The sequence below is a fragment of the Pelophylax lessonae genome (assembly GCF_965119305.1).
Source record: "Pelophylax lessonae genome assembly, chromosome: 2".
NCBI classification, from domain to species: Eukaryota; Metazoa; Chordata; class Amphibia; order Anura; family Ranidae; genus Pelophylax; species Pelophylax lessonae.
Window position 1 is genome coordinate 263,984,054 of NC_138769.1, and position 576,716 is coordinate 264,560,769.

Here is a 576,716-nt window from a genome sequence, read left to right on the forward strand (position 1 = left end):
AGGCAGTATGAATTATGGGCCCCTCCATACATGGTCAGTATATATCTGACACTAAAAGTCCCCCTTGTAAATACAGTATGTGTTTGTGGGAAGTGGACTTGGTTTGAGAGCTAACACTCTACCCAGCAGACTGTAGCATTACAGCAGACATAGGAGGTATAATCCTACCTTATTTGTAGTGTATCTCCTGTAGATCTATCAATCGCCACTCAGCAGAGATGCAGGTGGATGTGCTGGGAAAAACGTTTTCGGCGGTCCGCCGCCATTTTGCCGTAGACCAGGTGCATGCATGTCCTCAGGTCACGCCGGCCGCCATGTTTTTGGAGTCTAATGTCTCCTATATGGGGGCGGCCATGTTTCATGAGCCCAGCTACCTCGTGGAGAGCTGGGAACGCCGGAAGGCGTACACAGGGGGCAGAGCCACTTCCTTCTACCCGGGAAAAAGCAACAGCTCCTTCCAGTCTGTAAAGACAGACGCTGACTGCAGTTGGTTGGAAACTTCACTGCATCGGTTGGTGAGCCTTGGGGGTCCCTCTCTCTCTCTGTGGGATCGAGAAGCAGGTACTCTGAGGGGCGCTATTGCGCTAGGGGGAGACACATAAAAAAAATTAAAAAAAAAAAAAAAGAGGTATTTTTTATTTAAAAAAAAAAAAGTTTTTTTGTGTTTTCTGGCAAAGGTGTCCTGAATTATCATGGACCCTGCCACTCATGTATCTCCTCCGGATCCCCTCGAGGGGTCTGCGGGATCCTCCAGCACCCCACTGACGATTAAATCATTGTCCGCTATTATGGAAGCTTGTGTCCCGGGTGGAAGTGGCTTGTCAGGGACAGGGCGCAAGTAAGCGACCCCCGCCTAACCCCTTATTATCTGAAACCTCGGATTCAGACTCTGAGCCTATTTCTGCAGTTGCAGGTACTTCATCTGGTATTGGTGTCTCGTGTACTGTCTTTTCAGACAGTGAGGAGGATGTTTCGGCATCAGCCATAGCCAGAGAGGAAGCATTGGTAAACGCACTCATGGTATCTGTTCAAGAGACCTTAAGATTACAGGGTATTCCGTCAGAAATAGCTGAAACTGAAATCCCTTTTGGGACTAAAAACGCATCTAGTGGCGAAGGTTTTTTCCATTGCCCAAATGTTTTGGCAATCCAATCAAAGAAGAATGGAGTCTGCCAAAACGCATTTCTACTATTTCTAAACGCATTAACAGGCGTTATCCGTTTGAGGAAACCCTCATTAAGAAATGGACAGAACCACCTGTGGTGGATTCACCAATTGCTAGATTGAATAAAGCCACGGTTATTCCTCTAGAAGACGCTCCGTCTTTTAAAGATCCAGTGGATCGCAAGATAGAAGCTATGTCTCGCACCATGTTTACCTTGATTAGATCAGCTTTCAGACCAATAATTGCTATTGGTCTGGTTTCGCAGGCTGTAACTGTATGGACCAAGTGGTTACGCCGGGACCTAGAAGAGGTCCCTCAGGCGGTATCAGATTTGTTGGAACAGATGATACAGGGGTTACAGTTTGTGTGTGATGCGGCGTTAGACGCCACTTCATTATTGGCGCGAGCATCTGTCTCAGCGGTGGTTCTCAAGCGTACACTGTGGCTAAAAGGTTGGTTAGCCGACCAAGGTTCCAAAAAAGCATTGGCTAATTTCCCCTTTTTAGGAGAGCGTCTATTTGGAGCCAACTTAGATGAGATCATTAAGGATCTCACGGGTGGAAAGAGCACCTTTTTACCGCAAAATTTTAAAGGTAAAGGAACTCGTCAAAGACGAGGGCCTTCTTTTTCTGCTCACAAGAGGTTTTTTTCGTCCCGCGGGTGAAAAAATTAAGTCCTCCAAAGCTCCTGCAGGAGGCGTCAGGGGTCGTTGGTCGGGCAAGCAAAAGCCCGCCCCCTCTAGACCTGAAGATAAACCGTCCAAAGCCTGAAGGTGCGCCCCCCACCCATAACTGGGGTGGGGGGACGTCTTCGCCGGTTCCCGGATCCATGGCTTTCCAGAATCCCGAACAGATGGGTTTGCGAAGTCATAAGGTCAGGGTACAAGATCGAGCTTCAATCTCTCCCACCGGCGCGATTCTTCCCTTCCAATAGCCGACTATCCCCGGATCGTTTAGACGATCTGTGGAGAGCAGTCACAGATTTACTACAACAAGGAGTGGTAGTCCACGTTCCTTGGACAGAACGCTTTCAGGGGTTTTTATTCAAACCTATTTACAATACTCAGGAAAGAGGGCAAAGTGCGTCCAATTCTGGACTTAAGGGCACTCAATTCTTTTGTCTACATAAGAAGATTCGGAATGGAGTCCATTCGCACAGTAGCAGCCTTTCTGCATCCAGGGGATGTCCTAGCGTCCATAGACATCTAGGACGCATATCTTCACATTCCCATTTTCGCAGGACATCAGCGGTTTCTACGTTTTTCCGTAGAAGAGAACCACTATCAGTTTGTGGCGTTACCTCTCGGTCTCGCCACGGCTCCGCGGGTCTTCACGAAGGTGTTGGCCCCAATGTTGGCACTTCTGCGCCAAAGAGGCATATCGATTCTAGGTTACCTAGACGATCTTCTGCTTCATGCAGAGTCTCCTCAGACCTTGCTACAAAACATAGAAATTACTATGATTTCTTTACAGGAATTCGGGTGGCTGGTGAACCAGCAAAAGTCATTTCTGGTTCCCACCCAGAGGCTCGAATATCTGGGTCTAATTCTAGACACAGTCAGGACAAGAGTTTTTTCTTCCGGTAGGGAAACTCCGAAAGATTCAATCAGCAGTCCACCAACAGCTGGTCTTCCCTTCGGACTTGCATGAGGGGTCTGGGGTTGATGGTGGCTTCCTTCGAAGCAGTCCCATTTGCCCAGTCCCATACCCGAATTCTTCAGCAAGAGATTCCTCTCAGATGGAATCGGAATCCGGAATCCCTGGACAATCAGATCCGATTGAGCAAACAGACCAGAGAGTCTCTGGTCTGGTGGCTTCGGTCTCCGATGCTCAGCCAGGGAAAGTCATTTCTGCCAATATATTGGACGACAGTGACCACGGATGCCAGTCTATCCGGATGGGGAGGAATTCTCGGTCAGTTATCTGTCCAGGGACTTTGGTCCCCGGAAGAATCCAGGTTACCGATAAATGTATTGGAACTGAGAGCGATCAGACTTTGTCTGATTCACTGGACCGAGCAGCTCCAGGGCAGCCCGGTTCGGATCCAGTCGGACAACGCCACGGCCGTGGCTTATGTCAATCACCAGGGGGGCACCAAGAGTGTCCGAGCGGCCAAAGAAGTGGCTTGCATTCTTCGCTGGGCGGAACGATTTGTTCCAGCAATCTCTGCGGTGTTCATTCCGGGGGTGGAGAATTGGCAGGCAGATTATCTCAGCCGTCAGACTCTGGATCAGGGGGAATGGTCCCTCCATCCAGACGTTTTCCACCAGTTGTGCCTACGATGGGGCACCCCGGATATGGATCTGTTGGCATCTCGATTCAACAGGAAAGTTCAGAGATTCGTGGCTCGCTCCCGCGATCCTCTAGCAGAAACCGCAGACGCACTGATCGCCCCGTGGGGGCAATACCAGCTAATGTATGCCTTCCCTCCTCTTGGGTTACTGCCAAGACTTCTTCGCAAGATAGAGGAGGAAGGAATTCCAGTAATCCTGGCAGCTCCGGACTGGCCTCGTCGAGCTTGTTACGCCGACTTGGTCAGACTGATGGCGGACGTCCCGTGGAGACTTCCTCTCAGGGAGGATCTACTGTCTCAGGGACCGATCTTCCATCCTGCTTTACGATCGCTGGTTTTAAACGGCCTGGTTATTGAGACCCAGGTGCTGAAGGACAAGGGATTGTCAGCTTCAGTTATTCCTACTCTAGTTAAAACAAGGAAAGCGACTTCCAGAAAGATTATCATCGTACATGGAAGTCTTATATTGTGTGATGTGAATCCCTTGGGTTCCATCTACATCTTTATTCGGTAGTCCGAATATTGGCTTTCTGCAACAGGGAGTTGAGCAGAAGCTGGCCTTGAGTGTTATCAAGGGTCTGGTTTCAGCATTTGCTATCTTCTTTCAGAAGCTTTTGTCTACTCATTCCTTGGTGCGGAATTTCATCCAGGGGGTGCGACACCTGGCTCTGCCAGTGCACGCGCCGTTACCATCCTGGGATCTTAATTTGGTGCTGTCGGTTCTTCAGACACCTCCCTTTGAAAATATCAGGGAGATTCCCTTGCCTACTTTATCCCAGAAGGTGGTCTTCTTGGTGGCTATCACTTCTGCACGCAGGGCGTCAGAACTGGCTGCATTATACTGTTGTTCCCCAGATCTGGTGGTTCATAGGGATAAGGTTGTTCTTCATCCGAATCCATCCTTCCTTCTAAGGTGGTTTCAAAGTTTCATTGAATAAGGACAGTGTATTGTCCTTCCTATGTCCTTAGCCCAATCATCCTCGAGAATTTGCATGGCATTCCTTGGATGTAGTTCGGGCGATCAGGATATACTTGAATACTACGGATTCAATTTGTAAGACGGATTCACTGTTTGTGATCACGGATGGCCCTAAGAAGGGGTTGCCTGTTCTGCTGCGACCATCTTTAGATGGATCAGACAGACGGTGGTATAGGCTTATTTTATCTAAGGGTCGGGATCCCCCGTTCCCTGTTAAGGCGCATTCTACTCGGGCGCTTAGAGTTTCCTGGACCTTCCGCCATCAGGCGTCAGTGGTTCAGGTTTTCAAGGCGACTGTTTAGTAGTCGGTTCATACCTTTACAATATTGTATAAGGTTTATGTGATGGCATCGTCAGATGCCTCTTCTGGCTGCAAGGTTCCTGCAGGCCACTGTTTGAGGAGACTGTTGGTCTACCTCGAGGATTTGTGGGGTAGGTCTCATCTGTTTACTCGATGAGTCCTTTGATACTTCTGGTTGGCTCCGGTTGGGCCTTCTAGATTGGATTTTGATTCTGTCAATCCCACACCTCATTTTGTGGCACTGCTTCTGGATGTCCCAGCTCTTGAGAATCAAGAAGACTACGTCTGTCAATGAGCGATAGAGAAAAATGGATTTTTGTAAGATCTTACCGTAAAATCCTTTTCTCTTAAGCTCATTGACAGACGTAGTACCCGCCCCTCTATCATTGAGTTGGGTTGGGTTAAATTCTCTGTACTGCTTTAAAACAGAACTGATTCCCTGTAGCAGAGAGAGGGAGGATATACCCTCAGGGACTGCCCCTAAGGTGGAGCCAGAACGTTTTGTCTTTCTGCCTAGTCCTACTCCTGCGGAGACAACATAACCCAGCTCTTGAGAATCAAGAAGACTACGTCTGTCAATGAGCTTAAGAGAAAAGGATTTTACGGTAAGATCTTACAAAAATCCATTTTCTCTTACGTCCTCCGACAGTCGCCGCCTCTTCATATTCGTCACATATGGGGCATTAGACTTTGCTCCGAAGGAGTAGCTAGGCAACAGAATATGTTAACAATAAAGCTTTAACATATCCCACCCTCAAGGGGTGGTCCCCTCAGTCAATACCCTCCTACTTCCTGCAACCATATCTCAGTTTTAATGTCTAGCTTGTCAGGAGTGGCTGGCTCTCTCTGTGCTGGGACTTTTTGTCCCAGACTCTTTCTTCTTTTTAATATTTTGTTTGAGTTTTTTCTCTACCTTTACTTAGCTGTTATTTTTGTCAGCATTAGTTAGTTCTTCGGACGAAGAGGATCATGCGGACTGGGTCTCGGGCTGATCCCCCTGATCGCAGGTCGTGGGTCAGTGGCTTCCCAGTCTGCCATCGAGCGTTCAGCCAGGTAACGCTCCTGGCACAGTGAACGACCCATCCCTGTTCGGTGCAGGGATGATTGGTGAGGTGGCTACCTCACCGGACGCTGTGCGGTTTCTTAACCGCCATTGTGTGCGTCTTGAATTGCGACTCTCCCTGCCTCATGTGCAGCGGCTTGTTCGCCTGTGCGGGTTCCCCACGCCATGTGAGGTAAGTGTATCTATGTGGGGACCTGTCTGTCTGGGGGGGGTCTCAGTCTGGGACTGTGTAACCTGCCTTTAATCACACTGCTTGTCTCCCTATCTCTCGGCTGCATGCTGTGGGCTGCAAGGGGGGGGGGGAGCTGTATGACACTGAGTATGTCAGGCTGGGCAGTGTGAGGAGCTGTGTGCTGTGGGGCATGTTTTTAATGGCATGTTGGGGCATATACAGCGATCGCTGCGGCGATCTAACATGTATCCATATAATGGGTTAATATTGTGTGTGATTTTATGCACTGTGGAGCGGCGATTTCGGCGCCAAACGACGCCATTTTACCGGCGCCCGCTCCGGCCGCATGGTTTACATGCACGGCGGCCATTTTCTTGTAGCCTCCATAGGCTTACATAGAGCGCCCTGGCAGCATCACTTCCTCTCTCCTGGAAGCACCGATCGAGGCAGCAGCAGCAGCGGAGTCTCCTCAGGTTTTATCCTTCTATTCCTGTGTTCCATTGCCTGTATTCAGTCTGTATATTCCCTGTGGGGGTCTCATTGTGCCTGAGTGTGGTGCGGTGGGCTGCGCTTGCCGCGCTTGCTGTAAGGGGGCAGTTAACCCTTGGTTGTCTGGCATACAGGGGCAATGGATTCTCAGGAGGGCAAGTTTCCCACAGTATTGGTGGAAAGCCAGGGGACCGCTGTTTCCCCCCCAGGGGGGGATTTAGCCACTATTGTGGCTGGCCTTGCTGCACAGGTGCAAATGCTGGTGGCTGCTCAATCTACTAAACGGCCCAGAGTTGCTCTGTCCTCTGATTCTGAGGGTGAAGGTGATGGGGCTGTTCTGGCGGGGACCTCCCTATCGGGGTCCCGCTCCTCTCTTGATCTAGTGGGGTCTGAGGTAGAGGCTGAAGTTGAGGGGGTTGATAATTCTCCCCCTGGCTCGCCTGAAGAGCTTGCAATCATGGATGAGTTGATTGCTTCCATTAAGCAGACGCTACGTTTGCAGGACGAGGTGTGTCCCCCAGCTGCCTTGGCGGCTTATGGGACGCAGAGAAAACGCAGGACGCCGCAGGTTTTTCCCTGCAATGCTGATTTTCAGCGCGCTGTTAAGGACCAATGGCGCGATTTGCGCAAGCCTTTTGCGGTGCCAAGTAAATTTAAGCTGCGTTATCCTTTCTCGCCTGCCACTGATGAACGGTGGTGTGTGCCTCCGCCGGTGGATCATGCTATTGCGGTTTTGAACAAAGCCACTGCGATCCCTGCAGAGGGATCCCCTGTTTTCCGTGATGCCACGGATAGGAGACTGGAGTCTCTTGCCCGTCATACTTATTCTGTTACGGGTTCTATGCTTAAGGCTCTGTTTGCTTCTCTCATGGCGGCCCAGGCGATCGCAAGTTGGACGCAGATGCTTAGGCGCGTCCTAGTGGCCGATTCGGCCTCGGCGGCGACCCTGGATATGGTGGATCAGATCCACCAGGGTGTCATGTATCTGTGTGATGCGGACCTGGACCTGATTCCGTTGGCCGCGCGTGTGCACAGCGTGGCGGTGTTGTCTCGCCGCCTGGTTTGGTTGAAATGTTGGTCGGTGGACCAATCTTCACGTAAAACCTTAGCCAATCTGCCTTATGATGGGTCTCGCCTTTTTGGGGAGTCCCTGGATGTGTTGATTAAGGGGATTACCGGGGGTAAGAGCACTCTCTTGCCCCATTTCCCCAAGGCTAAGGGGGCTTCTGGGAAGAAGCATGCTCAGTTTCGGCCCCCTCAGGGGTCCTTTCGTGCCTTTCGGCCGCACTACAAGGGCAAACCGTTCAAGGGCCAAGGCTCTCAGAAGAAGCCCTGGTCTGGGAAACAGAAGTCCGGTCAATCCGGACCTGCGGCCCATAACAGTTCGGCCTGAAGGGGCGCCCTCACCCAGTTTTGGGGTGGGGGGACGCTTGCTCGGTTTTCTTCAGCCCTGGTTGGCCCGTGTGAGGGACAGATGGGTTCTGGAAATCGTTCGATCTGGTTACAAGATCGAGTTTCTCTCTCGGCCGGAGAGCAGATTTTTTCCCTCAAATCTTCAACTGTCTCCAGAGCGCCTGCGGGATCTGCACCTGGCGGTGCGGGACCTGAGGGCTCAGGGAGTGGTGGTTCCGGTGCCTCATCGGGACAGATTTCGGGGGTTTTATTCCAATCTGTTCACCGTGCCCAGAAAGGAGGGCAAGGTTCGTCCGATTCTGGACTTGAAAGCTCTGAACCGCTCTGTGCGAGTTCGCAAGTTCCGCATGGAATCCCTGCGCTCGGTGGTGGCTGCCCTGGTTCCGGGGGAATTCATGGCCTCCATCGATTTGAAGGATGCGTACCTTCACATCCCCATATTCGAGGGTCATCAGAAGTACCTTCGATTTGCCATTGCGGAGGATCACTACCAGTTTGTGGCGTTGCCCTTTGGGCTCGCCTCGGCTCCGCGGGTCTTCACCAAGGTGCTTGCACCGGTTCTGGCATTATTGAGAGCCCAGGGCATTTCTGTCCTGGGGTATCTGGACGACATTCTGGTTCGGTCTGCGACCAGACAGGGTCTGGAGAAGGACCTGTCTGTCACAATGCAAACTCTGCAGGAGTTCGGTTGGACGATAAATGTTCCAAAGTCGACACTGAGTCCGTCGGTTCGTCTCCCCTATCTGGGGATGATACTGGACTCGGTGCAGGCGAAGGTCTTCCTGCCGGAAGACAAACTCAGGACTCTTCAGGAGGAAGTCAGGTCCCTCAGGGACGTTCCACACTCGTCTCTGCGGACGGGTATGAGATGTCTGGGATTGATGGTCTCGGCCTTCGAGGCGATTCCTTTCGCGCAGTTTCACACGCGGGGTCTCCAAGCGGAGATCCTGTCCAGGTGGGACGGGCGACCTCAATCTCTGGATCTTCAGATCTCGTTGAGTCATCGCACCAGGGAAAACCTTCTGTGGTGGCTCCAGTCCCCGTTGGTGTCCGGGGGCAAGTCTTTTCGTCCGATCTCGTGGACGATAATCACCACGGATGCCAGCCTGTCGGGCTGGGGTGGTGTTCTGGGCGTTCTGTCCGCCCAGGGGACCTGGTCGGAGGGGGAGTCTTCCCTTCCGATCAACATTCTGGAATTGCGTGCGATAAGGCTCTGTCTTCATCGCTGGACGGACCGGCTGCAGGGCTGCCCGGTTCGGGTGCAGACGGACAATGCCACGGCGGTGGCCTACATCAACCACCAAGGGGGCACCAGGAGTGCCCGAGCGGCTCGAGAAGTGGCCGACATTCTGTCCTGGGCCGAGACTCATGTCCCGGCGATAACGGCGGTTCACATTCCGGGAGTGGAGAACTGGCAGGCGGACTATCTGAGTCGCCAGACCCTGGATCAGGGGGAATGGTCTCTCCACCCGGCTGTCTTCCAGATGTTGTGCGCGAAGTGGGGTCTTCCAGATGTGGACCTGTTCGCGTCTCGCCTCAACTACAAGGTGAAGAGGTTCGTGGCAAGGACGCGCGACCCTCGGGCAGACGCGTCGGACGCGTTAGTAGCCCCGTGGCATCAGTACAGGCTGATGTACGCGTTTCCACCGATTCAGTTGCTGTCCAGGTTCCTTCGCAGGTTGCACTCGGAACGCAGCACGGTGATTCTTGTGGCACCGGACTGGCCTCGCCGGTCCTGGTACGCAGACCTCGTGAATCTGGCGGTCGACGCTCCTTGGCGTCTGCCTCTTCGAGACGATCTACTGTCTCAAGGACCGATTTACCATCCTGCTTTACAGTCGCTGGCTTTGACGGCCTGGCTGTTGAGACCGAGGTCCTGAAGGAGAAGGGTCTCTCTCCAGAGGTCGTTCATACTTTGATCAACGCGAGGAAGTCTTCCTCGGGGAAGGTTTATTACCGTACTTGGAAGGCCTATTTTGCCTGGTGTGAGTCCAGGGGGTTTTCACCCCGCACGTACTCGGTTTCCCGTGTGCTGTCTTTCCTTCAGACGGGTGTCGATCAGCGTTTGGCGCTGGCTACGATTAAGGGTCAGGTGTCGGCGCTGGCCGTTCTATTTCAACGTCCCGTGGCTTCCAACTCCTTGGTTGGCACTTTTATTCAGGGTGTGCGGCATCTGGTTCCTCCTAGGAGGGATCCTTTGCCCCCTTGGGACTTGAATCTAGTTCTGTCTGTGTTACAACGTGCTCCTTTTGAACAGATCAGGGAGATCTCGTTGTCTATGTTGTCCAAAAAGGTCGCCTTTTTGGTGGCGATCACTTCGGCTCGCAGAGTGTCGGAACTGGCGGCTTTGTCCTGCAAGTCTCCGTACCTGGTTGTTCATTTGGATAAGGTGGTCTTGCGACCTAATCCTTCTTTTCTGCCGAAACGAGTTTCGGAATTCCATCTTAACGAGGATATTGTTTTGCCTTCGTTGTGCACGAAGCCTAAACATCCAAAGGAGGTGAGATTGCACTCTCTGGATGTTGTTCGGGCGATAAGGGTTTACCTTAAATCGACTGAGTCTTTTCGTAAGACTGACTCCTTGTTTGTTCTTCCAGAGGGTCCTCGGAAGGGCATGGCGGCTTCCGCCTCTACCATTGCCAAATGGATCAGGCAGACCATTGAACAGGCCTATGCCTTGCAGGGGAAGGTTCCCCCTGTGCCTGTGAAGGCGCACTCTACTAGATCACTGAGTGCGTCCTGGGCCTGCCGTCATGGGGCTTCTGTAGCCCAGGTGTGTAAGGCGGCGACTTGGTCGACCGTACACACTTTCACAAAATTCTACAAAGTAGATGTTCAGGCATCGGCGGATGCTTCCTTTGGCCGCAAGGTTCTTAGTGCGGCTGTTCCATAGGGTCCCTTATTGGGGACTCCTGGCTGTTGGGATAGCTTTTTTGTATCCCCTGGTTTTTTTGTCTTTTCCTGGGTTGTTGCTCCTGTTGAGCACTTATTTTTGCTGTTGCCCAGCTGGTTTCCTTCCTTTGGTAAGGTTCCTTTCTTTGATGTGGAGACTGCGTTGCCTTTCGGCGCGGATGCGTTTCCCACCCCTCATGTTTGCACTGCTTTGGGACGTCCCCATATGTGACGAATATGAAGAGGCGGCGACTGTCGGAGGACGTAAGAGAAAACGGAATTTTTGTAAAATCTTACCTGTAAAATTCCTTTCTCTGAGTCCTCCGACAGTCGCCGCCCCCGCCCCTCTTTTGGGGTTTGAATGTATACTCTACTGCTATTCCACTAAAACTGAGATATGGTTGCAGGAAGTAGGAGGGTATTGACTGAGGGGACCACCCCTTGAGGGTGGGATATGTTAAAGCTTTATTGTTAACATATTCTGTTGCCTAGCTACTCCTTCGGAGCAAAGTCTAATGCCCCATATGTGACGAATATGAAGAGGCGGCGACTGTCGGAGGACTCAGAGAAAGGAATTTTACAGGTAAGATTTTACAAAAATTCCGTTTTTTTCTGCCTAGACGGGAGTAAGGACCCAAGTTCCTTGCTGGGATCTCTGGTCCTGGCATGCTTTTTTAGATCTTTTTTAGTTAGCTTTTTCTCTCCAGTTTTTGTTCCTGTGAGATCTTCAAGCAATTATGCTGGAGCTGGGCGACAGGCTGGATGTTGAGATCCAGTGGTCACCCCAGCCAGCCTACGAGCGCGTGTAGGCCCTAGCTCCGCGCTGGGTCGGCCGCGACATAGTCCCACTGGACGGGGACTGGCCCCGCGAGTTAAACGTCTCGCCAGGTCGCCTACAACCAGTCAGGAAACTGAGTCGCGGCGTCCGTATTGGTCGACAGCCCCCCCACCTCGGTGGAGAGGGGTTCTGTTAGGAGTGGGTGCCCTCCTGTTTCCGGTATGGTGAGTAGAATGTTCCCCCCCCCCTCTCCCCCTGTCGGGATTTGGGAATAGATGCGGGCCCCTCTGTGGATGGTCGGACCCTCATGATCCGGGTTCCCCTCCATCCAGTGACACACTTCACAGATCTCCCCCTTGCTAGTGTGAGTGGTGAGTAAGGTATACCATTCCAGGAGGCTTGGTTTGGGAGCTGACAATCTGAGTCTGTCACTGCAAGGAAAGTCTGCATTGTAAAAACAGCATTCCAGGTGGCTCAGCAAGTAGAGTCATTGGCAGGGGACTAAGGATCCATGACTGATGCTGTCAGGGATGGAGACAGGGCGCCGCTGGCGTTACTGTTAAAACAGTCGTGCAGAGGGGTGATACTCTCAGGCACCTACCTATCGCACGGGAGTCCTCTAATAGCGATGCAGCTGTATCACGGAGCCGCCATACTGCCGCAGGCCGCGCGGGCCGCCATTTTGGCGTAGCCCAATGTCTCCTGCATGGCGGCGGCCATCTTGGACACCCAGCTACCTCGAGGAGTAGCGGTGGGAGTGCTGGAAGGCGTGTAAAGGGGCGGAGCCGCCTCCTTTACCCGGGTAAATCGATCCACAAGACTTCCTGTTCTGTAAGGACAGCGCTGAGAGCAGTTCGGTAGAAGCTTCTGTGCATCAGGTGGTGAGCCCTAGGGGTCTCTCTCTCTCTGTGGGGGTCCGAAGCAGGTGGCACTGAGGGGCACTGTTGCGCTGGGGGATTGCATACAAAAAAAAAAAAAAAGTTTTTTTTCTTTTTGCAATCCTTGTTTGCTGGCAAGTGTTCCTGGATTTGTCATGGACCCTGCCACACATGTATCCCCACCTGATCCCCTCGAGGTGGCCGCAGGACCCTCCAGTTCTCCACTTACTATTGATGCATTGTCAGCGGTTTTGGAGTCTTTTGTATCCCGGGTGGAGGTGGCCTGTCAGACGGGGGGCTAAAAAGGCGACCCCCGCCTACCCCTATTTCGTCTGACACTTCAGATACAGATTCTGAGCCTGTCGCGGCGGCTGCAGGTCCCTCTTCTGGGGCTAGTGCCTCGTATCCCATATACTCGGATAGCGAGGAAGACATTTCTCCCTCCGTTATAGCGCAAAATGAAGCGCTGGTAGATGCACTGATTGTGTCTGTGCGGGAAACTTTAAGACTTGAGCTTATACCTACGGAAGCAGTTGATACTGAAATTGCTTTTGGTACTCGCAAGCCTACCAAGATGGCAAAGGTGTTTCCTTTGCCCAAATGTTTTCAAGATCTAATTAAGGAAGAATGGGTCCGTCCAAAACGAACCCCTGGTATTTCCAAACGGATTGCTAGACGCTATCCGTTTGAAGAATCCCTCCTTAATAAATGGACGGTACCACCGTAGGTGGATTCACCGATTTCCAGATTAAATAAAGCTACTGTTATCCCGGTGGAGGACGCTCCATCTTTTCGGGATCCGGTGGACCGTAAAGCGGAATCTATATCCCGCTCTATATTTTCCCTGATAGGGTCAGCCTTAAGGCCAGTGTTCACCATTGCTCTGGTTGCGCAAACATTGACAGAGTGGACCAAGTTGTTACGCCGAGATCTGGAGGGGAGAAGTCTCCCCCCGGCAGTATCGGACTTGCTGGAGCAGATGGTACAAGCGCTACAGTTTGTCTGTGACGCCGCCCTGGACGCCGCTCCATTAATGGGGCGCGTATCAATCTCGGCTGTGGTTAAAATGCTGGTTGGCGGATCAAGCTTCCAAAAAAGCTTTGACTAATCTCCCCTTTCAAGGGGATCGCCTGTTTGGTGCCACCTTGGATGAGATCATCAAGGGTATCACTGGTGGCAAGAGCACCTTTTTACCACAGACTACTAAGGGGAAAGGACCTCGTCGCAGACGGGGACCTTCCTTTTCCGCTCATAAGAAGTTTTTTCGCTCCTCTGGGGCGGGCGATAAGGCGAAGTCCTCCAAAGCCCCCCCAGGGGGTTTCAAAGGGCGCTGGTCGAGTAAACAAAGGTCTGGCCCTGCCAGACCTGAAGATAAGACCAATACAGCCTGAAGGTGCGCCACCACCCATATCTGGGGTGGGGGGACGTCTTCACCGGTTTCCGGACCCATGGCTCTCCAGGATTCCAGACAAATGGGTTCAAGAGGTCATACGGTCGGGATACAAGATCGAATTTCGATCACTTCCACCGGTGCGGTTCTTCCCTTCCAATATCCGACTATCCCCGGACCGCTTAGAAGCTTTGCGGGGGGCAGTGACGGATTTAATGCAACAAGGAGTGGTGGTCCACGTTCCTTGGACAGAACGTTTTCAGGGGTTCTATTTGAACCTATTCACAATACCCAGAAAAGAGGGCAAGGTGCGTCCAAATTCTGGACTTGAGAGCACTCAATCATTTTGTCCAGGTGCAAAAATTCAAGATGGAGTCCATTCGCACAGTAGTGGCCTCCCTGCATCAGGGGGATTTTCTGGCGTCCATAGACATCAAGGATGCCTATCTTCACATTCCCATTTACGCAGGACATCAGCGTTTTCTTCGCTTTTCCGTGGGAGAGAACCATTATCAGTTTGCGGCGTTACCCTTTGGTCTCGCCTCTGCTCCCCGGGTCTTCACAAAGGTCTTGGCCCCAGTTTTGGCACTGTTGCGACAGCGGGGCATTTCGGTTCTAGGCTACCTAGACGACCTTCTACTCCGTGCAGAGTCTCCACAGGCTCGGTTACTAAACTTGGAGATCACTATGATCTCTTTGGAAAAGTTTGGGTGGCTGGTGAACCGGCAGAAATCATCCCTGGTCCCCACCAGGAGACTGAACTATCTGGGCCTAACTCTGGATACATCCTTGGCAAAAGCGTTTCTCCCGCCGGAGAAACTCCGGAAGATTCAGTCGACGACTCAGTTATTATTAACCGCCAACTGGCCTTCCCTGCGAACTTGCATGAGGGTTCTGGGACTGATGGTGGCCTCCTTCGAGGCAGTACTGTTTGCCCAGTCTCATACCCGGATTCTTCAAAAGGAGATTCTTCTCAAATGGAACCGGAATCCAGATTCCCTGGACAATCGGATCCGGCTGAGCGAACGGACCAAGGAATCTCTGGTTTGGTGGCTTCGGTCACCAATGCTCAGTCAGGGGAAGTAATATCTTCCAATCTATTGGATGATTGTCACCACGGATGCCAGTCTATCCGGGTGGGGTGGGGTTCTCGGCAGACTATCTGCTCAGGGGCTCTGGTCCCTGGAAGAATCCAGGTTACCGATAAATGTATTGGAACTGAGAGCGATCAGACTTTGTCTGATTCACTGGACCGAGCAGCTCCGGGTCAGCTCGGTGCGGATCCAGTCGGACAATGCCACGGCCGTGGCTTACGTCAATCACCAGGGGGGCACCAAGAGTGTCCTGGCGGCCATGGAAGTGGCCAGCATCCTTCGTTGGGCGGAGCGATTTGTTCCAGCCCTCTCCGCGGTATTCATTCCGGGGGTGGAGAATTGGCAGGCAGATTTTCTCAGCCGTCAAGATTCTGGATCAAGGGGAATGGTCTCTTCATCCAGAGGTATTTCACCAACTGTGCCTTCGTTGGGGCACCCCGGATGTGGATCTGTTGGCATCTCGACTCAACAGGAAGGTGCGGAGGTTTGTAGCCCGCTCCCGCGATCCTCTAGTGGACGCCGCAGACGCGCTGGTCGCCCCGTGGGGGCAGTATCAGCTACTGTATGCTTTTCCTCCTCTCAAATTGCTGCCGAAACTTCTTCGCAGGATAGAGGTGGAGGGAATTCCAGTGATCCTGGTGGCTCCGGACTGGCCTCGTCGGGCTTGGTACGCCGACCTGGTCAGGCTGGTCACAGACGCTCCTTGGCGACTTCCTCTCAGGGAGCATCTGCCGTCTCAGGACCGATCTTCCTTCCTGCTTTACGATCGCTGGCTTTAACGGCCTGGCTGTTGAGACTCAGGTGCTGAAGGACAAGGGGTTGTCAGCTTCAGTTATTCCTACTCTTATTAAAGCGAGGAAAGCGACTTCCAGAAACGTCTATCATCGCACATGAAAGTCTTATATCGCGTGGTGTGAATCCCTTGGGTTTCCTCCACGTTCTTACTCGGTGACCCGAATATTGGCTTTTCTGCAACAAGGGGTTGAGCAGAAACTGGCCTTGAGCACTATCAAGGGTCAGGTTTCAGCATTAGCAATCTTCTTTCAGAAGCCTCTGGCTACTCATTCCTTGGTAAGGAATTTCATCCAGGGGGTGCGACACCTGGCTCCGCCGGTGCGCGCGCTTTTGCCGCCCTGAGATCTTAATTTGGTGTTGTCGGTTCTTCAGAAACCTCCCTTTGAAAATATTAGGGAGATTCCCTTGCTTACTTTATCCCAGAAGGTGGCCTTTCTGGTGGCTATCACTTCTGCACGCAGGGTGTCAGAACTGGCCGCATTGTCCTGTCGTTCCCCATATCTGGTGGTTCATAGGGATAAGGTGGTTCTTCGTCCAAATCCATCCTTCCTTCCTAAGGTGGTTTCAAGATTTCCATCTAAATGAGGATATTGTGCTACCTTCCCTGTGTCCTAAGTCCAGTCATCCTCGGGAGTTTGCGTTACACTCCTTGGATGTGGTTCGGGCGATCAGGGTGTACTTGACTACTACGAAATCTTTCAGTCAGACGGATTCACTGTTTGTGATCACGGGTGGCCCTAGAAAGGGGTTGCCTGCATCTGCCCCGACTATCTCCAGATGGATCAGACAGACGGTGGTGCAGGCTTATTCTATTAAGGGTCGGGTTCCTCCGTTCCCTGTTAAGGCGCACTCCACTCGGGCGCTTAGTGCTTCCTGGGCCTTCCGCCATCAGGCGTCAGTGGTTCAGGTTTGCAAGGCGGCTACCTGGTCATCGGTTCATACCTTTACAAAATTTTACAAAGTTGATGTGCTGGCATCGGCGGATGCCTCTTTTGGCCGCAAGGTTCTGCAGGCCGCTGTTTGAGGAGACCGGTGGTCTACCTCGAGGGTTTTTTTCTGTTGGGTTTTCAGTTGAGTCTCATCCTTTTGTCTGATGAGCCTTTAAGACTTCTGGTTGGCACCGGTTGGGCCTTCTGGATTGGATTTTGATTTCCGTTATCCCACCCCTCATTTGTGGCACTGCTTTGGGACGTCCCTACTGATATTAATCAAAGAGGACTGCGTCTGTCAATGAGCGACAGAGAAAATTGGATTTTTGACTTACCGTAAAATCCTTTTCTCTTAAAGCGGAGTTCCGGGCAGAGAAACAATTTTTTTCTGAACATACCCCCGGGACAGTCAGGGCTAGCACATTCCACAAAGGCTAGCCTCTGATCTGTCCCGGTTCGCACTTACCTGTAAGAAGAAATATTTACTTAGAAATTTTCTTCCACAGCGTTTCCATCTCGGTTGTGGGCAGCTGAAGCCGGCGCGGTCCTCTTCTCTGTCTTCTTCCGCGTCTTCGTGTCCCAGAATGCACTGCACCGGCCCCTCTCGTCACTTCCGGTGCGGCGCCGCATTCCTAAACAGCTTCTGGGCATGCCCAGAAGCTGTTTAGCAGGGGAATGCGGCGTCGCCCGGAAATGACGAGCGGGGCCGGTGCGGCGCATTGATTCCTGGGAGCTATGACGTTTAGCTCCCAGGAATCATCGCGAGGCAGGAAGTGACGGGGTGAGCCTCGGCGCTGGAGGAGGAAGCTGTCATAGGTGAGTATTTACGATCTTCAATAAAAAGGTGAGTAAACAAAAAAAAAAAAAATAACCATCCAATTCCTTTTCAGGTGAGGCATACCTAGCGGAGGGGCACAAAAAAAAAAAATATTTTTTGTGCCCGGAACTCCGCTTTAAGCTCATTGACAGACGCAGTACCCGCCCCTCTGTTTTGAGTTGGGTTAAATTCTCTGACACTGCTTTGTGACATAACTGACATCCTGTAGCAGGGAGAGAGAGGATATACCCTCTGGGACTGCCCCTAAGGTGTGGCCAGAACATTTTTCCTGCCTAGTGTCCTATTCCTGTAGGGGGCAGTATAACCCTACTGATATTAATCAAAGAGGACTGCGTCTGTCAATGAGCTTAAGAGAAAAGGATTTTACGGTAAGTCAAAAATCCAATTATTATACTCGTGTGGTATGGTGCGTGTTCCAATGAGTTGGCTGAGGCTCCTCTGACTCCTGGGTGAGACCTCCTGTCTCTTGACTCCCCTGAACCCTGGATGAGCATTTGTCTTCCATACTGGAAGCTGTCTCCAACCTGGGAGCCCTGAGCTACACTCAGGCTTGACCCTGCTCTCCTGTGTACTCAGACTGCAGGCACCTGGTAAAATCTGGACACAGGATTGAAGGCGCCATCCCACCCAGTATACCTTTCAGCGGTGGCTGTAAGGTTTGTTCTCCATCCCAAACCCTGGTGTCAGTTGGTGCCATATTAGCCCCCAGCACCGGTATCCATACTGTTAACTCTCTCCATACACATTTGCATGTCAATAGGGCCAAAAATGGGGGATTGGGATACGGACTTTACTGGTACCAGACTGGAATAAGATGCTGTATACTAATATAATAAAACATCAAAATTTAATACAAATTACATAGAAAATTGTCAAACAATGCATCCGAATAGTCACAAAATACAGATACGCGATATATATGTGTGTGTATGTGTGTGTGTATATATATATATATATATATATATATATATATATATATATATATATATATATATATATATATATCAAAAAATAAAGAAGTGATGCGCCAGATAAACACAAATTAATATTGCTAAGTGTCCATAAAAACAGTCCAAATAATGCCGTGTTCAAGTGTCCATAGTGTTGGTAAAGGAACCGTAATCCCGTGAGAAATGCTATCAAACACCATATGTGTCAAATCCCTCCACCAGGAAGATTAGCCTCTCACCTCAACATGGGACCCAGACGGGCCAGCATTAGCCTGTATGCAAAAGACACCAAGGGGATAACTCTCCAGCCTCTCACCTCCGGAGAACACAGGGACATATAGTGGAGATATATAAAGAGAAAATCTAGTGCTCTCTGTTTTAAATTGTTGCAAGCTTTATTAGAAGATACAAGTGTTACTCACATTCTTCAGGCACTCAGCCGTGCCTGCTTGTATGGCATAAGCGTGAAAGCGGTACCCGGAAGACAGTCGGCGTCAGGCGCGCAGGCTCCGCCCCCTATACGCGTTACGTCAGAGCGTTCAGCTAAGTTGACTTCTTCGGTAGGGGTGGAGTCTGCGTGTCAAGCCTAGCCTTATAACACCTCTACTAACTGTGTTTAACTGTCTAGGCAATTCGCCTGATATACCACCAACATATTTTATGGTGCGCACTCCACATCTTGCACCTATTACCTGACCATCGTTGCTGAGTCTGCTCAGTTTATGTAAATTATGTTATTGGTATTGAACAATGGCCTTAGCATGTAAATGTACATAATCTATCAACCTATTTGGTCCTACTGTGGAACTTAATCTTCTCTTTATATGAATAGGATTTCTCTCTTAAACCAAGATTAAAGGTCCTGAGGAAGCAAATATGTGCGAAACCCGACGACCTCTTGTATGTTTATATTGAGAGATTCATATATTTCGCGTAGCTGTATTTTGTGACTATTATGATTCATGGTTTTTAACAGTTTTCTATATAATTTGTAATAAAATTTGATTTATTAGTATACGGTGTCTTCTTCCAATCTGGTACCAGTAAAGTCTGTATCCCTTTCCCCCCCCCCCCCTTTTTTTTTTTTTTGTCCCTACTTGTGTTTGAGCCAATCGAGAATGTGGTACCATTTTATTGTTTATGGGTGACATGTCAATAGCAGTCAAATTTAACTACCCCCTTCCTGCATTGGTGGTCAGTAGAGGTCCCCCTCTACCCAGGCCAGGACTTGTACTGTGGGAGAACTCCACCTACAGTACAGTCTCTCCAGTGCTGGGCGCTGCAATACAGAGCATTCCAGTGCTCTGCATCCTGATGCCACTTGCCTAACCATATGGACCTTGTGTTGAGTATACAGAAATGCACACTGTACACCCCAGGTACCTGGTACTCAAGTCCTTTGTTGTAAAAAAACTTGTGATCAGTGCTGTGCAGCAACTCATTTAAAGTGATTCTAAACCCTCTGTCACACCAGTACGACTTAAGGCACGACTTACGATTTACAAATATTACCTGAAGTAGCATCTAATGCAGGGTTCGACAATCCCCGTGCGCCAGGTCGCATTTGCGACTAGAATTAGCAACCTGGCACCTGGGGTTCCCTGCAGGAGATGTCCTGTCGCTTTGCGCCCCCCCCCCGAGCGCTCGAACTACGGCATCATCCAAAAATTGAGGCCCCCGGCTTTTGGGCCTTCTTCACAGAGATGCTGCCAATGGGGAACTGGCAGCCTCTTGTGGTGGCCGGGAGTATTACAACACGCAGTAACTAGCAATGCAAGGAATTTCTACTGTTGGTTTTCAATGCCTGCCCTTCTCCTTCCCAAGAGGTGGAGAGACGGAAGTTTTTGCAGTCTTCATCTGGCGCCCTTTTGTTAAAGGTAAGTGTGCAGGGAGTGTGGTTATTTGATTTTATTTTTAAATCCCATTTTACACCGCTCTCTCCTGGAAGTTGAAGGATAATGTGTTTTACATATTTATGCACTTCTGCAAAAGAGTGTTGGGGCTCTTTCACACGGGCGTTCCGATCAGATCCCTGTCAGTTTTTTAGGCGGATCTGATCGGATGCCCCATTCAGCCCTATGGAGCAGCGGATGTCAGCGGTAACATGTCCGCTGACACCCGCTGCCATCCGCATCCGATCCTGTCCGTGAAATCCGGACAGATGGAAACCTATTTTCCATCCGTCCTGGGGATCGGATTGGGTGGGATCGGATGAGAGCGGACAGGCAGTCCGCTCTCACCCGATTCCCCATAGAGAGCAGCGGGGCTCTGACACCTCCCTCTCCGCACACAGGGCGGAGACGGAGCTGTCATCCGCCGGCTCAGTGGGGATCGGCGGATCGATCCCCGCTGAGCAGAGCACTGTCCGCAACGGAATGCGGACTGTGTGAAAGGGGCCTTACTTTAAAAATTGCATTTTGTAATCTCCTTGCAATGTGTTGATCTTTTTGTTTTGCATTAAAATCCCTTATTCACAATAAGAATCTTTTATGGAAAAAAATAAAATAAATTATTATTTTTCATCATCTCCCTGCCCTGCCATGCCACACAGCCGATGGCCCCTTTCACACTGGCTTTCTGATCAGGTCCGCCTGTCAGTTTTTCAGGCGGACCTGATCGGACCCTTCAGTCTCTATAGAGTGGCAAGCCATCCGATCCTGTCCACCAAAAACAGACGGATGGTGGTTCTATTTACCATCCGTCCAGTGAATCGGATTGGATGGCATCAGATGGAAACAGACGGTCCGTTTCCATCTGATTGCCCCATAGAGGAGAATAGGCTGCGTCTGCATAGCAGAGCGGACAGGACCTGTCATCCGCCTGCTCAGCGGCGATCAGCAGAGAGATCCCCACTGAGCATGCGGATTCTGCTTAGCGTAGGCACCCGTGTGAAAGGGGCCTAAGGTGGCATATGTTACTCTTGGTCACTGGATCTCCTATCGCCCCAACCTTGTGGCACTGTTTAAATTTAAGATCGGTTATTTTCGTCATTAAAAATAAAGCTTTGTTGTTAAAAAAAAAAAAAAACTGGCTCCTAACTTTTTTAGCTGGCTCCTAGATTCCAAACAAATTTGTCAAGCCCTGATCTAATGTGTTTCTATACAATTTCAAGTAGTACGATTTGAGAAGTAGTTTGTGTATTACTTTTTTAGGACTTCAGCATGATTTCACTGCCATAGACTATAATGTAAATCGTGCTGCAAATCTTACCTGTGTGTAAATCAGCACTACTTGAGCCCTGAAAGCAGTTAAATATGAACCCTGCTAGTTAAACTTTTGTTCATAACATTACTGTTTCTCAATGTGACATGGACAGCCCCTTCTATCAAAGTAGCACTGTAGTCTTATCGTACCCGGTGTGACCGTAGGCTAAAGGCAGAAGGTTTTTTTTTTTTTTTTATCATTCTATACGTTAAGTTAAACCTGTGTGCAGCAGCCCCCCTAATACTTTCCTAAGCTTCATCTCGATCCAGTGATGTTGCACGAGAGACTCGGCTGTTTGGGACTCTCTCGCTTGATTGGCTAATATACACAGCGGGCGCCATTGGCTCCCACTGCTATCAATCAGTAAGCCAATAAAGAGAGGGTACCGGGCTAAGCTGCAGCTCCGTGTCTGAATGGACACACAGCAGAGATTCTGCTCGGGTGCCCCCATAGCAAGCTGCGTGCTGTGGGGGCACTTAAGCAGAAGGGAGGGGCCAAGAGCACCAGCTAGGGATTGGAGAAGAGGAGGATTCAAGCTGCTTTGTGCAAAACGATTACACAGAGTGGGTAAGTATAACATGTTTGTTCTTTTTTGACAAAAAAATGTAAGGCTTTAAAATCACCTTAATTAGTTCTTTCTCTCTTTCGTGGTTGTATAAATTTGCACTCCTTATCGGTATGTAGTGCAACTCCCCATATGTAAACCTTTTCCTCCTAGTAACTGAAACTAGAAGTGCACTTCCTAACTAATAAAGGCCTGTAAAATATGCATAATGACTATTCCATCCCTCATTACTATATTAAGGGTTATGGCCATCTGCAATTCACTCATTGGGGCATTTGTTATCGATGACCCTTTCACTTTTATTCATAAGCTGGATCATAATTAGAAACCAAAGTCAATTATGTCCTAATGACCTAATGCTGCCATCAAGTCAGTAGCAAGGGACCAGTTTAGGCTCGCATTTTGTTGTTCAGGTAAGTAAGCACTGACCCTAATAATTTTATTTTTTTTGAGTGGTCTGACAGAGCATGAGCCATTGACAACCAATGTAAAGGGAATTTCTCTTACGTCCTCCGACAGTCGCCGCCGCCTCCAAGTCATCACTGTTGGGTATTGACTTCCGCTCCGCAGGAGTAACTAGGCATAAAGACTTAGTCAAAAGAACAAAGGCATTTGCATATACACACCTATGGGGGCTGTCCCATCTGGTCAATACCCCCCTGCAGTGACCACTCCCAACTCAGTTTCATTCTGCCTAGCGTCAGGAGTAGTTAGGATTCCCTGTGCTGGGGCTACAGTCTCAGCCTAACTAATCTTTTTATTTGATTTTCTTTGAAAATTTCATTTTTTTTCTGATTTTACTAGCTGTTTATTTTGTCAGCTTTAGTTTTTAGTCGACTCTTCGGATGAAGATGGATCATGCAGTGCTGGGATTCGGACTGGCCGCCCCTGTTCTCCAGGGCAGAGGGTCAGATGGACCCCCAGCCCGCCATCGAGCGTTCAGCCGTGGTTCGTCCTGGCACTATGAACGACCCATCCCTGCTCGCAGCAGGGATGCAGCTGTGAGGTGGCTACCTCCACAGGATACATCTGCGATGCTGCAGTGTCATGTCCCTGGCTAACGGCACTCCCTGTCAGATGAGGACAGTGGCTTTCCGTTCATAGAGGCACCCCACGCCATCTGGTACAGGTAAGTACTTCTGTGTGGGGCCTCTGTCTGGGGTGGCAGTCCTGTGTTGCTGTGTGTCCCCCCATGTCTGTGCCTGTGTGACTCCCTGATGCGGTCCCCGCGTGGATCGCTTGTGCATGCGCTGCGGTGCTGTATGTTTTTTGGGGGTCCCCTTCCCTGTGTCACTTCGGTGCTTGTCGGGGGTGCAGACTGTGTGGCGGCCGCAGCGGGGTAAATCCCTGCGGTCTGCCATTTTAGGTATGGGCAGGCATGTTTGGCTTCTCTATGGGCAATACTACATGCTGTTTTGGCGCCATCCGCCGCCATTTTACGGTAGCAGAACGATCTTTCCGACCGCATGTCCGGCGGCCATTTTGGCGGAGCCTTCCATGCAATCCTATGGGGCAGCCATTTTCCCTGAGTCATGCAGCCTATAAGTTCAGCCTACTCTAGCAGCACTTCCTTTTCCTCTGAAGCAGGACATCGGTGGCAACACTCTGCGGGGCTCTGCAGGTTATCGCTCTCAATATCTTTCTGTATTGTCGCTTCTGGCTCAGTTTTTTCTTCTCCTCCTGTTTGGGGGTCTTTGTCACTGTAGCTGTAGCTGTGGGCTGCGCACTCCGCAGCGGTCTTGAGGGGCAGTACAAACTTTCTTGCACTGTTGTTTTGTAACCTTGAGCAATGGATTCTCAGGACAGCAAATTCCCCCCAGCTCTGGTGGGGGACCCCAGTTCTCCTGTGGCCCCTCTGAGACCTGATTTGGCTGTTGTAGTGGCAACTTTGGTGTCAAATATGGAAATGCTGATGGCTGAACGTGCTGCTAAAAAGAGGCCCAGATTGTCTCTCTCCTCTGATTCAGATGGTGATATGGCTGCTGCTGCTGCTGCGAGCGTGGCCTTTTCAGGGTCTCGCTCATCCTTAGACCTGCTGGGGTCTGAGGGGGAGGCAGAGGTGGAAGGGGTTGATACCTCCTCCCCGGGGCCGCCTGAAGAGCGGGCGACCATGGATGAGTTAATTGTTTCTGTTAAGGAAACACTACTTTTGGAGGATGAGCCCAGTCCTCCGGGCGTTGTGTCCTCGTTTGGGACACACAGGACCCGCAAGTCGGCGCAGGTTTTTCCCTGCCCAGCTGAATTTCATTACACTGTTAATGAAATGTGGCACACATTAAAACGTCAATTTCTGGTACCTAGCTGGTTCAAGTTGCTTTATCCCTTTGCGCCGGCTACGGAATCACGATGGTGTGTGCCTCCACAGGTGGATCACACTGTGGCCGTGTTAAACAAGGCTACCTTGGTTCCTTCTGAGGATACCCCGGTTTTCCGGGATCCCACGGACCGGCGGTTGGAGTCTCTAGCCCGCCATTCCTATTCGGTGGCGGGCTCGTTGCTCAAACCTGTTTTCACGTCCGTTTTGGTGGCTCAGGCCGTGGCTGATTTGGACTAAGGTGCTTAGGTGCAACCTCGTGTCTGATGATGTTCCGCCTGCCCGGCTGGAAATGGTGGATCAAATTCACCAAGGAATCATGTATTTGTGTGATGCGGCCTTGAATGAGGCCCCTTTTAGTAGCACGCCTGTCTAGTGTCTCGGTACTTAACCGACGACTGATCTGGCTGAAGAGCTGGTCAGCAGACCAGTCCTCGTGGAAAACAGTTGCTGATTTTCCCTATGCTGGCTCTCGCCTTTTTGGCGAGGCGTTGCATACCCTGGTGAAAGGCGTCACGGGGGGCAAGAGCACTTTGCTGCCCCAGAACCCGAAGAACAAGTCCTTTCGAGGCAAGCGGGGTTCTGCGCCTAGATCAACTCAGGGGTCCTTTCGAGCCTTTCGGAACCAATCCAAGGGCAAGCCCTTAAAGGCCCAGGGCAACCAGAAGAAGCCCTGGGCGGGTAAGCAGAAGTCAAGCAATGCCGGCTCGGTGGGTCAGTCCGCCTCTGCCTGAAGGGGCGCCCTCACCCATTTCAGGGGTGGGGGGACGTTTGCGCGGTTTCCTCCAACCTTGGCTGCTCCGGATTTCGGACAGGTGGGTTCTGGAAATCATTCGTTCGGGGTACAAGATCGAATTCCTTTCCCAGCCGGCGGACAGATTCTTTCCCTCAAATCTTCATTTGCCTCCGGGGCGTCTGCAGGACCTGCACCTAGCGGTACAGGACCTTCTTGCTCAGGGGGTGATTGTCCCGGTGCCTCATCGGGACAGGTTTCGGGGGTTTTATTCAAATCTGTTCACTGTGCCCAGAAAGGAGGGCAAATTGCGTCCTATTCTGGACCTGAAAGCGCTGAACCGCTTCGTGCACGTTCAGAAGTTCCGTATGGAGTCTCTCCGTTCGGCGGTGGCCTCCCTGAGTCCAGTGGAATTCCTGGCCTCGATAGATCTAAAAGATGCATACCTGCACATCCCCATTTTCGAGGGTCATCAGCGGTACCTTCGGTTTGCTATCGCAGAGGACCACCTACCAGTTTGTGGCATTACCTTTTGGTCTCGCTTCAGGACCAAGGGTTTTTACCAAGGTGTTGGCGCCGGTTCTGGGCCTGCTAAGGGCACAGGGCATTGCGGTCTTGGGTTACCTGGACGATCTACTTCTGAGATCACGTGCCAGCAGAGATGTATAGTAACGAAGTAGAAATACTTAAGTACTGTACTTAAGTACCGAAATGCGGTATCTGTACTTTCCTAGAGTAGAATTTTTTTCTCCTACTTCTACTTTTACTTCACTACATTTTTTCGATGATTTCAATACTTCTACTCAAGTATTTTTTTTTTTGTGCTGCATAGTTACTCGTTACTTTTAAAAAAATTACCACTGCCAGAACAGTAGATGGCAGGTTGCATAAAGCTCAAAAAAATGTGTATAATGTCATTTGTAAATCAGCGCATACGAAAATAAAGGCTGTGTATAATAAAAGCTGCTATACCAAATCTTTCCAATAAAAAGAAAATATGAAACAAACAAATAAATGGTGCTACAGCGCTTAAAGTGCATCAAGAAACTACTAACAAACACAGGTTAATCATTTGAATAAATCATTTGAAATAATAAAAAACAATATGATGTTCAAACTTTTGACTTCTTTCTTTAATAACTACATAACACAGTACTTGTACTTCTACTTTCAGTACTTGAGTAGAATTTTTTTTTTCAAAACTACTGGTACTTTTTACTTTTAGTACTTAAGTAGCAAATTTTTTGAAAAAACTACTTGCAATACTTAAGTAAAAAAAATGTTGAATACTTTAGTACTTCTACTTAAGTAACTTTTTCTGCGAGCACTTCCACTTCTACTCAAGTCACTTTTTGATTGAGTACTTTTACTCAAGTAGAAATTTTGAGTACTTTATACAAGTCTGCGTGCCAGCCAGGACCTTGTGCGCTATCTGTCCACCACGGTACAGACGCTCCAGGAGTTCGGATGGACCATCAACGTTCAGAAATCGGCGTTGTCTCCATCGGTTCGTCTTCCCTATCTGGGAATGATTCTGGACTCTGCTCAGGCAAAGGTGTTCTTGCCAGAGAACAAGCTCCGGACCTTGCAGGACGAGCTCAGTTACCTCAGGGACACCCCAGTTCTCGTCACTCAGGACCTTCCGTCCGTTGGTGTGGACGGTGATTACAACGGATGCCAGCCTGTCGGGCTGGGGTGGAGTCCTGGGCAACTTGTCTGCCCAGGGCACTTGTTTTGGAGGAGGAGTCCTCCCTCCCGATAAATGTGCTGGAATTGCGTGCGATAAAACTGTCTCTTCCAGTGGTCGGACCGTCTGCGGGGCCACCCTGTCCGGGTACAGACGGACAATGCTACCACGGTGGCTTACATCAGCCACCAAGGGGGCACCAGGAGTGCTCGGGCGGCCCGGGAGGTGACCGACATTCTGTCTTGGGCCGAGACTCATGTCCTGGCGATCTCAGCAGTTCACATTCCGGGTGTGGAGAATTGGCAGGCCGACTATCTGAGCCGCCAGACCCTGGACCAGGGGGAATGGTCCCTACACCCGAAGGTCTTCCAAATGCTGTGTGCGAAGTGGGGATCCCCGGACGTGGCTCTGTTTGCATCTCGGCTAAATCGAAAGGTGGAAAGAATGCGCGATCCGCTGGCGGATGCCTCGGATGCGTTAGTGGCCCCATGGCATCAGTATCGTCTGATTGTATGCCTTTCCTCCGATTCAGTTGCTATCCAGGTTCCTCCGCAGGTTAGCCTCGGAACCGCACCTGGTGATTCTGGTGGCTCCGGACTGGCCACCCCGGTCCTGGTACGCCGACATTGTTCACCTGGCAGTGGCGCCTCCGTGGCGACTGCCTCTGCTGGAAGATCTCCTGTCTCAGGGTCCGATCTTCCATCCTCCTTTACAGCCGCTGGCTTTAACGGCCTGGCTGTTGAGACCAAGGTCCTGAGGGACAGGGGTTTCTCCTCTGAGGTCATTCCTACCCTTGTCAAGGCTAGGAAAACCTCCTCTGGTAAAATCTATTACCGTACCTGGAAGGCTTATTTCGCCTGGTGTGAGTCCAGGGGGTTCTCCCCTCACTCGTACTCGGTGTCGAGAGTGTTGGCCTTCCTCCAGTCTGGTGTGTACCAGCGCCTAGCGCTGGCCATGATCCGCACTGGCTATCCCGTAGAAGGAACGGGTTCCACCCTTCCCTGTTAAGGCGCACTCTACCAGATCTGTGAGTGTGTCCTGGGCCTATCGGCATCGGGCCTCGGTGGCCCAGGTGTGCAAGGCTGCGACTTGGTCGTCGGTGCACACTTTTTCCAAGTTCTACAAAGTAGATGTTCTGGCATCAGCTGATGCTTCCTTTGGCCGCAAGGTTCTCAGTGCGGCAGTGCCATGAAGGACCCTTGTTTTTTTATGGGTCCCTGGCTGTTGGTATTTGCTTTCCTGGGCTGTTGCTCCTGTTGAGCATTGTTTTTTCTGTTGCCCAGAAGGTTCTCTTACGGTGCATGTAAGATTCCTTTCTCTGCTGTGGGTACTGCGTTGCCTTCTCTACGGTTGCGTCTCCCACCCCTCATGTCTATACTGCTTTGGGACATCCCAACAGTGATAACTTGGAGGCGGCAGCGACTGTCGGAGGCGACTGTCGGGGGACGTAAGGGAAAACGTAATTTTTGTAAAATCTTTGCTTGGAAGAAATGTATACGAAGTAACACATCGCGTGGAATTTCTTGCGGGAGGATGGACGGTTTGGGGATACGGTGTATCCTGTCTATAGTGAGGTCTGCTGCCGATAGGTCTGGGACGGCTTTCTTAAATAAGTCGCGGGCATAGTGCGGCAGTTGATTTGGGGTCACAGATTCAGGGACGCCTCTGAGCTTTAAGTTGTTACGACGGGATCTGTCCTCTAAGTCTGCCAGTTTGGATTGCACACGGTGCATGTCTTCTTGGTATAGAGCGTGTGAATCAACCAATGCATTATATGATGTAGTGAATTCGCCCATCTTGTCTTCGACAGTACTGACCCGTTCTCCCAAGTCTGCAATTTCCCCCTGGCATCGAGCCATAGCTGTGATAATGTTAGCCTGGAGGGAGGCATGCAAAGTGTTAAGCATACTTTTGATGGCTGTGTCCGACACTGGTTGCCCTGTAGTGTGGAATGAGGCAAAAACGTCCGGACAGGGAGACTGAGAGGGCTGTGTGTGCTGGTCAGAACTAACCTCCATGCTTGTAGCCTGTGCCAGGAGCTTGGGATCCATCCTTGGTCGGATTTGACAGGGCTCTGTGATGAGGGCGTAGGAGGTGAGGATGCTCCAGAGCTGTATGTGGGAGTTCCAGGGCCTGCTTGCAGAGCGCACAGCGGTGAGAGAGCGTGCGTCCCTTCCCCCCGAATGTCCGGAGTGCTGGCCGCAAGAGGATGCCTTGCCGATCCTTGCAGCTTGTCCCCGCCGCCATTTTGGCGGAGCCCGACGGCCACCGTCGGGAAGAAATCTTGCATTTTTTTAAGTGATGCCGTGTTGTTCCGCCTCCGCTGCTGGGGCATAGCACGGGCGAGGGGTTCCGACGTCTGGTCCGTGGTGGAGAGCCGGTCAGAGGGCGCTGTGATGGGCAGAAGAAGACTGTCGAGCCGGGACCTCACAGGAGCTCTCAAATCAAGCGGCCATTAGCTTCGGCGGTCGCCACCCCCCCCCCCAATTTTTGTAAAATCTTACCTGTAAAATTCCTTTCTGAGTCCTCCGACAGTCGCCGCCCCCGCCCCTCTTTTGGGGTTGTGTTCTTATTACCTACTGCTATGCTACCAAACTGAGTTGGGAGTGGTCACTGCAGGGGGGTATTGACCAGATGGGACAGCCCCCATGGGTGTGTATATGCAAATGCCTTTGTTCTTTTGACTAAGTCTTTATGCCTAGCTACTCCTGCGGAGTGGAAGTCAATACCCAACAGTGATGACTTGGAGGCGGCAGCGACTGTCGGAGGACTCAGAGAAAGGAATTTTACAGATAAGATTTTACAAAAATTCAGTTTTTTTCCAATGACCCAATGAAACATGCCACTCTTTTTACTTTATAAAAGTGTAAGGTGACCTGTAAGTAGATCCTCCTTCCACTGACCACCAATGTAAGGGGGCATTACACAGTACCCACCAATGTAAGAAGGTACCTTTTTTATACTGTCCACCATTGAAAGTGCTGTCTCTTAGGATCCGTGGAAATAATTTTAGATATTTAAAGCTGATTACTGGGCTCCCATCCACTACCCCCCCCCCCCCCCCAACCCACCCGCTAACTGATTACTGGCATTACAACGAAAAAGAAAAAAAAAGCCTGAAGATGAGCTTTAACATTTCTGTGATCACCTTTTTTTGAAGATTAGAAGTTTGATTTTTGACAAATGCTAGCATATCAGAATTTCTTGTCTGAAACAAGAGCCCTACGGTTTCATTAAATTTGGTGTTAGACTTGGGAGCGATTTCTAGGTCTGACAAGCAGGGCAGCAAGTCATTGAGCACCAACTGTTGCCAAGCAACTACAGATTTTTAACTTGCAGCAAGACAGGTGTCAGGATCCATTGAACATTTTTCTGCAAATTATCTCTCTGTCTTGCAGATTAGCTAACATAATCAGAACCTGTTTATCATCTGTAGTTTTTAGAATTAAGGGAATCTTTTTGTTTTAATAAGACTACACAATAGAAGGTTACTTTTATAATGCACACAGGCATAAGGTCCTTTATTTTAGGAGCTCACAGAGGAAAATACAAGGAGGCAGCGGTGGCTTTGTGTCTGGAGCGCCTGGCGCCCGGGGGGGGGGGGGGGGGGTGACATGGTACCTTGGGCTTGCTGGTCCCTGTTGGGGTTCCTGAGGCCTTCATGTGTCTGTTTCTGGCCGCATGGCTTGCGTGGGCACTGCCATATTAAGTGTGGGCAATGTGATCTTTTCCCCATAGAACTTCTATGGGGCAGCCATTTTTCCCTGAGGCTTTCTATTGATATGTATAGGCATCCATCTTTGTGTAGCCCCTGGGCTATGCTGAGCAGCGTGACCTTCCCCAGGCGACATCACTTCCTGTGCTTTTTGTTTCTTGCTGCTAGCCGAGGTCACTTCCTGCCTTCTCTCCATGCTGCTGGAAGAATCAGGAGGATGGTTTGTCTGAGGTGGTACAGTACTTCGGGGTCCCTGCGGGCATATTCCTGCACATTCTGCTGTCAGTTTAGCTTAAAGGGGTTCCCTGCAGACCATTACGATTAGTGGTGGGTGCCGTGATTGGCACTCTTAAGCGACAGTACTCTGGTTTTTGCTACTTGCAATATGGAGTCCCAAACTGTGCAATCGCCCTCAGATCCACTCTGTGTGATTCCCGGACAGTCTGGATTGCAGGCGCTGGCCACAATTTCAGCAGCCCTGGAAAGCCTAGCGACTAAAGTTGATTTACTTATGCAAAAGGTCGATGGCTGAAAACGGCCGCTGCCTTCTCCATCTATGGAGGTGTCCTCAGACTGATGTGGTCGCCCTGGTACGTTTCCCCTACCTGAGGGGTCTCTGTCCTCGCAGTCAGATGGGGAAGAGGACCTGCCCTCTTCAGCTGCAACGCGGGAACGTGCTTTAGTGGAAGCCCTGATTATTTCAGTACGGGACACTTTAAAATTGGCTAACGAGCCCACGCCAGCAGGAAGCGGGTGACTTTTGGCTCCCAGAGGTCTCCAAAGACTGACAGGGATTTCCATTGTCCCGACACTTTTCACAATATTGTGAATGACCAATGGCAGTGTGTTAAGCACGTGTTAGTGGTGCCAAAACGCTTTAAACGCCGGTACACCTTTTCTGAAAAGGTTTACAACCGTTGGACTGTGCCACCTAAAGTGGACCATCCTGTTTCCAGATTAAACAAATCTACCCTTGTGCCTGTGGAGGATTCCACGGTCTTTACGGATCCAGTGGACAGGCGGATGGAATTCCTTTCCCGCCATCTTCACGTACTTTTGAGAATATTAGGGAGATTTCCCTTTCTTTGTCGCAGAAGGTTGCCTTCCTAGTGGCTATCACTTCTGCCCGCAGAGTCTGAGTTGGCGGCGTTGTCCTGTCCGCTGCCTTATTTGGTGGTCCACAGGGATAAAGTTGTCCTCCGACCTAATCCATCTTTTCTTCCTAAGGTGTTGTCGGATTTTCACCTGAATGAAGACATTGTGTTGCCTTCCTTATGTCCTAAGCCTAAACATCACAAATAAGTTGCCTTGCACTCTCTGGATGTGGTTCGGGCGATAAGCGTTTATCTGACGGTTACGGAGTCCTTCAGGAAGTCGGACTCTCCCTTTGTCCTTCCGGACGGTCCTCGCAAAGGTCTGGCTGCGTCCACTGCGACCATTTCGAGATGGATCCGGCAGACGATAGAGAAAATACGATTTTTGTAAGATCTGTCCGTAGAATCTTTCTTTTTCTCTGATGTCCGTCGACAGATGCAGCACCCGCCCCTCTGTTTGGGGTTGGTTCTTTTGTCTTCACTGCTTTTAAACTAAACTGATGTGCTGGATTGTGCAGTAGAGGTTTTTGCCTAGAGGGATAACCCCCCTGGGCGTGTGTTTTTTCAAATTTTACTGCTTAGACTACTGATGGGAGGAGCATAAACGCACTCAGCTCATGGAGAGGAGTCTGTGTCTGTCGACAGACATCAGAGAAAAAGATTTTACGAAAGATCTTGCAAAAATCATATTTTACGGTAAGGGATCTTTCACACGGGCGTTCCGTATGTCCGTATATCACCCATCCGTTTGCGGGTGATATACGGACAAAATGCATGTCAATGGGATTGCGGATGTCAGCGGATGACCATCCGCTGACATCCGATTTGTGTCCTTTCAGTTCTGTTCCGTTTTTTGGACCCTATTTTTCTTCCGTTAAAAAAACGGAACGGATGCAAAATCGGATGACAGCGGTGTCATCCGCAATCCCCCTAGACATACATTATGTCCGTATATCATCCGCAAACGGATGGGACGATATGCGGACATATGGAGCGGATGACACAAGTGTCATCCGTGTCCGTGAAAAAAAAAAAAGGTGCCGCAGCGGAATAAAAAAATTGGAGCGGCCGTGTGAAAGAGCCCTAAGACAAAAATCCAGTTTTTGTTTTTTGTTTTTTCCAAATGATCAGTATTTTTTGTTTATAGTGCAAAAAATAACCGCAGAGGTAATTAAATATCACCAAAAGACAGCTCTATTTGTGGGGAAAAAAGGACATTCGTTTTTGTTTAGGTACAGCGTTGCGCTACCACGCAATTTTCAAAGTAACTCAGTGCCATATTGCTAAAAATCGCTTGGTCATGAAGGGGGGTAAACCTTCTGGAGCTGAAGTGGTTAAAGCTAATAATGGATATGAGACTGTAATTGGAAAACAGCATTGCAGAATAATCATTCTGAATAAAAGTCTTGATCGAAACAGGCATAGTAATTTTAGCCAACTATTGGCTATGGACATACATTTTTTTTTTTTTTCTGGCCAAATGGAGCGAATACCCTTTTTATGTGAGTGTCAATTGCCTTACAAATTAAAGTGTTAAAATCTAAATTTCTCCCTTAATTCTATTAATATTTTAGTGTTTGTGCTAATTAGTGATTTGTTCTTCTGCCTGGCTGATTCCTTTTTAACACCGATATTTCTTTTCTCAGCTCTTGTCACTTGGAGGCTTCTAGAAAAACAGACTGAAGATGGACATAAGAAGTTTGAGCAATACTGAGCTTAAAGAACAGTTGCTGAAGCACGGGGTCAATCCAGGACCCATTTTACGTATGCATATCATATTTTACAGAACCGTTGTGTGGGTAGTGTCAGATAAATCAGGTGTAAGATAAGTCAGGCAATAAGCACGGATGATCTTTCATAAGTGTAACATTTTAAAGTGTAGTTATACCTAAAAAAAAAAAAAAAAAAAAAAAATATAATGTATACAAATAAGTCTATCTAAACCCAAGAAGAAAAAGTAATACATTAGGCTTGATTCACACCAAGTTAAGTCTTTAAAAAAAAAAAAAAAAAAACGGTATGGCTGATGTAAAGCGTTGTAAATTTTTTTTTTTTTTTAATTTCTTTTCCACCTGGTGATACTGCCAGTAACCCTTGTATCATCAACCTAAGGAGAAGGTGTTGTGTAGGTTTAGAGATTAACTAGGCTGGGCTGATGAGACTCTACGGGAAATCAGTTCAGCAGCGGCACTTTGCTGTCAGCTTATCGGAATTTAGGAGCTTTTAATTGTACATTTATCAAACCAGCAGGGAACCAATAGGATTAGTTTATGGTTAAGGCTACCCTGATGCTGGTGGACTTAACTGCGCATCTTCCTGTGTGCGCACCCTCTTTGTTCACTGTGCCCCTCAGACACAGTAGATCACAGATCAGGGTGCAGGGCTAATGAACAGACCAATCTCACATGTAGACAAAGGCTGCAGGCTTTGTGCCGTCCCTCAGTGATAAGCAGTGAGAGGCTGACTGCTTACTACAGCCATCTGGTCTAGTAGGTCAGAGTGTAAAGATTTTTATATATATATATATTATTATATACAGTGGTGATCAAAAGTTTGGGCACCCCAGGTAAAAATTTGTATTCATGTGCATAAAGAAGCCAAGGAAAGATGTAAAAATCTCCAAAAGGCATCCCATTACAGATTAGACATTCTTATAATATGCCAAAAAAAGTTAGATTTTATTTCCATCATTGACACTTTCAAAATTACAGAAAACAAAAAAATGGGCATTTAAAACCTTTGAGATTGACATTACCTGGTCTTCCCAGACGATGATTAAGAACAATCCATGACACTGGCAGGTCTCAGCCTTGCAAAGGGGGCAGTGCATGCTATAAATTCTGCAGGGTGCCCAAACTTTTGCAGACGCCATTTTTTTTGTTTTCTGTAATTTTGAAAGTGTCAATGATGGAAATAAAATCTAACTTTTGTTGACATATTATAAGAATGTCTAATCTGTAATTTGATGCCTTTTGCAGATTTTTCCATCTTCCTTGGCTTCTTTATGCACATTAACCGGTTGCCGACCGCCGCAAGTACATATACTGCGGCGGTCAGCCCCGGCCAGGCAAAGTGACGTATGGGTACGTCACTAGCCTGTCACTTGCTTGTGAGCCAATAGCGGGCGAGCGCGCACGCGCCCCGGCTCGTTCCCTAACAAGTCAGTGCGTGTGACCGGTGGACCCGATGTCCGCCGGTCACTCGCGATCGTTCGCCGTGAAGGGAGAAAGGCAGGCGGCTAATGTAAACAAAGCCGCCTGTCATTCTCCCCTGTGTAAAAATGGAGATCACACGGTTCTACTATGTAGGACCTTTGATCTCTGTTCTCACACCAGTAGCCATGTCCAATCAGTTAGAAACACGCCCCTAGGGACATACTTAACCCCTCATTCCCCAATAAAGTTAACCCCTTCCCTGCCAGTGTCATTATTACAGTAACAGTGCATATTTATAGCACTGATTACTGTAGTAATGTCACTGGTAGCCCCAAAAGTGTCAATGTCAGTCAAGGGTCTGATCTGTCTGCCGCAATGTTGCAGTCCCGCAAAAAAAAATCGCAGATCGCCGCCATTACTCGTTAAAAAAAAAAAAATTACAATCTTTCCATTAGTTAGTAAACGCAATAACTTTTGCGCAAACCAATCAAAATACGCTTATTGTGATTTTTTTTTTTTTTTTACCAAGCATATGTAGCAGAAAACAAATTGGCCAAAAATGTTAAAATATGATTTTTACATTTTTTTTTTTGGGGAATTTTATATAAAAAAAAATGTGAAAAATATTGTTTTTGCAAAATTGTCGCTCTTTTTTTGATTATAGCACATGATCAAAAAATCGCACAGGTGATCAAATACCACCAAAAGAAAGCTCTATTTGTGGGAAAAAAAGGACGTCAAATTCGTTTAGGTACAGCATCGCACAACCGTGCAATTAATTGTCCGTTAAAAATCACGCAGTGCCGAATCGCAAAAAAAACCCTGGTCAGGAACAACTTTTCTATCACTCATGGTTAGTGTTTGGCTGAAGCCATTTATTATCAATCAACTGTGTTTACTCTTTTTAAATTGTAATGACAACAGAAACTACCCAAATGACCCTGAGCAAAAGTTTACATACCCTGGTGATTTTGGCCTGATAACAAGGGGTTTGAATGGCTATTAAAGGTCACCATCCTCACCTGTGATCTGTTTGCTGATAATAAGTGTTTGTGTGTAAAAGGTCAATGAGTTTCTGGACTCCTGACAGACCATTGCATGTTTCATCCAGTGCTGCACTGACATCTCTGGATTCTGAGTCATGGGGAAAGCAAAAGAATTGTCAAAGGATCTGCGGGAAAAGGTAGTTGAACTGAAAAAAACAGGAAAGGGATATAAAAAGATATCCAAGGAATTGAGAATGCCAATCAGCAGTGTTCAAACTCTAATCAAGAAGTTAAAAATAAGGGGTTCTGTTGAAAACAAGCCATGGTCAGGTAGACCAACTAAAATTTCAGCCACAACTGCCAGGAAAATTGTTCAGGATGCAAGGAAAAACACACAAATAACTTCAGGTGAAATGCAGGACTCTGAAAATGTGGTGTGGCGGTTTCAGGATGCACAATAAGGAGGCAATTGAAGAAAGATGGGCTGCATGGTCGTCGCCAGAAGAAAGCCATTACTATGCAAATGCCACAAAGTATCCTGTTAAATATGCCAGACAGCACAGAGACAAGCCTCAAACCTTCTGGCAAAAGTAATTTGGAGTGATGAGACCAAGATTGAGCTTTTTAGCCACAACCATAAACGCTACATTTGGAGAGGAGTCAACAAGGCCTATGATGAAAGGTACATCATTCCGACTGTGAAACACTGAGGTAGATCGCTGATGTTTTGGGGACGTGTGAGCTACAAAGGCACAGGAAATTTGGTCAGAATTGATGGCAAGGTGAATGCAGTATGTTATCAAGGAAAGGAAATCGAGGAAAACTTGCATTCATCAGCCCGGAAGCTGTGCATGGGACGTACTTGGACATTCCAACATGACAATGATCCTAAACACAAGGCCAAGTTGACCTGTCATTGGCTACAGCAGAATAAAGTGAAGGTTCTGAAGTGGCCATCTCAGTCTCTGTCTCCTGACCTCAATATCATTGAGCTACTCTGGGGAGATCTCAAACGTGCAGTTCATGCAAGACACCCCAGGAATTTACAGGAACTGGAGGCTTTTTGCCAGGTAGAATGGGCAGCTTTACCATCTGAGAAGATAAAGAGCCTCATCCACAAATCACAAAAGACTAAAAGCTGTCATTGATGTTAAAGGGGGCAATACACGGTATTAAGAACTGGGGTATGTAAACTTTTGATCAGGGTCATTTGGGTAGTTTCTGTTGTCATTATGATTTTAAAAAGAGTAAACACAGCTGAGTGATAATAAATGGCTTTAGTCAAACACTAACCATAAGTGAAAGAAAAGTTGTGTTATCATTCATATTCTTGGAAAAATTTCATATTCTCTAAAAAAAAAATGGCCAAGAAATCATAAATTCTGCCAGGGTATGTAAACTTATCAGCACAACTGTGTGTGTTTATATTTATCTCTATTGTCCATTGATAGATGCAATGCTTCTTTACCCTTGGCTTTTGCGCCATCTACAGGAGTAGACTAGGCAGTGAAAAAAATTCACTGACACGCCAATAGGGGGCTGTCCTTCTAGGCATAACCCCCCACACATTGCTCTCAAATCAGTTCCTTGCTGCCTAGTAAAGGAGTATGACCTAGGTTTCCTGCTGGGACTTCGGTCTCAGTTTTTTATTCTTTTAAGAATGTTTAAATATTTATTTCTTTACTCACTATCGCTAGCTACTGTCAGGGGGATATCCTCCTGGTGAACTACAAGCGACAGCCGGCTGTGGTTTCGCACTGGATAATCTAGATCCTTACGGTCTCCCAGACTGGCCAACGAGGGTGAGCAGGTTATGGTCTGACTAGGCCTTGCCACGACGGAGCCCCTGTGGATGGGGACGAGCCTACGAGCAGATGTCATGCTGGGACGCATCGACCTGGAATGCCCTGAGTCGCAGCGTACCCCTTGGTTGGCAGCACCCCCACTCAGGGTGGGAGGCTGTCTGCCCAGAACGGAGCCCACCCGGTCCATGGTATGGGGAGCAATATAAACCCTCATGTCCCTAGCGGCCTCTGGGGGGGTGATGTGGGCCCACTCCTGGGGATAACAGGACTCTGTCTTTTCCTGAAAGATCCCCCAGGCCTGTCAGGACCTGCTCCTGCATGGGGGAGCTATATTCGGGGGGGGGGGGGGCTTTACAATGTTACCTTGTCCTGTGGGGTCTTTTTAAGTAGATCCCTCTGCTGGCCTCATGTCTGTCTGGGTCCTGAACGCATGGCACCGTTTTCAGCCACCATCTTAAAGCGGTTGTAAACTCTATAAAAAAAAAAATAAAAAAAAAAAACCTGCAAGACAAAGGCATAATGAGCTAGTATGCATCGCATACTAGCCCATTATGTGTAACTTACCTTAAAACGAAGCCCCGACACGGACCCCCGGACATCGCTGCGGGCGCTGCCATGGTCCCTCGTCGTCTCTTCCAGGTTCGGCGGCTCCGGCGCGCTGATTGGCCGGAAGAGACGGCTCCGGTGCGATGATTGGCCGGAGCCGCGATGACGTCACTCCCGCGCATACGCGCGGGAGTGATTTTTCCGGAAAGCTCCCGGCAACTTAATTGAAGGTCCCCCGGACCTTCAGAGCGCATGCGCCGCTCGCGCGAGCGGCTGCATGCACTGTAAATATCTCCTAAACCGTGCCGGTTTAGGAGATATTATTTGTACCTACAGGTAAGCCTTATTATAGGCTTACCTGTAGGTAAAAGTGTCAAAAAGCGGGATACTACCGCTTTAAGTGTGGGCACGGTTCTCTGTGTGTAAGGTACAGTGGCCATTTTCTGTCTGGTCGACAAAGGAGTCCTCTTTACCGATTTAAATGTACTGGAACTCGGAGCAATCAAGCTTTGCATGCTCCACTAGACGAAATGGCTACAAGGTTCCCTGGTTCGGATTCAATCTGACAATGCCATGGCTGTGGCCTACATCAATCACCAAGGGGGCACAAGGAGTGCCCCGGCGGCCCAGGAGGTGGCCGATATTCTGACTTGGGCCGAGGAACATTTTCCGGCTCTTTCAGCAGTTCACATTCCAGGAGTGGAGAACTGGCAGGGGTATTACCTGAGTCCCCAAGTTCTGGACCAAGGGGAATGGCCCCTGCATCCAGAGATATTTAATCTCCTGTATGTCTGGTGGGCCACCCTGGAGGTCGACTTGTTCGTGTCTCGTCTGACCAAGAATGTACGAAGGTTCGTGGCCAGGGCTTGAGACCCTCTGGCCGACTTCAGATGCATCGGTGGCTCCTTGGAGCCAGTATCGGCTGCTTTACGCCTTTCCTCCGATACAGCTGTTGTTGATACAGCTGTCCTCCTCAGATTGGCGGTGAAAAAGGTGCCAGTAATTCTGGTGGCGCCAGACTGACCTCGCCAGTCTTGGTATACAGACCTGGTAAAGATGGTCGTCGAGCCTCCCTGTCGGCTGCTTCTGAGGGATGACCTGCTTGCTTTCTCAGATGCCGATCTTCCATCCTGCTTTACGGTCGCTGGCTTTAACGGCATGGCTGTTGAAGGCCAGGTGCTGAGAGACAGGGGTCTCTCTGATTCTGTGATCCCTACCCTGCTGAGGGCTAGGAAAGAGACTTCCAGAAAAATGTATCATCGTACTTGGAAGATGTAGATTTCCTAATGTGAATCGCAAAACTTGCACCCTCACTTGTTTTCGGTTTCTAGGGTCTTGGCTTTCTAGCAGAAAGGAGTTGAGCAATGGTTGGCCTTGGGCACGATTAAGGGCCATGTGTCGGCTTTAGCTATTTACTTCCAACGCCCGTTGACAACTAATTCCTTGATCTGCACCTTTATTCAAGGGGTGCGTCATCTGGCTCCTCCGAGAAGATCCCCTTTGCCTCTGTGGGATCTAAATTTGGTTTTGTCTGTCCTTCTTCAAAAGCCTCCTTTTGAGAATATTGGGGACATAGATTTGCCTTTATCTCAGAAGGTTGCCTTTCTGGTGGCTATTACTTCTGCCCGCAGAGTGTCTGAATTGGCGGCGCATTCCTGTCGTTCGCCTTACTTGGTTGTTCATAGAGATAAAGTGGTTCTTCGACTTAATCAGTTCTTTCTTCCTAAGTTGGTGTCTGATTTCCATTTTAAATGAAGACATTGTTTTGCCTTCACTCTGTCCCACGCCTAAGCATCCTAGGGAAATTGCCTTGCATTCTCTGGATGTGGTTCGGGCGATGGTGGTTTACCTGTTGGCCATGGAGCCTTTTAGAACTTCAGATTCTCTTTTTGTCCTTACTGAGGGATCTTGTAAGGGTTTGGCTGCGTCTGCTGCAATCATATCCAGATGGATTAGGCAGACGGTTGTTCAGGCTTATTCATTGAAGGGTCAGGCACCTCCTTTCCCTGTGAGTGCATTCTACTAGAACGCTGAGTGCCTCTTGGACCTTTCATCATCAGGCTTCTGTTGTTTAAGTGTGTAAGGCGGCGACTTGGTCGTCCGTGCATACTTTTTTACAGAATTCTACAAGATTGGTTTATTGGTATCTTTTGACCGCAAGGTTTTCCAGGCTGCTATGTAAAGAGACTTGATTTTTTCTCTTTGTGGGTCAAACTTTGTTCGTGGGTAAGCTCCTGTTACTGGTTGAGCTTTTTCTTACCCATTTGGCTACGTTTTTAGCCTTGGAAATACATTAACTGTTCACACCCCTCATGCCTATACTGCTTTGGAACAGCTCTAAAGAAGCATTGCTGATGCAACTGTCAATGGACGATAGAGAACTGGATTTTTGTAACAACTTACTGTAAAATCTTTTCTCTGAAGTCCATTGACAGACGCAGGACCCGCCCTTCTATTATGGGGATGGTTTGTGTCTTCTTTTCACTGCATGCTACAAAACTGATTTTAGAGCTCAGTGAGTGGGGGTTATGCCAAGAAGGACAGCCCCTATAGGCCCATCAGTGAATTTTTCACTGCCTAGTCTACTCCTGTAGATGGCGCATATCCCAAGGGTAAAGAAGCATTGCTGCTGCATCTGTCAATGGGCTTCAGAGAAAAGGCTTTTACGGTAAGTTCTTACAAATATCCAGTTATATATAATATACAGTGCCCTAAATCATACCCCTTGACATTTTCCACATTTTGTCATGTTACAACCAAAAACATAAATGTATTAATTTGGATTTTATGTGATAAACCCAACACAAAGTGGCACAGAATTGTGTGAAGTTGAAGGAAAATGATAAATGGTTTTCAACATTTTTTTTTTTTTTTTTTTTTTTTTATGGATACCTGAAAAATGTGGCATGCATTTGTATTCAACCCCCTTTACTCAGATACCCCTTACTAAAATATAGTGGAACCAATTCAGAAGCCACCGAATTAGTAAATGGAGTTCACCTGTGTGTAATTTAATCTCCGTATAAATACGGCTGTTCTGTGAAGCACTCCGAGATTTGTTAGAGAACCTTAGCGCACAAATGGCATAATGAAGGCCAAGAACACACCACACAGGTCAGGGATTAAGTTGTGGAGAAGTTTAAAGCAGGGTTAGGTTATAAGGGTTAGGTTATAAAAAAAAAAAAAAAAAAATCCCAAGCTTTGAACATCTCGTGGAGCACTGTTCAAACCATCATCTAAAAATGGAAAGAACCTGGCACAACTGCAAGCCTACCAAGACATGGTTATCCAACTAAACTGACACACCGGGCAAGGAGAGCATTACTGTAATCATAGAAGCAGCCAGGAGGCCCACGGTAACTCTGGAGGAGCTGCAGAGCTCCACAGCTCAGGTGGGAGAATCTGTCCACAGGACAACTACTAGTTGTGCACTCCACAAATCTGGCCTTTAAGGAAGAGTGGCAAGACAAAACCCATTTTTAAAACAAAGCCATAAGAAGTCCTGTTTGAAGTTTGCGAAGAAGGCGCACTAGTCAGATGAGACCAAAATGGAACTTTGTGGCCTAAAAGCAAAACGCTATGTGTGGCGGAAAACCAACACTGCACGTCAGAGGCGTACCTAGGGTCTCCAGCGTCCTTGGCGAGGAGCTGTATCAGCTCCCCCCCCCCCCCGGAGGGGGGCGTCCGATGTCTGGCGTGCTGTGTCATGCTTAATAGTCACATGACACCCGGTGCTCCCCCTGTGTACTGTGCAGGGCTGGTGCACGGATTTTTGACACCCTAGGCCAAACCTCATTTTGCCACCCCCCCCCTTCCCCCCCCAATTGGCCTCACCCCGGACTCCACTACCTTTGCCCTGCCCATGTATACAGTGGAGACTACACAGACCTACCTGGTTCCCACTTTCACCTACCTAACCATTACACTGACCTACCTAACCACTACACTAAACTGTATAACCACTACACTAATCTTCCTAACCACTACACTGACCACTACACTAACCTACCTGACCACTACACTAACCTACCTAACCACTACACTGACCTACCTAACCACTACACTGACCACTACACTAACCACTACAGTGACCACCCTAACCACTACCCTGACCACTACACTGGCCAGCCTAACCACTACACTGGCCAGGCTAACCACTACACTGACCACTACAGTGACCACAAACCACCCACTACACCGACTACTATACAAACAGACCTCACACACAACATTCCCCCCTCCCTTCCCTAGTACAATGCACTTCAATGGATCCTCCTTACCAGTGGCGGCTGGTGCTCAAAATTTTTTTTGGAGGGGGGCGCAAACAGAAAAATGTAATAGGCATTGCTTTGCAGCAAAAAACGCTGTAAATTGCGTGAACCTAAGGTCACGAAAGTGTGAAAGGGGCCTTAAGTAATCAAGGTATAGTGTGCCCCTTTCAATGCAGAGTGACCAGCGTGCCCCCTTTCAATGCAGAGTGACCAGCGTGCCCCCTTTCAGTGCAGACAGACCAGCGTGCCCCCTTTCAGTGCAGACAGACCAGCGTGCCCCCTTTCAGTGCAGACAGACCAGCGTGCCCCCTTTCAGTGCAGACAGACCAGCGTGCCCCCTTTCAGTGCAGACAGACCAGCGTGTGCCCCCTTTCAGTGCAGACAGACCAGCGTGTGCCCCCTTTCAGTGCAGACAGACCAGCGTGTGCCCCCTTTCAGTGCAGACAGACCAGCGTGTGCCCCCTTTCAGTGCAGACAGACCAGCGTGTGCCCCCTTTCAGTGCAGACAGACCAGCGTGTGCCCCCTTTCAGTGCAGACAGACCAGCGTGTGCCCCCTTTCAGTGCAGACAGACCAGCGTGTGCCCCCTTTCAGTGCAGAATGACCAGCGTGTGCCCCCTTTCAATGCAGTGAGATCGTACCCCCTTTAAATGCAGTGAGATCGTGCCCCCTTTCAATGCAGTGAGATCGTGCTCTCTTTCAATGCAAAATGACCAGCGTGTGCTCCCTTTCAATGCTGTGAGATCATCATGCCCCCTTTCAATGCAGAATGACCAGCGTGTGCCCCCTTTCAATGCAGAATGACCAGCGTGTGCCCTATTTCAATGCAGAATGACCAGCGTGTGCCCCATTTCAATGCAGAGAGATCAGTGTGCTCCCTTTCATTGCAGGCAGACCAGCGTAGTGTGCCGTCCCCCCCCCCCCCCCCCGAGACCAGTGCACTTACCTGCATGGATGGGGGGTGGCGCCCTGGCCTGCGCCCCCAACGCACCGGCCGCCACTGCTCCTTACCTGTCCATGGCTTCCAGGCTCCATCTTCGGGCTCCTCCAGCCACCCAGCCGCTCCACAGCCGCTGTATCTTCAGTGCACTCGCACCATGCAACGCCCCTCCCCTTCCCTTCCACCCTCTGCACTTGAGAGTTGCCGGGCAGTGGAAGGACCAATAGGCTGCTGCGGAGGGGCGGACCTTATAGGAAGGGGAGCAAAAACTGCCAACTGTTAACACATTGATTTTGCGCCCCCCTCTCGGCCTGCGCCCCTGGCGGGGGCCATTCTCGCCAAGCCCATGGTACGCCCCTGCTGCACGTCACCCTGAACACACCATCCCCACTGTGCAACATAATGGTGGCAGCATCATGTTGTGGGGATGCTTTTCTTCAGCAGGGACAGGGAAGCTGGTCAGAGTTGATGGGAAGATGGATGGAGCCAAATACCGGGCAATCTTAGAAGAAAACCTGTTAGCCTGCAAAAAACTTGAGGGGGTTGAGCTTCACCTTCCAGCAGGTTAATGACCCTAAACATACAGGCAGAGCTACTATGGAATGATTTAGGTCAGGGGTCTCCAATCATTCAAAACAAAGGGCCAGTTTACTGTCCTGACCTTAGGGGGGCCAGACTGTGGCCATCGGGAGTAGAAAAGGTCCTGACATCGGGGAAAAAAACAATGCCCCATTTTTAATGCCAGTGGGAGGAATTGTGTGCCATCGTTGGTGTAATTTGGCCCCATTGTTGGTGTCGTTGTGAGAGATTGTGTCCCATTATTGGTGTCATTGGGTGGAATTGTTTCCCATCGGTCTCAGTGGGGGAAATTGTGCCCCTTTACTGGTGTCAGTGGGGGGAACTATGCCCCATTGTTAGTATCGGTGGATGAAATAGTGCTCCAAGGGCCAGTTAAAAGCAAGCAAAGGGCTGCATCTGGCCCCCGTGCTGCAGTTTGGAGACTCCTGGTATAGATCAAAGCATATTTGTGTGTTAGAATGGCTCCGTTAAAGTGCAGACTTACTGTAAATCCAATTCAGAATCTGTGGCAAGACTTGAAAATTGTTCACAGATATCTCCAATCTGACAGAGCTTGATCTATAGTTTGCAAAGAATAATGGGTACAAATTTCATTCTCTAGATGTGCAAAGCTGGCAGAGACATACCCAAAAAGACTTTCAGCTGTAATTGTAGTGAAAGGTGGTTATATAAAGTATTGGCTCAGGGGGGCTGAATACAAATGCACTCCACACTTTTCAGATATTTATTGGTAAACATTTTTGAAAACCATTTATCATTTTCCCTCCACTTCAAAATTAAGTGCCACTTTTGGGTTGGTCTAATCCTAATAAAATACATTTACGTTCTTGTAGATGACAGATTTGAGAGGCGCTGATATAAAAACTGTTATATAACTTTACTGTAAAAATATATACTTAAAAAAAATTACGTGTATATGATAAAACGGTGTTACATATAAGCATAATGCGGATACAGTGCTACATATAAACATGAATCGGATAAACATCAATATCAAAAAATGAATTCATGTGCAATTGTGCAATATGTGCAAATGACTCAATAAATATATAAATTGTATACAAGACTAATAAAGTGCTGTGGTGTGACACTAATAGTCAAAAAAATTATGACACAAAGTGTGAATCACTCAAAAGTGATGGTTAACTGTGCAAATAATGTGCTCTTATGAACAATGGTAAAGTCCATATAGTGGTATTAAAGGTGGACAAGAAGTGTCTTGTAAAGTGAACTAAAATCATCCAGGTGTACTCAATCTGTGATTCAGTGATCCAGTGAGCAAGGAGTGGATAGTATAATGCGCTCACCAGAAAGATGTGGGTCTCACAGACCCTGCAGGCATTTGGATTTATATACAGTAAATCGCTCTTTAATCCTCCTCCATCAATCCCTTTCAATAGGAGGTACGTTCATCACCAGATATTCACCAGGGGGATATGGTATTCACCAGGGGTTCACCAGGCTTCAAGGAATACACTGCTCCACTTATCTCCCAGCAATACTAATCCAGAAAACCAATGGGGGGATGCAGGAGACAGGAAGCCAGGGATAGTGTGATACCGTTTTAATGACATAAAATCACAAATAAAATAGAATGGGTGCTTACATTGTAAGGTGCCTTCCCAGCACCAGAAAGAAAGCTCTTAGGGGTTCTGAAACGCCGCTGTTCCTGTCTTCCGGCAGGTGAGTTCAAGGCTGACAGGAGTGGATTGCGGTGATGGCGTGTGTTCCGCCGTGCGTTCCACCGCTAGGAAGTGACGTGTGAAGGTCAATAGTTCGGCTTTAGACCACAATGCATTTCGCAATCTGTCTTCAGGATGCACAGATTGCGAAATGGAACGCACAGCATCACCGCAATCCATTATAGAGATATAGAGATAGATATATAGAGATAGATATACAGGTCCTTCTCAAAAAATTAGCATATTGTGATAAAGTTCATTATTTTCTGTAATGTACTGATAAACATTAGACTTTCATATATTTTAGATTCATTACACACAACTGAAGTAGTGCAAGCCTTTTATTGTTTTAATATTGATAATTTTGGCGTACAGCTCATGAAAAAACAAAATTCCTATCTCAAAAAATTTGCATATTTCATCCGACCAATAAAAGAAAAGTGTTTTTAATACAAAAAAAGTCAACCTTCAAAAAATTATGTTCAGTTATGCACTCAATACTTGGTCGGCAATCCTTTTGCAGAAATGACTGCTTCAATGCGGCGTGGCATGGAGGCAATCGGCCTGTGGCACTGCTGAGGTGTTATGGAGGCCCAGGATGCTTCGATAGCGGCCTTGAGCTCATCCAGAGTGTTGGGTCTTGCGTCTCTCAACTTTCTCTTCACAACATCCCACAGATTCTCTATGGGGTTCAGGTCAGGAGAGTTGGCAGGCCAATTGAGCACAGTAATACCATGGTCAGTAAACCATTTACCAGTGGTTGTGAGCAGGTGCCAGGTCGTGCTGAAAAATGAAATCTTCATCTCCATAAAGCTTTTCAGCAGATGGAAGCATGAAGTGCTCCAAAATCTCCTGATAGCTAGCTGCATTGACCCTGCCCTTGATAAAACACAGTGGACCAACACCACCAGCTGACATGGCACCCCAGACCATCACTGACTGTGGGTACTTGACACTGGACTTCAGGCATTTTGGCATTTCCCTCTCCCCAGTCTTCCTCCAGACTCTGGCACCTTGATTTCCGAATGACATGCAAAATTTGCTTTTATCAGAAAAAAGTACTTTGGACCACTGAGCAACAGTCCAGTGCTGCTTCTCTGTAGCCCAGGTCAGGCGCTTCTGCCGCTGTTTCTGGTTCAAAAGTGGCTTGACCTGGGGAATGCGGCACCTGTAGCCCATTTCCTGAACACGCCTGTACACGGTGGCTCTAGATGTTTCTACTCCAGACTCAGTCCACTGCTTCCGCAGGTCCCCCAAGGTCTGGAATCGGTCCTTCTCCACAATCTTCCTCAGGGTCCGGTCACCTCTTCTCGTTGTGCAGCGTTTTCTGCCACACTTTTTCCTTCCCACAGACTTCCCACTGAGGTGCCTTGATACAGCACTCTGGGAACAGCCTATTCATTCAGAAATTTCTTTGTGTCTTACCCTCTTGCTTGAGGGTGTCAATGATGGCCTTCTGGACAGCAGTCAGGTCGGCAGTCTTACCCATGATTGCGGTTTTGAGTAATGAACCAGGCTGGGAGTTTTTAAAAGCCTCAGGAATCTTTTGCAGGTGTTTAGAGTTAATTAGTTGATTCAGATGATTAGGTTAATAGCTCGTTTAGAGAACCTTTTCATGATATGCTAATTTTTTGAGATAGGAATTTTGGTTTTTCATGAGCTGTATGCCAAAATCATCAATATTAAAACAATAAAAGGCTTGCACTACCTCAGTTGTGTGTAATGAATCTAAAATATATGAAAGTCTGTTTATCAGCACATTACAGAAAATAATGAACTTTATCACAATATGCTAATTTTTTGAGAAGGACCTGTATAGAGATAGATCTATAGATCTATAGATATATAGATATAGATAGAGGGTTTCCATACGTCTGGATTTCACAGATCGGATTGGATAGCAGCCGGTGTCAGTGGACAGGTCACCGCTGACATCTACTGCTCCATAGAGGTGCATGGAGCATCTGATCAGGTCCGCCTAAAAAAAACTGACAGGCAGACAATTGATACTGGTTTGAAGCCAGGGTAGTCCTACCAAATTTTTCTCCTGTCTACAACTTTGCACAGTACTATTAGAAATATATTTTATATATATATATATATATACACACCATCCGTCTGGAGGATCGGCTAGGATGGGATGAAAATAAGACAGGCGGTCCGTTTTCATCCGATCTCCCATTAAGGAGAGTGGGGATCTGACAGGTCTGTCTCTGCAAAGTAAGCAGGGACAGACCAGTCACCGTGCCTGCTCAGCGGGGATCGGTGGATCGATCCTGACTGAGCAAAACGGAGTCCGCCGGGCCGAAAGCCCGTGTGAAAGGACACTTATGCCAAGCAGGTGCTAACAATCAATTTCATATGTAGGTTGAAGCACAGTCATTAACTAAAACAGCTGTGTAGAATGCTTAAAACTGGGTAAGGAAGAGCCAAACTCTGCTACGAAGGTGAGGTTGTATATGACCGTTTTATGTCACAGGCAAGACGGAGCACCACAAACAGATACAGGGTAGTTATAATATACTTCATCACTAAGGTCTCTCCGAGGCAAAGATTTCAAAGCACTCTGGGATTTCAAGATGTGCTGTTTAAGCTCTTTTAAAGCACAAAGAAACAGGCAACATTGACGACCACAGACACAGCGGCCAAAAAAAGATTGATGGATTGTAAAGGAAAATGTTTTATTCAAAAAAACAAAACAAACATGTCATACCTGCTCTTTGCAATGATTTTGAACAGAGCAGCCCTGATCCTCCTCTTGTCGGGTCCCCCACCAGCCCTCTGATCACTTTATAAATCATTTATAGATCACTTTTTTTAACATTCCTTGCAATTGAAAAAAGCAGGACAGGACCTCTTTAACCACTTGAGCACCGAAAAGTTTTACCCCCTTAATGATCAGGCCATTTTTTGCAATTCGGCACTGTTTTTATTTGACAATTGCACGGTTGTGCGATGCCTTACCCAAATACAATTGATGTCCTTTTTTCCCTAAAACGTCTTTCAGGACAGCACCTTAGAGAGATGGCTCCTCCCTCTCCTCATCAGGAAAAACCCATCCACCAGATTTTAAAAGGAGGCTTCTCCCACCATTCATCAGTTTTTGTGTTTCCTCCGGCCGAGGAACACCTCTGTGGGGAGCTGGGCTCTTAAGGTGCTATCCTGAGAGACCGGGCTTCCTACGTCCACCTACCCTTTTTTGGAGACGATTGCTTCTCCCATTCACGCGACCGACTGCATTGCATGGGCTCCTTCTTCCTCTTCAGTGCTCTAGGCTGAGTCAAGACCCCGCAGAGCACAGCCCTGGGAAGGCATCTTGGAGGAGCGGAACGATTTTTCTTAGGTCCGCCGCCTTTTTTTCAAATTTGCCGCCATTTCTCCGGATCGAGTGACGCTCGTCCGGACCGGAAGTGAGGTTCCGGAAAGGGCAGCGTTCTGCAGGGGGCGTATGGCGTCATTTCCGCCGGACGCAGAGGAAGAAGGGAGGAGCAAGCTGGTGCCTTATTCCGGATCCGGTCCAGTGCAGGTGCGCTTTGGTCTCCGGAACCGGTACCGAAGCCACGGGTGATACCGCTGCCAAGCGATGGAAGCTTCTTCAGCGAGTGGGACAGGCACAGGCACCAGTAAGGCCCAGGTAAGGGGTATCTTTATATGGCCTATCTTACTGTGGGGTCTCTCTCCATCCCTTTTATCTTTCCCCCCGGTGGCTGGGGGCCTGTCAGGGCACATGGGACTTCCCTTTAAATGTCTTTCTGTGCACCTTTGGTGGCCCTGAGAATCAGGCTGACTTTTAAGAAGCATGTGTATGTTTTCCCATTCATGTCTTCCAGGCTAAAAGCTCTGAAACTGTTTTCAAGAGAAAGTGTCCTTCATGCAAAGCAAAGTTGTCGGAAAGTTGGAAAAAGACACTTTGCCAGGGATGTATTGATGCTCTAGTAAAGGAAGAAGCATCTACAGTTTGTGGCGATTTAGTCGCATCTGTAAGGAAGGAATTGGATGCTACCATCCAATCTTTTCGGTCATCCCTACAGGACCCTGCCCTGAGTCAGCCATCAGCCTCACTGTCCTCTCAGGGTTCACAATTGCTTCCTTCGGTGGGGACAGAAGGGGTTCCTTCCACCCAAGGAGATAATTCCCCCTCACATTCCAAGGAGGATTCAGAGGAAGAAGAGGAGGGAGGGGCACAAAGCAGGCCCACTAAATACAAACTATCCTTAGAGCAAGTGGATGGTCTCCTGAGGGCAGTTTACATCACCCTGGGTCTAGAGGAGGAAAAGAAGGAACTGTCCCTACATGACAAAATGTATGCAGGCTTGGAAGAGCCTAAGGGCCGTATCTTCCCAGTGCATCAGACCATCTCAGATGCAATTAAACATGAGTGGACTGATCCGGAAAAGAAAACCTTCTTCCCTAAAGCCTTTAAAAGGCGATTTCCTTTTGATGAGGACCCAGGAGCTCCCTGGAATAAGATGCCAAAGATTGATGCAGCCTTCTCCCAGGTTTCTAGGTCAACAGACCTAGCATTTGAAGACATGGGAATACTGAGGGATCCCATGGATAAGAAGATGGACCAGCAACTTAAGAGATCCTGGCAATCCATCATGGGGAGTCTGAAACCTGCCATGGCAGTAACCTGTGTGTCCAGGAATTTGGAATACTGGCTTAGCCAGCTAAAAGCACACATCACAGCAGACTCACCTAAACAGGAAATTTTGGATTCCTTTTCCACGCTCTCCACGGCCATAGCCTTCATTGCTGACGCTTCAGCAGAGTCAGTGAAGATGACAGCAAGATCTGCAGCTTTATCCAACTCAGCCAGAAGGGCTCTTTGGTTAAAGACATGGCCTGGAGATACAGCTTCTAAAAATAAGCTGTGTGGACTTCCTTTTCAAGGGGATCTACTATTCGGGCCTGGGCTAGACTCTGTTCTAGATAGAACAGCAGACAAAAAGAAGTCTTTTCCTGTGAAGAAGAAACAGGCAGCAAAGAAGCTTTTTCGACCTCAAAAAGCTCAGCAAAATAGCAGACCCCAGGAGAAGAGAAGAAACTGGTCGACACAAAAACCCAAAGGGAAAGGAGGTGTTCTCTTCCATCCTCCTGTGTCAACCAACAAAACACAATGACAAGACATTGCCGGTGGGAGGAAGATTGAGGGAATTCCTCCCCTATTGGGCAGCCATAACAGAAAATCAATACATTCTGGGTATGCTGTCCCAAGGCTACAACATAGAGTTTTCAGAGACGCCACCCGAAAGGTTCTTTGTCACAAACCTCCCAAGAGATGCAGAAAAAGCCCTGGCTATGATGGACCTGTTAAAGGACCTGAGGCGACAGGGAGTTGTCTGTCCAGTTCCAGTGGAGGAACAACATCAGGGATTTTATTCCCACATATTTTTGATAAAGAAACCATCGGGGGATTTTCGTCTTATACTGAATCTGAAACCATTAAACAGGTCAGTTCTGTACAAAAAGTTTCGAATGGACTCAATTCTTACAGTCAGAACCCTGTTAACAAAAGGATGCTTCATGGCATCAATCGACTTAAGGGATGCTTACCTACATATCCCTATTGCCCCTCACTCACAGAGATTCCTAAGGTTGGCAGTAAATCTGGGAAAGGAAATGCTCCATATCCAATTCAAAGCACTCCCTTTCGGGCTATCATCCTTCCCTCGTATTTTTACGAAGGTAATGGCAGAGTGTCTAGCTCCCTTCCGCCTTCAGGGAATCTCTGTGGTGCCTTACCTGGACGACCTGCTTTTCTTTGCCCCGTCAAAGGAAAAACTTCAAGAGGACCTGCACAAGGCAAGAGGTCATCTAGAAGCTCTGGGATGGATAGTGAACATCAAGAAATCGAATCTCACACCGGCTCAGCGGGTTCAGTTCCTAGGGTTTCAGTTATGCTCTGTGGAACAAAGAATCTTCCTACCAGAAGACAAACAGGTCAAAATACAGAATTTGGTAGCAAGGCTACAAATAAATCAGTGGTGGTCGATCAGAGAGATCATGTCAGTCCTTGGAAACCTGACTGCATCAATTCCAGCTGTCCAATGGGCAAGGCTGCATTTTCGACCACTCCAATATTTCCTCCTCAGAATCTGGGATCACAATCCAGAGACTTTGGACTTAAAGGTAAAAATCCCCACCAAGGTCAAGAGGTCCCTTTGGTGGTGGAGAAATCGGATAACCTTGTCTCAGGGTTTGGCCTGGTCCTTCCCGGCAGACCAGAGGTTAACAACGGATGCCAGCAGGTGGGGGTGGGGAGCCCACTGGAACCAAAACCTGGCACAGGGGGTTTGGTCTCAGACCGAGACAAGAAAATCCTCAAATTGGAAGGAATTAAAGGCAGTCGGCCTAGCCCTAACTGCCTTTTCTCAAAATCTTCAGGGGACTCATGTTCAAGTCCTTTCAGACAACGCCACTACAGTGGCATATCTAAACAAGCAAGGGGGCACAAGAAGCAAAACCCTACAGCTTTTGGCAACGGAAATTCTGCAATGGGCGGAAAGGCAGTTACTTTCCTTGTCGGCAATCCACCTAAAAGGTACACTAAACAGTGTGGCGGATTATTTAAGCAGGCAGAAGATCCGAGAAGCAGAATGGAGCTTGAACCCAGAAGTCTTCATGTTGATAACCAAGACTTGGGGAAAGCCAGAGGTGGATCTGTTTGCAACGAAAGAAAACGCAAAACTTCCACTTTACTTCTCACTCCACAGAAACGACAACTCTCTGGGAGTAGATTCCCTGGCACATCCCTGGAGGTTCAGGTTGGGGTATGCCTTCCCCCCCCTTCCAGCTCATTCCGTTGGTATTGAGAAAAATCCAAATGGAAAGAGCCTCAGTGATCCTGATCACACCTTATTGGCCCAAAAGGGTTTGGTTTTCGACTGTCCTTCAACTATCAGTCAAACCTGCTTTTCAGCTCCCTCTTCGTCAAGACCTACTGCTTCAAGGTCCAGTCTATCATCCAGAAGTGGAAAAGCTAAAGCTCACCGCCTGGTATCTGAGGAGCAACTGCTGAAAAGGAAAGGATTTTCAGACGCATTAATTGCTACTCTACTTTCCAGTAGGAAAAAAGTCACAAGGAATATATATGCAAAAGTTTGGAAGACATATAATACCTGGTGTGAATCGAAAGATCAAAAATTGAACAGTATTACTTCAATTTTGGAGTTCCTACAGGAGGGCGCAGGAAAAGGTTTGGCAGTAAGTACCCTCAAGGTACAAGTTACAGCCCTGGGGGTATTCTTGGAAAGGCCCATTTCTTCAGAATCTTTAATCATCAGATTCTTCAGGGCCCTTACCCGCTCCAGACCAGTGCCTGTCAGAAGCTTCCCCAAATGGGACTTGTCGGTGGTCCTTCAGGCCTTCACAAAGGAACCTTTTGAACCACTAGAAACGGTTACACTAAAAAACCTTACCCTCAAGACGGTCTTCTTGGTGGCAATAACATCAGCAAGAAGAATCAGTGAATTACATGCTTTATCAGCTATCGAACCTTTCTTGTCCATATATCCAGACAGGATAATTCTCAAGACGGATCCAGGGTTTCTCCCAAAAGTAGCTTCAACGAGAAACCGCTCACAAGAAATTGTGTTACCTACCTTCTGCCCTAATCCATCAGGAGATGAGGAAGAAAGCTTTCACTACCTAGATGTAAGAAGGGTTCTTATACACTACTTGGAGGTTACTAAAGAGTTTAGATCATCAAACTCTCTTTTTGTTCTTTTCTCTGGCAACAAAAAAGGTCTCCAGGCATCAAAAGGATCAATAGCCAGATGGCTCAGATCCGCCATTTCAGAGGCTTACTCCCAAATGAAATTGTCTCCCCCACAGGGGATCAGAGCTCACTCTACTAGAGCGTTAGCCACTACATGGGCAGAGAAAGCCGGTGCCACTCCAGATCAGATCTGCAAAGCGGCTACGTGGTCAAGCTACTTTACATTTGCAAGACACTATAGGTTGGACCTTTTGGCAGCTGAAGATCAGGCTTTTGGCAGAAAGGTCCTGCAAGCTGTGGTCCCTCCCTAAATTGAGTAAGTCTCGATAATCCTCTCTAAGGTGCTGTCCTGAAAGACGTTTTAGGGAAAATTCAAGTTAGACTTACCGGTAACTTGTTTTCCAATAGTCTTTCAGGACAGCAGGAGGATCCCGCCCTATTGTATAAAATGTATTGCTGTGATTAACCATATCTGTTTATGTGTTCCAGCATGGGCCGGAGGTACTCTTCTACAAACTGATGAATGGTGGGAGAAGCCTCCTTTTAAAATCTGGTGGATGGGGTGTTTCCTGATGAGGAGAGGGAGGAGCCATCTCTCTAAGGTGCTGTCCTGAAAGACTATTGGAAAACAAGTTACCGGTAAGTCTAACTTGAATTTTCTCACAAATAGAGCTTTCTTTTGGTGGTATTTGATCACCTCTGCGATTTTTACATTTTGCACTATAAACAAAAAAAGAGCAACAATTTTGAAAAAAACACAATATTTTATACTTTCTGCTGTAACACATTACCAATTAAAAATTTAAAAAATCTATTTTTTTTTAGCATTTTAGGCCAATTTTGTATTCTGCTACATATTTTTAGTAAAAAAAATCGCAAGAAGCGTATATTAACCACTTTACCGCTGAGTACCGTAGTACTACTGCGGCAAAGTGGCTCTTGTAGGTCTGACGACGTAGACCTACGTCGCCAGACTCCTCCCCCTGTAGGCGGCGCTCGCGCGCCGCCGGAGGCGCGCTTCCGCTGTTTTCATTCACAGCGGGAGTCGGGCCATGGGAGGAGCAGCGGCGATCACCGCTGTTCTGCCCCGATCGTCGGGGAATCCAGTTTGGAGATCCGCCCGCCTGTGTAAACAGAGCGGGCGGATCTCCTCAGTGACAGGGAGTGACAGATCGGAGTGTTCAGCATAGCTGGACATCCGATCTGTCCCTGTCTCACACAGTCACCTCCCCCCCACACGTCAGTAAGCACCAGGCATACATTAACCCCTCCCTCTCCAATAAAATTAACCCCTTCCCTGCCAGTGTCATTTTTACAGTAACAGTGCATATTTATAGCACTGATTACTGCAGTAATGTCACTGGTACCCCCAAAAGTGTCAAAAATGTCAGTCAAGGGTCAGATCTGTCCGCCGCAATGTCGCAGTCCCGCAAAAAAAATCGCAGATCGCCGCTATTACTCGTTAAAAAAAAGAAAAACACCAAAAATGACATGAATCTTTCCCTTTGTTAGTAAACGCAATAACTTTTGCGCAAACCAATCAAAATACGCTTATTGCGATTTTTTTTTTTTTTTTTTTTTTTTTTTTTTTTTTTTTTTTTTTTTAACCAAACATGGGTAGCAGAAAACAAATTGGCCAAAAATTTTTTAAAAAATTGGTTTTTACATCTTTTTTGGGGGGAATTTCATATAAAAAAAAATGTTAAAAATATTGTTATTTTTTCAAAATAAACGCTTTTTTTGTTTATAGCGCAAAAAGTAAAAATCGCACAGGTGATCAAATACCACCAAAAGAAAGCTCTGTTTGTGGGAAAAAAAGGACGTAAATTTTGTTTGGGTATGGCGTCGCATGACCGCGCAATTGTCAAAGTCGCACAGGGCCGAATCGCAAAAAGTGGCCTGGACGTAAGACAGCAAAATGCTCTAGTGGTAAAGTGGTTAACCACTTCCTGTCTGCGCTATAGCTGAAAGATGGCTACAAGACGAAAGATGGACCTTAATTGCCGGGAGGGCGTCCATGTACGTCCTCCCATGCAAGAGCTGCCTGTGTGCTCCCTGCAAGAGCGCGCAAGGCTCGCTCTGTGATCAGCGAGTCCGTGAGACTCAGCTGATCACAGATCAGAGTAAGGGGCCCGGTCCCTTACCACATGATCAGCTGTCAGTTAATGACAGCTGATCATGTGATGCAAACAGCAGCCAACAATCATCTTTTCTTTTCTCCTCACGCTGTCGGTGTGAGGAGAAAAAAAAGTCTAATGCCGCTGCTGTTGGAGGGACATCGGCCCCGAAGAAGAGGGGCATCTGTCCCCACCAGTGCAGCCTACCACTGCCCACTAGTGCCACCTATCAGTGCCCATGAGCACCACCTACCTGTGCCATCTATCAGTGCCCACCAGTGCCACCTATCAGTGCCCCATCATGAGGGCTGCCCATAAGTGTCACCTACCAGTGCCTATTATTGCCGATCAGTGCCACCTATCAATGCCACATATTATTGGCCATCAGTGCCCATGAATGCTGCCTATTCGTGCCCTTCAGCGCCACCTACCAGTGCCCTTCGGTGCCACCCATCAGTGCCGCCTTATCAGTGACCCCCCCCCCCCCCCCATCAGCGCATGTCAATGAAGGAGAAAAATGACCTGTTTGCAAAATTTTATAACCAACTATAAAAAACTTTTTTTTTTTTTTTTTTTTTTTTTTTTTTTTAATTTTTGGTCTCTTTTAAGCAAAAAAAAAAAAACCCAATAGTGATTAAATACTACCAAAAGAAAGCTCTATTTGTTTTAAAAAAAAAAATGATAAAAATTTAATTTGGGTACAGCGTTGCATAACCGTGCAATTGCCAAAGTGCAAACAGCACTGAAAGCTGAGAATTGGCCTGGGCAGGAAGGGGGTTTGAGTGCCCAGTAGGCAAGTGGTTAATTGGTTTGCACAAAAGTTATGTCGTTTTACAAACTAAGGGATAGATTTATGGACTTTTTATTTATTAATAATGGCGGCGATCAGCGATTTTTTTTTTTTTTTTTTTTCGGGACTGCGACATTGCAGTGGACAGATCGGACACCTATTTGACATTTTTTGGGGACCAGTGAAATTAATACAGTAATCAGTGCTAAATATGCACGGTTACTGTATAAATGACACTGGCAGGGAAGGGGTTAACACTGGAGATGATCAAGGGGTTAAATATGTTCCCTTTTGTGTTTACTGTGTGGGGGGATGGGTTGGACAGAGGCAGAGAGAGATCGGTGATTCAACCTAGCAGAACAGAAAAGCCGTCTGCTTTGTTTGCAAGTGGCTCTTCTGTCATTTTAGCCGAAGGTCTGGCTCCCGCTGTGTCTAATCACAGCGGGAGCGCGGCTCTGCTGAATCCATGTGCACCTAATCGCGTAGATCTACGTGATTATGCGCAGCCGAGCCGCCCTGCTGCAGTAAATCTGCGTGGAGCGATCGGCAAGTGGTTAATGTGAAATCTGGGGTCAAAAAGACTTCAGATCTCACATTTACACACAAAAAAAGGAATTTTTTTTTTTTTTTTTTGTAACCAAGAAAAAAAAATGGACCCTTAATGGCCAGAGAGCGGAAGTGACGTTTGACGTTGCTCCAGTCCTCCAAGGGCATAGTCGAGTGGGGGGCCATCTTGCCCCCACTCGACTTTCCATCTGTACACGGGATCAGATAGTTTCTACCGCTCCTGATCTCTCCAATAAGCAGTGGGAGGGGCACCTCTCCTGCCGTTAATAAAGTGATCCCGCGGCAAGTCCGCCCCTGGGACCACTTTTATGCTAAAGTGAACCTCACACCTTTTTAACCGCCTCCTTCCCAAGCCTATTCTGACACTATGCTCCTACATGTCTCCTTCCCAAGCCTATTCTGACACTATGCTCCTACATGTAAAAATCGACTTGCTCTTTCTCTTTCGTTCATTGACGGACACAGCTCCTGATCTTCTTGACCATTGGGTTACACTGCCACCTGAGTAGGACACTAGGCAGAAAAAGACTGACTATGCCTATGGGCAGTCCCAGGAGGTATACTCCCCCCCCCCCCCCCTCTCTGCTATAGGTACTCAGTTTTTTTTCTTCCTAGGCAGAAGTAAGGACCTAGTTCTTTGCTGGGATCTTTGGTCCTGGCATTTTTTTCCCTATTTAGATGGATTTTTCAATTTTATTCCTGCAAGATCTACAATCAACTGCCAGACTGGGCGACTGGCTGAATAATCTAGATCCAGTGGTCACCCCAGTCTGGCCAGTGAGCACTTGCAGACCTTAGCTCCGTGCTAGGTCGGCAGCGACATAGCCCTACTGGACGGGGGCTGGCCTGCAAGTTTAAACGCCTCACGATGTCGTATACGACAGGGTCTTAGCCTGCGTTGCAGCGTTCCTTCTGGCCTACAGCCCCCCATTTCGATGGAGAGGAGGTTCTGCCTGGAGCAGTGCTCGTCCAGTTTCTGGTATGGTGAGTAGCTGCCCCCCTCTCCCCCTGGAGGCTTTTGGGGTGAACGTGGGCACCTACATGGGATGGTTGGACTCCTGGGTTCCCCTCCTTCCTTTTAGGCACCCACGCCCCCTTCTGGGTCCCTGTGGATCATTTAGCCCCCCTCATAAGCCTTCCCACCCCTCTCCCTCTATACTTGGGGTAGTGTGGTGGTCTGGTCTGCCTCCTGGGGCTATTGCAGGGTGCTGTGCTGGCAATGGGGCCGGGGGGATGCGCCGATGGGGGGATGCTACCTCCTGAGTCCCAGAGAGCCTCGTGTTGTGGCCTGTATTCTGTAATACGTGACGGCCATGCTTGTGTAGTCCGGCGGCCATTGTGTGTTAGTCCAGCATTGCAATAGTTGCGGCCATGACAGTGGAACCTTTCTGGGTGGTGATTTTGGCTGTGGGAGTCCCTCCTTTATCCCCTGGTGCTGACCCCTTGGTCTCTTTTTTTTTTTTTTTTCTTTTTCTTCCCTGGACGCCGCACGTGGAGTGCAGCTTACCCTGCTTCTGCCGATTGCCTCTTCTGTAGGGTGGTGAGTCTTGTGGGGTCCTCTCTCTCTGCTGTAGGATTGAGGGGTGCTCTGTTGCTGGTGACCGGGTGGTGTGGCCAGCAAGGTGGGGGTGTCCCTTGGCAGTGTTGTGCACTTTTTTTTGGGGTCCCACTATTTGCTCATGGAGTCCTTGGCGCACGTTTCCTCACCTGACCACCCTCTGAGGCTGCAGTGCCCTCAGGGTCCCAACCATCCATTGATGCTCTGACTGCAGTTCTGGAGTCCTTTGTGTCCTGGGTGGAGGTAGCTTTTGGGTGGCTGGCTAGCAAAAAGCACCCCCCGCCTTCCCCTGCCTCATCGGTCTCCTCAGATCCTGAATCTGATTCGGACGCTGTGGCTCACCATGCGGGGTCTGCAACCGCGCTCCCTGAATTTTTAGATAGTGAGGCTGATTCCTGCACTCCAGTAACCGCGCACAAAAAGGCCTGGTGGACGCATTGATTGTGTCTGTGTGTGGGACTTCAAAAATGGAGGACACAGCTGAAGTTGTGGCGGAGTCACCAGTTCCCTTTGGCACTCACAATCCGTCTAGAGCGGTGAAGTTGTTCCCCTTCCCCTCCTATTTTGACAGGATTGACGCAAAAGAGTGGGGATGTCCAAAACATTTCCCTGGGGTCCATAAGCGATTTGCAATGTGGTACCCCTTTGAAGAGTCCTGTGATATTACTCACTGTCACTGGGAATGAAAGACAGAAAATTATGCTAATATCAGCTCAAGCACCTGTCTTCCAGACATCGTTGAATATGCTGATGTACTCGCCTGTTATCTACAATAGATTCTGTATTTACACCTATTGATTGTGTATTGTATTGCAGGAGCTCGAGGATGGCCGTCTGCTACTTAATTGGCTCAGGTTGATTGAATAATTGTCATCTATTAGTTGCTGAGTGGAAATATACTGTTTGTGTTGGTTGTTCTTTGATATGTTAATTCTATTTCTGTACACAATTTCATCTGCATAGGATAATGTAGTCCGGCAACCCCTGACCCGTGTGTAGTAATTTGATCAGGAGGGGGATGTGATCATGTGTGTATAAATTGAGTGTAAAACTGTTCAATAAAGGAGAAGGTTCCTTAACTTGTACAAGCTAAGTTGTCGACTAGCTTTGTATGGGGGCGGTGGGATTTGATATCTATGTTCACGACTGCAAGGAAGCCATATACTGACGGAAGTCCACAAGTACAGTGTGGGTTGCGGTTCCGTTACAAGTCCCTTTTCAAAAAGTGGTGGACCCCCCGGTTTCCAGATTGAACAAGGCAACCATGATTCTGGTTGAGTCTCCGGCCTTTTAAGGATCCAGCTGACAGGAAGGCGGAAGCTGTGGCCTGCAATATGTTCACGGTTGCTGGTTCGGCACTTGGGCCGGTATCCACCATTGCCCTGGTGTCGCAAACTCTGATCGAGTGGGTTAAACTTTTACGCCGTGACTTGGAGGGAGAGCAGCTCCCCCCTGGCCTTGCTGAGCTGGCAAACCCAGTTGCTTCAGGGGCTACAGTTTTTCTGTGATGCCTCTTTGGGTGCTGCTCCCCTGATTGCCAGACTGTCTTTCGGCAGTGGTCCTTAGGCATGTTTTTTTGGCTCAAATGTTTGTATGTGGACCAGACTTCTAAAAAGGTCTTAACTGATCTTAACTGATCTCCCTTTTCAAGGAGATCATCTGTTTGAAGCTACCCTGGATGACATCATTAAGGGTCTCACAGGGGGGAAGAGTACCTTGCTTCTGCAGCCTAGTAAGGGTAAGGATTCTCATTGTAGACGTGATTTACAGAGTAATGAGCCTTCAGATAGCAGCAATCTGGGCCATTATACGTAGCACCTGGAGGTGCCCCTATCCTTAATTAAATCATTGACAAATAGAAGGGTTGGGAGACAAGGATTTCGGGCACTAAAATTTGTAAAAATAATTTTTTATTAAACAAAAAATCATTAAAAACGTCTATTGTTGCAAGCAGATAAATGATCTACATTGAAAATAGGACCAATGCATTGGTCAACAACGTAAGATACAATAACTCAAGAGGTATTGGACCTCAATATAGCATAGAAACATACATGTACAAGACAGTTTTACAATTTACATAGATCCATTAGAATTGCTTCAACACAGGAGAATCCTGCCGACGGATACCTCAATAATCAAGGTGCCGGTCAACAGGGTCAGCTGAGATTTATAGTAAATATGTATCGTACATTACTTTTGCAATTTGCTCAACATGTTTCGCTTTTCTGTTGAAAGCTTCGTCTGGAGCGTACTATTTGGCTTGTCTGTATAAAAATATAAGTATATTCAAAAAAACAGTATATAACTTTTATACACATTCCATAATTGAAAACATTGTTTATGGATATACATGGTATGGATAAAGTTGTATGTAGCATATAGTATCAATGTAGAAAAAACATTCCAATATTTATATTACTTCTGAAGCCCTAGGGGGTTCGTGGGAGCGCAAGGGGGCAGCCACTAGGAATGCATGTGGGGACCCAAGCCGTATATTCAGGTAGCAGGGCATTATGAAGATATGCATAAATCAACATAAAAGAATATATATAATGTATATGCATACCTGTACATCATATATTTCGAACTTCTCTGATAGTATAACGAGGAGGACTGTGAAGTGATCGCAGAGCTCATATGTTGGGAAACCAGTATTCATGTAGGTGTGAGGGTAGTCACAACCTAGGTTTATGTCTGAGTAGGATGTAGAGAGTACATAGATTATATTATGTTTACTATTTATCCGTTATGATTAGCGTCTATAAGCACCCAATGTGTGTTAAGGTAAAAGGTGGGTAAGCATAGCTTTTTGTGACGAAGACACCCTTCATTAGATTGTATTGTAGAGGGAGACAAAAAAGGTTGAGAAAGCCACTAACCCAAAAGGTTAGGTATACATAGATTGGTACCGCTAGGGGACAAGATGTTTTTGTATGCATCTATACCACACTACATAGATATGTGTGTTAATAGACATATGAGTATCAGGACGTTCACCACGTGTGCAGTAACTATATCTCCATACGAGGATATACAGGGTAGTTCACTCCCCATATATTAAATTGCCATGCAAACGCCTTGGATTCAATCGTATGTTTAAATCATATTTTCCAAAAAGAAAGTGTATGTGTACATTGTAGACGTGGCCTGTCTTTCTCGGCTCACAAGAAGTTTTTTCATCCCTCAGGGTCAGCCAACAAGTGATCAAAGCGACCTTGGTCAGGCAAGTCGAGAGCGGGATTCTCCAGACCCACGGACAAGGCTCCTTCAGCATGAAGGTGCGCCCTCACCTGTACCTGGGGTGGGGGGATGTCTTTGGTTCCTGGACCCGTAGACTTCCTTGGTGCGAGACAAGTGGGTCTACTAAGTCATACGGTTTGGTTACTTGGAGGGTGAGAAAGTAGAGATAGGAAGCTAGAAAACAGCCACACAGGATAGACTTAAATTACTGAATCCCAATTAGATTAGATTAGTAGGTACAATGCCCGGCGGGTGTGGAGATGCGAATCGGTGTACATCTTGTGGTATGTATAATTTCCTTGATCATGCGATCAAGGGCGAATTCAGATGCACAAAATGTAAGCGCGTTGCTTCCCTGGAAGCTCAGGTCCTGAATCTAGGGAAGCAGCTGGCAGCACTGAGACGAATGTCCAAACCGAAGGAGAGCTGGGATCGTACCCAACAGGTGCAGGCCGGGGCCTGCACAGAGATGGGCGGAGAAACGGAGGTGCAGGCATCAGAGCAGAGTAGATGGGTAACAGTTAGGAAGGGTAGAAGGGAAAAAGGCAAGGAGGCCGCTCCTGGGCTGGCGCACCCCAATAAATACGCCCCGTTGCGTGATGGGGAAACCAGTCAGGGACCAGCATTGCTGGAGCAGAGCGACGCCCCTAGCTGCCAGGGGAAGAACTCCTCCAGTGAGGCCGGGAGAAAGGGAAAGGAAAGACAGTGCTGGTGGTAGGGGACTCAATCATTAGAAGGACAGACAGTGCAATCTGTCACAAAGACCGTGAGCGCCGAACAGTCTGTTTACCGGGTTCGGCACATCACGGATCGGGTGGACAGATTACTCTGCGGGGCTGGGGAAGACCCAGCTGTCATGGTACATGTGGGTACCAATGACATAGGCAGAGGAAGATGGAGAGTCCTAAACGATTTCAGGGACTTAGGCGCTAAGTTGAGGAATAGGACCTCCAAGGTAGTATTTTCAAAAATACTACCTGTACCTCGAGCCACACCAGAGAGACAGCGGGAGATTAGGGAAGTTAACAAGTGGCTGAGGAGCTGGTGTAGTAAGGAGAGTTTTGGGTTCCTGGAGAACTGGGCCGACTTCTCAGTTGGCCAACGGCTCTTTGGTAGGGACGGATTGCACCTAAATGGGGAGGGTGCAGCCGTACTGGGTGAGAGGATGGCCATAAAGTTAGAGGGGATTTTTAAACTAGGTGATGGGTGGAGGGTAAAGATGTAGAATTAGCTAGCGGGGAGCAAGATTCAGAGGGCACAAAGGGGGACATTAGCGGTAGGGTGTTCGGAGCCCCTAACCGAATTGGGTATGGGGAAAAATCACAAGAGCAGCCTAAATACAACCTCAAACGAGGATATATGCAACTGGTCAAAATTACGAGGTTTGTATACCAATGCCAGAAGCCTGGCCAACAAGATGGGAGAGCTGGAGCTACTGATGTTTGAGGAGGACTTAGATTTTGTGGGGATAACAGAGACTTGGTTCGACAGCTCTCATGATTGGATGGTGACCATTCAGGGGTATTCCCTTTATCGCAGGGATAGAGAAGGTAAAAAAGGGGGAGGAGTATGTCTGTATATTAAGAACAGTGTACAGGTAAATATGAGGGATGATATTAATAATGGAGCTATGGACTAGGCAGAATCCCTATGGGTAGAACTTAAAAGGGAAGGCACTATAGGGAAGGTAATATTGGGTGTATGCTATAGGCCCCCCAACCAGAGTGAGGAGGGGGAGGCAGGCCTCCTTTTTACAGATGGGATTTGCAGCAAGGATGGGAAATGTCATTATAATGGGGGACTTTAATTATCCAGAATTAATTTAAAATTAAACTAGAGAAACTTAACATTAATAAATCACCGGGACCGGATGGCTTGCACCCGAGGGTTCTTAAAGAGCTCAGCCAGGTGATTGCCAGATCATTATTCCTGATCTTTAAGGATAGTCTACAGACGGGTATGGTGCCAGCTGATTGGAAAAAAGCCAACGTGGTACCAATATTTAAAAAAGGGCCAAGATATATCCCGGGTAACTATAGGCCGGTCAGCCTAACATCAGTAGTCTGCAAGATTTTGGAGGGGATGTTAAGGGACCATATACAAGACTTTAGTAATGAAAACGGTATTATTAGTAGTAATCAGCATGGATTCATGAAAAATCGTTCTTGCCAAACCAATCTATTAACCTTCTACGATGAAGTGAGCTGCCACCTAGATAAAGGTAAGCCTGTGGATGTGGTGTATCTGGACCTTGCAAAGGCCTTTGACACTGTTCCCCAAAAATGCTTGCTGTACAAACTAAGGAATGTAGGTATGGACCATAGGTTGAGTACCTGGATAGAGAACTTGCTCAAAGGGAGAGTCCAGAGGGTGGTGATTAATGGGGGAGTACTCGGATTGGGCGGGTGTGGAAAGTGGGGTCCCCCAAGGTTCTGTCTTGGGACCAGTCTTGTTTAATTTATTCATAAATGATCTAGAGGAGGAAATATCTAGCACAATCTCAGTATTTGCGGATGATACTAAACTAAGCATGCCAAGATCTTCTATGCAGGATGTGGAAATCTTGCAAGCGGACCTGAACAAAATAATGGGGTGGGCAACTACATGGCAGATGAGGTTTAATGCTGAAAAATGTAAAGTAATGCTCTTGGGCATCAGAAACACGAAAGTAAACTACTCACTAGGGGGAAACCTCTGGGTGAATCTAAGATGGAAAAGGACCTGGGGATCCTAGTGGATAACAGGCTTGGCGGTGGCATGCAATGCCAAGCCGCTCCAAGCAAAGCCAACAGAATACTAGCATGTATAAAAAAGGCGGATTCATGCCAGAAATAAAGAGATTATTCTCCCACTCTACAAGACTCTGGTCCGGCCACATCTGGATTATGCTGTCCAGTTCTGGGCACCGGTCCTCAGGAAGGATGTGCTGGAACTGGAGAGAGTCCAGAGAAGGGCAACAAAAATAATTAGGGGAATGAAGGGCATCGGCTATGAGGAAAGACTACAAGCATTGAACTTATTCTCTCTGGAGAAGAGACGCTTGCGGGGGGATATGATATCAATGTACAAATACTGTACTGGTGAGGACCCTAGCATAAGGAACAAACTTTTTAGAGAATGGGAATACAATAAGACACGTGGCCACTCACTAAAACTAGAGGAAAAACGGTTTAACCTTAACATACGTAAGGGGTTCTTCACGGTCTGAGCAGTAAGGATGTGGAATTCGCTTCCACAAGCAGTCGTATCAGCAGTGAGCATCGATAGTTTCAAAAAACTATTAGATGGGCACCTTAAAGACCACAACATACAGGGGCATACAATGTACTAACACACACACACACACACACACACGCATCATAGGTTGAACTGGATGGACTGATGTCTTTTTTCAACCTCAAACTATGTAACAAGATCGAGTTTCGTTCTTGCCCTCTGGAAAGGTTCTTTCTTTCCAACGTTCGCCTGTCCCCGGACCGCTTACAGGTTTTTCCTTGGGGCGGTCAAAGACCTGGTATTTCAAGGTGTTCCAACCTCGGAATGTTTTCAGAGGTTTTATTCAAACCTGTATACAGTCCCCAAGAAAGAGTGCAAGGTGTAGCCAATCCTGGACCTCAAGGCACTGAATTGCTTTGTGTGTGAACAGAGGTTCAGAATGGAGTCCATTCGCACGGTGGTGGCATCCCTTCATCAGGGAAAATTCCTTGCCTCTATCGACATCAAGGACGCTTACATACACAATTCAATGTCTGACGGTCACCAGCGATTCCTCTGCTTTGCTGTGGGAAAGGAGCATTATCAGTTTTTGGCGTTACTCTTTGGTCTCGCCTCCGCTCCTCTTCAGAAAAAATGTTGACCCCGGTGCTAGCATTGTTACGTCAGCGGGCGATCGCAGTATTGGGCTACCTGGATGACCTCCTGCGTGCGGTGTCATCTGCTGCTCTGGTGGACAACATGAACATCCCTATACTGAGGGAGTTCGGCTGGCTTCTTAATTATCAGAAGTCTGCTCTGGTTCCTTCCACAAAGCTGGACTATCTGGGTTTGACTCTGGACTCCGCTCTAGCCACAGTGTTCCTTCCTATGGACAAACTCCAGTCCAGCATGTGGTCATCCCTCCGAACTTGCATGGTGGGTGCTGGGCCTGATGGTTTCTACCTTTTGAGGCGGTCCCGTTTGTGCAGTTCTATACAAGGTCCCTGCAAAGGGAGATCTTGGCCTAATGGGACAAGTATCCGAAGTCTCTGGACAATTAGATCTGGCTGAGTGGGGACACAAAAGGGTCCCTTGTCTGGTGGCTTTGCTCTCCTGCTCTTCGCCAGGGCAAATCCTTTCTCCCCTTGTATTGGACATTGGTCACCACAGATGCCAGCCTGTACAGGTGGGGAGCTGTCCTGGGCCAGAGCACCGCTCAGGGTGTCTGGACACTACCGATAAATGTCCTGGAACTCAGAGCAATCAGGCTGTGCCTGAAGCATTGGACAGATCGTCTTCAGGGGTATCCAGTGCAGATTCAATCGGACAACGCCACGGCTGTGGCTTATGTCAATCACCAGGGGGACACAACAGGGGTATTTACAGCTCTGGAAGTAACAGGCATTCTGCGGTAGGCAGAATGCTTCGTTCTGGCCCTCCTCGCCATACACATTCCAGGGGTGGAAAATTGGCAGGTGGATTATCTAAGTCAGTAGGCATTGGACCAAGGGGAGTGGTCCCTTCATCCGGATGTTACATCAGTTGTCTTCGGTGGGGCACCCCCGAGGTGGATCTTTTGGCATCTCGACTCAACAGAAAGGTGCAGAGGTTTGTGGTAGTGATCGACCAATATCGGTTTTCAGTTGCCGATACCTATTTCTCTTACGTCCTCCGACAGTCGCCGCCTCTTCATATTCGTCACAATGGGGTATTAGACTTTGCTCCGAAATAGTAGCTAGGCAACAGAATATGTTAACATTAAAGCTTTTAACATATCCCACCCTCAAGGGGTGGTCCCCTCAGTCAATACCCTCCTACTCCCTGCAACCATATCTCAGTTTCAATGTCTAGCTTGTCAGGAGTAGCTGGTTCTCTCTGTGCTGGGGCTTTGTGCCCCAGCCTCTTTCTTCTTTTTTGATTTTTTTGTTTTGAGTTTTTTCTCTATCTTTACCTAGCTGTTCTTTTTTGTCAGCATTAGTTAGTTCTTCTGACGAAGAGGATTATGCGGGCTGGGTCTCGGGCTGATCCCCCTGGTCGTGGGTCAGTGACTTCCCAGCCTGCCATCGAGCGTTCAGCCAGGTAACGCTCCTGGCACAGTGAACGACCCATCCCTGTTCGGTGCAGGGATGATTGGTGAGGTGGCTACCTCACTGGACGCTGTGCGGTTTCTTAACCCCCATTTTGTGCGTCTTGTATGCGACTCTCCCTGCCTCATGTGCAGCGGCTTGTTCGCCTGTACGGGTCCCCCACGCCATTGAGAGGTAAGTGTATCTATGTGGGGACCTGTCTGTCTGGGGGGGGTGTCAGTCTGGGACTGTGTAACCTGCCTCTGTTCTCACTGTTTGTCTCCCTATCATTCTGCTGCATGCTGCGGGCTGCAAGGGGGGGGGGAGAGCTGTGTGACACTGTCTGTGTCAGCCTTGTCAGTGTGAGAAGTTGTGTGCTGTGGGGCATGTTTTGTGGCATGTTTGGGCACTATACAGCGATCGCTGCGGCGATCTACCATGCTTTTTATGTGGATGGTGTTATGTGCATTACTGTACTGAGGAGCGGCGGTTTCGGCGCCAAATGGCGCCATTTTGCCTACACTCGCTCCGGCCGCATGTTCTACATGCATGGCGGCCATTTTCTTGTAGCCTCCCATAGGCTTTAATAGAGCGCCCTGGTCTCATCATTTCCTCTTCTCCTGGGTACACAGATCGAGGCAGCAGCAGCGGCGAGGGTCTCCTCAGGTTCTATCCTTCTGTTCTTGCTATATCCATTGCCTGTGTCAGTTTATTGTCCCTGTGGGGGTCTCATTGTGCTTGTGTGTGGTGCGGTGGGCTGCGCTCGCCACGCTTGTTAAAGGGGCAGTTAACCCTTTATTCTCCGGCATATCATATTGGGGCAATGGATTCTCAGGAGGGCAAATTTCCTGCCACCTTGGTGGAAAGCCAGGGGACCGCTGTTTCCCCCCCAGGGGGGGATTTGGCCACTATTGTGGCTGGCCTTGCTGCTCAGGTGCAGATGCTGGTGGCTGCTCAATCTACTAAAAGACCCAGAGTTTCTATTTCCTCTGATTCTGAGGGTGAAGGTGATGGGGCTGTTATGGCGGGGGTCTCCTTATCGGGGTCCCGCTCCTCCCTGGATCTAGTGGGGTCCGAGGTGGAGGCTGAAGTTGAAGGGGTGGATAATTCTCCCCCTGGCTCGCCTGAAGAGTTTGCAATCATGGATGACTTGATTGCTTCCATAAAACAAACGCTGCGTTTGCAGGATGAAGTGTGTCCCCCCGCTGCCTTGGCGGCTTATGGGACGCAGAGAAAACGCAGGACGCCGCAGGTTTTTCCCTGCAATGATGATTTTCAGCGCGCTGTTAAGGAACAATGGCGCAATTTACGCAAACCTTTTGCTGTGCCAAGTAGGTTCAAGCTGCGTTATCCTTTTTCGCCTTCCACTGATGAACGGTGGTGTGTACCACCCCCGGTGGATCACGCAATTGCGGTTTTGAACAAATCCACTGCGATTCCTGCAGAGGATTCCCCGATGTTCCGTGATGCCACGGATAGAAGAATGGAGTCTCTTGCCCGTCATACTTATTCTGTTACGGGTTCTATGCTTAAGGCTCTGTTTGCCTCTCTCATGGCGGCCCAGGCTGTCGCAAGTTGGACGCAGATGCTTAGGCGCGTCCTAGTGGCCGATTCGGCCTCGCCGGCGACCCTGGATATGGTGGATCAGATCCACCAGGGTGTCATGTATCTGTGTGATGCGGACTTGGACTTAGTCCCGTTGGCTACACGTGTGCACAGCGTGGCGGTGTTGTCTCGCCGCCTGGTTTGGTTGAAGTGTTGGTCGGTGGACCAATCTTCACGTAAGACCTTAGCCAATCTGCCTTATGATGGGTCTCGCCTTTTTGGGGAGTCCTTGGATGTGTTAAGGGGATCACCGGAGGTAAGGGCACTCTCTTGCGCCATTTCCCCAAGGCTAAGGGGGCTTCTGGGAAGAAGCATGCTAATTTTCGGCCCCCTCAGGGGTCCTTTCGTGCCTTTCGGTCGCACTACAAGGGCAAACCGTTCAAAGGACAAGGCTCTCAAAAGAAGCCCTGGTCTGGTAAACAGAAGTCCGGTCAGTCCGGACCCGCTGCCCATAAGTGCGGCCTGAAGGGGCGCCCTCACCCAGTTTTGGGGTGGGGGGACGCTTGCTCGGTTTTCTTCAACCCTGGTTGGCCAGCGTGCGGGACAGGTGGGTTCAGGAGATGGTTCGATCTGGTTACAAGATCGAGTTTCTCTCTCGGCCGGAGAGCAGATTTTTTCCCTCAAATCTTCAACTGTCTCCAGAGCGTTTACGGGACCTGCACCTGGCGGTGGGAGACCTGAGGGCTCAGGGAGTGGTGGTTCCGGGGCCTCATCGGGACAGATTTCGGGGGTTTTATTCCAATCTGTTCACCGTGACCTGTCTGTCACGATGCAAACTCTGCAGGAGTTTGGTTGGACGATAAATTTTCCAAAGTCGACACTGAGTCCGTCGGTTCGACTTCCCTCCCTGGGAATGATCCTGGACTCGGTTCAGGCGAAGGTCTTCCTGCCGGGAGACAAACTCAGAACTCTTCAGGAGGAAGTCGGGTCCCTCAGGGACGTTCCACACTCGTCTCTGCGGACGTGCATGAGATGTCTGGGATTGATGGTCTCGGCCTTCGAGGCGATTCCCTTCGCCCAGTTTCACACGCGGGGTCTCCAAGCGGAGATCCTGTCTAGGTGGGACGGGCGACCTCAATCTCTGGATCTTCAAATCTCGTTGGGCCATCGCACCAGAAGAGACCTTCTGTGGTGGCTCCAGTCCCCGATGGTGTCGGGGGGCAAGTTGTTTCGTCCTATCTCGTGGACGGTAATCACCACGGATGCCAGCCTGTCGGGCTGGGGTGGTGTTCTGGGCGTTCTGTCCGCCCAGGGGACTTGGTCGGAGGAGGAGTCCTCCCTTCCGATCAACATTCTGGAATTGCGTGCGATAAATCTCTGTCTTCATTGTTGGACGGACCGGCTGCAGGGCTGCCCGGTTCGGGTGCAGACGGACAGTGCCACGGCGGTGGCCTACATCAACCACCAAGGGGGCACCAGGAGTGCCCGAGCGGCTCGGGAAGTGGCCGACATTCTGTCCTGGGCCGAGACTCATGTCCCGGCGATAACGGCGGTTCACATTCCGGGGGTGGAGAACTGGCAGGCGGACTATCTGAGTCGCCAGACCCTGGATCAGGGGGAATGGTCTCTCCACCCGGCTGTCTTCCAGATGTTGTGTGCGAAGTGGGGTCTTCCAGATGTGGACCTGTTCGCGTCTCGTCTAAACAACAAGGTGAGACGGTTCGTGGCAAGGGCGCGCGACCCTCGGGCAGACGCGTCGGACGCGTTAGTGGCCCCGTGGCATCAGTACAAGCTGATGTACGCGTTTCCACCGATTCAGTTGCTGTCCAGGTTCCTTCGCAGGTTACACTCGGAACGCAGCACGGTGATTCTTGTGGCGCCGGATTGGTCACGCCGGTCCTGGTACGCAGACCTCGTGAATCTGGCGGTCGACGCCCCGTGGCGTCTGCCTCTTCGAGACGATCTCCTGTCTCAAGGGCCTATATACCATCCTGCTTTACAGTCGCTGGCTTTGACAGCCTGGCTGTTGAGACCGAGGTCCTGAAGGAGAGGGGTCTCTCCCCTGCGGTCGTTCATACCTTGATCAACGCGAGGAAGTCTTCCTCGGGGAAGGTTTACTACCGTACTTGGAAGGCCTATTTTGCCTGGTGTGAGTCCAGGGGGTTTTCACCCCGCACGTACTCGGTTTCCCGAGTGTTGTCCTTCCTTCAAACAGGTGTCGATCAGCGTTTGGCGCTGGCTACGATAAAGGGTCAGGTGTCTGCGCTGGCCGTTCTTTTTCAACGTCCCGTGGCTTCCAACTCCTTGGTTGGCACTTTTGTTCAGGGAGTGCGGCATCTGGTTCCTCCTAGGAGGGATCCTCTGCCCCCTTGGGACTTGAATCTCGTTCTATCTGTGTTACAACGTGCTCCTTTTGAACAGATCAGGGAGATCTCGTTGTCTATGTTGTCCAAAAAGGTCGCCTTTTTGGTTGCGATCACTTCGGCTCGCAGAGTGTCGGAGCTGGCGGCTTTGTCCTGCAAGTCTCCGTATCTGGTTATTCACTTGGATAAGGTGGTCTTGCGACCTAATCCTTCTTTTCTTCCGAAGCGGGTTTCGGAATTCCATCTCAATGAGGATATTGTCTTGCCTTCGCTGTGCGCGAAGCCTAAACATCCGAAAGAGGTGAGACTACATTCTTTGGATGTTGTTCGGGCGATAAGGGTTTACCTTAAATCGACTGAGTCTTTTCGGAAGACGGATTCCTTGTTTGTTCTTCCAGAGGGTCCTCGGAAGGGCATGGCGGCGTCGGCCTCTACCATCGCCAAATGGATCAGGCAGACCATTGAACAGGCCTATGCTTTGCAGGGGAAGGTTCCCCCTGTGCTTGTGAAGGCGCACTCTACTAGATCTCTGAGTACGTCTTGGGCCTGTCGTCATAGGGCTTCTGTAGCCCAGGTGTGTAAGGCGGCGACCTGGTCGACCGTACACACTTTCACAAAATTCTACAAGGTAGATGTTCAGGCATCGGCGGATGCTTCCTTTGGCCGCAAGGTTCTTAGTGCGGCTGTTCCCTAGGATCACCTGTTGGGATCCCTGGCTGTTGGGATATGTCTTTTATCCCCTGGTTATTTGTTTTTCCTGGGTTGTTGCTCCTGTTGAGCAAGTTTTTTCCTTTTGCCCAGCTGGTTTCTTTCCTTTGGTAAGGTTCCTTTCTTTGATGCGGAGACTGCGTTGCCTTACGGCGCGGATGCGTTTCCCACCCCTCATGTTTGCACTGCTTTGGGACGTCCCCATTGCGACGAATATGAAGAGGCGGCGACTGTCGGAGGACGTAAGAGAAAACTGAATTTTTGTAAAATCTTACCTGTAAAATTCCTTTCTCTGAGTCCTCCGACAGTCGCCGCCCCCGCCCCTCTTTTGGGGTTTTGGTTATATACTCTACTGCTATTCCACTGAAACTGAGATATGGTTGCAGGAAGTAGGAGGGTATTGACTGAGGGGACCACCCCTTGAGGGTGGAATATGTTAAAAGCTTTAATGTTAACATATTCTGTTGCCTAGCTACTCCTTCGGAGCAAAGTCTAATACCCCATTGTGACGAATATGAAGAGGCGGCGACTGTTGGAGGACTCAGAGAAAGGAATTTTACAGGTAAGGTTTTACAAAAATTCCGTTATTTTGGCCAAAGCATATCGGTATCGGCCGATATGCGCCGATATTTTTGTACATTTAAAACCCCTCCTCTGCACTTAAAAGCATTCAAAACGCCAAGTTTGACTTTTTTGAATGCTGTCATTTTTTTAAATCTGTAGTCAGTACCCAGCAGTGTTGTCTTGACATCACTTCTGGGTTTTTGCATGGAGACCCAATTAGAGCTGAATGTGGCTTTGATCGGGTCTTCGGCGGCCGTGCAGGCTGGTTTTCCCGGGTCTCCCGCATCGGTTGTCATTACAAGACAGCCGACCCTCAGGTATGGACGCTGGTACCCAGGGTGATGCGTCTAGCTATAGGCATCACTCCTAGACAAGCACTTCCCTTAATATCGGCAATATCGGTAACCTTCGGGGGCCAATTCCCATATATCGGGGGAAAGTGCATATCGACCCTCGATATATCAGCTTTGCTGATAATCGGTCGATCCCTAGTTTGTGGCACGGTCACGGGATCCACTGGTGGACGCCACAGATGCGCTGGTGGCACTGTGGAGCCAGTATCGTCAGATTTACTCCTTCCCACATCTCAAGCTTCTGCCAAGACTCTTGCGCAGGATAGAGGCAAAAGGGATTCCGGGCATTTTAGTGGCTCTGGACTGGCCTCGCCGGTCTTGGTACCCCGACCTGGTGAGGCTGCTCACCGTTGTCTCTTGGAGACTGCTTCTCAGGGAGGATCTGTTGTCCCAAGGGTCAATCCTCCATCCTGCTTTTTAAAGTCGCTGACTTTGACGGCTTGGCAGTTTAAAGCCTGGTGCTGAAGGATAGAGGTTTGTCTGACTCTGTCATTCCAACGCTGTTGAAAGCCAGGAAGTCTTCCTCTAGGAAGATCTACCATCATAAGTGGAAAACATACATTTCATTGTGTGAGTCTCTTGTTTTTCACCTTCGCTCTTTTTCGGTGGTTCAGGTCTTGACCTTCTTTCAGCGAGGGTTGAGCAGAAATTTACTTTGAGTACCATCAAGGGCCAGGTGTCGGCCTTTGCAGTTTTCTTTCAATCACCTTTGGCCACGCACTCCCTGGTGCATACCTTTCTTCAGGGGATTCAACACTTGGCTCCTCCAGTGCGGTGTCCATTAGCGATTTTGGATCTCAACTTGGTGCTGTGTTCTCCAGAAGCCTCTCAGAAGGTGGTCTTTTTGGTGGCAATCACCTCTGCGCACAGGGTGTCGGAAGTGGCAACTTAATCTTGTCGTTCACCTTACTTGGTGATCCACAGAGATAAGGTGATTCTTTGCCCCGGTCTGTCATTCCTTCCAAAGGTTGTCTGATTTTCATTTGAATGAACACATTGTTTCCTTCCCTGTGTCCCAGGCTGGAACATCCTAGAGAAGTGGCGTTGCATGCCCTGGATGTGGTTCGGGCAATCTGGGTGTACCTGACAGCTACATGGTCTTTTAGGAAGTCAGACTCAGTATTTTTGCTCACGGATGGGCCTCGGAAAGGACTGTCTGTTCTGGGACCATTTTCAGATAGATCAGACAAACGGCGACTCATGCCTATTCCATCAAGGGTCAGGTTCCTCCTTTCCCTGTCAAGGTGCACTTTACTCAGGAGCTCAGTGCTTCTTGGGCCTTCATCATCCGATGCTAGTGACGCAGGTTTGCAAGGCGGCCACCTGGTTGTCGGTGCACACTTTCACAAAATTCTATGAAGTGGATGTGTTGGCATCTGCGGATGCTTCTTTTGGCTGCAAGATTTTGCAGGCTGCTGTTTAGAGGACCTGTTCCCTCTTTGGGGGTGTAAAGTTTGTTTCAGGTGGGCTCCTGTTACCTGGTTGGCTACGGTTTAGCCTTGGAAATTTCTTTCTTGCTGTTCCCACCCCTCATGTTTTACTCTGCTTTGGGGCGTCCCAATGGTTAAGATCAGGAGATGTGTCTGTCAATGAACAAAAGGGAGAATGGGATTTTTGACTTACCGTAAAATCCATTTCTCTGATGTTCGACCGACACAGCACCCACCCCTCTGTGGAGCTGTAATTCTTCGGACACTGCTTGTAACAAAACAAAGTACCTATAGCAGAGGGGAGTATACCTCCTGGGACTTCCCTTAGGCGTAGTCAGACTTTTTTTTTTTTCTGCCTTGCGTCCTACTCCTCCAGGTGGCGGTATGACTCAATGGGTAAGAAGATTGGGAGCTGTGTCTGTCAAACAACATCAGAGAAATGGATTTTACGGTATGTCAAAAATCCCATTTCTCTTTGTTCACGGACGGGACACAGCTCCATGCCTTAGACCCTTGGGTTTATGCTGCTCTCTCTTCAGGAGTAAAACTAGGACGAAACAATTTTGGCTATGCCCCTGAGGCAGTCCCAGGGGTTATACCATCACTTCTGCTATAGAACTTCAGTTTTTTTCTGTCTAGTCAGGAGTAAGGACCTGCCTCCCTGCTGGGATCTACTGTCCTGGCACTTTTTCCTTTTTGAATGGAATTTTTCCTTTCTCTTTATTTTCTGTTCCTGTGTGAAATACAATCAATATCTGGACTGGGCAACGCACTGGATATTATAGATCCCTATGGCCTTCCCAGTCTGGCCTGCGAGTGCGACTCGACCATTAGCTCTGCACTAGGTTGGCCGCGACATAGCCCCACTGGACGGGGGGCTGGCCGGCGAGTAAAACAACTTGCAAGGTTGCATAGCCTTGGTCACAACGGTCACGATCAGAGTTTGTGTATCTCTAGCCCCCCCCCATTCCAAGATGGTGCAATGGACTGCCGGGAGTGGTGCACATCTAATGACAAGGTGTGGCGAGTAGTTTCCCCACCTCCTTTTCTCTGTGAATTGCTGGGGTGGTTGCGGGCCCTTCCTGGGGATGGCAGGCCCCCCTGTGTCCTTCCTCCCCTCATGGTTCCCCCCCTCTCCCTAGCGGGGTTCTCCCCCTCTCCCTAGCGGGGTTCTCCCTGCATTGGTCACCCTCACCTGCCCCCAGCCCTCTCCTCTAGGCCCCCTTTGGGGTGCACGGGTGTTCTGGGTGGGGGTGTTAAATTGGTGCTGGGCCAGGGCGGTGGGAGTGTGTCCCGTCCCGGGTCTCACCATTTTGCCGTGGATGGTTTTTTTCAGTCTCGGCGGCCAGGTTTGTGTAGCCCGGCAGCCATGTTTTAGGTTTCCCATTGTAGTCAGTGTGGCAACCATTTTCTTGAGGTCCAGTGCGGTGTCGTGCTGCGGGGGGCCTCTACTCTTTGATCGCAGAGTGGCAGGCTGTTTAGCGCTCTGGATCCAGCTCTGGGTGCATGGTGGTGAGTCCCTGTGGATATAGTCTTTCCTCTGCTGTATACAGCGCTGCGGGTGCGCTGATCCTTGTGGTGCTCTGGAAACTTTTTTCTTTTGGGCACAGTGCGGCTCCGATTTAACCACGGAGTCCCTGGAATGTGTATCACCACCTGACTCACTCCTTGAAGCTGCAGGACCCTCTGGGTCTCTGTCTGCTCTGGCAGCCATGACGGCGGCCCTGCAGTCACTTGTGTCAAAGGTTGATATGGCCCTGCAAAGGAGGCCTAGCAAGAAGCACCCTCCCCCCCGCCTTCACCTGTATCCTCTGCCTCCTCAGAGTCTGAGGTGAATCTGGCCTCTGCGGATGCGAGTCAGTCCACTGGGTCTGCGTCCAGGCACCCTGAGGGCTCTAACAGTGAGGATCAATGAAAAGGCGCTAGTGGAGGCATTGATTGCGTCAGTGCGGGAAACTTTAAAGTTGAGCGGGCAATGCCGGTGCAGTTTGGCACCCGCAGATCTTCCAAGGTGACTAAGGGTTTTCCCCTTTCCTGCTTTTTTTGACGAAATTGTCGCTAGTCAGTGGGGATCCCTGAAACGCACGGTTTGAATACCTAAGCGTTTCGCTAGGAGATATCCTTTTGAGGAGTCTCTCCTCAAACTGACGGTTCCACCGTAGGTGGACTCTCGGGTTCCCAGACTAAATAAGATGACAATTTTTCCGGTGGAGGATTCTCCATCCTTTAAGGATCCTGTGGACAAGAGAGCTGAGGCTCTGGTCCGTTACCTTTTCACCATGCCAGGTTCAATATTAAGGCTGGTGTTTTGCTATCACCTTGGTATCCCAGTTTTTAACGGAATGGGCTAAAACTTTACGCCAGGATCTGGAAGGGGATCAACGTCCTGAGCTGGAGGATCAGTTGATCCAGGGGCTACAGTACATTTGTGTTGCATCTTTGGATGCGGCCCCTTTGGCTGGCAGAGTATCTGTGACGGTGACCCTTCGCCACATGATTTGGTGGAAGTACTAGTCGGCTGACCAGGCTTCTAAAAAGGTGCTGACTGATCTACCTTTTGTAGGTGACCGTTTGTTTGGTGCCTCTATGGAGGAAATCATTTAGGGCCTTATGGGAGGTAAGAGTACCTTACTTCCACAGGTTGCTAGGGGCAAGGAACCTCGTCGTAAACGTCTTTCTCTCTATCGTCCATTGACAGACGCAGCCTCATCTTCATGAGCTGTGTGGGTTATGCTGCCATCTACAGGAGTAGTCTAGGCAGTACATTAGTACAAAGTTTTACATATACACGCCCAGGGGGCTGTCCCTTCAGACATAACCCTCACAGACACAGCCCAGCACACCAGTTTTTCTGCCTAGAGAAGGAGTAGGAAAAGGTTTTCCAACCATTGGATGGTGCCTCCTAAAGTGGACCATCCTGTCTCCAGATTAAACATATCTACCCTTGTGCGTGTGGAAGAGTCTCCGGTCTTTACTGATCCGGTGGACAAGCGGGTGGAATCCCTTTCCCACTATCTTCACATGCTGGCGGGTTTGATTTTGAAACCGGTGTTTGTGTTTGTTTTAGTCTCACAGACAGTGACGGAATGCATTAGGGGTTTGCGTGGACTTTGGACCCTGCAACTGTTCCCCCAGAAAAGCTGGAAGTTTTGGACCAGGTAATCCAGGCCCTGGTGTTCCTGTGTGATGCATCTATGGATGCGGCTCCCCTGGTGGCCAGGGTTTCGGCTGTGGGATTTGCCATGAGACGCATGGTTCGGTTGTAGAGCTGGTCGGCTGACCAGGCTTCTAAGAAAGGCCTGGCAGATCTCCCTTTTCTGGGAGAGCGTTTGTTTGGCGACTCATCGGATGAGTGGATCTAGGGCTTGACTGGCGGGAAGTGTACTCTTCTTCCTCAATCCTCAAAAGGTAAGACATCCCTCCTTTCTCTTACTTCCTCTGACAGTCGCCGCCCCTCATATAGTCTTCACCAATGGGTATTGACCTTTTATCCACAGGAGCAAGCTAGGCATAAGACTTGTTAAAAACAAAAAATTTGCATAGACACACCTGTAGGGGGCTGTCCCACTGGTCCAATACCTCCCTGCTATCAGCATTCCCAACTCAGTTTGTCTTTGGCCTAGTTAGGAGTAAGATAGGCTTTCCTGTGCTGGGGCTACAGTCTCAGCCTTTTCTTACATTTTATTTTGTGCTGAGTGTGTTTTCCTTGCACTGTTAGCTTTTTATTTGTTTCCTGCGCTAGTTAGTCAGAACTTCGGAAGACTACAGTGTTTGCGGAGCTGGGAGTCGGACTGGTTGTACTAGAGCCTTACGGAATCCCAGCCCGCCATCGAGCGCCATCGAGCGTTTAGCAGGCTAGGCGTACACCCTAGCCTCGCAAATGACCTGTCCCTGTCCTCAGGGACAAAGCCCGCGAAGTGGCCACTTCGCTAGATGTCTCAACTGCGTTCTCCCGCGTGTTGCTAGAATCCTGTTTTGGCTGATGGCACCCCCACCACCAGGGGTGGGAGGCTTCCCGTCGCAGAGAGGCACCCACGCCTTCGTTGAATCGGTAAGTACCATGCTACCACCTCTGTCTGTGACATTGTTTGTCCGGGGGTGTATGTGGGGCCTCTGTCAGGGGGATGGCAGTCTGCTGGGGTCTGTGGCATCCCCCTCATGTCTGTGTGTCTGGGCCCCGCATTTCCTCCCGGTCCCTGCGGGGGCGCTATTGCAGCTGGACCGTGCTTGTGGGGGGTTGTGGGGGTCCTTGAACCCTTCGGCACTGTTTAGTGTGACTTTGGGGGTGCAGACATGCGTGTGGGGGCCGCTGCGGTGTAAATCCGCGGGGCTGCCATTTTGTGTGTGGGCAGGCTGTTCTGGCTTCAGTAAGGGCATTCAGCAGCCATTTTCTTTGTAGTGTATTACGCCCTTTCGGACACCATCTTAAGTGTGGCAAGGTTTTTTGTACATGTGTTCGGCTGCCATTTTCCCGGAGCCTCCCCATTACTTTCTATTGGCAACCATTTTTCCTTGGCCCGAGTCCTCTGTAGCCTCTATAGCGGTGTGACATCACTTCCTTTCTTCATGCAGCCAGATCGTTCAGCAAGCGTGGTAACTGTATAGCTACACTTCTGGGGGACTTTTTATGCTGTTTTAAGGAGATATTTCTTTGCTATCGGTTATATTCCTCACTGTGGAGTATCTCAGGCTAGTCCTCATTGCTGTGCATTGCGGTGGGTTTCGCCGCTATCGTGGTTTTAAAGGGCCAGCGCTATAAGTTTTTATGGAGTCCCAGGACAGCAAATTCCCCCCAGCTCTGGTGGAAGATTCAGGTACGCCTGAATCGTGTGTGATTACTGCTGCACTTGCGACTTTAGCGTCCAAAGTGGATCTTTTGATGTCTGAACGGGCTTATAGAAAAAGGCCTAGGCTTTCTCACTCTTCTGATTTTGAGTCTGATATGGTTGCCATGGACAGTGTACCCCCTGAAGGGTCTCAGTCCTCTCAGTCGGAAGGGGAGGCGGAGGATGAGGTCGTGGAGCCTCCCTGGCGGCTCCCGTTACGAGACGATCTGCTGTCTCAGGGGCCGATCTTCCATCCTGCTTTACAGTCGCTGGCTTTAATGGCGTGGCTGTTGAAAGCCAGGTCCTGAGAGATCGGGGTCTCTCGTCGGCGGTCATTCCTACCCTGCTCAAGGCTAGGAAGGCCTCGTCCGGTAAAATCCATTACCGTACCTGGAAGGCTTATTTTGCCTGGTGTGAATCCAGGGGCATCCATCCTCGCTCTTTATCTGTGGCGAGGTTGTTAGCCTTCCTGCAATCTGGTGTGGATCAGCGTCTTGCGCTGACCACGATTAAGGGTCAGTTGTCTGAACTGGCAATCCTTTTTCAGCGCCCCTTGGCATCAAACTCTTTGATACACACCTTTATTCAAGGGGTGCGTCATTTGGCTCCTCCTCGGAAAGCGCCTTTACCTCCTTGGGACTTGAATTTGGTCCTGTCCATTTTGCAATGTCCTCCCTTTGAGAACATCAGGGAGATTCCTCTTCCTGTGCTGTCGCGGAAGGTTGCCTTTCTGGTGGCGATCACATCTGCCCGCAGAGTGTCGGAGTTGGCGGCCCGGTCTTGCCGCTCTCCTTACCTGGTTGTTCATAAGGATAAGGTGTTCTTGCGACCTCACCAATCTTTTCTTCCTAAGGTGGTATCTGATTTTCACCTTAACGAGGATATTGGCTTACCTTCGCTGTGTGCGAATCCTAAACATCCTAAAGAGTTTGCCTTGCATTCCTTGGATGTGGTCCGGGCGATCAGGGTAAATCTGTCGTCTACTGAATCCTTTGGATTGGGTTCGCAAACTGATTTGTTCTGGGTACAAGATCGAATTCTGGTCCCAGTCAGGGGACAGGTTTTTTCATTCGAATCTTCACCTCCAGAGCGTTTGAAGGATCTACAGGAGGCTGTGCAAGATGATCTGGCTCAAGGGGTGATTGTGCCAGTTCCTCTGCAGGAACACTCTTGAGGTTTCTATTCAAACCTGTTCACAGTGCCCAGAAAGGAGGGCAAGGTGCGTCCATTCCGGGACCTCAAGGCTTTGTACCGCTTTATGCGGGTGCAGAAGTTTTGAATGCAGTCCATTCGGTCAGTGGTGGCATCCTTGAATCAAGGGTTTTCTGGCCTCCATCGATATCAAAGATGCAAATCTCCACGTCCCCATTTTCCAATGAACATCAGCATTTCCTTCGCTTTGCGGTGGCTGAGGAGCATTTTCAATTTGTGGCGTTGACCTTTGGTCTCGCCTCCGCTACCAGAGTTTTTACCAAGATCCTAGCCCGTGCTGGCCTTGTTACGTCAGCGGGGTATCTCGATTGTGGGATATCTGGACAATCTCCTGTTGCAAGCAGTTTCCCACTTGGATCTGCTGGGCAACGTCTCTATCACGATTCGACCATACAAGAGTTTGGGTGGACGATCAATTTAAAAAAATCTGCTCTGACACCATCTGTGCTGTGGGGGGCTGTGTCTGTGAAGGTTATGTCTGGAGGGACAGCCCCATGGGCGTGTATATGTAAAATTTTGTACTTGTGTACTGCCTAGACTACTCCTGCAGGTGGCAGCATAACCCACACAGCTTATGAAGATGAGGCTGCGTCTTTCAATGGATATCGGAGAAAAAGATTTTACGGTAAGATCTTACAAAAATTTTATTTTTTCTCGGCTCACAAGCGGTCTTTTCGTCCGACTGGATTGCAGGAAAAGGGTTCAAGAATGATCCACCCATAACTTTGCAGGCATGTCCAAGAGACCCTGTAATGGTAAGTTAAAAGCTACTGGTTCCAAGAACAAGCCTTCCCCAGCACAAAGTGTCACCCTCACCCGTATCTGGGGTGGGGGGATGTCTTCACTTCTTTCCGGACCCGTGGACCTTGTTCATTCAGGATAAATGGGTCCACTAGTTGATTCGGTTTGGCTACAAGATTGAGTTTCGGTCCTTGCCTCTGGCAAGGTTTTTTCCTTCCAATTCACGCCTGTCTCACTATCGGCTGCAGGGCCTTTACGGGGCAGTGCAGGACCTGTTAGCACAAGGAGTCATTGTGCTGTTCCAGACTCAGGATGTTTTCAATGCTTTTATTCAAACCTGTTTACCGTTCCCAGGAAGGAAGGCAAGGTCCACTCAATCTCGGACTTCAAGGCTCTGAACCACTTTGTGCGGGTTTAGAAATTTTGAATGGAGTCCACTCGCACAGTCATGGCTTTCCTTCTTTAAGGGGATCTTTTGGCTTCTATCGATCTCAAGGACGCTTAACTTCATATTCCAGTATATGTTGGGCACCAGCGTTTTCTTAGTTTTGCTGTGGGCGAGGAGCACTATCAATCTGTGTCTCGCCTGTTGGAGCTTCTTCACACTTTTGTGCAGGGAGTTCGCCATCTGGCTCCTCCGGCGTGATCCCTGGTACCTCCATGGGATTTCAATTTGGTACCGTCAGTACTTCAAAAGCCTTCTTTTGAAAACATGTGTGCACTTCCTTTGCTTACTCTGTTGCAGAAGGTGGCCTTTTTGGTCGCTATTACTTCTGTGCATAGGGTGTCAGAGTTGGTTGCATTGTCCTGTCGGTCACCTTACCTGGTGGTTTACAGGGACAAAGTGGTGTTACGACCCTGTCAGGCCTTCTTTCCTAAGGTTGTCTCGGTTTAAATTGAATGAAGATATTGTGTTGCCATCCTTATGTCCTAAGCCCAAACATCCTAAAGAAATTGCTCTACATTCCCTGGACGTAATCTGGGCAATTCGGGTGTACCTGGCGGTGACTGAGTTGATTCAGAAATCCGATTCTTTGTTACGGATGGTCCTAGTAAGGGGCAGGCTGCATCTGCTGCAACCATTTTCAGATGGATCAGGCAGACGGTGGTGCAGGCCTATTCTATCCTCCTTTACCTGTTAAGGGTGCTCAGTGCCTCCTGGGCCTTTTCAACATCAGGCGTGAGTGGTTCCGGTGTGCAAAGCGGCTACGAGGTTGTCTGTACTACATATACAGTTTGTATATGTGCCTCCCACTTTTTAAGGGACCAAAATCCTTTGCAGTCAATTACAGCCTGAAGTCTGGAACGCATAGACATCACCAAACGCTGGGTTTCATCCCTGGTGATGCTCTGCCAGTCCTCTTCTGCAACTGTCTTCAGTTCCTGCTTGCTCTTGGGGCATTTTCCCCTTTGTCTTCAGCAAGTGAAATGCATGCTCAATCGGATTCAGGTCAGCTGATTGGCTTGGCCATTGCATAACATTACACTTCTTTCCCTTAAAAAAAATCGTTGGTTGCTTTCGCAGTATGCTTCGGGTCATTATCCATCTGCACTGTGAAGCGCCGTCCAATGAGTTCTGAAGCATTTGGCTGAATATGAGCAGATAATATTGCCCGAAACACTTCAGAATTCATCCTGCTGCTTTTGTCAGCAGTCACAACATCAATAAATAGAAGAGAACCAGTTCCATTGGCAGCCATACATGCCCACGCCATGACACTACCACCACCATGCTTCACTGATGAGGTGGTATGCTTTGGATCATGAGCAATTCCTTTCCTTCTCCATACTCTTCTCTTTCCATCACTATGGTACAAGTTGATCTTAGTCTCATCTGTCCATAGGATGTTGTTCCAGAACTGTGAAGGCTTTTTTAAATGTTTGGCAAATTCTAATCTGGCCTTCCTGTTTTTGAGGCTCACCAATGGTTTACATCTGGTGGTGAACCCTTAGTATTCACTATGGTGAAGTCTTCTCTTGATTGTTAACTTTGACACACATACACCTACCTCCTGGAGAGTGTTCTTGATCTGGGCAACTGTTGTGAAGGGTGTTTAATTCACCAGGGAAAGAATTCTGGTCTACCGGGACTTTTGGTGTTGCTGAGCTCACCGCTGCGTTCTTTCTTTTTAAGGATGTTCCAAACAGTTGATTTGGCCACACCTAATGTTTTTGCTATCTCTCTGATGCGTTTGTTTTGTTTTTTTTTTCAGCCTAATGATGGCTTGCACTACCAAATGCAAATAGCACACTTGAAATTAACTGTGGACCTTTTATCTGCTCCGTGTAAATGGGATAATGAGGGAATAACGCACACCTGGCCATGCAACAGCTGAGCAGCCAATTCACATTACTTTTTGGTCCCTTTAAAAAGTGGGAGGCACGTATACAAACTGTTGTAATTCCTACACCTTTCACCTGATTTGGATGTAAATACCTCAAATTAAAGTTGAAAGTCTGCAGTTAAAGCACATCTTGTTTGTTTCATTTCAAATCCATTGTGGTGTATAGAGCCAAAAAGATTAGAATTGTGTCGATGTCCCAATATTTATGGACCTGACTGTATGTATTCTTCTGACACTGCTTGTTACAAACTGAAGTACTATAGTAGGAAGTGATGGTATACCCCCTGGGACTGCCTCAGGGGCGTAGCCAAAATTGTTTCCGCCTAGTCCTACTCCTGAAGAGAGAGCAGCATAAGCCCAAGGGTCTAAGAAGACAAGAAGCTGTGTCCGTCAGTGAACCCCAGAGAAAAGGATTTTACGGTAAGACAAAAATCCATTTTTTTTTTTGGCTAGAAAATTACTTAGATCCCCCAATCATTATATATATATATATATATATATATATATATAATTTTTTTTTTAGCTGAGACCCTATAGAACAAAATGATGTGTGTTGCAATTTTTTATATAATAGAATGGAGACGCGCTAAAAAATGAATATAAAACTGTATTGTCACAGCAGCAACCATGAATATAACTGTAAGTCCCCTCTCAGTTGTAGTTCAGCCTCAGTTCATATACAGTTCATGATGAAAAATTAGATATCAAATTTCCACCCTGTTGCTTGGTAAAACGGACAGCTTGTGAATCCCTCCACCACATAGAGCCTCTTACCAGAGAGGAATGGAAGACGCACAGTAAGTAGTTATAGGACTACTTTGCCTGTTCCCAGCAAATCAGCTCCAGTAAGATCCAGCCATACAGTATACACCAAGGTAGATAGATACACAGCCACTTGGACAGGAACCACTCTCAGGGGGTAGATGTATAGATAGATGGAAAAAGAAGGCAAGACAGGCCCATAGCGTGATATTGTTTCAGTAAGCAATTTATTCAAAAAGCCACATCAAACTCACCGAGTATACAAACAAGTATAGCCTGTAGCCACAGCATGGACACCGAAGCGGAGCAGGGCACTTCCGATTTCCGGGTGTGACGGATGACGCAAGTTCAGCTCCTCCCCGAAGCTTTTCGTCAATAGGACGTTCTCAAGGGGGCGTGAACAAGCGTCGGCGTCACACCCAATATATGTAATGGTAAAAATCAAGCCAATAGCGTGCAGCTGGAACTCCTGGCGTGCCCCCGCACAGGAAATGACCTAAGCTCTTCATCATGAAGCGCAAATAGCACGCTATGCCCGGAAGTAAGAGCTGTTAATGGCCACAGAGGACTACAACAGCTGAAAATTCTAAACCGGAACTCGTACGGGCTACAAATAGTAACCAGGGAAACCGGGATGAAAGGATCATAGCATCACACCCGAAAACAGGAGAGCCCTCCCCGATCAGTGTGGCATAGCAGGCTACAGGACAAAAACACATTTATGCATATACATACAATTAAATGAGCAAAATATGGTAAAATAGAATATGATAAAAACCAAGTATATAATAAATATAAAAAATATAAAACCACAATGAAAGATAAAATACAAAATACTATGCAGCAAATAGAGGACAGGCACATAAAACACCCAAATAAGGGAAACCTAGCCAAGGGACAGAAAAATAGTAGGCAATATGAACAAGTATGGCCTAGCTGTTATTCAAAAAGGCATTGACGTCCCACTCAATGTTTAGGCCAAAAGGCCTATATACCTTGAGCAGGTAAATCCATTTCGTTTCAAGCCGAGACACCTCCCTCCTGGTATGACAACCCCTCCAACGGGGTTGTAGTATGCCAATAACCATGAAAGAGGTGCCACTGGGGTCCCTCCCATGTTTCAAATCAAAGTGCTTTGAAAGGGAATGTTTAGGGAAACCCTTTCTAATGTTAGCCACATGCTCGTTCATTCGTACATGAAAAGGTCGAATGGTGCGGCCACCATAATGGAGTCCGCACGAGCATGTGATTAGGTATACCACCTTCTTGGTTGTACATGTGGCAAAATGTTCAACCTCATAGGTTCTACCAGTAACATTAGAAGAAAAATTTGTGTATTTTCTACACTTCAAGGAGTTTATTTTACAGATGGAGGGGTAAAAACCCTTCATCTGGAAAAAGGGAATTGGTCTCTTTGGAGGATCCACAATATTAGGTGCAATAGATAACCTCAAAGGGGGTAAACCCCTATAGGTAATCACCGGCACTTCAGGTAATAAAGGCCCCAGGACCCTATCACTTCTAAGAACACTCCAATGTTTCCTCAAGAGTTTTTTTTACCAAGTAATGCTGTGAGGAATAGCTGGTAAAAAATGTGAATTTAGGGGGGGCCCTGGAAGTCCCAGAAGGCTCGGCCGGAACCAGAGGTCTAGATGCTGGGTCCAGGATATGCTCCCGTTCCATAGACCCAATATCCCTAGCGATGGAATCCAATTCATCAGGGTTATAGCCCTTAGAGACGAACCGTTCCTTCAAGATGTTAACCTCCTCCCAATAGTCACACAGCCTGGAACAGTTCCGCCTAATACGCCTGAACTGGCTTTTAGGCACTCCATTGAGCCACGGGCGATGGTGGCAACTTTCCAGGCTAATGTAACCATTACGGTCGGTATCTTTAAAGTGTGTAGAAGTAATCAGATGGTTCCCTTCCACTCTAATGCGAAGATCCAAAAAGCTGATCTCCAACTCACTGGCCTCGTATGTGAGCTCTATTCCCCTGGCATTGGCATTTAGGGTAAGCATGAACTGGTCCAGAGATGGAAGGTCACCCTTCCAAAGGAGGATGATGTCTATGTAGCGCCTCCACAGAAGAAGCTCCGGGACACCACTTGAATAGATGACATCATCCTCCCATTTGGCCATAAATAAGTTAGCCATGGATGGAGCAAATTTAGCCCCCATGGCAACTCCTCTGTTGGAGGTAATACTGACCTCCGTACCAAAAATAGTTATGCCTATCAGTGGCCTGGATTCTGTGACCTCCAGAGTGGGGAGATATGTGGACAACTTCCTTCAGCCACTGGTGTTTAGTATGCCTTCATATTTGAAGGATACGACACAGGTGATTAACATCTTGAAGGATGCCTTTAGTGACAGCTGACGTCACCTCCCTTTACACAGTCATCTCCCACTCTGATGGTATGGAAGCGGTAGAATATTTTCTGTCCAGGGATTCTTTATTACCTAGGAGGCAGCAGGATTTTATTCTTTCTTTGCTTAGTTTTGCTATGAAGCATAACTATTTTTGGTACGGAGGTCAGTATTACCTCCAACAAAGAGGAGTTGCCATGGGGGCTAAATTTGCTCCATCCATGGCTAACTTATTCATGGCCAAATGGGAGGATGATGTCGTCTATTCAAGTGGTGTCCCGGAGCTTCTTCTGTGGAGGCGCTACATAGACGACATCATCCTCCTTTTGGAAGGGTGACCTTCCATCTCTGGACCAGTTCATGCTTACCCTAAATGCCAATGCCAGGGGAATAGAGCTCAAATACGAGGCCAGTGAGTTGGAGATCAGCTTTTTGGATCTTCGTATTAGAGTGGAAGGGAACCATCTGATTACTTCTACACACTTTAAAGATACCGACCGTAATGGTTACATTAGCCTGGAAAGTTGCCACCATCGCCCGTGGCTCAATGGAGTGCCTAAAAGCCAGTTCAGGCGTATTAGGCGGAACTGTTCCAGGCTGTGTGACTATTGGGAGGAGGTTAACATCTTGAAGGAACGGTTCGTCTCTAAGGGCTATAACCCTGATGAATTGGATTCCATCGCTAGGGATATTGGGTCTATGGAACGGGAGCATATCCTGGACCCAGCATCTAGACCTCTGGTTCCGGCCGAGCCTTCTGGGACTTCCAGGGCCCCCCCTAAATTCACATTTTTTTACCAGCTATTCCTCACAGCATTACTTGGTAAAAAAACTCTTGAGGAAACATTGGAGTGTTCTTAGAAGTGATAGGGTCCTGGGGCCTTTATTACCTGAAGTGCCGGCGATTACCTATAGGGGTTTACCCCCTTTGAGGTTATCTATTGCACCTAATATTGTGGATCCTCCAAAGAGACCAATTCCCTTTTTCCAGATGAAGGGTTTTTACCCCTGCAGGCGTTGCTCCATCTGTAAAATAAACTCCTTGAAGTGTAGAAAATACACAAATTTTTCTTCTAATGTTACTGGTAGAACCTATGAGGTTGAACATTTTGCCACATGTACAACCAAGAAGGTGGTATACCTAATCACATGCTCGTGCGGTGCGGACTCCATTATGTTGGCCGCACCATTCGACCATTCGTACATGAAAAGAACGAGCATGTGGCTAACATTAGAAAGGGTTTCCCTAAACATTCCCTTTCAAAGCACTTTGATTTGAAACATGGGAGGGACCCTAGTGGCACCTCTTTCATGGTTATTGACGTACTACAACCCCATTGGAGGGGTTGTCATACCAGGAGGGAGGTGTCATGGCTTGAAACTAAATGGATTTACCTGCTCAAGGTATATAGGCCTTTTGGCCTAAACATTGAGTGGGACGTCAATGCCTTTTTGAATAACAGCTAGGCCATACTTGTTCATATTGCCTACTATTTTTCTGTCCCTTGGCTATGTTTCCCTTATTTGGGTGTTTTTATGTGCCTGTCCTCTATTTGCTGCATAGTATTTTGTATTTTATCTTTCATTGTGGTTTTATATTTTTTATATTTATTATATACTTGGTTTTTATCATATTCTATTTTACCATATTTTGCTCATTTAATTGTATGTATATGCATGAATGTGTTTTTGTCCTGTAGCCTGCTATGCCACACTGATCGGGGAGGGCTCTCCTGTTTTCGGGTGTGATGCTATGATCCTTTCATCCCGGTTTCCCTGGTTACTATTTGTAGCCAGTATGAGTTCCGGTTTTGAATTTTCAGCTGTTGTAGTCCTCTGTGGCCATTAACAGCTCTTACTTCCGGGCATAGCATGCTATTTGCGCTTCATGATGAAGCGCTTAGGTCATTTCCTGTGCGGGGGCACGCCAGGAGTTCCAGCTGCACGCTATTGGCTTGATTTTTACCATTACATATATTGGGTGTGACGCAGACGCTTGTTCACGCCCCCTTGAGAACGTCCTATCGACGAAAAGCTTCGGGGAGAAGCTGAACTTGCGTCATCCGTCACACCCGGAAATCGGAAGTGCCTTGCTCCGCTTCGGTGTCCACGCTGTGGCTACAGGCTATACTTGTTTGTATACTCGGTGAGTTTGATGTGGCTTTTTGAATAAATTGCTTACTGAAACAATATCACGCTATGGGCCTGTCTTGCCTTCTTTTTCCATCTATCTATACATCTACCCCCTGAGAGTGGTTCCTGTCCAAGTGGCTGTGTATCTATCTACCTTGGTGTATACTGTATGGCCGGATCTTACTGGAGCTGATTTGCTGGGAACAGGCAAAGTAGTCCTATAACTACTTACTGTGCGTCTTCCATTCCTCTCTGGTAAGAGGCTCTATGTGGTGGAGGGATTCACAAGCTGTCCGTTTTACCAAGCACCAGGGTGGAAATTTGATATCTAATTTTTCATCATGAACTGTATATGAACTGAGGCTGAACTACAACTGAGAGGGGACTTACAGTTATATTCATGGTTGCTGCACTATGTGACAATACAGTTTTATATTCATCTTTTAGCGCGACTCCATTCTATTATATACTTATTTTACATTCCAGGTGTATGAGTTCGCTGCTCATAAGGGCGCGGGTTTTATTGTATTTTATCATCTTTGCAATTTTTTATGTCACACAGTATTTGCGCATTTTTTTGGGAAATTTTTTTTTCATGAATTTAAAAAAAACACAGTAAAGTTAGCCCAATTTTCTTGTATAATGTGAAAGATGGATGTGCACAGAATTATTGCTCTCGCTCTGACATTTGGGACAATACCTCACTATGCGTGTGGGAGTAACGTATGCGTTTGCATTTGTGCGTAAACAGTGGGGGGGCGCACGTTACATTTTAATTTATTTTATAAAGAACATATATATATATATATATTTTTTCTTTGTTATAACTTTATTGCTGTCACAAGGGATGAAAAACATCCCCCAAATCTGTCTTCTGGCCCCCCATGCAGCTGATTAGAGATGAGATTGGTTCAATTGACTGCTTCTCTGGCCAAAGTGGTGTAAACAAAGGGGTAAAACTGGACGTGACAAATATTCGTTGCTCCCGGTTTCCAGGGTTACAGAGAGAGGGGAACGACGTCCATTCCTTTCTCTCTGTACCAGGCAGCCATTGCCGCTGGCCGCATTGCTCTCGGCCTCTGCCTGGAAGAGGCGGCGGCGGGATGGGGGTGCCACTCCCTTCCGCTGCCCGCAGAAGTGATAGAGTGGCAAATTAGCCACTCAGATCACTTCTGCCAAAAAGAGAATCGCTGCAGAAAGTGATACCGGGATAATGCCTGTAGGTGCAGGCATCTTCCCGGTAATACCACTGAACCCCAAGGATGTACAGGTATGTCCATTTGGGGAAAGTGGTTAAAAATATACCAGGGTTACGGCAGCTATCTGCTGCCATAACCCCTTAATTTAACCTCAAAGTAGCTATATATATATATATATATATATATATATATATATATATATATATATATATATATATATATATATATATATATATATATATATATATATATATATATATATATATAAATATATATATAAATATATATATATAAATATATATAAATATATATATATAAATATATATATATATATATAAATATAAATATAAATATAAATATAAATTTATTTGGTGTTTTGGGTGGTCCGGAAGTGGTTAGGAAATAATTTTCAGTGTAAAGAAGAGCAAGGAGTCTTGGAAGTGAATGTCCTGGACTGCTCTTAACATCTAGACTGTCTGGGATTACATGTAGAAATAAACGGATTTGAGGCGTGGCTTGGCCTAGAATGACATGGTGTGAGGAGCACAGGTCGGGAGCTCAGCTTCAGAATGATCCTTTTTCTATAATCCTATGGCTCTCCTGCTTCTCTTCTACACACCATGCACTACTGGCTGGCGCGTCATGTCTCCGCAGAAAAAGACGACAGATACCATTGCAAAGCCTCCATGCCTGTTACCAGTGATCCAGCTGGCGCTGATGTCGCGAAGATTCTGGAGGCAATATCGAACTGTCAGAGCACCCTGACTAGCAAAATAGAGGAGCCTTAGATCGATATCTCCCTCGTTAGGCAGGACCTTCAGAAACTGAGGGCGAGTTAGAGGCAGAGACCTGGATCAGCCACGTGGAGGATGACCTGCCGCCATTGCAGGTTACCACAGAGAGGTTCCAACATAGACTACATGCCATGCAGCAAAAACAGGATGACATGGAGATGAGTAAAACCTTGGAGAGAGGGGTGGCTGTGGATGTAGTATACTTGGGATTTTGCAAAAGCGTTTGACACAGTTCCCCACACGCGGCTAATGTGTAAGGTAAAGTCTACAGGCTTGGAAAGATCAGTTTGTAAATGGGTTGAAAATTGGCTAAAAGATAGAATTCAGAGAGTAGTGGTTAATGTCTTACTCTGAATGGTCTAAAGTTATCAGTGGTGTACCCCAAGGTTCAGTGTTTGGACCCTTACTTTTTAATATTGTTATAAATGATATAGGGTCAGGGATTAAAAGTACCATTTCAGTCTTTGCAGATGACACCAAGCTTTACAGTGGAATAACTTTTTTACAGGTTGACGCCAACTTACAAGCCAAATTTGAATGCACTGTTTCATTGGGCAACTATGTGGCAAATGAGGTTTAATGTTGATAAATGTAAAGTTATGCACTTGGGGGCTAAGAATATGCATGCATCGTACATACGTGGGGGGAGTAAAACTGGGGAAATCCATAGTGAAGAAGGATCTTCACTTCTGATCACTTATGATCTAGATCATAAGCTTAATAATAGCATGCAATGCCAAGCTGCGGTTTCCAAAGCAAGCAAAGTCCTTTCTTGTATTAAGAGGTATGGGCTCCAGAGAGATTGGTAGTATTTTGCCCATGTACAAATCCTTAGTAAGACCTCATCTGGAATATGCAGTTCAGTTTTGGGCACCAGTTCTCAAAAAGGATATCGATTAACTAGAGAGAGTGCAGAGAAGGGCAACTAAACCGATAAGAGGCATGGAGGAGTTCAGCTATGAGGAAAGATTAGAGGAACTGAATTTATTCTCTCTTGAGAAGAGGAGATTAAGGGGGGATATGATCAACATATATAAATTACATAAGGGGTCCATATAGTGAACTTGGTGTTGAGTTATTCACTTTAAGGTCAACACAGAGGACAAAGGGGCACTCTTTAGAGGAAAAGAGATTTTGTCTCCAAATAAGGAAAGGTTTCTTCACTGTAAGAGCTGTGAAAATGTGAAATAGACTCCCTCCAGAGGTGGTTCTGGCCAGCTCACTAGATTGCTTTAAAAAATGCCTGGTTTCTTTCCTAGGTGTACATAATATATATGGGTACTAATATTTATAGGTAAAGTTGATCTAGGGAATATCGGATTGCCTCTCCGGGTATCAGGAAGGAATTTTTCCCCTGCTGTAGCAAATTGGATCATGCTTTGCTGGGGGTTTTTCGCCTTCCTCTGGATGAACTGCGAGTAAAGGATTGTATATATGGGATTGTATGGTTGGGTTTTCTTTAATGTTTGTTGTTTTTTATTGGTTGAGCCAGATGAACTTGTCTTTTTCAACCTGACTATGTAACACAGGCTGTGGCGCTGTAACCTCAGATTCGTGGGGCTGCTGGGAGGTGCAGAATGATGGGTTCCCCTACCTTTTTTGGGCAACTTGCTTACCACCACATTTGACAGGCCTGAATTCTAACAAACATTTGTGGTGGAGCGGGCCCACCGCTTGGCAGCCAGAGTGCCACCACAAGGTGCACCCCCTCCAACCAAGTTCCTTAATTACAAAGACAGGGACACCATCTTGCGCCTTACCAGAGAAAAAGCAATATCCCCTTTAACAACAGCAAAATAATGGTGTTTCCAGACTTCTCTGCAGAAGTACAGAAAAGACTGGAGGCTAATAGTCAACTCTGGATACGGCACATTTCTTAAGCTTTGCTGTTCCCAGCTAGACTCTGGGTCATGGGAAGCTAATTTTACGAGGATCCTGAAGCTGTCTTTACCTGGTCGGAGCATTGTGAGGCGCCCGGTTTCTGCTTGAACAGTTACACCTCCCTGGATATACCTTGCCGCGACTGGTCCAATTTTTATGAATACGTGGCCTGCTCCTTGGGTAGCCCCCTCAACATCTTAAGCACTGGCTGGTGTTCGTGAGTTAACTCCTTTCACAAAACTGTTCCTCCATTCCTCCTGAGTTTCAAAGGCCCCTTTCCCTTTATATTTCTCTCCCTCTTTTATTATTCAGGCATATGTGCTGCATTTTCTCCATAACCTCACCCTCTCCCCCCTGATCCAAATGGTAGGCGCGAGACTAACATTGATTTTTGATCCTTTAATGCTGCTTTGGTACTTTGTGCATCTCAGGACTCCCCACATCCCCGTTTGATGTCTGGTGAATGTTTGCACCTTTCTCCCCCTCTTCATCCCTCCTTCCTGTTACATGTCATACTCCATATTGGAGATCAAGTACCTCGCACTCGCACCATTACACCATTTTCAATGCATGTTCGCTTCCCTAATTTTTGGAGTTCCCATGGACTCCATTTTTTTTTTTTTTTTTTGTCTTTGTTCTTTTTGTTTGGTTCTCTTTTTTGTAACTCAAGAACAGTTTCCCTGGCCAGTCTGTGTGTACCTGAATGCTACTGGGCAATATCCCTTTCAGCTTCTTCCCAGCTTGGCCAGTGTGTGTACAAGCCTACATAATGTTTAGTTCTTAGTTAATTGAAACATATTTTAGGGATTTGCTAGAGAAGAGTAATTATGAGGTCATTACCACTAATGATATATGTATGTATAATTTTATATATGCTACGGTTATGTGCAATTTTATTGCTATCGCAGTCTATAATTGTTTTTTATGTAATTACCAAATATGAATAGTCATTTGCTGTCCACTGTTTGAGCTGTGGTGCTTTGAGTCTACCTTGTTACTTGCCACTGTGGATCGGTCTTGGTGTCTTTACTGTGATTCCTCATGGCTACCCCAAACTTTTTGATGTAGAATGTCCGAGGCATATGGGCAAAACCTATCTTACGGGTCAACTACGGTTGACCCTTATTAAACCCTAGGTGGGCTGGGTATATCAGGAACCTCACACTTCCAACTCCAGGGGAGTTGCTATACAGATTGCCAAAACTGCACAGTTTTCTCTTCTGACTCTGCAGTCTGATCCACAGGGCAGGTTTCTTCATGTTATGGTAAATGGGGTGGAATTATTTATGGCGTATTATGTCCCGCCTCCGTTTCAATTTAGTGTATGGACAGAGGGCCTGGCCTTTATGACACAATATCCCACTGTCTGTACTATGTGGCTGGGAGACTTTTTTAATACTGAGTCTCGATAAACTTGGCCCTGATTTGCTAGATACCAACCCCACATAACGAGATTCGGAAAACTTCTGGCTGAGATTGCAATGGTGGATACCTGGAGACCTATGCATCCTGACGATAAGGCTTTCTCCTGTTTTTCCACTACGCACAACACTATGTCCCGCATTGGTTTTATCCTCGTTTCCAAATCCTTACCGCCCAATTTAAGCAATGCAGGTTTTAGTCCCGGAGTACTAGCTGACCATGCGCCTTACTGGCTCATGCTGCAGTTGCGCTCCCCTTCTCCCTTGCATATGTGGAGACTCAACCCCTTTTGATTGAATGTCATCCCAAATCTGGCAGAAGTGTGAGATGAGTGGGAATTCTTCTTTAGTGTGAATCAGGACTCTTCCCTATTCAAGATAGTCTGGGACTCCTTCAAATCTTATGCCCGCACAGTTCTTTAGCACCAAGAATGCATGGTGGAAGTGAAACTCTCCTTACAAATTAATCCTTCCCTGGTTACAATGCAGGCCTGACTAGTCAATAACCTCCACTTTGAAAAAGCGGAACACATTTTATAGGAAGCCGAGAATGTATGAACATGGAGAGCGGGCTTGGCAATTACTTGCTTACTTGGCCCATCAGGACCACAAACCCCTGACAGTAGTTTCCTTACTTGCAGCGTCAGGTCAACTCCTTAGTGACCCTGACTTAGTAGCTGGAGAATTTTGTTCATTTTTGCATCTTATGGATTACAAGGGGAGTTGTATACATCCCTGATATTTATTGTGGGAGTAGTGTGAAGTCATTACAACAACTTTTGGACTACCCAACTCAATGATTTTCCACTACCTCCAGCTCCGCCAGGCTCTACTGGCTCAATTCGGCAGCTCTTCCCCAAACCTGGAGCAGTTGCATCTTCGGGATGTAATATTGGGGCCAGAGTCTAAAAAGCTCCACATTTTAGAATAGCCTTCTTTTGCTGTCTTCCACAACCTCTGCATATCGGTTGAAGGAGTGCTGAGTGGTGGATGTGGTGAAGCTAGAAAATGCGGGGGGAGGAGGCGTTGGATTCCTGCAAAACTGTTTCCCCTAAATTATCTGACGGCTGTCCCCAGCTGTATATATTGCTTAGAGCATATCTGACCCCTATACGTGTGGCCAAATATTGTGCTAATTCTAGCCCACTCTGTCCCAGATGTGGGGAGTCCAGTGGTACCTTTTTCCACTTTCTCTGGTCCTGCCCCATTTCCAGGGATATTGGTCCTAAGTGATGAAATTCCTGCATGATGAAATGGGATCTCCTCTTAATGCTTGCCCCAAGCAATGTATCCTGGGTATATTCCTGGACCCTGATGGAGATAAATGTCATCACATTTGTTTGCAAGAGTGGCCAGACTGCTAAGTGTCTGGGTGGCTCAGGGCTTTGCCCCCCCCCCCCCCCCCACTGTCCAGGACTGGATGGCTGCAGTTAATGCAGCGTTACCCTACAAGAAAGTGTTGTATTCCCATAGAGGCTGCCCTGACAAATATGGTAACATATGAGATAACTGGCTGGAAATTTCCTCTACGTGTGACAATGTCAATATTTGAAAGTACTTATGCATGCCCGATAATACCACATTGTTCTCCAATACCATATTTAGGACTGATTCTACTCATAAGGGCACTTAGAGGTTTTCTTCATATACAGCTTGTCTTGTGGCTGCTATACTGACCTTGCTTAGGCAATGCAATGTTGATGTACATAACCTACAAATTCTTCTCACAAGTTGTTGCTCTTAGCCTACAGCTATGTAATCATTTATCATGTTGGTTCTTTTAGTTGTATTTTTTTCTATGTTGAATATGGAAATTGTTACTATCCCCTTTTGTTTCATTTAAATGCATATACAGTACCTCGTCTACCTGCCAAGCTCCTTCAAAAACTGTGTGCCTAGAAGAATTATTGCTGTTTTGAAGGCATAGGGAGGTCACACCAAATATTGATTTGATTTGGATTCCTCTTCTGTTCTTTAATTTCCATTTTGTTAATTGATAAATAGAACCATTTTGTTAATTGATAAATAGAAACTATCACTATCACTTTTATCACTATCACTTCTATTTCTGAAAGCCTTCTTAACTTACAGCATTTTTTCACACTTGCCTAAAATGTTTTACGTATATGTGTGTGCAGAGGCATAACTAGAACCTTCAGGGCCCTGGTGCAAAAAAACATGAAGGGCCCCCTAACCCCCCTCCCCCTTCCATTCGAGCTCCGGGCTTCCAATTCTGAGAGGGCTTCCAAGGACATCCTCCCACGTGCCCCCTGGGGTGCCCATCCAGCATGCTCTGTGACTGCTGTGTCCTTTAGACAATCAGTGACCATTTACCATGTGATCAGATGATCACATGTAAACAGAGTTGTGGGTTATCGGCACTCCTTTCATCCCACGCTGTGTCTGTGTGGGGAAAGGAGAGCTGTTAACCATGAAGACTGTTAGTACATTGTGTACACTGATAATCAGGGCCCTGATAATCAGTGTCCTGATTATCAGTGCAGCCTCATCAGTGCTGCCTATCAGTGCAGCCTCATCACTGCTGCCTATCAGTGCCCATGAATGCCGCCTATCGGTGCTTAGCAATGCCACCTATCAGTGCTGCCTATTAGTGCATCTTATTGCTCATCTATGCCGCCTATCTTAATAATAAAATAACTTGCGCTGTGTGTTAAAAATATACAGCTAAACACAAATGTGATATACCAAACCAGCATAAAACCTATATAAAACAAAAAAGTGTAGTGCACTAGCAGCAATAACTGTCTATAAATAAATCTCATAAAAATTGAAGTCCAAAACGACAATCCTAAATGTCAAATCAGTTCATGAAGCTGCAACAATAGATCACTCGTGAAACACCACCACCACCAGAGAGATTGAAAACTCACCAGATGTTGCTACCATTACAGTAGCATATGAGCCTTAAATGTGATATGCCAGGATCAACTCTGGATGCTGGAATACTTCCCCTCCTCTGTAAAAGCTGCCATGCGGTTTCAGGTGGTCGACCTGAAAGCCTGAGTGTTAGAGAGAAGCTGAATCCAGAGGTCCTGCAGAACTGACTGGAAGGGAGACACTGGAAAGGATCTGATTCTGCCTACAATGAGTACAGATATGTGTCCTGTTCTGAGGGTCACCCCTTCTGCTAGAAGAGTCAGTGGACGGGTGTCAGTCAAGGGGATGCTAGAGAGTGTCCAAAAGATAATGTAGTTGCATCAAGTCTGCTGTTAGAGAGCAAGAAAACTTTTCTTCCACACAAGTGACTGTATAGTCTAAGAAGTGTCTGCTTCCACAAATAACCTGTTGAAGCCAGGTTGCCACTGGAGTCCTCTCTTCATGACGACATCACGGAGCTGGTGGATGTTAGAGACCTTACACTCCTCCACCTTCCGTTTTGAGGATGCCCCACAAATGCCTAATAGGGTTTAGGTCTGGAGACATGCTTGGCCAGTTAATCCTCTTTACCCTCAGCTTCTTTAGCAAGGCAGTGGTCGTCTTGGAGGTGTGTTTGGTGTCGTTATCATATTGGAATACTGCCCTGTGGCCCTGTCTCCTAAGGGAGAGGATCATGCTCTGCTTCAGTATTTCACAGTACATGTTAGTATTGATGGTTCCCTCAATGAACTGTAGCCCCTGAGTGATGGCAGCACTCATGCAGCCCCAGACCATGACACTCCCACCACCACGCTTGATTGTAGGCAAGACACACTTGTCTTTGTACTCCTTGTAACAAAACCGCGACCCACACTGTGTTCGTGGGCTTCCAACAGTATACGGCTTCCTTCAGTCTTGAACATGGATATCAGATTTTCAACTCACACAGAATATATACAGCATGGACACCCCCCCCCCCGATCAGATTACCCGATCAGGTCAGCAGTTGCCTGATTGCATTATCATATGCAGATAAAATTTGTATACAGAAATGAAATTAACCTGACCTAATTATCTAGCCATCTGGACAGGAACATGTGAGTTCATTGGCAATTAACAATGGGACAGACAGACTTAACAGAATACACATCACACGTTAATACACAGACAATAGGAAGATACCACCAGTGACAGACTGTCCATCTCTGACATTGAAGAACAATACACATTATCAGAAGTGTAAACACAGAACCTATTGTAGATAACAGGGGAGTATATTAGCATATTCAACTATGTGTGAAAGACAGGTGGTTGAGCTGATATTAGCATCTGCTATGAGTTTTTCTGTCTTGGGGAGACATGGACTTGAATCCAAAGTAACATTACTCCAAGGGCCGCACATATAGTGTCTGAATTTCATTCCCAGTGACTGAATACAGTCGCATATCTTCCCCCAAAAAGGTAGACTAACCAGGTACCAGACCTCCAATCGGTCTGTGTCTGAGTCGGGTAACAAGTCCCAAGAGTCAATCCATCCTGGCAGCCTCCTTGACAAAGTTCCACAAAGTTTGTAAGTTTGTCCCGGCAGGGCGCATGGAGCTCTCATAGCTGATCAGTCTGTGGAAGTCTGGTTTGGGCAGGCCAGACTTGGCTTCTCGGTCACCCGGTGTCCCTAACCGACACAGGGTGACTTACACATAAGAGGGGCCTAGGGGGATGAGAGAGGGATTTTCCAACCTCTCTAAGGTAAGCTGTGTTCCACGGGCCCCCCAACCAAAGTGACTCCCGTCGCATCTAACACAGGAGGGGACCCCAAACGGGTTGACTTTGAAGTTAGTCTGTAGGTCCAGTCCCCCAATGTCTTTTCCCCACACAGTACCCCAAAAAAATTGTCCCGACCCGAGCATTACTCACCCAGCCAACCTCTGCGTTTCTTGTAGAACATACCCGCTGCGGGGGAATAAGTGTGGACTGGCCCTTCTCCCTGGAGTCCTTTCAGACGTTGGAGAAAAGACAGGGTGGCTGGGCTCACTCCCTCAGGCTGTTGGGGACCTGGGCCGACTGCCCAGCATCCCTGGGATATAGAGGTGAAGACCACAGTCCCATCCACTACCACAGGAACTCCTTCTTTTGTTAGTTGAGGGCAGAGGCCAGCCGCACTCTGCTCTGTTGCCAGCTCTTCTGCTTTGTTGGTGTCCTCATTCTGGGGCACCGTCTGCTGCTGGGAAGGAGAGTTGGCTGTTCCATCTTCCTTACCCTCATCTGGCTGTTGGGACAACCTTTCTCTGATACCGTCTTCCAGGTGCACAGACCCTGGCTGGGGAGGGAAGACAGTTTCCTCCACTCTGACTGACTGTTGGGGAGGGAGGACAACAACCTCCTCTCCTTTCTCACCCTGGGCCTCCGGAACTGCCACATGTGTGGGGCAGAGATCTTGGAGCCTGTGTCCATTTGTTAGCGCTTCAGCTAGAGAAGTTGCTTGCCAGATGCTTTTGGTAGGCAATCCCATTTCCCTGTCAGTGGTATAGCAGAAAGGTCAGCTGCCTCTTCTCTCAAGGAGGCTTGAGCTGCTGTTGGTGTTGGGCAGAGCTCAGTAGTGATAGGCCCTGATGCCAGCTGTTCCACAGGGAAGTAAACTGAAAAGTCAGTGGCCTTGCACACATCTTCCTGGGTCACCAATTGTTGCAGACAGAGGTCAGCAGCGCTAGGCCTAGATGCCCTCTCTTCTGCTGAAGGTTTACTGGGTGGTTGTTCCTCAGCAAAGAAAATTATTAAATCCCCAGTCTCTGAAATTGCTGAAAGTCCAGGGCACGGGCTGATGGCCCTTGGGCTCAGTGCCAATACTTTGGCAGGTGACTTTTCATCCATAACATCCTCTGATAAAAAGTCAATTAAATCTGTGATCAATGGTTGGGGAATGAAGATGGCTTCCTCTTCTCCCATACCTTTTAAACTGCAGCTGGGAAGATGAGCTGGCTGCTTCATCTCCTTTACCTTTATCCAGCTTGCTGGATAGATGTCATCACTTGCTGCATCCGCCATAAGACCTCCGCATCCCAAACCGTGGGTGCAGGTAAGCAAAGCACACTATTACTGTGGCACATTGCCAACTCTTCAGCCAGAGTCTCCGGACAATCAACTGGTACTTCTGGATATTCCCAGACAAGGGGAGCCTAGCCCTGGCGCTGAGCAGAGTCTAGCAGCCGTCTGTAAGCGATCTCCAGCTCCCATTCCTGAACGGCCAGGAATTCCATATCTTCCAGTGCCCAGAACACTCCTGAGATGTTCATGATCTCTTCTCTGTAATCCATAATTTCCTCTAACCGCCACTCCAAATCGTTCCCAAAGTCGAGGTCCTTGGACAGCCTCTCCAATAACAGCCCCGGGCTGCTGTAGCAAAAGACTTCCGTTGGGCTGTCGTCCGCTGTCCATGGGCTCACTTGGGTTACATACCAGCGGAGGGCTCTGTAGCTCTCGTCCAACCGCATCTCCACCTGGAGCAGCCTGCTTAACTCTGCTTTCCATTCCTTGTGCAGTTGTCTTCCCAAAAACACCTTTCGAACTTCATACTGCGGCCAGTACCTTTCCTGGAAGGAGGGGAGGATTTTTTCCTGGTGTCGCTGCTCACTGGCTAGCTCTTCCTCCCAGCATTCCAAGCGGATTGAATCATACCATCCTAGCAGGACCTTCTCTGACACTGGTCCCCTGGGCTGTAACCGCTTCTCTCGCAACCTCCTTCCGAATTCCTCTTCCATGGCGGCTATCTGTACCGACACTCCTCACCTGGTTGCCGCCACACACGTTTGACACCATCTGAACCAAATAAGTTTATCTTGGTCTCATCAGACCACAGAACATGGTTCCAGTATTCCATGTCCTTAGTCTGCTTGTCTTCAGTAGGATAGTTACTGCATGTTTAGTTTAGTTCCAGGTGGCGACTTTTTTTTTTTGGCCAGGCAGTGTGTATAGGTGTATGTATATGTGTGTGTGTGTAGTACATTTATTTTAGTACATCATGGGACACAGAGCCATAAATCATAACAAATAGGTTATATAGCCACCTACAGGTGAAGGACACTGGCAACCAATCAAAAAGGATGTCCCCCTATAAGACCTATATGGTCCTGAAGAAGCTCACAGTAACGTGAGCGAAATGCATTTACCTCCTCAGTCATGTGACCCGACTCTACTTAACCTACAGGTGTTTCCTCATATGGCTTGTCCATCAGCTGTTATGCCCAGCCCTAGGGGATATGTCAGCACTGCACACTGCTTCAGATGAGAAGTCACGGCATAAGCTCAAGCAGAAGTCCAGCTACCGATTCATCCAATTCTGATGGATGGATGACTGGGAGGTTCAGTAAAGCGGATATTCGTATTCATTCTGTGGGTGAGCTCTATCAGCAGGATGCTGTTCAATTACACATACACACCAACCGTCCTAAATCTGAATAGCAGTATCTTGGTATGTGTTGCACAGACTTATCTGCTTCCCCTCCCCCTGTCTGCTCTTGCTGTGCATTTGGTTGCTTTGTGCTTTATTTGACTTTCTTATCCCACCTTCCGATGTATGTACAGCTTCTACTACTGTAGGAATGTCTATGCAATTGGAATCTACCAATGTCATCCTCATAATTCATGGTGGATGGTACGCAATTACGGAGTCAACTTTCATGTCGGATTTCATTTGGCCAATTTTGTGATTTGGGCTCTTGTGTGCATGGAGAGATGGTTGAGTACCCGGGTTGTTTTGATACCTAATCTCGGACAACGTTGACATAGATATTTTTAATGTTTGGTTTAATGAAAGCTTTTGTCACATTTATTATTATGTAATAAAGCTTTTTTAATTTCTTAAAAGCTGCAGTGTGTTTCTATGCGGAGCCTCTGTTTGCACACTAGGTTCTTTACCTGTGTCCCTTTTTTGAATTTTATACTTTACTCTTTGGCTCTTGAAACCCCACCAATACTTTATATGGCGAGTCAGCACTAAACTAATTTACTGCAAGTTGAGTGATGTCTTTTTTTCCCTTTTCTATATTTGAATGTTCCCCCCTATAGAACCCCTCCCACACAGGAAGTACCACCAGCAAGATGGCCCCACCACAGGAAGTGGACAAGTGGCCATCTTGGATATGGGCAAAATGCAGAAAATAACCAAGGGGGATGCCCTTTCTTCGAGGGGCGGGTCCCAATCGCAATCTGGTGCGAATTTTAAACATAAGGCACCATAGACGCAGCAGCGCGGTTATCACTTCAGACCTTGAAGTGACCCCCCTCCAGGACGGTCGGAGGACTGGACAAAACTGCCAGAGACTGTGGAACTTAACTCCAGCTCTCTCACAGTAAGGAGGCAGGGGGGGGATGGATGGGATGCCCAGCATACGGCTTACCCTCACTCTTTATATGGGGAAAGAAAAAAAAAAAGGGCATGGGGGGAGAGGTGTTCAAGGGTTGTAACTAACTCTCTCTTCCCCCCCTCCCCCCACCTTCCTCTGTTTTGTCACTCACTATCCTCTCTACCAGCTACCCTGGGCTCTGTGATTTCTCTCTTAGCCCAAAAGCCAGGAAATGGCGGAAGCCACATATTATTATGCAGTGCAAAAATGACACCGGAAAGTGACAAACTGTTATGTAAAAAATGCATTAAAAAGATAATAGAGGAAGAAAGTAAACCCTTAGCGAAAGATTTCATGGACTTCAAAAAAGAAATGTCTACGCTACAGAGTTTACAATCAACTATCAACGCGATGAAGGGACAGGACAGAGCAACCACTTCATCCCAGGGAAAACCCCCTAAAACAAAGGGAAAACCCAGGGCCCAACATTGCAAATACATGCGTTGCTAGAAATGTCGCTTTTTGGGTGGAGCAGCTCAAAGATCATCTGAGCAAAATTTCAGGAACCGAAGAAGCTCTGGATTCCCTAGTCCTCTTAGAAAAAGGGGTGGCCTATATGGCAGATGCCTCAGCAGAAGCAATAAGATTTTCCGCCCGCAACACAGGTCTTATCAACGCAGCCAGAAGAGCCTCATGGTTGAAGACCTGGGAGGGGGATTATGCCTCCAAAAATAAATTATGCAACATCCCATTTGACGGTAACCTGCTGTTTGGGGCGGAACTCGAAAAAGTTCTAGAAAGATCAGCAGACCGAATGAAAGGATTTCCGTTAAAACAAAACAAAAAGGACGTTTTTTCATCACCCAAGACGTGAAACACAGACGAAAAACGAGAGACCTCAGACACAACGCAGATGGACCTTCAACAGGAACAAAGCTAAACCCAATGTCCTGTTCCAAAATACGGCTTCTTCCAGCAAGACACAATGACTCCAGCCAGGCTGTGAGAGGCAGACTGCGTCATTTTCTTCCGCAGTGGAAAGCATTCTGCTCAAACAACTTCATTCTACAAACAATACCCCTACAAAATAGAATTTGATTCAAAGCCATCAAACCAGGTTCAGGGCTGCGAAAGTACAAGCCGGATCAGACCACAAAAAGATCATGAAATCCGCAATCAGGAAGCTACTAAGGGAAGAAGTAATAACGGAAATAAACCCATCCCTCTTCTCCCAGGTGCATTACTCACACATCTTTCTCAGAGTAAAACCCTCCGGCAAACCCCGATTGATTCTGAACCTAAAGAATTTGAACAAATCGATAACCTACAGAAAATTCAAAATGGAAACGATTTTTTCAATTCGAACGATCCTCCCGAAGGCAGCACTTTTAGTAACGCTCGACCTGAAGGACGCCTACTTACATGTACCGATACACCCAAACCACCAAAAATTCCTGAGGTTTGCCATCCAGGAGGGGTCAAGGACGCGACCCTTTCAGTATCAAGCCCTCCCCTTCGGCATCTCTTCAGCCCCGCGCATATTTACAAAAATTATAGCGGAGGCAATACAGGAACTCAGATTAAGAGGGGTCCAGATTATCCCTTATCTGGACGACTTCCTAATATATGGAGCCTCCCAAGAAGAGGCCATGGCTGGTCTACAGGAGTCCGAACTATTTCTCACCCACATAGGTTGGAAAATCAACTTCAAAAAATCAATCCGGATCCCTTCCCAGGAAATCTTATTTTTTGGCTACATCAACTCAACAAAGCAAAAGATCCTCCTACCAGAGGAAAAAACAGCGAAGTTAAGCAACAGAGCAAGCTAGCTGAAGACAGCAAGACGGGACCAGGAGAGCTGTCATGTCTCTCTTAGGACGCATGTCCGCAGCCATACCAACGGTCAAGTGGAGCCAACTACACATGAGGGCACTACAACACCACTTATTAGATGGAGAGAAACCCTAACCTGGTGGACGCACAAGACCATTCTCAGGGAAGGCAAACCCTGGTTACCACAGACACAAGTCCGGGTCACCACGGACGCAAGTGCATCCGGATGGGGTGCGCACATCGGACAGCAGGTCAGGCAAGGGACATGGGACCCCACTCTGACAAAAGCATCTTCCAACCTAAGGGAACTAACAGCTGTATGGAGGGCTCTACTAGCGTTCCAAGAAACAGTAACGGGAAAACATGTGCAGATACTGTCAGACAACGTGACGCCAGTAGCATACATCAATCGACAGGGAGGTACAAGATCAAAGACCCTTATGAGGACAGCACATGCACTCCTCTCCTGGGCAGAAACGCACATTCAATCCCTATCAGCGATACATATAAAAGGTTCTCTCAATACACTAGCGGACACACTGAGCAGAAAACCGCTAGATCCAACAGAATGGCAACTGAACGACCAAATCTTTGCCAAAATCGTCAGGAAATGGGGAGTCCCGGAGGTGGATCTCTTCGCCTCGGCGAACACCAAGAAGGTGGAGAAATACTTCTCTCTGAAGAGGGAAAAAGACTCCCTAGGGATAGACTCCCTAGGGTTCCCATGGCCATTCAGGCTGGGGTACGCTTTCCCACCCATACAATTACTCCCCAGAACAATCAGGAAGGTTCGGACAGAAAAAGCAAGAGTGATTCTCATAGCACCACTCTGGGCAAAAAGATCCTGGTTCTCTGCCCTGAGGAAAATGACAGAGGCAGAACCCTGGACCTTGCCACTACAGAACGACCTTCACCAGTCAGGAGCCCATCACCCTCAACTTCAAACCCTAAAATTAACAGTGTGGATGTTGAACGGGGCATTCTACGAAGAAAAGGCCTCACTGCAAGAGTGATAGAAACCCTTTTAAATAGCAGAAAACCCGTTACACAGAAAATATACGGGAAAATCTGGAATAGGTACTCGGCAAACATGCGCCAGAAAAACAGAAACCTGCAAGACATAGCAACAGTGCTGGAGTTTTTACTGGACGGAGCAGAAGCAGGGTTGACAGTAAGCACCCTCAAGGTACACACTGCTGCACTTTCTGTCTTTCTGGATACCCAGCTTAGTGCAAACCCGCTAATTCCTCGGTTTTTCAAATCTATAGCGAGATCACGCCCAATCGAGACCATGAATGTGGCACCATGGAACCTCTCCTTGGTACTCAAGGCTTTGACTCAAACACCTTTTGAGCCAATCTCAGAAGCCTCTGTAGAAAACCTGACACTCAAGACGGCTTTTTTGATAGCAATTACTTCAGCCAGAAGGGTCAGTGAACTCCAAGCACTCTCAATAAAGAGCCTTTCCTCACCGTCTTTCCAGACAAAATCATACTCAGGACTGACCCACTGTTTCTTCCTAATAACTCATCAGAGTTTCACAGATCTCAGGAAATCATCTTGCCATCCTTTTGCCAAAATTCGGCTAACCAAGGAGAGGCTATGTTCGCAACCCTGGACGTTGGAAGGTGCACCCTAACCTATTTGGAAACCACCAAACAATTCAGAAAAGCCCCGAATTCGTACTGTTCGGAGGGATACATAAAGGAAAACCAGCGTCCAAAAACTCCATTGCCAGATGGATAAAAAACGCAATAAAAAATGGCTTACGACAATCAAAAACAAGCTGTACCAACACACGTGAAGGCACACTCTACACGCTCCATAGCCACGTCCTGGGCAGAGAGAGCTGGGGCCTCCATTCAGCAAATTTGTCGAGCAGCCATCTGGTCCATTGATTCTACTTTTGCAAAGCATTACTGGATCGACTTGGTCTCCGCCCAAGATCTGACCTTTGGTCGAAAGGTCCTGCAGGCGGTAGTCCCACCCTAGGTATAAATCTTTGGGGTCTCATGTGACCGTCCTGGAGGATGACTAGGGAAAGCTAGAGTTATTACCTTTTTCCAGGAATTCTCCAGGATGGTAGACCCCCCACCCTCATTGATATAAGATACTAAGTCAGTATGTCAGCACACTCGTGTTTGAAGACAAGGCAATCTTTGTACAACTGAGGGGGCAGCCTAGGGCGGCCTGTTTTAAACTTGTGTGCTTATGTTTCCTGCAGTAGGTGGAGCCTATCTCTCATGTGACCGTCCTGGAGGATTCCTGGAAAAGGAGTTATCCGGTAATAACTCTAGCTTTTTCGCCAGTGTCTAAAGGTGATAGTCACGGTGGAGAGTCTAACCCTTTTCTCTTCAAAGAAGAATATGCTATATACCCCGATCAAAGATCACTGTATCTAAGGGGTTAGCTATCAGATCCATCTAAAACAATCAATGGACTAAAAAGATGGTATCTGAGCCTTGGAAAGCAGATACAAGTTTTTGCTTGTAATGTTGTCCTTTTAGGCACTGGACCCTGGGATCTGGACCCTTGCAATACCAAACCCCAAAGGCGTTCCCTGCAGGATGCTCTACAGGTCCAAGGCCGTGGCCCCTCTAAAACAAGGGGACCCAGTTATTGAAGGTCGCCAAGACAAAGCTCACTGTGATGGGTGAAGATTGGATTCCTGTTTCAAACAGAATCCTTCGGCAGGACTGGTGAATCCAATTTAAAATATTTACACATACAGCAAACCTAGAAAATAAAAATTGCTGGCATGATTGCAGATTGTAAATTTTATGCACTGCTCCCTTTAAAAGATAAGAGACAAAGTGCCATGTGAGTCTCTGCATGAGACTATGGATGATAAGCCTAGGCAAAATACATCTTAAGCATTATTTCTTTGCTTGTTTTTCTGACACACTGTTTTCACCCTGTGCTAATCACCTGAAAGATATCAACTGTGACAAACAAAATTCAGCCTAAGCTGCTCTCACCCAATGTGATTGCTGCTTTCGCCTTGGTGCTTAAGCGCCCGCATGTTCGTCTCCTTCCTTGATAGCGTGTCTGTGGCTAAGGCCCATTCGCGTGCGCCTTTTAAAACAGGCAAACGCCTGTTTGAACACGATTGGCTTGCACATGGATGCCACGTAGAACGCTGCGCATGCGCAATACAGCATAAATGGGCGCGATTTAGAAGGAACTGTTTCCAACGCGCTAGCCTATGACAGAGGCTGAAGGGGACACAGAGCAGCAGCAGCTGGGTTGCGTGAGTCACTGTTGGTGTATGTTTCTGGCACTAACAGGTCCTGTATCTTGGAATAATCAGTGCTGTGTGTGATAAGCTGTAAATGCTTGGCACAAGCTTTGAGTACACTTAAGTTAGTACCTCAAGTTTGTCTTGCTATAAAGCAATGTCTGCCCGAAAAAGGGCTGGGGGGGGTACAGTTTGAAGAGGCACTGTGATGCCACCGTCAGGCCTTGAAGGTCCTAGCTGTGATTCCTCTGTGTCTACTCACCCTGAAGAGCCAGAGGCAACTAGCCAATCTGAGCCATTATGGTTGTCAGGCATAGTAGCTACTCCAAGTACTTCTGCCGCTACCTATGTCACTAGGGACGATTTGGCATCAGCATTAGCCAGTTTTGAGGGTAGGATTGTTGGCATTATTGCAATATGACAAGAAGAGAGGAAATGTGATAGATCCCCCTCACCTGAGCCACCCCCTGAAACCGTTCAGGATTGGGCAGTGGTTGTAGAAGTAGCTGATGATGACCCTATGGAAGATCAAGCTGAGGTTTCCACTTCTGGGAAGTCAGGGTCAGAGTAGTCTCTATCAGCCTCTCAAACCCAGAGATTGTTCAGTCTCTTACTGAAATGGTCCGGTCTGGATACAAATTTCCTCCCTTAGAGATGGCTGAATCCTCTCTAGGCTTGTTACACCCTCCTCATAGTCCTCTGACGTTTTCCATACCATCCTGATAAGATTTTTTGTTCCTCATAAAAGGTTTTCACTATTGTATCCTATGGAGGAAAAGTTTACTAAGAAATGGAATATACCCACTGTATATGCTGTGATTTCTTCGGTTAACGAGTTTAACCTGTCTTGTGGATAATGCCCAGGTTTTTAAAGATCCAGCAGATAAGAAGTTGGCATCTTTATTGAAAGCTCCCTTTGCAGTTGCAAGATCTGCAATACAACCAGCAGTTGCAGCCATAGGGGTTTGTCAGTCTTTAAAAGACCGTATGAATCAGGTGTCCAAGACAGTTCCTTCTTGAGGAGAGTCTGTGGAAGATCTGTCAGATCTACCTAGCACTTTGTTTCGCAGTGGATGCTCTTACGGACTCCATAAGGCAAATGTCGCGAGTTGCTCTGATGACAGTGCATATGTGCAGAATCCTTTAAGAGCTGATCTGCGGAATTACCATGTAAAAGGTTACTGGCTGGCTTCCCTTTTCAGGGAGAACACCTTTTTGGTGGTGATCTGGATAAGTATATCCAAAAAATCTGGGGGGAAGAGTACGTTCAACCTGTGAAAAGGAAGAGCAAGCATCCTCTTTTTAAGATCCCCAGCACTCATACTACCAGTGCTTCTTATTCCAGACAGTGAATACGGCCTCAACCATCTGGGTCCGGAGCCAAACCTTCAGGGCAGAGTCAGAAAAAACCCTGGGCCCAGAGATCAGCCAAGTCTTCCTCTAAGCCTACTCTGTGTAGGGGTGCCCCCACTCACTTGGGTGGGGGGGAAGGCTGCTTTGGTTATCAAAGGTTTGGGTGCAAACAATCCAAGACAACTGGGTTATCTTCACCATTTCACAGGGGTACAAAGTGGAATTTCGGTAGTTACCACATCCTTGGTTTATAAAGTCAAGTATACCGACAGATCTCCTAAAATGGTCTCTTTCTGGCGTTGGACCAGCTCAGGGCCCAAAGAGTGATATTGGAGGTTTCCGGAGAATGAAGGGTTTAGGGCAGTGGTTCTTAACCTGGGTTTGATCGAACCCCAGGGGTTCGGTGGGTCAGTCTCGAGGGTTCGGCACACCCTCTGCTAGTACCACTTCGCTGTCAGGGACTATTTTTCCAGTTTCAGGCATGTCCTTCCGCTCCCGCTCCGTGCCGTCATCATGGAAATACATAACATCGCACATAGCATAACATAGCACCGCAGTGTCATGTCACTCACTCTGTCATGATAGGCTGGCCACCACCGCCCGCTGAGTCTGCTCGCACTCGCAGCTCTCTGCCCCTGGCTCACTCTCACTGCTGGCTGTGCAGCTCGGCTCCCGGCCGAATCCGATCCAGTCGGAGCCGGCGTCGCCCACTGTGGAGTGGTGGGGGGGGGGGGGAGACAGGCCAGGCGTGCGGTGCGGAGAGGGACTGTCTGGGGGAGGGACTAACCCATGCAGCGGCCGCCCAGTGTGGCGCGGGAGAGAACCAGCAGGCCAGGCAGCCGCAGCAGCAGAAGAAGCCGGCAGGTGAGAGGCCAGAGAGCCAGTGGTGACAGTGGTGCTGCAGCCTGCAGGAGGAAAACCTAGCCTGTGATCGGGAGTCGGGACAAAGGTGAAAAAAAGGTAGGACTGGAGTAGTACTGGCTGTACTAGTCTAGTGACTGACTGTCTGACTGACTGTGTGAGAACACTGAGAAGACTATGTAAAGGGGATCTATTTTATGGGAAACCTGGCCTGCTGTAAGGGGGGAGATCTAAATGGGGGACGGGAACTCACCTCACCCTGGCCTGCTGTAAGGGGGATCTATATGGGGGACATGATCCCCCATATAGATCCCCCCTTACAGTAGGCCAGGGTGAGGAGAGGTCCCCCATATAGATCCCCCCCCCTACAGCAGGCCAGGGTGAGGTGAGGTCCCCATCCCCCATATAGATCTCCCCCCTTACAGCAGGCCAGGGTGAGGTGAGGTCCCATCCCCCATATAGATCCCCCCTTACAGCAGGCCAGGGTGAGGTGACATGAGACATAATGACATGAGTGGCACTTGCCAAGATAAAGCCGCGCATTTCTGAACTGGTCTCTGAAAGACAACAGCAGAAGTCACACTAATTTGCAGTAAATATTCATTATTATGTTTTTGTGTGAAAATCATGTTTTAATGTTTTTTTTTTCTTTGTTTAATGGTTTTGTTCATTTTGTGCACCTATGTATAAATATATACCTAAAATAATATATACCTATGTTGTGAATTTGAAAAAATCATATTTTATTTTTCCAATTAAGAAGGGTTCGGTGAATGCGCATATGAAACTGGTGGGGTTCAGTACCTCCAACAAGGTTAAGAACCACTGTTTTAGGGGTTTTTACTCAAACCTGTTCATAATCCCCAAACCCAGCTGGGATCTGAGACCTATTCTGGATCTCAAAGCTCTAAACCAGTTTCTGAACGTCTGTACTTTCCGTATGGAGTCAATTTGTTCAGTCATAGACTTCCTACAGAGAGAGGAATTTCTAGCATCCATAGACATCAAGGATGCATATATTCACGTGCCTATATTCCAGTCTCATCAAAGGTTTCTACGCTTTGCAACAGAAAACCATAATTTTCAGTTTGTGGCCCTGCCCTTTGGGTTATCCACAGCTCCAAGATTGTTCACAAATATCCTAGCTCCAGTATTGACTGTTCTAAGGTCCCGTAATAGGATATCTGGATGATCTATTACTAATAGATCGATCGGCTTCGGCTCCAAGCCTAAATGTCCTCCAGACAGTACAGTTCCTAGAAAGTCTGGGTTGGATACTGAACTTGACAAACATTACAGCTGGTCCAGCGTCTGGAACATCTGGGTGGCCTTGTGGAAGGCAAAATATTCTTGCCAACAAAGGTCACAGACCTGAAGGATCTGCTTTGGTCCGTAGTAAGGCTGAGATATTCTATACGTCTTTGCATGATGTTACTGGGGAAGATGGTGTCTGCATTCGATGCAATTCCCTATGCTCAATTCCATGACAGACCCTTACAGAACAACATTCTGTCTACATGGACCATAAGGGTTCAGTCTCTGGACTGGTCTGTCTCTGGTACCAAGAGTATGTCAGAGTCTGAATTGGTGGTTGGTGATCAGAAATCTGAAGGAGAAATCCTTTCTTCCAGTAACCTGGAAGATGGTGACTACAGATACCAGCCTCTCCAGCTGGGAAACAGTTGTGGAAGCCACTGTCCAGGGGAAATTGTGTTTGGTAAAGAGAGGTCTCCCTATCAACATTCTGGAAATCCGAGCAGTCATTCGGGCTCTGAAATACTGGATGCCAATACTTCGGGGTCACCCTGTCGGTGCAATCCGACAATGCCACGGCTGTGGCTTATATCAAGGAGGCACAAAGTGTCAGCCTTTCATTTGAATCAGGACATTATACTACCTTCTTTTTTTTTTTTTTTCCAGATCCTCACTCAGAGGAGGAAAAGTTATTACATTCTCTTGATTTAATGCATGCACTTAAGTTTTACTTGGAGAGATCAGCTCGGATTCGTAGGGCCGAGAGCTTGTTTGTGTTGCCAGAAGGGCCCAGGACGGTGTTGGCAGCATCTAAGTTTACGATTTCTCATTAGATTTGCCAGGTTATTACACAGGCTTATGATTTAGAAGGGAAGGTTCCACCTTTTCCTGTAAGGCACATTCTACAAAAGTAGTAGGTGCCTCTTGGGCACATTGCCAGCAAGCCTCTATGGCTCAGATTTGCAAGGCCACGACCTGGTCGTCGGTTCATATGTTTGCTCATTTCTATCGAGTGGAAGTTGGGACCCAGGAGGAATCTGCATTTGGCCGCAGTGTTTTGCAGGCAGCGGTGTAATCCTTTTTGTGGTCGGATGGTGGTATTTTTTTGGTGTCCCCCCCCCCCCCCCCCTATCAGATGCATTGCTTTTGGACATCCCATATGTTATGATTTATGGCGTGTCCCATGATGTATGAAAAGAAAAATAGATTTTTTAATACAGACTTACCTGTAAAATCAATTTCTTGAAGTACATCACGAGACGGAGGTCCCTCTCCTCTTCTATGGGGCTACAAAACTGAGGTACTTCCTATGTGGGAGGGGTTATATAAGTGGACAACTTTTCTGATTGGTTGCCAGTGTCCTTCACCTCTAGGTGGCTATATAACCCATGTGTTATGATTTATGGCTCTGTGTCCCGTGATGTACTTAAAGAAATGGCTGTTACAGGTAAGTCTCAATAATAAATATATATATATATATATATATATTTTTTTTTTTTTTTTTTTCTTTTTTTTTCTTTCCACAAACTCACCATAGCAAGCATAACATACTATCATTAAGGTGACATTGTACTGCTTTGGGAGTGATCTTAGACAATGACTAAATACCTTGGACTACTTTCCAAAAAGGGTCACATTTTGAGTATTTGTACTGTCCTGCCATTTTAGGGTCTCAAGAAGTTTTGATCTCACCCTTTATTTGGTGCTGCAAGCGTCCTCACTTGAAATACGGCCTTTTTGTCAGAACACTTGCCTTTCTTCCTGATCCTGGTTTGCCTGCGAGGCATTTGTCTCTGAAGCAGCTTGCATGGCCAGCAAAACCGATGAGGCTTCCATCTTGGTCCCATGCAGCCAGCCTTTGGGATACCTCCTCTCCTACCTCATCAATTCCTTTAAAGCAAGGGTCTTCAAACTATGGCCCTCCACCTGTTTAGGAACTACAATTCTCATCATGCCTAGTCATGTCTATGAATGTCAGTTTTACAATGCCTCATGGGATGTGCAGTTCCGCAGCAGCTTGAGGGCTGTAGTTTGAGGATCCCTGCATAAGGGATTGATATTTTCTCTGGATATGGACTTGTATACCTCTATTGCTACAAATATAGCTTGGACTCTTCAAAATCCACATGGATGGCTAAGTACATTTTAATTTCCCTTGAGTGTTAAATGGCTTTTTGTTAAATTATACTGATGGCTCCTACACTGGGAAATGACAAACTACACACTATACTGTTGGACAGATTTTCCTGTGTGAGTAATTTGCCAACAAAGGGCGGACAGTAGATACCTTGCTAACAAACTACAAGAGTACTACATGTGATAACAAGGACATCCCTCGCTAGGAGTTTTCCAGTTACATGTGATGCCTACTATATAAGCCATTATTGCACTCTCATCCTGAGCTATATATAAGGAACAATCCTATATGGAATACCCCTATGGACCTTACAGGCTACTAACCACATGTAGTTGTAGTAGCCTATTATATCACCCTCAGGGTAGACCTTGCACTACAGCATAAAGAATCTATTACATTGCTGGCCACACGAGGGCGACATTGTCCATGTGTGGTCTGGACTTTTGCAAATCCATGAAAATATCTCTTAATGGCCTTTGTACAACATCTAACTTCAAATCTGCTTTTGAATATAATTCACCAGCGGATTCTTTTTTTAAGGAAACTTTAATAAGATTCAGCCATGAGGCATACATTACTATTTTACAACATGGAGGAAGCAATATTGAGCCATACATTACTATTTTACAACTCAGAGCGAGCAATATTGTGTTTTTTTTTTTTTAAACTAGTTGATATACAGTAAATTGCTCCCCCAATTGGGGCACATACATTTATAAACACATGCTAATTTTTTTGTTTCTGTTTTTTTGGAAGAGGAGGTTATTCATCCAACTTCCCTGCAGCTGCCATGATTGTGTGTGTGTTTTTAATAATTGGCCAGTTATGATTTTACAAGATAGTGGGTTTTGTATTGTTCAGATATCTGTGTCTAACAAAGCTAATTTCCATATACAGTGCCTTGCGAAAGTATTCGGCCCCTTGAACTTTTCGACCTTTTGCCACATTTCAGGCTTCAAATATAAAGATATAAAACTGTAATTTTTTGTGAAGAATCAACAAGTGGGACACAATCATGAAGTGGAACTGAATTTATTGGATATTTCAAACTTTTTTAACAAATAAACTGAAAAATTGGGCGTGCAAAATTATTCAGCCCCCTTAAGTTAATACTTTGTAGCGCCACCTTTTGCTGCGATTACAGCTGTAAGTCGCTTGGGGTATGTCTCTTATCAGTTTTGCACATCGAGAGACTGAACTTTTTGCCCATTCCTCCTTGCAAAACAGCTCGAGCTCAGTGAGGTTGGATGGAGAGCGTTTGTGAACAGCAGTTTTCAGTTCTTTTCACAGATTCTCGATTTGATTCAGGTCTGGACTTTGACTTGGCCATTCTAACACCTGGATATGTTTATTTGTGAACCATTCCGTTGTAGATTTTGCTTTATGTTTTGGATCATTGTCTTGTTGGAAGACAAATCACCATCCCAGTCTCAGGTCTTTTGCAGACTCCATCAGGTTTTCTTCCAGAATGGTCCTGTATTTGGCTCCATCCATCTTCCCATCAATTTTAACCATCTTCCCTGTCCCTGCTGAAGAAAAGCAGGCCCAAACCATGATGCTACCACCACCATGTTTGACAGTGGGGATGGTGTGTTCAGGGTGATGAGCTGTGTTGCTTTTACGCCAAACATAACGTTTTGCATTGTTGCCAAAAAGTTTGATTTTGGTTTCATCTGACCAGATCACCTTCTTCCACATGTTTGGTGTGTCTCCCAGGTGGCTTGTGGCAAACTTTAAACAACACTTTTTATGGATATCTTTAAGAAATGGCTTTCTTCTTGCCACTCTTCCATAAAGGCCAGATTTGTACAGTATACGACTGATTGTTGTCCTATGGACAGAGTCTCCCACCTCAGCTTTAGATCTCTGCAGTTCATCCAGAGTGATCATGGGCCTCTTGGCTGCATCTCTGATCAGTCTTCTCATTGTATGAGCTGAAAGTTTAGAGGGATGGCCAGGTCTTCTCAGTGGTCTGATACTCCTGCCATTTCTATATTATCGCTTGCACAGTGCTCCTTGGGATGTTTACAACTTGGGAAATCTTTTTGTATCCAAATCCAGCTTTAAACTTCTCCACAACAGTATCTCGGACCTGCCTGGTGTGTTCCTTGTTCTTCATGATGCTCTCTGCGCTTTAAACAGACTTCTGAGACTATCACAGTGCAGGTGCATTTATACGGAGATTTGATTACACACAGGTGGATTCTATTTATCATCATTAGTCATTTAGGTCAACATTGGATCATTAAGAGATCCTCACTGAACTTCTGGAGAGAGTTTGCTGCACTGAAAGTAAAGGGGCTGAATAATTTTGCATGCCCAATTTTTCAGTTTTTTTATTTAACAAAGTTGGAAAAATCCAATAAATTTCATTCCACTAAATGATTGTGTCCCACTTGTTGATTCTTCACAAAAAATTACAGTTTTATATCTTTGTTTGAAGCCTGAAATGTGGCAAAAGGTTGAAAAGTTCAAGGGGGCCGAATACGTTCGCAAGGCACTGTATGTGTCAGATCAGAGGGTCTTGTTACATACACTTACAGCACATAGTGGGTACAATTGAGGTTGAGCTCAGTCAGGTGTTTTTTTTTTTTTCTATGTTTCTCCTAAATAAACCGCTCCCTCTTAGAACTTGTCGAAGTTCACCTTTTTTTTAATTTATTTTCTTTTTTTCCCCGTTCTAAAATGTTATTTTTTTCACATTTTAAAAGTTGTTTCAATAACTGCATGCTTGCATAACTGTGTAAATGCATAGCTGCATGCTTGCATACCTGCATGTCTGTATACTTGCATATCTGCATACCTGAATAACTGCATACCTGTGTACTTGCATAACTGCATACCTCCACACCTGCATATCTGTATAACTACATACTTGCATTATTGCATACCTGCAAAGCTACATAATGGGGAATTGGCAGCAAAGTTAGCTAAAACATTTTAAAGAAAGGGCTTCCAGAAGGAGGGGGAGGGGGGGGGGGGGGAGTACAGCCTAGAGGGGCACAAGTGCACTGTCGAGAAGCCAAGAGGACTTCAGTCATAATCCACATGTTCTCTTCTCCCAATAGACCAGAAGCATCAGGTGTATCTGAAACTGTTTCTCAGGCATTGTACCTACCCATAGCAGATCAGTCTTAGCATATGTCACTAGGTATGACTTGGGTGCTGCATTGACAGGCCTGGAATTGCAGGGGTGATTGCTTCCTGGCACAGAAGTTGCTAGTATGGTTCTGTCTGGTGCACTTACTTTAGGTTGCCTCCATCGGAAACCTTAAGACAGATGTTATATGTTGGAGAAATTTTTTAAAGGAGGGCTGTATGCCTACAGTGGATGCAGTGATCTCCCATCTTAGTCAACATCTAACTTATCTAGATTTTATGGACCCAGATGACAGGACGCCAGAATCTATTCTGAAAGCTTCTTTATCCTTTGCTGGCTCTGCTATGCAACCCGCTGTGACAGCCTTTGACGTTTTGTCAAAGCCTAAGGAGGAAAAAAGGAGGAAAACTGTATGTGGAGGAATTTATGGAATCACCTAAGGCTGTATGGTTCGTGGCTCTAGCCAGAAGATTTTGCATTAGGATCTGCCTCAGTACAGGGATCTTGGTCATCCCAGGAAAGTAATTTTGCTCACCGCTATTCTGGAGCTTTGGGCTGTTTGGTTTATACTGGATCACTGGACGAACCAGTTGCAGGGTTTTCCAGTAACTGTCCAGTCTGACAATGCCGCAATGGTGGTCAGGGCTGGCCACCTATAGGCAGGGTAGGCGCCGGCCTAGAGCGCACACCTGTCGGGGGCGCCGCCAGGACCAAAAGTAGGCCCTTCTGCCTCTGTGGGGGGACGCCTGCTGTCCATTCCGCCACTGTGGGATGAGGGGGCGTCTGCTGCCTGGTCGTTTGCCTCTGGGGAAGCTGAGCACTATCACTGCCTTTTCTCTCCAGAAAGAAGCCATGTAGCCTGTACGAAGCCGGAAACTGAAGGACAAAGTCAGCTGACAACCAATAGAGGTAAGGGGGAGGAGCTCTGCAAGGAGTCCCCATGTCGTCAGTCAGCACTGGAGGCATGTGAAGATAAATCCATCGACTGGAAATGGAGTAATTGCCTATTCCCTCGTCCCCCCCCCACCACAGGTCTCCTCGCTATCCCCTCCTGCTGTAGAGGTGATGATTGGGGGGGGGTCGTCTAGGGCCACTCATCCCATCCCTGCTGCCACTCATCCCATCCCTGCTGCCACCCATCCCATCCCTGCTGCCACTCATGCCATCCCTGCTGCCACCCATTCCATCCCTGCTGCCACCCACCCCACCCCATCCCTGCTGCCGCTTATCCCATCCCTGCTGCCGCTTATCCCATCCCTGCTGCCGCTTATCCCATCCCTGCTGCCGCTTATCCCATCCCTGCTGCCGCTCATCCCATCCCTGCTGCCGCTCATCCCATCCCTGCTGCCGCTCATCCCATCCCATCCCTGCTGCCACTCATCCCATCCCTACTGCCACTCACCCCTTTAACACCACTGATTCCATTCCCCCCTACCCCATCCCTGCTGCCACTCATCCCATACCTGCTGCCACTCATCCCATTCCATCCCTGCTGCCACCCATCCCATCCCTACTTCCACCCATCCCATGCCACCCCTGCTGCCACTCATCCCCATCCCATCTTTGCTGCCGCTCATCCCCATCCCATCTTTCCTGCCGCTCATCCCCATCTCATCTTTGCTGCTGCTCATCCCCATCCCATCTTTGCTGCCGCTCATTCCCATACCATCCCTGCTACCAGTCATCTCATCCCATCCCTGCTACCAGTCATCTCATCCCTTCCCTGCTGCCACCCATCCCTTCCCTACTGCCACCCATCCCTTCCCTACTGCCACCCATTCCTTCCCTACTGCCACCCATCCCATCCCTGCTGCCGCTCACCTCATCCCATCCCGGCTGCCGCTCACCTCATCCCATCCCGGCTGCCGCTCACCTCATCCCATCCCGGCTGCCGCTCACCTCATCCCATCCCGGCTGCCGCTCACCTCATCCCATCCGGGCTGCCGCTCACCTCATCCCATCCGGGCTGCCGCTCACCTCATCCCATCCCTGATGCCACTTATCCAATCCCATCCATGCTGCCGCTCACCTCATGGTATCTCTGCTGCTGTCACTCATCCCATCCTATCCCTGCTGCCACTCATCCCATCTCTGCTGACACTCACCCCATTACATCCCATCCCTGTTGCCTCCCATCCCTACTGCCAATCACCCCATCTCCTCCCATCCCTGCTGCCGCTCATAGTCACATAGTTACATAGTCACATAGTTAGTGAGGTTGAAAAAAGACATCAGTCCATCCAGTTCAACCTATGATGTGTGTGTGTGTGTGTCCACTTTTAACCGTACATTGTATACCCCTGTATGTTGTGGTCTTTAAGGTGTCCATCTAATAGTTTTTTGAAACTATCAATGCTCCCTGCTGATACGACTGCTTGTGGAAGAGAATTCCACATCCTTACCGCTCTTACAGTGAAGAACCCCTTACGCACTTTAAGGTTAAACCGCCTTTCCTCTAGTTTTAGTGAGTGGCCACGTGTCTTATTGTATCTCCTTTCTCTGAATAGTTTGTTCCTTATGCTAGGGTCACCAGTACAGTATTTGTACATTGATATCATATCCCCCCTCAATCGTCTCTTCTCCAGAGAGAATAAGTTCAGTGCTTGTAGTCTTTCCTCATAGCTGATGTCCTCCCTTCCCCTAATTATTTTTGTTGCCCTTCTCTGGACTTTCTCCAGTTCCAGCACATCCTTCCTGAGGACAGGTGCCCAGAACTGGACAGCATACTCCAGATGTGGCCGGACCAGAGTCTTGTAGAGTGGGAGAATAATCTCTTTATTTCTGGAGTGAATCCCCTTTTTTATACATCCCAGTATTCTGTTGGCTTTGCTTGCAGCGGCTTGGCATTGCATGCCACTGCCAAGCTTGTTGTCTACCAGTACTCCCAAGTCCTTTTCCATCCTAGACTCACCCAGAGGTTCCCCCCCTAGGGAGTAGCTTGCTTTCTGGTTTCTGGCCCCCAAGTGCATTACTTTACATTTTTCAACATTAAATCTCATCTGCCATGTAGTTGCCCACCCCGTTATTTTGTTCAGGTCCGCTTGTAAGGTTTCCACATCCTGCATAGAAGATATTGGCATGCTTAGTTTAGTATCGTCCGCAAATACTGAGATTGTACTAGATATCCCCTCCTCTAGATCATTTATGAATAAATTAAACAGGATTGGTCCCAGGACAGAACCCTGGGGTACCCCACTTTCCACCCCCGCCCAATCCGAGTACTCCCCATTAATCACCACCCTCTGTACTCTCCCCTGGAGCCAGTTCTCTATCCAGGTACTCACCTTATGGTCCATATCTACCTTCCTTAGTTTGTACAGTAAGCGTTTGTGGGCAACGTGTCAAAGGCCTTTGCAAAGTCCAGATACACCACATCCACAGGCTTTCCTTTATCTAGGTGGCAGCTCACTTCATCGTAGAAGGTTAATAGATTGGTTTGGCACGAACGATTTTTCATGAATCCATGCTGATTACTACTAATATCATTTTCATTACTAAAGTCTTGTATGTGGTCGCTTAACATCCCCTCCAAAATTTTGCATTCTACTGAAGTTAGGCTGACCGGCCTATAGTTACCCGGGATATATCTCGGCCCCTTTTTAAATATTGGTACCACGTTGGCTTTTTTCCAATCAGCTGGCACCATACCCGTCTGTAAACTATCCTTAAAGATCAAGAATAATGGTCTGGCAATCACCTGGCTGAGCTCATTAAGAACCCTCGGGTGCAAGCCATCCGGTCCCGGGGATTTATTTATGTTAAGTTTCTCTAGTTTAGCTCTAAGTCTATCTTCTGTTAGCCATGGCGGCACTTCCTGGGGTGTATTATTTAGTTCGGCCTTACAAGCTGGGTTAGTGTAGCCCCCCGATTCTTTTGTGAAGACTGAAGAGAAGAAATTATTTAACACTTCCGCCTTTTCTCTGTCCTCAGTGGCCATATTTCCTTTATCATCCCATCCCACCCCTGCTGCCTCTCATCCCATCCCACCCCTGCTGCCTCTCATCCCATCCCACCCCTGCTGCCTCTCATCCCATCCCACCCCTGCTGCCGCTCATCTCATCCCATCCCACCCCTGCTGTCGCCGCCAATCCCATCCCATCCCTGCTGCCGCTCATCCCATCCCTGCTGCCACTCATCCCATGCTATCCCTGCTGCTGCCACTCATCCAATCCCTGCTGCCACTTGAAGGGGCGCGGCGTGTGCCCCGCCATTTTGTATGGCATGTGCCCCGCCATTTTGTAACATCACTGAATTCATTTTGTGATGTACTCTGCTAAGCTGCTTTAGTTTCAGACAGGACAGATAATATTGCAGTATTTTACAGTTAACACGTTTCCTAAATATAGATCAATAGCAAATTATAGGAAGGCGCCTGGCTCTTTTTAAAGATATATCTGAACCTGCTGCCCTTTTAATTGTGAAAACAATATAAAATATGGGACGTAGATGAAAAAGGCGCTGGTGATCTTTTATATTTACTGGAATAAAACTTGTTCAGGGTAGCACGTGTATTAAATATGTATTAAAAGTGCTTATTAGTGAATAAATTATTAAAGGTAATAGATATATTTTAAAGTGCACAACTCAAAATTAAAAATATTTCTGTTGCTTATTGGTAAATAAATATATAAATAGTTATATATAAATAAATAAATAAATATATTGTACATGCAACAAGCAAATCAATTATATAAATATATAATATTCCGTGCAGCAAGCAAATAAAAGTGCTTAATAGTGCGTGCATAAAAAACTCATCAAATATAAACAGATATATTCGTGCTCTCCAGTGCAAAATAATTATATAGCAAGTGTCTCTGCAATTCGTGCAAAAAATATGCTCCTTAAAGTGCTTCAGGTGGTGGGGTGTGACACACGTGGCCTCTTACCAGCTTCCAATGAGTCACAATGACTCCCAACGCCTGTGATCCCTTTAATTGGGTGGATCAGACCTCTCCTCGATATCTTTTGGGATGGATATCTGCTCCTACATTAGGCATGTATGGACCATATAGTCCGCATAAAGATAAACAAAAAAAGCCTCCAATAGTGAAATATTGTATGCTTTATTTGAAAAAAAAGGTATACAGTTGGTCCCTTACTATTAGTTGTGCCCTCCTGGCACTGGGCAATTCAGCAGTACACAAAATCTTTCAGTAGTGGGGAATCGTATCCGAGGATCTGCAGCTTCCTCTTAGTTTTCCTCTCACTGTGCTGTGTGCGGCGGTCGGCGAGCGTCCCTGCCTCTGCTACGAATGCCTGTGTGTTTTGCTTCCGGGTTTGTCAGTAACCACAATGCATTTCGCATCTGTGCGTCATCAGGCGGCTTTTCAAATAAAGCATACAATATTTCACTATTGGAGGCTTTTTTTGTTTATCTTTATGCGGACTATATGGTCCATACATGCCTAATGTAGGAGCAGATATCCATCCCAAAAGATATCGAGGAGAGGTCTGATCCACCCAATTAAAGGGATCACAGGCGTTGGGAGTCATTGTGACTCATTGGAAGCTGGTAAGAGGCCACGTGTGTCACACCCCACCACCTGAAGCACTTTAAGGAGCATATTTTTTGCACGAATTGCAGAGACACTTGCTATATAATTATTTTGCACTGGAGAGCACGAATATATCTGTTTATATTTGATGAGTTTTTTATGCACGCACTATTAAGCACTTTTATTTGCTTGCTGCACGGAATATTATATATTTATATAATTGATTTGCTTGTTGCATGTACAATATATTTATTTATTTATTTATATATAACTATTTATATATTTATTTACCAATAAGCAACAGAAATATTTTTAATTTTGAGTTGTGCACTTTAAAATATATCTATTACCTTTAATAATTTATTCACTAATAAGCACTTTTAATACATATTTAATACACGTGCTACCCTGAACAAGTTTTATTCCAGTAAATATAAAAGATCACCAGCGCCTTTTTCATCTACGTCCCATATCCTAAATATAGATATATGCTTCCTGTAGATGCACCTCTTGTTCCTCTTTCTTAGTAGTTGAAAGCAGTATTGCTAAACTTTCTTTTTGTTTTAACTGATAGATTTTACATTATTAAGTGACCACCATTTATGGTCTCTGGAAGTCTTAACCAATTATAATCGCACACATAACCTACCCTAGACACCCCCCCCCCCCCTTTACTGTGTATCCTGTATTTGTTGTATAAGATCTCTTGATATGTATTAAACAGACGAGAAGTCCTTTGATCTACACGGACTTCTTGATTTTATTCCAGTGGCAAAGGGTTCTCCCGGAGGCTCCGCTCTTACACAGAACCGATTAGATTTGACTTTAGTCAGGGACTATTAAGAGGTGGGATTGACCCAATCACCTACACCACTCATCCCATCCCTTCTGCCAGTCATCTCGTGCTATCCCTGCTGCTGTCACTCATCCCATGCTATCCCTGCTGCCACTTATCTCATCCCATCCCTGCTGCCACTTATCCCATCCCTACTGCCGCTCATCTCATCCCATCCCTGCTGCCGCTCATCTCATCCCATCCCTGCTGCCGCTCATCTCATCCCATCCCTGCTGCCGCTCATCTCATCCCATCCCTGCTGCCGCTCATCTCTTCCTATCCCTTCTGTCATTCATCTCATCTCTTCCTATACCTTCTGCCATTCATCTCATCTCTTCCTATCCCTTCTGCCATTCATCTCATCCCTGCTGCCGCTCACCTCATCCAATCCCTGCTGCCGTTCATCTCATCCCACCCCCTCCATCCTAAAAGCAGATGCTCAGCCACTGGCCTATCATTGGTAGAGTGGCTCTTTATAGCCACTTTCACCTATGGCCACACACACTGCTGAAGCCCTGGATTGTCAGGTTGCCAGTTGGGCAATCTTCATCTGACTGCAGGTCCTTCAAGAGCCTGTACTGGGACATCCTTTCTTAATGAGCCTAGGTATCTCCAGAATTGGTGAACGGGCAGAAGCCCACCCTTGATATTACATTTAGAGACACTGCATGCAGACACCCTTACCCCACTCTTTCCTTAATCAAAGGGCTTTTCGCTAGGTAGCACCTTGCTTATCCTATCCATTGTTGCTGGTCGCTATCGCATCACTTAGTGCATGAGGCTATCATTGGTATGGACTTCCTTACATTTTGGTAACACTGGGATCGTCCCGACTCGGTCACAGTAACTGAATCAGTGGCGGAGCCAGAACTCCTGGCCAGCACTGACAATGTGGGTTCAGGGGGCTCCTCTCAGGGTTCCCCAGGTATTCCTTTCTTGGTTATGGCAGGAGAACTGGAGGAGCCTGAGGGAGTTCCCACAGCTGAAGGTGGACAGCCTTCTGCTCACCCTGAGGCTACATTAGGGTTTACTGACCTTAACCACTTCAGTCCCGGAAGGTTTTACCCCCTTAATGACCAGGCCATTTTTTATGATACGGCACTGCGTTGTTTTAACTGACAATTGCTTGGTCGTTTGATGCTGTACCCAAATAAAATTGATGTCAATTTTTCCCCCACAAATAGCGCTTTCTTTTGGTGGTATTTGATCTTCTCTGCAGTTTTTATTTTTTGTGCTATAAACATAAAAAGACAATTTGGAAAAAAATATATATTTTTTACTTTCTGCTATAAAACACATCCAGTAAAAACAATTTAAAAAATCAAGTTTCTTAATCCCTTTAATCAATACAGACCCCTTTAATCAGTACAGACTCCTCCATCAGTACAGAGCCCTCTATCAGAATGGACCTCTCCTCTTACAGACCCCCCTTAGTACAGACCCCTCATCCATCAGTACACACCCCACTTAGTACAGACCCCCCTTAGTACAGACCCCTCCATCAGTACAGCCCCCCCTCAGGATAGACCCCACCCCCCAGTATAGACCCCCCTCAGTACAGACCCCTCCACCAGTACAGACCCCCCCCCCCTCAGTACAGACCAGTCCATCAGTACAGACCCCCCTCAGTACAGATCCCCCTTAGTAAAGACCCCTCCATCAGTAAAGACCCCTCCATCAGTACAGACCCCCCCTCAGTACAGATCCCCCTCAGTACAGACCCCACCATTAGTACAGACCCCCCCCCCATCAATACAGACTCCTCCATCAGTACAGACCCCTCCATCTGAATAGACCCCTCCTCTTACAGACCCTCCTTAGTACAGACCCCTCCTCCATCAGTACAGATCCCTCCATCAGTACAGCCCCCCCCTCAGTACAGACCCCCTCTTATTACAGAGCCCCCCCTCTCATTAGAGCCCACCTCTCATTACAGAGCCCCCCCTCTCATTACAGAGCCCCCCTTTCAGTACAGACCCCCTTCTCAATACAGAGCCCCCCCTCAGTACAGACCCCCTCTCATTACAGAGCCCCCCCACTCAGTACAGACCCCCACTCAGTACAGACCCCCCCCGCTCAGTACAGATCCCCCCCCGCTCAGTACAGATCCCCCCCCGCTCAGTACAGACCCCCCCCCGCTCAGTACAGACCCCCCCCGCTCAGTACAGACCCCCCCCCGCTCAGTACAGACCCCCCCGCTCAGTACAGACCCCCCCTATTGCAACTGGGCGGTGGGCGGGGGAGGATTCAGTGTGCAGCCGCTGCCTGGAGAGTTTTTTTGCTCTGTCAATCTCCGGGCAGGAGGCAGCCACAGCGAGAGTGAGACTGAGGAGTCTCATTCAGGGCTAGCGTGGCGCTGTCATGTTTCGGCTGATTCCCGGACCCTTGGCTGCCCTTGGGATGGTTTCACCTTTTCACCCGGGTGTGAGCCACAACCCACCCCCATACCGTCCGCACCCCCACTGCTCCCGTCCTAGTCCTCCGGCCGCTCTTGCCTGATGTTTGAGTGAAGGTTGGAGAAGAAATCCAGGCTCTGGGACTCGAGGCATCGCCGCCCCCACTGCTGCTCACCTCCCATGCCAAGCTCTCAGGCCTAGCTTCCCCTCACTGTTTGCCTTCTCTGCAGTCTCCATCTCCGGGGCCATCCGCTCACACGTTGGGACAGACGCTTACTCCATGAGAATGCCGCTGTTTGCTCAATGCTTCCACCACCCCTGAACCTCCATGACAACCAGCGGCCGGGGCTGCGCCCTAGGCAGCAGTGCGCCCTAGTCGGCTGCCTAGTTCGCCTAGTGGTAATGCTGGCCCTGCGTCCCAGTTTTCCAAAAAGAACTTCAAATTTTGATTTGTCTGACCACAGAACAGTTTTCCACTTTGCCTAAGTCCATTTTAAACGAGCCTTGGCCCAGAGAAAATGCCTGCGTTTCTGGATCATGTTTAGATATGGCTTATTTTTTGGCCTATAGAGTTTCAGCCAGCAACGGTGAATGGCACGGTGGATTGTGTTCACCGACAATGTTTTCTGGAAGTATTTCTGAGCCCATGTTGTGATTTCCATTACAGTAGCATTCCTGTATGTGACGCAGTGCCGTCTAAGGGCCCGAATATCAAGGGGCATCCAGTATGGTTTTTCGGCCTTGACCCTTACGCACAGCGATTGTTCCAGATTCTCTGAATCTTTGGATGATGATATGCACTGTAGATGATGATCACTTCAAACTCTTTACAATTTTTCTCTGACAAACTCCTTTCTGATAGTGCTGCCCTATTTTTCGCCGCAGCATTGGGGGAATTGGTGATCCTCTGCCCATCTTGACTTCTGAGAGACACTGCAACTCTAAGAGGCTCTCTTTATACCCAATCATGTTGCCAATTGACCTAATAAGTTGCAAATTGGTCCTCCAGCTGTTCCTTATATGTACATTTAACTTTTCCGGCCTCTTATTGCTACCTGTCCCAGCTCTTTTGGAATTTGTAGCTCTCATGAAATCAATAATGAGCCAATATTTGGCATGAAATTTCAAAATGTCTCACTTTCAACATTTGATATGTTATGTATATTATATTGTGAATAAAATATAATTTTATGAGATTTGTTAATTTGTCTATTAATTTTTTACTCACAATTTGTACAGTGTCTCTACTTTTTTGGAATTGTGATTATTTTCAAAATGCCGAAATCGGCATTTTTGAATACTGTCACTTTTTTAAATTTGGCGCCTTTAGCAGCCAAGTAACCCGGGCACTTCCGAGTTACTACATTGAAGACCCATTCAAAGCCAAATTTCGGCTTTGAGTGGGACTCCAACCAGCCGGCGGACGTGTCAGCTGGTTGCTCGGGTGTCCTGGTGGAACGGGAGACCTGGGTAGAGCCGCAGGAGAGGGAGGGGCTCCCGAGCCGCATCGGCCATTACCACCTGAAAGCCAACTGCTGGCTCTAAAAAATGGTAACGGGATGATGCCTCTAGCTGCAGTCATCACCCGATACAACCACTTCTCCAAGCCGACGTAGAGCTACGTCGGTTTGCGGGAAGTGGTTAATGTTCACAAGGAAGATTTTGGTACCGAGCAAAGACCCTACCCTTGCCAGGGCCTGGGAAAATCTAGTAGTAATTAATGATTTACCTGTAGAACCAGGGGACAGGCCCATTTTTCCTTTTTTCAGCAGCAATGAGGATTTATTGTATCGTGTATATAAAAAAAAAAAGATTAAATTGAACAGTTGTTGGTCCCTAAGCCCTACAGACGAGTGGTGCTGGAACTTGTCCATGGACACTTGCTAGGAGGTCATTTAGGGGTTGAGAAAACCACTTAAAGTGTTATGCAGGTTTTACTGGCCCAGAATACAGAAAGATATTGACAATTATCGTATGTCCTGTGTCTCAAATGTGAGCCCCACTAGCCTGCTTCTGAAGTCTTTAAGTGCCCTTACCTATTATTGAGGTGCCCTTTGGGAGGATTGCCATGGACCTAGTGGGTCCACTCCCAAATGTGTCTGAGGTCATTAGCACATTCTTGTAATCATGGATTTTGCTACCCGTTACCCCGAGGCAGTTCCCTTTTATGCACCGCATCTGCTAAGAACATTGCCAAAGTGTTCATAGTGTTTGGTCCGTTGGGATCCCTAGGGAGGTACTTGCAGACCAGGGCACCCGATTTATGTCACCAATAACTAGAAAGTTATTTAAGGTGACGCAGTTACGAACCCTAATGTACCATGCCAAAACTGATGGCTTGGTGGAACTCTTCAATAAAACATGTATGTTAAAAAAGCTTGTTGATAAGGATGGAAAAAACTGGAACTTCCTGATTCCGTACTTGATGTTTGCCATCAGGGAGGTACCCCAGTCCTCTGATAATGCCTATGGTAAAAGAACACTTACAGGCCCAATCAGCCCAACAGAGAATATACAACAGAGAGGCCCGACTCCATGTTTTCTCATCTGGTGACAGGGTCCTGGTGTTCCGACTGGAGAGCAAGTTACTGGCTAAATGGCAAGGTCCCTTCCAAGTATTTAAAAGAGTTGGAGAGGTCAATTACAAAGTGGATCAACCAGGTAAAGGGAAGCCTGAGCAGGTATACCATAATAAACCTGTTAAATAACTGGAAGGAAAGGCTGGCATTGACTGCGAGGTCCATCCCTGTAACGCCTAGAGGTACTGAGTCCCCTCTGGTCCCTGAGGTCATGGTTCCAGACACCCTATCTTTTTCCCAAAAACAAGAAGCTAGAGAGTTCCTGATATTGAATAGAGAGAAATTTTCGAAGTTACCTGGTACGAACTCGGTGGTTAAGCATGATATTGTTACTGAACCTGGGGTCTGTGTCAAGCTCAAACTGTTCTGCATTCCCAAAGTGAGGAGAAAGGACATAAATGAAAAGGATGCTGGAGCTAGATGTCATTGAGGAATCCAGTAGTGACTGGTCTAGCCCCAGAACCGGATGTTACTTGAAGGTTTTGGAACGACTTCAGAAAGATTAATGCAGTGACAAAGTTTGACACCCAATAACCAGGGTGGATGAACTTCTAGACCGACTTGGCAAGGCACGCTATCTGACCACTTTGGACTTGACCAAAGGATGTTTGCAAATACCCCTGACTGGTAGCGCCAAAAAGAAGACTGTTTGTGACCCCAGAGGTTTTGGTTTCAAAATGCCTTTTGGGTTGCAAAATGCCCCTGTGACGTTTCAGAGGGCCATGGACAGGACCCTAAGACCTCATCGACAGTATGCAGCAGCCTATCTGGAGGATATAGTTGTACATAGCACTGACTGGGAGTCTCACTTGCCCGTGTCTAGGCTGTTCTGGATTCCCTCTTCAAGGAAGGTTTTACAGCGAAACCAAAAAATTGTGGCATTGGATTAGAGAAAGCCAGGTATTTGGGCGACACTATTGGGCCGTGGAGTCCTAAAACCTCAGTTGAACAAAGAAACCATCCAAGAATGGCCACATCCCACAAACAAGAAGCGGGTCAGAGCCTTTCTTGGAAATCTAGGTTACTATAGAAGGTTTACCTGAATTTTGCAACTCTAGATACCCCCTGACTGACCTTACGAAATCGAAAGACTCAGTAGTGAGGGAGTTTTTCCAGGTCTTGAAGGCTTTGTGTGCTCAGGCAGTACTCCCCCCCTCGATTTCTCCATGGATTGTTTGGTTCAGACGGATGAGTCTGTAAGTATGTACTTGAGCAGAAAGTTTAATGAACATGAGAAAAAGTATGCAGTCATTGAGAAGGAATGTTTAGCCAAAAATTTGGCCTTTGATGCACTAAGGTACTATTTGGTATGGCGCCAGTTTGATTTAATAACTGGCCATGGTCCCCTGAAATGGATTGCTTAAAAGGAGACGACTAATAGACAGGTGAACCTGTGGTTTTTGGCTCTACGGGATTATTCCTTCACATAAAAACACAGGCCAGGTGTTGAGATGGGGCATGCAGATGCCCTGTCCCTTGTTCACTCCTGCTGGGCCACAAGTGTTCCAACCCTGGGGCTGCAAGATGGAGTGGTGGACTGCTGGGAGGGGCTCTCCTGTGCCCTCCTGTGCCCTTCCTCCCCCTTGTTTCACCCTTCCCCTTTTACAGGGTTCTACACCTGAGTAGGTGCCCTCATCTGTCCCCTGTCCCACCCCGGCCTCTTGTGGGGGCATTGGTGAATTTGGGTAGGGGGGCTGCATGGTGCTGGGCCAGAGGAGTGATGGGTGATGCCGCTGTCGGCCCTCCGGTAGGGGTGTCCGTACCTGGGTGCTGCAGGTGGTGGTCCCCTCCTGGGGTCACGTGCAGCGTGGATTCTGTATTTTCTGCTTCGGTGGCCATGTTTGTGTAGTCCAGTGGCTATGTTTTTGGGTTCCCCATCGTATCAATGGCAGCCATTTTCCTGTAGTTTGAAGCAGTGCTGAAGCTGTGGAAGCCTCTGTCAGGTCAGCATTTCCTCTTCCTCTTTTCAGCAGTGTGACAGACTGTTTTGGCGCTCTCCAGCTCGGGTGGTGAGTCTCTGGGGGTATCTATCCTTCCTCTGCTGTATACAGCGCCGTGGGTGCGCTGATTCTTGTGGTGCCCCAGCGGTGCACAGGGGGAGGGGCCTCCCCTTTTATTTTTTTAAAAAAAGGGTTCTGTTTAACCCTTTATGATCATGGAGCCTTTGGAACTTGTTTCACCACCCGATCCACTCCTGAAAGCTGTGGGACCCTCTCTGGGTCTGTTTTCCCTAGCGGCCATCACAGCAGCCCTGCAGTCACTAGTAGGCAAAGTAGATATGGCCCTGCAAAGGAGGCCTGGCAAAAAAATTGCCCCCCCACCTTCACCTGCATCCTCTGCTTTTGAAGTGGATTTGGCCGCCATGGATGAGAGTCGGCCCACTGGGTTCACGCACCTTGAGTGCTTTCATAGTGAGGATGAGTCATCGCCTGCAGCCGCGCATGTAAAAGCACTGGTGGTGGCCCAGATTGTGTTGGTGTGGTAAACTTAAAAGTTTTAAAGACTCAGCTGCAGCTGAGTAAGCGACGCTGGGGCAGTTTGGCACCCGCAAATCTTTCAAGGGTTACAGTGTAGTTGTGATGTATCCCTGGATGCGGCCCCTTGGGCGGCAGGGTTTCGATAACGGCGGTGATCCTTCACCACATGATCTGGCTGAAGTACTGGTCAGCTGACCAGGCTTCTAAAAAGGTGCTGACTGATCTTTCTTTTGTAGATGACCGTCTATTCTGTGCCTCTATGGAAGAGATCATTAAGGGCCTTATGGGAGGCTAGAGTACATTGCTTCAGCAGGTTGCTAAGGTCAAGAAACCTCGCCGTAAGCGGGGTCCCTTCTTTTCGGCTCACAGGCAGCCTTTTTTTTGTCTGTCTGGATGGCAGGAAAGGGGCTCGAGATCCACCTGGAACTTTGCAGGAGGCTCCAAGAGACCCTGGAATGATGGGTCCAAAGCGCGCACTTCTGGTTCCGCAGACAAGCCTTTCCCAGCTGAAGGTGCGCCCGTCTTCGCTTCTTTTGGATCCGTGGATCATTCAGGACAAATGGGTCCACAAATTGATTTGGTTCGGTTACAAAATCGAGTTTCGGTCCTTGCCTCTGGCAAGGTTCTTTCCTTTCAACTTGCACCTGTCTCCAGAGCAGCTACAGGGCCTTTATGGAGCAGTGCAGGACCGGTTAGCACATGGAGTTATTGTGCCGGTTCCAGAGTTGGAACGTTTCCAAAGTCTTTATTCAAATCTGTTCACAGTTCCTAGGAAGGCAAGGTAAGGTTTGTCCGATTTTGGATCTCAAGGCTCTGAACCACTTTGGGGGGGGGGGGTTCAGAAATTTCAGATGGAGTCCATCCGCACAGTAGTAGCTTTCCTTCATCAAGGAGATCTGCTGGCTTCTATTAATCGCTTACCTTCATATTCCAATATATGTCGAGCATCAGCGGTTACTTTGTTTTGCCGTGGGTGAGGAGCACTTTCAATTCATTGAGCTACCTTTTTGGTCTCGCCTACGCTCCTCGGGTGTTCACAAAGGTTTTGTCTCCTGTGTTGGCCTTGTTACAGCAGAAGAGGTTTGCGGTACTAGGTTACCTGGATTATCTGCTTCTGCATGCAAAGTTTTCCTTGGCTCTAGAAGCCGACTTGGACGTTATGGTGTGAACTTTGCAGGAGCTCGGATGGATACTGAATTTTAAGAAATTGGCAAGGCCTCCATCCACAAAGCTGGACTACTTGTGTCTGACGCTGGACTTCAGCGTCAACCCAGGTGTTTCTTCCTCAGACAAAACTTCTGAAGCTACAGGATGCGGTTCAGCTCCTGTTGTCCAGCCATCGGTGATCACTCATGTCTTGCATGCAAGTGCTAGGTCTGATGGTCCCCAACTTCAAGGCGGTTCTGTTTGCGCAGTTCCACTCCAGACCCTTGCAAAGGGAGATTCTGATCAAATGGAACAAGGATCCGATGTCATTGTAAGAAGAGGCTTGCTGTTCAGAGTTGTTTCTGTTCAATCCCGCCAGGACTTGGCGAATGCGCGAACGTACGCAAGCACGCAACATGACAGATGCTGGCGCCAAATAGGCTATTTAAACTCAGCCTTTGCTCAGCTCCAGTGCTGCTTTGTCTTCAGCCTTGTTGACCTGAACCTGCTACCTGTATCCTGTTTACCAGTACCAGACCCGGCTTGTCCTGACTATCCTCTGCTCTCCGCCTGCACCGACCTCGGCTTGTCCCTTGACCTCCGCTCCAGTCTGCTCCTTCTGGCTCCTGAATGACCGTTTGGCTTCTGACCCGGCTTGTCTCACTACGCTCCTGCCACCAGCACCTGTTGCCTGCATACCTGCTCTGGACTTACCCGGCTATCCCTGTCTGTGGACTTCAGCCTGCTTCCAGCTACATCAGGCACTCGTGCTACTCTATACTCAGCACCTCCTGTCTGCACTATCAGGGGTCCCGAGTCAGAGGCGTAAGAGAGGCCTTCCTCACCGTTCAGGCTCACCTTCAGGTACGTGATAGTCATTGGACAATCTTATCCTGCTGAGTCTGAGCTCGAGGGAGTCTCTCCTATGGTGGCTCCACTTTCCGGGCCCTACGTCTGGAAAAATCTTTTCTTCCCTTGTATTGGACTAATTATTTTATTGAAAAATAACTGCTGCCATCATACAACTTGCAAACATGAAAATAACAATTCCATCACATAATCAGAAGTAAATCCATACAAACCCTTCAAAAAAACATAACATGCCCATAGTAATACTGGGCTTAAAATTTTGGCCTTACATAAGGCCCAACTGCCTCAATAGTCACTATATTATACTCAAAGTAAAACTACCCCGACAAACCAAAAAACTTTACATATCCCACTCCAAGCCAAACAACCCTTAACCACCCGCAACCCGCATCTCAACTTACCCTTAGCAGGATGGAGCATCCAGGCTTACCAGATCTTTGCAGCCTTACCCTAAAAAATATTAGAAATACACAAAATCGAGCGCTAGAGGATAGTACACCCACCACCACCAAGGAACAAGGCTGGCCTCAAGGCTCCCCTCCATAAACGGGCACACCTTTCCGGCCCAACCCTGCCCCTTTCAAGATTCCTCACCTTCACCAGCTTACCAAGGATTTCTCCAACCACCACACCAGACAGGCAGGGTTTTGCCCCTAGTGGACACCAAACACCTAGCGTGCCATGTGTGATACAAAACACCAGTATGAACTAAAGGGTGGACAACTCAAAGCCCCTCCTCACCCTGAAGTCACCAGACAACCACCCAGAAAGGGCGAAGGATGAGAGGCGAGGGTACAGTCTCTCAAAGACCGAGGCTTCAAAAAGTCTGAGGTCATGACCCTATAATACAACTTACGCCAGCCAGTGGACCCAACCTCAAGAGCAGTTATCCGCCACTGCCTCAATACCTTTAACGCTTGTGGGACTTAGAATGGGAGGTACTCATGCGATCTCCTCAGATCCCTAGGTCTCCCATCCCCCACTCCCTCAGGAAGAGAAAAAGCCAGTTCTGACAAGAACGTACCCACAGAGACGGGCCATCCCAAAAAATGGACTGCGGATAAAATTTAATAAAAATGGTAGTGTAGAACACTACCGGATGGACCATGTCCAACTCCCCTAACCGTCTCTGCCGGTACGTGACTTCTTTCTTAATCGGGTTCAGTCTGTTTCCCCACAACAGCAGGAAAAATAGACCACAAACCCGCGCATAAAGAGATGCTGACAGAGAAACTCAGGCAACAGGTACGTTTTAATCAGACTAACCCTTTCCCTCAACGACAGCTTCCAGCCTTTCCAGGCTGCCACTTTCTGGTTGGCACCCGACAGTCCACTTTCCCAATTTTGCTTGGGATAATCCCCCTGGCCAAAAATGATGCCTAGCACTTTGATTTCCAATTGGGGCACAGGGAAGGGAGGGGAAACTGTTCGCCCTCCTTACCCATCCAGAAAACTTCACTCTTGCCACAGTTCACGAGTGAACTGGACGCCTTGGCATAGTCCCCAATCTGTTTTTCCACAAATCGGCCCTCCTCCCCACTTGAAACTACAATCGAGACGGTATCTGCATAGGTGATCACCTTCACCGCTGGACCCCGGCCACTGCCTGGCTCTACCGAAACCCCTCAGGTGCCTGTAATCTAGCCTTCGGATGAAGGGGTCGATGGACAGCCCTGCCTGACACCAGCACCCACAGCTCTCAGCCCCTCCTATAAAGCACACAAAGCCAATTGATCACCCATCCCCTGGAAGACCATACCTTTCCAGAAGAAGCCAGAGGTACTTGTGGCTAACTCGATCAAAAGCCTTGGCCTGATCCAATGCCAACAAATACTGTACACCAGTCAGCCCTACACCTCTCCACAGCCTCCCGGATGCACTAAAGGTGCTGTGGCCCAGAATTGCAGAGTGCTGTGATTCCCACCAGCTACTGCTGACAGACGCAAGAAAAGGACCTCTGCCAACAGCTTTCTATCTGTGTTGAGAAGGGCGAAAGGGCACCAATTCTCCACTACAGACGGGTCCTTCCCCTTTGATAGGGCTGACAGAGTCAATGGCCTTGTCTACCTCAGCCACTGATATGTCCTCAGTCAAAGGGACCTCAGAGAAGTCAAACTCCTCCCCTAACGGAGACTCATTTAAGAATCTCCTGCTTTCTCATCTAAACGCTGCAGCCCCAGGATGCTGGGAAAGTGGTTCCTCACGACACCCAGAATCCCTGATCTGGACCGGGACCATGCATCCTGAGGTGTCCTTCAGGCCATGTATGGTCTTCAACTGACTGCCATCCCACAACTCCTGTAAGGATCTGCGGAGCAAAACCTCCTGTAATCTCTTTCAAGGGTCAGGGAGGCAAGATGATCATACTGGCACTCCCTCAGCTGCTGTTTCAGATCAGAGATATCCCCCTGAGAACCACCAGAGGATAAGAGGCGGTCAAGTCGCCTATGGAAACCCAGGTATGTTTGGTATTTAGAGACCGTCCTGAACCTCGAGATCTTCCGGAAGAAGCCCTTCGACCTCTTCTTCATTGCTTTCCGACACTCAAGGCGAGAGCAGCCACTCTCATAGGCTTCCCTAAAAGAAGAGTCCTCAAGCAGCGTCCCATTCAGATGCCAGATTCCACGCCCTTTCTGGGGAGTCTCAGCCACGTTCAAGGCTACAGACACCATACAGTGATCAGAGAACTCTACCACTTGCAGCTCTGGAGCCGCAAAGACAGAGTCTCCCTTAAAAAAAAAAAAAAAAAAACAATCTGATCTACTTTTACAATTGCCTCGGGCACAAGTGAAACCAGTGAGAATGGGGAAGAGACTAATGTGCACATCCACCAATCCAGATTCCCTAGCTTTACTATTTAAAAATATACTATCATACCCCAGCGGGCTTCCGGCACTTGTCCTGTCTTTAGGCCTTGTAACAGTCACCGCCGAAAACCACTTGCTGGGATGAAAAAAGATAAGGCTTGACCGCCGTAAGAAGGCTCTTCCTTGCCCACTTGGTCTGCGGACCAGAGAAATTTATAAGGCGAAGGGACAGCCCCCTCACGACAGCGTCTGCCACCAAACATCTACCCACCTCCACCTCAATCACTTGTCTGCAGCCTACTGAATCAGTGTTAAATAGGACCTCGACTACACTACAAGGTTCGGCTGCAAGGGACCAGATGCTAGCCAAGTCTCCTGCAAAAATAAAATGTCAGCTTCAACCCGGCTGAGAAAATCAAAGGCCGTATAATGAGCACCTGTAAAGACCAAATGCTTTAATTAATGGTTGCAAGCTGGATTGGAGCCAGCACAGCCATTCTTAATGATTAAAGCAGTGATGCTTCCTCCTACTATACCTTTAACGTTTCCTTCCCCAAGGACCTCTTCATCCTCCCCTTCAGACTTTGATGAGGAGAGGACCCCGTACATGTTGTTGGAGAGGGAAAAACCCTCCGTGGCCCCCTACCTGCCCATCAGGCACCTGAGGCACACCTCTCCTCAGAGACTTACTCTTCCTCTTTCCATGCTTTTCCCACGCCACTTTATCGCTACCCACCTCCCCAGCGCTTTCTTCACTGGAGGGACCACTAACCACCCCAGACAACCTCCCCCTCAGACGCTTATGCGCCCCAAGATTGGAGCCATCACGACCCTTCCCACCAAAAATAGCACTCTGACCTCCTGGGTCAGGGAGATCCGGAGGCTGTAATCCTGCCACTTCCCTCCGATCCATGCCGCCTGACCGGCAGCAGGGGTGGAAGGGAGGAGGGGGAAGTGAAGGCTGAACACCCAGAGAGACAGGGACAAAGGGGGAAGGACAAGTCACCAGGCCAGGAGGGGAGCAAGAGGCTGTCAAGCCTCCAGCCGCCTCCTGCACCCTACCACCAGATGACTTGACCCTAGACGACACAGGAACTTTTGTCCCAGAGCATCTGGGTGCCGTATTCACATGCTCCTCCTCATGACCCGCAGCCTGCACAGCCCCCCCGCCACACCATAAGCTCTTCTGGAGGTACCTGCCTGCCCCTTCCTCCTTTTTTCCGCCCGCCTTACCTGGGAGGCTGTTTTCCTCCTCACTGCGGGACCTTCCCCCAGAGAAACCGCACCAGGCACAACATTCACTATTACCACTTCTGACCTAGACTCACCTGCCTTCCTCAGACCTACCCCCTTGTGCCCTATCCCCTTCTGCCCTATCCCCTTACCTACCTTCGCTTACCCCTTCTCCCGTCCGAGCCTCACTAGCCCCTGAGGTGTAACCCCTAAAAGCTTTGGGGTATCTACTAAAGGGTTGCCCCATTTCTCCAGAGGTTGCACATGATCAGCGCGCACTCATCGGCCAGGTGACCCGGGCCGCTACACCAGACACACCTCAGTACAGCACAATCCGCACTGAAGTGCGTCGGGCTTCCGCATTTAAAACACAGCTTCGGCTGACCTGGGTAAAAGGCAAGAATGCTGTCCCTGCCGATAAAAGCAGTAGCAGGGATGTGCGCAACTGTCAGGCCCCTCCTGTGGAAATTAACATGGGCCGACCATACCCCAGTCCAGATCCCCTGCTTATCCAAGTTCTTCCGGAGGAGGGCTAATAGCTGACCATACCTCCCCAGCCAGGTCATGATATCTTCAGGGGCAGAGACTAATTTCTGACAAGAATGGTGACATTTTTAACCTCCTCCTGTCTGGAGAGGGCGATCAGACGGAAGTTCTTCCAGGACTCATGGCCCTTGACCAGCTCATACTTGATCAGGAAAAGCTCCATGGCTACAGGGGACATAAACTGATATCCTATTCGGCTGAGTTGTGGGGGTAGATGACAGCAAACAAATCTGCCACCCTAAACCCCAGGACCAAATCAATCATGTGCCCCCTGCTTGGGCTGGAACCAGAGCCATGGAACCTCATCTGAACCACGTTCCTGCGTCTCCTCTCTGGCCCCCCTACCCCCTAGACCAGACCCCCGCACCTACCCCGCCAGGGGGTTCCTGAAAAACCTGGGATTTGACAGTATAAATGGTCAATCCTGGCGGGCACACCAACAATGTTTGCAAAGGTGCGTTGTTCTTGCAGAGCAGAGAGGAGCCTACCTTCCTGAGAAGGGCCCAAAAGTCTGGAAGGCCCCTCACCTACAGGGGACCACCTCCCAGTGCCCCAGAACCTGCCCCTATTGTCCTCCCAGCAGGTCTCCCATACCCCCCCCCCTCCACCATTGCCACAATGTTCACATCCTCTTTGTCAACCCCAACCTCAATCTCACCTCAACCGTGCTCCGCCCTTAGCCTCGATCGGCTGCCTCATCAATCAGGGACCCTGCATTTTCAGCTAGGGCCCCCCAGTCTGCAGGCCAACAGAGGCGGCGACAACCTTGCACACAGCAGGTGTCCCTTCACCCACTGACACCTGCGGCTCTTACAGCTGCCTAATAAAGTCCGGAGCCAGACAGTTAGTCTGGAGGGCCCCCATAGCACAGGCCCCCAATTGTCAGTCACTTGGCCAGGCTGGAGGGACACATTCCCTGATATCACAGCATCTCTGGCCCCATCCGTGCCTTTCACAATCCTGTCCAGACTTTCCACAGAACTTTCCAGTCCTCCAGACGTCTGTGACCTTTCCTGGCGTGACTTCCGATCCGGACCAGAAGTGCGGTTCCTGGAAGTGGTCGGCACACAGAATGTTGTCTTCAGCCACGGCCGCCATTTTAGGATCCTCCCCACTGCACTGAGCAGCAGCAACTGAGCCCAGCGGCCGTTTCAACCAACAGGGTGTTGGGTACACTTTTATACCAGGGGTCACCACAGAACCCACTACCACAGGGACCTCCACGGGAACCTGCACCATCCCAGCTGCAACAACTTCAGACGCATTGCCAGCCGAGGATGAGGCAATGACTGTCCCCTAAATAGGTAAAGAGGTTTCATCCGCTGCACTGCAGGCCTGCTCACCCTGGGTTACCATCATCTCAGCCTCCGGGAACACTCCCGGCCCTCAGTTTGTCAGCACCACTAACCTCGCTGCAGATGGGACTTACCTCCACATTAGCTGCTTGTGATGCAAGCTGGGACCTCCTCACGGACTGGCTGCCCTCGGCACTGGCCCTCTGCAACCTTTTAGATATGGCTGATAGGAAATCCTTCTCACCAGGGCCACCACGGGATAGGTCACCAACAAGATTCCACAGTCCCTGGCATTCGTCCTTCAGGACTGTGATGTCCTTACTGAGTCCGGCCCTCTTGCTTCTCCCTGATCTGTCCCTCAGATTCTGGAGAGCACTCAGCTGGGCCATTTTTCCTTCAAAAATACTGGCAGTTTTGCACATTAGGACTGGGATTCTCCTTCTCCTTGCCTCCTTGGCCTGATTTTCACCCAGCAGGGCCCAAGACAAATCCAGGAGCTCCTTCTGGGTGTCTAGAAAGAGCCGGTCCTCCGAGAAGAGCTCCAGGTGGCTAGGGGCCATTTCCTCTGAACAAGGCAGAAGAACCCCCCCCCTCTGGTCTGTGCTTGGTCAGGCCATCACAGGCCTGGGATGGAGTGCTCTGGATCTTTCCGGGAGCTCCTGCTGCACACAACCTCTCTCCTCAAAGGTTGGACTGTAATCACCAAGGATGTCAGTCTGTCCGGATGGGAAGGTGTCTTGGCAGTGTGTTCGGCCCAAGTTGTCTGGACTTGGGAGAAGTCCAGGTTGCCGATCAACATCCTGGAAATTTGGGCGATCGGACTTTGTCTCAATGGACAGATCGTCTGCTGGGACGCCCTGTGCGGATACAATCAGAAAATGCTACGGCTAAGCATATGTCAATCTTTGAAGGGGTCACAAAGAGTGCCCTGGGGGCTCGGGAAGTGGCCGGCATCTTGAGGTCCTCCCTCTCTGCTGTGCATATTCCGGGGGTAGAGAATTGGCAAGTGGACTATCTCAGTCGGCAGACGTTGGATCCGGGAGAATGGTCTCTTCACCCTGAGGTATTTCATCAACTGTGTCTTCGGTGGGGGACCCCTGATGTGGACCTGCTGGCTTCCTGTCTCAACAGGAAGGTGCAGAGGCTCGTGTCAAGGTCTTGGGATTCTCGGATGCTCTGGTGGCTCCTTGGGGTCAGTATCGTCTGATTTATGCTTTTCCTCCAATACAACTTCTGTGAAGACTGCTACGCAGAATCGAGGTAGAAGGGATCCCAATCATTCTGGTGGCACCAGACTGGCCTCACCAGTCTTGGCACGCAGGCCTGGTAAGGCTGGTGGCAGACGTCCCTTGGAAACTTCCTCTCAGAGAAGATCTTCTGTCTCGGGGACCAATTTTCCATCCTGCTTTACGGTCGCTGGCTTTAACATCCTGGCAATTGAAAGCCAGGTGTTGAAGGACAGAGGGCTGTTAGAGTCGGTGATTCCTATGCTGTTGAAAGCTAGGAAATCTACTTCCAGGAAAGTTTATCATAGAGTTTGGAGGAGGATTTTTTCCAAAGGCCGTTGGCGGCGAAGTCCTTGGTTCACACTTTTGTGCAGGGAGTTTGCCATCTGGCTCCTCTGGTGCGATTCCCTGGTATCTCCGTGGGATCTGTTTGCTCCTGTCAGTGCTTCAAAAGCCTCCTTTTGAAAATATTCGAGAAATTCCTCTGCTCACTCTCTCAGAAGGTGGCTTTCATAGTAGCTATTACTTCCGCACGTCATGTGTCGGAGTTGGCTGCGTTTGTCCTGTCGGTCACCTTACTTGGTGATTCATAGGGACAAAGTGGTGATGCGACCCTGTCAGGCGTTCCTTCCTAAGGTTGTCTCTGGGTTTTATTTGAATGAAGACATTGTGTTACTGTCCCTATGTCCTAAGCCGAAACATCCTAAGGAAATTGCCTCACATTCCTTGGATGTGGTAAGGGCGATTCGGGTGTACCTGACGGTGACTAAACTGATTATAAAATCAGATTTGTTCTTACGGATAGACCTCGGATGGACTTCGTAAGGGGCAGGCTGCATCTGCTGGGACCATTTCTAAGTGGATCAGGCAGATGGTGCAGCCTACTCCATGAAGTGTCAGGTTCCTCCTTTCCCTGTTAAAGCACATTCTACGAGGGTGCTTAGTGCCTCCTGGACCTTCATCAGGCATCAGTGGTTCAGGTGTGCAAGGTGGCTACGTGATCGTCTGTACACACATTCACAAAATCTTATAAGGTGGATGTACTTGCATCTTCGGATGCAGTGTTTGGATGCAGAGTTTTGCAGGCTGCGGTTGCAGAGACTTCCGCTTCTTGAGGGTGAATATTTTTCCTGGTGGTGAGCTCCAGTTGTTCCCCATTTGAGCTCCTGTTGTTACCTGGTTGGCTATGTTTTGCCTTGTTGGGAATGCTGCGTTTGCTGTGTTTTTTTTCCACCACTCAGGTTGACACTGCTTTGGGACATCCCAATGGTCTGAAGACTTGAAGCTGTGTCTGTCAGTGAACGAAAGGGAAAACTGAATTCTTCTTACCGTAAAATCCTTTTCTCTGAGGTCCACTGACGGACACAGCACCCACTCCTCTTTGGGGTTGAGTTATATGTTCTTCTGACACTGCTTATTACAAACTGGAGTCCTACAGCAGGAAGTGAATTCTCTTTGAAATATATCGGAACCCAAGGTGTCAGAGGTGTCGGGAGGCTTGCAAGGTCAGGGTAACCTCTGGGGACAGTCTTCTTCCAGGGGCCCCTACGGGGGGTGGCGCTACACTTTGTTTATCCGGCCCGCAGGCTCTGGAAAGGGTTGTCCTGCGTCCCATTTCACCATTTCTTTGTGGTTATCACCAATTCTCACGTCTTAGAGACCCCAAGCCTTATTTCTTCCTATAAAAGGTTCCCTTCTCCACCTTAATTAGGATGTTGTCCTTCTTTCTTATTGCATTGCTCCAAAGCACCCCAAAGAGAGAGATCTACATTGATACCAAATAGATATAGTATCAAAAATGCCAATTTAGTTTGTTTTACTAGGTGTTTATACAAGCCTTTGCTGATGCCAGCTTTGGCTGTGTAAGGTGCTTCAAACGGCTCTTTAAGTTGTGAACCAGGTTCCTTGCTTTGAACCTTTTTGCTTTGTTTGCTGCGTTGCTCATCCCTCATTTGTATTGCTTGGGGACATCCCATAGTGAGGATTGAAAGCAGCCTGTGTCCTGTACTGTACACTGTATGCACAATTATTAGTCAAGTTGTACTTTTGAGGATTAATTTCATTATTGATCAACTACAGTGCTCTTGGTCAATCCAAAATGTTAAAAAACTCAAACCTTAATGTTTGAGAAAGTAAAAGTGAGATTTTGGCTTTCTTAGGAGAATGTGTGCACAATTATTATGCAACTAAATTAAAATTTCTCTTACGTCCTCTGACAGTCGCCGCCCACTCATACAGTCTTCACCAATGGGTATTGACCTTGTATCCATAGGAGCAAGCTAGGCATAAGACTTGTTAAAAACAAAGTAATTTACATAGACACACCTATGGGGGCTGTCCCACTGGTCCAATACCCCCTGCTATCAGCCATCCCAACTCAGTTTGTTTTCTGCCTAGTTAGGGGTGAGATAGGCTCTTCCTGTGCTGGGGGCTACAGTCTCAGCCTTTTCTTCTGTTTTTCTGATTTTATTTCTGAAAAATTTGTTTTTTCTTTGCATTACTAGCTGTTTATTTTATCGGCGTTTAGTTATGTCACTTCTTCAAGGTGATGACGGAGTAGCGGAGCTGGGAGTCGCACTGGTCGTCCTGGTGTTCCAGGACAGAGGGCCACTTTGGAATTCCAGCCCGCCATTGAGCGTTTAGCGGGCTATGGTTCGCCCTGACTTCGCAAACGACCCATCCCTGTCCTCAGGGATGCAGCCTGCGATGTTGCTACCTCGCCTGGACGCCTCATCCACGGTTCTCCGTGCACTGCTAGCGTCCTGCGTTTTTGGCTGACGGCACCCCTGCCATCTGAGGGTGGGAGGTTTCCCGTCGATGAGGCACCCCACGCCATCGGGTACGGTAAGTACACACTGTGTGGCCTCTGTCTGGGGCTGGCAGTCCTGTGTGTTTGTGTTATCCCCTCATGTCTGTGCGTTTTCTGGGCTCCCTGATCCCGGTCCCTGCGGGGGCTCTCTCACAGCTGGTGCGCTATGTGGGTTTGTGGGGATCCCTCTCCTATGTCACTTTATGGTACTTTTGAAGGTGCAGACATGTGCGGCGACCGCTGCGGGGTTAAAAACCGCCGGTCCGCCATTTTAGGTGTGGGCAGCGTGCTGGCCTCACTGTGGGCACTTCTACAGCAGTGTATGTAGTGTGTTTTGGCGCCTTGCGGTGCCATCTTGTGTGTGGCAGTGTGTTTTGTTCTGAGCACATGTCGGCAGCCATTTTCCCGAAGCCTCCCATTACGGTCTATGGGCAACCATTTTTCCTTGGTCTAAAGTTCCTAGTTCAGCATATTGCGGTGACATCACTTCCTCATTCTGCACGGCAGGCGTGTAGGTAACACTTGGGTCTGTCTTGCTGTCTTTTTTGTGGGATACCTCTGGCTGTCAGCTTATTCCTGCTTGGGGGTCGCTTTGCATAGTCCCTCATAGCGGTGTACTGCGGGGGATCGCGGTGTGCTTAAGGGGCCAGTACCTTACAAAACAAACAAAAGTTTTTATTATGGAATCCCAGGACAGCAAATTCCCCCAGCTTTGTTGGATGGTTCAGGGTCTTCTGAATCCTCTGCTCTGACTACTGTGTCTGCTGCACTTGCGACTTTGTCGTCAAAGGTGGATTTTCTGATGTCCGCACAGGGTGCTAGAAAAAGGCCTAGGCTTTCTCCGGTGTTTAGGGATCCTACGGATAGGAGGCTGGAATCTCTTGCTCGCCATGCTTACATGGTGGCGGGTTCCATGCTGAAACCTATTTTCGCCTCTGTCATGGTGGCTCAAGCGGTGGCCGATTGGACCAAGGGGCTCAGCCGCACCCTCGTGGCTGATTCTGCTCCCCCTACTACACTGGAGATGGTGGACCAGATTTATCAAGGGGTCATGTATTTGTGCGATGTGGCCTTGAATGAGGCCCCATTAGCTGCGCGCTTATCTAGTGTCGCAGTACTTAATCGCCGCTTGATTTGGTTGAAAAACTAGTCGGCTGACCAGACTTCCAGGAAGACTGTGTCTGACATCCCTTATGCTGGGTTTCGTCTTTTTGGAGAATCCCTGGATGAATTGGTTAAAGGTGTCACTTTGGGCAAGAGCACTCTGTTGCCCCAGAATCCTAGGGGTAAGTCTTTCCGCGGTAAGGGGGGCCCCTCCTTTAAACCGAATCAAGGGTCCTTTCGTGCCTTCAAGGCGCAGGACAAGGAGAAACCTTTCAAGGGCCAGGGTGGCCAGAGAAAGTCCTGGGCGGGCAAGCCAAAAGCCGCCCAGGCTGGTGCGGCGACATAGTCCGCCACTGCCTGAAGGGGCGCCCTCACCCGTTTCAGGGGTGGGGGGACGTCTGCGTGGTTTCCTCCAACCTTGGCTGTTCCGGATTCCGGACAAGTGGGTTCAGGAAATCGTTCGATCAGGTTACAAGATCGAATTCATTTCACGACCAGGGGACCGATTCTTTCCCCCATCTTCATTTGACCCCAGATCGGCTGCAAGATCTTCATCGGGCGGTTCAGGATCTACTCGCCCAGGGGGTAATCGTCCCAGTGCCACATCGGGACAGATTTTGGGGGTTTTACTCAAATCTGTTCACTGTGCCCAGAAAGGAGGGCAAGGTGCGTCCAATTCTGAACTTGAAAGCTCTGAACCGCTTTGTGCGCATTCAAAAATTCTGCATGGAATCGCTCCGCTCGGTGGTGGCCTCCTTGAGTCCGGGAGATTTCCTGGCTTCTATCGACCTAATGGATGCGTATTTACACATCCCCCATATTCGAGGGTCATCAGAGGTTCCTCCGATTCGCTATCGCGGAGGAACACTATCAGTTTGTGGCGTTACCTTTCGGTCTCGCTTCGGCTCCAAGGGTGTTTACCAAAGTGCTGGCTCCTGTTCTGGGCCTATTACGGGCACAGGGCATTGCGGTCTTGGGATATCTGGATGATCTCCTGTTAAGATCGAGTGCCAGTCAGGGCCTGTTGCGCGATCTGTCCACTACGGTTCAGACGCTCCAGGAGTTCGGATGGACCATCAACGTTCAGAAGTTGACTTTGTCTCCTTCGGTTCATCTCCCATACTTGGGAATGGTTCTGGACTCCTCCCAAGCGAAGTCTCTCCAAGCGGAGATACTGGCCAGGTGGGACAGGCTCCCTCAGTCCTTGGACTTGAGGGTGTCTGAGTCGCCAGACCAGATTGGATCTTTTATGGTGGCTTCAGTCTCCGGCCGTAGCGAAAGGGAAATCCTTCCGGCCGTTGCTGTGGACAGTGATTACCATGGATGCCAGCCTGTCGAGCTGGGGTGGCGTCCTGGGCAACCTGTCTGCCCAGGACACTTGGTCGGTGGAGGAGTCCTCTCTTCCGATCAACTTCTTGGAATTGAGGGCGATCAGGCTGTGCCTGCTCCATTGATCAGATCGTTTTCAGGGCTGCCCTGTACGGGTGCAGACGCCCTGCCCTGTACGGGTGCAGGTGCACTGCGGTGGCTTACATCAACCACCAAGGGGGCATCAGGAGTGCCCGGGCGGCCCAGGAAGTGACCAGCGTTCTGTCTTGGGCGATCTCGGCAGTTCACATTCCGGGTGTGGAAAATTGTCAGGCCGATTATCTGAGCCGCCAGACCCAGGATCAGGGAGAATGGTCCCTACACCCAGAGGTGTTTCAAATGCTGTATGCGAAATGGAGATCCCTGGATGTGGATCCGTTCGCGTCCCGGTTAAACAACAAGGTGGGAAGGTTCGTGGTAAGAACGCGCGATCCGCTGGCTGACGCCTCGGATGCGCTGGTGGTGCCTTGGCACCGATATCGTCTGGTGTATGCCTTTCCTCCGATTCAGTTGTTGTCCAGGTTCCTTCGCAGGTTGGTCTTGGAACCAACATTGGTGATTCTGGTCGCACCGTACTGGCCACGCCCTTCTTGGTACACAGACATCATTCAACTAGGCGTCCAGCCTCCATGGCGGCTCCCGTTACGGGACGATCTTCTGTCTCAGGGGCCGATATTCCATCCTGCTTTACAGTCTCTGGCTTTAACGGCGTGGCTGTTGAAAGCCGGGTCCTGAGAGACAGGGGTCTCTCCTCAGGGGTCATTCCTACCTTACTCACAGCACGAAAGGCCTCATCTGGTAAGATTTATTACCGTACCTGGAAGGCTTATTTTACCTGGTGTGAGGCCAGTGGCTTCCATTCTCGTTCCGACTCGGTGGCGAGGGTGTTGGCCTTCCTACAATCTGGAGTGGACCAGCATCTTGCGTTGACCACGATTAAGGGCCAGGTATCTGCTCTGGCCATCCTTTCCAACGCCCCGTGGCGTCTAACTCGTTGATTCGCACCTTTTATTCAAGGTGTGCGTCATTTGGCCCCTCCTCGGAGGGCTCCTCTACCTCCATGGGACTTGAACTTGGTTCTGTCCGTTCTACGACCTTCTCCTTTTGAAAACATCAGGAACATTTCTTTGTCTCTGCTGTCTACGAAGGTTGCCTTGTTGGTGGCGATCACTTCTGCCCGCAGAGTGTCGGAGTTGGCGGCTTTGTCCTGCCGCTCCCCTTACCTGGTGGTTCATAAGGATAAGGTGGTCTTGCGACCAAACCAGTCTTTCCTTTCAAAGGTGGTTTCTGACTTTCACCTTAATGAGGACATTGTTCTGCCTTTTATCTGTGCGAATCCCAAACATCCTAAGGAGTTTGCTTTGCATTCCTTGGATGTTGTCAGGGCAATCAGGGTTTACCTATCGTCCACTGAATCCTTTCGGAAGTCGGATTCTCTTTTTGTCCTTCCTAAGGTACCTCGGAAGGGTATGGCTGCGTCTGCGGCGACCATTTCAAAATGGGTCAGACAGACAATTGAACAGGCCTATTCGATTAAGTGTCGGAGTTGGCGGCTTTGTCCTGCCGCTCCCCTTACCTGGTGGTTCATAAGGATAAGGTGGTCTTGCGACCAAACCTGTCTTTCCTTTCAAAGGTTTCTGACTTTCACCTTAATGAGGACATTGTTCTGCCTTTGCTCTGTGCGAATCCCAAACATCCTAAGGAGTTTGCTTTGCATTCCTTGGATGTTGTCAGGGCAATCAGGGTTTACCTATCGTCCACTGAATCCTTTCGGAAGTCAGATTCTCTTTTTGTCCTTCCTAAGGTACCTCGGAAGGGTATGGCTGCGTCTGCGGCGACCATTTCAAAATGGGTCAGACAGACAATTGAACAGGCCTATTCGATTAAGGAGCGGGTTCCACCCTTCCCTGTCAAGGCTCACTCTACCAGAGCGGTGAGTGCGTCCTGGGCCCTCCGGCATCAGGCTTCAGTGGCCCAGGTGTGCAAGGCTGCGACTTGGTCGTCTGTGCACACCTTTTCAAAGTTCTATAAACTTGATGTTCTGGCATCAGCAGATGCCTCTTTTGGCCGCAAAGTTCTGTGTGCGGCAGTGCCTTAAGGGGGCCCTAGTTTTGCAGGGCCCTGCCTGTTGGGGGTGTTTTCCCCCTTGTTTGTTTGATTTCCTGGGTTGTTGCTCCAGTGAGCCATTTATGTTAATGCAGGATACCTTTCTGATCATGTAAGGTTCCTTTCTCTGATGTGGGTGCTGCGTTGCCTATCTGACGGTTGCGTTTTTGCCACCCCTCATGTCTACACTGCTTTGGGACATCCCATTGGTGAAGACTGTATGAGTGGGCGGCGACTGTCAGACGTAAAAACTGAATTTTTGTAAAATCTTACCGTAAAATTTCTTTCTCTGAGTCCTCTGACAGTTGCCACCCCGCCCCTCTTTTTGGGGTTTTTTGGGTTCTTAACTGCTTGCTACCAAACTGAGTTGGGATGGCTGATAGCAGGGGGGTATTGGATCAGTGGGACAGCCCCATAGGTGTGTCTATGTAAATTACTTTGTTTTTAACAAGTCTTATGCCTAGCTTGCTCCTGTGGATAAGAGGTCAATACCCATTGGTGAAGACTGTATGAGTGGGCGGCGACTGTCAGAGAACGGTAAGATTTTACAAAAATTCAGTTTTTCCCATCATTTTTTTATTTTCATCTGTTAAAGTCAGAATAATAAACCAACAACTCAAAATTTACAAATAAACATTTCTGACATCTCAAAAAAAAAAAAAAATCAGTGGCCAATATAGCCACCCTTCTTTCAATACGTCATAAGCCTTCCATTCATGTAGTCTGTCAGTTTCTTGGTCTGTTGACTATCAACTTTTTGTGCAGCAGCAACCACAGCCTCCCACTGTTCAGAGAAGTGTACGGTTTTCCTTCACTGTAAATTTCCAGTTTAAGAAGGGCCCACAAGTTTTCAATAGGATTTAGGTCCGCTGAGGAACGGGGCCATGTCATTTCCTTATTCTTTTAACCACTTTAGCCCCGGAGGATTTGGCTGCTCAAAGACCAGGCCCTATTTTGCGGTTCAGCACTGCGTGACTTTAAAGGACAATTGCGCGGTCGTGCGACGCTGTACCCAAATGAAATTGAAGTCCTTTTTGTCCACAAACAGAGCTTTCTTTTGATGGTACTTAATCACCTGTGCGATTTTTTTATTTTTTTTTTTTATTTTTTGTGCTATAAACAAAAAGCGACAATTTTGAAAAAATATTTTTCACATTTTTTTCATATGAAATTCTCAAAAAAAATGTAAAAATCAAAATTTAACATTTTAGGCCATTTTGTTTTCTGCTACATATTTTTGGTAAAAAAAATCACAATAAGCATATTTGGTTTGGCTTGCGCAAAAGTTATTGCGTTAACTAACTACGGGAAAGCTTTGTAATTTTTCATTTGTTTTTCTTTTTTAACTAGTAATGGCGGCGATCTGCGTTTTTTTTTTTGCGTGACTGCGACATTGTGGCAGACAGATCGGACCCCTGACTGACATTTTTGACACTTTTAGGGGGAACCAGTGACATTACTACAGTAAACAGTGCTATAAATATGCACTGTTACTGTAAAAATGGCACGGGCAGGGAAGGGGTTAACTTTATTAGTGATCAAGGGGTTAAGTGTGTCCCTAGGGGTGTGATTTGAACTGTTAGGGGGCGTGGCTAGTGAAGTAATCACAGAGAAATACGATCCTACATAGCAGGATCGCATAGCCTCTGTCATTACTTCAGGGAGAATGACAGACTGTGTTTACATCAGCTGTCTTTTTCCCTCCTGTGGGAGATCGCGAGTTGCTGGCAGGCATTGGAGCCGCCGGTCACACGCGCTGGGTAGGCAGGGATGAGGGGGGGGCGTGCCGCCGGCGGCGCGCGCTCGCCCCCTACAGGGTCGTGGGCGAGCGACTTAGTACTACGTCACTTTGCCCAGGAGAGGCTGACTGCCGCAGTAAATAGTTGTGCGGCAGTCAGCAAGTGGTTAAGGCCTTTACTGGCTAGCAACGCAGTGGAGCACTTAAATGCATGCAATGCAGCTTTGTCCTGCGTAAATATCATGGGCTTCTTGAAAGTTGCAGACTTTTTTCTGTACTAATGCTTAAAGAAAGTGTCTTTTAAAAACTGGCAGTAGGTTTGGGAGTTGATTTTGAGTCCATCTTCAACCCAAAAAGGTCCAACTAGCTCATATTTATTAATAGCAGCCTATGCCAGTACCCCACCTCCACCTTGCTGGAATTGAAGTGAAGCTCTGTGCCCGATACTGATCCAGCTACAGACTCATTCATCTGATCCGTCAAGAGTCACTCATATCATCAGTCAGTATAACCTTTGAAAAATCGGTCTTCAGATATTCCTTGGCATTTCAATTTACACTGTCTGCCTTGTCCAGTGGTGGTCGGGTTTCAGCCTTCCTTACCTTGGCCATGTATGTGAGCAATGAATACCTTGTACTTCTGGGCACTCCAGGTAGGTTGTAGTTCTTGAAATGACAGCACTGGAGAATAATGGGTTCCTGTAAGTTCACATTTGATTCTTCTCAAATCTTTGGCAGTTAATTTGTGTTTCTTTTCCGCAACACGTTTCTTGCGACCCTGTTGACTATTTACAACAAAACGTTTGATGATTCTGTGATCATTCCCCAATATGTCAAGAGTGCTACATCCCTCTGAAATACTTAACATTTTTGACTTTTCAGGGTCAGTTTAAATATTTTTGTTGCCCATTTTGCCTGAGGAAAAGAAGCTATCTAATAATTATGCACACCTTGATATAGGACATTGATCCCCTTAGGCCACACCCTCCCTCATTACAGAAATACACATTACCTGATATGCCTAAATCCAATAAGCAGTCTATATAGCTTGGAATTGGACAATATGCATACAATTGATTTGCTCAAAATACTCACTTGCCTAATAATTGTGCATACAGTGTATAATTAACTACTTGCCGCCCGCCGTCAATTGACGGCGGAGCGGTGCGACCATTATCCTGGGAAGACGTCATATGACGTGATCCCAGGAATGCAGGGCAGGCACGCGCCGCCCTGCACTGCCGGTGTCGGGGTGTCCCCGGGACACCCCCCGTCACCGGCAGGGGGGAAACAGCCAATGGGCGTGGCTGTTTCCCACGTGATCGGCTGTGTTCCAATGACACAGCCGATCACAATGGAGGCGCCCGGGAGATGACCGCGCATGCGCGATCGGGAGTGCGCAGCGCGGTCATGTCGGTGGCACTGTGTTCCGTAGGAACACAGCTGTCACCGGCAGTAGTAAACAGTCACTGACAGTGACTGTTTACTATGTGATCGGCTGTGAATCCATTCACAGCTGATCACAAAATGTAAACAAAGAGCAGTAACTCACTGTTACTAGCTCTTCTCATACTGGAAACTGTATGAGGGGAGGAGAGCAGAGCTAGAAATAGTGAGTTACTGCTCTGTACACCTGTAAAATGTAAAAGCACAGTAAAATCACACTAATAAAGGTCCCCACACAGTCCTCAGCCCCCCCCCCCAAATGTCACCTGTCACCCAACAGTCACCTCATCAGTGCCCAGAAATTGACACCCATAACGTTCACATGTGAGCGCAGCGATCGCGGGCAGAATCGCCGAGATTCTGCCCGCGATCCGGAAATCATTGCAAATTGCGGGACGCCTGTGCGTTGCCCGTTTTTTGCAATAGCACCCCAAACGCTGTGCGATGTTGCCGCCATTTCCGCCTGCCGAATTGCGGTAACATCGCGCAAACATCGCATGACGCCCAAAAAAGGTACAAGAGCTTCTTTGGGGCGTCATGCGTTGTTTGCGTGATGTTACCTCGATTCGGCAGGCGGAAATCGCAGCAACATCGCACAGCATTTGGGGTGCTATTGCAAATCACGGGTGTTACGGAACAGGGCACCCCTGAGCAGGTACCTCCGTTGACAGATGCTCCTAGTGCTTCCCGGGGGCTCCAAGCACTCCACCAGACACCGTAAGCACTTCAGACTCCACAAACTGGTTAGGGTCTTGGCATCTCCTACCCACCCTGGACCAACGACAAGGCCCCAGGTTCCTGTGGGTGAACCTCTCTTACCCCAGAGAGTGCAGCACAAACAAGCTCTTACACAAGCTCTTACAAGAGCTTAGTGATTCTCTAAGGGAGTATGGAAGACCATAGCAATCCCTGCAGCAGATTCCCCCAATAACGAGACAAAGCTCCGAGATGAGGGTAAAACAGGAACAACATTTATTGGAAGAACAGAGCACACTTTTATACAGAAATTGGAACATCCTTCCCCCAACAACCGCTTTCCCATTGGTCAATTTTAAAGTACTTGCAGTTCTCACAAAGGTCCTCTCCAGCATATGCAAATGAGGGCTTGAAAATGAGTCAACAGGGATTGGTCAGATAGTTTTGACCAATGCAAGGAGACAGAAGCCCCAGGGGGCAATCAATGTACACAATAGTCAGACACAGAACAATGGTTCCCTAACGAGCCCTCAATACACATTACTCTGAGTGTCAATAGACCGCCCGTCTCCTCAGAACTTCCTGTAATGCCCATATTAGGAGTTGGCTTCCTGTTCCTTACAGTTTACAGGAATACGTTTTAGCTTCCAGGAGAGAGGCAAGGCTCCATTAGCCACATGTTTAAAGAAACACAAAAAGACTCAAAAATGCATAACTCCCAGTCTACTGAACAGAACCCCTACATTCAACCCATCCCCAGATAGCCTGGATCTGAGCGCTCAACATATCCAAACAGCGCTCAGATGCCACAAACACAGTCAAATTGCCATGGGGTTTACGTTTAGCCTGGGCTGATGAGAGGGTCCATAGTCCCATTGCAGGAGGTGAGCAACCAGGCTTCTCCAACGCCCAGTGGCGAGATTGGTCTCGTCACAACGGGCATCGCACAGGCGTCCCGCGATTTGCAATGATTTCTGGATCGCGGGCAGAATCGCAGTGATTCTGCCCGCGTTCGCTACGCTCACATGTGGACATAGCCTAAAGTTCACCGGTCACCAGAGACTGCCATCAGTACCGCCGTGCACCATCGCCCGTCACCTGTCACCCATCAGTGACCATCGCCCGTCACCTGTCACCCCATCAATCACCGTCACCTGTCACCCCATCAATCACCGTCACCTGTCACCCCATCAGTCATCGTCACCTGTCACCCCATCAGTCATCGTCATCTGTCACCCTATCAATCATCGTCACTTGACACCCTATCAATCATCGTCACTTGACACCCCATCAGTGATCGTCACGTATTTATTTATTCATAAATGATCTAGAGGAGGGGATATCTAGTACAATCTCAGTATTTGCGGATGATACTAAATTAGGCATGCCAATATCTTCTATGCAGGATGTGGAAACCTTGCAAGCGGACCTGAACAAAATAACGGAGTGGGCAACTACATGGCAGATGAGATTTAATGTTGAAAAATGTAAAGTAATGCACTTGGGGGCCAGAAACCAGAAAGCAAGCTACTCGCTAGGGGGGGAACCTCTGGGTGAGTCTAGGATGGAAAAGGACTTAGGGGTACTGGTAGACAACAGGCTTGGCAGTGGCATGCAATGCCAGGCCGCAGCAAGCAAAGCCAACAGAATACTGGGATGTATAAAAAAGGGGATTCACTCCAGAAATAAAGAGATTATTCTCCCGCTCTACAAGACTCTGGTCCGGCCACATCTGGAGTATGCTGTCCAGTTCTGGGCATCGGTCCTCAGGAAGGATGTGCTGGAACTGGAGAAAGTCCAGAGAAGGGCAACAAAAATAATTAGGGGGATGGAGGACATCAGCTATGAAGAAAGACTACAAGCCCTGAACTTATTCTCTCTGGAGAAGAGACGATTGAGGGGGGATATGATATCAATGTACAAATACTGTACTGGCGACCCGAGCATAAGGAACAAACTATTCAGAGAAAGGAGATACAATAAGACTCGTGGCCACTCACTAAAACTAGAGGAAAGGCGGTTTAACCTTAAAGTGCGTAAGGGGTTCTTCACTGTAAGAGCGGTAAGGATGTGGAATTCTCTTCCACAAGCAGTCGTATCAGCAGGGAGCATTGATAGTTTCAAAAAACTGTTAGATGGACACCTTAAAGACCACAACATACAGGGGTATACAATGTACGGCTAAAAGCAAACACACACACACATCATAGGTTTAACTGGATGGACTGATGTCTTTTTTCAACCTCACTAACTATGTAACTATGTCACTTGTCACCCCATCAATCATCGTCACATGTCACCCGTCAGTGATTGTCATCTGTCACCCGTCAGTGATTGTCATCTGTCACCCCATCAATCATCGTCACTTGTCACCTCATCAATCATCGTCACCTGTCACCCCATCAGTCATTGTCACCTGTCACCCCATCAGTCATTGTCACCTGTCACCCCATCAGTCATTGTCACCTGTCACCCCATCAGTCATTGTCACCTGTCACCCCATCAGTCATCGTCACCTGTCACCCCATCAGTCATCGTCACCTGTCACCCCATCAGTCATCGTCACCTGTTTGCCATATACATGCAATCACTTTCAGATAAGGGTGGTCCCAGTGGCGAATTCGCCGCGGAATTACCCTTACGGTGCAGGGAAAGAGGTGCCCCCCCCCCTTCCTGCCGCGTCCCAGACGTTTTCCATAGCTTACCGTACCCGCCGGCAGCGGGGAAAACTATCCGGTCCCGGATCCTCAGAGACAGGAAGTCGAGTAAGGGCAAGATGGCCCTCACTCGACTCTATGGTCTTGGAGGACCGGAGCTACGTCAAAAGACGTTGCCTAGCAACCGGTTTAAAGGGCCGCTTTTTTTTTTTTTTTTTCCCTCCAACAATTTTTTTTTTTTTTTTTTTTTTTTTAGTGTAGTTGTGAGGTGTGAGGTCTTTTTGACCCCAGATCTCACAATAAAGAGGACCTATCATGCCTATTTCTATTACAAGGGATGTTGTAAAAAAAAAAAAAAAAAATGAAAGCGCCCTGTCCCCGTTAGTTTGCGCGCAGAAGCAAACGCATACGCAAGTCCCGCCCACATATGTAAACGGTGTTCAAACCATACATGTGAGGTATCGCCGCGATCGTTCGAGCGAGAGCAATAATTTGAGCTCTAGACCTCCTCTGTAACTCTAAGCTAGTAACCTGCAGAAATTTTTAAAATGTTGCCTATGGGGATTTTTAAGTACCAATGTTTGGCGCCATTCTGTGAGCATGCGCAATTTTGAAGCATGACATGTTGGGTATCTAATTACTCGGCGTAACATTATCTTTCACATTATGGAAAAAAATTGGGCTAAATTTACTTTTTTCTTATTTTTTAGTTCAAAAAAAGTGAATTTTTTTTCAAAAAAATCGCATTTGGAAGACTGCTGCGCAAATATGGTGTGATAAAAAATATTGCAACAATCTCCATTTTATTCTCTAGGGTCTCTGCTTAAAAAAAATATATATTGTTTGGGGGTTCCAAGTAGTTTTCTAGCAAAAAAAATGATTTTAGCTTGTAAACACCAAGTGTCAAAAATAGGCCCAGTCTTAAAGTGGATAAATGGACAACTTTGTGAAAAGGGCTACTTGGATGTTAGGCGTCTGTATGTGGCCAGGCTGTGAAAAAGTGTTACATGTGGTATCGCCATACTCAGGAGGAATAGCAGAATGTATTTTGGGGTGCAATTTTTGCTATTTACATGCTATGTGTTAGAAATATTGCATAAATGGACAGCTTTGTGTAAAAAAAGTGTTTTAATTTTCTTTCCACTTTTCCAAAAACTTGTGGAAAAAAATGACATGTTCAAAAGACTCATTATGCCTCAAAAATTATACGTTGGGCTGTTTGCTTTCCAAAATGGGGTCATTTTATGGGGGTTTCCATTGTCCTGGTGCTCCAGGGCCTTCAAAAGTGCGATAGGTTGTCAGGAAATTATATGTGTAATTTATGCTCCTAGAATGCCGGACGCTGCTACTTGGATGTTAGGCCTCTGTATGTGGCTAGGCTGTGAAAAAGTCTCACACGTGGTATCGCCATACTCAGGAGGAGTAGTAGAATGTGTTTTGGGGTGTAGTTGCAAGTATACATGTGCTGTGTAAGAGAAATCTCCTGTTAATACGGCAATTTGTAAAAAAAAAAAAAAAAAAAATCTTCATTTTGCAAAGCATTGTGGGAAAAAATTACAACTTCAAAAAACTCACCATGCCCCTTATTAAATACCTTGGAATGTCTACTTTCCAAAAAGGGGTCATTTGGGGGGTATTTGTACTTTCCTGACTTTTTAGTGTCTCAAGAAATGAGATGGGCCTTCAGTACATCAGGTGTGGTTAAGTGTGATCAATTTTCAATGATTCGCACCATAGCTTGTGGACTCTATAACTTTCACAAAGACCAAATAATATACACTTGGGTTATTTTTACCAAAGATAAGTAGCAGTATAAATTTTGGCCAAAATTTGTGAAGAAAAATGACTAATTTGCAAAATGTTATGACCGAAACAAAGAAAAATGCGTTTTTTCACGATATTTTCAGTCTTTTTTTATTTATAGCACAAAAAATAAAAAACCCAGTATTGATCAAATACCATCAAAAGAAAGCTCTATTTGTGTGAAAAAAAGGACACAATTTTTGTATGGGTACAGTGTTGCATGACTGAGTAATTCTCAGTCAAAGTGTGAGAGCGCTGAAAGCTGAAAATCGGTCTGGGCAGGAAGGGGGTGAAAGTGCACTGTAGGCAAGTGGTTAAAGGGGTATTAACAAAGTTTTACTAAACCCAGATCCTGCATTCAATATTTCTGGTCTCCTACAGTACATGGAAATGCAATTATTTTAGTAAATATAAACTGATAAATACCTTTTTTCTCTTATGTCCTCTGACAGTCGCCGCCCACTCATACAGTCTTCACCAATGGGTATTGACCTCTTATCCACAGGAGTTTTATTTTCTGCTAAGTGTGTTTTTTTCTTTGCACTAATAACTTTTTATTTGTTCCTGCGCTTAGTTAGTCAGACTTTGGAAGACTACAGAGTTGCAGAGCTGGGAATCGGACTGGTTGTCCTGGTGTCCCAGGACAGAGAACTTTATGGAATCCCAGCCTGCCATCGAGCGTTTAGCAGGCTATGCGTACGCCCTGGCCTCGCAAATGACCTGTCCCTGTCCTCAGGGACAAAGCCCGCGAAGTGGCCACTTCGCTAGGATGCCTCTACTGGGGTACGCCGTGTGTAGCTAGCGTCCTGTTCGGCTGACGGTACCCCCACCCGGGGTGGGAGGCTTCCCGTCTCACGGCGGCACCCACGCTATCGCTGGTCGGTGAGTAACCCCTCTATTTGTGGGGTGTTTGTGGGACCTCTGTGTTGGGAATGGCAGTCTGTCTTTGATGTCTGTGTTATTCCCCTCCTGTCTGTCAGTGTGCTTCCCAGTCTCTCCCTGTCCCTGAGGGCACTATAGTGGTTATGCCGCGCTGTGGGGGGGGGGGTCGCGGGGGGTCCCTCTCCCCGATGTGTGCTTTTTGGGTACAATTTGGGGTACCAGACATGTACGTGCGGCTCGCTGCGAAAATTCGTGGGGCTGCCATTTTTGGTGTGGGCATGCATTTCAGCTTCATGTATGGGCTTCTGCACTCCTCCCTGCAGCAAACTCGCGCCTTTCGGTGCCATCTTGGATGTGGCACGGTCCTCTTCACAATGTGTTCGGCGGCCATTTTCCTGTAGCCTCCTCATTATTTTACATGGGCAGCCATTTTCCCTTAGTCTGTGTCCTCTAGCTGATGACATCACTTCCTTTCCTCAGACTGCAGATCGTTCAAGCTAGCATAGTAGTCTGTAGGTATGCACTTCTGGGGGTCTTTTCACTTCTCCTGGGTCGTTTTTCATGCTGGCAGTCACTTTCCTGCGGTTTGCCTGTAGCACTATTTCATTTCTATTGCGAAACCGCGCGTTGCGGTCCGCAGCTGTTGCTTCTTAAAGGGCCAGTGCCTTCAAAACCATCTGTTTTGATATGGATTCCCAGGACAGCAAATTCCCCCAGCTCTGGTGGAGGATTCAGGTATGCTTGGGTCCTCTGAGCAGAGCTCTTTTAGTGCTGCACTTGCGACTTTAGCATCAAAGGTGGATCTGGTGATGTCTGAGCGGTCTTTTAGAAAAAGGTCCAGCCTTCGCCTTCTTATGATTCAGATTCTGATATGGTTGTCATGGACAGGTACCCCCCTGAGGGGTCTCAGTTCTCTGTCGGAGGGGGAAGTGGAGCAGGGGGAAGTTTCCCCCATCAGGGCTGCCAGAGATCGCGCTGCTATGGCTGCGCTCATTAGTTCTGTCAAAGAAACGCTGCATTTGGAGGTTGAGCCCCACCAGCAGGGTACGTGGTCATCCTTTGGGACCCGCAGAACCCAGAGATCAGTTCAGGTTTTTTCCTGTCACGCCGACTTTCATGCAATGGTGAATGAACAATGGCGCAATCTGAAGCGCAACTTTGTGGTACCTAGGCGGTTGAGTACCGTTATCCCTTCGCGTCTCCAACGGATTCGCACTGGATTGTGGCCCCTAAGGTGGACCACACGGTATCCAGATTACACAAGGCCACTCTGATGCCCATGGAGGCTTATCCGGTGCTTAGAGACCCGGCGGATAGGCGGGTGGAATCTCTTGCCCGCCACTCCTAATGTGGTGGCAGGTTCCTTGCTGAAGCCCGTGTTCGCCTCAGTAATGGTCTCTCAGGCTGTGGTGGACTGGACTAAGGTGCTGACACGCACCCTTGTGGCTGATTCCGCCCCTCCTGCTACTTTAGAGATGGTGGACCAAATTGTTCAGGCGGTTTTATGCCTGTGTGATGCGGCCTTGGATGAGGCCCCTTTAGCCTTACGCTTCTCTGCTGTTGCAGTGATAATCCGTCGCCTTGTGTGGCTGTAGAGCTGGTCGGCGACCAGACTTCCCGGAAGAAGGTGTCTGACACCCCTTATGCAGGGAATTGCCTTTTTGGGGACTCCCTGGATGAGTTGAAGGGGGTCACTGGGGGAAAAAGCACTCTGCTGCCCCATGTGTCCAAGGGTACGTTTCCTCCGCGGTAAGCGAGGCCCTTCCTTTAATCCTAACCAGGGGTCCTTTCGTGCCTTTAAGGCACATGACAAGGGCGAATCCTTCAAGGCCTCTGGTGGCCAGAAGAAGCCTTGGGCGGGCAAATCTATAGCCGCCCACTCTGGCATGGCGGCCCTGTCTGCCATTCAGGACAGATGGGTTCAGGAACTCATTCGGTCGGGGTGCAAGATCGAATTTCGATCGCGCCCAGCAGACATTCTTTCCCTAAAATCTTCATTGACCCCAGATTGCTTTCACAATCTTCAACGGGCGGTTCAGGATCTCCTCGCCCAGGGGGCGATTGTCCCGGTGTCACATCGGGGCATGTTTTCGGGGGTTTTTTACTCTAATCTGTTCACGGTGCCCTGAAAGTAGGGCAAGGTGCGTCCAATTCTTGACCTGAAGTTTCTAAACCGCTATGTGCTGGTTCAAAAATTCTGTATGGAATCCCTCTGATTGGTGGCGGCCTCTCTGAGCCCGGGAGATTCCTGGCTTTAATCGACCTCAAGGATGCGTTTGTACACATCCTTGTATTCGAGGGTCATCAGAGGTACCTCCCGATTCGCAATCGCGGAGGAGCACTATCAGTTTCTGGTGTTACCTTTCGGTCTGGCTTCGGCTCCAAGGATATTTACCAAAGCTTTGGCTCCTGTTCTGGCCCTGTTGCGGGCGCTGGGGATCGCAATCCTTGGATAGCTGGACGATCTCCTGTTAAAGTCGAGTTCCAGTTTAACTCTGTTGCGCGATCTGTCAACCACGGTTCAGACGCTCCAGGAGTTTGGGTGGGCCATCAACTTTCAGAAGTAGACATTGCTCCCTTCTGTTCGTCTCCTTTATCTGGGAATGGTCCTGGACTCCGCCCAATGCGGGAGTTTTTCCTGCCGGAGGACATGCTCCGGACTCTGTTGACCGAGGTCAGGTCCCTCAGGGACAACAAATCCTCATCACTCGGGACCTGCATGCGGTCCCTAGAATTGATGGTGTCAGCCTTCGAGGCGATGCCGTTTGCACGGTTCCACACGCGATCTCTGCAAGCGGAGATCCTAGCCAGGTGGGACAGGCATCCTCAGTCCTTGGACAGGAGGATATCTTTGAGTCACTGGGTCAGAGCGGACCTTCTGTGGTTGCTCCAGTCGCCGAATCTGCAGAAGGGGAATCTTTCCGGCCGTTGTTGAAGGTGCTCACCACGGACGCCAGCCTGTCGGGCTGGGGTGGCGTTCTGGGTAAAATTTTCTGCCCAGGGCACTTGGTTGGAGGAGGAATCCTCCCTACCGATACATGCCTTGGAACTGAGAACGATCAGACTCTGTTTGCTCCGTTGGTTGGATCATCTTCAGGGCCACCCTGTACGGGTGCAGGCGGACAACACCACTGCGGTGGCGTACATCAATCACCAAAGGGGCACCAGTAGTGCCCGGCAGCCAAGGAAGTGGCCGAGGTTTTGCCTTGGGCCGAGACGCGGGTCTTGACGCTTTCGGCAGTTCACATTCCGGGTATGGAACACTGGCAGGCCGACAATCGGATTCGCCAGACCAGGGGAATGGCCCCTACACCCGGAAGTGTTTCAGATGGTGTGTGCGCGATGGCGTGCCGCCTCTAAACATCAAGGTGGGAAGGCTCGTGGCAAGTACACTCGATCCTCTGGCAGCCGCCTCGGACGCGCGGGTGGTGCCTTGAGTCAGTATCACCTGATTTATGCCTTCCCCACGATCCAGTTGTTGTCACGGTTCCTTCGCAGGTTGGTCTCGGAACCAAGGTTGGTGGTCCTGGGGGCCCGGACTGGCCGCACCGGTCTTGATACGCAGACGTCATGCAATTGGTCGTCGAGCCTCCCTGGCGGCTCCCCTTACGAGACGGATCTGTTGTTTCAGGGGCTGTTCTTCCATCCTGCTTTAGTCGCTAGCCTTGACGGCGTGACTGTTAAAAGCCAGATCTTGAGAGATCGGGGTCTCTCGTCGGAGGTCACTCCTACCTTGCTTAGAGCTAGGGAGGCCTCGTACGGTAAGTTTTCTTATCGTACCTGGAAGGCTTGCTTCGCCTGGTGCGAATCGCAGGGTTTCCATCCTCGCTACTTTTCGGTGGCAAGGGTGTTGGCCTTCCTGCAATCCGGTGTGGACCTACGCCTTGCGCTGTTGAGGGTCAGTTTTCTGCGCTGGCCATTCTTTCCAGCGCCCTTTGGCGTAGAATTCCTTGATCCGCACCTTTATTCAAGGGGTGCGTCATTTGGCCCCCTCGGTGGGCGCCCTTAACCCCTTGGGTCTTGAATTTGGTTCTGGCGTTTTGCAACATCCTCCCTTTGAGAACATCCAGGAGATTCATCTGCTTGCACTGTCACAGAAAGTTGCCTTTCTGGTGGCTATCACATCTGCTTGCAGTGTGTCGGAGTTGGCGGTCTTATCTTGCCGCTCCCCCTACCTGGTGGTTCATAGGGATAAGGTGGTCTTGCGACCTCATCAGTCCTTCCCTCCGAAGGTGGTGTCTGATGTCCATCTCCGTGAGGACATTGTTTTGCTTTCGCTGTGTGCGAATCCTACGCATCCTACGGAGTTTTGCCTTGCATTCCTTGGATGTTGTCAGGGCGATCAGGGTTACCTGTCGTCTACTGAATCCTTCAGAAGGTCGGATTCTCTTTTTTTTGTCCTTCCTGAGGGCCTCGGAAGGGTATGGCTGCGTCTGCGGCAACCGTTCCTGTCTGTTTCAGACGGATGATTGTGCAGGCTTATTCGCCTAGGGATCGGGTTCCGCCCTTCCCTGTCATGGCGCACTCTTCTGAGCTGAGGGTGCGTTTTGGGCCTTTCGCCATCAGGCGTTGGTGTCCCGGATGTGCAATGCGGCGACCTGGTCGTCCCTGCACACCTTTACAGGGTTTACTAACTTGATGTTTTCGGCATCGGCAGATGCCTCCTTTGGCCGCAGAGTTCTGAGTGCGGCAGTACTTTGAGGCAGACATGGCGTTTTTAGCCTGTCCCCTCCTGTGGGGTTTTTTTCCCCCTTGGTTATTTTACCTTCCTGGGTTTGTTCGCTCCTGTTGAGCTTTCCTGTTACCCAGTGGGTTACCTTCCTGGTTCAGATAAGGTTCTTTTATCTGACCTTGGGTGCTTCGTTACCTTGAGACGGTTGCGTTTCCCACCCCTCATGTCTACACTGCTTTGGGACATCCCATTGGTGAAGACTGTGTGAGTGGGCGGCGACTGTCAGAGAACATAAGAGAATACTGAATTTTTGTAAAATCATACCATAAAATTCCTTTCTCCTAGTCCTCTGACAGTCGCTGCCCCCTCCCCTCTTTTTGGGGTTCATGGACTATCTACTGCTTGCTACCAAACTGAATTGGGAATGAGGCTAGCCGGGGGTATTGGACCAGAGGGACAGCCCCCTGTAGGTGTGTCTATGCAAAGTTTTGTGTTTTTAACAAAATCTTCTGCCTAGCATACTCCTGTGGATAAGAGGTCAATGCCCATTGGTGAAGACTGCATGAGTGGGCGGCGACTGTCAGAGGACTCAGAGAAAGGAATTTTACGGTAAGATTTTACAAAAATTCAGTTTTTTTCATCAGCTGTATTTAACAATTGGAGTAATCTTGTTACTTGTATCAGTGAGTGTTGGTAGTTTATAGCAGGAGATTTAATTTCTCCTCAATTGTCCTATTAGGCTTCAAGACCCCTAAGTCTCTGTCTGAATATGTCTGGACAGTGCTGATTGGCCATGTGCTGATCACAAAACAAAACAAAAAAAAAAAAAAAAAACCTCCATTAATCAAGATGTGACATTCCACCCTCTGTGTTCTTTTTTAGTAACTGGGCATGGAGGAGGGAGGGACTGGGCTGTCATTTAGGATCTGTATACACGCCCAAATGTGTGATGTTTATACCATGTGACCTGAATAGCTCAGCTAAAACCAGGAAGTGTTCTCTGAGCAATAGAGACCAAACTGAGCATGTGCAGCTGAACTACACTTACTGTGTTGCTTATCTGGACTTGTGCAGAGTGATTTTGCAGAAGGGGGACGATCTGTGCATACTGGATCACAGCCTTTTTACACAATGCAAAGGATTAATCGCTTAAAGCGGAGTTCCGGACACAAAATCGACATAACTGATTTTGTGGCCATCCGCTTGCTTTTCCTCACCTGAAACAGAAATGGATAGTTAGGATTTTTTTTTTTTTTACTTACCTTGTAATTGTAGAAAGATATACTCACCTTTCTTCCACTTCCTCCCTCGGCGGCCGCGGCCCGTGCCGTCACTTCCGGTTTGCAATGATTCCTGGGAGCTGAACGCCATCGCTCCCAGGAATCAATGCAAAGACCCCGGCCCCACTCGTCACTTCCGGTGCGACACCGCATTCCTTGCTGAACAGCTTCTGGGCATGCGGCGCTGCACCGGAAGTGACGAGAGGGGCCGGTGCAGGCGCATTCCGGGAGAAGAAGACACGGAAGAGGACGCAGAAGAGGATCGCGCCGGCATCAGCTGCCCACAACCGAGATGGCAACGCTGGAGAAGAAATTTTAAAAGTGAGTATTTCTTCTTGCAGGTAAGTGCGAACCGGGACAGATCAGAGGCTAGCCATTGTGGAATGTACTAGCCCTGACTGTCCCGGGGGTATTTTAATTGAAAACATTTTTTTGTGCCCGGAACTCCACTTTAAGTTACACAGTGAGTATAACCAGCATAGTATTCTGCATCTATAGACATCTATAGACACTTTAACAGCAAGCATTTTATTATATTGCAGCTTAGCAATTCTTAGATGTGATGTCTTCATTTGTTTTCTTTTTTGAATTTCTTTAGTTTTTCACCTGGCGATATTGCCAGTAAGTCTTTTTTTATTTTTCAAAGGATGAAGCTGTCTTGCAGATGTAACGGTTAACAGGGAAGACAAACCTTTTACCATCCCTGACAGGGGTGCTTACAATCAGCTTTTATTAATTTATGCAAAATCTTTATCTCAAAAGGGAAAAAAACTGTTGCTGTAACTGCTTATAAAGCGTTAGCTGGAGTTCAGCTTGTTAGTTTGTCTAAATCTGCTAGTACATCTCACACTCCACACCCCCAGTTAACAGTGCTGCTGTCCAAAGGTGCCCCTGTGCTCTTTCATCCATAGTGGGGGGACACTCTAAGGTTAGGTTCCCACCAATGCATGTGGCTGCTGGTGCGAGGATTGCAGCAATACCTGCAGTTCATTCTGAATGGTACCCCAACGCATGTAAAATTGCAGTGCGGATGAAGGAACTGCAGAAAAATCCCATGCAATTTCCCTGCGGTCCACGTTTTGAAGAAGGTGCATGCACCATTTTCTGTGGGAAATGCAGGCACGGCAGTCCATTGAAATGAATGGGCTGTCATGCCAGCGCAAACGTGGCCCATGGAATCGCATATATGTAAACCTAGGGTAATGCAGGAGGTGTGTTACTGGCCAGATCACCTGGTAAACATTGGAGGGGAGGGAAGCCTAAAGAACTAACTAATGCAGCCACCACATCTAATGATTGGTAAGCTGGTATATATTACACTTATGGATTTGGGTTTATTACCACTTTAAGAAGCCCTTTTCATGTAGTACAGGACACTCTTTTCTTTCCTGCTGTTTTTCTCTAATTTGCTTGCAAAAAAATTAAAGATTGCTGGGAGTGGGACAAGATCTTTGGGCTGTCCTTTATTTTTGCCAAGCAAGGTTTAAAGGAGCCTGTGTCCTGTAGGATGAAACCTTTTGTGGTGCGATTTAAGCCATTACAAAATAAATGGGCTTAAATCGCATTGCAAAGAATTGCATGGGTTTTGAACAGGAATGTTGTGAGATTCCTGTTTGAATTGCACGCGGTTCCCCGTACTGCTCCTGTGTGAACCCAGTATAGAAAGACTGAGAGGTGCCATCTAAGTGCAGCAATAAGCAAACCGCTTATTAAAAAAATGTTATAACAACTGACATGCTAACCACTTGCGGACCGCCATCCATACATATACTGCGGCAGGGTGGCCGCTCTGTGCCATATCACGTACCTTGTACATAATCTGACACTTTTGGGTCGGGGGGCGCACACCAGCTTGTTCCTGCTGTGATTATCCAAAGTGGAAGCTGATCAGCAGGTATGGCAGACTTGATGTCCGCCGGCACCTGCCAATGCAAACCAGGCAGATTGCTGTTCTATCGACACAGAAGGCATGGATCCTTTGTTCCTGTAAATCAGAAAAATGGCCTGATTATCAAGGGGGTTAAACCTTCTGGAGGTCAAGTGGTTAAAAGTACATATCTGTAATATGTCACATTCAAATCTACGCGGTCATAGTGCCTGCCAATGATGGAAAACCATGGCCACTTACAGTGCTCACAGGGCAGAAGGAGATTTATAGGATTCTGCCCCTAGCTGACATCACTAACGCCCTATACCCACATGTGCGCTCGAAGCTAGCTTTACAGGGGTCCCAGAACTTCCTACATCTTCTCCAGCTGGTGAAACCCTACTTGTAAGTAATCAACATAAGTTGGGACAACTGCAGGAATTGTTAGCATAAACTTTCAAGGCCTAATTTTTATTTTGAAAAACCTTTTTATGTTTTTTGCAAGGTACACATACCATACAGGGGGGGAGGGCCACGCAAAAAGAGGCTCAAAGTAAAATAAACAAACTTGACAAGTTAGCAGAAAACACAATCGAACCCCAATGAGCAATGGGAGAGCAGTGCAGGAGTTTTAAGGCTCATACAGCATGTAGAGGTTTAGATCATGAGTAACAAATCATTTTAACCCTAAGTAATGCATTGTAACAGTTCCTGAGACTCTAATGTACATCATCCATCACCATTACGGCTATGGAGGTATCATCAAACCAACAAGACAAGATTTTCTGGAATTTACAGGGGCACCCCTTATTAGTATAGGTAGCTCTATAGGGGCAAATTGGAGTTAATCAACCTCATCCAAAGGGACAGTGTGGGAGGGAAGGTTAGCTTCCAGCACATGGTAACTGCTATATGGGCGTAAAACAGGAGGTTAAAAAGGATTCTCTTTGCCATTGTCATAGCCAGTGGTTCCACTAATTCAAACAGGCGATATTGTGGTTCAAGAGGTGGTGTTATCTGTGTTGAGCGACCGATTTCTCAATATATATATCTTGCCAATATTGGACAAGTCCAAAGGATGTGAAAAGTCACCTGATTGATGCGAGCAGCACCAACGTGAAAGTGAAGCAATCATCTTGTGGAGCCTGTGCAGGGTATAATATAGGCTTGATGTAAGATTTTAAATTGGATCATTTTGTCTCTGGCTGAAGCGAAATGAGAGAAGGCGGAAGTCTCAAATCTCCATCCAGTCTTCATAATCCAGTCCAGGGATATCCACAGTCCATTTATTGGCACAGAGAGAGCTCAGAAATGACAGCCACCAACAGATAACCATACAGTTCAGAAGTGGGCTTTTCCAGGTCTGGTGTTTGGAGAATAGCCTCCAACTCAAGTATGAAAGAGCTATTGGGTGACCTAAGAATTGGCAAATGAAGGCATGTGAAACCTAAAGGTACCTAAAATAATAATGAGAAGGTAGATTAAATTTAGATCTGAGAGTATGGAAAGGGAGCAAACCAGAGCTCCCTGCAATATGCTCCAGATTCTTAATTTTGTATTTTGCCCAGGCTTGGGGGTCTGGTATTGTATTAAAGTGCGGAAAAGTGGAATTCAACCATAAAGAGGTATGTGGAGATAGGATAGTAGAGGGAGGAGATTTCAGGGCTATTCCCACTTTTCAGGCCCAAGGTTAGGTACACATAGGAGGGGTAAGGCCATAGGGGGTTTTAGGACCTCTGAACACCAAAGACTGTAGGGCTTCAAGAGATTGAACTATTGCCACCTCCAATACAACAGAGGTGTTGGTTAAATTGGGTTGTAGCCGCCAGTAGGCCGCTATTTGTGATGCTAGAAAGTATTTAAAGCAGTCTGGCATAGCAAGGCCCCCCCTCTGTCAACTGGTCTGGTAAGGGTAGTATATTTGTATCTGGGTCGTTTGGATCCCCCTGTGAACGAGAGAAATAAATGTTTTAACTTCATGAAAAAAGGCTTTTTTTTTTTTTTTTTCAAATGTACATTATTTTTCAATTTTTGTTAACTGATTAACTTGCAATGCATGTATGTGTGTCTAAACTTTTTGTTTATTTCGGGGGTTTTTAAGCCACTTTTTTTGTTACACTGAAATGTACAATGTATTTTACGTGAAGCATAGTTTTTTATTTTTTAGATGAAGTAGTCTCTCTTGCATAGTGGTTGCTCTGACCTTAAATGCTATAATTTGGGGGGGGGGGGGGTTAAAGTTCAACTTACTGTGTCCCTTTTAATTTTACTGTTGCATCTTCTGTTTTTAGCCAGTACTAGAAGAGTTTATGAAAAGAAGCTGCAGCAGCTGTTGGAAAAAGTGAGAGTCCAAGAAAATGGAGATGCGCATGATGATCAGTATTCAGACAGTGACGATGAAGGTTGGTGCAGACTGCTACAAATCAAAACCTTCTTTGTCCAGTCCAAATTGTCTCTAGTTCTGTGTGTGTGTGTATGTATAAATATATTAGGGATAGACCGATATGTTTTTTTCAGGGCCAATACCGATATTTTGGTCACAACGTATCGGTATTGGCCGATATGGGCTGCTATTTTGTACATTTATAGTTTTGAAAAATAAAGACAATTTTTGACACAAATCTGGTACTGAACATGTTAATTTTTGTATAATGCTTAATGTCTGGCTTGCTGGCACCCTGTTGTGGGTGGGTGGCTGGCTGGCACCCTGTTGTGGGTGGGTGGCTGGCTGGCACCCTGTTGTGGGTGGGTGGCTGGCTGGCACCCTGTGGTGGGTGGGTGGCTGGCTGGCACCCTGTGGTGGGTGGGTGTCTGGCTGGCTGGCACCCTGTGGTGGGTGGCTGGCTGGCTGGCACCCTGTAGTGGGTGGCTGGCTGGCTGGCACCCTGTGGTGGGTGGGTGGCTGGTTGGCCCCCTTCGGCTGGTACAGGGCCTGTGGGCAGCTGGATGGTACAGGGCCTGTGGCTGGCTGGCTGTCTGGCACCCTGTGGTGGGTGGCTGGCTGGTACATGGCCTGTGGGTGGGTGGCTGGCTCGCTGGTACATTGCCTGTGGCTAGCTGGTAAAGGGCCTGTAAATGTGGGTGGCTGGCTGGCACCGGGCTGCTGTGGGTGGGTGGCTGTGATACACTCCAGCGAGACTAGTCCCGACTTCAGGGGAGGCTGTCCAAGGTGAGGGAGACGACCTAAGAAGGCAGAATGTCACAAAAATATCGTCCATATCGGCCAGTTCCAGGGCCGATACCGATATATCGGGGAAAGTGCATATCGGCCCTGCCAAAAATCGGTCTATCCCTAATAAATAAATAAATAAATATATATATATATAAAATGTATTTTGTATTTAAAAGATGGGAGGAATACAAAGGACATAAATGTCACAGACAGACATAGATCTCTATAACACAGCAAAATAAGGAGACAAATAAGACAGGGGTGACACAGAATCAAAATGTAGGTTCAGACAGATATACATTAGGACCATACAGTGCAAGCAAACACAAAAGGCTCCAACAATAATACATACTAAAGCTGAACTCCAGGATATATGCTAAAGACATGTGCAATGCATATACGGGAACGGCTTTACCTGCGAAAGGGTTTGTATTTCTTTCCATCCAGTTCTAAAATGTACAAAGCTTAGCTACACAGCACAGCCTTCTCTTGCAGGTCACAAGACCTGATTTCTTCATCGTCGGGTTATATGATCTGCCCACAGAGAGTTTGGAAACTGGCAAACAGAAAAACAATATTGAAGGTTAACCTCTGTGTATTCTTGCTTCTAGGACCTTAGAATAACCAGAATGGACACAAATCTTGCCAGCAACCAGGCTTGCTTTCACCACAACGGTTTTGCAGGCATAGAAGTTTAATAATGGAGGAACTTAAGGACCTTGGTTCATTTAGACAAATTGTCTAAAGGAGGGGTCTGCTAAGACGAGTAGAGCAACATCTAAGCTTGATGAGACATTATTTAATAACCACTTGCCGACCGCTCACTCGAGCTCTACTGCGGCAAAGTGGTTAGTTCCCGTCCAGCGATGTAGACCTACGTCGCTGGACTCCTCCCCTTGTGGGCTCCCGCTGTATTCAGTCACAGCGGGAGTCGGGCCAGGGGAGGAGCGGCGGCGATCGCCGCTGCTCTTCCCCGATCGTCGGGGAATCGAGTTTGGAGATCCGCCCGCTTGTGTAAACAAAGCGGGCGGATCTCCTAAGTGACAGACAGTGACAGATTGCAGGGTTCAGCATAGCTGAACCTGCGATCTGTCTCTGTGTCACTGTCACCTCCCCCCCCACACACGTTAGTAAGCACCAGGCATACATTAACCCCTCCCTCTCCAATAAAATTAACCCTTCCCTGCCAGTGTCATTTTTACAGTAATAGTGCATATTTATAGCACTGATTACTGTAGTAATGTCACTGGTACCCCCAAAAGTGTCAAAAATGTCAGTCAAGGGTCCGATCTGTCCGCCGCAATGTCGCAGTCCCGCAAAAAAAATCGCAGATCGCCGCCATTACTCGTTTAAAAAAAAAACACCAAAGATTACAGAAATCTTTCCCTTAGTTAGTAAACGCAATAACTTTTGCGCAAACCAATCAAAATAAGCTTATTGTGATTTTTTTTTTTTTTACCAAGCATATGTAGCAGAAAACAAATTGGCCAAAAATTTTAAAAAATTTTTGATTTTTACATTTTTTTGGGGGGAATTTCATATAAAAAATGTGAAAAATATTGTTATTTTTTCAAAATTTACGCTCTTTTTTTTGTTTATAGCGTAAAAAGTAAAAATCACACAGGTGATCAAATACCACCAAAAGAAAGCTCTGTTTGTGGGAAAAAAGGACGTAACTTTAGTTTGGGTACGGCGTTGCACGACCGCGCAATTGTCAGTTAAAGTCGCACAGTGCCGAATCGCAAAAAGTGGCCTGGACGTAAGACAGCAAAATCCTCCGGTGGTAAAGTGGTTAACACAGAGGTATACTCCTGCCAGGAGACCCAATTTGTGTCGGAGCAGTCTCTCGTGTCCTTGCAGTTTGCAATTCCACTCTTCGGCTTGCATTATCTTGGTTACTTTCCTTATCCAGTCCTCGTGACTAGGAACATTCGCTCTCTTCCAATGGATCGGTATGAGGCGTTTGGCTAAAGTAAATAGATGGGTACAGAACGCTATACTTGTAATGGCCAAGTGCAAGAGTTGCAACCTGGAGCAGGAAGTGTAATAGATATAAGGAGAGTTCAAGCTTAAAGCGTTTGTTACCCCAACACTTCATACTCCTGATATGTGCCCTCTGTACCATGTACTTGTATGAGAAAGTATCTTGTTCTTTGTATTACTTCCTTTGTGTTAAATCCCTGGTGTTCCTGCCAGTCCCTCTGCTTTCCTAGTAGAAACTGACCACACTAAGCAGGAGAGCACACCATGGTCAATTCTCTAGCTATGCTGGGGACTCAGTATACTCTCCTGCAATAATCAGACCTGTCCTGACATGCCCCTGCTGCACAGCCACTTATAAAAACGGGGGAAAAAAGATGTATATAATGTTGTTGTTTTTTTTTTTTAGATCTATACAAAAATGTTGCTTTTCATTTCTGTTTTAAACTGAATGGCTTGTTTTACAAGGTGATTGTTTACAATCATAAAACAAAAAACTATCAGTGCAAACCAAAAAGACTCAGTGACTATATGTGTCAAAAAGCTCCAGTGTCACAAATAAAATCATATAGTGCAAAAATATAAATATATATAGTGAAATATAGACCGGAAGCATACACTAAATCGTGTCCACACCTCACAATCAAAGCAATCAATAATATAGAGAAAGTGATGCACCAGATAAATGTGCAATAATATTAATAAAGCAATATGCTTGCACATACAATAAAGAAAAAAGTGTCCATCAAAAAGTCCATATACTGAACAGTGCTCGGTGTCTACAGTGTAGAAAAAAAACAATGGTCACATAGGATATCCCAAACACCTCTGTGTATAAATCCCGTCACCAAGAGAATTGGCCTCTCACCTTAGCACAGGACCCAAACGGGTCAGCATCAGCTTATGATCCAGATATGCAGGACCGGGGGAGCTCTGTCCAGCTTCTTACCTTCGGATATAGGACATAGATTTGTTCTTTATTTCCCCATATACATTATATGTCCTGTACGGTGAAATGGGGTGGTAATTTTTGAGGCAAGGTATAATCCTTTTCCTCTATTGGGAGATCCCTAATGTGCACTAAAAGAGCTTCCTGCACAATCTAGCTACCAGTGGCAAGTAAATGAGCGTATTTACATATAGGCATGAGGAACAATGGTAGAAACTTCAAGTAGTACCCCTTTGTGTAGCTGGCAGGGCTTTTACCATTAGGTAGAGATTTTACAGTAGCTGCCAGTTTGGGTGAAGGGGAGTTCTAGCTAGGCCTTTTGTTCGGGAGTAACGAAAGGGTATTCAGAGGAGGAAAGGTTAGTCCTCTACAGTACAGTGGGAAAATTATAATTTGATCCCTTGCAGATTTTGTAAGTTTAGCCACTTACAAAGAAATGAAGATCTATGTTTTTTTTTTTTTTTTTTTTTGTCATCATGGGTGTATTTTAAATGATAGAGACAGAATATCAACCAAAAATCCAGAAAAAAATACATGATGCAAATGTTATTGAGTTGCATTTCAGTGAGTAAAATATTTAGTATTTGAGCCCCTACCAACCAATTATAATTCTGGCTCTCACAGACTGTCTACAATATGTGCTCATATAGTACACAGATTAGTCCTATCAATTTAAGAAGGTGCTCTTAATGATTGACAACTCATTATGTGTATAAAAGAAACCTGCCCACAGAATCTTCCTTCCATTCAAACCTGGCTATCGTGGGCAAAACCAAAGAGCTGTCAAAGGACTTCAGGGACAAGATTGTAGACCTGCACAAGGCTGTCATGGGCTACATGACCATCAGCAAGAAGCTTGGTGAGAAGGAGGCAACTGATAGAGCGATTATTCACAAATGAAAGAAATACAAAATAATCATCAATCACCCTTAGTTGGGAGGCAAATGATCTCAAGGCAGTTGGGACCACAATCCCCAAACAAACCATTGGTAAAACAATACGCCACCATAGATTGAAATCCTGCAGCACCCACATGGTTCCCCCTCCTCAAGAAGGCACACGTACAGGTCCATATGAAGTTTGCCAATGAACATCTAAATTATTCATAGAAGGATTGGGAGAATGTGCTGTGGTCAGATGAGACCAAAATTGAGCTCTTTGGCATTGCCTCGACGCGCCGTGTTTAGAGGAAGAAATCTGCTGACTATGACCTTAAGAACACCATCCCTACAGTCAAGCATTGCGGTAGAAACAATGCTTTGGGGCCTTTTCTCTCCTAAAGGTACATTCCGACTTTGCTCGTGTGTTGAATTTATTCGTGTGTTTGCACCTTAAAAGTCCCATAACAAATTTCTAGAGGGTCTTCCAGCATGACAATGACCCAAAACATGCCACCAAGGCAACAATGGAGTGGCTCAAGAGGAAGCACATTAGGTTCATGTGACCTTAATCCTATAGAAAATTTATGAAAGGAGCTGAAACTTCAAGCTGCCAAGCGACAGCCAAGAAGCCTTAAGGATTTAGAGAAGATCTGTAAAGAAGAGTGGACTAGAATCCCTCCTGAGATGTGTGCAAATCTGATAACCAACTTCAAGAAAAGTCTTACCTCTATGCTTGTCAACAAGGGTTTCTCCATAAAGTACGACGTTTCCTTATCCCTCCTATTTTGACAGATTTGTCACTGTGGGAGCATTCTAAAGCCCCTTCGTGGTTCCTAAATGCTTTGCGGTAAGGTATCCCTTTGAGGAGTCCCTCTTCAAGAAGTGGACTGTTGAACAATGCAACCATGATTCCGGTAGAGGAATCTCCGGCTTTAAAGATCTGGTGGACAGGAAGGCGGAGTCATAGTTACATAGTCTGGATCTAAAAAAGTCCATCTGGCTCAACCAATATAAGTCAGTAGTCTGTAGCCCTATTATGTGTTCACTGTTGCTGGTTCGGCACTTAGGCCAGTCTTGACCATTGCCCTGGTGTCACAAACTCTGACCGAGTGGGCTGTGCTCTGTCCTAGAGGGTGAGCACTTCCCCCTGTCCTTGCTGAATTGGCAGATCAGTTAGTCCAGGGGCTGCAGTTTGTCTTCTTCTGTTTTGGCAGTGATGCTTAGGCGTGTATTTTGGCTCAAGTGTTTGTCTGCGGACCAGGCTTCTAAAAAAAACTCTGACTAATTTACCTTTTCAGGGCGATCACCTGTTTGGGGCTACCCTGTATAAAATCATTAGTAGGCTCACAGGGGGGAAGAGTACTTTTCTTCCACAGTCTGGGAAGGGTAAAGAACCTCATCGCAGATGTGGCCCATCTTTGGCTCTCAAGAATTTTTTTCAATCCTCGGGATCCGCTGCCCAGGGCTCAAAACCTTTCAATTCCTCCTTGGGAGGCTCCAAGCTGCCTTGGCCTGGCAAGCCGAGAGTGGGATTCTCTAGACCCGTGGACAAGGCTCCTTCACCATGAAGGTGGGTCCTCACCCATGCCTGGTTTTCGCAGGTTTCCGGGCTCGTGGACCTTCTTGGTAAACAGGTGGGTCCATGAAGTGTATCCTGTCCGGTTACAAGATAGTTTTGTTCTTGCCTTCTGGAAAGGTTTTTGCCTTCCAATGTGCGTCTGTCCCCAGACTGATTGCAAGCTCTCTTTGGGGCGGTACAAGACCTGCTGCTTCAGGGTGCAATTGTCCCAGTTCCGGTATTGGAACAGTTTCAGGGTTTTTATTCAAACTTGTCTAGGGTCCCAAAGGAGGAGGGCAAGGTATGTCCAATTCTGGACCTCAAGGCCCTAGACTGCTTTGTGTGAGTACAGAAGTTCAGAATGGAGTCTATTTGCACTTTGGTGGCATCCCTACATCAGGGGGATTTTCTTGCCTCTATTGAGATCAAGGATGCTGCACATTCCAATATGTGCCCGACACCAGCGCTTCTTCCGTTTTGCTGTAGAAGAGCATTATCAGTTCGTGGCATTACCCTTTTGGTTTATTCTCCGCTCCTTGGGTCTTCACAAAAGTGTTGTCCCCAGTTCTGGCATTGCTACATCATTGGTGGATTGCGGTAGTGGACTATCTAAACGACCTCTTGCGAGCGGATTGCTCTGCTGCCTTGATGGATGACGTGGAGATCAGTATACAGACCCTGAAGGAGTTCAGTTGGCTTCTAAATTACCAGAAGTCTACTCTGATTCCATCCATAAAATTGGATTATCTGGGTCTGACTCTGGATTCAGCTCTAGGGTCTGATGGTATTTACCTTCAACGTGGTTCTATTTGCACAGTTCCATACAAGGTCCCTTTAAAAAGAGATCCTGATAAAATGGAACAACTGTCAGAAGTCTCTGGACTCTCTGATCTGATGGTTTCCCTCTCTGGCTCTTGGGCAGGGCAAATCCTTTCTCCCCTTTTATTGGACTGTGGTCACCACGGATGCCAGTCTATCTGGGTGGGGCAGTGTCCTTGGACTGAGCTTCACTCAGGGTTGTTGGACACTGTAGGAGCCTAGGCTACCAATAAAGGATTTCGAACTTCGGGTGATCAGGCTGTGCCTGGGTCACTAAGCAGATCAACTACGTGGGCTTCCGGTGTGGATTCAGTCGGACAGTGCCGCAGCGGTGGCTTATGTCAGGGCTTGACAAATTTGCCTGAAATCTAGGAGCCAGCTAAAGTTACGAGCCAGTTTTTTTTTTTTTTTTTTTTTTTTTTTAACAACCAAGCTTTGGGCTACGTTCACATGTAGGCGTTTTGGGGGCGTTTTTCTGCTCTATGATCAGCTCTCAAAACGCCCAACAAGACAAATCCTATTCATTTCAATGGCCACTGTTCACATATGAGCGTTTTGACGCCGTGAGCAAAACGCCCAATGCTCCAAAAAGTACATGAGCTTCTTTTTGGGCAGATTACAGGCGTTTTCCATTGGTCTCTAGTCAATCTAAAAACACCTGCACAAAAAACGCCTGTAAAACGCCTGAAAAAACGCCCATAAAAACGCCTGTAATAGCAACGCCAGGATGTGAACGTAGCCTTTTTTTCCAAAAAAATAACATACTAAATTTACACATAAAGATAACTAGAACCCCACTCTCCTCTATAGGGCAATCTGATGGAAACAGACGGTCTGTCTGTTTCCATCCGATGCCATCTGATCCGATCCACAGGATGGATAGAAAATAGAACCACCATCCGTCTGTTTTTGGCGGACAGGATCAGTTGTTTTGCTGTGGCATGGCGATGAGGGGAAAAAAAAAAAAAATATATATATATATATATATATATATATATATATATATATATATATATATATATATATATAATAATAATTGAAAGAATTTTTTTTTTAATAATTTAAAAAATAAATAACCACACTCCCTGTCCACTTACCTTTAAGCAAAGGTAAGTGGACAGGGAGATTAAGCCTGCAAAAACTTCAGTCTCATCTCCTCTTGGGAAGGAGATTGGCAGGCATTGAGGACAGGCAGGAGAAACAGATTTTAGTGACTGCTTGTCAAACTCCCGGCCACCACAAGAGCATGCCAGTTCCCTGTTCTCCCACTGAAGAAGGCTGAAAAGCCGCAGCCTCAATTATCAGATGGCGCGGTAGTCCGTGCACTCAGGGAGTGGGTGGGGGGCGCAAAAGGAACAGGACACCGCCTGCAGTGCACCCCAGGAGCTAGGTCGCTAATTCTAGTTGCCAATGCGACCCTGGCTTATATCTATCACCAGGATAGAACAAAGAGTGTGTTGGCAGCCCTGGAAGTAGCCAGCATTCCCTGATGGGCAGAATGTTTAGTTCCTCTCATTCTAGTGGCCCTAGACTGGCCTCGTCAGTTTTGGTATGCTGACCTGGTGCAGCTGGTCGCCGACGTCCCTTGGAGACTACCTTTCAGGAAGGATCTACTGTCCCAAGGGCCGATCTTCCATCCTGCTTTACAGTTTGGCTGTTGAAAGCCAGGTGCTGAAGGATAGAGATTTGCCTGGATCGGTGATTCCAACACTGCTGAAGGCTAGGTAGTCTACCTCTAGGAAGATCTACAATCGTACATGAAAATCATATACTTCGTAGTGTGAGCCGATCAGAGTTCACCCTCGTTCTTTCTTTGTGGCTTGGATTCTGACCTTTCTTCAACAAGGTGTTGAGAAGAAATTTGCCTTGAGTACTATCAAGGGCCAGGTGTCAGCCTTGGAGGTCTTCTTTCAGCAGTCCCTGGTGCGTACCTTTTTATTCAAGGGGTACAACATCTGACTCCACCGGTGCGGTCTCCTCTACCGCCGTGGGATCTGAACTTGGTGCTTTCAGTTCTCCAGAAGCATCCCTTTGAAAATATTTGGGAGATTCCCCTGCCTACACTGTCCCAGAAGTTGGCCGTTTGGTGGCCCTAACTTCTGCTCGCTGGGTGTCTGAGCTGATGGCGTTTGCTTGTCATACCCCCTATTTGGTGGTCCACAAAGATAAGGTAGTTCTTCACCCATGTCCGACGTTCCTTCCAAAGGTAGTCTCTGATTTCCATTTGAATGAAGACATTGTGTTGCCTTCACTGTGTCCCAGGCCAAAGCATCCTAAGGAATTTGCTTTGCATGCCTTGGATGTGGTTTGGGCGATTCAGGTGTATTTGACATTCCCTGAGTCTCAGATTCACTGTTTGTGATCACAGACGGGCCACGAAAAGGGCTGTCTGCTTCTTCTGCGACCATTTTTCAGATGGATCAGACAGATGTTGACTCAGGCCTATTCTATCAGGGGTCAGGTTCCTCCTTTCACTGTAATTGCACACTGTACTTGGGCGCTTAGTGCTTCTTGGGACTTCCGTCATCGGGCGTCAACGGCGCAGGTTTGCAAGGCGGCCATTTAGTCGCTGGTGCACATTTGCACTAAATATTACAAAGTGGATGTATTGGCATCTGCAAATGCTTCCTTTGGCCGCAAAGATTTTCAGGCTGCTGTTTAGATGGTCTGTTTCCTCTTTGCGGTGTATTGTTAAGGTTGGGCTTCAGTTTTTTTGTTGACCTTCTGTTTACCTGGCTGGCTATTGTGTTTAGCCTTGAGATTTTTTTGTTGTCCCACCCCTCATGTTTGGCACTGCTTGGTGTCCATCAATGAACGAAAGGGAAAATGGGTTTTTGACCTTCCATAAAATCCATTTCCCTGAGTTCATTGACTAACACAGCCTCCACCCCTCTATGGAGTTGTAATACTTTTGATACGGCTTATAACAAAACTGAGTACCTAGAGCAGAGAGGGGGGAGTATACCACCTAGGACTGCCCATAGACCAAGCCAAGTCTTTTTTCTGTTGTCCTTCTCCTGTAGGGGGCAATATAACCCTATGGTTCAGAATACTGGATAGCTGTGTCCGTCAATGAAATGGAATTTTGAAATGGATTTTACAGCAAGTCAAAAATGCCATTTCTCTTACGTCCTCTGACAGTCGCCGTCCACTCATACAATGGGTATTGACCTCTTATCCATAGGAGCAAGCTAGGCATAAGACTTGTTAAAAACAAAGTAATTTACATACACACCTATGGGGGCTGTCCCACTGGTCCAATACCCCTCTGCTATCAGCCATCCCAACTCAGTTTGTCTTCTGCCTAGTTAGGAGTGAGATAGGCTCTCCCTGTGCTGGGGCTACAGTCTCAGCCTTTTCTTCTGTTTTTCTGATTTTATTTCTGAAAAATGTGTTTTTTCTTTGCATTAGGTTTATTTTATCAGCGTTTAGTTAGTAACTTTTTCAAGATGATGATGGAGTAGTGGAGCTGGGAGTCGCACTGGTCATCCTGGTGTTCCAGGACAGAGGGCCTTATGGAATCCCAGCCCGACATCGAGCGTTTAGCAGGCTATGTGTTCGCCCTGGCTTCGCAAACGACCCATCCCTGTCTTCAGGGATGCAGTCTGCGAGGTGGCTACCTTCGCCTGGACGCCTCATCCACGGTTCTCCGTGCACTGCTAGCGTCCTGCGTTTTTGGATGACGGCACCCCCGCCATCTGAGGGTGGGAGGTTTCCCGTCGATGAGAGGCACCCCACGCCATCGGGTATGGTACGTACACTCTGTGTGGGGCCTCTGTCTGGGGCTGGCAGTCCTGTGTGTCTTGTGTTATCCCCTCATGTCTGTGCGTTTTTGGGCTTCCTGATCCCGGTCCCTGCGGGGGCTCTCTCACAGCTGGCACGCTATGTAGGTTTGTGGGGGTCCCTCTCCTATGTCACTTTATGGTGCTTTTTGGAGGTGCAGACATGTGCGGCGACCGATGCGGGGTTAAAAACCGACAGTCCGCCATTTTAGGTGTGGGCAGCATGCTGGCCTCACTGTGGGCGCTTACACAGCAGTGTATGTAGTGTGTTTGTGGCGCCATCTTGTGTATGGCAATGTGTTTTGTTCTGAGCACATGTCGGCGGCCATTTTCCCGAAGCCTCCCATTACTGTCTATGGGCAACCATTTTTCCTTAGTCTAAAGTTCCTAGTTCAGCCTATTGCGGTGACATCACTTCCTCTTTCTGCACAGAGGACATCGGCAGGCGTGTAGGTAACACTTGTGGGGTCTGTCTTGCTGTCTTTTTTGTGGGATACCTCTGGCTGTCAGCATTATTCCTGCTTGAGGGTCGCTTTGCATAGTCCCTCATAGCGGTGTACTGCGGGGGATCGAGGTGCGCTTTAAGGGCCAGTACACCTTGAACAAAAAAAAAAAGTTGTTTTTTTTTTATTATGGAATCCCAGGACAGCAAATTCCCCCCCAGCTTTGTTGGATGGTTCAGGGTCTTCTGAATCCTCTACTCTGACTACTCTGTCTACTGCACTTGCGACTTTGTCGTCAAAGGTGGATTTTCTGATGTCCGCGCAGGGTACTAGAAAAAGGCCTAGGCTCTTTTTCTTCTGATTCTGAGTCTGACATGGTTGCCATAGGTAGCGTGCCCCTTGAAGGGTCTCGTTCTTCTCAGTCTGAAGGGGAGGCGGAGGTTGTGGGGATGGATGATTCCCCCCCTGGGACGGCCGAAGACCATGCAGCTATGGATGCGCTGATCCTTTCCGTTAAGGAAACACTACATTTAGAGGATGAGCCCAATCCTCCGGGGATAGTGTCCTCTTTTGGTACACACAGATCCCCTAAGGCAGCGCGGGCTTTTCCTTGCCCCGCTGAGTTTCATGCCACTGTGAACAATGGCGTAACTTAAAGCGCACTTTTGTGGTGCACAAAAAGTTTCAACTTCTTTACCCCTTTGCGTCTCCTATGGATTCGTGCTGGTGTGTGGCTCCTACTGTGGAACACACTGTGGCCAGGTTAAACAAGGCCACTCTGGTACCCACCGAGGATTCTCCGGTGTTTAGGGATCCTACGGATAGGAGGCTGGAATCTCTTGCTCGCCATGCTTACATGGTGGCGGGTTCCATGCTGAAACCTATTTTCGCCTCTGTCATGGTGGCTCAAGCGGTGGCGGATTGGACCAAGGTGCTCAGACGCACCCTTGTGGCTGATTCTGCTCCCCCTACTACGCCGGAGATGGTGGACCAGATTTATCAAGGGGTCATGTACTTGTGCGATGCGGCCTTGAATAAGGCCCCGTTAGCTGCGCGTCTATCCAGTGTCGCAGTGCTTAACAGTCGCATGATTTGGCTGAAAAGTTGGTCGGCTGACCAGACTTCTAGGAAAACGGTGTCCGACATCCCATATCCCGGGTCTCGCCTCTTTGGGGAATCCCTGGATGAGTTGGTTAAGGGTGTCACTGGAGGCAAAAGCACACTGTTGCCCCAGAATCCTAGGGTTAAGTCCTTCTGCGGTAAGCGGGGTCCCTCCTTTAAACCAAATCAGCGGTCCTTTCGTGCCTTCAAGGGCCAGGGTGGCCAGAGAAAACCCTGGGCGGGAACACCAAAAGCCGCCCAGGCTGGTGCGGCGGCCCAGTTGGCCACTGCCTGAAGGGGCGCCCTCACCGGCTCCTGGGGTGGGGGGACGTCTGCGTGGTTTCCTTCAACCTTGGCTGCTCCGCATTCCGGACAGGTGGGTTCAGGAAATCATTCGATCAGGGGTGCCCAGAAAGGAGGGCAAGGTGCGTCCGATTCTGGACTTGAAAGCTCTGAACTGCTTCGTGCGTGTTCAAAAGTTCCGCACGGAATCGCTCCGCTCAGTGGTGGCCTCATTGAGTCTGGGAGATTAACTGGCCTCCATCGACCTGAAGGATGCGTATTTACACATCCCCATATTCGAGGGTCATCAGAGGTACCTCAGATTCGCTATCGCGGAGGAACACTATCAGTTCGTGGCGTTACCTTTCGGTCTCGCTTCGGCTCCAAGGGTCTTTACCAAAGTGCTGGCTCCTGTTCTGGGCCTGTTACTGGCACAGGGCATTGCGGTCTTGGGATATCTGGACGATCTCCTGTTAAGATCGAGTGCCAGTCAGAATCTGATGAGCGATCTGTCCACCACGGTTCAGGAGTTCGGATGGACCATCAACGTTCAGAAGTCGACTTTGTCTCCTTCGGTTCGTCTCCCATACTTGGCAATTGTTCTGGACTCTGCCCAAGCGAAGGTGTTTCTGCCGGAGGACAAGCTCCGGACCCTGCAGAACGAGGTCAGGTCCCTCAGGGACAACGACTCCTCATCACTCAGGACCTGTATGCGGTCCCTGGGATTGATGGTGTCTGCCTTCGAGGCGATACCGTTTGCCCAGTTTCACACGCACCGGACTGGCCGCGCTGGTCTTAGTACGCAGACATCATTCAACTAGTTGTCGAGCCTCCATGGTGGCTCCCGTTACGGGACGATCTTCTTTCTCAGGGACCAATTTTCCATCCTGCTTTACAGTCGCTGGCTTTAATGGCGTGGCTGTTGAAAGCCAGATCCTGAGAGACAGGGGTCTCTCCTCATAGGTCATTCCTACCTTGCTCAAAGCAAGGAAGGCCTCGTCTGGTAAGATTTATTACCGTACCTGGAAGGCTTATTTTGCCTGGTGTGAGGCCAGGGGCTTCCCTCCTCGTTATTACTGGGTGGCGAGGGTGTTGGCCTTCCTACAATCTGGAGTGGACCAGCGCCTTGCGTTGACCACGACTAAGGGCCAGGTATCTGCTATGGCCGTCCTTTTCCAGTGCCCCGTGGCGTCTAACTCGTTGATTCGCACCTTTATTCAAGGTGTGTCAAAACGAGAAAATTGGCCCGCGGGACTTTGTGTGAGGTACGTGCTCAGTGGCTGGAAATAAATGACATGCACAGTATGTGAATAAAACAATATTTGATTTTATTGCATTATATACATAAAAATGGCAACATATGCTCAATGGCACATAGTATAGCTCAATAGCTCAAATACAGATGACATGTAACATGAATAATATAATATCACATTTTAGGTAGACATCTTGGTGTAACCTCTTGGTTTCAAAAATAACATAAATGATATAATGAGATAACAATAATATATATTGTGAGCTGACGCGTTTCGGGAGCATAATCTCCCTTCAGAGATCAATGTGTTCAAGGTATCTCTATAAAAAGACAATATATTACAGTATGCAGTAGGGATGGAATTTGAATGAAAAAAGGTTCAGTCAAATAATGAGAACTCAGAGTACTAAATACTCACAGATCAATGAAACTCAAATGGCAAAAATGAACTCCTATATGGCAGCGGTGCGTCGTGTCTAAAACGGGAGCTGAAGGGTCCCAATGTGACAGCAACCAGAGAGGGGGGTCCATGGCAGGCAAGTGTGTGTGTGTGTGTGTGTGTGTGTGTGTGTGTGTGTGTGTGTGTGTGTGTGAAAGAGAACCTTCCAGACCTGTTTTGTATATATAAGTAACATAATAGTAAAAATGTAGCATGTATGCTACCAATGGTAATAAACATATGTGATTTTATACCAGGTGGGAAGGGCTGGTGTGATGAGAATGTGGGGTTCCCAAAAAGGGTAAATGAAAAGGGAAGGGGGAGGGAAGGGGGAAAAGAGGAGGGGGGAGCCCAAAAGCCAAAAGATGATTGGGGAAGAGTGGCAGTGTGCAGTGAAAAAATGATGTAGGGGGTGAAAGAAGTGAAAAAGGAAGTGAGGTGCTAACCTGAGGAAAGTAAGTGTGAAGAGAGGATGAGACCATGAAGAGAAAGGTGGGAAATGTCCCAGTGACTGACCTGTCAGGTTGCTCCGTGGCTGGCAGCAAGAAAGGGACCCTAGCGTCATGCAGCGGGTGAGAACAGATCAAACGGAGCCGAGGCATCTGTGATCTCGTGAAGGATACGCAGATATGACGGCACGCAGTAGTGCAGGTACGTCAGTGGAGACACTGACGCACAGCGCTGAAGGTGCAACATGACGCCGATGTACAGGTGGACCCACTTATCCCAAAACAGGGGAGGGGCGGGGACAGCAAGGGGGGCGGATCCTCCCTCTTCGTACATCGCAGCTCCCGGGATAAAGACCAAAACACCACCTAGCACAAGGAGCCACTATGTCATAAAAAAATATATTAATTATAGGGGAGGACTCTGTATAAGTTAGATACTGCATACTGTAAAGAAAGGAAAAAAATGATAAATGGAAAATAGACAAAAAAGAGGGGGGGGCACCAAGGTTCTTGCTGCCAGCCACGGAGCAACCTGACAGGTCAGTCACTGGGACATTTCCCACCTTTCTCTTCACGGTCTCATCCTCTCTTCACACTTACTTTCCTCAGGTTAGCACCTCACTCACTCCCTATTTCACTTTTTTCACCCCCTACATAATTTTTTCACTACACACTGCCACTCTTCCCCAATCATCTTTTGGCTTTTGGGCTCCCCCTCCTCTTTTCCCCCTTCCCTCCCTATCCCCCCCCCTGCTTTCCTTTTCTCACTTTTCCTTTACCCTTTTTGGGAACCCCACATTCTCATCACACCAGCCCTTCCCACCTGGTATAAAATCACATATGTTTATTACCATTGGTAGCATACATGCTACATTTTTACTATTATGTTACTTATATATACACAACAGGTCTGGAAGGTTCTCTTTCACACACACACACACACACACACACACACACACTTGCCTGCCATGGACCCCCCTCTCTGGTTGCTGTCACATTGGGACCCTTCAGCTCCCGGGTTAGACACGATGCACCGCTGCCATATAGGAGTTCGTTTTTGCCATTTGAGTTTCATTGATCTGTGAGTATTTAGTACTCTTTGAGTTCTCATTATTTGACTGAACCTTTTTTCATTCAAATTCCATCCCTACTGCATACTGTAATATATTGTCTTTTTATAGAGATACCTTGAACACATTGATCTCTGAAGAAGGGAGATTATGCTCCCGAAACGCGTCAGCTCACAATATATATTCTACTGCCACGTTATCTCATTATATCATTCATGTTATTTTTGAAACCAAGAGGTTACACCGGTGGCCCAGGTGTGCAAGGCTGCGACTTGGTCGTCTGTGCACGCCTTTTCAAAGTTCTATAAACTTGATGTTCTGGCATCAGCAGATGCCTCTTTTGGCCGCAAAGTTCTGTGTGCGGCAGTGCCGTAAGGGGGCCCTAGTTTTGCAGGGCCCTGACTGTTGGGGGTATTTTCCCCCTTGTTTATTTGCTTTCCTGGGTTGTTGCTCCAGTTGAGCCATTTAGGTTACCGGAGGATACCTTTCTGATCATTTAAGGTTCCTTTCTCTGATGTGGGTGCTGCGTTGCCTTTCTGCCTTTTTCCCACCCCTCATGTCTACACTGCTTTGGGACATCCCATTGGTGAAGACTGTATGAGTGGGCGGCGACTGTCAGAGGACGTAAGAGAAAACTGAATTTTTGTAAAATCTTACCGTAAAATTCCTTTCTCTGAGTCCTCTGACAGTCGCCGCCCCCGCCCCTCTATTTGGGGTTCTTTGGACTTTAACTGCTTGCTACCAAGCTGAGTTGGGATAGCTAATAGCAGGGGGGTATTGGAATGTATGTAAATTACTTTGTTTTTATCAAGTCTTATGCCTAGCTTGCTCCTATGGCTAAGAGGTCAATACCCATTGGTGAAGACTGTATGAGTGGGTGGCGGCTGTCAGAGGACTCAGAGAAAGGAATTTTACGGTAAGATTTTAAAAAAATTCCGTTATTTCTATATGGAGATATTGCTGACAAATATGAAGCAATCCAAACCATTACTTATCTGTCCTTAAATTCCAGTGACGGTGAATACTGTCACAAGGTCTACTGCTAGAATTACTGCCCTCGATCTGACATTGGCGGTGATACCTCACATGCATGGTGCAATTGCGGTTTGCATACGATGTAGGGGGGCACAGGGGTGCTTTCTTATTTTTTTTTTTTTGCCCTATTTTTTTTTTTACACTATCCCTTTAATTTTTCTTAATCACTTTTATTATCACACAAAATGTAAATATCCCTGATAACAGGTGGGGGCGGGGGGGGGGGGCCATGTCCCAGTGCTCGTAAAAGCAGTCTAGCGGTTAATTAGCTGCTAGGATTGCTTTCACATAAAAGCCAACTGCCGGCTGAAAAAAACAATACCAAGATGATGCCTGAACCTGCAGGCATCAACCCGCTTTACCCACTCAAAGTCCAGCGACGTAACAGTAAATTGATGATCCTTGTTAGGCATAGATTGTATTGTTGTGTTTTTTTTTTCATGCAGCCTGTGGGCTGAACGAAGAAAGAGAACCTAACCGATTCCTCCATTCACATTGATCAATGTGGATGAAGAAAGCGCTGCAAGAAAGTGTGTGGTATGCCCACCATTAGACCTCCCAGCATCCACCCACTTCTAATAATGGGCATACATGCAATGTTGTTTTTTTTTTTTTTCGTTCTGCCCATGGGCTCAATCGACATGGATTAGGAAATTACTGCCATTAAAAGGTTAAAAAAATATATGGCGAAACATAGGGGATGGGGTGGACGCAGAGGGCGCATCTGCCCTATGCTTCGCCATGTATTTTTTTTACACTTTTTATGGCAGAGATTTCTTTATCCACATCAATCGAGCCAAATTCCCCTTATATGGTCTTTTTTTTTAACTGCGGTGGTGAAATCCCCTCCTACAGCGCTGCAATCAATGGTTTACGTAAATGCTGAAAGCAAGCGATGTTGCTGCCAGAATAAACAGATCAGTGCTGCAGCTGATGGGCGTACCTGCAAAGCAAACAATGGTTATCAATAAAACAAAGTAAGAATGCAATATAATAGTATCCAGTACAGTAAAACAGTAGAATGGCGGTATCTGCAAACTATGGTTAACAATGAAAAACAGTAACAAAACATTATAGTATAGTAGTATATTCTAAAGTACAGTAAAACGGTAACAACTGAAAATTTACTCAAACTATTTTTGGCTTTATTTTTTTGTCTGTTTTTTTTACACTTTTTTTTGTAACTGTAAAAAACTTTAAACTGTAACAAAGGTGTTTCTGCACTGTATGCAAAACAAAAGGCAGCTGACACAAGAGTTGTACCCAACCTGCTTAAAACATACAAAAATCAAAAAGCGTGGCACACTTTAATAATGTCCATACAACTTGGTATCCAAAATGTAGATCATAAAGGTAATAGCCCTCATTTAAAGGTGCAGTACTTGTATATCAGTCATGAGTCACCGCCATCACCAGAAAGATTGAGCAATCCCCAAATAATGTGGCTACCATTACAGTAGCTAGAAAGCCTCAAACGTATATGACCCAGGATCACTCTGGAAGGAAGGCCTCCGCTGAATCACCATAAATGAATCCAACTAGGAAATTAAGCAGCTCAGCCAGAGCCCAAAGGTAAAATGATTGTTCAGTACGTTTTATTGAGACAGACAAATTAACAAGGACAATACAGCAAAATGCATGTGACTCACAAAGGATGTTGCTGGCAACCCATAATCTCACAGCAGTGGGACGTCAATGCCAAAACGTCTCACTGACGTGTTTCATCCTAATGGACACAGAGTCAATTGGCACCGAAATGAATGCACATATTTATACTGGTGTCCCCCAATCTGCAGGTTTGAATAATTTACACGAAAATGCAGCGACAGGAAGTAGCGGCGCGGCCAATCTGCCGAAGAACCGGAAATGGTCAATAGGTCATATTTGCTTAGTCTCAGGAAGTTGGTTTTCGGCCACAACAGGAAGAACAGAAACAGCCATCTTAGAAAAGAGAACAAAGCAAAAATTGCAATACAGATAATTGTGAAATATCTTTAATGAACCTAAGCGTGTGGTTCATCCAGTTAGGCATATAAAACACAGTTCTAATTTAAAAATCAAAACTAATACAAAATAAAAATATAATGTGCAAATTTAAACCTGCAAAGAAAGGGGGAGTCACCATACAGATTACCATAACTTTAGATGTAAATATATAAAGACAAAAAACTCCATAAAAATGTAGACCCCCAAAACATAAGCCAAAATATATAAAAAAATAAAATAAAAAAAACATTTTTTTTTCTTTTTTTCCTGCACCAACTTTCTAAGGGATAATAATGCATCAATATATAAAACAGAAAAATAAAAAATATGCTGTCCATACAGCGCTATTTAGTATCAATAAAACAACTTATGTCCCAGTCAACATTTAAGCCATAGGGGGCATAAGTATGCAACTCATAAACCTATTTCATTTCCAATTTGGATATTTTCCTAGTTTTATTACATTCTCTCCAATGGGGTTCAAGTTTATCAATACCAACAAATGAAATATCGTTAGGCTTTTTGTTATGTACATTCCTAAAATGAGCTGAAATGCTATGATCTTTATAGCCCCGTCTAATGTTAGAAACCTGTTCCCTGAGACGATCACACAAACGTCTTAGTTCTCCCAACATACTGGATCCCCCACGTACATTGGAGGGGATAATTCACATGTGTGGTATTGCATGAGATAAAGGAATCCACATCATAGGATTTATTAGTATTAGTTGAATAAAAACAGTGTCTGTTTTTGCAGTTATTACCCTGAACTCCACATTTACCGCACTTATTGCATGGAAAAAAACTTTCATAGCTGAGAAAAATGTTGGTCATCAAAGAGAGGTTCACTACATTAGGGGCTAACCTATCACGTAAATTAGTTGCCTTTCTGAAAATTACTTTAGGTTTATCAGGTAAAGAAAATGAGTTATATGTTATATACAGTATTATTACACTTCAAGCAGGCTCTCTCTCCCTGTCTAAGTCAAGCATCTACAAGACATTGGGGGAAGACACAGCGATAAGGTCGCACGGCGCCACATGCGCCAATTCCAGAATCAAAAAGGTGACTAAAAGGTGGCATTGTCCATATAGAAATGGTATCCCTTTCCGAATAATGGTGACACCAAGTCCCAAACAATCTTGCTGCTGCTCCCTATGTAGTCTGGGCAGTCGGGGGCTCCACTCTATCTTTTCCCTCGTATATCCGGAAACAACATGTATAGCTTGTTGCCCTGACACAGAGCTTATACATCTTGACCCCATATCCGGTACGCTTGCTGGGGAGATACTGTTTGAAAACAAGGCGGATAGAAAACTTAATCATGGACTCCTCAGCAAAGACCGCTTGTTGGGGCGTAAACAAAGGTGCAAATTTTTGGTTAAAGTGCTTTACGAGGGGCCGAATTTTGTGGAGCCGGTCATGTCCAGGGGTCACACCAAGGACGACAGAGTTCATTGTCATTGAAATGCATGTGCTGCAAGATTTTCTCATATCTAGCCATGGCAGCATAGAACACGGGCATATGATGAATTGGGCCAGTGGACAAATATAACCACAACTCACTAGTTTTAGTAATGCCCATGATGAGGGATAGGCCCAGAAAGGTTCTAAATTCGGAAACAGTGATATGTTTCCATGCAAATTCTCTGGCAAGGGTCAAATTTGGGTTGAAAAATTGCTTTGGTCCACAATAGATCTGTACAGATCTTCTGTGAAAAATATCATAAAACCAAGGGAAGTAAAATCCGCTATTTCCACCTGAATTCCAGGCTGGCCAGTGAATGGGGGAAATACGGGCGCTGCAGAAGTGGTGGGCTCCCAGTCTGGATTTGCAAGCACATCAGAAAGGACACTATGGGCTCTACGGGCCTGTCTTTCAATTCTTGGTAGCTGCGGGACACTACTTGTTCTAGCCACTGCACCAGCTTGAACTGCACTTATGGGACTCGCCACGTCACCAAGTGTTACTGCAGTGCTGGTTTGTACTAGGCTGCTGGTGCTCGCCAGTTCACAAGAAGGTTGAGCGGCACTAGAATGGACACTCAGCTGCGTACGAGAACCTTGCAATTGTTGCACCTCAACAACCTGGGAACAGAGTCGGGTACGCCTGACCTAAGCATGGACCACTACTCCATCGTCAGTGCTATCTGTCAGGGTGCTTCTGCTCTTTACAGGTTCAAATACTGAGCCCGATTCTGACAATGAGTCTTTACCATCACTCTTATCTATCATGCTCAATATCGTGTAGGCCTCTTCGCTAGTGTACCTCTGTTTGGACATTTTGGCCAATAAATGTATAGGTACCTAGTGTGACTCACAGGTAAAAAAGTACCTGGTTGTCAGGAACTGTTTGAACAGCTACCAAAAAATGGATCTGCTAGCTTTCGTAGAGATCAGGCCTGACTCTGCGAACGCTGCGGTTTTGTGTATTGTGTATCAGAAGTGACAGTGATCTACAGATACTGCACTTTTTGGGGGCTGGGCGCAGGGGGTAACTGCAGGTGCTGGTGCGTATCGGGGCTGATCCTGCTAACGTTGCCTTTTGGGAACACTATTCTGTACTATTGGGGATGCTAGCCTAGTTCTGATCAAAGATATTGATCCGTTCAGACACTATACTATACTAGTAATGGAAGTGTTTAGTGTGTGCATGTGTGTCACTGGCAATCAAAGGGTTACAATTTATTAGTGAATATGCCGCAGGAAATCACACTATCCTGGGTTGACGCTAACTGACGTCACCCGTGACACTAATACAGTGATCAGAAAAATGATCTGTACACTGTACTAAAGACACTGTGAAAGGGCAGTGAAGGGGTTAGCTGGGGGGCATCAGGGGATTAAACCTGTCTGGGACTGACGCTAACTGCTGCTGACACTAAAACAGTAATCCGTAAAATATCTGTACATTGTATATAGCGAAGCTGTGACAGGGCGTGAAAGGGTTTATGGGGGGAGGGGGCGATCAAGAGGTTAAATGTGCCTGTGTACTGGTGTCAGTGTAGTGCTTGTACTTACTAGCTGATGTGATCTCCTCTCACGCTGGGACCGAAAATTGCTCCAGGAGAGGTGATCACATAATTTCCTGTGCCTGTGTTTATATTACACAGCCACAGGACATTCTGGGATTCGTCAGAACCTATCAGCAGGTCCAGGCCATAAATCATTGGCCTGGACCTGTAGATTGATCGGTTCTGGAACTAATCTGATCGCCGCCGAGCGGGCACATGTGCCCCCTACCCGCAGGTGCGAGCAATGTACAGGTAATATACAGGTAAAATATGCGGCGGGTGGTCGACAACCGATTAGGTGGCCTGTAGGTTTTTCCAGGTGCATTATATACCGGTCATCTATTTCCCATTCTGCAAGGAAACATATGGATATCTCTCTGGATCAGGCCGCACATGCAGCAGCCTAGTACATCTCCAATTCGGTTTCATAAGTGAATTCCTTAGTAAAGTAAAAAGGGACCATCTAGTGCTCTTTGTACAACAATTTTATTAAAAAACTGCCAGTAAAATGCACTCACAGTAAAATAGCAAATGCTTCCAATGTAAAACAGCAGTTCAACAATGCTCACCTTACAGCCTAAGCCAGTGAGACAGAAATCCCCATTCTCCCGGCGGCACAGATCCACTCCGATAGGGTGATGTCGTCCCAGGTAAACTCCACCTAAAGCATAAAATAAACAAATACAAATGGGGATCTCTGGATGAATTCTAGGTTATTTATGGTTGACTAAACGTACACAGAGTTTAAAAGGAACAGGATGATTTGTGAAATAAAGCAGGGTCTCTGCTTTCAGAAAATACGCTTTTTCTTTGTTTTTGTTTTTTTGGGGGGGGGGGGGGTACAGTAATTTCTATAAAAAAAAAAAATGCAGATTTTAAATGCATGCAAAAAAAAAAAATAGAAAATTGCACTGGTAGACAAGTGATTAGAGGAGAGGTATAGTATGATTTTCATATAGATCAGTTCTGCACACCTGTGACCTGTTTTCAGCTAAAGCGTGGTGTTAACTGATGTCACAGACCAAGCTTTAAAAAGATCCCTCCCAGAAGTCTGGACTGGCAACTGGCTCAGCCTCTCAGCAATCCACGAAGAGCCTGAGCCAGCCGCTTCTGCCCCCTCCACAGCCCTGTGCTCCAGTAAGCACTGGAGGGGCAGAGCAGAGAGTCCGTGACTGACAGTCACCAGCTCTCTGCAGACTGAGGCCCGAGAGCTGCGCAATCAGTGGTGTTTGATTGTAGTTCTCAGTCTTAGAGGCAGCAGGGAACAGCTGCAGCCTTCTAGGTGAGTGAATTTTTTATTTTTCTAAAAAGCCATACTTTTCTTTTGAAGCTTTCATGCACATATTTGAAACCTGGGGAGAGTAATGAAGTTTAGCAACTTGATCCTTTGTAGCAGTTGATTATTGCAGTTGCATATGTGCACAATAATATGAACTGTATTCAAAGTGTAACTAAACCCAGACACAAAAATGTATTCTATATTGTATCTTACTAATCATTGGATTTGGTGGCTGCATTTGTTTTCCATTTTTTTCCAAGCTTTTACTACTTTGGTTTATCTGGTGATTGGAAAGTAACACAACTCCTGTATTAGGGTGATTACATTAATTCCTGCACTATATCAATGCAGGAGTACCCTTGGACAGTGATATTGTCAATCAGTGGAGAGGGTAGTGTTAAAGTGATTGTAAACACAATTTCTTGAAATGCCAATCAGGTTTTTACTTACCTGTTCTGTGGTCAGCCCTGATGCTCCTCTTCTTGAATCTACACTGGCACTTAATGGCTCTTCCTTTTCTCCCTGTGATACCATAGGAAGCAGCCTCCTACCATGACACACCTGTAGGCTCGATCCTAAGCCACGCTGCCTGTGTCCATAGACTGCGCGCCTCGCTCCCGAGACACACAAAGCGTGGCTCTACCTTTACCCCTCTCCGTCCTTACTGGCTGCGATTGACAGCTGCTGTTCCTGTGCATGTTGCTGGATTAAGATTGGGCTCAAGTAAGTATAAGGCGGGGGGACTGCACTCAGGTTTTTTTTTTTTTTTTACCCTAATGCAGAGAATGCATTAAGGTAAAAAAACCTCCAGCCTTTAGAATGACTTTAGGGTAAAAAATGTTTAGGCTTTAGAACCACTTTAAATAGATTTAGATAGACTATACATATGCAACTAACTAACACTTATTAAGCAGTATTTTTTTTTCTTCTTTTGGGATAAATGTTTTACATTAATAAAACATGACCATTGCAACCCCCCCCGTCAGTGTTAAATGCTTGGTCTCAACCCTTTTAACAGTCACTTTTGCTGGATAGTTTGAGCTGTTAAAGAAACTTGAAAAACAAAAAAAAATATTTCTCTTACGTCCTCCGACAGTCGCCGCCTCTTCATATTCGTCACATATGGGTATTAGACTTTGCTCCGAAGGAGTAGCTAGGCAACAGAATATGTTAACATTAAAGCTTTTAACATATCCCACCCTCAAGGGGTGGTCCCCTCAGTCAATACCCTCCTACTTCCTGCAACCATATCTCAGTTTTAATGTCTAGCTTGTCAGGAGTGGCTGGCTCTCTCTGTGCTGGGGCTTTGTGCCCCAGACTCTTTCTTCTTTTTTGATTTTTTGTTTGAGTTTTCTCTCTACCTTTACTTAGCTGTTCTTTTTGTCAGCTTTAGTTAGTTCTTCGGATGAAGAGGATCATGCGGGCTGGGTCTCGGGCTGATCCCCCTGGTCGCAGGTCGTGGGTCAGTGGCTTCCCAGCCTGCCATCGAGCGTTCAGCCAGGTAACGCTCCTGGCACAGTGAACGACCCATCCCTGTTCAGTGCAGGGATGATTGGTGAGGTGGCTACCTCACTGGACGCTGTGCGGTTTCTTAACCCCCATTCTGTGCGTCTTGTATGCGACTCTCCCTGCCTCATGTGCAGCGGCTTGTTCGCCTGTGCGGGTCCCCCACGCCATTGTGAGGTAAGTGTATTTATGTGGGGACCTGTCTGTCTGGGGGGGTGTCAGTCTGGGACTGTGTAACCTGCCTCTATTCACACTGTTTGTCTCCCTATCTCTCGGCTGCATGCTGTGGGCTGCAAGGGGGGGGGGAGCTGTGTGACACTGTGTGTGTCAGCCTTGTCAGTGTGTGAAGCTGTGTGCTGTGGGGCATGTTTTGTGGCATGTTTGGGCATTATACAGCGATCGCTGCGGCGATCTGACATGTTTTTTTATATACAGACATGTGTGCATTACTGTACTGTGGAGCGGCGGTTTCGGCGCCAAACGGCGCCATTTTGCCTACACTCGCTCCGGCCGCATGTTCTACATGCATGGCGGCCATTTTCTTGTAGCCTCCCATAGGCTTTCATAGAGCGCCCTGGCAGCATCACTTCCTCTTCTCCAGGAACACCGATCGAGGCGGCAGCAGCAGCGGCGAGGGTCTCCTCAGGTTATATCCTCCCTATCCATTGCCTGTGTCAGTTTTATTGTCCCTGTGGGGGTCTCATTGTGCTTGTGTGTGGTGCGGTGGGCTGCGCTCGCCGCGCGTGTTAAAGGGGCAGTTAACCCTTTATTATCCGGCATTTGTTATAGGGGCAATGGATTCTCAGGAGGGCAAATTTCCTACCGCCTTGGTGGAAAGCCAGGGGACCGCTGTTTCCCCCCCAGGGGGGGATTTAGCCACTATTGTGGCTGGCCTTGCTGCTCAGGTGCAGATGCTGGTGGCTGCTCAATCTACTAAAAGACCCAGAGTTGTTCTTTCCTCTGTTTCTGAGGGTGAAGGTGATGGGGTTGTTATGGCGGGGGCCTCCTTATCGGGGTCCCGCTCCTCCCTGGATCTAGTGGGGTCCGAGGTGGAGGCTGAAGTTGAAGGGGTTAATTCTCCCCCTGGCTCGCCTGAAGAGCTTGCAATCATGGATGAATTGATTGCTTCCATAAAACAAACGCTGCGTTTGCAGGATGAAGTGTGTCCCCCCGCTGCCTTGGCGGCTTATGGGACGCAGAGAAAACGCAGGGCGCCGCAGGTTTTTCCCTGCAATGATGATTTTCAGCGCGCTGTTAAGGAACAATGGCGCAATCTGCGCAAACCTTTTGCTGTACCAAGTAGGTTCAAGCTGCGTTATCCTTTCTCGCCTTCCACTGATGAAAGGTGGTGTGTGCCACCCCCAGTGGATCACGCAATTGCGGTTTTAAACAAATCCACTGCGATTCCTGCAGAGGATTCCCCTGTGTTCCGTGATGCCACAGATAGGAGATTGGAGTCTCTTGCCCGTCATACTTATTCTGTTACGGGTTCTATGCTTAAGGCTCTGTTTGCCTCTCTCATGGCGGCCCAGGCGGTCGCAAGTTGGACGCAGATGCTTAGGCGCGTCCTAGTGGCCGATTCGGCCTCGCCGGCGACCCTGGATATGGTGGATCAAATCCACCAGGGTGTCATGTATCTGTGTGATGCGGACTTGGACCTAGTCCCGTTGGCTGCACGTGTGCACAGCGTGGCGGTGTTGTCTCGCCGCCTGGTTTGGTTGAAATGTTGGTCGGTGGACCAGTCTTCACGTAAGACCTTAGCCAATCTGCCTTATGATGGGTCTCGCCTTTTTGGGGAGTCCTTGGATGTGTTGATTAAGGGGATCACCGGAGGTAAGAGCACTCTCTTGCCCCATTTCCCCAAGGCTAAGGGGGCTTCTGGGAAGAAGCATGCTAATTTTCGGCCCCCTCAGGGGTCCTTTCGTGCCTTTCGGTCGCACTACAAGGGCAAACCGTTCAAAGGTCAAGGCTCTCAGAAGAAGCCCTGGTCTGGAAAACAGAAGTCCGGTCAATCCGGATCCGCAGCCCATAACAGTGCGGCCTGAAGGGGCGCCCTCACCCAGTTTTGGGGTGGGGGACGCTTGCTCGGTTTTCTTCAGCCCTGGTTGGCCCGCGTGCGGGACAGATGGGTTCAGGAGATCGTTCGATCTGGTTACAAGATCGAGTTTCTCTCTCGGCCGGAGAGCAGATTTTTTCCCTCAAATCTTCAACTGTCTCCAGAGCGTTTACGGGACCTGCACCTGGCGGTGCGGGACCTGAGGGCTCAGGGAGTGGTAGTTCCGGTGCCTCATCGGGACAGATTTCGGGGGTTTTATTCCTATCTGTTCACCGTGCCCAGAAAGGAGGGCAAGGTTCGTCCAATTCTGGACTTGAAGGCTCTGAACCGCTCTGTGCGGGTTCGCAAGTTTCGCATGGAATCCCTGCGGTCGGTGGTGGCTGCCCTGGTTCCGGGGGAATTCATGGCCTCCATCGATTTGAAGGATGCGTATCTTCACATCCCCATTTTCGAGGGTCACCAGAGGTACCTTCGATTTGCCATTGCGGAGGATCACTACCAGTTCGTGGCGTTGCCTTTTGGTGCTTGTACCGGTTCTGGCATTATTGAGGGCCCAGGGCATTTCTGTCCTGGGGTATCTGGACGACATTCTGGTTCGGTCTGCGACCAGCCAGGGTCTGGAGAAGGACCTGTCTGTCACGATGCAAACTCTGCAGGAGTTTGGTTGGACGATAAATTTTCCAAAGTCGACACTGAGTCCGTCGGTTCGTCTTCCCTACCTGGGAATGATTCTGGACTCGGTGCAGGCGAAGGTCTTCCTGCCGGAAGACAAGCTCAGTACTCTTCAGGAGGAAGTCAGGTCCCTCAGGGACGTTCCGCACTCGTCTCTGCGGACGTGCATGAGATGTCTGGGATTGATGGTCTCGGCCTTCGAGGCGATTCCCTTCGCCCAGTTTCACACGCGGGGTCTCCAAGCGGAGATCCTGTCCAGGTGGGACGGGCGACCTCAATCTCTGGATCTTCAAATCTCGTTGAGTCATCGCACCAGAAGAGACCTTCTGTGGTGGCTCCAGTCCCCGATGGTGTCCGGGGGCAAGTCGTTTCGTCCTGTCTCGTGGACGGTGATCACCACGGATGCCAGCCTGTCGGGCTGGGGTGGTGTTCTGGGCGTTCTGTCCGCCCAGGGAACTTGGTCGGAGGGGGAGTCTTCCCTTCCGATCAACATTCTGGAATTGCGTGCGATAAGTCTCTGTCTTCATCGCTGGACGGACCGGCTGCAGGGCTGCCCGGTTCGGGTGCAGACGGACAATGCCACGGCGGTGGCCTACATCAACCACCAAGGGGGCACCAGGAGTGCCCGAGCGGCTCGAGAAGTGGCCGACATTCTGTCTTGGGCCGAGACTCATGTCCCGGCGATAACGGCGGTTCACATTCCGGGGGTGGAGAACTGGCAGGCGGACTATCTGAGTCGCCAGACCCTGGATCAGGGGGAATGGTCTCTCCACCCGGCTGTCTTCCAGATGTTGTGCGCGAAGTGGGGTCTTCCAGATGTGGACCTGTTCGCGTCTCGTCTCAACAACAAGGTGAGAAGGTTCGTGGCAAGGACGCGCGACCCTCGGGCAGACGCGTCGGACGCGTTAGTGGCCCCGTGGCATCAGTACAGGCTGATGTACGCGTTTCCACCGATTCAGTTGCTGTCCAGGTTCCTTCGCAGGTTACACTCGGAACGCAGCACGGTGATTCTTGTGGCACCGGACTGGCCTCGCCGGTCCTGGTACGCAGACCTCGTGAATCTGGCGGTCGACGCCCCGTGGCGTCTGCCTCTTCGAGACGATCTCCTGTCTCAAGGACCGATATTCCATCCTGCTTTACAGTCGCTGGCTTTGACGGCCTGGCTGTTGAGACCGAGGTCCTGAAGGAGAAGGGTCTCTCCCCAGAGGTCGTTCATACTTTGATCAACGCGAGAAAGTCTTCCTCGGGGAAGGTTTATTACCGTACTTGGAAGGCCTATTTTGCCTGGTGTGAGTCCAGGGGGTTTTCACCCCGCACTTACTCGGTTTCCCGAGTGCTGTCCTTCCTTCAAACGGGTGTCGATCAGCGTTTGGCGCTGGCTACAATAAAGGGTCAGGTGTCTGCACTGGCCGTTCTGTTTCAATGTCCCGTGGCTTCCAACTCCTTGGTTGGCACTTTTGTTCAGGGTGTGCGGCATCTGGTTCCTCCTAGGAGGGATCCTTTGCCCCCTTGGGACTTGAATCTCGTTCTGTCTGTGTTGCAACGTGCTCCTTTTGAACAGATCAGGGAGATCTCGTTGTCTATGTTGTCCAAAAAGGTCGCCTTTTTGGTGGCGATCACTTCGGCTCGCAGAGTGTCGGAGCTGGCAGCTTTGTCCTGCAAGTCTCCGTATCTGGTTGTTCATTTGGATAAGGTGGTCTTGCGACCTAATCCTTCTTTTCTTCCGAAACGAGTTTCGGAATTCCATCTTAATGAGGATATTGTCTTGCCTTCGCTGTGCGCGAAGCCTAAACATCCAAAGGAGGTGAGATTACATTCTCTGGATGTTGTTCGGGCGGTAAGGGTTTACCTTAAATCGACTGAGTCTTTTCGAAAGACGGATTCCTTGTTTGTTCTTCCAGAGGGTCCTCGGAAGGGCATGGCGGCGTCGGCCTCTACCATCGCCAAATGGATCAGGCAGACCATTGAATAGGCCTATGCTTTGCAGGGGAAGGTTCCCCCTGTGCCTGTGAAGGCGCACTCTACTAGATCTCTGAGTACGTCTTGGGCCTGTCGTCATGGGGCTTCTGTGGCCCAGGTGTGCAAGGCGGCGACTTGGTCGACCGTGCACACTTTCACAAAATTCTACAAAGTAGATGTTCAGGCATCTGCGGATGCTTCCTTTGGCCGCAAGGTTCTTAGTGCGGCGGTTCCCTAGGGTCCCTTGTGGGGACCGCTGGCTGTTGGGATAAGTTTTTTATCCCCTGGTTATTTGTTTTTTCCTGGGTTGTTGCTCCTGTTGAGCACCTGTTTTTTCCTGTTGCCCAGCTGGGTTCCTTCCTTTGGTAAGGTTCCTTTCTTTGATGCGGAGACTGCGTTGCCTTTTCGGCGCGGATGCGTTTCCCACCCCTCATGTTTGCACTGCTTTGGGACGTCCCCATATGTGACGAATATGAAGAGGCGGCGACTGTCGGAGGACGTAAGAGAAAACGGAATTTTTGTAAAATCTTACCTGTAAAATTCCTTTCTCTGAGCCCTCCGACAGTCGCCGCCCCCGCCCCTCTTTTGGGGTTTGGTTGTATACTCTACTGCTATTCCACTAAAACTGAGATATGGTTGCAGGAAGTAGGAGGGTATTGACTGAGGGGACCACCCCTTGAGGGTGGGATATGTTAAAAGCTTTAATGTTAACATATTCTGTTGCCTAGCTACTCCTTCGGAGCAAAGTCTAATACCCATATGTGACGAATATGAAGAGGCGGCGACTGTCGGAGGACTCAGAGAAAGGAATTTTACAGGTAAGATTTTACAAAAATTCCGTTTTTTTGTAATTTTCGTCAGCTGCATGTTTTTTTAGTAATGAAAACTAAAGGAAAATAAAATTCAAATTCAGTCAATATATGAAAACTATGATAAAAAATCTATTCAAATTTTTGTCAACAAATGAAAACGGAATGACAATGTGTAGGAGGGACGTTTACCCACCTGAACCTCTGTTAAAGTCCTAGCCCGCTGACAAGCCGTATTGGTGAGTGACACTGGCTCCCTCTGGATCCCTCTGTCTGCCTGGTGCCTGGGAATTCTGGAACAATGCCCTGCAAACCACGTGGTGAGTGTCTCCCCTCCCAGTCAGGTAGCAGTTCTTGGCACTGTATAAAAAAACAACCTCCCCTGATCAGTTCTTTGCCCTGTGCACTCCCTCACTACCATTTACTTCTCCACCCCCACTACATGCTATTAGATTTTTACTCCAGGAGTATATAACCAGTTTGGAAGTTCTAGAGAAATGCCTAAATACGCTACAATTTAACTAAATCCATTCGATTTTAGTCGAATAAAATATACTGAAAATTTTAGACCACTAAAATACAAATACTTAAATTCAGATTACTAAAATATAACTAAAACTAAAATGGCATTTACGTCAAAGGACTATGCCTAAAACTAAATCTAAATTTGATGTCAAAATTTAGACGGTTGTGTTAATCCTAGTGACAGACTGTATCATATGTAATTTTTCATTTTGGCCATAGTGTCACTTTTAATTAACAATAACTGGATACTTGCACAACTTTATCAATTCTATTGGTTGCTGTTAACACAAATGGACATTTGTACATTTTAAATTATACTGGTCATTGCCGGTTATCATGGAAGGACTAGTGGATTGCTATATATGATCTTTTGGATTTTGTACCTTGACATATTTTATTAGGTTGCACACAGGAGCGCTTCTTTACATATACATATCATTATTTTCTTGATTTCTATTACTATCATATATCCAGTAAGATTTTCTGATTTTGATTTTTATTCACACAAATCATTTTGACCTGCATTTGGGTGCAGTCAGTTTAGCTGTGTTTAAAGAAAATAGAATTGTGTGTCCAGGATCTGATTAAAACTCTAAACCCAGGTAAAAGCAAGAAAAGGTGATCCAGGAAGCATAAAAGTTGTTTATACCTTCTAAATGATTACTCCTGTGTTTAGAAAGCTAAACAGAGTACCAGTATGAATGAGGCCTAAAGGACACAAGTTCCCCACCCTTCTGTGTTTGAGATCTACTCGTATTACTGCTTTTCTACTAAACTAATACATGATGGGAGAGGGAGGTTATGCTTGCTTGTTTGCCAGTATCCAATTTAATTCTCATTTAGGCAGTAGTATAACCCAATTGTCTCTAATTTTACTTCTGAGCATGTCAATTAATGAATGCTAAGACATAGATTTTACGGTAAGTACACAAATCCTGTTTGGTTATTCAGCCTGTCTGTAATGTTACTGCATTGCTTTTTGTTTTTTTTTTTTTTCTTCTACAGGCGCTCAGTTTAAAGGCATGGCTGGATTGGGAAATGAGGTCCGTTGTGATGGTGAAGATGGTGCCATTTTGAAAAACTACAGCCGCACCAATGTAAGTCTCTTGTAGAATTGTTTAATATCCACAGGATAGTGTCATGTTTTTAAAAAATTTGCAAAGGGAAGCTATAACATATATTTCTCTTGCGTCCTCCGACAGTCGCCGCCCACTCATACAGTCTTCACTTATGGGGTATTGACTTCCTCTCCTTAGGAGTAGCTAGGCAAAAGACTTGTTAAAACAAAAGCATTTACATACACACCCATGGGGGCTGTCCCACTGGTCCAATACCCCTCCTGCAATAGCCATCCCAGCTCAGTTTGTCTTCTGCCTAGTTCAGGAGTAGTCAGGCTTCCCTGTGCTGAGGCTACAGTCTCAGCCTTTTTTTCTTCTATTTTATGATTTTATTTTCTGAAAATGTAATTTTTTCTTTGCATTACTAGCTGTTTATTTTGTCAGCATTAGTCGGATCTTCGGATGAAGACGGCGTTTGCGGAGCTGGGAATCAGACTGGCCGTCCTGGTTCTCCAGGACAGAGGGCCTGATGGAATCCCAGCCCGCCATCGAGCGTTTAATAGGCTATGCGTTCGCCCTGGCCTCACAAACGACCCATCCCTGTCCTCTGGGATGCAGCCTTGTGAGGTGGCTACCTCACCGGACACATGCACGGTTCGCCCGTGCACTCCTGGTGTCCTGCGTTTTTGGCTGACGGCACTCCCCTGCCATCTGTGGGTGGGCGGTTTCCCGTTTGATATGAGGCACCCCACGCCATCGGGTACAGGTAAGTACACTGTGTGGGGCCTCTGTCTGCGGTCGGCAGTCCTGTGTGTCTGTGGTGTCCCCTATGTCTGTGCGTTTTGTGCCCCTGATCCCGGTCCCTGCATGGGTTTTTTTTCACAGCCAGCGCTGTGTGGGGTTTTGGGGGATCCCTCTCCTGTGTCACTTGAGGGTGCTTGGAGTTACAGACACGTGAGGCGACCGCTGCAGGGTTAAAAACCGCCGGTCCGATATGGTCCGATATGGGGACGTGGTCTGAGAGAGGTGGAGATGTGAGGACGTGTGTCTGGTGAGCTCCCGACCTCTCCCTCGCCGGCCCGACCCAGCACGCCAGAGACCATACCGGCATGCAGGCAGGAAACCGGGCAAAGACTAGACCTACAACCCGCTCCACTACTGACGTGAACGAGGACAAACTACGAGGAAGTCAGGGGATATCCAGCAATTTTTCCCCCAACTGCAGACACGTACTGCCGAATCAAAGATGGCGGCGACACATGGAGGACCGCAAAACAAACACAGAAAGCGCAGAGAAATCGATGAAGCCAAAAACAATCATTGTATCAAGAGGTGAAAACGGAGCAGAAATAGACCAAGGCACCAAGGAAAGCCCTGAGATTAAGGAGCTGTTAAAAGCACTGCCTACCAGAGTAGAAATAGAAGCCTTGATAATGCGGCTGGAGGAAGCACACTCATGGGATATACAGGAGGTCCGAGCTGAGATGGCACAATTGTCAGATAAGGTAACGGCAGGGGAAACAAATCTGGCAACTACAGTGGACTGGGTTACAAGAATAGAGCAATCTACAGATATACTCTTTGACACAACAACTAGCCTGCAGCTTCATATTGAAGATCTGGAAGACAGGAGCCGCAGAGGTTATTTGAAAATTAGAGGGCTACCCGAATCGGAGGGGGGGGGGGGGGGGAGAGATCTACAAGATAAGGTGAGAGGAATCTTTTATAAAGTACTAGGTCTTACCGCCCCCCCCCGGCAGTCCCTCTGGATATAGACAGAGTTCACAGAGTGACAAATACCAGATATATTGACTCAAATAGACCCAGAGACATTATTTGAAAGGTGCATTATTACACACAGAAGGAGGAAATTCTTCGGAAAGCCTGGGACATGGGAACAATTGAATCAGAAGGTTCTAGGGTGAAGATTCTACCAGACTTATCCAGAGCCACCTTATACCGGAGATCCCTGTTACGACTGGTATTAGAGGTGGCCAAACGATATGGCTATAGGTACCGATGGGGATACCCACTGGCTGTGACTTAATAAAGATAGGGATACATATACCCTTCGTACACCTTCAGATTTACCTGGACTGTTCAAATTTTTTAAAACAGAGCCTATAAAAGTTGATAACTGGTTGACAAATTTGCCCAAGGTATCAGGCCGTTTAAACTGGAGGATGAAAGATGGCCCTGAGAGGGAGGGAGTTTGAATAATTCTGTAATACGACCAATTTTTTTTTTTTTATGCTGAGAAAGAGTGGAAAAGATAACTACTTGGGCTACATAAGATGGCTGGGAAACTAGATGAAACCATCAAGATATATTTTTTTTTTCCCTTTGTTTTTTTTTGTATTTTTGGGAAGAATTATGAATGGACATATTGAGAATGAGACTTCTCTACCTTCCTTCTACCACATTTTTATGTTTATTTTTCTGGTGAAAGATTTTGAAATTGGAGACTGTAAAGTCTAAATGTACTGCACAATATTTTTGCATGCTGTATATTGTATACTGTGTGAATGTCACAAGGGGAGAAGAGATGGGGAAAAGGGTATTATTGCCCTTCTCTTTCTCTTTTCTCCCCTATTCTTTTGGTTTGTGGTTTGAGTATATCACTTACACGGAACAAGGTTTTTTCTTTTTTACATATACTGGGAAGCTAAGTAAGGTTCCCCTTATGAGGGGTCTTAAAATTTTTTATTGTTTTAGAGAGGAAGGAGGGGCAGAGAACTATTTAGATGAAGAGTCCTAATTAAACGAATTGGGAATTGGATGGGGATAACTGAGGCCCCTTTTTTCTTTTTTTGTTATGTATATACCCTGACCCGGAAGATACGCCGGGAATATGAAACTGTTTGGCCAATGAATCCACCCAATTATGTGAACATGGAAAGAATTTCTGTGAGGATAAGAGTGGGAAGAGGGGAGGAGGGGAAATCCTACCTCATATTATTAGAGGGGGGGGGGGGTTCTGGAATCCCTCCCTTCTCCCTTTCCTTTCCTTTTTTTTTTTTTCTTTCTCCCTGGGCAAAACAGCTTAACAGGCAGTTATTGGGTGGATTTGGGTTTTTTTTTTTTCTTCTTCCTAGTTCTCTTCCCTGTTGAGCTTAGAAACTATAATTACATGATTATGAGGTAACTTTAGAGTAGTCAGGAGTCTGCAAACACATAGGACAGAGAGAGGAGCCAAATCTGAGATCAGAACGATGGCAATGACCGATAGTGCTCCATTACCGATGCCATGAGCGGACATTGTCATAAGATACAGAATGCACACACCCAGGGCCGTTTAAAGGTTCAGAGACCAGGCAGTCATAAATCATAGCTCAGACTCTACACCTCCTTGCACCAACAATAGAACAAGATTATCACGATATGTTAGGGTTTTTTTCTATTTTTATTAAAGTTTTGGATAGTGTTGAGACAGGTTATTACTGATATCCAGGGCTCAGTTTGAGAGATACGCCGTCACTTCCTGTCCTGCTGACAATGGTTTGGCCGGACGGGAGATGGGGGAAAATCTGTAATGGGGACACAGATGGAAATCAAAATGTGATGGGGGTTTTAGCCTTCCCCTACTTTACTAAAGAAAAGTTTTTTTTTTTTTTTTCTCTCTGGCCCTGTTGTTGCTGGAGAGTTCCCCTCATTTCTGTTTGGCGAGGGGTTGCCAGAGGGACAGGAAATAGGAGGGGATATCTCTAGGTGATTAGAGTAGTGTGTCTAACAGAGTGGATATGATTACCATTCATCTCCACAAGTAGATCATATAAAATTGCTAGAGTGTTTTAACACAAGGGGAGAGGGCAGGAAACTCCTAAGAAGGTGCTGGGACATTCTAATTATTAAGGCTATATAACAAAATAGATCACTATCTCTATCCTATGTACCTTGTATTATGGACTTGTTGATATATAGAATAAGGTGACTGTTTCTATATCAATAATCTGTGATCTGGTCAGGATTAACCGCCTATATAGGGGGTAAGAATAAGAAACTGATATGTTAATGTAACTAAGAACTGAGACCTTTGGGACCAGTTTAAATATTTTACAAATGACTGACCACATGGCTATATGACCAAGAGGACGGGGTTTTTTTTTTTTTTTTTCAGTCAGCCTTAATGTGCAGAAACATCAAGTAGGGATCTGTGCAATCATTAATAAGATTGGTAAGAACCCCCATTATCATGAGGCTCCCGCATTTGCCCCTTAAAACCATTTAATCATGGTGTGGATAACGAATGAAGGAAGGGGGGTGGGAGTTACAAAAGTTGGGAAATTAAGGTACTGGGGCTTTGAGTAGGAATAAACATAATACATATGGAACTGAATAAGTATATATGCCGGTGGATTATAGATTATAGATAGATGTATGGGGATGGGGGGGGGGGGGGGGGTTCAGTTCTCCATTTTTAACTCAACCACAACACCACATAGGAATATGCTCAAATACCAATGTTAATTGGGTGAGCAAGTTAGCAAAGCTAATTAGTGACCTCTCACTAGTAGAGGGGTCAAAGAGGGGAGGTTTTTTGTTGTTGGGTTTTTTTTTTTTTTTTTATATATTTTTTAATATTTATTTTTTTTGAGATGGAGGCCATATGAATTTTATCAATAAATGCAAAAAGGCTCAATGTCCCAGAAAAAAGGTTTTACTGAATGACCTAAAGAGACTTAAAATAGACATTGCTATGATACAGGAGACACACTTCCGAGAGGATAAATTACCTAGATTAGGAAATGCTTTTTTTCCGATAGCATATCATTCCACTAATCCAGAATCAAAATCGAAAGGTGTATCCATCCTTCTCAAGGAATTTACCATGGAAATGTTTACAGATTTTGAGACCCAAATGGGCGTTATTTGTATATAAAAGGGACTATTCGAGAAACTTTAATAACATTAGCTAATCTATATGACCCTAACTCACAACAAGGTGGTTTTATTGAGAGGAGTTTGGATAAACTTAATGAATTCAGAGAAGGGCAGCTAATAGTGGGTGGTGACTTGAATATCCCCTTAATTCCAGCGGAAGATAAGTCTCGGGGTATATCTTCAATACCACCGAAAGTACAAAAACAGTTTTCAAAAGCATTGCACAAAGGACAATTGATAGATATATGGCGTCTGATGCATTCAGGAGAACGGGATTACACGTTTTACTCTGCTTTACATCAACAATATTCCCGTATAGACTACTTTTTAATCCCTCACGGTCAATTGCATGCAATAAAAGATACTGTGATAGGTTCAATAACTTGGTCAGATTATGCCCCAATTATTTTAACCTATGGGCTACCTAACAAGAGGCAAAAGGGGGGGACGACCTGGAGACTAAATGAAAATCTCCTACAGGATCAAGAGACTATGTCAGAGGTTGAAACAGAAATTGAATTTTTTTTCCAGACTAATACCACGGTGGACTCGGACCCCGGTATTATATGGGAAACACATAAAGCAGTTATACGGGGTATTCTTATTAAACATGGGGCAAGGATCAAAAAACAACGGACAAAACAATTAGATTCCTTATTACAATCCCTGTATGAACTAGAAGCAAAACATAAACATGCACCATCAACTGAAGGGAGGTCAGAACTTGAAATTGAGGAACAGTATTAATGAACTCCTATTCTTTAAAGCTAAAGCAATTATACAAAAAAACAAAATAATTTTCTATGAAGCAGGGAATAAATGTGGGAAATTATTAGCCAAATCTTTAAGGGATCAAGTACTGACTACATATATACCACATATAATAACAAATATGGGCCAGAAAGTTACCTATCCAAAACAAATAGTACAGGAATTCAAAAAATATTATTAATCTCTATATAACTTGCAAACCCCTAGAGTATCACAATCTCAAATGGAAGATTATTTACATACCTCCCAAATGCCTCAATTAACAGAAGAAGAGAGGAACATTCTAGAGTCGGCAATTACACCTATAGAAGTATTGGAAGCTATAAAAAAGACTAAAGTAGGGAAAGCTCCGGGACCGGATGGATTTACCATTCAAAATTATTAATACCACTAGACATTAAGCCCGTTAAATTAACGAGCGCTAGAACATATGGCTGACTGAGCGGCTCTCGCTTATCTCTTTTTTTTTTTTTCTAACAACGCGAGAGCCGCATGACATAGCCAGCTCTGCACATAGCGTCACTGTTGCCCTAGCAACAGAGACGCGCGCAGAGCTGACCAAGCGGCTCTCGCGTGCGAGCGCGTACCCGCCACGTGCCCGTGCACACCCGCCGCTTCAAGAGTTTTGGCCGGCCGCCCGACTGGGGTGTATGTAGGATATCTATTCTATATTAATAATATGCAAGTGTCTCTGCGTCCGTCCCTGTGTCTGTGGGATTGCTCTACTGCGTATGTGCCCCACGGACAGCCGTTGGGACTGGGGGCGGGCACCATGTCAGGGGCCCTAGAAGTAAGTCACACTGACCTGTGTAGGATGGGGAGCTCCTCGGTGTCGGAGGCCGGGTGTTGGGGGTTACCCTGATAATGTTGCTCTTCAGGGAAGTTCCTCTGAGCAGGCGGCTCCGGACCAGATCCATATTCCCCGGAGAGTCTACACTCACCTGCATGCTGGAGCCGGCAGGAGCACCCCGTCATGGGTCAGGAGAAGAGGCAGGCGCCGGGGGATCTGGATAGAGCCGCTAGAGGCCATGACCGGCCACACACACAATCCGCACACCGACCGACCAAACTCACTGACAACGCCGAGTCCGGGCAAAGAGCAGCAAGACTACAACTACGGAGAGCGGCCGGAGACAAATCATCTCTGCCTGAGGAAACCACCGCCATCTTGTGATATCCTACATACACCCCAATATAATCACCTCATCATATACTATACACCCCAATATAATCACCTCATCATATACTATACACCCCAGTATCATCACCTCATCAGATATCCTGATTATATTGGGGTGTATAGTATGTAGGATATCACAATATATGATGAGGTTGATTTCTGTCCTCAGCCCTGTGAGGTGAATTCCCAGTTGTAATACTTAGTTGGCCAGTAGATGCCGGTGGTTTCCTCAGGCGGAGATGATTTGTCTCCGGACGCTCTCTGTAGTTGTAGTCTTGCTGCTCTTTGCCCGGACTCGGAGCAGTCAGTGAGTTTGGTCGGTCCGTGTGCGGATTGTGTGTGTGGCCAGTCATGGCCTCTGGCGGCTCTATCCAGATCCCCCCGCGCCTGCCTCTTCTCCTGACCCATGACGGGGTGCTCCTGCCCGGCTCCAGCATGCGGGTGAGTGTAGACTCTCCGGCAGGGCCGGAGTGCGACTCATTTTCAGCCCTGGAGTTTCATGCCTTAGACTTTAGTTCACGACTGACTATATTAAAATAATGTAATTAAAACCTCAGAATATAAGTTTGCAATGGCTGTGGGCATGGTACAGGAGAATGCGGGGCTGCACGCATGGTACAGGAGAATGCGGGGCTGCACGCATGGTACAGGAGAATGCGGGGCTGCACGCATGGTACAGGAGAATGCGGGGCTGCGCGCATGGTACAGGGGAATGCGGGGCTGCGCGCATGGTACAGGGGAATGCGGGGCTGCGCGCATGGTACAAGGGAATGCGGGGCTGTGGGCATACTACAGGAGATGCAGTGCTGCGGGCATGGTACAGGAGTACCATGCCTGCAGCACTGCATCTCTTGTAGTATGCCTGCAGCCCCGCATAATGGCAGGCAGTGCGGCAGTGGAGGAGTCTCACTTACCTGTTCCTGATATGTGCTGGGGAGGATGGGGGAGCTCCTCTGTGTCAGAGGCCGGGTCCCAGGTGTTGGGGGTCACCCCCGATAATGGTGCGGTGTGAGGGCCGTTCTGAATTGGTATGTGCTGGGGGCGGGCACTGACCTGTGTAGGCTTGGGGAGCTCCTCTGTGTCGGAGGCCGGGTGTTGGGGGTCACCCCCGATAATGGTGTGGTGTGAGGGCTGTTGTACTGCCGATAGTTTCAGTAGCCACCGTTCTGAATTTGTATGTGCTGGGGAGGCGAGAGGCGGAGTTCCGGTCAGTTGCCTTAGATTTAAAAATGGCGCCACCCGGCGCCAATACGTCATTGCGTATGCGCCGCCGCTCGGGAAAGCTCGAGTACGTTCGGCAATTCCCGGAAAAAGCCGAACGTGTACGCCTTTTACCGAGCAGCAGCGCATGCGCAGTGACATGTTGGCGCCGGGTGGCGCCATTTTTAAATCTAAGGCAACTGATCGGAACTCCGCCTCCCCAGCACATGCGAATTCAGAACGGTGGCTACTGAAACTATCGGCAGTACAACGGCCCTCACACCGCACCATTATCGGGGGTGACCCCCCAACACCCGGCCTCCGACACCGAAGAGCTCCCCCAGCCTACACAGGTCAGTGCCCGCCCCAACCCGCCCCCAGTCCCAACGGCTGTCCTGTGGCACAGGCGCAGTAGCACATTTCCACGGACACAGGGAATCTGGAATGTGGACGCAGGGACACATGGGTTTTATTAATATAGATACTTGAAAAACTTTATGGTAGAAATGTTTAATGCGTGGGGTATGGGGAATAGAATTCCTAAAGAAACCATATAAGCACATATATCAGTTATTCCTAAAGAAGGGAAGGATCCCACCTCGTGCAAAAGTTATAGACCAATTTCATTATTAACCTCCCCCCATCCGCGCTACAGCCTATATACGGCTGCAGCGCGGACTTGAATTTTCGGGAGGCCGTTTTTAAACGGCCTCCCAGTGACACGCCCCCCGCGCGCTCCCGCGAGCGCGCAGCAGGGAAAATCTGTGTCGGCCGTGTCCCTTGGACACGGCCGATCACAGATCGTGGTGAATGGCCAATCACAGCGGCCATTCACCACGTGATCGGGCCGTCCAATGAGCGATGATCTCATATGTAAACATATGAGATCATCTCTCATCGCCGGCGCTCCTTCCTCACACAGAGCCTGCAGTGTGAGGAAGGAGGGGGAGCCTCACAGCGCCGGGGACACAGAGACATGTAATCAGGGCACTGATCACCAGTGCCCTGATTACTAAAAGGTAAAAACATACACACAGTGCCCCCCCATCAGTGCCCACAGTGCCCGCCATCAGTGCCCCCCATCAATGCCCACAATCAGTGCCCATAGTGCTGCTAGTCAGTGCCCATCAGTGCCTGCTCATCTAGGCACTGATGAGCACTGACTGGCAGCACTATGGGCACTGAGTGTGGGCACTGGTGCTGCAAATCAGTGCCGCTCATCAGTGCCATCCGTCAGTGTCCAGTGCCCAGCAGTGCCACCTCTCAGTGCCCAGCAGTGCCACCTCTCAGTGCCCAGCAGTGCCGCCTATCAGTGCTCATCAGTGCCGCCTATCAGTGCCGCCTATCAGTGCTCATCAGTGCGGCATATTAGTTCCTCCTCATCAGTGCCCATAAGTGCCACCTCATCAGTGCCCATAAGTGCCACCTCATCAGTGCCCATAGGTGCCATCTCATCAGTGCCCATAAGTGCCACCTCATCAGTGCCCATCAGTGCCGCCTCATCAGCGCACATCAGTGAAGGAGAAAAATTTATTTTCAAAATTTACTCGCAGAAAATAAGAAAAAATTGTTTTTTTTTTCAAAATTTTCTGTCTTTATTCTTTTTTTTTTGTAAAAAATAAAAAACCCAGAGGTGATTACATACCACCAAAAGAAAGCTCTATTTGTGTGAAAAAAATGATAAAAATTTCATATGGGTACAGTGTAGCATGACTGCGCAATTGTCATTCAAAGTGTGACAGCGCTGAAAGCTGAAAATTGGCCTGGATGGGAAGGGGGTTTAAGTGCACAGTAGGCAAGTGGTTAAATATTGATTTCAAAATCTTTACAAAGATATTAGCAATAAGACTCCCAGAGATACTTGACGAAATTGATCCATTTGGATCAGGTGGGATTTGTCCCAACCCATGAAGCGCGGGATAACACGACAAAGTCATTAAACCTATTACATATGGTACACCAAAATCAAACTCCATGTATATTTCTTAATACTGACGCCAAAAAGGCATTCGATCCGGTCAGATGGGAATATATATTTGCAGTACTCCGCCATATTGGAATAGGAGAGAAAATGTTAAACTGGATAGCACAGAGTTATTCAACCCCCACAGCAAAGGTAAGGGTGAATGGAATATTATCAGAGGATTTTCCAATTACAAACGGAACAAGACAGGGATGTCCCCTATCACCCCTTTTGTTTGTAGTATAACTCGAACCCTTCTTGTGCAGAGTACAAATTAATCCAGATATCTTGGGTATCAAAGTGGGGAGGAACCAGTAAAAACTATCTGCGTACGCAGATGACGTATTATTTTCAATTACGAACCCAATAGTATCGTTACCTAATCTGTTACATGAATTAAAAGTATATGGGACTCAATCTAATATGAAAATACATTTTACCAAGTCTGAAACAATGAGAGTAGAGATACCAGCATTATCTTTACAATACTTAAGAGCAAATTTTAAACTGAACTGGACAGAATCAGCCTTGAAATATCTGGGAACGTTGATTACACCTAAACTGTCTCAATTATTTGCATATAATTTCAATCCCTTAATTAAATCAATGCACCTATTTTTTCAGAAATGGAAAGGAGGAACACATTCATGGATCGGAAGATGAAATATAGTTAAAATGAGTATATTACTAAAATTTTTATACCTTTCAAGCGCTTCCTATATCTATTCCATCCCAGTACTTTAAGCAGATCGATACTTTGATAATGAATTTCATTTGAGAGTCCAAACACCCGAGGTTGGGGGAAAAATATCTTACTAATCTTAAAACAAATGGAGGTCTAGCCGTCCCAGACATGCGTAAATATTATCAAGCGGTGCAATTGGGAAGATTGATTGGTGTTGCCATGAGAAAAATAAGCTTTGGCCAAACCTAGAACAGGCACAATATGAGATCCCTCTTAAAAGAGCCCCTTGGTGCTATGAGGTAATACCAACATCTATTAAAAAACATCCCATCATAGGAAATACAATTAAAATATGCGCGAAAGTACTTGAACAGAATGGACTAAGAAAAAAAAAAAACTCTTTACTATGTCCGGTGCTGGGAAATCCCAATTTTGCTACGGGGTACCAAGATAAAAGTTTAAAAATTTGCTAGAGATGGGAATCTTTCAGGTATCGGATTTTTTTTATCAGAGGCAAGATAGAGGAACTAATAGATACCTCAGGCCCTTTTTGCTTAGACCTATGGAGAGCATTTCAATTGCCCCATTTTCTAGGAACACTACAGCTTCCCACACAAGAAGATCAAGAGCTAACACCTTATGAAAAATGATGTACACAAAACCGACCAGTGGACCATGTAATATCCAAATTATACTCCTTGTTAAAAACAATGGGAGAATGTGGCCAACTCCCTTTCCTGAGGGAATGGGAAAAAGAAATGGGTATTACCCTGTCTCTGGAATGGGAAAATCGTATAATCAAATCAATATTTTCAACTTCAGTTTGTACTAAAATACAAGAATTGAATTATAAAATATTGACCAGATGGTACTATACCCCAGCAAGAATGAACAAAGTCTCTGCAGCAAATACCGATCGGTGCTGGAAGTGTGGAACAGAGAGGGGGACAAGGTTTCATATTTTTTGGTCATGCTCTAAGTTAGAAATATTCTGGGAGCAGATCTGGAATACGATTTCGAGAATTACAAAATATCAAATCCCTAAAGAAGCCCTTTTTCTGTTGCACGCCTCCAGTACACCAATTCAAAATTATAAACAATCTATCATCCCACATCTGATAAATGCAGCCAAAATATGTATTCCTCTTAACTGGAGACGTAGATCCACCCAAGATAAATTTATGGATAAAAAAGGTTGAAGAAATGAATAAATTAGAGAACTTAGTACTGTCTGCTCGTCAACAGTTAGATAAATATAACAAGAAATGTAAACAATGGAATGATTATGTTAACTCGGAGGAGTGTCAATCCTTAATCATAGAATAAGAAATATGATTAATATAGTGGTGATGTTCGTATGGCCTCCATGATTTAGGGGGAAGGGGTTTTTTCCTGTTTTTTTGGTGTTTGATTTGCTGTTTAGTTGGGAAGAAAATGAGGAGGAAAAAGGAGATTTGGGATCAATTATAGTAAGATAGCTGTAGAGCGAAGTAATAAGTGTTCTTTTTTGCTTTGTTTATGACTTTGGGAAAAAATGAAAAAGGAATGAAAAAGTTAATAATGGATTGGAATGTATAAACTGTATATGTAACTGAACTAAATAAATAAAGATAAAATTTGAAAAAAAAAAGGGTCCGCCATTTTAGGTGTGGGCAAGCATGTCTGGCTTCACTTTGGGCGCTTGTATAGCATTGAATGTAGTGTCTTTTGGCACCTTGCGGCGCCATCTTGTGTGTGGCAACGATCGTTCCGAGCATATGTCGGCGGCCATTTTGCCGAAGCCTCCCATTGCTTTGCATAGGCATCCATGTTTCCTTGGCCTGCAGCCTCAGTTCAGTCTCTGCGGTGACATCACTTCCTTCCTTTTACTCAGGAGCGACCGAAGGAGCTGGTAACACTCTTGTGGGCTCTGTCCTGCTGTCCTTTCTTTTCCTCCATTGTGCAGTCTTCCTGGCTTCAGGTTGTCCCTGCGGGGGGTCTGTATTCCACAGTATTGTAGCGGTGTGCTGCGGTGTCCGCGACGCTCTTAAAGGGCCAGTACCATATAAAAAAAATATATATATATTTTTGCAATGGACTCCCAGGACAGAAAATTCCCTCCAGCTTTGGTGGGGGGATTCAAGTTCCTCTGAATCCTCTACCCTGACTAATTTGGCTGCTGTAGTGGCGTCCAAAATTTTTGGTGTCCAAAATGGATGTGCTGATGTCTGAACGTGCTGCTAGAAAAAGGCCTAGGATTTATTTTTCTTCTGATTCTGAATGTGACATGGTTGCTGTAGGTAGCGTACCCCTTTCAGGGTCTCGCTCTTCTCAGGACCCGCAAGAGTCTGAGGGGGAGGCGGAGGTTACAGGGGGTGGATGATTCCCCCCCCTGGGACGCCGGAGGAACGCGCAGCTATGGACGCGCTGATCTCTGCCATTAAAGAAGCACTACATTTAGAGGATGAGCCAAATCCCCCGGGCATTGTGTCCTCTTTTGGCACACACAGAACCCGCAAGACGGCGCAGGTTTTTCCCTGTCCCGCTGAGTTTCATCACACTGTGGATGAGCAATGGCGCAATTTAAAACACACCTTCACGGTTTCAAAAAGGTTTCAACTGCTTTATCCTTTTGCGTCTACTACGGTTGCACGCTGGTGTGTGGCTTCTCAAGTGGATCACACTGTAGCCAGATTAAACAAGGCTACTCTGGTTCCTACCAAGGATTCTCCGGTATTTAGGGATCCTACGGATAGGAGACTGGAATCACTTGCCCGCCACTCCTATGTGGTGGCGGGTTCCATGCTAAAACCTATTTCTCTTATGTCCTCCGACAGTCGCCGCCCCTCTTAAGTCATCACTATTGGGTATTCCGCTCCGCAGGAGTAGCTAGGCATAAGACTTAGTCAAAAGAAAAAAAGCATTTAGCATAGACACACCCATGGGGGCTTTCCCACTGCTCAATACCCCCTGCAGTGATCCCTCCCAACTCAGTTTGTCTCTGCCTAGCGTCAGGAGTAGTCAGGCTTCCCTGTGCTGGGGCTTCAGTCTCAGCCTTTCTAATCTTTTCTTTGATTTTTATTTGCAAAATGTCAGTATTTTCTTTGCTTTACTAGCTGTTTATTTTGTCAGCTTTAGTTTAGTCGGATCTTCGGATGAAGATGGATCATGCGGAGCTGGGAATCGGACTGGCTGCCCTGGCTTTCCAGGGCAGAGGGTCAGATGAATCCCCAGCCCGCCATCGAGCGTTCAGCTATGGTTCGCCCTGGCGCTATGAACGACCCATCCCTGCTCGCAGCAGGGATGCAGCCTGTGAGGTGGCTACCTCACTGGACACATCTGCGGTGCTGTGCTGCAGTGTCCTGCGTTTTTTGGCTGACGGCATTCCCTGTCATCTGAGGACAGAGGCTTTCCGTTTATAGAGGCACCCCATGCCATCCGGTACAGGTAAGTACTTTTCTGTGTGGGGCCTCTGTCTGGGGGTGGCAGTCCTGTGTTGCTGTGTGTCCCCTCATGTCTTTGCGTTTGTGGGGCTCCCTGATGCGATCCCTGCGGGGGTCTTATTTAATACACTACTGGCACTGTGTGGTGTGGGGGCCCCTCTCCTGTGTCACTTTTTGGTGTTTAGGAGGTGCAGACTGTATGTGAGGTGGCCACTGCGGCTGAAAACCGTGCGGTCCGCCATTTTGAATGTGGGGAGCTTGTCTGGCTTCACTGTGGGCTTTTCCTATAGCTTGCTGTGTAGTGTTTTGGCGCCATCTTGTGTGTGGCAGAACGATCGCTCCGAGCACATGTCGGCGGCCATCTTGCCGAAGCCTTCCATTCATTACTATGGGCAGCCATTTTCTCTGGGCCTTGCAGCATATAGTTCAGCTTCTGGTGACCTCACTTCCTTTTCCTCTGGAGCAGCGATCGGTGTGGTAACACTCTGTGGGGCTCTGCAGACTGTCTCTCTGTTTTTATCTTTCCTGGCTCAGTTTTGTCCCTTTTTGGGGGGTCTGTGTACACAGCATATATAGCGGTGGGCTGCGCAATCCGCAGCGCTTTTAAAGGGCCAGTACATTCACAATTATTTTTTGGCAATGGATTCTCAGGACAGCAAATTCCCCCCAGTCTTGGTGGGGGACCCCAGTTCTGCTGAACCCCCAGTTATGCCAAATTTGGCCGCTGTGGTGGCGTCTTTGGTGTCAAAAATGGAGGTGCTGATGGGTGAACGTGCTGCTAAGAAAAGGCCCAGATTATCCTTCTCCTCTGATTCAGATGATGATGTGGCTGCTGTAGCTGGCATGCCCTTTTCAGGGTCTCGCTCATTCCTGGACCCACTGGGGTCTGAGGGGGAGGCGGAGGGGGTTGATGAATCTTCCCCGGGGTCGCCTGAACGTGCACACATGGATGATTTGATTTCTTCTGTGAAAGAAACCCTACATTTGGAGGATGAGCCCACTCCTCCGGGCGTTGTGTCCTCATTTGGTACACATAGGACCCGCAAATCGGCGCAGATTTTCCCCTGCCCCGCTGAGTTTCATCACACAATGAATGAAGAGCTACTAAACTAGTACATGGATTGCAGGAAAAAACTTGCCAGGAAAGGTTAAAGGACCTTAACATGTATAGCTTGGAAGAAAGAAGAGACAGAGGGGATATGATAGAAACTTTTAAATACATAAAGGGAATCAACTCGGTAAAGGAGGAGAGCATATTTAAAAGAAGAAAAACTACCACAAGAGGACACAGTTTTAAATTAGAGGGGCAAAGGTTTAAAAGTAATATGAGGAAGTATTACTTTACTGAGAGAGTAGTGGATGCATGGAATAACCTTCCTGCAGAAGTGGTAGCTGCAAATACAGTGAAGGAGTTTAAGCATGCATGGGATAGGCATAAGGCTATCCTTCATATAAGATGGGGCCTGGGACTATTCATAGGATTCAGATATATTGGGCAGACTAGATGGGCCAAATGGTTCTGATCTGCCGACACATTCTATGTTTCAGTTTGAAACGTCCCTTTACGGTGCCTAGTCGGTTTAAACTGCTGTACCCCTTTGCGCCTTCTACGGATGCACGCTGGTGCGTGGCTCCCAAGGTGGATCACGCTGTGGCCGTGTTGAACAAGGCTACTCTGGTTCCCGCTGAGGATACCCCGGTGTTCCGGGATCCTACGGACAGGAGTTTGGAGTCTCTTGCCCGCCATGCCTATACGGTGGCGAGTTCAATGCTCAAACCTATCTTCGCTTCTGTCATGGTGGCGGACTGGACTAAGGTGCTTAGAAGCACACTAGTGGCTGATTCTGCTACGCTGGAAATGGTGGACCAGATTCATCAGGGGGTCATGTTTTGTGCAATACCGCCTTAAATGAGGCCCCTTTGGCTGCATGCCTGTCTAGTGTCGCGGTGCTTAACCGTCGACTGATCTGGCCATCAGGTCATCAGATAGTTGGCCCATGACTTCAAAAAAGGTGTCCAAAGTGTTGATGACAGGACTTTTTTGTTCCAACAGGTGATGAGCCCAGGACTGCGGTTCATCAGAGAGCAGAGAGATGACAAATCCCACTTTAACTGTTTCCAGGGAGAAGGTCCTTGGTTGCAGAGCCAGGTAGAGAGAACAGGCATTCTTAAAGGCCCTGAACTTCCTCCGATTGCCCGAAAAACGCTCTGGAGTGGGCACCCTGGGTTCAGGAGGAGGAGCCATCATCATAGGAGTGGGTGAGTGACGCTCCGGAGTCAGTCAGTGAGGCTGAGGCAAGACCTGCAGAAGGAGGAGCTGTAGTTGCGGAAGATACTGCCAAGTTCTGTAAACGACCCTCCAACTTGAAGTACCCGTCCTGTAGGTTGGTCACTGCTTGAGTGAGGGCTGCAACTTGCTGGCACAGAGCCTCGAACTGGGAAGCACCTCTGTCGGCCTCTGACATATTGTGGCTGGATGATACTATCGCGTACCTGATCAGAGGCCGAGGTGCTGAGAGGGCTTTCCTTGTGGCTAAGTGCAAGGCACCCCTGGAGTTGAAGACAGGGAATGCTGTGCCCAAAGGAACAGGGGTCGCCAGCTGCGGCAAGCTCCGGTGAAGAGGTGACTGCTGTGGTAGTAGACACGTAGTGCGTGCTGAAATGCAGGATACCTTGAAGGTGACTGGAGGAGGTAGCCAGGCGTGCGACAAGAGCGAGGTCAAGCCAAGGGGTCAAACACAGTTCATCAAGCAGTAGAGGAGTCCGTAGGAGCAAGCCGGCGTCATACACGGGAACAGCAGACTGGAGCAGAGTAGGTAAAACAAGCCGATGGTCAGAGCCAGGAGGGGAGACAAGACAGGTGAGACAAGCCGGGTCGGTAACAGGTAATCCAAGTAAACAGGAACACAGGAAGCTGAAGATCATCCAGCAGCTAATGGCTGGAGCAGGCTGGTTTAAATAGGCCACTAGGCATTGCTGCATTAGTGTGGGCGGAAGATTCAGCTCTCTTGTGGGAAGTTCCCTGACAGATGGCTATTGCAGGAGGGGTATTGGACCAGTGGGGCAGCCCCCATGGGTGTGTCTGTAAATGCTTTTGTTTTAACAAGTTTTGCCTAGCTACTCCTAAGGAGAGGAAGTCAATACCCCATAAGTGAAGACTGTATGAGTGGGCGGCGACTGTCGGAGGACTCAGAGAAAGGAATTTTATGGTAAGATTTTACAAAAATTCAGTTTTTTAGTAGGTATGTACTTTTAGTTGTTTTTGTTTTCACCTGTTTACTATAACATACACTATATTGTCAAAAGTATTAGGACGCCTGCCTTTACACGTACATAACCTTTAATGGCATCCCAGTCTTACTCCATACTGTTCAATATTGAGTTAGCCCACCCTTTGCAGCTATAACATGTTCAACTCTTTTGTGAAGGCTTTCCACAAGGTTTGGGAGTGTGTCTATGGGAATGTTTGACCATTCTTCCAGAAGTGCATTTGTGAGGTCAGGCACTGATGTTGGACAAGAAGGCCTGGCTCAGTCTGTGCTCTAATTCATCCCAAAGGTGTTATATCGGGTTGAGGTCAAGTTCCTCCACCCCAAACTCACTCATCCAAGCCTTTATGGACCTTGCTTCGTGCACTGGTCAACAGTCATGTTGAAACAGGAAGGGGGAGCATGAAATTGTTCAAAATGTCTTAGTATGCTGACTCACTGGAACTAAGGGCCAAACCCAACGCCTGAGAAAAAAAACCCCACACCAAAATCCCCACCCCCCCCCTCCACCAAATGATTTGGACCAGTGCACAAAGCAAGGTCAATGAAGACATGGATAAGCGAGTTTGGGGTGGAGGAACCTGGCTGGCCTGCACAGAGTCCTGACCTCAACCCGATAGAACACCTTTGGGATGAACTAGAGTGGAGACTGTGAGTCAGGCCTTCTCGTCCACATCAGTGCCCAGCCTCACAAATGCGCTCCTGGAAGAATGGTCAAATATACCTAATGACACTCTCCTAAACCTTGTGGAAGAGTTGAAGCTGTAATAGCTGCAAAGGGTGGGGCAACTCAATAGTGATATTTTCATTTAATACAGTCCCCCACAAACGCTTTAGCTACAAACTGAGGTCAGTGGGTGTGGACCAGAGGGTTTGTTCTTGGATAAAAAAAACTGGCTGTGGGGTTGATTCCAAAGGGTGGTGATTGTAATGGATCGAAACCTCAATCAGGCTCAAAATTAGATTTCTGCTGCTGGTACTAATTAGGTATTTTTGGTGCATGCACAAGAAGGAACACAGGCTGAGAAATGTTCAAATTAGGGATACTTCTGTTTATTTCAACAGCATACGTGGGTTATATATTGTGAGTAGTTTCTGTCGTCATAACCATATTATTTGATTGCTTGCAGCTTTCTGGTTGGTTATTTTCATTATAAGGTAAACTCCCTCCAAATTATGAATGTTGTCTTCGGGGGAGTGGTCCGTACAGAAGTGCCATCTTCCTCATACAGATTCCATCTCGGTGGGAGGGGGTATCTTGTAACGGAATAAGAAATACAAAAACATTTTCATATAATAAAAAAATAGACTAAGGAAAATAGACATTTTGCCTAATTCATCACAGTGTTCATTACATTCCTTCACAGTCCCCCCTAAAATGGCGATTTTTCTTTTCTGTCCCTCATACTAAAGTGCCTACTTTTTTGAGGCTGTATATAGAGAAGAGCAGTAACTTGCTCACTACCCTCGATACAGCTTGGAGAGGGCAGTCAGGTGCTACCTATCACTATAACCCTATAGAACTAAAATTATGGACAGGGAGTGACTGTAGAGGGGTGAACGGTTTGTCCTCTTCCATCATAAGGCGGTCTTCTTCTTGGTGAAGAAATGTAGGTGTGCTATTGTCTTCAGCCTTACTCATTTACTTCTGTACAAATGGTAGAATACAGCATACAATCAGGGCTAAAAGAACTAGGATTATTAGTACTGTTACCCCCACCTGGGCGAGCACCTTCTGCCACCCACTCATCCAGCTAAAATTTTGATCCCAAGGGTCTGTAATACCGGAGTTATTCTTCAACTCAAACGACAGATCTTCCAATTTCTTTATAGCTAGAGTTACCTTACCATTTTTGGACCAGTGTTGTCAGGAATGTATGTGCAACAGGTTCCCGTTTTTTCTATCATTTTACAGACACTTCCTTTCTCAGCTAACACCATGTCTAAGGCTATCCGGTTCTGGAATGTCATATAGGAAGTGGGGGCTAACTGGTCAGCAATTCCCTGGAGGGCATCCCTAGTGTAATTCACAAATCTGTTGGTTATAAGATATGTAGTTAATCCAATCTACATTCTTGTTGACAGTTATTATGGGGAACAAAGACTCAAAAGCAGCTTTTACCTGATCCCTGGCTTTGAATTCATCAGGGACTCCCCTTGGGACCCCCTATGGCATCTATCTACACATGAGGATCAAAGCTTCCAGAGGGAGCTGCTCGATTCCTACTGTGGCTGGGCGCTGAGTCACTGTATTTATCAGGGGTATCGTCTGTTAGGATATGGAGAGTTATAATGACCGATGCAAGGGCACATTCACCAGTCCAAGTTCCCTCTAATCTCATCCTAATTTTTTGGTCCCCGCAGATCCAGTATATGTCACCAAGGGACTGGATCTGGTTTTGTGTTAACTTCGCTGACACACTACTATAGGTAGAGCAGTATCCTTCGGTGAAGTTACCCAGGAACCTTTCCTTACACTGGTAATTAGAATAACAAGTGTAGTTCCCGGGATATATTGTGATGCCCTCTCCAGGTTTCGGGATTTTGGTAGCTATAGGATACTCCTTTTTCCACGTTTCGCATGCAGAGGGATCGGTGGATGTATTAGTGAACAGGCTGAGGAAACATGCCTCACTGTCTTGTGGGCTATGAAGAGGGACTGTCCCTAAATGTGGCCTGGCACAGACATAGCAGTTACTTCTGTTAGGTTTGTTTGCATTGAATCTCATCCACTCTAGCCACAGATTAGTGTCGGAGAACCCAGTTTCAGCTGCCATTGTCTCTTCAAAGGTTGGCTTTGCCATTGCTATCATAGATTTTATAGTAGTGATGGAAGGTTTAAGGGGATTTGATATTGGTTCTGATGTGTCATACATGTCTTTCAGGTAAACTTTTTCTATAGGTAGACCCTTCGATGGGTACCTATCTAACCAATAAAGTCCTGCATCATGTTTAAGACAAGTCTTTCTCCATTATTACTGCACCCTGACTTCCAGATGGTCATACGCTTACGGAGAGGCTTCCCCATGTGATCTTTCCTATTCATGGCACTCTGTGGTTCATGTCCCCAGCCTCCTCCGGTACTCCACCCCACTGTCCCCAATACTTATCTGTTATACATATGTATATTTGATCCGAGTAGCTTGGCATCATGCAAGCCCGCAGTGCCCAACCTGGGTTATACCAGTTGCAATATTTGGGTGTGCTGAATGAATTGTACCAAAAATGTAGTGACACCATTTGTCTTGGTGATGGCCTCCTGTTGAGTACCTGTTTTGGGGATAATCACCTGCTGAGCTTTTATCAAACTTATAAGAAAAAGGATATACAGCACGATGATCATTGTGCTGCCAGCAGAATCTTGTCTTCAGGAGATTGGGTTTTCTTGCAGTGGGGGGGGGGGGGCGTTTATCCAGGTGCTTTTCCCTTCTAGCTTGACTGATGTAGCTGTAGTCAGCAGCACCTAAAATGGCCCTTCGTATCAGGGATCAAGTGAGTTTTTCCTCGTGAATTTCTTCACTAACACCCAGTCTCCTGGCTGAAGACTGTGGGTTCCCCCGAGTCTGTTTCTGAATCTGGAATTGAGGAAAATACTAGAGTATGGATATTAGTTAATGGATATTAGTTAATAAACGTGTAACATAACTAGTTAACACATCAGATTGTATCTGCAAATGCTGTGGGAAGTAACAGCCAAGTCTGGGGGCTGAACCAAACAAAATTTCATAAGGAGACAGGGCATGTTTCCCCTGGGGGTGTGTGTATGACACTGAACAGGGCAATGGACAAACTGCCTGGCCAACTCATGTTAGTCTCTTGGGCCATCTTTAACATCCTGTTCTTTAAAGTCCCATTCATCCTTTCTACCTTCCCACTACTTTAAGGGTGGAATGGGGTGTGTAAAGCCAACTGAACTCCCAGTGCTGCCCAAATCTCTTTTGTAAGCGTTGCTGTGAAAGTTGGGGCCTGATCACTCTCTATCACCTCTGGGACCCCAAATCTACATGCTATCTCACCGAGTAGTTTCTTGGCTGTGGTCTTGGCTGTCATGTTTGTATCGGCGTAGGCTTCTGGCCAACCGGAGAACATGTCCACTACCACTAGGGCTTATTTATATCGGCCGCTTTTTGGCATCTGTATATGATCAATTTGTATCCTCTGGGATGGATATAGGGGTTTCGCCAAATGTTTCGGCGGTGTCTTTTCTGTCCTCCCCTGATTGCATTTTGCACATACTGCACATGAGGCGCAGTAGTTTCTGGTTAAGGTGGTTATTCCTGGGGCCCAGTAATATTTGCTGATCAGTTAATTCATTAAGTTGTTAGAGAGATGTGCAGGTCCATGCGCCCATTGGACGATTGTTGGATACATATATTTTGGTAAACAGGTTTTCCCTTTCATCCGATACAAATCTCATTCATGGTCTGCTCCTTTGTCGATCTATTCTAGCTTTTCTTCTGTGTGAGCCTCCCATTGCATAGAGGCTAGGTATAGTCTGTCAGATGGCACATGCACTGCCAAAGGCATCTGCACTGGGGATTCACTCTCCTCTTCAGCCACTTTGGCTGTTTTTCGTTGGTTTGTTGCCAAGTGGTTCCCTCTGGCTTCACGAGAATTCAGTTTGCCATGTGCTTTAACCGTCAAGACAGCCACTTGTTCAGGCAGGAGTAGTGCATCCATTAAATCCTTGATGGCTATGCCATGTTTCACCGGTGTTTTCTGGCCGCTGTCAGGAACCCTCTAGCCCTCCAGATGATACCGAAGTCATGAGCTACTTCAAGGGCATACCTTAAATCTGTGTAAATGTTGGCTCTTTATCCTTCTGCTATCTTGCACACTGCAGTGAGGGCTTGAAGCTCTGCTTCCTAAGCAGATACAGTTGGTGGTAATGCTCCTGCTTGTAGGATTTCAAATTCAGAGGTCACAGCATAACCTAGGTGGTACTTGCCTCCTTCGTCTGCATATCTGGAGCCGTCCACAAAAAGTGTGTAGTCAGGGTTTTCCAGAGGCATTTTACTCACTGTAGGGAGATATGTGGTTTCCAAGCGCATAATTTCAAGGCAGTCATGTGGAGTATTATAGGGGTCTCCTTCACTTTCTCCTCTCCCCCCCCCCCCCCTCGGAAAATGCTAGAAGGGTGGCCAGGGTGAGAGTGAGACACCTTTTGGAGGGTCACATTGGCAGGAAGAAAGAGGGAGATTTGCAACCGTAGATGTCTGGCCGTGGTCAGGTGTCCGGGGTTGCACCTGGTTCAGGATGGCAGCAATGTCATGCGGTGCCAGAAGAAGCAGGGGGTGTGCTAAAACAAGGTCTGAAGTTTTGTCCAGCAGTGCTTGGGCAGCAATGACAGCTCTTAGACAGGAAGGGCCACCCCTAGCCACGGGGTCCAAGCGGCAAGAGTAGTACCCGATGGGTCTAGTCAGGCCTCCATGTTCCTGAGCCAGGAACCCTGTGGCATGGCACTTCTTCTCTGACACATACAGTTTGAAGAGTTTCCCATGATCTGGAAGGCCCAAAGCAGGAGTGGTGGATATTGCTTGCTTCAGCAGAATAAAATTGTCCAGGGCCTCGTTTGACAGGGTAAATGGCACAGACTTGAGAGCATTATAGAGTGGTTGCATGAGGATTGATGCATCAGGGATCCACGCCCTGCAATAAGATATGAGTCCAAGAAAGGCATGCAGTTGTTGAGCTGCTTTTGGTTGAAGAATATTCTGGATTGCAGCTGCTCGATCGGATGTTACATAGTTACATAGTTAGGTTGAAAAAAGACAACAGTCCATCCAGTTCAACCTATGATGTGTGTGTGTTTGCTTTTAACCGTACATTGTATATCCCTGTATGTTGTGGTCTCTAAGGTGAATATGTGATATGTCTTGGAAATGCAGTGGCCCAAAAAGGTTACTGTCTTGGAACCAGTGTTGCCAACCGCCCGTAGATTTACGGGCAGCCCGTAAGAAAGATGGCGGAACGGCCGCCACGCAACTGCGCATGCGCCGTTCCGAAGCCTGTCGGGCTCGGAAAGCTCTCCTATTTCCGGCTGGGCGGGCGCATGCGCAGTGACATACTGGCGACGGTTGGCGCCATTTTTAAAATACAGTGACATGGTCTTGCTGGCGCTGGCCGCGCTGCGGCGAGTTGTGACCCTGGGCCTGAGTAGATCTGTCACATGTCAGGGAAAGTAGCCCGCATATGTGTTCAGGACGGTATTGCGAAGGTAAGACACAGGAAGACACAGGCACACACAGTCACATTCATGGGGGGGGGGGGGGATAAAAGCAAGGACTGAACTCTTACAGAATGAGAGAGAAGATGAAAGAAGGCACAGAATATTGTTTCACTTCAGAAAACACAAACAGGTGCAGCCTGTCTCTAATTATCTGAGAAGGAGGGGGGAAGTATGCGGAGACAGGTGAGCTGAGTCAGTGACGCTGGGTGCAAAACAGATCTGTAAGTACTTCCTGTGGTATTGAACTTGTAGTTGTCGCTTCATGAAGTGTCATCATGAGAGGCAGAGAACCCAAGGCAGATGAGTCTTCTAAGGATAGGGGAGTATGTAGTTTCACTCCTCCTCCAGGCGTGAAAATGTTTGAGGCCTGTAGACTGGACAGCACATCAGCTCCTAGCAGATTCAAGGGGCATGTAGAAGACACCACAAATCTGGCAAGCAAGTCAGGGTATGTTCCCACTTGGAGTGGCTCAGTAAAGGGACTGGAGTGGGGCACCTCATCCACACAAGAAACATCAATAGTGGAAAGGATAGTATTAGCAGGTAGGTCCTCAGCCCTCAACACGCTTCTGGCTGCACCCGTGTCTATGACGAAGGTGGTAGGTTTTCCCTGTATAGGTAACGTGACCTTTGCAAGGGGTCCCCCATTCCCATTTGAGGACACTGTCATAAGGGGTGACACGGGTTTGCCCGTTTCCTAGCAGGAGTTGGGGCGTGGTGGTAGTTGTTGTCCATCACGGGGATCCTTGTCTTGTCTGGGAAGTCTTGGGTCTCTGCATTCTCTTCTAAAGTGTCCTTGTTTCCCACAGTTATAGCAGGTGATCCTTTCCCTGGTACTGGGCAGTGGTGGTGGTCGAGTGTAGGTGTGATCTTTGTCATGGGCTACCATGAGGGGCATTGGCTTTTTCCCTTTTTCGTTTTCTATACCTCCGGCCACCAACAGTAGATCGGACATCTTCATAGAGCGGTATTCAGGGCGGGCTATCATCAGACCTTTTCTCATATCCTCTCTGATCCCTGAGACAAAAGCAGTAGGTAACATATGTGTGTGTCTTTTCATAGTGAGAAAAGCCCAGATCATCAAAGGCCTGTGTGAGTCTGGCATGATACTTCTCCACAGACTCCCCTTTATCTTGGATTATATCTTGAATTGTGGTAGTCTGATCTGCCAATTTCTCCTTTGCTCAGTCGTGGAGTTGGGTGCAGAACTCCACACCTGAGGAATAGGAAGTAGTACTTGTCAGGCAGGCATCATCGAAGGCCGTCTGCATGACCAGCCAAAAGACATGTCCTGGTTTAATTTGGCATAGGCTGATTAGGTCTTTCCAGACAGCTGAGTAAGTTTGTTGTATCTGCACTCTCCTGCGGTAGAAGGGCATTGGCTGTTTTTCTGGGTCAGGCAAACTTGGTACTAAGGTCGCTGCTTGTGATGGGGTAAAAGCGACATACATCATTGATGCCCCTTCTGGTAACCGGGACTGGTGTTGGGGCGAGAGCTGACGAAGCCCTCGGAACTGTGAGTCCGGGGCCAGATTGGGGGTTAAATCAGCGGGTGCCCTTGTCGCCTGCGGTTGGTTTTCCCAGTCGGATGTGTCTCCATCACTAGTATATTGGACCTGTAATCCAGGAAGGATGGGAGTGTGGTAGGAACCATCCTGGTTTAGAACAGGCAGAACTGGATATAGGCCTTTGTTAGGCCTTCCTGGTGTACCAAGATAGCTGTCTGCAGGAAGTGTACTGGACTGGGAAGGAAGTGGAGGCATGGCTGCACTAAGAGGGCTGCCATAGGAAGTTGTCACAGTGGGTTGTGCTTGGGTAGGATTGGTGTGAGGAGAGTGGGCATGAGATGGAGGGCAAGGCTGTCCCTCCCCTTTAACATTCCAGACGCCATCATAGGGTGGGGGTGGGACACTTTATTATTGGCTTTACAATCAACTTTATGATACACATACATCATGCAATTTCCAACTTTGATAGTCTGCCCGCTCTATCCTTCAGCATGAAAAGCTCTTGCAGTTCTGTACCAGGCTGCCGCTACATTTAGCAAACCCTTATCACACAAAATTCCTTTGTAATCTCTGATTAGTACATGCCATAATTTTGGTTGAAGCCTTTCAACAGAGTCTTTTAATTTACAGACTTTCTTGCAGCCTTGGACAAATGTTTAACTGCTTCACTCCTCTCTCTACGTTTTACAATATTATATGCAAGCAACCCCTTCTCCGGTTTGCTAATATGCTGACCCATATTTCTCTCCCTCCTGCAGGACACCCAGCTCAAATCCAAGGTCTTACTCTCTTCTGTTCTGCTGCTGCCGCCGTTTCATCTGACGGCCGGAGGGGGCAGTACTGGCAACTAATGGGTTGATTTCCCTCTTCTTTTGCTTTCTGTTCAATCTTCTCAAGGGTTAACCCAAATGTACGTTTAATCTCGCAACACACCGTTCAGGAGTGCTGGGGAGCAGCGGCTTGTGGCCCAATTGATCCTTCAAATAGCCGCCTTCCCTTGATTTTCACACACACAATCCGAACAAGACATCACAACTCCTGACGTCCCTTATGTAGCAAAGTCTCAACAGCTGAGCTAAACCCTCAGGGGTCTCCCACACAGTCAACCCCGAGTCATCATCGTCCAGAGACGTTCGTTGTAAGGTCTGTCTTCTCAGGGGCCAGCAGCTCACCTGAGTCCGGAAACTCAGTATAACTATACTTTCAGTCTGTTGAGACAACACACACACACTTCACTGGAGACGATAGACACTGAACAAATATACAGCCAGCAGAAACCCTAATGGCCGGTAAAAAAAAACAGCCCCAGGCGAGGAATAAAAGATTACCTGCCTCTAAAACGACCTCCGGAAGCTGACAAGATCGGCGGCAAGACATGACAGAAACGAGTCGTACAGTTGTAAGAGTAAATGTACCTACCGTACTCTCAGGGTTGCACTGGCCCTCTTGATCTGTCTCATCCAGTCACTAAATGTCCTTTGTGGACTTCCTTCGGGCAAAAACCTGGGGGCCCACGTTGGGACGCCAGCTGTAATGGATCAGAACCTTAATCAGGCTCAAAATGGATTTCTGCTGCTGGTTCTAATTAAGTATTTTTGATGCATGCACAAGAAGGAACACACACTAAAACATGTTCAGATAAGTGTTTATTTCTACAGCATACGTGGGTTATATATTGTGAGTATTTTCAGTCGTCATAAGCATAATATTATTTAATTGCTTGCAGCTTTCTGTTTGGTTATTTCCATTATAAGGTAAACTCCCTCCAAACTATAAATGTTATCTTTGGGGGAGTGGTCCGTACAGAGGCGCCATCTTCCTCATACGGATTTCATCTCGGCGGGAGGGGGTATCTTGTAACGTCCATTTTGAGTAAGGAATACTAAAACATTATTTACATATATAAAAAAATAGACATAGGAAAATAGACATTTTGCCTAATCCATCGCGTTGTTCATTACATTCCTTCACTGTGATAAATAACGTGTACTCAGAATGGTTAATGGGTAGCCCAAGGCTATGTTCTAGGACCAATTCTGTTTAACTTATTTATAAATGATATAGAGGATGGGATAAATAGCTTGATCTAAGTGTTTGCCGAGACCCAAAAATATGTAGGGCAATAACCTCACAGCAGTATATAGAAACGTTACAGGAGGACCTGAATACATTAATGGAGTGGGCTACTAGTTGGCAAATAAAGTTTAACATTGGTAAATGTAAGGTAATGCACTTGGGGTTACATAGTAGGTGAGGTTGAATAAAGACAATAGTCCATCCAGTTCAACCTGTGTAGGTGTGTGTGGCTGTAATCATCTCACATACCCCTGAATGTTCTGATCCTTGAGATGTAAGTCTAAGAGTCTTTTGAAAGCCACCATACTACCCGCAGAAACCACCTCTTGTGGTAGAGAATTCCACAATCCTGTAGCCCTAACAGTAAAGAACCCCCTGCGTTGCCTGAGGTTAAAGCGCTTCTCCTCTAATCGCATTGTATGCCCTAGAGTCCTCATGCAATCCCTTCGAATGAACAGCTTTTTTTCTAAGCTGGGATCCCCATTAAGATATTTATAAATTACTATCATGTCCCCCCTCAGATGTCTCTCATCCAGGGAGAATAAATCGAGCGATTGCAGACGCTCTTCATAGTCAAGGTCCTCCAATCCCCTAATTAGTTTAGTTGCCCTTCTCTGGACTCTCTCCAGCTCCAACACATCCCTCCTGAGGACTGGCGACCAGAACTGGACAGAATACTCCAGATGCGGTCGGACCAGAGTTTTATAAAGTGGAAGGATTATAGTCTTATCTCTGGAATACATCCCTTTCTTTATGCATGCTAATATTCTGCTGGCCTTGGCAGCTGCCGCTTGACATTGCATGCTGTTGCCTAATCTATCATCAACCAAGACTCCCAGATCCTTCTCCATTTTTGATTCCCCCAAGGGTTCCCCTCCTAACGTGTATTGTTTTTATGTTTTTAGTCCCCAAGTGCAAAACCTTACATTTCTCCACGTTAAACCTCATTTGCCATGTCGTTGCCCACTCAGTTATTTTGTCCAGGTCATTCTGTAGGATATCTGCTTCATGCTGTGCAGTTATTGCCCTGGCCAATTTTGTGTCATCTGCAAAAACTGATCACGCACTACTGATCCCATCCTCAATGTTGTTTATGAATAAATTGAACAAGGTTGGTCCCAGGACTGAGCCCTGGGGCACCCCGCTTACAACCTCAGACCAGTCTGAGTATGCGCTGTTTATTACCACCCTTTGGACACGGCCTTTAAGCCAGTTCCGTATCCAAGAGCAAACCCTGCTGTCGATACCTGCAGACCTTATTTTATAAATTAAGCGCTTGTGGGGAACTGTATCAAACGCCTTAGCGAAATCCAAGTACACCACATCCACTGGTCTCCCCCTATGTAGCTCACAGCTCACCCCCTCGTAGAATGTTAAGAGATTGGTTTGACAAGAACGCCCATTTGTAAACCCATGCTGATTACTGCTGATGTTGTTGTCTTTAGCAAACTCTACGATATAGTCCCTTATCATCCCCTCCAGAAGTTTATATACTATTGATGTCAAACTGACAGGCCTATAATTTCCCGGGATATGCCTCTGGCCCTTTTTGAATATCGGAATCACGTTGGCTTTCCTCCAATCTCCTGGTACATCTCCTGTCCTAATACTGTCAGCAAAGATCAGGAACAGTGGTCTGGATATAACCTTACTGAGTTCCTTGAGTACTCTCGGATGTACGCCATCCGGGCCTGGTGATTTGTTTGTGTTAAGTTTATCCAGCCTTTCCCTGATTTCACCCTCTGTTAGCCATAGTGGCAAGTCCTGTGTATTACTACTAACCATACAGTCATAGTCAGTGTACCCCTCCTTTTCCTGTGTAAAGACTGACGAGAAAAAAGCATTCAGCACGGTTGCTTTTTCAGTGTCCTCTGTAACCATCCTCCCATCATTGTTAATTATGTGTGCAATATGCTCTGCCTTAGTTTTTTTTGCTGTTGATATATTTAAAGAATTTCTTTGGGTTTTTTTTACTATCCTCCGCTATTTGTCTCTCAAAGTTGATTTTAGCCATCTTGATTTCGTGTTTACTTTTCTTATTTGCCTCCTTGTATTGCTCGAAAGCCGATACTGTGCCCTCTGATTTATACTTCTTAAAGGCCAATTTTTTTCCCCTAATAAGTTTTTTGACGCTACGGTTTAGCCAGCCAGGTTTGGCTTTGTCTCTTCTAAATTTATTTCCCATAGGAATGCACTGCCTTTGCTTAATATGTTCCTAAAGCATTCCCATTTATCCTCTGTGGTCAGGGATCCCAGGGTCTGGTCCCAGTTTACCCTTTCCATCAATGAGTACAATTTTGGAAAGTTTGCCCTTCTGAAGTTTAGGGTTCTTATGTTCCCCACTTGCCTTGTTATATTGTTATTTATACTAAATGTGATCATCCTGTGATCGCTAGAGCCCAGGTTGTCCTGGACTCCTACCTCCAAGATTATGTCTGGGTCATTAGTGATCAATAGATCCAGGACTGCGTTTTCTCTGGTAGGGGAATCCACCAACTGTGACATGTAATTATCCAGTAAGGTTTCCGTGAATAGACGGGCCTTCTGTGAGTGTGTAGTCCCCTCATCCCAGTCAATGTCGGGATAATTGTAGTCCCCCAATATGATGACTGATCCCAATTTTGCCACTTTACCCATTAGTGCTAAGAATTCCAGCTCTACCTCCTCCCCTTGGTTAGGTGGCCTATAGCAAACCCCCACAATTACTTTCCCCTTTTCTCCTTCCGTATGGAGTTCAACCCACACAGATTCTAAATCAATGCTCATCCCATCCGTAATGTCACTCCTTTCTATCACCTTTATATTGTTCTTGACATAGAGACATACCCCTCCCCCTCTTTTTCCTACCCTGTCCTTCCGGTACACTGAATACCCTTGGATATTGGCCAGCCAGTCATGTGAGGGGTCGAACCAAGTCTCTGTTATTAATATAAACGCAAGTTACTCATTGGGGGGAGAACCCCTAGGGGATTCCAGGATGGAGAAGGATCTAAGGGTCCTAGTAAAAGGCAGACTGAGCAATGGCATGCAATGTCAAGCTGTTGCTACAAAATCCGGCAGAATATTAGCATGCAATAAAACGGGAATTTACTCCAGGGATAAAACTATTATCCTGACACTTTATTAAACTCTGGTTCGGCCGCAATAGGATTATTCCCTCTAGTTATGGTTACGGTTACCAATCATCAAAGGATGTGCTGGAGAAAGCCCAGAGAAGGGCAACTAAAATAATATGGGAATTAGAGGACCTCCATTATGAGGAACAACTTTTGAGACAAACAATGCTTGAGAGGCGATATGATAGCAATATAAAAATATCTTAACGGTGATCCTAGTGTAAGTATGAAACTTTTCAGTCCCAGGGAGTGTAAGAGGACACTGGGCCACACAATGAGACTGGAAGAGAAGTGGTTTAACCATAAGCTACGTAGGGGGTTTTTCACCGTCAGGGCCGTAAGGATGTGGAACACTCTCCCACAATCAGTGGTGTTGGCAGGAAGTATGGATAGTTTTAAAAGACTCTTGGATGTGCATCTTAGCGAAAACCATATACACACACCAACACCGGTTGAACTGGATGGACTATTGTCTTTATTCAACCTTACCAACTATGTAACTGAACCCACGGACTAAGACTGGGACGCCATTAAAGTTCATGGGCAATTGTGCATATACAGTAAAGGCAAGCGTCCCAATAAAAGAAGTGCTCACTCGGCCTGCCTCAATAAAAGAGAACAACCCCAAGCGCTTTAGGACAACCCAACTGCCAATCCCCGTGCTGCAACTTAAAATATAAATATATAAAAACGGCGACAAAGCAATATGTAATAACATACACATGTGACCAGTAGCGCAAAAAGTAGTAATGACCTCACACCGCCCAGGTGTGGGCCACCGAAGTCATCTGTGCACACCTTTTCAAAATTCTACAAACTTGATGTTCTGGCATCGGCGGATGCCTCCTTTGGCCGCAAAGTTCTGTGTGCGGCAGTGCCTTAAGGGGACCCTAGTTTTGCGGGTCCCTGGCTGTTGGGGTTGTTTTCCCCCTTGGTTATTTGCTTTCCTGGGTGTTTGCTCCAGTTGAGCCTTTCCAGTTGCCCAGAGGATACCTTTCTGTTCATGTAGGGTTCCTTTCTCTGACGTGGGTGCTTCGTTGCCTTTATGACGGTTACAATTCCCACCCCTCATGTCTACACTGCTTTGGGACATCCCATTGGTGAAGACTGAATGAGTGGGCGGCAACTGTCAGAGGACGTAAGAGAAAACGGAATTTTTGTAAAATCTTACCGTAAAATTCCTTTCTCTGAGTCCTCTGACAGTCGCCACCCCCGCCCCTCTATTTGGGGTTCTTTGGACTTTAACTGCTTGCTACCAAACTGAATTGGGAAGGCTGATAGCAGGGGGGTATTGGACCAGTGGGACAGCCCCCATAGGTGTGTCTATGTAAATTACTTTGTTTTTAACAAGTCTTATGCCTAGCTTGCTCCTATGGATAAGAGGTCAATACCCATTGGTGAAGACTGAATGAGTGGGCGGCGACTGTCAGAGGACTCGGAGAGAGGAATTTTACGGTAAGATTTTACAAAAATTCAGTTTTTCACATGTACAGTATGTATGTAAGCAAGACAAGAGATAATAGTTTTCCTTTACAACTCTTTACACAGAAACCAGTATCACCTGCTGTGTACCCCTGAAAATGATAGTGTTGCTCAACACACTGGGGTCTATTTACTAAAGGCAAATCTACTGTGCACTTCCAGTGAACTTGGGAGTGCAGTCGCTGTAGATCTGAGGGGGACATTCAAGGAAAATAAACAGCATTTTCTCTGTCGCTCATTGACAGACGCAGTCCTCTTGATTAATATCAACTTGGGTTATACTGCCCTCTACAGGAGTAGGACACTAGGCAGAAGGAAAACGTTCTGGCCACACCTTAGGGGCAGTCCCAGAGGGTATATCCTCTCTCTCTCTGCTACAGGAAGTCAGTTTTTTTCTGTCTAGTTAGGGGTAAGGACCTAAGTTCCTTGCTGGGATCTTTGGTCCTGGCAAGATTTTTTAGAAAAACTTTTTTTAGGCCGCTTTTTTTCTCCAGTTGTTCCTGTGAGATCTTCAAGCAAGTACGCTGAAACTGGGCGACGGGCTGGATGTTGAGATCTAGTGGTCACCCCAGTCAGCCTACGAGCGCGTGCAGGCCCTAGCTCCGCGCTCGGTCGGCCGCGACATAGTCCCACTGGACGGGGTCTGACCCTGCGAGTTAAACGTCTCGCCTGGACGCCGACGACCAGTTGGAAACTGAGTCACGGCGTCCGTATTGGTCGACAGCCCCCCCACCTCGGTGGAGAGGGGTTCTGTCAGGAGTGGCGCCTGCCGGTTCCGGTATGGTGAGTAAGATGTTCCCCCTCTCCCACTGACGGATTTGTTGGTGTCCGCTATCCGTTTGAGGAATCCATCATTAAGAAATGGACGGTACCACCAGTGGTGGATCCACCTATTTCCAGGCTGAATAAAGCCACGGTTATCCCAGTGGAGGACACTTCGTCCTTTAAGGATCCGGTGGATCGAAAGATGGAAGCAGAGTCCCGCACCATCTTCTCTCTGATAGGGTCAGCATTTAGACCAGTAATTGTTATTGGTCTAGTTTCCCAGACACTTACGGAATGGGCGAAAATGGTACGCCAAGACCTTAGGGGAAAAGATATTCCCCAGGAGACATCTGATTTGATGGAACAGATTATACAAGGGCTACAGTTTATCTGTGACGCAGCCTTGGACACTACTCCCTTAGTAGGGCATGCATCTATGTCAGCGGTGATCCTCAGACGTGTGCTGTGGTTAAAATGCTGGTCAGCTGACCTAGGTTCCAAGAAGACCTTGACAAATCTCCCCTTTCAGGGGAATCGTCTATTTGGGGCCAACCTAGATGAAATCATTAAGGATGCCACTGGGGGCAAGAGCACTTTTTTGCCACAGGCTGCTAAAGCTAAGGGACCTCGCAACAAGCGAGGACCTTTCTTTACCGCCCATAAAGGGCGCCCGGCTGGTACTAGCGGGAAAGGCAAGACTCCTCCAGGAGGGTTCAAGAAGGGCTGGTCGGACAAGCAGAGGACCAACCCAGCCAAACCCGAAGCTAAGGAGTACACAGCCTGAAGGTGCGCCCCCACCCGGTTTCAGGGTGGGGGGACGTTTTCACCGGTATTCAGGACATTAGATCAAGCATCAACCACTACTACCGGTGCGATTCTTCCCTTCCAACATTTAAGTACTACAGGAAGCGGTAGTTACCGTTCCCTGTATAGATCTTTTCCTTTACCTTTTCCTAAGATTAGTCCCTATACCTCACAAGTATCGGATCTGGTTGACCAGATAGGCCAAGTAGCCTCTAGTCGGGTGACTTCGGTCCCTGAGGTTCAACCAGAAAAGATCACCCTTCCTGATAACAATCAGGTATCTGATAAATGTGTGGGAACAGAAAACGACCAGACTTTCTCGGATGGTCGGGGCCAGATACCTCTAGGGACGCCTGGTTCAGATTCTATCAGCGCCAGTGGTCCTAGAAATTCTAGGCTGGTCTCCTCAAGCCCGCCTGGCCGACTTGAACATGCTAGTCGCAGACGTTCCGTGGGAACTTCGTCTCAGGGAGTGTCTGTGGTCTCAAGGACCAATTTACCATCATGCTTTACAGTCGCTGGGTTTAATGGCTTGGCCATTGAGACCCAAGTACTGAAGGACAGAGGTTTGTCAGCTTCAGTCATTCCTACCCTTATCAAAGCAAGGAAAGCGACTTCCAGCAAGGTCTATTATCACACATGGAAGACTTATATTGCGTGGTGCGAATCTTTAGGATTTCCTCCACGTACCTATTCGGTGACTCGAATATTGGCCTTTTTGCAACAAGGGGTTGAGCAGAAGCTAGCCTTGAGCACCATCAAGGGTCAAGTTTCAGCATTAGCAATCTTCTTTCAGAAACCTTTAGCTACCAAGTCCTTGGTGCGGAATTTCATCCAGGGGGTGCGGCACCTGGCTCCTCCAGTCCGCGCGCCCTTACCGCCCTGGGATCTTAATTTGGTTTTGTCGGTTCTACAGAAACCTCCCTTTGAAAACATCAGGGAGATTCCCTTGCTTACTTTATCCCAGAAGGTGGCCTTCCTGGTGGCTATTACTTCTACTCGCAGGGTGTCAGAACTGGCTGCATTATCATGCCAGTCCCCATACCTAGTGATTCATAGGGATAAGGTAGTACTTCATCCTAAGCCAGCCTTTCTTCCTAAGGTGGTTTCAGATTTTCATCTGAATGAAGATATTGTACTACCTTCCTTGTGTCCTCAGCCCAAGCATCATCGGGAACATGCGTTGCATTCCTTAGATGTGGTTCGGGCAATCAGGGTATACCTGAAAGCTACGGAATCATTCCGTAAGACGGATTCACTTTTTGTGATCACGGATGGCCCCAGAAAGGGTTTGCCTGCATCTGCCGCGACCATTGCCAAATGGATTAGACAGACGGTGGTACAGGCTTATTCTATTAAGGGTCAGAGTCCTCCGTTCCCTGTTAGGGCGCACTCCACTCGAGCGCTCAGTACTTCCTGGGCCTTTCGCCATCAGGCGTCAGTGGTCCAGGTATGTAAGGCGGCCACCTGGTCGTCGGTACATACCTTTACAAAATTTTATAAAATTGATGTCATGGCATCGGCGGATGCCTCATTTGGCCGCAAGGTTTTGCAGGCCGCAATTTGAGGAGACCGGTGGTCTACCTCGAGGGTTTTTTTCTGTTTGAAAAAAAAAAAAAAAATTTTTTTTCTCTTTTTTGTTGAGTCTCATCATTAAGGATGAGCATTGTAAACTTCTAGTTGGCGCCGGTTGGGCCTTCTAGATTGGGATTTGATTTCATTTTCCCACCCCTCAGTTGTGATACTGCTCTGGGACGTCCCGAAGGTGGTGTATCACCGAGGACTACGTCTGTCAATGAGCGCTAGAGAAAAATGGATTTTTGTAAAATCTTACCGTAAAATCCTTTTCTCTTAGCTCATTGACAGACGTAGTCCCCGCCCCTCTGTTTTTTGAGTTGGGTTAAAAATCTCTAAAGACTGCTTTTTCACATAACTGATTTGCTGAGGCAGAGAGAGAGAGGATATACCCTCTGGGACTGCCCCTAGGGTGTGGCCAGAGCTTTTTAATTTCCTGTCTAGTCCTGCTCCTGTGGAGGCAACATAACCCGAAGGTGGTGTATCACCGAGGACTACGTCTGTCAATGAGCTAAGAGAAAAGGATTTTACGGTAAGATTTTACAAAAATCCATTTTTTGTTTGCGGGCAAGTGTCTTGAATAATCATGGACCCTGCCACACATGTATCCCCACCTGATCCCCTCGAGGTGGCCGCAGGACCCTCCAGTGCCCCACTTATGATTGATGCTTTATCAGCAGTTTTGGAGTCTTTGGTATCCCGGGTGGAGGTGGCCTGTCAGGGAAGGGGGTCAAGAAAGCGACCCCCCCCCCCCCCCACCCCTATTTCATCTGACACTTCAGATACGGATTCTGAGCTGGTCACTGAAGCTGCAGGTCCCTCTTCTGGGGCTGCTGTCTCAGGAACGGTCTCCTCAGACAGTGAGGAGGACGTTTCTGCCTCCGCCATAGCACAAGAAGAAGCGTTGGTGGACGCACTAGTTGTGTCTGTCCGGGAAACCTTAAGACTTGAGGTTACACCGGCAGAGGTAGCTGAGACTGAAATTCCTTTTGGTACTAGCAAGCCTACCAAGATGGCGAAGGTTTTTCCCTTGCCCAAGTGTTTTGGTAATAAAATTTAAAGAGGAATGGGATCGTCCGAAACGAACCCTTGCTATTTCCAAACGCATTGCTAGGCGCTATCCGTTTGAGGAATCCCTCCTTAAAAAATGGACGATACCACCAGTGGCACCGATTTCCAGACTAAATAAAGCCACTGTTATCTTATTGGAGGACGCTCCGTCCTTTAGGGATCCGGTGGATCGAAAAGTGGAAGCGGAATCCCGCTCCATTTTTTTCCTGATAGGGTCAACCTTTAGGCCAGTGGTTGCCATTGGTTTAGTTTCACAAACATTGACAGAATGGGGATCGCCTGTTTGGGTGAGATTATAAAGGATCTCACTGGGGGCAAGAGCACTTTCTTGCCACAGACTGCTAAGGGTAAAGGACCTTGTAACAGACGAGGACCTTCCTTTTCTGCTCATAAAAAGTTTTCGTTCCGCTTGGGCGGGCGATAAGGCGAAGCCCTCCAAAGCCCCTTCAGGGGGTTTCAAAGGGCGCTGGTCGGGTAAACAAAAGTCCGGCTCAGCCAAGCCTGAAGATAAGTCCAATACAGCCTGAAGGTGCGCCCCCACCCATCTCTGGACGTGGGGGGACGTCTTCACCGGTTTCCGGATCCATGGCTTTACAGAATCCTGGACAAAGGGGTTCACGAGGTCATACGGTCGGGATACAAGATTGAGTTTCGATAACTTCCACCGGCGCGATTCTTCCCTTCCAATATTCGATTATCCCCGGATCGCTTAAAAGCTTTGCGGGGGGCAGTAATGGACTTGATGCAACAAGGAGGGGTAGTTCCCGTTCCTTGGACATTTTCAGGGGTTCTATTCGAACCTGTTCACAATGCCCAGGAAAGAGGGCAAGGTGCGTCCAATTCTGGACTTGGGAGAGATGGAGTCCATCCGAACAGTGGTGGCCTCTCTGCATCAGGGGGATTTCCTGGCGTCCATAGACATTTAGGATGCCTGTCTTCATATCCCCATCTTCGCAGGACATCAGCGTTTTCTTCGCTTTTCCCAAAGATCATCCCTGGTTCCCACCAGGAGACTGAACTATCTGGGCCTAATTTTGGATACATCCTTGGCAAGAGTGTTTCTCCTTGCGGAGAAACTCCAGAAGATTCAGTCAACGATTCGGATGTTGCTGTCCGTCAACTGGCTGGGATTGATGGTGGCCTCCTTAGAGGCAGTACCGTTCGCCCAGTCTCATACCCGAATTCTCCAAGAGGAGTTTCTTCTCAAATGGAATCGGAATCCCGATTCCCTGGACAATCGGATCCGGTTAAGCGAGCGGACCAGGGAGTCTCTGGTCTGGTGGCTTCGGTCTCCGATACTCAGCCAGGGGAAGTCATTTCTTCTGATAAACTCCAGGTTACCGATAAATGTGTTGGAACTGAGAGCGATCAGACTTTGTCTGATTTACTGAACCGAGCAGCTCCAGGGCAGCCCGGTTCGGATCCAATCAAGCAATGCCACGGTCGTGGCTTATGTCAATTCTCCAAGGGGCACCAAGAGTGCCCTGGCGGCCATAGAAGTGGCCAGCATTCTTCATTGGGCGGAACAGTTTGTTCCAGCTCTCTCCGCGGTATTCATTCCGGGGGTGGAAAATTGGCAGGCAGATTATCTCAGCCTTCAGATTCTGGATCAAGAGGAATAGTCTCTTCATCCAGAGGTATTTCACCAGCTGTGCCTTCATTGGGGCACCCTAGATGTGGATCTGTTGGCATCTCAGCTCAACAGGAAGATGCGGAGGTTTGTAGCTCGCGCCCGCGATCCTCTAGCGGACGCAGCAGACGCGCTGATCGCCCTGTGGGGGCAGTATCGGCTACTGTATGCCTTCCATCCTCTCAAGTTACTGCCGAAACTTCTTCGCAGGATAGAGGTGGAGGGAATTCCAGTTATCCTGGTAACTCCGGACTGACCTCGTCGAGCCTGGTACGCCGACTTGGTGAGGCTGGTCGCGGACGCTCCTTGGAGATTTTCTCTCAAGTAGGATCTGCTGTCTCACGGACCGATCTTCCATCTTGCTTTACAATCGCTGGCTTTAACGGCCTGGCCATTGAGACCCAGGTGCTGAAGGACAAGGGATTGTCAACTTCAGTTATTCCTACTCTAATTAAAGCAAGGAAAGCGACTTCCAGCAAAGTCTATTATCGCACATGGAAGGCTTATATTGCGTGGTGTGAATCTCTTAGATTTCCTCCACGTACCTATTCGGTGACCCGAATCTTGGCCTTTCTGCAACAGGGGGTTGAGCAGAAACTGTCCTTGAGCTCTATCAAGGGTCAGGTTTCAGCGTTAGCAATCTTCTTTCAGAAACCTTTGGCTACTAATTCCTTGGTGCGGAAGTTCATCCAGGGGGTGCGACACCTGGCTCCGCCAGTGCGCGCACCCTTACCGCCCTGGGAACTTAATTTAGTGTTGTCGGTTCTTCAGAAACCTCCCTTTGAAGATGATAGGGAGATTCCCTTGCTTACGTTATCCCAGAAGGTGGCCTTCTTGGTGGCTATCACTTCTGCACGCAGGGTGTCAGAACTGGCCGCATTATCTTGTCGTTCCCCATATCTGGTGGTTCATAGGGATAAGGTGGTTCTTCGTCCGAATCCATCCTTCCTTCCTAAAGTGGTTTCAGAGTTTCATCTGAATGAGGATATTGTATTAACTTCCCTGTGTCCTAAGCCCAGTCATCCTCGGGAGTTTGCGTTGCATTCCTTGGATGTGGTTCGGGCAATCAGGGTATACCTGAAAACTACGGACTCGTTTCGTAAAACGGATTCACTTTTTGTGATCACGGATGGCCCCAAAAAGGGGTTGCCTGCATCTGCCGCGGCTATCTCCAAATGGATCAGACAGATGGTGGTACAGGCTTATTCTATTAAGGGTCGGAATCCTCCGTTCCCTGTTAAGGCGCACTCCAATCGGGCGCTTAGTGCTTCCTGGGCCTTCCGCCATCAGGCGTCAGTGGTCCAGGTTTGCAAGGCGGCAACCTGGTCGTCGGTTCATACCTTTACAAAATTTTATAAAGTTGATGTGATGGCATCGGCGGATGCCTCTTTTGGCCGCAAGGTTCTGCAGGCCACAATTTGAGGAGACCGTTGGTGTACCTCGAGGGTTTTCCTGTTGGGAGTCTCATCCATTTGACTGATGAGCCTTTAAGACTTCTAGTCGGCACCAGTTGGGCCTTCTAGATTGGTTTTTGATTTCTGCTATCCCACCCCTCATTTGTGGCACTGCTTTGGGACGTCCCAAGTTAATATTAATCAAGATGACTGCGTCTGTCAATGAGCGACAGAGAAAAATGGATTTTTGTAAAATCTTACCGTAAAATCCTTTTCAGCTCATTGACAGACGCAGTACCTGCCCCTCTACTTTTGAGTTGGGTTGGGTTAAAGAGGTTGTACACCGAGAATTTTTTTTTTTCTCTTCTTTAAATCCTGAAAGAGAAACCCATAATGAGCTAGTATGCATCGCATACTAGCTCATTATGAAATACTTACCTTAGAACGAGCCCCCGCCGTGCCGTCCGCTTACCTGTATGACGGGCGACATGTATAGTCGCCCGTCTTCCGGGATCGCGGCATCCGGCCATCTGATTGGCCGGAGCCGCGGTGACGTCACTCCCGCGCACGCGCGCGGGAGCCGACGGTCACGGCACGGGGCTCTGAAGGAACGGCACGATCTGCCGTTCCTTCAGAGCGCATGCGCCAGTGACGTCACTGGCTGCATTAAAGGTAAATATCTCCTAAACGGTACATGTTTAGGAGATATTTACAGTACCTATAGGTAAGCCTTAATATAGGCTTACCTATAGGTACAACTTCCTGAGGAGGGTTTACTTCCTCTTTAAATTCTCTAAACACTGCTTTGTGACATAACTGACTTCCTGTAGCAGAGAGAGAGAGGATATACCCTCTGGGACTGCCCCTAAGGTGTGGCCAGAACGTTTTCCTTCTGCCTAGTGTCCTACTCCTGTAGAGGGCAGTATAACCCAAGTTGATATTAATCAAGAGGACTGCGTCTGTCAATGAGCTTAAGAGAAAAGGATTTTACGGTAAGATTTTACAAAAATCAATTTTTTTTGTTTGCACATGATTGGATGATGGAAGTCAGCAGAACTTCCCCCTCATTTCAGATCTACAGCGACTGCACTTCCAAGTGCACTTGTAGTGCACCAGTGGATTTTCCTATAGTAAATCAACCCCGTTGTTTCTATAGTATAATTCAAGGAAATTAACCATAGCCATTGGTCAAGAGAAACTGCTCTTGCAATGAAGATTAAAAAAAGTAAGAGGGGACTTGGCTAAGCGATGGCGGCGTGAGGACTTGGAGAAGGAACTCCGTATCCACCTCACCAAATTTAGGGATTCTGCCAATCCTATACCTGTTTTCTCCATGTCCAAACGCTATCCACCTTAAGGGGGGGGGGGAGGGGGTGTCAGACAAGTGTCAGCCGACATCCAAAGATTTTTTTCCTACTTCCCCGACTTAACAACTGCAGGTAAGGATTCCGCCCCGCTTAGATGTTCCTGTCAGGGAATGCTCTCCTCCTGTCGCTCTCCTCCTGTCGCTAGCCTATCTGGTGTTCCAGCACTTCTGAGGGATGAGCTGCCTGCTAGCCCTACACCTCCAAGTGAGTCTGCCATGCTCTGAGTATGGAGCACCGCCAACTCCTGCCATGTGCTCTATACTTTTCCCCACCAGAAATGTTGGTCATCCTGGTCTCTCTCCCCACCAGGCAGGACATGGATGCAATAACTGCCAGGATTTAATCGTCTCTGAGGCAGGACCCTACTGAAACAATCTGTGCAGGACCTGGAACAGACTGTTACTACTCTGTACACAGACAGAGACTCTATTCTACAGATATTGCAGACACTTGAAACCCTCCATTAGCAACAAACAACCACCTTAACTCTCATTCGCTTGCAACAGGATGACTTAGAAAATCACCATAGGCGGAACAACATCAAGAGCCACAGTCTTCCTAAAGCTGTGGGATCGGCAGAATTGCTTGACACCATGATTGGTATATTCAATGATCTCCTGGGCAAACCAGCATCCTCCCCCATAGAGATTGACAGGGTTCACTGAGTTAATGTTGCCAGTGGGACAACGCACACTCATCCCGGAGATGTGCTCTGCTGAGTGCATTTCTTTACTATAAAAGAGGCAATCCAGTAACGAGCCTGGAATAGGGGGCCAATGCAATTTGATGGAGCCCCTATCCAGCTTCTGCCATTTTTACCCCCAAAGACCCTTTTTAATCGGTGCCAAATATGGCCCCTTTTGGATAAAATCAGAGAATGTGGTGGCATATACAGCTGGAGTTATCCATTTGGCCTTACTGTTTGTTTGCGCAATGACAGCTCCTTTTTTTTTACGAGCTAGAACTCCCTGACACCTTTTGGTTTCTCAATGTTGATCCTGTGGAGGTACTGGACTAGTTAACTATGGATCCTATTGCTCCACTTCCACAGTGGAGACGACGCACGCATTCCACCAGGAACAGACCTGGACCCCCTCCTACGGATCCACTTTCCAACGAGCTATAGACTGGCTTCAGTTGACCGCAGGCAGTCAGACTGCTTCGCTCATATATGGCCCTTATTCGCACCACTCTACTTTTAAGTGTAGCAATATTTCCAGGCATTGGGCCTGATATGGCTCTGCCATCGTTACCGGTAACACTTCCAACATATTTAAGTTGAACCAAGTGTGAGAGCTGAGACAATGACCATTCCGGCATCTTTGGTTCGTTTTGTTTATTTTGTAATGGAGATGGGAGAAGGGAATGAGTGGGATACTCCTCTGGCTTAACTAGGTTCAACTGGGACACTGTACAGAAAAATGCCTGTTAGCGCTGTCTTGACGCCAGCTGAATGCCGGCCAATGCTCCCTGGCGCTTGAAGATGCTGAACTGTGCTGAAACTTCGACTTTAATACTCAGATTAACTCAGAAGATCCAGGACTGTAAGACATTTGACTCCTGACACTCTGTTTAGCTCAAAAGTCCGGTGAACAGCTCCCTCCAGCCCTTCACTGACTGATGTAGCTCCTTTTAACTGCTTGTGCTGCTGCAACTCTTAACACTGTACACTTCACACTGTACACTTAACTCTTCAGGGCCCAACCGCTAGCGCCTCCTCTACACCTCAGGGTCCTCTTGCTAGGAACCTCCTTGACACTAGCTGGCTCCTGGATCCCTGGGACCTTCACCGGAGTGGTCCCCTCTACCCTTCAGGCAGACCCTCAGGGGCAATTCACAGTACTCACTTGGCATGCTTTCCTGGAACTGAACCCCTCTATCTCCACTGGTCCTCGGCACACCGGATCCTCTATGCAGCTCAGCTCTCTCTCTGGACTTTCAGGCAGCCACCCGAGACACCCGATCCTTCTGACAGGAGGAGAGACAGACGTACCCTCCCTCCTGGGACTCTGCTTCCTGCCAAAGATGCTGCGTCATGCGTTCCCCTCAAACTTATACCCACTCGCAAAATCTGCCTTCTGGGGTAGATACAGGCCTGAATGGACCACTGATTGGGTTTCCTCCACTGCCCAATGAGAATCCTCTCATGAAGCCACACCTGGGAGACATGACAGCCCAGCTGAAAATCATGGCCCTGCTGTTAGGCAGCCAAGGCCCACTATGCTTCTACCTTGCACCTACCTTGTAGGGTGCTACATTAGCAACGAGATTGGGTGGTGGGCTCTGATATAGGACCCTGGACATCTCCGTTGATGGAATCCAATAGTATTGAGGGACCCCAGTTAGACCTGTTTAAACATGTCCTGGATCTTTGCCTTTCAAGCCCCCATACAATTTAGGCATGGGTCCTTTAATGCTTACCTCTTACCAATGCTTTCACCATACCAGGGCACTATATTGCAGTTAAGGGCCTGAATAGCCCCGATAGGGTGCCTCTGCTGGTTTCGTTTGCTCTGTTTGTTGAACATATCCTTTATGTACGCTGCTATGTTTTGAATGTCTTGCAATTTCTGCCTTTTCCATGACTCCTTCCTTCCCCTCCTTCTATCCTTCCCCATCTCCCTCCCCTGCGTTACCTCCTGCCTTTTTCCTACCCTTTTCTTATACAGGGGTTACCTATCCCTGGGGGTTTGCATGTGGATCTCCAGTGGAGTGGTTCATCATCACCAGATGCTGAGTGCAAAGGATTTACCTTCATTATTTACTGCTTGATATGTATGACGCTCTCCGAGAACTCTCCACATGTATATCCAGCAGGACTGTTATCGTCCTTTTATATCACTCTGCGTTGGTGTTTTGTCATATGTGTGTGTTTTTTTTGCCTTTTGGATAGCTTTTTCAAATTCAGCTGTTTATTAGAATTCTCTCAATTTATTTCTGGTTTATACATTACTCTTGTTAGGTGGTGGTTTCGCTCCCTCTACCGTCATTGGTTTTCTCCTCAAATAGAATACAGACGCTCTGTCTCCGTGACTCTGAGCTGGGCAGATCTCTGTGGGCTTTTCTAGCCATTTGCTCTAGATACCTTCTTGGTGCAGACACCTGTTCTAGTACCTGGCTTTTCTATCACCTTTTGTGTGCTCTTGGGTGGGGGCTCTTTAGCCACCTTGCCTTCACTTTTTTTTTTTCCCCTTTTTTTTTTCCTCCCCTTTTCAGCCATGGGTGGTTCCCCGAACGAGGCCTCCTTGAAGTTTTGCTCTTTCAATGCTAGAGGTTTGACTGAACCGCCCAAGAAATCGCAGATCTTATATGAATTCCACAAGTCCAATGTCGGCCTAACTTCCTTTCCAGAAACCCATTTCCATACTGCTCGTATTCATAATTTGCACAATAAATACTACCCATCATGGTTCCATGGTACTTATACCCAATCTAAATCTCAAAGGGTGGCCATTGCTGTCAACAAATCTGTACCATAAAACTTGTCATATCTCTTTTGGACCCTGGGAATAGGTACTTGTTTGTAACGCTTACGCTCATTGGCAGAAAGTACAAACTTGCAAATATGTATATCCTTAATCAGGACCAAATTACCCACATTATTCAATACCTTCAAAAGCTTCTAGATTTTGCCTACTCTCTGACGTGACCACATACATCAGGGCTGCTGTTAGAAATCACGAGGCCCCATACAATCTACCTGCAGGGGCCCCCTCTTCCCAGCTGAAGGTGACGGAGGAAATAGATTTATCAGTCCCTTTCTTTGCAGCCTCAGCAGTACAGATGACTGAATAGGAAATGTTCTGAGGCTTCCTGCTCATTCACAAACTGAAGCATAGTAAATGCAGTTTTCTATGCTTCAGCGATGAATGGACAGTGATGAATAGACACAGCATTGATTGGTACCGATGCTCACTGTGTTCACTCAGGAAAGGAAGGTGCCAGTAAATGACATATTTACCGCTCCCTTACCCCGCTCTCCTAAAACATCTCCTTTGTGCCCGCAGTAACTGCTGGCAGGAGAGGAGCAGAGGGAAGCTAGAAGTGCTGCAGGGGATAGGGGCCAACGGGGGGGCCCTGACAGCAGATTGAAGGGGAGCATGTGCTAGGACAAATCTCTCTGCAGTGCAGCTGGAGGTAGAAAGAGGAAGAGAAGCTGGTAGCACTGCAGGGGACGACAGAAGAGGATTGGGGGCTTTAATAAGACAGTACAGCCAGTCCTGTTGCTCAACAGGTGCAGGGCCCTCTTGCTCAACAGGTGCAGCAGCCTGCAAAAACCTTGCGGCCAAAGGAATTATCCGAAGATGCAAACATCTAATTTGTAGAATTTTGTGAACATATGTACAGACGACCAAGTTACCACCTTGCAAACTTGCAGCACTGATGCCTGATGGCGAAAAGTTCAAGAGGCACTCAGCGCTCTAATAGAATGCACCTGCACTGGGAAAGGAAGAACCTGACACTTCAGTGAATAAGCCTGAACAACCGTCTGCCTGATCCATCTGGATATGGTTGTAGCAGCCGCAGTCAATTCTTTTCGGGTCCTTCGGTAAGAACGAAAAGAGCGTCTGATTTTCTAAAAGACTCAGTGGCCTCCAGGTAAACCCTGATCGCCTACACCACAGCCAAAGAATGCAATGCCATTTCCTTGGAATGCTTGGGCTTAGGACAAAGTGAGAGCAGCACAATGTCTTAATTGAAATGAAAATCAGAAACCACCTTAGGAAGAAACGACTGATTAGGTCGGAGTACCACTTTATCTTTGTGGACCACCAGATAAGGACTGGTGGTCCACACCAGTCCTTATCTGGTGGTCCACAAAGATAGAGAGGACAAACCCGCCAATTCAGATACTCTGCGGGCAGAAGTAATAGCCACCAAAAAGGCAAACTTCTGAGACGAGGCAAGCAGAGGATCACCCGAATGTTCTGAAAGGGGTTTTTGAAGAACAGATAATACCAAATTCAGATCCCACGGAGGTAGCAGGGATCGCCTCGGGGGAGCCATATGGTGAACCCCCTGAATCAAAGTGAGAATCAGGGCATGCATTGCTAAAGGGCATTGGAAAGACACAGCCAGAGCCGACTTTTGGCCTTTGATAGTGACCAAAGCCAACCGCTGTTCAACACCTTTTTGAAGAAAAGTCAAAACCCTAGCCACCAAGAACAAACGAGGGTGCCCCTTCAATGATTCACACCATGAAAAGTACAAATTTTCACGCATGATGATAGATCTTCCTGGAAGTAGACTTCCTTGCCTTCAGTAGTGTAGGAATCACTGAATCAGAAAGACCTCTATCCTTCAATACCTGGCTTTCAACAGCCACGCCGTTAAAGCCAGTGACTGTAAAGCAAATCGGTCCTTGAGACAGCAGATCTTCCCTGAGAGGAAGTCTCCAGGGAGCATCGGCGGCCAATCTTATCAGGTCTGCGTACCAAGACTGGCGAGGCTAGTCTGGGGCCACCAGAATGACCGAAACCCCTTCCACTTCAATCCTGCAAAGAAGCCTCGGCAGAAGTTTTAGCGGAGGGAATGCATAAATCAGCCAATACTGACTCCAAGGAGCCACCAGTGCGTCTATGGCATCGGCCAGAGGATCCTGAGACTTGGCTACGAACCTCTGAACCTTCTTGTTGAGTCGAGAAGCAAACAGGTCAACGTCAGGTGTCCCCCACCAGGCACACATGAGATTAAAACACCTCCGGATGTAGGGACCACTCCCCCTGAGCCAACACCTGACGACTCAGGTAATCCACCTGCCAGTTCTCCACAACTGGGATGTGCACAGCAGAGGGCTGAAACAAACTTTTCCACCCAATCCAGGATCTCGGCCACCTCCGGGGCCGCCAAGACACTCTTGGTGCCTCCATGATTATTGATGTAAGCGACGGCCGTGGCATTGTCCGATTGAATATGGACTGGACAATCTTGGAGACGATTTGTTCAGTGGCTCAGTCAAAGCTTTATCGCTCTGAGCTCCAAAATATTTTAATCAGATGTTTTGGACTCTTCAACTGTCTGAGACCCCTGGGTGCAAAACTTGCCCGGCACTCCTCCCTAGCCTTATAGGCTGGCATCCGTGGTTACCACCGTCCAATACAACAGAAGGAAGGACTTGCCCTGATGTAGTACTAATGAGTGAAGCCACCATAGAAGAGCAGTCTTTGTGTTGTGACTTAACCAAATCAAAGCGTCCTAGGACTTTGGATCTTTGTTCCATTTGACGAGAATCTCCCTTTGTAAGGGTCTTGTGTGGAACTGAGTAAACAGAACTGCCTCGAAGGTTGACACCATCAGACCCAAGGCCCGCATGCTAATCCGCAAAGGACACATTGCTTGCCAACAGCAAACAGATCGCCCCCTGCAACTTGTGCAGCTTGTCTGGAGGAAGACAGACCCTTCGCCAAAGCGGAATCCAGAGTCAGGCCCAGATAATCCAGTCTTAATTAAGGTATCAGGGCAGATTTTTTTAAATTGATGTTCCAACCAAACTCTTACAGAGTTCGTACATGGCTTGTCAAGTCGCCCTATAGGGCTGAATGAGAGTCCACTCTTAATAGGAGATCGTCCAGGTATCCCAGTACCGAAATCCCCCGTTGGCGCAGTAATGCCAACAATGGAGCCAGCACCTTAGTAAAGACCCTGGGGGGCGGAGGTGAGACCAAAGGGTAACTCTACAAACTGATAATGCTCCTCTCCTACAGCAAACTGATAATGCTCCTCTCCTACAGCAAAGCAAAGAAAATGCTGGTGTCCAGCGTAGATAGGGATGTGTAGATATGCGTCCATGACATCTATAGAGCCCAAAAAGTCTCCCTGGTGTGGAGACATCACTACTGTTTGAATGGATTCCATTCAAAACTTCTGTACCTCGGTTCACCTTGAGGTCCAGAATTGGGACGTACTTTGCCTTCTTTTTTTGGCACAGTAAACCGGTTTGAATAGAATCCCTGAAAGCTTTCCAAGAGGAAACCATCACAGTCACCCCTTGCTTCTGCGTGCCGAAGGCACGAAGGGGCCGCTTGTGTGCTGAAAAATAAGGGCCTCGTCGATCAACGCAGTGACTCGCGCTTCGTGGATGCTAACAAGGACCCAAATAGGTGGTCCCCCATAAAGGGGAGATCTATAGAGCCTTTTTAGAAGCCTGATCCACAGACCAACTTTTTAGCCACACCAAGTGTGGTTACCATTATTGCGTTTAGAACAACGCCACTGACACGCAACACTTTTGTCACAGTAGGCGGGAAAAGGGAGTACCCTTGCCGCCTTTAGTGAATCTGCAGGCCCCAAAGGAACCGGCGCCCCCCATGTTAAAATTTTCTGCACAGATAAAATCAGTGCATCCACCAGCGCCTCTGCATGCGCAGGAAAAAAAGTAATCATCCTCACTGCAGAGCACCCAAAGTGCGTGGACGCAGACCCATTAGAGTGGCTAGATGCTAAGCTCACCCTGGGAGCATACCAAGCAGGGGAGGTCGCCGAATCGCAGTCCTGCAAGGAGACGCCAGCTAAAGACCATAAATGACATAGCCCCTATAAAGGAAAAACAGAATTTTTGTAAAATCTTACTGTAAAATTCCTTTCTCTGAGTCCTCTGACAGTCGCCGCCCACTCATACAGTCTTCACCAATGGGTATTGACCTCTTATCCGTAGGAGCAAGCTAGGCATAAAACTTGCTAGAAACAAAGCAATTTACATAGACACAAATGTAGGGGGCTGTCCCACTGGTCCAATACCCCGCTATCAGCATACCCAACTCAGTTTGGTAGCAAGCAGTTAAAGTCCAAATGAACCCCAAAAGAGGGGCGGGGGCGGCGACTGTCAAGAGGACTCAGAGAAAGGAATTTTACGGTAAGATTTTACAAAAATTCAGTTTTCTCTTACGTCCTCTGACAGTCGCCGCCCACTCATACAGTCTTCACCAATGGGATGTCCCAAAGCAGTTTGTGACGGTTGCGCTTCCCACCCCTCATGTCTAAAGGCAACGCAGCACCAGGTCAGAGAAAGGAACCTTATCTGAACAGAAAGGTAAAAACTCTGGGTAACAGAAAAGCTCAACTGGAGCAAACAACCCAGGAAAGCAAATAAACAAGGGGGAAAACAACCCCAACAGACGGGGACCGGCCAACGCCATGGCCCCCCTCAACGCACTGCTACACACAGAACTTTGCGGCCAAAGGAGGCATCTGCTGATGCCAAAACATCAAGTTTGTAGAATTTGGAAAAGGTGTGCACGGACGACCAAGTCGCTGCCTCGCACACCTGGGCCACCGAAGCCTGATGTCGGAAAGCCCAGGACGCACTCACCGCTCTGGTAGAGTGTGCCTTGACAGGGAAGGGCGGAACCCATTCCCTAATAGAATAGGCCTGTGCAATCGTCTGCCTGATCCATTTCGAAATGGTTGCCGTAGACGCAGCCATACCCTTCCGAGGGCCCTCGGGAAGGACAAAAAGGGAATCCGACTTTCTGAAGGATTCAGTAGACAACAGGTACACCCTGATCGCCCGGACTACATCCAAGGAATGCAAGGCAAACTCCTTAGGATGTTTAGGATTCGCACACAGCGAAGGCAAGACAATAGCCTCGTTAAGGTGAAAATCTGAAACCACCTTAGGAAGGAAAGATTGGTTAGGTCGCAAGACCACCTTATCCATATGAACCACCAGGTAAGGAGAGCGGCACGACAGAGCCGCCAACTCCGACACTCTGCGGGCAGATGTGATCGCCACCAGGAAGGCAACCTTCCGAGACAGCACAGGCAGAGGAATCTCCCGGATGCTCTCAAAGGGAGGACGTTGCAAAACGGACAGGACCAAATTCAAGTCCCAAGGAGGTAAAGGCGCTCTCCTAGGAGGAGCCAAATGACGCACCCCTTGAATAAAGGTGCGTATCAAAGAGTTTGACGCCAAGGGGCGCTGAAAAAGGATTGCCAGTGCAAGACGCTGGTCCACACCAGTTTGCAGGAAGGCCAACACCCTCGCCACCGAAAAGGAGCGAGGATGGACGCCCCTGGATTCACACCAGGCAAAATAAGCCTTCCAGGTACGGTAATAGATCTTACCAGACGAGGCTTTCCTAGCCTTAAGCAGAGTAGGAATGACTGCCGACGAGAGACCCCGATCTTTCAGGACCTGGCTTTCAACAGTCACACCGTTAAAGCAAGCGACGTTAAAGCCAGCTCGGCCCCTGAGACAGCAGATCGTCCCCTAACGGGAGCCGCCATGGAGGCTCGACGACCAGTTGTATGATGTCCGTGTACCAAGACCGGCGCGGCCAGTCCGGGGGCCACCAGAATCACCAACTTCGGTTCCGAGACCAGCCTGCGAAGGAACCTGGACAACAATTGAATCGGGGGGGGGGGGGGGGGGAAGGCATAAATCAGGCGATACAGGGGTCTGCCCGAGGATCACGCGTTCTTGCCATGAACCTTCCTACCTTGTTGTTTAGCCGGGATGCGAACAGATCCACATCCGGGGATCCCCATCGCGCACACAGCATCTGAAACACCTCCGGGTGTAGGGACCATTCCCCCTGGTCCAGGGTCTGGCGGCTCAGATAATCGGCCTGCCAATTCTCCACACCCGTAAGTGAACTGCTGAAATCGCTGGGACGTGTGTCTCAGCCCAAGACAGAATCTTGGTCACTTCCTGGGCCACCCGGGCACTCCTGGTGCCACCTTGGTGATTGATGTAAGCCACCGAAGTGGCGTTGTCCGTCTGCACCCGCACATGGCGGCCCCGAAGATAATCAGACCAACGGATCAAGCACAGTCTGATCGCTCGCAGTTCCAAACTATTTATCGGCAGGGAGGATTCCTCCTCCGACCAAGTGCCCTGGGCAGACAGAGTTCCCAGAACACCACCCCAGCCCAACAGGCTGGCGTCCGTGGTGACAACCTTCCATAACGGCCGGAAGGATTTTCCCTCCATCAGAGCCGGAGACTGGAGCCACCACAGAAGATCCTCTCTGGCTTGGTGGCTCAAAGAAATCCACCTTTCCAAGGAATGAGGATGCCTGTCCCACCTGGCCAGAATCTCCGCTTGCAGAGACCATGTGTGGAACTGTGCAAGCCTCGAAGGCCGACACCATCAACCCCAGGGACTGCATGCAGGTCCTGAGTGATGAGGATTCGTTGTCCCTGAGGGACCTGACCTCATTCTGTAGAGTCCAAGGCTTGTCCTCCGGCAGAAAGACTTTTGCTTGGGCGGAATCCAGGACCATCCCCAAGTAAGGGAGGCGAACAGAAGGGGACAAAGTCGACTTCTGAACATTGATAGTCCACTCCTGGAGCGTCTGAACCGTGGTTGACCGATCCCGTGACAGACACTGGCTGGCATTCGATCTTAACAGGAGATCGTCCAGATATCCCAAGATTGCAATTCCCTGCGCCCGTAACAGGGCCACAACAGGAGCCAACACTTTGGTAAACACCCTTGGAGCTGAAGCAAGACCGAAAGGTAACGCCACAAACTGATAGTGCTCCTCCGCGATAGGGAATTGGAGGTACCTCTGATGATCCTCGAATATGGGGATGTGTAGATACGCATCCTTGAGATCTATGGAAGCAAGGAAATCTCCCGGGCTCAGGGAGGCCACCACCGAGCGGAGGGATTAAAGGCTGAATTTTTGAACCCGCACGAAGCGGTTCAGAGCTTTTAAGTCCAGAATCGGACATACCTTGCCCTCCTTTCTGGGCACAGTGAACAGATTCGATTAAAAGCCCCAAAATCTGTCCCGATGCGGCACCGGGACGATTACACCCTGGGCGAGGAGATCCTGAACCGCCCGATGAAGATTTTGTAAACGATCTGTGGTCAAATGAAGGTTTGGGGGAAAAAAAATCTGTCTGCTGGACGTGAAAGGAATTCGATCTTGTAACCTGATCGACTGATTTCCTGAACCCACCTGTCCGGAATCCGGAGCAGCCAAGGTTCGAGAAAACTGCGCAGACATCCCCCCACCCCTGGAACGGGTGAGGGCGTCCCTTCGGGTAGAGACAGACTGGGCCGCCGCGCCAGCTTGGGCGGCTTTTGACTTGCCCGCCCAAGGCTTCCTTTGGCCACCATGGCCTTTGAAGGGTTTGCCCTTGTCCTGTGCCTTGAAGGCACGAAAGGACCCCTGATTTGGTTTAAAGGAAGGGCCCCGCTTACTGCGGAAAAGCTTACCCTTGGGATTCTGGGGCAGCAGAGTGCTCTTGCCCCCAGTGACCCCTTTTACCAATTAGTCCAGGGAGTCCCCAAAAGGGCAAGTCCCCGCATAATGGATGTAAGACACCGTCTTCCTGGAAGTCTGGTCAGCCGACCAGCTCTTCAGCCATACCAAACGACGGGTTATCACCGCGACAGCAGACAGTCGTGCGGCTAAAGGGGCCTCATCCAAGGCCGCGTCACACAGGTACAGGACAGCCTGAATAATCTGGTCCACCATCTCCAAAGTAGTAGGAGGGGCGGAATCAGCCACAAGGGTGCGTTTGAGCACCTTGGTCCAATCTACCACAGCCTGAGAGACCATCACTGAGGCGAAAATAGGTTTCATCAAGGAACCCGCCACCATATAGAAGTGGCGAGCAAGAGATTCCATCCGCCTATCCGTAGGGTCCCTGAACACCGGAGAATCCTCAGTGGGCAAAAGAGTGGCCTTGCTCAATCTGGACACCGTGTGATCCACTTTAGGGGCCACGGACCAGCGCGAATCCATAGGAGATGCAAAGGGATAACGGAGTTGAAACTGTTTTGGTACCACAAAAGTGCGCTTCAAATTGCGCCATTGCTCACTCACCGTTTCGTGAAACTCAGCGGGACAAGGAAACACCTGTGCCGCCTTCTGGGTTCTATGGGTCCCAAAGGAAGACCCTTACCCGGTGGGTTGGGCTCATCCTCTAAATGTAGTTTATCTTTAACACCAGTAATAAGCGCAGACATAGCAGCGCGTTCTCTGGCCGTCCCAGGGGAGGAATCATCCCCCTCCACATCCCCCGCGTCCCCATCCAAGTGAGAGGACTGATACCTTTCAGGGGGTACACTGTCTATGGCAACCATATCAGACTCTGAGTCAGAGGAGAGAGAAATCCTAGGCCTTTTTCTAGAATCCCGTTCAGACATCAATAGATCCACCTTGGACGGCAAAGTCGCAAGTGCAGCAGTAATCGCAGATGATTCAGACGTACCTGAATCATCCACCAAAGCTGGGGGGAATTTGCTGTCCTGGGACTCCATAAAAGCTTTTATGGTGCTGGCCCTTTAAATCGCAACAGCGGCGATCCCACCGCAATAGGGGCTAGACTAAAATACCCCACAGGTAGGAATAAAACTGATAGCCAGGAGATATCCCCCAAAAAACAGCAATAAAAGACCCCCAGGAGTTTTACCACGCTTGCTTTACCACAATCTCTCTGCATGAGGAAAGGAAGTGATGTCACACCGCTAGAGGCTAAACAGGACTCAGACTAAAGAAAAATGGCTGCCCATAGGAATCAATGGGAGGCTCCGGGAAAATGGCCGCCGAACACATGTATAAAGCAAACTGCCACACACAAGATGGCGCCCAAAGGGCGCGATACATTACTACAGAAAATGGCTGCTGAAGTGCCCATAGTGAAGCCAGAGCAGCCGCCCATACCCAAAATGGCGGCCCCGCTGTGTTTCACCGCTGCGGGCCGCCCCCACATGTCTTGTTCCTATTCTTCAGGGTCAACTACACGGCACCTCCTTTACTGTCAAACTTCCTGTGTGAGCTAGCTCCTTGATCCCCTGACTTTTCTGGAGTGGGCCCCTCTCCTAGGCAGACCCTGTGGCAAATCCCTGAGTACTCATGACACTGTTTTTCCTGAGAGACTTTTGGGATATCTAGACGATCTTCTGTTAAGATCGAGTGCCAGTCAGAGCCTGAAGTGCGATCTGTCGACTACGGTACAGACGCTACAGGAGTTCGGTTGGCCCATCAACGTTCAGAAGTCGACTTTGTCTCCTTCGGTTCGTCTTCCCTATCTGGGAATGGTTCTGGACTCTGCTCAAGCAAAGTTTTTTTTTCTACCGGAGGACAAGCTTCAGACCCTTCAAAACGAGGTCAGGTCCCTCAGGGACACCCAATCCTCGTCGCTCAGGACCTGTATGCGGTGCCTGGGGTTGATGGTATCAGCCTTCGTGGCGATCCCTTTTGCTCAGTTTCACACTCTGTCTCTCCAAGCTGGGATCTTAGCCAGGTGGGACAGGCTTCCTCAGTCCTTGGATCTGAGGGTTTCATTGAGTCGCCAGACCAGAATGGATCTTCTGTGGTGGCTTCAGTCCCCGGCTGTGTCAGAAGGAAACTCCTTCCGTCCGTTGCTGTGGACGGTAATTACTACGGATGCCAGCCTGTCGGGCTGGGGTGGAGTCCTGGGCAACCTGTCTGCCCAGGGCCCCCTTTTGAACTGATAGTGCCCAGGCCCAGTACAGGAGGTCTGGCTGTACTATTTTATCAGCGACTCTGATCCCAATCTTCCAAGCCTGACCACACTCTTTCGCAGCTATACCAGATTTTGCTAAATGAGTCACTCAGAGCCACCTCCATTCCTTTTAAAATGGGAACAGGACTTGCTAGGTATTCACTACCTTCTATAAGATGTCAATCTCTTTCCAAGTCCACGAGCGAAACTACCGTATTTAGCGAGGTGGTACTGCTTCCCCATACTACTCCATAAAATTGACTCCTCTGTTCCTGACACTTGTTGGCGCTGTTTACAGGCTCCTGTCGTCATGACCCACGTTTGTGGTACAAGCCTGAATATTTTTCCATTCTGGGATTAACTTTTATACACCGGTTTGACTGGCTCGTTGGAGATAAAATTCCCAACAAACCAAAGATCACAGTATTATCCATGTTGCCAGGCTCCTGTAAACGAATGAAGAAATACTTAGGCATTTTATCACCGCTGCTCGCTCTGTAATTGCAAGACCCTGCTGACAAGTCAAAGCACCATTGCTGGCCGAATGGACTTGCGAATTGGATAAAATTGACTGTTTGGAACAAACAATTGGGTGCGAGGGGGATAAAACCGAATCCTACAAGCTTATGTGGACAGTGTGGTCCCACTTCAGATACTCTTCGAAGTTTGACCCATTCATCTCTTTGAAAGTGTGAAACCTTAGTTGCTCCAGATAACCTTCCACCTTTTTTTCCCTCTCCTTCTCCCCTTTCTACTTTCTCGCTTTCCTTTCCTATCTCCTACTTACTAATTTTCTCGTGTTCTCACTAAAAACAAGATCATATTTTACGTTATGTAGATTTCTGGGCCACATTGGAAGAAGAGGAATTGTCTAGGGCCACACATAAAATACACTAACAATAAGTAAAGCTGATGAGCAGAAAATCATGTAGATCACAAGTTAACAATCACTGATATAGATAATAGACCTATCTGAGTAATGTAATTTTTATTTTTTTTATTATAAACGTAAAAGAGAGCAACGAAAAATGAGTGCGACATTTGACTCTTTTTGATGAACTTACGCATCAATATCTGGTTCGATGGAAGTAGGAGCAATTCTCAATGTATTTTCAGGGTGCTCATCACATATTTTGGTTCTAATTTTGCCCTTTGCATGCTTCATTCTTGAAAATGTTTGCCCACAAATATAGGTTCTTCCAAAAACTGGTGACACGAGTAAGACTCAATCGTGAAGAATTGGATATTTTTTTTTAAATGATAAAACTTATAAATGTCCACTAAAGAGACAAATGGTTCTTCGGCCGCATGTGTTTACAGTGAAGTAAATTTTCTGCAGCTTATGGTACAATGCTGTGAGCAGTGAGTTATACTGTAGATATAGCCACAAACATTTCTAGAACTAACCTTTAAAGCAGTATTAAACCCAAGAACAAAAATTATATATATAGCAGATTGCCAATTATTAAATTAGGTGGCTGCATTTGTTTTTTTGTTTTTTTTTAATATAGGCTTTTCCCTATTTTTCCCTGGTGATCAAGGCAGTAACATACATCCTGTCCTGTACACAGGCTTCAGCTTGTATACGTGTGAGCAGCAGGGTTTTATGAAACTTTTGACAAGCTTCAAGCAGCTTTCTCTAAGCTATTAAAGTCCCATTTAGCTCTTGTTTGGAAATGTCCATCTTAATGGGAATACTGATTGCCATTTTAAACAAGCCACCAGCAGGCTTCTGCAGACTTTTTTAATAAGCTTTAAAAAAAAAAACCCTGCTAACAGCTTGTTTTAAGGTGGCAATCTGTAATCCCATTATTACCTATGTTCAACATTTACAAACTGGAGCAGAATGGTATTTAAAAGGATTTTAAATACAAAGTTTGCTGAAAGCTCTGCAACTTTTGTACAAAGCTTGCTGTTCACAAGGCTCCTATTCAAGCTAAAGCCCATGTGAAACAGGTTTCGGGCCAGGGTTGCCAGCCGCCATGAAATTTAAGGACAGTTTCTAAATTCCATGATTTTTACATCTGTTCATGAATATCCGTTACTAACATGAACTTTGCATGTCCATGGCAGACATTCACGGACAGATGTGAAAATAAACTATTTTACAAACTATCCATGCCTTTGACAGTTGGCAACTCTGCCTTGGGCCTCACTTATACCTTCACCCATGTTCAGGTCGTTCTTCAGAGAGCATTTGACAGATGTTGAGGTGGCGTTGTCACCTCCTCACTGCCTGCTTTAACCTCCTAGATACTGGCCCACACGTGCATTTTGCAGGTTGGTTGCAGCATGGCTCCATTCACTTGAGCATGATTGTGACAGAGGGTAAAACTCCTGTTGTGGCAGGTGTACAACCCCGGCTGCTGCCCATTGCAGCAAAAGAGGGAGCGGTTAAGGTGCTAATTTGGACCAAATGTCCACCGCATTCTATTGAACAGGCTGATGCCGCCTGACATTCGGCCGTGTGTGCTAGGCTTTAGGTTCATTTCTTTTTGTTTTGCCTAGTTACTCAGTTCTGCGTCAAACTTGAGATACAAGAAGAAATGGCTGCACACCACGGCTGGTCCTGAGTCCTTTTATTACATATCTCCAAACAGGTCATAAACAGGACATTGACAGGCTGCTAGTGCAGGAGATGCAGGGGCTGCGGGCATGGTGCATGGTGCAGGAGATGCAGGGGCTGCGGGCATGGTGCAGGAGATGCAGGGGCTGCGGGCATGGTGCAGGAGATGCAGGGGCTGCGGGCATGGTACAGGAGATGCAGGGGCTGCAGGCATGATTCAGGAGCTGTGGGCATAGTACAGGAGATGCAGGCTTGCCGGCATTGTGCAGGGGCTGCAGGCATGGTACAGGAGATGCATGGCTGCGGGCATAGTGCAGGAGATGCAGTGCTGTGGGCATGGTACAGGAGAACCATGGCCACAGCACTGCATCTCCTGAGGAGTCTCACTTACCTTTTGTTGAGGGACCTTACATTTAAAAATGGTGCCGCCCGGCATCAACACGTCACCGCGCATGCGCCGTCTGCCCGGAAATAGCCGAACGTGTACGGGCTTTCCCAAACGGTGGTGCATGTGCAGTACGCATGTCGGGCCAGCCACGGTCATTTTTTTTTTTTACAGGTCCTTAGCAGCCCCAGGGCAGGGGGAACTTGCCAGCCTACCGGGAAATTTCCCGGTAGGCCAGTACGACCCTGGCTGTAGATCACTGTGGAAGCAGTGATCCAGTTTTTTCCGGTAAGGGGCTGTCTACTTAGTGTGGTGGAGGTGCATGTCCATCTGGATCACTTGTCAGTCTAACATTTGCACATTGGGAGGTGGAAATCTCTGCTTCATCTTCACTGACTGAACACATTATGGACTAATCATTATTGTTTTCAAGTGCTGCATTTTATATTTTATTCTGTTTATTTACTACCTACTATTTACTACCTGGTAATTGATGCTAGCTGCTTCTTTCCGCTAATTCTTTGGAAGCGCGGTTTTCTTTATTTTATTCACCATAGAACATGGAGTGTCTGAACAAGGACCTTGATGATATGTTCACCAGCTATTATCCAAATGAAAGCAGCAGATTTTAATTGACTAGAATATAAGAAAAATGCCATTTGTATAACTATCACACGGGCACGCTACACAGAGCGCGTTTATTTTTTTTCCTATTCAGTTCACAAAAAAAGAAAAACATTTAAAAATCGGCTGTCCATTCTTTTACAGTATTTAGGAATATCAAAATGATCAGAAAAAAAACCTGTGTTGGAATCTTTAAAAGGAAAATCCTAATGGATTTGAATAACCATTTACATTTTTTATCTTTTTACTTCTATTTAGGCCTCAAAAGGCCGGAAGTGACAGCTTGTTGTGTTTATTTATTACAGGTATTTGTTATAGGCCATCAATTTACGTAGCACTTTACATATATATATATATATATATATATATATATATATATATATATATATATAGTACATTCACATTAGTCCTTGCCCCCAAGGAGCTTACCGTCTAGGGTCCCTAACTCGCATTCATACATGCACATGCTAGGGCCAATTTATACAGGAGACAATTAACCAACCAGCATGTCTTTGGAGCGTGGGAGAAAACCAGAGTGCCCAGATAAAACCCACACAGGGATAAAATGCAAACTCCAGGCAGGTAGCATCGTGGTTGGAATTCAAACCAATGACCCTGGTGCTGCTAAGTGGACTTGTTAAAACACGTGTTTTTACCACGCCTTTATGCGCGTTTTCTCTATCATCCATCGACAACCGTTTGTTTCTGCCTAGTTTTAGGAACAGGACTTAAGCTTCCTGCTGGGACCTCGATCTTAGCTTTTAACAGGGAAATTTGTGTTTGTTGGTATTTTTTATTTTTTACACAGGTTAGTTCCTGACGGACCAAGATCCAGAGGATCTACAAGCAACATCCTGCTGTGGTTTTGCACTGGATAATCTAGATCCTTAAGGTCTCCAAGCCTGGCCAGCGAGCGTGAGCAGGTTATAGTCCAGAACTAGGCCTCGCCACGACTGTGCCCCGATGGATAGGGACGAGCCTGCAAGTGGCCCGTCTCGCTGGGACACGACGACCTGGGACGCCCTGAGTCGCAGCTCCCCCCTGGCTGACATCACCCCCATTCCGAGTGGGAGATGTTCTGTTTCGTGTGGCACCCACCTGGTATCGTGGTATGATGAGTAGATTGTCCCCTCAAAACCTCTGACAGTCTCAGGGTGGAGGTTGAAAAAAACAAGAAAATGGACCATTCTAAGTAGGGATGTAACGATATCAAAATCTCACGGTACGATACAATTTCGATATTGACCTCACGGTACGATATTTATTGCGATATTGTGGAAAAGCTCACGGTATTGAAAGAGGAAGTAAACTCTGCCCATCAAAAGCATCTTCTTAATAAAGATAGTACAGTAAGGCTTTAGAAACTATTCGGCATTAATGTTATACCCCTTCATATGTCTCTTACTTGTTTTTTAGTGTTTAGTAAAATCTTCCTGTTTGTGAGAAGCCAGCGCCATGACAGCAAATGTCTTCTGACTCTACTTCCGCCCTTTCTTCTTGTCCTGGCTGTAATCTCGCACATGCTCAGTAATCACTTATTCAAGCCTCGTTTTAGTGGCTGCGCATGCGCCGGTGACGTCAGGAAAAATAAAAGGACAGATTACAAGAGAAAGGAGAAGGTTAGAATGATCGAGACACGACCACGACGATATCGAGACACGGTTACCACCGCGATAGCGCGGTATCGTCAATATCGTTACATCCCTAATTCTAAGTAGGTTTGTAGCTATATCCCAGTGGTTACCACAAAATGGGTGGTCAACACCTGGCTCTAAACCATATGCAAAAAAAGGGTGGGGTTTCTCTGGAAGGATCAAGAGGAAAAAAGAGCCTAGTCGGGATGAACAATTAACCATACACGGGGGTGTAAACCAATGCAAAGTATTTTTATTCTAGCAAATCAAATAATGATGATGCTAAAAAGTGGTGGTGTTCAACAGATCATGTTCAGTGGAAATAAAGTGCTATGTGGCATAACAGTGCATATAATAACAACCGTAGACATAACAGAATAATATAAAAGCAAGGTGAAAAGTATCGTCCGGATGCCAGGTATTAATTGGCACTTGAAGCTAGTTCCCACGGCATTTCGCCGTATGGTTAGATAAATATGGTATCTGTAAGGGAATGCTTAAAGTGCCAAACCCCTGGGAGCTCAAGCTATGGGCATGATGGCAGTCAAAGAGCCCCTAGAGGCTAAGTCCCAGGATATAGGAGGTGATCATAAATGGTTGCAAAGTAGGTAGGTTACACCTAAATGAGTGTCCATCACATGGGGAGCAGCCCTATAAAGACAGAATGAGACATCTATGTAATCCAAATGGACAATGGAGTAGGGTAAATGTTTTCCTGTACTGTTGTCCACAGTGTAGTAGATTCACAATCACTGCAACTTGCGCCAATGTAAAGGCAGGTAGGGGGCGACAAACACTGGGGTACTGTATAGAGCACTCTATGATCCTGTAGATGGTACTGGATTAGAAGCCTGCAATGTCCTAAGCAAATGCCATGAGGTAGATGGAATTAAAGTTTGTAATGTGCATGGATGTGCAGACAGTACCTGGGTCAGTTAATGTGCTACTTGTAGTCCTCCTGGTCCAGGTGTCTCCTAAGGAATGGATGGCTCCTATGTGGTAACTTCCTCTCTAATCTGGATGTGCAAGTGGATGTGAACCTCCGGGATCACGGTAGCAAGTGGAGGGGCACAGCCACCGTGCACAGAGCTGCCAACCGGGCTCGAGTTAATGCGGGAATCACATGAGTGGCATCCGCTCAAGAATGACATCAACGCGTTTTGCAATTCAGATGCATAGATTAGTCTGGACATGGGCCCCTCCTTGGGATGGTCGACCCCAGGGTTCTTTTCCATTCCCCCAGCCCCTCTTATCAGTCATGGTGGTCTTTTGGCCCTATCCTTCCCCCAACCCCCCCTCCCGGGGTTAGGTAGGAGCTGGCTTTGCCACCTGCTCCAGTAAGGGGGGATGGATGCAGTTGTTGCTGACCGGGCTGTCCAGATCGCACCAGGGGTTTTCAGCAAGTTCCGGTCCCCCCTAGGGTTTAGTTAATGGGGCAGGGATGTCTTTTGGGCTCCCTGTGGCGGTTATAGGCTTGAGGGGGAGTGGCTGTTTCTTCATCCGCGGGTCTGCGCCCCACGGGCCACAAATATAGGCCGTGACTTGCAGCCTACTCGTGGCTGTCCGTGCCTGACTGAGCTAACCAACGGATGCCGACTGATCACCTCACATGGCCGGATTGGGCCAAAAATTGAGGCCGCAGTTTGCAGCCTACTCGCGGCTGTCTGGGTACCATGTCAAGCTGTCCGAGTGCCACGTCAGCCTGTCCAAAGTGCCTGACAGAGCTGACCGGCAGATGCCGACGGATTGCCTCACGTGGCCGGATTGGGCCGAAATTAAGGCCGCAGTTTGCAGCCTACTCGCGGCTGTCTGGGTACCATGTCAAGCTGTCCGGGTACCATGTCAGGCTGTCCGAGCACCTAACCGAGCTGTCTGGCAAGCTTATGGAGCTGACTGTGGACTCAAGACCGGATTGGGCCCCAAATTAAGGCCGCGGCTTTGGGGCCTACTCGAGGCTGGCTGACCGAGCTGCTGACCAGGGTAATAGAGCAGCAGATGGGCATCCGCCCTTCCAACCCCCCCCCTCCTCAGGGGGATGGAGATATGAAATGCCTAGCGCCCCCCCTTGAACCGGGGGGCGCCGTGGGGACATTGTTGTGTGGGTGTACTCTGCCTGCACGTCTGCGTCGTGGCTGGCCCCCTTTTTCTCTTACGTCCTCTGACAGTCGCCGCCCACTCATACAGTTTTCACCAATGGATATTGACCTCTTATCCATAGGAGCAAGCTAGGCATAAGACTTGTTAGAAATAAAGCAATTTACATAGACACACCTGTAAGGGGCTGTCCCACTGGTCCAATACCCCCCTGCTATCAGCATTCCCAACTCAGTTTGTCTTCTGCCTAGTTAGGAGTAAGATAGGCTATCCCTGTGCTGGGGCTATGGTCTCAGCCTTTCTTCTGTTTATTACTTTTATTTTCTGCTAAGTGTTTTCTTTGCGCTACTAGCTTTTTATTTGTTCCTGCGCTTAGTGGGATCTTCGGAAGACTACAGCGTTTGCGGAGCTGGGAATCGGACTGGTTGTCCTGGTGTCCCAGGACAGAGAACCTTATGGAATCCCAGCCCGCCATTGAGCGTTTAGCAGGCTAGGAGTATGCCCTGGCCTCGCAAACGACCTGTCCCTGTCCTCAGGGACAAAGCTCGCGAGGTGGCCACCTCACTAGGACGCCTCAACCGTGGTTCCGTGCGTTGCTAGAGTCCTGTTTTGGCTGACGGCACCCCCGCCACCTGGGGTGGGAGGTTTCCCGTCGCAGAGAGGCGCCCACGCCATCATGGTACGGTGAGTACATTCTGTGTGGTGCCTCTGTCTGGGGATGATAGTCTGCTGGTGTCTGTGCTCTCCCCTCATATGTGTGTCTTGGGCTCGCATTCCTCCTGGTCCCTGCTGGGGCTCTACCGCGTCCAGGACGCTCTGTGGGGGGTTGTTGGGGGTCCCTATTAGTGTGTTTTTTACTGGTTTGGATTACTGCTGTTTTGAAGAGAATCTTTTTTTGGTTTCTCTTTTGAGGGTGTATGTTTTATCAAGGTGAGCTCCAGTTGTTCCTGGTTGAGCTCCATGTTACCTGATTGGTTAGGTTTAGCCTTTGGGGAATTACGTTGTCTTGCGTTGTTCTCCCACCCCTTATGATAATACTGCTTTGGGACATCCAATTGGCCTAAAGAAGATGTAGCTGCGTCTGTCGAACGATAGAGAAAATTGGATTTTTGTAAGAACTTACCGTAAAATCCTTTTCTCTGAAGTTCATTGACAGACGCAGCACCACCCACCCCCCCCCCCCCCCTCTACTTCTGAGTGAATGTTTTTTTTTTTGTATTCTAAACACTGCTTGCAACTATACTGTTTGCTTATAAGAGTGAGTGGGGTTAATTTTTTCCTGCCTAGTGCCTATTCCTGATTGGAGGAACATAACCCATTGGTCTAAAGAAGATGGAGCTGCATCTGTTGATGAACTTCCGAGAAGAGGATTTTACGATAAGTTCCTACAAAATATTTTTTGATAGCATTTACACGTGTTTTTTTGCAGTGCCAAATCGCACTGCAATAGTGACAAAACGCACCGTACGTTTGGGTGCCATTTTGTAATTTTGTAACATGTGTTGTAGTTTGGTGCAATAAATCATGTTGCAATCGCAGTAAATCGCATTGCATGAAGCTTGTCACCCAAAAGGAGCAGGAGCTTTTTTTTTTTTTTTTTTTTTTAATGTATGCATATTTTATATATATATATATATATAAGGGCTGCACGATATTGGAAAAAAAGTACATTGCGATATTTTTTTTCCCAACGATATATATTGCGATATTGAGAGAGCCATCAATCCAGGCTAAATACAGGGTTAATGTTACTGTAGGGATTCAGTGCAGCAGCCTTCTTCTGATTGTACTACAGGGCCAGCCAGGGTTAATGTTACTGTAGTAGGATTTGGGAAGTAGTGCAGCAGCAGCCTTCTTCTAAATGTCATTGCAGTTGCACCATACAGGGCAGGCCAGGGTTAATGGTAATGTAGGGAACTGCAGGTTAATAAGATGATCACGATGATCTAAAATTGTGTAGTTTTGGTGAAGCCAGCAAAATCCAGTGTGTAGACACACATGCCCGTATATTTCAAAACGGTATTGGAGATATATATAATCATACGACTTCCTGCAGTTGTCAGGTTGAATCAAGGAGAAGTCTCTAATTGAGGAGTGAGACACCAGTACCGCCTTGTTAAGTAGTTTTAAAAGCTATTGGATCACGGGAATTAGCAGTTGTTCCAACAAATATGAATATTAATCTATATGGATCCCCACAGATCATTTCATGGCAGCATAGAATAGGACAACGAAATCTCAGGACAGTCTATAGTTTTGAATAGGTCACAGAGACCAATGAATATAGGAGTAAAATTTTATCAGTAATTTCTGACAGGATGCCTGATGATCCGGGGTGGATGGTGGGGGAGGGAGAGAACCAGCAGGGAAGAGGATTTGACAGGGAGGTACACCCTAGAATCCACAGTGCTATGATGGGGAGAGACGCTGTGAAGTATAACAGCGAGGGCTCACATCAAGTAAGTCTCTATAATGTAAGAAATCCAGGCAGCGGTCAGGTAGTGATAGTGGATGTGTCTTAACATGTAGACTTAAGCAGATTGCTTACCGCATCATCATCTTCACTAATTCAGAGGTTCCTCTCCCGGCAGTCTAACTTTTGGGTCTGTTTCCGAGTAGGTATTCATCCGTTCTCCAAATCTCCCCTATTGGCGCCGTGAGTCCGGTTCGTCACTTCCTGACCGAGCGGTGAGTAGCGGCACAGCGAACCAATCACGTCGTGAGTAGCGGCACAGCGAACCAATCAGGTGTGCAGGCACGCGTGATTGGTTCCCTGTGCCGCTGCTCACCGCTCAGTCAGGAGAGCTGCAGGACGGACTTAACATGCAGGACGGTCGGGCTGTATTCTTCTCTCTATACCTTCCTTCACTGTGAGTCCCCAATATCGGCTGATCCGGCGATGTGACTATCGCCCACTCCCGCAGCACGATATTCGATGTTACATCGAATATCGTTCAGCCCTAATATATATATATATATATATATATATATATATATATATATTACACACAGTGCCTTGCAAAAGTATTCGGCCCCCTTGAACTTTGCGACCTTTTGCCACATTTCAGGCTTCAAACTGTAATTTTTTGTGAAAAATCAACAAGTGGGACACAATCATGAAGTGGAACGAAATTTATTGGATATTTCAAACTTTAACAAATAAAAAACTGAAAAATTGGGCGTGCAAAATTATTCAGCCCCCTTAAGTTAATACTTTGTAGTGCCACCTTTTGCTGCGATTACAGGTGTAAGTCGCTTGGGGTATGTCTCTATCAGTTTTGCACATCGAGAGACTGAAATTTTTGCCCATTCCTCCTTGCAAAACAGATTGAGCTCAGTGAGGTTGGATGGAGAGCGTTTGTGAACAGCAGTTTTCAGTTCTTTCCACAGATTCTCGATTGGATTCAGTTCTGGTCTTTGACTTGGCCATTCTAACACCTGGATATGTTTGTGAACCATTCCATTGTAGATTTTGCTTTATATTTTGGATCATTGTCTTGTTGGAAGACAAATCTCCGTCCCAGTCTCAGGTCTTTTGCGGACTCCATCAGGTTTTCTTCCAGAATGGTCCTGTATTTGGCTCCATCCATCTTCCCATCAATTTTAACCATCTTCCCTGTCCCTGCTGAAGAAAAGCAGGCCCAAACCATGATGCTGCCACCACCATGTTTGACAGTGGGGATGGTGTGTTCAGGGTGATGAGCTGTGTTGCTTTTACGCCAAAAATAAAGTTTTGCATTGTTGCCAAAAAGTTCGATTTTGGTTTCATCTGACCAGAGCACCTTCTTCCACATGTTTGGTGTGTCTCCCAGGTGGCTTGTGGCAAACTTTAAACTACACTTTTTATGGATATCTTTAAGAAATGGCTTTCTTCTTGCCACTCTTCCATAAAGGCCAGATTTGTGCAGTACACGACTGATTGTTGTCCTATGGACAGAGTCTCCCACCTCAGCTGTAAATCTCTGCATTTCAACCAGAGTGATCATGGGCCTCTTGGCTGCATCTCTGATCAGTATTCTCCTTGTATGAGCTGAAGGTTTAGAGGGACGGCCAAGTCTCCGTAGATTTGCAGTGGTCTGATACTCATTCCATTTCAATATTATCGCTTGCACAGTGCTCCTTGGGATGTTTATAGCTTGGGAAATCTTTTTGTATCCAAATCCAGCTTTAAACTTCTCCACAGCAGTATCTCGGACCTGCCTGGTGTGCTCCTTGTTCTTCATGATGCGCTCTGCGCTTTAAACGGACCTCTGAGACTATCACAGTGCAGGTGCATTTATACGGAGACTTGATTACACACAGGTGGATTCTATTTATCATCATTAGTCATTTAGGTCAACATTGGATCATTCAGAGATCCTCACTGAACTTCTGGAGAGAGTTTGCTGCACTGAAAGTAAAGGGGCTGAATAATTTTGCACGCCCAATTTTTCAGTTTTTTATTTGTTAAAGTTTGAAATATCCAATAAATTTTATTCCACTTCAAGATTGTGTCCCACTTGTTGATGATTCTTCACAAAAAATTAATTTTATATCTTTGTTTGAAGCCTGAAATGTGGCAAAAGGATGCAAAGTTCAAGGGGGCCGAATACTTTCGCAAGGCTTTGTATATTCTTTAGTGACAACTATGTGTAAAAAGTGTTATATTCCTGAAACTTGTGGCAAAATATAAAATATTCCATGGACTCAACACGCCTCTCAGCAAATAGCTTGGGGTGTCTACTTTCTAAAAAGGGGTAATTTGAGGAGGGGGGTGTTTGAACTATCCTGGTATTTTATGCCGAATATTAAAAGCTTATGCCACACATCACCCACTAACCACTTGAAGACTAAGCCTTTTTTGACACTTTTTGTGTACATGAAAATTTCTTTTTTTTTCTTTGCTAGAAAGTTACTTTGAACCCCCAAACATTATACCTTTTTTTAAAGCAAAGGCCCTACAAATTAAAATGGTGGGTGTTGCAATTTTTTTTTTCACACAGTATTTACACAGCCATTTTCCAAACGCAGTTGTTTTGAGAAAAAAACATTTCTCTTTTGGTTGACAGACACAGCTCTAGAATCTTCTTGACCAATGGGTTATGCTGCCCCCTACAGGAGTAGGACACTAGGCAGGAAAAAGCTTTACCACCCCTATGGGGCAGTCCCAGGTTGTGTAATCCCACTTCCTGCTATAGGCCTTCTGTTTTTTTTCTGCCTAGTCAGGAGTAAGGACCTAGTTCCTTGCTGGGATCTCTGGTCCTAGCATTTTCTCCTTTTTAACCACTTCAATACCGAGTCACTGTAAAATGACGTCGGCAAGATGGCTTTTGCGATCCGGGCCGCCGTCAGATGACGTCGCCCGGATCTCCCCGCTACTGCGTGCCCCCGGGGGCGCACAGCGCGGCGATCGGGGGTGAGGCTCGTCCCTTGGACTGTCAATCACAGCCGATCACATGAGCGGCTCCAGCGCGAGCCGCTCGTTCCTTTCTTAATGCGTGCCCCCCGGGGGCGCGCAGCGCGGCGATCGGGGACGAGGCTCGTCCCTCGGACAGAGCCCATCCCCGATCTAGGTAAAGAGCCAATGAAATTGACTCTTTACCACGTGACCGGCTGTGTCCAATCACAGCCGGTCACAAATGTCATCAGAGAACAGGTAACTAGCTGTCACAGTGTTCTCCTCCTCACACACTGATGCTGTGTGAGGAGGAGATTGTGGTAACAGCTAGTTACCAAGTACAGTGCACCCCAACCACACTGATTGCCCCCCCCCAATAAAAAGCACCTGTCACTAGCCCATCAAAGTACCCGAGTACCTGTCACCAGCCCATCAGGTACTCTGATGACAGGTACTCGGGTACTCTGATGGGCTGATGACGGGTACTCTGATGGGCTGGTGACAGGTACTCGGGTACTCTGACGGGTACTCGGGTACTCTGATGACGGGTACTCGGGTACTCTGATGACGGGTACTCGGGTACTCTGATGACGGGTACTCGGGTACTCTGATGACGGGTACTCGGGTACTCTGATGACGGGTACTCGGGTACTCTGATGACGGGTACTCGGGTACTTTGAGTACCCGTCATTGGAGTACCCGAGTACCTGTCACCTACCCATCAGAGTACCCGAGTACCTTCCACCTGCTCATCAGAGTACCTGACACCTGAAGTACCCGAGTACTTGCCACCTGCTCATCAGTACCCATCAGTACTCATCAGTACCCATCAGTACCTATCACCTATCAGTATCAGTACTGATCATCCGTACCCATCAGTACAGTATCAGTATCACCTATCAGTATCAGTACTACTCATCAGTACCGATCACCTGCCTGTCACCTGCCCATAAGAGTACCCGAGTACCTGTCACCTGCCTATCGGAGTACTCGAGTACCTGCCACTTGCTCATCAGTACCAGAGTACCTGTCACCTGCCCAGCAAAGTACCCGAGTACCTGTCACCCTTCATACAGCCACCATGTCTAAGTCCAAAAAGGTTTATATACGTCCTCCGTTTAAACCTAAATACCAGTGTTATGGCAGCAGATAGCTGCCATAACCCTGGTATTTTTTTAAACGGTGGACGGTTGGCTTTCCGATAAGAGTGGTCCCAGTGGCGGATTCGCCACGGGATCACCCTTCCGGGGTGGCGGAAGAGGTGCCCCCCCCCTCCCGCCACATTCTGGTCCTTTTCCCCGCTTACCGGACCTGCCGGCAGCGGGGAAAACGATCCGGTCCCAGATCCTCAGACAGGATGTCGAGTGAGGGCAAGCTTGCCCTCACTCGACTCTATGGTCTTGGAGGACCGGAGCTACGGCAAACGTCATTGCCTAGCAACCAGTTTAAAGGTCCCTTTTTTTTTTTTTTCATTTTATTTAATTTTTTTTTTATTTATTTTTTTATTTTTTCTATCTTTTAGTGTACTTGTGAGATCTGAGGACTTTTTGACCCCAGATCTCACAAAAAAGAGGTCCTGTCGTGCCTTTTTCTATTACAAGTAATGTTTACATTTCTTGTAATAGAAATAAAAATGATCAATTTTTTTTTTTAAAAAAAAAAGTGTAAAAATAAATAATAAAATAGTAAAAAAAAAAAAATGAAAGCGCCCTGTCCCCGCGAGCTCGCGCACAGAAGCGAATGCATACGGAAACCCCACCCACATATGTAAACAGTGTTCAAACTACACATGTGAGGTATCATCGCGATCGTTAGAGTTACAGAGGAGGTCGAGGGCTCAAATTATTGCTCTTGCTCTAAGATAGCAACCTGTAGAAATTTTTAAAATGTCGCCTATGGGGATTTTTAAGTACCAAAGTTTGTCACCATTCTGTGAGCGTGCGCAATTTTGAAGCATGACATGTTGGGTATCTATTTACTCGGCGTAACATTATCTTTCACATTATGGAAAACAATTGGGCTAACTTTACTGGTTTCTTATTTTTTAATTCAAAAAAGTGAATTTTTTCCCAAAAAATTGCGTTTGGAAGACCGCTGCGCAAATACGGTGTGATAAAAAATATTGCAATAATCTCCATTTTATTCTCTAGGGTCTCTGCTAAAAAAAAATATATAATGTTTTGGGGTTCTAAGTAGTTTTCTAGCAAAAACAACTGATTTTAGCTTGTAAACACCAAATGTCAAAAATAGGCCTAGGCAAGTGGCTAGGATGCATGATGATGCTCCTTGGATGTTGGGCCCCTCTATATGGCTAGGCTGTAAAAAAGTCTCACACATGTGGTATTGCCATACTCAGGAGGAGTGGCAGAATGTATTTTGGGGTGTCATTTTTGCTATGTACATGCTATGTGTTAGGAATATCCTATAAATTGACAACTTTGTGTAAAAAAAAAAAAAAAAAAGTTTTTATTTTTTTCCCACATTTTCCAAAAACTTGTGGAAAAAAATGACATGTTCAAAGGACCCATAATGCCTCATAGAATATACATGGAGTGTTTGCTTTCCAAAATGGGGTCATTTTGTGGACTTTTCCATTGTATTGGTGCTCTAGGGCCTTGAAAAGTGTGATAGGTAGTAAGAAAGTTTTGTGTATTTATGCTCCTAAAACGCCTTATGGTGCTACTTGGACGTGGAGTCTCTTTTTGTGGCCAGGCTGTGTAAAAGTCTCACATGTGGTATCATCATACTCAGAAGGAGTAGCAGAATGAATTTTGGGGTGTCATTTTTGCTGTGTACATGCTGTGTGTTAGAAATAGCTTATAAATTGACAACGTTTTGGGAAAAAAAAGAAAAAAAAATTTTTTCTTAATTTTCCCAAGAATTGTGGGAAAAAATTATAACTTCAAAAACTCACCATGCCTCTTACTAAATACCTTGGACTGTCTACTTTACAAAAAGGGGTCATTTGGGGGGTATTTGTACTGTCCTGACATTTCAGGGCCTCAAGAAAGGAGATAGGCCATCAGTACATCTGGTGTGATCAATTTTCAGTAATTGGTACCATAGCTTCTAGACTCAATAACTTTCACACAGACTAATATACACTAATTTGGGTTAATTTTACCAGAGATATGTAGCAGTATAAATTTTGGCCCAAATGTATGAAGAAAAATTAATTTTTTGCAAAATTTTATAATAGAAACTAAAAAAGTGTTTTTTTTTTTGCAAAATTTTTGCTTATATCACGAAAAAAAAAACCCCAGTTGTGATCAAATACCACCAAAAGAAAGCTCTATTTGTGTGAAAAAAATGATAAAAATTTTGTTTGGTTACAGTGTAGCATGACTGAGCAATTGTCATTCAAAGTGTGAGAGTGCTGAAAGCTGAAAATTGGTCTGGGCAGGAAGGGGGTCTAACTGCTCTGTATGGAAGCGGTTAAACTATTTTTTTTTTTCCTCTCAATTTCTGTTTCTGTGAGAACTACAATAAACTGCTGGACTGGGCAACGGACTGGATATTCTGGATCTTTAAGGTCCCCACAGTCTGGCCAGCGAGTGCGCGCAGGCCTCATCTCTGCGCAAGTTCAGCCGCAACATAGCCCCACTGCTAGGGGGCTGGCCTGTGAGTTAAACTTTTTGTGAAGAAGAATACGACCTGGTTGCAGCCTGAGTTGCAGCGTTCCTCCTGGCTGACCGCATCCCATGCCGGTGGAGAGGTGATTTGTCTGGAGCGGTGCCCACCCGGTTCCACGGTACGGTAAGTAGTTGTCCCCCCTCTCCCCCTTGGTTTTTGGGGCGTGGTGGGTCCCTCCCTGGGATGGGGGGACCTCCAGGTTCCCCTCCTCCCCAGCCCCTCTAGGGTCACCCTTGTAGGTCACCCCCCCTCCCCTCCCTGAAGGTTGTGAGCTGGCTTTTGCTCTGAAGGGGGGCTTCCTTTGGGGCTGCTGCTGCATGGTTTTCTCTGGGTGCACACCAGGGATTACAACAGGGTCCTTCGTCACCCTGGCGGTTAGTGACCTTGGCAGGGGGGACCTAAGGGCTCCCCGCTGTTGTTTGGCTTGGGGAGCGGATGGGTTCACATCCGCGGGTTCGTGCCACAGGCTGGAGACGCAGCACCAGCCCCTCTGCATGGGGATGGTTCTTTTGTCTCCACTGCTTACAACTAAACTATTGTGCTGGACTGTGGCAGTGGGGGCTATGCCTGGAGGGACAGCCCCATAGGCATGTATATGTTAAAAGTTTTGTACTAACGTACTGCCTAGACTACTCCTGCAGGTGGCAGCATAACCCACTCGGCTCATGGAGAGGAGGCTGTGTCTGTCGATGGACATGAGAGAAAAAGATTTTAGGGTAAGATCTTACAAAAATTGTATTTTTGGGGGATCGCCTGTTTGGATCTTCCTAGATGATATCATTAAGGGTCTTAAGGTGGAAGAGTACTCCTCTTCCACAGGCTGCCAGGGGCGAGGAGTCTCGTCACAGAAAGCGGGTTCTTCCAGACCCTACAGACAAGCCCTCTTCTGCCTGAAGGGGCGCCTTTACCTGTGTCTGAGGTGGAGGGACGTCTTCGCTTCTTTCCAGACCCATGAACCTCCCTGATTCAAGACAGGTGGGTCCACAAGCTGATCTGGTTCGGCTACTGGTCTTATCCTCCAGTGAGGTTGTTTCCTTCCAATTTGTGTTTGCCCCCAGACCCCCTATGGAGTCTCTTCGGGGTGGTGCAAGACTTTATACTACAAGGGGTGATTGTTCCGGTTCCAGAATCGGAAAGTTTTTTTCAAGGTTTCTAGTCAAACCTGTTTACAGTTCCCAGGAAGGAAGGCAAGGTATGTCCAATCATAGTTACATAGTTACATAGTAGGTGAGGTTGAATAAAGACAATAGTCCATCCAGTTCAACCTGTGTAGGTGTGTGTGGCTGTAATCATCTCACATACCCCTGAATGTTCTGATCCTGGACCTCAAGGCTTTGCACCGCTTGTGCGGGTACAGTAGTTCCGAATGGAGACCATTCGTACAGAAGTGGCATCCCCACTTTAAAGGACGCTTACCTTCATATTCTAATATATGTAGGTCATCAGCGTTTCCTCCATTTGCCGTGGGTGAGGAGCATATTCCAATTCATGGCATTACCCGTTGGTCGCGCCTCTGTTCCTCGGGTATTCACAAAAGTGTTGGCCCCAGTGTTGGCTTTGTCTGCGAGCGGTGTCTCCGACTGCTCTCAAGGACAAGCTGGAAATTACTGTGCGGACTCTGTAGGAGTTTGGTTGGAAATTAATCTTCCAAAAATCTATTCTGCTTCCGTCCACCAAGTTGGACTGTCTGGGTCTGACTCTGGACTCTGCTTCAGCCAGAGTGTTTGTTTTTCCAGGGGAACAAAAACTCCAAAGCTGCAGGATGCGACTCGGCTCCTGTTGTTCAGCAGTCGGTCTTCTTTCAGGACTTGCATGCGGTCGCTGTGCCTGATGGTGTCTACCTTCGAGGCGGGTCTGTTTGCACAGTTCCACTCGAGCCTCTGCAAAGGGAGATTCTTGCCAAGTGGGACAAGGATCCACAGTCTCTAGATAATCTGATCCTGTTGAGCCAGGATTTGAGAGGGTCCCTGATATGGTGGCGTTACTCTCTGGCCCTTCGAAAAGGGCAAATCCTTCCCTCCCCTGTACTGGACGGTGGTCCCCGCGGTTGCCAGCCTGTCCAGGTTGGCACGGATGTGTTTAAGGGGTCTAGACTCTGGGGGAGTCAAGACTACCGATCAATATACTGGAACTTCGGGTGATAAGGTTTGTCTGGCTCATTGGACAAATCGCCTTCAGGAGTGCCAGGTAAGGATTCAGTCGGACAATGCCACGGCCGTGGCGTATTTCAATCACCAATGGGGCACAAGAACTGTCCAGGCGGCTCGGGAGGTAGCCGGCATTTTAAGATTCGGCTGTATCTCCAGTGGGGAACTCCCGAGGTGGACCTGTTGGCCTTTCATCTTAGCAGGAAGGTACAGTGAATTGTGACAAGGTCTCGGGATCCTGTGATGACGACACAGACGCACTGGTATGTCCTTGGAGCCAGTATCTTTGGATATTTCCCTTTCCCCCGCTAAAACTTCTGATAAGTCTCCTGGGAAGGATCAAGGCAGAAGGGATCTGGGCATCCTAGTGGCTTCAGACTGGCCTCGCCGGTCTATGTATGCCGATCTGCTATGGCTGGTCGCCGATGCCCCTTGGAGACTTCCTCTCAGAGAAGATCTATTGGCCCAAGGGCCAATCTGCCATCCTGCTTTAGTTGCTTGCTTTAACGGCTTGGCTGTTGAAAGCCAGATGTTGAAGGATAGGGGATTGTCTGAATAAGTGATTCCCATGTTGTAAAAGGCTAGAAAATCTACCTCCTAGGAAGATTTTACCATTGCGCTTTAAAGACATACATTGCGTGGTGTGCGTCTCTTGGGGTTCATCCCCGTTCCTTTTTGGTGGGTCGAATTTTGGCGTTCCTCCCAATGAGGCGTTGAGCAACGCCTGGCCTTGGGTACCGTCAAGGGCCAGGTTTTCGGTCTTGTCGGTCTTCTTTTGCCGTCCTTTGGCTACGCATTCTTTGGTTTGCACCTTTATTCAGGGGGTTCGTCACTTGGATTCTCCAGTACAGTATCCGTTGCCTCCCTGGGATCTCAATTTGGTGCTGGAGGATTTCCAGTACTCACCTTTTGAAAATATTCCTAAGCCTAAACATCCTAAGGAGATTGCCTTGCACTCTCTGAAAGTGGGTCGAGCGATCAGGATGTACCTTTCTGCAACCGAGTATTTTAGGAGATCAGTCTTTACTATTTGTCCTTACAGATGGACCTTGCAAAGGGTTGGTCGCGTCTACAGTGACTATTTCCAGATGGACAAGACAGACGGGGGTGCAGGCCTTTTCCATCAAGGGTCAGGTTCCTCCTTTCCCTGTTAAGGCCCATTCTACTCAGGCTCTTAGTGCCTCCTGGGCCTTCCGCCATCAGGAGTCAGTGGTGCAGGTTGGCAAGGTGGCCACTTGGTCGTCTGTGCACTCTTTCACAAAATATTATAAAATAGATGTGCTGGCATCTGTGGATGCTGTTTTTGGCCACAACATTTTGCGGGCTGCTGTTTGAGAGGATTAGTCCTTTTTGAGGGTGTATGTTTTTTTTCAGGTGCGCTCCAGTCGTTCCCAATTAAGCTCCATGTTACCTGGTTGGCTAGGTTTAGCCTTTTGGGAATTTTTTCTGCTGTGATTTTTCCCACCCCTCATGTTTAACATTGCTTTGTGACGTCCCAATGGTCAAGAAGATTCTGGAGCTTTGTCCATCAATGAACGAAAGAGAAGATTGGATTTTTGTCTTACCGTAAAATCCTTTTCTCTGATGTTCATTGACGTACACAGCAGCCACCCCTCTATTGAGTTGGGGTATTTTTCTTCTGACACTGTTTGCAACTAAACTGAATGCCTATAGCAGGAAGTGGGAGTATAACCCCTGGGACTGCCCCATAGTGGTAAAGCTTTTTGCTGCCTAGTGTCCTACTCCTGTAGGGGGCAGCATAACCCAATGGTCAAGAAGATTCTGGAGCTGTCAGTCAATGAACATCAGAGAAAGGGGTTTTACGGTAAGACAAAAATGCAATTTTTCTTGAATTGTAATGCACAAAAGCACACTATATTGCCCAAATGTTTGGTAAAATCTAAAAGATGATCTTATTCTGAGTACGTGGATACCAAACACGACATGCTTAAAATTGTGCACGTCTGTGCAGCGGCGACAAACTACATACATTTTTAAAAGTCTTTACAGGTTACCACTTTAGGTTTATAGAGGAGGTCTGCTAGTATTACTGCCCTCAAACTGACTTTCTCTGTGGTACCTCACATGCATGGTGCAATTTCTGTTTACATATGACACAAGACCGATGCTTGCTTTCACCTTTGCGCATGAGCACGTGGGGGACAGGAGTGCTTTCATTTCTTTTTTTTTTTTTTTTTTTTTATTTATTTTGCCATTTTATTTTTACACTGTCCCTTTTTTTTTTTTTTATCACAGGAAATGTAAACATCCCCTATGATAGGTAGTGACAGGTAATCATTTAAAAAAAAATGGGGTCTATTAGACTCTAGATCTCTCCTCTGCCCTTAAAGCATCTGACCACACCAAGATTAGTGTGATAAGATACTTTCCCAAAGGTGCTGTTTATATCTGGTGAAACGGAAGTCATGAAATGCTTGTAGTTTCCGGTATCTTAGGTCATAGAGATGATTGGAGCTGTTCTGGTCTCCTATCAGCTCTATGGCTAGCTGGCAGAACCACCGGCTGCCTTCTCGACAGGAGAGCCAGAGAAAAGCATTGAAGGTTGGGGGAACGGACTGTCCCCTCCTTCTGCTTGTAAAAGCAGGCTAGCAGCTAATTAGCCACTAGGATTGCTTTTACATGAAAGCTGACCGCTAGCTGAAAAAAACCTATACCAAGATGATGTCTAAACTGGCAGGCATCCTTCTGGTATAACCACTCAAAGTCCAGCAACATACCAGTACGTTGCTGTTCCTTGTTGGGCATATATTGTATTGTATTTATTTTTTTTTTCGTGCATTTTTTCATCCTCCATTCACGTAGAGCGTTCAGTGGTACGCCCAGCATTAGAATATCGCCCTGCATCCACCCACTTCTAATGATGGGCATACATACACTGTTCTCTTTTTTTTTTTTTTTTTTTCAGCCTAACAGATTCCTCCATTCACATCCATCGAAGTGGATGAAGAAATCTTTGCCAAAGAAAGTGAATAAAAATATATGCCGAAGCATAGGGGAGATCCACCCCATCCGCCTATACTTCGACCTATATGCTTTTTTTTTTTTTTTAACTGCAGTGGTGAAACCACCACCTACAGTGCTGGAGTCACGGATTTACTTATCGTGAAAGCAAACCCTGTTGCTGTCAAACGAAACAAATCAGCGCTGCAGCTGAATGGTGTGCCGGTAGAGCAAACATTGATTAAAGATAAAACACAGTATCAATAAAACATTAACTCAATAAAACCACTTTTTTTATTGCAATCTATGCCAAAAAAATTGTAAAAAGTTTATATGGCGAAGTGTAAGGGCAATCCGCCCCTATGCTTTGCCATATATGCCCTTTTTCTTAGCTTCTTCTGGACCCCCTGCCGTAGATAATCTGCTGCAGGCCGGCCATCCTGCGCGAACCGACATAGCCCTACGTTGGTGCTGCGCCTGCTGCTAGGGGGCGAGCCTGCTCCGCCGCCGGCCCACTCCCACCCGCTATCGCTCCCGGCTGAGAGAGGAGGACGGTCAGCTATTGTAAACACAGCTGACCGTTCTCTCTGGAATGATCACAGACCGAATGTGATCCTTCTATATATGATCATTTCAAAAGCCCATCCCTCCCACAGAAACACTCCCCTAGGCTTACATTTAACCCCTAATCACCCACTGTGTTAATTTGTTCCCTGCCAGTGTCATTATTACAGTAACAGTGCATATTTTTAGCACGCATTACTGTAGTAATGTCAGTGCTCCCCCCAAAAGAATCAAAAATGTCAGAGGTCGGGCGTGGCTTGACGCACGATGCGGAAGGCAGCACACTGAGGAGTAGCGGGAGGTGAGCAGCTCCACAACAGAGGCGTGAGGCTTGGCGCCATAGACGGCCCCGGATGATGGGCAGGGTGTCCCGCCACACACACTACACTGCACAGAGCAGCAAACAGCAGCGGACATCCTCGGCGATGGCAAACCGTAACATTTCAGACTTATTCAAGTCCCAAACAGCCATGAGGAGCGGCATGAGGGTGGACAAGATGGCGCTGACCGACGGAGAGGAGGAAAACAGTGAGTACTCCCAGCACTCATACCGTACTCATTGGAGGAAGGGGTAAGCAAAGGGTCCATGGAGGATCCCCCTCTTACACTCACCGTGATGAATAACATTGCAGCAGATATTAAGTCCACTTTGTCAGCGGCCATTACCGATTTAAAAACGGACTTCCTTAAACTTTCTGAGCAATTTTTGTGGTTGAACAGGCGGGCGCCCATAGAGATAGGTCAATTGGAAGATTAGAGCATATAGCTGTTTCCCATGCGGCGCATCTGATTGAGATCAATAAGAATCTTGAGGACTTGGACAACAGAGGGAGACGCTGTAATTTAAGAATAAGAGGTATCCCGGAGGATGTTATGCAGGATCAAATACATCATACCTTGCAAAAAATGTTTAATTCATTATTGGAGAGACATGAAGATGCAACAATTGATTTTGTACGAGTACACAGAACACTGCGGGCCAAAGGTGCAGACAGTGGGCCTCCTAGAGACATTATATGTTGTTCTCAAAGCTTTCAAGTGAAAGAGGAGATTATGTATAAAGCAAGACAAAAAGGAGAAATTAAATATAAAGAAATACAGGTGCAGATATTTCAGGATCTTTCTCAGATCACTCTGAGGAACAGAAGAGCTTTACGTCCCCTCTTAACAGTTTTGCGGGAAAAAGATCTGAAATATCAATGGAGGTTTCCCTTTGCACTAACAGTGACTTTACAGGGCAAAATGCATACACTTAGATCTCCCAATGATTTGGGCGAATTCTGTGAAGGCTTACAGATTCCAATAATGGAACTCTCGGAGTGGTACCAGGAATATAAACTACCCGTATTAAACGAGGATGATGGACGTTCACCTAGACAATCACCAGAAAAAAGACCCCAGAACAAGAAAAGCAGGAGCAATAGAACTGGAAAATAGAAACAGAGACGCTTTGCAGTAAAAAGATAGGGGAAAAAAAAAGAGAATATATATTTTGAAGTAGCCAAGTATAGAGGGAGACGGGAGGGAAGGGACCCTTTCTTTTTTTTTTCTTTGAGATGAAGGGGGTGAGTGGGGGGGGGGGGGGAGGATTCCCGGCTCCCTCTTCCCCCCCCCCCCCCTTTTTTTTTTTTTTTTTTTCCCTTTGTATTTCCCCTCCCCGTCCCTTTCTGATTCACCGTCTGCCTCGTAAACAATTTTTTTTTTGAAGGAGCTGTTTCCCGTGTGTTAGAGCTATTATATATAGAATAATTTGTAAGTCAGTGCTGATGTGGAGTATGAAAGGGGATTTGTGTTCCCTTTCCCCTTTTTTTTTTTTTTTTTGGGATCCATCAGCACTGGTATTGAGTGCTTTTTCTACTCGTGTTAGTCTCCCACTAACCCCCACCAGGGGTTTTGTTCGGTTCTAAATTGAGAACCGAGTAACACCCCCGCTTTCCTTTCTCTGAAACTTAATCACAGACATTTAGCCACTCTGTGATTTTGGAACCTAGATACTCTTTTCTTAAGGCAGAGTACTATCTACTATCAAAGCTTTGCTTATCACTGGGTTATACTAGTGGGGTGTTCCCTTTTTTTTTTTTTTTTTTTTTTTTTTTCTCTCTCCTTTTTCTTTTTCCTTGGTTGGTTTTTTTGGTGAAGGGTAGGAGGAGATAGGGAGGCACCGAGTCGGACGAGAGTAACTGAAATAAGGTATTAACCATGACTTATGAATCGGTAGGCAAACATATCACGGTATTATCCCATAATATACAAGGCCTAAATATCCCAGAAAAAAGGCATTTTGTGCTTAGAGAGTTGAAAAAGGTGAAACCACATTTTGTATTTTTGCAGGAGACACATTTTAAACAAACTAACGTGCCAAAATTGACCTCAGCATATTTCTCCACGGTGTTTCACGCAACCAATCCGACAGATAAAACAAAAGGGGTATCTATATTGATTAGTAAGACAGCGGGTTTTCAGGTGGACACATCTTTATTGGACCCCAATGGAAGATATGCATTTGTGAGAGGGACATATGCAGGAATTCCCACGACTCTCGCAAACGTATACTTCCCGAATAGGTCACAACTGGGATTCTGTCAGAATATGGTAAATATGCTTTTGGGATTTGCTAGAGGACGAGTGATAATGGGGGGCGATTTAAATATACCACTCCACCCATTGCAGGATGCCTCAAATAAAAGTTTGTGCATACGGTATAAGACCCTGGCCCGGATAAAAGAATTAATCCATTCATTGAATTTGGTAGACTCATGGAGGACCTTACATCCCGATGACAGAGATTTTACCCATTATTCAGCGATACACAATAGATATGCACGTATCGATTATCTATTTATTACACAACGGGATATAGAGAACCTTTCACAAGCACGGATTGGGACACAGGTACTTTCGGACCATGCACCGATATCCGTAACTTTAAAAACAAATAAGACTCCCAGAGCTTTCAATTGGAGACTGAATGCTGAGCTAATTGCGGACCCAGATATTAACTCCCAGATAACACAACAAATACAATCTTATTTTAGTTTAAACACATTACAAGAGACCACTTCGATGGTTAGATGGGAGGCACATAAGAGTGTTATAAGGGGAGAACTAATTAAATTAGGCTCACAACGGAAAAAAGAAAGAGAAAAAGTGGTTCAAACGCTCATGCATTCAATCTCCAATTTAGAAAAAATGCATAAAAGGTCTTTATCAGTAAATGTCGCAACTGAGTTGTTACAGAAACGGAAAGAACTCCAACAGATAATCGAGACAAAAGCCAAAAGGCTATTTTTCTTTCGAAAGGGGATCTACTATGAACACGGAGATAAGAGTGGAAGATTTCTTGCGAGGGCCCTTAGAATTGATCAGAACTCTAACACTATAACAGGCGTTAGGAATGCAGCAGGTAAAGTAGAATCAGCAGCGGATAAAATCGCAGCACAATTTCACACGTTCTATTCGTTTCTGTATAATGTTGCACCACAACATAGATCCTCGGATTTTACGGGCAACAGAGCTACCAATATTGCAGCTTACTTGGCGAATAGTGGACTTCCAAAACTCACAGAGGAAGTGAGTAATGATTTGGATCAACCTATTACAGAGACGGAACTACGTCTGGCACTGAAAGAAATTAAACCAAATAAAAGCCCGGGCCCTGATGGATTTAGCTCCGTATACTATAAACAATATGCAGATATTTTATTACCTCAACTGGTACCGGCTTTGAATTCCCTCACGGACCCGCTGCAGGCCTCACCTGCATTCCTCCATGCACACATATCAGTTATCCCCAAAATTGGGAAATCAACACATGAATGCGCTAACTACAGACCCATTTCTCTGTTGAATACGGATCTGAAGCTATTCTCTAAGGTACTGGCTAACAGAATTAAACCAAATTTGTCTACAATAATAATGGAGGACCAGGTGGGTTTTGTAGTGGGCGGAGAGACTAAAGATAATGTTATCAAGACGCTTAACTTGATACATTATACCCAACAGCAAAATGTCGAGGGCCTTCTTGTATCAACAGATGCAGAGAAGGCCTTCGACAGAGTAGCATAGGACTTTTTGTTGGCAACCTGCAAATATGTGAATTTTCCCCCTAAAATGTTGAGTTGGATAGCCTCACTTTATCAATGCCTAACGGCAAGAATTAAAATAAACCATCTTTTTTCAGAACCAATCACTATAAAAAATGGGACTCGACAGGGATGCCCGTTGTCACCATTATTATTTATTTTGACGATAAAACCCTTCTTGAGACATATAAGGGCAGATGAATCAATACAAGGGATGAAAGTTAAAGAGAATACGTATAAAGTAGCGGCATACGCAGACGATTTGTTATTTTATGTAACACAGCCATTGATCACAATGCCAAATCTGATGAAAGCTTTTGAAAAATATAGCTATATATCAAATTTTCGTATAAATTATTCGAAATCCGAAGTACTCAATTTAAACATACCAGAGAATAAACTGTTACAAATAAGACAAAAAAGCCCCCTTAGATGGGTTACGGGAGCCCTAAAATATTTGGGTGTTTGGATAACTCCGAGTTTGGAAAGTTTGTATTCTAAAAACTTTTTGCCATTACTTAAACAGATCGAATTAGATTTGAAACAGTGGCATACCAGGTTTTTTTCATGGTTTGGGAGAGCAGCCATTATTAAAATGGTAATTCTCCCAAGATTGCTTTATCTGTTCCATACCTTGCCAATTAAGATTCCTAATAGCTATTTCTCTAGCGCTCATCGACAGACGTAGTCCTCGGTGATACACCACCTTCGGGTTATGTTACCTCCGCAGGAGCAGGACTAGACAGGAAATTAAAAAGCTCTGGCCACACCCTAGGGGCAGTCCCAGAGGGTATATCCTCTCTCTCTCTGCCTCAGCAAATCAGTTATTTTCTGTCTAGTTAGGAGTAAGGACCTAGATACCTTGCTGGGATCTTAGGTCCTGGCAAGAATTTTTTTCTAAAAGGATTTTTAGACAGCTTTTTTTCTCCAGTGTTCCTGTGAGATCTTCAAGCAAGAAAGCTGAACTGGGCGACGGGCTGGATGTTGAGATCCGGTGGTCACCCCAGTTCAGCCTACGAGCGCGTGCAGGCCATAGCTCCGCGCTGGGTCGGCCGCGACAAAGTCCCATTAAAAGGACTGAACCCGCGAGTTAAACGTCTCGCTGAAACGCCAAAGACCATGAGTCACGGCGTCCGTATCGGTCGACAGCCCTCCCGCCCCGGTGGAGAGGGGTACTGTCAGGAGTTGGTGCCCGCCTGGTTCCGGTATGGTGAGTAGTATGTTCCCCCTTTTTCCCTGACGGGTTTTGTGGTGAACGCGGGCCCCTCTCTGTATGGTAAGAAAGAGTTCTTTCTATCCTATAACATGTCACAAATCCTCCTACTTTGAGTGTGATTTTATGTGTGCAAAAAGCCAGGAGGCTTGGTTTGGGAGCTAACAATCTATTGTATACATGTTTTAAAGATGTAATCTGTGGCATTCTGGGAATCTTATGGGTTAAGTATAAGCTACCTACCAGTCAGAAGCCACGGACATGTAGACTGCCTTCCAAATCAGATCTCCAGCTATTAGCAGGCCTCCCGAACGGCCATGCGGTCCGCCAGGGCCGGTACCGCCAACCACGCCATATCCCCATGCAGAGAGAGTGTTGTGTGCCCTGCAGCACACCGCTAGTCAGCACAGGCCGCCGCCATTTTTTTTGCTGGATCGCACGAGCCGCCATTTTGGCGTAGCCTCGTGTCTCCAGCATGGGGGCGGCCATGTTTGAGGTGATCCTACACCTCGTGGAGCTTGGGGGAGGCGCCGGAAGGCGTGCAGAGGGGCGGAGCCGCCTCCCTTCTTCCTGGGCAGCCAGCCAAAAGACTTCCTGTTTGTCAAGACAGCGCTGTAAGCTGTTGCAGTTTAACTCTGAGCATCAAGTGGTGAGCCTGGGGGTCTATCTCTCTCTCTCTCGATCGATAGGGATCCCTAGCAGGTAACACTAAGGGGCTTTTTGTGGCGCTGGGGGTCAGAAAAGAAAAAAAAAAAAAAAAAAAAGTTTTTTTCTTTTGAATTATATTATCCAGGAAGTAACTGGAGTTATCATGGACCCTGCCACACATATTCCCCCACCTGTTTCCCTCGAGGGGGCCTCGGGACCCGCCGGTGCACAGAGTATAGAATCATTTACAGCAATTTTGGAGTCTATGGTGGCTCGGGTGGAGGCGGCCTGTCAGGGACGGGGGTTAAGGAAGCGACCCCCGCCTACCCCTATACCATCTGACACCTCTGACTCAGATTCAGAGATGGTCACGGCAGTTCCAGGTTCCTCTGCAAGGGCTGTTATCCCAGGTAAAGCCCCCTCAGACAGTGAGGAGGACGCTTCTTCTCCTGCTATAATTCAGGAAGAAGCATTGGTGGACGCACTAGTTGTGGCAGTGCAAGAAACCTTAAAACTTGAGGCTTTACCGGCAGAGGCAACTGAAACAGAGAGGCCTTTCGGTACTAATAAGCCCATCAAGATGGCGAAGGCTTTTCCGGTACCTAAATGTTTTGGTAATCAGATTAAAGGAGAATGGGAGCATTCTAAACGTACCTTTACTATTTCCAAGCGTATTGCTAGACGCTATCCGTTTGAGGAATCCATCATTAAGAAATGGACGGTACCACCAGTCGTGGATCCGCCTATTTCCAGGCTGAATAAAGCCACGGTTATTCCAGTGGAGGACACTTCGTCCTTTAAGGATCCGGTGGATCGAAAGATAGAAGCAGAGTCCCGCACTATCTTTTCTCTGATAGGGTCAGCATTTAGACCAGTAATTGTTATTGGTCTAGTTTCCCAGACACTTACGGAATGGGCGAAAATGGTACGCCAAGATCTTAGGGGAAAAGATATTCCCCAGGAGACATCTGATTTGATGGAACAGATCATACAAGGGCTACGGTTTATCTGTGACGCAGCCTTGGACACAACTCCCTTATTAGGGCATGCATCTAAGTTAGCAGTGATCCTCAGACGTGTGCTGTGGTTAAAATGCTGGTCAGCTGACCTAGGTTCCAAAAAGACCTTGACCAATCTCCCTTTTCAGGGGAATCGTCTATTTGGGGCCAACCTAGATGAAATCATTAAGGATGCCACTGGGGGCAAGAGTACTTTCTTGCCACAGGCTGCAAAAGCTAAGGGACCTCGCAACAAGCGAGGACCTTTCTTTACCGCCCATAAAGGGCGCCCGGCTGGTACTAGCGGGAAAGGCAAGACTCCTCCAGGAGGATTCAAGAAGGGCTGGTCGGACAAGCAGAGGACCAACCCAGCCAGACCCGAAGCAAAGGAGTACACAGCCTGAAGGTGCGCCCCCACCCGGTTTCAGGGTGGGGGGACGTTTTCACCGGTATTCAGGACATCAGATCGAGCATCAACCACTACTACCGGTGCGATTCTTCCCTTCCAACATTTAAGTACCACAGGAAGTGGTAGTTACCGTTCCCTGAATAGATCTTTTCCTTTACCCTTTCCTAAGATTAGTCCCGATACCTCACAGGAATCGGATCTGGTTGACCAGATAGGCCAAGTAGCCTCTAGTCGGGTGACTTCGGTCCCTGAGGTTCAACCAGAAAAGATCACCCTTCCTGATAACAATCGGGTATCTGATAAATGTGTGGAAACAGAAAACGACCAGACTTTCTCGGATGGTCGGGGCCAGATAGCTCTAGGGACGCCTGGTTCAGATCCAATCAGCGCCAGTGGTCCTAGAAATTCTAGGCTGGCCTCCTCAAGCCGGCCTGGCCGACTTGGACATGCTAGTCGCAGACGTTCCGTGGGAACTTCGTCTCAGGGAGTGTCTGTGGTCTCTAGGACCAAGTTACCTTCGTGCTTTACAGTCGCTGGTTTTAATGGCCTGGCCATTGAGACCCAAGTACTGAAGGACAGAGGTTTGTCTACTTCTGTCATTCCTACCCTTATTAAAGCAAGGAAAGCGACTTCCAGCAAAGTCTATTATCACACATGGAAGACTTATATTGCGTGGTGCGAATCTTTAGGATTTCCTCCACGTACCTATTCGGTGTCTCGAATATTGGCCTTTTTGCAACAAGGGGTTGAGCAGAAGCTAGCCTTGAGCACCATCAAGGGTCAAGTTTCAGCATTAGCAATCTTCTTTCAGAAGCCGTTAGCTACCAAATCCTTGGTGCGGAATTTCATCCAGGGGGTGCGGCACCTGGCTCCTCCAGTCCGCGCGCCCTTACCGCCCTGGGATCTTAATTTGGTTTTGTCGGTTCTACAGAAACCTCCTTTTGAAAACATCAGGGAGATTCCCTTGCTTACTTTATCCCAGAAGGTGGCCTTCTTGGTGGCTATTACTTCTGCTCGCAGGGTGTCAGAACTGGCTGCATTATCATGCCAGTCCCCATACCTAGTGATTCATAGGGATAAGGTAGTACTTCATCCTAAGCCATCTTTTCTTCCTAAGGTGGTTTCAGATTTTCATCTGAATGAAGATATTGTACTACCTTCCTTGTGTCCTCAGCCCAAGCATCATCGGGAACATGCGTTGCATTCCTTAGATGTGGTTCGGGCAATCAGGGTATACCTGAAAGCTACGGAATCATTCCGTAAGACGGATTCACTTTTTGTGATCACGGATGGCCCCAGAAAGGGTTTGCCTGCATCTGCCGCAACCATTGCCAAATGGATTAGACAGACGGTGGTACAGGCTTATTCTATTAAGGGTCAGAGTCGTCCGTTCCCTGTTAGGGCGCACTCCACTCGAGCGCTCAGTACTTCCTGGGCCTTTCGCCATCAGGCGTCAGTGGTCCAGGTATGTAAGGCGGCCACCTGGTCGTCGGTACATACCTTTACAAAATTCTATAAAATTGATGTGACGGCATCGGCGGATGCCTCATTTGGCCGCAAGGTTTTGCAGGCCGCAATTTGAGGAGACCGGTGGTCTACCTCGAGGGTTTTTTTCTGTTTGAAAATTTTTTTGTTGAGTCTCATCATTAAGGATGAGCATTGTAAACTTCTAGTTGGCACCGGTTGGGCCTTCTAGATTGGGATTTGATTTCCATTTTCCCACCCCTCAGTTGTGATACTGCTCTGGGACGTCCCGAAGGTGGTGTATCACCGAGGACTACGTCTGTCGATGAGCGCTAGAGAAAAATGGATTTTTGTAAAATCTTACCGTAAAATCCTTTTCTCTTAGCTCATCGACAGACGTAGTCCCCGCCCCTCTGTTTTGGAGTTGGGTTGGGTTAAATTCTCTAAGCACTGCTTTTTCACATAACTGATTTGCTGAGGCAGAGAGAGAGAGGATATACCCTCTGGGACTGCCCCTAGGGTGTGGCCAGAGCTTTTTAATTTCCTGTCTAGTCCTGCTCCTGCGGAGGTAACATAACCCGAAGGTGGTGTATCACCGAGGACTACGTCTGTCGATGAGCTAAGAGAAAAGGATTTTACGGTAAGATTTTACAAAAATCCATTTTTTACGAAACTCGGAAGGATTCAAACCCAATTCATTTGGTCACATAGACAGCCTCGAATACGGCACAATTTGATTGCGAGAAGGAAAGAAAGGGGAGGAATGGGAGTACCGGATTTCTGATTATATTATAAGGCTACTCAGCTTACACGAATCATCGATTGGCACTGTCATGAATCAAAGAAGGCGTGGGTAAAGTTGGAAGCGGACATTATAGAGTGCCCGCTACGATATTTACCTCGGATAGCCTGGCAAAAATGTCCGGCCAGAGCGAAGGCTCATCCGTTAATAAGACCAACATAAGCGACGTTTCATGGAGTGATTAAACTTCATGATATTTCAAGTGTACCAGGGCCCCTCACACCATTGACAAACAACCCAGAGTTTGCACCAGGTTACTCAGATGTTTGGCTTAACGCATCAGAAAATAGTGAATTTAAAATTGCAGCGCACTTCTTTAGGAATGGCGTTCTTATGGGACAGGACCAACTTAAACATACATTAAATGCTCCGACTATACCTTTTTGGTCATATCTACAGTTACACCATTTCCTAAGTGAATCTACAAGGAAGAAGGCCTGTGGGGGACAGATTTTGGCATTTGAGCAGATATGTCTGGATCAAAAGCCTTTTAAAAAAGCGACGTCATATACCTACACGCTGTTACTCTCTAGTGTAAAAATTAAACCAGATAAATTTAAGGAAAATTGGGAGAAAGCGTTACAAGTATCAATCTCCGATAAAAAATGGGCGTCAGCGTGTTCTATGACACACAAATGTTCAAGGAACACTAGATCTCAAGAAAATGCGTATAAGCTTCTCACCCAATGCTATATGACACCTGAAAAAATTAACAAGTGCTTCCCAAATACATCTGAAATGTGCTGGAGATGCGGCCAATCAGTAGGAACATTATATCACATCTGGTGGCAGTGTACAAAAATAGCTGAATATTGGACTCAGATCAGGGAGCTGATTGAGAAAATAGTGGGCACAGCAATTCCATTAACTCCTGAATGTTGCCTGTTACATATTACAGAGGCCGCAGAACAAAGGTATAAAAAATCAATAGTCTGCTACCTTTTGAATGCGGCAAAATTAATGATACCGAGATATTGGAAATCTACCTCAGTTCCGTCAATTAGAGAATGGGTGGTTACAGTGAGAGATATTTATAACATGGAAGAGACCATGGCCATTGCCTCGGACAAAATAAACAAATTTCAATTAAGATGGAGGCCATGGTATATCTTCCAATGTTCAGAGGGATTTTCCCAATTTATAGGCGCAGGACCCGACTCGGTGCCTCACGTATGATAAGATACATAAACATTGAAATTTCTGCCTCCTCCCCCCTTTTTTTTTTTTTTTTTTTTTTTTTATTCTTTATTTTTAATTATTATAAGAAAATTAAGATTGTAAAGATTTAAAACTTTAAATATATGACACAATGGAATATTGAAATCTGCTCAACATTGCAAATGTAGAAGTGCCTGTCGGTACCTTTTGATTTGAACAGAATTATGGTGGAAATAATACTCTATGGGATATTGGGTGTGATGGTGGCAATGGTGTGTGGTTATTGATATGCACAATTTTGTATTTACGGAGAGGTGTGAGAGCACAAAGAGAACTTTGAGAAACACAATATTAAAGGGAAAGAGGTCGGAGGTATGGAGAGGGGGGCTTCTACCCCTCCCTTCTTTTTCTCCCTTTCCCCCCCCCTTTTTTTTTTTCTTCCCCCTTTTTCACGAGATATGCGAATACACGAGAAATATAAATATGGATTTTTAATCCTCTGACACAGATGGTGGAATGTGAGTCACATTTAATATTACACTAAGAATATAAGGTGTTAGGGGAGGGATAAGGGGGATGTGATTCTTTACACACCCCCCCCCCTCTTTTTTTTTTTTTTCCTCTTTTCCCGTCTTCTTTCTCTTTTTGCCTTTCCCTCCCCCCCCCCATCTACCCTCCTCTCGCCACATTTTCTCTGTACCCTCGGATAATGAGGGGTTTTAAGGGAATAAACAAGAATATAAGGTTGGGGGATACTCACTTTGTAGCTGACCATAGAGTACTGTAGATTATACCGTATATAAGGGATTTTGGATAAGTTGTTTGTCTTTGCTTTGTGTCCACTTTAAAATAGAGACACCAGACAAATTACTCTTACAAAAATGAATTTATATTGTTAAGAACTATACGTTGACGGTTTCGAGATTAAATGTTTTAGATAATGTGTGTCTTTCACAAACACTGTACACGTATGTTTGTAATCTTTAAATTTTTGAATGCTAATAAAACCAAGATTGAAACAAAAAAAAAATGTCAGAGGTCCGATCTGTCTGCTGCAATGTCGCAGCCCCGCTAAAAATCGCAGATTGCAGCCATTACTAGTATAAAAAATAAAAATGACTGTAGTTGGTAGATAACTTTTGCGCAAACCAATAAAAATGTGCTTATTGCGATTTTTTTTTTTTTTTTTTTTTTTTTTTTTTTTTTTTACCAAAAATGTGTAGCAGAAAAGAATTTGTCCTAAAATGTTAAAAACAAATATTGTTTAATTTTTTTTTCATTTTTGGGAATGTTATATAGCAGAATGTGAAAAATATATATATATATTTTTTTTTTCAGAATTGTCGCTCCTTTTTTGTTTATAGCGCCAAAAATAAAAATCTCAGAGGTGATCAAATACTTCCAAAAGAAAGCTCTATTTGTGGGAAAAAAGGACGTCAATTTTATTTAGGTACAGTGTCGCACGACCGCGCAATTGTCCCTTAAATAAGGCAGTGCCGAATCGCAAAAAATGGCCTGGTCATTAAGGGGGAAAATCCTTTCGGTCCAGAAGTGGTTAACTGTGATGCTGAAATCGCCTCCTACAGCACTGGAGTCACTGATTTTACGTATTAAGAGCAAACCATATTGCTGTCAAAATAAGCAAATCAGTGGCATACATGCAAAGAAAACAATGATTAACAATAAAACATTGCAGTATAGCATAGAATACAGTAAAACAGTAAGAACAATAAAACAACTATTTTTGTCTTTTTTTTATTTTTAAAATGTTTTGTTTTTTTTTTGTCTTTTTTTACAATTTTATTGTAACTATAAATGTTCCAGGTTAGGGTGTCTCAAAATGTGATAGCCATCTAACATCTTTTGAGACCCTTTTGTGAATGTGTGCCCTTAGACTGTGCCGTGCTGTACCCTATACTTATTCTCCACTAGTGTGTGGTAGCGATGGAAACAGCCATTGATGCAGAGACCAGGTTCGCCAGGACAGGAGGGACAAAAATAGCGGGTGTCACGCCTATTTCCGCACTTGCTACAGACACGGTATCTTTTTTGGGGTGCTCTTTGGGTAGGGGTACCAGGGAGGACATACGGAAAATTCCTCTAATAAAGCCGGCTCACTGCATCTTGATTGGGAAAATGGGCCACAGCACTTTCTGAATACAGAAGGGCTGTGATGATTACTTCCTGGAATTTTAGTGTAGCAGGTTTTCCAGGCATTGGGCCTGATGTGGGTCTGCCATTGTTACCGGTGACACCTTCAGCCCATTTAAGCTGAATGCCCAAGTGTGAGATTGGAGACCATAACCATTCCGGCATCTTTGGTTTGTTTTGCTTATTTGATAATGGGGATGGGAGAAGGGAATGAGTGGGATACTCCTCTGGCTCAACTAGGTATAACTGGGACACTTTGCAGAAAAATGCCTATTAGCGCTATCTTGACGCCTGCCGAATGCCAACCAACGCTTGCTGGCGCTTGTAAAATACTGACTTGCTGAACTCGTGCTTGAACTTGACTTTTGACACTCTGGTTAGCTCAAAAGTCCTGTAAACAGCTCCCTCCAGCCCTTCTCTGACTGAAGTAGCTCTTTGTAACTGCTATTGCTGCTGCAACTCTCAACACTGCACGCTGTACACTTTAACTCTTCAGGGCCCAACCGCTGGTGCCACCTTTACACTTCAGGGTCCTCTCACTAGGCACCCCCTCTAAACTTTAGGGTCCTCTCACTAGGCACCCCCTCTGAACTTCAGGGTCAACACTGGCACCCCCTTTACCACTAGCTCCTGGATCCCTTGGACCTTCACCCGAGTGGTCCCCTCTCAGCTAGGCAGACCACCAGTTTGCAGTACTCACGAACTGGGAATGCTTTCCTGAAATTGGACCCCTTCTACTCCGCTGGTCCTCGGCACACCGGATCCTCTCTGCAGCTCAGCTCTGTCCCCTCAGGCAAGCCGCTTGGGACACCCGATCCTTCTGACAGGAGGAGAGACAGCCGTACTCCCCTTCCTGGGACTCTGCTTCCCACCAAAGACGCTGCGTCATGTGCTCCCCTCAAACTTATACCCACTCCCAGAATGCTATGCGACAGAATCTGCCTTTCTGGGGTAGATACAAGCCTGAGTGTGCCATTGGCCGGGTTTCCTCCACTGCCCAATGAGAGCCCTCTCATAGAGCTCAGTGGGGAGACTCCCCAGTCAACAACCACACCTGGGAACCATTACAAACTGACTGAAAACATGGTCCTGCTGTTAAGCAGACAAGGCCCACTATACTTTTACCTAGCACCTACTTTGCAGGGTGCTACATCAGGAAGGATCCACTTCTTCCTGATGCTTTGTATAGTACATAAGCATTGAAAAGAGCCAATTGGAATAAGTATACAGACACTTTCTTGTACCAGGCAACTAAGTATGACCCCATCATCTAGTCATTGAAGTCCGACCCTCCCATTTTATGGTTGTAGTTGTGGACACAGAGGGTCTTCGCAACAACAATCATTGTCGTTGTAATTTGGAATGCCGTATCTGCGCAAATGGAAGATAGAACTAAACCGTTCCGTTTCATCTTCCACCCCACTGCAAGCAATTCATTGCACCTCAAGCAGGCTCTCTCCCCCTGAGTAAGTGGGGCATTTACAAGCCATTGGGGGAACCCCCGACGATTAGACCGCATGGTGCCACATGCACCAAATCGTAATTGAAAGAGGTGTCTAAAAAGTGGCACCCTTGTATAGAAGTGTCCACGTATGAATGGTACCCCTTTCTGAATAAGGGTTACACAAAGTCCCAAACAATCTTGCCGCTGCTCCCTTCGTAGTCTGGGCAGTTGGGGGGGCTCCACGCTGCTTAACTTTTTTGTAAACCAGGAAACTACATGTATAGCCTGTTGCCCTGACACAGAGCTTATACATCTTGACCCCATGTCTGGCACGTTGCTGGGGAGAAACAGTTTGAAAGCAAGGCGGCCAGAAAACGTAATCAGGGACTCGTCAACACAGACATCTTGGGAGATGAGGCTGAAAATTTTTGGTTAAAGTGGTTAATCAGTTGCTGAAATTTGTGGAGCCGGTCATATTCAGGGTCACCCCCAGGGATGACAGAGTTAATTGTTGTTTAAGTGCATGATCCGTAATATCTGCTCATATCTAACCCTGGCCATGGCAGCAGAGAACACGGGTATCTTATCCGTGGACCAATATGACCGCAACCAACACTTTTTAGTAATTCCCATGTTGAGGGATAGGGTCAGAATGGTTTTAAATTCGGGAACCGTTATAGGTATCCATCCAAATTGTCTGGCAAGGGTCAATTTTGGGTTTAAATTGGTTAGCATACGAATTGCTTTGGTCTACAATAGATCTGTACAGATCTTCCGTGAACAACAGCTCAAGAAAATCACTGCGGTTTTGTGTGCTGTGTATTAGAAGTGACAGTGATCTATTGATACTGCACTTCTTGGGGACTGAGTGGTGGTGCTAAACGCACGTGCTGGCAGGTGTCAGGGCTGATCCTGCTAATGCCTTGTTTTTGGGAACACTAAACTTTTGGGGACGCTAATCCGTTTAGATGCTATGTGTGTGTTCGTGTTACTGGCAATCAAAGGGTTAAAATTTGACGCTGTCTGGGACTGACCCTAACTGACGCTGATGCCAAGTCTAAGTGGTTTCACCCGTGACACTAATACAGTGATCAGAAAAAAGATCTGTACACTTTACTAGTGACACTGTGACAGGGAGTTAAAGGGTTAACTGGGGGCGATCAGGGGGTTAAAAGTTGATTAGAAAATATTTGGCGGGACCCTGACACTATATTAAGACTGACCCTGATGCTAACTAGCGTCACCCGTGACACTAATACAGTGATTAGTAAATTATCTGTACACTGTATATAGTGACACTGTGACAGGGTAGTGAAGGGGTTAACTGGGGGTGATCAAGGGGTTAAACCTTTATTAGGGGATATATGGGGGGTACCCTAAACCCATCTGTGACTGACAATAACTACCTCTAACTTTGGCTGGCGTTAACTGGCGTACCAGTGACACTAATACAGTGATCAGTAAAAATTGTGTATACTGTATATAGTGACACTGTGACAGGGAATAAAAGGGTTAACTGGGGGGGTGATCAGGGGGTAAAATGTGCCGATGTGTACTGATGTCAGTGTAGTGCTTGTGTACTCCCTGTGGATGCTCTCTCCTCTCACGCTGGAACTGAAAAGGGCTCCAGGAGAGGAGATTGCATAATTTCCTGTGCCTGTGTAATGTAAACACAGGCACAGGAAATTATGCAATCTCCTCTCCTGGAGTCCTTTTCAGTTCCAGCGTGAGAGGAGGTTCTGCCATTGGTCAGAACCGATCACCGGGTCCAGGCCATAAATCATTGGCCTGAACCTGATGACTGATCGGTTCTGAACCAAATCAGATCATTACAGGAATGGCGGATGCGTGCACAACCCTTACCCGCAGGCGCACATCACGTACCTGTACGTGATTTTGTGCAGCACCCTGCCCTGCTGCAGTAGATATGCGGTGGGCGGTCTGGGAACTGGTTAAAGCAGGGTTCGGTTATCAAAAAAAAACAATATCTTTGAACATCTCACGAAGCACCGTTCAATCCATCATCCAAAAATGGAGAGTATGGCACAACTGGAAACTTACCAAGGCATGGCCGTCCACGTAAGGTGACAGGCTTTACAAGGTGAGCATTATTTAGAGAAGCAGCCAAGAGGCCCTGCAGAGATCCACATCTCAGGTGGGAAAATCTGTCCACAGGACAACTATTAGTCATGCAGCCCACAAATCTGGCCTTTATGGAAGACTGGCAAGAAGAAAGCCATTGTTGAAAGAAAGCCATAAGAAGTCACGTTTGCAGTTTGCAAGAAGCCATGTTGGACACAGCAAACATGCAAGAAGGTGCTCTGGTCAGATGAAATGCCATTGGCAGAAAACAAACACTGCACATGATGGGAAGATGGATGGAGCCAAAAACAGGGCAATCTTAGAAGAAAACCTGTTAGTCTGCAAAAGACTAAGGACTGGGGCGGATGTTCACCTTCCAGCAGGACAACGACCTTAAACATACAGTCAGAGCTACAATGAAATGGTTTAGATCAAAGCATATTCATGTGTTAGAATTGCCCATGTGACAAACTCACTCAGGACAAAGGCTTTTGGGGGGGGGGGGGCTGCAGGCTAGCCTCTTGCCTACGGACTATGGGCCATGCCTTTTAAGGGAACCCTACTGTGACGGGAGTAACTTTGGTTGGGGGGCCCGTGGAACCCAGCTTACCTTAGAGAGGTTGAGAAATCCCTCTCTCAACTCCCTAGGCCCTTCTTATGTGTAAGTCACACTGTGTCTATTAGGGGCACAGGGTGACCAAGAAAATGATGGACTTAATGGACACCGAGAAAATGGTTTGGATTTCTCAAATGGGACAGTAATATTTGTCAATAATCTCTCAAAGGGAATATATGTAGATTCTGGGACTCCTAGGATCCATGTTAAAGGCCTAGCTGCCTATTGCCAATAAAAACCTTTTTTACACTGTCAGACTCATAGCAGATGTTAATATCAGCTCAACCACCTGTCTTCCACACATTGTTGATTATTGTAATTTACTCACCTATTGTCTACTGTGGGTTCTGTGTTTATACTTAGGATAATGTGTAATGTATTTTGTTTTAGCCTTGTTGCAGTGCTAAGTTAATTAACATTTTAATGATAACATTGTCTGGGTCTGCATTCCCATTCACCTATTGTATCTGTCCAGATGGCTAGGTAATTAGTTCAGGTTAATTATGTTTCTGTATACAATTTCATCTGCATAAGATAATGTAATCAGGCACTTGACCTGGTGGGGTAATTTGATCAGGAGGGGGATGTCCTCCTGTGTGGTATGTATCGGTGTGAGTTTGATCAATAAAAGTGCCAAATCTATACAAGCTAAGTTGTCAAGTAACTTTGTATATAAGGGGCTGTAATATCGGATAGCTATGTTCAAGACTGAAGGAAGCGGTATACTGACTGAAGCCCACAAACGCAGTGTGGGTCACGGTTCTGTTACAGCCCAGTTAAAGTCCAGACCTAAATCCAATTGAGAATCTGTGGCAAGACTTGAAAATTGCTGTTCAGACGTTTTCCATCCAATCGGACAGAGCTTGAGTTATTTTGCAAAGAAAAATGGGCAAAAATGTCATTCTCTAGATGTGCAAAGCTGGTAGAGACATTCTCAAAAAGACTTGCAGCTGTAATTGCAGCGAAAGGTGGTTCTACAAAGTATTGACCCAGAGGGGCTAAATACAAATGCACGCCACACTTTTCACATATTTGTAAAAAATGTTGAAAACCATTTATCATTTTCATTCCACTTCACAATTATGTGTCACTTAGTGTTGGTCTTTCACATAAAACCCAATAAAATACATTAGATTTTTGGTTGTAACATGACAAAATGTGGAAAATGTCAAATTTGTTGGATTCTGAGACATGTTCTCTTAATGGTACAGGACATAGGCAAAGTATTCATAGACCCTGGGTTATAGGCTCGTACTTTCAGGTGATTGGACACTTGGACACTGGCAATGCTTTCGAGGTCACATTCTGCAACCCCCAAAACCCTACCCCACTCTATGATGTCTTAGGCTAGGTTCATGTCTATGTATGTGTGCTTGTGGTGCGTTTTCTGGTGCATTTTACATTTTTTCTTGTATGTTTTTAATGTTTTTTGTTTTGGCCAATGGCAAGCTGGGAGATCTGTTGTCATGCAGCAAAAATGCAAAAAAAAATGCATTAATGCATTTTTAAAGTAATTCTATTGAACCGAAAACACGCTGTGCTGCCTCCACCTAGGTGATTATGTATGTTTACATAGTTGCCAACATTTCAAAAAATTCTATAGGAACACCTTTTTGTGCTGTGCATCCAGCAAGCCATTGTAGAAGGAGAATGTGCTTTAATTAGGAGCAATGGGAATGGCTTTACAAGAGGCATATCATTTAAGCTATTAAATTAAAATAATAAAATACTGTAATAAATACTGTACATACAGGAAAATTTAGCATAATGACAGACAAAACCATTAACAAGTAAAACTATTTATGTATTTGTTTCAATAGCTACAACTTTTAGTCTGTACAGTTTATTTAAAGTGTGACAACCCAACAGCTCTTGCAGAGAATACAGTGTTAAACACCAATTATACTGCAAACATATTTGGCATAAAATATTTTAAAAACATAATTTGACACTGACGGCTCTGCTGAGTACTGCAACTGTTGTGGCTGATGATGGGTTGAAGGTTGCAGGGGGGTGGAGGAGCAGTGAAGGAGGGATTGGGTGGTGAAGGGGGCATGAGGAGGGCACCGGGCAGGGCTGTTCCTAGGTTTGTAAAATATCTGGGACACCTTTGGGCAGAACAAGGAGAAAAATATTATGAAGCGTGGAGCACTCCATGGTGAACAGTGGGTTTGGCCAAATTACAATGAGAGGGGCTAAAAAGGGTATGTATGGTTGTACAGTTCTTGTACCCATAAAATATGATTTAAATGCTGTGCCACATTTTGTTAAGGGAAAAGAGAGCTAACACTTTATCTGAGCTTACCTTAAAGCTGTATAAAAACCCCAAACTAAAAATGTATTCTATTGCAATTTACCAATCCTTAGATGTGGTGGCTGCATTACTTTTCTTTTTTTATGCCTTTTTCCCTTCGGTTTTTACCTGGCAAGACCATTAACATAACTCGTGTGTTGGAGGGGCACCTTTGGACAACAGCATTGTCAGTCAGTGGGGGTGGGGAGTATAAGATGTACTAGCCGAATTAGATACACTAACAAATTGAAGTCAAACTTCAGCTAACACTATAAGCTGTTACAGCAACAGTTTTTTCTCTGTCGCTCATTGACAGACGTAGTCCTCTTGATTAATATCAAATTGGGTTATGCTGCCCTCTACAGGAATAGGACACTAGGCAGAAAGAAAACGTTCTGGCCACACCTTAGGGGCAGTCCCAGAGGGTATATCCTCTTCCTGTCTGCTACAGGAAATCAGTTTTTTTCTGTCTAGTCAGGAGTAAGGACCTAAGTTCCTTGCTGGGATCTTTGGTCCTGGCAAGATTTTTTAGAAAATGTTTTCTTTTTTTAGGCAGCTTTTGTCTCCAGTTGTTCCTGTGAGATCTTCAAGCAAATTATGCCGGATCTGGGCGACGGGCTGGATGTTGAGATCCAGTGGTCACCCCAGCCGGCCTACGAGCGCGCGCAGGCCATAGCTCCGCGCTGGGTCGGCCGCGACACATTCAAATAAGTATGCTGGCGACGGGCGGGAGATCCAGTGGTGACCCCGGTTCAGCCTACGAGCGCGTGCAGACCATAGCTCCGCGCTGGGTCGGCCGCGACATCATAGTCCCACTGGACGGGGACTGACCCTGCGAGTTAAAAGTCTCGCTTGGACGCCAAGAACCAGCAGAGTCACGGCGTCCGTATTGGTCGACAGCCCCCCACCCCGGTGGAGAGGGTACTGTGAAGAGAGGGTGCCCGTCGGTTCCGGTATGGTGAGTAGATGTTCCCCCTTTCCCCCTGTGGGGTTTTTGGGATACGGCCCCTCTGTGTATGGTCGGATCCTTTTCTGACATTAAGGTTCCCCCTCTAGTCTATGACATGTTCACATATCTCCCTGTGATATTGTGATTTGGTTTGGGAGCTGACACTCCAGCAGGCTGGGTTTGGGAGCTGACACTTTAGCAGCCTTGGTTTGGGAGCTGACGCTCCATGAGGCTTGGTTTGGGAGCTGACGCTCCATGAGGCTTGGTTTGGGAGCTGACTATTTTGAAAAATACTAGCAAGCACCTACCCTATGCAGTGGTGCAGGCACCATCCTCCCGCAGGCCGCACTTGCAGGCCGCCGCCAGCCTTCTATAAACCATCCGCAATCCTCCGGTAGGAGCCACACAGGATCGGCAGCCGCCGCCATTTTGTTGTAGACCGCATGGATCCTGCAGGACTACAGACTGCATTGCCTACACAGGCCGCCCGCAGGTCACGCAGGCCGCCATTTTGCCGTAGCCTGGTGTCTCCTGCATGGGGGCGGCCATGTTTGGTGTGCCTAAGCTACCTCAAGGAGTAGCTGAGAACGCTGGAAGGCGTGTAAAAGAGGGCGGAGCCACTTCCTTTACCCGGGAAAGCTATCACAGGACTTCCTAGTCTGAATAGGACAACGCTGGGAGCAGTTTGAAGCTTCTCTGCATCAGGTAGTGAGCCCTTGGGGTCTCTCTCTCGCTGTGGGGGTCCAGAGCAGGTACGCTGAGGGGCGCTGTTGCACTGGGGGATTACAAATAATAAAAAAAAAAAATGTATATTTTTATTTTCAAAGTTTTTACTGGCAAAGTGTCCTGGATTAGCATGGACCCTGCCACACATCTATCCCCACCTGATCCCCTCGAGTGGCCGCAGGACCCTCCAGTTCCCCACTTACTATGGATGCATGATCAGCGGTTGTGGAGTCTTTTATATCCCGGGTGGAAGTGGCCTGTCAGGGATGGGGCGCAAGGAAGCGACCCCCGCCTACCCCTAAATTCATCTGAAACTTCAGATTCGGAGCCTGAACCTGTCACTGCAAGTGCAGGTCCCTCATCTGGGGCTGGTGTCTCAGGTACTGTCTCCTCAGACAGTGAGGAGGGCGTTTCGGCATCCGCCATAGCCCAAGAAGAAGCGTTGGTGAACGCACTAATTGTGAGACTGAGATCCCTTTTTGGTACTAATAAATGGACCAAAATGGCGAAAGTGTTTTCTTTTGCCCAAATGTATTGGTAATAGCATTAAAGAAGAATGGGGTCATCCAAAACGAACCCCTGGTTTTTTCCAAACGCATTATTAGGCATTATCCGTTTGAGGAATTCCTCCTCAAGAAATGGAAAGTGCCACCTGTGGTGGATTTACCAATTTCCAGATTAAATAAAGCTACGTTTGTCCCATTGGAGGACGCTCCGTCCTTTAGGGATCCGGTGGATCGTAAGGTGGAAGCTGTGTCTCGCGCCATCTTTTCCTTGATTGGGTCAGCTGTTTAGACCAGTGATTGCAATTGGTTTGGTTTCACAAACATTTGACAGAATAGACCAAGTTGTTACGCCGGGACTTAGAGGGGAGAAGCATCCCCCCGGCAGTATCAGACCTGCTGGAGCAGATGATACAAGGGCTACAGTTTGTCTGTGACGCTACTCTGGACGCCACTCCCTTGTTGGGGCGGGCATCAATTTCAGCAGTCGTCCTCAGGCGTGTACTGTGGCTAAGGTGTTGGTCGGCGGACCAAGGTTCCAAATCAGCTTTGGCTAATCTCCCTTTTCAGGGGGATCGCCTATTTGGGGCCACCTTAGATGAATATCAAGGATCTCACTGGAAGCAAGAGCACTTTTTTGCCACAGAGCACTAAGGGTAAGGGACCTCGTCAAAGACGGGGGCCTTCCTTTTTCGCTCATAAAAATTTTTTTTCGCTCCACTGGGACGGGCGATAAAGCTAAGCCCTCCAAAACTCCTTCAGGAGGTTTCTGGGGGCGCTGGTCGGGCAAACAAGAGTTCGGCTCTTCCAAACCTGAAGATAAGACTATTAAAGCCTGAAAGTGCGCCTCCACCCATACTTGGGGTGGGGGGATGTCTTCGCCGGTTTCCGGATCCATGGCTTTCCAGAATCCCGGACAAATGGTTTCGCGAAGTCAGGAGGTCAGGTTACAAGATCGAGTTTCAATCTTTCCCACCGGTGCGATTCTTCCCCTCCAAGATCCGACTATCCCCGGATCGCCTAGAAGCTTTTCGGGGGGCGGTCACGGATTTAATGCAACAAGGAGTGGTGGTCCACGTTCCTTGGACAGAGCGTTTTCAAGGGTTTTATTCGAACCTTTTCACAATACCAGAAAAGAGGGCAAGGTGCGTCCAATTCTGGACTTAAGAGCACTCAATTTTTTTGTCAAGGTACAAAAATTCAAAATGGAGTCCGTTCGCACAGTAGCGGCCTCCCTGCATCAGGGGGATTTTCTGGCGTCCATAGACATCTAGGATGCCTATCTTCACATTCCTATTTACGCAGAACATCAGCGTTCCCTGCGTTTTTCTGTAAAGAGAACCATTATCAGTTTGTGGCGTTACCCTTTGGTCTCGCCTCGGCTCCTCGGGTCTTCACAAAGGTGTTGGCCCCAGTGTTGCCGCTATTACGGCAACGAGACATATCGATTCTAGGTTACCTAGACGATCTTCTGCTTTGTGCAGAGTCTCCGCAGACTCTATTGCTAACTTAGAGATCACCATAACCTCTTTGCAAGAGTTCGGGTGGCTGGTGAACTTGCAGAAGTCATCTCTGGTTCCCACCAGGAGGCTGGAATATCTGGGTCTAATTTTAGACACATCCAGGGCAAAAGTGTTTCTCCCGGCGGAGAAACTCCAGAAAATTCAATCAACGATTTAGTTGTTACTATCTGACAACTGGCCTTCCCTTCGGACTTGCATGAGAGTCCTGGGTTTGATGGTGGCTTCCTTCGAAGCAGTATCATTTGCCCAGTCCCATACTCGAATCCTTCAAAAAGAAATTCTTCTCAAATGGAATCGGAATCCGGATTCCATGGACAATCGGATCCGACTGAATGAACGGACCAGGAAGTCTCTGGTCTGGTGGCTTCGGTCTCCGATGCTCAGCAGGGGAGGTTATGTCTTCCAATAGATTGGACGATTGTCACCACGGATGCCAGTCTATCCGGGTGGGGAGGAATTCTCTGCAAATTATCCGCTCAGGGGCTTTGGTCCCTGGAAGAGTCCAGGTTACCGATAAATGGATTGGAACTGAGAGCGATCAGACTTCGTCTGATTCACTGGACCGAGCAGCTCCAGGGCAGCCCGGTTCGGATCCAGTCGGACAATGCCACAGCAGTGGCTTATGTCAATCATCAAGGGGGCACCAGGAGTGTCCTGGCGGCCATAGAAGTGGCCAGCATTCTTCGTTGAGCGGAACGATTGTTCCAGCTCTCTCTGCGGTATTCATTCCGGGGGTGAATTGGCAGGCAGATTATCTCAGCCGTCAGATTCTGGATCAAGGGGAATGATCTCTTCATCCAGAGGTATTCCACCAACGTTGGGGCACCCCGAATGGGATCTGTTGGCATCTCGGCTCAACAGGAAAGTGCGGAGGTTTGTGGCTCGCTCCCGCGATCCTCTAGCAGACGCCGCAGACACGCTGATCGCCCCGTGGGGGCAGTATCAGCTACTGTATGCCTTCCCTCCTCTCAAGTAGCTGCCGAAGCTTCTTCGCAGGATAGAGGTGGAGGGAATCCCAGTTATCCTGGTAGCTCAGGACTGGCCTAGTCGGGCCTGGTACGCCGACCTGGTCAGGCTGGTCGCAGACGTTCCTTGGCGACTTCCTCTCAGGGAGGATCTGCTGTCGCAGGGACCGATCTTCCATCCTGCTTTACGATCGCTGGCTTTAACGGCCTGGCTATTGAGACCCAGGTGCTGAAGGACAAGGGATTGTCAGCTTCAGTTATTCCTACTCTAGTTAAAGCAAGAAAAGCGACTTCCAGAAAGATTTATCATTGCACATGGAAGTCTTAGATTGCGTGGTGTGAATCCCTTGGGTTCCCTCCACGTTGTTATTCGGTGGGCCGAATATTGGCCTTTCTGCAACAGGGGGTTGAGCAGAAGCTGGCCTTGAGTGCTATCAAGGGTCAGGTTTCAGCATTAGCAATCTTTTCAGAAGCTTTTGGCTACTCATTCCTTGGTGCGTAATTTCTTCCAGGGGGTGAGACACCTGGCTCCGCCAGTGCGCGCACCTTTACCACCCTGGGATCTTTATTTGGTGCTGTCGGTTCTTCAGAAACCTCCCTTTGAAAATATCAGGGAGATTCCCTTGCTTACTTTATCCTAGAAGGTGGCCTTCTTGGTGGCTATCACTTCTGCACGCAGGGTGTCAGAACTGGCTGCATTATCCTGTTGTTCCCCATATCTGGTGGTTCATAGGGATAAGGTTGTTCTTCGTCCGAATCCATCCTTCCTTCCTAAGGTGGTTTCAAAGTTTCATTTGAATGAGGACATGGTATTGTCTTCCCTGTGTCCTAAGCCCAGTCATCCTCGAGAATTCGCGTTGCATTCCTTGGATGTAGTTCGGGCGATCAGGGTATACTTGAATACTACGGATTCATTTCATAATACGGATTCACTGTTTGTGATCACGGATGGCCCTAAGAAGGGGTTGCCTGTTTTCTGCCGCGACCATCTCTAGATGGATCAGACAGACGGTGGTATAGGCTTATTCTATCTAAGGGTCGGGATCCCCCGTTCCCTGTTAAGGCGCACTCTACTCGGACGCTTAGTGTTTCCTGGGTCTTCCGCCATCAGGCGTCAGCGATCCAGGTTTTCAAGGCGACTACTTGATCGTCGGTTCATACCTTACAATATTGTATAAGGTTTATGTGATGGCATCGTCAGATGCCTCTTTTGGCCGCAAGGTTCCTGCAGGCCGCTGTTTGAGGAGACTGTTGGTCTACCTCGAGGGTTTTTTTGGGTAGGTCTCATCTGTTTGCTCGATGAGTCCCTTGATACTTCTGGTTGGCTCCGGTTGGGCCTTCTGGATTTTGATTCTGTTCCCACCCCTCATTTGTGGCATTGCTTTGGGACGTCCCAATTTGATATTAATCAAGAGGACTACGTCTGTCAATGAGCGACAGAGAAAAATTGATTTTTGTAAGATCTTACCGTAAAATCCTTTTCTCTTAGCTCATTGACAGACGTAGTACCCGCCCCTCTACTTTTGAGTTGGGTTGGGTTAAATTCTCTGACACTGCTTTGGGACATAACTGATTTCCTGTAGCAGACAGGAAGAGGATATACCCTCTGGGACTGCCCCTAAGGTGTGGCCAGAACGTTTTCTTTCTGCCTAGTGTCCTACTCCTGTAGAGGGCAGCATAACCAAATTTGATATTAATCAAGAGGACTACGTCTTGTCAATGAGCTAAGCGAAAAGGATTTTACGATAAGATCTTACAAAAATCAATTTTTTCCATTCGGGATAAAGGTTTTACATAAATAAAAGCTGATCATTGTAAGCACCCCTGCCAGTGGTAAATGGTTTGATTCAGCACTTTAACTGATACATTTGTAGGATAGCTTATTCTGTAAAACAGACTTACTGGCAGGATCACCAGGTAAAAATAGAGGAAAGAAAGCCTAAAAGTAAACGAATGCAGCCGTTACATATAAGGATTAGTAAACTGCAATTTAATGTTTTTGTTTTCGGGTTTAATACAGCTTTAAAGAGGACATTTATTAAAATAGCCATGGACTGCTTAGCAATCAGCAACTGCTAAGACAATGAGCACTTTGGCAAGAAGTATGTAATGTACTATATGGTGTACAGTATATATAGCACAGATGTCTGTAACACACCAATTGTAGGGAGTTAGGGGTATGTAATATACAGAGTCCAGGGTATAGGTGCCCAAAAAGCTTGGGAGTGAAGGGTCGGGAGTGTGTAAGGTACAGAGGCCTGCAGAATGTGCTGTGCAGAAGTCAGGGTTGTGTTAACAGTTATACACCTCCATTTATTGTCCGTTGAGCATAAACTTGGAGATGCCTCATGCTTTGATTCCTGGGAAACAGACATTGCAGGATAGATAACTAAAAAGTGTGACCGGTAGAGTTGACAAGTGTGCCATAAATAGTGACATGACAGGAATGGAAAGTTTAAAAGCGAATTTAGAGCCCAACTCGGGCAAATGAAAAATCATCTCTTGCAGTGGGGCTGTGCACACACTGCAAGGGTTAATTGCTTATTTTGTCTAGACGAGAGAAGAAACCTTTTTACTTACCTGATCCTCTGCTTCCTCCACACTCCAGCTGTAGATTGTCATTCAGTGTCCTCACTTCCAGTGCAGGGCTATGGGGACCTTGCAGGGACTGTTTGAGGCGTGGGGAGAAGTGGAGAATCCGGTAAATAAATCTCCTTTTATTGCTTCCCTAGATATAAATGAGCAATTCTTGCAGTGTAGGCACAGCCCCACTGCAAGGGATAATTTTTTAGTTGCCTGGAGTATAGCTTTAAAAAAAATAGACCTAGCACTATTTCCATGGGCAACAGCTTTACTTATGCCCCATTTTTGGTACATCTGCCCTATGATCAGCATTTGAATAAAGTAGTACCCTAAGTAAATATAGATAAATCAGTTATCCCTGCTAGTAGTAATTTGACATGTCGTTGATAAGACTTGCTTACATGACTCCACCCACTGAAAACACAGCTCAGTTTTTGGATGCCATGAAGAACTTGCCAGCCCCAGCCAAAGAGGGGCTTGTTGTCTGTGGATAGCATCAGTCAGGATCACATACTGCAAGCAAATAAAAATAAAACAATTAAAATCACCAGGGGCCGCACTGAATGCAATAATAAAGCATGCTAAGGACCGAACAAAAACTTACCACCAACCAATGTCTGCTGACTCAACCAAAGTAGGTTTGGTGTGATCCAAGTAACTCAACTCAATACTGTACAAAAAGCCAGGCTGTAAGGGGCCCAGAAGTAGTTGCTAGTTTGTCACATACTACAAGCAGCTGTTGGTGGCAGCAGCTTGTGCTCTGAAGCCAGCACCTCTCCAGGAAGATGCCCTGCTCCATGACCCTCTCCACATGCCACCCATGCCCCCTCCACTCTCCAGCTGTGCAGCATGCACAGATGACACTACACACCAAAGAGATCTAGGTCATTGGAGTGTACAAACTGATAGCGCCGTACCAAGAACACCAAGCCCGCATATGCATTATGCAACAACCTAGCAATTCTCTGATTCCAGACAGTTGCCAGCTGTCCTGGATTTACTGGGACAGTCAAGTTTTTGAGACAGTTGACCTGCCACCACTGTTTGAAATCCCACACTTCTCTTTTAACAACATATGAACTTAAAACATATCTAATCCCAAGTACAATGATTCCATATATTGCAGTTTACCAGTCAGATGTAGGGCTGCATTTGTTTTATTTTTTTATTTTTCAAGCAAACTACATTTTGTACAAGTACAAAAATAATACTCGTTGATCTTCCGAAAATTCGTGACACTAAACTAAAATTTCTTTTGTTCATTGACGGACACAGCGCTCCATATTCAGAACCCCATAGGGTTAATCGCAAGTAGGACACTAGGCAGAAAAAATACTTGGCTATGCCTATGGGCAGTCCTAGCTGGTATACATCCCCCTCTTTGCTATAGGCCTTCAGTTTTTTTCTGCCTAGTCAGGAGTAAGGACCTCGTTCCCTGCCAGGATCTTTGGTCCTGGCAATTTTTTCCTTTTAAATGGCTTTTTTTTTCTCCTGTTTTTTTTCCTGTGAGATCTACAATCAGCTGCCGGGCTGGGTGACAGGCTGGATAGCTAGATACAGTGGTCCCTCCAGGCTGGCCAGTGAGTGCACACAGACCACAGGTCCGCGCTGGGTCGGCCGTGACTTAGCCCAACTAGACAGGGGCTGGCATGCAAGTTAAACGTCTTGCGAGGTCGCATACAACCGGGTTTTGGCCCAAGTTGCAGCGTTCCTCCTGGCTGACAGCTCCCATTTCAATGGTGAGGGGTTCTGTCTGGAGTGGTGCCTTCCTGGTCCCCAGTGGTATGGTGAGTAAGCTGCCCCCCCCTCACCCTGGATGCAGTGTGGCATGGACGCGGGCACCCCCGTGGGCTGGTCAGTCCTGCAGGTTTCCCTCTTTCCTCCCAGACCCCCAGTGTTTTGTGTGGTCCCTGTGGGCCATCTTTGTACCACCCCTCTGGAGTAGCGCGGTGGATTTGCAGGTGGATTGGACTGATTTGCAGCACTGTGTACCCGTGGGGGGGGGGGGATACCGCAGCCTGGGACGAATTTCCCTGCTGGAGTGGGCACTGAGTTTTTTGTGGTCCTGTGCCCAGTTCCCCCTTCCACTGTAGATGTGTCCTGGGTCCCTGGGAGCCTTGTGTGCGCCCCCATTAATTTGGGGGCTGTTTTTCTCTATGCTGGTGGCCATGTTTATGTAGTTCGGCCATTTTTCGTTGGTCCGGCGTGCATTGAGAGCAGCAGCCATGACAGTGGAGCCTCTGGGAGGCAATTGTGGTTGGGAAGACTCCTCCCTTTTCCCTGGTGTTGACTCCTGGGTTTCCTTTTTTGCTGGACACCGCACGTGGATACTGGCTATCTCTGGTGCAGACTGGTGCTACTCTGGTGGGGTAGTGAATTCTGGTGGTGTCCCTCCCGCTCTCTGCTGCAGGTTGTAGGGTGCTTTGCTTTCGGGTGGGGGTGAGTCCCCTAGCAGTGCTATACACTTTTTGCTGTTGGGTCCCCCCTTTAACGCATGGAGTTTCAGGACCATGTTTTTCCACCTTACCCCCTCTCGGAGGAAGCAGGTCCCTCAGGGTTCCAGCCCTCCATTGATGCACTGATGGCGGTCCTGGAGTTCTTTTGTTTCTCGGGTGGAGGTGGCCTTTTGGTGGAGTGCTAACAGAAAGCACCCCCTGCCTCATCTGTCTCTTCAGATCCTGAATCTGGCTCTGCCGCCACGGACGTAGCCCACTCTGCGTGATTTGTAGCCACGCTTCCTGATATCTCTGATAGTAAGGATTATTCCTCCACAGCTGTGGCTGCGCATGAGAAGGTGCTGGTTGACACACTAATTACATCCGTGCGGGAGGCTTTGAAGATGGAGGATGCAGCTGAGGCGGCTGCAGATGTGACCATCCCTTTTGGCACCCACAAGCCATCTCGCACAGCAAAGGTTTTTCCTTATCCTTCCTATTTTTACAACTTTTATTGGGAGCAGCCAAAACGTCCCTTTTGTGGTTCTTAAATGCTTTGCGGTGAGGTACCCCTTTTGAAGAGTCACTCCTCAAGAAGCGGACTGTCCCACCAGTGGTGGACCTCCTGTATCCAGCTTGAAGATGGAAGCCATGATTCCGGTAGAGGAATCCCTGGCCTTTAAGAATCCGGCTGACGGAAAGGCAGAGTCTGTGGCGTGCACTATGTTCTCTATTGCTGGTTCGGCGCTGAGGCCGGTAACTGAGTGGGCTAAAGTTTGCACTATGATGTAGGGGGGTGAGCAGATTCTCCCTGCCTTTAATGAGTTGGCAGACCAGTTGGTCCAGGGACTGCAGTTTGTCTGTGATGCCTCTTTGGACATGGCTCCCCTGATTTCTAAGCTATCAGTTTTGGCAGTGGTGTTTTGGCGTGTGTTGTGGCTTAGTTACATAGTAGGTGAGGTTGAATAAAGACAATAGTCCATCCAGTTCAACCTGTGTAGGTGTGTGTGGACGTATTCATTTCTCATACTCCTGAATGTTTCGATCCTTGATGTACGTCCAAGAGTCTTTTAAAATTAGCCATACTCCCTGCAGTTACTACCATTTGTGGCAGGGAATTCCACAGTCTTGTAGCCCTTATAGTAAAGAACCTCCTTCGTAGCCTGAGGTTAAATCTCTTCTCCTCTAAACGCATTGTATGACCTTGTGTCCTCATGTATTCCTTGTGACTGAATCATTTTTTTTCTATGCTCTGATCACCATTGAGGTATTTGTAAATCGTTATCATGTCCCCTCTCATGCGTCTCTTCCCAGGGAGAATAAATCTAGTGCTTCTAAACGCTCTTCGTAATTAAGGTCCTCTAATCCCCTAATAAGTTTTGTTGCCCTTCTCTGTACTCTCTCAAGCTCCAATACATCCCTTCTGAGGACTGGCGACCAGAACTGGACAGAATACTCCAGATGTGGTCGGACCAGAGTTTTATAAAGTGGTTGGATTATAGTTTTATCTCTGGAATACATCCCTTTCCTTAGGCATGCCAAAATTCTGCCGGCTTTGGCAGCTGCAGCTTGACATTGCATGCTATTGCCTAATCTATCTTCCACTAAGACCCCCAGATCTTTCTCCATTTTTGATACCCCCAGAGGTTCCCCTCCTAGCTTGTATATTGCTTTTATGTTGTTGGTCCCTAAGTGCAATACCTTGCACTTATCCACATTAAACCTCATTTGCCATGTAGTTGCCCACTCTGTTGTTTTGTTCAGGTAATTCTGTAGGATTTCTGCCTCACGATGTGAAGTTATTGCCCTGCTCAATTTTGTGTCATCTGCAAAAACTGAGATCGAGCTACTGATCCCGTCCTCAATGCTTTTTATGAATAAATTGAACAAAAAAAAGCTGACTGATTTGCCCTTTTAAGGCGATCACCTGTTTGGGGCAGCCTTGAATGACAACATTAGTAGAGCACCTTTCTTCCACAGTTTGGGAAGGGGAAAGAACCTTGTCGCAGACGCAGCCCTTCTTTCTCAGAAGTTTTTTCGTTCTTTAGGGTTCACTGACAAAGGTTCAAAACTTTTCAAGCCCTCCTCGGGAGGTTCCAAGCGTCCCTAGTCTGGCAAGCCGAGAGCTGGATTCTCTAGAGCTGCAGACAAGGCTCCTTCAGCATGAAGGTGCACCCTCACCCATGCCTAGGGTTGGGAGACTTCTTGGTTTCCGGGCCCGTGAACCTCCTTGGTAAACGACAAATTGGTCCACGAGGTGATTCTGTCCGGTTACAAGATAGTTTCTTTCTTGCCCCCTTGACAGTTTATTTCCTTCCAATGTACGTCTGTCCCGGACTGATTGCAAGATTTCTTTGGGGCAGTACAGGACCTGTTGCTTCAGGACGTGATTGTCTTAATTCCAGTATTGGAACTGTTTCAAGGTTTTTATTCAAATCTGTTTACAGTTCCAAAGAAGGAGGGAAAGTTTCATCCAATTCTGGACCTCAAGTCCCTGAACTGCTTTGTGCGGGTACAGAAATTCAGAATGGAATTCATTTGCATGATAGGGGTATCCCTATATCAGGGGGATTTTCTAGCCTCTATCGACATCAAGGATGCTTGCTTGCACATTCCAGTATGTGCTCGATACCAGCGTTTCCTCCATTTTGCCGTGGGAGAGGAGCACTTAGCGTTACCCTGTTGGTCTCGCCTTCGCTCCTCTGGTCTTCACAAAAGTGATGGCCCCTGGTTTTGGCATTGCTAGGTCAGAGGGGGATTGCGGTACTGGGCTACCTGGATGACCTCCTATTGTGAGTGGAGTCCTCTTTTGCCTTGGGCGACGTTGCAATCACCATTCAGACCCTGAAGGAGTTCAGTTGGCTTCTAAACTATCGGAAGTCTGCCCTGCTTCCCTCCAGAAAATTGGATTGTCTGGATCTGACTCTGGATTCAGCTCTAGCCAGAGTATTCCTTCCTCTGGACAAACTCCAGAAGTTACATGCTGCGATTCATCTATTTCTGGCCAGCAGGTAGTCCTATCTCCGGACTTGCATGCAGGTGCTGGGCCTGAGGGTGTCTACCTTTTTGAGGTTGTTCCGTTTTGCACAATTCCATTCAAGGTCCTTCTAAAGGGAGATCCTGGTGAAATGGGACAAGTGTCCAAAGTCTCTGGACAATCCAATTCGGCTGAGCCGCAAAACCAGGGATTCCCTGGTCTGGTGCCTTTGCTCTCTGACTTAGTCATGGCCAGTCTTTTCTCCCGTTGTATTGAACAGTGGTCACTACGGATGCCAGTCTGTCCGGGTAGGGAGTTGTCTTGAGACTGAGCTCCACTCAGGGTTGTTGGACACTGGAGGAATCCAGACTACTGATCAATGTCTTGAAACTTCGGGCGATCAGGCTATGCCTGGTTAGCTGGACGGATCGGCTCCAGGGGATTTCCGGTTCGGATCCAGTCAGACAATGCCATGGCGGTGGCTTGTGTCAATCACCAGGGCGGAAAAAAAAGTGTGTTGGCGGCTCTGGAAGTATCCGGCATTCTCCAGTGGGAAGAACGCTTAGTTTTGGCAATTTTTCGCTGTGCACATTCACAGGAGTGGAAACTGGCAGGCGGACTATCTCAGTCAGCAGGCGTTGGACAAAGGGGAGTGGTCCCTTTATCCGGATGTGTTTCATCTAATATGTCTGAGGTGGATCTTTTGGTGTCTCGGCTCAACAGAAAGGTACTAAGATTTGTGACAAGGTCACAGGATCTTCTGGCGGACGCCACAGATGCTCGGGTGGCCCTGTAGGGCCAGTATCGTCTGCTCTACACCTTCCCTCCTATCAAGCTTCTTCCACAGCTTCTATGCAGGATCGAGACCAAATGGATATTCCGGTCATTCTAGTGGGCTAGAACTGGCCTTGCTGGTCTTGCTACGCCGACCTGGTGCGATTTGGTCGCTGATGTTCCTTAGAGACTGCCTCTCAGGGAGGACCTGCTATCCCAAGGGCCGATCTTCCATCCTGCTTTACTGTCACTGGCTTTGATGGCTAGACTGTTGAAAACTAGGTGCTGAAGAATAGAGATTTGCCTGGATCAGTGATTCCAACACTGCTAAAGGCTAGGAAGTCTACCTCTAGAAAGATTTACCATTGTACATGGAAAGCGTACATTTCGTCATGTGAGTCGATCAGTTAACTTTTCGGTGGCTCTGATTTTGACCTTCAATGGGGTGTTGAGCAGAAGTTGGCCTTGAGTACCATCAAGGGCCAGGTGTCTGTCTTGGCGGTCGTCTTTCAGTGATGCTTAACCACACATTCATTGGTACATACCTGTACCAATGAATGTGTGGCTAAGCATCATTCAACACCTGACTGCCGGTGCGGTCTCCTCTACCAACGTAGGATTTGAAGTTAGTGCTCCCAGTTCTCCAAAGGCACCTCCCATTGAAAACATTTCTAGAAATTCCCCTGCTTATGCTGTTTTAGAAGGTAGCTTTTTTGGTGGCCCACCATAACAGAAAAATGGGAAAAGATAGCGCTCACCAAAACAAGGACAACCAGTCAGGACAGTAATGGATAAAATGTCAGTTTATTGTGAGATCTTGGCAAAAAAACTCTGGTCATAAATGAACACAGAAATACATCCAGGTTAATAAGTGTGTTGCAGTACCTGAGGTGGGAGCCAGGATTGCAGGGAGAGGATGTCCCCTAGGTCTCAAGCGGGGGGGAGAGCTAGATGGAGTGGGAAGAGCCCGAAACAGGTCCTCACAGGGTGGAGGGAGGAGAATTCATTTGCAGCCTGGGAGTGGGGGCGATGGAATCCCTGCTGGTCTGTCGGCCGTCAGAAGTGCAGTGACCCGACGTCTCCACCACTCGCCGGTCCCGAGCTATGCCGAGAGATGACGTCACGGGAAGTGGGCGGCAAACCCAGGGGAAGCCGCACCAGACAACCAGAGAGATGGAAAGTGGCAGCATACAACCACAGTATCCCAGAGTGTGAAGTCAAGAGGGAGCAGGGGATGAACGCCAAACTGAGATAACCGATTACATGTTTCGGGACAAGCCCTTCGTCAGATCCTGAAACATGTAATCTGGTATCTGTTTGGTGTTCATCCCCTGCCCCCTCTTGGCTTCACACTCCGGGATCCTGTGGTTGTATGCTGCCGCTTTCCATCTCTCTGGTCGTCTGGTGCGGCTTCCCCTGGATTCGCCGCCCACTTCCCGTGACGTCCTCTCTCGTCATAGCTCGGAGACGTCGGGTCACTGCACTTCTGACGGCCAACAGACCAGCAGGGATTCCATCGCCCCCACTCCCCAGGCTGCGGATGAATTCTCCTCCCTCCACCCTGTAAGGACCTGCTTCAGGCTCTCCCCACTCCATCTAGCCCTTCCCACCGCTTGAGACCTAGGGGACATCCTCTCCCTGAAATCCTGGCTCCCACCTCAGGTACTGCAACACACTTATTAATCTGGATGTGTTTGTGTTCATTTATGACCGGAGTTTTTTTGCCAAGGTCTCACAATAAACTGTGATATTTTATCCATTACTTTCCTGCCTGGTTGTCCTTGTTTTGGGGAGTGCAATCTATTCCCATTTTTCTGTTATGGTGGATTTCACATTTGGGTCTGAGTATGGGTCAGCTGCACCTTGGACATGAGACATAAGGCTTCTCTCCACCCCCACATGTTTTTTTTATATATTTGGCTCCATCAGACAGACCTGATCCCCATCAGATCCCCTGATTGATTGGCTCATAGCGCCAGGTTTCTTTTGTGTGTAGCTTTTTTGGTGCCCATCACCTCTGCTCGCAGGGTGTAGGAACTAGCAGTGTTATCTTGTTGTACCCCCTATCTAGTGGTCCACAAAGATAAAGTTCCTCCCGAAGGTGGTCTCTGACTTCCATTTAAATGAAAACATTGTTTTGCCTTCTTTGCGTCCCAGGCCCGCTCATCCCAAGGAATTTGCACTGCATGCCTTGGATTTGGTTCAGGCGATTTGGGTGTATCTGGCAGCCACTGAGTCTTTTCAGAGGCCAGACACTCACTGTTTGTGATCACGGATGTGTCAAGAAAAGGGCTGTCTGCTTTTTCTGCGACCAATTTCCAGATGGATCAGACAGACGGTGACTCAGGCCTACTCTTTTAAGAGTCAGGTTCTCCTTTCCCTGTAACAGCGCACTCTACTCTAGCGCTTACTGCTTTTTGGGCTTTTGGTCATTAGGCGTCAGTGGCGCAGGTTTGCATGGCGGTCACTTGGTCGTCGGTGCACACTTTGCATCTGCTAATGCTTCCTTTGGCCCCAAGGTTTTGCAGGCTGCTATTTAGAGGGTCTGTTCCCTCTTTGGGGGTGTATTGTTCAGGTTAAGCTCCAGTTGTTTTTTTGTTTTTGAGCTCCTATTACCTGGTTGGCTCTGTTATATTCTCCGTGTTGTGAGAGACACAGGACTCTGATCTGGAACAACGGATGTTTATTCAGTACTCACTGTACACTCCCAACATGCATTACAGGACAGCTCAGTCCTGTATATCAATGCATCTCTTACATGTGTCTAAGATGGCCACTCTGCCCCTTGACCCTTGTCATCACTCCTGGGTGGAGCCAGCCTTGAAGTAACAGTACATGTGAAACCCTTCATCAAAACACCTTCCATCCATCCCTAAAAAAACAAAACACAACAAAACGAGAACAGGCATAAAACAGTAACTAATAATTGTCCAATACAGTCCTCCAACTCAGGAGATTTACATGGCTTCTTCTGCGTCCGGATGTGAGAACAACTTCCAGGGACGCTACGGGGAGAAAATGGCAGCGGATCACTTTTGGCGGGCCGTCGAAAGTCTCGTAACCGGTTTTGCAGCTGAAACCGGTCAGGAGGGTGACAGCGTCGTTGAGGACGGGCACCCAGCGACTCGGGGCCGGAGGAAGCAGGGCTGGCCGGAATGGACACCGGCGGGGCCAAGAGGGGATCCCCTAGCTCAGAGGGTGAACAGACCTCTGGACCAGGGCTGGAGGGCTCTGTTGGAGCGTAGTTCAAAAGTTCAGAGTCCCCCCCAAGCATCAGTCTCAATGCACCCTGATCCGGTAGGAGCAGATCTTTGAGACACTGGAGGTGCAGCCGATGTCAGGGATTCGGGCAGCTGAGAACGAGGACGCAATTGGTCCGCATGCCGTCTGCAAATGGAACCATCTTCCAGGCAGACCCTATACATTTTGGGTCCCAAAGTCTCTGTGACGATAGCAGGAAGCCAACGAGTGTTGGAAGCGCCATAAGATTGAGCCAATACCTTTTGCTGGGCTGTAAACAGGGGAATCTCGTCGAGTTCGACCCTCTTGTCTTGGGACTGCCGTACATGTTCCTGGACCGTTTGAGGGTGGAGCATGTCCAAAACAGTCCATGGCTGCCGACCCAAAAGAAGTTCAGCTGGAGTTTTCCCAGTGGTTGCATGTGGTGTGTTTCTGTAAGCAGAAAGGAGTCCAGCTGCTGGGGTGACAGGGACTGTTGTTTACTTGTAGCCACAGTAGCTTTGAAATAGCATTTGAAGGCCTGTACAAACCTTTCTGCTTGACCATTTGTAGCCGGGTGGTAAGTTGCGGTCAACTTGTGTTTGGGCTTGTGAATTGTGCACCGTTGTCTGTGACAATTTCTCTGGGGTATCCAAACGTAGCAGCGAGATGTAACAGTATGAAAATCGTCGCCTTAGTCTTCGGCTGGGTAACGGGAATGACCTCAGGCCACTTTGAATGGGCATCAATTATGATCAAAAAGGTGTGTCCTCTGATTTGGCCTGCAAAGTCTCCAAGTGTAGGCGAAACCAGGGAACCGTGGGCCAAGTCCAGGACTGGACGCACCCTCGAGGAGGGTCTCTTGCAGTTTGTGCACATCCAGCACACGCATTCACATATGTCGTGATATCGGAGTCTAGGTTCGGCCACCACACATGGCCTCGGGCCTTTTGTTTCATACGTGTGCCCCCGGGATGACCAGTATGTAGCAAGTCCAGAATGTGTCTCCGGAGGGTTTGTGGAACGATCACTCGGTCTCCTTATAAAACACAGTTGCCAGCCACAGTTAATTCCAGACGCCTACAGAAGTAAGGTTCATAATCCTGTGTGACAGTTGCAGGCCAACCGTACCGTACCCAGGAGAGTATTGTCTTAAGGAAGATATCCTTGGCTGTATGGGCTGCTACCTCCCCAAAAGACAAAAAGGACAGGCTGGTGTAACGACCACTCTTGACTGGTGGAGAAGAGTCTGTTGTCCTCGGCAGACGGGACATGGTGTCCGCATTAGCATTGGCATCATGGCTGCGATACTGGATTTTGTAGCTATATGCTCCTAAGAATAGGGCATATCATTGAAGATGGGCCGCAGTCGTCTGGGAGGTGCCTTTGTCAGGGCTAAAGATCTGAAGGAGTGGTTTATGATCTGTCAGTATGGTGAACTCCCTACCATACAGGTAAAGATGAAACTTCTTAATTGCCCATATGAGCGCCAGAGCCTCTTTGTCAATGTGAGAGTAATTGCTTTCTGCTTTTGTCAAGGACCTGGAGGCGAATGCCACTGGTTTCTCTGACCCATCTGGTAAAACGTGAGATACTACAGCCCCTAGACCATAGGGTGAGGCATCACAAGCCAAGGTGAGAGGCCTTTGGAGGTCATAGTGCACGAGCATGCGTGACGCCAACAGTTTTTGCTTAGAAACTTCTAAAGCACGTTGGCATGCAGCCGACCAGTTCCATCTGGAGTGTTTCTCCAAAAGCTTGTTTAACGGAAACAAAGTGTGTGCTAGATCTTGCAGGAATTTGTGGTAATAGTTCAGCAAGCCCAGGTATGATCGCAGCTGTTGGACGTTGTTTGGGGCTGGAGCTTTTACTAAAGCATCAACTTTGGCTTCCGTGGTGTGTATACCCTCTGCATCCAAAAGGTGGCCACAAAACTCCAATTTAGGTACCATGAATTGGCATTTTGCTAAGTTCACTTTTAGACCCTGCTCTTGGGAGTCTCGTCAACACAAGCTCCACGTTCCGCTTGTGTTCCTGGTCCGTCAGGCCCGTGATGAGCATGTCATCTAACAGGCACTGTGTGAAAGGAATGTCCGCCAAAATCTCATCCATTTTGCATTGCCAAATGGCTGGGGCGGAGGCTACACCAAACACCATCCGATTGTATTCATACAGTCCCTTGTGAGTGTTGATGGTTAGAAACTTGCGGGACAAAGGGTGGACCTCAAACTGTAAATATGCTTGCCTGAGATCGAGGTGAACTTTTGACCTCCTGCAAGAGAGGCAAAAATGTAATCTACTCTGGGTAGGGGATACTGGTCTATCTCTAATTGCGAATTTAGTGCCATGCGGAAATTGCCACAAATGCGTAAGTCCCCATTCGCTTTCTTTACTGGTACAACTTGTGATGCCCACTCGCTGTGCTCTACCTTTGAGATGACACCTTGTTCCTCCAGCCGGCTTAGTTCAGCTTCCACACCTGCTCGGAGTGCGAAAGGTACCGTCCGAGCTTTGAAGAACCTAGGCTGGGCGTTGGGTTTCAGCCTGAGTCTCACACAGTCATGCTTTATTTTTCCCGAATGGTTATCAAAGACTTGTGGGAATTGCTGTTTCAGGGATTCCACCCATCCCTCTTTATCTCCTGATGGGATGGTCACGGTGTTGCAGGGGTTTATGGCGATGTCTGGCATGCCAAAGTGAGCAATCCAGTCTCTCCCAAAGAGAGGGGGTCCCCCATGTTCTAGGATATATAATGGCATTCTCTTTGTCTGACCCTTGGATACCTGTACTTTCACATAACCCAGTGGGTGGAATATCTGCTTTGAGTATGTCTGCAGTTTGATTGGTGTTGGACGGACAGTTGTTTGGATCAGAAGTTTTCTCCATTGTTTCTGGGTGATAACTGAAACTGCTGCTCCTTTGTCTACATCCATATTGAGTTTCTTTCCTTCCACGGTTACCTCTACAGTCATTGCTGAGGGTGCTGAATGCATATGATGTATGTCCAATCTGTGGAGCACTTCCTCATCCTCTGATTCAGATAACGATGTATATCTTCCCACCATATATGCCTTTTGTCCTGGGGTTCAGAGGTTGTTTATTTCGCACCTTCTTACTACGGCAGACTCGTTTCAGATGGCCTGCCTTACCACAATTATGACAGAACTGATCCTTAAACCGGCAGACTTTGTGATCATGGTCTGTATTCCCACAACGGTAGCAAGCTGACTCCCGTCTTGGTGAGGGTCTATATTTCCAGTTTGCTGCAGTAGGCTTGACTGCTGTTCTGAAAACTTCCTCTTTAACCTCTTCCTTTCTGCTCTGGGGGTTCAATGCCTCTGTATCTTTCACAGCCATTTCCATCACTGAAGCTATCTCAATTGCCTTTGTAAGGGTAAGGTCTTTCTCTGTTAACAGTCTCTTTTGGCTAGACTCACTATTTAGTCCCATGACAAACTTATCCCTCAGTGCAGTCGGTAAGTACTCCCCAAAAGAACAGGTTGAGGCTAGTCTGCGAAGGGCGAGCACATAAGCCTTAATATCTTCACCCGGCTGTTGCTGTCGCTGATGGAACCGGAATCTTTCTTCAATCTTTAGTGGTTTAGGCTGGAAGTGATTTCCTAACAGTGTCAGGAGCTCTGCCAAAGTCTTAGTTGCTGTTTTTTCAGGGAAAAGGAGATCCCTAAGAGTGTCATATGTCCTAGCACCAACCACTGTCAGAAATACTGCTACTTGCCTGTCGCCTGGGATGGAATTTGCACCAAAATACTGTTCCAGTCTCTCAACCCAGGAACTCCAGGATGTCTGTTCTCCATCAAATTCACTTAATGTCCCGATCAATGACATTTTCCTGCTGGGCTCTGTGGGTGTTTGTATCCAGGTGACAATCCAGAGTTTTTTTTTTTTTCTCACACGGATAGTAACCTTGTAAATCCCATCCTCGTCGCCACTGTTATATTCTCCGTGTTGAGAGACACAGGACTCTGATCTGGAACAACGGATGTTTATTCAGTACTCACTGTACACTCCAACATGCATTACAGGACAGCTTGGTATATCAATGCATCTCTTACATGTGTCTAAGATGGCCACTCTGCCCCTTGACCCTTGTCATCACTCCTGGGTGGAGCCAGCCTTAAAGTAACAGTACATGTGAAACCCCTCAGGTATAACATGCTCTTTTGTTTAGCCTTGGGATTTTTTTGTTGTCCCTCCCCTCAAGTTTGGCACTGCTTGGGGATGTTCTTATGGTTCTAAATATGGAGCGCTGTGTCCGTAAATGAACGAAAGAGATAATAGTAATTTTTTACTTACCATGAAATCTATTTCTCTGAGTTCAATGACGGACACAGCTCCCACCCCTCGATGGAGTTTTGATACTTCTGACACTGCTTGTTACTAAACTGAAGGCCTATAGCAGAGAGGGGGATGTATACCAGCTAGGACTGCCCATAGGCTTAGCCAAGTCTTTTTTTTTTTCTTCCTAGTGTCCTACTCCTGTAGGGGGCGATATAATCTATGGTTATGAATATGGAGCGCTGTGTCCGTCAATGAACTCGGAGAAATAGATTTTACAGTAGGTACAAAAATCCTATTATCTAACAAGCCTTCCCAGTTATCTTCTGCAAAACTACAGGCTGCCTCCTGGAGATGAAGAAAAGGGAAGGTGTTTGTGGTTCAGATCAAGAAACAAGTAGGGGCAGAAAGCCAATGCTGCTACTCCACAGATACACTGCAGGGAGTGAGCGTTGACGCCCTAAAACAGGAACAGAAACAACAAGTGAAAATAAATGGGAAAAGCCTGAAAAAAGGAAATGAAAATAGCCATCATAATCTTTTTTGTTTTGAGTTTAGATAGGCTTTTGCCCAAAACCATTAGTTTCCCTTTATATAAACGTATTATTGTTTGTTGCTATAGATCGCTTAGTGAATCATTTTATTAAGCTATGTGTGTATTCACTTTAGGTTTATACTGTGAATGTTCCAGTGCCCAGACGATCTTCTTTACCAGCTTCAAGACCCTCCTCTGCAGGACAATATACACATGTAATTTTGCAGAAAACTCTGATACTAGATAATTTGTGCATGTCACAGGGTGAACTTTCTTCTTGAGATTGTGTTTGTTTTACAGCAAGTCATACGTTTTATGGACAATAGCGTATTCCTCACTATTTTTTTTACTTTTATAGTGGTGTTGGTGTTTACTTTTTAAGCACTTTGTGTTTCCATTGTACATTTGCTCCATGTGGCTGCATGTGCAGACATTATTATTGTCAGTAAGCTGCTCTAGAAAGGCTACAAAAAGCTAGAATTGTTTTTGCAATGGCAGACACCTGCATTTTTTCTTCCGTTTTTGTATTTAAGCCAGACAATGGCTGTTACATGTAAGCATATGGAGCTGCTTAATCCCAGAGTCCTTTCATTTTTTTTTTTTGATAACTGCTAGTTATTGCTGCTAAATAATTTGTTAAACGAATAAAATATTTACTATTTCAGATTCCCGCATGTATTGCAGCTGAATTTAACCAGACCCTTGCAACACTAGGAGATGACTTCAGCGTTACAAAGATGTTAAAACAGGAAAGTAGAGTTCTTAAGGTGGATTGATACCCAAACCGCTAAATAAACTGTTGAAATACAGTTTTAAACTTTGACTTTTTTGTAGGAATTTTTTTTTTTTTATTACACACTATTTTCAGGACAACTGCTATATTTCACATCCAAAAAAGTGACAATCTCGCACTGCAGCTTTGCAGCTTCCTGGGTGACATGCCTGCTCACTAAACTATACATGAGCATCTATAAATGTGAAACAAATATTTCCCCCTATCCCTGTCTATTAACCACCTAATGATCAACTCTATATACTATATGAAGCAGATAGCACCACTATGCATCCAACCACCTGTACAAAATGCAATAAATACATATAGTCACAAAAAAGTGCAGCGCTCTCCTTCAATAAAGTGCATTCAAATTATAGTGCATAAATAAATATCTGAAATAAGTGTAAAAAATCATCTATGTGTAATAAATTAATAACATGAGTACATCTTTTCTTTAAAATATATATATATACAGTCCATCAATAAATTATTCAATGTCTGTGAAAAATAGGGGTGGAGTCCCATACACCAGAAACTCTTATGTGTCTCTGATCACCACAGTGCCCTTCACCCCACCTATGGGTGTCTTCTCACCTGCTTGAATGGACCTCACTAATTAAAGGAGGTCTATATGCACTTTGCAGTATTATAAGTGACACTGCTGCCCTGAGCCGTACACTACAAATCTGTGGCTCTCAGCGTGGTGTCAATCGTATAGGAGGCAAGAGGAAAGAACTTTAGTGCAAATCGCTAATAAAAAGCATTTATTTCCATATAAAAATCCACTCAATTTCAGAAGTAAAAAACAAGCATTTCACAATACAATCCTCTACATCCACCGCTCCACCTAGTCCCAGCGTGATTACGTCACTGCTTTATTCAGTGACGTCACGTCACTGAATAAAATAAATCTAGATCACCCTTTACTATATGTAACCCCACCATTGTATCCTTCTACTACTAAACTGTGTATATACACAAAATATTATACCACTACAGGCATACTGGAAAATTCAATTTTTTTTAAAGGAACAAATAACTAGTTACTCCAGACCGGTCTAATAACTGCTAATAAAGCAGTTTAAATCAAATTCTATGTTAAGCCCTCCAGGGGTAAGTACTTTTGTTTTATGGATCCACCATGATTCTCTCGCTAATTTTTTGCACAAAATTCCCTCCTCTCCCATGTCTGTCCACTTTTTCAAGGCCCCGGAAAGCCATCTGGCTGGGGTCCCGATTATCTTAAAATTATCTTAAAATGCTTTCGGACACTGTTTTTCAAAACCCGCTCTGCTGTTTTGCACAGATGCATATAGACCTTCTTTAATTAGTGAGGTCCATTCAAGCAAGTGAGAAGACACCCATAGGTGGGGTGAAGGGCACTGCGGTGATAAGAGACAATTGCTGGAGAGTTTCTGGTGTATGGGACTGCACCCCCTTTATTTTTTCACGGACATTGAATCATTTATTGATGGATTGTGTGTGTGTATGTATGTATGTATGTATGTATGTGTGTGTATGTATGTATGTATATATATATATATATATATATATATATATATATATATATATATATATATATATATATATATATATATATATATATATATATGTATATATATATATATATATATATAGATAGATAGATAGATATAAATATATATATCTTTTAAGGAAAAGATGTACTCGCGTTAATTGATTTATTATACATAGATGATTTTTACACTGGTTTCAGATATTTATTTATGCACTATAATTTGAATGCACTTTATTGAAGGAATGCGCTGCACTTTTTTGTGACTATATAATTGAGCATCATCACAATAAAGTATCTGTACACATTCTCCCAGTTCTCTTTTATCCTGTAAGATGTCTAACTCCCACTCTTTATAACGTCAATTGCCACATTAGAATGACATCATTGTAGTAGAGACGGTACAAAATGTCTTAATCTTTATAATTTTTGTTGTGCAAAATAATTTGGGATTGGTGATAGTCAGATTTCAGGCAGCTATGTTAACAGTATTTATCTATTGTTCATTGACGCAGCTCCTTATCTCTTTGACTCATAGGGTTATGCTCCTCCTTCCAGGAATAGGCATAACCCCTCAGACTCTGCTATCCTCAAACAGTTTGTTCTGCCTAGTGTTAGTAATAGGACCCAGCTCCCTGCTGGGGTTTCGGTCTTAGCTGTAACAGGAAAAGTTTGTGTTTTTTTTTTTTTTTTTTTTTTTTTTTAACTTCAATTTTTTTTATTTTTAACAAGCAACAGCCGTCTGCGCTTTCGCACTGGATAATCTAGATCCTTAAGGTCTTCCAGCCTGGACAGCGAGCGTGTGCAGGTTATAGTCCAGAACTAGGCCTCATCACGACAGTGCCCCGATGGATGGGAACGAGCCCACAAGTGGACATTTTTGCTGGGATGCATCGACCTGGAACACCCTGAGTCGCAGCTTTCCCTTGGCTGACGGCACCCCCACCCCGGATGGGAGGTGATCTGTTTCGAAGTGTCGCCCACCTGGTACCATGGTATGGTGAGTAAAATTGTCCCTCCAAACATCCGTGGCGGTAGCAGGCCCCTCCCTGGAATGGTCAGACCTTAGGGGCTCCCTCGGTTCCCTGGTACTCCGGAGGACTAATCTGGTGTACCCCTTGGCATTCCCCTACCCCTAGCAGGTTTTTACCTGGGGGGCGGTAATAATGCGGTTAATAATAACTATGTAATGCAGCAATTATGGCGGTTATTCGAGGGGGGTGGATTATCCTTTGTGGGTCCCTGGCTAGGGACCTTTAGATGCCTATTGTTCTGGGACACCTTTGGGGGGTCCTGGAGACCATATGGCAGGCTGCCATTTTGCTGTGGTTCATGATCTCCTTGTTCCCATTAGTTTGCATTGGCAGCCATTTTCTATACTTCCCCATTGAGAATGTATGAGCGGCCATTTTCTTGAGGTCTGTGGGATGGACAGGCTTCCGGCATGGCTTGTAGAGATAGAGGCAGAGCTTCTTCCTCTTCATGTTCAGACAGTGTTAGTTTCGTTTTTAAACTGAGGCTAGATGCTTCTGTCGTCTGGTAACGTTCTTGGGTTTCCCTGTGGGTTTTTTCCTCTTCTGCTGTGCTATTACATAATCAGGGATTGTGAATCCGTAGTAATAGCGAAGGGACTGAATTTTTCGTGGTCTTAAAGGGACAATACACAAAAAAATATAGCAATATAGCACAGTAGCAGCCAGAAATTGCAGGGTTTTTTTCAAAGCCTGATGTCAAAAGTGGATTTTGTAATTTCTGGTGCTGCCACCCGCAAAGGCCCTCCGCCCTCACCTCCATCGGCAGGGTCTTCGGGTTCTGAGACAGATATAGTGGCTGTGGACACGGACCACCTTGAGGGGTCAGTGTCTTCACATTCTGACGGTAAAGAGGACCTGTCATCTGCCGCGCGGGAATGCGCATTGGTGGAAGCTCTGATAGTTTTTGTGTGGGAAAAACTAAAATTGGCTGATTAACCTACAGCGTTAGATACGCAGGTGTCTTTTGGCTCTCGTAAATCGGACAAGGAATTCCCTTGACCAGAATGGTTTCATAATATTGTGGATGAACGATGGCGACGCATTAAGCACATGTTGGTGGTGCCTAAGCATTTTGCGCGCCGCTATTCTTTTGCGAAGGTGGTGTCCAATAGGTGGTCTGTACCACCGAAAGTGGATTCTTCGGTGGCCAGGTTGAATAAAGCGACTCTGGTACTGGGGGAACCTTTCCGGATCCCGTACATAGACGGGTGTAATCCTTGTCCTGCCATTTACATGTGGTAGCTGATCACATGTTAAAGGCTACATTTGTGAATGTTTTAGTAGTGCAGACTGCTATTGAATGGGTGAGGTTACTGAAATGTAACTTGGAAACGGCTCTACTTCTGCGGTACTGGAACTAATTGACCAGTTGACCCATGCCCTGGTTTTTATGTGTGATATGACCCTGGACTCAGCTTTGTTGGTGGCCAGGACGTCAGCAGTGGGTTTTGCGATTAGGTGCATGGTAAGGCTAAAATGCTGGCCAGGCTTCTAAGAAGGCTGTGACTGATCTTCCTTTTACATGGGAGATGCTGTTTGGATCCTCCCTGGATGAGTTGATAAAAGATATCACGGGGGGGTAAGAGCACTAATCTGCCCCAATCCTCTAAGGGCAAGGCACCACGTACTAGGCGGGGGCCTTCCTTTACTGCGCACAAACTTTTTTTTTCGTGCCTCCGGGTTGCAAGAAAAAGGTAAACAGTTTAGATCTTCTGGGGGTTCCAAGAAGCCATGGTCGGGAAAATCTAAGTCTGGCCAATCATGACCTGCAGACAAGTCCTCGGCTGCATGAAGAGGTGCCCTCACCCGAGTCTGCGGTGGGGTGTCTTCGATTCTTTCAGGAACCCTGGACCTCTTTGATTCAAGACAAATTGATGCATGTTGGCTGATCCGATTAGGATACAAGATCGAATTCCGGTCTCGTCCGTCGGGCAGGTTCTTCCTGTCCAATCTTCAGTTATCCCCAGCCCGTTTAACCACTTAAGCCCCAGCCCTATTTCGGACACTTTTTGTTTACAAGTTAAAAGCAGTATTTTTTCCTAGAAAACTACTTAGAACCCCCAAACATTATATATATTTTTTTAGCAAAGACTCTGGAGAATAAAATGTCGGTCATTGCAAAACTTTTTGTCAAGCGGTATTTGCGCAGCGGTCTTTAAAATGACATTTTTTTGGAAAAAAATTGAAAAATCACATTTCACTGCATTTAAAAAATACTAAACAGTAAAGTTAGCCCATTTTTTTTGTATATTGTGAAAGATGATGTCACGCCGAGTAAATAGATACCCAACATGTTACGGTTTAAAATTGAGCCCCCCCGTGGGATGGCGACAAACTACGGTCAATAGAGATCTCAATCTGCGACGCTTTAAATTTATTTAACGGTTACCAGTTTAGAGGTAGAGTGTAGCTCTTTTTTTAAATTATTGCGCACGCTCTGGCGATCGCGGCGATACCTCACATGTGGGGTTTGAACAGCGATTTCATTCGCGGCTCGACTTGCGTATACGTTTTTTTTTTGTGCGCGAGCTAACGGTGACGGGGGCGGCGAAAATTTTTTTTTTTTTCCTATTTATTTTTTATTTTTTTTAAACTTTATTACAGGTTTTTTAAAAAAAAAAAAAATCTGATCACTTTTATTGCTGTCACAAGCAATGTAAACATCCCTTGTGACACCAATATGTAGTGACAGGTACACTTTATGGAGGGATCGAGGGTCTAAAAGACCCTAGACCCCTCCACTACACTTCCCTGTATGCAAAACGCCGAAAACGGCATTTTTGCATACAGCCGTTTTTTAAATTTGCCACCTTTTGCAGCACAGTAACCCGGAAGTGACGTCATGGACGCCGCCTCCGGGTTACGTCATCGGAGCCCCGATCGATGCCGTTTCCGGCATTCATCGGGACTCCATCCAGCCGGCGGACGTTCCGGCTGGGTGCTCGGGGCTCCCGGTGGGACGGGAGCCCCGGGCAAAGCCACGGAAGGCGGCGGGAGGGGGGGGGGACGTCCCCTCCCGCCCCCCCCGGGTAACGATCGAGCGGCTCCCGATTTCTTAGCATCCATAGATATAAAGGACGCATATCTACACATCCCTATCTACGCTGGACACCAGCGGTTTCTTAGCTTTGCGGTAACAGAGAAGCATTATCAGTTTGTGGCGTTACCCTTTGGTCTTGCCTCCGCTTCCAGATCGTTTACCAAAATACTAGCACCGCTATTGGCACTGCTGCAGCGGCAGGGGATTGCGGTACTGAGGTACCTAGATGATCTGTTGAAAGCAGACTCTCATTCAGCCTTGTTGGGGGATCTGACGATCACGGTCAGAACTCTGCAGGAGTTTGGTTGGAACATCAATTTCATGAAATCCGCGCTGACTCCAGTTCTGAGACTGGATTATCTGGGTTTGACTCTGGATTCAGTCTTGGCGAAGGATTTTCTTCCCCCGGACAAGCTGCAAAAGTTGCAGGGGGCGATTCAGTTGTTGTTGGACAACAATCTGTCCTCTCTACGAGTTTGCATGCGAGCCTTGGGTCTGATGGTATTGACCTTCGAGGCGGTTCTGTTTGCTCAGTTCCATACAAGGCCTTTGCAATGGGAGATTCTTGTAACATGGAACAAGAATCCAAAGTCCTTGGATTCTGGGATTTGGTTGAGCCACAACACAAAATCTGCTCTGTTATGGTGGATTCAGTCTCCAACACTGTGCCAAGTCCTTCCATTGTTTTGAACGGTGGTGACCACGGACGCCAGCCTGTCGGGCTGGGGTGTGGTGCCGGGGAAGCTCTGTGCCCAGGGTAAAAAGTAGTGTGAAGGTGCCTGGCTCTTCTGGGTAAAAAATGCTAAAACCTGCTGCCCTTTTAATTGTAAAATACAATTTCTCTGTTGCTCATTGACAGATGCAGGACTGATATCTTGATATCCGTAGGGTTATACTGCCCCCTACAGGAGTAGGACACTAGGCAGGAAAAAAGTTCTGGCCACACCTATGGGCAGTCCCAGGGGGTATATCCTCTCTCTCCCTGCTATAGGATGTCAGTTTTGTTCTGCCTAGTCAGGAGTAAGGACCTAAGTTCCTTGCTGGAATCTCTGGTCCTGGCAAGTTTTTTTAGATAAATCTTTTTTTCTCTGTCGCTCATTGACAGACATAGTCCTCCTTGATTAATATCAACTCGGTTATACTGCCCTCTACAGGAGTAGGACTAGACAGGAAAAAACGTTCTGGCCACACCCTAGGGGAAGTCCCAGAGGGTATATCCTCTCACTTCCTGCTACAGCAAATCAGTTTTTTTCTGTCTAGTTAGGAGTAAGGACCTAGATTCCTTGCTAGGATCTTCGGTCCTGGCAGGATTTTTTTAGAAATACTTTTTTTTAGACAGCTTTTTTTCTCCAGTGTTCCTGTGAGATCTTCAAGCAAGTACGCTGAAACTGGGTGACGGGCTGGATGTTGAGATCCAGTGGTCACCCCAGTTCAGCCTACGAGCGCGTGCAGGCCATAGCTCCACGCTGGGTCGGCCGCGACATAGTCCCACTGGACGGGGACTGACCCTGCGAGTTAAACGTCTCGCCTGGACGCCAATGACCAACAGAGTCACGGCGTCCGTATTGGTCGACAGCCCCCCCACCCCGGTGGAGAGGGGTTCTGTCAGGAGTTGGCGCCCGCCTGGTTCCGGTATGGTGAGTAGAATGTTCCCCCTCTCCCCCTGTCGGGTTTGTTGGTGGATGCGGGCCCCTCTCTGGGATGGTCGGACACTCAGTTTCTGGGTCTCCCCTCTATCCTATAACAGGTCACAGATCCCCCAATTTGAGTGTGATTTTTGTGAATAGAAACCAGGAGGCTTGGTTTGGGAGCTGACTATCTAAAGTCACTATATGACTGTAAGGGTGACTGAAGTCAGTGGCAGACTACTAAAAGGCATTACTATTGAGGTATAGAGGTATCCTACCTGTCTAGTGTGTACACAGGCCGATGCCTATGCCTGAGTTACTGCAGCCACAGATCGCCATCCCTCCAGAAAGCCGGTCACTCCCGCAGGCCGAGGACACCTCCCGCAGGCCGAGGCACTTCCGCAGGCCGCACAGGCCGAATGCACACATCCCGCAGGCCGCTGCTAACTTGCAAGCCGCCGCTATCCTACACAGGCCGCCGCCATTTTCCTGCAGATCGCACGAGGCCACCATATTGGCGTAGCCTCGTGTCTCCAGCATGGGGCGGCCATGTTTGAGGTGACCAAACACCTCGTGGAGTAATTGGGAGGCGCCGGAAGGCGTGTAAAGGGGCGGAGCCGCCTCCTTGGCCCAGGGAAAGCAAGCCAAAGACTTCCTGTCTGTAACAGACAGTGCTGGAAGCAGGTTGATAAGAAACTTCTGTGCATCAGGTGAGCCTTGGGGTCTCTCTCTCTCTCTTTGAGGGGCCCAAGCAGGTAGACTGAGGGGCGCTACTGCGCTGGGGGACTAAGTTAAGTAAAAAAAAGAAAAAAAAAATGTTTTTTTCTTGCAATTAATTTTTTTTGTGTTTGCTGGCAAGTGTCTTGTTACATGAACCCTGCCACACATGTATCCCCACCTGATCCCCTCAGGGTGGCCGCAGGACCCTCCAGTACCCCACTTGTGATGATGCATTATCAGCAGTTTTGGAGTCTTTGGTATCCCGGGTGGAGGTAGCCTGTCAGGGACGGGGGTCAAGAAGAGCGACCCCCGCCTACCCCTATGTCATCTGATACCTCAGATACGGATTCTGAGCTGGTCATTGCAGTCCCTTTTCTGGGGTTGTTGTCTCAGGTGCGGTCTCCTCAGACAGTAAGGAGGACGCTTCTGCCTCCGCCATAGCACAAGAAGCGTTGGTGGAAGCACTAGTTGTGTCTGTCCGGGAAACTTTAAATCTTGAGGTTACACCGGCAGAGGTAACTGAGACTCGTATTCCTTTTTTGGTACTAGCAAGCCTACCAAAATGGTGAAGGGTTTCCCTTGCCCAAATAGGGTCGTCCGTAAATGAGCCCTGCTATTTCCAAACGCATGGCTAGGCGCTATCATTTTGAGGAATCCCTCATTACAAAGATGGACGGTACCACCAATAGTGGACTCACCGATTTCCAGACTAAATAAAGCCACTGTTATCCCGTTGGATTGACAGAATGGGCCCCACCCATCTCTAGGGTGGGGGGACGTCTTCACCGGTTTCCGGATCCAGGGCTTTCCAGAATCCCGAATAAAGGGGTTCGCAAGGTCATATGGTCGGGATACAAGATCGAGTTTCGATCACTTCCACCAGTGCGATTCTTCCCTTCCAATAGTCGACATCCCCGGGTTGCTTAAAAGCTTTGCGGGGGACAGCTTGATACAACAAGCAGTGGTAGTTCCCATTCCTTGGAGGAGTTCTAGTTGAACTTGTGAACAATGCCCAGGAAAAAGGGCTAGGTGCGTCCAATTCTGGTCTTGGAAGAGATGGAGTCCATCCATACAGTGGTGGCCTCCCTGCATCAGGGGGATTTCCTGGCGTCCATAGACATTTAGGATGCCTATCCTTATATCCCCATCTTCGCAGGACATCAGCGTTTTCGTTGCTTTTCCCAAAGATCATCCCTGGTTCCCACCAGGAGACTGAACTATCTGGGCCTAATTTTGGATACATCCTTGGCAAGAGTGTTTCTCCATGCGGAGAAACTCCAGAAGATTCAGTCAATGATTCGGATGTTGCTGTCCGTCAACTGGCTGGGATTGATGGTCGCCTCCTTAGAGACAGTACTGTTTGCCCAGTCTCATACCCGAATTCTCCAAAGAGGAGATTCTTCTCATATGGAATCGGAATCCCGATTCCCTGGACAATCGGATCCGATTGAGTGAGCGGACCAGGGAGGCTCTGGTCTGGTGGCTTCGGTCTCCGATGCTCAGCCAGGGGAAGTCATTTCTTCTGATAAATTCCAGGTTACCGATAAATGTGTTGGAACTGAGAGCGATCAGACTTTGTCTGATTTACTGGACCGAGCAGCTCCAGGGCAGCCCGGTTCGGATCCAATCGGACTATGCCACGGTCATGACTTGGGTCGATCACCAAGGGGCACCAAGAGTGCCCTGGCGGCCATAGAAGTGGCTAACATTCTTATTGGGGGAACAGTTGTTCCAGTTCTCTCCGCGATATTTATCACGGGGTGGACAGGCAGATTATTTCAGCCGTCAGATTCTGGATCAAGAGGAATAGTCTCTTCATCCAGAGGTATTTCACCAGCTGTCCCTTCATTGGGGCACCCCGGATATGGATCTGTTGGTAGGTTGGCTCAACAGGGCTCGCACCCGCGATCCTCTAGCGGACGCAGCAGACGCGCTGAACGGCCTGTAAAGGCAGTATCAGCTACTATGTCTTCCCCCCTCTCAAATTGCTGCTGAGATTTCTCCGCAGGATAGAGGTGGAGGGAACTCCAGTTATCCTGGAAATTCCGAGCTGGCCTCGTCAAGCCGGGTATGCCGACTTGGACAGGCTAGTCGCGGACGCTCCTTGGAGACTTCCTCTCAGGGAGGATCTGCGGTCTCAAGGACCGATCTTCCATCGTGCTTTACAGTCGCTGGTTTTAATGGCCTGGCTATTGAGACCCAGGTACTGAAGGACAGAGGGTTGTCAGCTTCAGTTATTCCTACTCTAATTAAAGCAAGGAAAGCGACTTCCAGCAAAGTCTATTATCGCACATGGAAGACTTCTATCGCGTGGTGTGAATCTTTGGAATTTCCCCCACGTACCTATTCGGTGACCCGAATCTTGGCTTTTCTGCAAAAGGGGGTTGAGCAGAAACTATCCTTGAGCACTATCAAGGGTCAGGTTTCAGCATTAGCAATCTTCTTTCAGAAGCCTTGGGCTACTCATTCCTTGGTGTCCAGGGGGTGCGGCACTTGGCTCCGCCAGTGCGCGCGCCCTTACCGCCCTGGGATCTTAATTTGGTGTTTTTTTCGGTTCTTCAGAAACCTCCCTTTGAAAATATCAGGGAGATTCCCTTGCTTACATTATCCCAGAAGGTGGCCTTCTTGGTGGCTATCACTTCTGCACGCAGGGTGTCAGAACTGGCTGCATTATCATGCCATTCCCCATATCTAGTGGTTCATAGGGATAAGGTAGTTCTTCATCCGAAGCCATCCTTTCTTCCTAAGGTGGTTTCAGATTTTCATCTGAATGAAGATATTGTGCTACCTTCCTTGTGTCCTAAGCCCAATCATCCTCAGGAATATGCGTTGCATTCCTTGGATGTGGTTCGGGCAATCAGGGTATACCTGAAGACTACGGAATCGTTCCGTAAGACGGATTCACTTTTTGTGATCACGGATGGCCCCAGAAAGGGGTTGCCTGCATCTGCCGCAACTATCTCCAAATGGATTAGACAGACGGTGGTACAGGCTTATTTTATTAAGGGTCGGAATCCTCCGTTCCCTGTTAAGGCGCACTCCACTCGAGCGCTCAGTACTTTCTGGGCCTACCGCCATCAGGCGTCAGTAGTCCAGGTGTGCAAGGCGGCTACCTGGTCGTCCGGTCATACCTTTACAAAATTTTATAAAGTTGATGTGATGGCATCGGCGGATGCCTCATTTGGCCGCAAGGTTTTGCAGGCCGCAATTTGAGGAGACCGGTGGTCTACCTCGAGGGTTTTTTTCCGTTGGAATTTCAGTTGAGTCTCATCGTGTGATTGATGAGCCTTTAAAACTTCTAGTTGGCACCGGTTGGGCCTTCTAGATTGGATTTTGATTTCCATATTCCCACCCCTCATTGTGGCACTGCTTTGGGACGTCCCGAGTTGATATTAATCAAGGAGGACTACGTCTGTCAATGAGCGACAGAGAAAAATGGATTTTTGTAAAATCTTACCGTAAAATCCTTTTCTCTTAAGCTCATTGACAGACGTAGTACCCGCCCCTCTGTTTTTGAGTTGGGTTGGGTTAAATTCTCTAAACACTGCTTTGTGACATAACTGATTTGCTGTAGCAGGAAGTGAGAGGATATACCCTCTGGGACTGCCCCTAGGGTGTGGCCAGAACGTTTTCTTTCCTGTCTAGTCCTACTCCTGTAGAGGGCAGTATAACCGAGTTGATATTAATCAAGGAGGACTACGTCTGTCAATGAGCTTAAGAGAAAAGGATTTTACGGTAAGATTTTACAAAAATCCATTTTTAGTTAGCTTTTTTCTCCAGTTGTTCCTGTGAGATCTTCAAGCAATTATGCCGGATCTGGGCGAGGGGCTGGATGCTGAGATCCAGTGGTCACCCCAGCCGGCCTACGAGCGCGGGCAGACCCAGCTCTGCGCTGGATCGGCCGCGACATAGTCCCACTGGACGGGGACTGGCCCGCGGGTTAAACGTCCCGCCGAGTCGCATACGACCGGTCGGCCGAGTCGCAGCGTCTCCTTTGGCCGATCTTCTTCGGCGGTCCTGTAGTCATTTGTGTCCCGGGTGGAGGTGGCCTGTCAGGGATGGGGGGCTAAAAAGCGACCCCCGCCTACCCCTGTCTCGTCTGATGATCCTGAGCCAGTCGCTGCTGCTGTGGGTTCCTCCTCTGGGGCTGCTGTCTCGTGCCCCGTCTCCTCTGATAGTGAGGATGACCTTTCTGCCTCCGCCATAGCGCAAGACAAGACACTGGTGGACGCGCTGATTGTGTCGGTCCGGGAGACCCTAAAACTGGAGGTTGCACTTGTGGATGCAGCTCATACGGAAGTTGCCTTTGGCACTCGCAAGCCCTCCAGGGTGGCGAAGGTGTTTCCCTTTCCCAAATGCTTTGACGATATCATTAAGAAGGAGTGGGTCCGTCCAAAACGACCCCCTGGGATGCCCAAACGGATTGCTAGGCGCTACCCGTTTGAAGAGTCCCTCCTTAAGAAATGGACGGTGCCACCTTCGGTGGATCCGACCTTTTCCAGACTAAATAAGGCTACTGTTATCCCGTTGGAGGATCGTAGGAATCTGTGTCCCGTTCCATATTCTCCCTGGCAGGGTCAGCCTTGAGGCCAGTGTTTACCATTATAAAGTCAAAAAATGTGCTGCGCTACAATAAATCACCAAAATGAGTGGGGATGTATTAGTACAATAATAACATTTAAATGGTAAATAAAAAATGAATCTCATAAAACAAGAACAATCTGTGCACGAAAGAAAATGTGAAAAAGGGTGTTTTAAATCCCAATGAAGTCCATAGCAATAAAGCACAAGGGTGGTATTCAAGAAGATCAACAAAAAGGTCCCAGAGGTTAAATCCGTGTGACACTTTATGAGGATAGTGGAGACACCGACGTGCAGATCACCAGATAAGAAACAAATGGCTGCTTACCAGAGCAAGTTGGTCTCTCAACCTAATGAGTTGACCAATTGAGCTTATATGTAATACCAAGGTTAGCCACCGGGTGTCTCCTTATAGACCCAAATACGACATCCACCTCGCACATCAACAAAGTAGGACTTATGTGTAATACCACAACAGGCCACAGGATGTCTCCTTATGGACTCACACACGATATCCACATCAAGAAAAAGTGTAAACAGGGACATAGCGTAACTCCATATAAGATAGTTTATTTAAATAAAAGCAGGTAGTGCACTCACATTTTTGTAGAACATCAAGGCATATAGTACATATAAAAACCAGGCTAAGAGCGAGCGAACATCTCTTGCGGTCTCAATGTCTTTAGAAGCCGGCTGTTGGGGGCGTGGTCACGACTGACTCACCCGACCGGTTTCGTCACACGTTTGACGTCATCAGGGGTGTGAGAGTCAGCCGTGGCTACCACACCTATATACCCCCTAGATGGACGGCGGGCGGAGCCGCACAAATCTCGTGGATATGAGTGTACACAGGGCAGAAGTAAGCACCGGAGATGATCCGAGTGAGGGCGGAAGTGATCCGGGATAATCAAGGGAACCTCTGGCGGCGAGCAGAGCCGCACAGGTCTCGTGGATGCGAGTATGCGCAGGGCGGAAGTGAACACCGGGAATGGTCCGAGTAAGGGCGGAAGTGTTCAGAGATAGTAGGAGGAACCTCCGGTGACGCTAGTTGGATTTATCTAGCACCATTCATTATAATTATAAAATACTACGAATGGTATTTATCTGGTAATCATATAATTTTGGGATTATTGTATTGTATTATTTGTACATGTGCCTGTATATACAACGGAAAAAAAAGTCAATTAACTATTATTAATAAAACTATTAACGTCCCATTCAACGTTTAAGCCGAATGGCACGTAAGTTTTGAGACAGTATATCCAACGTGTCTCAGCCCGTGAAATTTCTTTTAGCGTTGGAACCTCTCCAATGAGGGATGTGTTTATCAATTGCTGTAAAGAATGTTTGTTTGGGGTTCTTATGATGGCACAGACTATAGTGTTTGGACACACTCTGCCCAGGGAACCATTTTTTTATATTCCCCACATGTTCGCCGAGGCGTACCTGTAGGGCCCTGGTAGTGCGACCAACGTACTGTTTCCCGCACTTACATTGTATCATGTAGACTACATTTTTAGTGCTGCAGGTGATGAAAGAATTGATGGTATATTCTTTGCCGGTTTGAGTTGAGAGAAATTTTTCAATCTTTCTTCCCTTAAAGCTGTTAATGGCACAGATATTACATATGCGGCACGGGTAGTAGCCTTTTAAATCAGCAAAGAAGGTCAGTTTTCTAGGTATTTCTATAACATTACAGGCTATTTGGTGTCTGAGAGAAGGAACACCTCTGTAAACCACTACAGGCTGATCTGGTAGTGTAGGACCAAGGATGCGATCGTTTTTTAGTACAGGCCAATGTTTTCTAAGAATATTTTTAATGAGGTAATGTTGTGTAGAAAAGGTTGTTAAAAAAGTATCTTTAAATTTAGTCTGTTCAGGGCCATCGCGCCTTCTGAGAACTAGTAGAGTGTTACGATCTATATTGGCCACCTCTTTTAAGGTGTTATCAAGAAACTCTCTGTCATATCCCTTGTCCAAAAACTTTTCTCTCAAATCCGCAGCCTGTTTAAGGAATTTGTTGTGGTGGGTGCAATTCCGTTTTAAGCGTATAAATTGACTCTTTGGCACGCCCGTAAGCCATGCCTGGTGATGGCAGCTATCTTTTGGAATAAAACTATTCCTATCTGTTTTCTTAAAATGGGTCTTTGTAACAAGTGCATTATTATATACCTCCAAGTTGAGGTCTAAGAAAGTAATATTTGAGGAGCTACTGGTATACTCAAGTCTAATGCCCTTATCGTTAAGATTAAGGTTTAACTTAAAATTCTCCAAGGAGGTGGAGTCACCATCCCATAGGAGGAGGACGTCGTCGATGTACCGCCGCCACAGAACTAATTGGGGGGGCCGGTTACCAAAGACGACGTCCTCCTCCCATCTTGCCATGAATTCGCGAGACTGGGCGCGAACTTCACGCCCGCGGTCCTGTAGATAAAAAACATGGTCAAACCAAAAAAAATTGTGTGTCATGGCAAACTTGAGTAGTTGTAGAACAAAATTTCTTTGTTCTGTAGGTACAGAGCCATCCATTTCAAGGTAGCATTTGGCTGCCTCTAAACCGTGGTAGTGGATATAATTGTATAAAGCGAATTAACATCCGCCGTTGCTAGTATATACCCCTCTCTCCAAGTGAGGTCTTGTACAAGATTTATAACGTGAGTCGTATCTTTTAGGTACGAAGGCATTTTTAAAACTAATGGCTGACGAAATTCATCGATATACTTTCCAATTCCGGAGCACAAAGAATCTATCCCACTAATAATGGGGCGCCCTGGAGGTTTCACAGGGTCTTTGTGCACCTTCGGTAGAAAGTATATAACCGCTAGTCTTGGGGCGGAAGGGATGAGAAAAGTTTTCTCTTTCTTGCTAAGAATACCTGCACTATGCGCTTTATCAATAAGAATTTGGAGTTCCCCTTTAAATCTATGAGTGGGGTTATTTTTTAGAATTTTATGTGTCCCTGTCATCTAAATTTTTTTTTTTCATTTCCAAAACATAATCGTGTTTGTCCATAACGACTACCCCTCCGCCCTTATCGGCGGGGTGGATAACGATATTTTTGTCGTTACAGAGCTGTTGTAATCCCACTTGTAATGCATCATTAACAGGTGGTTTTTTGATGCGGATTTTCTCTACATCTTTAATCACTAGGTCTCTGAAGACTTGAACCGAAGAAGAGGCTCCACCAGGGGGGTTGAATAAGGAAGCGTTTGACAATGTAGTGTGAACATACCCATTGTCATTACTAATCAAGGTCGAGCGGGTGGGGTTTGTCATTAGGTATCTTTTAACGTTCATTTTTCTTATGAATTTTTGTATATCTATGAATGTATTGAATTTGTTCAGTGTCTTAGGAGGTGCAAACTTAAGGCCCTTGTTTAGGACCAGTTTCTCCTCCTCAGAAAATACCTTTTTAGATAAGTTAAAGATACCCATATCAACTACACCCGCCTTCTTTTTCGACCTGGTGCTCCTCCCCCCTCTGGTCCCTCTCTTTGTTCTGGATCCCTTTGATAGGTGTAGTTTTCCCTGTGAAAATCCATTGAGTATTGCTCTCTATTTGGATTGGAGTTGTAAGATTGAGGGTGAGGGCCTGCAAATTGTCAAGGCCTTCTTGGTGTGTATGACAACTCTGGGCGTGGTTCTCTGTTAGAGTACCATCCCTGATTGGGTGTGTGCGCCGGGTGCTGTGTAATGACCCTATTAACACTAGGAGTATCAAATTCTTGTTCCTCCAGTGGCGCGTATCGGTTGTAGGTGGAAATAGGTCCCCCCTTTCTTGGTGTGAAGCTATGGTAATTGCCATTTCGAGGGGTAAAATTAGAATTAGTGGAATTCCCCTTCCTCATATGAGGAGGGCGTGGTGAATACTAGTTGTTGGAAGGGTGTCTTGGACCCTGGTTGCTCCAATTAGGTGGTGGTGGTCTCGAGTAATTTTGTTGATTGTTAGAGATAGGTCTATAGTTGTTCCCTGATTTATTTGGGCGTGGAGCCCCCCCTCCTCCTCTGTTCCCCTGTTGATTATATCCTCTCTGGGGGGTATTATTCCCTCTGTTATGGGGTTAGGGGAGGGTGTTGACAGGTAGTTCCATGGGTTCTTCTTGGTTGGAAGCCCCTGTTCCAGTAGTTTGTGGCCTATTACTTTGCCACTTGAAAACTGTTATTTTTATAGTCATTAATATCTCTATTAAACTTACGTTTTTTCTTATTTTTTTGATCATTGCCCTCTTTCTCTAGATGTTTTAAGAGGAGGTCAGATTTTTTCTTATACTCCTCACTATTTTTAAGTTCTGCTAATGAGCTTTTCAGGCTAACGATTTCGGTATCGATTTTGGTTAATTTTAACTTTTTCCTTGAGATCAGAAATTGAAGGAATGTTATTCCTGCTTCGTTAAAATATGTGAACCATTCATCGATATCCTCATCGTTTGGAGGATTCACCTCCCACCTCAAGCTTCGTGGGACCATTTTGTCAGTGACATAGCGTTCTAAAAAAGCTATGTCCCAACTCACATGTATCTCGGATGTCATGAGGTTCTTAAGTCTCATGAAGTGGCCTCCTAGGTCGTCCGTGATGTGTGGACTCCCATCAAAAACGCCATCTAAATCCAAAACATTTTTGCTGCGGAATTCAAAGATGTCCATAATAAGTGTTTACCATTGCTCTGGTTTCACAGACGTTGACGGAATGGGCCAAGCTGTTACGCCATGACCTGGAGGGGAGAAGTCTCCCCCCTGCCGTGGCGGAGTTGCTGGAGCAAATGGTGCAGGGGCTACAATTTGTGACGCCGCACTGGACGCTGCTCCATTGCTGGGGCGTGTCGATCTCGGTGGTGGTCCTTCGGCGCATGCTATGGTTGAAGTGCTGGTCGGCGGATCAGGCTTCCAAAAAAGCCTTGACTGATCTCCCTTTTCAGGGGGATCGCCTGTTTGGTGCTACCTTGGATGAGATTATCAAGGATCTCACTGGGGGCAAGACCACCTTTCTACCACAGGCTAATAAGGGTAAGGAACCTCACCGCAGGCAGGGACCTTCCTTTTCAGCTCACAAGACGTTTTTTCGCTCCTCCGGGGTGGGTGACAAGGCGAAGCCCTCCAAAGCCCCCCCAGGGGTTTTCAAGAGACCCTGGTCTGGTAAGAAAAAATATGGTCCTTCCAGACCTGAGGATAAGACCGCTTAAGCCTGAAGGTGTGCCCCCACCCATATCAGGGGTGGGGGGGGGGGTGTCTTCACCGGTTCCCGGACCCGTGGCTCTCCAGGATTCAAGACAAATGGGTTCACGAGGTCATACGTCGGGATACAAGATCGAGTTTCGATCGCTTCCACCGGCGCGGTTCTTCCCTTCCAATATGCAACTGTCCCCGGATCGCCTAACGGCTCTGTTGGGGGCAGTGCAGGATTTGATGCAACAAGGAGTGGAGTCCAATCGCACAGTGTGGCCTCCATGCATCAGGGGGATTTTCTGGCGTCCATAGACATCAAGGATGCCTATCTTCACGTTCCCATTTACGCAGGACACCAGCGGTTTCTGCGCCGGGTGTTGTGGGAGAGGACCACTATGAATTTGGGGCGTTAACCCTTTGGTCTTGCCTCTGCTCCCCGGGTTTTCACAAAGGTTTTGGCCCCAGTTCTGGCGCTGTTGCGGCAGCGGGGCATATTGGTTCTGGGCTACCTGGGCGACCTCCTCCTCTGTGTGGAGTCGCCGCAGGCTGTTTCATACGCGGACTCTCCAAAAGGAGATTCTTCTCAAATGGAACCGGAATCCCGATTCCTTGGACAATCGGATCCGGCTGAGCGGGCGGACCAGGGAATCTCTGGTTTGGTGACTTCGGTCTCCGATGCTCAGTCTATTTACGATTGTCACCACGGATGCCAGTCTATCCAGGTGGGGAGGGATTCTCGGCAGGCTATCTGCTCAGGGGCTCTGGTCCCTGGAAGAATGCAGGTTGCCGATAAATGTGTTGGAACTGAGAGCGATCAGGTTTTGCCTGGTTCACTGGACCGAGCATCTTTGGGGCTGCCCGGTTCGCATTCAGTTGGACAATGCCACGGCCGTGGCTTATGTCAATCACCAAGGGGGCACTAAGAGTGTTCTGGCGGCCGTGGAAGTGGCCGGCATTCTTCGTTGGGCGGAACGTTTTTTTTTCCGGCGCTTTCCGCAGTTCACATTCCGGGTGTGGCGCTGGTTGCTCCGTGGGGGCAGTATCAGCTGCTGTATGCCTTTCCTCCTCTCAAGTTGCTGCCGAAACTTCTTTGCAGGATAGAGGCGGAGGGAATTCCAGTCATCCTTGTAGCTCCGGACTGGGCTCGTGGGGCCTGGTACTCCGACTTGGTCAGGCTGGTCGCGGACGCTCCTTGGCTACTTTCTCTCAGGGAGGATCTGCTATCTCAGGGACCGATCTTCCATCCTGCTTTACGATCGCTGGCTTTGACGGCTTGGCTGTTGAGAGCTAGGTGCTGAAGGACAGGGGTTTGTCTGTTTCAGTTATTCTTACTCTGATTAAAGCAAGGAAAGCGACTTCCAGAAAGATCTATCATCGGACATGGAAGTCTTATATCGCGTGGTGTGAGTCCCTCGGGGCTCCTCCACGTTCTTACTCGGTGGCTCGGATATTGGCCTTCCTGCAACGGGGTGTTGAGCGGAAGCTGGCCTTGAGCACTATCAAGGGCCAGGTTTCAGCATTGGCGATCTTCTTCCAGAGGCCACTGGCTACTCATTCTTTTGGTGCGGAATTTCATCCAGGGGGTGCAGCTCCTGGCTCCTCCGGTGCGCGCGCACTTGCCTCCCTGGGATCCTAATTTTGTGTTGTCGGTTCTCCAGAAACCTCCCTTTTGAAAATATTAGGGAGATTCCCTTGCTTACCTTATCCCATAAGGTGGCCTTTTTGGTGGCTATCACTTCTGCATGCAGGGTGTTCCCCCTATCTGGTAGTTCATAGGGATAAGGTGGTTCTTCGTCCGAATCCATCCTTCCTTCCTAAGGTGGTTTCCGACTTTCACTTGAATGAGGATATTGTGTTACCTTCCCTGTGTCCTAAGCCCAGTCATCCTCGGGAGTTTGCGTGGTTCGGGCGATCAGGGTGTACTTGGCTACTACTGACTCTTTTCGTAAGGCTGATTCACTTTTTGTGATCACGGCTGGCCCTAGAAAGGGGTTGCCTGCGTCTGCCGCGACTATCTCCTGATGGATCAGACCGACGGGGGTGCAGGCTTATTCTATTAAGGGTCAGGGTTCCTCCGTTCCCTGTTAAGGCGCACTCTACTCGGGCTCTTAGTGCTTCCTGGGCCTTCCGCCATCAGGCGTCGGTGCTTCAGGTTTGCAAGGCGGCTACCTGGTCATCGGTGCATACCTTTACAAAATTTTATATGGTTGATGTGCTGGCATCGGCGGATGCCCCTTTTGGCCGCAAGGTTTCGCAGGCTGCTGTTTGAGGGGGACCTTTGGTCTACCTCGGGAGTTTTGTTTTTTTCAGGTGGGTCTCATCTTCTGGTTTCGATGAGTCCTCTGTTCTTCTGGTTGGCTCTGTTTTGGCCTTCTGGATTGGATTTTATTTCTGTTATCCCACCCCTCATTTATGGCACTGCTTTGGGACGTCCCTACGGATATCAAGATATCAGTCCTGCGTCTGTCAATGAGCGACAGAGAAAACTGGATTTTTGACTTACCGTAAAAAATCCTTTTCTCTTAAGCTCATTGACAGACGCGGTACCCGCCCCTCTATTTTGAGTTGGGTTGGTATGAGTCTCTGACACTGCTTTGTTACATAACTGACATCCTATAGCAGGGAGAGAGAGGATATACCCCCTAGGACTGCCCATAGGTGTGGCCAGAACTTTTTTCCTGCCTAGTGTCCTACTCCTGTAGGGGGCAGTATAACCCTACGGATATCAAGATATCAGTCCTGCGTCTGTCAATGAGCTTAAGAGAAAAGGATTTTACGGTAAGTCGAAAATCCAGTTATGTGGATATAAAAATTGGTAAAAAGGCGCTGGTGACCCTGGATGTTAAATCAATTGAATACTAATCTCTTACTCAATTGAATTAAATGTATTAAGATATATAAAACCTAGCTTTTTTAACTGGTGTGATAAAACTTTGTATAAATCAATACAGCAATGGTAGATTTCCTATACAAAATCACATAAAATAGTAAAAGTGCTGGTGGCACATGAGTGTGCTGTGTTATATAAATTAATCCATTATATAAATACACATATATGTCCAATAAAAAATACTATTAGTTTTAAAGTGCTAGTGACACACACATGTGCTGTGAGAAAATAAATAAGGTGCTTGATAGTGCAATAAATACCTTAAAATGCTTGATATTAAACCATAAGTATAAAACATAAATCCTTAATTAAATTATTAGTGTTATACGGTAATATAAATAAATGCTTATAAAGTGCTTCAATTGTGGACTGTGATCCAAACAGTTCATGCAAAAGGATGTTGCTTGGATATTGGGTGCTCCAGTGAATAGGTGTGCCACACTTTGCTTCTTACCAGATGCAGGTTGGTCACAAGGACCCCAAACGCCTGCGATCCTTTTTCTTAGGTGGATCAGACCATAAACACTCCTCCTCTTCACTTAGATTTGAGTATGGCTTTCAACAAAATATTATGCTCCTTTTCCTCATTCCTCCATTAGTATACCTCATATAGATGTAAATTAAGCCTCCGTCCCGGGCTCCGCTCTCTCCGCCTGCTCCTCTCATATTACATAGTTACATAGTAGGTGAGGTTGAATAAAGACAATAGTCCATCGAGTTCAACCTGTGTAGGTGTGTGTGGCTGTAATCATCTCACATAGCTCTTAATGTCCTGATCCTTGAGATGTAAGTCTAAGAGTCTTTTGAAAGCCACCATACTTCCCGCCGAAACCACCTCTTGTGGTAGAGAATTCCACAATCTTGTACCCTAACAGTAAAGAACCCCCCACGTTGCCTGAGGTTAAAACGCTTCTCTTCTAATCGCATTGTATGTCCTCGAGTCCTCATGCAATCCCTTCAAATGAACAGCTTTTTTTCTAAGCTGAGATCCCCATTAAGATATTTATAAATTGCTATCATGTCCCCCCTCAGACGTCTCTTCTCCAGGGAGAATAAATCGAGCAATTGCAGAAACTCTTCATAGTTAAGGTCCTCCAATCCCCTAATCAGTTTAGTTGCCCTTCTCTGGACTCTCTCCAGCTCCAACACATCCCTCCTGAGGACTGGACGATGGAAGAGGCAAAACCTCCGATAAATGTTTTGGAGCTCAGAGTCAGAGCCATAATGCTTTGTGATTGGACGACTCGTCTGCAAGGTTGTCCGGTTCGGATTCAATGGGACAATGCCACGGCTGTGGCTTACATCAATCACCAGGGGGGCACCAAGAGTGTCCTGGCGGCCAAGAAGGTGGCTGAGATTTTGGCCTGGGTGGAAAGCTTTGTTGCAGCCCTCTGCTGTACACATTTCAGGTGTGGAAATCTGGCAGGCGGATTACCTGAGTGGTCAGGTGTTGGATCAAGGGGAGTGGTCCCTACACCCCAAGGTGTTCCAACTCCTGTGTGTTTGGTGGGGGACTCATGAGGTCGATCTGTTTGCCTCTCACCTCAACAAGAAGCTGCAGAGATTCGTAGCAAGGTCTCGAGATCTTCTGGCCAACGCCACAGACGGTTGCTCCTTGGGGTCGGTATCGGCTGATTTATGCATTTCCCCTATTAAAACTCCTGCCCAGCCTTCCGCGCAGAGGTGGAAAACATTCCAGTTATTCTGGGGGCTCCAGACTGGCCTCCCCCGTCTTGGTACGCAGACCTGGTAAGGCTGGTCACCGATACCCCTTAGAGACTTCCTCTCAGAGAAGATCTGCTGTCTCAAGGTCCGATCTTCCATCCTGCTTTACAGTCGCTGGCTTTAACGGCATGGCTGTTGAAAGTCAGGTGTTGTGAGATAGTGGTCTTTCTGACTCTGTAATTCCTACACTCTTAAAGGCTAGGTAGGAAGTCAACTTCTATGAAGATCTACCATCATACGTGGAAATCATACATTTCATGGTGTGAATCGCTGAAGGTGCCCCCTCGCTTGTCTTTGATCGCGAGGGTTTTGGCTTTTTTGTAGAAAGGGGTTGAACAGCAGTTGGCTTTGGGTACTATCAAAGACCAAGTTTTGGCTTTGGCTATATATTTTCAATGTCCGTTAGCCACGCATGTCCTAATCTGGACTTTTATCGAGGGAGTACGCCATATGGCTCCTGCAAGGCGATCCCGTTAGCTCTGTGGGATCTAAATCTGGTGTGATCTGTTCTTCAAAAGCCTCCTTTTGAAAAAGTTCGGGAGATTTTGCCGCTTTCTTTGTCTCAGAAGGTTACCTTCTTGGTGGCGCTCACTTCCGCCCGCAAGGTATCTGAATTTGTGGCGTTGTCTTGCCACTCACCTTATCTGGTGGTGCAATAAGGGATAAGGTGGTACTTCAACCTAATCAGTCGTTCCTTCCTAAGGTGGTTTCTGAATTTCATCTGAATGAAGACATTGTGTTGCCTTTCCTTTGCCCTAAACCTCAGCATCCTAAGGAGTATGGCTTGCATTCTTTGGATGTGGTTCGGGCGAGCTGGGTTTATTTAGAAACCACTGAGTCCTTCAGAAAATCAGACGCTCTTTTTGTCCTTACTGATGGACCTCGTAAGGGATTGGCTGCATCTGCTGCGATCATTTCCAGATGAATTAGGCAGACGGTGGTACAAGTCTATTCACTGAGGGGTCAGGTTCCTCCTTTCCCAGTGAAAGCTAATTCTACGAGTGCCTCCTGGGCTTTTCGCCATCAGGCGTCGGTGCTACAAGTTTGCAAGGCGGCAACTTAGTCATCTATGCATACGTTCACAAAATTCTACAAGGTAGATGTGTTGGCATCCGCGGATGCTTCTTTTGGCCGCAAGGTTTTGCAGGCTGAAGTTTAAAAGGGAACTCTGTTTAGTTTCTTTTTGAGGGTTCAATTTTTTCCAGATGAGCTCCAGTTGTTCCTGGTTGAGCTCTGTTACCTGGTTGGCTAAGTTTAGCCATTGGGGACTTACATTTTGTTTCTGTGTTGTTTCCCACCCCTCATGTTTATACTGCTTTGGGACATCTCTGAGTAATGAATATAAGGAGCTGTGTCTGGCGATGAACAATAGAGAAAACTGGATTTTTGTAAGAACTTGCTGTAAAATCCTTTTCTCTGAAGTTCGACAGACGCAGCACCCACCCCTCTACTTCTGAGGTATGGGGTTTTTTTGTCTTCTAAACTCTGCTTGCAACTAAACTGTTTGATAGAGTCTGAGGGGTTATGCCTGCAGAGACAGCCCCCATAGGCGTGGTTACGTTTTTTTTTTTTTGTTTTTTTTTCCTGCCTAGTGCCTATTCCTGGAAGGAGGAGCATAACCCTATGAGTCATGAAGATAAGAGCTGCGTCTGTCGAACTTCAGAGAAAAGGATTTTACAGTAAGTTCTTACAAGAATCCAGTTTTTACTCTACATTTAATGATGTGGTTAATGAATACACAATTACATATACAGTATATGTAATATATCTGTACTTTAGTGGAGATTTTTTTCAGTTTCTTTTTGTTTCATTTTCCCATAAGACAATGGTGTATATTGTCTCGTATTTCCTCAAGCACCCCTTCCACCAAAATGCTCAAGCATTACACTTTCTTAATAAGCTTCTACATAGTTCTAGGTTTATGCAAATTATTATTTTTCATACCCACAAAAAAGGTGAAGACTCTGTTACCTATTTTTTTAATGGACAAAGTTTGGCAAGCTTGAATGTATTCTGGTTTTATAATTGATCAGATACACTTAGAACAAATATGTTCTAGGACTGTAAAGTTAACAGAACCCTTTTCTTTTGAGCAATATATTAAGCATTTGTTGCTATTAACCATTTCCCGATAACCGATGTAGCTCAGCTTTCAGGTGGTAATGACCAATGCTGCTCGGGAGCCGCTCGGCCATTACCCCAGCGAGTGGGAGTAATACATTGAAGTGCAGTGGAGGGGTCTGGGGTCTTTTAGACCCCCGATCCCTCCATAAAGAGTACCTGTAACTGCCTATTACTTTCACAAGGGATGTTTATATTGCTTGTGACAGCAATAAAAGTGATCAGATTTTTATTTTTATTTTTTTAAACTGTGCTAAAATTAAAAAATTCACTAAAATAAATAGGAACAAAAAAATTTAAAGCGTCGCCGTGTGCTCGTGCACAAAAGAAAACGCATACGGAAGTGGCGCCCGCAAATTAAAGCGCTGTTCAAACCACCCGTGAGGTATCGCTGCGATCGCCAGAGTGAGAGCAATAATTCTAAAAAAGAGCTACTCTGTAACTCTAAACTGGTAACCGTTAAAAAAAGAAATTTAAAGCCTTGCCTATGGAGATTTTTATTGACCGTAGTTTGTCGCCATTCTGCGGGTGTGCGCAATTTTAAACCCTAACATGTTGGGTATCTATTTCTCTAGCGCTCATCGACAGACGTAGTCCTCGGTGATACACCACCTTCGGGTTATGTTACCTCCGCAGGAGCAGGACTAGACAGGAAATTAAAAAGCTCTGGCCACACCCTAGGGGCAGTCCCAGAGGGTATATCCTCTCTCTCTCTGCCTCAGCAAATCAGTTATTTTCTGTCTAGTTAGGAGTAAGGACCTAGACACCTTGCTGGGATCTTAGGTCCTGGCAAGAATTTTTTCTTAAAGGATTTTTTTAGACAGCTTTTTTCTCCAGTGTTCCTGTGAGATCTTCAAGCAAGAAAGCTGAACTGGGCGACGGGCTGGATGTTGAGATCCGGTGGTCACCCCAGTTCAGCCTACGAGCGCGTGCAGGCCATAGCTCCGCGCTGGGTCGGCCGCGACAAAGTCCCATTAAAGGACTGTCCACGCGAGTTAAACGTCTCGCCGAAACGCCAAAGACCATGAGTCACGGCGTCCGTATCGGTCGACAGCCCTCCCGCCCCGGTGGAGAGGGGTACTGTCAGGAGTTGGTGCCCGCCTGGTTCCGGTATGGTGAGTAGTATGTTCCCCCTTTCCCCCTGACGGGTTTTGTGGTGAACGCGGGCCCCTCTCTGTATAGTAAGATAGAGTCCCTTTCTATCCTACAAACATGACACAGATCCTCCTACTTTGAGTGTGATTTTATGTGTGCAAAAAGCCAGGAGGCTTGGTTTGGGAGCTAACAATCTAATTGTATACATGTTTTAAAGATGTAATCTGTGGCATTCTGGGAATCTTATGGGTTAAGAATAAGCTACCTACCAGTCAGAAGCCACGGACATGTAGACTGCCTTCCTAATCAGATCTCCAGCTATTAGCAGGCCTCCCGAACGGCCATGCGGTCCGCCAGGGCCGGTACCGCCAACCACGCCATATCCCCATGCAGTGAGAGTGTTGTGTGCCCTGCAGCACACCGCTATTCAGTACGGGCCGCCGCCATTTTTTTTGCTGGATCGCACGAGCCGCCATTTTGGCGTAGCCTCGTGTCTCCAGCATGGGGGCGGCCATGTTTGAGGTGATCCAAACACCTCGTGGAGCTTGGGGGAGGCGCCGGAAGGCGTACAGAGGGGCGGAGCCGCCTCCTTTCTTCCTGGGCAGCCAGCCAAAAGACTTCCTGTTTGTTAAGACAGCGCTGTAACCTGTTGCAGTTAAACTCTGAGCATCAAGTGGTGAGCCTGGGGGTCTATCTCTCTCTCTCTCTCTCGATCGATAGGGATCCCTAGCAGGTAACACTAAGGGGCTTTTGTGGCGCTGGGGGTCGAAAAAAAAAAAAAAAAAAAAAAAAGGTTTTATTTTTGAATTATATTATCCAGAAGTAACTGGAGTTATCATGGACCCTGCCACACATATTCCCCCACCTGTTTCCCTCGAGGGGGCCATGGGACCCGCCGGTGCACAGAGTATAGAGTCATTTACAGCAATTTTGGAGTCTATGGTGGCTCGGGTGGAGGCGGCCTGTCAGGGACGGGGGTCAAGGAAGCGACCCCCGCCTACCCCTATACCATCTGACACCTCTGACTCAGATTCAGAGGTGGTCATGGCAGTTGCAGGTTCCTCTGCAAGGGCTGTTATCCCAGGTAAAGCCCCCTCAGACAGTGAGGAGGACGCTTCTTCTCCTGCTATTATTCAGGAAGAAGCATTGGTGGACGCACTAGTTGTGGCAGTGCAGGAAACCTTAAAACTTGAGGCTTTACCGGCAGAGGCAACTGAAACAGAGATTCCCTTTGGTACTAATAAGCCCATCAAGACGATGAAGGCTTTTCCTGTACCTAAATGTTTCGGTAATCAGATTAAAGGAGAATGGGAGCATTCTAAACGTACCTTTACTATTTCCAAGCGTATTGCTAGACGCTATCCGTTTGAGGAATCCATCATTAAGAAATGGACGGTACCACCAGTCGTGGATCCGCCTATTTCCAGGCTGAATAAAGCCACGGTTATTCCAGTGGAGGACACTTCGTCCTTTAAGGATCCGGTGGATCAAAAGATGGAAGCGGAGTCCCGCACCATCTTCTCTCTGATAGGGTCAGCATTTAGACCAGTAATTGTTATTGGTCTAGTTTCCCAGACACTTACCGAATGGGCGAAAATGGTACGCCAAGATCTTAGGGGAAAAGATATTCCCCAGGAGACATCTGATTTGATGGAACAGATTATACAAGGGCTACAGTTTATCTGTGACGCAGCCTTGGACACTACTCCCTTATTAGGGCATGCATCCAAGACAGCGGTGATCCTCAGACGTGTGCTGTGGTTAAAATGCTGGTCAGCTGACCTAGGTTCCAAGAAGACCTTGACAAATCTCCCCTTTCAGGGGAATCGTCTATTTGGGGCCAACCTAGATGAAATCATTAAGGATGCCACTGGGGGCAAGAGCACTTTTTTGCCACAGGCTGCTAAAGCTAAGGGACCTCGCAACAAGCGAGGACCTTTCTTTACCGCCCATAAAGGGCGCCCGGCTGGTACTAGCGGGAAAGGCAAGACTCCTCCAGGAGGGTTCAAGAAGGGCTGGTCGGACAAGCAAAGGACCAACCCAGCCAAACCCGAAGCAAAGGAGTACACAGCCTGAAGGTGCGCCCCCACCCGGTTTCAGGGTGGGGGGACGTTTTCACCGGTATTCAGGACATTAGATCGAGCATCAACCACTACTACCGGTGCGATTCTTCCCTTCCAACATTTAAGTACTACAGGAAGCGGGAATTACCGTTCCCTGAATAGATCTTTTCCTTTACCTTTTCCTAAGATTAGTCCCGATACCTCACAGGAATCGGATCTGGTTGACCAGATAGGCCAAGTAGCCTCTAGTCGGGTGACTTCGGTCCCTGAGGTTCAACCAGAAAAGATCACCTTTCCTGATAACTATCAGGTATCTGATAAATGTGTGGGAACAGAAAACGATCAGACTTTCTCGGATGGTCGGGGCCAGATACCTCTAGGGACGCCTGGTTCAGATCCAATCAGCGCCAGTGGTCCTAGAAATTCTAGGCTGGCCTCCTCAAGCCGGCCTGGCCGACTTGGACATGTTAGTCGTAGACGTTCCGTGGGAACTTCCTCTCAGGGAGTGTCTGTGGTCTCAAGGACCAATTTACCATCATGCTTTACAGTCGCTGGGTTTAATGGCCTGGCCATTGAGACCCAAGTACTGAAGGACAGAGGTTTGTCAGCTTCAGTCATTCCTACCCTTATTAAAGCAAGGAAAGCGACTTCCAGCAAAGTCTATTATCACACAGGGAAGACTTATATTGCGTGGTGCGAATCTTTAGGATTTCCTCCACGTACCTATTCGGTGACTCGAATATTGGCCTTTTTGCAACAAGGGGTTGAGCAGAAGCTAGCCTTGAGCACCATCAAGGGTCAAGTTTCAGCATTAGCAATCTTCTTTCAGAAGCCTTTAGCTACCAAATCCTTGGTGCGGAATTTCATCCAGGGGGTGCGGCACCTGGCTCCTCCAGTCCGCGCGCCCTTACCGCCCTGGGATCTTAATTTGGTTTTGTCGGTTCTACAGAAACCTCCTTTTGAAAACATCAGAGAGATTCCCTTGCTTACTTTATCCCAGAAGGTGGCCTTCTTGGTGGCTATCACTTCTGCTCGCAGGGTGTCAGAACTGGCTGCATTATCTTGCCAGTCCCCATACCTAGTGATTCATAGGGATAAGGTAGTACTTCATCCTAAGCCATCTTTTCTTCCTAAGGTGGTTTCAGATTTTCATCTGAATGAAGATATTGTACTACCTTCCTTGTGTCCTCAGCCCAAGCATCATCGGGAACATGCGTTGCATTCCTTAGATGTGGTTCGGGCAATCAGGGTATACCTGAAAGCTACGGAATCATTCCGTAAGACGGATTCACTTTTTGTGATCACGGATGGCCCCAGGAAGGGTTTGCCTGCATCTGCCGCGACCATTGCCAAATGGATTAGACAAACGGTGGTACAGGCTTATTCTATTAAGGGTCAGAGTCCTCCGTTCCCTGTTAGGGCGCACTCCACTCGAGCGCTCAGTACTTCCTGGGCCTTTCGCCATCAGGCGTCAGTGGTCCAGGTATGTAAGGCGGCCACCTGGTCGTCGGTACATACCTTTACAAAATTCTATAAAATTGATGTGACGGCATCGGCGGATGCCTCATTTGGCCGCAAGGTTTTGCAGGCCGCAATTTGAGGAGACCGGTGGTCTACCTCGAGGGTTTTTTTCTGTTTGAAAAAAAAAAAAAAAAAAAAAAAATTGTTTTCTCTTTTTTTGTTGAGTCTCATCAATAAGGATGAGCATTGTAAACTACTAGTTGGCACCGGTTGGGCCTTCTAGATTGGGATTTGATTTCTATTTTCCCACCCCTCAGTTGTGATACTGCTCTGGGACGTCCCGAAGGTGGTGTATCACCGAGGACTACGTCTGTCGATGAGCGCTAGAGAAAAATGGATTTTTGTAAAATCTTACCGTAAAATCCTTTTCTCTTAGCTCATCGACAGACGTAGTCCCCGCCCCTCTGTTTTGGAGTTGGGTTGGGTTAAATTCTCTAAGCACTGCTTTTTCACATAACTGATTTGCTGAGGCAGAGAGAGAGAGGATATACCCTCTGGGACTGCCCCTAGGGTGTGGCCAGAGCTTTTTAATTTCCTGTCTAGTCCTGCTCCTGCGGAGGTAACATAACCCGAAGGTGGTGTATCACCGAGGACTACGTCTGTCGATGAGCTAAGAGAAAAGGATTTTACGGTAAGATTTTACAAAAATCCATTTTTACTCGGCGTGACATCATCTTTCACAATGTACAAAAAATGGGCTAACTTTACTGTTTAGTTTTTTTTAAATGCAGTGAAATGTATTTTTTCCCAAAAAAAAAATGGTGTTTGAAAGACTGCTGCGCAAATTACCGCGTGACAAAAAAGATTGCAAGGACTGACATTTTATTCTCCAGAGTCTTTGCTAAAAAAAAAAAAATATATATATATATATATATATATATATTATATATATATAAATGTTTGGGTGTTCTAATCAATATTCTAGCTAAAAAAACAGATCTTGTAAACATGTCAGAAATGGGCTCGGTCCAGAAGTGATTAACCTAAATGGGTAGAATTTGAGCAATGCTTAACATCAGACACCATTAGTTTTCTGTGACAGGCTGCCAGCACCAGTTAGTTTGTTGGTATATGAATAAAAAAATAGGTGAAGAGGGGTGACCTACTTACAGGTGTGAGCACAAAAACAGAGCCGTGAGGACACTTTTTAACTTTTGTGCATAGAGTGGTAGGTAAAGCACAGTGACAGATGTCTGTAAAAGCGCTTTGGAAAAGGCCATTGCAAAGCTCTGGCACAGAATATCATAGATCACAAAGAAATGGAAATGGCTCGTTCTAGACATGGCCTTGAGACTGCACTGTAAAATTACATTACAGGTTGAATACATCTAACATTATCTGGTGCCCTTGCTGACTAGTAAGGCTACTGCCTCACTCTCCAAAACCTATATGTTTAAAATACCAGTAATTTTAGGTTTAAATGGTATGAGAGTGCATGTGATACTCCCCCCTGGCTTCCCTGACACAATGCTGAGAGCCCAGTTGCCTGACGAACAATGGCATATGGGATAAGCATGAAGTGTTGCGTCAGGTAGGGTGCAAAAACAGACTTTCAGGAGAAACTAATTTTTCCACAGAATTGGTAGCATTGGTAAATGGGGAAACAAATAGCGGTACTTACTAGTAAGTTGGTTTGTTTTTTCAGGTTTAGAGACAGGTTTTTAAGAATGTATAGGTTGATTATTGCTTGTGTTTTTCTATATAGATCAATGGGGATGTCTGATGACTTTGCCCCCAACTCTGTTCAGACTTGACTCTGCTGATTAGCGCGTAACTGCACAGCTAAATGAAGCAAATCTTCCGCCCCAAACTTCCCTCGTGCTGTGTTGTTGTGTTGTGAAGTAAGTCGAGAATTAAACTCTTCCCTCACTTTGCTGAAAAGGCAATTTTCTGATCATAGAGATCTGAATAGAGTTAGGGGCATGGTGAGCAGACACCATAACAGATACTATATCGTAGTACCTTATTCAAATTGATGTGCCAGCTGCACTGATCAGGATATCTTTAAAATACTTTCTATTGGCACCGATGCCTGAGTGATTTTTTTCATTTATTTTAACTGGCACCAACATGGAAGTGATTTTATTTGCCCTGTTGTGTAGTGACTTTATGCTGAGCCCAATAATTCAGCTGCTCTGTAGACAGCCACCACAACAGGCTTGCCTTGTTTCTAAGGCTCCATGTACACGGGACGCTGGAAATGGCCGTTTAGGAGCAGTTGGGCGTTTTTTTCAGAAGCCCCTGAACCCATCTACATTTTATCTTATCTGTCCATGTACACCAGGTCGTTTACAGTCATTTGCAGGCAGTTGCGTTCAGGGACTGTTTTTAGAACGCAATTATTTGCGTTCGAACGTGTGTTTCCCGGCGTTTCAAACGCGTCCGAACGCGTCTGAACGCGATGACCCACGTTTAGCGTTCGCGTTTTTCCATTTTAAAGGGGAATAATTTTTTTGACCTCTAGGAACGCTTTTAAACGCAAACGCTGCTAAACGCCCGCTAAACGCGGGTACAAACGCGACTGAACGGACGTTTCAAACGTCCTAAAAATTCCAGCATTCAAAGGGACTTTTAACAACGTCCCGTGTACATGGAGCCTTAGGGTCATGGCCTTAACTGGGTTTGTCGCATCATAGATGTAGAGCATCAGCTTCTTGGCTTCAGCTAAGAATAGACAACAATTTCACACAAATATTTTGAGGAATTTTTGGTGAGGAGAAGAGAATGCTAAATCTGCATATCTAGATATTGGTAGAATACATATTACCGTTAATGCTTAAAAGTCCACATATAAAGTCCCAGATTCTGCTAAGACTCCCTAACTACCCACTGCAGGACCCATAAACAAACACCCCTCCCCCCCCTATAGTTGCCTTGCTCAGTCCCCTACACCCCCTGCCCTACCCTTCCTCTAGATTGCAGGCTTGCGCAGAAAATACTAGACCCCTCCCCCCACATACATTGCAGGTTAGTGCAGAAAATAGTAGACCCCCCCCCACACACACACACACACACACACACACCTCTATGAACTGTGGCAGTGATACTCTGCTGCTTACAGTACTGCTGCAGAACTCTGTGGGAGATTGAGTAAATCACTGGCTCAGGCTGGATGCTAATGCAATAGACTGGCTTGGCAGCTGGGCTGCCTGAGTTCCAACTGCAGATTCCCAGAAAAAGGAAAGCAAAAGGTCACATGACCAATCTGGGTCTTTTCATCCTGATCTGCACTGGTCTGTAGGAGTCGTCAGATGGAGCCAGCACATCAGCGCAGTAATGCCTACCGAATAGCGGTTGACCTTTTGGCAAAGATTTTCCAGCTGAAGGGATAACGGTCTAAGTACCTGCAGACTAAAAGTGGCCATCACTGGGGCAAGTCAACTGAGCAGTTAACTCGAATTACTATGGGATTAAACTGAAGCATGCACCATTCACAGAATCTGCTGCTACAATTCTGTATGTACCACTTACTGCCATGGGGAAGGCAACAGATTTTTAACCATGGTAGCTTCTTGAGAGGCAGTTATTTCATTCCTAGTTGGAGCATTCAGAAATTTGGCTTTGTGAATTTAAACCTTGTTTAATGCATATAAAAAGGAAAAAAGGCGTAAAACTATAATATATTACAAAACAGACATCAGCAGTAGTCAAATAAAAGGGTCTAAAAATAAAAAAGGAAAGTGTAGAGTTCAGATTACTTAAAGTTCAAGTCCAATCTGATGTTGCATGAGTCATTGATCCTAATAAATAACTTAGTATTTCTTAACCTCCCTGGCGGTCTGGTTATGTCAGGACTTTTGTGCTAAAAGAGGTACATTGTTTTGCATGGCAATATGTTGTTTTCTATTTTAAACCTGTAATTCTTAGGAATAACCCACCTAAATCTGTCCAAAATCTGTCTAGTAAAAAATCTGTCTAGTAGACATCCCGGGTATGATAGTTTGCCACACGAAATCCTAAATTCTATTATAATAATAATAATACATTTTATTCAATATAATTCAAACCAAAAACACTGAAATATGTACAAACAAGGGGTGTGATATTACTAATCACTGTAATAAAGGTTTAATAAACATCTCGGGTATGAAATATTTTGAAATATGGGACTGGACAAAGTCCAACATCACAATTGGGACAATAGAATCTGGTTTCTTATCTTATTTTCCTTCCACTGTCATCTCTCTTCGAGCAACAAACCACGCACATCTTTGTAGGTGCTGACTTTTTCTCAGTTGATGGGATGTCCATGAAGTGACGACCAGTCAGGCATTCTGGGTTGACAACAGCTTGACATCCATATCAGTTCACAGTCCTTGATGGTGTTTGGCAACTTTCCAAATAAAGTCTGCATGAATCAAAGGCTTGTCACTTTTTATTTTAGCAGAATGTAGGCATTCCACAAGCATTGCTCAAGAAGATGTCTGAAGATCTTCCTATCATATTTTTTTTTTTTTTTTTGCTGCTTCCTTAAAGCTGGGTAGAATTTCATTGCTTGGTCGCCTCTGCCGACACCTCCCATGATGGTATTGTAGTCTATCACTACTTGTGCCTTCATGACTTCTTTTCCACCTTTCGTGCGTACCAGTGGAGGTGTTATGCACTGTACTCATTAGGCACACATCTTTCTTGTCTCTCCATCGTTGCCATTATTTTGCCTTTCTGCCAGGTAACCATTTCTCCTGTCTTGAGCTTATTTTTGCCAAACATTTGGCAGCATGTCACGCCGGTTAGCCCTTATGGTTACATAGGCATCAGTTTTTGTTGTGCAGTAGAACCTCATAAAGTTCAGGAGTTGTATAAAAGTTGTCCGTTGTTACACAATAGCCCTGATTTAGCAATGGCTCAATTAGTGAAAGAACAGAAGTTGTTGACATTCCATAATTACTGTATTTTTCATCAAATTTTGTTCCTTTTCCAGTGTATATATCACTGAATTCCAAATGTAGCCAGATGACGATTCGCACAGCATGTAGGATTTTACGCCAAATCATGCCCTATTTGATGCAATGTATTGCACCCAGCTGAGCCATCCCTTGTAGGCCATTAGACTTTCATCTATGCTGATGTCTTTCTGACACATAGCTCCGTAGGAAATTCTGAAGAATCATTTGATATACTTCCCAAATTTTTTTTAGTTTTAGTGCAGGACGAGTAGTTTCATCAAATTCTTCATTATTTTCAAAGTGGAGATATTTCATTATGAGGGAAAATCTGTATTCTGACATGACCGTGCAAAAGAATGAAGTGGCAAGTAATGTATTGGTTGTCCAATACCACTTCTGCAGGGGTTTCCTCACCACTCCCTGAAGAATTATTAGGCCCAGAAATTTCCAAAGGTCATCTTTGGTCAGTGGTTCCCACTTTCTGCATCTTGCAAACCTCTGATGCGTAGTGCATTGTTGCTCTTTGTACCGGTTGGTCTCGTTAACAATTTTTTTAATAACCTCATTGGTTAAAAATAGCCATGCTAAGGGGTTATCATGGTCAACATCAATCCACTGGACAGGGGCTGGCAAGTGAGTTAAATGTCTCCTGAGGACGCATAGCCCTGGTCACGACCCATGGTTATGACCTGAGTCACAGCGTACCTCTGGCCCGCAGTTCCTGGAGAACTGGGCCGACTTCTCAGTCAACCACTGGCTCTTTGGTAGGGACAGATTGCACCTAAATGGGGAGGGTGCAGTCGTACTAGGTGAGAGGATGACCATAAAGTTAGAGGGGCTTTTAAACTAGGTAATGGGGGGGAGGGTACAGATGTAGAATTAGCCAGCGGGGAGCAACATTCAGAGGGCACAATTGGGGACATTAGCGGTAGGGTGTTGAGAGTTCCTAAACCCAAGGTGGGTATGGGGAAAAATCAAAAGAGCAGCCTAAAAACATCGAACGAGGATATATGCAACCAGTCAAAATTACGAGGTTTGTATACCAATGCCAGAAGCCTGGCCAACAAGATGGGAGAGCTGGAGCTACTGATGTTTGAGGAGGACTTGGATTATGTGGGGATATCAGAGACTTGGTTCGACAGCTCTCATGATTGGATGGCGACCATTCAGGGGTATTCCCTCTATCGCAGGGATAGAGAAGGTAAAAAAGGGGGAGGGGTATGTCTGTACATTAAGAACAGTGTACAGGTAAATATGAGGGATGATATTAATAATGGAGCTATGGACGAGGCAGAATCCCTATGGGTTGAATTTAAAAGGGAAGGCAATATTGGGCGTATGCTAGCGGCCCCCCAACCAGAGGGAGGAGGGGGAGGCGGACCTCCTTTTACAGACAGGATTGGCAGCAATGATGGGTAATGTCATTATAATGGGGGACTTTAATTATCCAGATATAGACTGGCCAGAAGGAACCGCGCACTCAGCCAAGGCTCGGCAGTTCCTAAATGTTTTGCAGGACAATTTTATGGGTCAGATGGTGAACGCACCGACAAGAAACAATGCGGTACTTGACCTACTGATTACCAACAATACTGACCTGATCATGGATATAGAAATATGGGGCAACTTAGGAAACAGTGACCATAGGTCAATTAGTTTCAGTATTAATAATAGTAATAGGAAACACAAGGGTAATATAAGGACACTGAATTTCAAAAGGGCCAATTTCCCAAAACTGCGCTCTCTGCTAGAAAATATCAAGTGGGCTAGAACCCTGGGAACAAAGAACACTTAGGAAAAATGGGAGTGCTTCAAGAGCATACTTAACAAAGGGATTGGCCAGTGCATTCCAAAGGGAAATACATTTAAAAGAGCTAAACTAAACCCTGGGTGGCTAAACTCCAACATAAAAATGCATATTAATACTAAAGAAAAGGCCTTCAAAAAAATACAAGACTGAGGGTTCATTGGCAGCATTCAAGCATTACAAAGAGTGTAATAAGAAATGTAAAGACGAAATCAAGGCGGCTAAAATAGAACACGAGAGATATATAGCGGAAGAGAGTAAAAAGAACCCCAAGAAATTCAAGTATATAAACAGTAAGAAAGCGAGGCCAGAACACATTGGCCCCATAAAAGACGACAAAGGAAATATGGCCACAGAGGCCAGAGAAAAGGCGTAAGTGTTAAATAATTTCTTCTCTTCAGTCTTCGCAAAAGAATCGGGGGGCTACACTAACCCAGCTTGTAAGGCTAAACTAAATAATGAAAGAAAAGTAATCACAATAGTAATACCTATAGCGCTTGCTGTTTTCTCCCTAGTGGAAATTAATAAATTACACTATTGCTAAAAGTACATTGCCAAAAATAAATAACTCAAATACACTGATAAATATAAATAGCGTATAAATAAATAAATTAATAAATTACTAAACCACTCATAAATAAATGTCCATCCAGTGTATGGTGATAAATTGATCAATTAATAAAAATCAGTCCAAACACAACTTAGGTGACTAAAGTGCTGGTGCTTCTTCCTTGACTTCTTTGGTGCTTCCTTCACCGTGAAAAATAAATGAAATGCCCACTCACCAGATACTGTGGGTCCTATATGTCTTGACATTAGAACCAACCGTGCTTATTAGAATATCCTTTCCAGGTTCGGATTCCCTCTCCCTGGATGTAGACAGCCGCTGCGGTTAGACTTCCACCATGGGATGTGTCTCCTCCAGCCCCGATCCACTTTATAGGATGTGCTTCCCCTGTAAATCACCTCCAATCACAAGCCGTGATGGGGGAATAAACAGATAGTGTGGTATTGTTTTTCCAGTAAATTTATTTCACACACCCCGCACACTTCAACGGTACAAATCCATATAAAATTCCAATAGGTGAGTACAATCAGGTGTCATGCACATCCAAAGTTCAAATTTGCAGCAAAAGGTGAGGTAAAACGTGATCAATCCAAGCAGTGACAAACAAACGGACAGGACCGTCATACACGTGAGCTCAGGCAGTGGAGAGCGGTAGTTTCGGCTTGCGTTCCACTCGAGCACGTATGACGTCACGGCGTGCGTTCCACCTAACGCGTTTCGTCATTAGTTAGACGTCTTCAGAGGTGGAGTCACACGTCTAGCCCAGATCTTATATGCTGGAGCTGCCGCTCTGCACTCCGCCCATCTCCGCCCATAGGCTCTACCCGGAAACCGGAAGTGACTCTGTGTCCCCGCAATGTTATTGTGCTTAACAAGCCATAAAAAATATCTGTGCGAAACTCAGTTTTTTTCTAAAAGACATTCTCCTCTAGCTTAATATCGGTTAGCTTCTCATAACGTGTGTTAGCACTATATGCTATATTTATTGGAAATCATGTACATATTGTGACAGGAAGTCAGGTAAATCTGGGAATGTAGTCACTGAGAGGAGACACATTCCCACCTGCTTTGAAAAGTTCACTGATACTATAGGGTGTTGGCTGCAAAAAGAGCCAGCAGGAAGTTGAAAACCATTCAGCTGTTCAGAATGAGGAGATCAAGGCCTCTATAATTTGTCCAGAGAAAATCTATTGAGTGCTGCCTCCTGTCGCCGTGTGGGCTGGGAGAGGAAGGCAGACATACGTGTACCTCCCGACGCCGTGTGGGCATGGGAGAAGGACTGCTGCCTCCTGTCGCCGTGTGGGCTGGGAGAGGGGGACAGTCGGATGTGTGCCTCCCGACAAGCTGGTGAGCATGGGAGAAGACCCCCTAAAGCGATGTGAAGCTAAGGAGGGTAACCACGAGTGAAGACGTCTCAAAGGTGAGAAGACAAAGTGTTCCATGTGAAGAGTGTGAAGAGAAGTGTTCCATGTGAAGAGTGTGAAGAGTAAAGGGACCTGTTAAATGAACTGTGTTCAATGTGAAGAATCTGAAGAGTAAAGGATCCTGTTATAAATGAACATGTGCTGTGTGAAAGAAAACAAAGGGACATGTTCAATGGACAATGTTTGTGCTGTGTGAAAAGCAAACAAATGGACATTTGAGTGTCTGCTGTAGGATCAGCAGTGTCGGCCCAACAGTAGGTTGGAAAGACTTCTTAGGTAGGTTCCAGCTGTGAGAAGGTAGCCGCCCACAGAGGCAAGGATTTATTTTGTCTTTTATTTTATTTTGGCTGTTTTGATGCTTGCAATTGTGTTAAGTAAATTGCATGAATAAATCAGTCTTGTTTTCAACCTCTAATCGGCTATCTTTCTGTGAAAACGCACCCCCAAAGGGGTCATCCACGCCTACCACCGAGCTAATCCCTCACATATGGTGGAGGTATGCAGTGGGCAGAAGCAGCAAGATCCCTGCAAGGAAGTGCAAATGTTTGATGAACTTTATCTGGTGCATGAGATTGCACAATCTATGTGTGCAGGAGAGAAGATCCTGACAGAAAAAAAAAAAGTGTTTTAAAGAGACAGCGGTCTCAAAATTATTTGATGAACTTTGTTGTGTCTGGTGCAAGTGACTGCACAAACTGTGTGTGCAGGAAAAGAGATCTTGCAAGAGAGAGAAAAACTACATGTGTTAAAGAGACAGTGGTCTGAAAATTTTTGCTGGACTGTGAAAAATTTGTTTGTGGAGTTATTGAAGATGGGGCGTTCAAAACGCCTGAAGAATGCAAAGATAGATGAAATGAGAGACCGGATTCTATGGATGGAGGGGATGTTGCCGTCTGAACCAGCCCCATCCATGCCTAAAGAGAGTCTACTAAAGAGGAAGGTTGTTGTCCCTAGCAACACTGATGAAACCGCTATGGAGACGCAGTGTGCTCAGATGAAAAGTAAACTCAAAATGGAGGAGATGTTGAAACATCTGATTATATCAAATGCAGCTCAACAGCAAGCAAATGCAGCTCAACAGCAGGCAAATGCGGATTTTCAGCAGAGCTTTGCAGCTCAACAAAAGGCTCATCAAGAGAGCATGGCAGGCTGGAAACAGAGACGCCAGCAGCCAATGGAGGCCATCGGTTTGGAGGAAACCGAGTATGTGTGCAGGGCTGAGTTGGATGCCTTGCAACGGAAAATGGAAGAAAAGGAACAAGCCTTGGAATTGCTTAAAATGGAGCATAGAAACTTGCAGGAAATGAATGAACTACTCAAGTCTCATGTGTTACAGTGGGAAGAATCCACTGCTCTTCTTTTGGTCGAGTTGCAAAAACGTCAAGACACTATAAAGGAGAAAGATACCATCCTCATGGAAAAGGAAATTGAAATTCAGACTTTGCAGAAGCAAAGCATGTGTGAAATGTTGGAGTTGCGTAATCAGCTGGAAAAAAGTCTTCAGTGTTTGGAAGTTACAAAAATAGACCTGCAGGAGTCGCAGGAACAGAATGTCGCTCTGAAAACGACATTGTCTCTCAGCGACAACGAGAAAAGTGAAAGAGAGGCTAAATTACTGAGTACTGTGTATGAGCTCACCACTTTGAGCAATGTGGTAGATGAATTACGTGAAGACTGTGTCTGCAAAATATGCAGAAGAACGCGCCCGTGCAGAAACGGAGGTGCGTGATAACGAGAGCAAAGCCCTGTTCTTGGCTCGCTCTTTGGAGGAAGCTCTAGAGTGTAATGTTAAACTAGAAAGAGTTAACAAACAGCTGTGTACAGAGATGGAAGATTTGGTCCGCTCCAAGGATGATGTTGTGAAAAGCGTTCAGGAGCTAGAAAAGTCTAAGCGAGCCTTAGAACAGCAACTAGAAGAGATGAAGATTCCATTGCAGGAACTGGAAGAGGAATTACAGGCAACAGAGGATCTGTCCCAAAGAGGGGATAGTGTGCCTGATGCAGTTTTTAAAAGGATCAGAGTTTTGGGGTCTGTCCTGAGTGAGCCCCAGAAATGTGATGACATGTGGCTTGAATCACCCCTGTGGAATAAACCGTTCCTTCAAAAACTTCAGCAAACAAAGGAGCTGTGTAAGAAATGTGATGTTTTCTCAGTTCAGGCTGAAAACCTAGTGGAGAAAACTAAAGCGGAGAAAACTAAAGCAAGTGATATAAATCTGGGAGAAAAAAGCAAACGCCACCTAGTGGAGAAAACTAAGGCTGTTGATGAAAACGTGAAGCAAATTAAGTTCAAGTGCCTTTCAGGGAATATTTCCAAAATGGAACTGGTGAAAGACAGGTGGCAGAAATTTGATCATGATCTTGAGATACATTCCATGTGGAATTCAGATAGAGAAAAGGAACTAGGTGACCTTGAGCGGTCAAATAGTTCAGCAGAAAGTGCATTGAAGAAACCTGTAAAAGAATGTGTTGCAGTTCCGTGCTTCTTCACTGATGCAGAGAGGAGGTCTATAATGGATACCACCCAGATCGCTGGGTTCAACTGTGTTGTTGCCTTTGACCCCTATGTTGGTGGAAGGAAAGTTGATAATGTTCTGATTGGCTACTTCTGTGAAGAGTTGGGCAAGAAATATAAACTGGATATCAAATCAAATAGTAGGCCTTTACTGCGACTCGCTCAGGAGGGCGAAATATTTAAGAAGTTGATGAGTGCAAATGCTTCAGATCTGCCTCTGAATATAACATGTTTGGTGAATGATATTGATGTCTCTGGAAAAAGGAACAGGGGTCACTTTGAAGAAATGGGTGACAGCCTGGTGTTGCAAATGAAAAATCCTCTGCACAGCATCTTAGAGCAAGCTAAACTCAAGAAACAAAGAGTCAATGATTGTGTACAGCTGTATGGAGAAGCAACTCCAGTCACAGAGGGACGTCAAGAGTCCCTACTTGGAACAAAGCTTAGTGAAGCAGAGGTTCTCAAAGTTTTGTGGAAAACCTTTATGGATTGCAGAGAGAGGCGGCTCAAGAATGTTGAAGACATTAAGACTAGCACAATTGAGTTGCCTATGGATCACGGTCCTCCATGGTGGATTGGACAGACGGTTATGAGGGACAAGCTGTCTGACATTTATGAGAAAGCTGTCAATGAAGATGACAGAAACGAGAAGGAGCAAAATTATGCCAAAAATGCAGTTGAAGAATGTGTATATGAGATGAGAGACAAACTGTGTGGCATTTATGAGAAATCTGTCAGTGAAGATGACAGAAACAGTTTCATCCGGAAGCTTGAGGATAATAGGAGGCTTATCAGTGAGTCAGCAGTGCCTGACACATGCGTGCCTGGAAATATGTGTCCCAACCCTAGGGTTGAAACAAGAGGGGGGGGTATGTGACAGGAAGTCAGGTAAATCTGGGAATGTAGTCACTGAGAGGAGACACATTCCCACCTGCTTTGAAAAGTTCACTGATACTATAGGGTGTTGGCTGCAAAAAGAGCCAGCAGGAAGTTGAAAACCATTCAGCTGTTCAGAATGAGGAGATCAAGGCCTCTATAATTTGTCCAGAGAAAATCTATTGAGTGCTGCCTCCTGTCGCCGTGTGGGCTGGGAGAGGAAGGCAGACATACGTGTACCTCCCGACGCCGTGTGGGCATGGGAGAAGGACTGCTGCCTCCTGTCGCCGTGTGGGCTGGGAGAGGGGGACAGTCGGATGTGTGCCTCCCGACAAGCTGGTGAGCATGGGAGAAGACCCCCTAAAGCGATGTGAAGCTAAGGAGGGTAACCACGAGTGAAGACGTCTCAAAGGTGAGAAGACAAAGTGTTCCATGTGAAGAGTGTGAAGAGAAGTGTTCCATGTGAAGAGTGTGAAGAGTAAAGGGACCTGTTAAATGAACTGTGTTCAATGTGAAGAATCTGAAGAGTAAAGGATCCTGTTATAAATGAACATGTGCTGTGTGAAAGAAAACAAAGGGACATGTTCAATGGACAATGTTTGTGCTGTGTGAAAAGCAAACAAATGGACATTTGAGTGTCTGCTGTAGGATCAGCAGTGTCGGCCCAACAGTAGGTTGGAAAGACTTCTTAGGTAGGTTCCAGCTGTGAGAAGGTAGCCGCCCACAGAGGCAAGGATTTATTTTGTCTTTTATTTTATTTTGGCTGTTTTGATGCTTGCAATTGTGTTAAGTAAATTGCATGAATAAATCAGTCTTGTTTTCAACCTCTAATCGGCTATCTTTCTGTGAAAACGCACCCCCAAAGGGGTCATCCACGCCTACCACCGAGCTAATCCCTCACAATATGTAAATAGTTTAATACTTTCTCAATAATAAATAACGGTTTATTAAATTAAGTTTTTAAAATTATTTAGGGTTGCGTTACTATACAATTTTTTTTTTTTTGTTTGCATCTTAAAAATCTTTATTATTTATATATTAATATAAAAATTTATTTTATTAAAATTAACTTTTATTATTAAAAATAATTACTATTTTTATTTATAAAATACGTGGATTTACAAAAACACTTTTACTGATATTATATATTTCTGTATTATGTGTTTAAAATTGTGAGTATAAAAACATTATTTATAAGTAATTTCAAAAACATTATTTTATATTTTAAAATTTTAAAATACTCTGGCTGAACAGAAAGAATTGAATTTAATAAAATTTATGGATTTGAAATAAAACAATTAATGTCCATGTCGATGTTCATACCCTTGGGCTGTAGGGTGAAGAGTTCGTAAATCCACCGAGACTCATTCTGAGAAACGGCGATTCGCATATTGTTACCCCTCCAATTTTGTTCAATCCTATCAATGCCCAAGATGGTAAGGAAGGTAGGGTCCCTATTATGTACCATTCTAAAATGTAGGGAAAGACTATGCTTTTTAAATACTTTCTTGATATTGGCAATGTGCTCACCCATACGCACCCTGAGTTCTCTCGTGGTGCGGCCCACATATTGTAGCCCACATGGGCAGGTGAGGAGATAAGTGACATGGGTACTTCGGCATGTAATTAGTTTCTTTATGTTATACTTTTTTTGTCACATTTGATTGGAAGTCAAGTACTTGTCGTTTTCTAGTTTTCACAGTTCTGCATGATTTGCATCTTCCACATGAGTAAAAACCTTTGTAATCTAAAAAAGTTAAAAGTTTCCTTGGGGGATCTGGAACATTCTTCACCAGTTTGTCTCTGAGGTTAGGTCCTCTCCGGTATATGAACTTCGGCCGATTCGGAATAACCTCCCTCAGTTTTTCATCTCTCAGAAGAAGGTGCCAGTGCTTTTTTATGATGTCTTCCACTTCCTTATATCTTACATTGTACTGTGTGATGAAGTTCAAAGAGTAATCCTTATTTTCTTTTTTCTTATCTTTTAGAAGTGATTCTCTATCCATGCTTTTTACATCTTCTCTAATTTTTTCCAGTGTATTTCTCTTATATCCTTTTTCATGGAACCTATCTAGAATCATATCCGATTGAGTTATAAAGTCCTGTTCATTGCTGCAATTCCTCTTTAAGCGCATAAGTTGTCCCTTGGGGATTCCTTTTATCCAGCTAGGATGGTGTCCACTGTGGGTAGGGATATAACCATTCCTATCTGTTGCCTTAAAGTGCGTTTTTGTGCAGAGTCCTCTTTCTCCCTTAAATATAGTAAGGTCCAGGTAATGTATCTCATTCCTATCCCATGTCCCGCTGAATTTAATTTTGTAACGGTTGTTGTTCATGTCTTCTATGTATTCCCTCAGTGTTTCTTCTGATCCTTTCCAGACGATGATCACGTCATCTATATACCTTCGGTACATTACCAGTTCATCTCGTTTTTTTCCCCAGATTTCCTCGTTTTCCCACTTAAAAAAAGGTTGGCTACACTGGGTGCATAGCGGGCACCCATGGCAACTCCTTTATGTTGACGATAGTATTCTCCCTGGTGCCAAAAATAATTACTTTTCATTGCCATCTTCAAGAGTTTTAGAATAAATTCTTTTTGTTCCGGTTCCAACTCTAGTTGATCCTCTATGGCCCACTTGATGGATGATAAGGCATCCTCTTGTTCAATGTTCGTATATAACGATTCAACATCTATGGTGGCTAAGATGATATCATCATCTTCCCATGTATGTGAATCGATAAGATTAATGAGATGTTTGCTATCTCTGAGATGTGATGGGTAATGTGTAACCAGAGGTTTCAAGTAGGTATCTAAGTATTCTCCTATGCGTGAGAAGAGAGAATCTATCCCACTAATTATGGGCCTGCCCGGCGGTTTTTCAGGGTTCTTATGGACCTTCGGGAGTTGGTAAATGACAGGTGTCCGGGGGGCTTCGGGAAGTAGATATCGATATTCCTTGTTGGTAAGTATTCCCTTTTTGTGTGCCCTTTTCAGATATTTCTTGCATTTCTTTCTATATATGTTCAGAGGATTACTATTGAGTTTCGTATAGGTTTCTTCATCATATACTAGCTTGTTAAGTTCTTCATAGTAATCCTCTTTTTTGAGGATCACTATGCCCCCCCCCCCTTTGTCCGCGGGGCGGATGACAACATTTTTCCTTTGTTCCAATTCTCGTATACCCATGTTGATCTCTTTTGGTTCATGCCATTTTCTTTTCATCGTCCTTCAACGTTTCATCCTGTTCAACCATTGACTTAAAAGTATCCACAAAGTGGTTGTTACCACATTTAGGGTTAAACGTTGATTTATTCTTCAATCCACTTTTCACATATTGTCATTACTAAAAACTTTAAAATCTGGTTTGTTTAAATAATAATAAAATTTTTTTATGTTGATTTTCCTCACAAATTTTTGTATATCCACGAAAACCTTAAAAGGGTCTAAAAGTTGGTCAGGGGCATATTTGAGTCCCATATCTAATACTAGTAATTCTTTTTCTGAGAATTCAACTCCGCTCAGGTTGAAAATTCCCAGACCTATTGGGCCCTTTTTCTTTTTGCCCCCGCCACCTCTGCATCCTCTGCGTCTCTTACCCCCTCTGGTTCTTTTCGAGATGGAGGGTGTTGATTGGGTGGGTTCTGGTAATATGGTTGGTATCCCTGTTGAGCCGGTGGGGGTTGGGACTGCCATTGTCCTCCTCTGCCCCCCCTTCCTCTCCCGTAATATGGTTGATTCCAGCCTCGATTCCAGCCCCTGTAACCCCGAGTTGGACGTTGGTAGTATGGTGCCTGATTCATATACCCGTTCCATACAGGGGGTTCCCGATTTTCCCATCCGTGAAAATCCCGAAAGTGAGGTTTTTCAGGGGTATAATATCCCTGCTGAGTATTCTCAAGCGGTTGGAATGAGTTATGGGTGGGTATATTGTATTTCACAGTTGGATTAGATGATGGTCCAGATCTGTGTTTTTCCCTTTGGGTATGTGGTGTTCTCTGTGGTTTTGGACCCCCTGTAGATCTAGGGGTTGGGAGTTGGAAATTACGTTCCTCTTGCGGAGTGGGGGTTGGTGCCCCTTGGATTACATCAGCTCCGGCATATAAGATCTGGGCTAGACGTGTGACTCCACCTCTGAAGACGTCTAACCAATGACGAAACGCGTTAGTGGAACGCACGCCGTGACGTCATACGTGCTCGAGTGGAACGCAAGCCCGAACTACCGCTCTCCACTGCCTGAACTCACGTGTATGACGGTCCTGTCCGTTTTTTGTCACTGCTTGGATTGATCACGTTTTACCTCGCCTTTTGCTGCAAATTTGAACTTTGGATGTGCATGACACCTGATTGTACTCACCTATTGGAATTTTATATGGATTTGTACCGTTGAAGTGTGCGGGGTGTGTGAAATAAATTTACTGGAAAAACAATACCACACTATCCGTTTATTCCCCCATCACGGCTTGTGATTGGAGGTGATTTACAGGGGAAGCACATCCTATAAAGTGGATCGGGGCTGGAGGAGACACATCCCATGGTGGAAGTCTAACCGCAGCGGCTGTCTACATCCAGGGAGAGGGAATCCGAACCTGGAAAGGATCTTCTAATAAGCACGGTTGGTTCTAATGTCATAAGACATATAGGACCCACAGTATAGGGTGAGTGGGCAAGTCAAGGAAGAAGCACCAGCACTTTAGTCACCTAAGTTGTGTTTGGACTTATTTTTATTAATTGATCAATTTATCACCATACACTGGATGGACATTTATTTATGAGTGGTTTAGTAATTTATTAATTTATTTATTTATACACTATTTATATTTATCAGTGTATTTGATTTATTTATTTTTGGCAATGTACTTTTAGCAATAGTGTAATTTATTAATTTCCACTAGGGAGAAAACAGCAAGCGCTATAGGTATCACTATTGTGATTACTTTTCTTTCATCACTGGCAAAAAAACATGGATCAGCTTTTTAAATCCTTAAAGAATAACATGGATAAGCAGATACGTACCTGGTGGGACATTTTGACTTTGGAAAAATATATAAAAGACAAAATGACCCCCAGGAGACTAAGATGGGAATTAGCTCCCAATGATGGTATGGTGGACGCAGATCTGGAAGATGAATGGTATTTATTCTTTCAGGGATGTGAACACAGTCTCTTAGAACTTATTGTAAAAAGAAGGAAAGCAAAATTAAATAAAATAAATGAAAATATAAAAAACCTCAAAGAGGACCTAGAGCCATATAATAATTCTAATGAATATAAAGAAAAGCATAAACATCTGAAAGATTTTTTGGACAAACTGGATAGGGATACTCAACAAAAGAAAATAAAAAAATATCAGAGAGACATAGGAGATTACAACAAGAATTCGGTCTACAAGTGGCAAGAGATCAAAATAGAAAGTACCACCACGTCCAGATCCTCATCTATTGAGAGGGATATTGATGTAATCCAAGGGGCACCAACCCCCACTCCGCAAGAGGAACGTAATTTCCAACTCCCAACCCCTAGATCTACAGGGGGTCCAAAACCACAGAGAACACCACATACCCAAAGGGAAAAACACAGATCTGGACCATCATCTAATCCAACTGTGAAATACAATATACCCACCCATAACTCATTCCAACCGCTTGAGAATACTCAGCAGGGATATTATACCCCCGAAAAACCTCACTTTCGGGATTTTCACGGATGGGAAAATCGGGAACCCCCTGTATGGAACGGGTATATGAATCAGGCACCATACTACCAACTCGGGGTTACAGGGGCTGGAATCGAGGCTGGAATCAACCATATTACGGGAGAGGAAGGGGGGGGCAGAGGAGGACAATGGCAGTCCCAACCCCCACCGGCTCAACAGGGATACCAACCATATTACCAGAACCCACCCAATCAACACCCTCCATCTCGAAAAGAACCAGAGGGGGTAAGAGACGCAGAGGATGCAGAGGTGGCGGGGGCAAAAAGAAAAAGGGCCCAATAGGTCTGGGAATTTTCAACCTGAGCGGAGTTGAATTCTCAGAAAAAGAATTACTAGTATTAGATATGGGACTCAAATATGCCCCAGACCAACTTTTAGACCCTTTTAAGGTTTTCGTGGATATACAAAAATTTGTGAGGAAAATCAACATAAAAAAACATTATTTAAACAAACCGGATTTTAAAGTTTTTAATAATGACAATAAATATGTGAAAAGTGGATTGAAGAATAAATCAACATTTAACCCTAAATGTGGTAACAACCACTTTGTGGATACTTTTAAGTCAATGGTTGAACAGGATTTGAAAACGATGAAAAGAAAATGGCATGAACCAAAAGAGAACATCAACATGGGTATACGAGAATTGGAACAAAGGAAAAATGTTGTCATCCGCCCCGCGGACAAAGGGGGGGGGCATAGTGATCCTCAAAAAAGAGGATTACTATGAAGAACTTAACAAGCTAGTATATGATGAAGAAACCTATACGAAACTCAATAGTAATCCTCTGAACATATATAGAAAGAAATGCAAGAAATATCTGAAAAGGGCACACAAAAAGGGAATACTTACCAACAAGGAATATCGATATCTACTTCCCGAAGCCCCCCGGACACCTGTCATTTACCAACTCCCGAAGGTCCATAAGAACCCTGAAAAACCGCCGGGCAGGCCCATAATTAGTGGGATAGATTCCCTCTTCTCACGCATAGGAGAATACTTAGATACCTACCTGAAACCTCTGGTTACACATTACCCATCACATCTCAGAGATAGCAAACATCTCAATCTTATCGATTCACATACATGGGAAGATGATGATATCATCTTAGCCACCATAGATGTTGAATCGTTATATACGAACATTGAACAAGAGGATGCCTTATCAGCCATCAAGTGGGCCATAGAGGATCAACTAGAGTTGGAACCGGAACAAAAAGAATTTATTCTAAAACTCTTGAAGATGGCAATGAAAAGTAATTATTTTTGGCACCAGGGAGAATACTATCGTCAACATAAAGGAGTTGCCATGGGTGCCCGCTATGCACCCAGTGTAGCCAACCTTTTTTTAAGTAAGTGGGAAAACGAGGAAATCTGGGGAAAAAAACAAGATGAACTGGTAATGTACCGAAGGTATATAGATGACGTGATCATCGTCTGGAAAGGATCGGAAGAAACACTGAGGGAATACATTGAAGACATGAACAACAACCGTTACAAAATTAAATTCAGCGGGACATGGGATAGGAATGAGATACATTACCTGGACCTTACTATATTTAAGGGAGAAAGAGGACTCTGCACAAAAACGCACTTTAAGGCAACAGATAGGAATGGTTATATCCCTACCCACAGTGGACACCATCCTAGCTGGATAAAAGGAATCCCCAAGGGACAACTTATGCGCTTAAAGAGGAATTGCAGCAATGAACAGGACTTTATAACTCAATCGGATGTGATTCTAGATAGGTTCCATGAAAAACGATATATGAGAAATACACTGGAAAAAAATTAGAGAAGATGTAAAAAGCATGGATAGAGAATCACTTCTAAAAGATAAGAAAAAAGAAAATAAGGATTACTCTTTGAACTTCATCACACAGTACAATGTAAGATATAAGGAAGTGGAAGACATCATAAAAAAGCACTGGCACCTTCTTCTGAGAGATGAAAAACTGAGGGAGGTTATTCCGAATCGGCCGAAGTTCATATACCGGAGAGGACCTAACCTCAGAGACAAACTGGTGAAGAATGTTCCAGATCCCCCAAGGAAACTTTTAACTTTTTTAGATTACAAAGGTTTTTACTCATGTGGAAGATGCAAATCATGCAGAACTGTGAAAACTAGAAAACGACAAGTACTTGACTTCCAATCAAATGTGACAAAAAAAGTATAACATAAAGAAACTAATTACATGCCGAAGTACCCATGTCACTTATCTCCTCACCTGCCCATGTGGGCTGCAATATGTGGGCCGCACCACGAGAGAACTCGGGGTGCGTATGGGTGAGCACATTGCCAATATCAAGAAAGGATTTAAAAAGCATAGTCTTTCCCTACATTTTAGAATGGTACATAATAGGGACCCTACCTTCCTTACCATCTTGGGCATTGATAGGATTGAACAAAAAAAAAACAGAATGAGTCTCGGTGGATTTACGAACTCTCCACCCTACCGCCCAAGGGTATGAACATCGACATGGACATTAATTGTTTTATTTCCAATCCATAAATTTTATTAAATTCAATTCTTTCTGTTCAGCCAGAGTATTTTAAAATTTTAAAATATAAAATAATGTTTTTGAAATTAAACACATAATACAGAAATATATAATATCAGTAAAAGTGTTTTTGTAAATCCACGTATTTTATAAATAAAAATAGTAATTATTTTTAATAATAAAAGTTAATTTTAATAAAATTAATTTTTATATTAATATATAAATAATAAAGATTTTTAAGATGCAAACAAAAAAAAAAAATTGTATATGTAACGCAACCCTAAATAATTTTAAAAACTTCATTTAATAAACAGTTATTTATTATTGAGAAAGTATTAAACTATTTACATATGTACATGATTTCCAATAAATATAGCATATAGTGTTAACACACGTTATGAGAAGCTAACCGATATTAAGCTAGAGGAGAATGTCTTTTTGAAAAAAACTGAGTTTCGCACAGATATTTTTTATGGCTTGTGTAAGGGATTAGCTCGGTGGTAGGCGTGGATGACCCCTTTGGGGGTGCGTTTTCACAGAGAGATAGCCGATTAGAGGTTGAAAACAAGACTGATTTATTCATGCAATTTACTTAACACAATTGCAAGCATCAAAACAGCCAAAATAAAATAAAAGACAAAATAAATCCTTGCCTCTGTGGGCGGCTACCTTCTCACAGCTGGAACCTACCTAAGAAGTCTTTCCAACCTACTGTTGGGCCGACACTGCTGATCCTACAGCAGACACTCAAATGTCCATGGAACATGTCCCTTTGTTTCTTTCACATCAACACATGTTCATTTATAACAGGATCCTTTACTCTTCAGATTCTTCACATTGAACACAGTTCATTTAACAGGTCCCTTTACTCTTCACATGGAACACTTTGTCTTCTCACCTTTGAGACGTCTTCACTCGTGGTTACCCTCCTTAGCTTCACATCGCTGTAGGGGGTCTTCTCCCATGCTCACCAGCTTGTCGGGAGGCACACATCCGACTGTCCCCCTCTCCCAGCCCACACGGCGACAGGCGGCAGCAGTCCTTCTCCCATGCCCACACGGCGTCGGGAGGTACACGTATGTCTGTCCTCCTCTCCCAGCCTACACGGCGACAGGAGGCAGCACTCAATAGATTTTTTCTGGACAAATTATAGAGTCCTTGATCTCCTCATTCTGAACAGCTGAATGGTTTTCAACTTCCTGCTGGCTCTTTTTGCAGCCAACACCCTATAGTATCAGTGAACTTTTCAAAGCAGGTGGGAATGTGTCTCCTCTCAGTGACTACATTCCCAGATTTACCTGACTTCCTGTCACATACCCCCCCCTCTTGTTTCAACCCTAGGGTTGGGACACATATTTCCAGGCACGCATGTGTCAGGCACTGCTGACTCACTGATAAGCCTCCTATTATCCTCAAGCTTCCGGATGAAACTGTTTCTGTCATCTTCACTGACAGATTTCTCATAAATGCCACACAGTTTGTCTCTCATCTCATATACACATTCTTCAACTGCATTTTTGGCATAATTTTGCTCCTTCTCGTTTCTGTCATCTTCATTGACAGCTTTCTCATAAATGTCAGACAGCTTGTCCCTCATAACCGTCTGTCCAATCCACCATGGAGGACCGTGATCCATAGGCAACTCAATTGGGCTAGTCTTAATGTCTTCAACATTCTTAAGACGCCTCTCTCTGCAATCCATAAATGTTTTCCACAAAACTTTGAGAACCTTTGCTTCACTAAGCTTTGTTCCAAGTAGGGACTCTTGACATCCCTCTGTGACTTGAGTTGCCTCTCCATACAGCTGTACACAATCATTGACTTTTTGTTGTAAAAGGGAATGATCTTCCTTCTTGAGCTTTGCTTGCTCTAAGATGCTGTGCAGAGGATTTTCCAATTGAGACAACAGGCTGTCACACATTTCTTCAAAGTGACCCCTGTTCCTTTTCCCAGAGATATCAATATCATTCAAACATTTCATATTCATAGGCAGATCTGAAGCATTTGCACTCATCAACTTCTTAAACTTTTCGCCCTCCTGAGCGAGTCGCAGTAAAGGCCTACTATTTGATTTGATATTCAGTTTATATTTCTTGCCAAACTCTTCACAGAAGTAGCCAACCAGAACATCATCAACTTTCCTTCCACCAACATAGGGGTTAAAGGCAACAACACAGTTGAACCCAGCGATCTGGGTGGTATCCATTATAGACCTCCTCTCTGCATCAGTGAAGAAGCATGGAACTGCAACACATTCTTTTACAGGTTTCTTCAATGCACTTTCTGCTGAACTATTTGACCGCTCAAGGTCACCTAGTTCCTTTTCTCTATCTGAATTCCACATGGAATGTATCTCAAGATCACGATCAAACTTCTGCCACCCGTCTTTCACCAGTTCCATTTTGGAAACACTCCCTGAAAGGCACTTATTCATTTGCTTCACGTTTTCACCAACAGCCTTAGTTTTCTCCACTAGGTGGCGTTTGCTTTTTTCTCCCAGATTTATATCACTTGCTTTAGTTTTCTCCGCTTTAGTTTTCTCCACTAGGTTTTCAGCCTGAACTGAGAAATCATCACATTTCTTACACAACTCTTTTGTTTGCTGAAGCTCTAATGATACATTTTCCAATGCTTGAAGTTTTTGAAGGAACGGTTTATTCCAAAGGGGTGATTCAAGCCACGTGTCATCACATTTCTGAGGCTCACTCAGGACAGACCCCAAAACACTGATCCTTTTAAAAACTGCATCAGGCACACTATCCCCTCTTTGGGACAGATCCTCTGTTGCCTGGAATTCCTCTTCCAGTTCCTGCAACGGAATCTTCATCTCTTCTACTTGCTGTTCTAAGGCTCGCTTAGACTTTTCTAGCTCCTGAACTCTTTTCACAACATCATCCTTGGAGCGGACCAAATCTTCCATTTCTGTACACAGCTGTTGGTTAACTCTTTCTAGTTCAGCCTTACACTCTAGAGCTTCCTCCAAAGAGCGAGCCAAGAACAGGGCTTTGCTCTCGTTATCACGCACCTCCGTTTCTGCACGTGCGCGTTCTTCTGCATATTTTGCAGACACAGTCTTCTCTTCACCAAGCATCTGATCAAACTTCTTTTTCACATCTTCAACACACTGTAATGAACCAACGCTTTCTTCCATGCGTTTTTTCATATCCGCTATCTGAGCTTGCAATGTTGCGACTTGCTCTGATAGGTTTTTCTTTGCTTCCATTTTCCGTTGCAAGGCATCCAACTCAGCCCTGCACACATACTCTGTTTCCTCCAAACCGATGGCCTCCATTGGCTGCTGGCGTCTCTGTTTCCAGCCTGCCATGCTCTCTTGATGAGCCTTTTGTTGAGCTGCAAAGCTCTGCTGAAAATCCGCATTTGCCTGCTGTTGAGCTGCATTTGCTTGCTGTTGTTTCAGCATCTCCCCCATTTTGGGTTTACTTTTCATCTGAGCACACTGCGTCTCCATAGCAGTTTCATCAGTGTTGCTAGGGACAACAACCTTCCTCTTTAGTAGACTCTCTTTAGGCATGGATGGGGCTGGTTCAGACGGTAACATCCCCTCCATCCATAGAATCCGGTCTCTCATTTCATCTATCTTTGCATTTTTCAGGCGTTTGGATCGCCCCATCTTCAATAACTCCACAAATTTTTCACAGTCCAGCAAAAAATTTTCAGACCACTGTCTCTTTAACACATGTAGTTTTTCTCTCTCTTGCAAGATCTCTTTTCCTGCACACACAGTTTGTGCAGTCACTTGCACCAGACACAACAAAGTTCATCAAATAATTTTGAGACCGCTGTCTCTTTAAAACACTTTTTTTATTTTCTGTCAGGATCTTCTCTCCTGCACACCTAGATTGTGCAATCTCATGCACCAGACAAAGTTCATCAAACATTTGCACTTCCTTGCAGGGATCTCTGCTTATGCCCACTGCATACCTCCACCATATGTAAGGGATTAGCTCGGTGGTAGGCGTGGATGACCCCTTTGGGGGTGCGTTTTCACAGAGAGATAGCCGATTAGAGGTTGAAAACAAGACTGATTTATTCATGCAATTTACTTAACACAATTGCAAGCATCAAAACAGCCAAAATAAAATAAAAGACAAAATAAATCCTTGTCTCTGTGGGCGGCTACCTTCTCACAGCTGGAACCTACCTAAGAAGTCTTTCCAACCTACTGTTGGGCCGACACTGCTGATCCTACAGCAGACACTCAAATGTCCATGGAACATGTCCCTTTGTTTCTTTCACATCAACACATGTTCATTTATAACAGGATCCTTTACTCTTCAGATTCTTCACATTGAACACAGTTCATTTAACAGGTCCCTTTACTCTTCACACTCTTCACATGGAACACTTTGTCTTCTCACCTTTGAGACGTCTTCACTCGTGGTTACCCTCCTTAGCTTCACATCGCTGTAGGGGGTCTTCTCCCATGCTCACCAGCTTGTCGGGAGGCACACATCCGACTGTCCCCCTCTCCCAGCCCACACGGCGACAGGCGGCAGCAGTCATTCTCCCATGCCCACACGGCGTCGGGAGGTACACGTATGTCTGTCCTCCTCTCCCAGCCTACACGGCGACAGGAGGCAGCACTCAATAGATTTTTTTCTGGACAAATTATAGAGTCCTTGATCTCCTCATTCTGAACAGCTGAATGGTTTTCAACTTCCTGCTGGCTCTTTTTGCAGCCAACACCCTATAGTATCAGTGAACTTTTCAAAGCAGGTGGGAATGTGTCTCCTCTCAGTGACTACATTCCCAGATTTACCTGACTTCCTGTCACACTTGTTAAGCACAATAACATTGCGGGGACACGGAGTCACTTCCGGTTTCCGGGTAGAGCCTATGGGCGGAGATGGACGGAGTGCAGAGCGGCAGCTCCGGCATATAAGATCTGGGCTAGACGTGTGACTCCACCTCTGAAGACGTCTAACCAATGACGAAACGCGTTAGTGGAACGCACGCCGTGACGTCATACGTGCTCGAGTGGAACGCAAGCCCGAACTACCGCTCTCCACTGCCTGAACTCACGTGTATGACGGTCCTGTCCGTTTTTTGTCACTGCTTGGATTGATCACGTTTTACCTCGCCTTTTGCTGCAAATTTGAACTTTGGATGTGCATGACACCTGATTGTACTCACCTATTGGAATTTTATATGGATTTGTACCGTTGAAGTGTGCGGGGTGTGTGAAATAAATTTACTGGAAAAACAATACCACACTATCCGTTTATTCCCCCATCACGGCTTGTGATTGGAGGTGATTTACAGGGGAAGCACATCCTATAAAGTGGATCGGGGCTGGAGGAGACACATCCCATGGTGAAAGTCTAACCGCAGCGGCTGTCTACATCCAGGGAGAGGGAATCCGAACCTGGAAAGGATCTTCTAATAAGCACGGTTGGTTCTAATGTCATAAGACATATAGGACCCACAGTATCTGGTGAGTGGGCAAGTCAAGGAAGAAGCACCAGCACTTTAGTCACCTAAGTTGTGTTTGGACTTATTTTTATTAATTGATCAATTTATCACCATACACTGGATGGACATTTATTTATGAGTGGTTTAGTAATTTATTAATTTATTTATTTATACACTATTTATATTTATCAGTGTATTTGATTTATTTATTTTTGGCAATGTACTTTTAGCAATAGTGTAATTTATTAATTTCCACTAGGGAGAAAACAGCAAGCGCTATAGGTATCACTATTGTGATTACTTTTCTTTCATCACTGGCACCCGCACTTTATATAGCAGCTGCTATTAATATAATAATCACAGAATATATTTTTTACACACTATTTATTCATACCAGGTTTCTGAAACAACCTCTTTGGCGTGCTAATATACATAGTATATTTCTTCTATAAACTAAATACACCTCAGGACGTACCGCCATGGCTAACAGAAGATAGACTTAGAACTAATCTAGAGAAACTTAACATACATAAATCACCGGGACTGGATGGCTTGCACCCGAGGGTTCTTAAAGAGCTCAGCCAGGTGATTGCCAGACCATTATTCCTGATCTTCAAGGATAGTCTACAGACGGGTATGGTGCCAGCTGATTGGAAAAAAGCCAACGTGGTACCAAGATTTAAAAAAGGGCCGAGATATATCCCGGGTAACTATAGGCCGGTCAGCCTAACATCAGTAGTCTGCATGATTTTGGAGGGGATGTTAAGGGACTATATACAAGACTTTAGTAATGAAAACATTATTATTAGTAGTAATCAACATGGTTTCATGAAAAATCGTTCTTGCCAAACCAATCTATTAACCTTCTACGATGAAGTGACCTGCCATCTAGAGAAAGGTAAGCCTGTGGATGTGGTGTATCTGGACTTTGCAAAGGCCTTTGACACCGTTCCCCACAAACGCTTACTGTACAAACTAAGGAAGGTAGGTATGGACCATAGAGTAAGTACCTGGATAGAGAACTGGCTCCAGGGGAGAGTACAGAGGGTGGTGATTAATGGGGAGTACTCTGATTGGGTGGATGTGGAAAGTGGGGTCCCCCAAGGTTCTGTCCTGGGGCCAATCCTGTTAAACTTATTCATAAATGATCTAGAGGAGGGGATATATAGTACAATCTCCATATTTGCTGATGATACTAAGCTAAGCATGCCAATATCTTATATGCAAGATGTGGAAAACGTACAAGCGGATCTGAACAAAATAATGGGGTGGGCAACTACATGGCAGATGAGGTTTAATGTTGAAAAATGTAAAGTAATGCACCTGGGCGTCAGAAATACGGAAGCAAGCTACTCACTGGGGGGGGACCTCTGGGTGAATCTAGGATTGAAAATGACCTGGGGGTACTGGTAGACAACAGGCTTGGCAGTGGCATGCAATGCCAAGCCGCTGCAAGCAAAGCCAACAGAATACTGGCATATATAAAAAAGGGGATTCACTCCAGAAATAGAGATTATTCTCCCACTCTACAAGACTCTGGTCCGGCCACATCTGGAGTATGCTGTCCAGTTCTGGGCACCGGTCTTCAGGAAGGACATGCTGGAACTGGAGAGAGTCCAGAGAAGGGCAACAAAAATAATTAGGGGAATGGAGGGCATCGGCTATGAGGAAAGACTACAAGCACTGAACTTATTCTCTCTGTAGAAGAGACAATTGAGGGGGGATATGATATCAATGTACAAATACTGTACTGGCGACCCTAGCATAAAGAACAAACTTTTCAGAGTAAGGGAATACAATAAGACACGTGGCCACTCACTAAAACTTGAGGAAAAACGGTTTAACCTTAAAATACATAGGGGGTTCTTTACTGTCAGAGCAGTAAGGATGTGGAATTCTCTTCCACAAGCAGTCATATCAGCAGGGAGCATCGATAGTTTAAAAAAACTATTAGATGGGCACCTTAAAGACCACAACATACAGGGGTATACAATGTATGGTTAACAGCAAACACACATCATAGGTTGAACTGGATGGACCGATTACTTTTTTCGACCTCACAAAGTATGTAACTATGTATCCCCCATTCCAAGATGGTGCAGTGGTCTGCCCGGAGTGGTGCCGCCCGGTTCTAAGGTGTGGTGAGTAGTATCCCCCCTCCCCTCTGGTGATTTCTCGTGGTGGACTTGGGCCCCTTCCTGAGTTGGTAGACCCCCCCATGTGTCCTTCCTTCCCACATAGCGCTCCCCCTCAATATTGCTGTCCCTCTGCGAATACCTCCCATTCACCTAGCTCCCCCATAGTCCCCCCCACCTTCCCAGGTGGCCATGCTGTTATACATCTGTTGGGGGTGTTAAGCAAGTGATGGGGGCCCAGGGAGGGGGCATGGGGAATGGTCCTGGTTGGGGTCCCCTGCCAGGCCCCCCCCCCCCTGCTGGCTAAATGTACCTGGGGGCCACCATTTTGCAGCCATGTTTTGGAAATTTCCCATTGATTTCAATGCGGCGACCATTTTCTTGTAGCCTGTGTAGCGGTGAATCTGCGTTGGGCCTCTAGTGTCAGTGCCTGCGTCTCCTGAGTTGGTGATCCCTGTGGGTGTACAAAGCTCCCTTTTTCTGCTATAGCAGTGTTTTTGGTGTGCTGGGACCTGTGGTGCCACTGGTGCAGCGGTGGGGAAGAATTTTCAGTGATTTTTTTTTTCTAGATTTTGCTGGCAGTCCCCAGGTTAACCATGGTGTCCCTGGAGCAAGTGTCACCACCTGACTCACTCTCAGAAGCAGCAGGGACCCTCTGGGTCTCTCAGTCTGCCTTGGCGGCCATGACAGCGGTCCTGCAGTCAATGGTGTCCAAAGTTGATAATGGCCCATCAAAATAGGCTGAGCAAAAGCGACCCCTGCCTTCACCGGCATCCTCTGTCTCCTCAGGTTCTGAGGTCGATTTGGCTGCTGCGGACCCGAGTCGCTGTACTGGATCTGCGTCCATGCACCTTTGAGTGCTCCGATAGTGAGGTTGATTCCTCTTCCACTACGGCCGCACATGAAAAGGAGCTTGTGGGTGCACTGATTGCATCAGTGCAGGAAACTTTAAAATTGGAGGACTGCTGCGCAGGTACAATTTTTAGTACCCGCAGATCATCCAAGGCAAGTAAGGTATTCCCCTTTCTTGCCTATTTCGACAATATTGTCCCAAGTCAGTGGGGTTCCCCAAAACGCATGGTGGGGGTACCTAAGCATTTCCCTAGGAGGTATCCTTTTGAGGAGTCCCTTTTGACTCTCCATCCTTTAAGGATCCTGTTGACAAGAGAGCAGAGTCTCTGGTCCGATACCTTTTTACTGTGGCCGGTTCAATTTTGAGGTCATGTTTGCCATAACCTTGGTCTCCCAGACCTTAACGGAAAGGGCAAAACTTCTGCGCCAGGGTTTGGAAGGGGGTCAGCATCCTCCTGAGCTGACATAACTGGCTGACCAGTTAGTACAGGGGTTACAGTATATCTGCCTCTCTGGATGCGGCCCCCTTAGCCTGCAGGGTGTCCGTGACGGCGGTGACCCTTAACCGCATGATTTGGCTGAAATGCTGGTCTGAAGACCAGGCTTCCAAAAGGGTGCTTATTAAAAAAAAAAATGTTGATGTGGGGTTAACAAATAAACTATTACTCTACAATGCCTTCCCTTTTTAGTGTAAGCCAACATAACTGAGCATACAGACAAAAAGTATCCCATATAGAACACGGGAACAATAGTTATACAGTTGGCTTTGAATTGGCAGAGAGAAATAATATAAATAGTGTTCCTTTAAATTGTTTTATTCTTTGAAAAATGGACATTTATTCCTGAACGCAATTCATTGTATCATATTGCTGCAACATTAAACCGAAGACCAGACAAAAAATATAAACCACAAAAATGGCAACCGCTGTATAAACCACCTAAGTGTAGGAAAATCCCTTTCTAGATGCAAGTCCCCTAGAAACTCGGACAGCAAGAAAAATTGAGATGGGTGGAAATTGAACAATGTTGTTATTGAAGCTGAATGCAAAAGGACAAAATAGTATTAAGGAAACTCATAAATGAATAGTTTTTTTGATTAAACCATTCCGTCTATAGTAACAATTGGTTCCTCATAATGTCCAGGGTGAATTCCTCAAACTCCTGTTATTTGTGCTAAATGGGAATAAAGCAGCTCTACATAGTGGCAATACTTCATCAACATTCAGGTGTGGCCACTGATGTTATTGTAACATATAGGGAGCATCCAAAACTATGCATTTCTCATATAATCTGAGGTTGTACAAATACCTCTTGTTGAACGATGAGGCTGCTTAATCCTCTCTTGGTTTCAGCGTTTGCTTCTAGATGCGGACGCAAAAGATGGGGTTTTTAAGTAGTTCCAGCATGCATTCCCACGTTGTATCGTTTCCATGTGTCCATGTATCCGAAGGGATGTCTTCGCTTCTTTTCAGACCCGTGAACCTCCTTGTCCACAAGTTGATTCAGTCTGGTTACAAGATCGAGTTTCGATCCTTGCCTCTGGCAAGGTTCTTCCCTACAAACTTGCATCTGTCCCCGGAACGTCTGCAAGGCCTTCTCGGGGGCCCATCCAATCCTGGATCTCAAAGCCTTGAACCGCTTTGTGCCGGTTCAGAAATTTTGGGTGGAGTCCATTCGCACAGTAGTGGCATCCCTTCATCAAGGGGATTTTATGGCCTCTATCAAGGACGCTTACCTTCAAATCCCAATTTATGCCAGGCATCAGCGTTTTCTCCACTTTGCCGTGGACAAGGAGCATTATCAATTTGTCGTGTTACCCTTTGGTCTCGCCTCAGCTCCTTGGGTGTTCACAAAAATTTTTGGCCCCGGTGCTAGCCTTGCTAAGATAGAGAGGGATTGAGGTACTGGGGTACCTTGACGACCTTCTTCTGTGAGCAGAATCTCCGATTGCCCTAAAAAACAATCTGGATATCACTGTGCGAACCTTGCAAGTGTTCAGGTACAAATTGAATTTTCAAAAATTGGCTCTGATTCCGTCCAAAAAACTGGACTATTTGGGCCTGACAGGATTCATTCTTAGCCTGGGTGTTTCTTCCGGAGGAAAAACTCCAGAAGTTGCAGGATGCGATTCAGCTCCTGTTGTCCAAACGGCAGTCATCTCTCAGGACTTGCATGCAAGTGCTGGGCTTGTTGATCTGCACCCTCGCGGCGGTTCTGTTTGCTTAGTTCCATACCAGACCTCTGCAAGGGGAGATTCTTGCCAAATGGAACAAGAATCCACAGTCCCTAAACAATCTGATCCTGTTGAGCCGGGGTACAAGGGGGGTCTTTTCCTCTGTTCTGGACAGTGGTAAGGAATTGTGCCCAGGGGGCTTGGACCCTGCAGGAGTCCAGTCTGCCGATCAATATCCTGGAAATTCGGGCGATTGGGCTTTGCCTGTCCCTGTGGATGGTTCATCTGAAAGGGCGCCCGGTAAGTATTCAATCGGACAACGCCACGACTGTGGGATATGTCAATCATCAAGGGGGCACCAAAAGTGCCCTAGTGGTCAGAGAAGTGGCTGGCATTCTAAGGTGGGCAGAACGCTTTGTTCCAGTGCTCACTGCTGTGCATATTTCATGGGTGAAAAATTGGCAGGTGGACTATCTCGGTTGGCAGGCGCTGGATCAGGGAGAATGGTCTCTCCACCCAGAGGTGTTTTGACAACTGTTTCTCTGGTGGGGGGACTCCCGATGTAGACCTGTTTGCCTCTTGCCTCAAATGGAAGGTTCAGAGGTTTGTGGCAAGGTCTCGAGATTCTCTGGCTGACGCCACAGACGCTCTGGTGGCCCCTTGTATGCTTTTCCTTCACTGAAACTTCTGCCAAGACTTCTGCGCAGAATTGAGGCAAAAGGGATTCCAGTCACTCTTTTGGCCCCAGACTGGCCTCGCCGGTCCTGGTACGCAGATCTAGTAAGGCTGGTCGCCAATGTCCCTTTGACTTTCTCTCAGAGAAGATCTTTTGGCTCAAGCGCCGATCTTCCATCCTGCTTTATGGTCGCTAGCTTTAACGGCTTAGCTATTGAAAGTCAGGTACTAAAGGACAGAGGGTTGTCAGAATCGGTAATTCCTATGATGTTAAAAGCTAGAAAATCTACTTCTAGGAAGATTTATCATTGAGTCTGGAGGACGTACATTTTCTTGGTGTGAGTCTCGAGGGGTTTCCCCCCGTTCCTTTTCGGTGTCTCGTCTCGGAGTTTCTCCAAAAAGGTGTAGATCAGCGTTTTGCCCTGGGCACCATCATGGGCCAGATTTCTGCCCTAGTAATTTTCTTTGGTTCACACTTTCGTTTAAGGGGTAGGCCACCTGGTTCCATCGGTAAGGTCTCAGTTGCTTCTATGGGACCTCAAACTGGTACTGTCAGTTCTTCAGAAACCGCCTTTTGAAAATATTTTTGATCTTCCTCTGCTTACTTTGACACAGAAGGTGGCCTTCTTGGTGCCTCTTACTTCTGCATGCAAGGTGTCAGAGCTGGCTGCATTGTCCTATCGGTCACCTTACCTGGTGGTTCACAGGGACAAAGTGGTGCTACGTCCCTGCCAGTCATTCCTTTCTAAGGTCGTCTCTGGTTTACACTTGAATGAAGACATTGTTTTGCCTTCCTTGTGTCCTAAGCCTAAGCACCCTAAGGAGATTGCCTTGCATTCCTTGAATGTGGTTCGGGCAATCGGGGTGTACCTGGCAGCGACTGAGTCGCTTCGGAAATCAGATTCCTTGTTTGTCCTTCTGGATGGATCTCGGAAGGGGCAGGCTTAATCTGCTGCAACCATTTCCAAATGGATCAGGCAGACGGTGGTGTCTCCATTAAGGGTCAGGTTCCTCCATACCCTGTTACAGCGCATTCTACGAGGGTGCCTCCTGGGCCTTCCGTCATCAGGTGTCAGTAGTCCTGGTCTGCAAGGCAGCCACCTGGTCGTCTGTGTACACCTTCACAAAATTTTACAAGTTGGATGTATTTGCATCTGCAGATGCTGCTTTTGGCCACAAGGTTTTGCAGGCCACTGTAGTGGCTTAAGCCTCTTGAGGTTGAATTTTTTTGCCAGGTGAGCTCCAGTTGTTCCTAGTTGAGCTCCTGTGTTACCTGTTTGGCAACGTTTAGCCTTTTTGCTGTGTTTTTTTCCAATCACTCATGTTGACACTGCTTTGGGACTTCCCAAGGGTCAAAGAAGATATGGAGCGGTGTACGTCAATGAACAAAAGAGAAAAATAGATTTTTGTCTTCCCTTAAAATAATTTTCTCTGATGTTTATTGACGGACACAGCACCTACCCCTCTGTTAAGTTGGGTTTTGTATTCTTCGGACACGGCTTGTTACAAAACTTAAGTCCTATAGCAGGAAGTGGGCATATACCCCCTAGGACTGCCCTATAGGCGTAGTCAATTTTTTTCCGCCTAGTGTCCTACTCATGTAGGGGGGCAGCATAACCCAAGGGTCAAAGAAGATAGGGAGCTGTGTTCGTCAATAAACATCAGAGAAAAGGAATTTACAGTAAGACAAAAATCCAGTTTCTTTTCATACATCATGGGACACAGAGCTATAGATAATAACATATGGGTTATATAGCCACCTTTAGGTGAAGGACACTGGCAACCAATCAAAGGATGCCCCCCTATAATAACCCCTATATAACCCCTCTGTGATGGTATTCACCGTCACTGGAGGTGAGGAGCAGATACTTGATGGTTTGAATTGCTTCAGATGGGAAGATGGGACAGTAATATTTGTCAACCATATCTTCATATAGAAATATGAAGATTTAATACCGCCTTACACAGTGTATTCCATATGCTTGCCTGTGAGAGAGACGCACAGACTGTCATTGGCAGACTTTCCTATTTTTTGGGTATTGGGAGGGAATGTGGATTGTGCCTGTCTCATTGTTAAATGTTAATGACCTCACATTGCTCGGTCTGCCTTAAGATAAGCCTTTTATGGGATGTATATGTATATGTGTATGTGGATTGGCTGCTAAGGGGGAGGGGGTATTCTCCCACAGTGTATATCTTTGTCTACACTGTATGGGAGTGCAAAACTCTGTTTTCATTGGATTGTGAATGTCAGGGCCTGTTTTCAACAAGGTCCATCTGTGCGGTAACCTTGTGGGGGGAAACTGTATAAAAGTATGTTTCTTGTTCAGTAAAGTTGTTATACTTCACCCTCAATTTAGAGTCTTGTCTCTCATTGGGGGAATATGCTACAAGGGATTGCTATGTCCTTCATACTCACTTGCATAATCACTAAGCTCTTGTAAGAGCTTGTGTAAGAGCTTGTTCCTGCTGCACTCTCTGGGGAAAGAAGTTCACCCATGGGAACCTGAAGCCTTGTCGTAGGTCCAGGGTGGGTAGGAGACGGCGAGACCCTAACCAAGCTGCGGCGGTTCATGGTGTCTGAAAGGGTTACGGTGTCTGGTGGAGTGCTTGGAGCCCTCAGGAAGCACTAGGAGCATCCGTCAACGGAGGTACCCAGTCGGGGTGCCGGTTGATCCTTTACACCCTCCCACACAGGAAGTACCTCAGTTTTTTCGCCAGTGTCTAAAGGTGATGATCACTGTGGAGAGTGTCTCCACATTTTCTCTTCAAAATTAAGACAGAAGATAATGCTATTTATCCCAATCAAAGACCCCTGAATCTAAGGGGTTAGCTATCAGATACATCTAAAACAGTCAATGGACTAAGAAGTTAGAACCTGAGCCATGGAAAGCCGATAGGAGGTTTTGCCTGTTATGCTGTCCTTTTTAGGCGCTGGGCCTTGGGATCTGGACCCTTGGAATACCAAATCCCAAAGACGCTCCATGCAGGGTGCTCAACAGGTCCAAGGCCGTGGCCCCTCTAAAATAAGGGGACCCAGTCTTTAACAGTCGCCAAGACAAAGCTCGCCGTGATGGGTGAAGATTGGATTCCTGTTTCAAAACAGATTCTTGCGGCAGGACTGGTGAGTCCATTTTAAAATATTTACTTATACAGCAGACCTTGAAGGTAAAAATTGCTGGCATAATTGCAAATTGTAAATATTTTATGCACGGTTTCCTTTAAAAAAAAAAAAAAAAAGAAAGATAACCGAGACCATGTGTCATGTGTATCCCTCCATGAGACTATGAATGTTATGCTTGCAAGTTATATCTTGTTGAAGCAGTTGTGGAATTGTTGCAAAGTTGATTCAAATCATTAATGTTTTGCCTATGGTTCACATTGTTTTCTTCCCTGAGCTGATCACCTGAAAGGTATCAGCTGTGACACACAAAATTCAGCCTCAGCTGCTCTCACCCCATATGTTGTTGTTTTCGCCTTGGCGCCCGCATGTTAATCTCTGCTTTGATAGCGTGTCTCTAGCGTAGGCCTATTCTCACGCATGGGAATCTTTACCTTTAAGTACAGGCGTTTGCCGCATTGAAGGCGTGTTCAAACGCAATTGGCATGCACGTGGACGCCACGTACCACCATGCACATATGCTATACAGCATAAATGGGCGCATTCTGGAAGGAACTGTTTCCAACACACTAGCCTCTGTCAGAGGCTGAAGGGGACACAGAGCAGCAGCATCTGGGTTGCGTGAGTCACTTGTGGGTGTATGTTACTGGCACAAACCGGTCTTGTATCTTGGGATAATCAGTGCTGTGTGCATTAGGCTGTATAAGCTTGGCACTAGCCTTGACTACATTTAAGATAGTACCTCAAGTTTGTCTTGCTTTAAATCAATGTCTGCCTGAAAAAGGGCCAGGGGAGCCATTACGATTGTAAGGCATAGTAGCTACTCCAAGTACTTGTGCCACAACCTACATCACTAAGGACAATTTGGCAACGGCATTAGCCAGCCTTAAGGGTAGGATTGCTGGCATCATTGCAGCATCTCAAGGGAGGAAATGTGATAGATCCCCCCCCCCCCCCCCACACACACACACACACCTAAGCCACCCCCTGAGTCAGTTCAAGATTGGGCAGAGGATGTGGAAGAAATAGCTGATGGTGACCCTATGGAAGGTCAATCTGAGGTTTCCACTTCTGTGGAGTCAGGGTCAGAGGTGTCTCTATCTACCCCTCTAACCCAGAGATTGTTTATTCAGTCTCTTACTTAACCACCCCCCATCCGCGCTACAGCCTATATACGGCTGCAGCACGGACTTGAATTTTCGGGAGGCCGTTTTTAAACGGCCTCCCAGTGACACGCCCCCAGCGCGCTCCCTCGGACACGGCCGATCACAGATCGTGGTGAATGGCCAATCACAGCGGCCATTCACCACGTGATCGGGCCGTCCAATGAGCGATGATCTCATATGTAAACATATGAGATCATCTCTCATTGCCGGCGCTCCTTCCTCACACGGAGCCTGCAGTGTGAGGAAGGAGGGGGAGCCTCACAGCGCCGGGGACACAGAGACATGTAATCAGGGCACTGATCACCAGTGCCCTGATTACTAAAGGTAAAAATACACACACAGTGCCCCCCCATCAGTGCCCATAGTGCCCGCCATCAGTGTCCCCCATCAATGCCCACAATCAGTGCCCATAGTGCTGCTAGTCAGTGCCCATCAGTGCCTGCTCATCTAGGCACTGATGAGCACTGACTGGCAGCACTATGGGCACTGAGTGTGGGCACTGATGGTGCTGCCCATCAGTGCTGCTCATCAGTGCCACCTGTCAGTGTCCAGTGCCATCCGCCAGTGCCCGTCAGTGCCGCCTCTCAGTGCCCAGCAGTGCCACCTGTCAGTGCCCAGCAGTGCCACCTCAGTGCCCAGCAGTGCCACCTCTCAGTGCTCATCAGTGCCGCCTATCAGTGCTCATCAGTGCCGCCTATCAGTGCCGCCTAACAGTGCTCATCAGTGCGGCATATTAGTACCTCCTCATCAGTGCCCAGAAGTGCCACCTCATCAGTGCCCATCAGTGCAGCCTATCAGTGCCCATCAGTGCCGCCTCATCAGCGCACATCAGTGAAGGAGAAAATTTTATTTTCAAAATTTACTTGCAGAAAATAAGAACTTTTTTTTTTTTCAAAATTTTCTGTCTTTATTCTTTTTTTTTTGTAAAAAATAAAAAACCCAGAGGTGATTAAATACCACCAAAAGAAAGCTCTATTTGTGTGAAAAAAATGATAAAAATTTCATATGGGTACAGTGTAGTATGACCGCGCAATTGTCAGTCAAAGTGTGAGAGCGCTGAAAGCTGAAAATTGGCCTGGATGGGAAGGGTGTTTAAGTGCACAGAAGGCAAGTGGTTAATGGTCCGGTCTGGATACAAATTTCCTCCCTTAAAGAGAGCTGAAGTCTCTTTTTCCTCTCTAGGCTCATTGTGCCCTACTCGTAGTCCCCGGAGGTTTCCATACATCCACTCTTGGAGCAAAGAAATGTATAAATATTGGGACCATCCTGATAGGATTTTTGTTCCTGCTAAAATGTTTTTACTATTGTATCCTATGGAGGAAAAGTTTACTAAGAAATGGAATATACCCACTGTGGATGCTGCCATTTCTGCAGTTAACAAGAGTTTAACTTGCCCTGTGGATAATGCCCAGGTTTTTAAAGATACAGCAGATAAGAAGTTGGAATCTTTATTAAAAGCCTCCTTTGCGGTTGCAGGATCTGTGATACAACCAGCAGTAGTGGCCATAGGAGTTTGTCAGTCTTTAAAAGACCGTATGAAGCGGAAGCACTTTGTTTTGCAGTGGATGTTCTTATGAACTCCATAAGGCAAATGTCACAGTTTGCTCTGATAACCGTGCATATGCACAGAATCCTTTAGTTAAAGAGTTGGTCTGCGGAATTACCATGTAAAAAGGTATTGGCTGGCTTCCTTTTTCAGGGAGAACACCTTTTTGGTGGTGATCGGGATAAGTATATCCAAAAGATCTGGGGGGGGGGGGGGGTACGTTGCTACCTGTGAAAAGGAAAAGCAAGCGTCCTTTAAAAATCCCCAGCACTCATACTACCAATGCTTCTAATTCCAGACAGTGGCGACTTCCTCAACCATCTGGATCCAGAACAAAGCCTTCAGGGCAGGGTCAGAAATCAGCAAGTCTTCTGCTAAGCCTACTCTTTGAAGGGGTGCCCCCACTTACGTGGGTAGGGGGAAGGCTGCGGCAGTTCTCAAAGGTTTGGGTGAATTCGATCCAAGGCAACTGGGTTATCGCAATCATTTCACAGGGGTACAAACTGGAATTTTGGGTGTTCCCTTACCCCCGCTTTATAAGGTTGGGTATACCAACCGATTCCCCTTAAAACAAAAAAAAAAAAGTCTCTCTTTCTGGCATTGGACCAGCTGAAGGCTCAAAAAGTGATAATAGAGGTTTCCGAAAGATGAAAAGTTTAGGGGTTTTTACTCAAACCTGTTTGTAATCCCCAAACCAAACGGGGATGTGAGGCCTATTCTGGATCTCAAAGCTTTAAACCAGTTTCTGAACATTCATGCTTTCTGTATGGAGTCAAATCGTTCAGTCATAGCCTCCCTGCATGGAGAGGAATTTCTAGCATCCATAGACATCAAGGATGCATATCTTCATGTGCCTATGTTCCAGGCTCATCAAAGGTTCCTTCGCTTTGCAATAGGGAACCATCATTTTCAGTTTGTGGCCCTGCCTTTTGGGTTAGCCACAGCTCCAAGAGTTTTTACAAAGATCCTAGCTCCAGTATTGGCTGTTCAAATGTCCCGAGGGATATCTGTAATGGGATATCTGGACGATCTGTTAGTAATAGATCGATCAGCTTTGGCCCTAAGCTGAAATGTCCTACTGATCTTGGTAAAGTCCGCATTACAGCCAGTCCAGCGTCTGGAATATCTGGGTCTACTTGTGGACACAGTACAGGCAAAGATATTCTTCAAAGACCTGAAGGATCTGGTTCGGTCCGTAGTAAGGCTGAGATATCCTTCTATACATCTTTGCATGAAGTTATTGGGGAAGATGTTGTCCACATTTGAGGCAATTCCCTGTGCTCCATTCTATGCCAGACCCTTACAGAACAACGTTCTGTCTACCTGGACTGGAAAGGTTCAGTCTCTAGACCGGTCCATGTCTTTGGTACCAAGAGTACGTCAGAGTCTAAATGGTGCTTGTTGACCAGAAATCCTTTCTTCCAGTGACCTGGAAATTGGTGACTAGAGATGCCAGTCTCTCCGGTTGGGGAGCAGTTCTGGAGGAAGCCACTGTTCAGGGGAAATGGTCTTGGTTAGAGAAAGGTCTCCCCATTAACATTTTGGAAATCCGAACAGTTAGTCAGACTTTGAAATTCTGGACGTCCAGGCTTCGGGGTCACCCTGTTGGGGTACAACCTGACAATGCCGTGAATAAGTTGAAATTTGTGTCCAGGACCAGGGATCCACTCGCAGTTGGAGTGGATGCTTTGACTCCTTGGAAGGAGTATTCACTGATTTATGCCTTTCCTCCTGGTGCAGCTGATACCGTGCCTGTTGTGCAGGATCCAGCTAGAGGGGAAACAAGTAATCCTAGTAGCTCTGGCATGGCCGAGGAGGGTTTGGTTTACACAAATCCAGAGGTTGGCGGTGACGAGGCCTTGGGCTCTTCTACTGCGTCCGGACCTACTCTCTCAAGGTCCAATATTGTACAATCTCTAAATTTGACGGCTTGGCTATTGAAGCCTTAAACTTGAAGGAGGGGGGTGTATCTGGCCCTGCAGTTCATACGCTAATAAACGCTAGGAAACTAGGGTCTCTAGAAACATTTATTACAGGTTCTGGAAATCCTACATTGCCTGGTGTGAAGCCAAGAAATGGCATCCCTGCAAATATATCATCGGAAGAATTCTAGCTTTCCTTCAAGCAGGAGTAGATATGAAATTAGCCTTGAGCACTATCAAAAGGCAAAAACAGCCTTTTGAGCCTCTGGGGCAGGTTCCCCTGGTTCTTTTGACCAGAAAACTGGTCTTTTCAATTGCGATAACTTTGGCTAGAAGGGTATCGGAACTAGCAGCTCTTTCTTGTAAAGAGCCATTCTTGGTTTTTCACCAAGATAGGGTGATTCTACGTCCACACCCAGGTTTTTTGCCCAAGGTGGTGTCCGCCTTTCATTTGAATCAGGACATTATACTACCTTCAGTGGCGGCTGGTGCTCAAAATTTTTGAGGGGTGCAAAAAGAAAAATGTAATAGGTATTGCTTCGCGACAACAACGCGGTAAAAAAATTGCATGACTTTGAGGTCATGGTACAGGCATGGCACAGGTGATGGCATAGGCATGGCACATGTGGTGGTATAGGCATGGCACAGGTGATGGCATAGGCATGGCACAGGTGATGGCATAGGCATGGCACAGGTGGTTGCACAGGTGATGGCATAGGCATGGCACAGGTGATGGCATAGGCATTGGCACAGGTGATGGCATAGGCATTGGTACAGGTGATAGCATAGGCATGGCACAGGTGATGGCATAGGCATGGCACAGGTGATGACATAGGCATGGCACAGGTGATGGCACAAGTGTTGGCATAGGCATGGCACAGGTGATGGCATAGGCATGGCACAGGTGATGGCACAGGTGATGGCATAGGCATGGCACAGGTGATGGCATAGGCATGGCACAGGTGAGGGCACAGGTCGGCTTCAATCACTTACCTTCTGACGGCGGCGGCATTCCGGGAACCGAGAGAAGCAGCGCGGGGTTAACACACAGAGCCTGGGTCCAAGAGGAGAAAAAGGAAAGTTAGAGAGAGCAGAAAAGGGCAGGAGGATTCATCCCCCATGCCAATAAGGCACTAATGCAATACACAATCAAAAGTATTTGGGAATTGCTTTCCCCCAGTTCCCAAACCTGGGGTATGTGTCGTGAGATTGCCCCCATCGTGAGAGGGGGGCAAGTTCACAGGAGTGGCACACGGTAACATCCCGGTTAACAATCCGAGAAACATATTAAGGCAGGGGAGTCAGGAGGCGCTCATCCCCCTGGACCACCCCAGACCCCCATCCAGAAAACCAAGCCAGGCGGCCCGGTCGTCTCCACTATCAAGACCCCAGCATGCAGGGCTTGTGACCGGTCACCCAACTGCAATAGGCTATGGAGAAATAAAAACAAAAGAAGTGAAACCAATAAAACTTGCAATAGAGGAACCGTTCCCAACCTTACCCAACCGTCGTCGCAAAGGCGGCGCCGGCCAGGATTGACAGGGAAGGGAAACAACAGGTAAACTAGCATATGGCAGGCAAAATGGAAAGCCTGAGCGAGCAAAAGTATTCCTGGCTGCAGTTCAGGTATTGCGTCCCTTCTTGCCCCCTTGCTGCCTAGCAGAGGGGGTGCCTCGATGTGACCACACCGGGGATAGCGGGCGATCCGATTGGGCCGTCCGTCGGTGGTGGCCGTGGAGAGCGCGGTTCTCTGGACAAGATGAGTAACTTCAGCAGTAGATCCTCTCCGGCGTGGAAGTTGGTGAAAAAGTGATTCTTGCCATTAAAGGTAAAAGAGAGCCGAAATGGGAAGGACCATCGGTATTTGATATTATTGTCCAGCAAACATTGGAGCAGGGGCTTGAGCGTGCGGCGCTTCTGCACCGTTGAGGGGGCCAGGTCCGTGTACAGTTGTATTGGGGAACCAAGCAGTGTGAGGTCCCGGCGGTTCCTGGCCGCTGACATCATCTTCTCTTTAATTCTATAGTAGTGCGGTTTTAAAATGTCCCGGGGAAGACCATCCTGCCGTGTCGCAGTTAGCGCCCTATGCACCCTGTCCACTTCCATTTGATGAGGAGAAATGTCCGGAATCAAGTCTCTCATAAGGTCCTGAACTGCCGTTTCCAGGTCTTGATGTGACTCAGGAAGACCCCTTATGCGCACATTATAACGGCGCGACCGGTTTTCCAAGTCCTCAATTTTGGAATAAGCCTCCTCCAACCGGTCATGAAGTTCAGTCACTAATTTAGTATTCTGATTAACTTTGAGCAGAGAGCCATCCACCTTTTTCTCAATAGTGTCAAGTCTTGCCCCAAAGCTCTGGAGATCCTGTTTAACCACTTAAGCCCCGGAGGATTTGGCTGCTAAACGACCAGAGGGCATTTTGCGATTCGGCACTGCGTGACTTTAACGGACAATTGCGCGGTCGTGCGACGCTGTACCGAAACGAATTTGGCGTCCTTTTTTTCCCACAAACAGAGCTTTCTTTTGGTGGTATTTGATCACCTGTGCGATTTTTTGATCACGCGCTATAAACAAAAAAAGAGCGTAAATTTTGCAAAAATAGCAATATTTTTCCCTTTTTTTTATATGAAATTCCCCCAAAAAAAAATGTAAAAATCAAAATTTTTTAATATTTTCGGCCAATTTGTTTTATGCTACCTATGTTTGGTAAAAAAAATCGCAAAAAGCGTATTTTGATTGGTTTGCGCAAAAGTTATTGCGTTTACTAACAAAGGGAAAGATTTTTGTCATTTTTGTTGTTTTTTTTTTTAACGCGTAATGGCGGCGATCTGCGATTTTTTTTGCGGTACTGCGACATTGCGGCGGACAGATCGGACCCTTGACTGACATTTTTGACACTTTTGGGGTTACCAGTGACATTTCTACAGTAATCAGTGCTATACATATGCACTGTTACTGTAAAAATGCACTGGTAGTGAAGGGGTTAACTTTATTTGAGAGGGAGGGGCTGTGTGTGTCCCTAGGGGCGTGATTCTAACTGTGATTGGCTGTGGCTTCAACTGTATGAGGAGTGATCAATGGATCTACATAGTAGATCCATGTGATCAGCTCTCATACAGAGAGGAGAATGACAGGCAGCTTGTTTACACAAGCTGCCTGACTATCTCCCTCTCCCCCGCCGATCGCAGAGTGGCCGGCGGCGATCGGGTCCGCCGGTCACGCGCGCGGGGGGGTCCGTGACCACGCGGGAGCGGGAGCGCGCCTCCGGCGGCGCGCGCTCGCTCCCTAAACCCTCACAGGCGAGCGACGTAGACCTACGTCACTTTGCCTGTGAGGGGCTGACCGCCCACGTAGATAGTCGTGCGGCGGTCGGCAAGTGGTTAATATCAGTTGTGATGATGGAACATGCTTTGGACAGTTCCTGCTGGAGCATTGTGGAAAATCTGGCTAGTAACACTGCATCACCCGAATAGGGGGCCTGAGGGGGTGCCTGAACATCGCCCGTGGGGCTAGGCTGGCTGAATAGTGAGTCCGCCATTTCAGCCATGTTTCGGTCCATCGATGAGCCCGGGGAGCCGGACATATCTGGCCTGCTGTAGGAGGGGGCGGGGGAGGGTAGCTGGTAACTCACCCCGGCGCCCGGAGACCTCCCGGATGTCCCCGATGTCTGTGAGGAGAAGGGGTCGCCCATGTCATCCCTGGAAGGGGAATCTGCTGCCAGGTGCGGAGATGCCGGAGTGGGAGGCCGAGGCTGCTCCAGGGCCGCGTCCCGACCGCTCGGAGCGCTCTGCTTGCCCGGCGCCATTTTGGGGGAGGGTGTCTTCCCTGAGGAGATAGGCCGCAGACCGTCCCTCTGATTGCCGCGCTTGTAGGGCCTTTTCCTGGGCAATCCGACCGATCCCCGCCACATGACCGCTTCACGATCCTCCGGGGAGAGAGCTGAGCCGCCACCCGGTCTCCCGCCACTGTATGTAGCTGGATTTCTCCGGTGATATGCGGAGTGCGGCTAGAACATGTCCGTGCTCGTGCCCGCGCACATGCGCACTCATCTGACTTCATTTGAATGAGTACATTATGTAGCCTTCATTGTTTCCCAAGCCAGCTCATCCCAAGGAATTTGCCCTGCAAACCTTACATAGTTACATAGTTAGTGAGGTTGAAAAAAGACATCAGTCCATCCAGTTCAACCTATGATGTGTGTGTGTGTTTGCTGTTAACCGTACATTGATTGAATGCTGCCAATGATCCCTCAGCATTGTATTTTTTGAAGGCCTTTTCTTTAGCATTAGTATGCATTTTTATGTTGAAGTTTAGACACCCGGGGTTTAGTTTTCCTCTTTTAAATTTATTTCCCTTTGGAATGCACTGGCCAATCCCTTTAAGTATGCTCTTGAAGCACTCCCATTTTTCCTCCGTGTTCTTTGTTCCCAGGGTTCTATCCCATTTGATATTTTCTAGCAGAGAGCGCAGTTTTGGGAAATTGGCTCTTTTGAAATTCAGTGTTGTTATATTACCCTTATGTTTCCTATTACTATGATTAATACTGAAACTAATTGACCTATGGTCACTGTTTCCTAAGTTGCCCCATATTTCTATATCCGTGAGCAGGTCTGTATTGTTAGTAATCAGTAGGTCAAGTACCGCATTGTTTCTTGTCGGTGCATTCACCATCTGACCCATGAAATTGTCCTGCAAAACATTTAGGAACTGCCGAGCCTTGGCTGAATGCGCGGTTCCTTCTGCCCAGTCTATATCTGGATAATTAAAGTCCCCCATTATAATAACATTTCCCATCCTTGCTGCCAATCCTATCTGTAAAAGGAGGTCCGCCTCCCCCTCCTTCTTCTGGTTGGGGGGCCTATAGCATATGCCCAATATTACCTTCCCCACAGTGCCTTCCCTTTGAAGTTCTACCCATAGCGATTCTACCTCGTCCAAAGCGCCATTATTAATATCATCCCTCATATTTACCTGTACACAGTTCTTAACATACAGACATACCTCTCCCCCTTTTTTGTCTTCTCTATCTCTGCGATAAAGGGAATACCCCTGAATGGTCGCCATCCAATCATGAGAGCTGTCGAACCACGTCTCTGTTATCCCCACATAATCTAAGTCCTCCTCAAACATCAGCAGCTCCAGCTCTCCCATCTTGTTGGCCAGGCTTCTGGCATTGGTATACAAACCTCATAATTTTGACCGGTTACATATATCCTCATTTGATGTTTGTAGGCTGCTCTTGTGATTTTTTCCCCATACCCACCTTGGGTTTAGGAGCTCTGAACACCCTTCCACTAATATCCCCATTTGTGCCCTCTGAATCTTGCTTTCCACTGGCTAATTCTACATCTGTACCCTCCCCCCATCACCTAGTTTAAAAGCCCCTCTAACTTTATGGCCATCCTCTCACCCAGTACGGCTGCACCCTCCCCATTTAGGTGCAATCCGTCCCTACCAAAGAGCCAGTGGCTGACTGAGAAGTCGGCCAGTTCTCCAGGAACCCGAAACCCTCCTTACAACACCAGCTCTTCAAACCACTTGTTAACTTCCCTAATCTCCCGCTGCTTCTCTGGTGTGGCTCGAGGTACAGGTAGTATTTCTGAAAATACTACCTTGGAGGTCCTAGTCCTCAACTTGGCTCCTAAGTCCCTGAAATTGTTTAGGACTCTCCATCTTCCTCTGCCTATGTCATTGGTACCCACGTGTACCATGACAGCTGACACCTTGGATGTGGTTTGTGCGATTCAGGTGTATCTGGCAGCTACTAGGTCCTTTTGGAGGTCAGACTCCCATTTGTGGTTACGGAAAGACCAAGAAAAGGGATGGCCGCTTCTTCAGCTACCATCTCCAGATGGATCAGACAGATGGTGTCTCAGGCCTATTCCATTAATGGCCAGGTCCTACCTTTCCCTGTCACTGTGAATTCTACTTGGGCACTGAGTGCTTCTTGGGCCCTCTGTCGTCAGGCTTCAATATCACAAGCTTGCAAGGCAGCCACTTGGTCATCCATGCATACCTTCACAAAATTCTATACTTTGGTATACTTGGATACTTTGGTATCTTCGGATGCTTCTTTTGGCCGCAAAGTTTTGCAGGCTTCTGTTTAAGAGGGATTGTTCCCTCTTGAGGGGTGTTTTTTCTTTAAATCTTTATTTTTCAGACAGGGCTCCTGTGTCCTGGTTAAGGGCTCTTATGTTTAGCCTTGGGTTATTTTCCCCACCCCTCATTGTCCTTTTGGCACTGCTTTTGGACGTCCCACTCGTTATGATTTATGAAGCGCTGTCTCAATCAAACGAAAGAGAAAATGGGATTTTGGGAATGGAATTACTGTAAAATCCAGTTCATCAATGGACACAGCACCCACCCCTCTATGGAGTTCTGATACTTCTAATAATGCTTGCTACTTAACTGATTGGAAGGTGGAGGCTCCCTCAGAACCGATTTATTGAACTAGACTGCAAGTTGAAGGGAAGGACCTCCAAGGTGATATTCTCTGAAATATTGCTTGTGCCATGCATGACACAGTAAAGGCAGGGGGAGATTAGAGAGTTGAATGCATGGCTAAAGACCTGGTGTAAGGAGGGATTTTGGTTTTTAGAGCACTGGGCTCACTTTTCAGTGAGATGCAACCTATATGCTACAGATGGTTTGCACCAAAATGGAAAGGGGTCTGTTTTGCTGGGGAAGAGGTTTATGGGAAGGCTGGAGGAGTATTTAAACTTGGATTGAGGGGGGAGGGTGAATTAGATTATTATGGGGCACACAGGTCATTCAGGGGTCAGCCCCTATTGGTGGGAGGAATGGGAAAAGATTGGGGGAGAGCGATGGCAGAGGATAAGAAGGTTTCCTTGTTACAAACAACCATTGGAAATGGTGCTATCTGTACCAAAATAAAATAAGTATGCAAAATGTGACAATGAATTAAAGTGTTTGTTCACCAACGCCAGAAATCTTTCAAGCAAGATAGGGGAGTTGTAAGCTCTGGTGCACGAGGAGAACTATGGCTTAATTGGTATTGCTAAATCTTGGCTTCATTCTTCACATGACTGGGCTGTTAATATTCCTGGCTATGCTCTCTTTCGGAAGCACAGGGTAAAATGTGTCTGTATTGAGAAGTGATGTCAAAGTGAGTGTGAAAGAGGACCTAGTTGATGGAGAGTGTGATGAGTGTGATCTAAAGCAGTATGGGTGGAAATGTACTTGGGTGTGCATAATACAAAGATTATCATTGGAGTTTGTTATAGACCTCCCAGTAATAATGAGGAGGCGGAGCTCAGCTCATTGCACAGATGGAAAGGACTGCATGGGCTGGGACAGTGATAATAATGGGGTGATTTTAACTACCCAGACATTGACTGGAGTAATGACACTGCTGGAACAGTTAACCACTTAAGCCCCGGAGGATTTGGCTGCTAAAGGACCAGGGGTTTTTTTGCGATTTTTTTACTGCGTGACTTTAACGGACAATTGCGCGGTCGTGCGACGCTGTACCTAAACGAATTTGACGTCCTTTTTTTCCCACAAACAGAGCTTTCTTTTGGTGGTATTTGATCACCTGTGCGATTTTTTGATCACGCGCTATAAACAAAAAAAGAGCGTAAATTTTGCAAAAATAACAATATTTTTCACATTTTTTTATATGAAATTCCCCCAAAAAAAAAGTAAAAATCAAAATTTTTTTAACATTTTCGGCCAATTTGTTTCTGCTACCTATGTTTGGTAAAAAAAATCGCAAAAAGCGTATTTTGATTGGTTTTCGCAAAAGTTATCGCGTTTACTAACAAAGGGAAAGATTTTTGTCATTTTTGGTGTTTTTTTTTTTAACGCGTAATGGCGGCGATCTGCGATTTTTTTTTCGGTACTGCGACATTGCGGCGGACAGATCGGACCCTTGACTGACATTTTTGACACTATTGGGGTTACCAGTGACATTACTGCAGTAATCAGTGCTATACATATGCACTGTTACTGCAAAAATGACACTGGCAGGGAAGGGGTTAACTTTATTGGACAGGGAGGGGTTAAGTGTGTCCTAGGGGCGTGATTCTAACTGTGTAGGGACATTCCTATTGGTGTAAAAGCAAAGATCAACCGTTCTACATAGTAGAACGGACAGATCTTCACTTTTACACAGGGAGAACTGACAGGCAGCTTGTTTACACAAGCTGCTCTGTCTTTCTCCCTTCACAGGAGCGATCGCAGTGTGACTGGCGGACATCGAGTCCGCCGGTCACACGCACTGACTTGCCTGTGAACGAGCCACGGCGGGCGCGCGCCCGCCCGCGATAGGCTCGCAAGTCAGTGACAGGCGAGTGACGTACCGATACGTCACTCTGCCTGGCCGGGGCTGACCGCCGCAGTATATAGTCCTGCGGCGGTCGGCAACCGGTTAAAGGGCAAAAATTTATAAACCTATTGCAAGACAATTTTATGGTGTAGTTTATTTAGGCCCCCGACTTGAAATGATGCTCTGTTGGACCTGGTAATCTCAAACCATGCAGAGCTTATTACTAATGTTCATATAAAAGAACATCTGGGTAGCAGTGACCATAATACGATTTAATTTAATGTTAAGGCTACATGTACACGGAACGTTTTAAAAAGTCCTTTGAACGCTGGAATTTAACAGCTATGTAAAGGACGTTTAAAACGTCCGTTGTGTCGCGTTTGCAGCCGCGTTTAGCAAGATTTAGCAGGCTTTTGCGCTCAGATCTGTTTTTAGAGGTCAAAAAATCATTCCCCTTTAAACAGTAAAACCGCAAGTCCTTAACGCGGGTGATCGCGTTCGGTCGCGTTTTGCGTTTGAAACGCCAGTAAACACACGTTCTGAACATCCTGAACTCAAATAATTGCTTTCCAAAAAACGACACTGAACTCAACTGCCTCTAAATGACTGTAAACGACTCAGTGTACATGGACAGATAAGATAACATAGAGTAGGGTTCAGGGGCTGCTGAAAAAAACGCCCAACTGCTCCTAAACGTCTGTTTACAAGTAGCAGTGTACATGTATACAGGAAATATAAAAATACTTAACTTTAAGAGGGCAAATTTTCCAAGGATGAGGGCTGTTCTCCAACATTTAGACTTGGAGGGAATATTGGCAGAAATGGGAATTCTTTAAAAAGTATGCAAAATCACTGCAAATTCCTATAGGCAATGAGTTTAAAAGGCTAAAAATAAAACCTGTGTGGCTCAAGGTCAAAGTTAAAAAAACCTATAAATAAGATAAGAGCTTTTAAAAAATATAAAAATGAAGGAACACTATCACTGTTTAATTGTTAAAAAGAATATTACAGAATATGTAAAAAGGAAATCATGGATGCAAAAATTCAAAATGAATGACAGACTGCAAAAGATAGGACAAACCCCAAAAAATTATTTAAATATATTAATAGTAAAAAGGTCAGGTCTGAACATGTAGGCCCTTTACAAAATAATCAGGAGTGGGTGACTGGGGACAAAAAGAAGGCAAATTTATTAAATACTTTCTTCAGCTCTGTGTATAATCCCGTATAATCTGTGTACAAGGCCGCTCCAGCAGACGTCCTCTGACGAAACGCAAAGGGCGGAGTCTATTGCGTCATACGTCACTTCCGGGTTTTGGACATCCGACCGTGGAACGCGGAAGCTTCCCGGCGAGACCGAACTGATCACGAACAGCCTGCACCATGAGTTCTTTATGCTCGCAATTATTTGCTTTTTGTATACTGCATCAATGGGGTCCTCCTTCTCCTTTTTTGTATGAAATCTACTGGCGTGTGCCTGCTCGCCTGAGTGAAGGAGCCCCTGGAACTCTGCTTGACTCGTTCCATTGCAACCACGGAAAACAGGTCGTATACAAGTTGCGACACCTAGTGGCCACACAGGTGAATGCAACCTTTCCTTCAACACACTGGGAAATTCTTGTCACTTCTTATTTGCACCTTGTAAGAATTCCCCGATCTTATTTTATTAGCACTGCTTTATCAGGTCTATTTTCAGTGACACTGATTGTTTAATATATTTTACACTGTATACACCTTTTTATTTTTTGGAATAAATTATCACCTCCTTTCTTCTCACTCTTGTTGATTTATTTATTCATTTATTTGCACATGAGCACTTTTTCACGCTGGTCACTATACACAGCTGGAATTTTTCCCAAGTGGGACAATACTTATTTATTTTGTGCACTTATTTTATTTATTATAATGCACTGATTCTTAACTTTACCACCTTGAAGTATAAATTGCTTTAGTTGACACTCTGTCACCTATAGGTAGCGCCGTGGCAACTTTTTAGCATTTTCATTTATTTTAACCCCTTGGGGTTTGGTTGCTGGCAGCTTACACCTGATTATTATTTACACACGGTATTCACACAATTCCATAGCACTGGTCACTCCTGTCTTTCTATTATCCTTTACAAAATAATCAGGAGTGGGTGACTGGGGACAAAAAGAAGGCAAATTTATTAAATACTTTCTTTAGCTCTGTGTATACAAAGGAGCATGGGGGATATGGTCTGGAAATATTTAGACAGAATAAAGGTGGATAAAGTGCCTTGACCAGATGGCATCCACCCACGTATCCTAAAAGAATTGAGCTCTGTCATTTCAAAGCCTTTGGTTCTAATTTTTAGGGACTCGTTAAGGACTGGAATAGTGCCACTGGATTGGCGTAGGATCTAGGTGTTCTGGTAGATTATAAGCTTAAAAATAGCATGCAATGCCAAGCTGCGGTTTCCAAAGCAAACAAAGTCCTTTCTTGTATTAGCAGAGGCATGGACCCCAGTGAGAGAGATATTATTATGCCCCTGTACAAATCATTAGTAAGACCTCATCTGGATATTGCTGTTCAGTTTTGGGCACCGGTTCTCAAAAAGGATATCGGGGAACTGGAGAAAATGTAGGGAAGTGCAACCAAACTGATGAGGCACGGAGGAGCTCAGCTATGAGGAAAGATTAGAGGAACCTTATTCTCTATTGAGAAGAGGAGATTAAGAGGGATATGATCAACATGTATAAATACATAAGGGGTCCATATAGTGAACTTGGTGTTCAGTTATTCAATTTAAGGTCATCACATAGGACAAAGGGGCACGCTTTACGTCTAAAGGAAAAGAGATTTCGTCTCCAAAAACAGAAAGGTTTCTTCACAGTAAGAGCTGTGAAAATGTGGAATAGACTCCCTCCAGAGGTGGTTCTGGCCAGCTCACTAGATTGCTTTAAAAAAAGCCTCTTTCCTAGGTGTAAATAATATAACTGGGCACTAGTTTTTATAGGTAAAGTTGGTTGGTTGGAATATCGGATTGCCTCTCAGGGGATCAGAAATGATTTTTTCCCCCTGCTGTAGCAAATTGGATCATGCCTTGCTGGGGTTTTTCACCTTCCTCTGCATCAACTGCAGGTATAGGTTTGTGTATTTGGGATTGTATGTTTGTGTTTTCCTTACTGGTTTTTGTTTTTTAATGGTTGAGCCAGACTGACTTGTGTCTTTTTTCAACCTAACTATGTAACTATGATTACCTAGAGCAGAGAGGGGTTATACGCCAGCTGAGAATGACCAATGAGCGTAGCCAGGTGTTTTTTGTTCTGCCTAATCCTACTCCTGGAAGAGGCAATTTAACCCACTAGTTATGATTTATTGAGCGATGTGTCCGTCGATTAACTCGGTAAGTACAAAAATCCAATTTTTTTTTTTTTTTTGCGCTATAAACAAAAAAGACAGACCATTTTGAAAAAAAAAAGTTTCTCTTTCGTTCATTGACGCACAGCTTTCCATTTTTAAGAACCACAGGGTTATATTGCCCCCTCAGCAAAAAATATAACTCTCCAAAGATGGAGAGAAAAAAAGAGAGGTTTTTGGCAGGATCCTAGTAAGCAATAAGAACAAATTAAATGATGTCAAAAGATCGTGTTTATAAAGTGTAGAACATAACAATGTATAAATGTATTGGCATGTACAATGTTATAAACAAAAACAAGTGAAAGAAAATGACAAAGAAACAAGACAAAAAAACATATAAACACATAAACAATGGCTGCAGCCTGCATATGGACACATATTCCATTGTCACGGGTACATATCAAAAGCAAATGCTTAAATAAATGATTATCCCTTTCCTGAATGGAGATTGCATGTATTCCCCTGGTGGAATAATGTAAATGTCCCCAGGAAGCTCAGACTGCAAGAAAGGATCCTTGGAGGTGTAGATTGGTAAGTTTAAACTCAACAGGAGTATGTTGTTGTATAACAAAATCCTATGAAGTTGAACAGGCGTCTCAAGCTATCCTGGGAGACACGAGTGTAGTGTTCAGCTGACTAGCCATTGCTGATGCATAAGTTATTAGCATACAGGAGTAGCACATTAGGCAGAAAAAAGACTTGGCTACGCCTATGGTCAGTCTTAAAAGGGAAAACATCCCCCTCTCTGCTATAGGCCTTAAGTTTTTTTTCTGCCTAACCAGGAGTAAGGACCCAGTTCCCTGCCAGGATCTCTGGTCCTGGCAATTTTTTCCTCTTGCATGGCTTTTTTTTCTCCTGTTTTTTTTTTTCTGTGTGGTCTTCAATCAACTGCCAGCCTGGGCGGTGGGCTGGATATCTAGCCAGCAAACGCGTGCATACCACAGCTCCGTGCTAGGTCAGCCGCAACATAGCCCCACTAGACAAGGGCGGGCCTGCAAGTTAAAGGGCTTGCGAGGTCACATATGAGTCACAGCGTTCCTCCTGGCCGACAGTTACCCATTTCAATGGTGTAGAGGTTCTGTCTGGAGGGGTGCCCGTTTGTTCTTGGTATGGTGAGTAGCTGTTCCCCCTCTCCCCCTAGATGGGTTTGGGGTGGACACGGACCCCTCCCTGGGACGGTCGGACCTGCAAGTTCCCCTCAGACCACCCCATTGGTTGTTTTGTGGTCCCTGTGGTTCATCTTGTTCCCCCCCATCAAGGGTAGCATGCTGCACGGTGGGGGCAGGGGGCGTGCCACTGGTGAATGGATGCAGGCTCCAGGGATCCCTCCTCGAGCTGTGTGCAGTGGCCATTTTGCCATAGCCGGCACCATTTCTTTGGGGCCTATTTGTTTCTAATGGCTGGAAGCCATGTTTGTGTAGTCTGGCGGCCATGGCGTGCTGGCAGAGCGGCAGCCATGACAGTGGAGCCTTGAGGTGGTGAATTTGGCTGTGGGATCTCCTCCTTTTCCCCTGGTGTTGACTCCTGGGTTTTTTCTTCCTCTTGGATGCCGCACGTGGAGCAGGACCATCTCTAGTGCAGACCAGTGCTACTCTGGTGGGGTGGTGAGTCTGGTGGGGTCCCTCCCTCTCTATGCTGTAGGTTGTGGGGTGCTCTGCTTGCTGGTTACCTAGTAGTGCTACCGTCATGGTGGGGGGTGTCCCATAACGGGGTGTCCCATATAGTCTCAGGAGCAGGTTTCCCCATCTGACCCTCTTCTCAGGGGCTGCAGGACCCTCGGGGTCCCAGCCCTCTATTGATGCACTGACGGCGGTCCTGGAGTCCTTTGTTTCCCAGATAGAGTTGGTCTTTGGGCGGCAGGCTAGCAAAAAGCGCCCCCCGCCTTCCCCTGCCTTATCTGTCTCATTAGATCTGAATCTGACTCGGCCGCCGCGGATGTGACCCACCCTGAGGGTTTTGCAGCCACACTCCCTGATTTATCAGATAGTGAGGATTATTCCTCCACACCTGTAGCTGTTCATGAGAAGGAGCTGGTTGACGCACTGATTACATCTGTGTGGGAAACTTTAAAAATGGAGAATGTAGCTGCGGTGGAGGTGCCAGTTCCATTTGGCACCCACAAGCCGTCTCGCACAACGAAAATGTTTCCTTACTGCTCCTTTTGACTGTAAGGAATGGGAGCGTCTAAATTGCCCCTTTGTGGTTCCTAAACGCTTTCCTGTGAATCACTCCTCAAGAAGTGGACTGTTCCACTAGTGGTGAACCCCCCTGTGGCCAGGTTGAAAAAATGCAACCATGATTCCGGCTTTTAAAGATCCGGCTGACAGGAAGGCTGAGTCTGTGGCTTGCAATATGTTCACACTTGCCGGCTCGGCGCTTAGGCCAGTCCTGGCCATTGCCCTGGTGTTGCAAACACTGAGTGGGCTAAGCTTTTGCGAAATGACCTAGAGGGTGAGTTGATTCCCCCTGCCTTTGCTTAGTTGGTGGACCAGGCAGTTGGTCCAGGGACTGCAGTTTGTCTAAGATGCCTCTTTGGACGTGACTCACCTGATTTCTAACCTATCTGTTTCAGCAGTGGTGCTTAGGTGTGTATTGTGACTTAAGTGTGGGTCTGTGGACCAGACTTCTAAAAAAAAAAAATAAATAAATCTGACTGATTTACCCTTTCAAGGTGATCGCCTGTTTGGGGCTAGCCTGGATGACGACATTAAGAGTCTCACAGGGGGTAAGAGTACCTTTCTTCCACAGTCTGGGAAGGGAAAAGAACCTTGTCAGATGTGGCCAATCTTTCTCGGCTCACAAGAAGTTTTTTCGTCCCTCAGTGTCCACTGACAAGGGTTCAAAAGCTTTCAACTCCTCCTCGGGAGGGTCCATGCAGCCCTGGTCTGGTAAGCCTAGAGTGAGATTCTCTAGACCCGCAGACAAGGCTCCTTTAGCATGAATATGCACTCTCACCCCGTGCCTGGGACCTTTTTTGTAAATGACAAATGGGTCCACGAAGTGATACTGTCCGGTTACAAGATAATTTTGTTCTTCCCTTCCAATGTGCGTCTGTCCTCAGACCGGTTGCAAGCTCTTTTATGAGCAGTGCAAGACCTGTTGCTTCATGGTGTGATTGTCCTGGTCCCGGTATCAGAACAGTTTCAGGGTTTTTATTCAAACCTGTTCATGGTCCCAAAGGAGGAGGGAAGGAGGGAAAGGTACGTCCATTTCTGGACCTCAAGGCCCTGAACTGCTTTGTGTGGGTTCAGAATGGAGTCTATTTGCATGGTGGCCCCCGGTTTTGGCGTTGCAACATCAGAGGGGGGATTGCCATTCTGGGCTACCTGGATGACCTCTTCTTGTGAGCGGAGTCCTCTGCTGCCTTGATGGACGACGTAGAGATCACTATACAGACCCTGAAAGAGTTGGGTTGGCTTCTAAACTACCAGAAGTCTGCTCTGATTCCATCCAGAAAGTTGGGACTATCTGGGTCTAACTCTGGATTCAGCTCTACTCAGAGTGTACCTTCCTCTAGACAAACTCCAGAAGTTGCATGCTTCGATTTATCTACTGCTGTCCAGCAGGTGATCCTCCCTCTGGACTTTTGAGGCAGTCCTGTTTGCACAGTTCCATACAAGGTCGCTTTTAAAGGGAGATCCTTGTTAAATGGGACAAGTGTCCGAGGATGCCAGTCTGTCCGGGTAGGGAGGTGTCCTGGGACTGTGCTCCGCTCAGGGTTGTTGGACGCTGGAGGAATCCTGACTACCGTTCAAAGTCTTGGAACTTCGGGCAATCAGGCTGTGCTTGAATCACTGGACAGATCAACTCTGAGGGCTCCCGGTACGGTCCAGTTGGACAATGCCACGCCAGTGACCTATGTCAAACACCAGGGCAGAACAAAAAATATGTTGGCAGCCCTGGAAGTAGCCAACATCCTTCGGTGGGCAGAAAGCTTTGTTTCGGTCCTCTCCGCCGTACATATTGCAGGAGTGGAAAACTGGCAGGCAGACTATCTCAGTCGGTAGGCATTGGACCAAGGGTAGTGGTCCCTTCACCCGGACGTATTTCATCAGATATATCTCTGGTGGGGCACTCCCGAGGAAGATCTGTTTGCTTTCTGGCTCAACAAAGGTCCGAGGTTTGTTGCAAGGTCACGGGATCCTCTGGGGGATGCCACAGATGCTATGGTGGCTGTGGGGCCAGTATCGTCTGGAATACGCCTTTCCTCCTCAAGCTTCTGCCACGGCTTTAGCGCAAGATCGAGGCCATAGGGATTCAGGTTATTCTGGTGGCCCCGCCAGTCTTGGTACACCAACCTGGTGGGACTGGTCACTGATGTCCCTTGGAGACTGCCTCTCAGGAAGAATCTGTCTCAAGGGCCGATCTTCCATCCTTCTTTACAGTTATAGGCTTTAACCACCTGGCTATTGAAATCCAGGTGCTAAAGGATAGAGGTTTGCCTTGGTCGGTGATTCAGACACTGCTGAAGTCTAGGTAGTCTACCTCTAGGAATATTTACCATTGTACATGGAAAGCGTACATTTCGTGGTGTGAGTCGATTGGAGTTCACTCTCAATCTTTTTCGGTGGCTCGGATTTGGACCTTTCTTCAATGAGGTGTTGAGCAGAAGTTGGCCTTGAGTACCATCAAGGGCCAGGTGTCGGCCTTGGCGGTCTTTCAACGATCTCTGTCCACGCACTCCTTGGTTCGTACTTTTATTCAAGGTGTTTGACATCTGACTCCACTGGTGCGGTCTCCTCTACCGCCATAGGATCTGAACTTGGCGCTTTCAGTTCTCCAGAAGCCTCCCTTTGAAAATATTCAGGCGATTCCCCTGCTTACGCTGTCCCAGAAGGTGGCCTTTTTTGTGGCTATTACCTCTGCTTGCAGGGTGTCAGAGCTGGCAACATTATCTTGTTGTACCCCCCACTTGGTGGTCCAAAAAGATGAGATAGTTCTTCGCCCATGTTCATCATTCCTTCCTAAGGTACAATATTGATAAAAATGGTCTGACACTGTCATTGCGTACACCTCCATCCCTGACTGCATACAGAAAAGAACATGTCATTGGCAGACTAGTGGTTTTGGCGCTCCCTCTGGTGGTGGGCTTGTGTCCTATCCGGGAGCTGCGATATATGAAAGGGAAGGGTTTTCTTCCCCTGCTGTCTCCTCCCACCCCTGGGCGGGGGCACCTATATATCGGTGCCATGTTCCCGCTGACCACGTCAGACCGCCGCGTTTGCGGCGTGCACACGTGGCAGCGGTGTATACACCCTGGATGGATGTGGATACCAGTGCGTCGCTGGTCTCTCCACATGGCAGATGCACTCTGTCGGCGTGCCTGCGCATGTTCACCATCCCACATGGCGTTAGGGACCCGTTCTGTTTTCAATCCAGATGGGCTAACAGGTGAGAAACAAACTTGGGATGCACCACAGATGTCCTCCAACTTTCTAAGGCACATACTATATTGGTTGGTACACAATGGTGATAACAACTACACACCTTTTCATACATGGACTTGCACACTTTTATTTTATTTTCCATTCCTTTTGTTCTTTCACAATCTTGGCACTTTCATCTCTTCTCATCGCCCTTTTCCTTTTATCATATCTATATATCTGCACATCTATATGTACTACTCTGGCACTCCCCCCCCCCTTTTTTTCATTGGTTTCCAAATACTGGTGCTGTTACCTACATATAATTATACTCTTTCTGTTATCACTAATGTGATGCAGCATTTACTACAGTATATTGATATACATATATACAATTTTTTTCAGCCAGCTCCATGGAAACCACAGATTTCACTACACTTTTCCCATATATGTTCTCGCCTGGTCCCCGTTTGGTTGCTGCAGATTCTGGCTCCTTCAGCTCCTGGGTAGGACTTGGTGCCTCCACCCCATGGCAGCGTCATACCCATCGGTTTGGCCTAATCATATGCAAGTGCGAATCTCCCCATTTGGGTTACATATTTAATTGAGTCTCTGCACTCATTGATCAGCACTATGTATAATATTCCATACTAATATGTATTTATTTTATAGACACGCTCGTGCATCATTACTCCTGATGAGTTGGCATCCGACCCACGTAAACGCGTTGAGTTCAAAATTCAATATAAATGATAATATATATGCAATGCTGGTATTATCTTGCCATCAAGCTTCATATGCAATGCAATGATGCCTGTGTGTAATATTGGTCATGTATTCTATGCATGTGATGGCCATGTATTTTTTGCATGTTTTACAATAAACTTCTTTTTATCAAAGTGACTATTTCGTTCACCTCAATTAAAGTCCCACCAGGGCAAATGTTCTTCTTTTCTTTCTTAAGGTAGTCCCTGATTTCCATTTGAATGAAGACATTTTGTTGCCTTCCCTGTGCCCCAGGCCCAAACATTCTAAGGAATTGGCTTTGCATTCCCTTAATGTGGTTCGGGCGATTTGGGTGTATTTGGCAGCCACTGAGTCTTTTTCGGAGGTCAGACTCGCTGTTTATGATCACGGATGCGATGGGCCAAGAAAAGGGCTGTCTGCTTCTTCTGCGACCATTTTCAGATGGATCAAACAGACGGTGACTCAGACCTATGCTATTAAGGGTCTGGTTCCTCCTTTCCCTGTAACGGTGCACTCTACTCGGGTGCTTAGTGCTTCTTGGGCCTTCCGTCATCAGGCGTCAGTGGCGAAGATTTGCAAGGCGGCCACTTGGTTGTGTGTTGGCCTCTGCAGATGCTTCCTTTGACCGCAAAGTTTTTCAGGCTGCTATTTAGAGGTTCTGTTCCCTCTTTCGGGGTGTATTTTTCAGGTTGGGCTCCAGTTGTTTTTTGTTAAGCTTCTGTTTACCTGGGGGGCTATTGTGTTTATCCTTGAGATTTTTTGTTTTCCCACCCCTCTTCTTTTGCACTCCTTAAGGACATCCCTGTGGATCTGAATAATGGAGAGCTCTGCCTGTCAATGAACGAAAAAAAAAATGGGATTTTTGTACTTGCCGTAAATCATTGACAGACACAGCACCCACCCCTCTATGGAGTTTAAATACTTCTGACACTGCTTGTTACTAAACTGAAGGCCTATAGCAGAGTGGGGGATTTATAGCACCTAGGACTGTCCATATGTGTAGCCAAGTCTTTTTTCTGCTTAGTGTCATACTCCTGTAGGGGGCAGTATAACCATGTGGTTCTCTAATAAAGGAGAGCTATGTCCGTCAATAATTCAGAGAAATGGATTTTACGGTAAGTACAAAACTACTATTTTTTTACTTTACTGCAAAAAAAAAAATATCCAATAAAGTTTTTAAAATCAAATGTATTCATTAATTTAGGCTAATATGTATTCTGCTACATACTTGTTGGTAAAAAAAATCCCAATAAGCGTATATTGATTGGTTTGTTCAAAAGTTATAGCGTCTACAGACTATGGGACTTTTTTTCATTTTTTACTAGTAATGGCGGCGATCAGCAACTTATAGCCGGACTGCGATATTGCGGCAGACAATCGGACACTGACACTTTTTACACTCTTTGGGGACCAGTCACACTAATACAGTGATCAGTGCTAAAAATATGCACTGTCACTGTAGTAATGAAACTGGCTGGGAAGGGATTAAACATCAGGGACGAACAAGGGTTAACTGTGTGCCCAGCTAGTGTTTGTGTACTGTGGGAGTTGATTTTACTAGGGGAAGGCATGGATCCAAAGCAGTGGTTAATCTAAAGCACATAGTGCGGTTCTTAGCTGTTCTCTCCTTCCTCTATCTGCATTAGTCCCTTCAGAAGGTTATGCCAGCACCATCTAATCTGACATATGGAAAGTCTACTTCACAGTAAGAGATGTAAAATCGGTTTCCTCAAGAACTGGTTCTGGCCAGCGCAATAGGTTGTTTTAAAAATTAGCTGAATGCACTCCTAAATGAACATAACACAACTAACTGGATAGTAACATTTATAGGTAATAACACCAGGGATTGTTGATCCAGGAAATATCCAATTCCTCCGCTGGAGAAAATTGGATCATGCTTTGACCTGCTCAGCAAATGATGTCAAGTTTTTAATTCATATGAAGAGTTTAATACTTCTAATAAAGATCTGTGAAGCCACTGTTTAATAGAAAAGTTTTTTTTAAGCTGGGAAAGAGCTGGGTCACATGACAGCTGTATCTTGATTATTAAAAAAAAGTACTTGGAAGTTTTTTTTTTATTTCTGTTAAAATAAAGAGAGCAAAGCCTAGGCCAGAATGATGTCCTTCCTGTACCCAAGCCTCCTGAGATCCCCATTTCATAAGCCGCAGGAGGCTTCATGGCTGTGTTTAACCCATTGCACATGTGCAGTGCAGCAACATCAGGAGGCTAGCTGCAGGACCTGGATGAGACAGCCGGCAGAAGGCTTCACGAGACCCAGCAGTGCAGAAGCTTTCAACAGGAGACAGCGCTGGATTCGCTGGCAGGTTGAGTATGCTATTTCAGCCCACCTTCAGAAAACCAGGTAGGAATGGGTTAATAAAATTAACCCTAGGGAGGTAAAGAAAATGCTATACAAATCTAATGGCGCACATTTTGTTTAAGCAGATGGATCGGAGATCTTCTTTGGGCCAACCTTCAGGGAACAACAATGATGGTAAAAATCAGGCTCTAAAAAGTCAGGTAATGCTTTGTTTCAGGCTAGAATCTTTAAACTGAAGATAGCAAACTTTGTCTAAATACATGTGTTCTTACTTGAATTTGGTGTGCTTTGTGTATTTCTTCCAGCTCTTTGCAGTAATAGTGTGAAACCTTACCTCTGTGCAGGAGCTTCCTGTAATGAAGACTGGGTAGGGTGACTGGTCTCATCTCCACCCTCTCGTAGTTTTCTGCAAGCAGCCTGTAATGTAGTAGTAGGTGGAGCATGGTTGGCATCTCCCACAACTCTGCTCTCTGCACAGGCTATGTACAGCACAGTGATGTTGTCACTCCTACATTTACAAGTTGATATCTGGGGTGGAAAGGCATTTGGTGCACACAAAGAGGATTTATCATTTTTGTGACTATTGAGGAATATACAGTTGTGCTTATAAGTTTACATACCCTGGCAGAATTTTATGATTTCTTGGCCATTTTTTCAGAGCATGTGAATGATAAAACAAAAACTTTCACTCCTGGTTAGTGTTTTGCTGAAGCCATTTATTATCAATTAACCATGTTCACGCTTTTTAAATCATAATAAAAACAGAAACTACCTAAATGACCCTGCTCAAAAGTTTACATATATAAATATAAGTTGCGCTAAATAGTGAAAACATATATGATAATGTAAAAAAAGTCCAGAAATAAAGTCCATATGAAGGCAAACAGCACGTCTGACGAAATTTTCTGTACAGGTACCGCTTACCAAAGGCTAATGATAAATAGGCCCAAAGATTCCAAGGGGTCCACAGGAACCAGATCTCAGACGGACTCCGTATGTTGAGTGGATCTCCTCAGTGTTGGGTGATCCTCCTCTGCTGCCAATTTCAGCGATGTCTCCTCGCTATATATATATATATATATATATATATATATATATATATATATATATAAAATATCTTTTTATATCCCTTTCCTGTTTTATACAGTTCCAACTACCTTTTCCCGCAGATCCTTTGACAATTTTTTTGCTTTCCCATGACTCAGAATCCAGAAATGTCAGTGCAGCAGAAAGATGCAAGGGTCTGTCAGGAGTCCAGAAACTCATTGACCTTTATTACACAAACACTAATTATAAGCAAACAGATCACAGATGAGGATGGTTACCTTTTAATAGCCATTCAAACACCTTTGTGTCAACTTGTGTGCATGTTATCAGGCCAAAATAACCAGGGTAAGTAAACTTTTGATCAGGGTCATTTGGGTAGGTTCTGTTGTCATTATGATTTAAAAAGAGTAAACACAGTTGATTTATAATAAATGGCTTCAGTCAAACACTAAGCATGAGTGAAAGAAAAGTTTTTGTGTTATCATTGATATTCTCAGAAAAATGGCCAAGAAATCATAAATTCTGTCAGGGTATGTAAATTTATGAGCACAACTGTATATAATGGAAAGTTTTTGTGCCCCGTAGTTCAACTTTAACTGCTTGGAGCCATTAAAAAAGACCTTGCACCCTTAGAATCCAAAGCCCATTAAGGTAACCCCCCCCCCCCCAAAAAAAAATTCAAAGTATGTATAAGAAGATGATTTAACCCTTTTACTGCCAGCTCCATACAGGGTACAGACCTACAGCACTTCTTGCAGCTGGCCAGATCTGTTCACCATATGTACTTCATTTCTCCTCCTGCTATAAGCTCATGGTCACTTCAATGAACATGAACTTACGGTATAACACAATTGTTCAGCAGACTCTGCTGAACAATTCTTTCTCTGATCAGCGCATTACAATCCACTCATCAGCGCTATTAACTAAAATGTGATCAGCCCCCGCCCCATGCTGCCTGTCCCCAGCCTCTCCACTTCCAGCCCACTCCCTGTCACCTAAAACGACCCCCCCAACTCTCCTTTCCTATCCTCTTCACCTCCCTTCCTGCCCCCAGCACTTACCCCCCCCCCCCAACAAATCCTATCCCTGCAGCTACCTTTAGAAGCCAGTATCCCTCCACTGCCTGGGCTTAGAGGGGATCCAGAGATGCCCCCCCCCCCCGCCCGTCTGATAATGCAGAGGTCTCAAAAGAGATATGGGGTTCTGTATAGACCTCTGATAACTCAAAGACTCCCCCCCCCAGAAAAAAATAAAAGATAAATATATATATATATATATATATATATATTTGTAGAAAAATTTAAAAAGTAAAAAAAAAAAAAAAAAAAACATGGAGCAGGCGGACAACACATCTGCTCTGCTAATGCAATGCGGTCACGGACACAGACCGCTGTTCTCTATTTAGCGGTCGGATGGAAATAGACTGCCTGTCCGCCGATACTATACAATCCGATCTGCTAGACGAATGGGGAAAAGGATCCCCATCCATCTGTTTTTAGTGGACCTGGTAGGATGCAGGCGGGTGTAAACTAACACATGTCCATTTACATCAGCCTCTCCATAGAAAACAATGGGTGGTCCGATTGGGCCAGCTTAACAAAATGGACAGGCAGACCCGATTGGTCTGCTTGTATGAAAGGGGCCTAAGGCCTTGTTCACACCGGGCATACACAACAAACCTTTACAGGGATGCACAGTGGTTCCGTGCATCTCTGTGCAGGCAGTCCCACTGATGTCATTTGGGATGTAGCAACTGCAAGAACAGAGCCATTGCTCCCAATTTGACATCCATGTAGGTCTGCGTGCATGTCCCTGAGCTCACACTGTCTGCGTTCGGGGTCGTGCACCCACACGGATGACAGATTGGGAACAGCAGCTATGCCTGTGAAGCCATGGCATCCCAATTGACATAAATGGGACACGGAACAACTTTAGCAGGAATTTTGTAAGTTATGTTGTGTTTATGTGCACCATTAATGATTTTAGTTTATTTTTTAGTGAAAATAGCAATATGATGAACATTTGCGGCAGCTGCCAAATCCGGCAGAATATTAGCATGCATAAAGAATGGGATGTATTCCAGAGATAAAACTATAATCCTTCCACTTTATAAAACTCTGGCCTGCCTGCATCTGGAGTATTCTGTCCAGTTCTGGCCGCCAGTCCTCAGGAGGGATGTGTTGGAGCTGGAGAGAGTCCACAGAAGGGCAACTAAACTAATTAGGGGATTGGAGGACCTTAATTATGAAGAGCGTCTACAATCACTTTATTTATTCTCCCTGGAGAGGAGACGCCAGGGAGATAGCAATTTATAAATACCTCAATGGTGATCTCAGCTTAGAAAATAAGCTATTCAGTCGCAAGGATTGCACGAGGACTCGAGGGCATACAATGCGATTAGAGGAGAAGCGTTTTAACCTCAGGCAACGCAGGGGGTTCTTTACTGTTAGGGCTACAAGATTGTTGAATTCTCTACCAAAAGAGGTAGTTTGTGCGGGAAGTATGGCTACTTTCAAAAGACTCTTGGACGTACATCTCCAGGATCAGAACATTAAGGGGTATGGGAGATAATTATGACCACGCGCGCCTACACGGGTTTAACTGGATGGACTATTGTCTTTATTCAACCACAACTACTATGGAACTATGTAAATTATTGCGGGGCCCAAAAAACTCTGTAGCACTTTTTTACAGGTCATGTGCTTTCAGAAAATGTATAGTTTGAGGGGTCTTTTCAAATTCTGAAAGCTGTAAGTGAAAAATGGTAACCTCCGGAGCAATTTGTTTTTATTTAGTTTTGCCTACCTTCAGTTTTCACCATCTCACAAAAGGTGCAATTTAAAATGTCCAAATATTTTATATTTATTATCTCAATATAGGTTTAACTTTTTTATTAAGTAGAAATTTAGCAGGAATTTTGTACATTTTGCCATGTATATATCCATGTATGAATTAATGATTTTAGTGTATTTTTAGCGAAAATATTTTTTTGATGAAACATTTGCGCAAATATCATGGTGCCTTAAAAATAAGTAGCGCCTTCTTTTTATTCTACTGGCCTTGTGCTTTCAGAAAATATTTGGTTTGGGGGGTCTTTTACAAACTGAAAGCTGTAGATGAAAAAGGAAAACCTCCAGATTTTTAGAGAAATTTTTGCATACGTCCCATTTTCACTATTTCTCAAAAAGGCGCAATTTAAAATGTACAATTTACAAATATTTATTAACTCAATACAGGTTTAGGTTTTTATTTTGTAAAATTTGCTGTTTGTATCTGCTAATAATTATTTTAGTGCATTTCTAGCGAAAATATTGTTTTGGTAAACATTTGCGTAAATATCGCAGGGCCTTAAAAATCAGTAGCACCTTCCATTTATTTTACTGGCCCTTTTGCTTTCAGAAAATGTGTAGTTTGGGGGGGTCTTTTAAAAACTCTTAAAGCTGTAAGTAAAAAATTAAAACCTCCAGATTTTTAGAGATATCTGGTTATTTATAGTTTTGTGTAGTTTTATTTATAGTTATTTATTTGTAGTTTTTTGTACGTTCAGTTTTCACCATTTCGTAAAATTGGCTGTGTTTGTATCTGAGAATTATGATTTTAGTGTATTTTTAGTGAAAATATTGTTTTGGTAAACATTTGCGCAAATATCGTGGGGCCTTAAAAATCAGTATCACCTTCTTTTTATTCTACTGGTCCTATGCTTTCAGAAAATATATGGTTTGGGGGGGTCTTTAACATGAAAGCTGTAAGGGAACAATGAAAACCTTCAGATTTTTAGAGAAATGTGGTTATTTACATGTTTGCGTATTTAGCAGGAATTTTGTAAAATTTGCTTTGCTTATATCTGCTAAAAATTATTTTAGAGATTTTTTTTTTAGCGAATATATTGTTTTTGATTTCCGCAAATATCGCAGGATGTTCAAATCAGTAGCGCCTTCTTTTTATTCTACAGGTCATGTGCTTTCAGAAAATATATGGTTTGGGGGTCTGGGGAAAAGCTGTAAGGGAACAATGAAAACCTTTAGATTTTTTTGGAGAAATTTGGATATTTCCATTTTTGCATATGTTCGATTTTCATCATTTCACCAAAAGGCGCAATCTAAAATTTACAAATAGTGGTTATTTATTGGATATGAAAAGGAGGCGGGGTAGGGGGCGCTGCCTGAGAAAAGCTATAACTGTATCCGTCAAAAAAGTGCTATTTCTTTAAGCCCATTAATCAAAAAATGTAGATAACCATAACACCGCGCTAAAGACAGTACATCTCACCAAACCTATATACCTGATTTAATTTAAAATACTTAATACATCAATCCGCGTACATAACCTATTAGATTGAATTCATATTCCCACAAAGAGGAAGATATAATCAAACAAAAAAAAAGTTTAAAAAAATATATAGTGAACAAATTAACCACTTGCCGACCGCCCACAGTATATTTACTGCGGCAGTCAGCCCCTGTTGTGCAAAGCGACGTAGTACTACGTCGCTCGCCCAGGAGCCTGTAGGGGGCGAGCGCGCACAGCCGGAGGCGCGCTCCTGCCCCCGCTCGTTCATGGCTATCCCTGCGCGTGTGACCAGCGGCTCCGATGTCCGCCGGCCACTCGCGATCTCCCGCAGGAGAGGGAGAAAGGCAGGCAGCTGATGTAAACAAAGCCGCCTGTCATTCTCCCTGGTGTAACTGCAGAGATCATACGATCCTGCTATGTAGGATCATATGTCTCTGTGGTTACATCACAAGCCACTCCCCTTTACAGTTAGAATCACGCTCCTAATAACCCCTTGATCACTAATAAAGTTAACACCTTCCCTGCCAGTGTCATTTTTACAGTAACAGTGCATATATATAGCACTGATTACTGTAGTAATGTCACTGGTACCCCCAAAAGTGTAAAAAATTTTAATCAAGGGCCAGATCTGTCCGTCGCAGTCCTGCAAAAAAAAATCGCAGATCACCGGCATTACTAGTTAAAAAAAAAAACAATAAAAATGACATAAATCTTTCCCTTAGTTAGTAAACGCTATAACTTTTGCGCAAACCAATCAAAACGCTTATTGCGATTTTTTTTTTTCTACCAAAAATTTGTAGCAGAAAACAAATTGGCCTAAAATGTTAAATTTACATTTTTACATTTTTTGGGGGGGAATTTCATATAAAAAATATTGTTTTTTTTAAAATTGACGCTCTTTTTTGTTTATAGTACAAAAAATAAAAATCACACAGGTGATCAAATACCACCAAAAGAAAGCTCTATTTGTGGGAAAAAAAGGACGTCAATTTCATTTGAGTACAGTGTCGCACGCCCGTTCAATTGTCCGTTAAATTCACGCAGTGCCGAATCGCAAAATAGGCCCTGGTCTTTGAGCAGGAAAATCCTCCGGGGCTTAAGTGGTTAATAAATAATTCGAAAAATATATTTTTAGGCAAGTGTCTAGTGAAAGTTCGTAAATAGTGCTCAATTAGTTCATAGCATCTATGTGACTTTCATGAGAGGTGACTCTGTGTTTCACGCCCCCCGAAGTTAATCTACTTACCAGAAAATGTGGAACCCTAGGCAATACTGCATAGGGGTCTTATCAAGCTTGTAATTCGTAAGTGTAGAAGATGGGGCTCCTTGAGTGTCTCCGATTTCCCAATACTCAGCATGGAAAGACGAAGAAGATCCTAATAGTGCAGTATGTTCAATACTTTTAATAAAAAAATCCAAGAAAAATATGCACTTGCAATGTATCGGATGTTCATAGGCATGTAGATTAATAAATTGGTAGATTAGAAGCTCCTAGAGGCTGGTTGAATGGCAATACCATATGTTCACCATAAGAAAAAGCAGTGTATGTTCCAGCACACTTCCGCTTGTGTTCCAACAGCCCGGAAGAGACGTTGACGTTGCTGCAAAGCCTGAACTCTCGTTGACGCGTTTCGCCCCTCCCAGTGGGACTCTTATAGACTCAGGCCCACTGTGTGTAAAAATAATCTATATACTGTATAAGTGATGTGTATTCAATACACCAGTATAACCAAATTCCAGCACACTATAGAGGGCACTAGGAATGCCTAGAGAGAATCGCATACAATAAAAGTGCTATATCCTTAAACCCATGTGTTCATGGAAATAAAGGTGATACATATACAATACAGTAACTATATGACCAATATCAGTACACCCTGGCTATAGATCCAAAAATAAAGTGCTCTCAGTGCAAAACAAGTGACAGGAAAATCAATAAACAATATATCTCAAGTATATGACAGAACGTGGTGTAATATAAAAAAGTGCTCGCAGTGCAAAAGAATACAAAAACACAGTACATAAAATATAAATTGAACCAAAAAATGAATGTGTCCATATAAAGTGACAAGTGCAAATAAAACAGTCTCTGGTGATAAGCCGTGAATGTGGATCCACTAGTGCTCCCCCGCTTTCAGGTCCACACTCACTGAAAGCTGTAAGGGAAAAAATCAAAAAGCAATGGATAAATTGCAAAGCGAAGTTTAAAAGTGGAGCACAGGGCCTGGCAGTGAAAGGGTTAACAAAGGTTACACTGCCCAGCTCCCAAGCTTCCCCATTGGTTAATGCGCATTTCTAGGATGTTAGAGACAGCATGGAGGCTAGCCTAGGCTTGGCAGGCAGGAGGGACCAAGGCAGCTTTGGCTTTTTACAGAAAGTCTTTGAAGGTAAGCCTCCTGTATCTCCTGATCATTGTGGCATGTGGATTAAACTAATCCCTATTTTTTTTTTTTTTTTGCATTTATGCATTTGGCCATTATTTCCTAGGTTTGCATTGTCCGGGTTTGTGACTGGTTTACCTGACCATTTAGGTAGTTCAGAGAAAGGCAAAAGTACTTTTGAGGCTTGTTCACTCTTGACTAAACTTCTAACATTCACAAATGCTCCTATAATGTTAGTATGGGTGTTAGACTTGCATTAATGAGCTTTAGTATGGGTGTTAGCCTGGCGTTTTACAAGCGTTAATGACGAGTTAAAAACTCTCCCCAAACTCCCCATGCACAGTTTTGAAGCATTTGATGCGCATTAAGGCGCATTAAAATCACTCCACAAATTCCCCTTTTTTGAATGAGTAGTGACATTACAGGAAATAACGCCCTGCACTGCAACCACCCTGCAAATACCTGCCAGAGCATTTGAGACATGTTAAAATATACTTGAAAAAGAGGGGTTGAAAGGCTTCAAACTCCTCCTGAATCGACATTAGGCTTCAATTTTGAAAAGAAGTGACGCTAATGCTTCATGTTTTGATAATGTGAACAGCACTGTATGCTGTCCATTGTATCATTTGCATCTGCTTTTAATGCCAGTGTGAACTTAAAGCATGGTCCAATCTGCTTTTCACATTACAGTTTCTTTCAATAAGTACAGGCATACCCCGCTTTAAGTACACTCACTTTAAGTACACTCGCGAGTAAGGACACAGCTTGTTCAGCTTGGCATGACACTACTCCCAGTTTTTAACATTGGCGTCTATAGGAAATCTTGGTCAGCTTGACATGGCACTGCTCCTAAACCATAAGTGACAGGGATACCAAACTTAGGGAGCACAGAGAGGGGACCCAGGACTACACCATATCCTTTGTGGCTGGCCAGCTTGCCTAGGTAATCTATGTCCTAGTCCTGGATCCCCTTAACATGCTCCCCAAGCTTGGTGTCCTTGTCACATTGTTTGGGAGCAATGCCATGTCAAGCTGACCAAGATTTCCTATAGAGATAGTGTATTTACATGCATTGAGAAATGAAAAAAGGTATTGTTTCACTTTAAGTACATTTTCGTTTTACATACATGCTCTGGTCCCATTGTGTACTTAAAAGTGGGGTATGCCTGTACATATGTTGAAATACTTAGTCATAAATAAACCAAACAGCCTGTGGTGTGGTTGAATCTGTCAATAAAGCTTCTGTTGTGACTTGGAGTCATTTATTTTTTATCCTTCTAAAATAATTAAAACAAACACAAGATAAATAGCTTAATCATCAAAGCGGCACAAGAATAGCAATAATCTACAGCAGGGGGTCTCCAAACTTTTTAAACAAAGGGCCACTTTACTTTATTAGGGGGGCTGGATTGTATGCACTGTGTGTGGTGGGGGATTGCGCACTAGCTACGTTGGGATTGTGGCCTGTCTGTGTTCCTGTGTGACCGGATAATGCATGGGCAGGAATCCTGGTAGGGGAAAAGTCCTTTCTAGGTATCGGAGGCTCTGGTTCCAAGTTTCTTTTTTGCGTAGGGAAAGGGCTAGCTGGTGCCTTTAACCACTTCTGGACCCAAAGGTTTTACCCCCTTAATGACCAGGCCATTTTTTTTTGCGATACGGCACTGCGTTACTTTAACTTTAAATTGTGCGGTGGTGCGACGCTGTACCCAAAATAAGATTACCTTTTTTTCCCATAAATAGAGTTTTTTCTTTTGGTGGTATTTGATCCTCTGGAATTTTTTTTATTTTTTTGTGCTATAAACAAAAGAGCGACAATTCTGGGAATAAAAAAAATTTTTTACTCTTTTTTTTTTTTTTATAAATTTTATTTATTTATGCCAGAGAAACCAAAGGGAACATTTCTTGTTTACATTTTACAAATAATACAACGTATTCCTTTTACAATCCCATTTACATTCATTATACGTCAAATTTAACCATATTTTTTTTTATTCTTAAATTGTAACCTTCCGTATTAATAAGCTACCTTAATTCCCTCTGTTTCTCTCATTTTTCTCCTTTTTACTCACCTAAAGATATCTTATATCAAATAGAAAAAAGGTAATTAAGTAAAAGTGAAAAAAAGTAAAAAGTAGGAAAAGGAAAAAAAACAAAAGAGGAGGGAAATGTAAAATATAAATTATTTCCCCCCCCTACTGGTTCCCAAGCCCCAACTATTCCCTCTTCTGAGGTCACATCAATACCCCTTCTAGAGGGGTTTATTCATTTCTGTTGTATATTCCCTGCTAATGTTCCTCTATTCATCCTCGTAATGTTTTCCTCCTCATGAAGAAAATTTCACCCTATAGGGGGAGCCCAAGCGAAGGGGAATCCAAGGGGGCGGGAGATGAGGGGAGAGGTCGGAAGACAAAGAGAGATTAAAAAAAAAAAATTCCTATTGTGTATATATGTGCCATGACCCCTCTTTATTAATTCCTGGGTGTCAAACTCTTTGTCGTGCTCCTCTTTCCCCACTCTTTCTTTCATATTTCCAGTTTATTTTAATGCATCACCCCGTGAGAAAGAAAAAAAAAAAAACCCCACCTAATGTGTATATATACTCTTAGTGTAGCTTCTCAACCAAGTGTCCTTACTCCCTTTCTTTTATTTATCTCACATTGTTTCTATCCTCGATTTTGTGTTATCTGTGAATATGAGACTCTCTCTCCCTTCCCCCCCCCCCTCCTACCCTCACCCCCCTCCCCTCTGTCGCTCCATTTATACTGTTCCCTAATCGTCCATATTCAAGGTTTTCCCTTCCTCAGAGGCTATAAATTGATTCCACATGGTCCACTTTTTAGTGTACAACTCCCTTTTATCTTGACCACTTAATATCATATCCTCAAATTTGTTTATTTCCTCCACTTTATGTAACCAAAAACTAATAGTTGGTGGGTTTGGGTCTCGCCATTTTAAAGGGATACACGCTTTAGCTGAATCTAGAAAATATCTTAAAGTCGATTTTTTATATTGTCTATCTGACATTTCTGGTGCATGAAAAAGGAAAAATATAGGATCTTCTGGGATATCATATTCACAGAATTTCTGAATTATTTCCTTTATCTGGCTCCAGAACCTTTTTATCTTTGGGCATTGCCAGAATATATGAAAGAGATTCCCTCTTTCCTCCAGGCACCGCCAGCATCTATCCGAATTTTGTGCTGAAAATTTTTGTAACCGAGTTGGTGTATAGTACCACCTTGATAGCAATTTGTAATTTGTTTCCTGTATTTTTGTACATACAGAGGACTTGAATGTAAATTTTATTATATGTTGTATTTGTTTTTGTGTAAATGTAATCCCTAGTTCTCTCTCTCAGCCTTTTAAATAGAGCGGTCTATATTCCAAGGGTGGTTCTATTATCAGGGAATATGTCTTTGAGAGTATGTGAGAGACTGCGCCCTTCCGTGTACATACACTCTCAAAAACAGTCATGAGTCTATCAAATTCCGCAGGGGGGGGGAGTGTTTGTAAGAAATGATTCAATTGTATCGCCCTCCAATGATCTAGGCAAAAATCCTCATCTGGATCCTTCAAAACATTTACAGTTACCCAGGCGCCTGCTCTTATAAAATGGGATGCCTGATATTTCCCTTTTTCTCTCAGTTTATTGAATCGGGCATCCTGATAGCCAGGGGTGAATGCTGGGTTCCCTAATATTGGGAATAAAGGTGTATTTTCTGAAGTTATAGCTGTGTTTCAAAATAACTTTTTGCATATCCTTATTGTAGTTCCTATTGTTGGATGCTGCATCATTTCCTTCGTTATTGGTCCTGGGCACCATGGTGCTCTATTTAAAGGTATTACACTTTGGGTCTGCTCTATATTAGGCCATATTTTAGTCTCACTATTTTAGGCAGCACCAATCTATTAATCTTCCTAGATGTACAGCCTGGTAGTATTTTGATATATCCGGGACTGCAATTCCCCCATTCTTTTTAGGTAGATGTATTAACATTCTTTGAAACCTAGGTCTTTTTTGGCACCAAATAAACTTTGCAAATTCTGATTGTATCTGTTTAAAGTAATTTGGTGGTATTGTAATTGGCATCGCCTGGAACAAATACAAAAATCTCGGAAGAATAGCCATTTTAAGAATGTTACATCTTCCAAACCATGAGCTTAGTCCGGTTTGCCACCCTCGTAGTTGTTCCTTTACTTTATTCAGGAGTGGGAGGAAATTTAGAGTGTATACCCGGGACATCTCAAACGGCAGGAGTGTTCCTAGGTATTTCAGTGCCTCTCCCGTCCAGTTCAGAGCAAAGTTTACACATAATTGAGATCTTAAATCATTGGTTAATCCTATTCCCATCGCTTCAGATTTACCTAAATTGATTTTCAGATTTAATAATGCTCCATACTGGCGAAATTCCTGTAGAAGATTAGGTAGAGAGATAATGGGGTTTGTTAGCGTAAATAAAAAGTCTCTGCTTACGCAGATGATATGCTGTTGACTACCTGCTAAGTTTATTCCCCGTATATCCTGATTATTCCGTATCGTGCATAGAAAGGGCTCTAACGTTAGAGTAAATAGTAATGGGGAGAGGGGACATCCCTGTCTTGTACCATTGGATATCTCTAATTCCTTTGATAGAATTCCATTTGCTTTGACCCGGGCAGTTGGATTTATATATAATTGTTTGATCCAGTCTATCATCCTTTCTCCTATCCCCACATGTTGTAGTACTTTAAACCTAAATCTCCAACTGACCCGGTCAAATGCTTTTTCCACATCAGTCCCTATGAATGTGCAGGCTTGTTTAGAGTCGTGGGCTAGTTGTAACAGATTTAGGGCTTTTACTGTATTATCTCGTGCTTCTCTATTGGGCACAAAGCCCACTTGGTCCAAATGTATCAGGGGAGGGAGGTGAGCCTGAAGTCTGCTTGCTACAACCTTGGAGAATAATTTTAAGTCTGTATTGAGTAATGATATAGGCCTATAGCTAGTACATGTTGTTGGGTCCTTTCCCTCTTTTGGTAGCACCGTTATATGTGCTCGTAACATATCTTTATGTATTGGTGTTTGTGCAGATGATCTATTGAATAGATCCAACATCTTTAGACCTAGTTTAGGGAAGAATATCTTGTAGTATTGTATTGGTAATCCATCTGGCCCCTGTGCCTTCCCTATTTTAGTATTTTTAATTGCTTTCTGGAGTTCTTCCAGTGTTATATCTGCAGACATTGACTCCCTCACCTCCCCTGATATTGCCGGCATACCCAATCTTTCTAAGTATTGAGTCATCTCTTCTGGCTCCAGCTTTTGTATTTCTAAATTATATAGTGACTCATAGTATTTCCGTAATTCTTCAGTTATTTATTCTGGTTTCTCAATTCTCTCCCCTTTTGGTGTTATTAATTTAGGGATATATGCTCTTATTCTTGAATCCTGTATAGACCTGGCTAGCATTTTTCCACATTTGTCCCCTGACTCATATATTGTCTTCCTAGTTCTTTGTAAGGCGGCTTTAGCCTTATATTGAAGGATATCAGTTATCTGTTTACGGGTGTTAGTTATTTCTTTAGTTAGTTCTGCATTGTTGGCGTGTTTGTGTCGAGATTCCAGTTCATGTAATTTCTGCAACAGTTGATTCATTTGTTTTGTGCGTAGTTTTTTAAGTCGTGCTCCATGTTTTATGAATATTCCCCGGATCACTGCCTTATGGGCCTCCCATACCACCCCTGGTATGAGTTCTAGTTCTTTCTCCACCTCTGATATAACTGTTGTTTCCTGTAACAGGCTAAGATTTAAAGTCCATGTTTGTGATCTTACTAGAGGTGTTTCTTGTAGAGCATATGTAAGTATCAATGGGGCGTGATCTGACCATGTTATAGGGCCAATTTTTACCGATTTAATCGAGTGTAGTTGTGGGTGTGGTATAAAAAATAGTCAATCCGGGAATATAATGCATGTGGTCTAGAAAAAAAGGTGAAGTCTTTCTCTCCTGAATGTAATAATCGCCACGCATCAATCAAGTGTGACCTATATAGATGCTTTGCGGCCCTTTTCTGTACTCTGGGTGGTATAGAAGATTTGCCTGTTGATGTATCTTCTGAAGGTATTAGGGGCATGTTCATGTCTCCTCCCAAGATAAGCAACCCATCCTGAAATTCTCGCAACTTCTCCAAACACTTTTTCAGGAAAACATCCTGTTGGGTGTTTGGGCCGTATATTGAGGCAAGTGTTACTTTGATATTTCCTATGTTCCCCTTTACAAAGAGGTATCTGCCATCTACATCAGTCATTATCTGTGAACATGCCCATGGGATTTTTGCTGAGATCATTATAGAAACCCCTTTAGTTTTGTTGTTCGTGCTGGTTGAATGATATACTTGGGGGTAAAATCTATTTTTAAGTATCGGTATTTTAGTGTCTTTGAAGTGGGTTTCTTGGACATATGCTATATCTATATCTGTTTTTTTTCAGTTCAGAGAGTAAAATACTTCTTTTCTCTGGTATATTTAGTCCTTTAGCATTTAACGTATATATTTTGAGTGTATCCATTATACCTAGTTATTAAGGCCTGGAACCAGTCAGGGGGGAAAAAGAAAGAAGGAGGAAAGAGGGAAAAAAAAACAAAAACGAAAATAGGTCAAAAATAGGAGAGAATTTAGGGCTACTTTTAGCGGCCAATGGTCGGAGACCAATTATTTGGACGCGTGCCCTGTAGGGGTTTAGGTGTGGAAGCTGCCACTTGGGCATCTCCAGGCTCCCACCGGTCGGCCCTTCTTTTATCTTATTTTGCATTCTTCCTTTTATCACCGGCAATATTTTTATGTTAGTTTATGTGAATCTACCATCACCATATTTTCCCTTATATTAAGTGTTCCTCACTCCTAATCCCATTTACATATTTTTCTCAAAATGTAGCGAGGTAGGGGGCGGAGGACACACCAGGGGGCAAGGGGGGGGGAGGGAGGGCGAGGGGCGGGGGGGGGGCAGGACGCAGACGAGGGGAGAAACAGCGGGGAAGACACATGAACATAAAAGGCATTTACTTCCATTGATCTCTGTTACGGCTCTTTGTCAACATTTACCTATTATTACCTCTGCCTCTATCATTTCTCACAGTATTTCTACCCTCCACCCCCATGATCCCCCCATCCCCACCCCATCCCCAGCCCCCCACAGCACACCCTTGCATCCCCCATTCCCTCCCCCCACATCTATACAACTATCTCATGTATTTAATTTCTAAACCTCCTTGTACATTTTTTACACATTTTCCTTTTTTTTTTTTTTTTTTTCTTTTTCCTCCCCCTTCCTAAAAAAAAAAAAAAAAAAGGGAGGAACAAAAAGAAAGGAGAAACCCCCTTGTCCCATAATGTCTCTTCATGGGTGATGAAATATAAGACGAGAAAGAATGGGGTGGAAAAAAAAAAAACAGATTATAAAGGGAACATAAGTTTTCATAGTCCTCGCTCATCCCCACTCCTTCTCTGTGTAATGAGTGGACGTCTCTTCTGTTGGGAGGGGGAGATAGGCTTCTATAAATTAAAAAAAAAAAAAAAAAATTTTTAAACAAGGGGTTTGTGGGCGACAGGTATGGGGCCGTGGTACTTAGTTCTTAGTCTATCACTGTTAAGTAGGGATAGTTGTAAGAAAGTTTTTACTCTTAGGTGCGTGCAACAAACATCATCTTGGTAATCTAATGTATATCATTAACCAGTGTTCTTTCATGTCAGCATATAATTTATAACTCACACTACCCAACCGTCGTCTCCATTGGTGGTTCCCTTTGCAGTCTGCCATCCGATCGTGTTAGGTTAACCAACCAGTTTGAGACGTGTATAGTTTGAGTTTGAGACGTGTAAATGCTAGTGCTTCTTTCCAGAAAGTCACCGCAAAAGGATATTTCCATCGATATGTATATCCCTTCTGGCGGGCGATTTCCAACACTGGGCGAAGTAGAGCTCTCCTCTTCAGTGTTGCCCTAGATAGATCTGGTAATATCTTGATAGCTGCACCTTCCAGGTCCACTGTTCCCAACTCCCATGCTTGCCTTCTAATTTTTTCTTTTTGATTATAATAGTGCATCCTGCAGACTACGTCCCTCGGTATGTCTGGGTCCGTAGGTTTGTAGCCTGTGACCCGATGGACTCTGTCTAGTTCTATATGATCCGGTGGGTTTAACCCGAGGACTTTTTGAAAGAGGGACATTACTTTACCTCTTAAGTCCTCTCCTCCCACCGCCTCCGGTATATTTCTGAGCCGCAGGTTATTCCTTCGGCTCCTGTCCTCTAAGTCCTCCAAATGTAATTGAAACATGATAGTTGATCTTTTAGAGTCCTCTCGGATCTTTTCAAGTGTTGCTACCCGCGCCTCCAGAGCGGTGACCATCTGCTCCCCTCTCTGAACGCTCTCCTTAACAGCCTGTACTTCCACCTTTATGGCTTGGGAGTCACGCTTGTGTGTCTCCTCAATCCTCTGTACTAGAGACTCAATCTCTGTGCGTGTAGGGAGAGCTCTCAGCAAGGCACGAATCTCAGGGTCTGTCTGCGGGAAGACCGCTGACTGCGGGGCGCCTAGCACATCAAGTCCATGTGTTACCGCCGTGGACGCCGCCTGTACCTCTCTCGGCTGTCCGGCCGCATCGCCGGCTTCCTCCTGCATGAGCTCTCCTTCTGCCGCACCTCCGCTGGGTGACGACACAGTAATAGGCTGTGGAGACCGTAGGTATTGGATTATCTCCTCGTTCTTCCTTCCTGGCGTTCGTGCGGCTGCGTTAGCCCCTCGTTTTCTACCCGGGGACATGCCGGGATCTGTTTGCTGGGGATTACTCGGGCCGGCTGTGGAAGCCTGGAGCTAGGTGTTTTAGCGTGCTCTCATGCGGCCGCTTCCTGACCACGCCCCTGCGATACGGCACTGCGTTACTTTAACTTAAAATTGTGCGGTGGTGCGACGCTGTACCCAAAATAAGATTACCTTTTTTTCCCATAAATAGAGTTTTCTCTTTTGGTGGTATTTGATCCTCTGGAATTTTTTTTATTTTTTTGTGCTATAAACAAAAGAGCGACAATTCTGGGAATAAAAACAATATTTTTTACTCTCTGCTATCTAACATTCCCAATAAAAAAAAAATTAAAAATCTATTTTTTTTTTTTCATCATTTTAGGCCAATATGTATTCTGCTACATATTTTTGGTAAAAAAATCAAAATAAGTGTATATTGATTGGTTTGCGCAAAAGTTATCGCGTCTAAAAACTTGGGGAAAGATTTGTCATTTTTATTTATTTTTTTTTACTAGTAATGGCAGCGATCAGCGATTTTTAGCAGGACTGCGACATTGCAGCGGACTGATCAGACACCTAACTGACATTTTTGACACTTTTGGGGGGACCAGTGACATTACTACAGTAATCAGTGCTAAAAATATACACGGTTACTGTACTAATGACACTGGCAGGGAAGGGGTTAACACCAGTAAAACTACGGCGGCTGGTCGGCAAGTGGTTAAATAGCCTTGGGCTGTCAGGAAGCTACAGGTGGAGGAGCCAATACTGCATCTTGGATTCAATGCAGACTATAGCTCAGGCGGATACAGGCACCCTTGGCAGTTACTCGGCGTAACATTATCTTTCACATTATAGAAAAAAATTGGGCTGACTTTACTGTTTTCTTATTTTTTAATTAAAAAAAGTGTAGTATTTTTTCCCAAATTGCGTTTGTAAGACTTCTGCGCAAATATGGTGTGATAAAAAATATTGCAACGATCTCCATTTTATTCTCTAGGGTCTCTGCTAAAAAAAAATGTACAATGTTTGGGTGTTCTAAGTAATTTTCTAGCAGAAAAAAATGATTTAACCTGTAAACAACAAGTGTCAGAAATAGGCCCGGTCCTTAAGTGGTTAATGTACTTTTGGTCACTGAGTTACTGTTATTGTAAAGGGATAATCTGATATTTTATTTGCTTGTTTATACACCTGAAAAAAATAATCTTTTTTACTTTACTTGTTGCCCTACAAGGGAAAGTTGGAAAAGGGTTGGAAAAGGGACTTTCTTCAATGTCAGTGTCATTGCCAGTGCCATGCCTACCAGTATTTTAATAGCATTTTATGGTCCCTGCTTATTTCATACTTTGAGAATTTGGTAGAAACAAAAAGTTCTGTGGAACTTGCACAATTAGGTGTCCATTTTTGTTTAATAAATGTAAATAGAAACTTTAGTCTTTTTGTGCATGTTATGTAATATATTTGGGGTTTTCGTGCCTACCTTTACTTTGGTCAACAAATCTCATATTCAAATAAAGTATTTTAAAGGAGAAGTGTAAGTAATTCTGAGATCAGTCAACAATTACTTCTCCATTCATCATGCACCTCCATCTATCTGGATTATCTCTGCTCAAACCAAAAACAGTGGAAATCATGCAATAATTTCCAGCTCTTCTAACAGACAGCTTTGATTCTGTTGTGATCATTTTGTGTTTGTGATTGCTTAGATTGTTCTGCGTTGGAATCTTTTGAATTTTCTGACTGTTGTGTTGCCAATAGCATATAGAATTGTATGTTTTCATTTTGTATTCTGCATTCACAATAACTCTAACCTAATTATTAAAAAAAATATAGTTAACCTAATTACAGAATTAAAATAAGAGGTGTAATATGTTTCCTTACATACAAATTCAGTAAAAGTTTTTTTTGTACTTACAGCAGAAGGAATAATAGTACAGCTTCAAAATGCTTTTGATTCACTGATTTTATTACACTGTTGCAGGTGCACTAAAACAGGATGTCTAGCTTCTTAAGACATCAGACCTGTAGAAAAACATTTTTTTTAATGAGGTTTGTATTTACCAGGAAAAAGTGACTGCAGACAAGAACACAATGACCTACAGATCTCCAGCTAACACACCTAAGGCTTGTGTGTTTTTGAAGCAGAACAGACACCAGGCAATCATCTCAGTTTTTTTCTATGGTTGTGGGCACATTTATTGTGTATTGTATTATTCCTTGAGAAAAAAAAAACTGTAACATGTATTATAGTAAATCCCTAATTATTAAAACCTATTTAAGCCGCTTTCTTCGATAGCTCAGTTGCTACTTTTAAAAAAACTATATTTCTCTCACTGTTCATTGGAGGACACAGCGGATCTCTGGATATATGCCATGCCTCTAGGCAAATCAAAAATGCAATAGTAAAAAGGTGATTGTTAATATAATCTGCTTGTTACTGAGCAGTTATTCACAGTCTGTTCCAAACTGTGAAAGCCAGGTGTTTGGCTGTTCACTTTTGAGAATCTGTAGGACAGATTCAAGCAGAATCTGTGAAAGCCACATAAAGTTGAATTCTCCTGATGGAGGACATTCTGTTACCAAATGCTTTGATACATTTACCCATTCTATAAATGGTTCTATAAAAAATTGAAGCAACTGATGACCCCACCATTGGGGGACCCACTTTTGTATCTCACCTTAACAAGGTAGTGATTATCCCAGTTGTTCAATCTGTGTTCTTTAAGGGTCTAAGGGACAAAAACACTGGAGACCTTTGCCAATCCCTTCAGCTGCTGGTTCTGCTCTTAGACCAGTTTTTTGCCTGTACCTGAGTGTCCAAACCTGTGGCAGTGCTGGCAAGAACCATGCATCGTATATGAAGGCTCACCCCAACACCTGATCAATACAGTGAATTAGTTGCTCCAGGCATCCAAGTAGATACAGTTGTGCTGATAGGTTTACATAACCTGGCAGAATTTCTTTGCCATTTTTCAGAGAGTATGAATGATGACACAAAAACTTTTCTTTCACTCATGGTTAGTGTTTGGCTGAAGTCATTTATTTACTCTTTTTAAATCATTATGCCAACAGAAACTACCCAAATGACCCTGATCAAAAGTTTACATATCCTGGTGATTTTGGCCTGATAACATGCACACAAGTTGACACAAAGGTGTTTGAATGGCTATTAACCACCTCAATACTGGGCACTCAAACCCCCTTCCTTCCCAGACCAATTTTCAGCTTTTAGCGCTGTTGCAATTTGAATGACAATTGCGCGGTCATGCAACATTGTACCTAAACCAAATTTGTGTCATTTTTTTCCCCACAAATAGAGCTTTCTTTTGGTGGTATTTGATCACCGTCAGGTTTTTTCTTTTTTGGTGCACAAATAAAAAAACTGAAAAGTTTGAAAAAAAAAGTTTTTTTTTTGTTTAGGTTATAAAATTTTGTAAATAGATATGTTTTTTCCTGCACTGATGAGCACTGATGATGCCGTACTGACAGGCACTGATAAGGAGACACTGGGGTGGCACTGATATGCAGCACTGATGGGCACTGATAGGTAGCACTGATATTCAGAACTGATGGGCACTGATATGTGGCACTGATAGATAGCACTGATAGGCAGCGCTGATGGGCACTGATGGGCAGCGCTGATGGGCACTGATAGGCAGCGCTGATGGGCACTGATAGGCAGCGCTGATGGGCACTGATTGGCGGCACTGATGGGCACTGATAGGTGGCACTGTTGGGCGGCAATGATCGGCACTGATGGGCACTGATAGGCAGCACTGGTGGGCAATAATGGGCACTGGTGGGCGGCACTGATAGATGGCAATAACGGCACTGGTGGGCAGCACTGATAGATGGCATTGGTGGGCAGCACTGATAGGGAGGGCACTGGGGGGCTCTCTGAGCTCTGTTTGCCATCCCTGGTGGCCATGGTGGGCATCCCTGGTGGTCATGGGTGAGCATCCCTGGTGGCTCTAGTGGCACCCCTCCCCCCCCCCCCCAGGGCTGCACTGGTAATCAATGTTCTGATTACCAGCACAGACCCCCCCTGTGATCAGTGAGTAATTAGAAATACTCACTGATCACCCCAGCTGCAGCAACGATCTTCTCACTGACAGGATCTGTCAGGAGGAGAAGAGATCGAAGCCGTTACAACGGCTCTATTTACATTACATGACGGCTGTGATTGGACACAGCCGTCATGTGATCAGGAGGGCCAATCACAGGGCCCTCCTGCCGAATGATGTTGCTCTGTGTCCGAGGGACACAGACACATCGATATTGCGCCGCTGTGGGTGCCCGCGGCAGCGCGATCTCTCTCCTTCTGAAGGACGTTCCGGAACGTCCGATCAGAAGGAGGAGACAACCACCCGGCCGTATATTTACAATGGCCCGGGTGGGAGGTGGTTAAAAGGTAACCATCCTCACCTGTGATCTGTTTGCTTATAATTAGTGTTTGTGTAATAACGGTCAATGAGTTTCTGGACTCCTGACAGACCCTTGCATCTTTCATCCAGTGCTGCACTGACGTTTCTGGATTCTGAGTCATGGGGAAAGCAAAAGAATTTTCAAAGGATCTGCGGGAAAAGGTAATTGAACTGTATAAAACAGGAAAGGGAAATAAAAAGATATCTAAGTTATTGAGAATGATAATCAGCAGTGTTCAAACTCTATTCAAGAAGTGGAAAATGAGGGGTTCTGTTGAAACCAAACCACAGTGAGGCAGACCAACTATAATTTTAGCCACAACTGCCAGGGAAATTGTTCGGGATGCAAAGAAGAAACCACAAATAACTTCAGGTGAAATATAGGACTTTCTGAAAACATGTGGTGTGGCTTTTTCAAGATGCACAATAAGGAGGCTCTTGAAGAAAGATGTGCTGCATGGTCGAGTCGCCAGTAGAAAGCCATTACTACGCAATTACCAAAAAAGTATCCCGCTTACAATACGCCAAACAGCACAGAGACATGCCTCAAACCTTCTGGTACAAAGTCATTTGGAGTGATGAGACTAAAATTCTGCTTTTTGGCCCCAACCATAAACACTACATTTGGAGAGGAGTTAACAAGGCCTATGATGAAAGGTACACCATTCCTACTGTGAAACACGGAGGTGGATCACTGATGTTTTGGGGATGTGTGAGCTACAAAGGCACAGGAAATTTGGTCAGAATTGATGGCAAGATGAATGCAGTATGTTATCAAAAAATACTGGAAGAAAATTTGCATTCATCAGCCCGAAAGATGCACATGAGACGTACTTGGACATTCCAACATGACAATGATCCTAAACACAGGGCCAAGTCGACCTGTTATTGGCTACAGCAGAATAAAGTGAAGGTTCTGGAGTGTCCATCTCAGTCTCCTGACCTCAACATCTATGAGCCACTCTGGGGAGATCTCAAACGTGCAGTTCATGCAAGACAACCCAAGAATTTACAGGCACTGGAGGCTTTTTGCCAAGAAGAATGGGCAGCTTTACTATCTGAGGAGATAGAGCCTCACCTACAAATACCATAAAAGGGGGCAATACACAGTATTAAGAACTGGGGTACGTAAACTTTTGATCAGGGTAATTTGGGTAGTTTATGTTGCCATGATTTAAAGAGTAAACACAGTTGATTGATAATAAATGGCTTCAGCCAAACACTAACCATGAGTGAAAGAAAAGTTTTTGCGTTATTCATATTTTCGGAAAAATGGCCAAGAAATCATAAATTCTGCCAGGGTATGTACACTTATGAGCACAACTGTATAATTTATTGGATGGAGGATGAGTAATTGCCATATCAGCTCTAGCTGTGTCACTAAAAATAGTCCTCTGACTTCCATGTTAGTCTGTAGACCAAACTTCAAAGATTTTCTGTGACACTTTACAGGAGATCAGCTTATCAGGGTCTCCTTAAATGCAGTTAAAAAGGACTTCAAAACAAGAGCACCCATCTCACTTAGACTTGAGAGCAAGGTCTTCCTACACTAGAATGCACTCTTCTTTCTTCTGTTTCAGTTATACTTTCGTCCTTAAGGGTTTAGAGCTCAATCAAAGACTAAGCGTCAATCTAGGTAAAAGTTCTCCTAGTCCGCAAAAACCTCCTCTGGTAATCCTTTTACAATATGAAGGTAAATTTTTGCTGTTTGCCAGTCTTTGACTTTACAGTATTTTCAATGACTGAATAATGGAGGTTTTCTTGACTAGGTACATGATAGAATTTATAGCTTCACCCAACAACAAATTTTATTCCTGTAAGTTTCCATTACTTCTCTCAGTAGACTTCATATATGTAGAATCTCATGAGCACGTTTAGGATTTTATTCAAGCTTTATATACAATACTTTGGACTTGAGGCTCAGCTTACAGGTTCTGCTGACACCCTACAAACTTCAGATGGATTGTACGCAACCACAAAGCTTCACTAGTTCCAAATGAGCTTTTGGGGTACCCGGGCTTGATTCATGGTAGCATGGATCTCTCTATCCTACCCATAATATGGGACTTCTGTGACAACAGAGTGGCTTTTCTTTAAATGCAACAGTCCAGGCTATGTCTGCTGTGGTGACTTTGGTCTGCTGGTGTTGTTAGGTTGCTCGTTTGTTTCACCTTAGTCGAAAGAGTCTCAATCAGTAAAAGCTTCTCTGGACACAGAGGTAGTTCTAATTGTCCAACATCTTGGAGATATTAGTGACTTCTCTGTCACTCTTTTACCAGATGTCACACTTCAGGGGCCAACTGGTAAACATGCAGTCAGACAATGCCACTGCAGTGGTAAATATTCGTCATCAAAGATTAGTTTTACCTGGGTACAACGAATTGTACCAGCACTCTCAGCAGTTCACATTCTGGGGGTAGAAAACTGACAAGAAGACTTTCTAAGTCATCAACAGATTGACTGATGGGAATGGGACTCCACACCATGATGTGTTTTATCATCCTGATCACACAGTGGATGCTACACTCCCTGATTTCTTTTTTTTTTTTCTTCCTCTGCAGACAACAGGCAATTCATGGTGATTGCCCCCCCATACCCCCACCACCCTAGCACACAGCTAGTGATTGCCTCAGACATGCATGTTTCCCAGTGGGGCTGTGTAAAGGGTAGGGGTGTTGATTCCCTCTACTCAGGTGTCAGATTACACTCAGTTCTGACATTGACTCCCAATCCCTTCCTCCCAGAAACAGGGTCAGTATGTTCAGGGGATGTAGCCCCTGGAAGGAGCCGTGCCTTTTTGATATTGCTCTTCCATGCTTCTTGAGTCAGGGCAAATACTCAGAGGTTGGAGCCTTGACCTCCAACAGAAGACACCGCATCATATACCATTTTGATATTGGCGGGTTTCCATGGAGTTTTTATAGGTGTACCAGTTTTGGTACATTTACATCAGTATTTGGGACTTTCAGGGACAGAGTCCTTTTGGGTCTCAGTGATACCTATTTTCCAGATTTGTGGCTTTTCCACAAAAAATCCAAGGAACATTCTAAGATCATAACTTTATGCCTTTGTCTTCTTTCTTGACGATCCTCTGTACAGCATGTCCTATATTGGGAGGACAGGCAGAAATACATTACCTTGTTTTTAAGATGATACATACAATATCCCCATGTCTTGCTTTGTGATTGACTTGCAGTGATGCCTCCCATACTCCCTGATGGAGAGTTTTTTCTGATGGAGGAAGTCACAATTTCTTCACTGCATCTTCCATAGTTGGTGCATTTTTAGTTCATTGCTATTGTGCGGTATCTACACTGTTATGTATCTCATGCATTTTTTTGTATCTTCACTTGCATGTGTAATTATTTTATAATCTTTTTCTTATTTTTTTTCATGGAATTATAAACATTAGTTTAATTTACATATTTTTACATTTGTCATGATCTAATCTACAATGCCTTTAAAAGTCCCAACACCAAGGGGAATTTTCTTTCTTCTATACTCAGATTGGCTGTGTCCTCAATGAACTACTGGAGACATTTTTTTGTGTAACTGAATGCAGAATCTGTCACTGACACATTTTCAGTGGAGGTCTAATTTTATATAATTACTAGTGGCACAGTGGGTGGCTGTCTTAAAAGAACGTTGCCAAATAAAAGGTGTACATATAATAGGTCAGCCATCCTTGTATATACAAGGTGTAACATTTTTGATACCACATATGAAGTGATAGGTGGTGTCTGCTTAGCAAGCAATTGTATGTTTGTAATTTCTTGCATCAACAACCCCAAAAGTGATAACTTGGGCATACATTACTTTCTACAAGTTAATAAATGATGTTCAATATAATTCGTTGTCTTGAGTTGAGACAAATTTTGTTTCAAAAGTTTCTCAAGGTTTAATATAGTTTGAAGTAAGTTGTATAGAACACATAAGTATTAAACTATGCTGTGCAGGGATTTTACTGTACCTTTTCTGTGTAACTGACTTGTTAAATCTGCAGTGGCAAAATTCTAGGATTAAAAAATACATGCAATTTATTTTTTTCAGCTAGAGGATGCCACTTCTGGTGACCTGTCTGAACTGCTGTCACAGTCTGCACTTGGAATGAGGTAATGCAAAAAAAAAAAAGAAAAGTCTGCTGTCTTTTAAGTAATAGAGACAAATCCAATATATGAGATAAACAAACACCACTAGAAAAGTTGTTTAGACTGTAGATAACTGTGGCAAAAGTGTTTTGTTGGTTTGTATTCAACAAGCAAAATGGACAATGAAGTAGAAGAAAAAGCAAAGGGAATATTTCTGCCTTATCTTCTGTATTGATTTGGTTTACTGTTATAGAAAGTACCGGTAGTTGGTTATGCTGTGATGAATCCATTGCAGAACATCTGTGGTTCCCCCAAAAATTATAAAATTTTAAGTTCCATATATCCAGCTCGAATATGTATTACAAAGGTTTCCTGTCAGGAGATCTCTAAATTTATGAGCAAAGGTCAATAAAGTTTTTTTTTTTATTGACCTTTGGCTTTAAGTACATGTAAACCCAATTACTGAAATTTCATATAAGCTCATGACATATTCTTTCCGTTTCAAAAGTCATTAATTTAGAAGGTCACAACACACTGTCCTTGTCTTAAAATTGTGCTCTAGCATTGTCACCTGTCACGCAAATTGAGAATACAGAGGGCTCCTTTAAAGCGGTAGTATCATCGATTTTACAACTTTGCAGTATCCTAATGACATGTGAAGTATTTTATTACGCACCTTTTAGCATGCCTGTCACTGCAGCCGTTCTCCTTCGATTTAGATCGGTGCGGTCATCTACGTCACTCGCACATGCTCATTGTTATATTTTTCACTGTCTATTGCGGGGCTGCGTCCTAGACGTCAGCCCCGTGCTCCCGCGAGAATACGACCTTCCCCCATTATTAGATCGTGGAGAAGGGGGGGGGGCAATTGTGCATAAGGAATATGTTGGACAGCCTCCTATTGGCTGTCCAAATCGTGAATGAAACCAAAACGAGGCTTGGTTTCGGCGTTTACTGCGCATGCATGGGATTTCGGGAATAATACTCGTACTGTGGGCGGAAAGACAGCAGCGTTCCACAGGAGAAAACAACAGTAAGGATGGCGGCGCTGTACTATGAAGAAATCCGAACATATAATATAAAATAATACAGGTTAGCAAAAGGAGCAATTGATTGCTTTCACTAAATTGGATTGAAAATGACATGTTACTGGTGTTGATGTTTTTAAATGCGTTTACGAATGAGTTTACTACCGCTTTAAGGGCTCATGTTTGTGGCAAATCCCCTGCATTAAATTCTGCATGCACTTTTGCATGCATTTGTAATGCATGTGCAGTGTGTTTAGGGTGCATTTGCTGTGCATTTCTTAACCTTCTTTATGATCTTTTTTTATGGAGTTGCATGCACAGTTGAATTCGCATGCATTTGCACTGCATTCAGATGCATTCCAATACGTTTATGTGCAAAAAAAAAAAAAAAAATACCGCAAACTGTACTGTTTTCAAATGCTTCCAAAAACACTGCAATATTGAAAACTAGGTTCACTTAAATACATTTAATAAATTAATTGTATAGTATCGGGCACAAGATTGTATTTATAGACTTGGGTTATTGCAGGCTACCTTTAGGTAATTGAACACTGTGTTGGGACGGCCCCTAGGGACATGCTTATATAACCCAACCCACTCCATTAAACTTAAAGCTTTTGCTAGTGTCCTTTGGCGATAAACCTCTTCTCCTTTTTGAGATGTTTTTTTCTATTTTTAACAATTTTTTTTTTTTTCTTCAAGACACTTCTATCAAGATTTGACTGCTTACTGCCTATGGTTAATTAGCAGTTTCTGGATGGGCACCCTCTGGTGTCTACCTTGGAGACTGTACCTAGAACTCACTGAGTGTGGGTCCAGCCTGTAATGTTTGCTTCAGGCACTTGATCCTGTTTTAGTCATTAGTCTTGAGATGTTGCAATGCGTGTAGTTAGTGGCAGGGTGCTATACAGGTTTAGGTATGCCTACCATGACGGTGGAAGCTTGGACCTTTAATAGGTACAGCAATATGGATAAGGTTCCCCTGTAATTTAGCCTGGTTCCTAACCTACCAAAACAGCTGTGCTGGGCACACAAGCAGGTACATAGGTGCAGGAATGGGGAGTTCTTCATTATTGTGCTAATCTCCTTTGTAATTGTTTCTAAGGCCTGCAAGCCAATATAGATTATATCATGAGATGCTAAAAATTTACACAGTTCCAACACTGAACACCTAGAAAACTGAAGGCAAGCCCCCTTGAGGTTTTAACTGCTCCCAGCCCACACCTGCGTAGTTCTGCTTTATGTCTGTAGGAGAATGGATGTTCCTTCCCTGCTAATGGTGTTCACACCCATTTATCAATTGCGTGGACAACATGTCTGTGACCTTAAAACTTTCTGTGCAACATGGCATTGAATGTTTGCCAAGTAATGTTTTAGGTAACCCCGTTCAGGTCTGTAGGCTCCTCCGGCTTATATGCTGGTCAGCCGAGCATCAATGTAAGAAGTCCTACCCTCTTAAGGAGAACCATCTTTTTGGCTCTTTGCTGGATTCAATCTTTTAAATCACTATAGGGGCTAAGTGTACTCACATTGCCCAGATACACAAAAATAGGGATCCACAGCGCTGATTGGCACTTTTCTATTCTGCATCAACACATTCTTTTGTTCCTCCAAGTAAGGCCAAGTTTCTGGATTAGCAAGTCGTCTTCGATCACCTTGCTTTTAGTGGGTTCTAAACATCCTTAGCTGGAGAAGTGCTCAAAAGCTGCAGAGATGTGCACCTGCGCATGAAAAGTTGTTTCCACTAGCTTTATCAGAAGTGGTGGATGCCTGGATTTTGCAGAGATTTTGGGAAGCTTGCATAGCTGGGATATAGGCCATAGTTTCACCTCTGGCCTCCACCACATTTTCCCAGTCTTCCCATGGCTAGCAAACACTGGGTAGATCTTCTTTTAGCCATTCAGATACTCTTGAACCAAGGGGTTATTAATCCCATTCCTTCAACCAAAAGATTTTAAGGTTTTTACTTAAAACTCCTTAGTTATGAAACCCAAAATGCCTTCCCCCTATCTTGAATCTAAAGGCTCTCAATAGTTTGTTTTTGTATTGAGTCTATTCAGTCATGTATCTCCTCTTCATCACCTGAGACTTTTTGGCATCCATTGACATTAGGGGTGCATATTTACACTTTCCTAACTTTCCAGGTCATCGGCAATGTCTTCACTTTGCTGTGGTTAACAATCACTATTAATACTGCGGGTGTTTTTGATGGCAAACCATCATCAATTTGTGGCTCTTTCTTTGCCCTTGCTTTGGCCCTAAAAGTGTTGACAAAGGTCCTCACATCAATTTTTAGGCTACCACGAGGATTTGCTCTTGTGAGAACAGACCTCTCTGAGCTTGGATTCCAATGTATCAATCAATATATGGTCTTTTAGAAGACTTTAGATGGATCCTGAGCCTCAGTGTGATCTGATTCTGTCACATCACTTGGAGTGCTTAGACGTTCTTCTGGGTACCACCATCTTCTTGCCCCAGAGGAAGTTAACAAAACTGCAAAATCAGTAATGGTTAGCAACCTTTAAAGCAGTCTAATTTGCCAGATTCCACTGCAGAATTTTGCAAAGGAACATTCTCAGAACTAGATGATCCAGTTATTTCTCAACCTAGATATCTGTCATGATGGCCCCTCTCTCAGAAATTATCGGTAGACAGGAGCTTTTCCTCCTTTTCATTGTAAAATTGTCATGATGAACTCTAGTCCTCTGGGTTTCAGTGGATTTCAGGATTATCTGTTTATGGTTGTTGATTTCAGGAAGAAACAAAGCTCCTGATCAGCAACCTAGAGTTGGGAGCAATTCAGCTGCGGTTACTTCACTAGACCCTCCTCCTGATTGGTTATCGGACACTGCCACAGCTGTAGTTTACATCAATCATTGGGGGGGCACCAGGAGTGTTGTGGTGGCTATGGCAGTAAAGGTTATTCTGTCAGGAGTGGAATTTTGTTTTCCATCTATTTTTTTCGTAAACTTTCCTGGGCTGTAAAACTGGCAGATTTCTCAGCAGACAATGTCTAGCATCTGATCTGAGGGAATGGCCTGTCCATCAGGAGGTGTTCGGGACATCCTGTATTACTGCACCAGTGTGAATTCCACATGTGGATCTGTTAGCTTCTTGATTTAATATGAAACTGGACAACTTGTCTGCGGATGCCCTGGTGACTCTGGGGGACCTATATGTCCTTCCCTGCTGAAACTAATTTCCTCTTAGAAGCATCCAACCCAAGGGCTCTCCAGTTATCCTCATATTTACTGATTCCTTGAAGAGTGTGGTATGCTGACATTTTTTTTATCTGTTAGCCAGCGCTCTGTGTTCTCTACTGAATTGACTAGATCTGTTATTTCATGGACTGATCTTCCACCCTGCTTCTCGGTTGCTTCTCGGCATTGGCAGCCTGGCTGTTTGAGTCCTGGTTCTTAAAAACAGGGGCATTTCAGATTCTGTAATCTTGACCATGTTTACATCTTGTGAATATTCTTCCAGTAAGATTTCTAATCAACTTGGAAGACTTCTTTTTACTGGTTTGAGTCCTTGGTTTTTTGCCCCATGTACTTTTTTGGTGGGCCATTGGAGGTAATTTAATCCTTGGCGCCCTCCAAGGGTCAGGTGTCTGCACTGTCCAATATTTACCATCTACCTGTCCTTTATTCACTGATTCTTACTTTGATACAAGGGGTTTCACATAATTCTCCCTCTATAAGACCTCCACTCCAGCTTTGGGATTTAAATATAGTATTGACGGTGTTACAAAGATCTCCTTTCTTCCTATTTGGAACTTATCTTTGGAGTTATGTAACAAGCGTGTGTATTGGTTTCCTCTCTTTCTGCCAAGCCGAATCCCTCCCACTGTGCCTCCAGCACTGGGTGTAGCACACATGGGAAGAAAACTGCAAACCGCATGCACTGATGAAGTCACATAAATCCCAGTTTAATAAAGCTGACAGCCACTGCAACATGGAAGTACCCATTGGCAGGGACTGTTGCAATGGATGTCTGCTTCATAAAACTGTGATTTATGTGACATCAGTGTGTGCTGTTTTGATTTTTTTTTCTTCCCATATATTTGGATTCCTTGACTTGGAGTCATTGTGACTATCTCTATGGACAGGAAGGTTTTTGCATGATCAGTATTGTCCTCTAGGGTGCCTCATTTACTATTACACAAACACTGGGTTGTTTTGAGACCAACAACCTTCTTTTTCTCTTTTGTTCATTAACCACTTGCCGACCGCCGCACGACTATCTACGTCGGCGGTCAGCCCCTCACAGGCAAACTAACGTAGGGCTACGTCGCTTGCTTGTGAGGGTCTAGGGAGCGAGCGCGCGCCCCCGGAGGCGCGCTCCCGCGTGGTCACGGACCCGATGTCCGCCGGCCACTCGGCGATCGGCGGGGGAGAGGGAGAATGTCAGGCAGCTTGTGTAAACAAGCCACCTGTCATTCTCCTCGCTGTAAAGACACTGATCACATGGATCTACTATGTAGATCCATTGATCAGTGTCCTTACAGCTCAAGCCACAGCCAATCACAGTAGAAAGCACGCCCCTAGGGACACACACAGCCCCCTCCCTCACAAATAAAGTTAACCCCTTCACTACCAGTGTATTTTTACAGTAACAGTGCATATATATAGCACTGATTACTGTAGAAATGTCACTGGTACCCCCAAAAGTGTCAAAAATGTCAGTCAAGGGTCCGATCTGTCCAGCCAAAATGTCGCAGTACCGCAAAAAAAATCGCAGATCGCCGCCATTACGCGTTAAAAAAAAAACAACAAAAATGACAAAAATCTTTCCCTTTGTTAGTAAACGCGATAACTTTTGCGCAAACCAATCAAAATACGCTTTTTGCGATTTTTTTTTTTACCAAACATAGGTAGCATAAAACAAATTGGCCGAAAATGTTAAAAAATTTTGATTTTTACATTTTTTGGGGGGGGAATTTCATATAAAAAAATTTGAAAAATATTGCTATTTTTGCAAAATTGACGCTCTTTTTTTGTTTATAGCGCGTGATCAAAAAATCGCACAGGTGATCAAATACCACCAAAAGAAAGCTCTGTTTGTGGGAAAAAAAGGACGCCAAATTCGTTTAGGTACAGTGTCGCACGACCGCGCAATTGTCCGTTAAAGTCACGCAGTGCCGAATCGCAAAATACCCCCTGGTCGGAATGGGGGTAAAATCTTCCGGGGCTTAAGTGGTTAATATGCACAGCTCCTGATTCTTAACCATTGGGTTATACTTTCCCCTACAGGAGTAGGACACTAGGCAGGAAAAAGCTTGACAACCCCTATGGGCAGTCCCAGGGTGTATACACCCACTCTCAGCTATAGGCCTGGTCAGGAGTAAGGACCTAGTTCCTTGCTGGGATCTCTGGTCCTGGCGATTTTATTTTATTTTTTTTATTTTTAAATAGAATTTTTTCCTATCTTTGTTGTTTTGTTCCTGTGAGAATCTACAATCAATTGCCAGACTGGGCGAAAAACTGGATAATCTAGATCCAGATTTTCCCCCTAGTTTGGCCAGCGAGCGCATGCAGATGGCAGCTCCACGCTAGGTCAGCCGCGACATAGCCCCACTGGATGGGGGCTGGCCGGCGCATTATACATCTCGTGAGGACGCATACGACCTGGCCTCACCTGAGTCGCAGCGTTTCTCAACGACTTTAAAGGCACCGAGATAAAAAATAATGTAATTTATACATTTTTTCGTTTTCAATGGTTTTTATTGAAATTTTTATGAAAATAAACATCAAAGGTACAGAAAGAAATACCGTTAACATAGGCATAACAGTCACAATTGTCCTACTGCAATTACAAAATATTAAAGTAGGAAAAAGACACTTGCAGTGTAGGCAGTCGCTATGTACCATAGTCCGAGGAGAGTGAGAAATCTATATGTCGTTCAACAGGTAACAGAACAATAGCTAACCAGAACAAGCATTGGGAATGCGAGCATCTTAGTATAGCAAGTAATAGGGGCTAAAAAAATGTGGGTAGTAATAAAAAGCCATTCAGCCCACTGCCGTATCCCAGCCCCAGTGCTACTTATGTAATCACATGTAGGGTTCGGATGTGAGAATTCAGGTGGGATAACCGTACACATCCATAAGGTCAAAGAGATAGGAACAAGATGGAATAGCAAGAGAGAAGAAAGGGAAAAAGTAGTAGGAAGAGAATTAGTAGGACCCCGTCCTGCCCCCCCCCCCAAACATTTAAAAAAAAAAAATGACATCAAAGTGTGAACATTAAAGCGGAGTTCCGGGCACAAAATCAATATTTTTTTTTGTGCCTGTCCGCTTGTTCCCCTTCACCTGAAAAGGAATTGGATAGTTAGGTTTTTTTTTTTTATTTACTCACCTTGTAATTGAAGATCGAATATACTCACCTAGTCTTCACTTCCTCCCTCTGTGCCGCGGCTCCGCCGTCACTTCTGGGCTTGCACTGATTCCTGGGAGCTGAACGTCATTGCTCCCAGGAATCAATGCGACGGCACCGGCCCCGCTCGTCACTTCCGGGCGACGCCGCATTCCCCTGCTAAACAGCTTCTGGGCATGCCCAAAAGCTGTGGAGGAATGCAGCGCCGCACCGGAAGTGACGAGAGGGGCCGGTGCAAGCGCATTCTGGGAGAAGAAGACGCCGAAGAGGACCGCGCCGGCTTCAGCTGCCCACAAGAGAGATGGAAACGCCGTGGAAGAAATTTTATAAGTGAGTATTTCTTCTAAAAGGTAAGTGCGAACCGGGACAGATCAGAGGCTAGCCATTGTGGAATGTACTAGCCCTGACTGTCCCGGGGGTATGTTTGTTGAAAAATGATTTCTGTGCCCGAAACTCCGCTTTAAGCCTCAAAAAAGGCATTGGTAAGTCAGCATGTCATTGGGGCTGATTGATAACAGATAATATACAGAATAACAAAGTATACAGTATTATTAATGACATAAGTTGGTGGATACATCACATCAGAAATATCTCATGAAGGGTGACAGAAGATGAGACTGCCATCCATCGAGATCGGTTGATGTTGTATTCAGACAATCAGAGGATTCGTACAGTCACATTGCTCGACATGTTTCGCTAAAGTAGCTCTGTCTGGAGCTATTGTGAGATACTCTGTATAATACTGTAAGCTTGGAAAAGCGCGTAATACCGCAATGTAGGACTAACGAGGAGGGTGGCGTAGACATATACAGAAGCAGACAAGATATGCGACAGTACAAAACTTTATCCTTGTAGAGGGATGAATCTAAGGTTTATTAAATGCATATCTGAACCATCCAGCCAGCAACGGAGGGTATATAAAAGAGTAAATAGCATACAGCTGTATATCTGTATAAGTAGCAGGGGCATGCATCGGCTCCTGTAATAGTCGAACACCCTCCCCGGATGGGGAACCGCCGAACTGGCGGCGGTTCCCCATGAAACAGACGGCTGTGTTTACATCAGCCGTCTGCCTTTCTCCCTCTCCTGCGTGAGATCGCGAGTGGCCAGCGGACATCTGAGCCGCTGGTCACACGTGTGGGAATGTCAGGGAACGAGCGGGGCGTGAGCGCTCGCCCCCTAGAGGCTCGTGGGTGAGTGACGTACCGGAGGCTGACTGCCGCAGTATATAGTCGTGCGGCAGTCAGCAAGTGGTTAAGGGGGTAAAACCTTCTGGTCCAGAAGTGGTTAAAAAAAAGGGCGCCACACCCCGGTGATCTTTGATCTCCTCCATGTTGCCCAGGTAGATCTGTATCTCGCAAAGTTTGCCTACCCCAAGTTTACAACCACTTTAACCGGAATTTAGCTTACCAAATTGGTGTTGACCAGTGGTGATTCTAGATCATCCAATCACAGCTGGGAAATTCAGTTGGTCAGTGCCTCATTCTCCACGAATGTTCCTAGGCTTGATGCTGTCACCATTGAGTTTGAAAAACCCAGTAAATATTTTACTGAATATTGAACTAAAGCAGCTCTAGGGAAGAGATTTGTTCAGTTCTATGTATTCTGCAAAGTGCAGAGTAATATTTTTGTATAAATACAGGAATTATCTGGTTTGTAACTTAATTGGTCTAAGGGAAAAATTGAGTGAGTGTTTGGGTCAGTGTTAGGTGTTGTATTAGCAGGGAAAGTCCAACTGGTGGCCCATAGGTCCTTCGTTTGCTACTTGTGAGGCCCAGCTACATAATACACACAATGCAGTGGGAAGTGCCAAGTGCTGGAATGCTCTATATACAACCACCTGCCACTGCCTGTTGGGCAGAGTGATCTCTTGCACCTGAATCCTCTTCCATGGCCTCCATATCTGCTGCTCTTGCGACTTTGGCATCCCAGGTGGATCTGCTGATGTCAGAACGCTCCTCCAAAAAAAAAATGGCCTGTACCCTCCTAGTCCTCTGACTCTGAGCCCGAATCGCTTGCCATGGACAATGGTCCCCCTGAGGGGTCCCGGTCCTTCGCTTCAGAGGTAGGGGGAGGAGGAATAGTCCTCCTCGGTAGCGCAGGAACGCGCTACGATGGATGCCCTCATTAGCGCTATAAAAGAAACTCTCAATCTTGAGGATGAGCCATCTCAGTCAAGTAAGCGGTCCGCTTTTGGGTTCTGAAGGCCCCAGAAGTCAGGTCAGGCTTTTTCCTGCCCTGAGAAATTTCATGAGATTGTGAATGACCAGTGGCGACACATTAAGCACAGGTTGCTGGTGCCTAAGCGTTTTTCCATCCGCTATCCATTTTTGGAGGCGGTAGACAAACGTTGGACGGTGTCCCCAAAAGTGGATCACACTAGGCTGAATAAGTCCACCTTGATGCCAGTTAAGGATTCCCCGGTATTCAGGGATCCGGCAGATAGGCGTGTGAAAGTGCTCACCCGCCACATTTATCTGGTGGCGGGTTCACTGTTAAAACCTGTTTTTGCCTCGGTGATGGCCTCTCAGGCTCTCACGGCATGGTGCAAGGGACTTCGCAGCACTCTGGTGGCAGAGTCTGCCTCTCCTACTGCTCTTGCCATGGGGAATCAGCTCATGCAAACTGGTATGTTCTTGTGCGACGCAGCCTTGGATGAGGCCCCGTTGGTCGCCCGGTTGTCCGCGGTGGGGATCGCGATCTGCCAAGTTACCTAGTTGAAGAGCTGGTCGGCTGATCGTGCGTCCAAGAAGACGGTATCTGAGGTCCCCTATGTGGTGGGTCGTCTTTTTGGGGAAACTCCTAGATGAGTTAATTAAGGGGCTCACTGGAGGTATGAGTACTCTGTTGCCCCAGGTCACTAAGGGTAAGCCCCCCCGCACGCGGCATGGGCCCTCCTTCAAGACTCAGCGTAATTCCTTTCGTGCCTTTGGGACGCAGGAGAAGGGTAGACCCTTCCGACCTCCCGGTGGCCACAAGAAACCGTGGATGGGTAACCAAAAGCCGGTCAGTCTGGCTCGGCATCCCAGTCCACCTCTTCCTGAAGGGATGCCCTCACCCGTTGTCGGGGTGGGGGGACGTCTTCGTTGCTTTCAGGAACCCTGGTTGTCCGGCATTCAGGACAGGTGGGTTCACGAACTGAGGAGTACTACCAGTTTTTGGCGTTACCTTTCAGTCTCGCTTCGGCTCCCAGGGTTTTCACCAAGGTTTTGGCTCCGGTTCTAGCTTTGCTGCGTTTACGGGGCATTGCGGTCCTCGGTTACCTGGACGACTTTTTGTTAAGGTCGAGCTCATGTGTGACCTTGGCGAGCGATCTGGCCGTGACGGTTCAGACACTCCAGGAGTTGGGGTGGACCATCAATTTTCGGAAGTCGGCACTGATTCCCTCAACTCGTCTTCAGTACCTAGGGATGGTCCTGGACTCTGCTCAAGCTCGGGTTTTCCTTCCAGAGGACAAACTCGGGACTCTGCGGGACAATTATCTCTCCTTGCGTATCTGCATTTGGGTTCTGTGCCTGATGGTTTCGGCCTTCGAAGCAGTTCCGTCTGCTCAATTTCACACCAGGACTCTGCAAGCGGAGATCCTGGACAGGTGGGACAGGACGCCTCATTCCTTGGAGAGGAGGATTGCATTGAGTCGTCCGGTACGGTTGAATCTCTTGTGGCTCCGGTCACCGTCCTTGATGCAGGGCCAGACCTTCCAGTCTCTGTTGTGGACGATTCTCACCACGGATGCCAGCCTGTCGGGTTGGGGCGTTGTTCTGGGCGCGCTTTGTGCCCAGTGGACGTGGTCGGCGGGGGAGACTTCGCTGCCGATAAACGTCTTGGAGCTCCGAGCGATCAAACTCTCTGTTCCGGTGGTCATCTCTACTTCAGGGGTGTCCGGTCCGGGTACAGATGGACAATGCCACCGCTGTGGCTTATATCACCAAGGGGGCACCAGGAGATTCTATCTTGGGCCGAATCGCATGTATCGGCGATCTTGGCTGTTCACATTCCGGGTGTGGATAACTGGCAGGCGGACTATCTGAATCGCCAGACCTTGGGCCAAGGGGAATGGTCCTTGCATCCGGAGGTTTTTCGTCTCCTGTGCGCTCGGTGGGGGACCACGGACGTGGATCTGTTCATGTCCCGTCTCAACAAAAAGGTGGAAAGATTCGTGGCCAGAACGCGCGATGCGTTGGTAGTGCCTTGGCATCGCTATCGGCTGATGTATGCCTTTCCTCCAATTCAACTGTTGTCCAGGTTCCTCCACAGGTTGGCATCGGAACAGATGTCACTCATTCTAGTGGCCCCGGACTGGCCTCGACGGTCCTGGTACGCGGACATCGTTCAGATGGTCGTAGAACCTCCCTGGCGGCTTCCACTGCGGGACAATCTGCTGTCTCAAGGACCGATCTTCCATCCTTCTTTACAGTCTCTGGCTTTAACGGCATAGCTGTTGAAAGCCAGGTCTTGAGGGGTAGAGGTCTTCCACAGGCGGTCATCCCCACCTTGTTAAAGGCTCATAAAGCAACTTCAAGGAAGATTTATCACCACACCTGGAAAGAGTATATTGCTTGGTGCGAAGCTCATTGTTTTCATCCTCGCTCCTTCTCGGTGGTGAAGGTCTTTGGCCTTCCTGCAGAAGGGCTTGGATCAGCGTCTGGCGCTGACTACGGTCAAGGGTCAGTTGTTGGCCTTGGCCATCTTTTTTCAACGACCTTTGGTGTCGCATTCCTTGGTCCGCACCTTCATTCGAAGGGGGTGGCATTTGGCTCCCCCGAGGAGAGCTCCCTTGCCTCCCTGGGATCTGAATTTGGTTTTGTCTGTGTTACAACAACCTCCCTTTGAGAACATCAGAGAGATTTCTCTGTCTGTGTTGTCCCAAAAAGTTGCCTTTCTGGTGGCCATCACGTCGGCTCGCAGAGTGTCTGAGTTGGCGGCCTTGTCCAGCTGCTCTCCATATCTGGTACTTCATAGAGATAAGGTGGTTCTGCGACCATTCAGTCTTTTCTTCCCAAGGTGGTTTCTTCGTTCCACCTCAATGAAGATATCGTGTTGCCTTCGCTGTGTGCACGGCCCAAGCATCCTAAGGAATTTGCCTTGCATTCCCTGGATATGATCCGAGCGGTCAAGGTTTACCTGTCCGCCGTGGAGTCTGTTCGACAGTCTGATTCTCTATTTGTTCTTCCTGACGGACCTCGGAAGGGATCGGCCGCCTCTGCAGCGACAATTTCTAAGTGGATCAGTCAGACGATTGTTAAGGCCTATTCCATTAAGGGTCGGATTCCTCCTTTTCCGGTAAAGGCCCATTCTACTCGAGCCGTTAGTGCCTCTTGGGCTTTTCGCCATCAGGCTTCTGTGGCTCAGGTGTGCAAGGCGGCGACTTGGTCGTCCATGCACACTTTCACAAAGTTTTACAAACTTGATGTTTTGGCATCTTCGGATGCTTCCTTTTGGCCGCAAAGTTTTGAGTGCGGCAGTTGTTTAAGGGGACATTATTGTTACTGTCCCTCCTTCTTGGGGTGTTTTTTGTTGTTTTCTGGGTTTGTTCCAGTTTTTCCTGTGGGCTCAGGTTGTTACTGGCCCGGCTGTTTGCGTTACCTTCTAGGTTGGTTGCGTTGATTTCCCACCCCTCATACCTGCACTGCTTTGGGACGTCCCATTAGTGAAGGCTCCCCACCCCTCTGGTTTTTTGGATCTGGGGGTTGTTGCCTTCTGGTACTGCTTGCTACAAACTTAGGTAATATGAGATTGGGTTCAGGATAATGGCTGAGGGATGGCCCCCTAGTGGCGTGCCGAGGTATAAAAGTTTTTTTGTATTAATCTGATAATTATCTGCCTAGCCTTGCTCCTGCAGAGGGCGCCATTACCCATTAGTGAATACTAATACCATCGGGCGCTGACTGTCCGAGGACTCAGAGAAAATAATTTTATGGTAAGTTCTTAACAAAAATTCAATTTTTTCTTCATAAATTTTGGCCAAAAGATATACTGCTACATATCTATGGTAAAATTACCCAAATATATGTATATTAAATAGGTTGTCCACAGGAGAGCATCCATCCAAGCATCGATCCAAGCAGTGGTCAGCCACAGCGAATGGAATTGTCCAGGCAGCATATATTGTCCATAGTCAGTACAGGCAGGGATACTGCCCATATACAGTCCAGCGTTAGGCAGAAGCGTGGTCGTATAACATGCCAGGGTCAGTTCCAGAGAGGGCAAAGGTATGTACAGTTTAGCGTTAGGCAGAAGTGTGGTCAAATAACAAGCCAGGGTCAGTTCCGAAGAAGGCAGAGGTATGTACAATTTAGTGCAGTGGCATAAGGGGGGTGGAGGTAAAGGACAGGATTTGAGAATTACGTTTACCATACTTCACTAATAATGTAGAGAAGTATGCTAATGGCGAAAACAGTTACCTATACAGAAGCCTGGTTGGGAAGGACACTGGGGGCAATAGCAGTGTCTCTTCTAACTCCTCCTCTGGAGCACAACTGACATTTTTTGGTCTGTTTCACGGAGGGGAGTTTCTTAAGAAAACGCAGTTCGTGGAGTCTGCTCACTGAATCTGAACAAATGCTTTCTGGTGGGCCTTCGGGGTACAAAAGAGCGGTGATACTTTCTTCTCGGTAATGAAGATAGGATACGAAGGTCTTGGTAGATTTACGGTAAATAATATAGATGATATACAAAGCTACACTGAAAAAATAGAAACTTTTTTTTATACCAATGATGGGTTTTTCTTGTGGGAAGGTACAGGGTAGGGCTCGATCATTGAAGTTAACTCCCCCCATGACCAAATTATAGTCGTGGACACATGCTGGTTTCTTGATTGAGAATTTCCACTCACATAGGTGTCATTATGAATAGATGAGAGCATGTAGATGTTTTGACTGTCCCTCTACCTGATAGCCAATATCTCATCATTCCGCAAACTCGCCGTCTCCCCTCGTCAGTCTTTCCTTAGCAAGCCTTTGCAGGAAGCCCTTCCTATTGGCTCTCACTGTCCCACACGTTGGAGTCGTCTTCCGGTGAAGATTGCAGAAGAGGGGCAAGCTTGTGTAGTAGTTATCCACCCTTGTTTAACCATGTTTAACCACCTGAACCCCTCTGTTTATGGGGTTTTCCAGGGCCCAACAGCTGTCTGCACTGAAGGCGGTCCTGGAGTCCTTGGTGTCCAAAGAAGAGTTGGTCCTGGGCAAACGGGCTAGCAAAAAACGTCCCCCACCTTCACCTGCTTCTTCTGCCTCCTCAGATTCAGAGTCTGATTTGGCTGCTGCGGACTCAAGTTTTCCTTCAGGGTCTGTGTCCAGGCACCCTGCATGCTCAGATAGGGAGGATGATTCCTCTGCTTCTCTAGCCGCACATGAAAAGGTGCTAGTGGATGGCACTGATTTGTATCGGTACCAGAAACTTTGCATATGGAAGATGCGATTAACGCAGCATCAGATGCCCAGGTCACTTTTCTGCAGGGCCTCAAAAGTGGCGAGGGTGTTCCCCTTTCCTGTCTTCTTTGACATGTTGTCTCAAAGCTGGGGGGGGTGCCCAAAATGCACCTTTGCAATCCCTAGGCATTTTGCAATGTGGTACCCTTATGAGGAGTTCCTCCTTTAAAAAAATGGACAATGCATCCTGTAGTGGACTCCCCGGTTTCCAAGTTAAATAAAGCCACTGTCATTCTGCTTGAAGAGTCCCCGGTCTTCTCAGACCCGGCTGATAGGCGGTCGGAGGCCTTGACTCGCCATATCATATGTTCACTGTGGCTGGGTCGGCACTTAGGCCGGTATTTACTATTGCCCTAGTGTCACAAGCTATGACTGAATGGGCTTAAATTCTACGCCGGGACCTGGAGGAGAGACTGCTCCTCCCTGTCTTTGTAGAGCTGGCGGATCAGTTGGTCCAAAGACCACAGTTTAGTGATGCCTCTTTGGATGCCGCTCCCTTGCTTTCTAGATTGTCTGTCTCAGCAGTGCTTCTGCGGGGCATTATCTGGCTGAAATGCTGGTCTGCGGACCAGGCTTCTAAAAAGGCCTTGCCCGATCTTCCATTCGTGGAGGATCGCCTGTTTGGAACACGGGGGGGGGGGGGAGAGTACTCCACGAGCAGGTTCCGCCAGACCTGCAGACAAACATTCCTCTGCATGAAGGGGGTGCCCTCATCCGTACCTGGGGTGGGGGGACGTCTTCGCTATTTTCTGGATCCGTGGACCTCCCTGATCCAGGACAAGTGGGTCCACGAAGCCATTAGCTCCGGCTACAATATCGAGTTTCGATCATATCCTCAAACGGTTCTTCCCTTCCAACCTGTGCCTGTCACCAGGTTGCCTAAAGGATCTCTATGGCACAGTGCAAGACTTGTTACTTCAAGGGGTGATTGTTCCAGTTCCAAAGTCAGAACAGTTTCAAGGTTTTTACTCAAACCTGTTTACAGTCCCCAGGAAGGTGGGCAAGGTGCGTCCAAAACTAGACCTCAAGGCGCTAAACTATTCTGTGCGGGTACAGAAGTTCCGAATGGAGTCCATTCGCACAGTGGTGGCATCCTTACATCAGGGGGACTTTCTTGCCTTCGACATTAAGGATGCCTACCTTCACATCCTAATGTGTCACCATCATCGCTTCCTCCACTTTGCTGTGGGCGAGGAGCATTTTCAATTTGTGGCATTACCCTTTGGTCTCGCCTCCGCTCCTCAGGTCTTTTTACAAAAGTGTTGGCCCCGGTTCTAGCATTACTGCATCAGCGGGGCATCGTGGTACTGGGGTACCTAGACGGTCTGCTCTTATGAGCAGGGTCTTCGACTGCCTTGTTGGACAACTTGGAGATTACACTTGCAAACGCTGAGGGAGTTCAGTTGGGTTTTAAATCTTCACAAGTCTGCTCTGGTTCTGTCCACAAGCCTGGGCTACCTGGATCTGAGTCTGGTTTCGTTCTCAGCCAGAGTGTTTCTTCCTCTGGAGAAACTTCAAAAGTTGCAGGAGGCAATTCGGCTTCTGCTATCCAGCAGACGGCCGTCTCTTCGGACTTGCATGCGGGTGCTGGGCCTGATGGTGTCTACCTTCGAGGCGGTTCCGTTTGCACAGTTCCACATGAGATCTCTGCAAAAGGAGAATCTGGTAAAATGGAACAAGGATCCTCCGTCTCTGGAGAATCTGATCTTGTTGAGCCAGAGTAGGAGAGGGTCCCTTGTATGGTGGCTTCATTCTCTGGCACTTCGTCAGGGACAATCATTACTCCCCCTGTACTGGACGGTTGTCACCACAGATACCAGCCTATCCGGGTGGGGAGGCGTCCTTGACACGGAGTGTGCCCAGGGAGTCTGGTCTCTGGAAGAGTCCAGGCTACCAATCAATGTACTGGAGCTCCGAGCAATCAGACTTTGTCTGGATCATTGGACATGTCGTCTCCAGGGGTGTCCTGTATGGACTCAATCAGACAATGCCAGGGCTGTGGCCTATGTAAATCTACCAAGGGGGCACAAGAAGTGTCCTGGCGGTTCAGGAAGTAGCCAGCATCTAAGGTGGGCAGCCCTCTCTGCTGTACAGATTCCAGAGGTGGAAAATTTTCAGGTGGATTATCTCAGTCGACCGGTATTAGACCAGGGAGAATGGTCACTTCATCTGAAAGTGTTCCATCAGTTGTGTCTCCGGTGGGTTACTCCAGAGGTGGATCTGTTGGCCTCTCGCCTCAACAAAAAAATTCAAAGGTTTGTGGCACGGTCTTGGGATCATCTAGCTGATGCTACAGACACGCTAGTGGGTCCTTGGAGTCAAGATCGTCTGATTTACTACTTTCCCCCTCAACTACTGCTGAGACTCCTACGCAGGATCGAGGCAGAAGGGATTCCAGTCATCCTAGTGGCTCCAGACTGGCCTCGCCGGTCTTGGTATGCCGGTCTGATACGGCTGGTCGCCGATGCTCCTTGGAGACTTCCTCTCAGGGAAGATCTGCTGTCCAAAGGGCCACTCTTCCATCCTGCTTTAGAGTCCCTGGCTTTGACGGCTTGGCTATTAAAAGCCAGGTGCTGAAGGTTAGAGGGTTGTCTGACTCGGTTATTCCTATGCTTCCTATGCTTTTTAAAAGCTAGAAAATCTACTTCTGGAAAGATCAACCATCGTAGACATACATTGTGTGGTGTGAATCACTCCGAATTCATCCACGTTCCTTTTTCGGTGACTCCGATCTTGGCTTTCCTCCAACGAGGTGTTGAGCAGCACCTGGCCTTGGGAACCATCATGGGCCAGGTCTCGGTCATGGCAGTTTTCTTTCAACGTCCGTTGGCCACACACTCCTTGGTGCGTACCTTTCTACAGGGTGTGAGATGCTTGGTTCCCCCAGTGCGGTCTCCATTGCTGCCGTGGGACCTCAATTTGGTGTTGTCAGTTCTCCAGAAGCCTCCCTTTGAAAATATTAGGGAGATTCCCCTTCTTACGTTGTCTCAGAAGGTGGCTTTTTTGGTGACCATTACTTCTGCGCGCAGGGTGTCTGAACTGGCAGCGATGTCTTGTCGTTCACCTTACCTGGTGGTTCACAGGGATAAGGTGGTTTTGTCCATGTCCATCGTTCCTTTCAAAGTTCATCTCTGATTTTCATGAAGACATTGTGTTGCCATCTCTGTGTCCCAAGCCTAAGCATCCTAAGGAAGTTGCTTTTCACTCCTTGGATGCAGTTTGGGTAATAAGGGTGTAACTGGCAGCTACAGAGTCTATTCGAAAGTCAGACTCGCTATTGTCCTCGCGGATGGACCTCGTAAAGAGCTGGTTGCCTCTGCTGCAACCATTTGCAGATGGTTAGAACAGACCGTGGTTCAGGCTTATTCTATTAAGGGTCAGGTTGCTCCTTTCCCTGTCAAGACGCACTGTACCCGGGCGCTTAATGCCTCCTGGGCCATCCGTCACCAGGAGTTGGTGATGCAGGTTTGCAAGGCGGCCACTTGGTCATCTGTACACACATTTACAAAGTTTTATAAAGTGAATGTGTTAGGAACTGCGGATACTTCCTTTGGCCACAAAGTTTTTGCAAGCTGCTGTTTAGAGGTCTTGTCCTCTTTGAGGGTGTTTTTTTTCAGGTGAGCTCCAGTTGTTGACATTTGAGCTCCAAGTTACCTGGTTGGCTAGGTTTAGCCTTGGGGAAGTTGTTTTGTTCTGCTGTTCCCACCCCTCATGTTTGACGCTACTTTGGGACGTCTCTACGGTCAAGAACATGACGTGCTGTCCGTCAATGAACGAAAGAGAAAATGGGATTTTTGACTTACCATAAAATCCATTTCTCTGATGTTAATTTTTGGACACAGCACCTGCCCCTCTATGAAGTTGGGTTTGTTTCTTCTGACACTGGTTGTTACAAAACTGAAGACCTATAGCAGAAAGTGAGAGTATACTCCCAGGGACTGCCCCATAGGCGTGCTCAAGTGGGTGCTGATGAGAGTGCACTGATGTGTACTAATGCGCTGCACTGATTAGCTGGCACTGATGTGCACTGATTAGCTGGCACTGATGTGCACTGATTAGCTGGCACTGATGTGCACTGATTAGCTGGCACTGATGTGCACTGATTGGGTGGCACTGATGTGCACTGATGAGGTGGCACTGACTGACGCTGAGGATCCACTGATAGGGTGGCACTGTTAAGCACTCACTAATGGGCACTGATGTGCACTATTGGACACTGTAGTGGCACTGTAGAGGCGCAGATTAGCACTGTAGTGGCACTCTAGAGCATTCACTTATGGGCTCTGATGTGCACTATTGGACACTGTAGTGACACTGATGTGGCCCTGATGGGCACTGTAGTGGCACTGATGGCACTGTAGAACACTGTAGTGGCAATGTAGGTACTGTAGGGCACAGATGAGCACTGTAATTGCACTAATGTGGCACTGTAGTGGTACAGGTGGCACTGATTAGCTCTGTAGCGGCACTGATGTGGCACTGATGAGCACTGTAGTGGCACTGATGACACAGGTGAGCACTATAGTGGCACTGATGGCACAGATGAGCACTGTAGTGGCATTGATGTAGCACTAATGGGCACTGTAGCGGCACAGGTGGCACTGATGCGGCACTGTAGCAGCACTGGTGGCACGGATGTGGCACTGTAGCAGCACTGGTGGCACTGTAGCAGCACAGATGTGCACTTTAGTGGCACTGTAGGGCACGGCAAGATTTACTGGACCTAGGGTGTATCGGTGTGAGGAGAGGAGAGAGCTTGAACCCCTGAATAGGGTATTAATGGAATTGGGTATGGTGCTGCTCCACATAAAATGAGTGCTATAAGTGCAGATACTGCTCAAAAGGTGCATCTCAAATAAATTAATTTGGTAAATTAATAAATAGATCACATCCAATAGTGTGCAAAAAACATCCAATACTGTGCAAAAAAACATTAGTGCAATCACTTCAAAAAAGTGCAAGTGCTGACTGTATACAAATGTGCTCAGTAATGAGTACCTCACTCTATTGGTATAGTATAAATGTGAATAATAATGATAAATGCGCTGTCAATTTGAATATTCTTCACGTGAGATTGATGATCCTTATGGTGCCTTCAACAAATCCTTGAATTGGTGCTACCCCAGTACAATAAAAAGCATGCAGTGAGCCACGGGTCCTCTCATGTCCCCCGCCAGGTGTACACTCACCAGATTACTACCCCCTTGCAACAGGGGCACCTTGCCTTTAATTGGAGTAACTGCCTTTATCTTGCCTCCGAGGTTCTCCCTTTTGCTCCCCCTTGTATCCTCTGTTTGACCATGTCCTCTTTTACAGCTTAAAGTAATTCTCTTTTAGTGCTCAGGGTCTAAGGATTCCAGGATTTATGAGGATCGGAGATGACCCTTTGTATATAGAAGCATCTGAACAAACAGGAGGGAGCTTTGGTCTTTTTAGACTCTGGGCTCTTCCCCCTGGTATTATGTAGTATTGGAATCCTTCAGCGCTCCTTGTTCTCTTCAACTGTAATCCTTTTATTTGGCTAAGCTCTACTTCACCCTATATTCATTCCTCTTGCATTCACTAACATGAGAAGACTTAAGATTGGCTGGTATGTGGTATTGGTATCCTTCAGCTACTGCTTGTTCTCTTCCTTTGCCTGTAATCAAAGGATTACAGGCAGAGGAAGAGAGAACAAGGAGTAGCTGAAGGACACCAATACTACATACCAGCCAATCTAAAGTCGTCTCAAGGATTCCAATACTACATAATACCAGAAGGAAGAGCCCAGAGTCTAAAAACACCAAAGCTCCCTCCTGTTTGTTCAGCTGCTTCTGTATGCAATCCTCATAACTCCTGGAATCCTTAGACTCTGAGGACTAGATAAAAGGATAATTACTTTAAGCTGTAAAAGAGGACACGGTCATACAGAGGATACAAGGGGGAGCATAAGGGAGGACCTCGGAGGGAAGATAAAGGCAGTTACTCCAATTAAAGGCAAGGTGCCCCTGTTGCAAGGGGGTAGTCATCTGGTGAGTGTACGCCTTGCGGGGGACACAAGAGCACCTGGAACTCACTGCATGCTTGGATTTTTATCATACTGGAGTAGCACCAATTCACAGATTTATTGAAGGCACCATAAGGATCAGAAATCTCATGTGAAGAATATTCAAAACGACAGTGCATGTGGTTTTGAAGGATATTTATTATTAATCACATTGATACTATACCAATAGAGTGAGGTACTCATTATTGAGCACATTTGTATACAATTAGCACTTGCACTTTTTTACGGTGATTGCACTAATGTTTTTTGCACAGTATCGGGTGTCTTTTTTCACAGTATTGTATGTGGTTCACGTTTAATCACGTTTGTTATTTATAACACTTTAGTAGTTCCTTTAAAAAACATAATCAAATCTAGATTCACATACTATTTGGTCCATGGCGCAGAATATTCTTTCCTTTATATCTTGAACCCCTGAATGACCCCTGTTTGTTTACATTGTGATTGCTCTGTCATTGGACGGGAGCATTTACGTGGTAAAGGGCCGCTATCATTGGCCCTTTGCCACGATCCGTGATTTGCTGAATCTGAGGGGGAGTGTGATTCTGGGAGGACGTCCAACTTGTATAAATATTTCTTAGCGGCCAAATGGTCTATGCATGCCGTTGGTTGGTGAAATATGATGGTGATGCAGCCATGGTTTTGGAGGCGACCCTAGTGGGTTCCTATGAGGGCTTACATCACCTGCTTTTTTAGGGTCTGCCAGGGAATCGCTTCACTGACAGGCTCAATGAAGGTTACGATCATTCAGCATATTATTCAGCCTAGGGCGATAAGATACTCCCCTTCTACTCCATTATGTTATAACCCCCATCTGCCCCATTTTAGTTAAATTCCTGATCCCATAGTGTGGTCTGAGAGGGGTAAAAAACAAATTAAGGGTATATTAGGGATGGGTCGGGTGCTCACTTTTGATGAACTAAAATCCAAATTCCAACTCCCAAATTGGTATTTTTATACCTTCAGTTGCGCCATATGTTTTTTTTTTCCCCAATTTGGTACTAATATTTTACAAACTCAATCTTCAGACCTGGAGCAGTTACTGAGGCTGGCGCTGCTTAAAAAGACACTGTCTGAGGTCTACAAGGAGCTGTTTACATTAAGCCCCTGGGACTCGAGTCACATGACTTGACTTAAGTCACCAGTTTGAGGACTTGAGACTTGCTTGACTAAAATTAATAAAAGACTTGACTTTGACTTGGTATTCAATACTTGAGACTTGACTTTGAATTGAGACATATGACTCAAAATGACTTTACTTTTTTAAGTTATTAAATATTTGCATTTTCTCAAGGTGTGCTAAAGCAAAATTAATGTGCCTGTTATGTTTCTGACACCACAGTCACTTAAAATGCCTCAGTGTGTTCTGATTTTTAGGACACTGGCTGTTTAACAATGGAAATACTTAACATGTTTTTAGTGACTGTGGTGTTGAAACATGACCGGACGAAGGATTTTGAGCTGTTTGGGCATTCAAAGTGTTTCTTTAATATGCCAAGAAAAAAGCACTATGCAGTTTTGTTAATGTTGAAAATAAAACAAAACCTTTCCTGACCACTGAGTTTTAACTGATTTAAAGGTGAAAATTGGGGTAGATCAGTATTTTGACTTGATTTATGACTTGACCAAAATAAATGACTTGACTTGCTTGCTTTTCGCCACAGTAATTTGGGACTTGCTTGAGACTTGAAGGTTAAGACTTGAGACTTGCTTGTGACTTGCACATGTGTGACTTACTCCCATATCTGGTAATACCTAATTTTCAGGAGGTGACTGGGACATTATGTGGGATTATCCTTTTCACTTCCTGGTGTCAGCTAGGAACCGCCTAATTCAATTTAAAATCTTACACAGAATCTTAAGGCTCGTACACACTTGACGAAAATCGGACGAAATATCCTCCGATTTTTCTCTCTTGCTCAGCGGTCATAACCGTTCTTAGTTGACCGTGCATAATGTTCACAAAATTTCTCGTCCGATTTTTTTTTTTTTGGGACGTTTGTTCGTAGAGTGTGATGTAAGTACGTATATGTGTGACCCCCGAGGCCAGGCCTTTAAATTCCAACTTGCAGATGAGACGTGACACTCCAGCCAGGCTGGCCAAAATTTATAAATTTGGTGGATTGTTGGCCTTGTAAGTATTCCCCTGCAGATTTTGAGCATATCTTCTGGCACTGCCTCTTGTTGCAAGCTTTCTAGCAAGGGGTGATCCAAGCCCTTGAAAATATTTCTGCTCTTTAAATACCAGTGACTATCTCTGTGTGTCTATTTGGACTGGTGGAGGAGCTGGCGCCTCTTAGGGCACAAAGAACCCTACTTAATGCTGTTTTATGCTCGCAAAGAGATTTTATCACATTGGAAAAGGCCCCTTTTCCCCTAATCAAAAAGGCGCTGCCTCCTGTATAAAGCATTGGTATAGTCCATGCTTCAACATTTTGGAATGATTTCCCAAATCCCATTTTGAGTATAACCTTGGGAGGTGGTGCACCCGTGGGTGGGGGTTAGGTGATAAGAGGGATGTTGTTTCTTGTATGGCTTTGTCTACCTGGCTGTGCCAGTGACTGACTGTATTCTTGTTCTTACTTTTGTGATGCAATTTGTTTTTTTTTATTTTCTCTGTGAAAAAACAAAAGAATTTCTCTATCGCTCATTGACAGACGTAGTCCTCGGTTATTCAACACCCTCGGGTTATGCTGCCCTCTACAGGAGTAGGACTAGACAGGAAAGAAAACGTTCTGGCCACACCCTAGGGGCAGTCCCAGAGGGTATATCCTCTCACTTCCTGCTCTAGCAAATCAGTTTTTTTCTGTCTAGTTAGGAGTAAGGACCTAGATACCTTGCTGGGATCTTCGGTCCTGGCAGGATTTTTTTCTTAGAAAAGATTTTTTAGACAGCTTTTTTTCTCCAGTGTTCCTGTGAGATCTTCAAGCAAGAAAGCTAAACTGGGCGACGGGCTGGATGTTGAGATCCAGTGGTCACCCCAGTTCAGCCTACGAGCGCGTGCAGGCCATAGCTCCGCGCTGGGTCGGCCGCGACATAGTCCCACTGGACGGGGACTGACCCTGCGAGTTAAACGTCTCGCTGAAACGCCAAAGACCATGAGTCACGGCGTCCGTATTGGTCGACAGCCCTCCTACCTCGGTGGAGAGGGGTACTGTCGGGAGTTGGCGCCCGCCTGGTTCCGGTATGGTGAGTAGTATGTTCCCCCTTTCCCCCTGACGGGTCTTGTGGTGAACGCGGGCCCCTCTCTGTAATGGTAAGGATGGGTTCCCCTCTATCCTATAACATGTCACAAATCCCCCTAATTGAGTGTGATTTTTGTGCACAAGAAGCCAGGAGGCTTGGTTTGGGAGCTGACAATCTAATTGTAAAAATGTGAAAATGATTGTAGTCAGTGGCAGTACTAGAACTTTACTGTGATAGTATAAGGTATCCTACCTGTCAGAAGCCACAGGGCGATGTCTATACATGTATACTGCATTCCAGATCATTCCTCCAGCTAAGCAGATGCCTCCCGACGGCCACGGACCGCATACGGCCCGCCAGGGTCCGGTACCGCCGACCACGCTGACCACCATGAGGGTGAAGGGTTGTGAGGCCCGAGATCCTTCTGCAGACATGCCGCTATTCTGTGCAGACTGCCACCATTGTCTGGTAGATCGCACAAGGCCGCCATTTTGGTGTAGCCTCGTGTCTCCAGCATGGGGGCGGCCATGTTTGAGGTGACTCAAACACCTCATGGAGCCAGGGGGAGGCGCCGGCAGGCGTGTTAAGGGGCGGAGCCGCCTCCTTTACCCAGGAAATAGGGCCAAAGACTTCCTGTCTGTAACAAGACAAGCACTGAGCAAGCTGATGAAAACTTCTGTGCATCAGGGATGAGCCTTGGGGTCTCTCTCTCTCTCGGGTCCAAAAAGGCAGGTAACACTGAGGGGCGCTGTTGCGACTGGGGGACACAAAAAAAAAAAAAAGTTTTTTACTTTGTCATTTTTTGTCGCTGGCAAGTGTCTTGTATAATCATTGACCCTGCCGCATAGGTATCCCCACCTGATCCCCTCAAGGTGGCCGCAGGACCCTCCAGTACCCCACTTGTTTTTAATGCATTATCGGCAGTTTTGGAGTCTTTGGTATCCCGGGTGGAGGTGGCCTGTCAGGGACGGGGGTCAAGAAGCGACCCCCGCCTACCCCTATTGTTTATCAGATACTTCAGGGGCTGTTGTCTCAGGTAAGATCTCCTCAGCAGTGAGGAGCACGTTTCTGCCTCCGCCATAGCACAAGAGTGGTGGATGCACTAGTTGTGTCCGTCCGGGAAACCTTTAGTCTTGAGGTTACACCGGCAGAGGTAGCTGAGACTGAGATTCCTTTTTGGTACTTGTTAGCCTACCAAAAGGGCGAAGGATTTTCCTTTACCCAAATGGGGTTGTTTTGAAACGAACCCCTGTTATTTCCAAACGCATGGCTAGGTGCTATCCGTTTGAGGAATTCCTCTTTATAGGATAGACGGTACCACCTACTGTCTTGCCACAGACTGTTAGGATAAAAGGACCTCGTAACTAACGAGGACCTTCCTTTTCTGCTCATAAAGAGTTGTTCGTTCCGCGAGGGCTGGCGATAAGGCGAAACCCTCCAAAGCCCCTTTAGAGGGGTTTCAAAGGGCGCTGGTCGGCTAAACAAAAAGTCCGGCTCAGCCAAGCCTGAAGATACAGCCTGATGCGCCCCTACCCATCTCTGGGGTGGGGGGGTGTCTTCACCAGTTTCTGGAGGACACAGGATCGAATTTCGATCACTTCCACCGGTGCGATTCTTCCCTTCTAACATTGAACGGTTTCAGGGGTTCTATTCGAACCTATTCACAATGCCCAGGAAAGAGGGCAAGGTGCGTCCAAATCTGGACTTGGGAAGAAATAGAGTCCATCCGTACAGTGGTGGCCTCCCTGCATCAGGGGGATTTCCTGGTGTCCATAGACATTTAGGAGGCCTATCTTTATATCCCCATCATCGCAGGACATCAGCGTTTTTTCGCTTTCCCAAAGATAATCCCTGGTTCCCACCAGGAGACTGAACTATCTGGGCCTAAGGTTGGATACATCCTGGGCAAGAGAGTTTCTCCTTGCGGAGAAACTCCAGAAGGTTCAGTCAACGATTCGGATGTTGCTGTCCGTCAATTGGCTGGGACTGATGGTGGCCTTCTTAGAGGCAGTACCGTATACCCAGTCTCATACCCGAATTCTCCTGAAGGAGATTCTTTTTTAATGGAATCAGAATTCCGCTTCCCTGGACAATCGGATCCGGTTGAGCGAGCGGACCAGGAAGTCTCCGATGCTCAACCAGGGGAAGTCATTTCTTCCGATAGTATCCAGATTACCAATAAGGGTATCGGAACTGAGAGCGATCAGATTTTGTCTGATTTACTGGATCGAGCAGCTCTAGAGCAGCCCGATTCGGATCCAATCGCATATGGCCTCTTCATCCAGAGGTTTTTCACTAGCTGTCCCTTCATTGGGACATCCCGGATGTGGATCTGTTGGCACCTTGGCTTAACAGGAAGGTGCGGAGGTTTGTAGCTCGCGCCGCGATCCTCTAGCGGACGCAGCAGAAACGCTGATCGCCCCGTGGGGGCAGTATCAGCTACGGCATGCCTTCCATCCTCTCAAGTTGCTGCGGGAACTTCTTCGCAGGATAGAGGTGGAGGGAATTCCAGTTATTCTGGAAATTCCGGACTGACCTCGTCGAGCCTGGTACGCCGACTTGGTGAGGCTAGTCGCGGACGCTCCTTGGAGACTTCCTCTCAGGGAGGATTTGCGGTCTCAGGGACCGATCTTCCATCTTGCTTTACAGTCGCTGGCTTAATGGCCTGGCCATTGAGACCCAGGTACTGAAGGACAAGGGAGTGTCAGCTTCAGTTATTCCTACCTCCAGTTAAAGCAAGGAAAGCGACTTCCAGCACATGGAAGTCTTATATTGCATGGTGTGAATCTATTGGATTTCCCCCACATACCTATTCGGTGACCCGAATTTTGGTCTGTCTGCAACAAGGGGTTGAGCAGAAACTATCCTTGAGCACGATCAAGGGTCAGGTTTTCGGCGTTAGCAATCTTCTTTCAAGAAACCTTTGGCTAATCATTCCTTGGTGCGGAATTTCATCCAGGGGGTGCGACATCTGGCTCCGCCAGTGCGTGCACCCTTACCGCCTGGGATCTTAATTTAGTGTGGTCGGTTCTTCAGAAACTTCTCTTTGAAGATATTAGGGAGATTCCCTTGCTTACATTATCCCAGAAGGTGGCCTTCTTGGTGGCCATTACTTCTGCAGGCAGGGTGTCAGAACTGGCCGCATTATCTTGTCGTTCCCCATATCTGGTGGTTCATAGGGATAAGGTGGTTCTTCTTCCGAATCCATCCTTCCTTCCTAAAGTGGTTTTCAGAGTTTTTCATCGGAATAAAAGTATTGTGTTACCTTCCCCGTGTCCTAAGACTAGCCATCCTTGGGAGTTTGCATTACACTCCTTGGATGGGGTTCAGAAGGATACACTTGACTACTACGAACTTGTTTTCGTAAGACGGACTCACTTTTTGTGATCACGGATAGCCCTTGAAGGGGGTTGCCTGTGTCTGCCGCGACCATATCTACATGGATCAGTCAGACGGTGGTACAGGCTTATTCTATTAAGGGTCGGAATCCTCCGTTCCCGGTTAGGGCGCACTTCACTCGAGCGCTCAGTACTTCCTGGGCCTATCGCCATCAGGCGTCAGTGGTCCAGGTATGTAAGGCGGCCACCTGGTCGTCGGTACATACCTTTACAAAATTTTATAAGATTGATGTGATGGCATCGGCGGATGCCTCATTTGGCCGCAAGGTTTTGCAGGCCGCAATTTGAGGAGACCGGTGGTCTACCTCGGGGGTTTTTTTCTGTTGAAAAATTTCTGTTGAGTCTCATCATCGAGGATGAGCATTGTAAACTTCTAGTTGGCACCGGTTGGGCCTTCTAGATTGGATTTGATTTCCATTTTCCCACCCCTCATTTGTGGTACTGCTTTGGGACGTCCCGAGGGTGTTGAATCACTGAGGACTACGTCTGTCAATGAGCGATAGAGAAAAATGGATTTTTGTAAAATCTTACCGTAAAATCCTTTTCTCTTAGCTCATTGACAGACATAGTACCCGCCCCTCTGTTTTTGAGTTGGGTTGGGTTAAATTCTCTAAACACTGCTTTGTGACATAACTGATTTGCTAGAGCAGGAAGTGAGAGGATATACCCTCTGGGACTGCCCCTAGGGTGTGGCCAGAACATTTTCTTTCCTGTCTAGTCCTACTCCTGTAGAGGGCAGCATAACCCGAGGGTGTTGAATCACCGAGGACTACGTCTGTCAATGAGCTAAGAGAAAAGGATTTTACGGTAAGATTTTACAAAAATCCATTTTTTCCCCAAAAAAAAAAAAAAAAGCTGAACACCAGGCAGAAATGTTCTTGAATATCTATAATAGTGCTTTCTTATCCTTGAACAAGGTGGTGTTTCCTGCAATAATGGGTATATTAAACATAAGTTCCATTTTTATTCTCAAGCTTTGTAGGCCTAATTCACCTGCACAACCGTTGTTACCAGACTGGTTAACGGGAAGACCAAGGGCACAGAAGCCACCAGTCTGGTAACTCCCCCACTGTAGTTCTGTTACGGCGAGCTGTGATATAATTCTGTCACCTCTCGCTATACTGAGCAGACACAGAAGTCTCTGATTTCTGGTCTAAAAAGCCCACTGCATGTGCATCATCAGCCCCTAGCTCTGCCCTCAGCACCACCCTCATTTCTTCTTCAGCCCCATACTCATCTCAGCCCAAGCTTTGACTACACAACCAGCCATCACTTCCTACATTTCCTGTTTCATTATGGGAAATGTAGCTTTGTTTACCCGCACAGATGTGATGTGTAAGAAGACTGAAAGTCCTCTTCCTGGCGCACAGCAGTGTGCATTTTTCGGGGGGAAGATGGCATCATCGGGGGGGCGGATTGCTAAAAAATGAGAATTGAAAAGTACTGCATTCTGATTTAGACTTTGTCAACTTTTTTTTATAAAGATAACGACTGAGGAGAGAATGTGTAAATTTTCAATTTAGCAGGATCCTAGAGTTGAGCTTTAAAGAGGAAGTAAACCCTCCTCTGCAACTTGTACCTTACCTACGTTCCTTCCGATCCCCGTACCATTACCGTCGGCACCCGCACACATGCGCGGGAGTGACATCATCGCGGCTCCAGCCAATCAGATGGCCGGATGCCGCAAACCCAGAAGAAGGGCGACCGAACATGTCGCCCATGAGACAGGTAAGCGATCGGCACTGCGGGGCTTCGTTCTTGGGTAAGTATTTCATAATGAGCTAGTATGCGATGCATACTAGCTCATTATGTGTTTTTCTTTCAGGTGTTTGTTTTTCTTTAAGTAATGTAGCAAGGATAAGAATGACAACCTTAGAGATTGCACCTACAAAAAATGCAATGGCTTTGAACATCTCCAAATATTGCCTTTGAAGCTTAGTTATAGTTTTAAGTTAGGTGGCTTGATTAGGGTTCAGTTAAAGGTTAAAATAAACTTGTCATCTGAATATTGCAAGAACTATGCTATGTTTCATGGTGTCTGTTACTTCCTTTGTTCCTGATAGCAACCTCATGTTTGATACCACTTGCTTTTTTGTATTATATCTTATGTGAAGATTCTTAATAAAATCTTTATTGAAAAAAAAATAAAAATAAACTTGTCATGAGAGCAAGTTGGTCTTAAAAATCTCTTTCTGAAAATATAGTTGGCCAGGGTCACACTGAACTGCTTCTTTAAATAATTTAAGCAGTATTAAACTCCACTTTGTTACTTTTAAGTACAGGTAAACTTATACTAAAAAAAATAAAATAATATATATATATACTAAATGTACACTGTTACGTTCATATTGAGATATTCCCATGTTTTGCTGCCAGTGACCTCACCAGCACATGTGCACTGCGCTCTGAATTGAGGGAAGTGAATTATTTAGGAGCTCTGTGCCATGGCCATAGCTGTGACAGTGACATCATCGCGGCTTGGCCATTCAAATGCCCAGCTTTGTCCAGTATCAGCAGTGTTTTCCAGACCACAACCCCAGTCATCTCCTTATTGTGAAATTTGTGCCAACACACTTTAACGACAGCATGATGGCTACAGTTGCAGCTTGTTGTCATTTGCAAGCAATTTAGTGTAGAATAATATGGTCTGTTATAAATTTTTGTTCTTATAGGTGTAGATTTTATGCGTTTGCCATTTGGAAAGTCGTTGAGAAAGCATTATCTTTTTTTTTTTCCTCTTTTGTTTACCTGTAGTGCTACTCGTAGAAAGCCAATAAAAGGTGCGGCTGGTCGCCCCATTCAGTTCCAGTATGATGACATTGTCAGAAGAGCCAAGATGAAAGAACAGACCAAAGAAATACAAGAAGAAAAAAAGACACAATGCTTGATCTCTGTTCCTCTTCGGATTGCTATTTTTGTTTTGGTAGCTTTTGTGGTCTTGGTCTTGCTTACCATGGAGAGCAGCCCTGAGAATCCGTTTGAGCCCCCCACAGAAGATACACAGTTACAGCAACATTAGTTCTCTGCACTATAGTTTCTAAACTGGTTTCCTAGCCAAGATCGAAGTAGCTAAAATTAAGTTTAACAAAGTTTGAGGTACTTATGATAAGCTATAGAATTGCTGATATGCAAATGGTTTACCTACGTAACCTCTTTGAAATAGTAGTTCAACGCAATTTCTTTGGCTGTTTCCTAGAGGTACTGAACATAGATCTACTACTTGCAATACACTTTTCCTATTTTGTAATGTTCATTATTGTTTAGGTAGGCACAAGTGCAGTATGGTGCTTACATTATTAAGCTGAGCACACTATACAAGTCCTCGTATATGGTCAGGTTTATCCTTGTAATTACAAATACAGTACACAATTGTTGTGATGCACGATAAAATTTCAACACAGTTTATACATTCATTGGAAAATGATTTCCTGTTTTATTAGCTTATCTTGTAGTGTTAACCTTGCGGCATACTCTGTTGTTTTCTCCAGTTTCTTATGTTTTTCCTGAAATTAGCTGCATTAGGCCATAAACAGTTCTTAAGTCTCTTTTCTTGTTGGACACAGTTAACCTGTAACTATAACAAACTCCACAAAAAGCTTAGCGATTGTTTACTTCACCTATTCTAGACAATGTAACAAGTGTCAGTTTATTGGAGGCACCATACACTGAGCATACTTGTCTTTGCTATGCTCTCCTGTCACTGTGATCTACCTTTGTGTTCTGGAGAGAATTTAAAGGGCGCGTAGACATATTGTTGTGCCTCCTGTATAGAAAACCTGTAAGTTTGCCAAGTGAAAAGGTGTACTGTAAGTAATAGTTATTGATTGCTCCCACCAGCCCCATGTTTTCCATCAGTAGTGCAATGTTGTGGATTGTTAAAATTTTACTATTTATTTACTTTTCATTAAACCGTTTTTGTTTCCCTTGTATTTAAGATATTTAAATAAAGTGTATGTTTATTTGCGCCTCATTGTCTATAAAATGTATCTGTATTTAACTTTGGCCTCTTTCGCACAGACATAGTTAAGGGTACACCTTTATGAGGGCCATTTTGGCTACATTGTGTTGCACAGGTGTTCAGGGCAGTGGTTATACAGACACAAGCACTGCTCCCAATTTGTCATCTGTATGGGTGTGGGTCCCTGAATGCACACTGTATGTTTGGAGACCTGCACTTACATGGCTGTCAGATAGGGAGCAGCAAATGTGTCTGTGCTACATCCCACTTGTGCATCCTTGTGTGGGGAAACGCAGCCCTCAAACAGGTGTACTCTTAAAGGCTAAGTTCACCTTTTCAGGCAGAATTTCACTTTTCATAAAAAATAGAATTCTTTCTCTATCGTTCATTGACGGACGCAGTTCTCTCTGATTCATATCAGTAGGGTTATACTGCCCCCTACAGGAGTAGGACACTATGCAGGAAAAAGTTCTGGTTACGCCTATGGGCAGTCCCGGAGGGTACACCCTCTCTTCCTGCATAGGATGTCAGTTTTTTTCTGCCTAGTAAGGAATAAGGACCTAGTTCCTTGCTGGGATCTCTGGTCCTGGCATAAAATTATTTTTTTTATGTAGAATTTTTTTAGCTAGCCTTTTTTTCTCTGGAACTTTTTCCCTGTGAGATCTTCAAGCAATTATGCCGGGCTGGGCGACAGACTGGACCCCCATATCCAGTGGTCACCCCAGTCTGGCAAACGAGCGCATGCAGGCCTTAGCTCCGTGCTGGGTCAGCCACGACATAGTCCCACTGGACGGGGACTGGCACCGCCAGGACGCACACGACAGGGTCCAGGCTGATGTCTCAATGTTCCTATTTGGCCGACAGCCCCCCTACTCCGTTGGTGTGGCGTCCTGTCAAGAGATGGCACCCACCTGTGTTCCCGGTATGGTGAGTAAATGTTCCCCCCCCCCCTCCCTTCCCTGGTGGATTTTGGGGTGGACGCGGGCCCTCTCCCTGGGATGGTCGACCCCCTCTCACTCCTGGTTTTCCCTCTGTCCTGTGACAACCCTACCCCCCCCCCCACGTGGGGGAGTGTTTGGGCCTACCTGAGCCTGGGGCCTAGTGTGCAGGCCGCATGGGGGGCCGGGCGAGTGCGCTGTCCACGGTGCTCAATGATCGTGTGGGGGGGGCCTTGCTGGGGTTCTTCTGAAGTGGATAGGCGTTTGTGGGTCCCGATTACCGCGATTTTCGGGCGGGGGACGCCATTTTGTTGTAGCCTCTGTCTGCTTCTATGGAGGTGGCCATCTTGGTACACCCGTTTTCGGCCATTTTGCTGGAGATTTTTTGCTGTGAAGGCCGGTGGGAGTGCCTGAAGGATAGTGAGTCTTGAGGGTGGTCTCTCCCTCTCTGTGGGGGTCCGTTAGCGTGTGCCTGACCTCCGGGGGGCACTGTAGCGCTGTGGGGCCGTTTAACCACTTTAATACAGGGCACTTCCCTCCCTTCCTGCCCAGGCCAATTTTCCCCTTTTTAGCGCTGTTGCATTTTGAATGACAATTGTGCGGTCATGCAACACTGTACCTACACCAATTTGTCATTTTCCCCCCACAAATAGAGATTTCTTTTGGTGGTATTTGATCACCTGTGGGTTTTTTCCTTTTTGCTAAACAAATAAAAAAAGTCCGAAAAGTTTGAAAAAAAAAAAGTTTCTCTTACGTCCTCCGACAGTCGCCGCCTCTTCATATTCGTCACATATGGGGTATTAGACTTTGCTCCGAAGGAGTAGCTAGGCAACAGAATATGTTAACATTAAAGCTTTTAACATATCCCACCCTCAAGGGGTGGTCCCCTCAGTCAATACCCTCCTACTTCCTGCAACCATATCTCAGTTTCAATGTCTAGCTTGTCAGGAGTGGCTGGCTCTCTCTGTGCTGGGGCTTTGTGCCCCAGACTCTTTCTTCTTTTTTGATTTTTTGTTTGAGTTTTCTCTCTACCTTTACTTAGCTGTTCTTTTTGTCAGCGTTAGTTAGTTCTTCGGATGAAGAGGATCATGCGGGCTGGGTCTCGGGCTGATCCCCCTGGTCGCAGGTCGTGGGTCAGTGGCTTCCCAGCCTGCCATCGAGCGTTCAGCCAGGATAACGCTCCTGGCACAGTGAACGACCCATCCCTGTTCGGTGCAGGGATGATTGGTGAGGTGGCTACCTCACTGGACGCTGTGCGGTTTCTTAACCCCCATTCTGTGCGTCTTGTATGCGACTCTCCCTGCCTCATGTGCAGCGGCTTGTTCGCCTGTGCGGGTCCCCCACGCCATTGTGAGGTAAGTGTATCTATGTGGGGACCTGTCTGTCTGGGGGGGTGTCAGTCTGGGACTGTGTAACCTGCCTCTGTTCACACTGTTTGTCTCCCTGTCACTCGGCTGCATGCTGTGGGCTGCAAGGGGGGGGGGAGCTGTGTGACACTGTGTGTGTCAGCCTTGTCAGTGTGAGAAGCTGTGTGCTGTGGGGCATGTTTTTGGGCATGTTTGGGCACTATACAGCGATCGCTGCGGCGATCTGACATGTTTTTTTATACATGGATGACGTGTGCATTACTGTACTGTGGAGCGGCGGTTTCGGCGCCAAACGGCGCCATTTTGCCTACACTCGCTCCGGCCGCATGTTCTACATGCATGGCGGCCATTTTCTTGTAGCCTCCCATAGGCTTTCATAGAGCGCCCTGGCAGCATCACTTCCTCTTCTCCAGGAACACCGATCAAGGCAGCAGCAGCGGCGAGGGTCTCCTCAGGTTATATATGTGTCAGTTTTATTGTCCCTGTGGGGGTCTCATTGTGCTTGTGTGTGGTGCGGTGGGCTGTGCTCGCCGCGCTTGTTAACCACTTAAGCCCCGGAGGATTTGGCTGCTAAAGGACCAGGGGTTTTTTTGCGATTTTTTACTGCGTGACTTTAACGGACAATTGCGCGGTCGTGCGACGCTGTACCTAAACGAATTTGACGTCCTTTTTTTCCCACAAACAGAGCTTTCTTTTGGTGGTATTTGATCACCTGTGCGATTTTTTGATCACGCGCTATAAACAAAAAAAGAGCGTAAATTTTGCAAAAATAACAATATTTTTCACATTTTTTTATATGAAATTCCCCAAAAAAAAAAGTAAAAATCAAAATTTTTTAACATTTTTCGGCCAATTTGTTTTATGCTACCTATGTTTGGTAAAAAAAATCGCAAAAAGCGTATTTTGATTGGTTTGCGCAAAAGTTATCGCGTTTACTAACAAAGAGAAAGATTTTTGTCATTTTTGGTGTTTTTTTTTTTAACGCGTAATGGCGGCGATCTGCGATTTTTTTTTCGGTACTGCGACATTGCGGCGGACAGATCGGACCCTTGACTGACATTTTTGACACTTTTGGGGTTACCAGTGACATTACTGCAGTAATCAGTGCTATACATATGCACTGTTACTGCAAAAATGACACTGGCAGGGAAGGGGTTAACTTTATTGGGAAGGGAGGGGTTAAGTGTGTCCTAGGGGCGTGCTTTCTACTGTGTAGGGACATTGCTATTGGTGTAAAAGCAAAGATCAACCGTTCTACATAGTAGAACGGTCAGATCTTTACTTTTACACAGGGAGAACTGACAGGCAGCTTGTTTACACAAGCTGCTCTGTCTTTCTCCCTTCACAGGAGCGATCGTAGTGTGGCCGGCGGACATCGAGTCCGCCGGTCACACGCACTGACTTGCCTGTGAACGAGCCGCGGCGGGCGCGCGCCTCGGCGGGCGCGCGCCCGCTCGCTATAGGCTCGCAAGTCAGTGACAGGCGAGTGACGTACCGATACGTCACTCTGCCTGGCCGGGGCTGACCGCCGCAGTATATAGTCGTGCGGCGGTCGGCAACCGGTTAAAGGGGCAGTTAACCCTTTATTATCCGGCATTTATAATAGGGGCAATGGATTCTCAGGAGGGCAAATTTCCTACCGCCTTGGTGGAAAGCCAGGGGACCGCTGTTTCCCCCCCAGGGGGGGATTTAGCCACTATTGTGGCTGGCCTTGCTGCTCAGGTGCAGATGCTGGTGGCTGCTCAATCTACTAAAAGACCCAGAGTTTCTCTTTCCTCTGATTCTGAGGGTGAAGGTGATGGGGCTGTTATGGCGGGGGCCTCCTTATCGGGGTCCCGCTCCTCCCTGGATCTAGTGGGGTCCGAGGTGGAGGCTGAAGTTGAAGGGGTTGATAATTCTCCCCCTGGCTCGCCTGAAGAGCTTGCAATCATGGATGAATTGATTGCTTCCATAAAACAAACGCTGCGTTTGCAGGATGAAGTGTGTCCCCCCGCTGCCTTGGCGGCTTATGGGACGCAGAGAAAACGCAGGACGCCGCAGGTTTTTCCCTGCAATGATGATTTTCAGCGCGCTGTTAAGGAACAATGGCGCAATCTGCGCAAACCTTTTGCTGTACCAAGTAGGTTCAAGCTGCGTTATCCTTTCTCGCCTTCCACTGATGAAAGGTGGTGTGTGCCACCCCCAGTGGATCACGCAATTGCGGTTTTAAACAAATCCACTGCGATTCCTGCAGAGGATTCCCCTGTGTTCCGTGATGCCACGAATAGGAGATTGGAGTCTCTTGCCCGTCATACTTATTCTGTTACGGGTTCTATGCTTAAGGCTCTGTTTGCCTCTCTCATGGCGGCCCAGGCGGTCGCAAGTTGGACGCAGATGCTTAGGCGCGTTCTAGTGGCCGATTCGGCCTCGCTGGCGACCCTGGATATGGTGGATCAAATCCACCAGGGTGTCATGTATCTGTGTGATGCGGACTTGGACCTAGTCCCGTTGGCTGCACGTGTGCACAGCGTGGCGGTGTTGTCTCGCCGCCTGGTTTGGTTGAAATGTTGGTCGGTGGACCAGTCTTCACGTAAGACCTTAGCCAATCTGCCTTATGATGGGTCTCGCCTTTTTGGGGAGTCCTTGGATGTGTTGATTAAGGGGATCACCGGAGGTAAGAGCACTCTCTTGCCCCATTTCCCCAAGGCTAAGGGGGCTTCTGGGAAGAAGCATGCTAATTTTCGGCCCCCTCAGGGGTTCTTTTCTTGCCTTTCGGTCGCACTACAAGGGCAAACCGTTCAAAGGTCAAGGCTCTCAGAAGAAGCCCTGGTCTGGAAAACAGAAGTCCGGTCAATCCGGATCCGCAGCCCATAACAGTGCGGCCTGAAGGGGCGCCCTCACCCAGTTTTGGGGTGGGGGGGACGCTTGCTCGGTTTTCTTCAGCCCTGGTTGGCCCGCGTGCGGGACAGATGGGTTCAGGAGATCGTTCGATCTGGTTACAAGATCGATTTTCTCTCTCGGCCGGAGAGCAGATTTTTTCCCTCAAATCTTCAACTGTCTCCAGAGCGTTTACGGGAGCTGCACCTGGCGGTGCGGGACCTGAGGGCTCAGGGAGTGGTAGTTCCGGTGCCTCATCGGGACAGATTTCGGGGGTTTTATTCCAATCTGTTCACCGTGCCCAGAAAGGAGGGCAAGGTTCGTCCAATTCTGGACTTGAAGGCTCTGAACCGCTCTGTGCGGGTTCGCAAGTTCCGCATGGAATCCCTGCGGTCGGTGGTGGCTGCCCTGGTTCCGGGGGAATTCATGGCCTCCATCGATTTGAAGGATGCGTATCTTCACATCCCCATTTTCGAGGGTCACCAGAGGTACCTTCGATTTGCCATTGCGGAGGATCACTACCAGTTCGTGGCGTTGCCTTTTGGTCTCGCCTCGGCTCCGCGGGTCTTCACCAAGGTGCTTGCACCGGTTCTGGCATTGTTGAGGGCCCAGGGCATTTCTGTCCTGGGGTATCTGGACGACATTCTGGTTCGGTCTGCGACCAGCCAGGGTCTGGAGAAGGACCTGTCTGTCACGATGCAAACTCTGCAGGAGTTTGGTTGGACGATAAATTTTCCAAAGTCGACACTGAGTCCGTCGGTTCGTCTTCCTTACCTGGGAATGATTCTGGACTCGGTGCAGGCGAAGGTCTTCCTGCCGGAAGACAAACTCAGAACTCTTCAGGAGGAAGTCAGGTCCCTCAGGGACGTTCCGCACTCGTCTCTGCGGACGTGCATGAGATGTCTGGGATTGATGGTCTCGGCCTTCGAGGCGATTCCCTTCGCCCAGTTTCACACGCGGGGTCTCCAAGCGGAGATCCTGTCCATGTGGGACGGGCGACCTCAATCTCTGGATCTTCAAATCTCGTTGAGTCATCGCACCAGAAGAGACCTTCTGTGGTGGCTCCAGTCCCCGATGGTGTCCGGGGGCAAGTCGTTTCGTCCTATCTCGTGGACGGTAATCACCACGGATGCCAGCCTGTCGGGCTGGGGTGGTGTTCTGGGCGTTCTGTCCGCCCAGGGGACTTGGTCGGAGGGGGAGTCCTCCCTTCCGATCAACATTCTGGAATTGCGTGCGATAAATCTCTGTCTTCATCGCTGGACGGACCGGCTGCAGGGCTGCCCGGTTCGGATACAGACGGACAATGCCACGGCGGTGGCCTACATCAACCACCAAGGGGGCACCAGGAGTGCCCGAGCGGCTTGAGAAGTGGCCGACATTCTGTCTTGGGCCGAGACTCATGTCCCGGCGATAACGGCAGTTCACATTCCGGGGGTGGAGAACTGGCAGGCGGACTATCTGAGTCGCCAGTCCCTGGATCAGGGGGAATGGTCTCTCCACCCGGATGTCTTCCAGATGTTGTGCGCGAAGTGGGGTCTTCCAGATGTGGACCTGTTCGCGTCTCGTCTCAACAACAAGGTGAGAAGGTTCGTGGCAAGGACGCGCGACCCTCGGGCAGACGCGTCGGACGCGTTAGTGGCCCCGTGGCATCAGTACAGGCTGATGTACGCGTTTCCACCGATTCAGTTGCTGTCCAGGTTCCTTCGCAGGTTACACTCGGAACGCAGCACGGTGATTCTTGTGGCACCGGACTGGCCTCGCCGGTCCTGGTACGCAGACCTCGTGAATCTGGCGGTCGACGCCCCGTGGCGTCTGCCTCTTCGAGACGATCTCCTGTCTCAAGGACCGATATACCATCCTGCTTTACAGTCGCTGGCTTTGACGGCCTGGCTGTTGAGACCGAGGTCCTGAAGGAGAAGGGTCTCTCCCCAGAGGTTGTTCATACCTTGATCAACGCGAGGAAGTCTTCCTCAGGGAAGGTTTATTACCGTACTTGGAAGGCCTATTTTGCCTGGTGTGAGTCCAGGGGGTTTTCTCCCCGCACGTACTGGGTTTCCCGAGTGCTGTCCTTCCTTCAAACGGGTGTCGATCAGCGTTTAGCGCTGGCTACGATAAAGGGTAAGGTGTCTGCGCTGGCCGTTCTGTTTCAACGTCCCGTGGCTTCCAACTCCTTGGTTGGCACTTTTGTTCAGGGAGTGCGGCATCTGGTTCCTCCTAGGAGGGATCCTCTGCCCCCTTGGGACTTGAATCTCGTTCTATCTGTGTTACAACGTGCTCCTTTTGAACAGATCAGGGAGGTCTCGTTGTCTGTTGTCCAAAAAGGTCGCCTTTTTGGTTGCGATCACTTCGGCTCGCAGAGTGTCGGAGCTGGCGGCTTTGTCCTGCAAGTCTCCGTATCTGGTTGTTCATTTGGATAAGGTGGTCTTGCGACCTAATCCTTCTTTTCTTCTGAAGCGAGTTTCGGAATTCCATCTTAATGAGGATATTGTCTTGCCTTCGCTGTGCGCGAAGCCTAAACATCCAAAGGAGGTGAGATTACATTCTTTGGATGTTGTTCGGGCGATAAGGGTTACCTTAAATCGACTGAGTCTTTTCGAAAGACGGACTCCTTGTTTGTTCTTCCAGAGGGTCCTCGGAAGGGCATGGCGGCGTCGGCCTCTACCATCGCCAAATGGATCAGGCAGACCATTGAACAGGCCTATGCTTTGCAGGGGAAGGTTCCCCCTGTGCCTGTGAAGGTGCACTCTACTAGATCTCTGAGTACCTCTTGGGCCTGTCGTCATGGGGCTTCTGTAGCCCAGGTGTGTAAGGCGGCGACCTGGTCGACCGTGCACACTTTCACAAAGCTCTACAAAGTAGATGTTCAGGCATCGGCGGATGCTTCCTTTGGCCGCAAGGTTCTTAGTGCGGCAATTCCCTAGGGTCCCTTGTTGGGGACCTCTGGCTGTTGGGATAAGTTTTTTATCCCCTGGTTATTTGTCTTTTCCTGGGTTGTTGCTCCTGTTGAGCACTTGTTTTTCCTGTAGCCCAGCTGGTTTCCTTCCTTTGGTAAGGTTCCTTTCTTTGATGCGGAGACTGCGTTGCCTTTCGGCGCTGATGCGTTTCCCACCCCTCATGTTTGCACTGCTTTGGGACGTCCCCATATGTGACGAATATGAAGAGGCGGCGACTGTCGGAGGACGTAAGAGAAAACGGAATTTTTGTAAAATCTTACCTGTAAAATTCCTTTCTCTGAGTCCTCCGACAGTCGCCGCCCCCGCCCCTCTTTTGGGGTTTGGTTGTATACTCTACTGCTATTCCACTGAAACTGAGATATGGTTGCAGGAAGTAGGAGGGTATTGACTGAGGGGACCACCCCTTGAGGGTGGGATATGTTAAAAGCTTTAATGTTAACATATTCTGTTGCCTAGCTACTCCTTCGGAGCAAAGTCTAATACCCCATATGTGACGAATATGAAGAGGCGGCGACTGTCAGAGGACTCAGAGAAAGGAATTTTACAGGTAAGATTTTACAAAAATTCCGTTTTTTTTGTTTGTTATACAATTTTGTAAATAAATAATTTTTTTCCTGCACTGATGAGACTGCACTGACAGGCACTGATGAGGAGGCACTGATGGGGTGGCACTGATAGGCGGCACTGATATGTGGCACTGATAGGTAGCACAGATATGCAGCATTGGTGGGCACTGATAGGCGGCACTGCTGGGCACTGATAGGCGGCATTGATGGACACTGATAGGTGGCACTGATGGGCACTAATAGGTGGCACTGACGGGCACTAATGGGCACTGATAGGCGGCACTGGTGGGCACTGATGGAGCGGCACTGATGGGCACTAATGGGCACTGATAGGCGGCACTGGTGGGCAATAATGGGCACTGGTGGGCAACACTAAAGGATGGCAATGATGGGCACTTGTGGCAGCACTGATAGGGAGGACACTGGCGGGCAGCACTGATTACCAGTGCTGACCCCCCCCCCCCCCCTGTCAGGGGAGTCGCCGATCGGCGCTCCTTTACTCGAACTAAGGAAAGCCGATCAACGGCTGTTCCTATTTACTATGTGACCAGCCGTGATTGGACACGGCTGATCACATGGTAAAGAGCCTCCGTCAGAGTCTCTTTACCGAGATCGGAGATGCAGGGTGTCAGACTGTCGCATCACCGATCGCCGCTCTGCGCGCCCCCGGGGGGCGCCCAGAGCTGTGTTATCCTGCCGCCGTCCTATGACGTCCGGTCAGGATAACACAACCACATTCCCGCCGTCATTCTGTTATAGGGCGGGCGGGAAGTGGTTAAAAAAAAATGTTTCATTTAAATTTGCTGGCTGGTTCCTCAGATTCAGTTTGGATCCTGCAGGCCATTTTTTTCCCACCTGACCCCCTCACAGAGGCCGCAGGGCCTTCCGGATCGCCACTGTCTGTCGATGCCTTTTCGGCAGTTCGAGACGCATTTGGGCCCGGGTGGTGGTAGGTGTGCTAAAACGTTTCTGCACCTACCCCTGCCTCTTCTGATGTGTCGGAGTCTGAGTCTGGCTCAGCTGCCACAGACGTGGGCCTCCTTGCCGGGTCTGTTACCTCGCGCCCTGTCTCCTCGGATGATGATGACATTTCCACCTCCCCTGTCGCGACAGGCACTGGTGGACGCACTGGCTGTTTTCGGTGCATTGCACCCTGCAATTTGGGGGTTGCAGAGGCGGCTGCGCCTAGGGCGCAGGTGGCATCTGGCACTCACATGCCACCCGGAGCTGCTCATTTTGCTGGCTGCTCATGTAGGAGGGGACCGTCTGAGACGTTCCCCTGGGGTGTCTAAGCGGCCGGTAGCCGCTGCCCTTCTGGGGGAGTCTCTGGTACAGAGGACTGTTTCCGCCTTTGGTGGACTTACGGTCTCTAGCTGAATGGGACTACCGTTGTTCTGGTGGAAGAATCCCGTCCTTTAAGGACTTAGGGAATAGGATGGCGTGGGCTGTGGCCTGCGCACTGTGCTCCCTGGCGTAGCTGCACTGGGAACAGTGTTTGTTTGCCCTTGCCACGCAGACTCTGCCTGATGGGCGGAGTCCCGACACCGCGATTTGGTGTGGGGCATGTCCCTTTTGCCCTGGGGGAGCTGTTGGACCAGCTGGCGCAGGGGCTGCATTTTGTTTGTGATGTCACGCTGGTCGAGGCTCCCTTGTATAGCACCTTGTCATTTGGCGGTGGTTGACCGGAGTCTACTTGACCGCAGTGTTGGTCTGCAGATCAAACTTCTAAGAAGGTCTTAATGGAGCTCCCTTTTCAGGGGGATCGCCTGTTTGGCGCTGCCCTGGAGGACACAGGCTGTCAAGGGTGAGGGCCTTTGTCGCAGTCGGGGTTCCTCCCTTTCGGCTCACAAACAGTTTCTTCGTCCCTCTGGGAAAGTCGACGTGTCAGAGTCCTTCCAGACTTCGGTGTGGGTTCCAGATGACCCTGGTCTGGCTTACATGGGTTTGATTTTTTCCAGACCTGCGGACAAGGCCTACTCGGTCTGAAGGTGCTTTCTCTCCCATCTAGGGGGTTGAGGACCTGCGGCTGGCCCGGATCCCAGGCTGACTGGGTTCAGGAGCTCATGCGGTCCAGTTGCAAAATCGAGTTTTGATCTGTTTATTTCTGGTAAGGTTTTTCCCTTCCAATGTACGGCTGTCTCCGGATCGCTTACAGGCGCTCTGTGGTGGGCAGTTCAGGCTTTGGTTTAACAGCTACTGGTCCTTTGTTGGTTCCTTGAAGATCACAAATTCAAGTTATTGGTTCGCACGGTGGTGGCTTCTCTATTAGGGGGCTTCCTGGCCTCCATAGACATCAAGCTGCCTACCTTCACGTCCCGTTATGTTCTGGACAGCTACGGGTTCTCCCTTTTTTATTTTGCCATGGGGAAGGATCTTTTGGTTTGTGGCGTTTACCTTTTGGTCTCGCTTATGCTGCTAGGGTCTTCACAACTGTGCTGGCTCCGGTCCTGGCGCTGTTGCGGCAGCGGGGCGTATCGGCCCTGGTTTCCTGGCCACTCTGCTTCTCCGTTTGGAGTCCCCTACGGTGCTGACAATGAAGTTGGTTGTCACCGTGAGAACTCTGGTAGCGTTCAGGTGGGTTCTGAACCTTCAGAAATCATCCCTGGTCCCTTCCATGAGACTGGACTTTGAGTCTGACTTTGGACTTGTCCTCGGTCAGGGTGTTTCTCCCTCTGGGGTCAAAACCTGGCACTTTAGACTGCAGTCGACTGTTGCTGTTCCCTACATGGTCTTCCCTTTGGACCTGCATGCGAGTTCTGAGACTGATGGTGTTGTTTTTCAAGACGGTCCCTTTTCCCTTTTTTTTGTTTTTCAAGGCGGTCCCTGCTTCGGGAGTATGGTCCCTGGAGGATCCAGGTTGCCGCTTATTGTCCTGGGTCTGAGAGCGATCCAGCTTTGTCTAGTTCACTGGATCGGGCACCTGTAGCTGTCCAGTGCACTTTCAATTGACTATGCCGTGACCGTGGCTTGTCATTCACCATGGGGGCACCAAAAGTGTCCTTGCTGCCTTGGAAGTGATGTTTCTTTGTTGGGCAGAGCGCCTATTCCGGCTCTATCCGCTGTTCCCTTTCCAGGGGGGAAACAACACAATTGGTAGGTGGTTTGCCTCAGTCGACAGGCTCTGGATGCAGGGCAATGGTCCCTTCATCCGGAGTCGTTCCAGCAGTTGTGCCTTCGTTTGGGGGCACTCCGGACGTGGGCCTGTTGGCATCGCATCTACAGGATAGTGCAGAGGTCGTGGCCCGCTCCCGGGACCCTCTGGCGGGTTCAATGGTGGCCTCATGGGTTCTGTCATGGGCAAGAACATTCGCTAGGTTCAACATGTTTGATGCTGAGATGTTTGGCGGGGTCACCTGTGCAATGCTGACGCCGGTATGGTCGTGCGAGAGTGCTCGCGGATGGGCCGAGGTCAGTGTCAGCTGCTGTCTGCCTTTCCTCCTCTCCAGTTGCTGCCAAGAATCCTTCGCAGGATCGAGGCGGCAGGGATTTCGGTCATTCTCATGGCTCCGCACTGGCCTCGCCTGGTCAGGCTTGACGCTGACGCTCCTTGGGTTTCTTTTCTCCGGGGCCGATCTCCCATCCGGCTTTATGGGCGACGGCTTGCCGGCTTGGCTGTTTTAAGCCAGGTGTCGGGGGTTGTCTGCTTCAGTGATTCCCACCCTGTGTAAAGCGTGGGCAGCATCTTCTATGATGATTTTTTTCATCATATGCGAAAGTCGCGTATTGCGTGGTGTGAGTAGTCTTGGGCTCCCCCCTCGCTCTTGCTCTGTGGCCTGATCATGGCTTCCTTCAACAGGGGGGGTTGATCAAAAGTTGGCCTTGAGTACTGTCAAGGGTCAGGTTTCGGCTTTGATCATTTTTATTCCACAGGCCGTTGGCTGCCCGTTCCCTGGTGCGTAACTTTTTCCAGGGGGTGCGACACTTTTCCGGTGCGACCTCTGTCGCCAACTGGGGACCTTGGTTGGTGCAGTCGGTTCTTCCAGACCCTCCGTTGCAAGTATCGTGGGTATCCCCTGCTTACCTTATTGCGGAAGGTGGCCTTGGTTGCTGTGGTTGCCGCTCTGCACGCAGGTTGTCGGCACTGGCGACGTTGTCCTGTCATTCTCCCTATCTGTTGCTTCATGGGGCCAGGTGGTACTTCGTCCGGATCAGTCTCTCCCTCCGAAGGTGGTTTCTAGTGTTCACTTGCACGTTGTGTTGTCATCTTGTGTCCTGAGCCCCCTCATCCTATGGAATGTGCACTGCATAAACTGGATGGAGTTTGGGCACTCGAGGGGTACTTGGCGACTACGGAGTCTTCCCGTAGTCAGGTTCGCTCTCTCCTCTCGGATGGCCCAAGGACAGGGCTGCCTGTGTCTGCTGCGACTATTTCCAGGTGAATCGGACAGTCGGTGGTGCAGGCTTCTTCATTTATGGGTCAGGTCCTACCTTTCCCTGTTTCGGCGCTTTCTACTTGGGCGCCTAGTGCTTCCTGGGCTTTTTGCCATACAGGCATCTGTGCTGCAGGTTATAAGACGACTACCTGGTCGTTTGTTCACACCTTTGCTACGTTTTATGAGGTGGATGTGCTGGCATCTGCAGATGCCTCTTTTCGGCCACAAGGTTTTTTGCTGGCTGCTGTTTGGAAGGCTTTTGGCCTTCCTTGAGGGTGTTTGTTTTTCAGGTGGGCCTCATCTTTTTGTTCTGATGAGTCCTATGTTGCCTGGTTGGCTGTGTTTGGCCTTGGGGACTTGTTCTTTTCTGCTGTTCCCACCCCTCATTTTATGGCACTGCTTTGGGACGTCCCTACTGATATGAATCAGAGAGAACTGCGTCCGTCAATGAACGATAGAGAAAACTGGATTTTTGACTTACCATAAAATCCTTTTCTCTTAAGTTCATTGACGAACGCAGTACCCGCCCCTCTATTTTGAGTTGGGTTGGTGTTACTTTCTGACACTGCTTTGATACAAAACTGACATCCTTTGCAGGAAGAGAGAGGGTGTACCCTCCGGAACTGCCCATCGGCGTAGCCAGAACTTTTTCCTGCCTAGCGTCCTACTCCTGTAGGGGGCAGTATAACCCTACTTATATGAATCAGAGAGAACTGCGTCCGTCAATGAACTTAAGAGGAAAGGATTTTAAGGTAAGTCAAAAATCCAATTTTTTGTAATGTAATTTCTGCCCCAGCCATCCCAGTGATTTTATCTCTCACTTACCTTATCCACAAAAGGTATGATATTTCATGTTTCTGTCTGAGTTTTAATAACTTTTCTGTTTGCATCACTTCCTGTAGATCTGCTACCATCATTCTCTGTATTTTTGCAACACAGAAAAGGATGTGATAGGACGTGTATTACCAGTCTGGACCACAACTCCCTCATTACTATACCACCACCTACTTCTTCCCTTAAAGTGACTGAATCTGATTGTACAATCTCTTTTAGATCTACCATCAGCTATATAGTGTACAGTGCATCCGGAAAGTATTCACAGCGCTTCACTTTTTCCACATTTTGTTGTTACAGGCTTATTTTAAAATGGATTAAATGCATTATTTTCCTAAAAATTCTACAAACAATACCCCATAATGACAACATGAAAGAGGTTTGTTTAAAATATTTGCAAATTGATTAAAAATAAAAAAAATTATGTACATAATTATTCACAGCCTTTGCCATGATACTCAAAATTGAGCTCAGGTGCATCCTGTTTCCACTAGTCACCCTTGAGCTGTTTCTACAACTTGCTTGGAGTCCAACTGTGGTAAATTCAGTTGATTGGACATGATTTAGAAACGCACACACCTGCCTATATAGGGTCCCACAGTTAACCATACATGGCAGAGCACAAACCAAGCCATGAAGTGACCAACAACTCGATGGTCACTCTGACAGAGCTGCAGCATTTCTATGTGGAGAGAAGAACCTTCCAGACGAACAACCATCTCTACAGCACTCCTCCGTAAAAGGCACATGACAGCCCACCTGGAGTTTGCCAAAAGGCACCTGAAGGACTCTCCAGGAAAGACCAGGAAAAATCAAATTCTCTGGTCTGATGAAACAAAGATTGAACTCTTTGGCCTGAATCGTCATGTCTGGAGAAAAGCAGGCACCGCTTATCACCTGGCCAACACCATCCCTACAGTGAAGCATGGTGGTCGCAGCATCATGCTGTGGGGATGTTTTTCAGGGGCAGGGACTGGGAGACTTGTCAGGATCGAGGGAAAGATGAATGCAGCAATGTGCAGAGACCTCCTTTGATGAAAACCTGTTCCAGACTGCTCTGGACCTCAGACTGGGGAGAAGGTTCATCTTCCAATAGGACAACTAACCTAAGCACACTGCCAAGATAACACAGGAGTGGCTATGGGACAGCTCTGTGAATGTCCTTGAGTGGCCCAGACTTGAACCTGATTGAACATGGAGAGATTGAGAGATCTGAAAATGGCTGTGCACTGACGCTTCCCATCCAACCTGATGGAGCTTGAGAGGTCCTGCAAAGATAAATGGGAAAACTGCCCAAAAATAGGTGTTAAAAGTATATATATTCAGAGGAATATATTATTCGCGCCTAGGAAAGCCTAATTAAATAGATTAATTTACTAATAGATAGTTATGAGAGTCAAATTAGATTAGCAGCTGCTATAAAATATAAAGGAAATGGATAAAAAAAAAACAAAATAAATGGGATTATATAGCGCTTGCTGGTAGGATCAGGATCATATAAAAATGTAAAATCAGTGGTTGGATGTAGTTAAAAGAACTAAAACCATAAGTTATATAAAATATAAACCCATAAATAAACATACAGTGTTGGATAAATTATCAAATAACAATAGTGTCATACAAGTGCATATATCTGCCAAGTAAAGTCCATATAGAGTTCATAAAGTGACTTGATGAAGGATAATACACATTAAGTGCAAAGAAAAAGTGCAGGTGCTCAGTGTTGGATCCTCCAGTGGTCCAAAAACCAATCATAAGAAGTGGCTTCAGGAAAGGATAAGGTGTAAACTCACCAGAAATGGTGGGTCTCAATTACCTTACGGTAGAGAGACCTATAGCGCTTTATGACCTTCCAGGCCAAAGGAATGGTAGCTGCTGGGCTGTAACCCATAGACAGAAATCCCCTTCCTGGGCAGATAAGGTCCTCCAAGTCCAATTAGGGAAAGAAAATATAGCTCCAGATGGTGCAGTATCGTTTAAAAAGTTTTTATTGAAGTTACCGATCAAACAGATGCAAAATAGAGAGAGAACATAGAATGTCCGCGCCCGCTGTTGTGATGTCTGTAGCGTGGAGAGCGGCAGCTACCGGATTGCGTTCCACGTGACTTCCGGGCTGACGGCGTGCGTTCCGCCTGACGTGCGTTTAGTCAGAGCGTATGACGTCTTCAGAGGTGGAGACATACGCTCGTACGGGGACTTTAATGCGGTAGATGCCGCCCTCCACTCCTCCCACCCAGGAAGTTCACACTTACGGCGTCCCTCGTCACCAGGCAACATGGGGACGTAGGGATACAGTAGAACCTCCGTAATGAGTATATGGGGGAACGGCTGACTACATACTCATATTTAAATAACACATTTCATATATAGTCCATGCGGGTATCCACCTACTTAACTCTATATAATTAAAACCATCAAATATATACTATAATATGTTCCGCAACATTATAATAAAAACCTTCATACCCATAATTTAATAACCCATTGTATACAATAGTCCATACGGGTATCCATCTACTTAACTCTATATGATAAAAACATCAAACACACTATATTATGTTCCGCATCATTATAATAAATATTAACCCTTGGAGGAATAACCTATCTATAATAACAGTGATTGTGATCCCATAAAGTATAAGTATCAAGTGTATAGTGGACAAAAGTGCTAATGTGCTATTATAGTGATAACATAGTGATTCATATTAGCAATAATATACTAATAGTTAATAAATTAATAACTGGTGTAGCATAGAATATGCGCTAAAATAATAAATAATAGTGATAAGTATTATCAATAAAGTGCTAATAATTAAAGAGAATAATTAAATGTGTACACATTAAAATTAATTATATAAAAAAATCGTGATTTGCCCCTAAATCTATCAACTATAAATATATGTTAAAATATATACCAAAAATGTTAGGACCTACATATATTTAAAATTAAGGGTCGGAAATAAAGCAGTTGAGATCCATGTCTATATTCATTCCTAGGGGCTGTAATGTCAATAATTCATAAATCCACCTAGATTCATTTTGGGATACGGCTATCCTCATATTTTTTCCTCGCCAGTAATATTCTATTTTATCAATCCCACAAACTAGCAGGAGGGTGGGATCTTGGTTATGTACTAGACGAAAATGATTGGAAACACTATGGTTTTTAAATCCCTTCCTAATATTGTCAATATGTTCGCCTAGTCGTACTCTCAATTTTCTAGTAGTACGTCCCACATATTTAAGCCCATAAGGGCATGTTATTAGGTAGGTCACATGGGTACTCTCACAGGTAATGAGCTTTTTTATATTATAAGTTTTATCTGTGACATTAGATTTAAATTCTACAGTTCTACGTTTCGGTTTTTTATTGTCTTACAGGTTTTACATCTGCCACAGGAAAAAAATCCCTTTTGCTCAAAGAAGGGGATAAGTTTCTTTGGGGGGGTCTGGTACATTTTTAACCACCATATCTCTGATTGCGTCCCTTCCTATAGACAAATTTGGGAGGAGGCGGTAATACATCTTTTTTTTTTTTTTTTTATATTTCTTTATTAAATTTTCCAGGTAAAAAATTATTTACAACACTCCAATCTCTGGAGAATTTTTTCATATACATTTTACACATATTACCTTTTATCCCTTTTTTTTTTCCCCCTCCCTTCCTTATCCCTCCCCCCCCCCCCTCGTCTCTTCTTATCATTCGACTCCTATTATTTCTCTGTATTCCCTTGTGTCCTTAAACTCTTGCCACTCATCCCAAATCTCCTCTTCATTCCCCTGTTCCTCCTCCTCCCAGGTCCTCAGCTGCTCCAACTTTCTTATTTTCTCTACTTTTAACAGCCAATCTTTCCTGGAGGGGGCCTCTTCTTTTTGCCAATTAAAGGGAATCAAGCTCTTAGCTGAGTTTAATAAGTGAGGGAGTAATGTTTTTTTATATTGCTTCACTGACATATGGGTTCCATGAAACATGCATTTCCAAGGATCCAAGGGAATATCTATTTTAGTAATTTTACTTATTAATTCTATAACTTCGCTCCAGAATACTTTAATTTCTCTAGCGCTCATTGACAGACGTAGTCCTCGGTGATACACCACCTTCGGGTTATGTTGCCTCCACAGGAGCAGGACTAGACAGGAAATTAAAAAGCTCTGGCCACACCCCAGGGGCAGTCCCAGAGGGTATATCCTCTCTCTCTCTGCCTCAGCAAATCAGTTATTTTCTGTCTAGTTAGGAGTAAGGACCTAGATACCTTCCTGGGATCTTAGGTCCTGGCAAGAATTTTTTCTTAAAGGATTTTTTAGACAGCTTTTTTTCTCCAGTGTTCCTGTGAGATCTTCAAGCAAGAAAGCTGAACTGGGCGACGGGCTGGATGTTGAGATCCGGTGGTCACCCCAGTTCAGCCTACGAGCGCGTGCAGGCCATAGCTCCGCGCTGGGTCGGCCGCGACAAAGTCCCATTAAAGGACTGTCCACGCGAGTTAAACGTCTCGCTGAAACGCCAAAGACCATGAGTCACGGCGTCCGTATCGGTCGACAGCCCTCCCGCCCCGGTGGAGAGGGGTACTGTCAGGAGTTGGTGCCCGCCTGGTTCCGGTATGGTGAGTAGTATGTTCCCCCTTTCCCCCTGACGGGTTTTGTGGTGAACGCGGGCCCCTCTCTGTATGGTAAGATAGAGTCCCTTTCTATCCTACAACATGACACAGATCCTCCTACTTTGAGTGTGATTTTATGTGTGCAAAAAGCCAGGAGGCTTGGTTTGGGAGCTAACAATCTAATTGTATACATGTTTTAAAGATGTAATCTGTGGCATTCTGGGAATCTTATGGGTTAAGAATAAGCTACCTACCAGTCAGAAGCCACGGACATGTAGACTGCCTTCCTAATCAGATCTCCAGCTATTAGCAGGCCTCCCGAACGGCCATGCGGTCCGCCAGGGCCGGTACCGCCAACCACGCCATATCCCCATGCAGAGAGAGTGTTGTGTGCCCTGCAGCACACCGCTATTCAGTACGGGCCGCCACCATTTTTTTTGCTGGATCGCACGAGCCACCATTTTGGCGTAGCCTCGTGTCTCCAGCATGGGGGCGGCCATGTTTGAGGTGATCCAAACACCTCGTGGAGCTTGGGGGAGGCGCCGGAAGGCGTACAGAGGGGCGGAGCCGCCTCCTTTTTTCCTGGGCAGCGAGCCAAAAGACTTCCTGTTTGTCAAGACAGCGCTGTAACCTGTTGCAGTTAAACTCTGAGCATCAAGTGGTGAGCCTGGGGGTCTATCTCTCTCTCTCTCTCGATCGATAGGGATCCCTAGCAGGTAACACTAAGGGGCTTTTGTGGCGCTGGGGGTCGGAAAAAAAAAAAGTTTTATTTTTGAATTATATTATCCAGGAAGTAACTGGAATTATCATGGACCCTGCCACACATATTCCCCCACCTGTTTCCCTCGAGGGGGCCACGGGACCCGCCGGTGCACAGAGTATAGAGTCATTTACAGCAATTTTGGAGTCTATGGTGGCTCGGGTGGAGGCGGCCTGTCAGGGACGGGGGTCAAGGAAGCGACCCCCGCCTACCCCTATACCATCTGACACCTCTGACTCAGATTCAGAGGTGGTCACGGCAATTGCAGGTTCCTCTGCAAGGGCTGTTATCCCAGGTAAAGCCCCCTCAGACAGTGAGGAGGACGCTTCTTCTCCTGCTATTATTCAGGAAGAAGCATTGGTGGACGCACTAGTTGTGGCAGTGCAGGAAACCTTAAAACTTGAGGCTTTACCGGCAGAGGCAACTGAAACAGAGATTCCTTTTGGTACTAATAAGCCCATCAAGACGATGAAGGCTTTTCCTGTACCTAAATGTTTCGGTAATCAGATTAAAGGAGAATGGGAGCATTCTAAACGTACCTTTACTATTTCCAAGCGTATTGCTAGACGCTATCCGTTTGAGGAATCCATCATTAAGAAATGGACGGTACCACCAGTCGTGGATCCGCCTATTTCCAGGCTGAATAAAGCCACGGTTATTCCAGTGGAGGACACTTCGTCCTTTAAGGATCCGGTGGATCGAAAGATGGAAGCAGAGTCCCGCACCATCTTCTCTCTGATAGGGTCAGCTTTTAGACCAGTAATTGTTATTGGTCTAGTTTCCCAGACACTTACGGAATGGGCGAAAATGGTACGCCAAGAACTTAGGGGAAAAGATATTCCCCAGGAGACATCTGATTTGATGGAACAGATTATACAAGGGCTACAGTTTATCTGTGACGCAGCCTTGGACACTACTCCCTTATTAGGGCATGCATCTAAGACAGCGGTGATCCTCAGACGTGTGCTGTGGTTAAAATGCTGGTCAGCTGACCTAGGTTCCAAAAAGACCTTGACAAATCTCCCCTTTCAGGGGAATCGTCTATTTGGGGCCAACCTAGATGAAATCATTAAGGATGCCACTGGGGGCAAGAGCACTTTTTTGCCACAGGCTGCTAAAGCTAAGGGACCTCGCAACAAGCGAGGACCTTTCTTTACCGCCCATAAAGGGCGCCCGGCTGGTACTAGCGGGAAAGGCAAGACTCCTCCAGGAGGGTTCAAGAAGGGGACCAACCCAGCCAAACCCGAAGCAAAGGAGTACACAGCCTGAAGGTGCGCCCCCACCCGGTTTCAGGGTGGGGGGACGTTTTCACCGGTATTCAGGACATTAGATCGAGCATCAACCACTACTACCGGTGCGATTCTTCCCTTCCAACATTTAAGTACTACAGGAAGCGGTAGTTACCGTTCCCTGAATAGATCTTTTCCTTTACCTTTTCCCAAGATTAGTCCCGATACCTCACAGGAATCGGAGCTGGTTGACCAGATAGGCCAAGTAGCCTCTAGTCGGGTGACTTCGGTCCCTGAGGTTCAACCAGAAAAGATCACCTTTCCTGATAACTATCAGGTATCTGATAAATGTGTGGGAACAGAAAACGACCAGACTTTCTCGGATGGTCGGGGCCAGATACCTCTAGGGACGCCTGGTTCAGATTCAATCAGCGCCAGTGGTCCTAGAAATTCTAGGCTGGCCTCCTCAAGCCGGCCTGGCCGACTTGGACATGTTAGTCGTACACGTTCCGTGGGAACTTCGTCTCAGGGAGTGTCTGTGGTCTCAAGGACCAATTTACCATCATGCTTTACAGTCGCTGGGTTTAATGGCCTGGCCATTGAGACCCAAGTACTGAAGGACAGAGGTTTGTCAGCTTCAGTCATCCCTACCCTTATTAAAGCAAGGAAAGCGACTTCCAGCAAAGTCTATTATCACACATGGAAAACTTATATTGCGTGGTGCGAATCTTTAGGATTTCCTCCACGTACCTATTCGGTGTCTCGAATATTGGCCTTTTTGCAACAAGGGGTTGAGCAGAAGCTAGCCTTGAGCACCATCAAGGGTCAAGTTTCAGCATTAGCAATCTTCTTTCAGAAGCCTTTAGCTACCAAATCCTTGGTGCGGAATTTCATCCAGGGGGTGCGGCACCTGGCTCCTCCAGTCCGCGCGCCCTTACCGCCTTGGGATCTTAATTTGGTTTTGTCGGTTCTACAGAAACCTCCATTTGAAAACATCAGGGAGATTCCCTTGCTTACTTTATCCCAGAAGGTGGCCTTCTTGGTGGCTAATACTTCTGCTCGCAGGGTGTCAGAACTGGCTGCATTATCATGCCAGTCACCATACCTAGTGATTCATAGGGATAAGGTAGTACTTCATCCTAAGCCATCTTTTCTTCCCAAGGTGGTTTCAGATTTTCATCTGAATGAAGATATTGTACTACCTTCCTTGTGTCCTCAGCCCAAGCATCATCGGAACATGCGTTGCATTCCTTAGATGTGGTTCGGGCAATCAGGGTATACCTGAAAGCTACGGAATCATTCCGTAAGACGGATTCACTTTTTGTGATCACGGATGGCCCCAGAAAGGGTTTGCCTGCATCTGCCGCGACCATTGCCAAATGGATTAGACAAACGGTGGTACAGGCTTATTCTATTAAGGGTCAGAGTCCTCCGTTCCCTGTTAGGGCGCACTCCACTCGAGCGCTCAGTACTTCCTGGGCCTTTCGCCATCAGGCGTCAGTGGTCCAGGTATGTAAGGCGGCCACCTGGTCGTCGGTACATACCTTTACAAAGTTCTATAAAATTGATGTGACGGCATCGGCGGATGCCTCATTTGGCCGCAAGGTTTTGCAGGCCGCAATTTGAGGAGACCGGTGGTCTACCTCGAGGGTTTTTTCTGTTTGAAAAAAAAAAAAAAAAAAATTTTTTCTCTTTTTTTGTTGAGTCTCATCATTAAGGATGAGCATTGTAAACTTCTAGTTGGCACCGGTTGGGCCTTCTAGATTGGGATTTGATTTCCATTTTCCCACCCCTCAGTTGTGATACTGCTCTGGGACGTCCCGAAGGTGGTGTATCACCGAGGACTACGTCTGTCAATGAGCGCTAGAGAAAAATGGATTTTTGTAAAATCTTACCGTAAAATCCTTTTCTCTTAGCTCATTGACAGACGTAGTCCCCGCCCCTCTGTTTTTTGAGTTGGGTTAAAATCTCTAAAGACTGCTTTTTCACATAACTGATTTGCTGAGGCAGAGAGAGAGAGGATATACCCTCTGGGACTGCCCCTGGGGTGTGGCCAGAGCTTTTTAATTTCCTGTCTAGTCCTGCTCCTGTGGAGGCAACATAACCCGAAGGTGGTGTATCACCGAGGACTACGTCTGTCAATGAGCTAAGAGAAAAGGATTTTACGGTAAGATTTTACAAAAATCCATTTTTTTGGGCACTCCCACCATATATGGGCTATAGTCCCTACCATCTGACATCCCCTCCAGCAAAGTCTTGAACTCTCTACCTGAATTCTTCCTATCTTATCAGGAATGTTGTACCACCTTGTGATCAATTTATAGTTCATCTCCTCCGTGTTGGTGTCTATCGCGGATTTATGTACTAATTGAAGGCTCTTATCCCACTGTTTGTTGTTACTACACAGGCCGAGGTCTCTTTCCCATTTTTCTTTTAATGATGTTCCTCTCTCTTTTATTATTGTTAACAGTATTTTATACACATTCGAAATATTATTTATTATCTTATCCTTAAGACATAATTGCTCAAAAGGGCGGAGGTCGTTTATATCTCTCAATGGCTGCGGTAGTGACAATGTGAAGTGCTTTAGTTGGATATACCTCCACTCATTTATCTTCCAGTTTTCTTTCCTTTGTTTCAGCTCCGCCAAGGTTATAATTTTCCCCTTCTCTACTATATCCCCTAATTGTGCTTCTCCTTCTTCTATCCATTTACCTAATTCCTTCTCTTCCCCTGGTGCAAAAAATTTTGTGCCCTGTAGCGGGATCAGTGGTGAATTGTGTTTCCAATTTTCTTTTTTATGTATATTATCCCAAACCTTAATAGCATGTCTTGTGATTATATGCGTGTTAGTGTCCAGATTTCTAAACCTCTCAGGTATCCATATAACTTTTGCTAGGTGTGTACCACTCATCGTGCTTTCTATTACCACCCAATTTCTATCATTATTTTTTTTTGTCCATTCTATCACCCTTGTGAGTATTGCTGCAAAATAATAATTTTTAAAGTCGGGTAGGGCTAGTCCCCCTTGTCCCTTACCTTTACATAGTGTAGTGTACTTTACCCTTGGCTTTTTGTATTTCCAAATAAAGCGGGATATTAATCTTTTAAGTGTTTTAAAAAAGACTTGAGGTAATGAAATCGGAATCATCTGGAATTTATATATAATTTTGGGCAGGATTATCATTTTTATCGTATTTATTCTCCCTATCCAGGAAAAGATTCTCGGGGATAATCTATTTAATTCTGATCTTACTTCATTCAGAAGTTCTAGAAAATTTGTTTTGTAGAGTTTTTCTGGAATTGGGGTTAATTTTATCCCTAAATATTTAATCTCATCTTTTCTCCAGTTGAACTGAAATTCTTTTTTTAACATCTCCTCTTCTTGTTTAGGGATATTAATATTTAATATTTCTGATTTTTTTTGATTAATTTTTAAATTGGATAGTTCTCCATATTGTTTCATTATTTTAATTATGTTGGGCAAAGTGATCCTCGGATTACTTATGTAAAGCAGGATATCATCTGCAAAGGCAGATACCTTATGCTCCACTTGTCCCACCTTTATGCCCCCGATGTCCACACTATTTCTAATAGTTGCCAGTAGTGATTCCAAAGATAAGACAAATAACATCGGAGACAAGGGACATCCTTGTCTTGTTCCATTGAGCATTTTAAACGAGTCTGACAAAGTTCCATTGACCTTTACCTTTGCAGTTGGTTGATTATACAAAGTTTTGATCCAGGCCAACATTCTAGGTTTTATTCCCAACTCCACTAGGGTGTTTATCATGAACTCCCAGTCTACCCTGTCAAATGCTTTTTCCGCATCTATTGACAGGAGTAGACTGGGAGCTCTGCTTTTTACCATATGGTCTATCAACAGTATAGTTTTTATCCCATTGTCCCGTCCCTGTCTCCCCGGGATGAATCCTACTTGATCATTGTGTATCCACTCCCCCATTAGGTTCTTCATTCTAGTGGCCAAAATTTTTGTGAATAATTTAGTATCAACATTAAGTAGGGAGATGGGTCTAAAACTAGAACATAGTAACGGGTCTTTTCCCTCTTTCCGTATAACTGTGATTGATGCTGACAGGGCCTCTCTACCATCTCGTACTGAGTCCATATTCCGTTTATATACTCTTTAAATCTTGGGATTAAAATGTCCTTAAATTTTTTATAATAACCTATGGTAAACCCATCCGGTCCTGGGCTTTTACCTAGGCTCGTTTCTTTAATGGCTCTCTCTATTTCTTGTTCTGAGATTGGTCTTTCTAAGAATGTTAACTTTTCCTCATCTATCTTTGTCAGTCCTGCGTCTACAAGGTATTTTTTGATTTTCTCCCTCCTTTCTGTTTCATTCCCCTGTATCTCACCTTTCTTTACTGCATAAAGATTTGCATAGTAGTTTTGGAATTCTTTGGCTATTCCTGTCGTTGTTTGAATTATTTCCCCATTTTTATTTTTAATTTTATCTACAAAATTTTTTCCTTTCTTCTTTTTCAGGATTTTTGCTAGGTTTTTCCCAACCTTATTACTTTCAATGTATTTTTCTTTTATGCATCTTTTCATTTCCTGCTTTATTTCCTGTTCTAACAGATCTTTCAATTCTTCTCTCTTCACCTCAAGTGAATTATTTATTAATATATCTTGTGTATTTTTATGTTTTTGCTCTAATTGATGTACTTCTGTCATTAGCCTAATCTTATCTTTTATTCTTTCTTTTTTCCTTTGGGTCCCCTTTGAGATAAATATGCCCCTCATATAAGCCTTATGAGCTTCCCATACTATGTCTTTTGGTGCATCTTTTGTATCGTTTATTTGAAAATAGAATTCCAACTCTTTCACTATTTCTTTTTCCCACTTTTTATCTCCAAAAATCTCCTCATTTATTTTCCAAGCATCCATCCTAGGTCGCTCTTTCGCCATTTTTATTTTTACCATAATGGGGGTATGGTCCGACCAAGTCTTGACCCCAATCTCTGCCTCGCTTACCCTTTCGATCGATCCACCTATGTTCGATTAGTATATAATCCAATCTTGAGTATGTTCCATGTACACTTGAGTAACATGTGTAATCTCTATCTTTCGGATGGAGAATTCTCCAAATATCTGCCAGTTGATTTGTAAATAATTTTTCCTTTATTTTCTTTGCCTGTACTTTATTTATCCGTAGGGTTTTTGATGTGGTATCTACTTTAGGGTCAAGGCAGAGATTGAGGTCCCCTGCCAGTATGACTCCTCCTTTTTTAAACTCCATTAATTTTCCCAGTACTTTACCTAGGAAGTCTACTTGTCTCTCATTAGGGCTATATATATTTACTAGGGTCAAATCTTCATCTCCTATTTTTCCTCTTAAAAAGAGGTATCTTCCCTCTGGGTCTACCTTTCTCGACTCTAGAACAAATCCAAGGCCCCTAGAAATGCCAATGGCTACTCCCTTGGACTTCCTCCCGGGTGAGTCCGCGTAATACCAGGTAGGATGGCTCTTAGAATACAATCTGATATTAGATGCATGAGATAAATGAGTCTCCTGTAAGAATGTCAAATCTGCTTTCAAATAACTAATTTCTTTTAAAAATGTTTTCCTTTTTTCTGGAGAGTTTAAACCTCGGACATTGTAAGATAATATGTTAACTATAACCATTGTTTCTTAATCTTCATTACTGTCTTTCTCTATCATCTCTTCAACTCTAAAGTGGCCATAAAAACTGTTCAGCCAACACCAGGGATCCCCAAGAGATGGCATTAATCCCTCTGATTTTTCTTGTCTTGTGAGTTCTCTTAATTCTTGTATATTCTTATAGGAGACGTTTTGATCTATTGACTTCTTTTTCCCTCTTTCTTCCCCTTTCCTCTTCCCACCCCTACCCTCCCCTCCCCCAACTATTCCCGGTCCCTCCATCAGGGTTGTCGATTCTCCTTCCTCCCTTTCCAATCGACTTGTGGCCGAGGTCGAGCTCTGCTAGTGGTCACCGTTCCCTCCCATCTTCCCTACCGTAGGGTCTAATGGTGACGGCCCGCTGATCTCCATAGGGCCACCCGTTTTTTATTCTTACTTGCTCCTCCTCCCCTTCTCCCGCCAGCCCTCCCCCCCTCCCCCAATCCCCCCGGTCCCCCCAGTCCTTTTTCATCCTTTTGTTTTCATCTTTTTCTTCTGTTTCCACTGATTCAATTCTCCTTCATCAACTTCTTCCTCTGGGCACTCCTGGTCTGTCCAGCCTGGAATATCCATAAGTGGGATTTTTACTGCTTCACAAAAGTCTTTAGTTTCCTCTGGGTATCTAAGGAGTACTGTCCTCCCATCTCTTCTCACTCCTAGGCCTGCTGGGAAGTTCCAAAAGTATTGTATATCTTTTTTCTTTAATATTTCTACCATTGGTCTAAGAATGTGTTTTCTGTTAATTGTCTCTTTTGCCAGGTCTGGGAAAATCTGAATGTCCTCCCCGTCATATTTTAATTCCGGTCTACTTCTCATTTTCTCCCAGATCTGGGCCCTTGTCTCGTATTTATGGAATCTTACAATCACATCTCTTGTTTTCTCTTTTGGTAGATTGGTTGGTTTACGCAACCTATGAATTCTCTCAAACTCTATTTTATCTGTGGTCGCCTTTCCCAGCAGAGGGTTAAATAACTTCTCCAGGGTTTCTTCTAATTTTTCTGTTGGCCCTTTCTCTGGTAATCCTCTTATTCTCAGATTTTTTCTTCGATTTCTATTCTCCTGATCTTCGATTTTGTATAACATATTTCTCTGCTCCATTTTCATTTTTCTCATTTGTTCTTTTAGATTTTTTAGTTCTTTTCCTTGGGACTCAACCTTTTCTTCTGTTTCTTCTACTCTGCCCAGAATATGCCCAAAGTCAACGTGTAAGGTAGCCATCTCGGCTTTGATGGATCTTTCAAGGCTGGCAAACATTTCCCGCATTTCTGATTTTGATGGTGGATAATCTTTTTCATTGAATTCATCTTCTCTATTCATGTCTCCATCCTCTATTGTTATACTGCTTTCTCTTGACACTTGTAGGCTTTCTTCTCCACTTACTCCTATATGCTTTTGATTCTTAGTTTTCTTGGTTCCCTCTGTATTTTGTTTGGATCTAACAACCGGTTGGTCCTCTGGCTGTGTGTTTTGACCTTTTCCCTCAGGTGTCATGTATTTTTTAATTGTTCCTGGGCTTGCTGTAGTTTTTGGAGGCTTCCCTGCCACTTCCTTTGCCGGTTTACCTCTCATTGTGGATTCGGCTCTGGGGAATAAGCCCTCAGTATAGCTTCCTCTTATGTCTCTATTTTCAGTATGAACTAAATATCATATACATTTATTCAGTGATTCAAGTAAGAGAGGTCCCACACTTTCTGCACGACAGTCTCACTAGTTCTTAAGCTATACATTCACGCATGATAATATAGCTGTGCTATACCAGGGGAAGCTGTTGTCGAAGTCAAACGTATGAAAATTTTGGTGGTTTCCCCTCTCACTTAAGTACTCAGATTCCCGCACATTTCTCAGTGCGCGTAAGTAAGATCTGGGGGGTTTCCGCCCTCACCTAAGTGAGTAGAGTCCCGCACTTTTTCCAGAACCGTTCAACTAGCTCTTAAGCATACACTTGTAAATAAATACTGTAGCATTGCTTTCTAAGAAAGCTGGTATTTGAAATTGGTCATATAAGGATTCTGGGGGGTTTCCCCTCTCATTCAAACAGGCAGAGTCCTGAACCTTTTCAACACAAACCCACCTTCTCTTAGACCTTATACTCATAGATGACAATATGTCTTTGCTTTCAGAGAGGGCCGGTATATTATATCCAATAAAGGAGGATTCTGGGGGGTTTCCCCCCTCCCTAAGTAAGCAGAGTCCCACACATTTTTTCCAAACAGTCCCGACAATTCTTAAGCTATACACTCATGAAAGATAATCTAGCAGTACTTCCAAGGAGGGCTGATATTGAAATCCTGTGCAATAAAGTCCTGGGGGGTTTCCCCTCTACCATAAGTAAGCAGTGTCCCGCACAATTTTCAGAACCATCCCTCTGACTCATTAAACTGTAAACTCATAAATGAAAATATACAGATGCTTTCACGAAGGGCTGGGAATGAGATCAAGTGTAGTGCAATTCTATAGGGGTTTCCCCTCATACTTTGGTAAACAGATTCCCGCACATTTTTTCTCAACAGTCTCGTTGACTCTTAAGCTATATACTCCTGGGTGATAATTTAGCAGTGCTTCAAGGAATGCTGATTTTAGGATCCAACGCAGGGGGGATCTAGGGGATTTCCCCTCTCGCTTAAGTAAGCATAGTCCCGCACTTTCTTCAGATTAGTCCCTCTGTTCTATTAAGCTGCATACTCATAGATGATAATAAGACAATGCTTTTTAAGAAGAGCTGATGTTGAGAAATAAACGTACAACCTCTCTGGGGGGTTTCCCTCGCACTCAAGCAAGCAGGGTCCCACACCACTTTTCCATCACAGTCACATTAGCTCTTAAGTTATATAAGTAAGCAGAGTCCCACACATTTTTTCCAAACAGTCCCGACAATTCTTAAGCTATACACTCATGAAAGATAATCCAGCAGTACTTTCAAGGAGGGCTGATATTGAGATCATGTGAAATAAAATCCTGGGGGGTTTCCCCTCTACCATAAGTAAGCAGCGTCCCGCACAATTTTCAGAACCATCCCTCTGACTCATTAAACTATAAACTCATAGATGAAAATATACTGATACTTTCACGAAGGGCTAGGAATGAGATCAAATATAGTGCAATTCTATAGGGGTTTCCCCTCATACTTTGGTAAACAGAGTCCCGCACATTTTTTCTCAACAGTCTCATTGACTCTTAAGCTATATACTCCTGGGTGATAATTTAACAGTGCTTCAAGGAAGGCTGATTTTATGATCCAACGCAGGGGGGTTCTAGGGGATTTTCCCCCTCGCTTAAGTAAGCATAGTCCCGCACTTTTTTCAGATTAGTCCCTCTGTTCTATTAAGCTGCATACTTATAGATGATAATAAGACAGTGCTTTTCAAGAAGATCTGATGTTGAGAAATAAACGTACAACCTCTCTGGGGGTTTCCCTCGCACTCAAGCAAGCAAGGTCCCACACCACTTTTCCATCACAGTCACATTAGCTCTTAAGTTATACACTCCAAAATGATGATAGTATTTTTAAGAAAGACTGTTTTGATATCGTTCATATGAAAATTCTGGGGGGTTTCCCCTCTCACCAGTCCCCTTCGGCTAATCTGTGGCGTTCCTTGTAGAGTGGTATGGTGGGGATGATTACGATGTCCAATGTTGCTGGGTCTCTCCAAACTGGATCCCTCCAGCACTGGCCCCTCGGCGGTGTTCACTCCAATCAGACCTTCTCTCCTGATCCTGGACGCCGGCTCTCCCAGCGTCTCAGCAGCCCCTGCGCTCGGCGGCCACCTCTCCAATACACAGCCGATTCCAGTCTCCAGGAGGGACCCAGGGTACTCGTCCTCCCTCCTCCAAGCCTCAGGGAGGGTCGGCAACCAGGACCGGGTCGGGGCCTTCGGGTAGCGGGGAGGGGGGGCAGCGGGATCCAGCTAGGCAGGCATCGAGGCTAGGTGAGAGAGCATTCCCTCACATCTCTCTGGGCGGTGGCTCAGAGACTCAGCAGGCCGTCGGGATCAGCTCCATTAGCAGGCTCCTCCCTCCATGTGCTCTTCGGTAATACATCTTTAAGTTTGTCATCCCTCAAAAGGATGTGCCAATGTTTGTGTATGATATATTCAACCTCTTTATATCTAGTATTATATTGAGATATGAAGGTCAAGGCATAATCTTCTGTTCTTTTCGTCTTCTTTTTTAATAATTCCCTCCTGTCCATATTTTTTACCTCTTCCTTAATTTTATTCAGTATTTCTTGTTTATATCCATTTTCTTTAAATCTTTTAATCAGAATATCACTCTGGGTGTCAGTCTTGCTGGGTTTTGCAATTTCTCCTCATCCGTATGATTTGCCCCTTAGGGATACCCCTAATCCAATTTGGGTGGTGACAGCTGTGGGTAGGGATGTAGCCATTCCTATCTGTTGGTTTAAAGAATGTTTTTGTGTATAAACCATTTTCTTTTTGGGAAATAGGTCCAGGAAGTTAACCTCCTGTCTACTCCAGGTACCTGAGAATTTAATTTGGTAATTATTGATATTAATTTGTTCGAGAAATACTTTCAGAGATTCCTCAGACCCTTTCCATATAATGAAAATATCGTCTATGAAACGTCTGTATATCTTGAGTTCTTCTATTTCCTTTCCAAAAATGTCTTCACTTTCCCATTTACCGAGGAATAGATTGGCTACACTCGGCGCATATCGTGCGCCCATAGCTACTCCTTTATGCTGTCGATAATAGGATCCTTGGTGCCAAAAATAATTTTTCTTCATTACCATTTTTAGCATTTCGAGGATGAATAATTTCTGTTCCTGTTCCAGTTGAGATTTATTATTCAGGGCCCATTCTATGGCTGATATTGCATCTTCCTGTACAATATTAGTGTAAAGGGACTCCACATCAATGGTGGCAAGAATCACCTCCCCATCCCATTGTGTGGAGTCCAGAATATCAATTAGATGTCCGCTATCCTTCAAATGTGAAGGATAGGTCTCAACCATAGGTTGGAGGTAAGTATCAAGGTACTCGCCCAACCTGGAAAAAAGGGAATTTATTCCGCTGATAATTGGACGCCCAGGATTCATTGATGTGGACTCCCTTTACACTAATATTATACAGGAAGATGCAATATCAGCCATAGAATTGGCCCTGAATAATAAATCTCAACTGGAACAGGAACAGAAATTATTCATCCTCAAGTACCTGGAGTAGACAGGAGGTTAACTTCCTGGACCTCACTATTTCCCAAAAAGAAAATGGTTTATACACAAAAACATTCTTTAAACCAACAGATAGGAATGGCTACATCCCTACCCACAGCTGTCACCACCCGAATTGGATTAGGGGTATCCCTAAGGGGCAAATCATACGGATGAGGAGAAATTGCAAAACGCAGGAAGACTTTGACACCCAGAGTGATATTCTGATTAAAAGATTTAAAGAAAAGGGATATAAACAAGAAATACTGAATAAAATTAAGAACGAAGTAAAAAATATGGACAGGAGGGAATTATTAAAAAAGAAGACGAAAAGAACAGAAGATTATGCCTTGACCTTCATATCTCAATATAATACTGGATATAAAGAGGTTGAATATATCATAAACAAACATTGGCACATCCTTTTGAGGGATGACAAACTTAAAGATGTATTACCGCCTCGTCCCAAATTTGTCTATAGGAAGGGATGCAATCTGAGAGATATGGTGGTTAAAAATGTACCAGACCCCCCAAAGAAACTTATCCCCTTCTTTGAGCAAAAGGGATTTTTTTCCTGTGGCAGATGTAAAACCTGTAAGACAATAAAAAACCGAAAACGTAGAACTGTAGAATTTAAATCCAATGTCACAGATAAAACTTATAATATAAAAAAGCTCATTACCTGTTAGAGTACCCATGTGACCTACCTATTGACATGTCCTTGTGGGCTTCAATATGTGGGACGTACTACTAGAAAATTGAGAGTACGACTAGGCGAACATATTGACAATATTAGGAAGGGATTTAAAAACCATAGTGTTTCCAATCATTTTCGTCTAGTACATAACCAAGATCCCACCCTCCTGCTAGTTTGTGGGATTGATAAAATAGAATATAACTGGCGAGGAAAAAATATGAGGATAGCCGTATCCCAAAATGAATCTAGGTGGATTTATGAATTATCGACATTACAGCCCCTAGGAATGAATATAGACATGGATCTCAACTGCTTTATTTCCGACCCTTAATTTTAAATATATGTAGGTCCTAACATTTTTGGTATATATTTTAACATATATTTATAGTTGATAGATTTAGGGGCAAATCCCGTTTTTTTTTTTTTTTTATATATATAATTAATTTTAATGTGTACACATTTAATTATTCACTTTAATTATTAGCACTTTATTGATAATACTTATCACTATTATTTATTATTTTAGCGCATATTCTATGCTACACCAGTTATTAATTTATTAACTATTAGTATATTATTGCTAATATGAATCACTATGTTATCACTATAATAGCACATCAGCACTTTTGTCCACTATACACTTGATACTTATACTTTATGGCAGTGGTTCTCAACTCCAGTCCTCGGGACCCACTAACAGGCCAGATTTTAGGTATTACCTTGGGGAGATACAGACTAGAATACTGCAATTACTGAGCAGCAAATGAGATCACCTGTGATGCAATTTAGTTATCTTGCAAACCTGACCTGTTAGTGGGTCCCGAGGACCGGAGTTGAGAACCACTGCTTTATGGGATCACAATCACTGTTATTATAGATAGGTTATTCCTCCAAGGGTTAATATTTATTATAATGATATGGAACATAATATAGTGTGTTTGATGTTTTTATCATATAGAGTTAAGTAGATGGATACCCGTATGGACTATTATATAAAATGTGTTATTAAATTATGGGTATGAAGGTTAATATTTATTATAATGTTGCGGAACAAATTATAGTATATATTTGATGGTTTTAATTATATAGAGTTAAGTAGGTGGATACCCTCATGGACTATATATGAAATGTGTTATTTAAATATGAGTATGTAGTCAGCCGTTCCCCCATATACTCATTACGGAGGTTCTACTCGCACATCAGGTGGAACGCACGCCGTCAGCCCGGAAGTCACGTGGAACGCAATCCGGTAGCTACCGCTCGCCACGCTACAGACATCACAACAGCGGGCGCGGATATACTATGTTCTATCTCTATTTTGCATCTGTTTGATCGGTAACTTCAATAAAAACTTTTTAAACGATACTGCACCATCTGGAGCTATATTTTCTTTCCCTAATCGGACTTGGAGGACCTTATCTGCCCAGGAAGGGGATATCGGTCTATGGGGAATACAGCCCAGCAGCTACCATTCCTTTGGCCTGGAAGGTCATAAAGCGCTATAGGTCTCTCTACCATAAGGTAATTGAGACCCACCATTTCTGGTGAGTTTACACCATATCCTTTCCTGAAGCCACTTCTTATGATTGGTTTTTTGGACCACTGGAGGATCCAACACTGAGCACCTGCACTTTTTCTTTGCACTTAATGTGTATTATCCTTCATCAAGTCACTTTATGAACTCTATATGGACTTTACTTGGCAGATATATGCACTTGTATGACACTATTGTTATTTGATAATTTATCCAACACTGTATGTTTATTTATGGGTTTATATTTTATATTTTTTTTTTTCATTTTTATTTATGGACTCTCTTCAGATTTGGTAGTAATTTCTTTTGCATTTGCGCGCTATTCTTTTTTAATATACATGTCTTTTGGTTCATAGCTGCAGCAGCTTTGGAAATACATGGGTATGCTCCCCCAAATTTTTTGCCTGTTTATTATGTATTCGGTCTGACCAGACTATCGAGGTTGAGCAGCCCTCCCCACCCCCCACACACACCTGTACTCAATCAGTGTCCACCATCAAGTGGATATAGGAGGAGTCCCCTGTAGTGCATTTGCACATCTCTCCCAGCAAGGAGTATTATCTCCAAGGGTTAGAAAGGCTGGATTCATCTCTTTTTCATGGATAGTGTAGGACCCACTGATAATGGGGTACCTTGACGCAGTAGTGGGTTTGAGCACGATATGGCCATATGGTGGGACCAAACCCCCATTTTTATTTATGGACTCGCTTCAGATTTGGTAGTAATTTCTTTTGCATTTGCGCGCTATTCTTTTTTAATATATTTTATATAATTTATGGTTTTAGTTCTTTTAGCTACATCCAACCACTGATTTTAAATTTTTATATGATCCTGATCCTACCAGCAAGCGCTATATAATCCCATTTATTTTGTTTTTTTTTATCCATTTCCAAAAATAGGTGTGCCAAGCTTGTAGCCTCATACTCAAAAAGACTTGAGGCTGTAATTGGTTGCCAAAGGCTTCAACATAGTATTGTGCAAAGGCTGTGAATATATATGTACCTGTGATTTTTTTTTTTTTTAAACATTTGCAAAGATTTCAAACAAACATCTTTCATTATATCATTGAGGTATTTGTAGAATTTTGAGGAAAATTTAAGAATTTAATCCATTTTGGAATAAGGCTGTAACATAAAATGTGAAAAAAGTGAAGCACTGTGATTACTTTCCAGATGTATGGGCCTGCCTGTTTTGATACAAATTGATAGATTGTTCAGGTGGGTCATCCTGTTTCATAGTTCTACCAAATCTAAAGGAAATTGTACAGAGATTGTACAATCAGATTGCATAGTGTATGGCCATCTTTTTACAAGTACATAGGAGGAAGTGGTTGGAGACTCAGCTGCCAGGCCTCATTCATATCTTCACATTTTTTTTTTAACTTTAACAGCAAAGCATGTAGTCTTCACCAATGGGTATGGACTTCCTCTACGCAGGAGTAGCTAGGCATAAGACTTGTTAAAAACAAAAGCATTTAACATAGACACACCCATGGGGGCTGTCCCACTGGTCAATACCCCCCTGCAGTAAGCCATCCCAACTCAGTTTGTCTTCTGCCTAGCGTTAGGAGTAGATAGGCTTCCCTGTGCTGGGGCTACAGTCTCAGCCTTCTAATCTTTTTCTTATGATTTTTATTTGCAAGAATGTCAGTCTTTTCTTTGCTTTACTAGCTGTTTATTTTGTCAGCCTTAGTTTAGTCGGATCTTCGGACGAAGATGGATTTTGCGCAGCTGGGAATCGGACTGGCCGCCCTGGCTCTCCAGGGTAGAGGGTCAGATGGATCCCCAGCCCGCCATCAAGCGTTCAGCTATGTGTTCGCCCTGGCACTAAGAACGACCCATCCCTGTTTGCAGCAGGGATGCAGCCTGTGAGGTGGCTACCTCACTGGACACATCTGCGGTTCAGTGCTGCAGTGTCCTGCGTTTGGCTGACGACATTCCCTGTCATCTGAGGACAGCAGCTTTCCGTTTCATAGAGGCACCCCACGCCATCCGGTACAGGTAAGTACTTTCTGTGTGGGGCCTCTGTCTGGGGTGGCAGTCCTGTGTTTCTGTGTGTTCCCCAATGTCTGCGTTTGTGGGGCTCCCTGATGCGATCCTGCGGGGGTCTCTTTTACTACACTGCTGGCGCTGTGTGGGTTTGGGGGCCCCTCTCCTGTGTCACTTCAGTGTTTTTGGAGGTGCAGACCATGTGTGCAGCGGCCGCAGTGGGTAAAAACCGCGCGGTCCGCCATTTTAGGTGTGGGCAAGCATGTCTGGCTTCACTATGGGCTTGTTAGCAGCTTGCTGTGTGCTGGTTTTGGCGCCGAAGCCTCCTATTTCCTATGGGCAGCCATTTTCCCTTAGCCTTGCAGCATATAGTTCAGCCTCTGGTGACCTCACTTCCTTTTCCTCTAGAGCAGCGATCGGTGTGGTAACACTCTGTTGGGCTCTGCAGACTGTCTCTTCCATATTTCTCTGTTGTATCCCTTCTGGCTCAGTTTTGTCCCTTTTGGGGGGTCTGTGTACACAGTGTATCTAGCGGTGGGCTGCGCAGTCTGCAGCGCTCTTAAAGGGCCAGTACTTTTTTTCATGGTGTTTTCTGCAATGGATTCTCAGGACAGCAAATTCCCCCCAGCCTTGGTGGGGGACCCTAGTTCTGCTGAACCCCCTGTTATACCTAATTTGGCCGCTGTGGTGGCGACTTTAGTGTCCAAAATGGAGGTGCTGATGGCTGAACGAGCTGCTAGAAAAAGGCCTAGATTATCTTTCTCCTCTGAATCAGATGGTGATGTGGCTGCTGTGGCTGGCGTGCCCTTTTCAGGGTCTCGCTTCTGTCATGGTGGCTCAGGCGGTGGCAGATTGGACTAAGGTGCTTAGACGCACTCTCGCGTCTGATTCTGCCCCACCTGCTACGCTGGACATGGTGGACCAAATTCATCAAGGGGTCATGTATTTGTGCGATGCGGCCTTGAATGAGGCTCATTTGGCTGCACGCCTGTCTAGTGTCGAGGTGCTTAACCGTCGACTGATCTGGCTGAAGAGCTGGTCGGCTGACCAGACGTCACAGAAAACAGGGTTTCGTCTTTTTGGCGAGGCTTTAGATACCTTGGTGAAAGGAGTCACTGGGGGCAAAAGCACACTGCTGCCCCAGAATCCGAAAAACAAGTCTTTTCGCGGTAAGCGGGGTCCCGCCTTTAGACCCAATCAGGGGTCCTTTCTTGCCTTCAAGACACAAAATAAGGGCAAACCCTTCAAGGGCCAAGGTGGCCAGAAAAAGCCCTGGGCGGGCAAGCAAAAGTCCGGCCATGCCGGTGCGGCGGCTCAATCCGCCTCTGACTGAAGGGACGCCCTCACCCGTTTCAGGGGTGGGGGGGCGTTTGCGTGGTTTCCTCCAACCTTGGCTGCTCCGAATTCCGGACAGGTGGGTTCAGGAAATCATTCGATCAGGATACAAGATTGAATTCCTTTCGCAGCCGGCGGACAGATTCTTTCCCTCAAATCTTCATTTGACCCCAGGGCGCCTACAGGACCTGCATCAAGCGGTGCAGGACCTCCTTGCCCAGGGGGTGATCGTCCCGGGGGCCTCATCGGGACAGGTTTCGGGGTTTTTACTCGAATCTGTTTACTGTGCCCAGGAAGGAGGGCAAGGTGCATCCGATCCTGGACTTGAAAGCTCTGAACCGCTTTGTGCGCGTGGTGGCCTCCCTGAGTCCAGGGGAATTCCTGGCCTCTATCGACCTAAAGGAGGCGTACCTGCACATCCCCATTTACGAGGGTCATCAGAGGTACCTCCGGTTTGCCAAAGCGGAGGACCACTATCTGTTCGTAGCGTTACCTTTCGGTCTCGCTTCGGCTCCAAGGGTCTTTACCAAAGTGCTGGCGCCTGTTCTGGGCCTGTTGAGGGCACAGGGCATTGCGGTCTTGGGATATCTGGACGATCTCCTGTTACGATCGAGTCAGTCAGAGCCTGTTGCACGATCTGTCGACTACGGTACAGACGCTCCAGGAGTTCGGTTGGACCATCAACGTTCAGAAGTCGACTTTGTCTCCTGTTCGTATTCCCTATTTGGGGATGGTTCTGGATTCTGCTCAAGCGAAGGTATTTCTGCCGGAGGACAAGCTCCGGACCCTTCAGAACGAGATCAGGTCCCTAAGGGACAAAGGATCTTCGTCGCTCAGGACCTGCATGCGGTGCCTGGGGTTGATGGTGTCGGCCTTCGAGGCGATACCGTTTGCTCAGTTTCACACACGGTCTCTCCAGGCCGAGATCCTGGCCAGGTGGGACAGACTACCTCAGTCCTTGGATCTGAGTGTCTCGTTGAGTTGCCGGACCAGAATGGATCTTCTGTGGTGGCTTCAGTCCCCGGCCGTGTCGGAAGGAAAATCCTTCCGTCCGTTACTGTGGACAGTGATTACCACGGATGCCAGCCTGTCGGGCTGGGGTGGCGTCCTGGGCAACCTGTCTGTCCAGGGCACTTGGTCGGAGGAGGAATCCTCCCTTCCAATCAACATCTTGGAATTGAGAGCGATCAAACTGTGTCCGTTTCTTCGGGGCCGTCCTGTACGGGTACAGACGGACAATGCTACCGCCGCGGTGGCTTGCATAAACCACCAAGGGGGCACCAGGAGTGCCCGGGCGGCCCGGGAGGTAACCGACATTCTGTCTTGGGCCGAGGCTCATGTCCCAGCGATTTCAGCAGTTCACATTCTGGGTGTGGAGAATTGGCAGGCAGATTATCTGAGCCACCAGACCCTGGATCAGGGGGAATGGTCCTTACACCCGGAGGTCTTCCAAATGCTGCGTGCGAAGTGGGGATCCCCGGACGTGGATCTGTTCACATCCCGGCTAAACCACAAGGTGGAAAGGTTCGTGGCAAGAACGCGCTATCCTCTGGCGGATGCCTCGGATGCGTTTGTGGCCCCTTGGCATCAGTATCGTCTGATGTATGCCTTTCCTCCGATTCAGTTGTTATCCTGGTTCCTTCGCAGGTTGGCCTCAGAACCGAACTTGGTGATTCTGGTGGCACCAGACTGGCTACGCCGGTCCTGGTACGCGGACATCGTTCACCTAGCAGTCGCGCCTCCTTGGCGGCTGCCATTGTGAGAAGATCTGCTGTCTCAGGGACCAATCTTCCATCCTGCTTTACAGTCGCTGGCTTTAACGGCCTGGCTGTTGAAAGTCAGGTCCTGAGAGACAGGGGTCTCTCCCCAGAGGTCATTCCGACCTTAATCAAGGCTAGAAAAGCCTTGTCTGGTAAAATTTATTATCGTACCTGGAAAGCTTATTTTGCCTGGTGTGAGTCAAGGGGGTTTTCTCCTCGCTCATTCCTTAATTCGCACCTTCATTCAAGGTGTGTGACATTTGGCCCCTCCCCGTAGGGAGCCTTTACCTCCATGGGACTTGAACTTGGTTCTGTCCGTGTTACAGCGTTCTCCCTTTGAAAACATCCGGGAGATATCGTTGCCTCTGCTGTCTAAGAAGGTTGCCGTTTTAGTGGCGATCACTTCGGCTCGCACGGTGTCGGAGTTGGCGGCGTTGTCTTGCCGCTCTCCTTACCTGGTGGTTCATAAAGATAAGGTGGTCTTGCGACCTAACTCGTTATTTCTACCTAAGGTGGTGTCTGACTTTCACCTTAATGAGGACATTGTTTTGCCTTTGCTCTGTGCGAAGCCTAAGCATCCTAAGGAGGTTGCCTTGCATTCCTTGGATGTTGTCCGGGCGATCAAAGTTTACCTGTCGTCCACTGAATCCTTTCGGAAATCGGATTCCCTCTTTGTCCTTCCTGAGGGACCTCGGAAGGGCATGGCTGTGTCTGTCACGGCCATTGCCAAATGGATCAGACCGAGGATTGTACAGGCCTATGCTTTGAAGGAACGGGTTCCACCCTTCCCTGTTAAGGTGCACTCTACCAGATCTATGAGTACATCCTGGGCCTACCGGCATCAGGCTTCGGTGGCCCAGGTGTGCAAGGCTGCGACTTGGTCGTCGGTGCACACCTTTTCCAAATTCTATAAGATTGATGTTCTGGCATCAGTTGATGCCTCCTTTGGCCGCAGAGTTCTCTGTGCGGCAGTGCCATAGGGGACCCATGTTTTTTTGTGGGTCCCTGGCTGTTGGGGTTGTTTTTTTCCCCTGGGTTATTTGCTTTCCTGGGTTGTTGCTCCTGTTGAGCCTTTTCTATTGCCCAGACGGTTCTCTTACTGTGCGTATAAGGTTCCTTTCTCTGATGTGGGTACTGCGTTGCCTTTTCTACGGTTGCGTCTCCCTCCCCTCATGTCTACACTGCTTTGGGATATCCCATTGGTGAAGACTATATGAGGGGCGGCGACTGTCAGACGTAAGAGAAAACTGAATTTTTGTAAAATCTTACCGTAAAATTCCTTTCTCTGAGTCCTCCGACAGTCACCGCCCCCGCCCCTCTTTTGGGGTTCTTGTACACTTACTGCTATGCTACCAAACTGAGTTGGGATGGCTCACTGCAGGGGGGCATTGACCAGTGGGACAGCCCCCATGGGTGTGTCTATGTTAAATGCTTTTGTTTTTAACAAGTCTTATGCCTAGCTACTCCTGCGGAGAGGAAGTCAATACCCATTGGTGAAGACTATATGAGGGGCAGCGACTGTTGGAGGACTCAGAGAGAGGAATTTTTCGGTAAGATTTTACAAAAAATTCAAATTTTCCCTCCCCAATGTCATGTGGCTCGTTAGTGTTACAAAGTCTTAGGTGTGAATGGGGAGCAGGTGTGTTAAATTTGGTGTGATCACTCTCACTGTTTCTCTCATACTGGTCACTGGAAGTTCAACATGGCACCTCATGGCAAGAAACTCTCTGAGGATCTGAAAAAAAAGAATTGTTGCTCTACATAAAAGATGGCCTTGGCCAGTGATGGCGAACCTTGGCACCCCAGATGTTTTGGAACTACATTTCCCATGATGCTTATGCACTCTGCAGTGTAGTTGAGTATCAAGGGAAATGTAGTTCTAAAACATCTGGGATGCCAAGGTTTGCCAACACTGGCCTAGGCTATAAGAGGATTACCAAGACCCTGAAAATGATCTGTAGCACAGTAACCAAGACCACACAGTGGTTTAACAGGACAGGTTCTACTCAGAACAGGCCTAGTCATGGTCGACCAAAGAAGTTGAGTGCACGTTCTCAGCGTCCTATCCAGAGGTTGTCTTTAGGAAATGGACGTATGAGTGCTGCCAGCATTGCTGCAGAGGTTGAAGGGATGGGGGGGGGGGGGGTCAGCCTGTCAGTGCTCAGACCATATGCCGTATCAAATTGGTCTGCATGGCTGGCATCCCAGAAGGAAGCCTCTTCTAAACATGATACACAAGAAAACCTGTAAACAGTTTGCTGAAGACAAGCAGAATAAGGACATGGATAACTGGAACCATGTCCTGTGGTCTGATGAGACCAAGATAAACTTATTTGGTTCAAATGGTGTCAAGCGTGTGTGGTGGCAGCCAGATGAGGAGTTCAAAGACAAGTGTGTCTTGCCTACAGTCAACCATTGTAGTGGGAGTGTCATGGTCTGGGGCTCCATGAGTGCCGCTGGCACTGGGTTCTACAGTTCATTGAGGAAACCATGAATGCCAACATGTACTTTGACATACTGAAGCAGAGCAAGATCCCCTCCCTTCGGAGAGTGGGCCGAAGGGCAGTATTCCAAACATAACTCCAAGATGAATTTGGGGGGAGTAGTGAGGTAAGTGGCGCTGCCTTTCTCAATGTGTGTGCAAGGTAATAGTCAATAAAAACAAGGGTGTCACGTACCAAAAAATAGGTAAATAACAGCTCATATCAAATAAACAGTAGAAAATCACAGCTCATATAAATACAATAATGCATGTCAATATAAAGGGGTGCAAAAAAAGTGCTGAGGTGCAATGTGGAATATACACTATATCAAAGGAATAGTGAGCAGTGCAAATTTGAATGAGTCAAATAAAACAAAACACTGATAGTATTAGCCAGTAATAAAAGACAATCTGTCGTGAACGAACAATAAAGTGGTAAAATGTGAGGTAGTTTAAATAGATAAGTAAATAAATAGTTAAAGTGACTGGTGTAACCAGAGTGTATACACTGTGTGGTAATAATCAACAGATATAGCACATCTGAATCCAAATAAGATAAAGCTGAAATATCACAACTAAATTAAGGTGACTAGTGCAAAAAGGAACAGATAAATGAATAATAGTCCATCAAGTGGGTGATTCAATGCGATTCCAAAGAGTAAAAATCCAGGGGTGATCCCAAACTGGCCGTGCAGGTGAGGAAAAGTGCTCCCCTCTCAACAATGCCCGCACTCACTGGAGTTAGGTACCCCTGCAGGGGTAAGAGGCGTAGTATAAATCAAGGGTATTATCCCATCTGATAAGGGGCACCAAACTCAATGGCTCAGATCATCTAGTTGGATTCATAAAAGGCAGGGAAATACTCAATACATTCAATGTGTCATCAGATAATAAATATTGGGGAGTTCCAGACCATGTATAGGAAGAAGAGTACTCGCATAGTGATGTATTGCTTCATAATGTAATTTATTAAAATCCAAACAAAGGTACTCACATTTGCAGCGATAAAAATGAGCGTGTAAGCAAAAATTTATGAGGCCGCAACTTCCTGGTAGGCGATGCGTTCTACCCGCCGGATGTGCGTGCCAGCAAAGAACGGATATGACGCTCTACGTGTTTTGTCAGATTGACGTCATCAGGAGCAAGACCAAGATGACCACTGCCTTGCTAAGCTGAGGGTAAAGGTGATGGACTGGCCAAGCATTTCTCCAGACCTAAACCCTATTGAGCATCTGTGGGGCATCCTCAAACGGAAGGTGGAGGTGTACAAGGTCTCTAACATCCACCAGCTCCCTGATATTGTCATGGAGGAGTGGAAGAGGACTTTAATGACAACCTGTGCAGCTCTGGTGAACTCCATGCCCAAGAGGGTTAAGGCAGTGCTGGAAAATAATGGTGGCCACACAAAATATTGACACTTTGGGCCCAATTTGGACATTTCCACTTAGGGGTGTACTCACTTTTGTTGCCAGCAGTTTAGACATTAAGGGGAAACTATAGTCAAAAATGAAATTTTTCCTATTAATAGTATGTTTAATATCTTTATTTTTGATATTATTCATTTTCTGCCTAGCTGCTTGTGAAGCTTAGAAAGTCTTATCTAAGCTGGACAATCAGCTTCTTCCTGTTCTTCACTGACAACTCTATTTTCTGTTATCTGAAATTTGCTAAGCTGTATTTCACTTCCTGATAAGGTTGTCAAACTTTCAGACAGGCATGGCTAGACCTGCCCAGCCCCAAACTTGTAGTGCAATATTTTTGAAAAAACTCAGATTACACTTACGAGAATGAGGTTTCAAATCAGCGTTGTTTACACATTAGTAACACACACCGCGGCAGTCACCACCAGCCTGCTCGTGCAAAATTACGTTGCAAATATGGCTCTGCCCACCGCTTCTCCCTGTAACAGGCTTTGTCTGGGAAAGGAGGCTCATCGTTTGTATTATTCAGTTAGATTCCTACACTGGTATTACGTTTTTATATGACTAGCGCACCCATTTTTCTTAATTTACTGGCTTTATGGTTAGTTTGTTCAGACTATATTAGTTGCAGCTTTTCTAGATATATTTTTTTAGTCACTATTTGTATTATTTTATCCTAATTGCATTACAGGTTGATTGGTTTATTCCCACATAGTGGTGGTGGGATCAGCATCAGCGCAGGATTTTATATTTTTTATATATGTGAACCTTAGCAATACATTTTTGGAAATTATTGGGTTTTTAACCACTTTTTTTTTTTTCTGTTTAACATCCAGGCCACTTTTTTCAACTTGGCACTGTGCAAATTTAACTGACAATGACGCAGTCATGCAACGCTGTACCCAAACGAAATTTACATCCTTTTTCTCCCACAAACAGAGCTTTCTTTTGGTGGTATTTGATCACCTCTGTACTTTTCATTTTTTGCAATATTATTAAAAAAAATTGCGAAAAATTGACATTTTCTACTTTGACAGTTAAAAAATATCCAATATATTCAATTTTTGTCATACATTTAGGCCAAAATGTATTTAGCTGCATGTCTTTGACAAATTCTCAATACGTATTTTTAACCACTTTAAGACCGGAAGATTTTACCCCCTTCCTGACCAGGCCATATCTTGCAATGCAGCACTGCGTTATTTTAACGGACAATTGCGCAGTCGTGCGACGCTGTACCCAAATTAAATTTATGTCCTTTTTTTTTCCCCCACAAATAGTTTTCTTTTGGTGGTATTTGATCACCTGTGCGATTTTTTTTTTTTTTTTTTTTTTTTAACTTTTGAAAAAAAAGAGCGACAATTTTGAAAATAAAAACTATATTTTTCACATCCTGATATATAACATTTCCCAAAAAAATTTACAAATCAAAATTTTTTAACATTTTAGGCCAATTTGTTTTCTGCTACATATTTTTGGTAAAAAAAAATCCCACTAAGCGTATTTCGATTGGTTTGCGCAAAAGTTATCGCGTTTACTAACTACAGGAAAGATTTGTCATTTTTATTGTTTAATTTTTTTTTACTAGTAATGGCGGCGATCCGCAATCTTTTTGTGGGACTGCGACATTGCGGCGGACAGATCGGACCCCTAACTGACATTTTTGACACTTTTAGGAGGACCAGTGACATTACTACAGTAATCAGTGCTATAAATATGCACTGTTACTGTAATAATGACACTGGCAGGGAAGGGGTTAACACTGTTGGTGATCAAAGGGTTAAATGTATGCCTCATGCTTACTGACGTGTGTGGGGGGAGGGGATTGTGTGACACACACAGATCGCAGGTTCAGCTATGCTGAATCCTGTGATCTGTCCCTGGCTGTCACAGAGGAGATCCTCGGTCTTTCCCCGATGATCGGGGAAGAGAGGCGGTGATCACGCCTCTCCTCCCCTGGCCCGACTCCCGCGGTGTCTAAACACTGCGGGAGCAAGCCTCCGGCATTGCGCGCGCCGACAAGAGAGGGAGGTATCTGGCGACGTAGGTTTACGTCGCCAGACCCAGAACCGCCGCTCTGCTGCAGTAGCAGCAATGTTAGCGGTCGGCAAGTGTTTAAAGGGTGCAAATTATTAAATGCAATGTTGCTAAAAAGCAATAAAAAAGTACCCGAAGTCTGTTCATTCCTATTTAATGTGCATTGGTTATATTTCTCTTTCATTCATCGACGGACACATCGCTCCATAAATCACAACTAGTGGGTTATATTGCCTCCTCCAGGAGTAGGACTAGGCAGAACAAAAAACACCTGTCTACACTCATGGGCCGTCCTCAGCTTGTATATACCCCCCCCCCCCCGCTCCGGGTATTCAGTTTTTATCTGTCTAGTCAGGAGTAAGGACCTAGGCTCCCGGCTGGGATCTCTGGTCCTACCAATTTTCTCCATCCTTACATCTTTTTTGTTTTTTCTTTCGGGAGATCTACATTAACCTTTTGAGGAGTCACTTTTACATAAGTGGACTAGTCCACCCCAGTGGACACTCCTGTTTCCAGGTTGAATAAAGCAACCATGATTCCAGTAGAGGAATTCCTGTCCTTTAAAGGACACAGCTTACAAGAAAGCAGAGGCTGTGGCAAGCAGCATGTTTACTATGGCTGGCGGCTAGTCTTTGTCTCAGCCCTGGTGTCTCAGACCCTAACTGAGTGGGCCAAGCTTTTTGCGCCAAGGCCTGGGGGTGAGCAGGTCCCCGCTGCTTATGTTGATTTAGCGGACCATTTGGTTCATGGGTTGCAGTTTATTTGTGATGCAGCTTTGAATACAGCTCCTGTGCTGTCCAAACTTTGTTTTAGCAGTGTCGATTAGGCTCGTGCTGTGGCTTAGGAATTGGTCCACAGACCAAGCCTCTAAGAAAGCTCTCTAATCTGCCCTTTCAAAGTGATTGCTTGTTTGAGGCTACCCTGAATGACCTCATTAAGGGTATCATGGGAGGTAAAAGTACCTTCTGCCACAGTCAAGGAAAGGGAAGGAGCCTCGCCGCAGACAGGGGCCCTCCTCAGCCCAAAGAAAATTATTTTGTGCTTCTGGGACGAAGAATAAGGCGACTAGATCTTTTAAATCTTCCCCGGGAGGTTCCAAGCAACCTTGGTCTGGAAAACCTAGTGCTAGCTTCCCTGGACCAGCAGACAAGACTCCTTCAGCATGAAGGTCTGCCCCCACCCATTATTGGGGTAGGGGACATCTCTGCTGCTTTCCGGCCCCGTGGACGACTTTGCTGAGTGTCAAGGAGATCCACAAAATGTTTATTTTGGGGGTACCCTGAAAGGGGGACAAAGCTTGTCCTTTTTAGGTCTGGAGTCTCCTTGTGTGGATTTATTTCCTGCAAAGGTTCAAGTGATGTCTGAACTACCTAAGCCCCCCCCCCCCCCATCCCTGTCCAGGGAATTGATTTACCTAGGTCTGATTTTATTTCTGACCAAGGTGGTCATTCTTCTGCACAAACATCGAGGACCACAAGCCGTGATTCACCAGCTGCTGTCACACAGATAGTTCTCAACTGGTGGTATCCACCTTCAAGACAGTTCTGTCTTACATGCAGGTTCGGCTCCACAGGAGGATACCGACATTGGTGACGAGATCTTGGGTCCTCTAACACAGTGGTCCTCAACCCTGGTCCTCAGGGCCCCTAACAGGCCAGGTTTGCAAGATAACTGAAATCCTTCCCAGGTGATATCATTTGCTGCTCAGTGATTGCAGTACTCTAGTCTGCATCTCCCCAAGGTAATACTTTAAATCTGGCCTGTTAGTGGGCCCTGAGGACCGGAGTTGAGGACCACTGCTCTAACAGACACTGCAGGTGTCCAAGGACCACGGTAAGGCCAGTATCATCCTCGGCTACAGCTTTTTCCGCAGTTCCTAAGAGCGAGGATCTTCCAATCATCCTGGTGGCTGTAAACCTCCCTTGGGGGCTTCCTTTCCAAGAAGACCAGTTGTCCCAAGGGCTGATCTACAATCCTGCTTTACAGTCGCTTGTTTTAATACCTTAGCTATTGAAAGCCAGGTACTGAGGGATAGAGGTCTGTCTGGATCAGTGATCCCTACTATGGTAAAGGTGAGAAAGTAGTCTTCCAGCAAGATATACCATTGTACGTGGAAAGCATACATTTCTTGGTGTGAGTCAATTGGCTCTCATCCTCGATCCTTTTCTGTGGCTCAGGTCTTAACCTTTCTTCAATAGGGCATTGATCAGAAGTTGACCTTGAGTACCATCAAGGGCCAGGTGTCTGCCTTGACATTCTTCTTTCAGCGACCCCCTAGCCATGCACCCTTTAGTTCATACTGTCATTCAGGGGGTTCGACATGTGGCTCCACCTGTACGGTCTCTTTTGCTGCCATGGGATTTAAATTTAGTACTTTCGGTTTCCCACAAACCTCCATTTGAGAATATTCTGGAGATTCCCTTGCCTACGTTATCCCAGAAGGTGAGATTCTTGGTGGCTATTACCTCAGCCCGCAGGGTATTGGAATTGGCAGCATTATCCTGTTGCAGTCCCTATTTAGTGGTCCATAGGGATAAAGTGGTTCTTCGTCCCTGTCCATCAGTCCTGCCCAAAGTTGTCTCTGACCTTCTTTTGAATGAGGACATTGTGTTGCCTTCCTTGTGACCCAGGGCAGCTCATCCCAAGGAATTTGCTGTGCATGCTTTGAATGTGGTTCCTGTGATTCGGGTGTATCTGGCAGCTACTGAGTCTTTTCGGAGGTCAGACTCCCTTTTTGTGGTGACGGACCAAGAAAAGGGCTGGCCGCTTCTTCGGCTACCATCTCCAGATGGATCAGACAGATGGTGACTCAGGCCTATTCCATTAAAGGTCTACTCGGACGCTGAGTACTTCTCGGGCCTTCTGTCATCAGGCTTCAATATCTCAAGTTTGCAAGGCGGCCATTTGTTCGTCCGTGCATACCTTTACAAAAATCTATAAAGGTAGCCTTCTTGGTGGCTATTACTTCTGCACGCAGGGTGTCTGAGCTGGCAGCATTGTCTTGTCATTCACCTTACCTGGTGGTTCAGAGATAAAGCTTCGCCCTTGTCAGTCTTTTCTTCCTAATGTTGTTTCTGGTTTCCATCTGAATGAAGACATTGTGTTGCCTTCCCTGTATCCTAAGCCTAGCATCCTAAGGAGATTGCCCTGCATTCTCTGGATGTGGTTTGGGCGATCAGGGTGTACCTTACTGCAACCAAATCTTTTAGGAAATTAGACTCACTATTTTTTGTCCTTACGGATGGACCTCATAAAGGGTTTGCCGTGTCTGCCGCGACCATTTCCAGATGAATCAGACAGACGGTGGTGCAGGCCTATTCAATCAAGGGTCAGGTTCCTCCTTTCCCTGTTAAGGCGCATTGTACGTGGGCGCTTAGTGCCTCCTGGGCCTTCCACCAGTATGCGTCCGTGATGCAGGTTTACAAGGCCTGGTCGTCTGTGCACACTTTTCACAAAATTTGCGGCTTCTTTTGGCCACAAAGTTTTGCAGACTACCGTTTTAGGAGGGGCTGTTCCCTCTTGGGGGGTGTTTTTTTCTTTAAACCTTTATTTTTCAGACAGGGCTCCTGTGACCTGGTTAAGGCTCCTGTGTCCTGTTTAAGGGCTCTTTTATGTTTAGCCTTGGGTTATTTTCCCCACCCCTCATTTTCCTTTTGGCACTGCTTTTGGACGTCCCACTAGTTATGATTTATGGAACAATGTGTCCATCGATGAGCGAAAGAGAAAATGGGATTTTTGTACTTACCGTAAAATCCATTTCTCTAAGTTTGACGGACACTGCACCCACTCCTCTATGAAGTTCTGATACTTCTAATACTGCTTACTATTAAACTGATTACCTAGAGCAGAGAGGGGGGTTATATACCAGCGTAGGATGGCCCATGGGCGTAGCCAGGTGTTTTTTGTTCTGCCTAGTCCTACTCCTGGAGGAGGCAATATAACCCATTAGTTATGATTTATGGAGCGTTGTGTCTGTCAAACTCAGGGAAATGGATTTTACAGTAAGTACAAAAATCCCATTTTTTTTTGTACATTTTTTAATTTTGTCTTTTGCGTGGCTGACCATAAACTGTTTAAGCTTAGGCCTAGGAGATAGAAGCGATGTGTAGATATACAAGAATTGAAAAGCTGAAGCATAATTTCACATTTTATTGCGGCTTTGATCATGTGCCAAGATACATAGTGGTTTTAGAAAAGTTTCCACTGTAAGGTGGGGGTAAATTCCTGGGCCATTTGTTAAGGCCACTTGTTGGAAATGTGTAATCCAGTGGCTATTGGCAAAAGTTAGAGTAAAAACTACTTTCCTTCTAGAGTTAGAATATCCTTAATGGATATCCAATGAGTTTCCCCAGTCCTTCTGAGAGAATTTTTTTATGGTGGAGATGTCATAAGATTTCACCATTTAGGAAAAGAAATGGATTATTGCTTAGGCATGGAAATTTCTCTGAAGCTGTATTGGAAGCAAATGGTTGCTTGTTGTCAACCTCAACCAAAGATTTTATATGATAAAGACATTCACAGTGCCACTGTTTAAGCAATCCAGAAGACTCTAGGAGATCTAAGTTGTTCGATAGGTGGAGAAAAAAATGCGTGGCTATTTAGCATTGGGGGGGGCATTGTCGTGGAAATTAATATACGCTTGATGCACAAACAACTCTGTTGTGCTAATAAGTGCACTTTTGGATATTAATATATGCCAAGCACAATTCCGTTGTGCTAAAATGCACAGCTCTCAGCAATTTTGTATAAGGCATTGGAGAGCTCTCACCATCCTCAGAGACACAGACACACACAGGCTGGTTCCGTTTGGAAGTTCCCAAGTTGTCCCGTGATGAACAATGGGCATTGTTTATTTATAGAGCAACAAAAGAACAGAGACAGGAACTGATGGCTACACCACATCAGCCAATGACACACTTGTATACATTTAAATGTACAATAGAAATGGGAGTGCATGTAAATGAGCCAACTGAAACTGTACGCAGGAGTTTCCAGCTGGTCTGTGAAAAAGGGACCATGCAAATGGCTACCAAACACTTATACAATGGAACTAGCATGGATTCTCATGAACACAGCCATGCCAGTACATACGCATGCACTCCCGTCATAACCTGTTAGGATTTCTATGAACTATATTATATAGAATTCATTCTATTTGATAGTGATTATGCTACTATTCCAGTAAATGAGACAATATCTGTAAAGGAAAATAGCAGCAGTATTTCAATCATGCGGATCAAGCATATTCAAAACTACCTACATTATTCCAGCAAAAGGGCAGATATTTATCAAAACGATAATGATTCCACATCACAAACCTATCTCTGCCAGTGAATACCGGGGCCATGGCTGGCTGATAAACATTTGCACAGAGTCCGCATAGCACTGCCATAGATCTGGGTCAGCGTTGTCTCCAGCGGTAGCGGCTCAGAGTGCCCGCCGTTTCCACAACTACAGGTCTTTCCTCAATGTTAAAGTTATATGGCTTTCCAGTTAAAGCCATATTCGCTGTGCATAGTGATTACTGGTAAAATTACACTGGGAGACATACTGCCAATTTAAATAAAACACTTCCTGGAAAATTTCCACAACAGCATGCACATTTTATGCAATGCCAACCACGTGGAGTATAGGAGAAGATTTACACCTCTTACTGTAACAAGTTATTTTGGTGGGTCATATTCTGGTTCAGTTCAGCATTAATGGCGTAAATCAAGGTGCCATGAATCCAATCTGTCTTGTGCATCTAGTTAGAGAGGCTAATTTTTACAGTTTCAGATCAGGAAAATGAAGACCTCCATTGGTGAAAGGTTGTTATAAGGTACGTAGGCCTATGGATTCTCTCCTGCTGCCCCAGGTGAATTCTCAGAACATTTTATAGATATACTTGAGGTCTGAGTGTTTAATAGAATAGAGGGAGAAATGCTATGTTTTAAAAAAGCTTAGGAAAAGCTACTATTTTAGCACAGAGGGGGAATATTAACCTTTAGTTTAGGGGGGTTTTGAGTATAGATATGCCGAGGTAAGACGTTTTTTCATTGCACCAAAATAAGGGGATAAAGTTTTTCTCCAAGGTGGCTTAAATAGAGTGCTTTTGATGTATCAAAATAATGGAGTAACCTGAAATTAGACCAAAATATTTAATAAGAGCATAGGCGTGCGCACGGGGTGTGCCGGGTGTGCCTGGGCACACCCTAATGCCCAGGCACATCTGGCACACCCCAAGGCTTTTTTGCTGGCAGAATGTGTGGGAATCAATCTCTATTTCAGCACCTCTGCTAATGTATAATGGCAGCGCTGCGAGTCAGTCGGCTGTGTACCTCCTATAAGTGAAGTCACTAACCGCGGATTAAGCAGGCAGGCGGCCGCATTTTCCGATGCTACCTCTATAGTTCCGGCTACAGCATCACTGACAGCTGAATATCACTCCGCCGCCTGCTGTCAGGTATGCTGTAACCGGGCTATAGAGGTAGCAACAGCCGCAGTGGCAAAACAATAGTGGCTACAGCATCACTGACAGCTGAATATCACTCCGCCGCCTGCTGTCAGGTATGCTGTAACCGGGCTATAGAGGTAGCAACAGCCGCAGTGGCAAAACAATAGGGGTGCGACCCGGCCCCATGCTGAAAGGGGCCCCTGTAGCTCCCCTGTCAGTCACATTTTGTCTACACCTGTGTCGGAGTCAGTTCTAGTTACAGAGGACTACTTGTCACCATCCTGGATAGTGGATACAGCTAGCATCAGGCTGGATAGGGGAGCCAGCGGGGCGGCATATAGGAGAACCGATCTCCTTATTCACTTCTTCACTCCTGCAGGGCTTTCAGTGGCTGCAGGAGCGGGATCGGTTGTTAGTGTATGCCGTCCCACCAGACCTCCTTTCCAGCCTACTGCTAGCTATCCACGATGGTGACAAGCATCCGTACCTAGGACTGCCTCCTAGCTCCGCCCCGACTCCAGCTTCAGCTCCCGCCTCTGTCAATGCTGTTCCTGCCGCTGGGCACCGTAGGAGAAATGCTAGAAATGCCTCCTAGCCCCTTCTGCCTGGTAAGACACAAACACAATGTCTGCCACAGCAGAGTGTAGTGTTCCAGCCTGGTGTCCTAGTGACTGTCACTCTGCCCCCCCCCATACTGCCCCCTACTTTTATTTTGTCCCCTCCATATTGCCCCCTCCCATCATGCTGCTCTCCCCCCTTACTGCCCCCTCTTGGCACGCTATACCCCCACTGCTGCCCCCCCATACTGCCCCCTCCTGTTATTTTGTCCCCTCCATGCTGTCCCTCCCATCATGCTGCCCTCCCCCTTACTGCCCCCTCATGACACACTATACCCCCACTGCTGCCCTCCCCCCCATACTGCCCCCTCCTATTATTTTGTCCCCTCCATGCTGTCCCCTCCAATCATGCTGCCCTCCCCCCTTACTGCCCCCTCTTGGCACACTATACCCCCACTGCTGCCCCCCCATACTGCCCCCTCCTGTTATTTTGTCCCCTCCATGCTGTCCCCTCCCATCATGCTGCTCTCCCCCCTTACTGCCCCCTCTTGGCACACTATACCCCCACTGCTGCCCCCCCCCATACTGCCCCCTCCTGTTATTTTTTCCCCTCCATACTGTCCCCTCCCATCCTGCTGCCCCCCATACTACCCCTCCTGGCACACTGTCTCCCAGTACTTCCCTCCACTGTCCCCTCCCATCATGCTGCCCCCATATCATACTATCCCCTCCTGGCACACTGTTCCCCCATACTTCCCTCCACTGCCCCTCTCCCATCACGCTGTCCCTCTCCCATCATGCTGCCCCCCCCCATACTGCTCCCTCCTTTACACCAGAGTCCACAGTACTCTTTACATCCAATTTCCCAGTGTAAAGGGGAACTCTGGGGATTCTGATGTGAGGGAGGCTCTCTGGGAACCTTGCTTTAAGGGGGGTAACTGTGATAGACTAAACACTGTTGACTGTTGCTTTTAGGGGAAATGCTGTAGACTCAGATGTAAAGGAGGACTCTGATGTGAGGGGAGCACTGTGGCCACTGTGGAATATGTAGCGGCTCATTCACAAATGCTTTGTTTTCTGAAGAGCGATCCACAAACAGATTGATCTTCAGAGAGCATTTTAGAGGAGGTGAAGAGGCATTGTATTGCCTCCTCACCACCTGCTTTAACCCATTGAACTCTACATTGCACATGGTTGTGGGGCACTTGCAGAATGCCACCATTCATTTGAATGGGTCACAGTCAGTGGGTTCTACACCTGCTGAAAGCAACAGGGGATATAATTGCCGCTGTGGCATATGAACATGCCCAGCTGCTGCCTCTACAGCTAAAAGATGGTAGCGGTTGAGGGGTGGTAAAAGAACGTTTCAAAAGCAGAATTTTACTGCCCTTCAACCACTATAAACAATTAAATGTTGTAATAAGTTACAAAAATAAAGTGTTTTATTTATTTATTTAATACATTTAAAAAATGTTTTGATACATTTAAATGTTTGTTCACATTTATTTATAAGGGTGTTTGCTTGTGTATGTGTATATATATATATATATATATATGTGCGCATGTGAGTTTGAGTTTTGGGGTGCACACCCTAATGCAATTGGCTGCGCACACCTATGAATAAGAGACATTATACTGGGGAGGGAAGATTCTGGGTGAGATATGTATAGGTGCAAATCAACTGCGAAAGCAGTAATTTTATTGTTTTTATACCCATTAAAGTGGGTTGAGATTCTAGGAGGTGAAGAAGGGCATCCAGAGAAAGGTTAAAAAGAGGGGGCCTTATCTGGTGTCTCTGGACATTGGCATTGTGAATGACAGTTGGCCAAAACAATTTGTTTAGTATGGGGGTTATTATAAATGTAAGGTATAAAAGGAGAAAAAGACATATCCAAAAGCCCTGGTAGAAAATATATGATTGAGGCACGTGCATGCAGCAGGACAGGATGGCTGCTCTCTAGTCTCACTCCACTCATCCCAGGAGATATACCATTAGCCTCTGCTCTTCAACAAGCTGTCGGGACTTTTAAGTTCACTCCCTGCTTGCTAAGGAGCCACTGTGCTGGGATAACATGGGTCTGCCATCAAAAAACAAGCTGAAACACAGCACAGACTGAACCAGCACAAGCAAACCATGCTCCAAGATGACACTGGCCCCTCCAGCAGGTGAGTTGCAGTCCCACACGGGCACAGAGCTTTCGTCCCAGGAGAGCCTCAATCTGTTCCCCTCCACTCTTAGTTAATAGAGTTTCATCTGGGGCATCAGAGTCCCTAAGTTGTGAGAGATAGGGAAGAAATCACTCTAACCCCGAATAAGTTGTCTCCCAAGCTGTTACAAGAAATCAGAGAGTTGGGACAACGCACCACATCCTTTGTACACCACATGGATAAGGCCACTATTGCCCTAGACATGCATGTATGCAAAAACACTTGAGGAATTGCAGGAGGAGAGTGGCTTCTTTAAGGGTAAAACAGCAGGATAGAAGACCAGTCCCTAAGAAGCAATCTCAGGATACGTGGGCTGCCTGAAACTATCATTGATTTAAATGGGACAGTTAAAGCTTTGTTCTAAAAACTACGTTCAGATCTTTCTGTGGAACGGCTAGAGATGGATAGAATGCATAAGGCCTTGCCAGGACACCAGATGGGTCCCCTAGAGATGATATAGTGAAATATCACTATTGCTGCAATAAATATCTGTTTTTACGTACTACTGCATCAAAACCATCACTGCAGTTTCAGGGCCATGATTATCAATTATTTGCTGATCTGGCACAATGTACCATTCTAAAGAGAAGGGCTCTATTTCCATGCCTGCAAGTTTTACAAGAGATTAAGCATAGATATGTGTTCCCATTCAGACTGCTCCTGGTGTCCTCAGGACCGGCAGGGGTTCACTGGTGCCCTCAGGACCGGCAGGTGGTGCTGTGGAGCAGAGCAGAGAGCGCGGGATCAGTGGCTGCGTGCGTGTGAGAGGAGCGGGTGTGTGACAGATCGTGTGTGTGTGTGAGTACCCCCCCCACCCCCCAGTAGAGCGGCGGCCGCTGCTAGAACTCCCCCACCCCCCCCCCAAAATAAAGAAGGCGGCAAGCGGTGCGGTAACCCCCCCTCCCTTGCTGTGGCGGCGTCCGGTGCTAGAACCCCCCCGAAGTAAAAGCGGGCGGCGAGCGGTGCAGTAACCCCCACCCCCACAGAGAGGGAGCAGAGGAGACTAGCAAAAGCTGACCGGGAAGTGACCGAGGGAGGCGGGTGCAGAGAGGAAGACTGACCGACTGAGGGAGGAGGGAGGAATCACCGTCAGGAACTGCAAGTGACAGGCTTAAAGGGACACACATTAGGTAAGTAAGACTGGTGACTGAGATTGAACACTGACTGAGGGTGTAGTGTAGTACCTGAGTATCTGTGAGTACCTATTACTACCTGAGTGTTGGGAGTACCTATTACTACCTGAGTATCTGTGAGTACCTATTACTACCTGAGTGTTGGGAGTACCTATTACTACCTGAGTGGGAGTACCTGTTGCTACCTGAGTGTCTGGGAGTACCTATTACTACCTGAGTGTCTGGGAGTACCTATTACTACCTGAGTGTCTGGGAGTACCTATTACTAAGACCGCACTCAGGGTTTAGATGAAAGCAATGATTTTCTTTATTCCTCAAAAAATATTGACAGACAGACAGTGTACAGGAACAGACGTGTCCAGTAGGTTGACGCGTTTCACGACATAAAACGTTGCTTACTCATAACCACAGTGTGTCTGTCTGTCAATATTTTTTGAGGAATAAAGAAAATCATTGCTTTCATCTAAACCCTGAGTGCGGTCTTACACTTTAAATCGTATGTTCCTGGATGGCGGATCTGACCAGCACCGGGTCCTGATATATGCACCTGAGCGGCTCTCTCCCCTTCATCTTCCAGTACCTATTACTACCTGAGGGCCTGTGAGTACCTATTACTACCTGTGCGACTGACCGGGCTGTGTGTCTCTGAGTGTTGGGCAACTGAGAATGTGGTGCGACTGACCGGGCTGTGCGACTGTGAGTGTGGTGCGACTGACCGGGCTGTGTGACTGTGAGTGTGGTGCGACTGGGAGTGTTGTGCGACTGACCGGGCTGTGAGATTGTGAGTGTTGTGCAACTGAGTGTCAAGTGAGGGTAGTGGAGTACCAGAGGGTGAGAAGGTAGAGTTAGGAAGCCAGGAAATAGCCACATAGGATAGACTTAAATCACTGAATCCCCATTAGATTAGTAGGTACAATGCCCGGCGGGTGTGGAGATGCGACTCTGTGTACATCTTGTGATATGTATGCGTTCTTCGGTCATGCGATCGAGGGCGAATACAAATGCGCAAAATGTAAGCAAGTTGCTTCCCTGGAAGCTCAGGTCCTGAATCTAGGGAAGCAGCTGGCAACACTGAGACGAATGTCCATACCGGAGGAGAGCCAGGATCGTACCAGTCAGGTGCAGGCAGGGGTCTGCACAGAGGTGGGTGGAGTATTGGAGGTGCAGGCATCAGAGCAGTAGAGGGGTGACAGTTAGGAGGGGTAGAAGGGGACAAGGCAAGGAGGCTGATCCTGGGCTGGAACACCCCAATAGATACGCCCCGTTGTGTGATGTTGGGGAAACCAGTCAGGGACCAGCATTGCTGGAGCAGAGCAACGCCCCTAGCTGCCAGGGGAAGAACTCCTCCAGTGAGGCCGGGAGAAAGGGAAAGGAAAGACAGGTGCTGGTGGTAGGGGACTCAATTATTAGAAGGACATACAGTGTAATCTGTCCCAAAGACCGTGTGCGCCGAACTGTCTGTTGTTTGCCGGGCGCTCGGTTTCGGTACATCGCAGATCGGGTGGACAGATTATTGGGTGGGGCTGGGGAAGACCCAGCTGTCATGGTACACGTGGGTACCAATGACATAGGCAGAGGAAGATGGAGAGTCCTAAATGATTTCAGGGATTTAGGAGCTAAGTTGAGGAGTAGGACCTCCAAGGTAGTATTTTCCAAAATACTACCTGTATCTCGAGCCACACCAGAGAGGCAGCGGGAGACTAGGGAAGTTAACAAGTGACTGAGGAGCTGGTGTAGTAAGGAGGGTTTCGGGTTCCTGGAGAACTGGGCCGACTTCTCAGTCGGCCACCGGCTCTTTGGTAGGGACGGATTGCACCTAAATGGGGAGGGTGCAGCCGTACTGGGTGAGAGGATGGCCGATAAGTTAGAGGGGCATTTAAACTAGGTAACGGGGGGGGGGGGAGGGTACAGATGTAGAATTAGCCAGTGGAAAGCAAGATTCAGAGGGCAGAAATGGGGGCATTAGCGGTAGGGTGTTCGGAGCTCCTAAACCCAGGGTGGGTATGGGGAAAAAATCAAGAGAGCAGCCTAAAAACATCAAATGAGGATATATGTAACCGGTCAAAATTAAGAGGTTTGTTTACCAATGCCAGAAGCCTGGCCAACAAGATGGGAGAGCTGGAGCTACTGATGTTTGAGGAGGACTTAGATTTTGTGGGGATAACAGAGACTTGGTTTGACAGCTCACATGACTGGATGGCGACCATTCAGGGGTATTCCCTTTATCGCAGAGATAGAGAAGGTAAAAAAGGGGGAGGGGTATGTCTGTATATTAAGAACAGTATACAGATAAAGATGAGGGTTGATATTAATAATGGAGCTAAGGACAAGGCAGAATCCCTATGGGTAGAGCTTCAAAGGGAAGGCACGGTGGGGAAGGTAATATTGGGCGTATGCTATAGGGGGAGGAGGGGGAGGCGGACCTCATTTTACAGATAGGATTGGCAGCAAAGATGGGAAATGTCATTATAATGGGGGACTTTAATTATCCTGATATAGACTGGGCAGAAGGAATCGCAAACTCAGCCAAGGCTAGGCAGTTCCTAAATGTTTTGCAGGACAATTTCATGGGTCAGATGGTGAATGCACCGACAAGAAACAATGCGGTACTTGACCTACTGATTACCAACAATACAGACCTGCTCACGGATATAGAAATACGTGGCAACTTAGGAAACAGTGACCATAGGTCAATACCTTTCAGTATTAATTACAGTAATAGGAAGAACAGGGGTAATAAAAGGACACTGAATTTTAAAAGAGCCAATTTCCCAAAACTGCGCTCGCTGCTAGAAAATATCAAATGGGATAGAACCCTGGGAACAAAGAACACAAGGAAAAATGGGAGTGCTTCAAGAGCATACTTAACAAGGGGATTGGCCAGTGCATTCCAAAGGGAAATAAATTTAAAAGAGCAAAACTAAACTCTGGGTGGCTAAACTCCAACATAAAAATGCATATTAGTGCTAAAGAAAAGGCCTTCAAAAAATACAAGACTGAGGGGTCATTGGCAGCATTTAAGCATTACAAAGAGTGTAATAAGAAATGTAAAGACGAAATCAGGGCTGCTAAAAAAGAACACGAGAGACATATAGCGGAGGAGAGTAAAAAGAACCCCAAGAAATTCTTTAAGTATATAAACAGTAAGAAAGCGAGGCCAGAACACATTGGCCCCATAAAAGACGACACAGGAAATATGGCCACTGAGGACAGAGAAAAGGCGGAAGTGTTAAATAATTTCTTCTCTTCAGTCTTCACAAAAGAATCGGGGGGCTACACGAACCTAGCTTGTAAGGCCGAACTGAACAACACACCCCAGGAAGTGCCGCCATGGCTAACTGAAGATAGACTTAAAACTAAACTAGAGAAACTTAACATAAATAAATCACCGGGACCGGATGGCTTGCACCCGAGGGTTCTTAAAGAGCTCAGCCAGGTGATTGCCAGACCATTAGTCTTGATCTTTAAGGATAGTTTACAGACGGGTATGGTGCCAGCTGATTGGAAAAAAGCCAACGTGGTACCAATATTTAAAAAGGGGCCGAGATGTATCCCGGGTAACTATAGGCCGGTCAGCCTAACATGAAAACTGTATTATTAGTAGTAATCAGCATGGATTCATGAAAAATCGTTCTTGCCAAACCAATCTATTAACCTTCTACGATGAAGTGAGCTGCCACCTAGATAAAGGAAAGCCTGTGGATGTGGTGTATCTGGACTTTGCAAAGGCCTTTGACACCGTTCCCCACAAACGTTTACTGTACAAACTAAGGAAGGTAGGTATGGACCATAATGTGAGTACCTGGATAGAGAACTGGCTCCAGGGGAGAGTCCAGAGGGTGATGATTAATGGGGAGTACTCGGATTGGGCGGGTGTGGAAAGTGGGGTCCCCCAGGGTTCTGTCCTGGGACAAATCCTGTTTAATTTATTCATAAATGATCTAGAGGAGGGGATATCTAGTACAATCTCAGTATTTGCGGATGATACTAAATTAAGCTTGCCAATATCTTCTATGCAGGATGTGGAAATCTTACAAGCGGACCTGAACAAAATAACGGGCTAGGCATCTACATGGCAGATGAGGTTTAATGATGAAAAATGTAAAGTAATGCACTTGGGGGCCAGAAACCAGAAAGCAAGATACTCACTAGGGGGGGAACCTCTGGGTGAGTCTAGGATGGAAAAAGACTTGGGGGTACTGGTAGACAACAGGCTTGGCAGTGGCATGCAATGCCAAGCCGCTGCAAGCAAAGCCAACAGAATACTGGGATGTATAAAAAAGGGGATTCACTCCAGAAATAAAGAGATTATTCTCCCACTCTACAAGACTCTGGTCCTCAGGAAGGATGTGCTGGAACTGGAAAGAGTCCAGAGAAGGGCAACAAAATTAGGGGAATGGAGGACATCCGCTATGAGGAAAGACTACAAGCACTGAACCTATTCTCTCTGGAGAAGAGACGATTGAGGGGGGATATGATATCAATGTACAAATACTGTACTTGGCGACCCTAGCATAAGGAACAAACTATTCAGAGAAAGGAGATACAATAAGACACGTGGCCACTCCCTAAAACTAGAGGAAAGGCGGTTTAACCTTAAAGTGCGTAAGGGGTTCTTCACTGTAAGAGCGGTAACGATGTGGAATTCTCTTCCACAAGCAGTCGTATCAGCAGGGAGCATTGATAGTTTCAAAAAACTATTAGATGGGCATCTTAGAGACCACAACATACAGGGGTATACAATGTACGGTTAAAAGCAAACACACACACACATCATAGGTTGAACTGGATGGACTGATGTCTTTTTTCAACCTCACTAACTATGTAACTATGTAAATATGTACCCATCTGTTATACAGTGCTCAGCATTAATGAGTACACCCCAACAGATTTGGGATTTGCCAGAAAACCTTTACTTTCCTTTCCGAATCTTTGGGACACTATACTACAAAATACTTCCACCAATGTGGGCCATTGATTGCAAACAAGATTTGTTAATTTGCACAAACAACAAAGTATTTCTCTTTTGTTCACTGATGGACACAGCTCTATGTCTTCTATCTAGACCAGGAATCTTCAAACTATGGCCCTCCAGTTGTTCAGGAACTACAATTCCCATCATGCCTAGTCATGTCTGTGAATGTCAGAGTTTTACAATGCCTTATGGCAGTGGTCCTCAAATCCGGTCCTCAGGGCCCACTAACAGGCCAGATTTTAAGTATTACCTTGGGGAGATGCAGACTAGAGTACTGCAATCACTGAGCAGCAAATGATATCACCTGGGATGTATTTCAGTTATCTTGCAAATCTGGCCTGTTAGTGGGCCCTGTAGGCCAGGGTTGAGGACCACTGCCTTATGGGATGTGTAGTTCAGCAACAGCTGGAGGGCCGTAATTTGAGGATCCCTGATCTAGACCCTTGGGCTTATGCTGCTCTCCCTTCAGGAGTAGTACTAGGTGGAAACAATTTTTGCTACGCCCCTGGGGCAGTCCCATGGGGTATACCATCAATTCCTGCTATAGGACTTCAGTTTTTTTCTGCCTAGTCAAGAGTAAGCACCTGGCTCTCTGCTGGGGTCTGTGGTATTGGCATTTTTTCCTTTTTAAATGGATTTTATTTTCCTTTTTCTTTATTATTTTTGTTCCTGAGTGAATTACAATCAATAGCCGGACTGGGCGACGCACTGGATTTCCTAGATCCTTATGGTCTTCCCAGTCTGGCCTGCGAGCACGACTCAAACATTAGCTCCACGCTAGGTTGGCCGCGACATAGCCCCACTGGTCGGGGGCTGGCCGGTGAGTGAAACACCTCGCGAGGTCGCAAGCCCTGGTTGCAACAGCAGATCCCGTTCAGTCACATTGTACCTCGGGCCACAGCACCCCCATTCCAAGATGCTGTGGTGGACTGCTGGGAGTAGTGCCCGCCTGATGCCAAGGTGTGGTGAGTAGTGTCCCTCCTTTCTCTTGGAATTGCTGGGGTGGTCGCGGGCCCTCCCTGGAGATGGTAGGCCCCCCTCACATTTTCCCCCCTCTCCCTAGCGGGGTTTCCCTGCATTGGTCACTCTCACTTGCCCTCTGTCCCCCCCTTAGCCCCCTTTCGGGGGGCACAGGTATTTTTTGGGGTGGGGGGCCAGAGGGAGGTGGGTGTATGTCACTGATGGCCCCCCTTTGGGGGTGCCTGTACCTTTGGTGCTGCGGGGGGGGGGGTCCCTGGGGGGTTTCCTCCTGGTGAATACTTATTTCCCTGGGGTCCCACGGCCATTTTGCCGTGGATGGGGTTCTCTGGCTTCAGCGGCCATGTTTGTGTAGTCCAGCATCAAAGAGTTAATATAGGGTAGAATGCGCATCGGTGGATGAGACACAATATCCAAAGTGAGAGCCCGAGCATGGAAAATCTACCAGGAACAGCGGGTAGATAGCAGCAGCACTGGTAAGCACAGCAAGAAGGCAGCTCACAGGAGATGGAGTCTCTAAGTAACATGAAAACAAAAAACACAGGAGCGCCACTCTAAGTGCAGTAATAGAGGGACTGTATAACTAAAAGAGTAAAGAGAAACAATGCGCTACAAGAGGAATGTAGTTACTAAAATTATGAATAAATAATATAAGATGTTTTATATCAGATGCTATAGAAGGGGACTAAGCAGCCAATCTTATTTGGTGTCACCACCGTGTAAAATAATGTGTACAAGAAAAAAAATCAGCGCTAATTCACATCAAGTAAGAATAGTGATAAGTATAAATCGCACTCAGAATATGAATCTTCAGTAGAAAAGGAAGTACATAATTAATCCATAAATATGGCTGATAGTGTCAGGTAATATAAAGGAATAAAAAACTGATAATGAATCGCACTTAAAAACTTCAAAAATAAAGGATCAGTGTATGATGTACAGATATAAACAAATAAAACATCCACACAAATAATGTGTTAAAGTGCACGTGCTACGCATGAAATACCAAGTGCATAAGTGCAAAACAAAGATATGCTGACAAAAGGCAGCAAACGATAAAGTGCGAATCACCAGGTGAATGCTCATAACAAAATATATATAGCAAGTGTAAATAACAAATGCTGGGTGTTCAGAAAGTGTGAAATGTGCCTTGAAAAGAAACAGCTCGAAATGGAAACAATAGTAAATAAAAAGTGCTAATGCTGATAACAAACGTCCATATTGTGAACAGTGCAAAAGTAATGGTTCCAATAAATAGTGACTTTTGGTGATGATTCCACAGATAACGGTGACTTTTGTGATTCTTTGCAGTGTTGCCTGTAGGGATGGCGTGTCACTCCACTGAGCTATAGTGGACAATAAGTGCAATGGCTGCTCACCTCCATGTACACTCATAAGAGCGTGTTGTAATAGTAATCACCGGGATCTGACACAGGCCTCTCTCCCCAGGGATGAATGGTTGGATGTAATAAACCAGAAAGAAACTAATCTCTCCTTCCCTCTCTCCTCAATGGAAGACAGCTCACAAACAACGGCAGTATGGAAGTAGCAGATCGCTAGTATGCCACAGGATATAGAAATCATTCGGCTGCTCCTCGCTCAAGTAGGGGGATAATCATAGAAAGGGTCTCAAATACCATTTATTAAAAAATAAAAGCACTTACAGTTCAGTACAATAAAACGAGCAGACCGCCAATGCGGTAATATCCGATACTTCCGGTTACGGCCGTGAACCGGAAGTAACCTCACCCGGCTCCTCCCGATACTGCACCATGAGACCCTTTCTATGATTATCCCCCTACTTGATTATTCACCTGCTGATTCGCACTTTATCGTTTGCTGCCTTTTGTCAGCATATCTTTGTTTTGCACTTATGCACTTGGTATTTCATGCATAGCACGTGCACTTTAACACATTATTTGTGTGGATGTTTTATTTGAATATATTTGTACATCATACACTGATCCTTTATTATCAATTTTTTATTCCTTTATATTACTATCAGCCATATTTATGGATTAATTATGTACTTCCTTTTCTACTGAAGAATCATATTCTGACTGCGATTTATACTTATCACTATTCTTACTTGATGTGAATAAGCGCCGATTTCTCTTCTTGTACACAATAGAGGGACTGTGGCATTATTAAAACAAATAGGCAACTTACAAGACGAAGGATGATACAGTATCTCACAAAAGCGAGTACGCCCCTCACATTTTTGTAAATATTTTATTCTATCTTTTCATGTGACAGCACTGAAGAAATTACACTTTGCTACAACGTAAAGTAGTGAGTGTACAGCTTGTATAACAGTGTACATTTGCTGTCCCCTCAAAATAACTCAACACACAACCATTAATGTCTAAACCGCTGGCAACAAAAGTGAGTACACCCCTAAGTGACAATGTCCAGATTTAGCCCAAATTGTCAATTTTTCGTGTGGCCATCATTATTTTCCAGCACTGGCTTAACCCTCTTGGGCATTGAGTTCACCAGAGCTTCACAGGTTGCATTGGAATCCTCTTCCACTCCTCCATAACGACATCATGGAGCTGGTGGATGTTAGAGACCTTGCACTCCTCCACCTTCCATTTGAGGATGCAGCCCCAGACCATGACACTACCATCACCATGCTTGACTGTAGGCAAGACACACTTGTCTTTGTACTCCTCATCTGGTTGCCACCACACACACTTGACACTATCTGAACCAAATAAGTTTATCTTGGTCTCATCAGACCACAGGACATGGTTCCAGTAATCCATGTCCTTAGTCTGCTTGTCTTCAGCAAACTGTTTGTGGGCTTTCTTGTGCATCATCTTTAGAAGAGGCTTCCTTCTGGGATGACAGCCATGCAGACCAATTTGATGCAGTGTGCGGCGTATGGTCTGAGCACAGACAGGCTAACCCCCCACCCCTTCAACCTCTGCAGCAATGCTGGCAGCACTCATACATCTATTTCCCAAAGATAACCTCTGGATATGACGCTGAGCACATGCGCTCAACTTCTTTGGTCGACCATGGCTAGGCCTGTTCTGAGTGGAACCTATCCTGTTAAACTGCTGTATGGTCTTGGCCACCATGCTGCAGCTCAGTTTCAGGGTCTTGGCAATCTTCTTATAGCATAGGCCATATTTATGTACAGATGTTGAACTTCCAGTGACCAGTATGAGAGAGTGAGAGCGATAACACCAAATTTAACACCGCTGCTCCCCATTCACACCTGAGACCTTGTAACACTAACAAGTCACATGACACCGGGGAGGGAAAATGGCTAATTGGGCCCTTTTTGGACATTTTCACTTAGGGGTGTACTCACTTGTGTTGCCAGTGCTTTAAACATTAATGGCTGTGTGTTGAGTTATTTTTAGGGGACAGCAAATTTACACTGTTATACAAGCTGTACACTCACTACTTTGCATTGTAGCAGTGTCATTTCTTCAGTGTTGTCACATGAAAAGATATAATGACATATATAAAAAAATGTGAGGGTTGTACTCACTTTTGTGGGATACTGTATGTGCATATCAGACCCTCCAGGGGTCAAAGAGGCTGTAACACAGGAAGTGCGTCTGGAGCTTGACAAGGTCCGTGCAGATGTCCGTTCAGATGGTGGGGAGAGCAGGAGGCTTCCAACCCGCCGATACATGAGACCGCATGTATGAGCCGCTGAGTCCCTGCTCGGGCGGGATGTCAGCATAGAGGGCATGGACTGGGCTTGGCTAACACGCTTCAGAGCCACCCACGGCTCCTTTCTCAAAACTCTGAGCTCAAAGGAGCTTGGAGAAAGGAGCCGTGGGCGGTTCTGAAACCCGTGGACCTTGCTCATTCAGGACAAATGGGTCCACGAATTGATTTGGTTTGGTTACAAGATCGAGTTTTGGTCCTTGCCTCTGGCAAGGTTCTTTCCTTTCAACTTGCGCCTGTCCCATGATCGGCTGCAGGGCCTCTATGGGGCAGTACAGGACCTGTTAGCACAAGGAGTCATTGTGGCGGTTCCAGAGTCGGAACGTTTTCAAGGTTTTTATTCAAATCTGTTTACAGTTCCCAGGAAGGAAGGCAAGGTTCGCCCGATCTTGGACCTCAAGGCTCTGAACCACTTTTGTGCGGGTTCAGAAATTTTGGATGAAGTCCATCTGCACGGTAGTAGCTTTCCTTCATCAAGGGGATCTTCTGGCTTCTATCGATCTCAAGGATGCTTATCTTCATATTCCAATATATGTCGGACAGCAGCATTTTCTTTGTTTTGCCGTGGGCGAGGAACACTATCAATTTGTGGTGTTACCTTTTGGTCAGTGCTAGCCTTGCTACAGCAGAAGGGGATTGAGGTACTGGGTTCCCTGGACGATCTGCTTCTTTGGCTCTAGAAGCCGACTTGGACATTACTCTGCGAACTCTTCAGGAGTTCGGATGGACACTGAATTTTCAAATATCGGCTTTGACTCCATCAACCAAGCTGGACTTCTTGGATCTGACGCTGGACTCAGTGTCGGCCTGGGTGTTTCTTCCTCAGGCAAAACTTCTGAAGTTGCAGAATGCGATTCGGCTTCTTAATATTTGGTACCTTAATATGTAATTGCTATTTCTTGCTTACGTTTGTTGTATTCTTTGTATGCTGTGTACTTATTTTTTTTTTTACCAATAAAATATTTTTCTTGATTAAAAAAAAAACAAAAACACAGGTGTCCATCAGACAGAATTATAAAATTGTGTTACTTAACAAAGAAAACTCCTTCCCATTTCATGCTGTCAGCAATGGCACCACATGGAAGAGAAATGTCACAGGATCTGAGAAAGAAAATAATTTCTTTACACAACAAAGGTAAGGCTACGTTCACATGTGGGCATAGCGGATCACGGGCAGAATCACTGCGATTCTGCCCGCAATTTTGCCCGCGATCCGGAATTATTGCAAATCGCGGGACGCCTGTGCGATGCCCGTGATTTGCAATGGCACCCCAAACGCTGTGCGATGTTGCCGCGATTTCCGCCTGCCGAATTGTGGTAACATCGCGCAAACAGAAGCGTGGGACGCATGACACACAAAAGAAGCTCCTATACCTTTTTGGGCGTCATGCGTCCCGCGATTCTGTTTGCGCAATGTTACCGCGATTCAGCAGGCCAAAATCGCGGCAACATCACACAGCGTTTGGGGTGCCATTGCAAATCACAGGCATAGCACAGGCGTCCCGCGATTTGCAATGATTCCGGATCGCAGGCAGAATCGCAGGGATTCTGCCCGTGATTCGCTATGCCCACATGTGAACGTACCTAAAACCTTCATGAAGATCATCGAAGCTTTACTCATTAGTCAGAATACTGTAGAAAAAGTGATACAATAATGTAACAATGATGGAACTGCAACCATCTCACAGAGGTTAAGGGTCCTTTCACAGGGGCGATCCGATCAGATCTGCCTGTCAGTTTTTCAGGCGGACCTGATTGGATGCTCCATGCATCCCTATGGGGCAGCGGAGTCATCTGCGCTGACACCCGCTGCTATCCGCTTCCGATCCTGTCCATGAAATCCAGACGGATGGAAACCCTATTTTCCATCTGTCTGGAGGATCGGATGAGAACAGACAAGCAGTCCGTTCTCATCCGATCTCCCCATAGAGGACAGCGGGGAATCTGACAGCTCCGTCTCCGCACACAGAGAAGAAACAGAGCGGTCATCCACCTGCTCAGCGGGGATGGGGCGGATCAATCCCCCGCTGAGCAGAATGGACCTCATCGGACGGCGCACCGTGTGAAACGCGAACACCTCCACAGGAGTGTCTTCTGATGAGAAGGACTGAAAAAAAATCGCCATGCAAGTTCACTGCGGTTAGCTTAAGAAGTAGAAAGCCAAACTGGGGTGATTGTTTCCTGTGAGGCAATACGGCGTACACTGCAGAGGAATGGCATGCATGGGTGTAATCCACAAAGGAAGCCTCTCCTAAAGTCCATGCACAAAAATGCCCTCCTAGAATTTGCAGGGGCTCATGCTGAAAAAGATTTTTGAAACTGATGGCTTCAAAACTGTATGGTGTCGCAAAGGTGAGGAGTACAAAGAAAAATACATGGTGCCTACAGAGAAACAGTGGTAGCAGTGTAGAAAGATGATCCGCACACAAGTAGTTGCTCTAAAAAAAATCTTCATATTTATTCAAAAACCGCAGTACACAACCGCAGATAAGATCAGTTGACGCATTTCAGCCTATGAGGCCTTCGTCATAAATGGTGGTGGCAGTGCCTTTCTGTGGAGCTGCATGGGATCTGCTGGTATCAGGGAGCTGCATTTCATTGATAGAATCATGAATTCACCAATGTACTTCTTTATATTTAAAGAGAAGGCAGTACCGTCACTCCATGCCCTTTGTTGTTATACACTTTTCAAACATTTCAATGATCAAAAACACACATCTAAGGCCACTGTTGCATTTCTGAAGAAGAACAGGGTGAGAGTGATCCAAAGGCCAAATATGTCTCCTGATCTGAACCTAATCAAACACCAATGGGGAATTCTGAAGAGACAAGTTGAGCATCACTCTTCATCCAGCATTCAGGCTCTAAAAGAGGTCATTTTTGAAGAATGGAAAAAGATGTTGCTAATTGTTGCCAACTTGTTTATTCCATGCCTAGAAGACTTGGTGCTGTTCTTACAAATCATGGACGTCATACAAAATACTAGATGTAGTTTTTGTTGTGGTGTGTATTCATTTTTGCATCAACTTATTTGAGTAAGAATTAATATTTTGTAATTTTAAGTTAGATTAATAACCACATAAGGACCGGAAGGTTTTTTCCCCCCTTAATGACCAGGCCATTTTGCGATACGGCACTGCGTCATTTTAACTGACATCTGCGCGGACGTGCGACGCTGTACCAAAATGAAAATGATGTACTTTTTTTTCCACAGATAGAGCTTTCCTTTGGTGGTATTTGATCACCTCTGCGGTTTATATTTTTTGCGCTATAAACAAAAAAAATAGTGACAATTCTGGAAAAAAAAAAAACAATATTTTTTAATCTCTGCAACAAAACATTCCCAATAAGAAAAAAATTTAAAAAATCAAATTTTTTCATCAAGTTAGGCCAGTAAGTATTCTGCCACATATTTCTGGTAAAACAAAAATCCTGATAAGTGTATACTGATTGGTTTGCACAAACGTTATCACATTTTTAGCAGGACTGTGACATTGCGGCGGACAGATACGGACACCTAACTGACACTTTTGAGGAGATCAGTGACACTAATACAGTAATCAGTGGTAAAAATATGCACTGTTACTGTACTAATGACACTGGCAGGCAGTGTTGCCAACCCCCCGGAGTGAAATTTACTGGCAGAACGCCAAAATTTATGGACAGCACCAATTTTTTACTGGCACTGCAAAAATGTACATAAAATAGCCGTTTTCAGTGCTAAACCGTGCAAATATGAATAATTAAACTATAAACATGTAGATAGTGCTATTAGCAATGTGTTTAAGTTAAACAAAAGTCAGTGCCCACTTACATTATTGTATTCTCTCCCCCTTACATCAGTGACCCCCCCCATCAGACTGGTCTGGCGGCGCTGTCACTGACCTCCCCTCAGGTGCACTGTGCAGGGCTCAGTCAGACGGCTCTGGTCTCCACTCCGCAGGCCAGGGCCCCACACATCTAACTTCTCCCGTGACCCCCATCCCGGCGGCGCTCTCACTCTTGACTCCTCTCCAGACTCCCCTGCAGAGACTGCAGACATGATAAAAGAAAAAATGGTTAGAGACTGCGGACATGGTACAGGAGGTGGTCAGAGACTGCAGACATGGTACAGGAGGTGGTCAGAGACTGCAGACATGGTACAGGAGGTGGTCAGAGACTGCAGACATGGTACAGGAGGTGGTCAGAGACTGCAGACATGGTACAGGAGGTGGTCAGAGACTGCAGACATGATACAGGAGGTGGTCAGAGACTGCAGACATGGTACAGGAGGTGGTCAGAGACTGCGGACATGGTACAGGGGGGTGGTCAGAGACTGCGGACATGGTACAGGGGGGTGGTCAGAGACTGCGGACATGGTACAGGGGGGTGGTCAGAGACTGCGGACATGGTACAGGGGGGTGGTCAGAGACTGCGGACATGGTACAGGGGGGTGGTCAGAGACTGCGGACATGGTACAGGGGGTGGTCAGAGACTGCGGACATGGTACAGGGGGGTGGTCAGAGACTGCAGACATGGTACAGGGGGTGGTCAGAGACTGCGGACATGGTACAGGGGGGTGGTCAGAGACTGCGGACATAATACAGGAGATGGTCAGAGGCGAGCCTGCGTGGACATGGAAGTGCCCTCCTCACAGCAGTTTCTTCCTGTCCCCCTTAGCTCTCCACATCAGTGTCCTCCTCCTAAGTCCCTTTCACCTCTCCATAGCCATATCAGTGACATTACTGCAGAGTGAAGCTGTGACACTGCCTGTGGAGAGGTGAAGGGGGCACAGGAGCAGGACACTGATGTCCTCTGCCCCCTGACTCATCTCTCTACTCCAGTCTGCTCTGCTAGCTGAGTGTCAGAGGCTCGGAGCTCCACTCACCAGTCCTCTGTTCTTCTGTGTGCTCTGCGGCTGCCAATGGCAGATCGCTGTTCTGTCTCCATGGGGAGCGATCACATTGCACTTCTGCCGGACCCGCTGATTGGCTCCCCCTCTGGCCAATTTGCTAGTGTGCGCGCCCCCTATTATCTGTTTCACAAAGCGACCTACAGGTACGTCCTTTCGCGTAGTAGGGGCGACTTGCCGCCGTAAAAGTATGGCGGCTTGTCGGAAAGTGGTTAACCTTCCTTTTGTGTAATGAGCTAAACAAATGTTCTCTAAAACTGTTTTGTCAAAATTTTGGAAATTGCTCTTGTCTTCATTGAGATATTGATTAAAATATTATTTTTTTAAAAGGGTTGTACACATTTACGCTGAGCACTGTATTTTACTGAATCTAATGGTGCTTTGGAGATGACCTACTAGTGAGTCCCTTGAGTAGGGAGTGAATGAGACCTTTCATTCTCCTCTCATTTTGTCTTTGTGGGGACTGATCTTGATCATCCTGGACTGTCCTCACCTATGGACCGTCCCACTTTGTAGTTAACACCATACAGGCTACAGACTAGTTTTTTTTAGTTGTTTGTGATCTAATCGTACTGTGTGGTTACACGCTGCCACATTATTCATCTATCTAGGTTGCTATGTGCAACCCGAATTTTGTCATATACAGTGGCAAAAATAATAATTTGATCCCCTACAGATTTTATTAGTTTGCCCACTTACAAAGAAATTAAGGATCTATGAATATCATAGGTGTTTTTAATTGATAGATACAGAATATCATCCAAAAATCCAGAAAAAAAACACATGCTACAATGTTATAAATTGGTTTGCAGTTTAGTGAGTAAAAAAAGTATTTGATCCCCTACCAACCAACAATAATTCTAGCTCCCACAGACTGGCTACAGTATGTGCTCATGTGGTACAAAGATTAGTCCTATCAATTTAAGAAGATGCTCCTTATGACAATTTGTTATATGTATAAAAGACCTGTCCACAGAATCTTTTCTCCATTCCATCCTCTTCATCATGGGCAAGACCAAAGAGCTGTCAAAAGACATCGGGGACAAGATTGTAGACCTGTACAAGGCTGTAATGGGCTACAAGACCATCAGGAAGAAGCTTGGCAAGAAGGAGACAACTGTTGGAGCAATTATGGGATGGTAGACAGGACTTATTACTGGCTTAACTTAATTCTAAGTAAAGAATGAGAACCAACACAGCTCTGGAATTTAAAGGCCGCGCCCGTTTAATGCTTGTTAAAACATCATTAACAAATTTATACATCAGAATTGACCTGATTACCAAAATCCGGGTCAAACCAAATCCAACTTTACTTTAAGAAATTATCCACATTAAAATTTCAACATTAAACATAACATAAGCATTGTCCACCTTTGCATTACACACAGGTGACCAAAACAGGCATAAACTGACCGCGACAAAAGGAAAAATAGGGTGGGGGGGGGGGGGAGACAAAAAACTTGAACTTGACACGGCGATCTCTTCTGAGGTGATTGACGACTTGTGCGAATGAGCCCCCTTTTATAAACATAGGCAGGCTCTATAGGCGGGATAAAAACCGGTTACAACCAGAAATTAACCTAAACTCCCTAGCTACACATATTGCCTAATATGATTGGGGCTTATTTGAACCATACATAAGCCTGGGTGCCTAATCTGTCCTAGTAACAGTTTAAACCTATACACTATCTCCTAACTGGCTCGTTTAAACTTAGGATGGCCTGTCACCATCCCATCTGGAAAAAGGGGCTTATTCAAACCCCTTTTTCCTTACATGGGATGGTAGACAGGACTTATTACTGGCTTAACTTAATTCTAAGTAAAGAATGAGACCGAACACAGCTCTGGAATTTAAAGGCCGCGGCCGTTTAATGCTTGTTAAAACATCATTAACAAATTTATACATCAGAATTGACCTGATTACCAAAATCCGGGTCAAACCAAATCCAACTTTACTTTAAGAAATTATCCATAAGACAGGAGGCTCACGCCCTCCTGTCAGCACCCCACAACGCGGCCTTTTCTATACATGTACCCAGGTTAGCATTAAACACATCTATACACAGATCTGACAGGTGTACATCGTCAGACCTATAGAATTCGGAGATCCCACCTTCCAGCTCTAAGTGTCTGAAAGAGAAGTCACCGATCCCACTTAATAATTTAGATACAGCTTGGTTAATTCTTTTCCTGACTCTTTCAAGGGGCTTGAGCTGACCATGTTTAAACCATAAGAGTCTGGGTATAATTTCAGAAAATATAAACCGAATGCCTGGATATACAGACCTCAAATAGCAGAAATCATCCAGTATTTTAAAAACGAGGTCCAGAGTCCTGAATTTCCCGATGTCGTTCCCCCCCAGATGAATTAACATCACATCGGGGGGTGGAAGGACTCCTAGCAACCTAGAAATTTCTGGTAAAAATTCATGTCAATGCATGCCCCGCTTACTAAACCATTGAACATGAAAATTTTGCGGATCCAGGCCAATGTTTTCAGTATAGCAGCGTCTCCTGGCCCTTGCTCGTGCCCAGTGTACAAACGAGTGGCCAATGATCCAAATCGACAAACATTGAGACCCTGAAATATCAACAAGATACATTAGGACGAACGTAAGTACGGAATGCATCCGATTTCCATCTACCAATATTCTTTAACACTTGAACATTAACTCCTAACCTAGCGGCCTCCGTGGCAGCGCCAATCCTGAAAGAATGAGAAGAGATATAACAGTGATCCAGTCTCAGGTATTTCAAACATTTTTTCAATACCGCATCAAACTGATATTTGGTTAAACTTCTACCAGTTTGATGAACAAACAAGGAACCTTCAGTGGTAGACCTTATTGACAAAAAACGTTTCAATAGCAAAACTGGGCAGATATCGGAATTCACGTATTGGTTAAGATGTATCCATTTACCGACACCTAGCTGGTCCGTTTTGGAGGACCGCAGCAAAAGACTGATAGAGGACATATAAGTCCTAACATCCGAAAATCGCAAACCGGAATTGCTACTAACATCGTGGATTAGCTCGGAAATTCTCAGCGCCGTAAAAAACATAAGCGAAAACGCCGCTCTAAACATAGCCGACTCGTAATCGGAAAAACAAACTTGCCCAGTGGCATTACATAACTGTTCCAAAAGGCGAGGGGTAACAGCCTCCCTGCGATCAGGGTGCCAATTCGACCTCCTATAGCCCTTTAAAGCCTAACGCACAGAAAAAAATGACGAACAAGTAGGATGATTATCTAATTTCACGAAAAAAGAAATACCCGCCAATAATTTGTTGATATGTGACCAAGAGTAATGCTTAGAGAATAAAAAATTTAAAAAGGACAAAACCAAAGACTCGGAAAAAGAATCATGCGAAACGCCAAGCGAGGTCAAATGCGATTTCCAAACCTCCCAGGCCGATAGATATCCGGCCAGTGTAGACGGGGCGAGTGAAAGTGCAATATTATGAGACACCAAGACAAACCTAGTAAAGATTGCATTTCTTTCAACGTCGTCTTCTTCTTGCGAATCATCTGCAGCAGGCTGTCCTGTAACTTTTCAACTTTCTCGAGCGGTAAGCTAAACTCCATTAATTCTGTATCAATAGTAATACCTAGGAATTGAACCCTAGTAGAAGGCCATTCTGTTTTTTCATGAGCCAAAGGAACCCCAAACTGATCGCATACCTCAAAAAATGTCTCGAGTAAATGCAAACAGTCAGCGGAATTCGCCTGACCCATAAACAAAAAATCGTCCAGGTAGTGAACGATATCATTGAAACCAGCTTTAAAAGACACTACCCACTCCAAAAAAGTAGAAAAGCATTCGAAATAATAACACGACAGGGAACAACCCATCGGAAGACATTTGTCGAAAAAATAATGATTCAAAAAGAAAAAACCGAGCGAATTAAAAGAATCAGGATGAACCGGTAAGAGTCGAAAAGCGGATTTAATATCGGTCTTAGCTAACAGAGCCCCCCTTCCCAATTTCCTTAAGATCACCAGAGCATCCTCAAAAGAAGAGTATTGAACCGAAGCCTCATCCTCACCAATCTCATCATTCAGCGACCCACCAAAGGGAAATGACAAATGATGGATAAGGCGATATGTATTAGGCTCCTTCTTCTGAACAATGCCCAGTGGGGATATTCTGAAATTGGGAAATGGGGGGGAAACAAACGGACCTGCAAACCTACCCGCAGCAATTTCCTTATCTATTTTCTCTACTACTATATCCTCAAGGTGATCGACAGATTTGAGGTTCTTAACAATCGTACACCCAAAACCAGAAAAAGCAGGAAAATAGAACCCGTCAGAAAAACCATCAGTTACCAGGGTGGCTTTCTCCCGGTCCGGGTATAGCTGAAGCCACGGTAACATTGCGTGTATTTTCACCGGGGTTATGGCTTTTCGAAAAATTACCCGATTGTTGTGCACTGTGCATCTTTTTGAAGCACTTGGCGATGGGGTGGGAACCTGCGCAAAAAGCACATTCGTGCTTATATTTGCAGGTTCCCGGCCACTTACACTGGGAGTCGTATAAAAAACAAACTCCTTTACGAAAGGAAGGGGTAGCGGGCTGCTGCTGTGCCCCCGAGAGGGCCTGCCTACCAAAATTGGATTTGGGCAGAAACGGATCCAGCCAAAGGCTGACATCCTTAACTCCCCATTTCAAGTGCTGTTGGACGGATAACTTCTGGCGGAAGGCTACATCATAAGAAAACCAAGCCGTCCCGCCAAAGTATTTATATGCCTCCAAAATTATATCTAAGTGTTGAAACAACCCAATACTATTCCCCGGGTGCTTCTCACACAATACAGCAGCATAAATAAAGAACGCCTGCAACCAATTATTGAACGTTTTTGTAACAGGTCTCCTCCTGTCGTCCTCCTCCCTCTTATCCCCCTTTGACACAAACTCCTTAACAGATGGTAAAAGAGAGAGGAGATCCACAAATTTTCCATTCCATATCTTCTCTTTTATACCATCAGAGAGATGATAACCCAATGGGGACAATTCGCACAGCAGAGCTTCCTTAAGACACGTCTCTGGGAGATTCTGTGTCTTGGCCAGGGCGACAGAAGCAGGAGGAACAGGAGGAGAAGCAATGCTGGGGGTAGGGTGGCCCACTGGAGATTGTACATTCACAGCTAAAAGGCCACCAGATGGCGCCCAAATGTCTAAAGGGGAAGGCTCATGTACAGCTACAGGTGTGGAAGACACAGGTAAGTTAGTAAGATCAGAGGATACAGGCACAGCAGCCACCGCAGCCGCGGAGGCCACAGGCACAGGTGAAGAAACAGGCAAAGTAGCAGTATTAGTGTGGGCCGTGAAAGGATTGGCCAAAGCAGTAGTGGAGGCAGGTGAAGGATCGAAAGCAGTAGTTGAGGCAGGCAAGGGGTTAGAGGCATGTAAGATGGCCTGGAAGTTGACTAAAAACCCCTGCATCAGATCAGACAGTACCCCAGCTGTAATAGGCATGGCTATGGACCCCCCTGGAGCCCCCCCTGCCCTGCTGACTGCATCGGGAAGGGGGGGACAAGGAGACCCTCCTATTGTGGCCTGAGAATTAGAGGCCGAGTGAAGGATGGGACCCTGAGACCCCCGTAGCGTGGCCCGAGAGGTAGAGGCAGTTGCAATCTCACCTGGCCCTCGGACGGGCGACGTTCCGGAACCCTCAGGCGACGATCCTCTTCTGCAGCAGGAACCGAAGGACCTCTGGCGGGACGAGGAGTAGGCCTGCTCCTCTCCGATCCGTGTGAAGGTGGACGTGCCGACTGCACCCGTCCGGCGTCGGTGGATGGCGAGAAGCGTCGTCGCGGAGCCCGTCTCCTCTTCGCCGGGGCGGCATCTTCCGTTGAACGTCCCCGCGAGCCTCTTCTGCGCAGGTCTTCTCCCCGAACGTCAGGATTCTGCGCCGGTGACGACGATGACCTCCGTCCTTCACCGATGACGACATCCGTAACCCGACTTGACCTGACGACCGGCTCCGTCACATCTGCGGGACGAACGACCTCTTCCGGTGACGCGCCTTGACTCACGGCGGACGGCATCTCCAGGCAACGTCGGATCCACTCTTCGGCTCCCGCTTCGCCGGCCCGCTCGATGAGGCGTCTCAGAAGACTCATGATGCTGGACGACAGGAAACCGGTAAGTTGACTCGAAGCTCAACGCCAGCCAGAACCGGAAACTTGACCCGAAGCTCTTCCTTGTCAGGAAACGGCGGCTTGACCCGAAGCTCTCAGAAGACAGGCACGGCAGTCGACGAACGAAGCTGCAGGGAACCGGTGGCAAGAATGTCTAAGTATCCTAGAAGCAGAAGGTCAGTCAGACAAAAAACTTGAACTTGACACGGCGATCTCTTCTGAGGTGATTGACGACTTGTGCGAATGAGCCCCCTTTTATAAACATAGGCAGGCTCTATAGGCGGGATAAAAACCGGTTACAACCAGAAATTAACCTAAACTCCCTAGCTACACATATTGCCTAATATGATTGGGGCTTATTTGAACCATACATAAGCCTGGGTGCCTAATCTGTCCTAGTAACAGTTTAAACCTATACACTATCTCCTAACTGGCTTGTTTAAACTTAGGATGGCCTGTCACCATCCCATCTGGAAAAAGGGGCTTATTCAAACCCCTTTTTCCTTACATTCTCAAATGGAAGAAACACAAAATAACCATCAATCGCCCTTGGTCTTGAGCTCCATGCAAGATTATGCCTCATGGGGTAAGGATGATCATTAGAAAAGTGAGGGAGCAGCCCAGAACTACAGGAGAGGAGCTTGTGTATGATCTCAAGGCAGTTGGGACCACAGTCACCAAACAAATAAAAAAACAAACATACCATTGGTAACACACAGTGCCACCATGAATTGCAATCCTGCAGTGCCCACATGGTTCCCCTCCTCAAGAAGGTACATGTACAGGCCCGTCAGAAGATTGCCAGTGAACATCTAATGATTCAGAGAAGAGAAGTATTGGGAGAAAGTGCTGTGGTCAGATGAGACCAAAATTGAGCTCTTTGAAATTGACTTGCTGTGTTTGGAAGAAGAAAAATGCTGACTATGACCATAAAAACACCATCCCTACAGGCAAGCACAGAGGTGGAAAAATTATGCTTTGGGGCTGTTTCTCAGCTAAAGGTACAGGCCAACTTTGCCGCATTGAGAGGCCAATGGACGGGGCCATCCATTTTAAAATCTTGTATGAGAACCTTCTTCCCTCAGCCAGAACACTGAAGATGGGTCGTGAATGGGTCTTTCAGCATGACAATAACCCAAAACATAAGTCCAAGGCAACAAAGGATTGGCTCAAGAAGAAGCACAGACCCTAATCCTATATAAAATTTATTGAGGAAGCTGAAACTTCGAGTTGCCAAGAAACCTTAAGGATTTAGAGAAGATCTGTAAAGAAGAGTGGACTAAAAACCCTTCGGAGATGTATGCAAACCTGGTAAACGTCTTAATTCTACGCTTGCCAACAAGGGTTTCTCCACCAAGTACTAAGTTGTACATGTTTTGCTTGGGGATCAAATACTTATTTTACTTAACCACTTTACCGCTGAGTACCGTAGTACTACTGCGGCAAAGTGGCACGATCCCGTCTGGTCACGTAGACCTACGTCGGCTCCCAGAGAGCGCTCCCGCGCGCTGCGGGTGCCGATTCTGATCGGATTCGGTAGGGAACCGATCAATCACCAGATACTGACCAATGATTTTTGGTCAGTGTCTGGCGATCGGTCCCAACCAATGGCAATCTGTCCCCTGTCTGTGTAATGTAAACACAGGCAGGGGAAGTGATGTCACTGTCCCTTCTGGAGCCCTTTCGGTTCCAGGAGAAGACAGAGACACAGCAAAAATGTGAGTTTCCACCAACACTACACTGACACACCTCACATAGGCACATTTAACCCCTTCATCACCTCTGATCACCCCCTGATCACCCCCAAAACCCCTCACAGTGAACACTATATACAGTGGTATACAGATATTTTACTGATCACTGTATAAGTGTCACTTGTGAGTGTAGTTTGCACTTGCGCTAGGCCCAAATAGGGTTAGGGCATCCGCCACCTATCCCCTAATAAAGTTTTAACCCCTTGATCACCCACAGTTAACCCCTTCACTGCCTATTACTCTGTTGACATAAATACAGTATATAGGTAAATACTGATCACTGTATTTAGTGTCACTAGTGACCCTAATTTGCGCTTGAGCTAAGCCCAGATAGGGTTAGGGCACCCGCCACCTATCCCCTAAAAAACTTTTAACCCCTTGATCTTCCCCAGTTAACCCCTTCACTCTCTATAACACAGTGCACTAATATATACAGTAAATCAGATAACTACTGATCACTGTATTTAGTGTCACTTGTGACCCTAATTTGCACTTGCGCTAGGCCCGAATAGGTTTAGGCCACCCGCCATCTATCCCCTATAAAGGTTTAACCCCTTGATCTCCCCCAGTTTAACCCCTTCACTTCCCTGTCACAGTGTTCACTATATACAGTGATTACCGATCACTGTATTAGCGTCACGGGTGACACAACTTAGGCTAGCTAGTTAGCGTCAGGGTCCCATTACACCACCGTTACTTAGCGTCAGTTAGAGTCAAGTACACTAACACACATACACACACACACACCTCCATTACCAGTATAGTGTTTGAACAGATCAATATCTGATCTGATCAGAACTATACTAGCGTCCCCATAATTTAGTGTTCCCCAAACGCAGTGTTTGCACAATCAGCACTGATTCCTGCTAGCACCTGCGTTTAGCCCCCTTGCCCAGACCACCTTACCCAGGCAAGTGTAGTAATCAATAGATTACTGACACTTCCAAAAAACACAAATCACACAAAACCCCTGCGTTAGCAGAGTCAGGCCTGATCTCTGTTAGCACTAGCAGTTTTTTTTTGTAGCGATCAAATAGTCCTCGACAACCAGGTGCTTTTATCACCTAGTAGTCGCTGTGCTGCCACGCAGCTTTAACTGTCTAGCAGTTGTTATTACATGTTATGTTATGCTATGATATTGGTATCTTCCTAGCACCCCTGCTGTTTCTGGCTAGATGGTTTCTCCCATCTCCATTTTCCTGCTGTAACTGCCATTTTGTTTAGTTGTTATGAGGAGACTGCAGAGTGTGGAAGCTGCGTAACTTCATTGTAAATTTATCTATGGAAAAGCCTCTATGTTTATGCCTTTGCTAACTTGAAGCATAAAGAAGCATTGGAGAACACCTCTGGAGTCTTTATTCATTGAGTAAACTATCTGTTAAAGCCATCATTCAACCTGCTGCACAAACTTAGAGACTGGGGGTCTACAAGAAGGTCACAGGTACAATCGATGCTGAGACAGAACAGTAAATTTAGGAGTACACAGGAGTACACAGCTTCAAAAAGTAAATTTACAGGAGTACACAGCTTCAGAAAGTAAATTTCCAGGAATACACAGCTTCAGAGAGTACAGTTCCAAAAAGTACTTGAAGTAAATGTCCATGGTAATATACAGCTTCAGAACTGTAAGTACCAAACTTGTCTGTGAGTCACCAGAAGCATTACTCTGCATATGAAACCAGCCACCTATTACTGCTTCATTACTGTTACAGCCTTCTGAGGTGATCCAGTTTGAACTAGTTCCAGCACTAGCCACTATTGTAACAAAAAATACCTCAGCCAGCCTGCTTAATAACAGAAGTCACTACTTACAGAGCTGAGCTCTGGCAGATTTCTAACAAGACACCAGAAATACAGTACTTATTATGTCTGACAGAGATCTCACAGAGTTACCTGCATTTAGTCAAGATAAAGCAGACTCCTTACTTCATTCTGCTCGTCCTGTCAGAGCCCCTCACCCATCCTTGAAGGCAAGGGAGGTTTATGAAACAAGTAAGGAAGAAACCTCTAGTAACCTGACTGCATTATGGGAAAAGACTTTAAGTTGTATAACAGCCACTAATGTAACTAGCAACAATTCTGAGCAATTGAACACTGCTCTCTCAAGGGTTAAGAAGGCATTTGAGAATTATAAAAGACTTTCTGAGAAGTACTATTCCCTATTGTCACATTCCAACATAGAGGAAGCTGCATTGGAATTAAAGGACTTTACTTCTAATGACCAGCAGAGGCATAGTACATATCTTGAAGCAAAGGCACAGATAGAAGGGAGATTGGCACAGCTATATGAGACTATATCCTGTAACTCTGCTTCTTCAAGACACTCAGGAAAATCTTCTAGGTCTGCCCGCCCATATCATAAATCTTCTTCTAAGTCATTGCGGTCCTGCTCTATAAGGTCAATACTGAGCGACCAAATACTCAAAGCTCGCCAAAAGGTTGCAGTAGCCCAGGTTCAAGCCGCCTGCTCTGAAAAAGAAGCAGCCATCAAGGCAGAAGCTAAATGCAAGGAAGAAGAAGCTAAATGCAAGGAAGCAGAAGCTAAATGCAAGGAAGCAGAAGCTAAACGCATTCAGGCAAGAATACAAGCAGAAACAGAGGCTCAGCTAGAAATTCTTCAGAAGAATAGAGAAAAGGAAGTAGCTTTAGCAGAGTTATCTGTCTTGGAACAAGCCCTATTGGAAGAAGAAGGAGCAGCTTGTACCAGCTTGGCTGCTTGTCAAGACCCTGTGGAAAGGACCCTACAGTTTGTCTTAACTCAGAACCACGACAATACAGTCCCACCTACAGTTGGAGATTCTTCTCATAATCATCAAGCAAGTGGATCAGAAGGCAATGTGTCGCCAAAGCAAGCTGGTCAACTAGACACACCTACTAACAGAGACCCTCCACAACTACTGCACGTCACAAAATCAAGTGAATCAACCTACGCAGCTCATGTGCCACCACAACCCTATGTGCATAGAGATTACAAGGGCACAGCAGAAGACTACAGAATGAACTCTATACCCCCTTTGATACAGCTCTCTTTGACTTCAAATGCTCAGAGACCTTCAGACGACAGACCCTTACCTAAATTAAACCCATCTGCAACACCTTTCTCTCTACCTACCAGCCAACATCAGATACCAACCATGGTCCAAGACGGCGCACCATCAGTAGACCCTGTGGCTATAAAAACTGAAAGCACTGACATTGCAGAGTTCAGCAAGTATATGATTCGACGAGAGTTGATTACAACTGGACTGTCTGGATTTGATGACCGCCCAGAGAACTACAGGAGTTGGAGATCTACATTTAAGGCGGTAACCAAGAACTTGGACATTGATCCTCAAGCAGAACTTGACTTACTAATAAAGTGGTTGGGGCGTCAATCTTCAGAACAAGTAAAGAGACTTAAATCTGTCTACATTTATAACTTTAAAGCAGGCCTTGATGCTGCCTGGGAACGTCTAGAACAAGACTATGGGAGCCCCAAAGTCATTGAATCTGCCTTATTCCAGAGACTAAACGACTTTCCTAAAATCTCTGTTAAGGACAATCATAAGCTTAGAGAGTTAGGTGACCTCCTTCAAGAACTTGAAATTGCTAAGTTAGATCCTAGTTTACCAGGTCTTAGCTATTTAGACACTGCTCAGGGCGTAAATCCTATTGTAGCAAAGTTGCCTAGTTATCTTCAGGGAAAGTGGACTAGAGTAGGATCAAAGTATAAGTATGAGCATCGTGTTTCCTTCCCTCCCTTTTCTTATTTTTCAGAGTTCGTGCGGAAGGTTGCAAGATCCAAGAATGACCCAAGCTTCTTCTATCCAGATACAACCACCATTCCTTTAAGTACTTCAAGGGGTATTGCCACCAACGGTAAATTCAAGGATTTAAGGCATCCTATTGCAATGGGGAAGACCGCGATAGCATCCAACGTCTTAGCTACAGACATCAAAGCTAGCAATCTTAATCAACAGTGTCCTATTCATAATGCGCCACACTCTCTCTCCAAATGTCGTGCATTTAAGGACAAGCCTATTGAAGAACGCAAGTCATTTCTCAAAGAGCATAATATCTGTTTTAAGTGTTGTGCATCCTCCGATCATTTAGCTAGAGACTGTAAGATCGCCATCAGATGTTCTCTCTGCAACAGTGACAAACATGTGGACGCTCTTCATTCAGATCTGTTCAAAAGGAAACCTTCACTCGGCAGCAACCCCAAGACTACATCAGATGATGGCGGGGAGAGAACTGAGCAATATGCCGACCCCGTAACCACAAGGTGTACAGAGGTATGTGGAGAAGGGCTTCATAGCAAGTCTTGTAGCAAGATATGTCTTGTAAGAGTTTTTCCTGAAGGATGTCCACAAAAATCCATAAAAATGTATGCCATACTCGATGATCAGAGCAATCGCTCATTGGCCAGTACAGAATTCTTTGACCTATTCAACATTCAAGGAGAGACCTGGTCCTATACCTTGCAGACATGTGCAGGAAAGGTCAATACTTCTGGAAGAAGAGCCCATGGCTTCATAGTTGCATCAGAATATGAGGACACAGAGTTTCCTCTTCCAACTCTAATCGAATGTGATCAGCTACCGAACAACAGAGAAGAAATCCCCACACCAGAGGTTGCACGTCATCACCCTCATTTGAGTCACATTGCTAACTACATTCCACCACTTAACAAGGATGTTAAGATTTTGATTCTACTAGGGAGAGACATTCCTAGAGTTCATAAAATAAGAGAGTTATGTAACGGTCCAGATGATGCTCCTCAGGCCCAGAAACTCGATCTTGGATGGGTGATAATAGGAGAAGTCTGCTTAGACCAATCTCACAAGCTCTTGGATGTAGCTTCCTACAAAACTAATGTTACCTGTCAATTGATGAAATGTCCATCGCACTATTATGTGAAGGAAAGACTTGATTTTAAGAACGAAGTTCCATATCAAGCACTCCAAAGCATTAACTGCAAGCTCACTTCTCAAAAGGACTTTGGTGATTCAGTGTACCAGACTACTTGTGATGACAACAAGATTGCTCCTTCAGTCGAAGACAAGGAGCTCATTAAGATTACAGATGAAGAGTTCTTCAAGGACAATTCCAACAATTGGGTAGCTCCAGTACCCTTCCGAGTACCAAGGCTTACTCTCCCTAACAATCGAGAACAAGCTTTAACCAGATTTGCTGCACTGAAGAAAACTCTCCGTAACAAACCTGAGAAGCGAGAGCACTTTCTAGCATTCATGCAGAAGATTTTAGTGCCAGCAGTTGTCCTCACACAAACCATTTGGTTTTCAGAACCCAAGTTTTTAATGGACCAGTCTTCTACAAACTCAGAAGAAGATATCGATTTCTACCTGGAGGATCCAGATACTGATCCGGAAATCCGGCCTGAAGTTGTAGCATTGAGTTCCAACATCTGCTCAAGAAGAAATTTGGAGGATGAAGATGACTCCACAGTTATGGGGGATGGAGCTGATGAATGGATGCAGGCCAAGACTCTGGTTAAGCCTCCGGACCAGCTGGAACTCAGCGAGGCTGAACTTAAGGAGGAATTCACTCGTATCCTGACTGCAAACAACCCTCATGCCCCCCAGAACATTGTGAGGTACAGTTTTAAGGAACTGGCCTACAAACCCATTAGCATCGTGGACCAGCTGGCCGTACACTTCTCCCTGGATGGAAACATGTTAAACGAAGACTCTGATAAAGCGCGGCGACAGATGGCGAAGTTATGAGTCATTGAAGAGACTCAGACCAACAACTCCACAGAGCCGGGAGACAAAGATACAGATGGGAAGTCTGACGCTCAGGCTAGTGAAGAATGGACAGAAGGTGAGGAAATACCATCCAGGAACAAGAAGGAGAGAAAACTGACCAACCAGTTCAATTATAGCGAGAGAGCGTCCCAGAGCATTAACAAACCCCTGCGGGAGCGAGCTTCTCAGACAGAGCCACCTCCAAGGGCCACCTTCTCCGGCACTGCAAACCAGTGGAAATTCAACCCACCACACGCTTCACACATGGGCGGAGCATGGGAACGTATGATTGGGATGGCAAGGCGCATATTGGATTCTATGTTGCTTGATGTGAGTTCTTCACGTCTTACCCATGAAGTACTTACTACATTCCTTGCTGAGGTCGCAGCAATAATCAACTCAAGACCGCTGACAGCTGTATCCACAGACCCAGAATGTCCAACTGTTTTAACTCCAGCTGCATTATTGAGCCGGAAAATTGGACAGATCCCAGCGCCAAAGAGCATCTTTGATGAAAAGGACATATATAAACGTCAATGGAGATATGCTCAATACCTTGCAGATTGTTTCTGGGACAGATGGAGGAGGGAATACCTCACACTTCTTCAAGGACGTAAAAAGTGGCAAACCCAGAAGCCTAACTTAAAAGAAGGGGACCTGGTTCTTCTAAAAGAAAAGCAAACCAATCGGATCCAGTGGCCAGTTGGAGTTATTACAAAGGCCATTGCTAGTGATGATGGAAAGGTCCGAAGTGTGGAAGTCAGGATTGTAAAGGACGGGAGCCCAAAAACCTTCCTGAGACCAGTCACTGAGACAGTCCTAATTATGCCTGCTTCCAAAAATTCTGATTCAGTGTTATGTGTAGGAGTCACTTAGACCTCTAGCATAGTTAGCTTAGAGAAGAGGGCTACATAGCATTCTACTGTATGCAATGTTAATTGTATGTTTATGGAAAATAATTGTGTAGTGGTATCTCACGATACCAGGCGGGGAGTGTGCTGCCACGCAGCTTTAACTGTCTAGCAGTTGTTATTACATGTAATGTTATGCTATGATATTGGTATCTTCCTAGCACCCCTGCTGTTTCTGGCTAGATGGTTTCTCCCATCTCCATTTTCCTGCTGTAACTGCCATTTTGTTTAGTTGTTATGAGGAGACTGCAGAGTGTGGAAGCTGTGTAACTTCATTGTAAATTTATCTATGGAAAAGCCTCTATGTTTATGCCTTTGCTAACTTGAAGCATAAAGAAGCATTGGAGAACACCTCTGGAGTCTTTATTCATTGAGTAAACTATCTGTTAAAGCCATCATTCAACCTGCTGCACAAACTTAGAGACTGGGGGTCTACAAGAAGGTCACAGGTACAATCGATGCTGAGACAGAACAGTCGCACTACCGTACCGGTAAATTTAGTTACTAAAATGACAAAACGTTGGTACAGTGGTGAAGAGGTCTACGAAATGCTGACCACGGCACGTGAGAGCGATGGGGAAGCCGCACTGTCAGAATCAGGGTTAGTATACGAACCAGATGACAGCAGCGGCTCCCTGACAGATAGCTCCGACAGAGGGCTCCCTGCTAGGGTCAGGCGTACCCGACCCCATTCTGGAGTTGCTGACTTGCAAGAACCGGGAGTTTCTCGTATGCAGCAGAGTGCCAGTACTAGTGCTGCTCACACTTCTCGTGAACTGGCAAGCACGAGCGGCCTAGTACATCCTGGACCTTCAACCAGCACTGCAGTATCACCTGGTGACGTGGCGAGTCACCTGAGTGCAGTTGAAGCTGGTGCGGTGGCTAGCACGAGTCGTGGCCCGCAGCCACCGCGTATCCGAAGACAGGCCCGTAGAGCCCATAGTGTCCTCCCTGAAGTGCTGGCATATCCTAATTGGCAGCCCACAGATTCCACAGCGCCAGTACTTCCCCCATTCACCGCCCCAACCCGGAATCCAAGTGGAAACAGCTTGTTTTAATCCCATAAACTTTTTTGAGCTGTTTTTCACTGAAGATCTTTTCAGATCTATTGTGGACCAATCAAATTTGTACGCTCAACAATTCATCGCCGCCAACCCAAATTCACCCCTTGCCAGACCATTCGCCTGGAATCCTATTACGATTCAGGAGTTTAAAACCTTTCTGGGCCTTTCCTTCAACACGGGCATTACAAGAAAGAGGAATTGCGGTTATATTGGTCCACTGACCCAATTCATCAAATGCACGTGTTCTCTGCTGCTATGTCCAGGATTCGATATGAACAAATATTTTGGTTCATGCATTTCAACGACAATGAACTCTGTCGTCCTCGGGGAGACCCTGAATATGATCGGCTCCACAAAATTCGGCCCCTCATAGACCACTTCAATCAGCGGTTCGCAGCCTTGTTTACCCCCCAACAAGATGTCTGTGTTGACGAGTCCCTGATTAAGTTTACTGGTCACCTTGCTATCAAACAGTACCTCCCCAGCAAGCGTGCCAGATACGGGGTCAAGTTGTATAAGCTTTGTGACAGGGCCACAGGCTATACAGTTAATTTCCGTGTCTATGAGGGAAAAGATAGCACTGTGGAGCCCCCCGACTGCCCAGGCTACATAGGGAGCAGCAGCAAGATAGTTTGGGACTTGGTGTCACCCTTATTCGGAAAGGGGTACCACTTGTACGTGGACAATTTCTATTCAAGCGTGCCACTTTTTAGACACCTCTTTCAATTGCAAATTGGCGCTTGTGGCACCGTGAGATCTAATCGTCGGGGCTTCCCCCAAAGGCTAGTAAATGCCCCACTGAGCTCGGGGGAGAGAGCCTGCTTGAGGTGCGAGGAATTGCTTGCAGTGAAATGGAGGGACAAACGAAACGTTTACGTGCTGTCCTCCATTCACCCAGACACGGCAGTCCAAATTACTACGGTCACCGGTGTTGTTGTTGAGAAGCCCCTCTGTGTCCACGACTATAACCGTAAAATGGGAGGGATGGACTTCAATGACCAGATGATGGGACCGTACTTAATTGCCCGTAAGGCCAGACGCTGGTACAAAAAAGTGTCTGTATACCTATTTCAGTTGGCTGTTTACAACGCTTTTGTCTTATACAAAGCGTCTGCCGGAACATTATCCTTCTTTCAATTCCAAGAAGAGATAATCAGAGCCCTCCTGTTTCCAGCTGGTGCTCCTGCCCAACTTCCCCAACCAGATGCAGTGAGCCGGCTGCATGAGAGGCATTTTCGTAAATACCTCCCGAGTACCCCTAAACAAAGATACCCCCAAAAAAGATGCCGTGTCTGCAGCAAGCGCGGATTTAGGCGTGACACCCGAAATTATTGTCCCGACTGTCCTGACCGACCTGGTCTTTGCCACGGTGACTGTTTCCGTCGCTACCACACACTACTGGATTATTAGCGTAGGGTACAGCACGGCACAGTTTAGGGCACATTTACACAGGGTCTCAAAAGATGTTCGATGGCTATCGTCATTTTGAGAGACCCGAACCTGGAACCTGGAACTCAACGTTTGAAGAAAAAAAAAAAAATAATACATAAAAGCCAAAAATAGTTGTCGTCTCAGTCATTTTTTATGTTCTTCTACACTTCCTACTGTACTTTTAATGTCCTTTGTTTGTTTTTTCATTCTTTTGTGACCTGTTTCTCTTGCAGGTACTCGTCGGCTACCACGCATTGATTTTATATATTCTGACACAAACAGTGTTTGCGCTCAGCATATATGGATACCTTTGCTGATAGCAGCTGTGGTGATTTTCTGATTTCAACACTGCAGTTAAAATCCTATTTTGGTATACGTGGATAGTGTCGTGTATACCCATCATTAAATTCAGTGGGTGGTTGTTTGGGCGGTTAATGATGAGTAATACTACGCATTATTCCTGTGCTGATTTCTGATAGGTTCTCTTTTTTTTCGTTCAGCCCACAGGCTGCATGAAAAAAAAAAAAAAAACCTATATGCCAAACAAGGACCAGCAATGTACTGGTACGTTGCTGGACTTTGAGTGGTTATACCAGGATGATGCCTGCAGATTTAGGCATCATCTTGGTATCGTTCTTTACAGCCAGCGGTCGGCTTACATGTAAAAGCAATCCTAGCAGGTAATTGGCCGCTAGACTGCTTTTATATACAGTGGGAGGGGACTCCCCCCCCCCACCGCCGCCTTCCGCAGCCTTCCGTGGTTTTTCTCGGGCTCTCCTGTCCCACCGTTTAACCCGAGAGTTCAGCCGGTGGTTCAATTATCTAACCATAGAGCTGATTGGAGACGAGAATGGCTCCAATCATCTCTATGGCCTAAGATATCGGATGCTACGAGCAATTCATGACTTCTGTTTCGCCAGAAATAAACAGCGCCATTGGGAAATTGGGAAAGTATTTTATCACACCAATTTTGGTGTGGTCAGATGCGTTAAGGTCAGAGGAAAGATCTAGAGTCTAAAAGACCCCAATTTTTTTTAAAAAGAGTACCTGTCACTACCGATTGCTATCATAGGGGAAATTTAAATTCACCGTGATAACAATAAAAATGATAAAAAAAAAAAAAAAATGAAAGAAAAGGTGTCAAAATAACATAGAAAAGCAAATAAAAACACAAAATCAAGCCCCCCTATCCCCCTGTGCTTGCACGCAAATGCGCACACAAGCGTTGGTCTAGTGTCATATGTAAACTGCAATTGCACCATGCATGTGAGGTATCGCCGTGAACGCCAGGTCGAGGGCAGTAATTCTTGCAGTAGACCTCCTCTGTAAGTCCAAAGTGGTAACCTGTAAAGACTTTTAAAGGCTTTTAAAACCGTACGTAGTTTGTTGCCACGGCACGGGCGTGCGCAATTTTTAAAGCATGTCATGTTAGGTGTCTATGTACTCAGCATAAGATCATCTTTTAAATTTTACCAAACAATTTGGAATTATATAGTGTATTTCTGCATTAAATATAAAAAAAGTGTTTTTTTTTTACACAAAAATTGCGTTTGGAAAATGTGTGCGCAAATACCGTGTGACAAAAAAAATTGCAACATCCACCATTTTGTTCTGTAGGGCCTCTGCTTAAAAAAAATATATAATGTTTGGGGGTTCAAAGTAATTTTCTTGTAAAAAAAAAATATTTTTTCATGTAAACAAAAAGTCACAGAAAAGGCTTGGTTTTCAAGTGGTTAGAAGAGTGGGTGATGTGTTGCTAAAATTGAGCATAAAATGTCAGGACTGTTCAAACACCCCCCAAATGACCCCTTTTTGGAAAGTAGACACCCAAAGCTATTTGCTGAGAGGCATATTGAGTCCATGGAGTATTTTACATTTTGCCCTAAGTTTCAGGAATATGATCATTTGTTTTTTTTGTTTTTTTTCACAAAGTTGTCAGTAAATGATATAATGCTCACACATGCCATGGGTATATGTGAAATGACACCCCAAAATACATTCTGCTGCTTCTCCTGAGTACAGGGATACCCCATGTGTGAGACTTTTTGGCAGTCTAGCCGCGTACAGGACCCGGAAAACCAATCCGCACCTTCTGGCTTTCTAAGGGCGTAAATTGTTGATCTCACTCCTTACTACCTATCACACTTTTGAAGGCCATGAAATGCCAAGATAGCACAAAACCCCCCCAAATGACCCCATTTTGCAAAGTAGACACTCCAAGCTATTAGCTGAGAGGCATGATGAGTCCATGGCATAGTTTATATTTTGCCACAAGTTTCGGTAAAATTATAATTTTTTCTTTTTTTTTTTTTACACAAAGTTGTCGGTAAATGATATAATGCTTACACATGCCATGGGTATATGTGAAATGACACCCCAAAATACATTCTGCTGCTTCTCCTGAGTACAGGGATACCCCATGTGTGAGACTTTTTGGCAGTCTAGCCACGTACAGCACCCGGAAAACCACTCCCCACCTTCAGGCTTTCTAAGGGCGTAAATTGTTGATCTCACTCCTTACTACCTATCACACTTTTGAAGGCCATGAAATGCCAAGATGGCACAAAACCCCCCCAAATGACCCCATTTTGCAAAGTAGACACTCCAATCTATTTGCTGAGAGGCATGGTGAGTATTTTGCAGCTCTCATTTTTTTTTTGGAAAATGAAGAAAAATCAGGAAAATGCATTTTTTTTCCCTCTTTTTTCAATTTCCAAAACTTTGTGACAAAAAGTGAGATCTGCAAAACACCCAACATGCCTCTCTGCAAATAGCTTAGGGTGTCTACTTTCCGAAAAGGGGTCATTTGGGGGGGGGGGGGGGTTGTGCTGTCTTGGCATTTCATGGCCTCCAAAACTGTGATGGGTAGTCAGGAGTGAAATCAACAATTTACGCCCTTGGAAAGCCTGAAAGTGGGGGTTGGCTTTCGGGGACCTGTACTCGGCTAGACTGTAAAAAAGTTTAACACATGGGGTATCCCTGTACTCAGGAGAAGCAGGAGAATGTATTTTGGGGTGTCATTTCACATATACCCATGGCATGTGTGAGAAATATATCATTTAGTGACAACTTTGTGTAAAAAAATAAAAATAATAATAATATATTTCCCGGAACTTGTGGCAAAATATAAAATATTCCATGGACTCACCATGCCTCTCAGCAAATAGCTTGGGGTGTCTACTTTGCAAAATGGGGTCATTTGGGGGGGGTTTGTGCTATCTTGAAATTTCAGGGCCTCCGAAACTGTGATGGGTAGTGAGGAGTAAAATCAAAAATTTAAACCTAAAGATGGGGATTGATTATCGGGGTCCCGTACACAGCTAGGCTCCCAAAAAGTCTCACACATGGGGTATCCCCATACTCAGGAGAAGCGGCAGAATGTATTTTGGGGTGTCATTCCACATATACCGATGTCATGTGTGAGAAATTTATCTTTTAGTGACAATTTTGTGTTAAAAAAATAAAATAAAAAAAACATTTTAATTTTCCCAAAACTTGTGGCAAAATATAAAATATTCCATGGACTCACCATGCCTCTCAGCAAACAGCTTGGGGTGTCTACTTTCCAAAATGGGGTCATTTGGGGGGGTTTTGTGGTATCTTGACATTTCAGGGCCTCCTAAACCGTTATAGGTAGTGAGAAAATGCAATGAAAAATGTACGCCCTTTGAAACTCTGATGGTTGTGATTGGTTTCGAGGTCCCGTACACTGCTACGCTCCCAAAAAGTCTCACATACATGGTATCCCTGTACTCAGGAGAAGCAGCAGAATATATTTTGGGGTGTAATTACACATATACCCATGGCATGTGTGAGCAATATATCATTTCAATGACAACTTTGTGTAAAAAAAAAAAAAAAATTTTTTTTAGTTATTTTTCAAACACCTGTGACAAAAATGAAATATTCAATGAGCTCAACATGCCTCTCAGAACATTCCTTAGGATGTCTACTTTCCAAAAAGTGGTAATTTGGGGGGGGTCTTGTACTGCCCTGCCATTTTAGCACTTCATGAAATGAGATAGGCAGTCAGAAATTAAAGCTGCGTAAAATTTCAGTATTTACACCATAGTTTGTAGACGCTATAACTTTTGCGCAAACCAATAAAAATACTCTCATTTAAATTTTTTTTGTCAAAGACATGTAGCTAAATATATTTTGGCCAAAAAAAATGACATAAATTGAGTATATTGGATATTTTTTAAAAGACAAATTTGAAGATGTCATTTTTTTGCAAAATTTTCGCTCTTTTTTTATTAATATCGCAAAAAATAAAAATCGCACAGGTGATCAAATACCACCAAAAGAAAGCTCTGTTTGTGGGGAAAAAAAGGACATAAATTTCGTTTGGGTACCACATTGCATGACCGCACCATTGTCAGTTAAAGTCGCACAGTGCCGAAGCACAAAAAGTGGCCCAGACGTAAGACAGCAAAATGCTCTAGTGGTAAAGTGGTTAATGAACTGCAACTCGGTTTGTAACATTTGAATCATGTGTTTTTTTGGTTGATTTTCTGTCTCTATGAAACACCATTGATCACTCGGTTCTCAGAACTCTGTGAGCAGAGAGCTGGTGACTGTCAGTTCAGTCACCAGCTCAGGAAGAGTTCAGTACACTCAGTCAAGAAGCACTGCACTGTGGGAACTTTAGGCCAGATGGGAGAGACTCTAGTAATCAAGAGCTTTTGAAATTTCCCAGAGGGAGATTGCCAGAAGGAGGGCAAATTTGCTCAGGAGCTGCATTTGCTCAGGCTGTCCAGGACACAGCTTTCTCTTGCTGTAAAGGGAAACCAAAGAGTGCACATCGCTGTTCAGTGTGCACCATCACTGGTGCATATCAGCACCCTAAGCTGGATCTGGAGAGTTCAGCGTTGCCTGCAACCAGAGTCACCTGGGTTCAGAGAGTGGATTCGTCTCTGTGTGTGGAACTACATAGACAACAAAAGGTGAACTTTAGAGGTACGCAAACCTAAACCAAGAACAGAAAAGGAGTACGTAACCTTTTCATTTCAGAGCATGGCAGCCAATTAGTAGTTGTTTATTTAAGACCTTTTCTTTGCCTTCATATATACAGGACACAAGGCGCTTACGATGCATCACTGAGAATATCATTATTTCCCATGATGCTTGGTTGGTGACTGTTGACAAAGAAGCGAGAATTGGCTGTGGTGGGGGAGTTTCTAAAACAAAAAGCTGTATCTTGGTGAAGGCACCCAGGCAGGGTGTCAGGCTGTCTTTCATCTTACAATTGCTGGAATACATTTCCTGTAATGTGTTCATTTTAAGGGGCTCCCACTTCCTCCAGGTGCAGTGGGATGCGATGGGGACACGATGTGCCCTATGAAATGTCAACTTGTACCTAGGGGTAGTAGAAGTGTCAACTTTTTTATGGCTTGGATTCGTCTTACCTGTGCCACATTCTTTCATGACACAGGTACATCAATGATGTATGTAGGATTTGAGGTGGCATACGCTAAGAACTTGATCAATTTATGTCTGAAATTGGTCACAACGATTATAATTTACAATTCACATTGGAATGTAGTCAAAATCTGATGAGAGTGTTTAAATAATCTCTGATCTTTATAGAAAGCCCTCATCAGACAATACTATGCTACAAGTGCCCACCCGAAATCCCTGGTTAACAGCATCGCCTAATGCCAATATTTCCTGCTGAGGAGAAACTGTACCATGGGGGAGGACTTTCTTGTACATGCTAGGGAATTGCAGGAAAGACTACTCAGAAGGGTTTATAGCAGGAAATGTCAAGAAAGCATTCAATAAAGCAAAGTTAAAAAGCAAGGTTTCCATTATCCACTTACAGAGGGTAAACACGAGCTCACAACAAACCGTGCTTATAACAAAATTCTCTCAACATCATTCAAATTTGCACAACATACTTGCACAACATTGGCACTTCCTCTCTGAGGATCTGATTCTAGGCGAGTATTATAGTCCAAGACCTGCCGTCACCTATTGAAGAGTTAAATCTTTGAGAAATTATCCAGTTAAAAGTCTCCTCCCTTGAACATTGTCTAGGAACCTTTAGATGCATTAACTGTGATTTCTGTGACTAGATTTTAAAAGGTACTGACGTCAATCACCCAAATTAAATTGTTGGTAAACTCAATACTAATATCAACTGTCAAAGATCTGGGGTGATCTATTTCAAGATCTGCTGTTTTAATGCATCTAAAATCCCAAATATAAAATTTCATTTGGGAGATTGCTACATTAGGGACTCCTGAAGAAGCACCAAACATTTGTGAAACACGTTGGGACCTACAACCATGTTCCTTCTTTTGTTGTCTGTGGTTTCATTTGTATAATTGGGATGTGGTGCCTAATAAATCAGGTTGTGTCCTCCATTTGTTTCTCTTCACTGTGTGTGACTGGATAGTGAGCTGCAATATCTCTGGGACTGGTGAGCTGCTTGCTGTGTGGATTTATCTGCTGCTAGAGAGACTGAGACTTTTAGGAACTGACCATACAGCCATCTAGTGGCCCTATTGCTGCCTGTTCATGAGTTCATATCAGCTTAGTGGTATATAATTATATTCTAAGTTACATTAGCATAGTGGTTATATGGTCTAGCGGACTGTCTGAACCTACCTTCTGTGTGTTCATTTATGCACAAACTACCATTTATTCTAGCCTGTACTAATACATGGAAATCATTTACCACTAAATTACCTATTTCCTGGTGCTAATTTACAGCCAAGTTAAAGGTATTTATACACGTGTTCTTAAAAATGCTTGCAGTAACTTTCATTCAACAAGGTGTGTCATAGGGGCTGAGGTTGTTTTTGGAGTTTAGGCACCGAATAGAGAGAACCCAAATTGCCAAGAAAAGAACTGCATGTGTATCTTTTGCATGATTCCATAAGGATGGCAGAAGTGCTTCCACGCCATATGGGTGGTGTTAGCAGTCTGGTTGCAGGTCAGTAGCTTTAGTAACACAGGTGAATAGCTAAAGGAATCCAAGGAACAAGAGTACTCTAGTAGTAATCAGGGAGAGGCTTCCCACAGCACTTGGCTTCTTTGGAGAAGCTGCATGCTATTAGGCTCCGGCTTAGGTGCCCGAACACTGGCTCTGATCTTGGTAGGACAGTTTTGGTTCTTTCACCTGGCTGTGGATCACTTGCCCAGCTCCCTCTGCCTTTAATTCATATCATTTAACTCCTTTTTTCAAAAGAAAAATAACTTGTTCTTGTAACTGTAATTTGTTTGCCAATAACTTAGTGCAAGTGAAATTACATTTTTATCTAAGACTACCACAGGGAGACGCAACTGCCGTGCAATTTCACTGCAGAGTTGTCATCTGTTGAAGGAAGTAGAACAATAATCTATGTTCGACTCAGAAAAACTAAAAATGCTGTGCTAATACTAATGACAAGACTGCATTATATGTACGGTATGTTTTTTGTTTGTTTTTTTGCCAATAGTCCCACTTAAAAGAGAAGTATGGACTTTTGTTTATTTTTATTGTAACACCTGTGGATTTTACACAGGCTGTATTATCTGAAATGCCCAGTAGATGGCAGATGGACTCAGTATGCTGTTAATAAAACATTGAGCATTGAACACAGGACTTGGCCTTTTCAGTGACATGATTGTGGCATCATCACAGTGTGACCAGGAAGTGGTGTGTGAGGAGATGAGAAGACTGAGGGAGATAGACACCAGCTCTGGATGACTTCTTATCCTTCTGCTTAGGTTTTATCACCTATTAATGTCCTGGGAGGACTTCCTGCACAGCTCTGAGGAAGGAGGTCATGGAAGACTTCTAGAAGTTACCACATGCTCAGCCAGAGAAAGGACATGCGACTAGCTGTGAAAGACTGCAGCACAGAGATAGAACCCTGCTGAGAGAACTTACTTCACCCAAGACCACACCAGCTGAGAGAGGGACCTGCTTTCAAAGACAAGCGCTGAGTCCAGACGTCTGGTGAATCCAGTGAGAGGAGACTGCAGCGGACTGATCGGGTTAATGGCGTTGTGAGGGTAAGCCTCTCCCTGTATCACCACAGGGCACCTGTGTCCTTACTCACAGTAAAGACTCTGAGGTCCAGAGTGAACATTGCACAGCTCAGGCTGCTTCAGTGACCCTGCGGAGCAGGACTTATAAGGGCCCCAACTCTCCTATGTGCACCAACGGCCATTAGGGTGAAGATAAGGGTGTGGGACGCAGGTGTGCTAGTGGGTGGGTGAGGAAAATCCACATTGCATTGTTATCTGTGTTATTCTATTGTATTTTCCCATGTATGTTGGTTCATTTGCTACTTACTATATAAAGTTAGTTCCAGTTAGGCTGTGTCAGTCTCATTGCACCAAGTATGTTCCCAGTGGGACCCCACATCCCTACCCCGGATGCCCCACTGGGTGGAGGCACTGCCGCAGACATGTACCCCAGCTCCCAGATAGCGGAGGCTCAGGATCCACCTGTCAGGCATAGTGAGTTAACTAGGTTTAGGGACCCCAAAGACACTAGGGGGCGCCCTCAAAACCCCGTTACATTATATTTATACTTACCTAGGTGGATGAAGCATCAGTCCGATGGTGCCTCTACACTGGTAACCAAGTGATCAAGCACCGCTGATCACTCGGTTCTCACAGCTCCATGAGCAGAGAGCTGCTGACTATCCTCTCCCTCCACAGCCCAATGCTCCAGTGAGTAAGGAGGGGGCGGAACAGCCGTCTCAGGCTCTCAGAGGCTTGCTGAGATGGGTCTTGGCCCAGGAATCTGGCAGATTCAAACTCTGGGGTTGTGATGATGCTGAGCCTGGACCGACTTTTGTGATGTCAGCAGAGAGCGGACTTCAGCCTGTTCTCTGCTAAAAACAGGTTACAGGAGTGCATAATGAACAGCACTCCTGTGATCAAAAGGAAAAGTACAGCCAAACAAGCTTTGGCTATACTTCTCCTTTTTAAAGGGTTGATTCACATTTTCGCAAAAAAATCAAAAGGTGAACCAACTTACAAAAACCCTCGCCACCCTTCCGGTTTCTTGGTGCATGTACATATGTGATTCTCATCTTTTGATGCCCTTTCTTGCTGTTATAATGGTTCGGCACTTTAAAACCTTTCTAAACAGTGCTGAAGCATATTGTTCACAATAGTGATTGCTTTTTGGTCAGTGATGGCCACAAGACAAGCACCAGAATGCAGTGGAAGGGCAGATGTGTCAGCTTCCTGTTTATTTGCATTGCTCTTGCCGATGCTTACTTTGGGTAAGTGCTGGTAGTCCGAGACCAGTAGTCACTAGTAAAGCAGATGTCTCGTTAGCTGTGGTGTCGGGTGGCCGTGCAGCAAGGGGAGAGATCCTGTATGACCAGGCAGCTAGTGTTACAAGGCACCTAAGAAGATAGGACAATGAACCACATGTACGTTGTTCCATCAAGAATTGAATAATGTTTTTTTTTTTTTAATTTTCCTTTTTTTTTCCTTTATTTATTTTTTTTTTATTTTACTTTTTTTTGTGATTATTATTTTTTAACACTCTGGTGATCTGGAAATATACAAACATCAAGGAAAATTATTTAGGAGGACAGTTTTTAAAGATACAGATGGAAATAGCTATATACCTACTAAAAGTGAACATCACCCTATGTGGAAAGGAGCAATACCAAAGGGACAACTAATGAGGGATAAAAGGAACTGTGATTTAGAGGAAGATTTTGAGGAGCAATCCAATAAACTTATTGATAGATTTATAGGAAAGGGTTATAGATCATAACAATTACAGAAAACCAAAGAGCAGGTGAAGAACACGAATAGAAAGGATTTATTGAAACCAAAAAGAAAAAATAAAGAAGAATTTGAAATAGCATTTGGTACTGAATATAATAGACAATATACTGTACATTTGTTGTAAAATGTGTGTTTTTCTCCCTGCTCTGTTTCAGTTAGTTGATATATATACCTGACCCTTTTGACAGGAGTATTTATGCTCCACTCCATTTCCTTCTGGCTCCTCGAGGTCTCTCAATGTTTTTTCCTTTATAAACATTCCCACCTTTAATGGAATTTATCACAAGCCTTTTAACAGTTTTAGTACATGAACCAGATTCTACACATAAAAATATTCCTCGCCTTTTACGTCATGCTTTTAAAATGGAGCAGAACCGTTGCTGCAGTGTTCTAAATCCTGGATAAAAAGGGCCAATTTCCAATATATTCTATGATGAATAATCAGAATTATTATAGTATAAAAATCATAAAGTAGGGGAGAGGATGAAACCGCTGTCTGTTTTATTTGCTACCTATGACCCCATTGGGGAGATTTAAACTCAATTCATGCAACAGTAGGACTAGGGCAAGGAATTAGAAGAACCAGTATCTGCACTACAGAAAGCACAGATGGTTTTTATAACCCTCCAAGCTGTATCCAAAACTAGAAGAAAAAAGGTAGGGCTTTAAAGCGGAACTAAAGAATAAAATAACCTATGTAATGCAGCAATAAAATGACATGCAGCAATAAAATGACATGCCTAAGGCAGTGTTTGTTTTCATGACAAGGACAGTAAAGCATCACTACCTACCTTTAAAAATTCCTTTTAAACGTTTTTTTTTTTTTCTTTCTATTTTTTTTAAATTTAGTAGTACACTATTGAACACATTTACATGCCCACATCACGTATGCATGGATCTTAATCAGAAAAGACAAAATATAGTCAGATGGACAGTTGTGGCACATACCATAACCATACAACATACATACTGTTTTCTGATAACAAATAACATCTGCGTATAACTACAGTGGTGATCGAAAGTTTGGGCACCCCAGGTAAAAATTTGTATTAATGTGCATAAAGAAGCCAAGGAAAGATGGAAAAATCTCCAAAAGGCATCAAATTACAGATTAGACATTCTTATAATATGTCAACAAAAGTTAGATTTTATTTCCATCATTGACACTTTCAAAATTACAGAAAACAAAAAAATGGCGTCTGCAAAAGTTTGGGCACCCCTGCAGAATTTATAGCATGCACTGCCCCCTTTGCAAGGCTGAGACCTGCCAGTGTCATGGATTGTTCTCAATCATCCTCTGGGAAGACCAGGTGATGTCAGTCTCAAATGTTTTAAATGCCAAGACTCATCTGACCTTGCCCCAACAATCAGCACCATGGGATCTTCTAAGCAGTTGTCTAAAAAACTGAAACTGAAAATAGTTGACGCTCACAAAGCTGGAGAAGGCTATAAGAAGATAGCAAAGCGTTTTCAGATGTCAATATCCTCTGTTCGGAATGTAATTAAGAAATGGCAGTCATCAGGAACAGTGGAAGTTAAAGCAAGATCTGGAAGACCAAGAAAAATTTAGACAGAACAGCTCACAGGATTGTGAGAAAAACAATTCAAAACCCACGTTTGACTGCACGATCCCTCCAGAAAGATCTGGCAGACACTGGAGTTGTGGTACACTATTCCACTATAAAGAGATACTTGTACGAATATGGTCTTCATGGAAGAGTCATCAGAAGAAAACCTCTTCTACGTCCTCACCACAAAAATCAGCATTTTAACTTTGCAAATGAACATATAGACAAGCCTGATGCATTTTGGAAACAAGTTCTGTGGCCCGATGAGGTTAGAATTGAACTTTTTGGCCGGAATAAGCAAAGGTACGTTTGGAGAAGAAGGGGCACAGCATTTAATGAAAAGAACCTCTGTCCAACTGTTAAGCATGGGGGTGGATCAATCATGCTTTGGGGTTGTATTGCAGCCAGTGGCACAGGGAACATCTCACGAGTAGAAGGAAAAAGGGATTCAATAAAATTTCAGCAAATTTTGGATGGTAACTTGATGCAATCTGTGAAAAAGCTGAAGTTAAAGAGAGTATGGCTTCTTCAAATGGATAATGATCCTAAACACACCTCGAAATCCACAGGGGATTACATCAAGAGGCCTAAACTGAAGGTTTTGCCATGGCCTTCACAATCTCCTGACCTCAACATAATTGAAAATCTATAGATAGACCTTAAAAGAGCAGTGCGTGACAGACAGCCCAGAAATCTCAAGGAACTGCAAGACTTTTGTAAGGAAGAATGGGCAAAGATACCTCAAACAAGAATTGAAAGACTCTTGGCTGGCTACAAAAAGCGTTTACAAGCTGTGATACTTGCCAAAGAGGGCAGTACAAGGTATTAACTCTGCAAGGTGCCCAAAATTTTGCAGACGCCATTTTTTTGTTTTCTGTTATTTTGAAAGTGAAAATGATGAAAATAAAATCGAACTTTTGTTGACATATTATAAGAATGTCTAATCTGTAATTTGATGCCTTTTGGAGATTTTTCCATCTTTCATTGGCTTCTTTATGCACATTAATACACATTTTTACCTGGGGTGCCCTAAACGATCACCACTGTATATATAATAACTTTATATGGCAAGGTATTTTAAATATTAAGGCATAAATGTATAACATCCCGCACCACCTGAAAAATGAGCAGTATGGTATAAAGTGGACAGCCCAGAGGGCTACATCAGTCGAGGGTCAATGTGTCTATGTCAATAACTCTTGAATTGAATACTACTTTGTTTATAACTGCAGGAGCTTATGAAGAATTGGTTGAGGGGAAGCAAGTTCTGGAGTGTCTAACCAAGGTTGCCAAATGGAAAGACATTTTTTAGGAAAATTCTGATGCTGATACGTTTCTCATGTATCAAAGTAGAGTTTAACTTTTCTATCCAATGCTGCCCCCAGCCCGGCCGCTCTGATGACGCACATCCTGTGCGCGTCGGGGCTGGGCTGGGGGCGGGCCTGGCGAGCACCGCCCCAGGGAGCCCACAGCTGTCAGGGGGCTGAGACGCAATCATAGTGATTGCCCTCACCTGACAGTACCCCTACATAGGCACCACTCCCAGCATGGATCACTCTGCACATCCATTGCTGGGAGGAGGTTTGCCGAGCGGGTACATGTCTTAAGGTCAGTGTATATTATCTTTTGGCTCTATGATTCTTTGAGCTTTATTATCCTTTAAACTTATGATATGATTTCATGATACTCGGGCAGCATTTGATTATTGGCTTTTCTGTCTCTTTCAACGTACTAAATATATGCCCAATAGAGGTTTTGATCTCACCGACCACTGGCCGTTTGTTGTAGTGATCATTGCTCGGTTTGGTCCCTTATATATATGGAGATAATTTTCCTTCAAAACAAGCCAATGTAATATATATATGCAACCCATTTAAAGGCCTCTTTAGGGCGAACAAAACCCCTCCTAGGATACAAATAGATCTGGTTGGGGCCATATCCCTCTCAGTTTTATTTGTTTGTTCTGCTGTACTGCTGCATGCATTTGTATCATTGTTCACAGAACAAATTGCACCTTTTTTCCTCTCTTATATATATATTTATTTATTTTTATTTACTTCTTACAGCACTTTGTGATTGGCCTCTGCCCATCTGTTTCAGGCTACATTGGACTCCAGTTGTGACACTTGGCCCCCAGCCTGCACATTATTCATTGTCGCATGTTCACTGGCACTACCTTGGCTCTATGCTTGCATTAAACCTTCCTCTCACACACAAAACAACTACTAGTTCCTGTGGGTGTTGTCAAAAAATCCATGTTTTTACTTGATGGCAAAACAATTTACTGGTGTTCATATTTCCACCAACCATGTAAGTTTATTTTGTACTTTTTTTCTAATGGTCTGTTTTGACATAATAAGTATATGTATATACACAAAATACGTTATATCTATATTCTGCTGTTGTATTTCACGAACTGACAGTTGTCTGTTATGATATTTCTTCAATATTTGCAGAAATAACCATTTCCAGTACAGTCCCTGAAGAAGAGGTCTCTACCTCGAAACGTCGGATCATACATGGAATAGTTGGTTGAGTGTATATGCACATCTTTTTATCTACACCAGTTTTGCCCAAAATTTTAAATGTTACTTATCATATTTTCTGTATTTGTATTTTTCTATATTTTCATGTAATAAATAAAATATACTATATTTAATTACATTTTCAACATAACTTTTTTCGAGTGACCTATAAAGTCCCACCCCTAGGGGATTTTCCAAAATATGCTCAATGCTGTGTAGTAGGGACATTTTGTGATAACTATAACTGAGCTATTTACTTATGGGTCATGTACAGAAGCCATATCACTGCATTTTTTTTCTTTCTACTTTAGTGCAGTGACAAAGTTTTTGCCTTCGCTTTGAAATATCCAGTTGTCACAGTTTGCATCCAATGATCCTCCAGTAAAACATAGGTTGAGAAGAGACCCAAGTCCATCTAGTTCAACAGAAAAAAAATAAAGAAACCTCCAAAAAGACTATACCAGAGAGCAGAAAAGAGTAGAGAGAGCACAACCCACGTCCCCTGGCTCTCTCCCACTCTCTGCTGCTCTCACTACTCCAGTATGGACAGAACTTGTGCTTGGAGGGGGAGGGTGAGGTAGGAGGAGGAAATTGGGGGAGGGTGGATTTTGAGGTGGGTGCTAGGAGAAGAGATTTATGGGGGCGTGGGGGGGGGGGTTGTGCTAGATGGGAGGATTGGTGGGAGGGATTAGTGCTAGGAGAGGGGATTTTGGGGGGAGAAGGTTTACAACCTACAGACCACATTTTAGGGCTTGTTCACATCAGGTTCAGTGCGGTACAACATGCAAAATCGCACATTTTCCCATACCACAAGAAAATACTCTGCTTTTTACAGATGCCCGTGAGTGCCATTGATCCTTAACGACACCCCCACACATTGAAAAATGCAATAAGTGGGGGTGTGCAAAAAAGTGCATACATTTGAATGCACCTCCTAGTGCAAACATTATTGCTGATGGATTTTACGGTAAGTACAAAAATCCCATTATCTTCTTTGGGCTTATAAATATTTTTTTGTGTAAACTGTACAACATCAGCTATAATCCTGTGATTCATAATAAGATTTCCAGGAATATTTACTTACACATCCATCAACATTCCTCTGTTTTCAAGTAGTAGGGTTGTATAAGAAAGTTGAAAGAAGACCAAAGTCAGTGGGGGTATGACTGGAAATTACAAGGTTCCACAGCAACATTTTTTGGGGGCCCTTAAGAAAAAAAAAGAAAATGATGGTGTTGAACAGCATCAAAATTACTACAGTCATGCGCGCAGGCTCTGAGCTACAGTATCTTTTATTCAAAACAGTTTTTAATGATATAATGGAATAAAAATACAAAACAGTTGTGTGTATTGCAGCCTTTATACTCTTTCTTTCTTTATAAAAGACAATCATGGCCAACTGCAACAGGCAGGCTAACAAGATGTCAACCTTATGAAGGAAAGAGAAAAAGAAGGTTAAAGTAGTATAAAACCCAAAACGTTATTTATTGCAGCTTACCAATCTTTAGATGTGGTTGCTGCACCCTTTTTTTGTTTTTTATTTGGGGGGGGGGGGCTTTTTTTTCACCTAGTAAACTGACCAGTAACTAACCTCCTGTGTTGGAGTGCCCCCCTTTGGGTGGAAGTGCACAGGGGCAACTTTGGACAGCAGAATTGTAAGTCTTGAGGTAGGGGAGTGTTAGTTGTTCTAACAAACTGAAGCCAAACTCCAGCTCATATTGCATTTAGGCTCCATTTACACCTGGACATTTTGGGATTGTGGCAGAATCCCTGTGATTCTGCCCACGACTTCAAAAAGGTATTACTATCGCAAAACGCAGGTTCAGGTACCATTGTTCTCAATGGCACCTAAAACTCTGTGCAGTTTTGCCGCGATTGTTGTGCGGCAATTATGGCAAGTCGCATCATGCGAAACTTGTCTCCCAAAAAGGAGCAGGTGTAAATGGAGCCTTACACACTCGGTTACAGCAACTTTACAAGCAAGTTTTTTTTCTTTCATTTGGTATAATTTGGAATAAAGGTTTCACAGGAATCAATAAAAGCTGATCATTGTAAGTGAAGGTGGTTGGCTCAACCCCACCTCATAGTAGTTCCTGACTACCTGTAGTTCAGTCAAGTCGGTTCTGTGCAAGGGCGGAGTCTCCGGGAGAAACCTTCACCACTGGAATAAATCGAACTAGCAAACACTTATACATACATTGTAAAAAGGGGGGAGGGTGGTCTAGGGTAAATTCCTTATACGGGTATAAACTGGTTAGTTAGTTTTAAAGCTCTAAGCTATAGGAAGTACTCCTTATACAGAGACAAACTTAATTAGTAGATTCTATTGGTTAATATAGGAAAAGAAAACAATTCTGAGATCATTCTAAAGAAAGAGGAACTAAAGACAAAAACATCTACAGGAAACAGATAGCATCGTTTCGACACGCCATTATGTGGTAACTGCATGCTACTTACATCAAAGACAGCCTGAAATGAAGTTCAGACAATTAGCAAGTATTTTATACAAAATGGAGTAGCACACTCCTTCAATCCCCTCTTAAAAATCATAATTTTATCTATATGATTTTTCCTGTCATTTTTATGGTGTCACCAGGGGACCTACAGTCTCCCTGGGAATAAAAGTGACAGGCTTGGCGACAATTGTCCTTAGATTCCTTGTTATAAAACTGACCCAACCTGCCCACCTAAATGATGAGGTTCTTTCTTCTATTTTTATATTGTTTTACATAATCCCTATAATCTGGGGAAGGAAGTTGGGTTTGTTTCAAGGGGGTGATCTGTTCAGGTTTTGCAACATTATTATAATACATTGATAGATTATCAATACTTTTGCTAAGATTTTCTCAAAGCATGGGACTTCACAAAGTATTACGACACCTATTATAACAAATATAATAACAATGATAATTCCTAGCTTCACTAGGGCTTGTTTCCAACAATTAAACCATCCAAAATACTGATCCCAAGGGTTGTCAATGCCAGAATTCTTATTTAGTTCCACAGAGTGACCTTACCTTTTGGGGCCAGTATTATCAGGAATGTAAGTACAGCATCCATCTACTTTATCAATATATACACAGGTACCACCTTTTTCTGCGAGGATCACATCCAGAGCCCTTCTGTTCTGGAATGTCATCTGGGAAGTGGCTTTTAGTTGTTCTGCTATGCCCTTTAGGGCATTCCTTGTATAGTTAACAAATCTCCGCTGATTATAATAGATATAATTTATCCAATCTACATTTTTATTTATGGTGACAAGGGGAGAGATAAAGGACTCAAAACCGGCTTTAACCTGATCTCTCGCCTTGAACTCATTAGGGAGCCCTCTTGGGACCCCGATGGCATCTATATATATATATATATATATATATATATATATATATATATATATATATGTGTGTGTGTGGGTCAAAACTTCCTATGGGAGACTCTCTCTTTTGTTTCCCTGTAGTTCCAGTGTTCCCCTTAAGTAGATTTGCACTCCCAATCGTCGCCAGTGTTCCAACCCACTGATCCCCAATAGTCACAATTGTCTCCCCAATATTTTTCCGTGACACATATAAATACAGTTCCTGGGCCTAATCTCCTATCATTATACCGTATGGTATCATCACTACCAGGGAGTATCACTTCATAAGGCACTATAAAAGTAGCTACTTGTGTGTGTCAGAGGAATTCTAAAGTTTATTGTGTCATGCCATTTGTTTGTGTGATGGCTATCTGGGAGGCTGATCTATGGGACAGGGCTCTTTTATTCCTTTTCTGAGGTGTCTCTGATACTATGTCTGAGCTGGTGGCGTTAGAGGTCCCACAAATTCCTCCAAGGGACCCCAGATCCGCTGGGTGATATATACAGTTAATTATGATCCAGGTTGGGATGAACACTAAAAATACTAGTGCCTCCAACAAAATCCACAGCTTGCCAAAGTTCTTTTCTATGAATACAATCATTTTGCTAATTTTCAGAGACTATAACACCTGCTTCACTCACTCTTCGAGGATTTTCAACACCTGCTTCTCCTCCTTTTATCTGGGTCTTTATCTGTGTCTTGCTTCGCACGATCCACCTTGACCTTTTTACTCGACTGGCATGGATCCGCACTTGTTGGTCTTCCACAAGGACAGCGATTCTGGTCACTGCAACTACCTTTGTCTTTTGGTCCAAAATGAAATCCAGCCTTGGTCTTGTAATGTGGCGACAGCTTGATCACTACTTCATCTCCCTCCATCAAGGGATGGGTTGGTACCTGTGAAGAGAAAAGAAAGGTGCGAGGAACTTTTTGTTCTGTTCCACTTGATTCAAAGTTTCAATTACTCTTTTCTCAATTTGTCTTTACTTGTCCTATTCATCCTTTCCACTATACCTGAACTCTGTGGATGACAATTTATTTTCAGGATTTTAACTAGTTCCTGGCATCTTTTTGATATGAAAGCTGGACCATTATTAGAACTAATTCAAAGCAGGCACCCCCATCCAGGGATAATCTCCTGATTGAGAATGCACGACACCATGACTAAAAAGAACTTTAATTTCTTCCCTGCTTTGGGACTATGTGTGAAATCTATTTGTAGATGTGTGAATGGGTTTGATGGGTATTGGAGATGCTCATGTTTGGTCTTATATGTTTGGATTCTTTGTTCCTAATACAGGTGATGCATCTAGCAACATTTGCTTGCACTAATTTAGGTGGGCCTGCAAATATAAAAAAACTGTTAGCTACCACACAATATTCGGATCTTCTGAATAGACCTTCCTCTTAAAAAACTCAATTCATAATTGTGATAAATGCCACACTACTCCTATGTGAATCCCATGTAACGTGTTTTATTCCTAACCACCACAAAAAAATTGGAACCTCCCCTCCCTAAACAAGGGATGTGAGGGGAGATTTCCAACATGTATAATCCTATAATTTAGCCCTTTACTTTTCCTTTCATTATTTTTCTCTCCCCCCTTCTTTATACCCCCTAATAAAATTACCTCAGGTTTTTAACAGTTTTTAACATAGAGGGGATCAACTCCCTTTGGTTTTTAATTTTGTTTCCATTCCCCTATCACAAACATTTTATCAACATACAAGTTTACATGAACATACAAAAACGGGCCCTGATCATCCACAATCGATGTGTTCTGCTACCCTCTTTGTTGATATGTTGATGACGATCTATGTGGACATTGTTAAACACTGCTCTGTTGATAACACATGTCATTTGACTGCTTTCTGTTTACTATATGTTTGCTTTCCTTAAAAATGAACTAATAGCAATTGTATGAAATTTTTATGCTTGGATTACCTTTTTTTTAAATTTAATATAACTTTTAGTAATACTCAGTGGCAGCCGGTGTATTGAGGGTGCAGGGGCGCCGCCCCCCCCCATCCATGCGTCCGGCCCCCTAAACTGCATGCGCGCCGGACGCATGGAGCTTAATGTTTTTTTTTTTTTAATCACCTGATTAGAGCCAGAGGCTTTAATAGGGTGATGCAAAGGGTGGAGTCGGGGCGCAGAGCCCACCCATTGTGTGACAATAGCGAATGAAAATTCGCTATTGTCACACCGATCCTTCTCCTGGCCAATAAGGAAGCGCGTCCAATACGTGCTTCCTGATTGGCCGCAAGGTAAACCCCATGCCTTTGGCCAAGGAGGAGGTGGGACCGGGAGGACTGGAGGAGACGCGCCGCTGGGGGACACAGTGAGGAGAAGCCGCCGCCGGGACTGAAGAGAAGCCGCTGCCGCGGCTGCTCCAGGGCTCCAGGTAAGTGCACTGGTCTGGGGGGGGGGCCCACACTGCGTTGAAGGGGGCATGCACGCACGCTGGTCTCTGCATTGATGGGGGCACGGCACGCTTGTCACTGCATTGATGGGGGCACGGCAAGCTGGTCACTGCATTGAAGGAGGCACGGCAAGCTGGTCACTGCATTGAAGGGGGCATGGTAAGCTGGTCACTGCATTGATGGGGGCCCGGCAAGCTGGTCACTGCATTGAAGGGGGCACGGCAAGCTGGTCACTGCATTGAAGGGGGCACGGCAAGCTGGTCACTGCATTGAAGGGGGCATGGAAAGCTGGTCACTGCATTGATGGGGGCATGGCACGTTGGTCACTGCATTGAAGGGGGCACGGCAAGCTGGTCACTGCATTGAAGGGGGCACGGCAAGCTGGTCACTGTATTAATGGGGGCATGGCAAGCTGGTCACTGCATTGAAGGGGGCACGGCAAGCTGTTTATCACCTGCACTATAAAATAAATATTTATCACAACTTGTGCACCTCTGTTTCAAATTATTGCTCACTGTATATCATTCAATTTATTGTTCAATGTATACCATTCTTTATACACTAAGCACCTTCTGGGGAACGTGAAAACTGAGCCCATTTATTATTTCTTATTGGCACCTTTGCACTTTATGTGACCATTGAATTTTTTCTCATCTGTTTATGTGACCTTTTGAATTTTTTTCATCTGTTTATGCATATAGTTAATTTTAGAAACACACATACACAGAATTAGTTTAATATATAATTTTCACAGGTAGCGCCTTTTTCCAACCTTTCTACTTTTATATCTCATATTTTAACCCTTGTACTCCAGGGGTTGGTTGGTGGCAGCTTACACCTACATTTTTTATTTGGAATTTCTGGTTTAATTTTCTACCAAATATCTATCTACCTCACACACTCCATAGCGCTGGTCACCTCTGTTTTAACAGGGTCCAATGGTCACACTAATTGCGGTAACACTTTCAGTCCAAAAATAAATTCCATAACTATAACAAGAACAAAGATATTTACATTTGAACCCATTCTTGGCAAGTAGCCAATTTTCAAAATGTTGCACCAGGACTCCCCTTCACATAGGGAACCATGTGCAAAATATAATTTTTCATTATCTATAATTCTATAAAAAATATCCTCAAAGTATCCTGACGACTACGGCAATTTATGTTTTGCCTAATAAAATAGTGTTTTTATTCATTATTACTACGCTCATACAAGATAGGCACAAATGTATAAATGGCAAAACTTCAAGAAAATTCTATAAAAATAATTGTATATGTGTAGGAATGCTGGAATCCTTAGTCTCAACACTTTTGAATTGGAAACTTCTGCTAGCGCCGATTGCAGAAGTGGCCCCCCTCTTTTCCCCTCGCTCATGGAAGGAAATGTACTAGCTTCAAGCGTATATGATAAGGTCTGAGAGAAGCACAAACAAAAATTTCTGCTTGTCTGAGATAATGTAATGGCTGTGAAGAAAACAACATCTGCCTTGGAAAATAAAACCGTGGGATGCAGGTGTTCGGAGCAACAAGGGTCGGGGGTATTTGTAAGGTAATACAATTTCCTTAAATATACCTTCGGCCAAAAATCTGTTTAACATAGGCCTGACTCCATCCTCCTCTTAAGAGGGGTATAGAATCTAAAAGGAAATAATTATTCTCTGGACTCCACCCTCTGATGTGGCAGCTACCATTATTGTTGTTGTTGCTGTGGTTGCCAGTTGGCAGGTAACTTTATCTCAGGCTGTTGCGAGGCTGTTCAATTGTGCTTTATTATTATTGTAGGGGGGCCTAGGTTGAAAATGTCCTACCCTTTGCTCTGCCTCTTCTGATAACACCCTTGAAAATGCGCACTGACAGGCTGTTTTTCTTTACGCAGATCAAAACAGCCAGCCGCATCTCTCTCTGTTATGGCTTTCTGAAAACCTTCCATGGTTTTAGTAGCCCAATCAAAAACTTGCTGTTTTACAATTAACATGTACTGTGACTTTTAATTACCGACAAATGTTTGAAACATAAGACTGTGCTACTCGGCAGTGACACTTAATCTCAGCCTCATGAGTCCAAAACTCTGATACAGCTTCACCCGTCTTCTGTCTACAGGCAATTGCTGTGGGTAAACACCTTTTACTTTTAATAGCTCTCAGTAGCTTTTTTTCCTATTCTATTGTACCAATACGGGGCATAAATAAACCAATTCTTCCCGCCTTTTCCATGTACTTTTTATTTTATTGCGGGTCTCTCAAAAAATACGGGAAAACCTTTCTGTCACCTAGACAGTCTCTTTACCATAAAGAAAATATCACTGTCCCCATCTTGGAGAAAGGGATTACAACTCCCTATCTTTTCTGACCATCCTGCTAGGTTATCTATCCAAGGGTTAATATATGTGCATCCACCAGAGACCCGGGCGACATATGACCTGCACGTCTCGCCTGGATCGGGGGATGGGATTTGTTTGATTTGATTCTTCCTCATTCTAAAGATGTTACAAATAAACATTACTGAATGAGAATGCGGACAGACTACAAAACTGTTTTTCGTGTGATTTACCTGTCTCCTAATATCTCTTAGACTTAAACCTGTTAGTATAATTCACAAAACAATATACATTAATTCTTAACACTTCTATGTGACAGAAAAAATAAACAAAGGAAAGAAAAAAATCGGAGTCACATGGGTTACAATATTTTTACAGTAATAATGTGACTGTCACTGTCAGGTTCGGTATGTTGTATTAACAGTCCGCAGGCACAATTTATACAAGTCATATACAATTATATACTGCTTCAATATATGTCAAACTAGTAATCGTGATAACTCACTTCCTCTCATCAGACATAAAGTAAATGAACTTAAATCTCTACACATAAGTGACAAACCGGTTCATTCACTTACCAACTGAACCTCTGGGTCACACAAACAGATTATCTTATACTTTAATCCTTATAACTCTATGCGATAGGAAGATATAAGCAAAAGAAGATTTTACACCGAACTGATTAACATCTATTTGTTCTTCCCAGAGGAACGGGCTTTTCCTAAAACCCCTGGGCTTCCCTGAAGCCCCGTGTATTGTCTTTTCTTAAGACAATTCCCGCGTCTCCCTGAGACACTGTCCCGATATGTTCCGGAACGTATTCAGGTTCAGGGATCGGAACCACGGTCAGGGTCCAGTTCTCCCGGACAGGTAGATAGATAAAATAAAATATCCACTTACCTGGTGACCATGAGTGACCTTCCGGTCCCGGACTTAAGCCCCCAGCTGAAGGTGGTTGGCTCAACCCCACCTCTTAGTAGTCCCTGACTACCTATAGTTTAATCAAGTCGGTTCTGTGCAAGGGTGGAGTCTCTGGGAGAAACCTTCACCACTGGAATAAATCGAACTAGTCAGCGTGTGGTTCAAAGGATTTTCTCAAAGATTTAATGCACTTGCAAACACTTATACATACATTGTAAAAGGGGGGGGGGGGCGGTCTAGGGTAAATTCCTTATACGGGTATAAACTGGTTAGTTAGTTTTAAAGCTCTAAGCTATAGGAAGCACTCCTTATACGGAGACAAACTTAATTAGTAGATTCTATTGGTTAATATAGGAAAAGAAAACAATTCTGAGATCATTCTAAAGAAAGAGGAACTAAAGACAAAAACATCTACAGGAAACAGATAGCATAGTTCAACACGCCATTATGTGGTAACTGCATGCTACGTGCCTGAAATGAAGTTCAGACAATTAGCAATTATTTTATACAAAATGGAGTAGCACACTCCTTCAGTAAGCACCCCTGTCGGTGGTAAAAAAAAATTCTCAATACTCTGCTACATTTGTAGGACAGCATGTTCTGTTGAAAAACAATAGACTTACTGGCTGGATCACCAAGTTAAAATAAAGAAAAGTAAACATAAAAAAGAAAACTAGTACATCCATCACATCTAAGAATTGGTAAGTTGCAATATAATAAATGTGTGATTTAGGGTTTATTTTGCTTTAACAGTATGTTCTTTAACCACTTTACCACCGGAGGATTTTGCTGTCTTACGTCCAGGCCACTTTTTGTGATTCGGCACTGTGCGAATTTAACTGACAATTGCACGGTCATGCGATGCTGTACCCAAATGAAATTTACAACCTTTTTTCCCCACAAACAGAGCTTTCTTTTGGTGGTATTTGATCACCTGTGCGATTTTTACTTTTTGTGCTATAAACAAAAAAAACGTAAATTTTGAAAAAAATAACAATATTTTACATGTTTTTTTATATGAAATTCCCCCCCCCAAAAAAATGTAAAAATCAACATTTTTTAAAATGTTTGGCCAATTTGTTTTCTACTACATATTTTTGGTAAAAAAAAATCGCAATAAGTGTATTTTGATTGGTTTGCGCAAAAGTTATTACGTTTACTAACTAAGGGAAAGATTTCTGTCATTTTTTGTGTTTTTTTTTAACGAGTAATGGCGGCGATCTGCGATTTTTTTTGCGGGACTGCGACATTGCGGCGGACAGATCGGACCCTTGACTGACATTTTTGACACTTTTGGGGGTACCAGTGACATTACTACAGTAATCAGTGCTATAAATATGCACTGTTACTGTAAAAATTACACTGGCAGGGAAGGGGTTAATTTTATTGGAGAGGGAGGGGTTAATGTACGCCTGGTGCTTATTGACATGTGTGGGGGGAGGTGACTGAGTGACACAGGGACAGATCGCATGTTCAGCTATGCTGAACCCTGCAATCTGTCACTGCCTGTCACTTAGGAGATCCGCCCGCTTTGTTTACACAAGCGGGCGGATCTCCACACTCGATTCCCCGACTATCGCCGCTGCTCCTCCCCTGGCCCGACTCCCGCTGTGACTGAACACAGCGGGAGCGAGCCTCCGGCGGCGCGCGTGCGCCGCCCACAAGGGGAGGAGTCCAGCGACGTAGGTCGACGTCGCTGGATGATAACGAACCACATTGCTGCAGTAGCAGCAATGTGAGCAGACGGAAAGTGGTTAAAGGATAAGTTCACCTTTAAAAAATAAATAAATAAATGCACATCTTTTTGCAGGTAAAAAACCTGGAGCCTAGAAACATTGCATCTGTGATCAGCAAATTGCGGTTGCCAAGCAGGACTCCTGCAGACTTCTCAGTGTATCTGTCTGCTCATACCTTGTATGGTCAAGCAGATACACACAGACAGGAAAAGACAATAAACTACAAAAGAGACTGGACACCATCCGTATTTGCGTCAATATTCCATGGACACAGCTCGTTATGTTAGCGATGCAACACTCAGCCCGGTACGCTGCTTCACATCTTCTGTGACTACTCTTTTAGGGCCCTAGGGATTGTATAGAAACTTCCCTCTATTGGACAATCAAGCTGCAATGCTCCTTAACTTGAATCCTATGTCCAGTAAGAGATACGGCAAATCATTGCTGAAACATCTCCTGAATGCTGTTAGGGCATGAATCTCCAGCAGGGACAAGATTGAAGAAGATAATACACGCTGGTTATATTGGGACATGTTCCACTTTGTGAATGAATATTTAACTTATTCTTAACTCAAGGCTGTCTACCTTCAGAGCGCGTCTCCTGGCACCGTCTAACCCTCCGTACCCCTGTCCTCCCTTTTTTTCGTTTCTTTTTCCCCTTCTGGACTCTCTTGGGGTCTACTTTTCTACTCTAAATTCTCTGGAAACACTACCTGGTATGCTCTGATTTAAGATACTGTTGCTATGGGTTTAGGGAATGTTATCCCTAAATACTATATATATATATATATATATATATATATATATATATATATATATTTTTATATATATATATATATATATATATATATATACTCTCCGTACTACCCCTGCCTTTTAACGGTTATGGAATTATTGATTTACCACCTTCTGAGTATCGACATGTTTTTACTGTTCACCATTAGGTTGTCATCCGCAATGCAATGTAGTTTTTGTAAGGGTGTGTGGAGAAGATGCCTGCCCACTGTCATTGCAGGGGGATGGAGGAGAGGCTGCAGCTACTGGAACATGTTTCTAAAGGCAAACTAATCCTCTAACATGACAGCTGAACTCTTTTTATTTTTAAATGTATACTTTCTTTAATTAGGGCGTTAAGCTCAACTGTCATATTTTCCACTTACCTTTAACCACTTCCTGTTTACCCATAGCCTATAGATGGTGGATGGGAAGCAGTTAACGTACCTGTATGTAATCTCGCATTGGTGGCTCCTGTGCGGCTGACAGTGCATGCGCCCGGGAGCCTGTTAATCCCAGTGTTCCCCGGACACAGTGGATCACATTATTGCTGTGTCCGGGTGATTACGTGGTCTCGTACCATGTGAACGCTGTGTCCAATCACAGCAATCACATACAGTCAGGTCCATAAATATTGGGACATCGGCGCAATTCTAATCTTTTTGGCTCTATACACCATCATAATGGATTTGAAATGAAACAAACAAGATATGCTTTAATTTGAGGGTATTTACATCCAAATCAGGTGAACACTGTTGGAAATACAACAGTTTGTATATGTGCCTCCCACTTTTTAAGGGACCAAAAGTAATGGGACAGATTAACAATCATAAATCAAACTTTCACTTTTTAGCACTTGGTTGCAAATCCTTTGCAGTCAATTACAGCCTGAAGTCTGGAACGCATAGACATGACCAGACGCTGAGTTTCATCCCTGATGATGCTCTACCAGGCCTCTACTGCAACTTCAGTTCCTGCTTGTTCTTGGAGCATTTTCCCTTCAGTTTTGTCTTCAGCAAGTGAAATGCATGCTCAATCGGATTCAGGTCAGGTGATTGACTTGGCCATTGCATAACATTCAACTTCTTTCCCTTAAAAAACTCTTTGTTTGCTTTCGCAGTATGCTTCGGGTCATTGTCCATCTGCACTGTGAAGCGCCGTCTAATGAGTTCTAAAGCATTTGGCTGAATATGAGCAGATAATATTGCCCAAAACATTTCAGAAATCATCCTGCTGCTTTTGTCAGCAGTCACATCCTCAATAAATTCAAGAGAGCCAGTTCCATTGGCAGCCATACATGCCCACGCCACGACACTAACACCACCATGCTTCACTGATTAAGTGGTATGCTTTGGATCATGAGTAGAGATGTATAGAACTGTTCGCCGGCGAACAGTTCCCGGCGAACTTAGCATGTTCGCGTTCGCCTCTGCCGGCGAACATATGCGATGTTCGGTCCGCCCCCCATAAGACATCATTGAGGCAAACTTTGACCCTGAACTTTACAGTCAGCAGACACATTTCCAGCCAATCAGCATACCTCCCTCCCACACCCTCCCACCTCCTATAAATAAGCAAGGGCAGCATCCATCTTAGATCATTCTGAAGCAGTGTGTGTAGTGAGAGTAGGGAGAGAGCTGCTGCTGCTGCTGCTGCTGCTGCTGCTGCTGCTGCTGCTGTTAAGCTAGGGACAGTTAGTCAGTGTTCCTGGTCTTGCAGTGTTCTTGGTCCACTACTGCTGTAATATCAGCACCCCAAAAAGCCCTTCTAAGGGCTGGTATTTGTGTTTTTTTATATATATATATATATATATATATATATATATATATACCTAGCGTCCCCAAAAGCCCTTTTAAGGGCTGGTAATTGAGTTGTTTCTTCTTATATATATATATCTATATCTATCTAGTGTCCCCAAAAGCCCTTTTAAGGGCTGGTAATTGAGGATTTTTTTTATTTATATATATACATATATATATAGTATCCCCAAAAGCCCTTTTAAGGGCTGGTAAGGTAATAGAGTTTTTTCTTTATATATATATCTATATATATCTATTGTACACTGCAGTTGCCTGCCCGCTGTGTGTGAGAGGCCACAGACCTACCACAGACTGTACTGTGTGCACACCACACTCATTTCGGGTGGCACAGGCACAGTACCTTGCATTTTAAAAAATATTTTTTTTTTCCTCTGTCATAATTGCAGTGAGTGCTGTGTCAGGTCCACAGAGTGCACTGTACCCACTGCAGTGCACTGCCCACCACTGATATATATACGGTGGCACAGCATCTTGTTGCAATAAATTGAAAAAAAAAAATATTTTTTATTATTGCAGTTGCCTGGGCTGCCAGTTACTGTCAGGTCCACAGAGTGTACTGTGCCCACTGCAGTGCCACTGTGTGCCCACCCACCACTGATATATAAGGTGGCACAGCAGCTTGCAAAGTAAAAAAAAATATATATTTTTTTTAATTGCAGTTGCCTGGGTGCCAGTGACTGCTGTCAGGTCCACAGAGAGTGTACTGTGCCACTGCCCACCCACCACTGATATATAAGGTGGCACAGCAGCTTGCAAAGTAAAATAAAATATATTTTTTTAAAAGTGCAGTTGCCTGGGTGCCAGTGACTGCTGTCAGGTCCACAGAGAGTGTACTGTGCCACTGCCCACCCACCACTGATATATAAGGTGGCACAGCAGCTTGCAAAGTAAAATAAAATATATATTTTTTAAAATTGCAGTTGCCTGGGTGCCAGTGACTGCTGTCAGGTCCACAGAGAGTGTACTGTGCCACTGCCCACCCACCACTGATATATAAGGTGGCACAGCAGCTTGCAAAGTAAAAAAATATATATATTTTTTTAAATTGCAGTTGCCTGGGTGCCAGTGACTGCTGTCAGGTCCACAGAGAGTGTACTGTGCCACTGCCCACCCACCACTGATATATAAAGTGGCACAGCAGCTTGCAAAGTAAAAAAATATATATATATTTTTTAAATTGCAGTTGCCTGGGTGCCAGTGACTGCTGTCAGGTCCACAGAGAGTGTACTGTGCCACTGCCCACCCACCACTGATATATAAAGTGGCACAGCAGCTTGCAAAGTAAAAAAATATATATATATTTTTTAAATTGCAGTTGCCTGGGTGCCAGTGACTGCTGTCAGGTCCACAGAGAGTGTACTGTGCCACTGCCCACCCACCACTGATATATATGCCTGCAAGAGAAAAAGCCAGCCGCAGAGAAGCCGTATTCCTGAAAATATAAGAAAAATGCTGTTTTTTTAGGGGTTCTGGACATGCTACAGAGCTGAAACTTGACAGGTACACTTTTTAGACCCCCCAGACACTAAATACAAAAAATGACATGCCTGCCTAAAAAAATGCCCGCTAAATGCCTGCAAGAGAAAAAGCCAGCCGCAGAGAAGCCGTATTCCTGAAAATATAAGAAAAATGCTGTTTTTTAGGGGTTCTGGACATGCTACAGAGCTGAAACTTGACAGGTACACTTTTTAGACCCCCCAGACACTAAATACAAAAAATGACATGCCTGCCTAAAAAAATGCCCGCTAAATGCCTGCAAGAGAAAAAGCCAGCCGCAGAGAAGCCGTATTCCTGAAAATATAAGAAAAATGCTGTTTTTTAGGGGTTCTGGACATGATACAGAGCTGAAACTTGACAGGTACACTTTTTAGACCCCCCAGACACTAAATACAAAAAATGACATGCCTGCCTAAAAAAATGCCCGATAAATGCCTGCAAGAGAAAAAGCCAGCCGCAGAGAAGCCGTATTACTGAAAATATAATAAAAATGCTGTTTTTTAGGGGTTCTGGACATGCTACAGAGCTGAAACTTGACAGGTACACTTTTTAGACCCCCCAGACACTAAATACAAAAAATGACATGCCTGCCTAAAAAAATGCCCGCTAAATGCCTGCAAGAGAAAAAGCCAGCCGCAGAGAAGCCATATTCCTGAAAATATAAGAAAAATGCTGCTTTTTAGGGGTTCTGGACATGCTACAGAGCTGAAACTTGACAGGTACACTTTTTAGACCCCCCCCCAGACACTAAATACAAAAAATGACATGCCTGCCTAAAAAAATGCCCGATAAATGCCTGCAAGAGAAAAAGCCAGCCGCAGAGAAGCCATATTCCTGAAAATATAAGACAAATGCTGCTTTTTAGGGGTTCTGGACATGCTACAGAGCTGAAACTTGACAGGTACACTTTTTAGACCCCCCCCCCCAGACACTAAATACAAAAAATGACATGCCTGCCTAAAAAAATGCCCGCTAAATGCCTGCAAGAGAAAAAGCCAGCCGCAGAGAAGCCGTATTCCTGAAAATATAAGAAAAATGCTGCTTTTTAGGGGTTCTGGACATGCTACAGAGCTGAAACTTGACAGGTACACTTTTTAGACCCCCCAGACACTAAATACAAAAAATGACATGCCTGCCTAAAAAAATGCCCGATAAATGCCTGCAAGAGAAAAAGCCAGCCGCAGAGAAGCCGTATTACTGAAAATATAATAAAAATGCTGTTTTTTAGGGGTTCTGGACATGCTACAGAGCTGAAACTTGACAGGTACACTTTTTAGACCCCCCAGACACTAAATACAAAAAATGACATGCCTGCCTAAAAAAATGCCCGCTAAATGCCTGCAAGAGAAAAAGCCAGCCGCAGAGAAGCCATATTCCTGAAAATATAAGAAAAATGCTGCTTTTTAGGGGTTCTGGACATGCTACAGAGCTGAAACTTGACAGGTACACTTTTTAGACCCCCCCCCAGACACTAAATACAAAAAATGACATGCCTGCCTAAAAAAATGCCCGATAAATGCCTGCAAGAGAAAAAGCCAGCCGCAGAGAAGCCATATTCCTGAAAATATAAGACAAATGCTGTTTTTTAGGGGTTCTGGACATGCTACAGAGCTGAAACTTCACAGGTACACTTTTTAGACCCCCCAGATGCTAAATCCAAAGAAATTTTTTATTTTTATTTTTTTTTTAATTTTTCCAATAATTGGCTCTCTATCAAAAAATTATAATTTTTAAGAACTTTTTTTTGCGTGATCCCTCTCCGGCATGCCACAGTCCAGGTGTTAGTCCCCTTGAAACAACTTTTCCATCACTATTGTGGCCAGAAAGAGTCCCTGTGTGTTTTAAAATTCGCCTGCCTATTGAAGTCTATGGCGGTTCGCCCGGTTCGCCGGTTCGCGAACATTTGCCGATGTTCGCGTTCGCCGTTCGCGAACGGCGAATTTTAGGTTCGCGACATCACTAATCATGAGCAGTTCTTTTTCTTCTCCATACTCGTCTCTTCCCATCACTCTGGTACAAGTTGATCTTGGTCTCATCTGTCCATAGGATGTTATTCCAGAACTGTGAAGGCTTTTTTAGATGTTGTTTGGCAAACTCTAATCTGGCCTTCCTGTTTTTGAGGCTCACCAATGGTTTACATCTTGTGGTGAACCCTCTGTATTCACTCTGGT

General features: G+C 46.1%; 2 protein-coding genes across 3 annotated transcripts; one reads left to right on the forward strand and one right to left on the reverse strand.

Moving 5' to 3' along the window:
- Positions 1–33,374: 33,374 nt before the first annotated feature.
- Positions 33,375–458,472, forward strand: LEMD1 (LEM domain containing 1). 2 transcript variants are annotated; one of them, XM_082247400.1, is made up of 9 exons: positions 33,375–33,494; positions 165,215–165,325; positions 196,951–197,042; positions 313,781–313,861; positions 314,312–314,392; positions 403,075–403,152; positions 421,508–421,600; positions 427,918–427,979; positions 458,173–458,472. In XM_082247400.1, exons 1-9 carry the CDS (start codon positions 33,416–33,418, stop codon positions 458,435–458,437), a joined length of 942 nt encoding a protein of 313 aa, XP_082103526.1. In that variant the 5' UTR covers positions 33,375–33,415; the 3' UTR covers positions 458,438–458,472. The 2 variants fall into 2 exon arrangements, with proteins under 2 accessions (XP_082103526.1, XP_082103525.1); XM_082247399.1 differs by lacking the exons at positions 313,781–313,861; positions 421,508–421,600.
- On the reverse strand, positions 216,555–217,187 carry LOC309547529 (uncharacterized protein; the record flags this gene model as incomplete). Its single annotated transcript, XM_082247401.1, has 1 exon — positions 216,555–217,187. The coding sequence occupies one exon, from the start codon at positions 217,185–217,187 to the stop codon at positions 216,555–216,557; it is 633 nt and encodes a 210-aa protein (XP_082103527.1).
- Positions 458,473–576,716: the final 118,244 nt, after the last annotated feature.

Excerpts from the sequence above, each read along its gene's own strand:
- LEMD1 (XM_082247400.1), top strand. The coding sequence starts at position 33,416 with ATGGACATAAGAAGTTTGAGCAATACTGAGCTTAAAGAACAGTTGCTG. Across the intron at positions 33,495-165,214 it reads CAATCCAGGACCCATTTTAC|CCAGTACTAGAAGAGTTTAT; the intron begins GTATGCATATCA and ends TTCTGTTTTTAG. Across the intron at positions 314,393-403,074 it reads GCGTTACAAAGATGTTAAAA|CAGATGGATCGGAGATCTTC; the intron begins CAGGAAAGTAGA and ends ATTTTGTTTAAG.